The sequence below is a fragment of the Pinus tabuliformis genome, chromosome 4_2 (genome assembly GCF_031772625.1).
Source record: "Pinus tabuliformis cultivar Carrire ecotype Pingquan chromosome 4_2, CPIR1, whole genome shotgun sequence".
In the NCBI taxonomy this organism is placed as follows: domain Eukaryota; kingdom Viridiplantae; phylum Streptophyta; class Pinopsida; order Pinales; family Pinaceae; genus Pinus; species Pinus tabuliformis.
The window spans coordinates 1,188,840,654-1,189,356,880 of NC_142304.1; the positions used below are offsets into that span (position 1 = coordinate 1,188,840,654).

The window sequence follows — 516,227 nt, forward strand, 5'->3', positions numbered from 1 at the left end:
GATTGCATGAGTGGAAGTGAGGATGGACGAATTTGGGTGTTCATATATAATCCATTGTGGCTCTTTCAACTCCCCATCCATGGTATTTTTTTAATTTTGTAGCCCTAATCTCCTCATCCCTTATCCAATATACTAGAGTCAATAAATATGCCTCTCTCAAGTATGGGTTTGGGTCCCATATGATCAAATCTATGAGCACAAGGCTGTGAAGGTAAAATTCAACAACCTTGGCTTTGTCTTCTATACTGAATTGTAGGCAAAAGTCATTGAAGTCCCTGACCTCCTATAGAGATACGGTTTCATTCTGTGCAATCATGTTTAAATGAAATTGACACCATTTCTCTTACAAGGATAATGAGTAAGCCTTTGAAGGATATTTGCAATTTATTTCCTGTAAAGAAAGGTGGGTGATGGTGCCTAGAATTGTTTCCAAGGTTATAACCTAAGTGTCCCTTGCTTGTAACAATCCTTGTGTCTGATGTAATTAAGCTTTTAGTTGCTTGTTTTCTTTCTCAAGTTTTCCCCTACTATTTGCTTCATCCAGCCCTAGGAGCGCCATTTCTTCTCTCATTCTCTTCATCTCATCATCCATTACAATAATATAAGTTATACCTTTGGATTATGTGATACTCTTCCATTGACGAGTCTCTAGTTTTTCTTGCTTCACCTTAAGTAATAATTGTGGTACTAGGTGCTTAAAAAGCATTATTCCTGTTGTTCTTGCAATAGGCTAAGAGAAAAAGGAAGAAGGTCTCCTTGGGGCTGGTTGCCTAACTTCCCTTTCAGTTTCCTATAATTATGCAGGTTGTTCTTGTAGTTGGGAAGCTTGTGCATGTAGATGGGTATCCTACTCTTGTGATTGTATTTTCTACTCTAATTCCTTAAGAAGTGCTTGCATTTATTTTATTTGTACCTCTAGTGCCTATAATTTATGCTCCTTCACATCCTGTAGCCCTTCTTTTTATAGATTAAGGGTCTCCTCTATAGTGATAGGAGTAGGAGAAGGAGGCTTTGGCTTACCACTATATTGTATCATGGTGCTTTTCCTTCTGGTGTAAACAACATGTTGACTAAGTCTACTTGCCCCTCACTTTGTGGGAGTGTTGAGTCTTGCAAATGTGGCTGCAATTTCCTTCTCTTCTTCATCTAAGAATTCTTCTTCTTCTCTCTATACTATATGGTTGGCCATTGCCTTCTATTTCATTTTCTCAGTTGAACTCTTTTGGGGATTTTAAAATTCTTCTTTGGCCTCTAAGAATGGATGTTTTTCCATGTCCACAAAGTCCATCCATGGAATGGGATGCTGAAGATTTTCTAATACATTTGTGACTAGTAATCTAATCAGGTCATGATGGGCCAGGTGATTTTCTTACCCTCCTTGACCTTGGTGTTCATATCCTTAATGGATTGGAGGATGAAGTATAGGAAACTTAATTGTTCATGAGTTGGCAGGTCAACTTGAAATCTCAACTAGCAGAGGACTCTGAATTGTTAAGTATACACTATGCTTAGCCTTCCGTCACAAGAAATATATTTGAGAGCATGATATGATATCTCATTCCAAGGGTGAGGTAGGATTCCCTCCTAATCCCATTCTTATCCTCATCTGGTTGTTCATTAGGGAGGAAGAATCCTCTCTTGGTATTGATAGCTTCATGTCTTTCTTATTTACTCCAATGTACACACTTTCAGAGAGTGGTGACCATATTGATTGAGTTTTCATCAATATATATGACCAGCCCTTTGATTGTAATGATTAATTCTTGGCCTTCAGGGTGTTGTAAGTTCATGCCAAATTTTAAGATAATTTCATCATCATACCCCATGAGATTTTCAAAGAAGCCAAATCAATGATTGTTTTATAGGATAGCCATAACTTCAAGATTTTGATGTATCCTAGTTGTATGGATGAGCTCTCTTCTATTGAACCCCCCCAGTGTATGACAATATATTCAGGAGTTTGATATTCGTTCACAAGTTTGGATAAGTTTCTATGCAGGGGTCAAATATTGTGCCTATGTTATTACATGAATTGTGCCAGTAGGGTATACTATCTGTTGTAATTTGTAAAAAGGAAAATTCATAGTCTTCAAGCAAGCAAATTATCTCTCTATAATCAGTCTATTCAGCATGTTCAGAGGCAAGAAAATTTTTTGAGAGGCAAAAATATAACTAACTATTCCTCTATTAATTTACTCCCTTGACACATAAAGTTAGATGATTGATGAATTTCGACAATTATGTAACAGACCCGATGCCAAATGTGAGTAAAATGTTGACAAGAGTTTAGACTTACAACTTTTGGAAAGAAATAAACCTCTTCAATCTTATCGAGGTTTTATGTGAGCGATTTTAGTGATGCTTTGTCTTCCTATAGCTAAACCCTCCCTCTTGTAGCTACTTACAGTCTGCCTCATTTATCTCTACAATTATAAGCACGATACCCTAAAGCATCCTCCTGTAGTGAGGGCAATTTGTTATGGCATTTTTAACACTTGGGTGCATATAGAATGTTAAATGAGGATAGTTGGTGAACTTCGAGTTGATGCCTTTCTTAAGTGGGGGTGATTTCGAGTTGTGGATGAGGGAAGCTCAACGTGTAACATTCGAGCTAGCCCCACATACCCTTATCGTTCTTCGTGTAACTTGTACTCCCACTTTATCTCATCATTAGTGGGTTAAAATGACCACCTTTTCAAAATATCACTAAGTTTGTCTCATTCATCATCCACATGTGGGAATAAATTTTATACAAAGTGGAGTTTGTCTGCAAAATTTCTGAGACTTTTGATAGTTAATATCGCTATAAAACCATTCTCTTTCTGCACACATAACATTTCCTTATGCTTCAAAGGAATTTGTAGGGTGAGTGTTAAAGATTTCATAGTTGATGCTTACCTTTTCATGATGTTGGAGGGTGATTTTTATGTGCTTGTAGGTCTTTTCAGGGTGTTGTTGGTGAATAGATAGTCCAATAGCTGCTAAGGTTTCATTTTTAGAGCTAGAAGGACTAATTATACTAATGTTTATAATATGGAGTTTTTGATCCTTTTTTGGAGGTTGTGGTTTTCTTCAAACATGTTTTTGTTTCTCTAGAGATTGAGCCTATAGGATATCTGTAAGCTACTATAGGATTATGTAGGCTCCTATAATAGTCAGAGAGGTACCTTGTGCTCACTAAAATGTCATTCTATAATTTCAAGGAGACCTGATAATTCATGGAGGAACAACTGATGTTGATGGAAAGGGATTTAGTTTCGGTTGTGGTAGAGAAAAACAAGAAATTGAGTTGCTGCAATACTAGGAATAACAAATAGTGAAGAGGAATGCAGAACATGATGCATGGTGATGGAGGAGCTAAGTGTTAGGATGCTTTTAGTGATTTCATTTAGCTGAGGTGCAAATAAATTCCTTGACCTGTAACTTTTTCTCAAAATTGGGTCATCCTTGTTATCCATAAAGATCCATCCTCATCAGCTCAGAGGAGATTATTATGCTTTTGGTTGAAATACACCCCTTTACACCCCATTTTTCTAGCGTATTTAAGACTATAATGCAATTTATGTAGCATGAGGACCATGTTATCCTAGTCTATAACACTTTGTCTCTTCATCTAACTTGTGTTACCAAATTCTCACTTAGTCACAAGGCAAAAAGCCCAATTTAACTCACTTTGACACTTTTGTTCATGAGGAAACTCTTATATGGTGGAATGTGATCACTTTATCGTCATATACAGCTTTTTCCAAACAAATAAAGTGGATGAAAGCATTAAAGCTCTTAAAAGCAGATAAAAGCATACAAAAGCAGGAAAAAGTAACAAAGCAATAAAGGAGGAAACATCCACCCTGAAGCTTTTGCCCAAATTGAACTAAGGAAGAATTTGGTAATCTCCATAGCCTTCACTTTCCTATATATTGGAGACTTGGACATTGAGAAAGGGATCAAAGTTCATTGTATTGTTATGCTGCCAAGATATTCACTTGAGAGAGAGAGTTTTTGGAGCTAAGAGCTAGAGGAGGTTCTACTACAAATTCTATTGGTTGAATATTCTTCCCCTTCATTAATATAGATCGATTATTCTTCCTTCTGTAAGTTTTAAACCCGTACAGAAATTACTTGCATACGAATTCTAAAACATAGAAAATAGACAATGCGAGAGCAAAACACATAAAACACATATACACAGAGATTTTCCCCTGGATCCCAAAACTGGGACTACCAGCTTGATTTTTCATTATTTTCCTTTCAATGTTATAATACATATTTATATATGCCGAAGCATCCAATACCATGGACCGAAAACCATCGCGTCCAAAAGCATGTGCGAAAATCATGCACAAAACCATAGGTGGGTCTGCCCAACCTAACATAGGTTTCAAAACCAAAATTTTCCAGGGTGCTGCCCCGGACCCCATAGAGTGGGGTTACCTGCACTCCTCAAACCCCCTGTGACCCCCCCGCTACGAAATCGGCGCAACGAAGGGGTGGCTCCGCCCCCCCTCTAACCCCTTGGTTAACTACGTGGGCTAGCCTTGGAAAGAATATAACACAACCCAACGCCTTCCATATAATTGTTCACGATCTTTGCTATTATGTCTAACTAGTTATTGTTTGGAAGCCTTGGCTTATAATAGTCCATTCTCTATGTGTAATAGTTTACTTACTACGAAATCGATTAATGATAATATTATGCTGCAAATGGTTTGATTTGTTATCCTTTATGTGCAGGATTTGCCTTTGGAGCTTTTAGGGTCCTATGGTCTAGGGACCAAAGTGCCTTCGCCTCTTTCTATTCATTTTGGGGTTTTGTATGTCAGTTTAGCCTATGAATCACTATTTTCATAGTCTAAAAAGTCAATTTCTAAGGTCACTGCAAGTTTTCCATGTCATAGAGGGGTTATTAAATACAAAATCAAATTTGCGAGTCTAAGTCCATGAGAGGGTCATAAGGTCATATTTTCATGTAGAGTAATTGAGGGATCAAAGGGTCATTTCATGGGGATTCATTTATCATTAGTCAAAACCATGACAATTAAGTTCTATTTTTTGATGTTCCGTGGGTATGTTAATGGTGTCCATCATGTCCCCATTGCACCATTCACAATTCATCATTCATGGCTCACCATTTATAATTCATAATTCACTTCCATATACTCTTTCCATTCATAACTCACCTTCATATACAACCCCCCCGCCTTAACTCACCTATCATCATCATTGCTACTACATCCCTCCACAACTCATTACCATCATTCATATTCCATGATCATAATAACCCTTTACCCAAAGTTTATACCCATGACCAAACAAAACATATGAGGTGCACATTTTCAAATTTCTATTCATATTGCCTTCATTCTCTCTCCAATATATATTTCACGCTCTTCTATGAGAAAATTCGATAGTTTTCACAACACAAAGCGGAAATCAGCTTGGAAGAGTTTCGAAAGCAAGTTTTTTCAACTGTGAGAAGGTTGTTGCACAAAATTCCAAGCCACACAGTCGCTCCACAAAAGTTGCGCAAACTAAGAACAACCATTTTAGAGTTTTGCAAGCACAGAGGTAAGAACTCAGAGGGTGTTACATCATCACCAGATCATATCAAGCACATCTATGCACTCAGCCTTGCACAAAACCAAGTGCAACCATATCAAACATGGAGGTCTGCTACATTCTGCTACAGATTTTCTCTAAAATTGACTGTTTTAGTCATCATTTTCAAAATATTTTTTGTCCAAATGGAGCCGAATTTTGAAAAACTGAAAGCTGCTTTTTTTCAATCACAGGGCATAGAACAAAAAATTCCTTGAGTTTTTTCACAGGTTTCATAGATTGGGAGATTAAAATGCATCTTTAAAGCATATTTTTCAGATTGTGTAATTTACTATTTTAGTCACGATCTTGGGGAAAATATTCTGAGGAGATGGGGAAGAATTTGATGAAACTGAGAGAGGTTTCTCTCAAAAGCAAGTTCATCTACAAAATTGTCTCTCAGTTTTTGTACAAGTGTCATGGTTTGGGAACTACAGGTGTCAATTGAAGACCCATTTTCACAATTTATTCCTGACAGAATTATAAAATTTTGGAAATTCGATTTGTAAATTCAAAGTTTTGGAAATTTTAAAGTATGATGCACACTGTAAGGTGAATGATAAGGTTTAATACACACTCAGAAGCAATTTGGAGCAGTGGAATTCAGTAAAAGTTTAAAATTCAACTTTTTTTGCACATATGATGTGCAAGTTGGAGTCAACTATTTTGGAGATCTGCAGGAGCGGGAAAGATTGTTTCAGAGATTCTACACAATTACACCATCATTGAAAGAATGCACATCTACTATGTTTTGCTTAGGAGGATCTGAAAATACGTCAACTTGGAAGTTTGCTACACTCTGTTGCGCAACTATATCACTCAGGCCTATTTTTGCATTTTGATATTTCGAGACCTTCTATAATTATGTTAGCGATCAGTATAGATGTCAGTGATCACGATAGGGATGAACAAGTAGATAAGATTGATTTTCTAAAATTGACGTTGTTGAGTTTTTATTGATGTTCTAATTCAAGGTTGTTTCGATCCTCTTAGTAGATAGAAGATACATTGTATCTAATTTTTTATTTTCCATTCTGCGTACTTGTATTTAAACAGAAAAAAATATGGAAAAAGGGTTCAATTTGGGAGAAAAGAGGCATGTGTATGTGATTTATTTAATAAATTATCAGTGCATAATATTTGGTACTTTACTAATATAAAATCAAAATATGTTGATATCGCGCGCGCAACAACCCAACCTGAGCTTGCGCTGACCTAGCCGCCGCTGCACCTGCAGATCTCTCTCTCGGCAGCCTCCTGCTACTGAGGCCAACCAGATCATGCCTCCCTTTGAGGGGGGAGATCCTCACTCTTCCACACAACAAGGGAATGAAGAAAACACAGAAGCCTTTGCATCTCTAATCATTGAGAATGGAGCTCCAAGGAACAGGCCATCAGTCAATAAATTCGTTAAGAAGCTTGAAAATATTCCAGAGATTTCTCTCCCACCTGCACTTCCACGAAGAGCATCCATTTCTTTGGAAAAACGCGAACTTGTTGGACAGTTCATGGGGCTATGGCCTTCACCCAAATCAGTTTAAAAATGTGTGGAAAGAAACTAGAATGCAACCACTCAGGGGAAGATAGCAATACAATTCTGTGGAAGGGGGTACTACACCTTTCTCTTTGAAACAAAGGAAGACATAGATCTGATATTTAGAAACAAACCTTACTTCATGGACTCTAGAGGTTTATACCTGAATAGGTGGACGCCAGATTTTGATTCGGAGATGGATGTTCCAAATGCAGTTCCAGTATGGGTTAGGCTTCCGCATCTTCCTCTTCACTGCTGGGGAGACGAATCGGTAAAGGCTATAGGAAATGAAGTGGGCAAATATATTGACAGATGCGAACCAAAAGACAACATGCACGCATGTGCTAGAATATGTGTGGAAGTAGATCTTGGAAAAGGTCTCCCAGAGGCAATAAAGATCAAGGTCGATCAGTGGACGCATATCCAGCAGCTGGACTATGAGCAGATACCATTTAAATGCAAGGTATGTCATGAGTATGGTCATTTTGCTAATAGGTGTCTTAAAAAAAGAGAGCATGAAAATGTAGAAGAACAAGAAAACACATGGGAACAAGTGAAAAGGAAAAAACCTACCAATAAGCAGACCATATCAAACATCTCTCAGCCCCAAGAAGCAAACGAAACAACCTCTCAGTCTCCAACGAAGGTTATTCCCCCTGTTCACACAACCCCGAACCCTTTTGAGCCATTGGAAGACTCTTTTGATCCACCCTCTCCCAGATCCCCACCTTCTAACCCCAACTCCTTAGCTCTCATATCCTCCCCCAATCTTGTATCCTCTCCACCTCCTCCCTCAGTGGACTTGTTACACTAAAAAATGTCACCATGGCTATTTATAGTCGGTATGGCTCAATCAACAGTCATACTACCCTTTTGAGCAAGTCTTATGCCTCTATTATTCATGTCAAACTCCAAGAAAGAGAGAAAGTCTTTATAAAACATGTTTATCTCTGGGTACGCAGGTTCTCTCAAGCCTTGCCTGCGGGTACGCACCTTTTGTTCATAAGGTCTGCGTCCAAGGACGCTCTGTATCTAAAGGGGCAGGTGCGTCCCTCTGAAAAGGTTAAAATGCGCAAGTTTTATCTTCAAAAACTTACTTGTGGTCATTTCTAGAGCATTCTAGAAGATTCTTGGATGTGTATTGAGCGCCTCCAGATGGTTCATGCACTCCTATCAAAGAGGAACTTATCCCATCAATAAGGGAGTGATCCCATCCAAAGAGGGGACTATCCCATTGATGGTGGACCTGATTAACTTCCTCTTGAGCACTATAAAAAGAGGCATTGAGCCAGAAGGAAAAAGGTTGAAAGCTATAGATTTCTAAGGGTAAATGTTGCAGGAATTAGGACTCCCATTTAGAAGCTTGTGAGGAGAGATTGTCATCTTTACTTGTTCTATTTGGAAGTGGGTGAGCTTTGTCAAAGTAGAGGAAGACTCTTGTGGACCCTGGAAGGAGCTTGCACAACACCAAGGCTCAGGTTGTAATGGTTCCTTTTGATTACCTTTAATGCAAATTGGTCCATTATTCTCAATAGCTTGTTGTTAATGGGTTATTTCATGTACTCCTTGGTCTATGTGTTGAATATGCTTTGTTTTATGTTATAATCAGGTGCTATTTAATTGTTTGACTGTTGGTGATTGCAGGTTTTGGAGAAAGGGAGGAGCTCATCCGGATCAACAAAGCTTGGACTTCTACAACAGCGTTTGGACAGAGGTAAGAACGAAACACTTGATTTCTCATATCATAATGTATGTTTAGAGAAGGATAGCTCCAGTTTGTTTTGTTTGTCATTAGAATGTCTTAGACTTCTAGGAAGGTCAGCTGTGTCCGTACCCTTGACTGATTCCGTGTGACAAATTCGCGACTCCGCTGGGGAAAGATTCCATTGATGAGAAGAGCCTTTTCTTTTGTGGGAACTTTGCTTTGAGAAAATTGGTTTATTTTTCTGGTTTTGGCTCTGTGACTTTGTTTTTGGGTGGGTTAGCTTAGGGTTAGTTTCATTTTAGTTTTTCTTGAATTTTCCAGTAGGACGCACCCTCTGAGTATTGCACAGTGCGTCCCTGGACGCACTGTCGCTGTGTGCACAGTGCGGGCCCGCACCTGTCTTAACGGGTTGCCTGCGTCCCCTGCTAAAATTTGAGAAAATTCCATTTTTTGCATTTTTGCTCTTAGATTTTGCTTTTTCTTAGTTTTTACTGCCCAGATCCACTAGTTACCTGCCATAAATCTTCACCTAAGCTTGTTTCATTGGCATTCTTGCTTTAAGCTTTCATCAATTGGGTGTTTTGAGTCTCTTTTTTGAGAAATTCTTGACTTGATTTCCTTTGGTCATTACTTGGAGGTTTGTTTCAGTACTTTCACAATTTTGCATCTTTTTGCTTGTGTTTTTGCAAAAAAAATTCCCCCTCATTCGCCGGGGGGGGCTAAATTGTGTATGAGTGTTAATCGCCTTTGAGTGTTTTTATTTTTTGATCTTTGGAACTCTCACCCAATTTTCTCGACTTGCACTTGATTGGTTCTTAGATTACATTAGAATCGTCTTGTGTTTGAGAATTCTCTTGCATAGATCACATTTGCATAATTAGAATTCTCATTTTCAGAATATTAATGAAAATGTGCATAGATTACATTTGCATACTTTTCGAGTGAATTGTGCATAGATTACGATTGCATAGTTTACATTCTGGAAAATCAATCGTAGATTTAGATCAGTTTTCTTTGATTTGAATTTACACAAAATAAAAATAAAAAAATGGTTTGGAATTGATTTGCATTAGTTTTTCTTGATAAAATTAGTGCATTAGAGAATTTGTTATATTTTCTCTTAGTGATCAATTTTTGCATTGTTGGAAGTGAATGGAAACTCTCTCCTTACTTTAGTTAGGATTCATCGAATTGAAAAGATTACATTATCATATTCGATTGCATTCAGTTGAGTCGGGTCATAACGCCATTGGTTTCATCTCCATTTACCCATTTGAGTAATAACAGCCTCAATAACACAGCGCTTAATTAAAATTCATCTAGTAATTTTTACATTTCTAGGGCTCTGAAACACCAACATAGCTTAGGCTAGTGTCTTGGAGTAGGTGAGTACTTAACTCTCCAAGACAGTAAAACCAAACAAGTAGCTGATCTTGTGATAGAATCAAATCCAATTGTTACATTTACACTCTGGGAAAGCTCCTCTTAAAGGAGAAGCACGAGCTCGTGTCCGAACCAGTGAGGGGATCCATCCTCCCTCGTTGGGAACGACGCCAGACAGTACGTATTACAAACGGTAAACCTCGGATTAACCATTGTCGAGGAGCCAGGGGTCACTTATCGGTAAACCTTGGATTACTGTCAAGGAGCCGGTAAGGGGATTGAGCTTGCTACTCTGCCCTTGCGTGCTGTCGGAGTTTAGACTGTTCCCCCAGGTGTACTTGTTGCCGTTGGTAACCTTAGTGACTATAATCTTTAGGATTCTACCCAAGGTGACAGTGGAGGGAAGATCCCACTGTACCTGGAGCAGACGTCGGTTATACTCACTTGGATTTTCCGGGGGGTTCACTTCACTTCGAGACGGTTAAAGTGGAGGAACTTGTGCCGGTCTATTCATTAAGCAGGTTGCCAGGGTAACTGTTCCACCCTCCACTTCTGTACTGAATTCGGCGATGTTGGATTTCATCACCAACTAGTGTTTTCGGTCCGGAAGGTTACTGTTTGTGTGTGGTTTGACTCCTAGATTTGATAGCGCGTGTTAATTTGTTTGTTTTTACTTTTAGAGACCATAGGTGTGATTTGTGAATTTTAATCGTTAGGTGTGAATTGTGAATTGTTAATTTTAGTTTTCAATTGTTAATAAAATTCACTGAAGTTGAATATAATGGAAAATGTCCCGGAATTTACCAACCTAGGAACCCCTCCTAACGAGAATCCTAGTACTTTTCCTTACTTTGGAAATGTTGGTCCTCCTTACATGGCTACTTTGTCATTACCTGGATTTACAATAGGATTACCGATATCGTTATTTTCAACTTCGTTGGCCCAAAATACTCCAATTGTTCCATCTCAACTGGATGCTTCACCTCAACAGAGTTCACCATCTCAACATCACCAACCTTCTGTTGACCCTTTACCTTCTTCGCCTAATTTTTCTTCCTCCATTTCTTCCTCTTCGCCTGGTAAAAGCCTTGATGCTAGTAACCAGGAGGCTAAGAAGAAGAAGAAAGGGAAGAAGAAGAAGAAGAAGAAGAAGAAGCAAGATAAGAAAGAAGTCAACCAACCAACCATGGTTGTAAGTGTTAGTTGTGTTGAGGAAAATTCCGACATGCATCGTAAACCCAAATACCCTTGCAGGCTTTGTAAGGGTGACCACTTCCTTGTCAGTTGTCCTGGAATTCCAAAGGTCTTGGAAGTATGGTTAGAAAAATCTCATCAACTTTCTGTTGATCCATCAACCAGTGATAGTCAGGTTCCTGGGAAAAAGGGTAAAGTTAGGTTTCCTTGTAAGTTATGCAAAGGGAGTCATCAAACTCACATTTGCCCTCACATGGATGAAGCCTCAACATTGTTGGAAAAACTTACTGTTCCACAGCAAGAATTTCCAACTGGTTACCGTAAACTTTCTCCCAACCTGCCGTCAACTGACGGAGTGATTGATCTAAATTCAAGTACAGTCAATCACACTCTCCCATTGGAGAGTGAAACTCATGTCACTCAGGTTGATGATCAATTAGTTGATCAAGTGGTTGATTCAATTTCACATTCGGTCGATCCCACTTTCCCTTTAGAGAGTGAATTTCATACCGCTCAGGTTCTTCTTGTTACATCAGATTCTTCTATGCCGGGGGCATTTCACCTGTTTCTATAGAACCCCCTCCAAGCACTGAGGTCTTTTCCTTTGATTGGACTAGACTGACAGAACCTCGTCTTCCTTCCTCCATCCCTTTCCAAATCATTGTCAAGGCTGGTGGTAGGGACATACATCGTACTCAGGTAGATGAAGGTGCTTCTGTTAGTATTTTATCCTCAACTGTTTGGAAAGCTTTGGGTTCCCCTCAGCTTGCGCCTATTACGCAGAATCTGAAAGCTTTTAACAGAACCATTAGTGAACCTTTAGGGATCCTTCCTAAGTTTTCTATTACCTTGGAAGGTAAAGCTGTCTATATTGATCTTATGGTAGTTCGAGGTCCCTTGGATTTCAATTTACTCCTTGGGCGAGACTATGTTTATGCAATGAAAGCTGTCGTATCGACACTCTTTCGCGTGATGTCTTTCCCTCACAATGGCAGTATTGTGACTGTAGACCAGCTTTCGTTCCCTAGTCTTGTTTCAACTACCGATAATATGACAGCCCTAAATGTTCCTGATTCTAAAGTGGTATCTACCCTGCCACGGGTTAATTATGTGGCAACTGGTCCCATGTTTTCAGTTACCGATGTAAGTGAGCCTCTCACTGTTGATTTCGATCCGGTAATTGACATGGAAAACTCTATGGGATTACTTGAACACGATGTTCTTATCCCTTTTGAGTCCCTTGACATGTGTTCCTTCCAAAGAAGTATTCTTCCTTCTGATGAAGACCTTTTGGAAGCCATGATCAAGGTGTGTCCATTGACATGTCTTTCTTCCAGTTGGAAGCCATGATCAGTGGTTGTGAGGATAGTTCCTTTTCCTGTGCCAACCTCGTTAAAAAATGAAACAGGTGTTCATGAGGATAGTTTGTTCCCGTCTCAACCTCGTTAAAAAATGAAACTGGATGTAGTGAGGAAAGTTCCTTTTACTGTGTCAACCTCGTTAAACAATGAATTAGTGTGTGCGAGGATAGTTTTTTCTTGTATCAACCTCATTAAAAAATGAAACAAGGAGTCCGAGGAAAGTTCCTGTTACTGAGTCAACCTCGTTAAAAAATGAATCACCTATGAGGATAGTTCTTCTCTTGCGTCAACCTCTTTAAAAAATGAAACAACCCCCTTTTCAAGTTAAATATTGAAAGTAAACCTTCATTTCATCCAGCCGGTTGAATGCAATGAAGCCTGGGGGGCATGTACCTCGCTTTGCATCATTATGCTGGGGGCATGCGAACTTTTTGAGCATAGTTCCTTGTCTTGTGTCGAGCTCTTTCAAAAATGAAACACGGGTAGGTTAAGTAGGTAGATTGTAGAGAGTAGTCATGAGCATAGTTCCTTGTCTTGTGTCAAGCTCATTAAAAAATGAAACAAGGATTTTAGAGCATAGTTCCTTGTCTTGTGTCAAGCTCGTTAAAAAATGAATCAAGGTTTTTAGAGTAAAGTTTTTGTTAGGTAGATTGTAGAGAGTAGTTTTGAGGATAGTTCTTTTCTTGTGTCAACCTCACTAAAAAATGAAACAACTCCCACAAGTCTTTCCAAGATCTTGAAAGTAAAGCTTCATTCCATCCACCTCATTGAATGCAATGAAGCTTGGGGGGCATGTACCTTGATTTGCGTCATTATGCTGGGGGCATGCGAACTTATAACAAGCATAGTTTTTCATTTCAAGCTTGCATAAACATGAAACTGAATCCGAGCATAGTTCTTTTCCTGTGTCAAGCTCGTTAAAAAATGAAACAAATCCTCCTCTACTTGAGTCGAGAGTTTGACTAGATCTCATAGATGTTAAGTTGTATATTTAGGTTAGTTATTGCAGTTTTTTACGTAGTTTTAGGTCGAGTCTTTCAAATGATCTCGTAACTCAACCTTCATTTCATCCAACTGGTTGAATGAAATGAAGAAGGGGGGCATGCACTCTATCAGTTACGCTTAGGGGGCATCAAGCACAGTTTTCTCTCTGTTTCAAGCTTGTGTAAAAAATGAAACTACTTTGAGGCATAGTTTTTGTCTATTTCAAGCTTTTGTAAAAATGAAACCTATCTCGAGTCAATTTCGGTTATTTTCAAGACTCGTTAACCTCATGAAAATCCCGAGATTATTTTGTTATCTTTCATTCTCGTAAAACAAATGAAAATACCGAGTTCTTTCCGTCTTTTCCTACTCGTAAATTAAATTGAAAGTCGGCCATATGAGTACATTTTTATCATTTTTTCGAACTCATTAAAACTTACGAAAAATTGAAAACCATGAGTACATTTTTATCCCTTTTTCGAACTCGTTAAAACTTACGAAAAGGTGAAACCTCAGAGTCATCTTTTAAGCCCTTTTCTGACTCCTAAAAAATGAAAAGATTGCCGAGCGTTTCTTTTACACTCGTTAAAACGGAATTAAAAGACGGTCCCCTTATAGCTCTTTTCTGACCGTAAAATCAGGAAAAGATTGCCGGGTTTTTGTCGTTTCAAACTCGATTCGGAAATAAAACGACGTGTCCTTGATCGCTTTTTACTTTTCAGGTCAGTGGCACTAATTATGAAAGTACTCCTTGGTCGCAAGATCAAGCGGTTCCCCCAGGTATTATTTTATACTTTTTCGGGCTTGAGGGACACAAATTTACGAAAAAGTTCAACTTGGAGTTTCCTTAAGTTTTTCAGACTCTCTAAAATTGAAAAACGCCGAGTTTCTCCTATACTGGGCTCGTTAAACATTTCACAGTAAAGGACCTGTTCAATTACAAACAGGAACGAACCACTCCTTCCTAGGGTTCGAATCAAAACTGGGTTGGACTCATCCGAAGGATGAGCTTATAATCAAGCATATGTTATCCTCCTCAAGCTTGTTAAAAATAAAGAGGTACTTGCCAGAAATGGTGGGGGAAAAGAGAGAAGAATGAGCCTATTTGTTACCTTTTGTCTCAAAAGAAACTTTATTACCACTCTTGGACACGACACTTTTCATTCACCTGGGTTGGGAAATCTTTTACCTCACAATCAATCAAACCACTTTTGAAAGTCTTCAACCGGGTTCCGGGGATTAACTTTGAGTTATTTAACACCAAACCATCTGTCGTGTCGTTATGTGTCCAAGAGGTCTGCAAACAAAACTTTCATCTGCAAAATACTTGTCATCCATTTGACCATCCCTGAGTCAGTCCTTACAGCAATATTTCTTCAACTTGAACAATGATTTCGTGTTGTGGGCTTGCCTACAACGAGTCTCTTTCTATCGACATCAGCACATTATCTAGAGAGATGACTTAGAAATCGTCAGTGCCTTGAAGTCTGCATGCATCAATGGCAGGTTTCTCGCCTTTGACGTCAGTTTACATCATTGACTTTCGATCGAAGGATTCCGTGAAATGTTCGACATCAACTCATTCATTCACATCTCATGGATTGTACTGGGTACTTTGAGAACCATTGACATTACTGGTGGTCTCTCTCACGCTTGTTAACAGTTAACATCATCGACTGGTAATCAAGTGGTTTCTACCATGTTCGACATCGACTCATTTATTCGCATGGCTAGAATCGTACCAATTCGAGAAGTAGGAATGAAGACCCTGGATCAAATCTTTACCGTCCAGGCTGCGAGGAGTTTTGTATTCATTATCTAAGTAGACTAATCATAAACAGATGGCTGCGTCCATACTGTGTCTACAAAAGTCTATGATTATGATGTACTACAAGATCATTTCTGTATCAGAGTAGTTAGTCTGTTAGTTAAAGTTTTTATCTGAGTATGGGAATGCCTACCTCAGTGATGATATAATCTTATCCATGTATTTTGTGTTGAAAATTGCAGGTTCCAACCAGGTTCTCCACGAGATAATCCTCGAAATGATAAAGCGCTTCACCCTTCCTAGATAATACAAAACCCTAATCTATTCCAGGCTTCGCACTTTAGGGGGCAATCTGTTACACTAAAAAATGTCACCATGGCTATTTACAGTCGGTATGGCTCAATCAACAGTCATACTACCCTTTTGAGCAAGTCTTATGCCTCTATTATTCATGTCAAACTCCAAGAAAGAGAGAAAGTCTTTATAAAACATGTTTATCTCTGGGTATGCAGGTTCTCTCAAGCCTTGCCTGCGGGTACGCACCTTTTGTTCATAAGGTCTGCGTCCAAGGACGCTCTGTATCTAAAGGGGCAGGTGCGTCCCTCTGAAAAGGTTAAAATGCGCAAGTTTTATCTTCAAAAACTTACTTGTGGTCATTTCTAGAGCATTCTAGAAGATTCTTGGATGTGTATTGAGCGCCTCCAGATGGTTCATGCACTCCTATCAAAGAGGAACTTATCCCATCAATAAGGGAGTGATCCCATCCAAAGAGGGGACTATCCCATTGATGGTGGACCTGATTAACTTCCTCTTGAGCACTATAAAAAGAGGCATTGAGCCAGAAGGAAAAAGGTTGAAAGCTATAGATTTCTAAGGGTAAATGTTGCAGGAATTAGGACTCCCATTTAGAAGCTTGTGAGGAGAGATTGTCATCTTTACTTGTTCTATTTGGAAGTGGGTGAGCTTTGTCAAAGTAGAGGAAGACTCTTGTGGACCCTGGAAGGAGCTTGCACAACACCAAGGCTCAGGTTGTAATGGTTCCTTTTGATTACCTTTAATGCAAATTGGTCCATTCTTCTCAATAGCTTGTTGTTAATGGGTTATTTCATGTACTCCTTGGTCTATGTGTTGAATATGCTTTGTTTTATGTTATAATCAGGTGCTATTTAATTGTTTGACTGTTGGTGATTGCAGGTTTTGGAGAAAGGGAGGAGCTCATCCGGATCAACAAAGCTTGGACTTCTACAACAGCGTTTGGACAGAGGTAAGAACGAAACACTTGATTTCTCATATCATAATGTATGTTTAGAGAAGGATAGCTCCAGTTTGTTTTGTTTGTCATTAGAATGTCTTAGACTTCTAGGAAGGTCAGCTGTGTCCGCACCCTTGACTGATTCCGTGTGACAGGACTGCATTCTAACCAGGAATAAAGCCAAAGAAATCCCCCAAATCTGGGATTAGCAAAAAAAAGTGGGAAGGAAATCCAATAAGGAAATCAGAGATGAGGAAGCTTCTAAACAAATGGCACTAGGAACACAATATCCAATGGATTCATTCCTTGGGAAACAAACAGGAAGTAATGAAAAAATTCAACAAAGAGGAAAGGGAGGACCACACCAACATAACAGTAAATAATGATAGTTGATCGGAAAGGATCCTAGAACACTCTCCAAGTTTTCATGAACTCTTTAAAAATCATGCCAAAGACTCAAAGTCTTATAAAGATTAAGCTATTGGAAGGAATCCTCAGACAGTTGCAATGGCGATCAGCGCGGATCAACGAGGGTCGTCGATCTAGCGCACAGAGCAGCGGACCATGGTAACGTGCGTTGACACCAACCAACAAATGTAGGGACAAATTTAAGCTACGGAGGTAGTTTCCGATATTATCGCAGGGCAAACCTCTTAGTGAAGAGAAGCCCCGAGCACCCGGACCCGAAATAATTATAAAACATGGAAAATATTGTTTCGGTTCCGTCGGAGCGGTATTTCACAAAACTGGCAGGATATTGGATGGGCTTCAAGTGGTAAGCGGTTTCAACCGAGTTCCGCCCGATGCCATACAACGATTGCCATGCGTCCCGGCGGAAGAGAGAGAGAACCGCTCACATCGGACGGGTAAACATCATGCTACTCAGCCGCCCGATATGAACGACAACTGTAGGATCTGGGGCCCCCAGATCAACGGTGGAGACGCGTTCCGATGGATGACCAGATTTGACAAGATTATAAAGCAAGATCACATAGGATTTGAAGTCCGATATGGACGATGCGTTGGCAGAAGGTCGTGTTTCGTGGGCATTCTTGGAGTTAACGGAAAAAATGACCGTTTCAAATATGTCCAAGAGAACTGACACTCATCTGTTATGAAATAGGTGGCCACCTCCCTGTGAGGCGTTATATAGTGACTAATTACGTAGGACAGAGGGATTCAAACAGACAGAGGTAGGGGAATCAGAAAGTCGGGAAGCGAAAACGAACAATCAAGAAGTAGATTGGCTTTAAAGCCACAAACTGACAGAGAGAGAAGCAGAGCAATAAGTAGTAGGTAGTAAGCCGAAAGCAGAGAGAAGAAGCTGAGCTGACCTACAGAAGCAAAGGCAGCATCGAGCCAGGATTAGGACAGAGACAGAGAGGGTCAGAGAGTTTGTGTACTCTAGAGAAGGCTTGAGAGGTTCAAGCGCACTCCTCTGTAATGCCTGTCATGTATGAGTCTCAGATTGGGCTCATACTACTGTGACCAATAGAGGTCAAGAGTCAGTAAGGAGAGTCTGTGTACTCCAGAGACTTGGGGGATCCAAGTACAGTCTTACTGATTTATACCTGTTGAGTGAGACTCAAATTGAGCTCACTGTTGTAAAAACTCTGCTTTGAAGACATAATAGAGAGGCCACCACTGGAGGCTGGACCAGGAGACGTAGCCCAGGAGTATTGGGTGAACTCCTTATTAAACTTGTTGTGTTGATATGTGTTGCCTATTATGTTTTCCTTAACTGCTTCATTTCCTGTGTATTTCGCAATCTTATCGATTCGTTGCATAAAATAACATAGGCACATCCATGCACATGAGTCTGTAATACCTTATTGTTTGTCTTAGATCAATTTCAGATCAAGTGGTATCAGAGCTCTACGTTGCTAAGGTTAGACAAGCTTGTACTGGATTTTTTTTTGTTGAATGATAACTAGGACAAAGCTTAAATTAGGAGAAGGAGAGTTGGTTGAAGCTAACCCAGAAATTGGAAGAGTCTATCCTAGGAGGAAAATGGCAGAAGAAATTCCCTTGGAATCAAACTCCCAGTTCATGAATAGTTTCATGACCATGAGAGCCATGGTAGAAGAAATGTATAGAGAATTTAAGAAAGGTAGAGGTGAAGATTCATCAACCTCCAAACAAGATAAAGGAGTAGAAGAACCTCTTCTAGTTGCCCACCCAGAAGGCAAAGGAAAAGAAGAAAAAACCTCTCCACCATCTCCCCCATCATCACCTTCATCGTCATCTTCTTCACATAAAGAAAGCCCTAAAAAGAAAAAGAAGAAACCTTCTTTGATTAAATTAGATGTAATGTTTGATTTGCCAGTTTATGACGGAGAATTGAATGCAGAAAAATCTAGATAACTAGATTAGATAGATTGATGTATATTGCAGAGTGTAGAACATCGATTTGGAAAGGAGAAAGATTCAGTTGGCCAGCCTACACCTTGGGGGAACTGCCCTAGTATGGTAGGAAGGCAGGACACAAGCTGATTTGAAGAAATATGGTAAAATTCTTTCTAACTGGAATGAATTTGTTTCTGCCATTAAAAAAAAATTCTATCTACTAGCTTATATGCAACAAGCTATGATGAGTTGGCAAACTCTTCGCCAATTAAAAGGGCAAAGTGTACTAAGCTACACCCAAGAATTTAGAAAAAGATCTTTGATTCTAGGAATTTATTTAGACTCACCTGAAACTCTATTGAAGTATATAGGTGGTCTACACAGCTATTTAAAGCACACCATTCTCATGTTTAATCCTACTAGCATAGATGAGGTATTTGTTCAGGCTACACATCTAGAGGTTAGAGGCAAGAATGTGAACCCAGAAGTTGGGGGATCATCAAAACCCACTGCAAACAAGAACAAGGAAAAGAGAAAGCAGAAATGGAAAGAGAGGAAGACAAATGTTGTACAAAAGACCAACCTTCATGCACTTACTGCAAGAAGGATGGGCATGATGATGAACACTGTTGGATTCTCCATCCGGAGTTGAGGCCCAATAAGTTCAGTGGCAAAAAGAAGAAGACTGTTGCAGCTATTCAGAAAGATTTGGGGTCAGACTCAGAGGATGAAACAACAATCACAGCCACAGGTATAAAAGGTAAAATTCTAAAGCATCTACTAGTAATTCTGCACAATCTACTGATAATGAAGAAAATGAGAGGAAAAGACATGAGCTTTTTCATATTAGAGTTATTTCCAAGCATCAAAATATTGATACTTTGTTTGATAGTGGCTCACAAGTAAACTTAATTTCTGAAGCAATTGTAAATAAGCTGGGATTACTAACCACACCTCACAAGAAACCATATCCATTGGGTTGGGTATGTGATAAAGCAAAGCTACAAGTGACTAGACAATGTAAACTTAGGTTTTCTTTTGGGTCAGCATTTGTAGATGAGGTTGAGTTAGATATCGTTCCCTTGGATATATGTGGAATTGTTTTAGGAAGTCCTTACTTGTATGATAGAAAAGCCATTTTCTATAGAGCTGAAAACAAGTATCAACTTGTTAAAGATGGAATTGAATATATTGTAAGAGCTCATAAACTCAAGAATAATTATACTCTCATAAACTCAGGGCAGATGAAAAGAATTGTAAATTCATGCAAACAATTTTTACTGATGGTTGTAAAGGAAAAGAAACCTGATAAAACCAATGTATTTGAAGGCTGTAATGCTAAACAACAAGCTGATTTAGAAAAATTTGTTTCAGAATATGATATGCTATTTCACGAACCTAAAGGTCTGCCACCCAAAAAGGAAATAGTACATGATATTAATTTGCAGCAAGATGCTCCATTGCTTAACATCGGAATGTACAGGTTGTCCGCTTTAGAGAATGCAGAAATCAAGAAGCAGGTATAGGAGCTGCTCGAGAAAGGGTTCATAAGACCTAGCACATCACCATGTGGGTCTCCAATTGTCTTGGTGAGAAAGAAATATGGCTCATGGAGAATGTGCATTGATTACCGAGCACTGAATAAGATAACGATAAAAAATCGTTATCCCCTTCCTCGCATAGATGATCTATTAGATCAGTTGAAAGAAGTTGTTTACTTTTCCAAGTTGGACTTGCATAGTGGCTACCATCAGGTCAGAGTTGCAGAGCAAGATGCATGGAAGACTGCTTTCAAAATAAAGCAGGGATTGTATGAGTGGCTAGTTATGCCTTTTGGCTTAACTAATGCTCCTGCTACTTTCATGAGAGTAATGAATGATGTACTCAGGCCTTTTATTGATGATTTTGTCATTGTATATCTAGATGACATTCTTATATTTAGTAAAACATGGGAAGAACATTTGAAGCATGTAAAGCAGACTTTAGATGTTTTGAAAAGAGAAAATCTTTATGTTAAGCTATCAAAATGTGAATTTGGAAAAACATCTTTGAATTATTTGGGTCATATTTTAGGGGGTATTGAATTGAAGATAGATCCCTCTAAGGTTACAGTCATTATAAACTGGCCTAAACCCAAATCTGCTACAGAAATTAGAAGCTTCCTAGGAGCAGCACAGTATTGGAGAAAGTTTATTGCTAACTTTTCCTTGATTGCAGCTCCCTTACATGCTTTAACAGGATTGAACAAGGTGTTTCAATGGGGAGGCATGTTAGTGTCAATGTTTTAAGCCTTCCATCAGTGATCAAATATGCTCTTACAAAGTGGTCTTAGGATGTCAAAGTCAAATTTTGTCATTTCAGTGAGTCTTCAAGTAAAATTTGGTCACTAGGTATTAGGTCTAGCATTTGTTTTCAGTCCTTCCAAAGTTTTCCAAATGCTGTTCCATGTCACCATTCAGATGAGTGTACCATCATTCAGAGAGTTTTCATCATCATTTCAGGTCCAATGGGTCATTTTACACCTTGTTCGTGCTTGAGTTGTACTTGGGTAAGGCTCATTTCCCTCTCCTAGGGTTTTGAAGGTAATTTCTCTTGGATGGTCAAATAATCAACAAAACTTGTATCCTGATGCTCATACACCTTCCCCTATCCTTAATGTACCTTATTAAACACTTCCCATCACTGATATCCCTCAAATTCATCATTTTCCCACAAACCCTAGTTTCTTGCTACAATTTGACAATTTTCTAGGCTAGGCCTGTGTTTTGCCCTTTTGGACCCCTTCCCCTCACTTAATATTTGAAATTCCACTTTCCCCTGATTCCTAACATCCCTCCCTACTTCCTAAAATTTTCTCAAGAATTTAGAAGCCCCTTATCCCCTTCATTTCACTTCATTTCGACAAATCCCCTGTTCCACACATCGGGATAGGTTTTACTCAAATGATGTTTCTGAGCAAGAAAAAATGAATTTGGAAAAAGTGAGAGATTTTTTTGTCCATAATAGGCCAAGGAAGAAAAACCTCCTTCACTTTTTACACAGGTGTCATGGTTTTAGATAAATGTCAAAAATATGGTTGCCTCAGGAGAGTTAATGCACCTCTAAAGTGACCTTGGGAAAATCAAGATTTCTCCTAGCTTGGTTGGCCAAATGACTTGATTGTTGAGTCAAATGACAACTAGACACAAATATCTTTCCAATGAGCTATCATGAGCTCAATTTGGAGTTGAGGAAGACCTTCAAAAGTTTACTACAACAACACTCTTCATTTAGGAAGCCTCATTTTGCACATTTTGACCAGTCTTGGGAGATTTGACTTTTGACAGGGCAAATGACCTCCAAATTGGAAAATTCAAGATGTTCTGGAAAGTAGACTCGATAATATTTCCAACGAGCTATCACACGTTCAATTTGGACACTAGGAAGGCCTCCAAAAATGGTCTGCAAAAGGCGCTGCACATAGAAAAGGCGCTGCGCACCTGTGGCAGGTTTCCAATGTAAAATTACACTGGCGCTGCGCATAGAAAAGGCGCTGTGCACCTGAGAGAGGGCACTGTGCACCTATCCAACCAAGTCTAAACTTCCTCCAAACTTACCAAATCACTTCCAAATTTCCTCTTGAAGGTAAGTACTGTCATCTTATTGTTGTTTAGGGTGCTTTCATGAAGATTTTGCTTGGTCTTTCCTCTTTTAAATTAAAACCCTAAATTTGTTGTTCTAAAACCTAGTTTTCTTAGTGCTATCACTCATTATTGATAGTAAACCCTCATTCCCTCTATCCTATTACACTTCATTCACTCTCTCCCTAAATTCCACTCCCACATATATTTTTCCCTAATTCCATTCCCCTCATACATTTCCTCACTCCTACTTACACTTTCCCCAAACCCTACAAACCCTACCTACTCCCCTACAAACCCTACTTACTTCCCTAAAACCATACCCTCTCTCCTAAATCCCATTCACATTCCCTAAACTCTGTTTATATATCATACATTCACATACCCCTCCATACACTCCATTCCTCCACTCCCTCAAGCACTCACCATCCCCATACACCTCACTCATCTTATATTTTAAGATCTCTTCATACTCATCTTGTCCCCACCTCATCCCTTCATTCCTCACTAGCAGCTACAGTCACCAAAACCCATGGAAAGTGACACTGATTATGAAAGGGAGGAAGAAGCCCTTAGTGATAGTTCTAGGGAAAAACATGTGCAGCAGAAGACCTCATAAGGGGGAAAACTAATCAGGGAGGAGCCTATCAGTTTGAGACAATTGCTTGCTTGCCCACTTGCCATATCATGTTTCAAACATCACTCTCACTTTGATTTCTGTGAAATGGTGGAGAGGGTCAAGTTTCACCATGAGCTGACCAGGTTATTTGTGACTCATCTAGACAACGGTCAGGTAAACCTTGCTGGTGTTTCATTCATGTTGTCACCTGCTATTATTTCAGAAGCAACAGGCATTCCAAATGTAAGTGAACAGTGGAACAAGATATGTAAAACAAGGGTAAAGAGGCTAAAAGCCAAGCTAAAAAGAGCTTTGAGGAGAAAAAAAGAGCAAGATAAACTCAAGATCTTGGCTGAAGCATCATTGGCCAATCAAAGCACCTAACAAGGATCATTCATGCCAAATTTTAAGGAATTTGGAGAAATTTTTGTCAATTTTGAAAATTTTAATGTAAAAAACAGGTTTTTTCAGCGGGTGGCGCTGCTCTTTTGTTGGGGGTATCCATTTGCAAAAAGGTTTGCATTTTTGGAATCAACATGACAAAATATGCATGCTCAAAAATGGCTGAGAATTTTGGACAAGTTCTGGGTCTCCAAAAGGGCAAAAAACACTCAAAAAGTGTCATCTCTACCACTTTTTTGCCACACAGGAAGCAATCTTGGGAGATTCCATTTTTGGAGGGGCAAATGGACTCCAAATTCAAAAATTCAAGTTTTTTTTATAAATAAGACTTACCAAGATTTCCAATGAGCTATTCTGCACCTAATTTGGACTTCGGGAGGCCTTCCAAAAGTGGCTTGGAAAAAACGCTACGCATAGGATCAGTGGTGTTGCGCATAGGAGAAATTTTGCCAGTTTTGCCTATTTGTTCAGAATTTCGCCCAGTTTAGCTGTCAATTGACTTTTTCTTCTCTCTTTGGTAAATTAATGATGTAATATGATGTGATATGATGTACTATGATGTAAATATGATGAAAAATGACTTGAGGGGGTAGATACATCAGTTAGAATTGGTTGGAGGATGAATGAATCAGTTTCCATAATTTTAGAGGCAAGTTGTTCCACTGCCTATTTTGTAGTTCCTAGTTTAGATGTTGTTGAAACAGCTCCTTGACTCATGGATTCGACCCCTGATGGCTAGCATAGGTGGTTTTATGCCTATATCTTGTACTTTCTTAGTCATTTATCAAGGTTGGACTCTTGTGGATGCATTGAGCACTATTGTAAATCACTTCTGCAGTTTGGCAAGGAAATGAACCAGGGTTTGCAGCATTTTGTGGGATTCTTGTGGTAATGTGTCTTGGCATTGTTTTCTCTTCTGTAATTTAGTTTCTCTTATGTGTATGTGTTCCACCATTTATTTATTTCTTCATAACTAAATGAATCAAGAGAATTAGGTAGAATCCATTGATATTCAGTGCTCTGCCTAGAGGATACATTTAGTTTTTAATGTTTTCTAATGTTTGAAGAGGACTCATTGTTACACAGTAATTTGTCACCATTGGCCACCGTCCCTGTTACCCCTTTCCCGCACTTTGGAGGACTCATTCCGGGACCTGTGAGCAATGACATAACTTGAAAACACTTGCATTATGTTCCCCTAAGTATGGACTTCATATGCCTTGAAGACATCTCCTGCAGAATATCCCTAAAAAGTCCCTTTTTTCCATTAGCGTGGATCCACAGTGTATCACCCGTGCCAATGAGGGAAATTCTCCAAAGAGGGTGCGCCCATTGGCGCTCTGTCTCAGAGTCTTACCCGCTCCAACCAAGTTTGGAAAAGTTTGTTAACAAACGCACGCCCGAGAGTTTTTTCCTTTCGAATCATGTGGCTTTTCAGGGATAATGCCAATCTCATGGATGTCGAGATTCATCGTATCTCTATCCACAATAGCTTTTCAAGGATAATGCTTATCCCATGAATGTCTGGATTCATTGTATCTCTTCCTCCTCCATCTATAAAAGCTTGCTCTGGTGCATCTGACAAGCTAGTTTTTGAGCATAGGGAGAATGATACTGTCAGAAGTCTGAGAGATTGTTGTTGAGTCTTATTTGCAAAGAGAGAGAGAGGCTTGTTCCTGATCCTGACAAGCTTTGCAAGACATATGTAGCTGATCACCCAGCCAAAGGAGGATTTGATGTCAGAACCTCGGTTGTATACTCCTTTGTTGATTATCAATAATAGATGACTATCATTATGGTTCCATTCTTGTTGTTCATTATGATGATGATTGAATTATATATTTTCTGACCGATATTTAATTGCATCTATTGGATTTTATGCTTGTATTCATGTCGTTCTTTGCATGTGCAGGTGTCCATTCACGGAGATCATGAGGATCGTGACCGGCCAGAGCAAAGGAATGGGAGTGTCAACTCTTCTACAACACTAGCGTTGGAATCCAAGTAGGTTCTCGTAATCCACCTTTAATTTGCAATTAGGAATCTATATGATAGCATTGTTTGATTGTTGCTAGACCCATTTCGGGCTAGTGGGATTGCCTCTGTCCGCAAAGGGGATTTACCTCTCCAACACTCATGAACCTTGCATTCCCTCTCCAACTCCTCATCTGTCTTTAGACTCACCATCACATTCATTTCAAAGTGCTAAATCACTTGCCTACCTCGCCCCACAGAAACCTATGCAAATCTGAGTTGATTTCCCAGACCCAAAGCTGCCTTCCTCATCTGATCCAGTAACCAACCATTAAAATCAATCAAAATCCTCTGAGCAAATATACCTAGCCTAAAATCAGCATTTAATTTCAGTCATCTCAAGCCCTATTTGCCATATTCTAATTGAGATTGACAAGGAGAGAGCCCTCTCCCGACCTGGTAGGGCTAGCTACCAGGTTAAGCATGGTTTGATGTTACCCTAGACTTGCCTTCCTTCAGCCTGAGGTAGATTTAGGCACTAACAAGGAAAACAGAAAAAAGCCTTCGACACCTTAAAATAAAAGATTAGTATAGCACCAGTACTAGCACTGCCCGATCTTCAAAGACCCTTTGAGATTGAAACGGATGCCAGTGACTATGCCATGGGAGCAGTGTTGATGCAGCACGGTAAACCCATATGTTATCATTCCGAGACATTTAATTCTGCAGTAGTTAATTATCCCACATATGATAAAGAATTGTATGCATTAGTACAGAGTGTGAAAAAGTGTTGAAAATGCAACAAGATGATGGATCTTAGTGGAAAGGAGTCACCTTCACTAAGTGAGCCTACAGGCAAATTATGGTGCAAAGTCTATTTTTAGACTATGTCTATTTTTAGACATATGGATCATGGTCTATGAGTTGCAGAATGTTGTTTATGGATGATTGGTCATGTTGGGAAAAATAGATGGACTTCTATTTTTGGATCACAGCAGGAGTGATCAGAGTCTATTTTTAGACTGCTAGTCAAAAATAGAAAAGTCAAATATTATTGTCTCATAATAATATTTAGACTATAAACTTTATCTTATCCTCTTGGAGCACTTCAGTTTGAGCTACAGATGTGGCACAAGCAGTTGTCAGAAGGAAATACAATGTTCTTATGATTCAGTTGAGCTATTGCATGCGGGACATCAGTTAGAACTCATGCATGTGAGTTCCGTGGAGTTGGATGTGGTGTTGATAGAGTTGTGTTCAGTTTGACTTGGTTAAACTATTAGATATCATTTTTGGGATTCAACTGCGTTAAGTAAGTCATTCAAAGTATGACCATTTCCATGAGAGGTAGTCGTAAAGTGACTAATTTCTCATGATTTTTGAATAGTTCACTTAGCACTCATTGCATCGGGTGATGCTCACAGGGGTGAAGAAGTGGGATTGAAACTAGTGAAATGTGGAGAACGAATCACATAGCATCAATCATCACTTCCGGGGCTTGCACCCGGTAACCAGGACTTCCCAGGAGGTCACCCATCCCAGAACTCCTCTTAATTCACTAATTATTAACTCATAATGCAACTGAAGAATACATCAGTTAACTCAATGCATGTACAGTTCAGTGGAGACAGATGTTAGAGGTTAAGATTGCTATCAGTTGTGACTATAGTTGTGCATGAGATCTTGCACAAGAAATGTATTGAGTATGCCCATGATGATTGCCCAATATATGCCTAGTAGAATAGCTTGTGCTCACGTGATTTCCAGTGTGAGTGATTTTCACAAGGTAAAAACGAGTTTGGATTCATTCATTCTCTTGCAGGTATTGTGCAATAGAGGCAGGCAAGCAGCGAAGGAGATTTGGAGATCAGATTTGAGTTGTATTGTGTGTAACAGGTGGAGATAGTATTGAGTACTTGTGAGGAGTATTGTACTATGTATTGTTACATGTTCTCAATCAATATAATATACAAATAGTTGGGGTTTAGAGCGAGATGCTTTCCTCAGGAAAATACTGTGTTGATATGTGTGATTGATGCTTCTATGTGCGCATGTTATTGTTTCTGCTTTTGTAAATTGATGATCAACGTAGAGGAGGTTATGTATTATGCATGTATTCCGCAATAGTGTATAATCAGGATAATATCTGTGAATAAGTGTCATATTATTCAAAATTTCTACATGGTTTCGGAGCTGTTGATCATCAGATCTATTATTCAGGAAGTGATTACATTTTATTTCTTCAGGCAGAGTCTGTAATCGGGCCAGGTAGCCTCTGGATTCATCCTTTTTTTGGAAGGTGAGAAATCCGGTGAATGCCCATACAGTCAATCTCTGTACGAGAAATAATTTGTTCTCACGAATTTTAGATCAGAAGCGGTTGAGTTTTGAGCTGGTGGAATGGTGCTCAAGGATAAACTCAGAAACATCTAAGTGTGAGAATGGAGACAGTATGCCCCAGTATCCCAAGAAGTTCACCCAATGTCAGGATGAGCTAGGAAGTGTTGGGGTGACTGTCGATGATGAGGACTCGGTGAGCTTGGCTCTCCTTGGTCTTCCGAAGAGTTGGAATTCCTATCAGGACTCTGTCAATGGTTGGGAGAAATTGCCAGGATGGGAGAGACTTTGGTCGGATCTTGTGCAAGAGGAGATCAGGTGGAATACCAGGGACGGATCTTCATCAAAGGAATTTGATGAAGAGGAAATCCAAGAAGGGATCCGGGGAAGGATCTAAAGGTGAGGCACTTGCTTCACAGTTTGAGTTGGATTTCACACTCTTCGCATGCATGGTTTCATCCATGGTGGGAAGTGGTTGGTTTCTTGACAGTGTGTTATGAAACCAGCTCAAGAAAAGATAGAAAAGATAGATCAACGCCTTAGAATTCAGCCTCTTCGAGGGGGCAACCTCCTTTACATTACATAAATGAACAATTCTTGGATGATACAAATGACAAAACCTCCTTTCTATATATAGGAGTCTAAGGAGTCACAATATAATCCAGCCGACCTAACAATAATAATATAAAGCCACAAAAATAACAATAGAGGGATTCTATGGGGCACAGAAATAACAATATGGGGGTAATAGGGGCACAACAATATAAATAAGGGGTATAACTACAATAGTAATGGGGTAATCACTAGTATTATAGGGACCCAACATGCCCCTCTCCTTCAAAAAAGTGTTGTCCTCAACGCTTGAGTAGTTCTGGATACTTCTGCATAAAATTCTCATCCTCCCATGTGGAATCTTCAGCGGATAAGTTCTTCCACTTGATAAGATACTCTGAAATTGATCGATTTCGTAGCTGTCGAGTTCTTGTTTCTGTGACTGCTTCCGGTTCCAATATAATTTTTCCTTCCTCGTCAAGTTCTGGCAATATTGTTTGAATTGGGAGCTTGTCACCTATAACCTTCTTTAAACATGAAACATGGAAAACTGGGTGCAATCGAGAAGCTGCAGGAAGCTCCAATTTGTATGCCATAGTACCAATCTTTTGCAACACCTTGTACGGACCATAATACTTTGGTGATAATTTATTATCCTTCTTAGCTTGCTTTAGGGACATTTGCTTATATGGTTGTAGCCGTAGGAATACCCAATCACCTACATCAAAACTTCTTTCACTGCGATGTTGATCTGCCTGTTGTTTCATTCTATTTTGTGCCAACACGAGGTTATCCTTTAAGAGTTGGAGGACTTGTTGTTGATGTTCGATGTGATGTTCCACTGCCTGAACCTTAGAATTTTCTCTTAAATATGATGTGATGGATGGTGGTTGATACCCATAAAGTGCCATAAATGGGGTCATTTTTGTTGCTGTATGGAAGGAAGTGTTATACCACCATTCAGCCAGAGGCAACCATTTGACCCATTGTGTCTGTTTATCAGATACAAAGCAACGAAGATATCCTTCCAAACATTTGTTTACTATCTCAGTTTGCCCATCAGATTGAGGATGATAAGATGAGCTATGAGCTAACTGAGTACCAAGACAAGAAAATAATTTTGTCCAAAAATTTCCAGTGAAAATGGGATCTCTGTCACTTACAATAATCTTTGGGTTTCCATGTAGCTTTTGAACTGTTTCCATAAATGCAGTAGAAACTGTACTGGCTTTAAATGGATGTGATAATGCACAAAAGTGTGCATACTTGGTAAGTCTGTCAACTACCACCATGATGACACTCTTTCCCTCAGACTTGGGTAAACCTGTGATAAAATCCATTGAAACCTCCTCCCAACGTTGGCTTGGAATGGATAAAGGTTGTAATAGACCCGGTGTCTTAATTGTTTCAACTTTATTTTGTTGGCAAACCAAACATTCCGCCACAAACTTTTGAATATCTGATTTAAGGCCATCCCAAAAAAATTCCTTCTTAACCCTGTGGTAAGTTTTTAAAAATCCTGAGTGCCCTCCTAAGGGAGAAGTGTGCAATTCCATAAGAATCTTTTGTTTTAGCTGGGAATTCTTACAGAGGTATAAGCGATCTTTGTACCATAACGAATCATTTTGCCAGCTAAATGTATCAGAAGTACTGGAATCTTGTTGTAGCTTTCGAATAAGTGCCCACACTTCTTCGTCATTCTTCCATTCCTCCCTTGCTTCGTTTATCCAATCTGGTTGGATAATAGAAATGGCACACAACAATGCTTCCACATCCTCATCCTTTCTTGAGAGTGCATCTGCCACCACATTTTGCTTCCCTTTTTTGTAGATGATTTCAAAGTCATAACCCAACATCTTTGTGACCCACTTTTGTTGCTCTTCAGAGGATAATCTTTGTTCTAAAAAGTATTTAAGGCTATCATGATCCGTTTTTACCTTGAAGTGTCTTCCCATTAGGTAGGGTCGCCATTTCTTAAGTGCATGGAGTATTGCCAACATTTCCTTCTCATAAATAGCTTTGCTTAAAAACTTTCCCTTGATTGGACGACTTTCAAAAGCAATGGGTCTTTCATCTTGCATTAGAACAACACCAATTCCATTTCCTGAAGCATCACATTCCACAATAAAGGTTTTTGTGAAGTCCGGTGTAGCTAAGACCGGTGCTTGGCACATTGCCTCTTTAAGATGTTCAAAGGCCTTTGTTGCTTCCGGAGTCCATGAAAATGAATCTTTCTTCAATAATGTTGTTAGAGGTGCTGCTATTCTCCCATAATTCTTAACAAACTTGCGATAATACCCTGTCAACCCAAGAAATCCTCGCAGATGCTTTATGGATGTGGGGATTTTCCATTCCTTAATGGCTTTAATTTTGCTAGGGTCTACCTTAACTCCTTCATGAGATACAATATGACCCAAATATTCCACCTCCTGGACTCCAAAGAAACATTTGGATCTTTTTGCATATAATTGTTTCTCCTCCAATAGTTGTAGCACCCTGTCAACATGTTCAACATGATCCTTCCAAGACTTGCTGTAGATTAGTATATCATCAAAAAATACTAACACAAATTTTCTAAGGAATGGTTTGAAAATTGAATTCATCAAACCTTGAAATGTTGAAGGTGCATTGGTAAGGCCAAAAGGCATGACCAAAAATTCATAATGACCCTCATGAGTTCTAAATGTTGTTTTCGGAATGTCTTCAATCTTCATTCTGATTTGATGATATCCCGAACGAAGATCCAACTTGGTGAAGTAAATTGATCCATGCAATTCATCCAGTAATTCATCAATAACAGGAATGGGGAACTTATCTTTAATAGTGAGCTTGTTGAGCTCCCTATAATCCGGACACATGCGCCATGATCCATCCTTCTTGTGCACCAATACTACTGGAGCTGAGAAAGAACTTTGACTCGGTTGAATTATACCAGCCTCTAGCATTTCTGCAACCATACGTTCAATTTCACTTTTTTGGACATAGGGATATCTGTACGGCCTGATGTTTGGAGGAACACTTCCTGGAATCAGATGAATAGCATGATCATGATCACGCATAGGTGGGAGACCTTTGGGAGTCTCAAATACCTTGGAATGATTGTCCAAGACTTTTTGGAGATCTGGAGAAATAGATGATTCCAATGTGGAAACATCTAGCGAACATAATTGTGCAATTACACCTCTTTGCTCCTTTTTTAGAAGCTTTGTCATACCATTAGAGCTGATTATCTTTCCTGGTTTCCCTGCAATACCCCTTAATTCAACTTCCTTTCCTTCCATAGAAAATTTGATGAAAAGTTCTTGAAAATTAAAAGCTATTGTACCCAAGGATTGTAGCCATTGGACTCCTAGTACAACATCAGCACCTCCCATTGGAATGGAAAGCATTGGGCTAGTCAATACATATTCTCCCATGGATAGCTTGATATTATGGCACTTTCCAGAGCAATTTATTGTTCCTCCATTTGCAATCATCACTTGACACTCTGGTGCTGGATATAGGAAGCAATTCAATTCTTTTGCTACCCTACAATGAATAAAATTGTGGGTGCTTCCTGAATCAATCAACACTATTACCTTTTTCTTCTTGATTTGTCCTTCTATCTTGATGGTTTGAGGAGTGGTAATTCCCGCCAATGCATTACAAGATATGGTCGGATTTATTTGTTCTTCATCTAGGCTTTGTTCCTGAAGTATATCTTCTTCTTTTGACCTTTCTTGCTCCTTTTCTTCTTCCTCTTCACAATCTATGTAGAATAATTTCTTCTCAGCACACTTATGACCTTTAGTGTATTTGCTATCACAACTGTAACAAAGCCCTTTTGCTCTTTTTTCTTCCAATTGTTGTGGTGTCAACCTTATAGGTTGTGGAAGACTAGGGGCAACAACACTTCCGTCTTTATAGTTGTGAGTGGTATGCTTCCTGGTTGCCATAATTTTGCTTTCCATTTTTCTTGCTAACCTGAATGCCTTCTCTAATGAATCAGGTTCCCAAAGGCGAACATCATGTTGGATATTATCCTTTAAAGACCCTATGAACACATCAATCCTATGCTCCTCTGGAATATCTTTTACCCTTATGTTCAATTTTTGGAACTCCTCAATGTGCTCCATTATTGAACCCTTTTGTTTGAGACTTATCAATTGGCTAAAAAAAGTGTTGCTTTTTGTATCTTCATAATGTGCTATCAATTCTTCCGTAAAAATTGCCCAAGTGATAAATTTTTTACGAGAGCAAAGCCATTGATACCATACAAACTGATTTGGTTCCAAATATACAGTTGCCATACGTACCTTTTGTGTGTTTTGCACATTATTGAGATCGAAGAATTGCTCCATCTGTAATATCCATGTGGCGGGATCCTTGCCATCAAACTTCCTCATATCGATTTTTGGAATATGGTGATTCTTCGATCCAACATTAGTGTCTATGGAATCATGATTAATGTTTCTTTTGTTCTCATCATGAGTTTCCTTTACTACCTTTTCACCATTAGCAACCTTTTCTTGTAGCAACTTCTTCAATTCTTCCATGTCTATCTTCATATCTATCTTCAAATCTGCCATGTCTCTCTTCAAATATGTCTTCGAATCATCCATCTTAGCTTCCATGCCCTTTATCTTAGATTCCACGCCATTTATCTTAGATTCCACGCCACTTATCTTAGCTTCTGTTAGCTTTTGTGAGCGTGACATTTGTTGCACTTGTTCTTGTAATTTTGATATATCATGTAGCATTTCTTCCTCTTCTTCATGAGTCATGCTAGAGCTTTCAGGTTCCTTACTAGGTGTTTGCATTTTCTTTCCTCGGGGCATCAGTTACTGATAATAATGCTTTACTATGCCCTTTGAATTCCGTTAAACCAAGCTTACACAAAAATTTTAAAAAAAATACACACCTTTTTTCACTTTATAGAAGCCTGATATTGAATCTGATGTATCTCGTAAATTTCAGATCATCCAATTCTGAAATTGCTACCTGTAGTAGCCTTCTGTGTCCTCTTTCCAATGCCACAAGTCTGAGCCAAATTGGATTCTCCAAGGAAGAGTTATGTGAAATCTCCCACAGTGACTTGTTTTTAGACTCGTTCAGTAGAGCGAACTTGTACGACGTGCCACGAGTCACTGTTTTGATCTTTGAATTTGAAACACACACACAAGAAACTACAGTCCGTCCTCTTTCTGTACCTTCTTACGAAATTTCAATCCGATCCCCAGAGAGAAAGTTATGACGATTTTCCCCAGGTCACCTGTTTTGAATGTAATTCAGGAGTCTGCAAAAAGACCAACTTCCTCAGATCATATCTCCGCAAATATCACGCAAAAGCTCTGAAATTCGGACCCAAGGTTCAACGAGATTTCTTCTCAAATGGGTTTTTTTTTAGACTTCTGAAACGTCACAGAAAAAAAGTTATAGCGAAAATTCCACGATGACCTGTTTGGAGCAGCGAAACCCTAGAATCCAAAGCTCTGATACCAAATGTTATGAAACCAACTCAAAAAAAGATAGAAAAGATAGATCAACGCCTTAGAATTCAGCCTCTTCGAGGGGGCAACCTCCTTTACATTACATAAATGAACAATTCTTGGATGATACAAATGACAAAACCTCCTTTCTATATATAGGAGTCTAGGGAGTCACAATATAATCCAGCCAACCTAACAATAATAATATAAAGCCACAAAAATAACAATAGAGGGATTCTATGGGGAACAGAACTAACAATATGGGGGTAATAGGGGCACAACAATATAAATAAGGGGTATAACTACAATAGTAATGGGGTAATCACTAGTATTATAGGGACCCAACACAGTGGAGCTTCTTTCCACATGACCGGTGACAAAAAGTTGTTCAATACTTTGGAGGAGAAAGATCTCCAGATACTCATAGCGATGGGTAATGATGAGAAGTATAGTGTCTCGGGTGTAGGCACGGTTATTTTTCAGAGGGAGCATGGAGCTCGCCTTACCTTGACCGATGTCAAGTATGTTCCAGGACTGAAGAGAAGCTTGGTGTCAATCGCGATGCTGGAAGACAGAGGATATGATGTTGTCTTCAGTAAGGGAAAGGTTTTCCTTAGACACATCATCACTAGACAGGTGAAGCAGATTGGTTCACGGGTCAAGAACCTGTATGCTCTTGAGGTTCAAGATGCATGCAAAGCCTTGAGCAGCAAGACAACTGATGGAGACTTGGTGGTTGAGAGGGAGCGTATATTACCTCTTAACATGCAGAGCCAGAAGAAGTCTCAGACGATTATGGAGGAGCCACGATCGGTGCAGCAGCTTCAGGAGGTTGTGGAGTAGCCACAACAAGGGAAGCTGAGAGGAGATCGAGTAGAGACATCTACTCATGCAGAGACCTCCAGTAGGGGGAAACTTTGAGACAGGTGGGCTGAGGGATCACATGCAGCCATACCTCCAGGTAGGAGGTGGGGCGATATAGAGTGATCGTCCCAAGGAGGAGGGGCAGGACCCTTGAGGTACCCAACCTCTTGGATGAGACCTTGCTACGGGAGCCCCGATGTGGAGTAGCAGGAACTGATTGATTGGGTAGAGACAGATGCGGATGGAGCGGCAGAGAGAGCGACAATGCAGGGAATCCCAGGACAACTCATAGCATGCAGGATACAGCAATGCGAGAGGCACAAGTGTTTTGCACAGTGCTAGGTGGCACAGAGAGGTGTGCAATGGTGTGAGATGCATGGAGATGTTGCAGTAGCGCAGATGTCAGAGAGGGAGCACTTGTCAGCAGCAAGTAGAGCTTCAGCATCAGGTAATGTTCCTAGCCCAACAGAGTGGTCAGTTGGGAGTGTTTTGTTCCAAGTGTTGTTGGGGAAAATGTGTTGCATGCAGAACATTCCACAGTTACAGGATAGGGGTTGCCAATAATCCATATATTGTTGAGAGGGAGTGTTGAAAATGCAACAAGATGATGGATCTTAATGGAAAGGAGTCGCCTTCACTAAGTGAGCCCGCAGGCAAATTATGGCGCAAAGTCTATTTTTTGAAATATGGATCATGGTCTATGAGTTGCAGAATGTTTTTTATGGATGATTGGTCATGTTGGGAAAATTAGATGGACTTCTATTTTTGGATCACAGCAGGAGTGATCAGAGTCTATTTTTAGACTGCTAGTCAAAAATAGAAAAGTCAAATATTATTGTCTCATAATAATATTTAGACTATAAACTTTATCTTATCCTCTTGGAGCACTTCAGTTTGAGCTACAGATGTGGCACATGCAGCTGTCAAAAGGAAATACGCTTTTCTTATGAGTCAGTTGAGCTATTGCATGCAGGACATCAGTTAGAACTCATGCATGTGAGTTCTGTGGAGTTGGATGTGGAGTTGATGGAGTTGTGTTCAGTTTGACTTGGTTAAACTAGTTGTAATTAGTCTAACTGATCAATAGACTAAGTGTTGAGTGGTGTGAATTAGTTATTAATTAATTCACTAATTATTAACCCATAATTCAACTGAAGAATACATCAGTTAACTCAGTGCATGTACAGTTCAGTGGAGACAGATGTTAGAGGTTAAGATTGCTATCAGTTGTGACTATAGTTGTGCATGAGATCATCCATCTTAGCTTCCATGCCCTTTATCTTAGATTCCACGCCATTTATCTTAGATTCCACGCCACTTATCTTAGCTTTTGTTAGCTTTTGTGAGCGTGACATTTGTTGCACTTGTTCTTGTAATTTTGATATATCATGTAGCATTTCTTCCTCTTCTTCATGGGTCATGCTAGAGCTTTCAGGTTCCTTACTAGGTGTTTGCATTTTCTTTCCTCGGGGCATCGGTTACCGATAATAATCCTTTACTATGCCCTTTGAATTCCGTTAAACCAAGCTTACACAAAAATTTAAAAAAAAACTACACACCTTTTTTTCACTTTATAGAAGGCTGATATTGAATCTGATGTATCTCTAAAATTTAGGATCATCCAATTCTAAAATTACTACCTGTAGTAGCCTTCTGCGTCCTCTTTCCAACGCCACAAGTCTGAGCCAAATTGGATTCTCCAAGGAAGAGTTATGTGAAATCTCGTACAGTGACTTGTTTTTATACTGGTTCAGTAGAGCGAACTTGTACGACGTGCCACGAGTCACTATTTTAATATTTGAATTTGAAACACACACACAAGAAACTACAGTCCGTCCTATTTCTGTACCTTCTTACGAAATTTCAATCTGATCCCCAGAGAGAAAGTTACGACGATTTTCCCCAAGTCACCTGTTTTGAATGTAATTCAGGAGTCTGCAAAAAGACCAACTTCCTCAGATCATATCTCCGCAAATATCGCGCGAAAAGCTCTGAAATTTGGACCCAAGGTTCAGCGTGATTTCTTCTCAAATGGGTTTTTTGTTTTACTTCTGAAAGGTCACAGAAAAAAAGTTATAGCGAAAATTCCACGATGACCTGTTTGGAGCAGCGAAACCCTAGAATCCAAAGCTCTGATACCAAATGTTATGAAACCAACTCAAGAAAAGATAGAAAAGATAGATCAACGCCTTAGAATTCAGCCTCTTCGAGGGGGAAACCTCCTTTACATTACATAAATGAACAATTCTTGGATGATACAAATGACAAAACCTCCTTTCTATATATAGGAGTCTAGGGAGTCACAATATAATCCAGCCGACCTAACAATAATAATATAAAGCCACAAAAATAACAATAGAGGGATTCTATGGGGCACAGAACTAACAATATGGGGGTAATAGGGGCACAACAATATAAATAAGGGGTATAACTACAATAGTAATGGGGTAATCACTAGTATTATAGGGACCCAACACAGTGGAGCTTCTTTCCACATGACCGGTGACAAAAAGTTTTTCAATACTTTGGAGGAGAAAGATCTCCAGATACTCATAGCGATGGGTAATGATGAGAAGTATAGTGTCTCAGGTGTAGGCACGGTTATTTTTCAGTGGGAGCATGGAGCTTGCCTTACCTTGACTGATGTCAAGTATGTACCAGGACTGAAGAGAAGCTTGGTGTCGATCGCGATGCTGGAAGACAGAGGATATGATGTTGTCTTCAGTAAGGGAAAAGTTTTCCTTAGACACATCATCACTAGATAGGTGAAGCAGATTGGTTCACGGGTCAAGAACCTGTATGCTCTTGAGGTTCAAGATGCATGAAAAGCCTTGAGCAGCAAGACAACTGATGGAGACTTGGTGGTTGAGAGGAAGCGTATATTACCTCTTAACATGCAGAGCCAGAAGAAGTCTCAGACGATTATGGAGGAGCCACGATTGGTGCAGCAGCTTCAGGAGGTTGTGGAGCAGCCACAACAAGGGAAGCTGAGAGGAGATCGAGTAGAGACATCTACTCATGTAGAGACCTCCAGTAGGGGGAAACTTTGAGCCAGGTGGGCTGAGGGATCACATGCAACCATACCTCCAGGTAGGAGGTGGGGCGATATAGAGTGATCGTCCCAAGGAGGAGGGGCAGGATCCTTGAGGTACCCAACCTCTTGGATGAGACCTTGCTACGGGAGCCCCGATGTGGAGTAGCAGGAACTGACTGATTGGGTAGAGACAGATGCGGATGGAGCGGCAGAGAGAGCAACAATGCAGGGAATCCCAGGACAGCTCATAGCATGCAGGCTGCAGCAATGCGAGAGGCACAAGTGTTTTGCACAGTGCTAGGTGGCACAGAGAGGTGTGCAATGGTGTGAGATGCATGGAGATGTTGCAGTAGCGCAGATGTCAAAGAGGGAGCACTTGTCAGCAGCAAGTAGAGCTTCAGCATCAGGTAATGTTCCTAGCCCAACAGAGTGGTCAGTTGGGAGTGTTTTGTTCCAAGTGTTGTTGGGGCAAATGTGTTTCATGCAGAACATTCCACAGTTACAGGATAGGGGTTGCTAATAATCCATATCTTGTTGAGAGGGAGTGTTGAAAATGCAACAAGATGATGGATCTTAATGGAAAGGAGTCGCCTTCACTAAGTGAGCCCGCAGGCAAATTATGGCGCAAAGTCTATTTTTTGAAATATGGATCATGGTCTATGAGTTGCATAATGTTTTTTATGGATGATTGGTCATGTTGGGAAAAATAGATGGACTTCTATTTTTGGATCACAGCAGGAGTGATCAGAGTCTATTTTTAGACTGCTAGTCAAAAATAGAAAAGTCAAATATTATTGTCTCATAATAATATTTAGACTATAAACTTTATCTTATCCTCTTGGAGCACTTCAGTTTGAGCTACAAATGTGGCACATGCAGCTGTCAAAAGGAAATACGCTTTTATTATGAGTCAGTTGAGCTATTGCATGCAGGACATCAGTTAGAACTCATGCATGTGAGTTATGTGGAGTTGGATGTGGAGTTGATGGAGTTGTGTTCAGTTTGACTTGGTTAAACTAGTTGTTATTAGTCTAACTGATCAATAGACTAAGTGTTGAGTGTTGTGAATTAGTTATTAATTAATTCACTAACTATTAACCCATAATTCAACTGAAGAATACATCAGTTAACTCAGTGCATGTACAGTTCAGTGGAGACAGGTGTTACAGGTTAAGATTGTTATCAGTTGTGACTATAGTTGTGCATGAGATCATCCATCTTAGCTTCCATGCCGTTTATCTTAGATTCCACGCCATTTATCTTAGATTCCACGCTACTTATCTAAGCTTCTGTTAGCTTTTGTGAGCGTGACATTTGTTGCACTTGTTCTTGTAATTTTGATATATCATGTAGCATTTCTTCCTCTTCTTCATGGGTCATGCTAGAGCTTTCAGGTTCCTTACTAGGTGTTTGCATTTTCTTTCCTCGGGGCATCAGTTAGCGATAATAATCCTTTACTATGCCCTTTGAATTCCGTTAAACCAAGCTTACACAAAAATTTAAAAAAAAACTACACACCTTTTTTTCACTTTATAGAAGCCTGATATTGAATCTGATGTATCTCTAAAATTTCGGATCATGCAATTCTGAAATTGCTACCTGTAGTAGCCTTCTGCGTCCTCTTTCCAATGCCACAAGTCTGAGCCAAATTGGATTCTCTAAAGAAGAGTTATGTGAAATCTCCTACAGTGACTTGTTTTTAGACTGGTTCAGTAGAGCGAACTTGTACGACGTGCCACGAGTCACTGTTTTAATCTTTGAATTTGAAACACACACACAAGAAACTATAGTCCGTTCTATTTCTGTACCTTCTTACGAAATTTCAATCCGATCCCTAGAGAGAAAGTTATGACGATTTTCCCCAGGTCACCTGTTTTGAATGTAATTCAGGAGTCTTCAAAAAGACCAACTTCCTCAGATCATATCTCCGCAAATATCGCGCGAAAAGCTCTGAAATTCGGACCCAAGGTTCAACGTGATTTCTTCTCAAATGGGTTTTTTTTTCGACTTCTGAAACGTCACAGAAAAAACGTTATAGCGAAAATTCCACAATGACTTGTTTGGAGCAGCGAAACCCTAGAATCCAAAGCTCTGATACCAAATGTTATGAAACCAACTCAAGAAAAGATAGAAAAGATAGATCAACGCCTTAGAATTCAGCCTCTTCGAGGGGGAAACCTCCTTTACATTACATAAATGAACAATTCTTGGATGATACAAATGACAAAACCTCCTTTCTATATATAGGAGTCTAAGGAGTCACAATATAATCCAGCCGACCTAACAATAATAAAATAAAGCCACAAAAATAACAATAGAGGGATTCTATGGGGCACAGAACTAACAATATGGGGGTAATAGGGGCACAAAAATATAAATAAGGGGTATAACTACAATAGTAATGGGGTAATCACTAGTATTATAGGGACCCAACACAGTGGAGCTTCTTTCCACATGACCGGTGAAAAAAAGTTGTTCAATACTTTGGAGGAGAAAGATCTCCATATACTCATAGCGATAGGTAATGATGAGAAGTATAGTGTCTCAGGTGTAGGCACGGTTATTTTTCAGAGGGAGCACGGAGCTCGCCTTACCTTGACCGATGTCAAGTATGTACCAGGACTGAAGAGAAGCTTGGTGTCTATCGTGATGCTGGAAGACAGAGGATATGATGTTGTCTTCAGTAAGGGAAAGGTTTTCCTTAGACACATCATCACTAGACAGGTGAAGCAGATTGGTTCACGGGTAAAGAACCTGTATGCTCTTGAGGTTCAAGATGCATGCAAAGCCTTGAGCAGCAAGACAACTGATGGAGACTTGGTGGTTGAGAGGGAGTGTATATTACCTCTTAACATGCAGAGCCAGAAGAAGTCTCAGACGATTATGGAGTAGCCACGATTGGTGCATCAGCTTCAGGAGGTTGTGGAGCATCCACAACAAGGGAAGCTGAGAGGAGATCGAGTAGAGACATCTACTCATGCAGAGACCTCCAGTGGGGGAAACTTTGAGACAGGTGGGCTGAGGGATCACATGCAGCCATACCTCTAGGTAGGAGGTGGGGCGATATAGAGTGATCGTCCCAAGGAGGAGGGGCAGGATCCTTGAGGTACCCAACCTCTTGGATGAGACCTTGCTACGGGAGCCCCGATGTGGAGTAGCAGGAACTGACTGATTGGGTAGAGACAGATGCGGATGGAGCGGCAGAGAGAGCGACAATGCAGGGAATCCCAGGACAGCTCATAGCATGCAGGCTGCAACAATGCGAGAGGCACAACTGTTTTGCACAGTGCTAGGTGGCACAGAGAGGTGTGCAATGGTGTGAGATGCATGGAGATGTTGCAGTAGCGCAGATGTCAGAGAGGGAGCACTTGTCAGCAGCAGGTAGAGCTTCAGCATCAGGTAATGTTCCTAGCCCAACAGAGTGGTCAGTTGGGAGTGTTTTTGTTCCAAGTGTTGTTGGGGAAAATGTGTTGCATGCAGAACATTCCAGAGTTACAGGATAGGGGTTGCTGATAATCCATATCTTGTTGAGAGGGAGTGTTGAAAATGCAACAAGATGATGGATCTTAGTGGAAAGGAGTCGCCTTCACTAAGTGAGCCCGCAGGCAAATTTTGGCGCAAAGTCTATTTTTAGACATATGGATCATGGTCTATGAGTTGCAGAATGTTGTTTATGGATGATTGGTCATGTTGGGAAAAATAGATGGACTTCTATTTTTGGATCACAGCAGGAGTGATCAGAGTCTATTTTTAGACTGCTAGTCAAAAATAGAAAAGTCAAATATTATTGTCTCATAATAATATTTAGACTATAAACTTTATCTTATCCTCTTGGAGCACTTCAGTTTGAGCTACAGATGTGGCACATGCAGCTGTCAGAAGGAAATACGTTTTTCTTATGAGTCAGTTGAGCTATTGCATGCAGGACATCAGTTAGAACTCATGCATGTGAGTTCTGTGGAGTTGGATGTGGATTTGATGGAGTTGTGTTCAGTTTGACTTGGTTAAACTAGTTGTAATTAGTCTAACTGATCAATAGACTAAGTGTTGAGTGGTGTGAATTAGTTATTAATTAATTCACTAATTATTAACCCATAATTCAACCGAAGAATACATCAGTTAACTCAATGCATGTACAGTTCAGTGGAGACAGGTGTTAGAGGTTAAGATTGCTATCAGTTGTGACTATAGTTGTGCATGAGATCATCCATCTTAGCTTCCATGCCCTTTATCTTAGATTACACGCCATTTATCTTAGATTCCACGCCATTTATATTAGATTCCACGCCACTTATCTTAGCTTCTGTTAGCTTTTGTGAGGGTGACATTTGTTGCACTTGTTCTTGTAATTTTGATATATCATGTAGCATTTCTTCCTCTTCTTCATGGGTCATGCTAGAGCTTTCAGGTTCCTTACTAGGTGTTTGCATTTTCTTTCCTCGGGGCATCATTTATCGATAATAATCCTTTACTATGCCTTTTGAATTCCGTTAAACCAAGCTTACACAAAAATTAAAAAAAAAACTACACACTTTTTTTTCACTTTACAGAAGCCTGATATTGAATCTGATGTATCTCTAAAATTTTGGATCATCCAATTCTGAAATTGCTAGCTGTAGTAGCCTTTTGCGTCCTCTTTCCAGTGCCACAAGTCTGAGCCAAATTGGATTCTCCAAGGAAGAGTTATGTGAAATCTACTACAGTGACTTGTTTTTAGACTGGTTCAGTAGAGTGAACTTGTACGACGTGCCACAAGTCACTGTTTTAATCTTTGAATTTGAAACACACACAAAAGAAACTACAGCCCGTTCTGTTTCTGTACCTTCTTACGAAATTTCAATCCGATCCCCAGAGAGAAAGTTATGACGATTTTCCCCAGGTCACCTGTTTTGAATGTAATTCAGGAGTCTGCAAAAAGACCAACTTCCTCAGATCATATCTCCGCAAATATTGCGCGAAAATCTCTGAAATTCGGACCCAAGGTTCAGCGTGATGTCTTCTCAAATGGGTTTTTTTTTAGACTTCTGAAACGTCACAGAAAAAAAAGTTATAGCGAAAATTCCACGATGACCTGTTTGGAGCAGCGAAACCCTAGAATCCAAAGCTCTTATACCAAATGTTATGAAACCAACTCAAGAAAAGATAGAAAAGATAGATCAACGCCTTAGAATTCAGCCTTTTCGACGGGGCAACCTCCTTTACATTACATATATGAACAATTCTTGGATGATACAAATGATGAAACCTCCTTTCTATATATAGGAGTCTAGGGAGTCACAATATAATCCAGCCGACCTAACAATAATAATATAAAGCCACAAAAATAACAATAGAGGGATTCTATGGGGCACAGAACTAACAATATGGGGGTAATAGGGGCACAACAATATAAATAAGGGGTATAACTACAATAGTAATGGGGTAATCACTAGTATTATAGGGACCCAACACAGTGGAGCTTCTTTCCACATGACCGGTGACAAAAAGTTGTTCAATACTTTGGAGGAGAAAGATCTCCAGATACTCATAGTGATGGGTAATGATGAGAAGTATAGCGTCTCAGGTGTAGGCATGGTTATTTTTCAGAGGGAGCATGGAGCTCGCCTTACCTTGACCGATGTCAAGTATGTACCAGGACTGAAGAGAAGCTTGGTGTCGATCGCGATACTGGAAGACAGAGGATATGATGTTGTCTTCAGTAAGGGAAAGGTTTTCCTTAGACACATCATCACTAGACAGGTGAAGCAGATTGGTTCACGGGTCAAGAACCTGTATGCTCTTGAGGTTCAAGATGCATGCAAAGCCTTGAGCAGCAAGACAACTGATGGAGACTTGGTGGTTGAGAGGGAGCGTATATTACCTCTTAACATGCAGAGCCAGAAGAAGTCTCAGACGATTATGGAGGAGCCACGATCGGTGCAGCAGCTTCAGGAGGTTGTGGAGCAGCCACAACAAGGGAAGCTGAGAGGAGATCGAGTAGAGACATCTACTCATGCAGAGACCTCCAGTAGGGGGAAACTTTGAGACAGGTGGGCTGAGGGATCATATGCAGCCATACCTCCAGGTAGGAGGTGGGGCGATATAGAGTGATCGTCCCAAGGAGGAGGGGCAGGATCCTTGAGGTACCCAACCTCTTGGATGAGACCTTGCTACGGGAGCCCCGATGTGGAGTAGCAGGAACTGATTGATTGGGTAGAGACAGATGCAGATGGAGCGGCAGAGAGAGCGACAATGCAGTGAATCCCAAGACAGCTCATAGCATGCAGGCTGCAGCAATGCGAGAGGCACAAGTGTTTTGCACAGTGCTAGGTGGCACAGAGAGGTGTGCAATGGTGTGAGATGCATGGAGATGTTGCAGTAGCGCAAATGTCAGAGAGGGGGCACTTGTCAGCAGCAAGTAGAGCTTCAGCATCAGGTAATGTTCCTAGCCCAATAGAGTGGTCAGTTGGGAGTGTTTTTGTTCCAAGTGTTGTTGGGGCAAATGTGTTGCATGCAGAACATTCCAGAGTTACAGGATAGGGGTTGCTAATAATCCATATCTTGTTGAGAGGGAGTGTTGAAAATGCAACAAGATGATGGATCTTAGTGGAAAGGAGTCGCCTTCACTAAGTGAGCCCGCAGGCAAATTATGGCGCAAAGTCTATTTTTTGAAATATGGATCATGGTCTATGATTTGCAGAATGTTTTTTATGGATGATTGGTCATGTTGGGAAAAATAGATGGACTTCTATTTTTGGATCACAGCAGGAGTGATCAGAGTCTATTTTTAGACTGCTAGTCAAAAATAGAAAAGTCAAATATTATTGTCTCATAATAATATTTAGACTATAAACTTTATCTTATCCTCTTGGAGCACTTCAGTTTGAGCTACAGATGTGGCACATGCAGCTGTCAAAAGGAAATACGCTTTTCTTATGAGTCAGTTGAGCTATTGCATGCAAGACATCAGTTAGAACTCATGCATGTGAGTTATGTGGAGTTGGATGTGGAGTTGATGGAGTTGTGTTCAGTTTGACTTGGTTAAACTAGTTGTAATTAGTCTAACTGATCAATAGACTAAGTGTTGAGTGGTGTGAATTAGTTATTAATTAATTCACTAATTATTAACCCATAATTCAACTGAAGAATACATCAGTTAACTCAGTGCATGTACAGTTCAGTGGAGACAGGTGTTAGAGGTTAAGATTGCTATCAGTTGTGACTATAGTTGTGCATGAGATCTTGCACAAGCAATGTATTGAGTATGCCCATGATGATTGCCCAATATATGCCCAATAGAATAGCTTGTGCTCACGTGATTTCCAGTGTGAGTGATTTTCACAAGGTAAAAACGAGTTTGGATTCATTCATTCTCTTGCAAGTATTGTGCAATAGAGGCAGGCAAGCAGCGGAGGAGATTTGGAGATCAGATCTGAGCTGTATTGTGTGTAACAGGTGGAGATAGTACTGAGTACTTGTGAGGAGTATTGTACTATGTATTGTTACATGTTCTCAATCAATATAATATATAGATAGTTGGGGTTTTTAGCGAGATGCTTTCCTCGGGAAAATATTGTGTTGATATGTGTGATTGATGCTTCTATGTGCGCATGTTATTATTTCTACTTCTGTAAATTGATCGTCAACATAGAGGAGGTTATTTATTATGCATGTATTCTACAATAGTGTATAATCAAGATAATCTCTGTGAATAAGTGTCATATTATTCAAAATTTAAACAAAAAGTGGAAACATTATCTAATGGGAAAAGAGACAGTTATACACACTAATCATCAACCACTTCAATATTTACACTCACAAACTAAGTTGCAGCAATCAAGACACTATAGGTGGATGGGTTTTCTACAACAGTTTCATCTTGTCATCAGATATAAAAAGGGCATACACATTAAAGTTGTAGATATGTTGTCCAGACTAATCATAAATGCATCTACTGTACTTAAGCATAACTCAGTATTGCATGAAAGCTACATTGAACAATATGCTCAAGATATAGATTTTAAAGATGTATATGCAACTTTAAGTCATGGCAAAAAGGTAGAAGAATTAGATTACTATATTAAGGACCGACTCTTATATCATTTGGGAAAGCTATGCATCCCACAAACGGAGAGAATTAACATAATTAGGGAGGCACATACTTCCCTGATATAAGGTCATTTTGGTGTAAGTAAAACAGTTGCACAGCTGCAAAGATTTTGTTATTGGCCAAAAATGAATGAAACAGTTTCTAGATATGTAAGAGGGTGTACCATGTGCGCTAAAAGCAAGCCCAGCAATAGAAAACTAGGCTTGTACACTCCACTACCAGTCCCTTCTCATCCTTGGGAAAGTGTTTCCATGGACTTTGTTGGGGGACTGCCTAAATCTAGAAAGGGTCATGACTATTTATATGTTATTGTGGATAGGTTTAGCAAAATGTGTATTTTAATACCTTGTAATAAATAGATTACAGCTGAACAAATAGCAAAGTTGTTCTTTCAGCATGTATGGGTTCATTTTGGATTACCCACTTCCATTGTATCTGATCGAGATTCCAGATTTTTTGGGAAGTTTTGGTCAATTCTGTGGGAATTGATGGACACCAAACTGAAGAAGAGCACAGCCTTTCATCCACAAACAGATGGAAAAACAGAGGTTGTCAACCGGACAGTGATCCAGTTGCTCAGAAGCTATTGCAGCAAGCATCCCAAGCTTTGGGATGAACATTTGTGTTATGCGCAACATGCTTACAACCGAGCTAAACATTCTTCTACACAGAGATCTCCTTTTGAGACATGTTTTGGTTTTACACCAAGGTCTCCCTTGGATTTTGTCTTTGGTAAAGACATAGGGATTGATGGACACAACGATATGGAAAAAGCAACCAAGTTCATTGAACAAATCCAAGAAATTCACCAGGCAGTACAGGAATAGCTGGAAAAGAGCCAAGCCAAGTATAAGGCAAGGCATGATAAGCATCGGATTGAGCATAGTTTCCAAGTTGGTGATCAATTCTGGCTGTATATCAGCGAAGACATAATGCAAGGTGAACGTAAGAAGCTGAAGCCAATAAGGTATGAACCTTTCAAGATACTTGAGAAAATCGGTGAGAATGCTTTTCGCCTTGATTTGCCAGCTTACATGCACATCTATTCAGTAGTTAATGCAGAAAGCTTGAGACTGTATGAACCTTCATTGATTGAAGATCCCGAAGAGCAAAGTCAGTTGCCTTCTATTGATGATCTGGTCCCTGAATATCTCAATGAATTGCAGGAAGATACAGTTCTGGACAAGAAGGTGAGAACTACGCGCAGAGGGGATGTTGAGTACCTCAGGATTAGACTCAAAGGTTCAAAACCAAGCAGTGCAAGATGGATAGAAATTGGGCAAGTGAGGAATCTATATCCTCACTTGATTGATGCTTAAAAACCAACTTTTGGTGGTCTAAAAGCTTTTTCAGTGGGAAGGCGTGATCCGAATGGATCCTAGAACACTCTCTAAGTTTTCATGAACTCTTTAAAAATCACGCCAAAGACTCAAAGTCTTATAAAGATCAAGCTATCGGAAGGAATCCTCAGATAGTTGCAATGGCGATCAGTGTGGATCAACGAGGGCCGTCGATCTAGCGCGCAGAGCGCGGACCATGGTAATGCGCGCTGACACCAACTAGCAAATGCAAGGACAAATTTAAGCAGCGGAGGTAGTTTCCGATATGCGATTAGCGACAAGTCACTAATTGCATATCGCAGGGAAACCTCTCAGTGAAGAGAAGCCCCGAGCACCCGGACCCGAAATAATTATAAAACGTGGAAAATATTGTTTTGGTTCTGTTGGAGCGGGATTCCACAAAACCGGCAGGATATCGGACGGGCTTCGAGCGGTAAGCGGTTTCAACCGAGTTCCGCCCGATGCCATACAACGATTGCCACACGTCCCGACGAAAGAGAGAGAGAACTGCTCACATCGGACGAGTAAACATCATGCTACTCAGCCGCCCGATATGAACGACAACCGTAGGATCTGGGGCCCCCAGATCAATGGCGAAGATGCATTCCGATGGATGACCGAATTTGACAAGATTATAAAGCAAGATCACATAGGATTTGAAGTTCGATTTGGACGATGCGTTGGCAAAAGGTCGTGTTTTCGTGGGAATTCTTGGAGCTAACAAAAAAAATGGTCATTTAAAATATGTCCAAGAGAACTGACACTTATCTGTTATGAAATAGGTGGCCACCTCCCTGTGAGGCGTTATACAGTGACTGTTTACACAGGATAGAGGGATTCAAACGGACAGAGGCAAGGGAACTGAAAGCCGGGAAGCGGAAACGAACAATCAAGAAGCAGATTGGCTTTAAAGCCACAAACTGACAGAGAGAGAAGCAGAGCAGTAAGCAGTAGGTAGTAAGCCGAAAGCAGAGAGAAGAAGTCGAGCTAACCTACAGAAGCAAAGGCAGCATCGAGCCAGGATTAGGACAGAGACAGAGAGGGTCAGAGAGTCTGTATACTCCAGAGAAGGCTTGAGAGGTTCAAGCACACTCCTATGTAATGCATGTCATGTATGAGTCTCAGATTGGGCTCATACTACTGTGACCAATAGAGGTCAAGAGTCAGTAAGGAGAGTCTGTGTACTCCAGAGACTTGGGGGATCCAAGTACAGTCTTACTGATTTATACCTATTGAGTGAGACTTAAGTTGAGCTCACTGTTGTAAAAGCTCTGCTTTGAAGACATAATAGAGAGGCCACCATTAGAGGCTGGACCAAGAGACGTAGCCCAGGAGTATTGGGTGAACTCCTTATTAAACTTGTTGTATTGATATGTGTTTCCTATTATGTTTTCCTTAATTGATTCATTGCATGTGTATTTCGCAATCTTATCGATCCGTTGCATAAAATAACATAAGCACATCCATGCACATGAGTCTGTAATACCTTATTGTTTGTCTTAGATCAATTTCAGATCAATAGTGGTCTCTTGGAATTGTCGCAGCCTTAGCACCATCTTTAAAGTCAATGCAGCCAAAGATATTTTAGCCAAGGAACAGCCAGACATATACATGATCCAAGAGACCAAAACAAACAAGCAAGAAAATAAAAAAATGATCCAAAAACTAAAAAATTATGAAGGAACAACGTTAGAAGCGACAGGAGCATCAGGAGGAATCTGCACCATTTGGGACAAAAGGAAATGGGAACTAATAACCCAAAAAATCAGCAGCCACTGGATTAGAACAGATTTGAGAAACCTCAATACAAAGGAGCAGTATAGCATTATAAATGTGTACTCCCCAAACCACTACAGAGAAAAAGAACAATGCTGGAAGTCAGTTAAAGAAGAAATAGCAGAGAGACAAAGCGGGAAATTAATCCTGGGAGGAGATTTAAATCTGATAAGGAATACAGAAGAAAAATTTGGCGGGAATTACCACACTGACCCGTCAAGAGAAGCTCTTGAAGGAATAATAGAAGAACAAAAATTAATAGACATTTCGCCAAGCAATGGAAAATACACTTGGAGTAACAAGAGAATAGGGAAAAACAACATAAAGGAAAGGTTGGACATAATCCTTATTCATGAAAGCATAGCAGCTGCATATACTCTTGTGAAAAGTAAAATTGTTCACAACTCAACTTCAGATCACAAGTCGGTGGTGTTAACCTTGGGTAAGCTGGAAAACCAAGGACCTCTCCCCTTCAGGTATAATTCAATTTGGGACAGCAAGGAAGAATTTGGCAAACAAATTAAGGACAGCTGGAAAAAAAGTGTCATAGGATCTCCCCAATATGTTTGGGAAACTAAGCTAAAGAACCTAAGGCTGCACTTAAAAACTTGGGCAAGAGAAAATGATCTCCGAGACAAAGCTAGGAAAATCGAATTACAAAAAAAAATGGATAATATTTGCAAGGAAAAAGAGAAAAAGGAAGAAAGTAAGCAAGATCACCTACAAGAAAAGGAAATCTTTCTGGAAATATACAAGCAAAATAGGCAAGAAGAAGAGGAAAGCAGACTGAAATCAAGATGCCTCTGGTTAAAATCAGGAGATAAAAATACAGCTTTCTTTCATAATACAATGAAAATAAGGAGGTCAAGAAATCAGATTGAACAAATTCAAGTAGATGGTCAAGAAATAAAAGGAGTTGAAGAAATAAAAAATGCAGCCCATAAGCACTTCAAAGAACTACTTTCAACAAGTGATCAACAGGCAGTTAATGAAGAAATTTTGCAGCATATAAAAAAAAAAAGTGATCAGCAAAACAGGGAATTAAACAAAGAAATTACTAAGGATGAAGTCAGAGAAGTTGTGTGGAATCTTCATCCTGATAAGGCACCAGGACTAGACGGGTTTACAATGGCCTTTTATAGACAACATTGGGAAATTATCAAAAAAGATCTTATGAGAATGCTCAAAAATTCTTTCAAAAAAAAAATATTGGAGGAAATACAAAATCCTCCTTCGTAGCCCTCATTCCCAAAGAACCCAATCCTACAACTTTTAATAGATACAGGCCAATCTCCCTCTGCAACTTGTCTTATAAGATACTCACCAAAATTCTAGCAAATAGAATTAAAAAATTTCTTCCGGAAATAATATCAGAAAATCAAGGAGGATTTGTCCCCAAGAGGCAAATCACAGATAATGTGATAATCATTCAGGAGGCCATTCATAGTAGTATCCAAAGAAAGGAGAGAGGAATGATTGTTAAGTTAGATATGGCTAATGCTTTTGATAGAGTTAATCATAACTTTCTTGCTGCAGTTCTCAAAAAGTTTGGCTTTTCAATAAATTTTATAGAGATTATCCAGGCATGTATATCAAATCCTTAGATAGCTCCTTTAATCAATGGAAGGCCCAGCAAATTTTTCCAAAGCACAAGAGGGTTGAGGCAAGGTTGTCCGCTTTCTCCCTTCCTTTACATCATCATGGTAGAATCACTGAGTGCACTGCTGGAAAATCAGAGGAAAGAGAAAAAAATAACAGGTATCCAGATATCTAGAGGGGTCAAAGGTATAAACCACTCTCTTTTTGCAGATGATACCATTCTTATAGGCGAGGCATCCTCCATAATAGTGAGACGATTCAAAAAAGGATGAATTTCTCCTAGCCTCAAGAGGAATTTTAAACAACGCCAAATGCAGAATTTATTGTTGGAACTATTAGCGCTCAAATCCACCTCAGGCTGAGGAAGGAAAAACTCGAGGCCACATCAAACCACGCTCAGCCTCGTAGCTAGCCCTACGAGGACAGGAGAGGGCTCTCTCCGGGTCTATCTCGACAAAAGGTTTTCAAAGGGGCTGAGATGACCAATAAGGAATACTAATCTTAGGCTAGATATTAAGTGCAGAGGTTTAAAGGTGATTTTTTTTTTTGGATTTTTGTTGAATCAAAGGAAAAAGCAATTTTGGGTGCGGGGATGAGACATAGTTTCTGCAGAGGTCTGATTGGAGCAAGGTAAGCAATTGTTTTGATGCTTTTAAAGTGATGAGGTGAATAGATCAGACAGAAGAGGAGCTAAGGAGAGCAAGAAAGCACAAGGGTTCTCCTTAAACTGAAGAAAACATGGAAAATTAAACAAATTTAAAGGCAGAGCATAGCAAATTTATGGATTCTACCTTAACACTTCATTTGTTCAATTGCAGAAGATGAGAGAGGGAAATGATACACATAAAAAACTTACAACTACTGAAAGAAGCACACCATCAAGACATAAAGCCACAAGAATTCCAAATAGTGCTGCAAATCCCTGGTCTTCCCTTTGCCAAAATGTTGAAGTAAAATGTACAATAAAGTCTCAAAGCCTCTTCCCCAAAGAGTCCAACCTCTCCAGCCATGAAATTGATTTAGAAAATACATAATATAGACCATGCCAACCCATTCCCTAGCCTCTAGGGGTCGAGCTCATCATCCTAGGAGCTGTTTCAACCAATTCTAAACAAAGCACTACAATCTAGGCAGTCAAAACAACTTGCCTCTATAAGCTAGGAAACCAATTCATTCATTAAATGTTTGCTATTTTATGAATGAATCATCTAGAATAGGTAAATAAGTGTCATTTCAACATGAAAATACATTAATTACATCAAATAAGGTGAAAAATCCCATAAAAAGTCAAAATTGATCAAATAGTTGTGTTGTCCTGTGCTGTAAATGAAAAACTGGAAAATTTCCCTAATGCGCAGCGCGCCAAATCTCTACGCGTACCGCGCATTTCAGCCCACTTTTGGGGCACTTCCCGGCATCCAAATGAGGCTCAGATGTGCTTGTTGGAAAGGTATGGATGTCTATCTTCCAACCCAAGTGGAATTTCTCAATTTGGTGCCCATTTGCCCAAAACTTGATGAAATGTCTTGGCAGTGGCTAAGAAGGTGTATTTTATCATGACAAATCCAAAAATGCAAACCTTTCTTGAATTGGGCCTCCCCATCTTCAGGGTAGCGCGCGGCGCGCTACGCGTTGAGGGCAAAAACCTATTTTCAATACAAAAATTTCAAAATTGACCAAAACTTCTCCAAATTTTTTGAGATTTGAGCTGGGGGTGTATCATCAAGTACCATGCTCCTTCAAGGAGGCTTTGGCCAAAATTTGGAGTGGATCGGGCCTTTTTCGCCGTTTTAATGCCTTGCTCAATCGCCTCTTAAGGATCTTCATTTTCGCTTTGCAAACATGCATGCGGGCCCAGTAATGATTCTTCATATGGCGGAGCATATCTTTGTCTCTGTTTGCCTTGGATAACAATTTCTCTAAATGAGTGTTCACTCGGATGAGCATAGACCCTTGCTCAATAGGTGTCAAATCACCGGGTCTCTTGCGGGCCAAGTTTCGGTCTTCTCGGATTCGCCGCAACTCATCAAGAGTGTGTTCATCTTCTAGTTGCTTGTTACACTGCTCCAAGTAGTTGATTGTCCAATTGGCCATTTCCAATTTCTGTTGCAACAAGCGATTTTCAGCCTTCTGTTGTTGAATGATCTCCTTTAGCTCTGAACTAGGAGAGCTGATGTCAAGGTCGATAATATCTATGTCCGGATCTCCTGATGGTCCCTCATCAAACATGGTTTGCTTGCCTCTGTCCTGTACCTGTACCTGTGCTGCTGTCGAAAGCGATACCCCTTCCACACGAAGTGGAGATAACACTCGTTGTGCTGATGAAGAAGGCGAGACCCCTTCCACCTGATGTGGAGATAATACTCGCCGTGCAGATGCAAATAAGGCCCTGTGGCCTCTCTGATATGTAATACATGCTGGAGTGCTGACATGCTCGGGCTCTGGAATGTCAAACTGATGTGAAAGCCCTCCCTCATCATGGACAATCTCAGGAGGTGGCTGTGGCACCGTGAAAAAGTCGCGAGAAATGAAATCCTCCCAAGTAATACCCTGTTGTGCCAACTGATGCATCACTATGATTTTAATCAGTGCATAATGATAAATACTCTTGTGCTGCTATGCTGGGCTCTTCCTTTGTACCAAGGGCACCAACCTTTCTATATTGTGACACATGAAAAAAGGAATGTTCATCATTCGTACCCTTGTGAAATGCATCAACAAACGAATATGGTACGAATAGAGACGTGAAAATCTGCCCTCACAATTGAAATAGCGAATAATGAGTCTCATCAACGGTGCATACTCATCCCTTAGGAATCTGAAAGGAAAAACAGCAGTTAAGTGTCTCATACACCCGGGTTTGATATATGGCTCATAGTGAAATCTGTCTAACTGCTGGCATTTACTCCATTCTTCCCCTACATTTGGTATCCCGATGGCCTGAGCAATAATCTCAGGTGACAAGGTGAAATCCACTCCAGCAAGGTTTACATGACCATTCTGCAAATGTAGGACAAATAAGCGAACTAGTTCTCGGTGATGTTGGATTTGTGAGATCCACTCACAATATTCAAAACATGATTGGTACTGAAAACAGTTCATTGCAAGTGGACAAGCTTGCAAATGAGCCAAAGAAGTGGGCTCCTCCCTGACATGTCGACCACCTTTGCCACCCTTGTGATACCTCCTTGGCACCTCTATTTCTGGTGTTGAATCACTGTCATAACTCTGCTCATAAGCTGATTCAGTTTCTGACATAGTTTTGAAGACAAGATGGCTGAAATGTATATGCTGACTGTGCACACAATTGACTGTTGTTTGACTTTTTCCTTTTTCAAAATGTTGTTACCAAGGGGACATAAATACAAGGGAATTGTTAGGGAAAGGGAAACATGAGGGAATTAGGGGCAATGAAAATAAACAAGGAATTTAGGGAAGGGAAAGGGCATAGAAATTATGATATTGTAGGGTTTGGGGTGAAGTAGGGTTTGGGATTTTGTGGAGGGATAGTATTGAATTTTATGGGGAATTTTTGAGGAAAATGTTGGTGAATATGGGAGGGGTAGGAAACACAAAAGTGGGAAAACCTTGGCAGCATGTAATTTTGAAACCCTAGCAAAATAGGCCTTTGAATTCACACAACAACTTTAGGGTTTTTACATTTAATTTTCATGGCACATCTATCATAATTTTTTCTCATTAATCTTGCAAAACCAAGAACCATCCATGGAAATGAAGCCTACCTGTGGTTTGCTTGAGTTAGGAGAGGAGTTGAATACTTGCTGGCGAATTTCTGGGCAGAATTCCCAACGCGTAGCACGCCTCACCCAACGCGTAGCATGCCCCTGGTGCGTAGTGCACGAGTAAATTTACACTGAGAAAAGTGTGCTGATGCGTAGCGCGCCACTGGTGCGTAGCGCACCCAACCTGATGCGTAGCGCGCACCCAGCTATATAGTGCATTTTGCAGGAGGCTTTTGGAGGCCTTCCCGGTGTCGAAATAAGGTGTAGGATAGCTCGTTGGAAAGGTAGTTGAGTCTAATTTCCAACCCAACTAGAATTTTTCAATTTGGAGTTTATTTGACTTGTCAAAAATCAAATCTCCCAAGACTGATCAAAATGTGCCAAATGAGGCTGTCTCAAGGCAGAGTGTTGTTACAGTCAACTTTTGAATGCCTTTATCAACTCCAAATTGAGCTCATGATAGCTCATTGGAAAGCTCTTTGTGTCTAGTTATCATTTGACTCATCCGTAAAGTCATTTGGCCAACCAAGCTAGGAGAAAACTTGATTTTCCCAAGGTCACTTCAGAGGTGCATTCGATTCTCCTGAGGCAACGATATTTTTGACATTTCTCTAAAACCATGACACCTGTGTAAAAAGTGAAGGAGGTTTTTCTTCTTTGGCATGTTTTGGACAAAAACCTCTCTCAGTTTTCCAAAATTCATCTTTTATTGCTCTGAAACATCATTTGAGTGAAACTTATCCCGATGTGTGGAACAAGGGATTTTGTCGAAATGAAGCGAAATGAAGGGGATAAGAGGCTTCTAAATTCTTGGGGAAATTTTTGGAAGTAGGGAGGGATGTTAGGAAGCAGGGGAAAGTGGAATCGTGGAGATCGAGTGAGGGGAAGGGGTCCAAAAGGGCAAAAAATAGGCCCAACCTAGAAAATTGCCAGGTTGTAGCAAGAAACTAGGGTTTGTGGAAAAATGAGGAATTTGGGGAATCTCAGTGATGGGAAGCATTTGATAAGGTACTTTAAGGATAGGGGAAGGTGTATGAACATCAGGATACAAGTTTTGCCGATGATTTGACCGTCCAAGAGAAATTACCTCCAAAACCCTAGGAGAGGGAAATGGACCTTACCAAGGCACAACTGAAGCATGAATAACCCGTAAAATGACCCAATGGAACTTGACATGATGATAGACTTAGCTGAATAGTGACATAGACTGACATTTGGGCAACTTTAGAAGGAGTGAAAGCAAACCCTAGACCTAATGCCTAGTGACCAAATTTTACTTGAAGACTCTTTGAAATGACAAAATTTGACCTTGACACTCTGAGACCACTTTGTAAGAGCATATTTGATCACTGGAGGAAGGCTGGAAAGACTGACACTGACATTGGCTCCAATGGGGATGGTAGATCCTTGGAGGTGCCAAGAATGGCAGATCTTTGGGAGAGCAGACCAGTGCTTTATCCATTGGAAAATGGAGTCAAAAACTCAAACTAAAATGCATGACTGAAAACTGATGACTCGGGTGAGACAAATTGACTCACAAAGGACTCATGACTCAACTAAAAACTGACGCGATGCTTAAACACAATTGACCAACTGAAAATGATGCTCAAAGGGGAGCTTATTCATCACAACCTACTCTAACAGTTTCATTCATCACCTGATCAAGTGAAATGAAACAACCAGTGCAACCAAGTAAGTATCCCGTTTGCTGTTCGAATTCTCCGCAAGTGCTCACTTATGAACAACAAGAGAGAACTAATGAACGGCAACTCCCATGATAACTTAGAAACAGATCCGTAGAATGATATGAATTCTCTATCCACCTCCAAAAACACTGCATAAGGATCTTGAAATTCAAGCACACTGGAACTTAGCTCATCTAATGGATTACTTCTCGTTTCCTGATACCATCAATTCAAACTTTGATCTGAGCCTTGTGACGAGACCTCTGCTGAAAATGACAAAGAAACCAGCTGCCGGATCAAATTCATATCAGCACATGTTTCAAGCTCACATGTAGTCAATGGAGAAAGACTTTGACTGCAAACCTCATCCAAAACATCAGCTATTGGATCATGAAAAACTTGAAAAGACTGTTGTAATGTATCCATTGAAAATGTATGACATCCTTCTAGCTGTTCATCTTTTTCTTGAGAGATTTTATGAAGATTCTGCCTTATAAATTGAAATGCTTCGAAACAAAAGGGCATAGAATCTTCCTGCATCATCAAATCATGTATTTCGTCTTCCACAGCTTCATCTGTAATCTGCCCTTCAATTTCACTTGGTGGCTGCAAATCTGATGCTACAGGCTGCTCAAGAATTTTGTTATCTGTCTCATCCTCAACATTAACACTGAGAGATTGCTGATTTGTGATAGGCTGTTCATTTGAAGATTTACTATGCAATCTACCCTTCAAAAACTGAAATGATTCAAAACAGAATGGTACGGAGTAACCTTGAATCATTAAATCATGTGTGTCCACTTCCAACTCTTCAGATTCAACTTGACAATCAATGGCTTTCGGGGGTTGCAAATCTGAATATGAGAAGTCTTGAACAAAATTTTCATCGCTCTCAAGATGATTCTGTTAGCGCTCGAATTTGGCCTCAGGCTGAAGAAGGCAAAATCCAAGGCAACATCAAACCACTTAGCCTCGTAGCTAGCCCTACGAGGACAGGAGAGGGCTCTCTCCGGGTCTATCTCAGCAAAAGGTCTTCAAAGGGCTGAGATGACCAATAAAGAACACTGATTTTAGGCTAGTAAACTGATAGGGAAAGTTTGATTTCAAATTTTTAGGGTTTTGTTGGAAAATTGAGCACGACAATTTTGGGTGCGGGGATGAGACACAGTTTTTGCAGAGGTCTTTTTGGGGCAAGGTAGGAGATTGTCTTGATGCCTTTGAAGGAAGTGAATGGATAGGTATGACTGGTGAGGAGCTAAGGAGAGCAAGAAACCATCAGGAGTTCTCCTTAAACAGATGAAAACATAGATATTAAGCAAACTTAAAGGCAGAGCATAGAAACCATGAATTCTACCTTAACACTTCATTTACTTAATTTGCAGAAGAGAAGAGTAGGAAAATGATACACATAAAAAACTTACAAGTACATGAGAGTAACACACCATCGATACAAATAACCACGGGTATCCCAAATAGTGCTGCAAAACCCTGGTCTTTCCTTTGCCAAAATTGCAGAGATACAAAGTGTAATACACTATAAGCTTATCCCTCCAGAGTCCAACCATGAAAATGACTAAGCAGATACATAATATAGGCAAGTTAACACATTTCCTTGCCTCTAGGGGTCGAGCTCATCATCCTAGGAGTTGTTTCAACCATTTCTAAACTGAGCACTACAATCTAGGCAATCAAAACAACTTGCCTCTATAAGCTAGGAAACCAATTCATTCATTAATTTTTTTCCATTTTATGAATGAATCTTCTAGAATAGGTAAAAAAGTGTCATTTCAACATGAAAATACATTAATTACATCAAAGAGGGTGAAAAATCCCATAAAAAGTCAAAACTAGTCAAATAGTTGCGTTGTCCTGTGCTGTAGATGAAAAACTGGAAGATTTCCCTAATGCGTAGCGCGCCATTTCTCTACGCGTAGCGTGCCTTTGAGCCCACTTTTTGGGCACTTCTCGGCATCCAAATGAGGCTCAAGTGGGCTTGTTGGAAAGGTCTGGATGTGTACTCTCCAGCCCAAGTGGAATTTCTCAATTTGGTGCCCATTTGCCCCTCAAAAAATGCAATCTCCCAAGACTGTTTCCTGTGTGTCCAAAAAGTGGCAGAAGGTCATTTTTTGCTTTTTTTTTGACCTTTTGGGGGCCCAAACCTCAATGAAATGTCTTGGCAGTGGCTGAGAAAGTGTAATTTCTCATGACAAATCCAAAAATGCAGAGTTTTTGTGAAATGGACCTCCCCATCTTCAGGCTACGCGTTGAGGGCAAAAACCTGTTTTTAGCAAAAAAAAAATCAAAATTGACAAACTTCTCCAAATTTTTTGAAATTTGGGCTGGGGGTCCCCAATCAAGTACTTGCTCAATCAAAGAGGCTTCGGCCAAAATCTGAAGACGATCAAGCTCCTTTTGTCGTTTTTGCTTCTTGACCCTTTTCCTCAATTTTGCCTTAAGACTCCTAATTCGCGCCTTGCAAACCAAGTTCCAGACCTTGTAATGCATAACCATGTGTTTCAATAATGCATGATCTCTATCGGCCCTTTTCAGCCGTTCCTCCCCTACATTTGGTTTCCCAGTGGCCTGAGCAATAGTCTCGGGTGACAAGGTGAAATTCACTCCGACAAGGTTTACATGACCATCCTGTAAATGTAGAACAAACAAGCGAGCTAATTCACGATGATGATGAATTTGTGAGATCCGCTCACAATATCCAAAGCATGATTGATACTAAGAACATGTCATTTCAAGTGGACAAGCTTGCAAATGAGCCAAAGAAGTGGGCTCCTCCCTGACATGCCAACCACCTTTACCGCCCTTATGATGCCTCCTTGGCACTTCTATCTCTGGTGTTGAATCACTGTCATAACTCTGCTCATAATCTGATTCGGTTTCTGACATAGTTTTGAAGACAGGATGGCTGAAATGTATATGCTGACTGTGCACACAATTGACTGATGTTTGACTTTTTCAAATGCTGTTACCAAGGGGACATAAATACAAGGGAATTGTTAGGGAAAGGGAAACATGAGGGAATTAGGGGCAATGAAAATAAACAAGGAATTTAGGGAAGGGAAAGGACATAGAAATTATGATATTGTAGGGTTTGGGATTTTGTGGAGGGATAGTGTAGAATTTTATGGGGAATTTTAAGGGAAATGCTGGTGAATATGGGGGGGAAAAAGAAGCACTAAAATGGGAAAACCTTGGGCAGCATATAACTTTGAAACCCTAGCAAACTTGGCCTTTAAATTCACACAGCAACTTAGGGTTTTTTGCTTTTAATTTTCATGGCATATTTATCATATTTCTTTCACATTCATCTTGCAAAAACAAAACCAGCCATGGAAAAGGAGCTTACTTGTATTTTGCTTGAGTTAAGAGAGGATTTGTGTGCTTGCTGGCAAGTTATAGGGCGAAAAACCCAACGCGTAGCACCCCTCTGATGCGTAGTGCACGAGTAAATTTACACTGAGAAAAGTGTGCTGATGCGTAGCGCGCCCCTGGTGCGTAGCGCGCCCAACCTGAAGCATAGCGCGCACCCAGCTACATAGTGCGTTTTGCAGGAGGCTTTTGGAGGCCTTCCCGGTGTCAAAATCAGGCTTAGGATAGCTCGTTGGAAATTTCTTTGAGTCTACCTATCAACACAACTTGAATTTTTCAATTTGGAGTTCATTTGCCCTGTCAAAAATCAAATCTCCCAATACTAGTCAAAATGTGCCAAATGAGGCTGCCTCAAGGCAGAGTGCTGTTGCAGTCAACTTTTGAATGCCTTCCTCAACTCCAAATTGAGCTCATGATAGCTCATTGGAAAGCTCTTTGTGTCTAGTTAACATTTGACTCATCAAGAAAGTCATTTGGCCAACCAAGCTAGGAGAAAACTTGGTTTTCCCAAGGTAATTGCAGAGGTGCATTCGATTCTCCTGAGGCAACGGTATTTTTTACATTTCTCTAAAACCATGACACCTGTGTAAAACGTGAAGGAGGTTTTTCTTCTTTGGCATGTTTTGGACAAAAACCTCTTTCAGTTTTCCAAAATTCATCTTTGATTTCTCTAAAACATCTTTTGAATAAAACTTATCCCGATGTGTGGAACAAGGGATTTTGTGGAAATGAAGCGAAATGAAGGGGATGATGGGCTTGTAAATTCTTGGGGAAATTTTGGGGAGTATGGAGGGATGTTAGGAAGCAGGGGAAAGTGGAATCGTGGAGATCGAGTGAGGGGAAGGGGTCCAAAAGGGCAAAACACAGGCCCAACCTAGAAAATAGCCAAGTTGTAGCAAGAAACTAGGGTTTGCGCAAAAATGAGGAATTTGGGGGATCTCAGAGATGGGAAGTGTTTGATAAGGTACTTTAAGGATAGGGGAAGGTGTATGAACATCTGGATACAAGTTTTTCCGATGATTTGACCGTCCAAGAGAAATTAGTTTCAAAACCCTAGGAGAGGGAAATGACCTTGCCTAGGTGCAACTGAAGCATGAACAAGGTGTAAAATGACCCAATGGAACCTGTCATGATGAGGACAACCCTATGAATGATGATAGACTCAGCTGAATAGTGACATAGATTGGCATTTGGACAATTTTGAAAAGAGTGAAAGCAAACCCTAGACCTAATGCCTAGTGACCAAATTTTGCTTGAAGACTCTTTGAAATGACAAAATTTGACCTTGACACTCTGAGACCACTTTGTAAGAGCATATTTGATCACTGGAGGAAGGCTGGAAAGACTGACACTAACAGATTCAAATCAAGACTTGTTGACATTTGATTTCTGATTGCATGGTAGTTCTCTCTAATGAACTGAAACGAATCAAAACAAAAAGGCAAACATCCTTCACTTACTTCCCAATTTTCTGCACTTTCCTCGTCACTGTCATAGCTGATATGCATCGTTGATCACTGTACTCGAGCAGCTGAAAGTGAACTTCCTCCTCGCACAAACTAGCTGCTGATTTGTCTGTAAGATTAGCTTCTGTTTGGAGAACATAATCATCATCATACTGATCAAACTGAGGCAAATCATCGGTATAAAACATATCATCAAGCATGCAGGTCATATCGATAGTTCTTTCTTCGCCAAGGTGATCTACAAAACAATCATTATCATATCTATGACAACTGGGATAAGAAACAAAATGTTTTGGAGCAGCAACTTGTTCCTTTTCAATCAGCGAGCCTTGAACATCATAATCATTCCTTGTGGTGACCTTCTGCATCATTTCTTCTACTGCACTTACCAAAATGTCAAGCTTTACCTCTAGAGATGTTGATTTTTCCAGATCTATGTTTTTCATCTCTTCTTCCTTCATCCTTGCCCTTCGGATCAGCAGATGAGCCTCTACATTTACTGCACTGTTCTGCATCTCGTGAAGTGTTGCAATATCCCTTTCTCTCAGCTGAAACTCCATCTCCGGATCAAAGGCACCTGGATAGTGCAAGAGAGCCGATCTAGGAGTAGGCCTTATATCAACTGGCATCGAATAATAAACTTGGTTAAATCTAGCTGAAAACTGTTGTATTGTCTCCCCTGGCAATCTTTTCAGCTGGTTATACTCTTCTACAATCAAGAAAAGGTTTTGTCCGATCATCCAACTGTCAAGAAAAACTTTGACAAACTGCTGCAAATCTGAAATACTTGCATCAGGCAGGACTTTGAACCAACTCTTCACTTTGGCTTGCAAAGAAAGAGCAAAAAGCCTTATACTAACATCTTTGCTATCAACTTCAAAAAGGTCTAGAAAAGACTCAAAATTCTGCACATGTTTCTCAGCGTTGACATTCTTACATTCACCATCAAACCTCGGCAAGTATAGATCATAGTTTTTGGGGAAAGCATGGAGAACAGAAGGTAAAACAAGAGGTTTATACCGATCTGGAATTTTACAAGGTGTAGGGGTATGTTCAGCAGGTATAGAATTAGTCTTGGTTGCTTGGGGCTCATCAATTTGAAGATGGTCATCACAAAATTCGGAAAAAGGATCTTGATCAAGCTCAAAGGTATGCAACTCTTTGGTATTCACAATCTTCAAAGGGAAAGAATCAACTGCAGGCCGAGGATCTCTTCTCAAATACAATATACTTTGCAAAGCCTTCTTGACATTCTTGGGAAAAGAGAAGAAATAATTTATGACAAAGAACAAAATGTCTTGGATGAAATTCCAACTTGAATACCTGATCTGTCCATGTTGTCCTTTCATGTTTTTGCTGGTCGGGATCATCCTCCAGTGGAGTCTTTGGATCTGATCTCGAAACTGATTTAGAGTCGCCAGGTGAATGATTTCAGCCTTGCCATTTTCTGATCGTTGTCCACCATCAACAATCAGATCTGAACTTGATACATGTACTGGTGCAATTAACAAGTTAGATGTCACGATTACAAGCTAGACCGGAGATTGACTGAAGCAGCGTTTATCTACTTCCGCTAATGCAAAGTAAAAGTGTTTCGAAGGCTACCTGGCATAACTTCAGGCTCCGTCTGTAGCTTATAAAACAAATGACATCAACAATCAAACCATTTGTTCTTCCCCAGTATGGTCGCCACTATGTTAGCGCTCAAATCCGCCTCAGGCTGAGGAAGGCAAAACTCGAGGCCACATCAAATCACGCTCAGCCTCGTAGCTAGCCCTACGAGGACAGGAGAGGGCTCTCTCCGGGTCTATCTCGGCAAAAGTTTTTCAAAGGGGCTGAGATGACCAATAAGGAATACTGATCTTAGGCTAGATATTAAGTGCAGAGGTTTAAAGGTGATTTTTTTTTTTGGATTTTTGTTGAATCAAAGGAAAAAACAATTTTGGGTGCGGGGATGAGACACAGTTTCTGCAGAGGTCTGATTGGAGCAAGGTAGGCAATTATTTTGATGCTTTTAAAGTGATCAGGTGAATAGATCAGACAGGTGAGGAGCTAAGGAGAGCAAGCAAGCACAAGGGTTCTCCTTAAACTGAAGAAAACATGGAAAATTAAACAAATTTAAAGGCAAAGCATAGCAAATTTATGGATTCTACCTTAACACTTCATTTGTTCAATTGCAGAAGATGAGAGAGGGAAATGATACACATAACAAACTTACAAGTACTGAAAGAAGCACACCATCAAGACATAAAGCCACAAGAATTCCAAATAGTGTTGCAAATCCCTGGTCTTCCCTTTGCCAAAATGCTGAAGTAAAATGTACAATAAAGTCTCAAAGCCTCTTCCCAAAGAGTCCAACCTCTCCAACCATGAAAATGATTTAGAAAATACATAATATAGACCATGCCAACCCATTCCCTAGCCTCTAGGGGTCGATCTCATCATCCTAGGAGCTGTTTCAACCAATTCTAAACAAAGCACTACAATCTAGGCAGTCAAAACAACTTGCCTCTATAAGCTAGGAAACCAATTCATTCATTAAATGTTTGCTATTTTATGAATGAATCATCTAGAATAGGTAAATAAGTGTCATTTCAACATGAAAATACATTAATTACATCAAAGAGGGTGAAAAATCCTATAAAAAGTCAAAATTGATCAAATAGTTGCGTTGTCCTGTGCTGTAGATGAAAAATTGGAAAATGTCCCTGATGCGTAGCGCGCCAAATCTCTACGCGTAGTGCGCCTTTCAGCCCACTTTTGGGGCACTTCCTGGCATCCAAATGAGGCTCAGGTGGGCTTGTTGAAAAGGTCTGGATATCTACTTTCCAACCCAAATGGAATTTCTCAATTTGGTGCCCATTTGCCCCTCCAAAAATGAATTCTCCCAAGACTGCTTCCTGTGTGTCCAAAAAGGGGCAGAAGGTCATTTTTTGCATGTTTTTTGACCTTTTGGGGGCCCAAAACTTGATGAAATGTCTTGGCAGTGGCTGAGTAGGTGTATTTTATCATGACAAATCCAAAAATGCAAACCTTTCTTGAATTGGGCCTCCCCATCTTCAGGGTAGCGCGCGGCGCGCTACGCGTTGAGGGCAAAAACCTGTTTTCAATACAAAAATTTCAAAATTGACCAAAACTTCTCCAAATTTTTTGAGATTTGAGATGGGGGTGTATCATCAAGTACCATGCTCCTTCAAGGAGGCTTCGGCCAAAATTTGGAATGGATCGGGCCTTTTTCGCCGTTTTAATGCCTTGCTCAATCGCCTCTTAAGGATCTTCATTTTCGCTTTGCAAACATGCATGCGGGCCCAGTAATGATTCTTCATATGGCGGAGCATATCTTTGTCTCTGTTTGCCTTGGCTAACAATTTCTCTAAATGAGTGTTCACCCGGATGAGCATAGACCCTTGCTCAATAGGTGTCAAATCACCGGGTCTCTTGCGGGCCAAGTTTCGGTCTTCTCGGATTCGCCACAACTCATCAAGAGTGTGTTCATCTTCTAGCTACTTGTTACGCTGCTCCAAGTAGTTGATTTTCCAATTGGCCGTTTCCAATTTCTGTTGAAACAAGCGATTTTCAGCCTTCTGTTGCTGAATGATCTCCTTTAGCTCCAAACTAGGAGAGCTGATGTCAAGGTCGATAATATCTATGTCCGGATCTCCTGATGGTCCCTCATCAAACATGGGTTGCTTGCCTCTGTCCTGTACCTGTACCTGTGTTGCTGTCGAAAGCGAGGCCCCTTCCACACGAAGTGGAGATAACACTCGTTGTGCTGATGAAGAAGGCGAGACCCCTTCCACCTGATGTGGAGATAATACTCGCCGTGCAGATGCAAATAAGGCCATGTGGCCTCTCTGATATGTAATACATGTTGGAGTGCTGACATGCTCGGGGTCTGGAATGTCAAACTGATGTGAAATCCCTCCCTCATCATGGACAATATCAGGAGGTGGCTGTGGCACCGTGAAAAATTCGCGAGAAATGAAATCCTCCCAAGAAATACCCTGCTGTGCCAACTAATGCATCACTATGATTTTAATCAGTGCATAATGATAAATACTCTTGTGCTACTGTGCTGGGCTCTTCCTTTGTACCAAGGGCACCATCCTTTCTATATTGCGACACATGAAAAAAGGAATGTTCATCATTCGTACCCTTGTGAAATGCATCAACAAATGAATATGGTACGAATAGAGACGTGAAAATCTGCCCTCACAAGTGAAATAGCGAATAATGAGTCTCATCAACGGTGCATACTCATCCCTTAGGAATCTGAAAGGAAAAACAGCAGTTAAGTGTCTCATACACCCAAGTTTGATATATGGCTCATAGTGAAATATGTCTAACTGCTAGCGTTTACTCCATTCCTCCCCTACATTTGGTATCCCGTTGGCCTGAGCAATAATCTCAGGTGACAAGGTGAAATCCACTCCAGCAAGGTTTACATGACCATTCTGCAAATGTAGGACAAATAAGCGAACTAGTTCTCGGTGATGTTGGATTTGTGAGATCCGCTCACAATATTCAAAACATGATTGGTACTGAAAACAGTTCATTGCAAGTGGACAAGCTTGCAAATGAGCCAAAGAAGTGGGCTCCTCCCTGACATGCCAACCACCTTTGCCACCCTTGTGATACCTCCTTGGCACCTCTATTTCTGGCGTTGAATCACTATCATAACTCTGCTCATACGCTGATTCGGTTTCTGACATAGTTTTGAAGACAAGATGGCTGAAATGTATATGCTGACTGTGCACACAATTGACTGTTGTTTGACTTTTTCCTTTTTCAAAATGTTGTTACCAAGGGGACATAAATACAAGGGAATTGTTAGGGAAAGGGAAACATGAGGGATTTAGGGGCAATGAAAATAAACAAGGAATTTAGGGAAGGGAAAGGGCATATAAATTATGATATTGTAGGGTTTGGGGTGAAGTAGGGTTTGGGATTTTGTGGAGGGATGGTATAGAATTTTATGGGGAATTTTTGAGGAAAATGTTGGTGAATATGGGAGGGGTAGGAAACACAAAAGTGGGAAAACCTTGGCAGCATGTAATTTTGAAACCCTAGCAAACTAGGCCTTTGAATCCACACAGCAAATTTAGGGTTTTTACATTTAATTTTCATGGCACATCTATCATAATTTTTTCTCATTAATCTTGCAAAACCAAGAACCAGCCATGGAAATGAAACCTACCTGTGGTTTGCTTGAGTTAGGAGAGGAGTTGAATACTTGCTGGCGAATTTCTGGGCAGAATTCCCAACGCGTAGCGCGCCTCACCCAAAGCGTAGTGGGCCCCTGGTACGTAGCGTACGAGTAAATTTACACTGAGAAAAGTGTGCTGATGCGTAGCGCGCCCAACCTGATGCGTAGCGCGCACCCAGCTACATAGTTCATTTTGAAGGAGGCTTTTGGAGCCCTTCCCGGTGTCAAAATCAGGCGCAGGATAGCTCGTTGGAAAGGTATTTGAGTCTAATTTTTAACCCAACTGGAATTTTACAATTTGGAGTTTATTTTCCTTGTCAAAAATCAAATCTCCCAAGAATGGTCAAAATGTGCCAAATGAGGCTGTCTCAAGGCAGAGTGCTGTTGCAGTCAACTTTTGAATGCATTTCTCAACTCCAAATTGAACTCATGATAGCTCATTGGAAATATCTTTGTGTCTAGTTATCATTTGACTCATCAAGAAAGTCATTTGGGCAACCAAGCTAGGAGAAAACTTGATTTTCCCAAGGTCACTTCAGAGGTGCATTCGATTCTCCTGAGGCAACGATATTTTTGACATTTCTCTAAAACCATGACACATGTGTAAAAAGTGAAGGATGGTTTTCTTCTTTGGCATGTTTTGGACAAAAACCTCTCTTAGTGTTCCAAAATGCATCTTGTATTGCTCTAAAACATCATTTCAGTGAAACTTATCCCGATGTGTGGAACAAGGGATTTTGTCGAAATGAAGCGAAATGAAGGGGATAAGAGGCTTCTAAATTCTTGGGGAAATTTTTGGAAGTAGGGAGGGATGTTAGGAAGTAGGGGAAAGTGGAATCGCAGAGATCGAGTGAGGGGAAGGGGTCCAAAAGGGAAAAACACAGGCCCAACCTAGAAAATTGCCAGGTTATAGCAAGAAACTAGGGTTTGTGGAAAAATGAGGAATTTGGGGAATCTCAGTGATGGGAAGCATTTTATAAGGTACTTTAAGGATAGGGGAAGGTGTATGAACATCAGGATACAAGTTTTGCCGATGATTTGACCGTCCAAGAGAAATTACCTCCAAAACCCTAGGAGAGGGAAATGGACCTTACCAAGGCACAACTGAAGCATGAATAACCCGTAAAATGACCCAATGGAACTTGACATGATGATAGACTTAGCTGAATAGTGACATAGACTGACATTTGGGCAACTTTAGAAGGAGTGAAAGCAAACCCTAGACATAATGCCTAGTGACCAAATTTTGCTTGAAGACTCTTTGAAATGACAAAATTTGACCTTGACACTCTGAGACCACTTTGTAAGAGCATATTTGATCACTGGAGGAAGGCTGGAAAGACTGACACTAACAGGAACTCCCCAACAAAAATAATGCAACGTATTTCACAAATATTGGAAATACCTTTACAAATAAATTGGAACCATTTCACTTATCTCGGGCTGCCCTTAGCAAAGGAAGTGGTAAAATCAGAAGTTTGGAACAAGCAAGTGGAAAGAATGAAGGAAAAAATTTAGAACTGGGGAGTGATGTGGCTCAATTTGGAAGGAAGAGTGATAATGATTAAAGCTCTTCTTTTGGCCTTGCCTATTTATCAATATGCAATAATTATGGCCCCGGCAAGTGCCCACAAGCAAATGGAATTGATAATTAGAAGCTTCCTCTAGCAAGGAGGAAAACAAGAAAACAAAAAATTTAGCCTAGTCAGATGGGAGCAAGTTACTCTTCCCTATGAAAAAGGAGGCATAGCAATTCGTCTGCCAGGATTAATGAATATTGCTCTAGGGACAAAAATAATCTGGAGAATGATAAATGGAAAAGGCCACTGGTGGGAAAAAGTTCTAACAATGAAATACTTAAATTGTCATAGAACAAAGTTGATCACTGATATTATTCCAGACAGGCCATGCACTCAAATATGGAAATTGGTTAAAAAGATAATCCCTCTTATTAGAGATCAAATCTCTAAAAATCCAGGGAATGGCAAAACAATTTCTATCTGGGAGGATAGAATAATGGGGAAAAATCCCCTAAATCAGTAGCAAAACTTAAGAGGACTTCAGAGATGGATGGAAGAGAAAAGTTTTAACACTCTATACTCCATTTCGGATTGGGATCAGGATAATTGGTTAAGATGGAAAACACTGGCAATTCCAACAAGACTAAAAAGTAAGTGGGAAATGCTAAAAGTTCACCTTGCAGGGGCTACGCCCATCAACAAAGAAGAGCAGGATGACTTTGTTTGGGACCCAAACGGAGGGGATTACATAGTGAAATCTGGGTACAACCTCCTCCAAAAACATCACAGTCAAAATGACTGGAATCTATGTAAGGCAGCTTGGAAAACAGAGTGTTTGCCCAAAATCAAAGTCTTCACCTGGACCCTCCTCAAAGGTAAAATTATTACCTCTGAAAATTAAAAAAGAAGAAGAAGGAATACAAGGGCCCTCTAAATGTGTCATGTGCCAAAAGGAGGAAGAAACAATCCAACATCTTTTTATAAATTGTATGGTGGCGAGAGAGTGCTGGAAACAGTTAACAAGTCCTTTGGAAATAAACATAAATCCATCAACTCAGTTGACAACTCTTCATAAAAATTGGGACAAAAGTTACCCATACACAAAGAAAAAAAAGGCAACAATAAACAAGATATGGAAATGTCTTCCTTCAATCTTGTGCTGGCAAATTTGGTTAGCCCGAAACAAATGCATTTTCAAAGAACAAAAACCAAGTTTAGGCAAGATCCTTTCAAAAACTTGGAGCCAAGTTTCAGAGATAATAAGTACAAATGGAATATCAAAAATGGATCAGAACAACCTACAACAAGAAGAAAAAGATTGGTACAGTAAAGCAATGTTAGAAAACAAAATGGAAGCTACAACAAAAAATAAAGAACCTTCCACAAACAAGAGGTGGAAATTAAGACTGGATGATAAAGAAATTGTAGAATGGATGAAAGAACAGAAGAGATACATTATTTTTTTTCGACGGAGCTGCAAAAAATAACCCAAGTAAAGCAGGGGCAGGTGGAGTTATAATAGATCCAAATGGAAAAAAAAATAATAAGTTATGAATGGAGCCTTGGAGAAATGACAAACAACAGGGTTGAAGCATACAGCCTTGTCCTAGGCACAAGGTTTTTAAACAAAAATGCAATTAAGGACCCTATAATAATAGGGGACTCAGCTATCATAATAGCAGCAATGGAAGCCGAAAAGGATTTCAAAAGCACTGCCATCAACAAAATTTGTCAAAGGATCAGAACAAGTTTTAAAAGTCTGGGAAAAATATCTATCAAGCATGTCTTGAGAAACCAAAATAAGGATGTTGATAGCCACGCCAACAAAGCAATTGACAGACCAGTTGGGATTGTTAAAGAGAACAATGAAGTTTACGAAGAAAGTATACCATGACTTCCTTACCCAGAATGAGGACTGAGAAAGAAGATATAGAATCGAAGTATATCACAAGGAAAATTATAGGGGGGGAAATAAAAAATGAGAATCAAAACATCAAGTCAAGAAGCAGATTACATGAGGAATACAAAGAATATTTGTCAGCAGAGGTTCTCAAGTGCAATCCACTTCGCTCAGAGCACATGATCCTCACAATCCCAAAAAAGCTTCAATACATGATGAATCAAGATTGCAGTTGTCCTTCTCTCCTGAGCGAAGATGGTTTTTGTCTTGTCAATCACAAACACCAGGATCGAAATTGTTATGCAAGTAAAAGTCAGGTCTCCACGGACATCTGTGCAGGCTCCCAGGCTATTCGAAACATGATGGCCACCTACAGTAGCAGGTCTCTCCTCCTCTCTGAGACCAATAAATTAGGGGCAGCTCTCACAAATCTTCATCACTTGGAAAGCACTGAACTCCATCTCTCAGGCCACCCCATCAACAATCCTCGCAGTAAGCTTGAAGCCATCAGATTAAAGCTCTTTGGTCCCCGTCGCCACCCCTCCCCCGACCTCTCCATTCGTTTCCACAGAAGCATCAGACATCTGTTGGGGACTTTGCACTCTCAACAAATTCACGCAGAAATCAGTCTCGGTTTTCTTTGGGATCAGAGCATTTTCCTCCTTCGCAAGCAGCTTGAAGCAAAGAGAGTAAATTTCACAGGTACTCACCTTCATCCCTTCCCTAGCTACTTAAATAATGCTTTCAGAAGTATTCTACAGCTGCCTCTCTCTGCTATTAACCCTGCTCAAATACCCATTCAGCTTCCTATCCTCCCCTGCTCCATTCATCAACACTCTCTTCACTCCATCGCCCTAAGAAACCAGAGCCTAATCTCCTCTCTGTGGCAACCACAAATCTCTGCCTCTGTGGAGTCACATTCTCACTATCTATTACAAACTCTGACCTTTTCTCTCCCCTTGGATAGCACTTCACAACCAATAGACCTGAACTGGAACTTAAAGCATAGACAGAGGCGCAGGAGATCAAGTGAAGCTTTGGAGAGCTATCCCACAGCTCAAAACTACGACAACAGTAGTAGAGGAAAAAGAAGAAGTCATCCAAACATCAGGGCTCACACTGGGAACAAGGAAATAACAGTCATCACAGAAAAGCAGAGTAACCAAATGGCTTGCAATCCTCTGGAGAAAGCAGAAAAGAATGACAGCTGCCCAACTTGCAGGGCCAATCGATTCATGATTGGACGTTTCAATCAAGCATTGAAGGACCTTAGAGCTGAGATGAAGACTGTAAATGTCTACAAGCAAAGAGACATTGATCTCCAGAGAGCTGAAATAGAAGAACTAAAGGACAAATGTAAACATCTGGAAGAAGTTGTTGAGTACATAAAAACTCTAAATCAAAGTCAGCAAGGGGAAACATCCTCCAGGTACAACAAGAAGCGTCGCCCCCAGCAGGAAGAATCAGTTAACCAATTCTGGTGATTGTGTTTAATTTTCTCTTCTTAATGCAGTGCAAATTTAGTTTGTTCCTAGGACAGTATGTAAGGCAGTATGCCACTTTAGTTTTTGAAGTTTACATAAACAAGGCTGCAAATGTAGATGTGGGGACTGTGCTCCCATTTTGTGCACTACATTTGAAACAGCTCTCTTCCGAATGTACAAGGAGCTAGCTTCTTTCCTTTTTGCAATATATAAAAAAAAAAGTAACCGACTGTGTTAAAATATATATATATATATATATAATAAAAAAATTGGCACTTTACTAGAGATTCTTGTGGTATGATTTTCAAGTTCTGTGTTTCCCTTCTTATGTGTATTTCATTATCTTAAATGTTAGATCTTCACCTCTAAATTGGATATAAACATTTTTCAGAATTCATCTTTGCTGATGCTCTGAATGATTGTATTTCCTTTCTAAAACTATGATGGAATTCACCCTTGGTTAGGTGCTCCTTTATGGTAAAATGTTCTTCTTCTTCTTAATCTTTCATCATAGTGAATATGTTTCAAAATTCATTTTGTGCTTTGTTTCATGTGATTTAATATCTTTTTGTGTAGTCCCAAGTTATGTTCAAAACTCACTCACAATTTGGTGCTTTGAATGTAACGAAAGGATTTTTCTACCACTATACTATGACAAATGTAATAACTTGAAGTCATGCCTGCCTTGCCTCTGTTTCCATGAGTGCCTCATTTAAGCTCTGATAATTTCGTGTAAATATCTGAATCATGATTCTATGCCCAGTGGCCCTCCCTCTTAATTTTTTCAACCATCATCAGTGAATCCTATTTTTACTTTACAGATATGGCCTCTGTTTTATGTCCTTAAGCCTTATTGTTTTTACATTTTGACATTATTTCAAGTGAGGGAGCCCCCTCTAGTTGGAAAAGGCAAATTTCTAACCAAAAGAGGTTCGTGGTTACCCTTGTAAACCTTTTCTCAGCCTATATGTTCAATTATAGGGTGCTAACAGGAGCGTTTCCCAACTACAGTGACAACTCCAACTCTCCTACACAGAAAACAAGTAAGTTTGTTCCTATCATTTCTTCTTCAATTTCTTCTTCTTCGTAAATTGTTTAAGTGTCGAGCCTTAGAACAATGTTTCCCTTACCCTGTACGCCCTAGGTTTTCGGGAAAATCTGAGAGGGTTTCTTGTTTGTCCAACCAAGCATAAATACCTATAGCAATATTGTGGCATTTCAGGACTTTCCTGTAGCAATTTAGGGAAGCTAACAAAAATGTACGGGAAAGAGCTTATGGTGGAGGTTTGACATGGTGGATGTTGAAAGTAGATGGAGAATAGTGCATGAGTGTTTTGTGGGGCCACTTCAAGTGGTGAAGTTGATGTCTTAGGTTGAATGTGCATGCTAAATTTATTTTACCTTGTATTTGTGTTCTATTCTTATAGTACTTGAACATAATGTTAAGGTGAAACCAATTTTTTCCCTTTTTTAAGGCTTATTGGCTACCTCCTGGAGATTTTTAGCTAATGGGTTTGCTCCAATTTCCTAGGAGGATTTCGCTTAGAGTTCATTATTAATCTGCATTTTTTTTCTTTCAAAGTTACGAGCTACCTCATAGAGGTTTTCGACTATTTTTCCTCAAGTGCCTCAAAGGAGGTTTTGGCTTGAGCTTATTATTTTTCTTCTTTTTTCTAAGGACTGGTCAAGGATTGAATGGATTGGGATTCCTGATGCTCTTAGTGAGATTCAGTTCCTTGCTTATTATATCAGTAAAATTAGCCCTGGAAAGGGGCTTCTCGATACTTTCATCGGTATTCATTTACCAAGAGTGGAATTTCTCCCTCATAAATAGTCCTAATTTTGACCGAGAAATTACCATATCATTTTTCAACCAGATAAGTCCCTAGCTATCTATTTATGAGCTTACCCTTGAAATTTTTAAACCTGGAGTCATACAAGAGGGCCCAATCACCCTCTTAGAAGGCTCTAGTTTTTATGCGCTTGTCATGCTAAACTTTTCTTTGTAGTTGGACTACTTCGGTGTGCAATAAGGCTTGCGTTCTGTATTCATCTAGTGCATTCAATTGTTGCAATATCTTAGCATGTGTTATAGTCAAATAAATATCAAGTTTGGTTGCCATTCTCAAGGTGTTATATTCAAATTCAATTAACAACAAAGCTCTCTTAACGTAGATTAACTCATAGAGGGGAAAATATGGTAGTGGTCTTCTAGGTGGTGTTGTAGGCCCAATAAGGCTAACCAATTCTCTCTGCCTAATCCTTTTTGATGTTGCTAATCACCTTGGTTAAAGCACCCTCCAATACTCTGTTGGTAACCTCCAGTTGTCCATTTTCTTGAGGGAAATATGGTGTATGCTTTTGGTGTCAAGTGTGGTGCTACTGCATTATCCCCTTAATCAAGTTGGAGGTGAATTGGGAACCTTGGTCTATCACAAATTTTCTTGGAAAACCAAACTTATAGAAAATATTCTCCCTTGGAAACTCGACCACTTTATGTTTTGTTGCTACTTTCACTACCTTCACTTTATCCCACTTAGTTAGGTAGTATGTGCAAACAATTATGTACTTATTTTTTCCATATGGGGGTCATTGGAACCAATGAAGTCCATGCCCAACTTCTCGAATGACTCAAACGACACCTAAGGTTGGTGAGGCATCTCATCTTTCGAGTGGGTTTCCCCATTTTGTGTTGGAAATAATACTGAGAGGGGGGGTGAATCAGTATTATCAGATTAATCAAACTTTTCAAATGCCCAAAACATATACGCTACTTCAGTTAAGTGAACCAGCATGTACACGCTACTGTGACGAAGAAAAACAGCGTATAAGCAGAAAACTCACAATTTAGTTGGCTTATTCTTCAATTAAGTGCATCAGGACATTATTCATCATATTAACAGTAAACATGTGCAGTATAACAGAACAGATAAAAAGCCACACACATGAACACCAAGATATAAGGTGGAAACCCAATGTGGGTGAAAACCACCTGCTGCAAGTTGTCTCTATCTTTCTTAATATGAAACTTCAGTTTACAATCTTTTGTACTGGTGCAGCCTTATACCAGTACGCAGGCTACAACCTGCAGAAGGCTTCAACCTTCTCTCGTTCTCCAAACTTCCTTGGAAGGGAGCTCCAACCCCCTTTTCTTTTGTACTAGCCAAAATACTAGTATGTAGGTGCTGACCTACAATCTTACTTCTTCCAGGTATCACTTTTCATACATTTTCAGACTTGGATATTCCTGAAGCACAACATTACAATCTGAAGACCACAATTCATTCAATTTTCACAACAGATCATTGAAGCATAAAACAACCAACTTTGAATCACTGAACCACTGAACCCTGTCAATCACCAGTTACCAGAACACAGAGCAGACTACAGAACTCTGTAATAACAGTCAGATCCCACTGTAAACCCAAATCAAGCTTCAAAAGATATACGCTACTTTAATGAGCAGAAACCGCGTATACACGCGCTTTTACCGAAGCCAACCTGCGTACAGATCTAAAAATAAACTTTCTCAACTTGCAGCTGTACCAGATATTAGTTAGACTCAGAACGTAACATTGCGACAATATGCAGATCTAGAAATACGCATAATCAACATGATAGTGCATTTCAAACCATTTGATCCCGATCTCTCCTTAGATCTAGTTCACCATCACCCGATGAGATCTCTCCTTAGCTCAGATCAACCAACTCAGAACCTGCATATCAGATCTCTTTCTCTCTTAGATATTCATGCCTTGTCGAAAGATGATATTTGCCTAATGATCTTCTTCTCCTTATATAGCCTTAGGCCTTTCTCAATACCAAGAGCCAAAACCATAGTAACACAATACCATCAACTTTAAAACTAGGGATCGACACGCCCGTCGAGACATAATGGTCCGAAATCATAGGCACAACTTCCAAGGTCTAACCACCATGAACCAAAGGAACCTTTCCACATACACGCGCTTTTTCTGAATCTAACTTGCGTGTACACGTGACTTGGGCTTAACGAAAGAGCGTGTATGAGCTTTCTTGCCATGCTGTACTGAGATCTGTCTTCTGATTGAGTTGCCATCACCTGTACTAACCTTTGAGCACCTGTACCATCCACTGAGTGAGTTGCCATCAAGGACAACACTTGAACCATAATGCCAACAATCTCCCCCTTTGGACTTGATGGCAACCACCACACACCACACCAAGTGTCACTCTCCCCCTTTGACATCAAGGGCAAAGGGAGGACCAAGATATTCTCTTCCTTGGTAATCCTTCTGCTGTCCATACTCCCCCTGAGTACATGCTGAAATCTCCAAGTGTGCTCCCCCTTTGTGAATGCCAAAGAGTACCAATCTATCCATCCTGCTCACCAAGTGCTGTTCATGCTCCCCTTGACTGTAGGCAAGATCTGCAAAAGATGTTCTTCAAGAAGAACATGACTCTATACATCATAAAAGACCTTCCTATCACCAAAGACTCATACATACATCCATTTCTCAACTAAGTGAGGATATACAAAAAAAATGACTCATCCACCCAACCAAGTGGGGATACATCAATATTGACTCATCCACCTAACCATGATAATACATGAACATTTCATCATTCATCCCAGGCATAGTGGGGAAACCAACAAAGGCCGTTACATGACCTTGACACCATAAAAGAGACAAGAGAGATACATGACATAGAGACAACAGATCTAGACCAAGACTTAGGAAAGACATCAGCAGCATCTGATAAACATCTTGTTAGATCAGCAACTAGAATTTCTTTCTGAGCTCCTTCTCCTGAAACCAACAACCAAAAACATCTGAATGCCAACAATGCTTTATGAGACTTTTGAGCTGCTCCCCCTGAACCTGTGCCTGTTGCACTCCCTGAAACTGTGCCTGAATAATTCTGACATTCCTATTGCTGTTCAGAACTTCAGAGTTTTCTCTTGCTGTTCAGAACTTTACATACGCGTTTTCTCCTGTATAAAACAGCGTATGTACGCGGATATTCTTTCTGCAACAAGCGTCCAGCATACACGCGACTTTCCCACCATGAATCCGCGTGTATACGCTCCTATTACTCCCGTAACCTGCGTATACCAACTTTTCTGTAGAACAAACAAATTTCAACAACAGGATGAAGCATTAACTACTCCCAGCTTTTGTCTGAGATATTCAAAAGTTTCCCTGGGCAGTGGTTTTGTGAGAATATCAGCAACTTGTTCCTTAGAAGGAACATACTCCAACTTGACCTTCTGTTCAAGCACTTGTTCCCGAAGAAAATGGTACTTGATTGGTATGTGCTTGGTCTTTGAGTGCATGACTGGATTCTTTGAAATGCTGATTGCACTTGTATTATCACATAAGATAGAGACAGGTGGAGTGCAAGTGATTTGAAAGTCCTGCAAGGTCTGCATCATCCAAAGAAGTTGTGTACAACAAGATGCTGCAGCTACATATTCTGCTTCAGCTGTAGATAAGGCAATCGAACTTTGTTTCTTGCTGAACCAAGATACTAATCTGGAACCCATGAAGAAAGCACCTCCACTTGTGCTTTTCCTATCATCCACACTTCCAGCCCAATCTGCATCTGTGTAAGCATGAAGAGTGAGATCAGTATTTCTAGGATACCATAAGCCATAGTTTTGGGTCCCTTGAAGATATTTGAAGATTCTTTTGACTGCCTGAAGATGAGTTTCCTTTGGGTTGGCTTGAAATCTTCCAACCATTCCTACTGCATGTGTAATATCTGGTCGAGTACCTGTCAAATAAAGCAAACTCCCAATCATGGATCTATAAGTGGGTTGGTGGACTGCTGCTGATTCATCATTTGCACTGAGGCTGCATCCTGTAACCATGGGTGTACATACTGGTTTTGACTCTTCCATGCCATACTTCTTCAAGATCTGCTTGAGGTATTTGGTTTGAGACAAGAAGATACCTCCTTCATTTTGTTGGATTTGCAATCCAAGAAAATATGTCAATTCTCCAAGAAGTGACATTTCGAATTCTTTCTGCATAACCAAGGCAAAGTTTTGACTCATAGTCTCTTCATTGCTGCCAAAAATAATATCATCTACATAAACAACAAGAATTAGCAATTTGTTATTTTCAATTTTTATATAGAGATTGCTATCTGCTGATCCTTTTGAAAAGCCTTGTTGGTGAAGATATTTGTCCAACCGATAGTACCAAGCCCTTGGGGCTTGTTTGAGCCCATAAAGAGCCTTTTTCAATCTGCATACAAGGTTTGGATCATTCCCAAGAATGAACCCATCTGGCTGCTCAATATATACTTCTTCTTCTAAGTCTCCATTCAGGAAGGCTGATTTCACGTCCATTTGAAATACCTTGAAGTTTTGAAAGCTTGAGAGAGCAAGGAACATTCGGATGGCCTCTAGTCTTGCCACAGGAGCAAAGGTCTCTTCAAAATCTATTCCTTCTTGCTGTGCATACCCTTTACAAACAAGTCTGGCCTTGTTTCTAATTACTTCTCCATTTTCATTTAACTTATTCTTGAAGACCCATTTTGTTCCTATTACATTCTTATCTTTTGGTCTAGGAACCAATTCCCAAGTGTTGTTCCTTTCGATTTGCTCAAGTTCTTCATCCATTGCTTTGACCCAACATTCATCTTTGCATGCTTCTTTCACATTTTGTGGTTCAATGGAGGAGAGTAGAGCCAAGTAGCTTGAAGCTTCTGCAAGTGTCCTTCTTGTTTGTACTCCTGCTTCTTTCTGCCCCACAATCTGAGTTTCTGGATGATTCTTTTGGACATATCTGGATGGAGTCTTCTCTTCTATTCTTGTCTGCTCCTCTGGTTCTTCTTGAGATTCTTCTCCTTCTTGAGGTTCTTCTTCTTCATCATTTCGCCTTTGAGAGTAACCTTCATCTTCTTCATGATGAACTTGCCTAGGAATATATCCCTTCTCATCAACCACTATATCAATACTGTCAACAATTCTGCCAAGTCTTTTATTGTAGCACTTGTATGCTTTGCTATGTGGAGAATAACCAAGAAGAATGCCCTCATCTGCTCTAGGTTCAAGTTTGCCAAGTTGCTCATCAGTGTTCTTAATATAACATTTGCTCCCAAAGATTTTGAAATGCTTCACGGAAGGAGTTTTACCACTCCAAAGCTCATGAGGTGTTTGAGTGCTGTTTACTCGGACATTTGTTTTGTTAAGAATGATAACAGCAGCATGTGCGGCTTCTCCCCAGAAGGTTGCAGGAGTACCTGATTCATCGAGCATAGCACGAGCCATTTGTTGGATAGTTCTGTTCATTCTTTCCACAACCCCATTTTGCTGAGGAGTTCTAGCTGTAGAGAATTCTCTTCTTATCCCATGTTCATCGCAGAAATCAAAAAATTCATTTGATGTGAACTCCCCACCTCTGTCAGATCTGAGGCACTTGATTTTGTGTCCTGATTCATTTTCGGCCAATGCTTTGAAGGATTTGAATTTTTCGAATGCTTCATCTTTGTGCTTCATAAGCCCTAACCAAACAAACCTTGAGAAATCATCAATGAATAATATCAGATATTCTTCTCCTCGAGGTGACCTTTTCCTAAATGGACCACATACATCTGTATGGACTAGCTCAAGAGGCAAGCTAGCTGACCCTTCCTTCTCTGGAAAGTTAGTTCTGGTCTGTTTTCCAAACTGACAAGATTTGCATATGGTGTTGTCTGGAATTTTGATATCTGGAAGATCGCGAACTGCCTGATATTTGCATGCTTTCCTTATTTGTGAGAAGCTTAGATGTCCCAACCTTCGATGCCATAACCAGTGCTCTTCATCCTTGCTAAGATAGCATTGTTGTTGTTCTTCTTCAAATATGTACAGATTATTTGGAGTTCTTTTGCCTTTGAGAACTGTTTTACCTGTATCAAGATCACGAACAAGACATCCATTCGATCTGAAAATAACCTCTGTTTTTTTATCACACATCTGGCTGACACTTAGAAGATTATGTTTCAATCCATCAACATACAAAACATTTCCAGCCTTGACCTTTTCTTTTAAAGGAGCAATACCTTTTCCTTTTATAGTAGCAGGAGTATCATTTCCAAAAGAGACTTTCTTTCCCTTTTCTAAAGTAGAATAAGATTCAAGTTTTTCTTTATCACCTGTCATATGTTTCGAACATCCACTGTCAATGTACCATAGATTTTCCTGTCCTTCTGCATAAAATGCTATCCCACATCTTTCTGTTTGAGGTTCCTTTATTCTCCATGTTTTGGTGCTTGTGGCTTGTTCCTTTTTCTCCTGAAACCTGCTCCTGCATTCAGAGTCTTTATGACCAAAATTATTGCAAATAGAACATTCAACTTCATTTTCAAGCACCGAAAAGTTGTTATAGGTCCTTTTTGTAATCCCTGTCATACTTCTTTGTTTTTGAGCTTCCCTAGTCATGATTGTTTTATATGCAACACATTGAGCTGCTCTGTGACCAAAGTTGTGGCAAGAAAAGCATTGTCCATTGAAGAAGCTTCTGCGGTTATTGAATCTACCAGCCAACTGATTGTAATTTCTATTTTCATCTATTCTTGAGCCAAACTGAGAAGATTTTACCTGTGGTTGGTTGTAGCTTTTGTTCATCCTTAAGGAGGATTGTCCCTGATAGTTTCTGTTTGTAACTCGTCCCTGCTTTACCTGATTATCTTCATTGTTCTTCCGCTCATTTCCTTTTGCTGCATCAAGATAACTTTTTGAGGTGGATGCTTGAGAGGTTTCTCCATTATAGCCCAAACCTGTTTTGTTTAGAGGAGACCGCTGCACACTAATAATCTCATCCAAGGTTTCAGATCCTTTGACAAATTTAAGATTAATAGTTTTTGTTTTCTCAATTTCTTTTCTGAGACCAACAATTTCACCTTCTAGTTTTTCAAGATGTTTTTCCTTTTCATCAATTTGAAATTGCAAAGTATCAATAATCACATTCCTTTCTTCTATGCTTCTCTTGAGTCTAGTGATTTCATTATAGAGATTATCCACATCTATAGCATCCTCATAATCATCATCTTCAAATGCCATTAACAGCTTATATTTATTACCTTGTTCATCTTCATCACTGTTTGATAAGCCATCACTATCTTCATGGGTGTAGTAGCTTTTCCTATTTGCACTTTGTTTCTTGTTCCATCTAGCAGGTTCTTTTCCTTTATCCTTATAAGGACATTTTGCAGCATAATGACCTACTTTCCCACAAGCAAAACATTTGAAAGGTAGCTTACCTCTGAACCTTCCAGAACCCCTTTGAAGATTTCTGACAAAATTTGATTCTTCTTCCTCTTCTTCTGGAACATGGCTTGCTTCATAGTAATCTTCTTTTCCTGATGCCTTAAAAGCAGCTTCCCTTCTGTCAGATGGACCTCCCTTTCTCATTTCATAAGCGGTTAGAATTCCATGTAGCTGAGACATAGTGAGAACACGGAGATTTTCTTTTTCTTCTATTGCAGATACTTTAGATTCAAACTTGGGGGATAAAGATCTTAGAACCTTTTGAACTACTATAGTTTCTCTTATTTCTTCACCCAAGTTTTTCATACAATTAACAATCTCATCTACCCGGAGAAAATAATTAGCCACACTTTCATCATTATACATCCTGAGAGTCTCATATTGAATCCTGAGTGTTTGAAGTTTAGCTTCCTTTACCTGTTCATCTCCTTCATAGCTAGTGATCATTTTGTCCCATATTTCTTTTGCTGATTTGAAGTGCATGACCTTCATGAATTCTGTTTGAGATATACTTCCTAATAGGGTAGCAACTGCTTTTGCATTTGTTTCATATGCCTTTTTTCCATCTGGATCTGTAGGAGTAGCTGAAGGAAAAGCATAGCCTTTTTCTACAATGTCCCAAACTTCTGTACCAAGAGATTGAAGATATGCAGTAACTCTTACCTTCCAATAATTGAAATTTGTTCCATCAAAAACCGGTGGCCTGATTGATGCTTCTTTCTCGTAGTTGCTCATGATGAATGATCTTCCTTCAAGCGATCAAGCTTCTCTGAAGGACCTGCTCTGATACCAATTGTTGGAAATAATACTGAGAGGGGGGGTGAATCAGTATTATCAGATTAATCAAACTTTTCAAATGCCCAAAACATATACGCTACTTCAGTTAAGTGAACCAGCGTGTACACGCTACTGTGACGAAGAAAAACAGCGTATAAGCAGAAAACTCACAATTTAGTTGGCTTATTCTTCAATTAAGTGCATCAGGACATTATTCATCATATTAACAGTAAACATGTGCAGTATAACAGAACAGATAAAAAGCCACACACATGAACACCAAGATATAAGGTGGAAACCCAATGTGGGTGAAAACCACCTGCTGCAAGTTGTCTCTATCTTTCTTAATATGAAACTTCAGTTTACAATCTTTTGTACTGGTGCAGCCTTATACCAGTACGCAGGCTACAACCTGCAGAAGGCTTCAACCTTCTCTCGTTCTCCAAACTTCCTTGGAAGGGAGCTCCAACCCCCTTTTCTTTTGTACTAGCCAAAATACTAGTATGTAGGTGCTGACCTACAATCTTACTTCTTCCAGGTATCACTTTTCATACATTTTCAGACTTGGATATTCCTGAAGCACAACATTACAATCTGAAGACCACAATTCATTCAATTTTCACAACAGATCATTGAAGCATAAAACAACCAACTTTGAATCACTGAACCACTGAACCCTGTCAATCACCAGTTACCAGAACACAGAGCAGACTACAGAACTCTGTAATAACAGTCAGATCCCACTGTAAACCCAAATCAAGCTTCAAAAGATATACGCTACTTTAATGAGCAGAAACCGCGTATACACGCGCTTTTACCGAAGCCAACCTGCGTACAGATCTAAAAATAAACTTTCTCAACTTGCAGCTGTACCAGATATTAGTTAGACTCAGAACGTAACATTGCGACAATATGCAGATCTAGAAATACGCATAATCAACATGATAGTGCATTTCAAACCATTTGATCCCGATCTCTCCTTAGATCTAGTTCACCATCACCCGATGAGATCTCTCCTTAGCTCAGATCAACCAACTCAGAACCTGCATATCAGATCTCTTTCTCTCTTAGATATTCATGCCTTGTCGAAAGATGATATTTGCCTAATGATCTTCTTCTCCTTATATAGCCTTAGGCCTTTCTCAATACCAAGAGCCAAAACCATAGTAACACAATACCATCAACTTTAAAACTAGGGATCGACACGCCCGTCGAGACATAATGGTCCGAAATCATAGGCACAACTTCCAAGGTCTAACCACCATGAACCAAAGGAACCTTTCCACATACACGCGCTTTTTCTGAATCTAACTTGCGTGTACACGCGACTTGGGCTTAACGAAAGAGCGTGTATGAGCTTTCTTGCCATGCTGTACTGAGATCTGTCTTCTGATTGAGTTGCCATCACCTGTACTAACCTTTGAGCACCTGTACCATCCACTGAGTGAGTTGCCATCAAGGACAACACTTGAACCATAATGCCAACATTTTGTGGCATTCATCACACTGGGAAGTATACCTCTAGGCATCCTTGTGAAGGTTTGGCTAAAAATATCTAGCTTGCATGATTTTATAGGTTGTCCTCTTTACAAATAAATATACCCATAAGGTCCATCATCACAAGTTGATACAATGTCATAAACTTCATCCTCCCTCACACATATTCTTAGAATCTGATCATACCCCTACTTAATTAAGTTTCCCCCGATCTAAGTGTAGGAGGCAGTTTTTCTAACAATCTTGCTTTTATCTTTCGATGAAAGGTGAGGAGGGAATTGGCTAGTAGCTAGAAAATTGATAATATAATCGAAACTGGGAGACATCAGTGATATGGAAAAGAGATGCTCGCCACGGAGTTGGTCATCTACCACTTCTTCATTTGCAGACAAGTTTAGTCTTGATAGAAAATCTGGAACAACATTCTCTATCACATGCTTTTCAACAGTAGTCAATTCAAATTGTTGCAATGATAATAACCACCTAATTATGTGAGCAGTCACATCTAATTTATTCATTAAGTACTTGAGTTTTGCATGATCTGTGTGCATGAAGACTTGATAATCAACGATATAATGTCTAAATTTGTTTAAATAATGTAAAACAACAAGAAATTCCTTTTTAGTTATCGTATAGTTAAGCTCAACCTTGGACACATTTTAGCTAATAAAATAAATTACACAAGGGAGTTTACCTTCAATTTTTTCTAGAGCTGCCTAAATTTCCATGTTTGATGCATATGTATAGATATGGAAGGGCAAGGTCCAATTCAGGCCTCTGCGGAGAAGTGTTGTCATTAATTATTTCGAATGCTTCTTAACATAAATTGTCCAACAAAACTTGTCATCTTGTGTCAGTAATGAAAATATAGGAGAAGAAAATTTATTAAAATCTTTGATGAACCTTCAATAATATCCAACAAGGCCTAGAAAAATTCTAACAACTTTTTGTTTTTTAGGAACATTAACTTTTTTTTATTATGTCTATTTTGTTAGGGTCCACTTGGATTCCTTTTGAAGAGAGGAAATGCCCTAAGACAATCCCTTCATTCATAAAAAAAAATATAAAAAAAAAAATTATAAAAAAAAATAAAATAAAAAATATTATCATGGCTCAGGGAGAGGTTCATCTGACATCTTTGCAAGGCTTTGCTAAGGTTAAAGAGGGGCTCTTCGAAATCATCCCCATAGGGTGTAAAATCATCCACGTAGATTACCACTAAATCATGCACAAGAAGAATATGCTCAACACAACCCTTTGGAAGGTGGCGGGGGGCATTGCACAAGCCAAATGGAAGGAATCTATAAACAAAGGTCACCCATGGACATGTGAAGGTAGTCTTAACCTGATTCTTAGGATTGATATGGATTTTGTTGTATCCATTGAATACATCCAAGAAGGAGAATAACTTTTTCCTAGCTAGGACATCGATAACTTGGTCAATAAAAGGCAAGGGAAAATGATCTTCGTAGTGGCCTTGTTGAGTTCTCTATAGTCAACATAGATTCTCCACTTTCCATTCTTCCTAGGGATAATGACTAAGGGAGACACCCATTCAATGTCTGAGAATGAATAAATGAATCCTACATCAAACAATTTTTGCAATTCATCTTTTGCAATATCTTTTAATGCAAGGTTCATTTGCCTTTCCACACACACACATATATATGGTGAGTGCACATAGAAGGATCTATTCTCTTCATCTCTTTATATTCTGATGCAGATGCATCAACTAGTTGTTTTAAGACCTTGAACTGTTGGTTTTCTTTATCAACTGAGAGAAAGGGGATAACTTTCAAGGTTTTAGAGGGGTCGATTCCTATGGTTTTCACATTATTTTTCTCAGTTCTAGCAGTTAATAAATATTCCCATGAAGTAGATTGAGAACAATTAGGATTCCCTATATATGATTCTCCTTTTAAGCAATATTGGTTTTATAGAATTCTATCAATCAGATTGCCTTCATCAATTTGCTTGTTGCTAATGGTGGTTTCTAATGTACATATCGGTAGGATGATGAGAGACGAGAGTCATATTATTCTTCTTCTGCCTCTACCCATGTTGGAAACTCATTCTCAACAAAAGGATGAGTTAGTGGGTATAATGCAAATTGTTTTCTTGATTTCGCATTGGTGATGGTCATGTTCCCAACCCTACAAATGATGTATGCATAATAAGTGGCTAACTAGGGTCTCACCAAGATGAGAGGGAAGCCATTAAACTTAGTCCTGGGATGAAGGACAAGGAAACTGGTGGGATACTCCCAATAACCAATAAGGACCATTACATCTTCTATGATACCTTAAGGTGCTACCGTGTATCTATCAACAAGTTGTAGCACAATATAGGTCTTCGTTAGAAATCCTTGGAGGTTAAGTTTGAGCATGGTTTCCTTGGTCATGAAATTTATTGCAGGTCTCAGATCAACAAGAGTGTTTGGAACTATAATGTCGTTCATGTGCACATCTACTCCTAGACTTCAGATGATTTCTATCCCAAGCATAAGATTGGTTAACTGCCATACGACATTAATAGTAGGGGTATCCTTTTCTTTCTCATGGGCCTTCTAAGACATTCCTATTTAATGAACCTGTTGTGGGCAGGAACATATTTGATGGCTTAAAGGAGGGGATCTTGACACATAAATTTTCCAGTTCTCCCATAATTTTAGCTTCTTCTGGGTGTGTGTTCGACGGGTTGTCAACCTTTCAAGATAGGGAGGTTTTGGTCGGGTGACTTGAGGTACAGGTTCTCCATTCTCTTCCTTGAGATTGTCTATTGGAGGAGGTGGATAAACATTTAGAAGGACCTTCCCAGACCTAAGGTTGATTTCCTGGATTTTGACAACATAGGTTTGGTAAGCGGTTTCTTCATTGTAGACTGGTTGAGCCTGCTTATTTTTGGGATTCATATTTGGTTGGACATGCATTTGTGGTTGCTTTGGAGAAATGTTTTCGGGTGCCTAAGATTGTCAAGGATGAGGCATTAGAGAAGGTGTTTGGGCCACCTGAGGCCTCCATCTTGGAAATGGATTACCCCATTGAGGAGGTTGGCGAACGAGTGGGCATGGGCCAAAGTGAAAGGTTAGTAGGGCACCAAGGTTGATAATGATCATTATAATTGGCATTGAAAGGAGAGGGGAAGTTCATACGTTGTTGGAACTCCCTAGGGGCTTGTGGCCTCTTTTGGTTGACAAAGCATAATCACTCCATGTTGCCTTTTGCTCCATGGTATAAAACCTTCAAAACTGGAAATGGTGGACACTTATTAGTGGATTGAATTTCCAAACATGAAAAACACATTTCTGTGGCATTCAAAGGGCATTCATTCCTAGGATGTCTTTTAGTGCATTGAGGATAGAATATGGCTAATTTATTTTCTACCTCTTCTTGTTTCGTCTTGATCTATAGGGTGTCCATTTGCACATAAAAGGTATGTAATATTTTGGTTTTAATATCCTCTAGCATAACTCCTATCTTGTTTTTATTAATTGAGGAGGAAGAGGGACTCGTCGAGCTTTTGTTTACTCTACCTCTTTTTCTAGTAGCCCTGGAATGATTGTTGAATGTTGTTTGCCTCCATTGGATAGTAGGTTGAGTGTCTCCATCATTTATTCCCTAAATCCTCACAATAGAACTATCTCCAAGGACTTTGGATCCAAAGTGCAATTATGCTCCCTTCTAAAACTCAACTGAAATCCTTCCTCAAAATTTTCCAAAGACTAATTTTCTCCTTAGAAAATTCCAAATGACTTGTCTATGTTATCCCCTGATATAAAATAATCTGAGTACTTGTGTTGAAGTCTTGCTGCATTTATTCTCATGTGGTGACATTGTCCCCTTCTAGGTTCATGAACAACCGAAGAGTTGCATCCTTGAAAGTGTAGTGTAGGAAAATTCTCTTTGCGGACAAAGACAATCCCTCTAGCCCAAGAGAGTGGGTCTAGCCACAAAGAAGACAATCTAATGTAAATTTCCTTAGACTAGAATCGAATAAGAGGGTTGATCTTAAAAATTGGGTTTTAAGAAGGATTCTCCAGAAATGTTCCGAAGGGAGTGGGGACTACTTTCTTCAAACTTCAAGGGTAGCAACTAGTTCTGGTTATGGTGGAACTGCTAAAAAACTAAGAGGTCAAGGGGCTGGCTAGCAAAACCAATCATCATTGTGGTTCCTCGAGAAAGGGTAAAACAACCAAGTGAAAGTGAATAATCGGCCAAAGAGATGGTGGCGATGGAATGGAGAAAAAACCAAGGCTTATATGACGAGAGAGGCTGATAAAAATTGAAATCACGAGGGTTAAAATGGATATGGGTTCATTTTTATACAAGCTTGAACCATGGGAGTGGGGACTACTTTCTTCAAACTTCAAGGGATGCAAGAGCATAGATTTCATGGTGAAAGTATAACACAGTAGTCACTACTAGGGTTATTCGGGATCAAGAACGGGGAGTGACAGGAGAGTGACAAATTACTGTGTAACAGATGCTCCCTAAAGCATGAAGTCAGAGCTAAGAGCGATGGCTTAAATTCTTTAAGACGGAGTAAGGACTTGGAATACTAGAATCGGAAGACCTGCAACTCAAAGATACATGTACATATATGAAATCTGATAGTCATGCCTGATAAACATGAGAGGCATATAACAATACATGAATCTATGGTATAGGCGCAGCTATCCATCAAGAAAAGGATCATGTGCATGGATCCTCGACATGGGTTCAGCCATCCAACTGAAGGGATCATATGAAATAGATCCATGGCATGGGCGCAGCCATCCACATAGAGAGGATCAAAATGAAAAGACCCACAATATGGCCACAACCATTTGACTGAGCAGGATCAAGATGATAGCCACGGCATGGTCGTAGCCATCTGTCTAAAGAATCATGTATATAATCATGAATGACTCATCACTCCTCGCAACCTGGACTTTTGTGATCTAAGCCCAGGGTCTTTGCGCTCCAACATGATTTGATCACAGTACAAATTCTAACATGTCAATAGACGTGCTGAATTCGAACATGCTAGAAAATCACTTAATTACATGCCAATGATGTGAATCATTAACAAGCGCGAGAGAAACCACCCATAATTTCAATGGCTCTCAAGGTACTATCAGTACAATTCACAAAGTGTGAATAAGGAACTAAAGTCGAACACCTGTGAAATCACTCGATCGAGGGAAAATGATGAGAACCTGTCGTCGAGTGTGAAGAACATTCCATTGAGGCATGCAAGCTCTAAGGTACTCAAAAGGAGCTTCTAGATCAACCTCCTAGATAATGAGCTGAAGTCGATAGGAAGTGATCCGTCGAAGGAAGGTCATAATGGATCCTTCATCATCGGCACAAAACGAGAAACACAATGAACGAGAGTAACCTAAGAATGTGACAGTTGATCAAACAATGTACAGGCAAGAAGACTTCTCTTGAACATGTGGATGAGACGACTCCAGAGTTTGGCAGCATTTTACATCATAGGACCAAAGGTGATGGTGATGTGGCAAAGATCGGATGATAGGTTAAAATGGATAACCCAAACCCAAGAAGGAAAGTGACAAAGTGAGGATTTCACAAAACCCGACACGAACAACAAATGAGTGTCAATGTTCAAGAGCGACAAGTTGCCTAAAGTGAAGAATACAACTGATGAATACTTTCAATTTCCCCCAACCATTTCTGGCGAGGATCCCAGTTATTTTTTAAACACAAGCTTGAAGGGGATAACATATGCTTGTAATATAAGCCCATCCTTCGGATGGATCCTACCTAGTAAATTTTAACAAGCCCTAGGAACGATAAGCTCATTCTCGTCCTAATGACAAGTCATATGTCATTTAATCTTTTAACGAGTCCGAGAAAGGTGAAACTCAATATTTTTTTCATTTTTTAGAGAGTTTGAAAAAGAAGCGGAAAAGAAAACTCCAAAAGGTCCCTTTTCATAAAGTTGTCTTTCGAGCCCGAAAAGGTAGAAAACGATACTCGAGAGAACCTCTTAGTCATGTTTGACTAAGGTATACCTTTTTCGTAAATAGTTTTATCCCAACCCGAAGAAAGGGTAAACGTATATTGGGTAAACGACGTTTCACAGCCTTTAATGACTTCAAAACAACAAGAGCTCGACAATATTTTCATATTTTGAGAGTCAGAAAAGAGCTCAAAGATGACTTTGTGCTTTTATTTGCTTTAATGAGTCTGAAAGGGAAAAATACTCGGCAACTTGTTCCGGCAACTGGTTCCTAGAGGAACGAGTGGTATAAAGGGTAGCAACTGGTTCCGGTTATGGTGGAACTTCTCAAAAACTAAGAGGTCAAGATGTTGGCTAGTAAAACCACTCATTGTTGCGGTTTTTCAAGAAAGGGTAAAACAACCAAGTGCAAGTGAATGATCGGCCAAAGGGATGGCGGCGATGGAATGGAGAAAAAACCAAGCCTTATCTCACAGGAGAGGCTGATAAAAATGGAGATGGGTTCATTTTTATACAAGCTTGAACCATGGGGAACTCTGCGTGAATTTGGTTTCATGTTTACACAAGCTTGAAACGAAAAAATATGCTTGGGTTTGGTTTAATTTTTACATAATCTTGAAATGAAAAACTATGCATGGATGAAAACAATGGCATGCCCCTAGCATGATGAGAGCCGAGGCACATGCCCCCCAAACTTCATTTCATTCACCGAAGTAGACATCGGGTTGCTAAAAGGTGGATGGAATGAAGTTTCACTTTCGAGATCAAGGAAAGACTCGACTGGAATTTGACGAGATCTTAATCAAATACTTGATTTGGAAAAGGGAGTTGTTTCATTTTTTAATGAGGTTGACACAACAAAAGAAGTATCCTCAAGACTCCTTGTTTCATTTTTTAAGGAGCTTAACACAAGACCAGGAACCATGCTCTGACACTTTGTTTCATTTTTTAACGAGGTTGACACAGGAACCAACTATCCTCGAAATTTATTTCATTTTTTTAACTAGGTTTATACAGGAACAAACTATCCTCGCACGTTGTTTCATTTTTTAACGAGGTTGATACAGGAACAAACTATCCTCACACGTTGTTTCATTTTTTAATGAGGTTGACACAGAAAGAACTATCCTCGCACTCTTGTTCAAGGACCATACGAGAACATGGCTCCCAAGAGGTCCTCACTCGACGGGAGAACCACGCTCTGGGAGGAATACATGTCAACCAATACCAATGACAGATTGGATTCCAATGCCCCTAGTACATAATGTACTATACCATCTGTGTTATCATCAGCAAAAGTGGAGACAGAATGGGTAGCCACATAATTAACCTGTGGCTGGGAGGGTACTGCTTGCAAACAAGAATTGATAGGAGATGATGATTTCATAGGAGGCATCTGGTGACCAATGAACAACAATTGATCAATGGTCACTATTCTCCCTTCACGTGGAAAACAAACCACACTAAAGAGCGAAGAAACAAGAGATCCCGTGACATAAACATAGTCGTGCCCAAGGAGAAGATCAAAGTCTAAGGGACCTTGGACTACCATCATGTCTATATAGACGGTCTTTCCTCCCAAAGTAATAGGGAACTTCGGAAGGATCCCTAAAGGTTGAATGGCTCCTCTGTTGAAAGCCAACAGATTCTGGGTGACAGGCACAAGCTGTGGGGATCCCAAAGCTTGCCAAGTAGTAGAAGACATGATGTTAACAGACGAGCCTTCATCTAATAGAGTGCCATGTACTACCATATTATAGGCTTGTACTGTAATCTGGAAAGGCACATAAGATGGGAGGCGGAATGCAGTCAATTGACTCTAATCAAAAGAAACAACATACATACTTTGGGGGTATCATAGGAACGCCCCCAGGTTGTACAGGAATAGGAGAAGGACTCTCCTAAACAACTGGGATGGGAGGGTCACTCTTCTATTCATGAGAATCTGAGGAGACGAGAAGAACATGTTGGACACCTAATCCTAAATGGGTTAGTGTGGAAGCCGAATAGACCAAAGCAGTCCAAGAGACCTTGGGATCTGAAACCCAAGAGTCACGTATTGTACTATAAATGTATATCTCATGTTAATAAAAAATGAATTGCATGTTTTATCTTTCATATCTCTCTTGTTGTCCATGTGTGTTTAACATGGTATCAGAGCAGGCGTATTCCTGCCCTGCATAATTAATTTGAGCCATTTGTTTTATGGCCTTTCTATGCAGTTTATTTTTGCCATGAAATTCATGAATATTTTCTCATGAATATTTCTTCAGCTAAATTTTAGCTGCAACCTGTTTATACTGCTGCTGGTGTCTGTTGTCCATAAAATTTGCTGCCCCTCTGTCTGACTGTTCAGATCTCCGACTGTCATAAACGTTTCAAAAAGGGCGTTTTTTGCACCTGCGCCTCCATTGATTATTTTGTGCTCAGATCTGAAATAATCTGCCTCTGCCTTATTCCAGCACTGCCTCATAAACGTTGTACGTTAAATTTCTTCATGAATAGCGCTGGTTCATGACTGACAATGCTGAGTGGTGTATGATGAATCTGCGTTGCACTGGCCTGACATGCTGATGAGCGTTGTTTGAACGCTGCTGTATATTAAATCATAGCAGTGTCATTTCCAGTTTTAGCGCTGAGGCTGACATGCCACCATCGATGAAGGTCCAGCTCCTGGTATGCGAATGGTATGCTTATGATTCAAGTTTGAATGCGTTATGAAGTTGAATGCTCCTGTTGAATGCGTTATAAGTTTGAATGCGTTATGGATCGATATTGAATGGTATGCGTAACGTTGTCCAATGGTATCAACGTTTGGTTTATTGAATGGTTTTTTGAATATTAACAATGTTGAATGAATGCGTTGTTGAATGGTAGTTGAATGCGTTTGAAACGTTGTGGTAGTTGAATGCGTTTGAGTATTAACGTTGTGGGTTTACTCACTGAAAAACCATGGATTCCACGGCTCTCTTAATCTGGAATCGAGTTTTCTCCACCTAAATATGTGCAGATCCATCCGGTAGAACTGTCTCATGAGGAGCGTGAACTCTACAATAACGTAGAAACAAAAGGCAGAAAAGTGGTTCAAAACTTCATTAATTCAGGCACCGTGCTAAATAATTATTCTTCTATCCTTCAGATAATTCTACGGCTACGTCAAATTTGTGATGATGCGTAGTCATGCCCATCTCATGTGGAGTCATTGTTTTCGTCTTTCAAATTAGAATATGCTTCAGGCGATCCCAATTTGCTGAAGAAATTACTTTCAATTTTGCAAGCTGGAGATGACTTTGACTGTCCAGTATGTTTATCACCACCATTAGAGGCTATCATAACCATCTGTTCACATGTGTTTAGTAAGAAGTGCATTGAGAAGATATTGAAACATCTAAAGCCACAGTGTCCATTGTGACGTAAGCAGCTTACAGCATCTGATCTTTTTAGTTCACCAAAGGTTGCTGACGAGAATGAAGTTACATCAGAAAAAGTAGCCAAAACTGGTTCAAAAATTAATGCATTAATAGCTCTATTGAAAGAGTCCCAGGATCATGATCCAACTACAAAATCTGTTGTATTTTCACAATTTCGAAAAATGTTGATCTCTTGCAGGAACCTTTGGAAAAGTCAGGCTTCAAGTTTGTCCGTTTAGATTGTTCTTGCTGCCAAGAAACTTCTGCATCACAGAGCCGAGTAAAGTGATAAGGCATTTCAACTGATTTACCCCTTAGAATATGGTGCTTCTCTGAAGGGAACATGCTATTCTCTCCACTCTTCCAATGATGCAACTTCCGAGCATTCCGTTGATATCTAGAATCAATAAAGAATCCAGTGGGTTCCTTGACAATTGTGTGCCTCCCCTCAAAACGTAAGCTCGTGTTATCATCTTCTGGAAATCGCCTTTTCTTATAAGAAGGAAATTGCATTTTCTCCCAGGAAAGAAAATCAGCTGACCGATTGCAACGAAAACCGCATGCATCATCCTCGTGCAAAGGCTCATATTGCCCTTGCCTGGAATAAACGTGGGCCCGTTGCCTGTGTTCGTTATGGTCGGATGAAGCCATAATTGATGAAGAATGGGACGACCCAAAGAAGCGCGCTGCATCCATTACAACATTCATATGGTATTGAACTGAGAAAATGCCAGCGAAGAGAGACTCATAGAGGACGAGTTTGCACGACTGACGAGGAATACGAACCGTCTTTTCTCTTCTATTTTGTGTGAAGTCAGTAAAGGGTGGTTCGTAGATCGTACACGACTGCGCGTGAAAGGGAGAGGGCACGCTATTGCTGGTTGATTGGACAGAGGATGAATATGAGCGCACGCAAGTAAGGATGCTTCTCATACAACGGGAAGCTGCACCAACGGTTTTGGTTGCCATAGCTAAAATTTTATGAACGCCGGAGTACTTCCAGTAGACTATATTTCTCTCGCCCTGATTTTTGGAGTGGTCTGAACAAGAGAATACTGAGGACCTGGTCTTTCACAACAAGGTGCTTGACTCGGATGCCTTGAATGGAAATAGCAAGCCAACGAGAAGTAACATTTGGAAGACGGCACCCAAAGATTTGAGCTGCCGGTATCAAATATGACCGTAAAAGTCTGAGCTGGAGTTCCAATTCCAATCTCTCCGAAGTACTGAGCGTCCAAGTAATTCTTCAAAGGAACATAATCGCCCTCGTCAGACTCGAAACCCCGACCTTCGCGCAGACCAAACTTCCGAACGAGTGTGTCCGCATGACAACCATTACGCATCGAAGTTTTAGATGTATGTTATGAAGTTTATTAGCGTTGTATGATTGCTGTTGTGTACAATGACTACAACCTTCATTGAAATAGTTATGAAGTTTATTAGATGGAAGTTTATTAGCACTGTATTTTGTTTTGCTCAACTTCAAACGGAGCAAACCTGCTCTTCTTTCTAAAGCTATTTACAATAACAGCCATTTTTTAGATTGCTGGAAGTTAGTCTTTTGGTAGCCATCCCATCGATTTGTTATTAGCAGTCGGAGGAATCAAGTTTCCAACATTAGTGAAAGAGGATGGGATAGCTTGAAGCTGGTAGAATAAGGTGATTATTTGAGACAATGGACAAATGAACATTATCTGAACTGTATTGACAGCTTGAACTCTTCCAATGTACTTATTGTTTGTTGGCATACAATAGAGGAATTTATTTGACAGCCGGACATAAAGGAGAATCAATTTTCAAGGAAATATTTATTTCTGGCAAAGGATTATCAATTGAGTAGATTTCCCTCTTATCATCGGGCACATTTAATTTTGAAGAATATTGCATTATTAGCAATTTGCCTTTACAAGTACATTTGTGATCATTTGTTGACTTGAGTTGTTTAAATAATGACAAAAATTCATCGATTATTGGAGTTATTGAGAACTCTAATCGTATCAACTGCTGACAACACAGTGCAAATCAGGAAAGACACTCTCTATGAAATTCAGACATGTCTACAAAATGCACATGAAAAGATTGATTTTTTGCAGCTTGAATCACAGCTACAGCAAGAAGAGCTACATCAAAATAGACATCATTCTGAACCTGTTTTTGTTCAGAACATTGATACAACCACCCATCAGCAACAAGTCAATAATGTTACAGTTCATTCAAATAAAGCAGCAATTGTACATGCAGATGCAGAAACTCAGTCTGCACTTCCCAAGCCCATCATCAGACCTTGGGAACAGCTTGTCCACAACAAGCACATAACTGGTCTTGGATATGACAAGGACTTGTCCTTTCATATTCCAGACTACTCCAAGCCCATTCAGTTTCAGAGTGCTGGATTTATTCATGACAGTTCATCTGCTCCTCATGACAGTTCAGCTTCAGCTGTTCCAGACTCTGCCCCTCTTCCACAGCAACAACAACATATCGTGAAATGCCAACACTGTGACCGAGTTGGCCATCTGAAAGATCACTGTTTTGATCTTCATCCATGTAAGCACTGTCATAAAACTAGCCATTCTTCACACAGATGCTTCAAAAACAAACGTCCTGCAAGAACAAAGATTCATCTTGGATGGATCGCTTCTTGGCAATGGGCATCAACAGCCAAGAAGATATTCAAAACACATGTCAGAACTTGTTCCAGAGTATTGAAAAGTCTTGCAGCTGAGTTTTCTCCATCATCTCACCTTGTATCTGACAGGGGGGGAAATGATGGTCATCCACAAGCTTCAAAGTCACATCAAGCGAGCCTGAGCCACAACCTGCCACACCAGTTTCAGAGTTGTAGCCAGAGACAAAGATGCCCGTGAACATGCCTTCAGTTGGCAATTTGGGACACTTCCTCTAGCAGAAGACTTCAGCTTCTTGCCAGCTTTAGAAGAATTCCAGTAACAAAATTGAGAACACTTCCTCTAGCAGAAGACTCCATCTTCTTGCCAGTTTTGGAAGAGTTCCAGGAATTGCATTAAGCATTCCAGAGTTGTTGGTTATCCTTAAACCATCACAGGTTGAGACTTCCCTTTTCAGGTTGAAGTTTTACCTTTTATGCGGGGTGAGACCTCCCTTTTATGATTGAAGGTTTCCCTCTTTAAAAGAATAGGATCACTTCCTCTAGCAGAAAACTTCAGTTTCTTGCCAGTTTTGGAAGAGCTTTGGGAACTGCACTAAGTGTTCCAGTGTTGGTGGTCACCCTTAAACCACCGCCCTTTATACCAACATTTCATAGAGCACATTCAGCCTAGTGTTGCCATGCATTTTTTCACATTTTGTATTTCAGCTCTCTTCTTGGACTCATACATAACCCTTCGGATTAAGGGGGGGAATGTTGGACACCTAATCCTAAATGGGTTAGTGTGGAAGCCGAATAGACCAAAGCAGTCCAAGAGACCTTGGGATCTGAAACCCAAGAGTCACGTATTGTACTATAAATGTATATCTCATGTTAATAAAAAATGAATTGCATGTTTTATCTTTCATATCTCTCTTGTTGTCCATGTGTGTTTAACAGAACATGAGCAGTATGATCACTACTCTCTTCGGGAACAGAGTGAACAACTTAAGGCGGAGCCAATTTGACACTCTTTTCGACCAATGGTTGGTCGGGAATAGACACAAGAGAGTCATGCTCAAGAAGAGAAGGATGGGCAAGAGATGAATCCAATTCAATCTCTTTACCAACTATGAGAGGGTTAGAAGAAAGCCTCTGATAACTAACATGAAGTTGGGGTTGAGGAATTGTAAGGTTTTCCAAAACTTTGGAAGCTTTATCAATAAGAGGACAAAGGTGAAGAAGATTCTCTCCTTCGCATAACCTATAGAGGAATTTATTTTTTCCCTTCTTCTTACCATCGCTAGCCGAGGGTGTAGCATCGACATGATCTCCAGATGTCGATGGGGATGGTCAATCCATATTTTAAGACCATACCTCTAAGACTCTGGGAATACCAGTACAATCTCGAAGGAGATGGTCACCCTTACATAGCCTGCAAGGGAATTTTACCTTCCACAAAGGATTGGAATGTTTATCATCGAGAAATGCATTTGGAGCAATAGCTGCATGGTTGGACTCTCGCTTATTTGACTTCTTCTTATTCGTCTTCTTCTTCTTAGCCTCCTGGTTACTTGATTTCAAACTTTCACCAGGCGAAGTAGAAGAGGAAGGTGAAGAAATAGGGGAAGAAGGTGAGACATCAACCTTAGAATCAACGTGATGTTGTTCAGGTGATGGAGATGGCTGGACGTAAGTTGGGACACTCGAGACCACCGAGGTCGAAAATAACCAGATAGGTAAACCAATGGTTAACCCAGGGAGGGACAACATTGCCATATAAGGAGCACCAACATTTCCAAAAGAAGGAAAAGGACTAGGATTCCCATCCGAGGGGAATCCTTGACTGGTAGACTCTGGAAATGTTGCCATTGGAATTGAACCTAAAGAATCACTAAGGAAGATAACTTTAACCAGGAATATTTCGTGGGTAGTTAATTTTAAGACACTGAAACAAAACTTTGCCTTTTCATATTTTAAGAGTCGAGAAAAGGACGAAAGGTGACTCTAGTCACTTTCAGATTTAACAAGCTCGAAAGGACAAGTGCTCGATGATCTTTTCAAATTTAAAGAGTCAGTAAATATGAAAAATGCCTACTCAGGGTACTCTAGGCATAAAGGATTACCAGGTAATGGTGAACTGCAGAATACCTCCCACGAACCGAAAAGTACGAGTAGGAAATTTCACCGAATGCTGTGTTCGATGTATCATGTTTAGAAGGTGGTAGACTCGGCTTCCTATGGATAAAGGATTGCAACCTATAGGGGTCTCCCTTTATATACACGACGGTACTTGGAGCACAAGTTCGTGCTAGTGTTGTCTAATGCAAGATCGTTGCGAACGAGAGCCGCTAGGTTTAAAGACGCTGAAACACGTCTCTAGCCTAGAGCACTAAAATGTGAGCGTTAAGTTTCAATGCTTCCTTAGGTTAATTCAATCAATTTTAACGGTTTATCTGGAATTAGATTTCAATTTCAAGGCCCTACTACTGTCATCTGAAAAATTATATATGCAGCTATATGAGAAAAGAAATCTTTTGTCTTTGATGAAAGTTTACATTAATTGAGGGATAGAGAACACACAATCAACGCAACAACCAAATAATGAAATATTTTACTAATACATGTCCTAAATGCACTTAATCTTCCTTTAACAACAAAAGAAGTCTCATTTCATTTCCAATGCTTATGATGATTCAATTCTAGCTTCTTAATGACGCCACTAATGCAATATTTTCGCTTAAGTAAACTAGAATGATGTTCTTCTTTTCATAAAGTGCAAAATGAATCTTTCACATAAAGCGTTTTAGTGAAAATTTCACAATTTCGAACAAACAAGCATCGATCAAATCCAAAGCATGTAAATGAAATGAAAAGCAACTTCTTCCTTGAACCGAACAAACCAAACACATAAATGCTTCAATCGACAAACCAAGCAATGTAATCTATGCTCAGAAAGAGAAAAGAGACACTCGAAATAAGAGAACAAACGAGACTCTTTAACTCATTCAATTGAAAATGAAGCAATGAAGATGTTGAGACTGAAATATGGATTAAATGAAGCAACAAATCAGAAACTTAACACATTGAGTAAACAAACAAATGAATGATAATTGACCTAGATTCCCTAGGGTCATAGAAACCATTAAAAAAAAAAAAAAAAAAAAAAAAACTGAAAAAATCATGCAACGAAACTTCAAGCCAATCAATCAATCAAACCCAGCAAAAAAATCATCCTTGTCACTTCTGGGCAGAAGAAGAGAGTCTGAGGGTCAAGACACACTAGCATTGGAATGGGAAGAAACTCTGATTTTTTCTTAAATCAGGGACCGACACGACTTTTGGGCTAAAACAAGTGTTGATCGGCACGACCGACATGACTATCAGGCTGAAACTAGTGCTGATAGGCCTGATCGACATGACTATTTGGCAAAAAATAGCAGTGATCGAGGGATTCAAAGAAAAAAATAAAAAAGAACTTCACACAGGGCCATAATTAACACATCATAGGGTGGGCTAGTGTTTGTATTCCTTCAAATAGGTCAATAAATAAAGTGCCTAAGATCAGATAATGGTGGAGAATTCACTTCCAAATTATTTCAGCAATACTATGACGAAAATGGAATAAAAAGAAAATTCTCAACAGCACAAACACCTCAGCAAAATGGAGTTGCTGAAAGAAAGAACAAAACCGTACAAGAAATGGGTAGAAAAAATACTGAAGGACTCAAAATTGGATGAAAATTTATGGGCTCAAGCAATTGATACGACAATCTTCATTATCAACAGAAGTCTTCTCAGAAATAACTGCAACAAGACTGCATATGAATTATGGAAAGGAAAACCGGCTAATGTAAAATATTTCAGAATCTTCTGAAGCAAATGTTATATAGAAAGACAAGATGAAAAGTTTGGTAAGTTTGAATCACGTGTTGACGAAGGTATCTTTATTGGTTACACATGCAAAAGAAAGGCATATGATTCTATAATCTAATATGAAAACAGATAGTGGAGAGAATAAATGTTACATTTGACGAAGATGGTGTTCTAACGAATAATGATGAGGATCTAGAATCTTTGAAACTTGAGAGGGAGACTGAAAAAGCTACATAGAAAATTCTAGAACAAGAAGCAACTGTCAACGAGGAAGAAATAAATAATGATCAACAAGATATACAGGAACAACAATTAGAAGCTCCTCCAAAGAGAACAAAGCAATGGATTCAAAAGAACCATTCATCAAATCAAATCATTGGTGACATAAATGAAGGAATTGGAACAAGAAAAGGTCGACAACTTCGTTCCTCAAAATAAGATCACATTTCTTTTCTAACAACCTTTAAGCCTAGTAGTTTTGAGGAAGCCAGACGGAATGAACATTGGGTAGCAGCTATGAATGAAGAATTGGATCAAATTGAGAAGAATAACACCTCGAAATTAGTTCCACAACCAAAAGATAAAAATGTCATTGGGAATAAATGGGTGTTCATGAACAAATTGATTGAAGATGAACAGGTTACTAGAAATAAAGCAAGATTGGTTTGCAAAGGCTATGCACAAGTGGAAGGAATTGATTTCGACGAAACATTTGCACCAGTTTCCAGAATGGAAGCCATCCAGATGTTTCTCACCTATGCATGTTCAAGAAAAATAAAAGTCTACCAAATGGATGTTAAGTCAGCATTTCTGAATGGCGAATTAGAGGAAGACGTTTACATCGAACAACCTGAAGGTTTTCTACTATCAGAAAAAGAAGACTACTTTTGCAGGTTAAAGAAGGCTCTGTATGGTCTCAAGCAGGCTCCCAGAGCATGGTATGCTCATCTTGATGGATATCTACGTCAACAAGGGTTCAAGAAAGGTATTGCTGATAGCAATATTTACGTACAAATAGATAAAGATAATTTAACAATCGTTGAGGTATATGTGGATGATATAATCTTTGGTAGCAATGATGATCGACTAAGTAAGAACTTTGATAGAATATGCAAAGTGAGTTCGAGATGTCTTTACTTGGCGAGTTGACATAATTCTCAGGGCTTCAAATATCTCAGCAAGAGAATGGAATATTTATATGTCAAGCCAAGTATATCAAGGAAATGCTCAAGAAGTTCAAAATGGAAGATTGCAAACCCGTCCTTACTCCGATGGTAACAGGTTGCAAATTGAGCATAGAAAACTCATCTAAGGATGTGGATCAGAGGTTGTATAGATCTATGATTGGTAGCCTTCTATATGTAATAGCCTTCTGACTAGATGTTATGCAAGCAGTTGGACAAGTAGTAAGATTCCAAGCAGCACCAAAAGAATCACATATCATTGCCGTCAAAAGAATTCTTCGATATCTAAAGGGCACAACAAAATATGGCTTGTGGTATCCCAAGGGCAACAATCTCATTATCCAAGCCTTTACAGATGCAGATTGGGAAGGAAGCGTTGATGATCGTAAGAGTACTAGTGGAGCAGCATTCTATCTAGGTGGTTGTCTCGTATCACGGTTGAGCAAAAAGCAAACCTGAATCTCGTTATCTACAGCGGAAGCAGAATACATTGCAGCGGCAGCTTGTTGTACGCAAGTCCTTTGGATGAAACAAAATTTGCAAGATATTCAAGTACAATTCAGTGAGCCTATTCCCATCTTTTGTGATAACACCAGTGCCATCAGCATCTCCAAGAATCATGTCATGCATTCAAAAACAAAACACATTCCATCAAATATCATTTCGTTAGAGAACAAATCGCTGAAAGAATATTAGACTTGAATATGTTGGTACAAAAGAACAAATCATTGATATCTTCACTAAACCTTTACCTTCTGAAGCATTTGAATATCTTCGCCAGAAGCTTGGGATTCTCCCAAGTTCTCATTAGATTTTCCTTATTCAGAAAATAAAGGGGGAGTGAAAGTGTGTACAGGTCCATAGGATGGTTGTGTGTCAGAGGTAGTTACCCTTTGCCATTGATGTCAAAGGGGGAGAGAAGGCAGTAGGAAGAGGTGCCCTAATCGCAGGGGGAGTACTTGTGTTTCCATCAATGCCAAAGGGGGAGATTGTTGATCTAAATATGATCTGAGGTTGTAATTGATGTCAACCCAAGAAGCACCAAGGATGACCCTGAAATTCCATGGCACATTGGGAATCATCATTCATGGTTTCTCGTCCCATAACCATTATAGGAATACTCTACTCAAAAATATATTTCTATCTGTCTATAGCTCTCCTCGTAATTCCCCATGGTTTGTAAGTTATTCAAGATTGAAGTTAGTAACCCCAATTAGTGGGCTAAAAGCCCATGGGGTTGTGGCATGGCATTTATCATTGATTTTGGTCATTGAATAGTCAAAATTAATAATTTTTTAAGCTCCTAAAATCCCTCCAACATTCTCTATAGAAGCCCCTCTCAACTCAATAAAAGGAAATCTCATATATCCTCCAAAAGTAGTGATCGTGGCATTTTTGCTATAACTTTATTTCTGCGAAGTCTCAGATGTTGAAATTAAAACCCATTTGATCCCAAATCCTGATGAACGTTGTGGTTCGCTATATTTTCGGATATATGATCTGTGGAAGTTAGGGTTTTTGCAGGCTCCTGAATTTCATCTCAAAGAGGTGACCTTGGGAAAATCGTCATAACTCTCTCTGAGAAGCGGATTGGAATTCTGTAAAAAGTGGAAGATAGTGCACGAAATGTAGTTTTCTGTGTATTAATTTCAGAGCTGAAGGAGGAAACAACGACGCGTGGCACACCATACAAGTTCGCTCTACTGAACTAGTCCATAATTAGGTCATTGTGAGAGATTGGGCATAACTTTGCCTTGAAGAATCCAAATCGGGTCAGACCTGTGGCATTAGAAAGAAGACTCAGAGGGCTACTACAGGACTGAAGATCACATATTGGGGATCTAAAATCACAAAGATACATCAGATTCACTATCGTTCTCCTAGAAGGCAAGAAAAAACTATATCAAGTGCTGTCAAGGTGTCCAAAGGACCAGACTTTCTAGGGAAGCAAAGAGCAAGGTGCAGCAAAATGATGCAGCAGAGGTAAGCTCTAGGTAATTATATTCTATATATGCATGTTCATCTCTTAATTTCATTAGGTTCTTTGTATTCTAATTTGTTGTTTTTGTTTAGCACTGACATATGCTCTGCAAGATGAGGTAAGTTTTGCTATTATCATGTCATGGGTATTTCCTTGAAGACTTTTTGTAGGTATTATATATTCATCAAGAGAATACTCAATGCATAATCTAATGTTCTGAAGAGTGAGAAAGGGTAGCATGACAAGAGCAGCAATCAAGGTGCAGAACAACAACAAGAAGTTCACCACATGAAGTCTTCAAGTGGGCAGCATTGCATACAGTCATTGTAAAAGTATCATTGTACAGAGTCATTGTAAAAGCATCATTGTAAAAGTTGTACAAGTGTCTATCTACCAAGAGTTGAAGAGGAAGTGTCGGGAGGTCTAGGATCATCATTAGGTGGTTATGTCATAGTTGGGGTTATGGTCTAGTGTGTCTTCTTCTTCTACATCATTCTATATCATTGTAAAGTGGACCATTTTCCCTTGTATGAGAGTCCATTCTTCTTTTATTCTTCAATAGGGTGGTATGGTGGTGCATGAAGTCACCAACAGGTTCAATCCCGTGAAAACTTTAGGGTGGTAGGGTGGTGCTAGGGTGAATTGCAGCTCATTGGGTGTTGGGGCATTCGTTCAGTTCACCATTGAAGAATATTAGGCGTTGGAGCGTCCATCCAGTGGGAGCTGGAGAAGAATGATTTTCTAAATTATAGGAAGTTGGAGATTTATTTCAATTGGAGTTGAAGATTAAAGAATTATTAGAAGAGCGTTCAGGTGGTTTTTGTCCCGGAGGGGGTTTCCACTTTAAAAATTATGTGCATTTGTGTTCCTTTTGTTTACTGCTATCATTGCACAAACACTGATAATAATTGAAGATTAACTAATGCTCTGAAAGATTAATAATAATACTAATTGAAAGGAATACTGATTCACCCCCCCCCCCCCTCAGTATTTCCAACAGCAAGGAAAGTAAACACTCTTCTGAAATAAAAGCTTGCAAACAATAAACCCTAATTATGCATGAAATAATCAACCTAGTCTTTTTATTATTATTATTATTATTATTATTATTATTATCATTATCATTATTATTTTTATTTTATTTATTTTTGTATTTATTTAATTATTTTTATTTATTTATTTATTTATTTATTCTTCTATATATTTTTATATATACATATATATTTTTATTTTACTCATTTTAATGGTCCGGTTTTTAATTCCTTCTTATTTTTATTAATTTATTTGTAAATAAATATTATCACGAAGTATTTTGAGTTACTAATTTAACTTAAAATTTTAATTTTTTGAATTAAATCATGTTATTTTAGGGGGTTGGTCCCCCTAGGGTAATATAATTTTAATTATTATAACATGATTTTAATATAATTTAATAATATAATTTTAATATAATTTGATTTTAAATATAATTTTAATTATATTTTAATTTTAATATAATTTTAATATAATTCACTCTAGTCACTAGGGAAGCAAAGAGCAAGGTGCAGCAAAATGATGCAGCAGAGGTAAGCTCTAGGTAATTATATTCTATATATGTATGTTCATCTCTTAATTTCATTAGGTTCTTTGTATTCTAATTTGTTGTTTCTGTTTAGCACTGACATATGCTCTGCAAGATGAGGTAAGTTTTGCTATTTTCATGTCATGGGTATTTTTAATATAATTTTAAAAAGAAGTTCCTCTTTGAAACTCTAGTCACTCCTGTTATCTTATATGGCTGTGAAGTTTGGGGCTGCAGCATCTCCAGAGAATCATGGAGGAAGATTGAGCAAATCCAGAAGCGTTTTATAACTTATAACCTGAAAATTAAAAGTAATACACCCTATCCTATTCTCCTTATAGAAGCAGGTCTTTCTTCTATTGAGAGCCTAGCTATGCTCAAGTTTCTTATGTACAAGCACAAGCTCAATAACATAGACAATCATAGACTTCCTAAGCTAGCTTTAAATTCCAGCCAAAATTACCTAAGGCTTAACCGAGGATGGCATAAGGACACAAGGGCCTGGTTAAACTATTGGGAGATCAATGAGAATGATGCTTTGCAAAACATAAATAACATTAAAGATATTGTTACTTCTAAGTTCAAAGAAAAATTGTGGTGTGAGAAAGATTTAGCGTCTAAAAGAAAATTAAGTTATTATAAGAAGGTCATCAACCCCACCCTTGAAGATCAAAAGTATCTCTCTAGTCTAACTAGCTCAAAAAAGAAAATTAATATAGCAAAGATTAGAACGAATTCTCATGAGCTCCATAGTGAAATTGGTCGCTGGGTAGTTCCTAAAACGCCATGGATGGAAAGGATCTGCCATATTTGTGAGAATAGGAGCATCGAGGATGAAAACCACTTCCTCTTAGAGTGCCCTGCATACAATCACATTAGATCTCAATTTCACAACCTTTGTTGCAATACTGACCTTCCTAGCCTTTTACAATGCCAAAATTATAGTGAGCTCGGGAGGCTTCTCTCCAAGCTTTTTGAGCATAGGAATAAAATCTTAAATCAAAATAAATAATTTGTCTTTTTAGGTCGATAGATCATTATTTGGTCTCAGCGGACGTTAACGATCATCATCATCATCATCAATTAAATTCAATATAATTTTTTATTATTTATGTTTATTTAACTATTACCATTACTAACTATTATAATTAATATAAAAGTTTTCACATAATTAATTTATTTATTCTAAGGGATTGGTCCCTCTATGAGAAATATTTTTTCCCCTAGATATAATTTTTAATTATTTATCTCTAACTAACTATTTTTATAAATTATTTTTACTAATTGAGTTGTTTATTTATTTTAAAAATAATTTTAATTATTTATTATTATTTGAGGGACTCGCCCCTCTAGGGTAATTTTTCCCCTTAGATATGATTTTTAGTTATTTGTCCTTAACTAACTTTTAACATGAATTATTTTTAGGTAATAATTGAACATAACTATTATATATTTTTAATTATTTTTAATATTAATTTATTTAAAGAACTGGTCCCCGGGTAGCATTTTTTAAGGTACCTAGTCAAAAGTAGCTGTTAGTCTTGTTAACCGTTAATTTAACTTTTTTCCATAAATAATAATAATTATAATATTAATAATATTAATATTAAATTAATAATAATATTTTCACTACTAATATTAATAATATATTATTATCAAGGCTATTTTACCAATATAATATTAAGTAAAAATAATTACTTATATTATTAAATCAAATAATTTACCTTTTCTAACTAACCATTTAATAAAAAATTTAACCTCAACTATATGATATATATATTTTATAATAATTGATGAATAATTTATTAATAATAATAATATTAAATTATGAATAGTATTTGACCTATGGACTGTAGGTCAAAATTAGCCATTGGTCGATTTAGCCGTTGGAGTCTCTGCTCAGACTATTTAACATGCTAAGCTGGATCTGTTTCTTCAGCTTGTCCTGACGATGAACCACACTGGTTGGTTCGAAATACGTCGACAAATGATGTCTCATGTGATCTTCGCAGATTTTTTTTTTTTGTAAACTTGATATGGATCACAGAAGCCTAAACTCTACTAAATAATCAATTTATGCAACAATTCAAATAAAGGCATCTACATGGAATCTCTATATATAAAATCCATTATAAAAGTTCCAAGAGTATTATAATACATCAAAGAAGGTAAATCATGAGTTGGGTGCAAATCTAGGCGAGTTTCAGAGATGAATTGCAAACTGCTATAGGGGTCCTTGTTTTACTACAGGAGATAGTCTAATGAGCAGGAAAATATTCTAAATGCGAGGCTGGAAGGCAAAGAAGTTTAGGAAAGGTTGTAAAATGAAAAAAAAACACATGTCCAATTCAACACATCAACTGTGGTAGGGTTGATCCAATAAGATACAAGGATGTATGGTTTCCTATAACTACAAAATAGGGAACTGCATAGAAACATTAAACAATGAATGACGGACAAGAAGTAAATAATAGTCAATAAAAATAACTCGATGCATAACATATTTTGAACAATGTAACTACTACCAATATTATCATCTAATGCTCACTTTGTAAGGGAATATTGTTCATAAACATCTAAATAACCATACATAAAAGTAGTGTTTAGAAGCAAATTGTACAGCTAATCACATACATGAACAATAATGGTACAAGAGGTTAATTGAGCACCAGGAGTGGGCCCTAACCCAAGAAATCTCAAAACCCTTAAGGAAAAGCCAGAATAAAGATTGATATCAAAGATTACTTCTATTAACTAAAGAATTGTTGGTACATGGCAAAAGTTATAGAACTTGAAGTCTAAACTTCTACTAATACTCTACCTTGTTATTATCTTACCCCTAGTTGTTCTATTGGGATGGTCGAGCTCTCTATCTAAAAAAATGGGTAGGGGGAAGCCTCCTTGAGGGGAAGATTGCTTTCGGTCCAAAAACCCTAGAAAGTTGGATCATCTTTCCTGGGTCACCACGCAACAGAAGGAAGGAGTATTTATTATCCTTAGCCAACCAAGTTGGAAGTCTTTTGTAGCAGGGAATAGGCCCCATGAATATCTCTAGTTATATTTACTGGAAATTTGTGCAAAATCCCCTTGATATCCTACACAATAGTTATGTTAGGCAAATAAACCATGAAAAATCTCCTCAACCCTTCAAAGGACTCATTAAGTTAGGAAAGTGTTATTAAGTGCAAAAAGGAAGGTTTTATGTAGCCTTTATGTGTCTAGGAGTGGTTAGATGGGCCTTATGTTTTACCTATTTTGGAGGCCCATTGATGACCGATGCAAATAGTTGTTATGCAACTAGCTCACAAAGCAAAAGAAAAGATAGATAAACGACTTAAAAATTATCCTCTTTGAGGGGCAAACCTCCTTTACATTACATAAATGAACAATTCTTTGATGATACAAATGATAAGACTTCCTTGGTATATATAGGAGTCTACATGGTCACAATATAATCTGAGCCTACATAACAATAATAATGTAAGGGCACAATAATAACAATAGTGGGCTTCTATGGGGCACAACAATAACAATAGGGGGCTACACTAACAATCACATTAAGGGGGATACACTAGTATTATAGGGACCTAACATGCCCCTTTCATTCAAAAAAGTGTTGTCCTCAATGTTTAAGTAATTCTAAATGATTTTGTGTAAAATTATCATCCTCCCACGTGGAATCTTTAGCGAGCAAGTTCTTCCACTTAATGAGATATTCTGAAATAAATCGATTTCGTAGTTGTCGGGTTCTTGTTTTCGTGATTGCTTCAGGCTAAAATATGATTTTCTTTCTTCATCATGTTTTGGAAACACTATTTGAACATGGAGCTTGTCACTGATAACCTTCTTTAAGTATAAAACATGGAAAATTGGGTGTACTCGCGAAGATGCATGTAACTCCAATTTTTATGCCATAGTACCAATTTTTTGCAACACCTTGTAAGGACCATAGTACTTGGGTGATAATTTGTTATCCTTCTTAACTTTATTGAGGGACATTTTTTTATGTGGTTGTAGCTATAAAAATACCTAGTCACCTACATCAAAACTCTTTTCATTGCGATGTTGATATGCATGTTGTTTCATTTGATTATGTTCCAGAGCAAGGTTATCCTTTAAGAGTTAGAGAACTTGTTGTTGATGCTCGATGTGAACTTCCACTGCTTGAACCTTAGAATTTTCTCTTAAATAGGATGTGGTGGATGGTGGATAATATCCATAAAGTGCCATAAAATGGGGTCATTTTTGCTGCAATATAGAAGGAAGTGTTATAACACCATTCAGCTATAGGTAACCACTTGACCCATTGTGTTTTTTTATCAGATACAAATCAACGAAGATATCCTTACAAACATTTGTTCACTATCTCGGTTTTCCCGTTAGATTGAGGATGATAAGATGAGCTATGAGCTACTTGAGTACCAAGGCAAGAAAATAATCTCGTCGAGAAATTTCTAGTGAAAATGAGATCTCTATCACTTACAATAATCTTTGGGTTTCCATGTAGCTTTTTAATTGTTTCCATAAATGTAGTAGAAATTGCACTGGCTTTAAAAGGATGGCATAATGCACAAAAGTGTGCATAATTGGTAAGTCTATCAACTACCATTGTGATGACACTCTTTCCTTCAGACTTGGGTAACTTGTGATAAAATCCATTGAGAACTCCTCCCAACGCTGACTTGGAATGGCTAAAGGTAGTAACGGACCGAGGATCTTAATTGCCTCAACTTTATTTTGTTGGAAAACCAAACATTCTGCCACAAACTTCTGAATATTAGATTTAAGGCCATCCCAAAAAAAATCTTTCTTGACCATGTAGTAAGTTTTTAAAAATCCTGAGTGCCCTCCTCTTTTTAAGTTTCTTGTTTCTTTTCTTCCTCCTTTTCACAATCTATGTAGAATATTTTTTTCTCAACACACTTATGGCCTTTAGTGTACTTTCTATCACAACTGTAACAAATCCCTTTTTCTCCTTTTTCCTCCAATTTTCATGGTGTCAACCTTGTATGTTGTGGAATGTTAGGAGCAGCAAAACTTCCATCTTTATAGTTGTGAGTGTGATGAGCCCCAATTTTGGTACAATTTGGGCTCATTTTGGCCTATTTTGCTTGCTCAAACCATTCATTTTTATTGTTTATGCATACACTTCTTAGTTTATTCATGTTGTTTGTAGGAGAAAGGATAGGCACTTTATCTACGTAGCTAATGCATTGTGATTCCAGGTTTTGGCATTAAAAGGGAGCAAAAGACAACGAAAAGGTGGCAAGGAGACAACGAGTTGGCATTGCTGACGTAAGGAGAGGTTGTCCACGGTCTTGGGGGACATTCCTCGGGATCCTCACCAAGAACTCCAAGCCCCACTCCATCCTCCCTACGAGCTTAATACACGGCCAGCTGTTCTACAGGAACAGCAGTTCAAAGCTGCTCTACAGGAAACAGCATTTATGATCATCCTATAGGATCAGCAGTTAAACTATAGATTGAACAGCCGAGCTCCTAGAATCATGGATACTTGTTGGAGCATCGTTTTGTATAAGTATAGAGGCCTTAGCCTTGGTTAGGTTGTTGAAACTCTCGTGTTACTATTGTAATTTTGGAGCACAGCTCAAGTTTCGTTCTCTTTTGTAAGCCAATTTGGCATGATATCAGATTATGAATAAAGAAGACAGTTTGTGATCTAGTTCTGAGTTTCTTAAGGAGACTATAGCTCTCAGGTTAGGGCCCAACCTGAGAGCCATAGATCCCCTCTGCTGTAGTGTTGTTCCCATTTCATTTCCAGCACTTTGAGCTTTTCATTTGTACATGCAATTCGAATTACAGGTTGTTGAGTTGGTCTTTTTCATGAGTAGATAGGATTTGCTTATGGTGAGTTTGTTTACAGTCGTTTAGTGTAGCAGAGGATAGATAGAGTCCATTGGAGCTCCAACAAAAAGGCTGTTAGGACTCACTGCCATCTTTCTTGAAGATTGGGGTGCAGCCCATAGCTAGCCACCAAAAACACGCATTTCTTCACTTGATGATTGCTGCAATACAGTCACTGTTACGTTAGATGATTCCTTGTCATCCACTCATGCATTGCACTCCTTTACCACAGCTTCATGCACATTCTCCTTCGCGTTTTTGATTGTTGAACATTGAATTATGAGCACAGGTAGTTAGGTTGATGCACTTTCGGTTTGATAACAGTCATAAGCATTTGTTACATTTACACTTCTCCCTCTCGGCCCATTACCTTCTCCTCCACCTTGATCACACATGCACACACATCTTCTCGACCTTCACTCCGCTCTACTATCTCTCCAAAGACTTTCACTCCTCGCATAGCTCCATTCTCTAGCCCTCGTTGTTGACCTAGTCCTCCATCTTCCAACCTACTCCCTTCATTCACTCCCTATCCCATTCCGTCACTTCTACATCCATCACCAGCCTCATCCCCACCTTGCACATCTCCCCCTACCATTCCATTACTCCTCCATCACTCCAACCACTCGCGATAGGTCATCCTGTAGCCATTTGTAGACATCCTGTAGAAAACAGAGTATCCTGTAGGATCCTCCACAGCCATCCTGTAGGAGGCCACTCTCTCGGTTGCTGAGCATCTGAATGCGAGGAACCTCTGTGGATGGATGCTAAGGATCCTTAGGGACCTCCCCTAGCCTTCCCAACCTGTCCCACGCTTTCCTTCCTTCTCCATCCCATCTGCACAACCAAACCCTAATTAGCACACAATCACAATCATTCCACACATTTAAAGGGAAAATACAAAAACATGTCTTTCATGATGCAAACAGCTTAGATCCATGCATTTCCACTTATTAGAGGTAACAGCAGCATTGGTAGAAGTTTCCTTCACATTCCTTGCAGTATAGAGGTTAGACTAGTTAAATTAGGGTTTCCTAGGTTTACATGCTTTGATTTGCTTTCAGATCATTTTCGCCAAGTAGAGTAGTTTTCTCTGAGTTAGCTTTCGTCCATCATTGATAAAGCTTCTTCTGTGAGCCTATAGAAGTTGGCTTGAGCCCTAGCGGACTTGTGCCAGCTGACCAAGTGACAGCTGCGACAAGAGCTAGTACTTGTGCATACAGCACCGTCGCTTCCAAGTTTGTACGAACTACCGGGTTGATAAAATGAGAGACAGGAAGCCCCAGGAGTTGTAGCATTATTGCTACAATACTAGAGCTCACCAGAGTGGTAGACTTCCTTGTTGCCATAATTTTGCTTTCAACTTTTCTTTCCACCTTGAATGCCTTCTCCAATGAATCAAGTTCCTGAAGACGAAACTGATGTTGGATGCTATCCTTTAAAGTCTCTATGAAGACATCAACCCTATGCTCCTTTGGAATATCAGTCACCTGGATATTTAATTTTTGGAAGTCCTCATTATGCTCTGCCATTGAACCCTTTTGTTTGATATTTATCAATTGGCTAAAGAAGGTGTTTCTCTTTCTATCCTCATAATGTGCTATCATTTCCTTCATAAAAATTAACCAAGTGACAAGTGGTTTAAGATAACAAAGCCATCGATACCATGCAAACTGATTGGGTTCTAAATATAATATAATATGCATACATTTTTTGTGTGTTGCACATCATGGAGATCAAAATATTGCTCCATCTGTAGTATCAATGTTACCAGATCCTTACCGTCAAACTTCCTCACATCGATCTTTGGAATCTGGTGTTTCTTAAACCCAACATTGGAGTCTCTAAAATAATAATTCAATTTCCTTTTGTCCTCATCATGATTTTCATGGATTACCTTGTCACAACTAGGAAGCCTTTCTTCTAGCAACTTTTCCAAACCTTCCTTCAACCCTTCTATCTTGAAATTCATCATTGCTTCCATGTCTACTTTTAAACCATCATTCAAAACTCCCATGTCCCTTTTTATACCATCTATATTAACATTAATCATGGCTTCCAATTCATTTTTTGTTACTTTTTGTGAGAGCAAAATTTGTTGCACTTGGTCTTCTAATTTTGATGTATCATTTTGCATTTATTCCTCTTCTTCATGCGTCATAGAAGAGATTTATGGTTGCTTACTAAGTGTCTCTATTTTTTTGTTTCAAGGCATTTTGGAATCAAACAATGATATGTATGCTTCACTATGCCCTTTGAATCACTTCAAACAGTTTTTTCAAACAAAAGTTATGCAATTTTTTTAAAAAATACACACCTTTTTCCTGCTTTTTAGGAGCTCGATAATGAAACTATTGAACCTTTGTAATTTCAGATCTCCAAGTTTTGAAATTTCATTATGTGGTAGCCCTTTGAGTCTTCTTTCCAACTCCACAAGTCAGACCAAAGTTGGATTCTTCAAGATAATGTTATGCCCAATCTCCCACGATGACTTGATTATGGACTAGTTCAGTAGAGCGAAATTGTAAGGAATGCCACTGGTCATTGTTTCAACATTTAGACCTAAAAATGATACATGAAAAACTACAGTCCATTCACTTTTAGTCACTTCTTATGAAATTCAAATCTAATGCTTGTAGAGGAAGTTATGATGATTTTCCAAAGGTCACTTGTTTGAGACTGAATTTTGGAGCATGCAAAAACCCTAACTTCTTCATACCATATCTCAAAAAATATAACGAACCAAGATTATAACTTTTTATAGGAATTTCAACAAGATTTTGGCTCCACCTAGTTGCAATTTCATCTTTTGAACCTTCGTAGAAAAAAATATAGCAAAAATTCCAAAATGACTTGTTTGCAATAACGAAACCCTAGAATCCAAAGCTCTAATACTAAATGTTATGCAACCAGCTCACAAAGCAGAAGAAAAGATACATAAATGAATTAAAATTATGCTTTTCGAGGGGGAAACCTAGTGTAAATTACATAAATGAACAATTATTGGATGATACAAATGATAAGACCTCCATGGTATATATACGAGTCTAACAGGTCACAATATAATCAGAGTTTACATAACAATAATATTGTAAGGGCACAACAATAACAATAGTGGGTTTCTATGGGGCACAACAATAACAATAAGGGGATACACTAAAAATCACAATAAGGGGGATACACTAGTATTATAGGGACATAAAAATGGCAAAGGAAATTGGCATTTCATCATAAATCAATAATGTGTAGGGATGTTGGTTTCCTAGCTATCCAAGATAGGAGAATTTTTTCTCCTATAAGGTTACACATTTTGGTGGGTAGCACCCTTTACCCATCTCATCCAATTCTCCATGAGTGTAATAAATGTCCCAAATAGATATGTGTTAGTAAACTATTGCCATATTTACCCAAGTAAATCTATAGAGATACTCATTCAATGCATGGTAGGAAATAGCTAAGGGAACCCAACATGAGGAGGAGAAACATGGGATGCAACAAAAACTTTGGTGCAAATTTAAAACCCAATGACCAAGACTAAGGGACTAGAAATGTTCCCACCCTTTGAGTATTAATCTCCCTTAAATCCTCAAGTGAAATCTAAATGACAAAAGAAATACCCAGAGACTTGGAATTTGCCCGAGTTGAATCTAGGATTGGTCTTAGTTTGATAAGTAGTCTAAGATATAAGTGATAATTTTCGTGTAGTAATACTTATGGCCCATTAAATTTTGGATGCATGCATTACATAAAATGTCCAATGTAACAACCCTCGTGAAAATTCCATGTAAAAATATATATAAGGCCATGGTGATGGGACACGTATTCCAAGTGGAATGGTGGGGGAAACATCCTAATGGGTGTTGATTCGGTTTATTATGGCTAAGGAATTGGAAAAGGCAATGGCTAAGGCTTTAGAAAGGCATGAGGCATTTTTAGCATTTTATTTATGAAAAATAATGGAAATTAGGAGAAAAGGAAGGTGAAAGGTCACAAGTTGCATGTGAGGAGGAAAATAATGGAAAATGAAGAAAATAGAGGCCTCATTAATAAAAAAGGCTTCTGAGGATTAGTGGGCAAGACTTAGTCAATTCATTTTTGGAGCTCTCTCATTATTCCTTCTCTGTCTCATACTCTTGCATACTTAGAGTTTTCTTGGAGCACTCTTGGAGGGGTGACATACTTGGATTCTTGGATCAAGAAGGCAAAGGGAGATCAGGAAAGTGCAAGAGGGCATCAAGATCAACATCTATAGCGAGATTTTCTTGTAGGTACCGAGTTGCATGCATGTTTTCCTCGCTAGTTTTGTCATGCATGTCATTTTTTGGTCATGATTTGTCATTGGCATGGAGGATGGCTAAGAATGATAGTGGATTGCCTAGCCTTTCTATTTCCTAGATAGTTTTTGGTTGGTTCTCATGTTCCTTAGCTTGGGTTGAGTTACTTGTCCTGGAGCGTTGGTTGGACAAACGCTCTGGAGCCCTGTATCAGCTTCGGTTAAGTTACTAGTCCTGGAGCCTTGGTTGGACAAACGATTTGGAGCCCTTGGTGGGTTGAATTACTAGTCCTAGAGCCTTGGTTGGACAAACGATCTGGAGCCCGGTAAAAGTTATGGGTTGAGTTACTAGTTTTGGAGGCTTTCTTGGACAAATGCTTTGGAGCCATGGATGCCTCATTAGGGGAATTTTGAGGTCTAAAATGGGCCTCCTAAGAAAAAAGTACAACAAAAATAAACTTTATAAGAACCAATAACATTCAAGATGATGATGTCAACAATGGGGGATGATTCACCATTTTTGGAGTAAAAAAGTAAAAATATTAAAAAATAATAAAATATTAAAACTTCTTTTTTCAACTCGTATTTTCAACTTATCTCCCTAAGGTATTACTCAAGTTTTGAGCGGTAGTACTTGTTGGATGCAAAATTTAATTCCTGATCCAAGGAGTACCCATGTTGCATACTTTTGATGGACCCTACTACAAAAAAAATGAGAAATACATGAAAGTGATTGCAACCATGTTTTTCATGTATTTCTCATTTTTCGTGTAGCAAGTTCCATCAAAAGTATGCAACATGGGTACTCCTTGGATGAGGAATCAAATTATTCATCCAACGATTATTTCCGCTCGAAGTTTGAGTAAACCCATAGGGAGATAAGTTGAAAATACGAGTTGAAAAAATAGTTTTTTTTTTTTTTCCCTCTAAAATTTGATGATGTAATCTAATCTTATTTTATTATTTCGACTATTATTTTATAATTTCCTTAGGAGGCCCATTTTAGACCTCAAAATTCCCCTAATGTGGGATAGAGACCGATCTGATGTTGGTTTTGTGGTGTCCGACCGTGAGGTGGAATCATTGTTTGATGGGTTGTGGTGGATGGCCTCTCGAAGCCCTGGATGAGTTATGATTGATGTGTTCTATGAGATCCCACATTCATGCTTGGAATATGGCACGAGGGTGAATGGATTAAGAGAGATTTGGCTTAGCCATTCTACGGTCGGGTGGAACATGGAAGTCCCATCCTGGGTTTGGATTTTGCATCATTAATGAAAGTTTATTTTTCCTTGTATATCTATGAGAATTATGGTGGATTATATGTGGTTTATATGGTTGTGATTTTATTGGTATTTCTGTCCCTATTATGCTAGTTATTTACATGTTTTATGACAACAACCATGAGTGGCTCTCATCATGTTCTTATTTGTTATTGAGTGATCAATGTATCCATGGCCTAATGGATGAAATGACAGCTAATGTGATAAGGAGACAATGCTTCATAGTGAATCTCAGATAAGTATGAGACCCTTATGCTCGGATCTGTTATTTACACCTGTAGGTTGCATATTTACTAAGTGTTTGACAAAATGCCTGTCATGGCTAGTGGGGGTCCAATCAAGGTCTTGAAAAAATATTTGCTTTAATAATGTCATTTCAATGTTATTTTACTGATTTAGAGAGATGGTCCAATTCTGGGTAGTGACATGGGCTCTGGTCCTGAAAAGGTGGCTCAAATCCCAAAGTTGCTAGCATAGCACTGACAATTTGGGTCTCAAGTCGCTGGCAAGCAAGCCTGTGAGAGTGACTTGGGTTGTTGGTTGCATGCACGCCTTGTCTTTGGAGCAAATTTGGGTTTAATTCATCTAAATGATAGGTTAACTCAGGGGTTGGGCACCTGGAGTGGTGGATTAGCTCCTTGGGGTCCTGAAGCACCTAAGGGAACTCTGTATGTTGTGTTTCTGTCGATTCCATTTCCTTAAGGTTACCGAGGAGGTTGAATCGTATCATGGTAGCCTCTTGTCGTATGTTTACCTCGATTGACTGGTTGCTCGGGTAGATGTGGGAGGATGGTGTTACATCCAAAACATCAAATAATATTGTATGCCAATTCTTTATCCTCAAGGATGTTGAGGAAGAAATCATTTGCAAAATTCCCATAAACAAGTTGGCCAACTTTAAGTTTGAAGTGAGCAATATCCTCAATGAATCCTTGTCCCACCTTGCGGAGAATCAAATATCCAAAAGCTTCAATTTCCATATCACATAAACAACATGCATATATGAACATCCTTAGTAGAATGTACAAAAAAGGCACAAAAAAGGCCCTTTTTTTTTAAACTTTCATCTATGAATGGAAATCAAGTTGTGTTGAGCACACACTTACACTTGGAGGGGGGGTGAATCACTATAAGACAACTTTTACTTATTTAAACAATCATGAACCATAAGAAAACAATCACATATGAGATCTATTAGCTATAGAACATGGAACACACAATTTATGTCGAAACCCTCTCTGGATAAAACCACGAAACCTCTTTTTATGATTCTTTGTAGGCCCCAACCTACTGTTACAAATATTTGTAGGAACTAACCTACTAGAGGCACCAATCCCCATTGGTCCAAACCCTAGTAGGCACCAACCTACTCTTACAAATATTTGTAGACACCAATCCCCACTATTGGAAATATTTGTAGGCACCAACCTACTAGAGTCACCAATCCCCAAAGTTGCACATATTCATAGGCACCAACATAATGGAGACAAAAATCTCCACCACTACATGCATTATAAGGCACCAACCTACTAGAGAAACCAATCCCCACGATTGCAAATATTCATAGGCCCCAACCTACTAGAGACATCAATCCCCACTACTGCAAATATTTGTAGGCACCAATCTATTGGAGATACCAATCCACATTGCCAAGCATAACTTAGCAAGAAACACCATTCCCTTTGGTTGAGCAACAACCCTCAAACAAAAATCTTATTTAGTGAATATAACTTCCTCAAAAGAGGTTACCATTCACCTTACATACATAGAATATGCTCGCTGCTTCTACCTTCACTAGGTCTGCTCACTTTTTTTGTAGAAATTTGATAGAATTTCAATTGCTCAAGAAATTTAATCTAAAATCATGAGACACAATTCTACTCTACTGATTTGCGAAATGAAATTCACGGTTTAGAACAACATGCATAGATATGCAATAAGCAAAACCATAAATACACAGTGGTTTCTAGGGGAACCCAACTAGGAAAAACCCCTCAAGCCTCTTTGCATTAATTAGATGAATAAATAATCTATTACAATTGGTAGCTCCAGCTCTGAGCTCAACCTGCAAAAGAATAATTGTTCTCTCTACTCAATGAAAAACTCTGGCCAACACTTAGCCAAATATCATCTCACTTAACCTCCTATTTCCTTACACAATTCATTAGGAAATTAACCCCTATTCTTAAGGAATTTCCTCCAAAATTATTATGCAATTCCCAAGGATTGATCACTGATTGCATGCAACACCTGTACACTCAAGACTAGTCTACAACTAATGTTACACTCCCTTTTCATTTCCACTTTGGCTAAGGAAATTGAATTCCTTGCATGCACTAGATATTTGTGGTTGATTGAATAGTTAACTAACAGATCTCTGAGTTAGATTGTTGTCCCACTGCATAACTGACCTTCAACTGACTCTAACAATGGTTAGAGGTCAGTTAACTGAATACAACTAAAAATAACTGAACTGGATTACTAAAATTTATCAATCACACATGAATAACTGAAAGCCAAACCCTCTAACTCTAATTTATTGAGCTAACCAAGTGACAATAGCCATGTCACACTAGTTAACTACCTCCAAGTTGTCCTCTTAATGTGGAAATTCAATTTACTCAATTTGACTAAGGCTAAAGTCAAATTGAGCCTTTCTTGCTAGATTGTTTCAACACTCCCTCTTAGTAAGAAAAGGATTTTCCACCACCCCTATCCTGTACCTGTGGAATTCAAATTTACCTCTTGACAATGCCTTTGTCAAGATGTCAGCATCTTTCTCCTCAGTTGGAATGTATTGTGGCAACATAATTCTCTTATGCGCACAGTACCGCAAAATATGATATCGTATATCAATGTGCTTGGACCTACCATGAAATAAGTGATTCTCTAAGAGCTTAATGCAACTCTGATTATCACAATATATCATTATCAAATCCATCTCCTGACTCAGTAGCTCCTGACTCAGTAGTCCCACAAGTATTTTCCTCATCCATATTGCTTCACATGTTGCTTTACTTGCAACCATGTATTCAACCTTTGTTGAACTCAGCACCACAGACCTATGCTTCCTACTATACTAGGAAATAACTATGGACCCAACACTTAAGATTGCACCTGATGTACTTTTTTTGTTGGATGGACTCCTTGCCCAATCTGCATTGGTGAAGCATTGCAACTTCACTCCCTCTGTTTGTATGTACCATAATCCACACTAGGTAGTGCCTATGGGGTACCGTAACACATGCTTTGTTTCCCTCCAATACAATTTGGTAGGCGTCAGGATATCTTGGTTGAGTTTGTTGAATACATAGCACATGTCGGGTCGTGTGTTCACAAGATACATCAGTGAACCCACAAGCTGCCTTTAAATGGTAGCATCAACCTCTTCATTTGAAGTGGCATTCTCCTTCCTCCAGTTTGTAGCTAGAGGTGTGTCCATGGGCTTACAATTATCCATGTGAAGTCTCTGAAGTATCTCGGTATCATACTTGCCTTGAGACACGAAGAATTCACCATCACCTTGCCATACTTCCAACCCGAGAAGTAATGCATGTGGCCCATGTCTTTCATCTTAAATTCCCATTCAAGATCCTCTTTGCAAGAGCGGATCAACTTCTCATCACCCGTAAATATTAGATCATCAACATATAAAACAAGAATAAGCAACTTACCATCTACCACAATGCGATACAGGTTCACATCTGCGTCACTTTTGGTGAAACCCAATCCATTAAGATAATTGTCGATCCAAGTGTACCATGCTCAAGGCACCAGTTTGAGACCATACAATGCTCTCTTGATTCTGCACACATGTGACTCTCGATCATATGTCTCAAATCCTTTTGGCTGCTCTATGTAAATTTCCTCCTCAACAACACCATTGAGAAAGGCAGTCTTCACATCCATCTAGTGGATTTTCCACCCCATCTGCGCAACCAATGCTAGAATGGATTTGATTGAGGAATATCTTGCAACTGGTGCAAAAGTTTCCTCATAGTCCACTCCATCTATTTGAGAAAATCCCTTAGCCACAAATATAGCCTTGTACTTATCAATTCTCCCATCGGCTACGTGCTTCACTTTGTAGATCCATCTCGAACCAACCATTGATTTCCCTTCTGGTCTTAGCACCACCTCCCATACATTGTTCTTCATGATGGATTTGTATTTTCCACCATGACATCAACCCAAATAAGTTGAGAAATTGCTGCCTCAAATGAGGAAGGCTCTGTCTCAATGACCTCTATCACGAGAGCCATGTACCAAGTGTACCTATCAGGTGAACTCCTATGTCTGCGCTGGGATGTGGGAGATCCCACATTTTCCCTTGCATCCTGCAACAATCTATCAACTTCTTTGGTTTTATTTCTCCCCTCTCTAGAAGATTCTGGTTGAGTAGGTGCCTCCACTTTTCCTCGTGTCTGCTCCACAACCTCCTAAAGCTCATCCTAAGGCTCCTCCTTTGGATCTAGAATCTCCTTCTCTGGTGGCATACTCAGCTCCCATTCTAGAGAGCATCTCATAGCCTTGTCCTCATAGAACTTGATATCTATCCTTACAACTGTCATCCTCCGTGAAGGAAAATACACTCAGTAATCGTTTTGAGTTTAGGTGTATCCTACAAAAACTCCCCACTCTGTTGTAGGCTCAAGTTTCTTCCCCGAATCCTTGGATACATGATAACAAACTAAAGCTACAAAAATTCTAAAATGAGACAAATTAGGCTTTCTCCTAGAGAAAGCTTCCTCCGGTGTGATCATACCAAGTATCCTATGAGGACTTTGGTTTTGAAAGTAGACTGCGGTGTTGCATGCTTCTACCCATAGATGTAATTGCATCCCCTAATCATGTAACATGGCCTTTTCTACTCCCACTATGATCCTATTCTTCCTCCCAACTACCCCATTCTATTGTGGGTTATGGGGAGTTGTTAGTTCACTTCAAATACCTTCTTTGAAACAGAAATATTTGAAGGCATACGAAACAAATTCACCTCCCTTGTCGCTCTTGAGAGCCTTCACCTTCTTCCCAATCTCCTTCTCAACTAATTCCTTGAATTCAACAAACTTGGAGAAAACTTCATCCTTTTTCCACATGAAGAAGATCCGACATTTTATAGAGAAATCGTCAATAAAAATAACATAGTACTTATGTATTATTGTGGAGGTTGTAGAAAAGGGTCCATAAAAATTAGAGAGGACTCACTCCAAGATTGCATCTACTTTCCTCTCTTGGTCATGGAAAGTGGATTTAACATATTTCCCCAATGTGCAACCCTTACAGACATGTTGCTAGTCAAGGGAGCCTCGCGGTAATTTGTTGCATGATCTTTAAGGCACCATGGTGTAGATGACCAAATCTCATGTGCCAGAGTTCTCCAACATCGAGACCATGTACCTTTTTAACCTTACTACTCAATGAAGTGCAATCACCCACCTCAAGTTTGTATAGGTTCTTCACTCGAACCTCGATCTACTTCACTTGCTCGGTAGCTATGTATCTCATAAAGGCTTTCACTTTACTAAAAATAACATCATAGCTATGATCCTCCAAAAATTCTAAAGAGACTAGGCTCCTTTTCAGCCCGAGAACAAACATAACATCTTTAAGGTGAAGAGAAGAGGATTTCTCCCTCTCAAAGGTGGTGGTACTAATTCCCGTAGCACTGTATGTTATGCAACCAACTCACAAAATAGAAGAAAAGGTAGGTCAATGACTTAAAAATTAGCCTATTCGAGGGGGAAACCTCGTTTACATTACATAAATGCACCATTCTTGGATGATACAAATGATAAGACCTCCTTCGCATATAGAGGAGTCTAAGGGGTCACAATATAATCAAAGCATACATAACAATAATAATGTAAGGGCACAACAATAACAATAGTGGGCTTCTACGGGGCACAACAATAACAATAGGGGGCTACAATAACAATAATAATAAGGGGAATACACTAGTATTATAGGGACCTAAAATGCCCCTCTCCTTCAAAAAAGTGTTGTCCTCAATGTTAAAGTAGTTTTGGATGCTTTTGTATAAAATTATTATCCTCCCATGTGGAATCTTCAACGGGTAAGTTCTTCCACTTAATGAGATATTTGGAAATTAATCGATTTCATAGCTATTGGGTTCTTGTTTCTGTGACTGCTTCAGGCTCAAATATGATTTTTCCTTCTTCGTCAAGTTCTAGCAACACTGTATGAACTTGGAGCTTGTCATCGATAATATTCTTTAAGCATGAAACATGGAAAATTGGGTGTACTCGGGAATATGCAGGAAACTCCAATTTGTATGCCATAGTACCAATATTTTGTAACACCTTGTAAGGACTAGAGTACTTCGGTGAAAATTTATTATCCTTCTTATCTTGCTTGAGGGACATTTGTTCATATGGCCGTAGTAGTAAAAATACCCAGTCACCTACAACAAAACTTCTTTCGCTCTGAAGTTGATATGCCTATTGTTTCATTTGATCCTGCACCACAGTAAGGTTATCCTTTAAGAGTTAGAGAATTTTTTGTTGATGCTCGATGTGATCTTCGACTGCTTGAACCTTAGAGTTTTCTTTTAAAGATGATGTGATGGATGGTGGATGAAATCCATAAAGTGCCATAAATGGAGTCAATTTTTTTTTTTTTAAGCAGAATGGAAGGAAGTGTTATACCACCATTAAGCTAGAGACTCATTGTGTTTGTTTGTCAAATACAAAGCAACGAAGATATCCTTCCAAACATTTGTTCATTATCTCAGTTTTCCCGTCAGATTGAGGATGATCAGATCTATGAGCTAGTTGAGTTCCAAGACAAGAAGATAATTATGTCTAAAAATTTCCAGTGAAAATGAGATCTTTGTCACTTACAATAATCTTTTGGTTTCTATGTAGCTTTTGAATATTTTCCCTAAATGCAGGAGCAACTGTACTAGCTTTAAAACGATGAGATAATGCAAAAAATTGTGCATACATGGTAAGTCTATCAACTACCACCATGATGACGCTCTTTCCTTCAGACTTGGGTAATGATAAAATCCATTGAGACCTCATCCCAACGCTGACTTGGAATGGCTAAGGGTTGTAACAGACCCAGGGTATTAATTGTCTCAACTTATTTTATTGGCAAACCAAACATTCTACCACAAACTTCTGAATATCAAATTTAAGGCCAACCAAAAAAAATACCTTCTTGATCCTATGGTAAGTTTTTAAAAATCCCAAGTGCCCTCCTAAAGGGGAGGTATAAGTTCTTAAGAATATTTTGCTTGAGTTGGGAAATCTTACAAAAATATAAGCAACCTTTGTACCATAATGAATCATTTTTCCAACTAAATGTAACAGATGTACTAGGATCTTGTTGCAACTTTTGAATGAGTGTCCACACCTCTTTGTCATTCTTCCATTCACCCCTTGCTTCGGTTATCCAATCAGGCTGGATAATAGAAATGGCACAAAGCAATGCTTCCACATCCTCATCCTTCCTTGAGAGTGCATATGCAACAACATTTTTCTTCCCTTTTTATAGATGATTTCAAAGTCATAACCCAACATCTTTGTGACCCATTTTTTCTGCTCTTGTGAAGATAATCTTTGTTCTAAAAAGTATTTAAGACTATCATGATCTTTTTTACCTTTAAGTGACTTCCCATTAGGTAAGGTTGCCATTGATTTAATGCATGTAGTATTGCCAACATTTCCTTCTCATAAATAGGTTTGTGTAAATACTTTCATTTGATTGGACGACTTTCAAAAGCAATGGGTCTTCCTTCTTGCATTAAAACAACACCAATTCCATTTCCTGAGGCATCACATTCCATAATAAAGGTTTTTGTGAAGTCTGATGTAGCTAAGATCGATGTTTGGCACATTTCATCTTTAAGATGTTCAAAGGCCTTAGTTGCTTCTAGAGTCCAAGAAAATGCATCTTTCGTCAATAATTTTGTTAGAGGTGTTGGTATTCTCCCATAATTCTTAACAAACTTGCGATAATACCCTGTTAACTCGAGAAATCCTCAAAGATGCTTTATGGTTATGGGGATTTTCCATTCCTTAATGGATTTAATTTTTTTAGGATCTACCTTAACACCTCATGAGATACAATATGGCCCAAATATTCCACCTCATGTACTTCAAAGAAAAATTTGGAGGTTTTTGCATATAAATGTTTCTCCTCCAATAGTTTGAGCACCCTGTCAACATGTTGAACATGATCCTTCCAAGACTCGTCATAAATTAGTATATGAACAAAAAATAATAACAAAAATTTTCGAAGGAAGGGTTTGAAAATGGAATTCATCAAACCTTGAAATGTGGAAGGTGCATCAGTAAGGCCAAAAGGCATGACCAAAAATTCATAATGACCCTCATGAGTTCTGAATGTTGTTTTTGAAATTGCTTTTGTCTTCATTCTAATTTAATGATATCCTGAATGAAGATCCAACTTGGTGAAGTGATTTTGTTGAGATCCTTATAGTCTGAACACATGCGCCATGATCCATCCTTCTTATGCACCAATACTACTGGAGTAGAGAAAGAACTTTGACTAGGTTGAATTATACCAGCCTCTAGCATTTCTGCCACCATACGTTCAATTTCACTCTTTTGGGCATAGGGATATCTGTAAGATCTGATGTTTGGAGGAACAATTCTTGGAATCAAATGAATAGCATGATCCTAATCACGGATAGGTGGGAGGCCTTTGGGAGTCTCAAATACCTTGGAATCATTCTCCAAGAATTTTTGGAGATCTGGAGAAATAGATGATTTCGATGTTTAAACTTCTAGTGAGCATAATTGTGCAATTACGCCCCATTGTTCTTTATTGATAAGTTTTGTCATGCAATTAGAGATGGTGATCTTTCTTGGTTTCCCTATGATACCCCTTAATTCAACTTCCTTTCTTTCCCAACAAAAAATAAAGAAAAGTTCTTGAAAATTAAAAGTTATCGTCCCCAAAGATTGTAACCATTGGACTCCTAGTACAACATCAACACCACCAATTGGAATGGATAGCATTGGACTATTCAATACATATTCCACCATAGTTAGCTTGATATTATGGAACGTTCCAGAGCAATTTATAGTTCCTCCATTTGCAAGCATCACTTGAAACTTTGCTATTGGATATAGGAAGCAATTCAATTCCTTAGTTATCTTACAATGAATAAAATTATGGGTACTACCTGAATCAACCAGAACTGTTACCTTTTTCTTCTTGATATATCCTTCTACCTTGAGAGTTTGTTGAGTGATAATACATACCAATGCATTACAAGATATCGTCAGAATTTCTTCTTTCTTTGGGGTTGGTTCCTACCGTATATCCTCCTCTTTTGAAGTTTCTTGTTCCTTTTGTTCCTCCTCTTCACAGTCTATGTAGAATAATTTCTTCTCATCACACTTATGACCTTTAGTGTATTTGTTATCACAACTGTAACAAAGCCCTTTTGCTCTTTTTTCCTCCAATTGTTATGGTGTCAACCTTGTATGTTGTGGAAGACTAGGAGCATCAACACTTCCATCTTTATAGTTGTGAGTGGTAGACTTCCTTGTTGCCATAATTTTGCTTTCAAATTTTTTTGCCACCTTGAATGCTTTCTCCAATGAATCAGGTTCCCAAAGGCGAACCTCATGTTGGATGTTATCTTTTAAAGTCCCTATGAAGACATCAATCCTATGCTCCTCTGGAATATCAGTTACCCTAATATTCAATTTTTGGAAGTCTTCAATGTGCTCCGCTATTGAACCTTTTTATTTGAGATTTATCAATTGGCTAAAGAAGGTGTTTCTCTTTATATCTTCATAATGTGCTATCATTTCCTAAATAAAAAAATGACTAGGTGACAAGTGGTTTATGAGAAAAAATCCATCTATACCATACAAACTGATTGGGTTCTAAATATAAATATGCAATACGTAGCTTTTGTGAGGGTTGTACATAATGTAGATCAAAATATTGCTCCATATGTAGTATCCATGTTACCGGATCCTTGCTATCAAACTTTGTCATATATATCTTTGGAACGTGGTGGTTCTTCAACCCCACATTGAAGTCTCAAATCATAACTCATATTCCTTTTGTCCTCATCATGATTTTCATGGATTACCTTGTCATCACCGGGAAGCCTTTCTTACAACAACTTTTTCAACCCTTCCAACTTGACATTCATCACATCCATGTCTACTTTAAAAACCTCCATGTTTCCTTTTATACCATCCATGTCCCCTTTTAATCCATTCATGTCCCCTTTTAATCCATACATGTCCCCTTTTAATCCATCCATGTCATATTTGGTTGCTCTTTATAAGAGCGAAATTTGTTGCACTTGGTCCCGTAATTTTGATATATCATGTTGTAATTCTTCTTATTAATGGGTCGTAGTAGAGATTTATGAGGGCTTGATGGGTGTAGAATTATTTTGTTTGGGAGGAATTTTAGAACCAAATACTGATATATGTGCTTCAATATATCCTTTGAATCACTTCAAACTAATTTTTGAAACAAAGTTATGCAAAATTAAAAAATACACACCTTTTTCTTGCTTTTTAGGAGCTCGATATTGAAATTGTTGTATATCTGTAATCTCGGATCTCCGAGGTCTAAACTTTTGTTTCATGGTAGCCCTTTGAGTCTTCTTTCCAACCCCATAAGTCAGTTTGAGAATGGATTCTTCAAGAAAGATTTATGCCCAATCTCCCACGATGACCTAATTATCGAATGGTTTATTAGAGCGAACTTGTATGGAGTACCACGTGTCACCGTTTCGACCTTCGGCTCTGAAAATGATACAAGAAAAACTAAAATTCGTGCACTTTAAGCTACTTTTTACAAAATTTAAATCTGATGCTCAGAGAAAAAATTATGTCAATTTTCCCTAGGTCACATGTTTGAGATTGAATTCTGGAGCCTACAAAAACCCTAACTTCCTCAAATCATATCTCCGAAAATATAGCGAACCAAAATCTGAAATTTGTACACAGAGATCACCACTATTTCGAATCTACGTGGTTGAAAATTCAATTTCTAAAGCCTTGTATAAAAAAACGTTATAGCGAAAATTCCAAGATGGCCTGTTTGAAGAACCGAAACCCTAGAATCCAAAGCTTTGATACTAAATGTTATGCAACCAACTTGCAAAATAGAATAAAAGATAAATCAACGACTTAAAAATTATCCTTTTTGAGGGGGAAACCTCCCTTACCTTACATAAATGAACAATTCTTGGCTGATACAAATGATAAGACGTCCTTGGTATATATAGAAGTCTAATGGGTCACAATATAATCAGAGCCTACATAGCAATAATAATGTAAGGGCACAACAATAACAATAGTGGTATTCTATGGGGCACAACAATAACAACATGGGGATACATGGGCACACCAATAACAATAGGGGGCTTCAATAACAATAACAATAAGCGGAATACACTAGTATTATAGGGACCTAACATTGTACCTCCCATCATCCCCCATTTTGATATGCATTTGTAGATCCTTCTCCTCCAGGCTACTGAAAAACTCCTTGCACCCTGTCATATGGAATGAGGCAACAAAATCAAAGTACCACACACTCCCCATAATAGTGTTGGCCATGCATGCTATTATGGTGAAGTCTAATTCGAATTGTGAAGCACTGTTGCTCCTCCTGCAAGCTTCTTGCTAAACTTCTTGTGCATACATTTTGTTGCATATTGCTCAAACTCGTGGCAGTGGAAACATGTTATCTTTCTCATGTATTTCTTCTTGCAATTATTTTAGCTGGACTCAATTGTTCTTTAGATCTTCTTCCCCTTTCAAAACAATGCAAAATCCTCTTCATCCTCAGCTTTTGATGATGAACCATCCCAATTATTTCTCCTGAACTCTTCTTGAACCAAATCAGACCACAACCTTTCCCTTCCATTCACAGAGTCCTAGTAGTTGTGCCAGGATTTTGGAAGACCTAGAAGAGCTAGACTCACCAGGTCATCTTCTGCAACATTCACACCAGTCGCTCCAAGCTCAACCCGAACTTGTGTAAATCTAGAGAGATACTACGAAATATTATCATTCTTCTGTATCTTAATGTTTCGAAGTTTGTCTTCCAGGGCCAATTTCTATGGTCAATGTTATTTTTGAATAGCTCAGTTAGTTCCTTCCACATATAAAATGGTATCTCTTTGCCATGGAGATTTGAGATCACATGGTCTCGCACACCTTCTAGAAGAATTTTCCTGGTCTTTGCAACATCCTTCTTCCATTGGGCTAATTGTTGTGCATCCGACTGTGGAGGTTTTTCATTGTAAGTTTTAACATATTCTAACACACCATTATCATCGAGCACTGTTTCTATTTGATCCTCCCATGCTATGAAATCCGAGCTACCCTCCAAGGCATACTCCAATCTCAGTCTGTTGAAAGATATCCTCCCAATCCAAAAGAAAAGTTGTTGCATAGAAGCTGCAAATTCGAAATTCTTGAAAGAGAAGTTTGAAATTTTGGTTCTAATGTGAATTCTGACGCTCTGATACCATATAGAAATTTGATATAATTGCAAATTCTGAATAAATTTAATCTAAAATCACGAGACACAATTCTACTCTATTTATTTGTGGAATTAAATTCACTATTTAGAACAACATGCGTAGAAATGCAATAAGCAAAACCAAAAATACACTGTGATTTCTAGGGGAACCCAACTGGGAAAAACCCCTTAAGCCTCTTTGCATTAATAAGATCAATAGATAATCTATTACAATTGCTAGCTCCAACTGTGAGCTCAACCTGCAAAAGAATAATTGTTCTCTCTGCTTAATCAACAACTCTGGCCAACACTTAGCCAAATATCATCTCACCTAGCCTCTTTTTCATTACACAATTCTTGAGGAAATTAGCCCCTATTCTTTAGGCATTTCCTCCAAAATGATTGTGCAATTCTCAAGGATTGATCATTGATTGCATGAAAAACCTGTACACTTAAGGCTAATCTAGAACTAATGTTACATTGCCTTGTCATCTCCACTTCATCTGAGGAACTCGAATTCCTTGCATGCACTAGCTATTTTGGGTTGATTGATTAGTTAACTAACAGATCTCTGAGTTAGATTGTTGTCCTACTGCATAACTAACCTTCAACAGACTCTAACAATAGTTAGAGGTTAGTTAACTGAATACAACGGAAAATAACTAAACTGGATTACTAAAATTTAGCAATCACACATGCATAACTAAACTCCAAGCCCTCAAACTTGAATATTCTGAGCTAACTAAGTGACAAGAGCCATGTCACACTTGTTAACTCACTCCAAGTTGTCATGTTGATGTGGAAATTTGATTTACTGAATTTGATTAAGGCTAAAGTCAAATTGAGCCTTTCTTGCTACATTTTGTCGACATTGTCTGCCTTCACTAGGACTGCTCACTACTTCTGCCTTCACTGGTTTTGACCAAAATTTAAATCTCCAAATGTAATTTATGGTAAATCTACCAAAACTTGGGTGTTTTTTGCTTCTTCCCCAAAATCAACTTGCACAGCATGCGACATATCTAATTTTGGAAATCTAATTCTGAATTTTTTACTTGAGGTACTTTAGTATGTATCCTTAGATCCTTGACAATCTGAAAGTCCTAGAAAATAAGCTACAACAAAAATGTCATAAGGACCATTCGTAAACCCTAACTTTCACAAGGCATATCTATGAAAGTATAATAAACCAAAATTTGAAATTTTTATCTCGGGTGCTTTTACAAATTTCCTCAAGTCTTTGAAATTTTCACAGTTTGAAAATTCCTAGAAGCGAATTTAAAGCAAAAATTCCATGTTGACTTGTTTGAAAATGATTTCAAGATCATTTAGAAACCCTACCTTCCACACACCATATCTCCAAAAGCATATGGAACCAAACTTGTGTTGAATTTGTAACTATGGTCGGTCTTCATAATGTACTTGTGGTCACTTGATGTAATTATATTTATCATTGTAAAGCATATCTATAAATGCTTGAGTCAAAGGAAAATTTATTTTGAGTCAAAGTCACATTAAGACTTTAAAAAAATGTAAATTAGAGTTTTTAAAATAAAATTTTGGCTCCAAAAGTAACAAGTCGACTTCCCTCCAAGTCAAGTCAGGCCTGGCCAAGAGACGCATCCATTCACCCTAGACAGACTACTATATAAAGGCAGCTCGAGCTCCTCATTTGGGAAATTCACATTCCTCTCTCAAGAGAGTTTTTGGGCAAGTGACCGAAGGACAAAGAAGGAGGAAGAAGATGTTTAGAAATCTAGGGCAACTTGATTCGTTAATTTCTCATTCTTTGATAACTACTTATGATGTATTTTTACTTAACTTAATTAGCTTCTTCTTTCACTTGATTATATTTAGAGTGTTCTTATCATCAAACAACTACCAAATCGTAAAGAACAATGAGACAAGACACAAGATGTAAGTGATTAGCCAGGGCCAAAACCAATCCACTCGAGAGGAAAACCCACAAGAACTCTTCTCTTCTTATAGAACTTCAATTAAGGAATTCCAAGACCTATGACCCTTGAACAAGACCCCTCCAAGACCAATTCAAACTTTATTCTTAATGAACTTTCGTCTAGTTACTTTGACCTAGAAGCTTCCAACAACTTTGGCAACCTACAGCTACTTCAACCCAACAACTTCCAACAACTTTGACCCACAGTAAATTTCCAACTCTTTGACTTTCCCATCAACTTCCCAACACTTCAAATTACCCAACAACTTCACAGCACTTCAACTTACCGAACAACTTTCCAACACTACAAATTTCCCAACAACTTTCCAACACTTCGACTTGCTCAACAATTTTCCAACACTTCGACTTGCCCAACAATTTTCCAGCACTTTGAATTGCCCAGTAACTTTTGAAATCCTAATAATAAGAGAGAGAGAGGCCCAAAAACTTTGATCTTGCCTTTCTTCTTCTTATCCCTGATTTTCGTCCTTTTCCAGCTTCCTTCTTGAGGAGATCGAACTTGCCTTCTGTGTGTCAAAATGAGGTCGAGTTCCTTCATATATATAGGCTTTATAGGGGTACGAAATGCCTTCATGAGGCCGACTTGATCTTCCATGTAGGTCGACTAGTTGCTTGCCCATTAACAATGTCTTGGAGGGTCTTTGACTCTAATTTTGACTCAAATATTTTTTTTTTACAATATGTAACATGCCCAAAAGGGCCTTTCATACATGAAAATGAATCAATTGACTTGTAGACTCAATGACAAGCCCTAGAAGCACTCAGTGGGTGTTTGACCTAAAAATAAATTTCCCTTGACCATGAAACCCATGCCTCGGATGACAATAATAAAATTATTTTTCTCTTTTCATCAAATACATAAAATAATGATTACGTATGTCTTTATGAAGACCAAACCTAGTTAGATATTTCAACACTCCCTCTTAACTAGGTAAGTATTCATAGTCCATACAAGGTACTTGAACATTCTCAAACTGAAGAATTCTCATAAGAAGAGTCAGATTGGTAAGCCATCCCATAATCTACTTCCTTAGCTTATGCCAGAGCATCTCATCGTAATAACCAACATTATCACATAGCAAGGTCTTGACTAACAACTCTATCTCTCCCCAAGATCAGAGCACAATGTTGGTGAGACCAATGATTAATAGACACCATCATCATTGTCCCTCAAGTCACACACCCCACCCAGGTTTCAAAGGGGATGTCATTTTTAGGACAATTCCTATATTGCAATAACACATCCTCAAGGAATTTCCTCTTCGACTACTCTTGTCTTGGATGCCTTTCCTCATCCTCAAAGAGTATCGAGATCAATCTTAGATGCTTACCCAATCCTCAACTATTTCTTTACAATATGAAGACAATAATGATGTGTCTGTCTCTCCCTCTAAAATAGGGATGATGTACTCATTCCTAAAAGGAATATACCTAAGCTCCGCCTTACTTAGGGACTTGTCCAAGCTCCCACTTAACTAGGGACTTGTTACCAACAACAACTCTCAACTCTTTGGTGGAGATCATGGTATTATCAGCTGCTTGTAAGGCTCCTCCTTTTGATGTCATGAATTTCATCTTCATCATTATGGAACCTGTTAGTGTCAGTCTTTCCAGCCTTCCTCCAGTGATCAAATGTGCTCTTACAAAGTGGTCTCAGAGTGTCAAGGTCAAATTTTGTCATTTCAGTGAGTCTTCAAGCAAAATTTGGTCACTAGGTATTAGGTCTAGGCTTTGCCCAAATGTCAGTCCATGTCATCATTCAGCTGAGCCTATCATCATTCAGAGGGTTGTAATTATCATGTCAGTGTCTAATGAGTCATTTTACATCTTATTCATGCTTCAGTTGTGCTTTGGGAAGGTCATTTCCCTCTCCTAGGGTTTTGAAAGCCAATTTCTCTTGGACGGTCAAATCATCGGCAAAACTTGTTTCCTGATGTTCATACACCTTCCCCTATCCTTAAAATACCTTATCAAACACTTCCCATCCCTTAGATCCGCCAAATTCCTCATTTTTGCACAAACCCTAGTTTCTAGCTTCAACCTGGCAATTTTCTAGGTTTGGCCTGTGTTTTGCCCTTTTGGACCCCTTCCCCTCACTCAATCTCTGAGATTCCACTTTCCCCTACTTCCTAACAACCCTCCCTACTTCCAAAAATTTCCTCAAGAATTTAGAAGCCACCTATCCCCTTCATCTCGCTCCATTTCGACAAAATTCCTTGCTTCACACATCGGGACAAGTCGCACTCAAATGATGTTACAGAGCAATCAAAGATGAATTTTGGAAAACTGAGAGAGGTTTTTTCTCATAACATGCCAAAGAAGAAAAACCTCCTTCACTTTTTTCACAGGTGTCATTTTTTGAGACAAATGTCAAGAATACCGTCGCCTCAGGAGAATCAAAGACACCTCTGAAGTGACCTTGGGAAAATCAAGTTTTCTCCTAGCTGGGTTGGCCAAATGACTTTCTTGATAGGTAAAATGATAACTAGACACAAATATATTTCCAATGAGCTATCATGAGCTCAATTTGGGGTTGAGGTAGGCATTCAAAAGTTGACTGCAACAGTACTCTTCTTTCAGGCAGCCTCATTTGGCACTTTTTGACAAGTCTTGGGAGATTTAATTTTTGACAGGACAAATCAACTCCAAATTGAAAAATTCCACTTGTGTTGGAAATTAGACTCAAATACCTTTCCAACGAGCCATCCTGCGCCCGATTCTGACACCGGGAAGGCCTCCAAAAGCCTCCTTCAAAAGTGCGACCCGTTGGGAGGTGCGCGACCCGTTGAGAGCCCTCCTGCAGTGTAAAAAATCAACGTGCGCGACCCGTTGGGAGGGGCGCGATCCGTTGAGGATTTCTCCACAAAAGCTTGCCAGTGAGCTGCAAAGTGACCACAGACTTTCTCAATCTTCCTCTAAATCATCAAATTTGTTTGAGGTAGGCCTTCTACACTTCAGTTGGTGGTTTGTCATGATTGATGGCTCTCGTGTGCAAAAGTTGAATTGGGCAAGTGGATGAAATTTTAAATGGCTCTTCAAACGTGTCAGACACTGAAACATATGAGCAGAGTGATGACCATTCATCATCTTCATAGGTTCAAGTACAGAGGAGGCCACATAGAGGTGGAAAAGGTGGCCATCACAGGAGAGAGGAGCCTACTTCTTTGGCAGGTCTACAAGCTTGTCTTTTGGCAGTTTCTTGCTTTCAGTACATGTCCTGTTATGAGTTTTGTGAGAGGATCTCTCGGATTCAACACCACCGAGAGTTGGCCCGCCTCTTTGTCTTGCACTTGCATGAAGGACATGTCAACCTTGCCAGGGTGGATTTCACTTTGACACCCGAGGTGATTGCATAGGCTACAGGGATTCCAAATGTTGGGGAGATATGAGAAAGTCCTTGATGAGCTATGGAGGATTCGAGGAGACCGAATCTTGAAAAGAAGGAGGCCCGGTGACCTATTGCCTGCTGACCGGGAGTCATTACTCATCCAGGTGAATGCACACTTAGAAAGGCTGTTGGCTAAGGCCAGCCAAGAGAAAAAGCTGCTAAGGAACATGAAAAATCACTATTGGGCAAGGATGCATGTTTGCAAGGCAAAAATGAAAATGTTCCAAAGGAGGTTGACCGAGGCACTAAAACGGAGAAAAAGGCCAAATCCACTCCGTATCTTGGCTGAGGCATTCCTCAAGGATCATGGCACTCATTAGCATCATCTACAGCACAAATCCCAAAAATTTTGGAGAATTTTGGGTAATTTTGGTATTTTTGGGAAATTTACAGGTTTTGGCTTCTCAACGGGTCTCACCCCCGGTGAGACCCTTTGTCATCGTAGCTCCGTTTTGCAAAAACTCAACATTTTTGGATTTTTCATGCAAAGTTACACATGCCTATGGATGGACTTGAGTTTTTATGGAGTTTTGGGCCTCCAAAAGGTCAAAATACAGCCAAATTTTGACTTTCTGCCCCTTTTTTGAGCTGCAGAAGTAGTCTTGGGAGAATTGACTTTTGACTAGGCAAATGACCTCCAAATCTAAAATTCCGGTTGGGTTGGAAAGTAGACTCAGAGACCTTTCCAACGAGCTATCCTGCACCTCATTCTGACACCGGGAAGGCCTCCAAACAGGGCTCCAAAGTGCACGACCCGTTGAGGAAGATGTGCGCGACCCGTTGAGGGAACTTTGCCAGATTTGACCAGTTCAGCCCAGAAAACGCAGTTTAGCTCCAGTTTGACTTTCTGAGGTGGATGGTGATCCTCTTGACTATACTTGTGGCACTTTTTGGATACTTTTACTCTAGTTTATCTCCCTAGAAGTTTCTTTCATGTAAAAAGTAAAAATTGAATGTATGAACTGGTTTCCAAGTTTATAGAGGCAAGTTGTTTTGACTGCCTATTTTGTAGTGCTTAGTTTAGAAGTGGTTCAAACAACTCCTAGAAGGATGAGCTCGACCCCTAGAGGCAAGGGAAGAGGTTGGCTTGCCTATATTATGTATTTTCTTAATCATTTTGAGAGGTTGGAAGGTTGGACTCTTGAGGGAGGAGCTATCATTGTATATTTCACTTGTATCTCTGCAATTTTTGGCTAAGGAAGACCAGGGTTTTGCAGTCATCTTTGGGATTCATGTGGACTCAGGTGTTGATGGTGTGTTTCTTCATGTTATTGTAAGCTTTGTTATGTGATTCATTTCCTTTCTATACTGCTGCATATTAAACAAATGAAGTGATAAAGTCAGAATTCATGCTTGCCATGCTCTACTTTTAAATTTGTTTAATTTCTATGTTTTCTGCTGTCTAAAGAGAATTCAAATCCATTGTTTGCTCTCTTTAGCCTTCTTTTCTTTCTTCCTAATCATCCACTTCAGCTAAAGACATCAATACAGGTTCCTACCTTGCCCCAAAGACCCCCCTGCAGAAACTGTGTCCAATCCCCGCACCCTAAATTGCAGCTCCTCAATTTGCCACCAAAAAACCCCAAAAACCCCCAAATCAACCTTTATAATCAGTTTACTAGCCTAATATCAGTGTTACCTTGATTGGTCATCTCTTCCTACCGAAAATTTACCGAGATTGACCGGAGAGAGCCTTCTCCTGCCCCGTAGGGCTAGCTACGAGGCTGAATGGTTTGATGTTGCCTTGAGGTTTACCTTTCTCAGCCTGAGGTGAAATCTCAAGTGCTAACATACTGGTGACCATACTGGGGAGAACAAACTTGTTTGTGGATTGATGTGTTTGTTTCATAAGTCTTAGACGGAGCCTGAAGTTACGCCAGGTAGCCTTCGAAAACGCTCTTGTTTTACATCAGCGTTAGTAGATAAACGCTGCTTCAGTCAATCTCCGTGAGCTTGTGGATACAACACTTCAATTGCATTTTACCCCAGTACATGTATCAAGTTCAGATCTGATTGTTGATAGTGGACAACGATCAGACACTTGAAAGGCTGAAATCATTCACTTGGCGACTCTAAATCAGTTTTGAGATCAGATCCAAAGACTCCACTGGAGGATGATCCCGACCAGCAAAAACATGAAAGGACAACATGGACAGATCGGGTACTCAAGTTGGAATTTCATCCAAGACATTTTGTTCTTTGTCATAAATTATTTCTTCTCTTTTCCCAAGAATGTCAAGAAGGCTTTGCAAAGTATATTGTATTTGAGAAGAGATCCTCGGCCTGCAGTTGATTCTTTCCCTTTGAAGATTGTGAATACCAAAGATTTGCATGCCTTTGAGCTGGATCAAGATCCTTTTTCCGAATTTTGTGATGGCTATCTTCAAGTTGATGAACCTCAAGTGACCAAAACTAATTCTATACCTGCTGTACATACCCCTATACCTTGTAAAATTCTAGATCGGTATAAACCTCTTGTTTTACCTTCTGTTCTTCATGCTTTCCCCAAAAACTATGATCTATACTTGCCGATGTTTGATGGTGAATGTAAGAATGTCAACGCTGAGCAACATGTGCAGAATTTTGAGAATTTTCTAGATCTTTTTGAAGTTGATGAAGAAGATGTTAGTATAAGGCTTTTTGCTCTTTCTTTGCAAGCCAAAGTGAAGAGTTGGTTCAAAGCCCTGCCTGATGCAAGCATTTCAGATTTCCAGCAGTTTGTCAAAGTTTTTCTCGGCAGGTGGATGATCGGGCAGAACCTTTTCTTGATTGTAGAAGAGTATAACCAGCTGAAAAGATTGCCAAGGGAGACAGTACAACAGTTTTCAGCCAGATTTAACCAAGTTTATTATTCAATGCCAATCGATATAAGGCCTACTGCTAGATCAGCTCTCTTGCATTATCCGGGTGCCTTTGATCCAGAGATGGAGTTTCAGCTGAGAGAAAAGAATATTGCAACACTTCACGAGATGCAGAACAATGCAGTAGATGTAGAGGCTCATTTGCTGATCCGAAGGGCAAGAATGAAGGAAGAAGAGATGAAAAACATAGATCTGGCCGAATCAACATCTCTAGAGGTAAAGCTTGACATTTTGGTAAGTGCAGTGGAAAAGATGATGGACAAGATCAACACAAGAAATGCTTCTGATGTTCAAGCCCATGGCTCGCTGATTGAAGAAGAACAAGTTGCTGATTCAAATCATTTTCTTTTTTATGCCAATTGTTATGGATCTGATAATGATTGTCTTATTAATCATCTTGGAGAAGAGAGATCTGTTGATATGACCTGCATGCTTGATGATATGTTTTATACCGATGGTTTGCCTCGGTTTGATCAGTATGATGATGATTATGTTCTCCAAACAAACGCTAATCTTGCAGACGAACCAGCAGCTAGTTTGTGGGAGGAAAAAGTTCATTTTCAGCAGCTTGAATACAATGTTCAGCCATCACATATCAGCTATGACATCGATGAGGAAAGTGCAGAAAATTGGGAAGTAAGTGAAGGATCTTTACCTTTTTGTTTTGATTCATGTCAGTTCATTAAAGACAACTTCCATGAAATTAGAAATCAGTTGTCAACAAGTCTTGATCTAGACCATCTTGGAGGCAATAAAAACCTTGTTCCAGACTTCTCATATTCAGATTTGCAGCCCCCAAATGCCATTGGTTTTCAAGTTGCAGATGAAAGCATGGAAGTTGACATATTTGATCAAATGATACAAGAAGGTTCCCTACCTTTTTGTTTCGAATCATTTCAGTTTTTGAAGGGTAGGTTGCATAGTAAATCTTCAAATGAACAACCTATAACAAATCAACAATCTATCAGTGTAAATGTTGAGGATGAGACAGATGACAAAATTCTTGAGCAGCATGTAGCATCATATTTGCAGCTACCAAATGAAATTGAAAGGCAGATTACAGATGAAGCTGTGGCAGCCGAAATACATGATTTGATGATACAGGAAGATTCTATACCCTTTTGTTTTGAAGCATTTCAGTTTATAAGGCAGAATTCTCATAAAAACTCTCAAGAAAAAGATGAACAGCTAGAAGGATGTCATACATTTTCAATGGATACATTGCAGCAGTCTTTTCAAGTTTTTCATGATCCAATAGCTGATGTTTTGGATGAGGTTTGCAGTCAAAGTCTTTCTCCATTAACTACATGTGAGCTTGAAACATGTGCTGATATGAATTTGATCCGGCAGCCAGTTTCTTTGTCATTTTTAGCAGAGGTCTCGTCACAAGACTCAGATCAAAGTTTGCATCCATGGTATGAGGAAACAAGAAGTAATCTATTAGATGAGCTAAGTTCCAGTGTGCTTGAATTTCATGATCCTTATGCAGTGTTTTTGGAGGTGGATAGAGAATTCATATCATTCCACGGATTTGTTTCTAAGTTGTCATGGGAGTTGCCTTTCAGTAGTTCTCTCTTGTTATTCATAAGCGAGAACTTGTGGAGAATTCGAACAGCAGATCGGATACTTTCTTGGTTACATTGGTTGTTTCATTTCACTTGACCCGGTGATGTATGAAACTGTTAGAGTAGGTTGTGATGAATAAGCTCCCCTTTGAGCATCATTTTCAGTTTGTCGGTTGTGTTTAAGTGTTGAGTCAGTTTTTAGTTGAGTGAGAGTCAATTTGTGTTATCAAATCATCATTTTTCAGTCATGCAATTCAGCTTGAGTTTTTGACTCCATTGCCCAATGGTTGAAAGCACTGGTCTGCTCTCCCATAGGTCTAAGGTTCTTGGCACCTCCAAGGAGCTACCATCCCCATTGGAGCCAATGTTAGTGTCAGTCTTTCCAGCCTTCCTCCAGTGATCAAATGTGCTCTTACAAAGTGGTCTCGGAGTGTCAAGGTCAAATTTTGTCATTTCAGTGAGTCTTCAAGCAAAATTTGGTCACTAGGCATTAGGTCTAGGCTTTGCCCAAATGTCAGTCCATGTCATCATTCAGTTGAGCCTATCATCATTCAGAGGGTTTTCATTATCATGTCAGTGTCTAATGAGTCATTTTACATCTTATTCATGCTTCAGTTGTGCTTTGGCAAGGTCATTTCCCTCTCCTAGGGTTTTGAAAGCCAATTTCTCTTGGACGGTCAAATCATCGACAAAACTTGTTTCATGATGTTCATACACCTTCCCCTATCCTTAAAATACCTTATCAAACACTTCCCATCCCTTAGATCCGCCAAATTCCTCATTTTTGCACAAACCCTAGTTTCTAGCTTCAACCTGGCAATTTTCTAGGTTTGGCCTGTGTTTTGCCCTTTTGGACCCCTTCCCCTCACTCAATCTCTGAGATTCCACTTTCCCCTACTTCCTAACATCCCTCCCTACTTCCAAAAATTTCCTCAAGAATTTAGAAGCCCCCTATCCCCTTCATCTCGCTCCATTTCGACAAAATTCCTTGCTTCACACATCGGGACAAGTCGCACTCAAATGATGTTACAGAGCAATCAAAGATGAATTTTGGAAAAATGAGAGAGGTTTTTGTTCATAACGTGTCAAAAGAGAAAAAAATCCTTCACTTTTTTCACAGGTGTCATTTTTTGAGAGAAATGTCAAGAATACCGTTGCCTAAGGAGAATCAAAGACACCTCTGAAGTGACCTTGGGAAAATCAAGTTTTCTCCTAGCTGGGTTGGCCAAATGATTTGCTTGATAGGTAAAATAATAACTAGACACAAAGATCTTTCCAATGAGCTATCATGAGCTCAATTTGGGGTTGAGGTAGGCATTCAAAAGTTGACTGCAACAGTACTCTTCTTTCAGGCAGCCTCATTTGGCACTTTTTGACCAGTCTTGGGATATTTGATTTTTGATAGGTCAAATCAACTCCAAATTAAAAAATTCCACTTGGGTTGGAAAGTAGACTCAAGGACCTTTCCAACGAGCCATCCTGCGCCTGATTCTGACACCGGGAAGGCCTCCAAAAGCCTCCTGCAAAAGCGCGACCCGTTGGGAGGTGCGCGACCCGTTGAGAGCCCTCCTGCAGTGTAAAAAATCAACGTGCGCGACCCGTTGAGGATTTCTCCACAAAAACTTGCCAGTGAGCTGCCAAGTGACCACAGAATTGCTCAATCTTCCTCCAAATCATCAAATTTGTTTGAGGTAGGCCTTCTACACTTCAGTTGGTGGTTTGTCATGATTGATGGCTCTCGTGTGCAAAAGTTGAATTGGGCAAGTGGATGAAATTTTAAATGGCTCCTCAAACGTGTCAGACACTGAAACATATGAGCAGAGTGATGACCATTCATCATCTTCATAAGTTCAAGTACAGAGGAGGCCACACAGAGGTGGAAAAGGTGGCCATCACAGGAGAGAGGAGCCTACTTCTTTGGCAGGTCTACAAGCTTGTCCTTTGGCAGTTTCTTGCTTTCAGTACATGTCCTGTTATGAGTTTTGTGAGAGGATCTCTCGGATTCAACACCACCGAGAGTTGGCCCGCCTCTTTGTATTGCACTTGCATGAAGGACATGTCAACCTTGCCAGGGTGGATTTCACTTTGACACCCGAGGTGATTGCACAGGCTACAGGGATTCCAAATGTTGGGGAGATATGAGAAAGTCCTTGATGAGCTATGGAGGATTCGAGGAGACCGAATCTTCAAAAGAAGGAGGCCCGGTGACCTATTGCCTGCTGACCGGGAGTCATTACTCATCCAGGTGAATGCACACTTAGAAAGGCTGTTGGCTAAGGCCAACCAAGAGAAAAAGCTGCTAAGGAACATGAAAAATCACTATTGGGCAAGGATGCATGTTTGCAAGGCAAAAATGAAAATGTTCCAAAGGAGGTTGACCGAGGCACTAAAACAGAGAAAAAGGCCAAATCCACTCCGTATCTTGGCTGAGGCATTCCTCAAGGATCATGGCACTCATTAGCATCATCTACAGCACAAATCCCAAAAATTTTGGAGAATTTTGGGTAATTTTGGTATTTTTGGGAAATTTACAGGTTTTGGCTTCTCAACGGGTCTCACCCCCGGTGAGACCCTTTGTCATCGTAGCTCCGTTTTGCAAAAACTCAACATTTTTGGATTTGTCATGCAAAGTTACACATGCCTATGGATGGACTTGAGTTTTTATGGAGTTTTGGGCCTCCAAAAGGTCAAAATACAGCCACATTTTGACTTTCTGCCCCTTTTTTGAGCTGCAGAAGTAGTCTTGGGAGAATTGACTTTTTATTGGGCAAATGACCTCCAAATCCAAAAATTCCGGTTGGGTTGGAAAGTAGACTCAGAGACCTTTCCAACGAGCTATCCTGCACCTCATTCTGACACCAGGAAAGCCTCCAAACAGGGCTCCAAAGTGCGCAACCCGTTGAGGAAGATGTGCGCGACCCGTTGAGGGAACTTTGCCAGATTTGACCAGTTCAGCCCAGAAAACGCAGTTTAGCTCTAGTTTGACTTTCTGAGGTGGATGGTGATCCTCTTGACTGTACTTGTGGCACTTTTTGGATACTTTTACTCTAGTTTATCTCTTCTAGAAGTTTCTTTCATGTAAAGAGTAAAAATTGAATGTATGAACTGGTTTCCAAGTTTATAGAGGCAAGTTGTTTTGACTGCCTATTTTGTAGTTCTTAGTTTAGAAGTGGTTCAAACAGCTCCTAGAAGAATGAGCTCGACCCCTAGAGGCAAGGGAAGAGGTTGGCTTGCCTATATTATGTATTTTCTTAATCATTTTGAGAGGTTGGAAGGTTGGACTCTTCAGGGAGGAGCTATCATTGTATATTTCACTTGTATCTCTGCAATTTTTGGCTAAGGAAGACCAGGGTTTTGCAGTCATCTTTGGGATTCATGTGGACTCAGGTGTTGATGGTGTGTTTCTTCATGTTATTGTAAGCTTTGTTATGTGATTCATTTCCTTTCTATACTGCTGCATATTAAACAAATGAAGTGATAAAGTCAGAATTCATGCTTGCCATGCTCTACTTTTAAATTTGTTTAATTTCTATGTTTTCTGCTGTCTAAAGAGAATTCAAATCCATTGTTTGCTTTCTTTAGCCTTCTTTTCTTTCTTCCTAATCATCCACTTCAGCTAAAGACATCAATACAGGTTCCTACCTTGCCCCAAAGACCCCCCTGCAGAAAATGTGTCCAATCCCCGCACCCTAAATTGCAGCTCCTCAATTTGCCACCAAAAAACCCAAAAACCCCCAAATCAACCTTTATAATCAGTTTACTAGCCTAATATCAGTGTTACCTTGATTGGTCATCTCTTCCTACCGAAAATTTACCGAGATTGACCGGAGAGAGCCTTCTCCTGCCCCGTAGGGCTAGCTACGAGGCTGAATGGTTTGATGTTGCCTTGAGGTTTACCTTTCTCAGCCTGAGGTGAAATCTCAAGTGCTAACAGAACCTTCATATTCCAAGTTTTCTTCATAATAAATCATCCATCCATCGCTTTCCTTTACGAACCATATTAGTCATGTCATCCTTCTCTTCGTCAGAAAGTGATATTCTAGTCCACATCTAGCTTTTCTTCATCCAACTATATTTTTCAAGTCATGTTACTTTCAAGATGTTCCGTCCATTCTTGGTTGTAGGTGACATCTACAACTCTTTTTCAGTAGCCCTATTTCAAACCAACCAGATGTTGTTCAAAAATCAAAATGAATATTAAATCAAAGTTACCTTTTATTATGATCTTTCATCATGGCATTTGCTTGCTTGCAACATCAACATCTTGCAAATTCATAAACACATTTCCAAGATATTCAATGTCAAAGGTCTCCTTCGTTTATAGAATTCATCAGAGTCTTCATACTTTCTCTATGGAGATGTCATAGCCAATTCTCTTAGTCATCAGATGTTGATCACTTATCAGTAGTTGCATTTCTCACGAACTCCCCTTCCCTTCTTCACATATTGTTCTTAGGAACTTCTATACATAGTTACTTCATCTTTGTCAACCACCTCATATTCCATATGAGGACATATTATGTTGATTTCATATTGTAAATATGTGAACTCGTTCAAAACATATTCCTCCATGCACCTTTCCAAAGGAAGAGATCCTTTTTATGTGATCATGCTCATGAATTAGAGTATTTACCCGTGCTATCTACAACTATGTGATGACATGACTTAGTCTATCAAATATATACATACCCCTTTTCTCCTTTTGGTCGACTTCCTTTGGCAACTTTGTTTCCTTGATTGAAAGTACTTCAATCATCTTGACATGTTGCACTCCTTTGTCGCCATACCATTATCCTTCTAAACAATGGATCCTACACAAGAAGGAATGATTAGCGAGACACTTGCATCTTCCAAGTAGAGGTGAAACTTCTAATGAAAATTCCAATGGAGGATCTTGATTATCCTCATATTCCAAATGCTCCTTTCTAATGATGATGATGTATGATGAGTTCTTTCTATCTTCTATCATGCTAGATGACTCTATTCATATTTACTACTTATGCTATCAATGAGGCTATCAAGAGCTACTTCTTTTTTATGATGACTGTTGCATATATGTAGACTTCTACTTCAGCTATTCTTTTAAGCTTCTATAATGATGTCATGAGCTCTTGCTCCAATCATATGCTTCCAATATGATACCATCTCCTAAAACGATGCGTCCTTTCATACTTATAATTCTTCCCATCTAATAGCAATATTTAACCATAGTAAAGGTCTTTTCACCTCCTACTTCTCCTAGCTATATCTATGAGAGACCTTAATAGTGAAGATCTATCCCTTCCTTCTTGGATTTCTTCTCATCAGGTTCTTCTACTTCTTGGGTGATATGGGATTCAATTCTTTCTTTCCTTTTCTTGTTGTCCTTATTTATTTTCAGACAATCTCTCTTGAAATGCCCATATTGCTGACAACCATAGCGTTTGATCTTTAATCTATCGAGTTTTTTTTTTTTTTTTTGAGGACCAAACTTCCCAAACTTTCCTTTTCTCCTAGCCATGGCAGAAAATTCTTGAACTTTTTCACTTGGTCCTACATCACTCTTTGCCTTCAACTTGGTTTCTTCAATCTTACACAATGCCTAGAGATGGGGTGGCTTCCTTCTTTCCATATATGTTTGATACGAAGTTGCCCCAATCCTCAGGTAGTGCATTGAGCACCATGATGGTCATTTCTTTATCGAACATTATTTTCCCCAAATCTTGCAGTTGATCTCGTATTTCTAATATATGAGGCTATCCCTTATTCTTTTGATGCCTTCATATTATATAACTAAGTTCTTAAAGATATTACTTCTCTTACTGTGCTTACGGAGAATAATTCTACTATCTTATCATAGATATCTTTTGAATTCTCCAATTTTGCTACATAAGGGATGAGAGAATCCTTGATTGATTATAAGGATTCTTTGAGCCCTTATCTCCCCCTTCATATACTTTGCTAGAGCTTGAGCTTATTCCTTTGGCGGTTCGACAATTAAACCCTTAACATGTCCAATGACTTCATTTTATATGAGGATCAAATTTGTCCTCTTCTTCCATGCAAAGAAATTTGATGACCCAATCGATTTATTGTTCTCCTTGCAGAATGAAGTCATTTTGATAGTAGATTCAGTCATAGATATAAGGATACTTACTTGTCAAGTGAATATGCTCCTTTGATGGTGATATCTTCAACTTGATGCCTTCTTGATTTTGATGATGATGTTCTCTTCCTTGAAGATGACAATGTTTCTTCTAGAGATGTCCTTCTTCAAATATGCTTGTAATGAGATCCTTCCTTCAAAGAGAGGGTGATCACCTTGATTCTTTTGATGATGATGGAAATGATTCAATGTGTAGGTCTTCTTTATTTGAGTGGAGGTTGGGTCCTAGAGATCTTGTTTTCCTTGAGATGATGATTGTAAAATGTGTGAGCTTCCCATGAATGCTTCAAGTCAGGAACCCTTCTTTGGATGAGCTAAGGTTTTGAGGTCTTCTATGATATTACCGCTTATGAAACCCTTCTTGATGGTTCGATGCCCTCTTTGATGCTTTTACCTTTCTTGGTATTCCTTGTGATGGCTCTTCTATAAGCTTCCTTTCCTTGTCTTGTCACCTTAGCTCTCACACCATATTGAGAAATGTATGGCAGCTTCATTTGTTAATTTCTCTTGCTTTAATAGTTGCTTGTGATGTATTTTTACTTAAATTAATTAACTTCTTCTTTCAATTGATTATATTTAGTGTTCTTATCATCAAACAACTACCAAATCATAAATAACAATGAGAGAAGATGACATATGATATAGGCTATCATACAGGGCCAAAACCTCTCCACTTGAGAGGAAAACCCACAAGAACTCTTCTCTTCTTATAAAACTTCAATTGACGAATTCCAAGACCTATTATCCTTGACCAAGTCCCCTCCAAGACTAAGACAAACTTTCTTCTTAATGAACTTTCTTCCATCTACTTTGACCTAGTATCTTACAACAACTTCGATAACCTCCAACTACTTCAACCCAGCAACTTCCAACAACTTCGACCCCTAGTAACTTTCCAACACTTCGACTTGCCCAAAAACTTTCCAACACTTCGACTTACCCAACAAATTTCTAGCACTTTGACTTGCCCGTCAACTATCCAACACTTCAACTTGCCCAACAACTTTCCAGCACTTCAACTTTCCCAACAACTTTCGAAACCCTAATCACAAGAGAAGGAGAGAGGCCCAAAAACTTCGATCTTGCTTTTCTTTTTCTTATCCTTGATTTTAGTCCTTTTCTAGCTTCCTTCTTGAGGAGATCGAACTTGCTTCTTATGTTTCCAATTGAGGTCAAGTTCCTTCTTATATATAGGCTTTCTACAGGTATGGATTTCCTTCATGAGGCCAACTTGATCTTCCATGTAGGCTGACTTGTTGCTTGCCCGTTGAAAATGACTTGAAGGGTCTTTGACTCTAATTTAGACTCATATGTTTTTTCTTAACATGCCCAAAAGGGTCTTTCATACATGACAATGATTCAATCGACTTGTAGACTCAATGACAAGCCCTAGAAATAAATTTCCCTTGAACATGAAATCCATGCCTCAAGAATGATAATAATAAATTTATTTTTCTATTTTCATCAAATATATAAAATCATGATTACATATATCATTATGAAGACCGAACCTAGTTACATATTTCAACAGAATAAGGTTGAATTTTCTATCTCTTATTTCTCTCTATCAACTCGCATGTGTGAAGGAATCTCTCTTTGTGATTCACAGTTTATGGGGAAACTGTTGTAGGGGGGCCAAAATTTTCTAGGTTACTAGGGAAACTGCTGCAGGGCTGAAATTTTGGGGCAACTAGCATTGCAGGAGGGCCGAAATTATGGAAATGCAGGATCAAGATCAAAGAACAGGATTGCATTCGGTGACTTGACTTGGAGGAGAAGACCATGTTTGACCATAGGTCCAGCTGTGTCTCTCACTGAATAAGAATAATTTATCTATTGAAAGGTTACTAGGCTTTCCCCTAAAGGGTTTTCCCAGGGTAAATCTTGTCTCTCTTTTGTGCATTGTGATCTATATTATTCTTTATCATTGAATTTTTGAAGTATAATTGTTGAATGACATATTAGAACAAGTTAAGAGAATATCTACATAAAATGTAATTATAAGAATTTTAGAAATATTTTGCTAAACTTAATTTGTCATGCTCTTGACCTGCGAGAAATTGAGAATACCAGAAATACAAAGAAATATATCCCATAACACAGAATTATCACATGAAATGAGAAAAGCCGCAAGGTATTTTATTATTCAGAAACAAATTCAATCTTCACTTGCCTCTTCGAGGGGGAAACCTCCAACAGAGAAGAGCTCAATTAAAATAAGACTTGATGATATTTCCCTTGCTAACTAAGAATATTTATAGCTAAATGACATCTAAAACCCTAACTACTAGTGTTCCCTTGCATAACACAGGTTATCCACTTTATTTATTAACTATGGTCCGATTAAAACTAACTGTGGTATCTTTGCGGGTCAACCACTTACAATTATCAATGCGGGCTTTATTAACTCTCTAACTAACTATGACTCTAACCCAACCCATTGGGCTTATTACATAAATAAAGGGGTTAGGGTTGGACCCTAAAATAATTTCACTAGAAAATCAACAAGTTGAAATTTTTACTTGAGGTATTGTTATGTGTCTCCATAGATCTTTGAAAATTTCATAGTATAAAACATCTCATAAAATAAGGTATAACAAAAATGCCAATTGACCTATTTGAAATTGTTTTAGGGGGAATTTATGAACCCTAAATTCCATATGGCACACCTCAGAAAGTGTACTGAACTAATGCCTGAAATTTTGACCACATGTACCCATAGACCTCATCTCTAGTTTCTCAAGATGTCACGGCCTGAAACGTTCCAGAAATAAGTTATAGCGAAAATCTTAAGATGACACATTTGAAACAATTTTTGAACCAATCATAAACCCTAACTTCCAAATCATATATCTCCGAAAATATAGAGAACCATGTTATGGAATTTTAACCAGATGTTCCCCTCAATATCTCCTCAATATGCTCAAAATTTCACCATTTGAAGCTACCTAGAAAAAGGTTATAGCTCAAATGCCAAGACGATTCATTCACTCCACAAATTACATTTTGATCACACACTTTCCTTCAAATGTTGCCCCCCTTTATACATTATCGTAAACCTTCATGAAAATACATGTTAACTCAAAAATTCAAGTCAATTCATTTATTGAATAATTAATTCCCCTTTTTTATTTTACCTTTCCAAATCCCATGGAAAATTCCATGGATTTGAAACCACCATTTCACTTTTTGACTTCTCTCTTTTCATGAGAACTCCCTTTTTAATATATTTGGATATTTATATAAATATAATGATTTAAGCCATTTGACATCAATGACAATAATTTATTCAATATGTCAATGCTTTCATGAATATTTTTTTAATTATAACCATAAAAAGGTGCCAAAAGAACAAAATTTTACACATGATCTGAACTTAAACATGAACGCAACAACTTACAGATATAATCATAAACACAAAGATGCAACAGAAAAACACTTCGTTTCAATAATAGAAAAATATTGAAATGTGCTTACAAACAAAATGTAAATAAGATAGCTCGGACGATGGTAGCTTATGTCTGAGAAAAGATGTGGCAGATACATGCCTCTGAACTGTGTTACAATGAGGCTCAAGGGCCTATTTATTATTGGAAAACACGAGGAAACCCTAAACAACCAAAACCCTAACCCCAAGAGATGTAACACCAAGAGTTTGAGGGCTCTGTTGGGGTTAGTTGGGCAACCAACTTCTGAGGGTCATGTTGACACCTAATCATGGGGATTAGGCGAACAATTGTAAATAATGTAAATAATAAATAATGGAAAAGGAAGAGTCACCGGGAGATGAAACTCAAGAATCACTCCCTCATGTATATAACTATGAACAATCTAAATGAAGAAACACAATTTTATTTGAGGAGTTACCTCCTTGTCTGACATGGTATCAGAGCCAGAGCCATTTTTAGCTTTCCTGCAATAACTCCCCATTTCTGCAGCCTGCCATATTCTCTATCCTTTTATATCTGCGTTAGTTTGGCTATTTAAAAAAAAAAACATTTCCTATGTAATACTCATGGCTAGGAGGTGTGCACTGTAATACCTCGGCCCTCCACTGCATATTTGTGTTGGGCACATCCACAGCGGAAGCGTGGTGGGCACATGCTCATGGTTGCAGACAGACAAATTGGTACAACACGAGGTGACAATTTGGAGCAATTACTGGTATTTTCTGCTTTCCTTCATCGAATAGGAACTGCACTCCACCTTTCTGTTTAGAGATTCCTGGTTAGTGGTATGTTTTCGTTGGATCAACTAATATAGTGCTTTTTGTGTGAGCTCTCTCCACCATTTTCCATACCGTGTTCCCACACCGCCTCACTGGTTGTGGCATCACCCTCCCGGCGTATTGTGGTATTGTTACATCGCCACACTCCCCACTGCACTTTCGTGCCTCCATACTCCTGGTATTTGATGTGTACGTTGCTCTGGGTGTTAGAATGAAGTGAATGTTAGATTGTGTGTTGAATTCTGCGAGTGTTGCATTAACTATGAAACTGTGAACTATGGTGCACCTGTTAGCGCTTGAAATTTCACCTCACGCTGAGAAAGGTAAACCTCAAGGCAACATCAAACCACTTCGCCTCGTAGCTAGCCCTACGGGGCGGGAGAGGGCTCTCTCCGGTCTATCTCGGTGAGATCTTCAATGGATGAGATGACCAATAGGGTAACACTGATTTTAGGCTAGTAAACTGATCAAAAGGGTTGATTTGGGATTTTTAGGGTTTTTGGTGGCAAATTGAGGAGTGGCAATTTTGGGCGCGGGGATAGGACACAATTTCTGCAGGGGGTTCTTTGGGGCGAGATAGGAGATAGTATTGATGCCTTAGATTGAGGTGAATGGATGAGAAAGATAGGTGAGGAGCTAAGGAGAGCAAACAATAACTTTGAATTCTCCTTAAACAGTAGAAAACATTGAAATTAAACAAACTTAAAAGCAGAGCATGACAGTCATGAATTCTACTTTAACACTTCATTTGTTTAATGTGCAGAAAGAAAAGAAAGGAAATGATTCACATAACACACTTACAAGTACATAGAGAAACACACCATCAATACATGTAACCACAAGAATCCCAAAAAGGACTGCAAAGCCCTGGTCTTCCTTAGCCAAAAATTGCAGAGATACAGTGAATAATACAATGATAGCTTCTCCCTCAAGAGTCCAACCATGAAAATGAGCAAGAAAGTACATAATATAGATCATCTAACCTCTTTCCCTGCCTCCATGGGTCGAGCTCACTATCCTAGGAGCTGTTTCAACCACTTCTAAACTAAGCACTGAAAACTAGGCAATCAAAACAACTTACCTCTATAAGCTAGGAAACCAATTCATTCATTTAATTTTCACCTTTTTCATGAATGAATCTTCTAGAAGAGGTACATAAGTGTAAAAGTGTCATAAAATTACATTAATTACATCAAAGAGCATAATAATCCACCCCAAAAAGTCAAACAGGGTCAAACTGCGTTTTTCTGAGTTGTACACTGAAATTTGGATAAATTTGCCTGATGGGTCACGCGCCTCTGCCTGACGGGTCGCGCACCTTTGGGACCACTTTTGGGGCACTTAAAAGTGTCCAAATTGAGCAAGAGTAGGCTTGTTGGAAAGGTCTGTGAGTCTACTTTCCAACCCAACTGGAATTTCTGAATTTGGTGGTCATTTGCCCCTCCAAAAGTGCAATCTCCCAAGACTGCTTTCTGTGTCTCAAAAATGTGGCAGAAAGTCATTTTTTGCTTGTTTTTTGACTTTCTGGAGGCCCAAAACTTCATAAAATCTCTTGTCCATGGATGAGCATATGTAACTTCTCATGACAAATATGAAAATGCTGAGTTTTTGCAAAATGGAGTTGCCAGGATGAAGGGTCGCGCGGGGGGTGAGACCCGTTAATGGAGAAAACCTGTAAATTGCCTGAAAAAACCAAAATTTACCCAAAATGCTCAAAATTTCTTGGGATTTGTGCTGTGGCTAGGCTATTTAGTGCCTTGGTCCTTCAGTGAGGCCTCGGCCAAGATATGGAGGGGATCGGGCCTTTTTCTCCGTTTTTGTGCTTTGACCAACCGCCTTTGGAACATCTTCATCTTTGCCTTGCACACGTGCATTCTCGCCCAATAATGGTTCTTCATGTTTCTCAACATCTTCTTATCTTGGTTGGCCTTAGCCAACAACCTCTCCAAGTGAGCATTGAGCTGGATAAGCATGGACTCTCGCTCAGCGGGCAATAGATCACTACGAATCCTCCACAACTCATCAAGAGCTTGCTCATCCTCCAACTGTTTGTTGCGCTGCTCTAGATATGAGATTTTCCATTGTGCCCCCTCTAATCTCCTCTGCAATGCATCATTTTCAGCTCTAAGGTGCTGAATGATCTCCTTCGACTCTAGGCTAGGAGAACTGACATCAAGATCAATAAGCTCGATAGCTGGAACACCTGATGGCCCCTCATCAATCTTGGGCTGCTTGCCCCTCTGTGCTGCCTGTGCTGCTGAAGAAAGCGAGGCCCCTTCCACCTGCTGTGGAGATAACACTCGCTGAGCTGATGAAGAAGGCGAGACCCCTTCCACATGCTGTGGAGAAAGTACTCGCCGAGCTGCTACAAATAAGGCCCTCTGGCCTCTCTGATAAGTAACCAAAGGTGAGGAGCTGACATGTCTAGTGACGGGGATGTCATGCTGCTGTGATGGTCCTCCCTCCTCGTGAATAACCTCAGGATGTGGCGGTGGTGGTGCTGTGAAAAGCTCACGAGAGATGAACTCCTCCCATGAGATGCCCTGCTGAGCCAACTGATGTAATACTACAAGCTAAATCAAACCATAATGGTAAAGGCTCCTATACTGCTATGTCGGGCTCTTCCTCTGCATCATGGACACCATCCTCTCAATGTTCTGATAGAACAAAACAGGGATGTTCATCATCCGTACACGTGTGAAGTGCATCAATAGGCGAATATGGTACGAATATACCTGTGAAAATCTGCCCTCACAGGTAAAATAGAGCATGATGAGCCTCATCATGGGAGCATACTCACTCCTGAGAAATCTGAAGGGAAACACTCCTGTCAAGTGTCTCATGAGTGTTGGTCTAACGAAAGGCTCAAAATGAACACTGTCCAACACCTTGCGCTTATTCCATACTTCTCCGACATTAGGTATCCCTGTGGCCTGTGCAATCATCTCGGGTGTCAATGTAAAGTCCACCCCGGCCAGGTTGACATGTCCATCATGCAAATGTAAAACAAATAGGCGAGCCAACTCTCTGTGGTGCTGAATCCGAGAGATCCTCTCGCAAAACTCATAGCAAGACATGTACTGGAAACATGAAACTGCCATAGGACAAGCCTGTAAATCTGCCAAAGAAGTGGGCTCTTCTCTCTTATGATGACCACCCTTTCCACCCTTATGAGGCCTCCTCTGTACCTCAATCTCTGAAGCTGATGCCTGGTCATCACTCTGCTCATAGGTTTCGGTTTTTGACATTGTTTAAGGAGCATAGTGGCCAAAATGTACTGCTGTTTCTACCTTGTAAAATGTTGATTTATATGCTGTTTCAAGGGGGACAAGGAGCATGAGGGGAATGTTAGGGGAGGGACACTTTAAAAGGAAAATGGGAATAAATATATAAAACATGGATTAAAGGAAAAAAAAACATTGCAAATGCATCATTATATACATTGCTTACATGGGTATTATGAGAGGTAGGTTTAGGGCTTGATTTTTCATTTTTTAGGGAAAAGGGGTAGGGTTTAGGTTTTCTTTACAAATTTAAAAGTGAATATAGAAAGATAAGGAAAATGACATGGGAAATGGGAAAAATGATTTACAAGGGAAAAATCTTAAAACAACATAAAACCCTAGGCATATTTTACAATTTTAAACCACAACCATATAGAGCTTTTTCTCTTGCACAATGAGATCTTTAAAACATGTATTCATGATGTCTTTAATCATAACAAGCAGCAATTTGTAAGTTGGAGGGCCTACCTTAGGCAATTTAGCAATTTTGTTGGCAGCGCTGACGGGTCGCGCGCCACTGACGGGTCGCGCCCGTTATAAAATAACACTGCTGGAATGGGCTCGACGGGTCGCGCGCCTCTGACGGGTCGCGCGCCTGGTCTGACGGGTCGCGCGCCTGTCAAGCTCACAATTTCGCTCAAACCCTCGCCCAATCTCTCTTGCAAGTGAGTTAGATGCACAATGAGGGTAAATGGAGGGAGATTGGGCTTTTATAATTTTGATTTGAAATAATTTCATGCCCAAACCCACTTTATAATGTTTTTCTTTGACACTTTATAAAATTGACTTTTCTTGGTTCCTTTGTCCTGAAATTGACTGATTTGATGTTTTTATTTGATGCTTTTTTGCAGGGATATTGTCTGAGGGATCTTGGCAAGGGAGCCAGGGTTACATGCTGTCCTTGGAAGCTTTTTTGAAATTTCATCACTTTTTACAAAAATTTGAAAAATGACCTTGGCTTTAAAAACAGGGTTTTTAAATCCAAGGTGAAAATTTACTGTACAAGATAGAAATTTGCGAAGAAACACCTTTAAAATCATCCCTCTGGCTTGCTGAGCACTTATTGACCTTCAGAGACAATGACCTTGAAGACAAACTTGACCAAAACCCTAGACCTAGAATTTGACCTCAAGACAAGACAAGACAAGCTTGAAAGTGACTAAGGACTGAAATGACTTGATCCAGCAATGCCAAGAGGGGGAGAAAGACACCAGCTCCTCCATCAGGGTTATGGCATGCCTAATGGGATGCAAAAATTGACACTGATGAGACACCTACTTATGCAAATGCAAAGAGCTTTGATCATTGATGGAGGGCTACAAGACCGACTCTAACAACACCAACTAGGAAGAATAAATCTAAGGTACCTAAGCATTGGAGCTAATGCCATGAACTCTTGTTATGGTCTGCGTTGAATATGTTGGTCGATTGGTTGTTGCGTTGAATGTGTTGGCTGTGTGCCCTCGACTCCGGTTGAATACTGCATTGAATTTTCTGGAGGTCGAAACCCCTGCCACCATGAATGATGCATGTGTAACGTTAAAGTATGCATTCAGTTGACTGAAGTTTTTGGTGGTGGATGAACCGTTCTTTTTGAAGATTTTGGAAAGGCATATATATATATGGTCAAGCGACTTCTTGGAAGGCCGACATACTTGTGTGTTAAGTTCCTCTTAAAGGTCGACCACCATAACGTTGTCTTTTGGTGTAACCTACCCCATATACACCCTCCTCTCCCATACTACCTACCCGATATAAACTTCCTCCCCCATAAACCACTTCCCCCACATAATACCTCTGTTTGATATATCAAAGTGTAATTTTTATACATATTACTATCAGAAGTACATTTTTTTTTTTTTGCACTGGGAAGGAGAACTATCCAGAATGGTCGCGGAAAATCAAACACACTCTCCATTTTAATGAGCTGTGGAAAGGAGTGTGTGTTGGAGAAGGATATAAAGAACTAGAAAAGCCTAACTTAGACAAGGAATTCGCTATTTGGGAAAATAAGAATAGCAAGGCTTATGCCTTGATTGCAACATCAATAAATGAAGAGGTGAGTCGCCATATTTTTCCATTTTCAAATGCTTTCGAAGCCTTACAGAAACTGAAGGAACTCTATGACTCACACTCTGCGCTTGAAGTTGTTCAACTCATGATTAAATTGTTCATACTGGAATTACAAAATGATGATCCTCTTGCTCTTGCATCAGAAGTAAAATCTATTATGCATGATATCAAAGTCGCTAATGTTGAACTAGACATTCCTCTGATAGCTTTTGTCAAGACAATTTATCCCACTTATTCAAATTATATTGAGTCATTGCAAGCAAATGGAAACCTCAAAGAAATCACCTTTGACTCCCTTGTGAATAAATTTGCTAAGGGAGAGAAAGATTTTGGGAAGAAGACAACTCCTCAGTCTTCTGAAGAGGCTGCGTGTCTTGCACATAGAGAAAAGAATCTTGGTCAAGATTCTTCCAGAGCAAGAGGTGGTCGAAGAGGAAGAGGAAGAAGAAATTTCAGAGGTGGGGGGGCAGACACTTTTAAGGAGAAAAGTTAGATTTGCAATGCATACGTTGCAATAGAGATGGATCACATGATGCATCCACATGCAAGTTTCCTTGGGACAAAATTGAGAAGGAAAAAAATCAACCCAAAGGTAAAACTAATGACAAAGAGAAAGGTAAAGCACCTGAGTCCGCTCACTATGTTGTGGCACATTGTAATATTGGATTAAATGAAGACTTGTTTAATGCTTCACTTGCTTCTTGGAAAAATGTTTGGTTGCTTGATTTAGGAGCAACTTGCCACATGACTTTTAGAAGAGTTTTTTTTGAGGAATTTACTCACAATGTTGATGGAGCAATATACCTTGCAGACAAATCAAAACTCAAGCCATCAGGGCTTGGCACAATCAGGCTCAAATTGCCTGGTCTTCCAGACTTTCTTCTGCATGATGTTTTATATCTCCCACAACTGAGGAGAAACTTGTTGTCCTTGGTCCACATCTTCCAGCAAGGACACTCCATTCATATGTCTGATGGAAAGGTTGAGGTGAGAAAAGCATCAGATCACTCACTTGTCATGAAAGGGATATAAGAAGAAAGGCTTCTCAAGCTGCAAGGTACCTCTGATCGTGCACAAAATTTTTCATACAATTCTCTTTATGATGAAGGTACATTTCCATCAAGTTTATTATGGCATGCTAGATTTGGACACTTGAACCATGAAAGCCTTCGCTTGTTGAAGAAAAATGGCATTATTGGTTTGCCTACAATTCTTAGGAAACTTAAGCAATGTGATGCCTGCATTCTAGGAAAGCATAGCAAATAGTCTTTTCATGATTCACATTCTAGAGCACATAGAAAACTTGAACTCATTCATTCAGATTTATGTGGTCCAATGTCTGTTCCTTCTGCAAATGGAAATAAATATATGATGAAATTTATTGATGATTACACCAGAATGTGTTGGTTTTATTTATTGAAGAATAAATCTGATGCTTTTCAAACATTCAATAACTTTCATATATGGATTGAAAATGATGCACAATCTCATATTGGCTCTATTTGCACTAATAATGGAAAATAATACACTTCAAATGAATTTGAAAACTATCTTCGCCAACATGGGATCAAACATCAAACAATTGTGCCTTATAATCCCCAACAGAACGAAGTAGTTGAAAGAATGAATAGGACAATGTTAAATATGGTGTGCTCCATGATGTTTTTCAAGAATGTAAAATTGATGTTTTGGGATGATGCAGTTCTATGTGTTGTAGATGTAAAGAATAGATGTCCATCTAATGTTATTAGAAACAAGACTCCTTATGAAATGTGGTATGGGCACATTCCTTCGGTAAAGCATCTCATGGTCTTTGGTTCCACTTGTTATGCCTTGATACCAAAGGTACATAGAAACAAATTTGGTGCAAGGAGTCGTAAGTGTATCTTCTTGGGGTATTCAAATACCTCCAAAGCATACGTCTCTATGATGAAGTTAATAAAAAGTTTGTTGTATCTAGAGATGTAATTTTTCTTGAATCTTCCAATGCCGAAAATGTTGTTGAGCGACAACTTGATTGCTTGGATAGATTCGCAAATGCAAAATCATTTCAAGAATTTGATAATCAAATTTCACCTCTTGAAGGGGGATTCCTATACTGAATCAACCTGTGGAATCTTCTTTTGAAGCACTCTCTCCCCCACATGAAACTCCAACCACTGATGATACTTTGAGTGATGTGATTGACAGAATTGGGAGACTCAATCTTGATTCAGTCCCAACTCAATCAACTGAGCAACCTAGACCATCTCAAAAAGGTCCCCCAAAGTGGCTGACAAAGACACTTGAAAGTTTTCATCTTGATGAGGTTGGAAAGACAAGAACAAGAAATTTAACCAGGCAAAATGGAGGTGATGTAGATGATTCTGATTCACCTATTGATATGGATGTCGCTTATGATTGTGAATTGAATTTGTCCACAGATTTTGAACCAACTTCCCTCAAAGAAGTCGCTTCTCATGATGAATGGAAAGAAGCAATGCAAAAGGAGTATGATGCCTTGATAAAGAATGGCACTTGGAAGCTGGTTGATCCTCCATTGGTAACCAAACCAGTTGGCTGCAAGTGGGTCTACAAGAACAAGTCTTTAGCTGATGGCTCATTTGACAAGCACAAAGCCAAGCTCGTGGCAAAAGGTTTTGCACAGAAGGAAGGGGTCGATTATGAGGAGACTTTTTCCCCCACAAAAAAATGGGCTACTATCCGGACACTTTTTTCCCTAGCAGCTCAAAACGGCTCGAAAGTCCATCAAATGGATGTAAAAACTGCTTTCTTAAATGGAGATCTAAAAGAGAATGTTTTTATGTCTTAGCCTGAAGGATTTGTTGTGAAAGGATAGGAACATAAAGTATGCAAACTTGTGAAATCCTTGTATGGACTCAAGCAAGCACCGCGAGTCTGGTATGAAAAGTTAACTGAGCATCTTCTGAAACTCAATTTCAAACATTATGATCTTGATGATGCAACTTTGTTTGTCAAGAAAGTTGGAAAAACAATTGTATATCTTGTGGTATATGTAGATGATCTTTTGATGGCAGGGAACAATGAGAGCTACATTTCATCCATAAAGAAGGAATTGAGGAAAGGTTTTGAAATGACTGATTTGGGCTATGTTCATTACTATCTTGGTATTCAAGTAACTCAACATCTGAATTCTATATTCCTTTATCAAAAGAAGTACGTTGGAGATCTGTTGAACAAATTTGGCATGGCCAAGTGCAATCCTCTAACCACTCTAATGGAACGAAACTTAAAGCTCACATCCATTGAAGGAAAAGAATTTGAGCATGCAACAAAGTATAGACAACTTGTAGGAAGTCTCAACTACCTAACTACTACTAGATGAGACATTTTGTTTGTTGTTGGAATCCTCTCCAGGTTTATGCAAAATCCTTGTGAGGGACATTGGTTTGTTGCAAAAAGAGTTCTAAAGTATTTGAAGGGAACTCAAGACTTTGGAGTCAAGTATACACAGGTGGGCGACTTCAGCTTGATTAGATACTCTGATTTAGACTTTGATTGAGACAAAGAAACGAGGGCATCTACTTCTGGTTATGCTATGAGTCTTGGATCATGAGCTATCTCCTAGAGATCACGCAAACAATCAATTCCAGCAGATTCCACAACAGAGGCAGAATATGTGTAGCAGCTGACGCAACAAAATAAATTGTGTGGCTTCGGAAAATTTTGGAAGATTTGCAAGTAAAACAAGTACATTCGACTCCACTCATGATTGACAACACCTATGCAATAAAGTTGGCAAAGAACCAAAGTTCCATGATCAAACGAAGCACATCAATACAAAATACCATCTAATTCGACATCATGTTGAGGCCAAGACAATCCATCTATGCCATTGTTCCACTAATGAGCAGATTGTAGACATATTCACCAAAGCGCTTGGAAGAGAAAAGCTTGAAAGATTGAGAACTGCTTGGACTCACCAACATCCCTTCAGATTAAGGGGGGGGGGGAATGTTGACACCTAATCATGGGGATTGGGTGAACAATTGTAAATAATGTAAATAATAAATAATGGAAAAGGAAGAGTCATCGGGAGATGAAACTCAAGATTCACTCCCTCATGTATATAACTATGAACAATCTAAATGAAGAAACACAATTTCATTTGAGGAGTTACCTCCTGGTCTGACATGTCGTAACTTGGTCATATTATCTTTGTTTGGTGCGTACAATACCTAGTTGGAAAGGTCTCTTCGAGTACTACAGGTTTGCTGTAGGCCCCTACCTATAGTTACAAGCCTCCCATGGACCCAAAAAAAAACGTCGTTTAGGGGGTCAAAACTACTCCGAAAGTTCAGGACCCGAAAAACTTCTAAAATAGTAAATGTTGAAATGAACAAGGAAACAGATGAAATTGATTGAGGTGTCTAGGTGGAATATGTGGGTGGCCACCAATATCCACCTAGATCATTCCTCCCCCGTTAGGAAGCAATGGTACCCATTGCATGCAGAGCCTCCATGAGGTGAGGAAATTTTTGTTGAACCTGGTCCCTGGTGAACCACTTGCCCTGGCGAAGGAGTTGGCATGCTTTGACAACTCGATATAGATATATCCTCTGTTGTCCAGTGTTCTTGATTTGTGTGTCCATGATTTGATCAGTTTTGGCCTGTTCCATGCAGTCGGGGTTGAGCTCTGTTGGTGTGAGATGTTTTGTAATATCATATGTGTCCAACAATGGTGGAAAGTATGGTCGAAGGCAATCTACATTGAACACTGGGTGCAGACCAAGGAACTGTGGGATGATGAGCTAGAAGGCATTGTCACCGATAGCCTTGGTGATGGTGTATGACCCATATCGGAGTGGGCGAAGCTTGCAGTGGGGTTGAGCAAGACGCTCATTCTACAAATGTAGCCAAACTTTGTCATCCACCTGGAACTTGTGCAACACTCGATGTTGATCATGGCATTGCTTGTACTTAGCATTGGCTCTGTCCAATATATCATGGACCTGCTGGCGAATGTGTTGAATGCGCTCAATGAAGCTATTAGCCCTTTCAGCTTTGGATTTGAACGTGAGTCGAATCTACTTGAGTGGCTACAAATGGTATGGCCACATCAATGGGGCATAATGGTTGAAATCTCAGCCCTACCTGAAAGGGGTTGTGGCCTATTGAGTTGTGGAGAGCTCTATTGTAGCTGTGTTGGACATATGGGAGACTTTCATCCCATGTGCGTGGATGCTTTGAGTTGTACATGTGCATAATGTGTACGATCATCCTGTTGACAACCTCTGTTTGGCCATCAGTTTGGGGATGGAAATCTGTGGACTTAGTAAGTTTTGTATCCAACATCGACCAAAGACTTGACCAAAATGCACTCAGGAATCTGTTGTCCCGATCTGAGACAATGGACTGTGGGATCCCAAAGTGTACCCACACTTGCTCAAAGAAGAGCTTAGCAGTGGCCTCTGTTGTGATACTCTTCTTGCAGGCCGCCATGATGGCCATCTTAGAGAATCTGTCGACGACCACGAAAACACAATCGTTGTCATGCTTAGTAGAAGGAAGGCTCGACATGTAATCCATGGAGACAGATTCCCAAGGTCGGTTAGGAGTAGGTAGAGGAGTATACATGCCTTGCTTCTTGATGGTTGGTTTGGCAATGGCGCAGGCGGTGCAAGATCTAATGTACTTCCCAACATCTTGACAAAGTTTCAGCCAATAAAAATACTTCTGCAATACCGCCACTGTTTTCTCTACTCCGAAATGTCTAGTGACCCAACTGTAGTGCACCTCCCAAATCATCTTGGCACGCTCACTTGAAGGAACACAAATGTGTCCCAGGTGGCATAATAGTGCATCCTGAAGGTGAAAATTTGGAACTTGCTTCCCTTCCAGGAGTGTCTGGTATATGTTGTCGAATTTTGGATCACTCTTGTAAAGATGTGGCCACCCTGATGTCTCGTGCCCACAGGAGTCGAGCATAATGATCAACGCCATGACTGGTGGTCAGATGAGGCAATCAACGACATTATTGGTGTTTCCCTTCTTATACTTAATGTTCAAATGTAATTGTTGCAAATAGGTGGACCATTTCTGATGACGATCATTCTGCAACTTCCCTTGTGTTCGTATGAACTGTAGAGGTCGGTGGTTTGTGTGGATGATCGTTTCCTTCTCCAAAATGTAATGCTTCCATTGACGACAGGCCTGTATAATGGAATACATTTCTTTGTTGTAAGTGGGGTACTTTCAGACTATGTCTGAAAGTGTCTCACTGTGGTAAGCCACTTGATGCCCATGCTAAGTAAGAACCACACCTATAGCATAGTCGAAGGCATCTGTCTAAATCTCAAATGGTTGTTGCAGGTTTGGTAATGTGAGAATTGGTGTAGAACATAGGTGATTCTTCAACTCAGAGAACGCTTGTTGTTGGGTTTTCGACCAAAAAAACTTTGCTTTCGCTCCGCCCTTGGTGACTTGACCTAAAGGCCAAGTGATATGAGAGAACCCCAACACGAACCTATGGTAGAAATTGGCAAGACCCAAAAAGCTGTGGAGCTCTGTTAGAGTGGTTGGGGCTGGCTAATACCAAATGACTTGTATCTAGGATGGGTCCACATGTACACGCTGCTCATCAATGATGTACCCCAGATATTGAACTTGGGTCAGGCCAAAGGTACGTTTCTCCAATTTAGCACACAACTTGTGTTTTCGTAGGGTTTGAAGGACCTATCAAATATGGTGGAGGTGCTCTTCCCAACTCTGGTTGAAGATCAAGATGTCATCTAAATACACCACCACGAATGCATTGGTGAAGGGTCACAAGATGTCGTCCATCAGTCTCATGAAGGTTGCAGGGGCGTTTGTCAATCCGAACGAAATTACCAACCATTCGAAAAGGCCCTCCTTGGATTTGAAGGAAATCTTCCACACATCAGAGGGTTCGATAGGCACCTGGTGATAACATGACTTCAAGTCAATATTGCTGAAATATTTGGCCCCCTTGAGCTGGTCCAGAAGGTCATCAATCCGCGGGATTGGGTACCTATTCTGGATAATGATCTTGTTCAACGCCCAATAGTCAATACAAAGCCTCCAGGTCTGATCCTTCTTATGTACCAATACAATCGGGCTCCCACAAGGTGATGAGCTTGGCCTGATGTACCCTTTTTGCAATAGTTCTTGAACCCGCCTCTTGATCTCATCGTTCTCCAAAATAGAGCATCAATAGATCAATCCATTGGGCAGCGATGCACCCGAGGTCAAATCGATGGAGTGCTTGACTTGATAATGCAAAGGTACCGCTGTGGGTGAAGCAAAAATATCCCTGTACTCCTCCATGACCTTGTCCATCTGCTGCTGTTGTGCAGAGGAGCCTTGCTTGGAAGCCGTGGCCACAACCTTTTTCTTGCCTTGGGGGCGAATCATAAGGAAAACAAATTTCTTGGTCTTGGAAATGATCTTACTTCATTTCTTTGTAGTGATCAAAGAGATGACAGTAGGTGGGGCTACCACCGTATCCTGTACAACTTATTAACCAATTAATAATCACAGAGCAAGGTCTAGACTCATATACAACATGTCGCTTTGACAAGTACAGTTGTCCTAACAATACATCACAAACTTCAAGAGGAGAAATGTCACACAATATCTCATTTGTGAGGGGATTGATGCTGTAGGGAAGGCGACACTGTTGGCTAATGTGAATATCTCGTCCTTGGTGAAGCCGCCCGATGGTGTACGACTGTGTATGTGCTGTAGTATTTAGGCCCAACCGCTTCACGACCTCTGCTGAAATGAGGTTTTTTTGGCTCCCGCTGCCGACAATGAATTGCAACGGAGAACCCTTCACCCACATCTGTGAGTGGAAGAGGCGTTCCCCCTCCTCTGGATCTTCAGGCTCAATCTTATGGATCTTGGTGGTGGCCATGGTGGCACTGGGCTCTGCATCAATGGTCTCCTCCCCTTATCGAGTTCTGATTCAGAGTCGGAACCTACGTCTAAATTCAGAAGCCTTCATCTCGACCACTAGTGATTGCTTGGCCCGACACTCACTTGTATTGTGAGTGGACCTCTTATGGAAATCATGCCATTTTCCTGTGTCCTTCTTCATCTTCGTGGTGTTGTTCTTTGCTTGCAGCTTCAACGGGATATCCCGGGTAGCCCCGCCTTGGCTTGGTCCTTTGTTTTGTGGTTTGGGGGCGCCTTTTCCTTGATTGGGATTCACAAATCCAAGTCCCACTTCTTCTACTTAAACTTCTGCTCAATCTTGATAGCGTACCGATACGCTGTGCCGAGTGAGGAAATGTCCAGGAACTCCATCTTGTCCTGGATGTACTTGTGTAGACAACCACAGTACTTGAGCACCAAATTCCGCTCAATATTCTTGATACCCAGCTTCGTACGAAGGGTATGGAAAATATTTGTGAACTCTGGCACATCTTGGTCCCTTCCTTGTCGTAGCATGGTCCACTTTATGTATTTGTCTTCATAGCTCCCAACAGGGTAATATTGTTCCTTGATGGTGTCTCGGAAATAATTCCAAGTGGGTGTGGCTGAAAACAACGAGGGTTCACTCTCGTCCTTTTGTTCACAGTAGTTTTCCCACCAGTCCGTGACGTGTGGGGCGACTTTGAGAAGTACAAAAGTAATATTTCCCTGATTGGAAAAGTCATGAACTGAAAAATATCCTTCCAACAGATTTAACCATTTATCTACGACATCTGCATCTATCAGGCCTGCGAATATGGGAATATCGAAGTTAAATTGTACCTTAAAAGGAGTGGTGCCTCCATAGTGGCTGCTGGATGAAGATGCATTGCCTATGGGTAGCCATCGAAGGATCTGGGCAAAGTTATCCATCATTGTGTCCCTTTGTTGCTCGAGGGCTTCCTCAAGCAACATTTTGAAAGGATCTCCTGCCCCCTCGTCTTTCTTTTCTTCCATCGTGAGAGGTAGTGGGGTTTGTGAGGTTGATAATGCAATGGTTCAACCAGATTATGCCCTAACTCCTTATACCTTGACCTCGTTGGGGACATGTAAAGAGAAACAGAGAAAGAGCAGACCACTCTGATACCACTGATCCAAACTTAAACACGAACGCAATAACTTACAAATATAATCATAAACACAACGATGCAACAGAAAAACACTTCATTTCATTAATAGAAAAATATTGAACTATGCTTACAAACATAATGGAAATAAGATACCTCGGGCGATGGTATCTTATCTTTGAGAAGAGATGTGGCGGCTACATGCCTCTGAATTGTGTTACAATGAGGCTCAAGGGCCTGTTTATTATTGAAAAACATGAGAAAACCCTAAATAACCAAAACCCTAACCCCAGGAGATGTAACACCAAGAGTTTGTGGGCTTCGTTGGGGTTAGTTGGGCAACTAACTTCCTAGGGTCGTAACTTGGTCATATTATCTCCGTTTGGCGCGTACGATACCTTGTTGGAAAGGTCTCTCCAATTACTACAGGTTTCGCTGTAGACCCCTTCTTATGGCCACGAGCCTGCTGCGGGACCCCAAAAAACGCCATTTAGTGGGTCAAAACTACTCCGGAAGTTCAGGACCCGAAAAACTGCTAAAAATAGTCAATGTTGAAATGAACAAGGAAACAAATGAAACTGACTGGGGGGTCTAGGTGGAATAGGCGGGTGGCCACTAATATCCACCTGGATCAACACATGGCTAAGATGAAGGACCATCAACGTTCTTATAAGCTTTTATAAAAACAACTTCATAACCTTAACACTCATAAACTTTTCTAAAAACAACTTCACAACCTTAGCACTCGACCCACTGCATCTATTTCTTGATTATTGAGATATTTATCTGATTATAAACATTTGCATAATAAATATAGTATATTTTGGGTGAATAATATTAAGTAGAATGTGCTCCACTCTCAAGGCCAAAGATTTATTTGGGATTTTGTAAGATATATTTATGACAATAACTAGTCTCTAACTTGTGATAAGCTTAGGGTCCCTATGCTTAGGGATGAAGTAGATAATTATTATTGTGCCTTGGTGATCTCTTTTTTACAATTTCCCTGGGAACTTGGAGCAATTCCACATTGAGAAAATATGAGGTAACTTTGTAAAGTTTCTATGAAAGGGCATATAATCTAGGAAACTTATCCTCAATTATATTTGATAGGGTAACTATCAATTCATCTAAAGTCAACTAGTGCTTGCATAAATCTTATCTAGTACATTGGACCACATTGAAAAGCAAGTTTCAGTTGGCCATCAACAGAAACAATGGAACCGCACAAGCCATCGATCCATCCCCAACAATTCAAAGTAAGCCCAAGCAAGCTTCGTTTAAATACGTTCATACGACCATCCTACATCCTTTAGTAAGGTCATTCAATTGAAAAACCATTATGTAGTGGGCGAAAAATATTTGTTTTTATTATCCCTTGCTAGGTAGCTCTCTCCTTTGGGGGTTTGATAACAAATAAGTTCTCCATAAATTTACTATTATTATTATTTATTTATTATTATTATTTATGAATAAAGAGCTTTGAAAGTCTTTCATTTACTAATCATGAGTCTTTTAAGCCAATGGAGTATCGGTTGAAGTTGGCCCCTTTGGCACTTTGGATTTCATTTATGTCTAGGTCATGTTGAAACTTGGTTGCCTTGTCTCGAAGCTCTTCATTGAAAAATATGGATTAAAGTTGTTGATTTACACATTTAAGTTATTCTTTGATTGACTTATGCTGTTTTTGATAGATTAAGGCAAGCTACTTGCCATAGCCCCTTAGAAATGAGGTCATGATTTAAGTGATGACATCCTCCCATTAATTAATCCAACCATCTTCTCCTCTTGAATTGATTCCATATTCTTCTAATTTAGTTTAAGCAACTTAAATGTTTTGGTGACAAACATTTATAAAATAACAAACACACATTTATGTAATTCCTTAAGAAACAAACAAATAAATAAGATGGTGGGTTAATAATGTAGTGTGCCATAACACTTGAAGGCGCCTTGCTTTCCCATAGTGAATGGAGATGTTATATGGGTTATATAGCATGTTTTTGTTGAATCTTTTTAGGACACTCTCAATTCTTTATGGAAATTTAACTAAGGAAATAAAGCTTCAATAATTCAATTCTTGTAAGTTTGTAGGATCATATAAATTGAGCCTATACTTGAGGGAAACCAAGATGCCTCATCTCTTAAAGGGATTATAATGAGAGACATGCCTTCTTGATACCATTCATTTGAAATTATCATCAATAAAATTCTCACCACCATGGACCATGCACCTTTAGAAGTTTGACCTTTCTGCATCATTGCTTGCATAAATATTCACCAACCATATTATACAACCATCAAAATAAATTATTAATACTAATATATTATCAGTTCTTTGTATCAATACATAAAATGAGTCAAGGAGAATTGTGAATGACTACACATTCCCTTCACTATGAATGGAAATAAATATATTTGTATTTAACCATATATAATTAAAAACAATTTGAAAAAAGATAAAAATAAGAGATGTTGTAAGCCTCTCCAGTATAGAAAAGATGCCTCTCCAACCCAGTATAGAAGAGATGTTGTAATGTCTTGTAATACACCAAATTTACATAAAAATAAAAATAAAATAATTAAAATAAAATTAAGGTAAAAAAGAAAAAAAGAAAAAAAGTAAATAAGCTTTATTACAATACCATTGATTAATACCATGTGTCCAAACTATATATATACACACACATATTTTACCACCCTAGCTCCATCTTAAATCTAGATCTACTGAGTATCTAGAAAAATCAAATTTCTTTAAGTGCAAATCTCTTTTAAAATGAAAAAAAAATTGATCCCTCTTTACCCTAAATAAATCTAGATATAAAATAAATCTAGACTAATTACAAATTAAATATATTTAAAATGAAAATCTTAAATTTAATATATATAATTTCTTTATCAATAAATCTATCACAATCACAATCCATAGCATTACCTTCAGTGAATTGGAAATTAAATCTACATTATCACCTACCTTGTTTCAAAGTTAAAAAAAATCCTAGACCAATGGACTTTTTAATTTTGAAGAGCTCACTTTTTTTAGCACTTTAAGTCACTTAAATTTTGGTAAGGCATTGAAGATATGAATATATTTAACATTTGGTTTAAACTTATTTCTTTATTCATATCAATTATAACGGAAAACCTCTTCGAAGACGAGACTTAAAGAACCTTTCAAATTCATCGCATATAAAGATACTTAAGGATGTTTGACGAACAACCAAAATTATATGCATAAATTGAGAGACCATCCCCGAACAATATAACGGAATTGAGCACTTCACACCATAATCAAAACAAGATAGCGGAATTGAGCACTTTATTCCTCATAAAAGTTCATGAACTAATGAAAAAGCACAAAACGCCCTCCTGTCAGGCGAGTAGTCCCTCCTCGCACTCGAAATGTACTCGGAATCACTTACTACTTATCGGTACCGCTTCGCTTCATGATCAAACAAAATAACGGATTTGAGCACTTCATTTCACATAAAAGTTCTTGACCCAATGAAAAAACAGGGAAAAAAGATTCCTGCATACCTAAGAATTGTGATAAGCAAGAATATCAGACCGTGTCTATAAAGCCTCCAATTTAGTGGTTCTTGATATGCTCACATTGTTAATTATGTGAATCTTATACCTCCTTTATGTGAAATATGTGGTTTCTACATTACCCTTTTATCCACCGCTGAATCCATGCAGCCAACCAGGCACCTTAAGGGTGCGTAACTCTTAATTTTTACAATCATGACCAATAAACTTCTTTTCAAAAAGAAAAAATCCAACAATAATTCCATTGACGTTGTTTTCATTTATCGCCGTAAACTTATAAAATGAATCACGAGATTTTTGTAGAGGGCCTTGGTTTTAATCACACGGCCCCAAAAAAGGCAAAGAGGTTATTTGACGCCTTGTCGCATGACGCCGATCCAGGATGGCCATGACAAGACCGAACGAGTAACTAAGCACTCCATTGAAATATAGATACAGTCGACAGCAAAGTTTTCATCTGGGAAAACCAACGTCGACAGCAAAGCCTTAATCTGCCTTAATCTGCGGAAACCACAAACGAACAAGAACTTGTTCTTTCTGATAGGTAGTCCCCGCCCGCCCCTTTTTGTAAGGATTATATTCGTTTTCCCACTGTTCACCATAATTGTTGTTACCTTTTGACGGAGTGCGTCACTGTTAACGCCGTTTCTGTATTCCCAAGTGACGCTTGCGGATTCCTTGTGCAAATGGTTCGGATGCTCACAGCTCTGGCCACAGATGGCGTATGAGAAGTGGATAAAATTGGTCGGGGGTTTGCGTTTCGATTCTCTCCTTAGTCAAGCGAAATTCCAGAACGTCGATGATAGTTGGGGAAGACTGGAGTTTAATTGTTGGAGCAGGGCTCGAACTGATGTAGAGATAGAATCGGAATGACGGTTGCCGATATGAGTTTAGTCCTTCGGTTGAGGGACGGAGAAGCAAAACTCCAGAAAAAATCTGACAATTTTCCAATTCAATTAACGCCTGATTTCAGGAGTTATGTAGTTTAAGTCAAGAGGCGAGATAATTTTGGCCAAGGTCTGCAGTTCAGTTTTCATAGTAGGAAGCAGAAATCGCAGAAGCAAGATAATATTTATTGACATTTATAGTCCGGACATAAGTGGGATTCGTGGGTGCACAACAAGCATTAAGTTCCTTTTGACGACAGATAGGCCATACGCAGACTGGAATACGGGAAATAATCATTCAATTTCAAGAAACAGGGGGATTTTGACGGAATTGTTCAGCCTGGTATCGAGCAGGTACGGTAGTCCGTGCGAAATAATCTCAATCAAGGCGCAGTTCATTCTACAGTACCAAGGGTTTTGGTGGATAATTGATGGGTAAGAGGCATGGGATTTGAAGCATAGCATGGGATCAAAGAACATTGAACTCTGATGAATAATAAAAATTTGGACATTTCACCTCATGGAGGAACAGCCATGGGAACTCCGCATGCATTACACGCAGCTCCTGCCTCAGATACGGAACATTCATGGAACGCATGTTTTATGGAAAATAATGTGCCGTCTTCTCAGCACATTTTTCCTCGGGTACTTTCGCCAGATTCTCGGCAGGCGAACTCTTTCCGGACGGTGTCATCAGTATCTTCGGTCTCAAATGCTGGTATAGGTCACAGCCACATGTATTCGTCGGCTTCATCGTTTTGTACTAGTCTTCATCACTCATTATCCGCGGGTTCACAGCGGCAAAATCAACTCAGTGGGCTTCCGTTTCTCCCCCAGCCGTCCAAGACTCTCCTTCCGGGGTCTGCTGTGAGGTCTTCTCAGTCAGGGCTTTCTTACAGCAGCGAAGGAGGGAATTTGAGGTGCCAAGACGCCGGGACAGAGCATCCGCTGCAGGAACTTCTCAATTTTTCGGAGGAGTTCTCAGAATACAGCCAACGGTCACAGGACAAACCCACTAATGCTAGAAACGTTGGGCAAGAGCAGTCAAAACAGAGTGATTGGTCGGTGTGGACTGAACATCTGGTTTCTGATGATTTGAGTGATCTTCTCGTCAGCGACCCTTGCATAAATGTGGGGTATTTTTCCTTGAATTGTCCTACATATTTTTCGATTCAGACTCTGGAAATGATAAAACATTTTTTGCGTTTATTGAAGTTGCTTGTAAGCCAAGTGTTCTATTTTTGTTTTTCTATTAGAACTGCCCAATTTTTGGCCATGGCATGTACGGAACTCGTGAGACTTGTTGGTTAGGGGATTCCTAGGCACGAAAGCCCTGAGAATCGAACCTGCCGGGCACGAATGCTCTGAGAACTAAGCCTGGGCTATCTGAGGGGATGCATTCTCAGACAGGAATGCATTGTGAATCTAACCTGGGCTAATTGTGGTAGACTCACACCCGCTCACTGCAAGACCACGGCCGAACCGTGATGGCTTGAGCCAAGTGTTCTTTAAGCTCTTTAATTTTGACTGCAAACCGAGTATTCGTATAGCTCTTTATTTTTGTGGTTCCAACGTTTCATGCAATGAAGACCTTTTGCCATCGCGATCAGAAAACTAATTTCTGTTGTTCTAAGTATGGAGAATTTTGTTGCTGCTCGTGCTTGATATAGACACTCTGTCTTATACCTGTATTTGTTCGTATAGGCCTAATTTATTGTCTCAATGCAAGAGTTTTGTTCCTGTTTGATTTGTGTTTTACATTATACAGACAACGTATCAGACAGCAAAATCCTCAGCTACAGAGTCTACATCAAACCAGCTGCAGTCACATCAGCAATTTCTGCCCTCTTCAGGAGGAATCCATCTTCCCGCAAATTCTCCTGCATCTGGAACTGGGGCTTCTAGTAAGCCACGTTTGAGATGGACTCCAGAGCTCCATGAGAATTTCGTAGAGGCAATTAATAAACTCGGCGGTGCTGAGAGTGAGTAAATTTACAATTTAGAAATGAGTCTGACGATTCAATTTTTTTCGTTTTGGTCAGGGTTAGTAAACTAGGCATGCTGACAGTGAGTAACCTATAGCATATCATTGAGTAAATTGATTAGAATTCTCCTCTTTCTTCTCTCCTGTCCCTGTTTTTCCTATTATGATTTATGGAGTGGTATTATGACAATGCCATGCACATGTAGGAGCAACTCCAAAAGGTGTTTTGAAGCTGATGAATGTGGAGGGCTTGACAATCTATCACGTGAAAAGCCATTTGCAGGTATTTTTTTCTTTATTTTTCATTTCTCTTATGCTTTCCTAGCTTAGAGAAATTATTTGACTTGTAGATCCAGTTTGGAGGGTTAATCTGCTCTGTTCCCAAACTGCAGAAGTATAGGATCGCAAAGTATATTTCCGATTACACAGATGGTAAATCCAAAAGCCCTATTCCTTTTCATAAGCTAAATGAATATTTCGCTTGGAGCAATAGTTTTATGGGATAGAGATTACCATTGGATTCTGTTATTCACGTCATCTAATACCTATGATCACCCTCGGTATGAGTGTAACATATAGTTAATTTGCAAATCCCTTATTTTTTGTAAGGTTAGGCAGTTTGTATTAACTTCCAAGAAGAGGGTTACATAACTGCTTTTTTTCTACTGGTCTGCCACTTGGGAAATCAGACCAGTTGTACAAGATTCAAAATTTTTACATTGCTTATTGCCGAGGCAATCAGTCTGCCAACTAAACGGTAAAGACAATTAAAGCATTTACATAGCCTGTAATTAACTATCATGGACAAAACATAGGTAACACTGAAATTGTAAACCAAAATATAGACTTCCCCGATACCACCTTGGAGAAGAGCTATTGCCAAAGAATTTCTCTTTGGGTAGAGTTGGCTTGCTTGATTATGTCATGCTGTGGAGACTCCACCTGGATTGGTAAGGGTGAGTCGCTGTCATCATCAGAAGGGGAAAAGATGATGTCTGCTTGTTTTTTGGCCAGAACAGAGACTTTCCTGTCTAGCTTCTCAATTTTCTCCAGCATTTCTGCCATACAGACCAAGATCTCCGGCTGTGTGTTAGATCATTCAATGAAGACTCTACCAATAACCGTTTTGATGTGCCAATAAAGATTGACAACTTGCGATTTGCAAATCTGTTTACTCAATTCTAATGGCGTGTTATAGATGAGCAATAAGATTTGCACAAAGAGACCTTTTTTTAGGGATCCTTTATGTTTGGCATCAAGCCCCCCATAGCAACTTCATACCATAGTTAGCAACATACGGTACTAGTATTTGATGACATAGCAAAGATCTTGTGATTCCTATATGACTTCAACGATTCCCTACATAATGAAGGGTTGCAAGATATAATATTAACACTTCAGAACTGCCATGCACATCTGAAAATATACTTACCTTATATTCGAGTGTAATAGCAAAGTCCTTGTGATTCCTATATGGCTCCAACAATTCCTTACATAATGAAGGGTTACAAGACATAATATTAACACTTCAGAACTGCCATGTACATCTCAAAATTACCTACCTTATATTCAGATCAGGCTGGCAGGATGCACAGCTCTGATTCCACTGGAATGTTCCTTCCTTGGGATTGCCCAATCAGCCAAGGCCCAATAGAATAATTCCTAAATGTGCCAAATTAAACTTGTAATCAAAATGCTCATTGAAGCCTTCCGTCAAACACACCTAACATACATCTAACCACTACACTGTGCATTAACTCACTGAAACATTTTGTCAAACAGTTTGGGAACAGCCAATTTGAAGAGTCTTTTCGGTAGAAATCACATAGGAGAAAATGTTGCCGACGCGTTTCAAACCAGCTAGTGTGGTTCATCATCAGGATCAGATGAAGATGCAGATCATGGAATCTTGACAAACAAATTATTCAAACAGCCATTTTGACAAACAAATTATTCAAACAGTTCTCCTGTAGATAAAAGGGCAGCAGTATTTTGACAAATATTTTGCATGCAAATTAAATAGAAACCCTCAACATCATTTGCACAGTAAATAAAGTAACTGCAACTCAGCACTTATTTTATTAAAACTGAAGGAAAGATTCTCCTGTCAAATCTGGTTAGAAAATATCATGGAAACCTGAAAATGTGCCTGTAGGAAATAGGGATTGCTGGGTTTGATTGCTGTCTCTGCACAAGAAGATTTGGCCCTTAGAGCTGAGTCATTCCACCTCCAATTCCCTTATGTTTCTTTATTACCCTGCTGCCAGTGATAAACTATTCAACTGTCCAGCAAACAAAGCAACTTGGCCTGGTGGATTATGTGAATTATGGGCTGCTTAAACATATATTTGTCTTGTCCTGGCTATGGCACAAGGTGGCTGTAGTTTTAAGACAGAGAATGCCGCTATTTAGTAAGTTTGCTCCAAGAGAGAAATCTGCTATCCAAGAGTGATTCTTCTTCCATTACAGAAGTTAACCTTTAAATAGATCTCCAAGATAACCAGCGTTACCTCCTTCAAAGTATGGCACCTAAGCCTCTATCATATGACTGATTTAATTCCCAAAAATTAATAGGCTTGGCCTTCCTTGCACTCACAATTTATAAATCCCTCCTTATTATAATTGATCTCTAAGATAAAACCGTTTTCTATGCTGAATTTGACTCCTAGATCAATGAAAACCACAATCCTCACTATAATATTTTTTTATTTCAAATCAACTAAGCCTTGCATAAAAAATGGAGATCTTCTCACAAATAAAATTAATGAAATCTCCTAACAAAATTAAAATGTTAAAATTCTGGCAAACCTATCATGCAAATCAAGATGCTCCAATGAGAAACCTGCAGCGATTCCTTCTTAGATTAGCTAGGGTGTATAGTTTCAACATCGAAAACAATTTTTCTTAGAGATAGGGTTTTACCCCTTCCTTAAGCCACAAGAGATCAAAATCAAATAAGAGAAATCATCCATCCACCCCCTAAAGAATGATTTTGAGCTCCCTTTTATAATTTTTGGTCATCTCGACACCATGGGTAAGTATTCCATGGGTGCCAATACCATGAGCAAGTATTCCATGGGCACCAATTCCATGGGCAAGTAAATACATAATCACGTGATTTTATTAAGTTCACCTTGTTCTCATAGCCTCATTTTAATCTAATTAAATCAATTGCTGCCCCTGTAGTGATCACTTGGAAAGGGACATAATAGTCACCTCGAGATTACTTGTCTTCAAGCAATACCATAACCTACATATCAATACTCAGGTCCCAAATGTACCATTGTGTCACTCCATACCACTGTACTATTCAACCATCAATAAATCCCTTTATACCTAGGTTCCAAACATGGCTGCTTGGCAGCGAAAATGGGGAGCTGTAGTATACCTAGGGGGGATAATATGGGGTACAAAGGGAGGTCATGTTTTGTCCCCAAAACATGATAATAACACAAATAATAAGATTTACTCGAAAGAGCAGTTCATTGGTAATGTTACCCACCATTTTGTGGGTAATATCCATTGGAGAATTTTTTTCTCCAAGATGTTGATTTTTGGGTAGCATCGGATATGTGATCTAGCTTCGAAATTTTGTGGAGGGGCTAGAACACATAAGATCTCCAAGACCCACAAATCGTTCGGTGAAATTCCACCCAGATTGTATTTTTATTAAAATAATTCATATTTTTAATGTGGTTCCTAAGTCTAAACTTAGAGAAATTAAAATATTAATGGGTATTAATGAAAATATGGGCGAGAAGCTTCTAAGAGATGAGGATCAAGTCTAATTTAATCTTAGCCGTTGATTAGAGATTAGATCATGGACGTTGATTTCTCAATAGGAAAAGTATAAAAGGAGGCTTGGGGTCAGTTGGAGAATACACATTGAGAGATAGAGAAAATCGATTTTCTGAAGTGAGAAGTTCTCAGGAGGAAAATCGATTGAGGAGATCTCTAGCAGAGGGGCAGTTTGGCAGAGGGACTTCAGTCCAAGGCTGAGAATACATAGCAGAGAGGCAGAGCAGCATTAGGAGAGACAACATAGCTCCAGAAACGGTGACGCAAAAGCCAGAGGAGCTGACACAGTCACTTAGAGGCAGAGTTGGGGTTTCTGTGAGGCAGAGAGAGCAACAATTTAGCAAATCGATTTCTGAGCTGAGAAGGCTCACTGGGAGGGTGACGCAGCGCCTAGAGGAGGTGACGTAGTTCCAATGCAGAGCTTGGAGCAGCCATCCCTGCTCAACACTGGGGACAACACAGTCACCTTTGGGGTTTGTTCATCCAGTTGCTGGATGCGCTATAATATCTGTCTCCGGATAGAGGTACTTATGCTGGGTTTATTCTCTGTTGGGTGAGCCAGATTTGGCACCCTAGTTGTATTAAAAAATCTGCTTAATAGTAAAACCCTCATATCTGTTGCACTGATTTTCGCGCATTGGGTTTTTCCGGGTACGTTTAGTCCAAAAATAAGTGTGTCCTTTGTATGATTATCTCATTTATTTTTCAGTACTTCATCTGTATAATGGTGTAGGTTTTAGTGTACTTGCATTCATATTTTTCTGAAAAATATCTTGTTAAATGAAGAACACAAGTAGGTAATGCAAATCAGTTTACTGCAATAGGATTTCTGACTTGTTCGATTCAGAAATTTTCACATGGTATCAGAGCGATAGCAGATAAAAGAGGACTGAAGCCATCAACGAAAGGACAGAGGAAAATCTGTGCTAAAGACAGTTGTCCCAAAGACAGTGCAATTTCTGGCCGAGAGAGTAGAGGAGGGGTGACGCAGTCACCAAGGGAGGCTCATGCAGAGCCTGCTTCAGCTTGATTGGGTGACACTATTGCTGTAGAGGGAAGCACAATGATTACTGAGCTAGCACAGAGACTGTTGAGTCTTGTTTTTCCGGTTTCCGTGGCTAGAGGTGCAGCGCAGACTTCATTTGGAGTTGCTGGTGGGGAGCTGATTCTGTTGGTGTAGAACAATACCTAGTGGGGCAGAAGCAAAGAAGAGGGAATCAATTCCTCAGAAGATTTCTTGCCAAGAAATCTAGATCCAATGCTGAGCAACAACAAAGAGAGATTAGAGAGGGGTGGTTCGACAGTGGTTGGCAGAAGGATTTTCGTGAAGGAAATCGAACTTTAGAGGGAGCTTGTTCCTTAGAGGATTTCTAGCGCCAAAGAAATCTAGATCTGAGTTTTGCTAGGGCAACAATGAAAGAGGGAGAAGAGAACCAGTTCGACATTCATTTGAGCAGAGATGGTAGTTAACGGACTGAGGGATCAGAACAGGTTGGATGGAGCATCCAACTTCGTCATCTGGGAGGCCAAGATCTTGGTAGTTTTGGATAAAAATCGCATGAAGGATTATGCCTTGAAGACGGTTGTTGTTCCGGTTGATGCTGATCCTCTCAAGAAGTACGAGGAGGTTCAGGCTAAAGCGAAGTGCATGATCTTGGACGGGGTCAAGGATCATGTGATCCCACATATTGTTGAGAAGGACACAACAAGGGAAATGTGGGAGGCTTTGACCACATTATACGAGGGAACTTTCGTTCAGCGAAAGATGTTGCTTGAGAGTTAGCTGAGATAGTTTCAGATGCAGAAGGGAGAATAAATCGATCCCTTCCTTCTCTGGTTGCAAGGGATCCGTGACCAGCTAACTTCCATAGGGGCTACACCAGATCCTGAATTTATGGTTAGGACTGCCCTGAATGCAGTCACTGAAGACTGGGAAACCTTTGTCCAAAGCATCTTGGGTAGGGCTTCTCTTCCCAGTTGGGAGGAGTGGGCAACCCTTCGACAGGAAGAGATCAGACAGTTGACCAAGGCGGGAAGCAACAACAAAGGGATCAGAGTCAAGAAGGAGGAAGAGGAGGATGCAACTCTCGCATCAGCGAGACAGCAAGGGCAACAAAAGAGAAAGAAAAAGGACATATCCAAAGTCAGATGCTTCAAATGTGGAGAGATGGGTCATTTCGCCACACAGTGCCCTCGGAAGAAGGGCAAAGAAGAGAATTTTGAGAGGACAACGATGATCACAAAGTTGATGGAGAGGACAACGATGATGATTGCGCCATGAGTGCTCATGCACCTCTAGAGAAGAGGTGGGGCGATATTGAGCTATAGTCGGGAGGACCACAGATAGGGGCAGGATCCTTGAGGTGCCTAAACTCTTGGATCACATACGGCTACGGGAGCCCTTAATGACAGTAGCAGAATGACGAGAGTCAGTTGGTGCAAGGGATGATGGAGCAACAGTGGCAGAGCTAGAGTGCCAAAGTTTAAAGCAACGCAGTAGAGTGTTGCAGCAGTGCGGAAGACACAAAGCAGATACAACAACAACGCAGTAGCATCAGAGGGTCAGCACAGATTAGCAGCAGAGGTAGCTTCAACGTCCAGAGGCATCCAGACTGACCGACATGTCAACTTTTGGGTGACTTTTCATTTGCTTACTTCTCAGCAACCGAGTTGCAGTGCAGTAGTTAGTAGTGGCAGCATGATGCAACATATTGAGAGGGAGATGTAGTACAAATGTAACAGTGACAGTGGCATAATCATGGGCAGCAGTACAGATTGCAGCAGCGCAGTGGATGAAGGGCAGCAGGCCAAACATCAGCAGCGCAGAGGACCGATGCTGTGGATGAGTGTGAAACTTCTGCTGGGAAGTATTGTTAGAGCACATTCCTCGCTAAAAGGGAGTGTTGATTTTTTGGTAGCATCGGATGTGATCTAGCTCCGAAATTTTGTGGAGGGGCTAGAACACATAAGATGTCCAAGACCCAGAAATCGTTTGGTGAAATTCCATCCAGATTGTATTTTATTAAAATAATTAATATTTTTAATGGGGTTCCTAAGTCTAAACTTAGGAAAAATAAATAATAATGGGTATTATTGAAAATATGGGTGAGAAGCTTCTAAGAGACAAGGATCAATTCTAATTTAATCCTAGCCATTGATTAGAGATTAAATCATAGGCGTTGATTTCTCAACAGGAAAAGTATAAAAGGAGGCTTGGGGTCAGTTGGAGAATACACACAGAGAGATGGAGAAAATCGATTTTCTCAAGTGAGAAGTTTTCAGGAGGAAAATCGATTGAGGAGATCTCTAGCAGAGAGGGGCAGCTCAACAGAGGGACTTCAGTCCAAGGCCAAGAATACATAGCAAAGAGGCAGAGCAACACCAGGGTAGACAACACAACTCCAGAAAGGGTGACGCAAAAGGCCAGAGGAGTTGACGCCATTACTTAGAGGCAACGCTGGGGTTTTTGTGACACAGAGAGAGCAACAGTTCAACAAATCTATTTTTGAACCTGGAAGGCTCACTGGGAGGGTGACGCAGCTCCTAGAGGAGGTGACACAGTTCCAACACAGAGCTTGGAGCAGCCATCGCTGCCCAGCACTGGGGAAAACACAATCACCTGTGGGGTTTGTTCATCTAGTTGCTGGATTTGCCAAAATATTTCTCTCCAGATAGAGGTACTTCTGCCGGGTTTATTTCTGTTGGGTGAGTTGGATTTGGCACCCGAGTTGTATAAAAAAATATGCTAATAATAAAACCCTCATATTTGCTGCACCGGTTTTCCTGCATTGGGTTTTTCCGGGGACGTTTAGTCCAAAAATAAGTGTGTCCTTTGTGTGATTGTCTCATTCATTTTTTAGTACTTGATTTGTATATTAGTGTAGGCTGTAGTGTACTTGCATTAATATTTTTCCGAATATTTCTGAAAAATAACTTGTTAAATGAAGAACACAAGTAGGTAATGCAAATCATTTTACTACAGTAGGGTTTCTGACTTGTTCGATTCATAAATTTTCACAAGATGGTCCTTAGCCTGTAGCCAACAACCCCTTGCAAGCCATAAACTAGCTCATTGTGCCATTTCTTTGCCACCTGAGATAGCCATGTGGTCCCTCGCCCATCTGCCATGATTGTATGTTTGAAGGTGGGCCTCGTGAATCTAATGGCATGCCTTGTCATTTTGAAATTGAGTATCGTAGTTTGCTTATCATGGATACTTCTGGGCATGGATTAATGAGAGGATTCGACAGAAAGGATGGGCTAGGTCTATGCTTCTGTCCCCTATACCCCTTTTAGGAATTAACCTTGGATTATAGTCTGGTGGGATATGATCCGAATTGGATCCATAAAGGAAAATCAAAGAACCATGGCTGTATCAGGTCGGGACAAACTTCAGAGAATTAAGAGTAACGATGAAAAACACCTCTAAAACAGTGGCAGTTGGCGGCCAGCGTGGAACGACGAGGACCCTGGTCAAAGCGCGCTGACCGAGGCCCATGGAGGTTGCGCAGGAGGCGAAACTAGCCCCTGGGAAGCCCAGATCGGGAAACAGAGGGAGTTTTTGATGTGCATCGCTAGGCAAAAATCCTCGAGAAAGAGGGGCCCTGAGCGCTCGGTCGCATGAGAGTCTGGAAAACTGTGGGGAAAAAGGCTAAAGGCTAAGGCGGGACCCGCGCTCCAAAAACCAGCGGTATTTATCAGGGGCACCCTTGGGCGGTAAGCAAATTTGGCGAAAATGGAGTGATTCCACTTAGCGAACGACGTGTGGCAAGCGGAGGAGAGACAAAACTACTGCTCATCACGTGCTAACGGTCGAGCAAGTCAACCGCGCGAAATGAGCGGATGGCGTCGGATTTGGGGGATCTAGATCTAACGACTGATATCGCGCCCGATGGGGAGACCAGATTTAACGAGGGATTAAGCCGCGATCTAAAATAATTTGAGGTCCGATTTGACTGCCAAGGTGGCGGATGACTCATTCCACGACGTAACTGAAGAACCGAACCGACGAAGCAAGCTGGCGCAGTTCGCAGGAGGACAAGTGGCCGCTCCCTGTGAGTCTGATGATGATGCCGAGACAGGGAACTCCAAGCGAAGCTGTAGCAGGCGATCCGACGGAGTTGGAAGAGGAATCGAACAACCATGAGCTCGAATGGCTTTAAAGCCATGCACAGACCAGCAGAAGAGGACACACAGAAGACAGAGAGAAAGGAAGAACAGAGAAAGCAGATAGAGAGAGCAAAAAGCAGTAAGAAGACAGAGGGCCGAGCTGACCAAAGGCAGCGTCGAGCACCAGAGGGCTTGAGAGATTCGAGCCATCCTTGAAGGGGATCTGTCAGGACCGAGCACCACATTGGGCTCCTTCCATTGTAGACCCGAGAGGTCAAAAAGCTGGTAAGGCCAAGAGTCTGTGCACTCTAGTGGCTTGGGGAATCCAAGAACCACCTTGCCAAGCAATTCTGTATCAGGAGACTCATATTGAGTTCCTTCTTTGTAATTCTCTGCTTTAAGACACAATAAAAGAAGGCCACCACTGAAAGCTGGACCGAAGATGTAGCCCTGGAGGATAGGGTGAACTCCTTATTAACTTCTTGTGTTCTTATATTTGCTTACTGTATTTCTCTACTGTCTTCCATTTCAAGTGTCTATGTATTTGCAATTTGATCGATCCGTTGCCTAAATAACCTAGACACACACCAACACTGTTGGAAATAATACTGAGAGGGGGGGTGAATCAGTATTATCAGATTAATCAAACTTTTTAAATGCTCAGAAACATATACGCTACTTCAGTTAAGTTAACCAGCGTGTACACGCTACTGTGACGAAGTAAAACAGCGTATAAGAAGAAAACTCACAATTTAGTTAGCTTATTCTTCAATTAAGTGCATCAGGACATTATTCACCACATTAACAGTAAACATGTGCAGTATAACAGAACAGATAAAAAGCCACACACATGAACACCAAGATATAAGGTGGAAACCCAATGTGGGTGAAAACCACCTGCTGCAAGTTGTCTCTATCTTTCTTTAATATGAAACTTCAGTTTACAATCTTTTGTACTGGTGCAGCCTTATACCAGTACGCAGGCTACAACCTGCAGAAGGCTACAACCTTCTCTCGTTCTCCAAACTTCCTTGGAAGGGAGCTCCAACCCCCTTTGCTCTTGTACTAGCCAAGATACTAGTACGTAGGTGCTGACCTACAATCTTCCTTCTTTCAGATATCACTTTTCATACATTTTCAGACTTGGATATTCCTGAAGCACAACATTACAATCTGAAGACCACAAATCATTCAATTTCCACAACAGATCATTGAAGCATAAAACAACCAAACTTTGAATCACTGAACCACTGAACCCTGTCAATCACCAGTTACCAAACACAGAGCAGACTGCAGAACTCTGCAATAACAGTCAGACCCCACTGTAAACCCAAAATCAAGCTTCAAAAGATATACTCTACTTCAATGAGCAAAACCCGCGTATACACGCGCTTTTACCGAAGCCAACCTGCGTACAGATCTAAAAATAACCTTTCTTAATTTGCAGCTGTACCAGACATTAGTTAGATCCAAAACGTAACATTGCGACAATATGCAGATCTAGAAATACGCATAATCAACCATATCATGATAGTGCATTTCAAACCATTAGATCCCGATCTATCCTTAGATCTAGTCTTCCATCAACCGATGTGATCTCTCCTTGGCTTAGATCAAGCAACCCAGAACCTGCATATCAGATCTCTTTCTCTCTTAGATATTCAAGCCTTGTCGAAAAGATGATTTTGCCTAATGATCTTCTTCTCCTTATATAGTCTTAGGCCTAGCTCAATACCAAGAGCCAAAACCATAGTAACACAATACCATCAACTTCAAAACTAGGGATCGACACGCCCGTCGAGACACAATGGTCCGAAATCATAGGCACAACTTCCAAGGACTAACCACCATGGACCAAAGGAACCTTTCCACATACACGCGCTTTTTATGAATCGAACTAGCGTGTACACGCGACTTGGGCTTAACGAAACGGCGTGTATGAGCTTCCTTGGCATGCTGTACTGAGATCTGTCTTCTGATTAAGTTGCCATCACCTGTACCAACCTCTGAGCACCTGTACCATCCTCTGAGTGAGTTGCCATCAAGGACAACACTTGAATCATAATGCCAACAATCTCCCCCTTTGGACTTGATGGCAACCACCACACCAAGTCACTCTCCCCCTTTGACATCAAGGGCAAAGGGCTGTGCTCCCCCTGAGGACATGCTGATACCTCTGCTTGGCTGTGCTGACTCGTGCTCCCCCTGACAGTAGGCCAGATCTGAAAAAGATGTTCTTCAACAAGAACCAAGATTTATACACCATAAGGGACCTTCCTATCACCAAAAGACTCAATACATACATCCATACTCCCTACCAAGAGGGGACATATCAGAAACAACCAATTATATTACAGCATTCATCCCAGGCATAGTGGGGAAACCAACATAGGCCGTTACATGACCTTGACACCATAAAAGAGATATGACAAGAGAGATACATGACATAGAGACAACAGATCTAGACCAAGACTTAGGAAAGACACCAGCAGCATCTGATAAACATCTTGTTAGATCAGCAACCAGAATTTCTTTCTGAGCTCCTTCTCCTGAAACCAACAACCAAAACATCTGAATGCCAACAATGCTTTATGAGACTTTTGAGCTGCTCCCCCTGAACCTGTGCCTGTTGCACTCCCTGAAACTGTGCCTGAAGAATTCTGACATTCCTATTGCTGTTCAGAACTTCAGAGTTTTCCCTTGCTGTTCAGAACTTCATATACGCGTTTTATCCTGTATAAAACAGCGTATGTACGCGGATATTCTTTCTGCAACAAGCGTCCAGTATACACGCGACTTGCCTAGCATTAATCCGCGTGTATACGCTCATATCCCTTCCGTAACCTGCGTATACCAACTTTTCTGTAGAACAAACAAACTTCAACAACAGGATGAAGCATCAACTACTCCCAGCTTTTGTCTGAGATATTCAAAAGTTTCCCTGGGCAGTGGTTTTGTGAGAATATCAGCAACTTGCTCCTTAGAAGGAACATACTCCAACTTGACCTTCTGCTCAAGCACTTGTTCCCGAAGAAAATGGTACTTGATTGGTATGTGCTTGGTCTTTGAGTGCATGACAGGATTCTTTGAAATGCTGATTGCACTTGTATTATCACATAAGATAGAGACAGGTGGAGTGCAAGTGATTTGAAAGTCCTGCAAGGTCTGCATCATCCAAAGAAGTTGTGTGCAACAAGATGCTGCAGCCACATATTCTGCTTCAGCTGTAGATAAGGCAATCGAACTTTGTTTCTTGCTGAACCAAGATACTAATCTGGAACCCATGAAGAAAGCACCTCCACTTGTGCTTTTCCTATCATCCACACTTCCAGCCCAATCTGCATCTGTGTAAGCATGAAGAGTGAGATCAGTATTTCTAGGATACCATAAGCCATAGTTTTGGGTCCCTTGAAGATATTTGAAGATTCTTTTGACTGCCTGAAGATGAGTTTCCTTTGGGTTGGCTTGAAATCTTCCAACCATTCCTACTGCATGTGTAATATCTGGTCGAGTACCTGTCAAATAAAGCAAACTCCCAATCATGGATCTATAAGTGGGTTGGTGAACTGCTGCTGATTCATCATTTGCACTGAGGCTGCATCCTGTAACCATGGGTGTACATACTGGCTTTGACTCTTCCATGCCATACTTCTTCAAGATCTGCTTGAGGTATTTGGTTTGAGACAAGAAGATACCTCCTTCATTTTGTTGGATTTGCAATCCAAGAAAATATGTCAATTCTCCAAGAAGTGACATTTCGAATTCTTTCTGCATAACCAAGGCAAAGTTTTGACTCATGGTCTCTTCATTGCTGCCAAAAATAATATCATCTACATAAACAACAAGGATTAGCAATTTGTTATTTTCAACTTTTATATAGAGATTGCTATCTGCTGATCCTTTTGAAAAGCCTTGTTGGTGAAGATATTTGTCCAACCGATAGTACCAAGCCCTTGGAGCTTGTTTGAGCCCATAGAGTGCCTTTTTCAATCTGCATACAAGGTTTGGATCATTTCCAAGAATGAACCCATCTGGCTGCTCAATATATACTTCTTCTTCTAAGTCTCCATTCAGGAAGGCTGATTTCACGTCCATTTGAAATACCTTGAAGTTTTGAAAGCTTGAGAGAGCAAGGAACATTCGGATGGCCTCTAGTCTTGCCACAGGAGCAAAGGTCTCTTCAAAATCTATTCCTTCTTGCTGTGCATACCCTTTACAAACAAGTCTGGCCTTGTTTCTAATTACTTCTCCATTTTCATTTAACTTATTCTTGAAGACCCATTTTGTTCCTATTACATTCTTATCTTTTGGTCTAGGAACTAATTCCCAAGTGTTGTTCCTTTCGATTTGCTCAAGTTCTTCATCCATTGCTTTGACCCAACATTCATCTTTGCATGCTTCTTTCACATTTTGTGGTTCAATGGAGGAGAGTAGAGCCAAGTAGCTTGAAGCTTCTGCAAGTGTCCTTCTTGTTTGTACTCCTGCTTCTTTCTGCCCCACAATCTGAGTTTCTGGATGATTCTTTTGGACATATCTGGATGGAGTCTTCTCTTCTATTCTTGTCTGCTCCTCTGGTTCTTCTTGAGATTCTTCTTCTTCTTGAGGTTCTTCTTCTTCATCATTTCGCCTTTGAGAGTAACCTTCATCTTCTTCAATGTCTTCATGATGAACTTGCCTAGGAATATATCCCTTCTCATCAACCACTATATCAATACTGTCAACAATTCTGCCAAGTCTTTTATTGTAGCACTTGTATGCTTTGCTATGTGGAGAATAACCAAGAAGAATGCCCTCATCTGCTCTAGGTTCAAGTTTGCCAAGTTGCTCATCAGTATTCTTAATATAACATTTGCTCCCAAAGATTTTGAAATGCTTCACGGAAGGAGTTTTACCACTCCAAAGCTCATGAGGTGTTTGAGTGCTGTTTACTCGGACATTTGTTTTGTTAAGAATGATAACAGCAGCATGTGCAGCTTCACCCCAGAAGGTTGCAGGAGTACCTGATTCATCGAGCATAGCACGAGCCATTTGTTGGATAGTTCTGTTCATTCTTTCCACAACCCCATTTTGCTGAGGAGTTCTAGCTGTAGAGAATTCTCTTCTTATCCCATGTTCATCGCAGAAATCGAAAAATTCATTTGATGTGAACTCCCCACCTCTGTCAGATCTGAGGCACTTAATTTTGTGTCCTGATTCATTTTCAGCCAATGCTTTGAAGGATTTGAATTTTTCGAATGCTTCATCTTTGTGCTTCATAAGCCCTAACCAAACAAACCTTGAGAAATCATCAATGAATAATATCAGATATTCTTCTCCTCGAGGTGTCCTTTTCCTAAATGGACCACATACATCTGTATGGACTAGCTCAAGAGGCAAGCTAGCTGATCCTTCCTTTTCTGGAAAGTTAGTTCTGGTTTGCTTTCCAAACTGACAAGATTTGCATATAGTGTTGTCTGGAATTTTGATATCTGGAAGATCGCGAACTGCCTGATATTTGCATGCTTTTCTTATTTGTGAGAAGCTTAGATGTCCCAACCTTCGATGCCATAACCAGTGCTCTTCATCCTTGCTAAGATAGCATTGTTGTTGTCCTTCTTCAAATATGTACAGATTATTTGGAGTTCTTTTGCCTTTGAGAACTGTTTTACCTGTATCAAGATCACGAACAAGACATCCATTCGATCTGAAAATAACCTCGGTTTTTTGATCACACATCTGGCTGACACTTAGAAGATTATGCTTCAATCCATCAACATACAAAACATTTCCAGCCTTGACCTTTTCTTTCAAAGGAGCAATACCTTTTCCTTTTATAGTTGCAGGAGTATCATTTCCAAAAGAAACTTTCTTTCCCTTTTCTAAAGTAGAATAAGATTCAAGTTTTTCTTTATCACCTGTCATATGTTTCGAACATCCACTGTCAATGTACCATAGATTTTCCTGTCCTTCTGCATAAAACGCTATCCCACATCTTTCTGTCTGAGGTTCTTTTATTCTCCATTTTTTGGTGCTCGTGGCTTGTTCCTTTTTCTCCTGAAACCTGCTCCTGCATTCAGATTCTTTATGACCAAAATTATTGCAAATAGAACATTCAACTTCATTTTCAAGAACCGAAAAGTTGTTATAGGTCCTCTTTGTAATCCCTGTCATACTTCTTTGTTTTTGAGCTTCCCTAGTCATGATTGTTTTATATGCAACACATTGAGCTGCTTTGTGACCAAAGTTATGGCAAGAAAAGCATTGTCCATTGAAGAAGCTTCTGCGGTTATTGAATCTACCAGCCAACTGATTGTAATTTCTATTTTCATCTATTCTTGTGCCAAACTGAGAAGATTTTACCTGTGGTTGGTTGTAGCTTTTGTTCACCCTTAAGAAGGATTGTCCCTGATAGTTTCTGTTTGTAATTCGTCCCTGCTTTACCTGATTATCTTCATTGTTCTTCTGCTCATTTCTTCTTGCTGCATCAAGATAACTTTTTGAGGTGGATGCTTGAGAGGTTTCTCCATTATAGCCCAAACCTGTCTTGTTTAGAGGAGACCGCTGCACATTGATAATCTCATCCAAAGTTTCAGATCCTTTGACAAACTTAAGATTAATAGCTTTTGTTTTCTCAATTTCTTTTCTGAGACCAACAATTTCACCTTCTAGTTTTTCAAGATGTTTTTCCTTTTCATCAATTTGAAATTGCAAAGTATCAATGATCACACTCTTTTCTTCTATGCATCTCTTGAGTCTAGTAATTTCATTATAGAGATTATCCACATCTACAGCATCCTCATAATCATCATCTTCAAATGCCATTAATAGCTTATATTTATTACCTTGTTCATCTTCATCACTGTTTGATAAGCCATCACTATCTTCATGGGTGTAGTAGCTTTTCTTATTTGCACTTTGTTTCTTATTCCATCTAGCAGGTTCTTTTCCTTTATCCTTATTAGGACATTTTGCAGCATAATGACCTACTCTTCCACAAGCAAAGCATTTGAAAGGTAGCTTACCTCTGAACCTTCCAGCACCCCTTTGAAGATTTCTGACAAAATTTGATTCTTCTTCCTCTTCTTCTGGAACATGGCTTGCTTCATAGTAATCTTCTTTTCTTGATGCCTTAAAAGCAGCTTCCCTTCTGTCTGATGGACCTCCCTTTCTCATTTCATAAGCAGTTAGAATTCCATGTAGCTGAGACATAGTGAGAACTTTGAGATTTTCCTTTTCTTCTATTGCAGATACTTTAGATTCAAACTTGGGGGATAATGATCTTAGAATCTTTTGAACTACTATAGTCTCTTTTATTTCTTCACCCAAATTTTTCATACAATTAACAATCTCATCTACCCGAAGAAAATAATTAGCCACACTTTCATCATTATACATCTTGAGGGTCTCATATTGAATCCTGAGAGTTTGAAGTTTAGCTTGCTTTACCTGTTCATCTCCTTCATAGCTAGTGATCATTTTGTCCCATATCTCTTTTGCTGATTTGAAGTGCATGACCTTCATGAATTCTGTTTGAGATATACTTCCTAATAGAGTACTGACTGCTTTTGCATTTGTTTCATATGCCTTTTTCTCAGCTGGATCTGTAGGAGTAGCTGAAGGAAAAGCATAGCCTGTTTCTACAATGTCCCAAACTTCTGTACCAAGAGATTGAAGATATGCAGTAACTCTTACCTTCCAATAATTGAAATTTGTTCCATCAAAAACCGGTGGCCTGATTGATGCTTCTTTCTCGTAGTTGCTCATGATGAATGATCTTCCTTCAAGCGATCAAGCTTCTCTGAAGGACCTGCTCTGATACCAATTGTTGGAAATAATACTGAGAGGGGGGGTGAATCAGTATTATCAGATTAATCAAACTTTTTAAATGCTCAGAAACATATACGCTACTTCAGTTAAGTTAACCAGCGTGTACACGCTACTGTGACGAAGTAAAACAGCGTATAAGAAGAAAACTCACAATTTAGTTAGCTTATTCTTCAATTAAGTGCATCAGGACATTATTCACCACATTAACAGTAAACATGTGCAGTATAACAGAACAGATAAAAAGCCACACACATGAACACCAAGATATAAGGTGGAAACCCAATGTGGGTGAAAACCACCTGCTGCAAGTTGTCTCTATCTTTCTTTAATATGAAACTTCAGTTTACAATCTTTTGTACTGGTGCAGCCTTATACCAGTACGCAGGCTACAACCTGCAGAAGGCTACAACCTTCTCTCGTTCTCCAAACTTCCTTGGAAGGGAGCTCCAACCCCCTTTGCTCTTGTACTAGCCAAGATACTAGTACGTAGGTGCTGACCTACAATCTTCCTTCTTTCAGATATCACTTTTCATACATTTTCAGACTTGGATATTCCTGAAGCACAACATTACAATCTGAAGACCACAAATCATTCAATTTCCACAACAGATCATTGAAGCATAAAACAACCAAACTTTGAATCACTGAACCACTGAACCCTGTCAATCACCAGTTACCAAAACACAGAGCAGACTGCAGAACTCTGCAATAACAGTCAGACCCCACTGTAAACCCAAAATCAAGCTTCAAAAGATATACGCTACTTCAATGAGCAAAACCCGCGTATACACGCGCTTTTACCGAAGCCAACCTGCGTACAGATCTAAAAATAAACTTTCTTAATTTGCAGCTGTACCAGACATTAGTTAGATCCAAAACGTAACATTGCGACAATATGCAGATCTAGAAATACGCATAATCAACCATATCATGATAGTGCATTTCAAACCATTAGATCCCGATCTATCCTTAGATCTAGTCTTCCATCAACCGATGTGATCTCTCCTTGGCTTAGATCAAGCAACCCAGAACCTGCATATCAGATCTCTTTCTCTCTTAGATATTCAAGCCTTGTCGAAAAGATGATTTTGCCTAATGATCTTCTTCTCCTTATATAGTCTTAGGCCTAGCTCAATACCAAGAGCCAAAACCATAGTAACACAATACCATCAACTTCAAAACTAGGGATCGACACGCCCGTCGAGACACAATGGTCCGAAATCATAGGCACAACTTCCAAGGACTAACCACCATGGACCAAAGGAACCTTTCCACATACACGCGCTTTTTATGAATCGAACTAGCGTGTACACGCGACTTGGGCTTAACGAAACGACGTGTATGAGCTTCCTTGGCATGCTGTACTGAGATCTGTCTTCTGATTAAGTTGCCATCACCTGTACCAACCTCTGAGCACCTGTACCATCCTCTGAGTGAGTTGCCATCAAGGACAACACTTGAATCATAATGCCAACAAGCACATGAGTCTGTAATACCTCCTTTTCATAATTCTTTAATTGAAATCACTCATAGGGTGATTATCTGATCAAGTGGTATCAGAGCTTTAGGCCGTAAGGTTAGACAAGCTTGTGTTGGTTTAGCTGTTGAATGCTCACTAGATCAAAGCTCAAATTAGAAGAAGGAGAGTTGGTCGAAACTAATCCTGAAATTGGGATAGTCTATCCTCGAAAGACAATGTCAGAGGAAGGTTCTGTGGGGCCAGACCCTCAATTCATAGAAAGTTTCCTAGCTATAAAGTCTATGGTAGAAGAAATGTATAGGGACTTTAGAAAGCATAAGGATGAAGATTCATCAGGTTCTAAACAAGACAAAGAAGAAGACGAGTCTCATTCCCATGATCACTCAAAAGGAAAAGGGAAAGAGGAAAACTTTCTCACACCTCCTAATAGCCCTGTGCATAATAAGAAAGCATCTTTGATCAAGCTAGATGTTAAATTTGACTTGCCTATATATGATGGAGAGCTAAATGCTGAAAAGTTGGACAATTGGATTAAACAAATTGATGTTTATTGCAAAGTACAGAACATCAAATCAGACAAGAGTAAAATTCAGCTGGAAAGCCTACACCTAGGAGGCACTGCCTTGGTTTGGTGGGAAGGCAAAACCCAAGTTGACATGAAAAGACATGGTAAGACTATCTCTGTCTGGAGTGAATTTGTTTCTGCAATCAAGAAGCAATTCTATCCATTGGCCTACATGCAACAAGCCATGATGAGTTGGCAAACTCTTCGGCAGTTGAAAGGGCAAAGTGTGCAAGGGTACACTCAAGAATTTAGAAAGAGAGCATTGATTTTAGGAATCTCATTAGACTCACCAGAGACTCTTTTGAAGTACATTGGTGGTCTACACAGCTACATGAGGCATACCATCCTCATGTTTAATCCCATCAGTATAGATGAGGTGTCTGTACAAGCTACTCATCTAGAAGCTAGCGGAAAGAATGGAAATCTAGAAGTTGGGGGACCATCCCAACCCACTGCAAGCAAAAGCAAGGAGAAAAGAAAGCAGAAGTGGAAAGCAAGGAAGGCTAACACTGCACAGAAAAGCAAAGCTTCATGCACTCACTGTAAAAAGGATGGGCATGATGATGAGCATTGTTGGATTCTGCATCCAGAGCTAAGACCTAAGAATTTCGAGGGCAAGAAGAAGAAGACTGCTGCAGCTATCCAGAAAGATTTGGGGTCAGACTCGGGAAATGAAACAACCATTGCAGCCACAGGTATAAAAGGTTGTTTGCTTTGGAGAATGCAGAAATTAAGAGGCAGGTGCAGGAGTTGCTCGAGAAGGGGTTCATCAGGCCTAGCACATCACCATGTGGGTCACCAATCGTTTTGGTGAGAAAGAAAGATGGCTCGTGGAGAATGTGCATTAACTACCAAGCACTTAATAAGATAACAATAAAAAATCGTTATCCCCTTCCTCGCATAGATGATCTTTTTGATCAATTGAAGGAAGCTATTTATTTCACCAAGTTGGACTTGCACAGTGGATACCATCAGGTCAGAGTTGCAGAGCAAGATGCATGGAAGATTGTTTTCAAAACAAAGTAGGGATTGTATGAGTGGCTGGATATGCCTTTTGGCTTAACCAATGCTCCTGCTACTTTCATGAGATTAATGAATGATGTACTCAGACCTTTTCTTGATGATTTTGTTATTGTGTATCTGGATGACATTCTGATTTTTAGTAAAACGTCGGAGGAACACATAAAGCATGTTAAACATACATTAGATGTTTTGAAAAGAGAAAAACTTTATGTTAAACTCTCAAAATGTGAATTTGGCAAAACATCTCTAATTCATTTGGGTCATATAGTAGGGGGTGGTGAATTAAAAATAGATCTCTCTAAAGTGGCAGTCATTGTAAATTGGTCTAAACCCAGGTCTGCTACAGAAGTGAGAAGCTTCTTAGGAGCAGCACAATATTGGAGGAAGTTCATTTCTAACTTTTACTCAATTGCAGTTGCCTTACATGCTTTGACAGGATTGAACAAGGTGTTTCAGTGGGGAGGCAAACATAAAAAAACCTTCGACACCTTGAAAGAAAAGATTAATACAGCCCATGTACTAGCACTGTCTGATCTACGAAGACCATTTGAGATCCAAACTGATGCCAGTGACTATGCCATGGGAGCAGTGTTGACACAGCACGGTAAACCCATATGTTATCATTCTGAGACTTTTAATTCTGCAGTAGTTAACTATCCTACATATGATAAAGAATTGTATGCATTAGTTCAGAGTGTGAAAAAGTGGAAACATTACTTAATGGGCAAAGAGACAGTAATACATATTGATCATCAACCACTTCAATATCTACACTCCTAAACTAAGTTGCAGCAATCAAGACATTACAGATGGATGGGTTTTCTACAACAGTTTCATTTAGTCATCAGATATAAGAAGGGCATACATAACAAAGTTGCAGACATGTTATTTAGACCCATTATAAATGCATCTACTATACTTAAGCATAATTCTGTGCTACATGAAAGCTACATTGAACAATATGCTCAAGATATAGACTTTAAAGATGTATATGCAACTTTGAGTCAAGGCAAAAGGGTAGAAGAATTGGATTATCATGTGAAGGACCGACTCTTATATCATTGTGGGAAACTCTGCATTCCACAAACAGAGAGAGTAAAGATAATTAGAGAAGCACACACTTCTCTGATATCAGGTCACTTTGGGGTAAGTAAAACAGTTGCACAGCTGCAAAGATTTTGTTATTGGCCAAAAATGAATGAGACAGTTTCTAGATATGTAAGAGGGTGTACTATGTGTGCTAAAAGCAAGCCCAACAATAGAAAACTAGGCTTGTACACTCCATTACCAGTTCCTTCTCACCCTTGGGAAAGTGTTTCCATGGATTTTGTTGGGGGACTGCCTAAGTCTAGAAAAGGTCATGATTATCTGTATGTGGTTGTGGATAGGTTCAGCAAAATGTGCATTTTGATATCTTGTAATAAGCAGATTACAGCTGAAGAAAAGCACAGCTTTTCATCCAAATTGATGGCCAGACAGAAGTAGTTAACAGGACAGTGATCCAGTTTCTCAGAGGATATTGCAGCAAACATCCTAAGCTTTGGGATGAACACTTGTGTTATGTGCAGCATGCTTACAACAGAGCAAAACATTCTTTGGTAAAGATACCATGGTTGATAGACACAGTGATGTGGACAAGGCAATTAGGTTCATTGAACAGATCCAGGGGATCCACCAGGCAGTACAGGAACAGTTGGAAAAGAGCCAAGCCAAATACAAGGCAAGGCATGTCAAGCATTGGGTGGAGCATAGTTTCCAAGTTGGTGACCAGGTCTGGCTGTATATCAGCAAGGACAGGATGCAAGGTGAAGGTAAAAAGCTAAAGCCTATCAGGTATGGACCCTTCAAGATACTTGAGAAGATTGGTGAAAATGCTTTTCGCCTTGATCTACCAGCTTACATGCACATCTACTCAGTCGTAAATGCAGATTGCTTGAGATTGTTTGAACCTTCAATGATTGAGGATACTGAAGAGCAAAGTCAATTACTTTCTATTGATGACCTACTAACTGAATATCTGAATGGATTGCAGGAGGACACAGTGTTGGACAGGAAGGTGAGGACAATGCGCAGAGGAGATTTTGAGTACCTCAGAATTGGGCTCAAAGGTTCAAAGCCGAGCAGTGCAAAGTGGATTGAGATTGGACAAGTGAGATAGTAGTACCCTCACTTAGTCGATGCTTGAAAAACCAACTTTTGGTGGTCCAAAAGCTTTTCAGTGGGAAGGCCGTGATCCAAATTGGATCCATAAAGAAAAATCAAAGAACCATGGCTGTATCAGGTTGGGACAGACTTCAAAGAATTAAGAGCAGCGATCAAAAACACCTCTAAAACAATGGCAGTTGGCAGCCAGCGTGGAACGACGAGGACCCCGGTCAAAGCGCGTTGACCAAGGCCCATGGAGGCTGCGCAGGAGGCGAAACTAGCCCCTGGGAAGCCTGGATCGGGAAACGGAAGGAGTTTTTGATAGCACTAATCGCGCATCGCTGGGCAAAAACCCTCGAGAAGGAGGGCACCGAGCGCTTGGTTGCATGAGAGCTGGGAAAACCGTGGGGAAAAAGGCTAAGGGCTAAGGCGGGACCCGCGCTCCAAAAATCGACGGTATTTATCGGGGGCACCCTTGGGCAGTAAGCAGATTTGGCGAAACCGGAGTGATTACACTCAACGCATGACGCGTGGTAAGCGGAGGAAGGAGAAAACCGCCACTCATCACGTGCTAGCGGTCGAGCAAGTCAACCGCGAGAAATAAGCGGATGGCTTTGGATCTGGGGGATCCAGATCTAACGACTGATGTCGCGCCTGATGGGGAGACCGGATTTAACAAGGGATTAAGTCGCGATCTAAAAGAATTTGAGGTCCGATTCGACTGCCAAGGTGGCGGATGACTCATTCCATGACGTAACTAAAGAACTGAACCGACGAAGCAAGCTGGTGCAGTTTGCAGGAGGACAAGTGGTTGCTCCCTGTGAGTCTGATGATGACGCCGAGACAGGGAACTCCAAGCGAAGCTGTAGCAGGCGATTCGACGGAGTTGGAAGGGGAATCGAACAACGATGAGCTCGAATGACCTTAAAGCCATGCACAGACCCGCAGAAGAGGACACACAGAAGACAGAGAGAAAGGAAGAACATAGAAAGCAGATAGAGAGAGCAAAAAGCAGTAAGAAGATAGAGGGTCGAGCTGACCAAAGATAGCGTCGAGCACCAGAGGGCTTGAGAGATTCGAGCCATCCCTGAAGGGGATCTGTCAGGACCAAGCACCACATTGGGCTCCTTCCATTGTAGACCCGAGAGGTCAAAAAGCTAGTAAGGCCAAGAGTCTGTGCACTCTAGTGGCTTGGGGAATCCAAGAACCACCCTGCCAAGCAATTCTGTATCAGGAGACTCATATTGAGTTCCTTCTTTGTAATTATCTGCTTTAAGACACAATAAAAGAAGGCCACCACTGAAAGCTGGACCGGAGATGTAGCCCTGGAGGATAGGGTGAACTCCTTATTAACTTCTTGTGTTCTTATATTTGCTTACTGTATTTCTCTGCTATCTTCCATTTCAAGTGTCTATGTATTTGCAATCTGATCGATGCATTGCCTAAATAACCTAGACACACACCAGCACATGAGTCTGTAATACCTCCTTTTCATAATTCTTTAACTGAAATCACTCATAGGGTCATTATTTGATCAGGATCTCTTTTACTAATCATTTGGTTTCAGGGATGGTATTTCATGGGAAACCTCGATTTTGGTTGCGTGGTCCCACTCCCTTATCCGCTTATATTATCCTCTTTCCACTCATTATTATCCCATCCATCATTTTTCCCGCCTGGGTCCACATTCCTCCATTGGGTCCACATAGGGTTAACCTACCTCTTCCCCTTGCCCACACCTTGAGTCATTGCTTGGAATGAATCTTGGAGGTTGATGCAGCCGAAAAGAAAGTTAAAAGCATATATGGCCACATTCAACAACAAAAGTACCACAAAATGCAAAAGATGGTCGGGACAAAAACATTTTAGCACGTGGGCAAAAGTCGATACATGAGATCTACCCCATTATCATGGCCATCACCCTGGTTCCTACAGGTTCTATGAGCCTTCTTCATCATATAGAAACCCATGATTGTCCCAACCCTCGGTGGGCGATGAGCCGCCCCACCTTAAAAGGGGATTCCACTGCTATATCTGACACATCATCTTCTAACCCCTTGAGCCCCCGAACAATTAATCAAAGAAAATCATAAAAGGCAAAAGGCATATAAAGAAGGGTGGAAAAACCAAGGCCGGGGCACCTCATGTACCACGATTGCTCCCTCCTACACAATATAAACCCAAAGTGTGGGCTTCCTCTAATTAGCTACCCTTGTACCCTAGCATGTGACCCAGGGCTGCCCCCTCCCATCCCCTACTTTATTCACCTATCTGTCACATGCCACCACCTATGTACCTTGACTATATTATCCCCTTAAGAGGTAGAAACCACCTAATAGGGTGCTTGGTTAACCCATTTGGAGTTTATGAGACATTGGCACATCTCGAAGCCCATTATGGAAGGGCAGTCCATTATGAAGTCCCCACCTGTGGTCCATGATTAGGTAAGCTCATTTACTCGATTTCTCTAATGACTAGTTGTATTGGAAGGCTAGGGGACACATTGGATCGTATGCAGGATTGCAGATGGTTTCCACTTGTGGTTTGGTCTCCCTATACGGGGTCCTAATCCTCTAGAGCGTTACATTGGCACATGTAGGGTGAGCGTTAAGAGCCATGGGCCTCCACAGCAACGGATTGCACTCCTGGATCCCCATAGACACTTAGAGTGTGCTCGTGGTTCACTTATTGGACGAGCAGGATGCACTTGATCCATCATGCCCAACTGACCCCAGATCTACATCACACAGTTGATAGATGATCCAAGACTTCCATGATGATGTGGCATCACCTACACCATCATCCTAGCCCTTAAGAGCGACTTACAGGAATCTTCGATTTGTTTGGACACCCATGAGGACACTTGTGTACCCCTAGATGTTATTTGGAGCACCACAGGTTATTACAAGGGGCCACCCCCTTTTCCACTGCTTTTGAGGGTCCTTCTCTTCATTATGGCACCCATGGACCTCATTAGGCCTCTTAGAGGGCCCTATGACATGCATAGATTATTATTTGACCTCTTGAGAGGCTTATCTTTTCTTTCATGAGCTAGTTTGGTGGGCTTGTCACTAAAAGTTGTATTATGAACACATTATTTTATTTTTGGGACTTATGTAGCCAAGGAGGATAATTTAAACTCCTTAGATGTGTATAAATACAAGTGAGGTGAGATCATTTCTCATTATCACTTTTGATCGGATCTCTCTCTTCTTTAGAGAATTTCACACTTTTTCCTAGAGATGAATTGGAACATTTATGGATGAATTTTGATGTATGGTTATTGGTTTATATTTTCTTGGAGCTTCTCTATTGTCATTTGTGAATGGTTGGATATACGCTACTGCATTTAAGTACGAAATTTTAATGTTATTCTTGTTACTTTTGTCATATATGCTAGATGGTATTTTCATTGTTTTAAGGCTAATTGCTGCATGCAAATTATTGCTTAATATTGTGGGATTGTCTCTATTATAAAATTCTCTCCATGTATGAGCCATGTATTATGAGCGAAATCTCCTAGGGGTAAATCTGACCTTGATAAGCCATTCCTCTTGTGCATTTGAAGTATAAAAGCTGCAAGATTGCTTTCACTTGACCTAGAGGGGTTTTTGAAGTAATTGTGAGGCCTCCTTCACTGGGAACCAAGAAATCTTACACATAATAATCAACAAACTCTGTTCTCCCAAGGATTAAGGCACTGATCTACCAGGTGTGGTCTCCAAAACACTTATTCTTTCACCTTCTCCCAAGTCTAGCCACATTGGGGTGCCTAGGGCATCAGTTTTCCGACAAGTTAGCCACTGAAAAAGTTCGATCTCCTAGGGTCTCCTACGTTGGCCTTTCCTCTAGCCCTCCTCCAAATTTGAAGACATTCCGATGGTGGAGTTGGGAGAGAAGCCAAGCCCTAGCTCCGGGACCAAAAATTTCTTGCCATCCCCAAGGCTAGCACTTCCCAGGGTCAAAGCAAGATCATTGAGTGAAATACTTTCCTTGATCCTTCCCATCTTGTCTAGGGTAAGAATATCATTGATTGTTTCATACCTTCCTCATACCCTAGATCGGGTCTACTTGGCATCGTGTGGTCCCGCTCCTTCAAAGGACCATTTTTCAAGAATCATCTGGGATACCAATTCTAACAAGGATTTTAGGGATTAGGGAACTCCTTGACAAGTCTTATCCTATAAACCTAACCCTTAAGTCCTCTCTTCCTTCCCCTAGAACACATAGTACCTTGCTTAGAAAGCAAGCAAGTTCAATCCTCCACCTCTTTTGGGAAAGGGTTTATTAGGGTCACTCATATCCATTCATTGTTTCATCCTTCATCAGTGACTCCATACATATCGAGTCTTCTCTCATTGATGAAAGTCCATAAATAGAAGGGAGCCTTCGCTGAGGTGACAGTGGGCTAAGCCTCTATTTGTTGACCTTGGCCTAACATTTTCCCTTTAGGGATCCCTCTTAGGTCCTCTGTTAGTTTGAGCGGTAACAGGTACCATGCAAATGCATCTAGCCATCCAAGAGAGAGTGAACACTCAATCTAGCCAATGCCTCGCTCGCTTGAGATGGAAGCTGGTTCTTGTGGTTCCTCTGTGTTGATGTGTTGTGGGTGGATCGTCGCATCTATGTGTGTGTCATCCAGGGGTTGTCGTCCTCGTTGCTAATTCTTTGCCACCTTGCTGGCTGCTATCATGTTGGATGGTGCGGGTGGCGATATGCTGAAGTTTTAACTGATCATGTATCTTTTTTCAATTCCCCACCTGACGGAGCTTGAGTGGTATCAGGTTCCTTTTGTTTCTTGTCTTCCATTGTTACTTCCACCGCAGACTCCTCATCTGATGTATCAATACCTGTAGAGTTCTCTACTTGGGCCTCCTTGGGCTCCATATATTTACTGATGGAAATATATTGTAATGTAATTTTCTTCTTTTTATACCAGAGCTTCAGCAATTTCTTTTGCACATTAATATTAATAGTACTGACGGAGTCCATCCAAGGGTATCCTAATACCACATCCACATCATCCATATTTGAAGCATAAAAATATAATGCAACACATACTTATCGATAGAAATCTTCAAACCTTTATAAATTTGAACATCCTCGTTTTCCACGTGTTTTTTCAATATGTTTTGTTGGAACTTGTAATTTTTTAGCCAAATAACATTGATAAAATTATGCTGGTAACTAGGATTGATAAACACAATGATCTTCGCTTTCTGAATACTTCCATGAACTTGTAAACTAGAAAGATTATTAGAAAATAAGCTTTTATGACTCTTATTGTTCTTCTTTCTAGCAAGAAACCACTTGTCTAAGAGGACTTTTTCAAAGTCTTCATCAGAAAGTGTCGCCATCTCCCTAAGGTCAAGTGATTCCACCCATATAATAGCCTCATATATGAAATTTAGCTCTAGTGTCCATCTCCAATTTCTTTGTAACTTTGCCCATTTTAGGAATTCTTTGATAGTAGGAACATTATCTTTACCTATAAAAAGTAGCTCAATAGAACCCATGAACTAGAATGAGGGTCTTGAAAAAATGTATCTACTGTGGGCGAAATAATAAAATGGCCACCACTTGGTCAATATGATTTCAAATCCTTATTATAACCTTTTTTCGGAAATGGAACGACCATTCTGCATATTCCCATGTAATTGGAATCACGATCGTGACTCTTTGGGAACTCATATCCATGCTGCAATTGTCGAATTGTCATAATTTTTTTTTTTAAAGAATTGATTTTAAATCAACGATATGTCTCTCATTTGGACTTCGATTCAACTGATATTTTTTTTTGAAATTAAGTGATTTTTCAAGAGGAGCTCAAATCTGCAATTATTTTCTTGAAATTTTGCACAAAAAATTGCAAAAAATGGCTGGAGAGACATCCACGAATTTTCGTAAGAAAAATTTCTGCAAAACAACTGATTTTAAATCAATGATATCTCCTTTGTCTGGACTTCGATTCAGATGCTTTTGTTTTTGGAATGGGGTATTTTTTCTCAAAAAATTCAGATCTGCAATTATTTTTTGAAAAATTTGCACCAAAATTTTCAGATCTGATCTACAAACTTGGTGCCCACTATTTTTCCCAAAAAATTCCTGCAAAAAAGGGAAAAAAATTCTCCCTGCTTTGCCCAAGAAAGAGCTCTGATACCACTTGTTATGCACTTGATATGCGAAGAATACAAAAATTCTAAAAATACGAAACAATCTTGCCAGAAACGCAGAAATATCAAATGAATTGAGACAAGCTGCAAAGATATTTTATTATTTAGAAGCAGAAGAATATGTTCACTTGCCTCTTCTAGGGGGTAACCTCCAACAGAGCAGAGTTCGATTACAATAAGACTTGATGATTCTTCCTTTGCTATCTAAGACTATTATAGCTTTATGACATCCAAAACCCTAACTACTAGTGGTCCCTTTTCTATAACGCGGGTCAACCACTTACAATCATTATCAATGCGGATAACCACTTATGGGCTTTATTGACTCAACTAACTAACTAGGACTCTGATGAGGCCCCTTGGGATTATTACATAGATAAAGGGGTTAGGGTTGGATCCTAACATGCCGTCCCCCATCAAAAGCATCCTTGACCTCAAGGCTGGAGTTGCGGAAACTGCTGAAGAATAGTGCTTGGTTCCCATGTCGCATCTTTTGGAGAGGTACCTTTCCACTTGATGAGGACTTCCTTTATCGTGTAGCCACGAAGATGTCTTTCGCGAGTATCGAGGACATGTTCGGGTCGGAGCCAAAGTGAACCTTCCTCATCCAATTATGGTAGACTTGTTTGAACCCTGCAATTGTTCCCCATAACTTTCTTGAGTTAGGGTACATGGAATACTGGGTGGATTTTTGAAGTAGTTGGCGGGGCCAGTTTATAAGCGATTGCTCCTATATGCTAAATTATGTAATAAGGCCCATAGAATTTTGGGGTTAGTTTCTGGCAACCCTTTTCTTTGAGAGAGGTCCGCTTATACGGTTGGACTCGCAGAAACACCTGGCCACCTACTTGAAATGAATTCTCTGAATGTTGGTCAGCTTGTTGCTTCATTCGATTTTGAGCTTGATGTAGATTGTCTTTAAGATGAGCTATCATGGTTGCATGGTTTTGCAGGAGCTTATCAATTTCCTGTACTTTGCGAGATCCAGGGATATAAGAAGTTAGTGAAGGTGGGAGTTGGCCATATATTGCCTCATATGGCGTCATCGTGGTGGCTTCATGATGGTTAGTATTATACCACCATTTAGCTAAAGGCAACCACTGTACCCATTGATGTTGTTTGTCTGAAGTGAAACACTGCAGATAGGTCTCCAAACATTTGTTGACTACTTCTGTTTGACCATATGTTTGAGGATGATAGGCTATAGTCATTTGGAGTTGTGTGCCCTGTAGCTTAAAAAGTTCCTACCAAAAATTGCTGGTGAAAGCAGGGTCGCGATCAGACACAATGAAAGTTGGCATGCCATATAGTATATTTGGTCCATGAAAACTTGAGCCACCAATGTTGGGGTAAATGTGTGCGGTAGAGTGCAAAAATGAGCATATTTGGAAAGTTTGTTAACAACCACCATGATGATTGATTTGTTGCTAGACTTTGGGAGACTTGTAATGAAATCTATGGAAACATCTGTCTAGACGAAAGCAGGGAGAGGCAAGGGTTGTAGGGTTCCTGGTAGCTTGATCATTTCACCTTTCTTGTGCTGGCATATGTCGCATTCAACTACAAAAATAAGAATGTTGTTCTTCATGCTGGTCCAAAAGAAAGAGTGCCGTGATCGTGCATAAGTCTCCTGAAAGCTTGAATGTCTTGCAATGGGGGAGGAGTGCAGCTCTTCCAAGATGCGGGTTTTGAGGGTGGAGGTTGGGGATAACTCCATGCAGTTCATCAAGCAGATCATCAACTACTAGGATAAGAAATTTGTCCTTGATAGTGAGCTTGTAAAGGGCCCCAAAGTCTGGACACATGCACCATTTGTCGTCTTTCTTTAAAACCATGACCACTAGAGATGAATAAGGGTTGGTGCTTGGACGAATATCACCAACTTATAGGAGTTCCTTGTGAGATTTTTTCAGTTTCATTCTTTTGTGCAAAAGGATATTGATAGGGGTGAACATTTGGCAGCTGCGTACCCAGGAGCAAAGGGATGCTATGATCATGTTCACCCCTAGAGGGTGGGAGCTCCATAGGTTTATCAAAGACCCATTATTGGTGATCTAATAACTATTTCATATCGGGATGAATTTTAGCAGGAGTAGATTCAATGGCATGGATGGCATTAAATTGTGCTACTATCCCATGATGGCCCTTTTTTAAAAGCTTCTCCAATCGATGTGAGCTGTTGATAGTAGGAGCACCTGCTTGGAGTCTCCACAGTGTATGAGTGTGTCCATTTTGCTTAAAGCTCATATATAACTCCTGGAAGTCCATTGTGATATGGCCTAGTGTGCAAAGCCATATCAATGGCAAACATGTGGGCTTTGAGGTGATAATCCCCCATCTAAACCTTAATATTTTCACAACGTTCTTCACATGTCATGGTCCCCCCATTAGTGATGAGGACTTGGAAATTAGATACCACCCTTACAAAACAATGAACTGCTTTTGTTACTCTCTTATGGACAAGGTTATGCGTGTTGACACTATCAATCAACACCACTACTGGTCGATGTTTAATAAAACTTCTGATTTTGAGAGTTTGGGGAGAAGAAATGCTTGCCAAGGTATGGAGTGAGAAAATCGACTCATCTGGCCTCGCTGTAGTATCATTGTCCGGGACTATTTGGGGTTCACCCTCTTCCTCCTCAAGCACTTCAATGGATGGAGCTTCATCAATGGAGTTGTTTTCATTACCATCGATTTGAAAGAATTTTGGTTCCTTGCATTTATGTCTCGAGGACTATATGTCATCACAGTAGATGCAAAGTCCTTATTTCCTTCTTTCGACCATTTATGCTGGCAACACCTTTTGAACCTTAAGTGTTTGGGTGGGTGGGTTCCGTAGCCAGGGTGGATTGGGCATTTAAAGCTGCTTCTGCATATAAGGCCTTGCAACATGCTTCCAACGAAGTAGCTCGGTGATGCATTCGAACATGGGCTTGGATGGCTTCCTTTAGGCCACTAGTGAAACATTCCATGTAAAAGGCATCTCCTAGTCCCTCAGTCCGAATGGCCAATTGTTCAAAGGTTGCAATGTAGTCTTGTACTGTACCTGTTTGCCTTAGCTTAGTGAGACGACCCAAAAAGTGAGATTCCTGATCAAAGCGGTCACAAATGGCTTTTGAGAGCATGTTCCAAGTTGGCCTCCTTGGATAGCATTTCTAATGCTATTGCCAGCACTGCCATTGCTCGTGGTCCAAGTAAAGAGCTGCAACATTTAGTTTAGTGTCGTCATCCCAGATACTGTTAAGGTGGAAATATTGCTCCATTTGTGCCACCCATACTTCTGAGTTAGAGCCATCAAATTTGTCCATATCGAGCTTGGGTGTTCGGTGGTTCCAATATTAGTGACCACCATGGAAATGAATGCAATGGCTGGATTCTCCTTCTACATGTGCATCAACACTGTGTTCTTCCCCCATGGGTTAACGAGACTTGCTCAGGGCTTGCAATACTGCTGTCGTGATTCTGTCGTCAAAGGACACCTGGAAGTCATTGAATTTTTTCTCGAGGGCTTTGACTTTCTCTATAGCCATAACTTGAGACCTGGTACCGTTCATACACTAGCACTGGTCAAATTTTGAGCTTACTTAAGAGTAGTATGGTTGGAAAGAAGGCAAGCTCAAGAGTTTAGTGATGTGGGTCACTTGAAGTCGCTTCGGGAAAAATTTGGGACCGCATGAAAATTGGGGGCTTATAGGTGAATGGTACCACTGTGATTAACTTGTTGTCCTGAATCTTATGGGTTAGGTCTCTTGCAAGCGTCCAATGATGACCTGAGGCTTTTACTCCGAAAGGACTTTTACTCCAGTGCAACTCTTCCAAGATGCGGGTTTTGAGGGTGGAGGTTGGGGATATCACCACCCGATCCTTATATCGAAGAACCTCATCCTTCCAAGAGTAATCCTCTGATGAATTAGGATCTCCTTGTAATCTGTGAATGAGCTGGGACAAAGAGGGGTGGGAGAACCATTCATGACAGGCTTCTGCAATTCAATCGGGGATGGTTAGAGAGAGGGATAAAAGGGTGCCCTCTTCCTCAAATTGGCGCGATAAGGCATCGACCGCTACATTATCATGCCCCTTTATCTCTTAATCATATCTCAACATTTTTGTGAGCCATTTATTTTGCTGTGGCAACGATAGACGTTGTTCTAGGAAATATTTTAGGTTATGATTGCCGGTGCGAATTTGGAAATGACGCCCCAATAAGTATGGTCGCCAAGTGTCAACTGCATGTAGGATGGCCATCATTTCTTTCTCATACGTCAATTGACCCAAATGCTTGCCACTAAGTTGTTGACTGGTGAAAGCCAATAGTTTGCCTTCCTGCATTAATACTGCTCCAATGCTTGTACCGACCATCACATTCACTGACAAAAGGTTTTGTGAAGTATGGTAGGGCCAATACTAGAGTGGAGCACATGGCCTCTTTGAGAGCCAAGAAGGCCTATTGAGTTGTGTCAGTCCAGAGAAATGAATTTTTCTTGAGAAGATTAGTGAGGGGTCAGGCAATGCGTCCATAATTGCTGACAAATTTGCGATAGTAGCCCGTGAGACCCAAGAATCCCCTCAAACTCTTCAAAGTTTTTGGTTGGGGCCAATCTTGCATTGCCTGAATCTTTTTCAGATCAACCCTCACTCCTTCACGACCCACAATGTGTCCCAAATATTCTACTTCTTCCATGCCAAAGGAACACTTGGATAATTTGACAAATAATTTGTGATCTTGGAGCAGTTGCAATACCTGGTCAAAATGCCGAAGGTGTGTGTCCCATGTTATATTGTAGATGAGAATGTCGTCAAAAAAAACCAGGACGAATTTTCTAAGATATGGTTTCAGGAGGTGGTTCATTAGGCTCTAAAAAGTGGATGAGGCATTACAGAGACCAAATGGCATGACCATGAATTCATAATGGCCTTCATGAGTGCAGAAGGTTGTCTTGGGAATGTCAACTTCCTTCATTTGTATTTAGTGATAGCTTGAGCAAAGGTCCAACTTTGTAAAAATTTTGGCACCATGCAGTTTATCAAACAGATCATCAACTACTGAGATAGGAAATTTGTCGTTGATAGTGAGCTTGTTAAGGGCCCTAAAGTCTAGACACATGCGCCATTCATCGTCTTTCTTTAAAACCATGACCACTGGAGATGAATAAGGGCTAGTGCTGGGACGAATAACACCGACTTCTAGGAGTTCCTTGATGATTTTTTTTTTTTTTTTTATTTTTTTTTTATTTTTTTTATTTTATTTTTTTTTATTTTTATTTTATTTATTTTTATTTTTATTTTTATTTTATTTTATTTTTATTTATTTTTTATTATTATTTTATTTATTTATTTTATTTTTTATTTATTTATTTATTTTATTTTTATTTATTTATTTTTATTTATTTTTTATTTTTTTATTTATTTATTTTTTATTTTTAATTTTTTTTATTTTTTCAATTTCATTCTTTTGTGCAAAAGGATATCGATAGGGGCAGACATTTGGTGGCTGGGTACCTAGGAGCAAAGGGATGCTATGATCATGTTCACCCCTAGAGGGTGGGAGCTCCTTAGGTTTGTCAAAGACCCACTGGTGGCGATCTAATACCTGTTGCATATCAGGATGAATGTTAGCAGGAGTAGATTCAATGACATGGATGGCATTAAATTCTGCTACTATCCCATGATGGCCCTTTTTTAAAAGCTTCTTCATTCGATGCGAGCTGATGATAGTAGGAGCATCTGCTTGGAGTCCCCGTAGTGTATTGAGTGTGGCAGTTCTGCTTAAAGCTCATATATAACTCCTGGAGGTCCATCGTGATAGGGCCTAGTGTGCGGAGCCATTTAGCGCCAAGGACAATGTCACAACTGCCCATTTCAATGGCAAACATGTGTGTTTTGAGGTGATAATCCCCCATCTAAAGCTTAATATTTTCAAAGCGTCCTTCACATTTCATGGTCCCCCTTCAGCGATAAGCACTTGGAAATTAGATATCGCCCTTACAAAACAATGAATGACTTTTGCTACTCTCTTATGGACAAAGTTATGCGTGCTGCCACTATCAATCCACACCACTACTAAGCGATGTTTAATAAAACCTCTGATTTTGAGAGTATGGGGCAAAGAAATGCCTACCAAGGCATGGAGTGAGATAACCGGCTCATCTGGCGTAGCTGTAGCATCATTGTCTGGGGCTATTTGGGGTTTGCCCTCTTCCTCCTCAGGGACTTCAGTGGATGGAGCTTCATCGACGACGCTGTTTTCATCAGCGACAATTTGAAAGAATTTTGGTTCCTTTCATTTATGTCCTGGGGAGTATTTGTCATCACAGTAGATGCAGAGTCCTTGTTTCCTTCTTTCGGCCATTTCTGCCGGTGACACCTTTTGAAACTTAAGTGTTTGGGTGGGGCCCGTAGCTGGGGTGGAACATGCTTGTGCGACGAAAGTTGGACGATTGGATTGGGCATTTAAAGTTGCTTCTGCATCTAAGGCCTAATGGCATGCTTCCAACCAAGTAACTGGGTGATGCATTTGGACATGGGCTTGGATGGCTTCCTTTAGGCCACTGATGAAAAATTCTATGTAAAAGGCATCTCCTAGTCCCTCAGTCCGGATGGCCAATTGTTCAAAGGCTGCATTGTAGTCTTGTACTGTACTCGTTTGCATTAGCCTAGTGAGACAACCCATAAAATGAGATTCCCGGTCAAGGCAGTCACAAATGTTGAAGTTTCTAAGTTTACTTAGTTTAGAAATCCTTCATGCACTTTATCTGATTTATTCCTACCTACTTGTTATTTTTCCTTTACAAGTTATTTACAAAGTAAATACTGAAAATAAACACCAATGCATGCTCAACATATTACAGATCAACAACTAAAAGAAATAAGAACAAACCATAGTTTTTAAAAACGGGCCAGCTAACCAGTTACCGGTCTAACCGGTCGGTTAGCATGGCCACCGGTTAGAACCGGAGCATAAACTCGGTTAAGGAGGCAGGATGGCGAGAAATGGGCCCTAACTGGTCCTAACCGACTAGTTTAGGATGGAAACCAGCCGATTACCTGCCATGCCCACTGAGGCCCCACACAACGGCTTTCTCAATGAAGTTTAGGGGTTTTGGAGGGAAACTAAGGGTGCTTTCCCTCCAAAAACACCCTCTCCAAGCCTTTAAGAGGCCCCTCTCCCTCTCATTTGTCTCACACCTCTGATTTGTAGTGTTTATGAGTGTTTGTGAGTTTGTTTGGGAGCTTGGAGAGTGTTGAGTTTTTGCTAGAGTAGTCATTTTGGAGTTGGAGTTGGAGCTATTTTGGAGATAGTTTGTAGCTGTCAGTGGAGTTGGCATCTTCAAGAGGAGGCTAAGGAAGCTAGCTTGCATTTCCAAGTAAGGATTTTCACTTGAAAATTCCTCATTTGACTGCTGTCCATGACTTAAATATTTTTACGTGTTATAAATTTATAAACTTCTCACTTCTATCATCTATGCTATCAAATCTCTAGTTCTATGCTATCAAATTTTGTAGCTTGCATGTGCATTTGTTTTCCTAAATTTAGCTTTGGTTTTCCATGTTGCTTAGCTGCAATTTTTTTTTTTTTTAATGGCAAATTTCTTTGCAAATTGTAATTATTTCAAGCAAACATGGCTTCAAAAGGAAAGGACAGTGCATGGGCTCATTGTAGTCCAAGGTTTTCAATTAGAGTCCTCAGCCAAACTTGCAGTGATTCAGGTTGTGAACGCAATTGGTCTGTTTTTGAGCGCATACACACTAAGAAGAGAAACTGTTTGGAACAAAAACAGTTAAATGATATTGTTTTCGTGCGATACAACCTTCGACTGAGGAGGAACCAAATGATGAACAAAACACCTGAGGAGGAACCAAATGATGAACAAAACACCTGATCTAGATCCCATTGTGTTGGACGATATTGATCCAACATCAGAATGGGTGGAGGAGACTGAAGATCCTATGTTTGAGGCTGATTTTGATATCGACATGGTTTTAGCGGGGGTTGAAGCAGATTATGTGGCGGCACTAGACCAGGATCAGTAGCGGCATCAAGGAAAGGCAAAGAACCAATGGAAGGCACTAGTCGTGCAAGTCAAAAAACTCGTGCTTCCATTAGGTCCACTTCTATTGTTATTGGTGGCATTGCTATTGAGGTTGCAGATCAAGCTAAGGCATCCTCAGACTTTGAACCAGATGATGTCTATGTAGCTCCTGATGATGATGCCGTGGCTAGTAGTGGTGATGAACTTGATGATTGATCATGTGTACACTGTAGACTTGTAGTAGCCCAATGGCCTCATAGCTTGCAGCATTGTTTTTGGACTTTATAGGCCATTTAGAGCCTCATTGCTTATGTATTTTGCTATTTTGTCGATGATATGTATTGCATTCGGTGCCATTTTGATATATTCACCTTTACATGGTATATAAATGAGCAAACTTTGCATATTTTGTCTCTATTGGCTTGGAATCATGGTTTAAAATCTTAAAAATAGTTTTGTCTCTAAAAAAATATAAATTATTTAATGTATTTTTTTTTAAAATCGGTCATTTAGACCAAACCAGTCCTGGTTAGACCGGTTCCGGTCGGTAAACCGGTTCATTAGGTGGACCGGTCCAGTCATCGGTTCCGATTTTAAAACATTGGAACAAACACACCATATGACACCATTATTTTTGGACTAATGTCCCTGGAAAAACCCAATGTGGGAAAACTGGTGCAGCTATCTGAGGGTTATCTTATTTAAGCAATATGAGAGGACAATCTGGGTGCCGAAACAGCCCTACCCAAGAGAGAATTTCCTTGGCAGTAATACCTCTTAGTTTTTGACAAATCTACTAGCTGAAACCTCGGATAATCCTTCCGGCAGCTACTCAGCGCCAATCTGCCCCAGAAACCCTAGCGTCTGCCCAATCTGGATTGCGTCAGCTTCTCCTTGCCCAGTGCTGGCCCTGTGTTAGCCTATCTTGGCCTGCGTCAACCCCAGGAGGCCCTGCGTCAACTCTATGAGCCTCTACGTCAGCTACGCTGGCCCCTCTCGTGCTGTGCGCAACACTTAGCTGCCTCTGCGTGCCCTGCGTGAGCACTGGCAGCTCTTGTGTCTCTCTCTTTGGCTGCTCGACTGCTCTCCCAATCACTGATTCTATCTCTCTTAGCAAACCCCGCTCTAGAGAATAGAATGATTGATCACTCTGGTGTGTTCTCCAAGTGACCCTCAAGCCTCCTCTTATACTTTTCCTGTTGACATATCAATGACCGAGATTAAGTCCCTAATCAATGGCTAAGATTAGATCTGGCTTGATCCAGTCTTTTGGACCATTCTAACACACATTCATATTAATACACATTAATATTTTATTTTCCCTAAGTTTAGACTTTGGGACTCCATTAAAATTATTAATTATTTTAATATCCCCTGATCTGTTTAGAATCTGCCCAAACCCTTTTTGGGTATTAGAGATCTCATGTGCCCCATCCTCTTCACCAAATTTCGTGGCTAGAGCACATCCGATGCTACCCCAAATCAACACCTCCTCTTAGCGAATACTGTGCTCTAACAATACTCCTCACTGAGTATTACTCTGATCATCCGGCATCGGTACTTGTGCTGATGCTAGGCCTTCCTGCCCAACATCCTCTACACTGCTGCATCCTGTACTGCTGCCCATGATTCTGCCACTGCCACTGCTACATCTGTACGACGGCTCCCTCTGCATCCGTGCTGCTACTGGTCCTTTCTCCCAGCATTGCATCTGCACTGCACCTCCTCTCATCATGTTGCATCGTGCTGCCCATTGCTTCACTGCAACTTAGTTACTGAGAAGTAAGTAACTAATCTCCCAACTGACCTCCTTGCTGGGCTAGAAACACCCACTGATGCTGAAGCTCCCTCTGCCGCTGACAAGTGCTCCCAATCTGACCTCTGCGCTGCTGCACCAACTCCCTGCATCTCACACCGTTGCACACCTCTCTGTGCTGTCTTGCACTGGTGCAACACTCCTGTGCCTCTCGCACTGTTGCAGCATTCTAGCTCTGCACTGTTTCGGGACTCCTGCACTGTAGCTCCCTTTGCAGCTCCATCCGCATCCGTCTCTACCCACTCAGCTAGTCTTGCTACTCCTTATCGGGGCTCTCGTAGCAAGGTCTAATCCATGAGGCTGGATACATTGAGGATCCTGCCCCTCATCGCATGTGGTCCATCTAACTACAGCCCATTGTCTCCCCACTTCCTCTCAAGTGGTGTGTGTGCACTCATGGCACAGTCATCGTCTGTCAAAACTTCCTTCTCTGCTCGTGTTGGTGTTGCCTTGGTCTCGGAAGACTCTCCTTACTCTTCTTCCTTGGACACTGGGTTGCATAATGACCCAGCTCCCCATAGTGGAAGCACTTGATCTTGGAGAGATCTTTCTTTTTCTGCTTCTCCTGCTTTCCCTGAGATGCTAGGGCCACATCTTCCTCCTCTTGCTTGACTTTGATCCCCTTACTGCTACTACTTGTCTTCGACTACCATCTGATCTCTTCCTGGCGAAGAGCTGCCCACATCTCGTCCCAAGGTGGAAGTGTCCCTCTGCCTAGTATACTTTGGAAAAATACTTCCCAGTTTTTTGAGACAACATTCAACGCTGTCCTCACCATCATCCCCTGATCCAGTGTCACTCCTATAGCAATCAATTGGTCTCGGATCTCATTTAGTCCTCCGAGGAAGGTGTCAATCGATTGTCCCTTCTTCATCTAATACGACCTTATCTGATTCTCGAGCAACATTCTTTTCTGCACAAAAGTATGCTGATACAGCTTCTTGAGAGCCTCCCACATCTCAAATGCCATTTTCTTCTCGGTTATACGTGGTACCACATGATCCTTGACCCTGTCAAGGATAATGCACTTGGCTCTCGCCGTTGCCTCCTCGTACCTATCATTATCACTGGGGTTGACTGGGACAGCTATTACCTTCAAGGTGAAGTTCTTGACACGATTCCTGTCAAGCACTGATAAGATTCTGGCCTTCCAGACTGCGAAGTTCGATGCTCCGTCTAGTCTATCCTGGTCTCTTACCCTGTGTAGTGCCATGATGCTCCTCTAATTCCCTCCTGAAAGTTCTCTGTTCGACTCCTCTGAGTCTCTACTTCCCATTTGGAAGTTCTTTTCCGAACTCCCTTTGAGTCTTGATTTCCTTCCTGGAAATCCTTCAGCTGCTTGTCGAGATGCCGCCTACTCTTATCGTCTTGTGCAACTGCACTGTTGATCCAGGGTCCTCGGCTAGAAACCCTCGATAACAATTCCTCTGGCCTTGCTCTGTCAGGTACTGTTCTGACTACAGTACCTCACCAGCTCCACTCTGCAATATTTCTGTAGCCTTCTAGACCCCAGTAACTTCCTCTCTGTGAACTGCGTCAGCCCCTCTCTGCCTCATGCTGGCCCTTCGTCACCCCAGATGGATCTGCGTCAACCCTTTGGCCCTCTGCGTCAGAAACGCTGGCCTTTCTGGGGCTTTGCGCAACTCCCGGCTTCCTCTGCGTGATCCTGGCTGGCTTTGCGTTACACTCCTTGGCTTCTGCGTTGCTAGAAACAACTTTTGTCACCTCGGGACAACTCTTTGCTGCTGCTATTGCTCCGCTTGGCTGATGTCTTTTAGTCCTCCTGTGATCTGCAATCACGCTTTGATACCATGTTGAAGTTTCTAAGTTTACTTAGTTTAGAAACCCTTCATGCACTTTATCTGATTTATTCTTACCTACTTGTTATTTTTCCTTAACAAGTTATTTACAAAGTACTGAAAATAAACACCAGTGCATGCTCAACATATTACAGATCAACAACTAAAAGAAACAAGAACAAACACACCATATGACACCATTATTTTTGGACTATTGTCGCTGGAAAAACCCAATGTGGGAAAACCGGTGCAACTATTTGAGGGTTTTCTTCTTAAGCAATATCAGAGTACAATCTGGGTGCCGAAACTGGCCTACCCAATAGAGAATTTCCTTGACAGTAATACCTCTCAGTTTCTGATAAATCTATTGGTTGAAACACCAAATAATCCTTCCGGCAGCTACTCAGCACCAATCTGCCCCAGAAACCCTAGCGTCTGCCCAATCTGGACTGCGTCAGCTTCTCCTTGCCCAGCGCTGGCCCTGCGTCAGCCTATCTTGGCCCGCATCAGCCCCAGGAGGCCCTGCGTCAGCCTGTCTTGGCGTGCATCAACCCCAGGAGGCCCCGTGTCAGCTCTCTGAGCCTTTGCGTCAGCTACGCTGGCCCCTCTGGTGCTCTGCGCAATACTTAGCTGCCTCTGCGTGGCCCTGCGTGAGCATTGGCTGCTCCTGCGTCTCTCTCTCTAGCTACTCTGCTGCTATCCCGACACTATCTCTGCCTCTCTGTACTCAATGCCCCTCAACTGCTCTCCCGATCACTGATTTTCTCTCTTAGCAAGCCCCGCTCTAGAGAATAGAATGACTGATCACTCTGGTGTGTTCTCTAAGTGACCTTCAAGCCTCCTCTTATACTTTTCCTGTTGACATATCAACGACTGAGATTAAGTCCCTAATCAATGGCTAAGATTAGATCTGGCTTGATCCATGTCTTTTGGACCATTCTAACATAGATTCATATTAATACACATTAATATTTTATTTTCCCTAAGTTTAGACTTAGGGACTCCATTAAAAATATTAATTATTTTAATATCTCCTGATCTGTTTAGAATCTGCCCAAACCCTTTCTGGGTATTGGAGATCTCATGTGCTCCAACCTCCCCACCAAATTTTGTGGCTAGAGCACATCCGATGCTACCCCAAATCAACAACAAATGGCCTTTGAGAGAATGTTCCAAGTTGGCCTCCCTGGATAGTATTTATGATGCCATTGTCACCACTGTCATTGCTCTTGGTCCAAGTAAAGAGCTCCAACATGTAGTTTAGTGTCATCATCCCAGATACTGTTAAGGTGGAAATATTGCTCCATTTGTGCCACCCACACTATCGGGTTAGAGCCATAAAATTTGTACATGTCCAACTTTGGTGTCTAGTGGCTCGAATATTGGTGACTTCCATGGAAATGAATGTGATCGCTACATCAACATTGTGTTCTTCTGCCATTGGTTCACGAGACTTGCTCAGGGCTTGCGACACTGCTGCTGTGATTCTGTCGTCAAAGGATGCTTGGAAGTCATTGAATTCCTTCTCGAGGGCTTCGAATTTCTTCACAGACATAACTTGAGATCCAATACCATTCATACACTAGCCTGGGTCAAATTTTGAGCTTACTTAAGAGTAGTATGGTTAGAAAGAGGGCAAGCTCAGGAGTCTAGTGATGTGGGTCACTTGAAATCACTTTGGGAAAAAATTGGGACCGCATGAAAATTGGGGGCTTACAGGTAAATGGTACCATTGTGATTAGATTGTCATCCTGAATCTTATGGGTTAGGTCTCTTGCAAGCATTTAGTGATGACCCCAGACTTCTTTTTTACTCCGAAAAGAGTTTTACTCCAGTGCAGCTTTTCCAAGATGCGGGATTCGAGGGTGGAGGTTAGGGATAACACCACTCAATCCTTATAATGAAGAACCTTATTCTTCCAAGAGTAATCCTCTAAGGAATTAGGATTTGCTCATAATCTGCTAATGAGCTGGGACAGAGAGGGGTGGGAGAATCATTCATGACGGGCTTCTATAATCCAATCGAGGATGGGTAGAGAGGGGGATAAAAGGGTGCCCTCTTTCTCAAATTGGTGCGATAAGGCATCGACCACTACATTGTCACGCCCCTTCTTGTAAATTATCTCATAATCATATCCCAACATTTTTTTGAGCCATTTATTTCGTTGTGGCGACGATAGACGCTGCTCTAGGAAAGGATTTTTACTTTCAGCTGATCAATACTGCGGCGGCCGAAATCCAAGATGCTTGATATTGCCAAATATCTTATGAAATCGGGGCTGGACTGTAGTAGCAGAAACCCCAAAGTCTCAATAGTGCAAAATGTTTTGTGACAATCTGATCTGGACTATAGTGGCCAAAACCTTCACTACACAAACAATCTGATCTGCACTGTTAAACTCCAACTGTTGACTCTGATCTATATGCCGACGACAAAACCCCAACTGCTGGATTTGATTTGTACAGTGATGGTTGAACCCCAATTGCTGGATCTGATCTAGACAAAAAGGTAGGGGGCCGATCTTTAGATAGTTGAGGGAACTATGGTCACAAAAGAGTGTCAGTTGCTACAGATCGCGATATACGTAGGGGTCTTGTTGTCACTTAGATTGTATAGGCACCGCGACAACGGCTAAGGGCAAGGGCTGTCACTTTGATCCCCGCCCACTCCATTCTAGTTGTCTCCAAACAGCAGGGTATGGGGGGTAGTCCTTATAGAAATGAGATGATGAAATGAGACTAGGTAGTGGGCTAGCTACTTGGTTAAATTTAACAAGATTTAAGGATTTAATTAGATTTAGAAATGAGACCAATGCCTTATGGAGTCAAAATTCTTGCTTATTACAAATTAAGACCAAGTAACCAGATGGACAACCGCTGCTTAAATGATTAACTAACCTATATGCTATGCAAATCCTAAGATCTAGGTGTAATGCAAGGATCTTGGTTACTTTTAAATTATATGCCTAGTCTAAATGGAACCTCTCTCTTAACTGTTTTGAGATCAATCTTTAGAGTAGGTTGTGGGATGGAAGCCAATGGGAAGCAAGCAGAGGCTTGATTAATGATACCTCCCCCTGTGTTCCAACCACCCAGTGCCTTCGGTGCTGCAGAGACTGTGGCTCTGACCACTGCAAGGTCACTGTGTTAACCACTAGAAAGGTGCTGAATCTCTCATGCTAGGTGAGAAAGGGTGGCCCTAGAGGCCTATCAACCAAGCTTATGCCTGGAGGTAAATTATTAGTGCAAGCTAAGCTCGGGCTGCTTATGCAATGGAAAGGGTGAGTCTTGAGTTAAGATTGTTTATGTTCTTTAAGTACTTGATGATAATTACCTTATAGCAAAAGTACTTAGTAATGAATTGAAAGACAATCTTAAAACAAGACAAGTGTTTAATGATACGAGTGCCAATGTTAAACAATTAATCAATCCACACGAGTCCAATTTCTCAAGGTATTCCGATGACGATTATCAACAATCTTATGCCAAGTTTATGCTCTTTAACAATGCCAATATTGAAAGATGCTCAAAACTTAAGATTTCAATAAAATTACCAAAGCTCCTAAAGATTGTGAAAGAACACAAGATTATGAGCTTAACTTAGAGCAATTATGAAATAAATACGCCAATTATATCTTAATGCCCTAATTCTCAATATTCCAATGCTTAAGATGGACAACACAATGTGTTTAGCAATTATCAATGATTCCTTAGCAATGTTTAATTAGATGCTTAATGAAACTTCAATGCTCAAAGTAACTTAAGCAATTCCACAAGATTAGAGTTATGATGTGTGAGTGATCTTAGTGCCAAGTTAACAAATTTTCAGATCTAACATAAGACAAGCAATTGATAGAATTTAACAACAGTGAAGTATAGGACAACAGTGAATATGTCACTTCAAACCAAGGAATTAACAAGCATATAAAACTAAAAATGTCCAATAATCATCCTAATGACTCGCCAATGTAAAGTTATGAATTTTAGCCCACTTAAGATGCAATATTCAATGTATATATCAGATCTGAAATTACCTATTACAACAGTGAGAAAATTATGCAAACAATGGACTATTAGCGTAGGAACTTATACCAAAATATGCTCTAAATTTTCTAAATGCTGAAACAAATTTATCACTTTGCAATTATCAGTTTTTAGGGCTTATCAATATTGGTTATTCAGAAAATATCAGATTTGATCTATTCAGTGATGTAGTGATTTTCCAGCAAGTAAACAAGTAGTTCTATGCTAGATATTTAATGCCCAAGTATCCAAAACACTAGAAAACCCTTACCCTAAGATTATCAATGTGTTTAGACCACTTAGATGTGATTTTAGGGCATTTAATTCACCGTTATAAAATGAATACGACAGCTGAAGCAAAACAATGAGAAAGTGAGGGTTTAAAGAGCAAACCCTAGGCCCATGGCCTTGTAGTACACTTGCCCAAAATGCCAAAATTTCTCCGAGAATAGGGGGAGGGCCGAAGAGGTAAAGCGATGGCGAGAAAGGGCTAGTGGAGGGATAAGGAGAGGGGATAGAGGCTAACGGAGGAGGAAGGAGAGGAGAGGAGGGAGGTCGAGAAGAAGAGGAGGAGGGACGAGGGCTAGGGGAGGCCCACAAGGCCTGTGGCCAAGGGAAAGGGAGGAGGCCGAGTGGCCTAGAGGCCATGGCCAGCCCTAGAAGGCTCGAAAAAGATGACGCTGGGCCTCAAAGAGGTGATGCAGGGGCTTAGGAGGGAGACACTAGCCTTGGAGAGGATAGATCCGGACCCGAAAGCCCTAAAACCTTGAAACCCTTGCTCCAAAAAATCAATTTGCTTCAGGTCTGCGATTTACTTCAAATTTTCTTCAAGAGTTGGCCTTGCAAAAAATTTGGAGATTAGATTTTACTCTCAAGGGCCTAGATCTAGCTCTAATCCAACTCTTCTCATTTGATATCACCTGCACAATTGAATTTACAAATACCCAAAATCCCAATATATACAAAAAATCTCAAAACCCTAAAACCTCAATTAGAAAAATAATTTTACAAAATATATTATACAAATTTATTTACAAATGTACAAATATACAATGCTTTTAAAAGGAATTTTGAAAAATAAATTTTTAGAATTTTTTTGATAAATGGCTAAGTATACTTTGGAAAATAAATGCAAGCTACAGCCTTAGCGAAGTTAGATAAACCATAAAAATATTTGAAGTTCAAACAAGACCGGCCCGCGTCCGCAGTTTGTGAACTTGGAGCCCAAGGACTGGGGAACTTGCAAACACTTTATATTTTCCTCAAGAAAGCTTGTTAGACATATGGTGAATTAGATCAGCTAAGATAGACCTAAACTCTACCAATAGAATGTTCTTATCACCATCTAATGAAAAAACAAACTTTTAAAATTTCAAGCACAATATAAGAATGCCCATACCCAGCACGTACCACAAATCAGTAGACAATAAACACCATGAACTGCACCAGAAAGTCTTTATTATGATTCAAAAAACGTTCCCAGCGGGACAATGGCGTTACATCAACTTTTCTGCAGATTTTTCTTAGCCAAACATCAGATGACTTGAGACACAAATGAACCCTAATTTATAGATAAATCCTCCAAGTGGAAAAACAATAGCTAGTTGGCTTGATCCTCGTCAAAATAATCTTGGCTGTCACAAAATATTTTATCATTTTTTAATCTCAACCGTTGAATTTTTTTTTTTTTTTGTAAGCTTCGGTAGGACCCTCTCATTTTCCAATTTTTTACAACCTCGCAGGATTCGAACTTGGGTGGGGGGTGTGAAAGCCATCCGCCCCAGCCATTACATCATGCACGTCATGTGCCTCAACCGTTGAAAATATTTATTTTTGAGGAATTTTCGAATTTCTCATTTAACCCATTTTTTATTACCTCAAAATTAATTATTTTGAGCTAATTTCCTCAAAAATTTGACTTTGACTTAACCACCAAGGTCCAAGAGTCCAATTTTTCTTGAAATTTCCAATATTTCCTTGGTGGGGGACCTCCAAAAATTAACTTCTTTAATACCCATGAATTTTTCCACTTAGAGAATTTAATTTTTCTAGGACTCTAATTAATTAAATTTCTGGCTTAGGATTTTAATTTTTTTTGCCAGAAAATTTTAATTAATTGACACTTGAGGGGATTAATAATTTTTCCACCCTCTAATATTTTAGCCATGGTGTGTAAGTATGAGAGACCACACATTAAAATATTTGTTACATAAGATAATTACGTTTTTAACTCTTAAAAGGGGAACACCCATTCGGTATAGACCCTCAATTTACATACCCAATTCTGCGATACAATCTGATTTAGTAAACCAAGTGATTTGTAATAAAATAATTTAGCCAACTAGCTTTAATTATTTCCAAACCACTTTTATATAATACTCGACTAAAACACTAGGACTTACCTAAGACTTTGACGAAGAATTCCACCCTAGCTTTAGGGTGAGGTTGGAGGGAAAAACTCTGCCGACTATTTATTTTTAGAAACACAAATGAGTCCGTGAGACGAAAAACCTCCTAGGATGAAATTCATCGCCAAACTAATAGGCTTACCTAGTTGTTACATGTTGACACCTAATCTTCATGATTGAGAATTTTATGTAAATAAATAAATTGGGAAGGTGAACAGTTATCGGGAGATGAACTGAACAATCACTCCCTATTGTATATAACAATGGGTTACCTATGGAATATACACGAATCAATTTTTCTGAGTTTTCTGCCAAACTGGAGTTACTCCTGGCCTGACATGGTATCAGAGCCAGTCCTAAAAATAGTCGTAACTCCCTTCATCTCTGCCACTGCCTCTGTCCTGAAATAGTCTGCCACTGCCTCAGTGCTGAGCGCTGCTCTGCCTCTGTCGATGGCCTGACATGCCCAGAGATGCGTTGGTGCCTCATTTCGCTCTCACCCAACGCTCATGGTTGTTAACGTAACTCCCTTCACCCAACGCTCTCACCGTTCTCTCACCTAACGCTCTCACCGTTCTGAGGGATTCCATGCGCAGCGAAAACGCCATCGACAAGATCGGTCGGGCAACCAGGAGTTCCTCTTCTTAACTTTGATTTTCAATTTGGGTTCCTTCGTTTCACAAGATTTAGGTTCAGTGGGCTTCTTCTTATGTTTGTCTGCAAATTCACGTTACTATCTGCAAATTCAAATTCAATTTACTGTTTGGCATCCGCAGTTGAACGCTGCCTGATATCATAGTCGTTCTGTATTTATGTAAAACCGTTCACTGCCGTTAACCCTGATACCACAACGTTCAATGGTATTCAAGATGCGGAGTCGCCAACGTTCTGAAGCATTGATCCCGGAGTGCATTGATTGTGTGAAGCATTGATCCCGGAGTGCATTGACTGTGTGATTCGCCACAGCCCACCAGGATCTCTTCCGCCATGGATTGATGATTATGGGCCTGTTTTTTGGCCGTCGAATGTCGGTTCTCATTCTGGTTGAGTCTGCACAAGTTTTTGAGAAGTGCATACAATTGGATTGTATACATGGACTCCTTTAGGACCGACAATATGTGTGTATTTTGAAACCAATGTGTATTGCTACACACTCTTCAGGAAGTCAAATTCCTACTAATTTCTGCATCATATTAATCCCATTGTGATTATTTTCATATCTTATTATTTTGGTCAAGGTCTTTCAACTTTGATATTAACGATTAAAAGGTTGGAATATGTGCGAAAGCGGCTCAGTTTTGATAAGCACATATCAGAGCGCATTGTTGGTTTTGATAAGCACAAATGAGAGGGCATTGTTAGTTTTTATAAGGAGTTTGTGAAGAAGGGACTTGTCTGGCTTGTCTACACATCGTTTGTTTCAGAGGATTATAGTTTTTGAGACTTGGAGATGCTGATGAAAGGGTTTAAAATCATCAGCCTTTGATTTGAATGCTTATAGTATTGCGCAGTTTTATATATCATTCAAAGCATTTGTGGTATTGCACAGAAGATACTTCAGAGGCAGGGGGGGCAGACATTCTCAAGGAGAAGAAGCAGATCTGCATTGCATTCACTGCAAACGAAATGGATCACATGATGCTTCTACATGCAAGCTACCATGGGACAAAATTGAGCAGAAAAGAAACCAGCAGAAAGGTAAAACTGATGATACAGACAAAGGTGAAGCACCTGAATCCGCTCACTATATTGAGGCACAATGTAACATTGGAGTAAATGAAGATTTGTTTAATGCTTCACTTGCTTCTTCGAAAAATGATTGGTTGTTGATGGAGCAGTATACTTTGCAGATCAGTAAAAAATCAAGCCATCAGGGCTTGGCACAATCAGGCTTAAACTGCCTGGTCTTCCAGACTTTCTTCTGGATCATGTTCTATATCTCCCACAGCTCAAGAGAAACTTGCTGTCCTTGGTTCACATCCGCCAACAAGGTCACTCCATTCATATGTTTGATGGCAAGCTTGAGGTAAGAAAAGCATCTGACCACTCACTTGTCATGAGGGGAATAGAAGAAGAAAGACTTCTCAAACTGCGAGGAACCTCTGCTCATGCACAACATTTCTCATATATTTCTCATCATGAAGAAGGTACACTTCCATCAAGTTTATTATGGCATGCTAGATTTGGACATTTAAACTATGACAGTCTCCGCTTATTGAAGAAAAATGGTGTTGCTGGTTTGCCTACAATTCCTAGGAAACATAAGCAATGTGATGCTTGCATTCTAGGAAAGCATAGCAAACAGTCTTTTCATGATTCACATTCAAGAGCACATAGGAAGCTTGAACTCATTCATTCAGATTTATGTGGTCCAATGCCTGTTCCTTCTACAAATGGAAATAAATATATCATGACTTTTATTGATGATTACACCAGAATGTGTTGGGTTTATTTATTGAAGAACAAATCTGATGCTTTTCAAACATTCAAGAATTTTCATAAATGGATTGAAAATGATGCACAAACTCATATTGGGTCTATTCGCACTGATAATGGAAAAGAATATACATCAAATGAATTTGAAAACTATCTTCGCCAACATGGGATCAAACATCAAACAACTGTGCCTTATAATCCCCAACAGAATGGTGTAGCAGAAAGAATGAATAGAACAATCTTGAATATGGTACGATCCATGCTTTTCTTCAAAAATGTAAAGATAATGTTTTGGGCTGATGCTGTTCTATGTGCTGCATATATAAAGAATAGATGTCCATCAAATGCTATAAGAAACAAGACTCCTTATGAATTGTGGTATGGACATGTTCCTTTGGTAAAACATCTCAGGATCTTTGGTTCCACCTGTTATGCTTTGATACCAAAGGTACATAGAAACAAACTTGGTGCTAGAAGTCGTAAGTGTATCTTCCCGGGGTATTCAAACACCTCTAAAGCATACCGCCTCTATGATGAAGTAAATAAAAAGTTTGTTGTATCTAGAGATGTCATTTTTCTTGAATCATCCAAATCTGACAATGTTGTTGAGCGGCAACTTGATCGCTTGGATAGATTCGCAAAAACGAAATCATTTCAAGAATTTGATAATCAGATTCCACATCTTGAAGGGGGGATTCCTATACTAGATCAACATGTGGAGTCTTCTTCTGAAGAACAATCTCCCCTGCATGAAACTCCAACAACGGATGATGCTTTAAGTGATGTAATTGATAGAATTGGGAGACTCAATCTTGATTCAGTCCCAACTCAATCAACAAAGCAGCCTGGACCATCTCAGAAAGGTCCCCCAAAATGGCTGACAAAGACACTTGAAAGTGTTCAGCCTGATGAAATTGGAAAAACAGGAACCAGAAATTCAAACCGACAAAATGGAGGTGATGTAGATGACTCTAATTCACCTGTTGATATGGATGTTACTTGTGATTGTGAATTGAACTTGTCTACAGATTTTGAACCAACTTCCTTCAAAGAAGCTGCTTCTCATGATGAATGGAAAGAAGCGATGCAAAAGGAGTATGATACTCTCATAAAGAATGGCACTTGGAAGCTGGTTGATCCTCCATTTGGAACCAAACCAATTGGCTGCAAGTGGGTCTACAAGAACAAGTACAAAGTTGATGGCTCACTTGACAAGCACAAAGCTAGGCTTGTGGCAAAAGGTTTTGCACAGAAGGAAGGGGTTGATTATGAGGAAACTTTTGCCCCCACAGCAAAATGGGCCACCATCCGGACACTCTTTGCACTAGCAGCTCAGAACGTTTGGAAAGTCCATCAAATGGATGTAAAAACTGCATTCTTGAATGGAGATCTAAAAGAGAATGTTTTTATGTCCCAACCTGAAGGATTTGCTGTGAAAGGACATGAACATAAAGTGTGCAAACTTGTGAAGTCCTTGTATGGCCTCAAACAAGCACCGCGAGCCTGGTATGAAAAACTAACTGAGCATCTTTTGAAACTCAACTTCAATCATTTTGATCTTGATGATGCAACTTTGTTTGTCAAGAAAGTTGGCAAAATAGTTGTGTATCTTGTGGTATATGTAGATGATCTTTTAATGACAGGGAACAATGAAAGCTACATTGCATCCATAAAGAAGGAATTGGGGAAAAGTTTTGAAATGACTGATTTGGGCTATGTTCATTACTATCTTGGCATTGAAGTAACCCAACATCCAAAAGCCATATTTCTTTCTCTAAAGAAATACATTGGAGATTTGTTAAACAGATTTGGCATGACAGAATGCAATCCTCTTTCTACTCCAATGAAACAAAACTTAAAGCTCACATCTATTGAAGGAAAGGAATTTGAGGATGCAACAAAGTATAGACAGCTTGTAGGAAGTCTCATCTACCTCACTATTACCCGACCAAACATTTCATTTACTGTTGGAATCCTCTCCAGGTTCATGCAAAAGCCTTGTGAGGGACATTGGTCTGCTACAAAAAGAGTTCTAAGGTACTTGAAGGGAACTCAAGACCTCGGAATCAAGTATACACAGGTGGACGACTTCAGCTTGATTGGATACTCTGATTCAGACTTCGATGGAGACAAAGAAACTGGGATATCTACTTCAGGATATGCTATGAGTCTTGGATTAGGCGCTGTCTCCTGGAGATCACGCAAACAATCAGTTCCAGCAGATTCCACAACAGAAGAAGAATACGTGGCAACAGCTGAAGCAACGAAAGAAATTGTGTGGCTCAGGAAAATTCTTGAAGATTTGCAGGTAAAACAAGTACAATCAACTCCACTCATGATTGATAATACCTCTGCAATAAAGTTGGCCAAGAACCCAAAGTTCCATGATCGAACAAAGCATATCAATACTAAATATCATCTGATTCGACATCATGTTGAGGCCAAAACAATCCATCTCCGTCATTGTTCCACAAATGAGCAAATTGCAGACATCTTCACCAAAGCACTTGGAAGGGAAAAGCTTGAACGATTCAGAATGATGCTTGGACTCACCAACATCCCTTCAGATTAAGGGGGGGAATGTTGACACCTGATCTTCATGATTGGGAATTTTATGTAAATAAATAAATTGGGAAGGTGAACAGTCATCGGGAGATGAACTGAACAATCACTCCCTATTGTATATAACAATGGGTTAGCTATGGAATATACACGAATCAGTTTTTCTGAGTTTTCTGCCAAACTGGAGTTACTCCTGGCCTGACATTACATATATATGGTCTTACTAGCATCATTTACATTAAAAAGAAATTGTAGAATGGGTTTACAATGACTCAAAAACTGATGATTGATGATCTTGATTTTTTGAAAAAATTGGTACATCTGCTTTCTTGGAACTTTGATAAAATGTGTGCCATAGGTCCAACAATACTACTCGGCCCAATCTTTCAAAGCACCAAGGTAGATCGACCGTACCCTTAGTTGTACTACTCGACTACCCTTCTGTACGTGCGAGTAATCTCCCCGAGCGTTGTTCTCAGTGTACTGTAGCAGTAAGACAACTGACGACTTGTCTAAGGTGAGGTTTTAGGTTACCCTAAGGGGGGCTTCTGATATATACGAGTGTACGTAGAAGTGCAATCCGTGTGCGGTTTTGTCTAATGCGCTACTACTTGAAGGGGTACCCATAGGGGTTACAAGGGAGTCCAACAAGCTTGAACACCTCTTATAGTTCCTGCGTGCCTGCCTCCCCAAATCGGCAGGTTTATGCGCTCAATGACAGATCCCATGGTTTAAAGACACTGGAACACGTCTCTAGCCTAAAAATAATTCTACCAAAATTGGGGATACAATTGGCCTTGGAAAGTACTTTGATACCATGGACTTGGTGAGGGGGAAAGAGCACGAGAGCTCCTGTAAGTGAGTGTACTCCTTAAATCCATGGACTTGGATGAGTACATGCCCTAGTTTGTGTCCTACCCACAAGTCACCTTTATAAAGGGTTTGTGGACTTTGTTAAGCTTGTCCGGATTGTCTCCCATCTTAGCCACATGGAAGAGGAGACTTAGGTGCGTGTGATCTTCAGCAAGGGCGAACATGCTTGCCATGGATTTGGTTGTGGTAAATTGATCTCCCTTAAGTATTGGATGCAGGTGTTCTACCACTTGATTGATGAGGATAAAGTTAGGAGAGGGTTAGTTAGTGGACATAGGATTTGGATGATCTCTACCAAGGTCATTTATGACTACCATGGACTTTGTTGCTGTAGATTGATCTCCCCATATTGTCGTGTGGATCATTTTTCTTCTTCTATTGATCGAATCATCATTGTTCAACTGAGATGAGGTCATGGAGCTTGACTTGGAGACCAATAGGGTGCATGTGATCTTTAGCAAGGTCATTTGTGACTGCCATGGACTTGGTTGTGGTAAATTGATCTCCTCTACCATTGGTTGTGGATTATTCTTCTTCTACGAGATGATATGAGCTTATCTTATGTTGGGACATGTACATTCGAGATGAGACACTTGGTACAACTGAAATTCCTCCCTCTCTGAGAGGGAGTGTTGAAATTTGGGGTAGTTTCGGGATGAATTTCCCCAAGGAGAAGCCCAACTAGCCCAAAGAGAAACCGTCTTGCCCCAAAAAGATATTGAAATTGGATAAAGGAAATTATTATTGTTAATTGGTTTGTGTTAATTTTAGGTATGTTCTATGCTAGAGAAATTTATTTCAATTTCTTTTCCACATTAGCAATCACATCAGCATAAAGTAAACTGCAGATAGAACATAAATATAAATCGCAGAAGACAAGCCAAGACAAGAGGACACAAGATGTGGCGCTAGCCAAGGACAAACCCCACAATGTGGGGAAACCCTTGATCAATTCTTCTTTTATGTTCTTCAAAGTTCAGCAGAGAAAGAGAGAGAGATAATACATTTACAATAGAAGTCAACACTTTGACTTTTGATATCTGCAAAGATCAGTTGAAATTTGAAAACATATTGTTTCAACTGATTCTCTAAGGTGACTCCTTCACCTATCATAGTACTGCATCTCGTCCATTTGCTGCACCTTACCGTGTAGCACCATGCCGCCCCATCACAGTGCTGGACCTAGATGACTGAGCTTCTCTCATCTTCATGCTACTCATCATGCTGCGTCTTCCATGGTCTCATTCATTATCAAGCTGCCCATGCTTATGATTACATTCATCATGATGCTGTCTATGCTCCATGTATCATTGTGCTGCCCATGCACATGATCTCATACATCATGCTGTCCATATTCATCATGATGCTGTCCATGCTCCATGTATCGTTGTGCTGCCCATGCACATGATCTCATACATCATGCTGCCCATATCTATCATGCTGTCCATATTCATCATGCTGCCCATATACATCATTATGATTTCACTGTGATTGGGCTGCTACAGCGTCCTCATCACACCTCCTAGGTTAGGTTATGACTGTACCTCAGAGACATCCGAGATGGTGACCTTGCTGCTGCCTTAATTTGACTGTGGCCAGATTACTCCTAGTTGGACTGCGGGTGAGGGCTCTTTAAGAACAGCGGATCAGGCCTGTGGAGGACACTTAGGACTGCGGATATGATGCATATAGAGCCCTCCTTGACTGCGTTCAACATGTCTCTATAACTGCGTTTGTATTCCTTGAATATTGTGCATAAGGTCTCCCTCTATTAACTGCGTAAGGTCTCCACACTGTGCATACATATTTCTGCGTATGTGTCTCTATTACCAGCGTACTGATTTGCGTATTAGGGCACTATTACCAGCGTACTGATCTGCGTATCAGGGCACTATTACCAGTGTATATATGTATGTTTGTACTGTGGCTGATCTGCATATATCCTCATCAAGAATAGCGTGTATTGATCTCTATTGCTGTGTATATATATCGCCATTGCTGCGTATATGTATCTCCATTGCCTGCGTATATGTATTGCCTTTGCCTACGTGTAGACTTCTCCATCTAGGATTTCTTCCATAACGAACAGCGTATAAGTCTCATATGTCTCTATTATGAATAGCATATAAATCTCCTTGATCTGCGTTGGATTAGGGCATCATTTTAGGGCATCCTTCATTAGTGTATCTCTTTCTCCAAAAACCCAAGACGTGGAGAGGAGATCCCATAACGAATGTGTGTCAAATGACTTCAAGTCTTCTCTTATTTATACTAAAAACGTAGGTGATGAATGGACATGACTATTGGGCTTCCGAGCTTACATAAGACGCTGGCCGACTTGATAATTAGTCTTATAATACAAATAAATTCATAACTTCATAAATACTTATCGGAATTGGATGATCTTTAGATCAATCCTACACCTCTCGATGAGAGGGATCCAATAAAAATATCAGCTGCCATAAATAAGATGACCCACATGGAGTTTGGCCCTAGTTGCCAATTTTAACAGTTTGGCATTCCTCTCACTATTATTTAATTTGGCACAAATTTATTTGGGAAAACAACATCCAGACATTTGATAAATATGTTTAAATATTATCGAGGTGGGTCTTCCTCAAGTTGGCCTCACTAAATGTAGGGGCAAATTAGCACATAAGCACCCCTCGGCTCCTTCAACATCTTGTATAAATAAGAGTCTTTGGATCTCATACAAATCATCATCAAGTGCAATGCATAATAAGAGAAGAAGATCTGAGGCAACCGTAGTCTATAAAAGCCTATAAATTCATGATTGGGCAATTCAAATTCACATAATCAAGAGCATTCATTCAAAAGGAAAAGGACTATCTGTGGCAGCCACAAATGAAGTCGAGCTAGGAGGAAAAGACGAGTTTTTTGGTTCAATTTTTTGTCTTTGGTTATGACAGATCGATTCAAGGAGACTTGCGCAAAGATGTTCTGGGCATAAGTCTTGTTCTATGTGTGTGAGAGGTCTATGATTAGGCCACAGGGTTTTGTGAGGGTTGTGACCTTTGTTCTGGGCCAAGCAAGGGCCGAAGTCTTCTCTATGAGAGCTCAAAGATTGGAGCAAATATCACAAAGTTGGGTGACTGTATAGTCACCATTTTGGAGGGCTGAAATGTCTAGGTTGATGTTGGAGTATGGCCGCATCCTCTTGGGGACCAGCGCTGTTGCTTGAGGAAAATATGAGGCTGAGATCAGGGATGTACTAGTGCCATAGCGAGGGCCGAAGTATCTGTGCAAGCCTCAGGAGGGCCGAGCCCTAGTTAGGTGCAAAATTTAGGTTGTATTAATGTGGATTAGACTTGTGAATAGGGACTGAGACACCTTATTGTTCAATGCAGCGATTGGAGGTTTTGAGGCCGCTTTGAGAGCAGATGTATAGTATTACAGTATGCTCTAATCAGAGGGTCGTGACCTCAGAACTTTAGTTTACAGGAGTTGTATGGGGCAGAGTTGACATCCTATGATAAGGTATGTATGGTGTCTTTCGTATTGATGTTTAGTTAGGTAAATGAAGATCAGTTTGAATAGAATTAGGAACAATTTGTATATAGTTTGGAGGGCTGGTTAGAAGAGTCCTTAATACAGTCCTTTGTGAAGGACAATGATATATGGCAGTATCCCTATGACATTGATGACAGTGATATATGGCAGTGTCCTTATAACATTGATGACAATGATATATGGCAGTGTCCTTGTGATAATGATGACAGTGATATATGGCAGTGATTTGTCATTGATGTATGGCAGTGAAACTTGTCCTTATGCCCGTGATATATGACAATAAATTGACCATGACTCATTACAGTGACGCATGCTCCTATGGCAGTAACATGTATGCTACTTGAGACAGATATATGCCACTTACAGTGATACGGAGCAGTCTTATCAGAGGTCTCGTGGAGGGCTTGTGGATGCCTCTTTGATATACTTGCCTGCTGCCATCTCATTAGGATCTGGCATGATCCAGGGTTGGCCCTAAAAGGCCTAATGTGATTGATTTAGAAAGACGTGTCTCATTATTATTGTACTTAGTATCTCAACTGAACATTTGATGAATATCTAAGAAGAAGAATTGATTTTTGGGGTTTCCTCCTTGTGGAGCTTTGCCTCGGTTTCTGACCAAAATTCCCGGTGTCTATTGTGTATGCTTTTCTTCTGATGTTCCTTATAATTCCACTGCATTGCTAATGTTAATGGTCTCTCTATATAATTGCTAATGATATGATATGGGGTGAATATAATATGAAAAATGTTGTTTTTTTTTTTAAAGTACAATTATCTACAGCAAAGAATTATTTAGCCCAAAAATTAACAGCTGCCCTGAAATGTTCTTGGGAGTTCAGCAGTACATTCTTCGGTACTTTAAAGGTACAACACTAATGCTATATGTACATAAGTCTCAACCATGCAAACTGTAGTTCAACAATTAGTTCTGCTTATTGCAACAACTAAGGCATGGCATCAATTTGACCAAACCTTTCTGCCCATCATTACAACTTATCAGCACAAAGCTTACTGTCAACCATATCTCTCTTTGCTAAGATGAGATGAAACCCTGGTAGTATATTTCTTAGACTTCAAGGATGTATTTTGGTCTAACAACATATGCTCTCTCTCTATATATATATTCATTCAATGATATATCATGGATACATGACTTCTCAAGTGACCCTTAGCTGAGGGAATGATGTAATATCAATCATCATCAAACTGCTTCTTGAAGATTTGCTACAAATCTTGCCCCAACATAAAACTGAACAATCTGCAAGACTTGTCTCATACCTTGATTCATTTGTAGATGAGAGATGTGCACTTGGATTGCTTTAGTTGTGCAGAGATAAGCCAAACTTTTGCCAACTTCTAGAACTACAGATCTGCTTCCACTTCTGCTTACAATACCTGAAGACGCCTTAATCAATTCATACAACAAGTTTCATATCTCAATTGTGGTGATGCAAACGGTGCCACATTTTTGCCTTAAGATGCCCTTAAGCTGATGTCACTGATGTCTGAAGATGTTAGTCACTGATCTGATCCTTATCCACCCTTTGTAGTCAATACTCTGCCTTACATTCTAGAACGTTGATTCTCCTCTGACCCTCTTTCATGCCTTTAATATAGAGTTCCTACTACTCATAAGATAGGGTTCTTATGCCCAGAAATTGATCAGGGTTCTTAGAGGTCAAATACTTTCATAGGCTAGAGCTTGATAGACCTTTGAAGACACTCACGAATGGTCTGCAAATTTATAGTAAGAATTTGCTATACACAATGTCGATTTTGGTAGCATGGGAGGTCCTCCAAGCCCTAGGGTTTAGGGTTTGGAGGTTGGAGCGCCACAATAGGGCATTGTAGGCTTGAAACCCAAGATGTCAGCTTTGCACCCAAGCATGTGGGTGTGAATCCATGAGGCCTACTGGACATGTGATGGATGGAGATGATAGAGGACATTGAGAGGAATCCAACGCAATGAAAATTATCAAATTTAGAGTTGTCCTTATGGAGATATTCATTTTTGAAGTTGTGGAATGGGCTTGGTTAAGGTCAGCCTAGTGGTTGGAGATGTTATGATAGCTAGACAAGCCCTCTTGGACGTTTTGTTGAAGCCACATGTGAGGATATAAATATAACACACCTGTGAGGCTAAAACACACATCCACAAGTGGACATTTCATAGAAAATCAACCTTTGAGGGAGCCACAACCCTAGAAGAGGAGGCCAAGTAAGTTTGGAGGATTGTTTGAGGTCTTCTTGTGTGTCTTGGCAGGTCTGAATGGGAGCAGAGGCAGGCTGCAACCTCCAGTGACAAATCTAGGCAGTTTTGTGATATATTGTGCGCTGGTTTTCTCTCTTTCAAGGAGCGTAGGGTGGCTGTAGCATTTTAGGAGGTCGCAGGCTTGTTTGGGCAGTGTTGCCCACTACTTGTGGGTAGTATGCATAGGAGAATTTTTTTCTCCTAGATGGTCCTTAGTTGACAGCCAACAGCCTCTTGTAGCCACCATATAGCTCGATGTGCCATTGTCTCTGCCACTTGACCCAACCATGTGGTACCTTGCCCATCTGTTATGATCGTATGTTTGAAGGCGGGCCTCCTGACCCCAACGGTATGACTTTTCATTGGTATAGTTGAGTAACTTTCCTTACTTATCATGGACACTTTTGGGCATGGATTGGTGGGGGGATTCGACGGAAAGAGCGGCCTAGGTCTGTGCTCTTGTCTCTTCTGCCTGATTTGGTGGTTAGACTTGTATCCTAGTCCTGTGGGATCTCCTTTACTGGCCATTAGCTCTAGGGTTAGCATTACATGGAAAATATCAATTTTGGTTGCTTGGTCCCGCTTCCTGACACCATATACATCATTCCCCTTTGCTCATTTTAGGCCCCATTCATCAGTTTTCCCATATAGGTCCACACGTGTCCACTGGGTCCACATAGGGTTAGCCTCTCCATGCCCTTGTCCACACCTTGGGTCGGGCCTGGGATGATGCCTCAGAGGTTGATGTAGCTAAAAATAAAATAAAGAGCATAATGTGACCACTCTCAATAGGAAATGTACCACAAAATTCAAAAGATGGCCGAGACATACAAATTTACTATTTAGCACGTGGGAAAAAGCCAAACATGAGCTCTACCCCTTATTTATGGCCATCACCCTGGTTCCTATGGGCTCTAGATGAGCCCCCTCCAGATTGAGGAACCCACGATTGTCCCGACCTTTGGAGGGAAATGAAATGCCCCACCTTAAAAGGGGGTATCCACTGCTATATCCTAGACTTCATGCTCTCATCCCCTGGAGCCCCAAGCAGAAATAAAGAAAAATCAATTAAAGGCAAAAGGCATATGAAGAAGGGTGGAGAAACAAAGGTCGGGGTAACACATGTACCACGATTTTCTCCCTCCTACACTCATATACCCAAGTGTGGGCTTCCCCCATCATAGCTACCCTTGTACCATGACTTGTGGCTGGGAGCATTCCCTTGATCGCCACTCCATTCCATCACTATATCACTCACCACCTACCACCTGATGGGTGTACCATGGACATGCCATCCCCCTTTAAAGGTTGAAACTACTTAATAGGGTCCTTGGTTAACCCCCCTATTAAGCATAGAGACACTTGTACATGCAAAAGTCCACTATGGAAGGGCATGTCACCATGCAAGACATCTTGATGCTTGTGATGCTTTCCATCATGACTTCTACAAAATCGAAAAGAACTCAAGTATATTTTTTAGTCATAGTAGAGGTCTTTCACCTCCTCCTTTGTCTTCTTCTTTTCATATTCTTCCACTTCTTCGGTGACATGGGCTTTATTTCTTTCTTTTCCCTTCTTGTTGTCCTTTTTAAGTTTGGGACAATTACTTTTAAAGTGCCCATATTCGTTACATTCATAGCATTGCATATTTGATATATCGACCTTCTTCTTTTTATGAGGATCAAACTTTCCGAACTTACCTTTTCTCCTGGCCATTTCAGCATATGCTTGAACTTGTTCATTTGACCCAACATCACTCTTTGCTTTTAACCTAGTATCTTCAATCTTACATAATGATCAAAGTTCACTGAATGGAGTGGCTTCCTTCTTTCCGTAAACGCTTGATACAAAGTTGCCCCATTCATCAGGTAGTGCATTGAGCACAACGATGGTCATTTCTTTATTGGACATTATTTCTCTTAGGCCTTGTAATTGGTCTCTTATTTGAGATACCTTCATAAGGTATGAGGCTATTCCTTCATCCTTGGATACCTTCATGTTGTATAGTTTGATTCTTAATGATATAACTTCTCCTATAGTGCTTACAGAAAACAATTCTACCAACTCATCATAGATATCCTTCGATTTCTCCAAATTTGCTACATAAGGGATGAGGGAGTCCATGATTGATTCTATAAGAATTCTTTGAGCCTTTATTTCCCCTTTCATATACTTAGATACTGCTTGAGTTTTCTCTTGAGATGGTTTGGAAATAGAACCCTTAAAATGTCTAATAACTTCATTCTCTATGAGGATCAAGTCTATCCTCTTCTTCCATGCAAGGAAATCTGACGACCGAACCAATTTGTTGCTCTCCTTGTAGAATGAAGTCATGTTGATAGTAGATTCAGACATAGATATAAAAATACTTACTTATCAAGTGAAGATTCTTCTTTAATGATGATGTTTTCAACTTGATGCTTCTTGGATGATATTGACTTCTTGAAGATGCCTTGTTGACGATGATTGCTTCTTTGATGATGTCTTCTTTTTCAGGATGGGAACAATGATCTTCTTCAAGAGTGTTTGAGATGTGAACCTTCTTCAATGTTTGATTTCTTTTAGGGATTATTAAGTGTTCTTTCTTGCTTCCTTTGGTTGATGATAAGTAGGCTTCCCAAGAATACTTCAATTGTAGATTCCTTGAGTGGAGGTAGGGTCTTTTGGACGAAGATTCCTTGAGGTCTTCTCCTTCTTCAAAATGTTGTTGCTTCTAGATGGTATGATTGTTGTGAAGAGATGGGTAGTCCTTCTTGTGAAGAGATGGGTAGTCCTTCTTGTGAAGAGATGGGTAGTCCTCCTTAATGTTTCTTAGTCCTTTCCTTCAAGATGGTGAGTGGATTAGTCCTCGATGATCTCCTTGTATTCGACCCTTACGTGTCCTTCTTCATTGTTGTGATCTTCAAGCTGCCTCTTTTTCTTGATGTAATCACCTTAGCTCTGATACCATGTTGAGAAATCAAGGGGCAACTAGATTGGGTGATTTCTCTTACTTTGATAACTGCTTGTGACATTCTTTTAGTTAACTTTCTTATTAACTTCTTCTTGCTTATTATTATTATGTTGTTCTTATCATCAAATAACTACCAAAACATGAAGATCAATAATACACAAGGAAACAAGATGTAGGCTACAAGCCAGGTCCAAAACCTTTCCTCTTGAGAGGAAAACCTACAAGAATTCTTCTCTTCTTATAGAACCTTCGAATGACTAATTCCAAGACCTATGACCCTTGAAAAAGACCCCTCCAAGACCAAGTCAAACTTCTCTCTTCCTTGCAAAGTCAAACCAAGTCAACCTTGCCTTATAATAGCCACAATTTCTCCATTGACCTAGACTTTGGACCTGCAACGTTGGATTGAAACTTCGACCTGCAATTCTCGTCCTCCTTCAATTTCTGCAACCTCGCACGTGTGAGGAGTTTAGGGCAAATTTATGAGTCTTCTTTCCTTCGCTAGCTTTATTCCCTCTCCTTATGAATTCGACTTGCTCTTATGATCTTTAGGTCGCTGATTCCAACTCCCTTTGAGGTTTGTAATTATTCACTTCAGAAAAACCTAGTTGTAGTCACACATGTGAGAGATTCTGTCCCAAAATAACCTTTTAAACCTTCGTTTTGTCTCTCCTCTTCCTTGTTGGCTATCCCTTGTCTTCTTGTGCTTCTTGATTGAACTTCTTTAACTTGATTGATGTCCTTCAAATGAGGTCGAGGTTAGTCTTATATATCGGTTTCGAACAATGCTTCCAATAGGCCAACTTGTCACTTTGAGAGCCGACTTGATCTCCCAAATGGGTCTTCAACATATTACAATGACTTTTATGACTTGTTGACTCAATGACAAGCCCTAGAAGCACTCAATGGGTGCTTGACCTATAAATCAAATAACCTTGAGCATGAATCCTATGCTTCAAGAATGACAATAAGAAATCTATTTTTCTTCATCAAATACATAAAATCATGATTACATATGTCATTGTGAAGACCGAACCTAGTTACACATTTCAACATAAGAGACTCGGCCTCTAAGAATTTGCATTGCCTAGCTTGGGAAAATCATACGACCTGCTAGCTGGCTCCAAATGAGTTGTCCTACTTCGCTTTGCCACTGGAAATGAGTTGTTCTGCCTTCCAGGTGCTTTCTCGGTCTCCTGCAACTGAAACAACCTCCTTCTGACACTTGCGCCGGAGTTTTTGGTTCATTCGCTCAACCTGGACGACTTTTCCGCAGAATATTTCGGCCTCCCTGCTTTGTTGCTACTCCCTCTATCTCACTCCTGCTTTCCTTTTGGCTTGAATTGTTGAGAAATCTAGGGCATAGCAAAATAGGAGATTTCTCTTCTAGAGATAACTGTTTGTGAATGCTTTTTACTTCTTAGATTAGGATCTTTTCTTTTACTTAGATTGTTATTGTGTTCTTCTTCATCAAATAAACAATAATGAGATGAGACACAGAATGTAGGCGATCAGCTAGGGCCAAAACCTCTCCCACTTGAGAGGAAAACCCAAACGAATTCTTCTTCTTATAGAGACTTCAATTGAGGAATACCATTTCTAAGACCCTTGACCTATTTGCCTCTCCAAGATCAAGACACAACTTCCTCTTTTTCCTTGAATCAACGATAGTCAAACTCCTTGTTTCTTCCTCTTTCTCGGCTATCTTGAAATGTTTCGGTTCCTTGCTTCAACACTGCAATTCTTGGCCTAGTTGCAACGCCTTGTTACTGCTTTGCTTGGATAGGGAGACCTCCTCATACGTGTGAGGAGTTTAGGGCAAATTTATGAGGCTTCTTTCCTTTGCTAGCTTTGGATCCATCTCCTTATGAATTCAACTTGTTCTTATGATCTTTAGGACACTGATTTCAACTCCCTTTGAGGTTTGTAATTATTCACTTCAGAAAAACCCTAGTTGCAGTCACACGTGTGAGAGATTCTGTCCCAAATTAATCTTCTAAACCTTTGTTCTTCTTTCGTTTTGTCCTCCTCTTCGTTGCTGGCTATCCCTTGTCTTCTTGTGCTTCTTGATTGAACTTCTTTAGCTTGATTGATGTCCTTTAAATGAGTTCGAGGTTAGTCTTATATATCGGTTTCGAACAATGCTTCCAATAGGCCGACTTGTCAATTTGAGAGCCGACTTGATCTCCCAAATGGGTCTTCAACATATTACAATGACTCTTATGACTTGTTGACTCAATGACAAGCCCTAGAAGCACTCAATGGGTGCTTGACCTATAAATCAAATAACCTTGAGCATGAAACCTATGCTTCAAGAATGACAATAATGAATTTATTTTTCTTCATCAAATACATAGAATCATGATTACATATGTCATTATGAAGACCGAACCTAGTTACACATTTCAACATAAGAGACTCGGCCTCCAAGAATTTGCACTGCCTAGCCTGGGAAAATCATACGACCTGCTAGCTGGCTCCAAATGAGTTGTCCTACCTCCCTTTGCCACTGGAAATGAGTCATTCTGCCTTCCAGGTTCTCTCCCGGTCTCCTGCAACTCAAACAACCTTCTTCTAACACTTGCGCCGGAGTTTCTGGCTCACTCGCTCAACCTGGACGACTTTTCCACAGAATATTTCAGCCTCCCTGCTATGTTGCTGCTCCCTCTATCTCACTCCTGCTTTCCTTTTGGCTTGAATTGTTGAGAAATCTAGGGCATATCAAAATAGGAGATTTCTCTTCTAGAGATAACTGTTTGTGAATGCTTTTTACTCCTTAGATTAGGATCTTTTCTTTTACTTAGATTGTTATTGTGTTCTTCTTCATCAAATAGTTACCAATGCATAAACAATAATGAGATGAGACACAAAATGTAGGCGATCAGCCAGGGCCAAAACCTCTCCCACTTGAGAGGAAAACCCAAACGAATTCTTCTTCTTATAGAGACTTCAATTGACGAATACCAAGACTAAGACCCTTGACCTATTTGCCTCTCCAAGATCAAGACACAAAGCTTCCTTTTTTTTCTTGAGTCAACGATAGTCAAACTCCCTGTTTCTTCCTCCTTCTCGGCTATCTTGAAATGTTTTGGTTCCTTGCTTCAGCACTGCAATTCTTGGCCTAGTTGCAGCGCCTTGTTACCCCTTTGCTTGAATAGGGAGACCTCCTTCTACACTTCGGCTTGATGATTGCGATGTCTTCTCCTTGACTCGACTTCTAGAGTGAACTTACCAACGTCGACCCTTCCTTGCAGCGAACAATAAAACTCTCGGCCTTTCCTGCAGCAGATGATGCCTCTCCTCTTCGCACGTGTGACAAGAAATAGCCCTAAAACAGATCCAAAGTAACACCAAAGACTTTTCTCTTCCTTCCCTTCTCTTTGTTGGTCATGAGGCACCTTTCCAAGTTTTTTTCACACTCCTTATTGCAAACTTACTTGACCAAATTATTCTATGTTCAAATGAGAGTCGAGCTGCCTATTTATAGTGTTTTGTCCATCAAATAAGCCGACTTGAGTTGTGGGTGAGCCGACATGTCCTTTGGTGTAGTTCCATTGTTTCATTTAAGGCCGACTTGTTTGAGGTGATTTTGCTTGGCCTTGGAGGACCTTTTTACTCTTTTAATAACTCGTACAAATATGTAACATGCCCAAGAAGGGTCCTTCATATATGACATTGGCTCAATTTGACTTTATGACGAATCCTAAGGGCTCACAATGGGAGCCATAACTAAAAATAAAATTCCTTGCTCATGAAACCCATGAGACAAACATTACAATAATAAATTTATTTTTCTTCTTTACATTAAATACATTGAATCACAATTACACATGTCATTATGAAGACCAAACCTAGTTACGCTTTTCAACACTCCTTAACTAGGGAGGTATTCATAACCCATACAAGGTACTTGGAAATTGTCAATCTGAAGAATTCTCATAAGAAGAGTCGGATTGGTAACTCATCCGTATAGCATCATATCATCCAACATTGTCACATAGTAAGGCCTTGACTAGTCGCTTTATCTCTCCACAAGATCAAAGCACAATGCTGGTGAGACCAATGATGTATAAACACCCTCATCATTGTCTCTCTTGGAACATACCTCACCCGGGTTCTCTCAGAGTATGTTCCACCAAGACTATTCTTATCTTGGATTCCCAGTCCGCAAAGAATATATGTCCTCTACGACTACTCTTATCTTGGATTCCCTAACTCATCCTCAAAGAGCATTGAATGCTATATGTTTACCCAATCCTCTATTCTGTCTTCCCAAGTGAAGACAAGAATGATGTGTCTATCTCTCCCTCTTAACTTAGGGAGGACATACCTATTCCAATGAAGGAATGTACCTAAGCTCCCTCTTAGCTTAGGAATTTGCTTCCAAGTATCTACCAAGTTAGAAACTTGTTGTCCTAGGCTCCCTCTTAGCTAGGGACCTACAACAACTCCTTAGGTGGAGATGATGGGACAACCAACTGCTTGAAGAACTCCTCCTCACGATGTCATGAACTTCTTTTCTTCATTCAAGAGTCTTCATGTTTTGGGACTTCTTCGTAGGGCACAAACCATCCATTACTTTCTTCCATGATCAGTCACGTCTTTATTCCTTTCATCGGAAAGTGATCCATCAGTTCATATCTAGCCTTCCTTCATGCCATGTTTCATTAAGGATCTTTCATCCTACTACATGGACATCAGTGGTGGAAGATATCCATAGATCTTCCTTTGGCAACCCCACATAAGCCCATCCAGATATCATTCAAAAAATAAGGAATGAACTTAAAGTCAAAATTACCTTTGTGATGGTCTTTCATCATGACATCTTATAGTTCGCATCAACATCCTGCATACACATTGACACATCTCCAAAAGATATGTAATGTGAAGGGTCTCTTTCATTTTACGACTTCATCAAAGTATTCATATCTTTCATGGAGATATCCTAGTCAAATATGTCAGTCCTCTGATGTTGATTTCCTTTTCCATAGTTGCATATTTTATGATTTCTTATTTTCTTTCTTCACACATTTCGTTATAGTAAGTTCTGGTCATAGTTCCTCCAATTTCGTCAACCACCTCATATTTCATATGAGGACATATTATGTTGATTTCATCTAGACAATGTGTGATTCATGCCTTCCTACATCCTTTCAAGGGAGCAGATCCTTTCTTTTGATCATGCTCTCGAGATAGAACATTTATCCATGTTACTAGCAACCATATGACATGACTCTACAATATGGAATACAAGCATAGATACCTCATTTTTCTTCAGGTCATCTTAGACTTACTTCAACAGTTTCCTTGATTGAAAGAACTTCAATCCCTTGATCTGCTTCACCTCTTTTGATATCATACCATCATCCCATGAATTCCACAAGTTGGAATTCTTGATGAAACACTTGCTTTCCCTCTAGATCAGTGAACCTTCCGATGAAGATTCCATCAGAGAATTTTGAGGATCTTGAGTATCCCCATCCAACAGATGTTTCCTTTTGATGTATGATGAGCCTTGTCCTGGATGACTTTTTCCCTTTTTCCCATAAGTGCCACTTATGCTTTTAATGAGGTCACCAAGAGCTATATCCTTCCATAGTTGACTGCCATGGACTTCAATTTCAACCATCTTTCATGCTTCTCTATGATGATGTCACGAGCTCTTGCTTTCAATGCTTCTATGATGCCATGATGCATCCCATCATTTTTCTTAGTGAATCATGATATCCATATCTTACAACAGAAGACTTGAGAACAAGAACTTGAAAAGAACTTAGGTGAGGAAGACTATTTCAGTCATAGTAGAGATATCTTATTTCCTCTTTCTTGTATTTCTTCTTTTCAACTTCCTCCACTTCTTCGATGATATGAGCTTCTTCTCTTCCTCTTTTGTTATTGTCCTTTTTGAGCTTAGGACAATCTCTCTTATAATGGCCATATTCTTGACATCCATAGCATTGAATCTTAGCCATGTTCTTCTTTCTCAGGGGGCCAAACTTTCCAAATTTTCCTTTTTTTTTTGTCATTGTGACATATGCTTGATTTTGCTCACTTGATCCCACATTAGTCTTTGCCTTCAGTCTGGTTTCTTCAATTTTTCATAGAGACCATAGATCCTGGAATGGAGTAGCTTCTTTCTTCCCATAGATGCTTGAAGTAAAGTTGCCCCACTCCTCAGGTAGTGCATTTATACTACAGTGGTCATTTCCTTGTCATACATTATTTCACTAAGATCTTGAAGTTGATCCCTTATTTCAGATATCCTCATGAAGTATGAGGCTATCCCTTCTTTTGATATCTTCAGCTTGTAGAGTTCTTGCCTTAGAGAGATAACTTCTCCTGTAGTGCTTACGGAAAATAACTCTACTAATTTGTCATATATTTCTTTTGAAGTGTCGAGTTTAGATACATATGGAATGAGGGGATCTTTGATGGATTCTATGAGAATCTTTTGAGCCCTCACTTCCCCTTTCATAAACTTTGCAAGTGCTTGAGCATCTTCTTTCGCTGGTTTGGTGATAGATCCTTTGACATGTTCCATAACCTTATTTTCAATGAAACTCAGATCTGTCCTCTTTTCCATGCAAGACAGTTTGAAGCCCCAACCAATTTGTTGCTTTCCTTGCAAAAGGACATTTTGACAGATTCAGATGTAGACATAAATATAGTTACTTGTGAAGATGCTTCTTCCACTTGCTGCCTCCTTGATCTTGATGATAAGATAGATAATAAAAAACTTCTTCTTGATGAAGATAGTTTTCTTCAAGAGTGATCCTTGACTCCACAAGGAGAGAGATCACCTTATACCTTTGATGATGGTGATGATGTCCTTGATCTTGCTTCCTCTGGATGAGTAGTCTTCAAGATACTTCAACTCAAAGTTTTGGAAGTTATGATTGAGTGTGGATCCCAAGAATTCTTCTTTGATTGAACTAGGGATTTGACTTGCTTCAAGATAATAATGTGATCTTTGTCCTTGAAGTGATTCTCTTGGATGAATAGATTTCAAGTTGCTTGGATTTGTAGATCTCTTCAACTTGAGTAGATGTAGGGTCTTGGTGTTCTTTTTTTGATGATGATCTCAAGACTTTTTGATCTAGGGTTTTGACACTTCTTTGTAGATCTTCACTTTGCTTTGAAGTCCTTCGAGGTTTGATCCTTGAGTGCTTATGTGTCTATTGATAAGATGCCCTTCCTTGAGATTGTCACCTTAGCTTTGAAACCATGTTGAGAAATCTAGGGCATAGCAAAATAGGAGATTTCACTTCTAGAGATAATTGTTTGTGAATGCTTTTTACTTATTGGATTAGGATCTTTTCTTTTACTTAGATTATTATTGTGTTCTTCTTCATCAAATAGTTACCAATGCATAAACAATAATGAGACAAAAGACACAAAATGTAGGCGATCAGCCAGGACCAAAACCCAGTGTTGTGAACATCGTGATCGAGACTAAATCAGCGAGGGGAAAAAATCATAAAAATCGGGAAAAAATCGGTAAAAATTGGCAAAGCATTGGCAACATTAAAAAAATATAAAAAAATTCATTTTTTTTTTTCAATTTTTTAAAAGTATCTAAAGCATCCACGATTTTTAGGATTTTATCGCGATTTTTTCAGTTTGGACAAAAGCTTGGCGATTTTTACGATTTTTCAAAATGAATAATTTGTTGAATAAATCGGCCGATTTAATCGCGATTTTCGCAACACTGCCAAAACCTCCCCCACTTTAGAGGAAAACCCAAACGAATTCTTCTTCTTATAGAGACTTCAATTGATGAATACCAAGACCATGACCAAGACCCTTGACCTATTTGCCTCTCCAAGACCAAGACACAAAGCTTCCTCTTTTTCCTTGAGTCAACGATGGTCAAACTCCTTGTTTCTTCCTCCTCAACTATCTTGAAGTGTTTTGGTTCCTTGCTTCAGCACTGCAATTCTCGGCCTATTTGCAGCACCTTGTTAGCACTTCACTTGAATAGGGAGACTTCCTTCTACACTTCGGCTTGATGATTGCAATGTCTTCTCCTTGAGTTGGCTTCTAGAGTGAACTTACCAACCTTGGCCCTTCCTTGTAGTAGACAGTAATACTCTCGGCCTTTCCTGCAGTAGATGATGCCTCTCTTCTTCACACGTGTGACAAGAAATAGCCCTAAAATAGATCCAAAGTAACACCAAATACTTCGCTCTTCCTTCCCTTCTCTTTGCTAGTCATGAGGATCCTTTCCAAGTGTTTTTCGCACTCTTTATTGCAGACTTAGTTGACTGAATTCTTCTATGTTCAAACGAGAGTTGAGTTGCCTATTTATAGTGTTTCGTCCATCAAATAAGCCGACTTGAATTGTGGGTGAGCTGACATGTCCTTTGGTGTAGTTCCGTTATTTCATTTAAGGTCGACTTGTTAGAGGTGCTTTTGCTTGATCTTGGAGGGCCTTTTTACTTTTTCAATAACTCATACAAATATGTAACATGCCCATGAGACAAACATTACAATAATAATTTTATTTTTCTTCTTTACATTAAAGACATAAAATCACAATTACACATATCATTATGAAGACCGAACCTAATTACACTTTTTAACATGAACTCTTCTTCCTTGCTTGATTTGTGCAATTGGATAACTCAATCTGCCAAGGAACTCGGTCTCCCTGTGTCTCATTGCCATGCTCAAGTGTGTCTCAAGTGTTTCATCTCCATCCCCATTGACCTACTCTTATAATCTCTCGTTGGATCAACAATAGCCATGATTAAATCGTTATCAACGACTAAGACCATCTCAAACTCGATCCATGTGAGTTTCTATAGCTTTCTCACCTTTCCTTAATTAATTACTACTAATTAACCAATTTTCCTAAGTCAGACTCACGAAAATTTTAAATGATGGCTAATTAATTTAGTACCGTGTGGTGATCTAATACTGTGGGGTGATCTAGTACTATAGTTAGAAAGAACTACAAATGGGCCGGGTCCTTGAGGAGTCCACTTCTTGAATCAATACCTTGCTACGAGAGCCCATATCAGAAGTAGCAGGATGGACTAGGATTAGTTGATGCAAAGGAGTGTTAGAGTGGCAGTTGCAGTGGCTAGGATCGCTAGAGACTGAGCAACATAGAGCATAGTTGGCAGCAGTGCAGTTGGCACAATGCAGAGTCAGTAGCAACGCAGAGGCTTTAGAGGGTCAACGCAGAGACTAGCAACAGTCAGAACTCCAGCAACAAATGCATCATGCTGAACAATGTTCAGTAATTTTGGATGCTTTTCCGTTGCTGATGCAGTAGCAGCAACAGTTGAGAAGGTTGCAGTGCAGATGCAGTGGTAATGCCAACAACAACACAGATGCATAACTTATGAGGGTTGTAGTAGAGACGCAGTGTTGGCAGTGGCAGGGTCAACAATAGTACAGATGCAACATTTGCGCAGTAGTTGATGGGCAGTGATGTTAGACATCAACAACGCAAAGGGAGATGTTACAGAGAAGGGTGATGCTTCAACAGGTTGCATTATTAGAGCACATTCCTTGCTAAGTGGGAGTGTTGATTTCTGGTAGCATTGGGTGTGCTCTAAGCCTAAAATTTGTAGGGAGGCTAGGACACATGTATTCCACAATACCCATAAATCGTTTTGGGAAAATCCACCCGGAGACAATTTTATTAAAATATTGAATTATTTTTAATGGGTGCCTAAGTATAAACTTAGGAAATTAAAATAATTAAAGGGTATTAATGAAACTGAGGGTGAAACTTCTAGAAGAAGACGGAGATCAGGTCCAAATGATCTAAGTCATTGATTAGAATCTAATCTGGGTTGTTGATTACTCAATTGGAGGATTATAAGGACTTCGATGGGCATTTGGAAAATAGATTGGAGAGAGATAAAGAGATCGGATTTCTCAGAGAGGGGACTGCAACATTTGCTAGAGACGAGATCGAAGTGATTTCTTGCAGTGAGGGGCAGAGATAGTTTCCGGAGGAAGATTTCTTGATCCAGGAATACATCGCAGAGGGGGCAACGCAGAGCCTGAGAGAAGATCCAAATTTGTTGGAGAAGTCAAGTTTTAGAGCCAGAAGCTGGGGTGTGAGACCGGGAGGGCAGAAAGTCAAAGTTCCAGAGGCCAATCGATTAGCTAAAGGAAAGACGCAGTTCTTAGAAGCTGTGAAGCAGAGTAGCACAATGATTGCACAGAAATTGCGCAAACGCATCTAAGGGCTAGTCACTCAGTGGCTGGATCAGTACCGGATCACCAATGATAGTGTGAGGCATATCTCACTCATTTCTTTGTCAGTTAGATTTTCTGTATTGGATAGTCAGTAAGGCATTCGAAGATTGTATTCCAAAAACTACTGCGTAATAATAGAAACCCTCAGCTGCCGCACCGGTTTTCCCGCATTGCGTTTTCCGGGGATATTTGTCCAAAAATAACGACGTCTTATTTCTTTCTTGCTCAGTTTTTTGTTTCCGCATTTAATTTAATTGGTGAAGGCTGCAGTGTATTAGTTTCGATATTTGCTATAGGATGCAGTAAATAATTTGTTCAGTAATTTAACAAATAGAAGATACTTAAGCAGTTGTTGTAGTGGAAATTTGGGTCTTCCAAATTCTCACATCGTGCCCATCCTATGAGTCCCCACAAACTCCTAATTGTCTCTAAATGTCTATTAAACCTCATGGTTCCTCCTACCAACTGTAGAAGGTGGAATTTGGACTTCCACATCCTCTTGATGCATCTGTCGAATCTGCTGCTCCATGCTCAACGAACTCTTTGGGACACTTGTACCTGTACTCGTATTGGTAACATTACTCATACTATCCTGTCCCTGAACTTGCTATTCTGCCCTTAGAGCTTCTGCTAGTTGCTCACTTTGATCAACTGTTGCTGGCAAATCTTTGGAACTCCATTATGCCTTGTCCTCCATGAATTGGACATCTCTCCCAACAGTAATCCTCCTGGTCCTTTGAAGAAACATCCTATATGCCTTTGAGGTCTCACTGTACCTAACAAAGTACCCCCTCTCTGTAGTTTGATCCATTTTGGATCGTGTATCCCCTGGAATGTGATAATATACTAAGTTGCCAAATATCTTGAAGTGGCGACCTCTGACATCTTCCCTATAAATGCTTCCTCTTGTGTCATCTTTCCCAACACCTTATTTGTGACCTTGTTTTGAATATACATGACAATGTTGCATGATTTTGCCCGGTATCTTAGCATGTCCTAGTCATATAACATGGCCCCTGGCTGCCTCTGATATTGAACGATTCTTTCTCTCAACAACCCCATTTTGCTATGGGTTGTAAGGAATTGTCCATTCTCTCTTGATCCCCTGCTTGGTATAGAACTTCCAGAATGCTTTCCTTGTCTATTCACCTCCATTATCTAACTAAAGTATCTTCACCTTCTTGCTTGTCGAATTCTTCACAAGAGCTTTGAACTTTGTGAAGCGACTGAAAACCTCATCCTTGGTCTTTAAAAAGTAAATCCAGGTTTCCATGGAGTAGTCATCAATAAAGGTTACAAAGTACTCGTACCCTTTGAGAGATAGCATCGATGTTGGACCACATATATAAGAATGTATTAAATCAAGCACACCTTTGGATTTGGTGTCAGTCCTTGGAAAATCCACCTTAGCAAACTTCCCTAAAGCAAATCCCTTGCATACATCATCATGCTGTGTGCTCACCTCTGGAACACTTGTCACTGTCTCTTGGAGCAACTTAAGTATCTTAGCATGTCCTGGTCATATAGCATGGCCCTAGCTACCTTTGATATTGAATGATTATTTCTCTTAACAACCCCATTTTGCTGTGGGTTGTAAAGAATCGTCCATTCTCTCTTGATCCCCTTCCTGGTATAGAACTCCTATAATGCTTTCTTTGTCTATTTGCCTCCATTATCTGACCAAAGTACCTTCACCTTCCTGCTTGTCGAATTCTTCACAAGAGCTTTGAACTCTGTGAAGTGACTAAAGACCTCATCCTTGGTTTTAAGAAGTAAATCCAGGTCTTCCTGGAGTAGTCATCAATAAAGGTTACAAAGTACTCGTACCCTTTGAGAGACAACGTCGACATTAGACCACATATATCAGAATGTACTAAATCAAGCACACCTTTGGATCTGGTGTCACTTCTTGGAAAATCCACCTTAGCAAACTTCCCCAAAATGCATCCCTTGCACACATCATCATGCTGTGTGCTCACCTCTAGAACACTTGTCGCTGTCTCTTGGCGCAACTTAAGTGCCCCGTGATGAATATGGCCCATCCTTCTATGCCAAAGCTCTCCCTGATCTCTCAGATCACTGCGGCTCGCTAGTGCCTTTGCAGTATCCAACTATAACCTATAAAGTCTGTCACTCCTGACTCCAATAACTATTGGCGACTTCCACTTGTGGCATTTTATCAACACCTATTGTAAAGAGTACATTTTACCCATTATCCTATAGGATAGAAATGGAAATCAAGTTCATACCCATACCTGGCACATGCAACACATCATGGATGGGAATTGGCTTGCAAGAGTCCCTCTGAAATAGAACATTTCCCCTCCCAATTGGATTGCACTTGGACTTATTGCCATTCTCAATTTGGAATCTGATGTCCTCCTCCTTATAGCTGGAGAAGTACTCCCTAACTTCTGTCATATGAAATGATGCCCCACTCTTTATGTACCAAATACCTTGTGAGGTTGAGCTAGTCAGGTAAGCTATGAGTGCGAACTCCTATTCCATCTGGATGGAAAGCTCATTGCATTTGTTGAAAATGCCGTCTGCTTCTTGCCCTTCTTGTCACATTTCTTCCTCTATGGGCAATTGCTGACATAGTGGCCAAACTCGTGACAACCATAACACTTGACCTTTGATAGGTCCTTCTTCTTGTCCCCCTTGGAGTTGGACCCTTTGTTGGATCCCTTCTTTGCTTTGTTCTTCTCTGCAAGGCCATGTTTTCCTGTCTTGCCTCACTTTTCTGGCCACTGTTGCTGTCATTGACAAGACTCACCCTAAGCTCCCCTGAGTGAAATCACTGCACAAACGATCCCAGTCAGGTAGATCCTGTCATCCATTTGATCGCTTGGACAAAGACGTCCAATTGTTTTGAGAACCCATTCAAGGCAGTTCTCACAAGTTTGTCATCTTCTATCTTTTCTCCGACAACTTCTAACTCATCCTTGACAAGTCTAACTTTGTGAGGTATCTGACTATGCCTTTGCGCTTGTTCATCCTGGTGTTTCTCAGCTTTTCTCTGATGATCAACTTTCTGTTTATAGTAGCATTCTGGAATAGTTTGAGGAGGACATCCCACATCTTCATGGTTCTATCAAACTTTGTGATATGGTGAAGGATATGATCTTTAACCCCATCCCGGATAATACACCTAGCATTGACATCCTCTTTGTAAGTTGTTAACTGTGCAAGATCTATTGGTACGACAACAAATGCTGTAGCATACTTCTTCATGTGAAAATTATTGCAACAATTGGAATTAATTCTTCTAATTGTAAAATTAATTATGCAGTTTATTGCTACGACAACAACGAATTAATCACATTGCAATCTTCACAAATAAAAATACTGCGGAATCAAAAATAGGAACTTAGAAATATGCTAGCACACAAACACAAAAATATAACACTGTTGTTTTTGGACAAAAGTCCTAGGAAAAACCCAATGTGGGAAAACTGGTGCAACAATTGAGAGTTTTTATTATTTAATATTTCCTAAGTCTAAACTTAGGAAAAGTGGCTAATTAATCAGTGTTAATTGAGATAAGGTGTTAATCATCTAGAAACTCACATGGATCGACTCCGATATGATCTTGGCCCTGTAGAAATTTCTCATTTCCCACCCCGGTTTTCAGTTTCACCTTATTTCTCCCATGTAGTTAAATGCCCTTTCCCATAACCATACATTTAACAAGCTGAAAAAATAAATATCGCTGAAAACACAAATTCTGGAAATTTTACAGAATGCTGGAAATTGCAGAAATAAAAATCAGCAGTAATAAACAGCCATTAAAACACATTTAAACACTGAGATTTTTGGTCAACTTGACCCTGGAAAAACCCCCTACAACTCTTGGGGAAAAACAGTTCGAGAGCTCTTCTTTATTTCTGAAAATTGCCTTTTTACAGTGAGAAATATTCAGCAAGCAAATTTACAACTTATCTCTTTTCCCATGCCTCACAGCAAACTAGAAATTACAACAAACAGGACAACAATAATTGTTGTACGGCCTCCTCGATTTTCGTGCCCACTTTCAGCATTAAATGCTGCTGTACGGCCATCATTAAATGCGTTGTACGGACTGCAATAAATGCGCTGTACGACCCTCGTTTTGTGTGTTGAAAAATCAGCAAACTGCTGCTCGATTTTTGTGCAAACCACTCCTCGAAAATTGTGCCAAAATCTGCCTTTCACTGTGTGCTGAATCAGCTGTACAAATCTGCTCGACTGTTGCCTTGGAATGTGTGCCAAGCTGCTGTCTCTTTCTCCTCCCTGCTCAGAAATCTCTCTTGCTCTCTTGCTCTCCTTCTCCTAATCTTCTCATGAAAGAATGAATGACCTTTTCCTTCTTTTCCTCCTTTAATCTAACCCCAAGTGACTTTTGGGTGATCCCTAAATCCAATGGTTGAAATAGATTGAGATCTAAGGCTGAGATTAAATGCTTATTTAAATCTCACTTTTTATTTTATAATTCACCTCACTTTAATAAAGACCCACTTAGTCATTTATTTCCAAAGTCACTTTTCTTTTCTAATTTTTCATTGACTTTATAAAAGTCACTTTAAAATTAGACTTAGTAACTTTATCACTTAAAGTCACTTTTAAATTAGATTTAACTTTATAAAATTATAAAGTCACTTTAGGAGAAAAATTAAATTCTTTTGGACACTTTTCCCTAGGCCAAAGATCAAAGCTTAAGGGAACCACCTGTCCTCCGGTACCAAATTTCAACAGGCCCTTGATTAAGTCTTAATCTTGGCTGTTGGAGGTCCAACAAAAGATTATAAGAAGTCGATGGGTAGATGTATAATACGCAATTGAGGTCGATTTCCTTAGAGAGTTCGATTTTCCAGAGAGAAGTAGTAGTTGTCGGAAGAGTTCGAGCTTTAGAAGGGAAGCAGAGACAGAGAGGGGCCGAGACAATGAAGCTGGAGGAAGATTTTTCCAGATCCGGTGAGTACTTTGCAGAGAGGCCAAAATTTCTCCAGGGGCTGCATAAAAGCTTTAGAAGGTAGTTAGATTTTGTTGGGGTGAAGCTAGTTTTCAGTTCCAGAGGCCGGAAAGTTTTTCTAGAGTGTCGGAGGGTTAGTTTCTATGAAAATTTTACCACTGCAGCAATTGATTTACTTTTCCTACTTATTTCATCATAAGTTATTCATGAAATTACTTCAACAAACATTAAATTAAATACTACTGCAGATATCACATCGTAATACAGAACCAAAAATATGCACACATTGACACAGTTATTTTGGACTAATGTCCCCGGAAAAACCCAATGTGGGAAAACTGGTGCAGCAAGGGAGGATTTTATTATTCAACAGTTTTCTTGTACAACAGGGTGCCAAACTGGCTTACCTACAAATAGACAAACTTTCAGCACTTTCCTAAACCCATTGTAGGCCCTATTGACCTCTGCTACAGCCTGAAACCCTTTGCGTCAACCTGAAACCCTCTGCTAAGCCAACTGAGGCTCTGCACAGCCTCTCTGGGCTTTTGCGTCACTCCTGCAGCCTCTGCGTGGATGATGCATGCCCTTCTCGATCTGCGTAGTCTTTGCTGCCTCTGCGTGGTTTCCTCTGGCTCTGCGTTTGCCTCTTCTATGCTGATCTCCCGTCTCTCTATTCTGTACTTGCTGCCTCCTGACTGCTCTCCAGACCACTGGTTCAATTTCTTAGCAAACCCTGCTCCAAAAATTGAACTGACTGGTCTCCCTCAGTGTGTTCTCCAAGTGCCCCTCAAGCCTCCTCTTGTACTTTTTCTGTTGACATCTCAACGGCCGAGATTAATTCCCTAATCAACGGCTAAGATTAGATTTGGCTTGATCCATGTCTTTTGGACCATTCTAACATAGATTCATATTAGACTTAGGGGGACTCCATTAAAAATATTAATTATTTTAATATCTCCTGATCTGTTTAGAATCTGCCCAAACCCTTATTGGGTATTAGAGATCTCATGTGCCCCAACCTCTCCACCAAATTTCTTGGCTAGAGCACATCCGATGCTACCCCAAATCAACACTCCCTCTTAGCGAGGACTGTGCTCTAGCAATACTTCTCACTAAGTATTACTCTGATCATCCGGCATCGGTATCTGTGCTGATGCTAGGCCTCCCTGCCCAACATCCTATGCATTGCTATATCCTGCACTGCTGCCCATGGTTCTGCCATTGCCACTACTGCATTTGTACGACAACTCCCTCTGCATCCGTGCTGCTGTTGTTCCTTTCTCCCAGCACTGCATCCGCACTGCACCTTCATCCGTGCTGCTGTTGGTCCTTTCTCCCAGCACTGCATCCGCACTGCACCTTCCTTCGCATCTGTGCTACTGTTGGTCCTTTCTCCCAACACTGTATCTGCACTACAACTCCCTTTGCATCTGTGCTGCTGTTGGTCCTTTCTCCCAACACTGCATCTGCACTGCAACTCCCTCTTCATTCATGCTGCTAGCACTCTACTTCTGAAAGGGGTTCTTTACCATCCCCATCTTTTCTCTGAAGTAGTCAAATTTTGACTTTACAAGGGCCTTGGTGAGGATATCTGCCACTTGTTCCATGTAGGAGTGTAGCTCAACTGTACAACACCACGTTGGACACAATCTCTGACAAAGTGACACCAGATATCAATATGCTTTGACCTATCATGAAATACTAGATTCTCAGAGAGTTTGATGCAACTCTGATTATCGCACATGATCCTGGTCGCCTCCATATTTCTTCTGAATAGGTGTACCAATAGTTTTCTAAGCCATATGGCCTCACACAACGCTGTGCTTACTGCCATATATTCTGCCTCAGATGAGCTCAGAGCCACGAACATCTGTTTCCTATTGCACCAGGAGGTTATTCTTGATCCAATGTTGAAACAATACCCAGAGATACTTTTCTGATCCATTGAACTTCCTGCGCAATCTGCATCAGTAAATCCACTCAATTCAATATCCTTCCCTTTGTTGTACAAGAGCCCATAATCAACTGTTCCCTGTAAATACCCGAGAATGTGCTTGGCTGCTGCCCAGTGAGCCCTCTTTGGTTCCACCATGAACTGAATGAGGGCTAACCAGATTTCTTGTTTGGGCGCAGAGGGTTTTGCAGCAGTTTGCTAGAGCAGAATCTATGCTGGGCGGAAGAAAAAAGCACACACGGAGGGAAGTTTCTCTCAGGGGATCCCGAGTTTTAGAGATCTAATTTTTCCAGTGACAGATTGACAGTAGCTATGCGGAAATTTCCTCACTCCAAAAGGGAGTGCAAGTAGTAGATCCAACAACCAAGCAGAGGGAAAGAGGGAGTTTCCAGATCATATTCGAGATGCCCATAGCTAGTCTTAGAGATCCGGATAGGTTGGCGGGAGCCTCCAACTTTGTCATCTGGAAGGCAAAGATGTCTTTCCTGTTGGATGAACATGGCCTAAAAGCCTATGTGGACATTGTTGTAGCAGTACCCCAGGATGCCGATCAGCTCAAGGAGTACAAGAAGGAGATGGCAAAGGCGAAGAGATTGATCCTAGGTGGAGTCCGAGATCATGTAGTCTCACATGTGGCAGAGAAAGGAACAACCAAGGAAATGTGGGAAGCTATCATCCAATTGTATCAGAACATTTTCGTGCATCAGGAGATGTTCCTATAGGAGAAGCTGAGGTGCATCAAAATGATGAAGCGTGAAGACATAGATTCCTATCTCACCAGGATTCAGGAGGTTCGAGATTAGCTAGCAGCTGTTGGGGAGGCACATGAACCTACAAAACTTATACGATTGGCATTGAATAGTGTCTCAAAGGAGTGGGAGGTGTTTGTCCAAAGTATTTGGGGCATAGATTCATTGCCTAGATGGGACAAAGTTTGATCTGATCTATAATAAGAGGAGTTGAGGTGTGCTCTGTTAAAAAGTACCATTAGCAGGAGCAACAAGGGCGTGAAGGGTGAAGAGGAGAATGTGGCCCTAGCATCCAAGGGTCCTAGCTAGGGACAGGGGGAGATGAAGAAGAAGGACCTGTCTAAGGTCAAGTGCTTCAGGTGTGGTCAGCTTGGCCATTACAGTACGCAGTGTCCTCTCAGGAAGAAGGACAAGCAGGAGAAGTAAGACCAGGGGGCACTGTCTGCTGAGATAAACAAGTTGTCCTCCAGGCTGGAGGAAGAGTTTGCTATGTTTGCAGCTATACCTCTAGGAGAGAGGTGGGGCGATTTAGATCTATAGTCCTATAGTAGCGCAAACTTGGGCAGGATCTTTGAGGTGTCCTCATGGATCATTCCTTGGCTACGGGGGCCCACAATATTCAGTAGTAGGATGGATCAGTGTCAGTGTTGCAGTCAGATTCCTGAGTGACAGTAGTAGACTAGTAGCAGTCAGGAGCTAAGGAGCATAGTGCAGAGTTGGCAACAGTGCAAAGTGGTACAATGCAGAGTCAACAACAACGCATATTCCTTGGTGGACAATGTAGTGGGTAGTAACAGTCAGAACCCAGGAGACAGATGCAACAAACACAGTTGATTTACTATTTCAGATGCTTCTCAGTTGTAGTTGCAACAACAATAAATGAGAGGGAGTTGCAGTGCAAAAGCAGAGTGGGCATTAGTATAACAGTGCCGACAACAACATGGATGCAACATCAAAGTTGCGCAGTGGAAGGAAGTCACAGTCTCCAGACATCAACAACGTGACAGAGGGTGATATAGAGACAGGGTGTTGTAGTAGTGGTGCAACACTAGAACACCTTCCTCGCTAAGAGAGAGTGTTAGTGTTTGTAGCATTGGAGGTCTTCTAGTCGAAACTTTGTGGAGAGACTAAAACACAAGAGTTCTCCATAACCCCCATAAATCAGTTTTGGAAATTCCACTTAGAAGTGTCTCAATTAGATTATTAGCCTATTTTTAAATATTTCCTAAGTCTAAACTTAGGAAAAGTGGCTAATTAGTCAATATTAATTGAGATAAGGTGTGGATCATCTAAATACTCACATGGATCGACTCCAATATGATCTTGGCCCTTGATTAAGTTTTAATCTTGGCTGTTGGAGTTCTAACAAAAGATTATAAGAAAAAGTCGATGGGTAGATGGAGAACACACACTTGAGGTCGATTTCCTTAGAGAGTTTGTTTTTCCAGAAAGCAACAGTGGTTGCCGGAAGAGTTTGAGCTTCAGAAGGGAAGCAGAGATAGGGAGGGGCAGGGATAGTGAAGCCGGAGGAAGATTTTTCTAGATTCGGTGAGTACTTTGCAGAGAGGCCAGAATTTGTCAAGGAGGCTGTTCAGAGGCAGCAAAAGCTTCAAAGGGCAATTTGATTTTGCTGGGGTGAAGCTGGTTTTCAGTTCCAGGGGTCGAAAATTATTTCTAGAGTGCCGGAGGGTCAATTTCCTAGACAACGACAGGCAGAACGTCTTGATTTGTAGTTGTTCCAAGCTGAGTGTGTAGCATGCTACAGTAGGGTGACATAAAATTTGCATAGGGCTAGGTGGATGGCTTGTTTTTCAGTGGCAGTTGAGTGTTGGGATTGCTCGGAGTGAGGGTAATTTCCCTCAGATAATTTTGGTCAGTGTTTTCTCTGCAAGATTGCCATTTTTTGACATCCAAATTGTACTAAGATAATTTCACTGTTGCTTAATAATATAAAACCCTCAGCCGCTGCATTGGTTTTCCCAAGTTGGGTTTTTTCGGGGACTTTAGTCCAAAAATAACTGTGTAAATTTTTATGTGTTTGCTAGAATACTTCTCAGTTTCCAGTGCTAGTATTTTCCGAAGTTTTATTTGTGAAGGTTGTAGTGTGATTTATTCGATACTTTTCGTAGCAAATAAATTGCTAATTAATTAACAATTAGAAGAATTAATTCCAGTTTCTGCAATAGGATTTCAAAATTGAAATTTTCACACTCAACAACATCGACACCTAAAGTAAATCAGGAAATTGCCAAACACATGATTAGGGAAAATCAAATCAGCGGTCTCCTTATCGATGTTTGAACCACAAGTGCAGACATCACAATCAGTCTGCGTATCTGTATCACTAAAAAAAACAACTCATGTTCTGAAGAATAATGATGTTGGCACAATCTAGATTGAGATAACAATTTATCCCAGCTCTCAAGCAGTTGCCAAGTTCCACAAAAGATAAATTTAGGATGGTCTGATCCCTTTTCAGTGCAATAGTGTTGTTTATCACTTAGAGGATTCTATCATCTTGTATCAACAAAGATGACAACTCCATGAATTCAAAGAGTTCCTAAAGATGCAAAAAGATTAAAAGAAAAATAAACAGATGATACGCCTTGTCAACAATAAGCTTTAAGGACAAAGCTTTTTTGAAGAGGAAGGAAATGTTATGAATAAAATATAAATATATAAATAATTATAAGGAATAGTTAATTAAATAGGAATTAGTTAATCAAGAGGCATGTCTGTAAGGACACGACCATTCATGAAAGGGTACCTGCCTAGGTATATAAAGCAAACCCTCATTTGTAACATCATCATCTCAGTTGTATTCAAATATTCTTATATATAATTACTTGTCCTACAATGGATGTCTTTGTCTTCGAAGTATTCTGAAGATTATTGCAGAGTACAAATTTTGTTCGTAGCATGCTCTCTGGAAAGTCGAATTTCCCCAAAGAAATCGATCTCAAGTGTGTCCCTCCATTGACTTTTTCTTATAACCTCCATTAGGGACTCCAATGGCCAAGATTAAAACTTAATCAATGGCTAAGATCATTTCCTAGTATATTTGTGCGAGTTTCTCGAGAAATCTCACCTTCCTCAATTAATTCCTGTTAATTAATCCTTTTCTCCAAGTTAGATTTAGGAAAAATTTAATTACCAATTAATTAACTTAATTAAGACATTTCTAGGTGGATTTTCCTGAAACCTTTTCTGGGTTTTGGAGTCCTAGTGTTTCTCAGCCTCTCTGATAAATGTCGAGACTAGAACACCATCTGATGCTACAAAAACTAACACTTCAGTCCATGCTCTTCGAGCAATAACAAGATTATGGATTTCCAGACGCCAAAGTTCGATGCACCATCAAGTCTATCCTGATCTCTCAATCCAGCAAAAGCGATATCTGAAACCCTTGGAAAAGATAAGCAAACCCCAAGTGATTCTAGAAAACATCAAATTGGGTTATATAAACCATTGGTCTTCTCTCTTGTACCCTGTGATGAGCTTCTTTTGTTGTTAGATCTACTTTGATACATGTGAAAACTCTATTGCAAATAATATGGTAATTATTCACCTACCTTTTAATGATTATTTGTCCCAGTAAATTAACTTATTGCAAATATTGAATAAAAACATAACTACAAATTTCACCAAATAATAAATCATAGGAACTTAGAAAACATTGCACATAAAATCGACATCAATATTTTTGGACAAATTGTCCTAGAAAAATCCCAAGGCGGCCATAGCCAATTTTGTAGATGAGGGTTTTATTATTCTTCAACGAATCTGTGATTGGAAATTATTACAACTGCTTGTTGTAAACTGGCAAAGCTTTGGGAAGTTATTTTCTTCACTTTTGCAAGCTAATGCTATTAGAAAATCAGAATGACAAAAATATTTTCTTTTACTTGTGATGTTCTTGACTTCTTATTAAGTTTTATATCTTCTTTCTTTTAGTTCATCAAGCAATTACCAAAGCAAAAACACATAAGAAAACGAACACCAGATATAGTCACTATGCCAGGGCAAAACCCCCCTCGAGGGGAAAACATGTCAAAATTTTCTTCCTTTCAATAGTATTCTTTAAGACTCTTCACCCTAGACAAAGACCAAACCTTCCCTCCACACCAAGGCAGCCTCCTAGACCCTCGATCTCTCTTCCAACAACTTCGACTATGTAGTAGCCTCCGACATCAGGCAGCTTCCGACATCAACAAAACTTGGAAGACTTCAATCTCCCAAACTAGGGCATGAAACAAAGAGAGAGAGACACCAAAATCTCGTTTTTCTTCTTCTCCTTAGACTCCACCACACTGTTGAAATTTGGTACCGGAGGGCAGGTGGTTCCCTAAGGCTTTGATCTTTGGCCTAGGGAAAAGTGTCCAAAAGAATTTATTTTTTCTCCTAGATTGACTTTATAATTTTTATAAAGTTAAATCTAATTTAAAAGTGACTTTAAGTGATAAAGTTACTAAAGTCTAATTTTAAAGTGACTTTTATAAAGTCAATGAAAAATTAGAAAGGAAAAGTGACTTTGGAAATAAATGACTAAGTGGGTCTTTATTAAAGTGGGGTGAATTAAAAAATAGAAAGTGAGATTTAAATGAGCATTTAATCTCAGCCATAGATCTAAATCTATTCCAGCCATTAAATTTAGGGATCACCCAAAAGGCACTTAGGGTTGGATTAAGGGAGGAAAAGGAGAAAAAGATCATTCATTCTTTCATGAGCAGATTGGGAGGAGAGCAAGAGAGCAAGAGAGATTTCTGAGCAAGGAGGAGAAGGAGACAACAGCTTGGCACACATTCCAAGGCAGCAGTTGAGCAGATTTGTACCACTGATTCAGCACACAGTGAAAGGCAGATTTTGGCACGATTTTCGAGGAGCGGTTTGCACAAAAATCGAGGAGCAATTTGCTGGTTTTTCTGCACGCAAAACGAGGACCGTACAATGCATTTATTGTAGGCCGTACAATGCATTTATTGCAGTCCGTACAACGCATTTAATGATGGCTGTACAACATTTAATGCTGAAAGTGGGCACGAAAGTCGAGGAGGCCGTACAACATTTATTGCTGTCCTGTTTGCTATAACTTCCAGATTGCTGTGAGGCATGGGAAAAGAGATAAGTTGTAAATTTGCTTGCTGATTTTTTGCTGAATATTTCTCACTGTAAAAAGGCAATTTTCAGAAATAAAGAAGAGCTCTCGAACTGGTTTTCCCCAAGAGTTGTAGGGGGTTTTTCCAGGGTCACCTTGAGCAAAAATCTCTATGTTTAAATGTGTTTTAATGGCTGTTTGTAACTGCTGAATTTTATTTATGCATTTTCCAGCATTCTGAAAAATTTCCAGAATTTGTGTTTTCAGCAAAAATTTATTTTTTCAGTGTTAAATATATGGATATGGGAATGGGCATTTAACTATATGGGAGAAATAAAGTGAAACTAAAAATCGGGGTGGGAAAACAGAAATTTCTACACACACTTCTTTTTGGCTTCCTTAGACACACTTCGAACTTCTCTGGCTTCCTTAGAGATATCGAACTTCCTTGAGATGAGATACTCCAAATGAATTCGACTTGCTTCTATTTATAGGCTTCAAGGGAGGTCGAATTGATGTTCTTAGGCCGACTTTATCTCTTCTAGGCCGATTTGTTGTGGTGGATACATAAATTATATTTGATTCAATACTAAACCTTTTTACATGATTCAAAAGCCCAAGAAGGTTCTCTTTAAAAGTACAATGACTCTATTGACTAAGAATAAATCCTAGAAGTCCTCGATGGAGATTTTGACCTAAAACATGATCACCCAAGCATGAAACCCATGCTTTAATAAGTCGCAATAATAATAATAAAAATTCTTTTCCTTATTCCTTTGACAAGTACATTATAGAATGACTCAAATACATTTAATGAAGACCAAACCTAGTTACATTTTCCAACAAATTCAACCTCCTGGAAGTTATTCAGCCCCTTAGAATCAATTTGGCCCTCCTGTATGACTTAGAATTGATCCGCACGTCCACACGTGCGGCCTGGAGAATAACGTGAGCTCCATTGGTAGCTCGCACCACTTGGAAAAATAATTTGAACTCAACTGGAAAATCTATCTTCACTGGCAAACTCTACCTCCTAACAAATTCATTCTCTCTTTTGCAAATTAACCTCTTTGTCAATTCACATCCCCTGGAGAAATTTGGCCTCTGCAGAATAATTTGATCTCCCTCTGTCACTGAGACACTGTTATATACAAAATTAATTAATTAATAGTTATTAGGCAAAGGGCATGATGCACCCAAGGCAGTATAAAGCCAGGGGCCTCCCACAAATTGTAATAATCTTCTATCTTTTAATAATAATAAATATGAATTTGCTGAGTATTTGAATGCGTTTGTGCCATCTGGTATCAGAGCGGTTGATCCTTTGCTTGCGTTCAGCGTTTCCTGCACCCTAACCATTGTCTTCCGCCAGAAAGTTGCCTACCATTCCTTTTCACCATCCCTCTCCACCCTAGATTCCGTCATCTGTCGTCCCCGCTATACAAGCTGCCGCTACCAATTCTCTGTTGTGCCTCCCATCCGATAACATTCTTCATGCTTCTGCTGCCATACCCCCGCTGTAGCAGCCGCACCACGTCAGACGTCTGTGCTGCACAGGCTCCTGTCAGTTATGACTCATCCACTTGCCCCTAACCACCCGGTCGAAAAAAAAAGACGCAGTCGCAACCATGGTCGTCGGTCATTGCCTAGTCAACTGCCATAATGCTGTCCGCCACATATGCCATCACCATCGTGCCGGTCAGTCAACCGTGACTGATCATTCAACCGGATTAATTTTTTTTTTATATAACTATATAATTTATAAGTTTATGTTATAAAATAATTTCGATATATAAATTAATTAATTTAATTTATTAAAAAAATTATTATTTAAAAAAAAAACTCAAATTAAAGAAAGGTTAAGTTCGCGGACAAATATACATCCCCACAAACCCGTTCAATGTCGTCGATGACAATGACCGATTTCAACAAAAAACTGATTGATTTTGAGAATAGGATTACTAGCCACTTCGATGATTTCAACCAAAAATTAGTCGGTTTCAAAAGTAAGGTTATCGGACATTCCGCTGATATTAAGAAGTTACAAGATACGACAAATCAAATAGAACAAAAGCTCGGCAGAACCATATCAAATCCGAAATGAATCATAATCAGACAAAGTCATTGCTGAGCATTTTGTGTGACAGGATGAAGGTTACACCCGAACAACTACTCTAAGATGATGGAGGTAATCAACAACACAATTCATCAGATTCAACAAATTCAGCAGATTCTTGTGAAAAAACGGAGTCTCCAAAAAAATCATCCATGCACCATCAAGGAAATAGTAACTCGACTTTTTCAAATAAGCAGCTCTGGAATACATTCACCAATCAATACCCTCTTCGCTCCACCATTAGCGACGTATCAACACAGAGCAAAAATCGAGCTACCCAAATTCGATGGGAATGACAAATGTAGCCTTACGTGGCTGAATAAAGCATAAGAATATTTCGAGATTTACCATATTGATAATGATGACGAAAAGATTAGGCACGCTTCTATGAAAATGGAAGGCGAAGCATATAATTGGAATATGTGGTGGAAGAAGACGACACTCGCTATCAGTTGGAGAAAATTTAAGGATGCATTCTTTAAAAGATTCTAAGGTGTAAAGGAAGAAGAGTTATTTTCAACACTCATCAAATTGCGACAAAAAGGAAATGTGGATGAATACACTCGAGAATAGGAGACCTTAGCAACACGAGTACCTGGGTTATTAGAATCTCGTCTAATTCAATCATACATCTCCGGACTTAAAACTCATCTATGAGTAGAACTTGAGCTTCATGACATTACGTCAATAGAAGTAGCAAGACAAAAAGCAAAAGCTATTGAAAAGAAATTTGAACAGATACTGTGGTCAAAACCGGAAAAGGTATATTCGAGACGAAGAATTCCCTAGTCTGTGGATACGGATAATACAAGATATGTTCCACCACATCATCGTGAAGGCGAAGAATCTAACGTGGAAATGAAAAGGATAAAAGAAGGCAAGTGCAAATGCTGTGGCGAGAAGTGGGACCCTAAACATAGGTGTGCTAAAGGAAAAGAATCAAAGAACCTATATCACTGTGAAGCAACTAATGATTCAAACAGTGATGAATCAGACATAGAAGGAGTAGAAGATGCCCCATAATTCTCTCTAGAATTAGATGACGGAAGTATTCCGCAAGTGTCACTATTAGCTATGACAGGTATATCACAACCCCAGACTCTAAAATTAAAAGGACATATAAAGAAGAACAATGTAGTGGTTCTCATCGACTACGGTAGCAACCACAATTTTTTAGATGCAACCATGGCAAAGAGACTCAACAGTTTCTCATTCCCCTTGCCCAACATGAAGGTGATGGTAGCCGACGGTAAGAAGATTGAAATGGTAGGGAAATGCCATAAGGTCAAATTGTAGATTAAAGACTTTAATTTAGAATCCTCGTTCTTCACTATACCATTAGGAGGAGTAGATGTGGTCTTAGGTATCCAATGGTTACGAACCCTAGGCACTTACTCTGCCAACCATCAAGAGCAGTTCATAAGCTTTCACTGGGAAGGGCAGAGGTACAATTTATATGGATTCCAAGCACCAAAGAACCAAATCGTGCCGTTACCGCAGATGATGAAGATGATTCAAAAAGGAGCACCAACTTATGTGGTACAATGTCACCAATTAGAAATGTTATATGTAAACATGATCGACGAAGAGTCACCGGAAGTACAAGAGCTAATTCAGAAGCATGAAAAGGTATTCCAAGACCTGCCCATGAAAATGCCTCCTAATAGGGAAATCGAGCATACAATAGAAGTTAAAGCAGGATCAGAGCCCGTCAACATCAATCCGTATCGATGTCCACATCACCAAAAGCTGAAATTGAGAGGTTAATCCAAGACCTTTTAAAATGTGGGATCATCTCGAAAAGTAAGAGTCCGTATGCTGCTCTAGTGGTATTGGTAAGGAAGAAGGATGGATCATTCAGGCTATGCATTGATTATAGAGGATTTGTTAAACACACATGGACAGTAAAACAATGTGAAAGATAAAACATTCAGTACATTTTTTATTACCATAAGATATACATTTATAGTACAACATATGACTCTTGGGTTTCAGATCCCAAGGTCTCTTGGACTCCTTTTGTCCATTCGACTTCCACACTAACCCTTTAGGATTAGGTGTCCAACATTCCCCCCCTTAATCCGAAGGGTTATGTATGAGTCCAAGAAGAGAGCTGTAATACAAAATGTGCAAAAAATGCATGGCAGCACTAGGCTGAATGTGCTCTATGAAATGTTGGTAAAAAGGGCGGTGGTTTAAGGATCACCACCATCACTGGAACGCTTAGTGCAGTTCCCGGAACTCTTCCAAAATTGGCAAGAAACTGAAGTTTTCTGCTAGAGGAAGTGTTCTCAATTTGTGATGGTTTAAGGATGACCAACAACTCTGGAATGCTTAATGCAATTCCTGGAACTCTTCCAAAACTGGCAAGAAGCTGGTGTCTTCTGCTAGAGGAAGTGTTCTCAATCTGTTCACGGGCATCTTTGTCTCTGGCTACAACTCTGAAACTGGTGTGGCAGGTTGTGGCTCAGGCTCGCTTGATGTGGCTTCGAAGCTTGTAGATGACCATCATTTCCCCCCCTGTCAGGTACAAGGTGAGAAGATGGAGAAAACTCAACTGCAAGACTGTTCAATACTCTAGAACAAGTTCTAACATGTGTTTGGAATATCTTCTTGGCTGTTGATGCCCATTGCCAAGAAGCGATCCATCCAAGATGAATCTTTGTTCTTGCAGGACGTTTATTTCTGAAGCATCTGTGTGAAGAATGGCTGGTTTTATGACAGTGCTTACATGGATGAAGATCAAAACAGTGATCTTTCAGATGGCCAACTCGGTCACAGTGTTGGCATTTCACGATCTGTTGTTTTTGTTGTTGTTGTTGCTGTGGAAGAGGGGCAGAATCTGGAACAGCTGAAGCTGAACTGTCATGAGGAGCAGGTGAACTATCATAAATGAATCCAGCACTCTGAAACTGAATGGGCTTGGCATAGTCTGGAATATGAAAGGACAAGTCCTTGTCATATCCAAGACCAGTTCTGTGCTTGTTGTGGACAAGCTGTTCCCAAGGTCTGATGATGGGCTTGGGAAGTGCAGACTGAGTTTCTGCATCTGCATGTACAACTGCTACTTTATTGGGCATTGGATCTGAATGAACTTGCTGCTTATGGGAGTTTATTTCACTGTTCTAAACAAAAACAGGTTCAGAATGATGACTCCTTTGTTTTAATTCTTCTTGCTGAAGTTGAGATTCAAGCTCCAAAAATTCTACCTTTTCTTGTGTATATTGCAGATAGGTTTTGATATCACAGAGAGTGTTCTTGCTGATTTTTACTGTATCATGATCAGTAGAATGCATCAAAGTTTTCAAGAATTCTAATACTTCAGTAATTTTAGCCATATTCTCCATTGTCAAAATTACACCTTTTAAAAACTGATCATAACTATGAACAAATGAATAAGCAGCACCCACTCACAATACTATGTCAAGAATCTTTTCCTTGTCGCTGGAAATTTAGAACTGTTATGATTGAAATGAGACAGGAGTTATCAACACATGTTAAACACACATATCATGCACGAATACAGCGACCAAGAGTGATAGAGAGAGTCCAAATACAACAGTCTCTGCGCAAACCATCAATCCAATGTTTGTAAACTCCAGTTGGTTTATTGAAGATGAAATGTGAATGGCACACGCGCAACGATACCACACTGCAATATCAGCTTCCTTGTCCGGAATAAATTGTGAAGTGTCACCGTCAGCTATTATACTCCGTCGTTTTTTTAGAAAACTTGCCAGGATAAAAAGACAACTTGAAATTGGATTTGAAGCCAATTCTCGATTCCAGCCAATTGCGAATATAAGTTTCCTGCTCCCCTGGGGAATCGAAAGTCAATTTGTTGGGGTAAACCAGTTCTTGATCTTCTTTGCAGAGCCAAGGTACAAGCAATGTAACATTCTGCTTCGCACTTCTGGCCAAATATGCCGCACGAAAAAGAGGATTAATAGCTGTTCCAGTAAACTTGCAGTTGTAACTATTGCAACATTGCGCCTTCCTTCTTCCAAATTGTGTGTTCCACTCTCATTCCATGGTCCTGCTTGATAGCGATAACCTGTGCTTTGCAACACACTCCAAACTCTAATACAATGCCAATGGCAATAGGTTTCCTTTGATCGATGTCAGAATATTATGTAAACAGGTTTGCTTGAATGAAACCCTGAATATTTTATGCTTTACTGACAACTCTGTGGATTCTTCTACGTTTCTCTGTTGGAGGCTTCGAATGTAAAACTTTTCATCTGCAGGCCGAAAACTACCCAAAAAAGAAGAGGCAAAACAAAACCTAATGTCACCTATTAAAATGGGCGGCTTCCTGAACTGATCCTAGCAAAAGTTCAGAGTTTCGACCAAGGATTTTATCTTTTCTAGCATCCTTCAAGTTTCACCGTGTAATTCGAAGTTTCCGAGCTTCCTTTAGACGGCCAAGACCGAAATGCCTGAAACTTCGCAACCAGCCAGAACCAACATTTTAAAGTAGGGAACTTGCCTCGTTTGCAAGCCAACGGCCGCATCAGACCAATAATCTGAAAACTACTAGGCTTTTATCAGAATCTTTTACCTTGGGATTTGAGATGCATGACGTTTTCTATGGACTTTAATGAGAATCGTATTCTTCCTTTCCATGGACATGGCACGCCATCCAACCAGCTGTATCGATCCCCTTTTCCTGCATTTATTTTTGCTCAAGGGCATTCATTTGCTTACTTTTTGATACCATTGAGTCGCTGGACTTGGACGCAGTGGATTCTGTGCAAAGATGAAGGGGTCACTGGTCTAGCACGAGCAAGGTCCGCGTGCTGGACATGATCTTCTTGATCCCTTCCTCTTAATGGCGCTGGCGGTGGACTTTACTGATCTTTACTATTAAAATACACGACCCTGCTTTTTAATGGCGGTAGACAACATGGATGCATTGGGACTGGAATAGCCCTTACAGTTCAGAGAGTTTCGCTTCGCTTGGCAACTCTGTTGCACTTGTCTTCGAGCCAACACTTCAACTTCTCTTCCGGTTGAAACAAAAGTTGTAAACACTATAGCATTTACCTATACATAGACATGTCGAGCTATGCTGCATCCATTAGCAAGCGTTTTCTGAGCGTTATCAAAAACCGAAGAGAATACACAGTGGCGCAGAAGCGTTTTCTGAGCGTTATCAAAAAACCGAAGAGAATACACAGTGGCGCAGAAGCGTTTTCTATACATAGACATGTCGAGCTATGCTGCATCCATTAGCAAGCGTTTTCTGAGCGTTATCAAAAACCGAAGAGAATACACAGTGGCGCAGAAGCGTTTTCTGAGCAGTACAGATTAGGTTATGAGTGTCTTTACAACCGTGGTATCCTCTCCTCTGAACCATCCATCTTTTACGATTGCACGCGTGGCAATGAACGTTTCATGCTTTCGGTGTGGAATCCTTTTCTTCCTTTTGCCTGGAGTACGCTTCCCCAACCTCCAATCACTTGGATATCAACAAGTAAAATTGGGGAGACATGTTACCGCGGATGACGGACTGGGTTTCGCTCACACCGCTTCCAGCTCCATCTACAGCCGGAATAAAATACATACATGTGGCAATTTGTGGGGTTCCGGTGGTATGTTCTGCCTTCCGCTCTGGACCAAGTAATCATTCACCAAATTAATCCTTCAGAGGACAGAGGCATTGAGGACAGTGCTCAAGTCAGAATGACAAAGGCCAGTGTTCAGACCAGTTGCACAAAACTACACAGGCCACACATCATGGCTCTGATACCATGTTAAACACACATGGACAGTAAAACAATGTGAAAGATAAAACATTCAGTACATTTTTTATTACCATAAGATATACATTTATAGTACAACATATGACTCTTGGGTTTCAGATCCCAAGGTCTCTTGGACTCCTTTTGTCCATTCGACTTCCACACTAACCCTTTAGGATTAGGTGTCCAACAGGATTAAACAAAATAACGATTAAAAACAAATTTCCAATTCCCTTTATCGATGAAATGTTGGATGAACTACATGGCGCAAAATACTTCTCAAAATTGGACTTAAGGTCGGGCTATTACCAAATTAGAATCAGGTTGGAAGACATACCAAAAACTGCGTTTGAACACACGAAGGTCACAACGAATTTAAAGTAATTCCCTCTGGGTTAATCAATGCACCAACAACATTCCAAGCCACTATGAACGAGTTATTTCGTCCATATCTTAGGAAGTTTGTATTAGTATTCTTTGATGATATTTTAATTTACAGTAAAACTTGGAAGGAGTACCTATAACATCTGGATAAAGTTCTTACACTATTGAAAGAGCATCAGTTCTACGCCAAGAAATCCAAATGCACATTTGGGAAGGAAGAAGTTGAATATCTCGGACATATAATATCCCATGAAAGAGTAAAAGTGGACCCTAATAAAATCAAAGCTATAAAGGAATTGACCAAACCAATTAATATATCCAAGCTAAGAGGGTTCTTAGGATTGACTGGATATTACTGAAGATTTATTAAAATCTATGCACATATAACTGCACCTCTAACAAACCTTATAAAGAAGAATTCATTTCAATGGAACGAGGAAGCTGGAAGGTGTTTTGAAGAATTGAAGGAAGTTACGTCTAACGCCTCGGTATTGGCAACTCCAGATTTCTCTAAACCATTTATCATTGAGTGTGATGCTTTCGAATTCAGTATAGGTGCAGTGTTAATTCAAGAAGGGCATCCAATAGCTTTTGAAAGCAGCAAGCACAATAAAAGAGAACGTCTTAAGTCCACATACAACAAGGAAATGCTCGCTATTATGCACGCATTGGCTAAGTGGAGACAATATCTTTTGGGAAGTAAGTTCTCGATTCTAACAGACCATAACAGTCTCCAACACCTCCTTCAACAAAAAACACTTTCCGAAGAACAACAAAAATGGATCGAAAAAATTTCCGCCTTTGACATGGAGATATTACATAAAAGGGGAAAAGACAATGTAGTAGCAGATGCCCTGTCTAGGAAGGACGAAGAACCAGGATTATTGGTAGTCTCGGTTGTGGTTCTTGAATGGCTTAATGAGATTCGAAGTGAGTATGCCAAATCTAGAAATAACTATGATAATCAATAACCTTCCAGAGAACTCAAAATTTGAATGGAAGAATGATATTCTATGGTACAAAGGAAGAATCTATCTGAATTCAAACTCCAAGTTTAAATCCAAGATACTCAAGGAGTCACATGATTCATTGTCAACCGGACATGTAGGATTCTTTAAAACTTACTACAATGCATGACAATCATTCTTTTGGAAAGGGATGAGTCGCGATATTCAGAAATATGTAGCAGAATGTGCCAAATGTCAAAGAAATAAAAGTGAAAATATTATGACACCTGGATTACTTCACCTCTTAAACATTCCGAATCAGAAATGGGAAGAAATATCGATGGACTTTATTGAGGGATTACGTGTATCTGAAGGCAAGGATAAGATTTTTGTAGTAGTCGACAAAGTCACCAAATATGCTCACCGTATTGCAATGAAGAAATCAGACTCAACTAAACAAATCGTTGAGATATTTTGCAAAAATATTTATAAATTACACGGTTTTCTGAAAGTCATTGTGAGTGATAGAGATGCCAAATTTAAGGGTAATTTTTGGAAGGAATTGTTCAATCATATGGGAACCTACCTAAAGGCTAAATATGAGTTCCGCTTACCACCCTCAAATAGATGGACAAACGGAAGTTGTCAATAAATGTTTGGCAGCCTATGTACATTTTTACGCTATAGAAAAAAAAAGTGGGTTCAGTGGTTGCATCTCGCTGAATGGTGGTATAATTCTACGTATCATACATCAACAAAAATGACTCCATTCCAAGCTTTGTATGGGTACGAACCTCCGAAATGGAAGGATCTAGCTACCGTCTAGACAAATCTACCAACTGTTAAAAACCAACTAGAAGAAACCCAAAAAATCGTTCAAACTCTAAAAGAAAATTTAAATAATGCAAGAAACCATATGAAGCAACAAGCTGATTGAAATAGAACCGAGAGAGAATTTGAAGTTGGAGAATGGGTATTTGTCAAGCTCCAACCATACAAACAGTTGTCTTTGAAACAAAAAGGAAAAAATAAATTGGCACCAAAGTTCTATGGACCATACCAGATTAACAAAAAGATCAGTCAAGTTACATATAGTTTAAGCCTTCCAGATAAAAGCCGTGTTCACAACGTCTTCCATGTATCCTGCCTTAAAAGGGCACTTAGTGACCATCAATCAACACAAACAACGCTTCCATCCTTAGATGATGAAGGAAGGGTCATTTTAGAACCAAAAGGTATCATATCCACTAGGGAAAGTAAGCTTCGATCTCGTGTAAACAAGGAATACTTGATCAAGTGGAAGGATTTACCAGAAGAAGAAGCTTCTTGGGGGACTGAAGCATTTCGTCAACAACATCCATCGTTACGTATGCTTTGAGGACAAAGCATTTTTTGGGAGGAAGGCTATGTTATATAAAAGATTAATCAATAAATAGTTTTTAGGCAAAGGGCATGATCTTTGATCATGCCCATTCACCAAGAGGCACCCAAGGCAGTATAAAACCAGGGCCCCCCCACAAATTTTAATCATCTTCTATCTTTTAATAATAATAAATATGAATTTGCTGAGTATTTGAATGCGTTTGTGCCAGAAATTGTAAATCACTATGAAGAAATTATCTCTGACAAATCGATCTCAATTTCTGTTGAACCCTCTGCTGGTGTCAACCCACACTATCCCTTCGCCCTTGCTCACTTGAATTATGTCTCCAAGATGCCCATTGATTTCCTCTTATGCCCATCGATGTCTCATTAGGCAATCAATGACCACAATGTAACCACAATCGATGGCTAAGATCATCTTGACCTCATCAAGTCACTTTTCTAGAAGTCATCGGAGAGAAATCAAGTTGTGTCAATTAATACTGATTAGTTAACCCATTTCCCTAAGTTAGAGTTTGGAAAAAATAAACCGGGCTTGGGGATAATTAATCCACTTGTGTTCCTAGCCTCATTAACACCACTTGAGACTAGAACACTTGTTCCAGCTACACAAACTAACTTGTCCTTGAGCTTTATGATGTGAAGAGAGAGTAATCACGACGTCTTTTCTTGAATGAATTTTTCTTTTTCTTTTCATGCATAGTTTGGGTTCCAAGCTTCATTAAATGCATTAATTACCCCATAAAGATGTAGCAATTTGTTGCTGATCGGGATTGGGACATCCAAGAGTTCCTTTCATGTAGATAGATCATGATAAACCAAGTATTGGGTGTGGGTTAATTGGGGGGCGGAGGTGTAGAGCTCAGGTTAGGCTTTTGTCTGTGCACTTTCATTTTGCCTCAACCATTTTTTATCATATAACGTTTTTCCTTTGGTGTGGCCAAAAAGGATTTTATTTGTTGAGAAATCTAAGGCAACTAGATTAGGCGATTTCTCTCATCTTTGGTAACTGTTTGTGATGTATTTAAACTTAACCTGACTAGTTTCTTTTGTCACTTGTTATTATTATGTTCTTATCGTCAAACAACTACCAACTCATAAAGGGCAATGAAACAAGAGGACACAAGATATAGGCGACCAACTAGGGCCAAAACCTCTCCTCTTAAGAGGAAAAACCACAAGAATTCTTCTCTTCTTATATAATTTCAATTGATGAATTCCAAGACCTATGACCCTTGACCAAGATCCCTCCAAGACAAAGTCAAATTTCTCCTTTGAAGAAATTTCTTCTAGTAAAGTCAATCCAAGTCAAATCAACTCCTCAACTGCTGCAATTTTCTTTCACAACCTCAACTTAGGACTTGAAACTCTTGATTGCAATTTCAGCTATTGCAAAAACCCTAGTTTTTGCATGTGTGAGAGAAGGTGGCTTTTTCCCTTTTCCTCTCCTTCGCTTGAGATAGTTTCTTCTCCTAGGGAATTTGCTTGGTAGGAGACTTCTTCTTGTCTTATGATCAAACTTCTTGATGATGATCTGATCTCCTCTTGAATGAGGTTGAGTACACCTATTTATAGTCTTCCTCGAGTGCCCTAATAGGCCGACTTGTCCCTCTTGGCAAGCTGACTTGTGATCCTTTGAAGGTCAACTTGTTGTAGCATCATGACTTGGCCTTGGAGGGTCTTTGACTCTATTTTTGACTCAAATAATATTTTCTTTTACAATATGTAACATGCCCAAAGGGTCTTCCATACATGACAATGACTCAATTGACTTGTAGACTCAATGACAAGCCCTAGAAGCACTCAATGGGTGCTTGACTTGTAAATCAAATAGCCTTGAGCATGAAAACCATGCCTCAAGAAATAACAATAATATTTTTGTTTCTATTTTCATTAAATATATAAAATCATGATTACACATTTCATTATGAGGACTAAACCTAGTTACATATTTCAACACTCCCTCTTAAATAGGGAGGTATTCATAGTCTAGACAAGTTACTTGGACAATCTCAAACTAAAGAATTCTCATAAGAAGAGTCAGATTGGTAAGTCATCTCATAAGCTACTTCCTTAGCTTATGCAAGAGCATCTCATCATACCAACCAACATTGTCACATAGCAAGGCCTTGACGAATAGCTTTATCTCTCGACAAGATCTGGGTAGAATGTTGGCGAGACCAATTACTGATAGACGCCATCATCATTGTCTCTCAAGGCACATAGCCCACTCCTGTGTTCACAAGGTATGTCCTTTTAAGACAATTCCTATCTTGGAATAACCCATCCTCAAGGAATTTCTTCTTCGATTACTCTTACATCTAGGATGCCCTACCACATCCTCAAAGAGTATCAAAATCAATCACAAATGCTTACCCAATCCTCCATTCTTTCTTCACAACATGAAGACAAGAATGTATTGTCTATTATCTCTCCCTCTCAACAAGGGAAGATATACTCATTCCTATAAGAGGAATATTCCCAAGCTCCCTCTTAACTAGGGATTTGTTTTCAACAACTCTCTGCTCTTGGTGGAGATCATGGTACTATCAGTTGCTTATAAGGCTCCTCCTTTCGATGTCATGAATTTCATCTTCATCCTTATGGAGCCTTCATCTTCTAGGTTTTCTTCATATGCCATCGACCATCCATCACTTTCCTTCACAAATCATATTAGTCATGTCATCCTTCTCTTCATTGGAAAGTGATCTCCTAGGCCACATCTGACTTTTCTTCATCCATCTACCTTTTCCAAGTCATGTTACTTTTAGGATCTTCCATCCATTCCCATGAGTACTAGTTGTAGGTGACATCTACAACTCTCTTTCGGTATCCCTGTAACAACCCAACCATATGTCATTCAAAAATCAAAACGAACATCAAATCAAAGTTACCTTTTATGATGGCCTCTCATTGTGACATCTGTTTGTTTGCAACATCAACATCCTGCACATTCATGAGCACATCTCCAAGACATACTATGTCAAGGGTCTCCTTCCTTTACATACTGTATCAGAGTCTTCATACCTTCTCCATGGAGATGTCTTAGCCAGTTCTCTTAGTGATCGAATGTTGAGTACTTATCTTTTGTGACCATAGTTGCATTCCTCACGAACTCCTCTTCCTTTCTTCACATATTGTTTCCAGGAACTTCTATGCATAGTTCCTTCATCTTTGTCAACCACCTCATATTCCATATGAGGACATATTATGTTGATTTCATCTTGTAAATATGTGACCTAGTTCAAAACATATACCTTCATGCGTCTTTCCAAAGGAGGAGATCCTTCTTCTTCGATCATGCTCATGAGTTAGAGCATTCACCCATTCTATCTGTAACAATATGATGACACAACTTAATCTATCAAATATATACATACAGCTTAATCAACATCATGACTAGCATCTACTAGGGTTTGATGTAAACCCTAGATTTCTATCTACAAATTCTCAGCAATCACTATATAGATTCATAGATTCTAGATTGTCATATCACACATACTTGAGAATTTTAACTACTACTAGGGTTACATACTTTCAAGCAAGACATGTGATACCAAGAACATGATTTAATTTCTGAAGTTAGATAATCCTCTAGGATGGAATCCTATGATATCAATGATCAAGTTATTCACTTTTCAATCAACATTGGTACTTTTGCTTGAAATTCTAGACTACTTGTAAATCCTAGAAGATAGGGATTAAAATTCTAATATGAGATTTTAGCATGTTATCTAGGGAGTACAATCTTTACCCTACACTGGCTATAAATAAGAATTATAAGAAACTTATGAATATACGTACCTTGCGTTTTACGTTCCTTTGATTTGATAGGTTATTAGACTTGTTGAAAGTACATCTTGTTGAGTATGAAGTACTTACTTGATTTTCGTAAGCTGGTTCCTTGTGCTTGTACTAGATAGATCTCCATAGGCAGCTATGCCAAGTTCCATCCTTTCAACGAGTGGAAGACAAAATATTTTTAATGCTTTGACCTTATCATTGTAATATCATTGAGACTTCTTTTCTGTGTTGGCACCAGGATCTTCTTACTGTGATGAACCCTTTAGCATGTGATTGCACCGAAACAGTGAATGCATTGAGACTGTTACTGTAACGAGACCCTGTCACTGTGGTATCACCTAAGCCATCTCTGAAATATATGGCGAAGTTATATCTTTATTGTGCCTTCACCGAAATGTCAATACTGTTCCTTCAAGAAGTGCTGAGACTGTGCCTTCATCGAATATGTTAAGAATGTGCCATCATCGAAAAGGCTAGGACTCCATTCTGGAAAAGATCCGAACTTGTTATATCACTGAAACTGTCTCTCTTATTTTCACTGTTACTGATATGCCGAGAATATTTCTACAACTTATAGTGAAGTCACGCCTTTGATGTACTGTGTATTCACTGAAATTTGACAAGCTCATTCTCTGAAATGATCCGACTTCTTTCTTCTTCATTCTTGGTGTCTTTAACATGCTCACTGTAATCTTAGTTTCATTAGCCCAGAACTGCCCTTTTTCAACCTGCCTTTGACCATGACCATAGCTCTGAAACAATGTTGAGAAATCCAAAGTGAGGTAGTTTTATGATTTCTCTTAATATGACATTATCTTGTGATGATTTTCATTATTATTATTTGTTCTTTTAGAATTATCTTTTCTTATTATCAAGACTAATGCCAAGCAACAAATAAAAGAGCACACAAGATGTAGGCATGCTGTCAGGGCAAAATCCTTCTCTAGGGGAAAACCCATTCAAAATTCTTCCTTCAGTAGATTTAAAATGAAATGACCAAGACCCTTACAACTTAGACTCGAGATTACCTCCATCAAGTCATCCTTGCTTGTTCTTCCTTTTCACTGTGTTTGCATTCCAGAAACCATGTCATTGTGTTAGCATTGAATCCTTGACACTGTGATGCACCGAGACCTCATAATATCACCGAGATCTCATCACTGTAATAACACCGAGATCTTATCACTGAGATCTCATTGCTGTAGTTGCACTGTGACCCTTTCTCTGTAGTAGTATGTAGACCTTTTCGCTAAGGTAGCATCAAACTGTAATAACAACGAAACTGTGAGATCTCCAATCCCTTCTCGCTGTGGTAGCTCTGAACTGTGGTAATCATATCATCGAACTGTAGTCTCTGTACCCTATCTGAGCTCCTGTAAAGACACCGAAAATCTGTCTCTGAAATGCCTTGTCCAAATTCTGTTATAGCACTGAAACTGTCACTGTAATAGCCCAAAATTTCTTCTCTGAGATGGCACAGAAACTTCCCTTCTGAGATCCAAAATTCTGTGATTGCCGCGGAAACATCGTTTCTGAAATTCACCGAAATTATCTTACTGTGATCACCGAAATCTTCTCTGAGATGCGAGCTTCTGTTCTGTGTTTTTATGCGAAGTCCTAGGCTTGTATATATAGTGGTTCGACCATCATAAATGAGCCGACATGACTTCATGAAAGGTTGTGTCTTTATTTAAGATCAGGCCGACATGATTTCACTTGAATGAAGCCGACATGATGATGATCTATTTGAAGCCGACAGGAGGAGACTTGATGAAGGAGTCTTTGATTAATAAACAAATTTACTTTGACCTGAATAAATAATCCTAAAGCCTACAATGGAGGCTTGACCTATGACAATTGACCCAAGCATGAAACCCATCCTTTAACAAGTCAATTTAATAATAATAAAATTTCTTTTGACAAATATTACATTTTGACTCAAGTACAATTTATGAAGACCGAACCTAGTTATATCCTTCAACATCTCTGTCAAGGTATGTAATTAAAGTAGAACCTGTTCTGCTATTTGGTTGAACTGTATCGAAGAACTAATTCGTGCACTTTTTTGCCAAACGGTTTAACCTTGTTGTGGTACTGTGACAGGAAATGCAATTAGAAAGAGGAATGTTGATGATGACATCTCGTTGGACCTGAAAACGTAAGCTCATTTGTCCATCATATAATTTCACTACAATGCTTATACTGTTCAGAAACCTGAGTTTAGATTTTCTCTTTGACTGTGAAAATGCCCTGTTTATCATGTTCTTATTGTATTTATCTTCCTTTAATCTTCTTGCCTTGGCTATATGAAGGGAAAAAATGCATCAGAAATAAGATGTTGTTGCATCTAGGTTTTCTAGTTTGCATGTGAAGGAGACATCATTTCATCAATTCCTTGCTATATTTTGGCATTAGTTTTTTATTGGAGATTTTCAATCTCCCTCTAGAATGCCCAGAACCTCATTTTATATTTTGTAATTTTCAAGCAGTGGCATTGAATCTGGGATCGACACATAAGAATGCCTTATTTTGTTATTTATTGTGTTTTCTTATGCCCATTATATGGGAATGAAAATATATTGAGAGAATTTATTACAGTAAGGGATAGCATCAACATTGTAAAATTGTTTTGGGGAATATATCACACATTGAGATTTTTTTTATTAAAATAACAGGGAAAATATTGACATGAATAAACTTGTACTTGAAAAATTCAGAGAACATTAGACAAATTGGCAACTTGAAGAACTCGGGAGAAATTGGAAATATCTGCAACAATGGTTAGCATTTGATAGTAAGTTAGGTGATGAATATCGTGGGTCTGTTCAAATTACTGCCAACAAAAAAGACAGGAAACTGTATTTGACGAATTGGAAATTGGTTAATCCACCTTGAGAATTGTTTAATATAGTTGGTTCATGATAGTGACGAGGATGTTGATTTTATTGTAGCTACGGTAGGTGTTCAAAGGGGAAGATTGAATTTAATTTTAAATTACTCAAGTCGGCTCCAAAAGAGGAAAAATTAAATTTTTGAAAATCAATTTTTTTGCCTCCAAAATGTTTAAGTCGGCCATCCCTAGAGTCACTCAAAATCAGGCTCATTCATTCTCTATGTATTACCATTTGTCCTCTTTCTCTTGGAGCCAATTCGGATCATCTTCATCTTCTATTTATTTCTGTTCACACATGGGAAAGAGAAGGACTTCTGAGGCAGAAAGAAGGACGAGTTCATGTCTGAGGAAGAATGAAGGACGGACTTATGCCTGAAGCAGAATGAAGGATGAGTTTATGTCTGTTCTGTGGAAGAATTTAAAGGATGAAATACTATGTTTCTGTGGAAGGGCCAAAACCCTAGAAAGAGGACTCATATCTTCAAATTGATGTAAGGTTGGATATAAACCTTGAGAGATTGCTGTTCATGGAAGAAGGGTTGGTTAAGCCTTAGGAACTTCCAGGTTGTTCTCAGATTGTACTTTTGAATTGAAATTTTTTTCCTAAGAAAAGGTTGCTGGGTTTTTCCGTAGTTAGGGTTTTCCCAGGGTAAAAAATTGTGTTTCTTTTGTTTGACTGTCTCTTCATGATCCTATTGTCATTATTGTTTCACTGTTCAGATTTTCTATGTGTAATTGCTTAATGATGAATGTGACATGAGATGAATTGGTTAAAAAACCATTGGAAAGTAATTATTAGTCTAGAAAATCATGAAAATTAACATGGTACCAGAGCTAGTCACTCAGGGTTGGAGCTTTTGAAGATTGCAAAGACTAGATTTGCTAGCTATTAGCTCAGCTTCAAGCGCATTTTGAAGGTAAGAGAGGTATAGGCTAGCATAGTATCAAGTGAATTCTGGCAGATATTAAAGGACAGGGCTGCAACCACATGTGATAGGGAAGATTTTCATGAGGTGGAGGACACCGTTCTTTATGGTCAGTTTTGGGCAAATGTGAAGAATGTTTTGAAGTTCACCAAGCCCATTTATAACATGATTCGTTTTGCAGATACCGATGCGCTAGTGATTGGGGAGGTGTATGAGCAGATGGATATCATGCTAGGGAAAATCAAAGATATTGTTCCGCCTAAAGATTCCATCTTGTATGGTCATATTCACAAACATGTGTTCAAAAGGTGGGATAATATTAATGTTCCACTCCATGCCTTGGCTTATGTCCTTACGCCAAAATACTACTCTTCATCGTTGTTGGCCAAATTTGCACCCAGGGGTGGGGTTAGAAGAAAACCCCATATAGATCCAGACGTACAAAATGGGTATATGTTAGCATTAGACAAGCTGGTCCCTGATAGGAATTAATGTGCTAGATTGAGTGGAGAATTAACCAAATACTTCGGTCAAACATGAGTGTTTGGTTCTTTACATGTAATTGATGATAGAAATAGAATGGATCTTGTTGAATGGTGGAACATGTATGGCTCCGGGGGACCTTTGGAAAAATTGACAGTTAAAGTGCTTTCACAAGTGGTTAATACTTCTTTTGCAGAGAGGTGTTGGAGCACCTATATCTTCGTCCACAATGTTAAAAGAAATTGCCTCAGTCAAAACCCGACAGAAATCTTGGTTTGTACACTACAACTTGAGGTTGTTGACACCTATGTTGCACGAAACTTCAAAGAACCTGACATTTCAGGCCGTACTTGTACCCGAAACTTCGAAACTTGGCTGAAATTTGACCATCATGTAATCATCTATTAGAGTTAATATAGATTTGTTTTTCCTTTTAAATTGTCATCTATGGGTCTTATTCCCTTTTTCTTTGCAAGATAATGTGTTATTCATTTATATATATATTTTTATATATACATATATGACATTTTGGCCGACATTTCCATTTTTGGGAGGTGAAGTTTCTATACATACCCGTTTCAGAAACTTTGAAACGTTTCGGCGTTTCGTGGAACTTAGGTTGACACATTATTGTGAGTGTGCTCAATTTGATAGAGCATATATCACTTGGGACAACAACCTGAAGGAGGACAATTTGGAGGATGGAGCCTTACATTTAGAATAATTGGAAGTAGAACTTTTGAACAATGAGGATGAAGCAACAACAACAACATCAATAGCCATGCCACCCCTATCATCCACTGGTAGTGCTCAAGTTGCACCATCTTTGCCACCACCTCCATCTGCAGCGTCATGTGGAGGTCATGTGCCTTTTGGTTTTGGACGTGGCCATTTGACTATGCGGGAGTAGACTCTCATTGCTCATAGACCACGAGAAAAGAAATTAGAAATTTTTCATGGCAAGAAGAAATTTTAGTAGATAGTAGATATACTTGTCTTTTTTAGTTTGTAGTGATTTTTATAACTATTGACTCTTTCATATTTAATATGGTATTTATTGTAAACAATATATGACAATTTAAGTTTGAAGTTTGATGTTGGCAACTGTAACTCATTGGTAATGAATTGTGGATATGTTGCTTTGTGAAAGTTGAAATGTTTCATTTCATGTTTTATTTTCTTTGTTATAGTTTGGTAATGGTTACAAGAACAACTTTAGTGATGACAAATGTTATATATTGAATTTTGAAACTTTAAAACTTTAAGTTTGATGAGAATCTAGATGTTGTAACTTGTGGACCTATGGTTGATGAAAATTATAACTACTAGATGATTGATGCTATATACTTTAATCCATGTTTTTATGCTTTTTATAACTAATTCATCATTCTACATGCTTTTGTTGACATATGCTTTAAAATATATATTATATTGAAATTGCTTTTGACCCAAAAGCCTCTGAAAATTGTCGCTTGTTGCTTCCTGATTCCGCTCCTGCTTCCAAGCAGCATAGCTACACAGTCCTTGATGAAATTGTATCTAATGTCTTCAACGAATCATGAAACACTAGATTCTCAGATAGGTTGATGCAACTCTGATTACACAGTAAACACTGGTAGACTCCATCCTCTGACCAAATAGTGCCACTAACAACTTCAGAAGTCATAAGACCTCACATGTAGCCATGCTCACTGCCATGTATTCTGATTCTGCAGAGCTTGATGCACCCAACTTATGCTTCCTACTGTGCTAAGAGACAACCCATGATGCCATGTTGAAGCAACACCCTGAAGTGCGTTTCCTGTTCGTTGTATTACCTACCCAATTTGCTTTAGTGTATCCCATCAACTTTACACCATCACCCTAAGTATATCTCAACCCGTCAATTGTACTTCGTGGATATCACATTTAATGCTTTGCTACTGTCCAACGCACCCTCTTTGGTTATGTTGCTGCCTTAATCCACACTTGGGATTGTCGTGGAGAAAATCTTTCACTCCACTTGGTGTGGCCATGGAGGCAAGTCTCGAGTTGAGGCTATCATTCAATTCTCAACTCCTTGAACTAGGCTAACTCTTCGTCAAAACCAAGGGGGGTGGACCCTATACTTGTTTACTTGCTTTAGAAGCAAGATATATGGCTCTCTAAGAAGGGCTAAAGAGGATACTTGGGTCTAGGGTTGAGAGGTATGTCTTGATAAGAGGTGCCCTAAACCAAAGAATCCTAGAAGAATAGGGTTTCTAAGCAATCCTTGTGAAATTGGAGTTACAAGGTTGTGGGACCACAAAGAAGCCCTAGTGGACCTAAACAAGGTCAAGGGTTTTGGGTTGAACAACAAACTAATGGACTTGACCAAGTTAGGGAGGAGAAGAGGATCAAAGGAATTAGAGTTCTCTTGAAATTTGAATGCAATGATCCTAATGAAGGAACTAACCCAAGGAAACCTAGGGAGAGAAATAGTCTTTGAGCTAGGGCTCACAATATCTTGAGATTCCACCATCAGATTGACCTCAAATTTGAAGGACCTCTCAAGAAGACCCTAACGCAATTCTTGACCAATTTTCAAGGATTTTCGATGGCTAGAAAAAATTACATGTTATGCCCTAGGAGGCCTACTAGGGTTTGACCTTAGAAAAGAAGAGGTGAAAAAGAGTTTTCTTTTGATGATCACCTAGGACTAGATCAATGCCTAGCCTATTGGGAGAGTGGAGTCTAATGTAATGAATGTTTAGAGATGCTTATTCCCAACCATGGAGTTCCCTAGCAACTTTGTTTGGCCTAGAAGCAACAACTAGGTTACTAGGAAAATTTACACCTTGTTGTTGCAATTAATGACTTATCAAGGCAAAGTCATGAGCAATCATGTACCCCTAGGACACTAAATCACCATATTTCAAATAATCATATGAAAATTCCCTCACAAAGACAAGATTAGCAACTTCGCATTAGCATTAGGGCAACTATACCAACTTTGTGAACAAAAATATTTCATAGGTCATTAAATGACACAAAGTACAAGATAAACATGAAATAGAGTACTCACGAGTATAGCAAAATTATTCCAATCATCAAAGTGCAAGAAAATTGAAGCTCCAAGACATGAATTAAGCTATTCCAAACATTGAAAATTGAAATGCATTAAAACACCAATTTGTCCATCAAGAGGCTATAGTGAAAATCCTAGAAGAAACAATGATCCAAATACAAGTGATGATAAAATGAAATGATCATCACACCAATATATATTCTCCCTAAGGGGTTTGATTTGCCTAATTAGGCCTAATAATCCCTCAACTAATAAAATAATGTGCAAAAATAACATGACTTGGTGACAAGCCCACCAAGATAGCTCCATAATACCAAAAAATAAGCCTCTCAAGAGGGAAAAATGAATAATACAATAGGTCGAAGGGCCATCAAGGAGGCCTAATGGAGTCCAATGTGTGCCGAAATGAATGAATGAACTCCAAACATAGTTATCAAGGGGTTGACCCCTTGATATCCAAGCAAATGACTTGTGGTGCCCCCAAGTGGCTCTAGAGGCACAATAACATCCTCTTGGGTCTCCATATGGATTGATCAAGCCTACATCCCATCTGTAAGGGCTGTAGGGATGATGCAAGCCCTCCCATTGTCTCCCATGGCGAGACACATCCTCATTTGGGCCCTAAATTAGCTTTGATGTGTGTGGTGCAAGAGTGTAGCTGGTTGGCAAGGTGCTCCAGGTGCATCACCATTGTCAAATAAATAGAACACTAGCAAGAAACAAAAAGTGTTGAAGGATCCCGTGAAGTGGAAATCTGCTCTCTACCATTGGTGGAGACCCATGGCTCTCAACGCTTACCCTACAAGTGCCAATATGACCCTCTAGAGGGCTGGGATCTCGTATAGGGAGACCAAAGCCCAAGTGGAGACCCACCGATAATCGTGTATGAGATTCAATGCATCTCCACACCTTCCAGTACAACCAAGCATCAATGCAATCAAGTAAATGAGTTTACAAATCATCTATCCAAGTGGACACTTCATGGTGGCATGCCCTTCCATAGTGGGATTTATAACGTACAAGTGTCTCCAAGTTCAAGAAGAAGGTTAACCAAGGACCCTATTAGGTGGTTTCAACCCTTAAGGGGGTGACATGTCCATGGTACATCCATCAAATGGCAGGTGGCATGTGGTATAATAATGGAACGGAGTGGGGCATTAAGGGAAAGATCCAAGCCACATGCCATAGTACAAGGGTAGCTATAATAAGGGAAGCCCACACTTGGGTATATGAATGTAGGAGGAAGCAATCGTGGTACATGAGTTACCGTGGCCTTTGTTTTTCCACCCTTCATATGCCTTTTGCCTTTTATTGATTTTTTTTTTTGTAATTGCTTAGGGCTCTAGGGGATGAGAGCATGATATGTAAGATATAATAGTGAATATCCCCTTAAGATTGGGGTAGTTCATCTCCCACCAGGGGTTGGGACAATCATGGGTTCCTTAATGATGTAAGGGGCTGATATGAGGTTCCCTAGGAACTAGGGTGTTGGCCATAATGATAGGGGTGGAGCTCATGTTTACCTTTTGCCCACGTGCTAAATTTGTATGTCTTGGCCATCTTTTGCGTTTTATGGTATATTTCCTATTAAGAGTGGCCAAATTATGCTTTTTCTTTTCTTTTTAGCTGCATCAACCTCCAGGCCATCATTCCAAGCCCGACCTAAGGTGTGGACAAGGGGAGTGGAACGTTGACTTCTTGTGGACGCAATGGAAAAATGTGGACCTAGATGGGAAATATGGTGAATGGGGTTATATTGAGCGGAGGGGAGTGATGTATAAGGTGTCGGGAAGTGGGACCACACAACCAAAATCGGGGTTTCCCATGTAGAGCATCCCCTAGAGCTAGTAGCCAATAAAGGAGATCCCACAGGACTAGGATACAAGGTTAATCATCAAATTGGACAAAGGAGACAAGAGTACAAACCAAGCCCACTCTTTCCGCCGAATTCCCCCACGACTCCATGTCCAAAAGTTTCCATGATAAGTAAACAAAAGTACCCAACTACACAATGAGAATCCATACCTTTGGGGTTGGAAGGCCCACCTTTAAGCATACGATCATAACAAATGGGTGAGGGACCACTTGGTTGACTCAGGTGGCGGAGATAGTGGCACATTGAGCTATTTGGGGGTTGCAAGGGGCTGCTGGTTGAGGACCATCTAAGAGAAAAAGGTTAAGCCTTCCATAGTGGCATGCCCTTTCATAATGGGCTATAGAACGTACATGTGTCTCCAAGTTCAAGAAGAAGGTTAACCAAGGACCCTATTAGGTGGTTTCAGCCTTAAGGGGGTGACATGTCCATGGTACATCCATCAAATGGCAGGTGGCATGTGATATAATAATGTAATGGAGTGGGGCATCAGGGGAAAGCTCCAAGCCACATGCCATAATACAAGAGTAGCTATAATAAGGGAAACCCACACTTGGGTATTTCAATGTAGGAGGGAGCAATCATGGTACATGAGTCACCCTGACCTTTGTTTTTCCACCCTTCTTCATACGCCTTTTTCCTTTTATTGATTTTTCTTTTGTAACTGCTTAGGTTTCCAGGGGATGAGAGCCTGATATGCAAGATATAGTAGTGAATATCCCCTTAAGGTGGGGAAGTTCGTTGCCCAACTGGGGTTGGGACAATCATGGGTTCCTTAGTGATGTAAGGGGCTCTAGGAACCAGGGTGATGGCCATAATGATAGGGGTAGAGTTCATGTTTGGCTTTTGCCCACATGCTAAATTTGTATCTCCCAACCATCTTTTACATTTTATGGTACATTTCCTATTAATAGTGGCCAAATTATGCTTTTTCGTTTCGTTCCAGACCCGACCCAAGGTGTGGACAAGGGGAGGGGGAGGCTAACTCCTTGTGGACCGAATAAACAAATGTGGACTCGGATGGGAAATATGGTGAATGGGGTTATCATGAGTGGAGGAGAGTGATGTATATGGTGTTGGGAAGCGAGACTACGCAACCAAAATTGGGGTTTCCCATGTAGTGCCACCCCTACAGCTAGTAGCCAATAAAGGATTTCGCGCGGGACTGGGATACAAGGTTAACCATCAAATTGGGCAAAGGAGACAAGAGTACAAACCAAGCCCACTCTTTCCAGCAAATCCCCCCACTAATCCATGCCCAAAAGTTTCCATGATAAGTAAACAAATGTCCCCAACTATACAATGAGAAACCATACGTTTGGGGTTGGAAGGCCCACCTTGAAACATACGATCATAATAGATGGGTGAGGGACCACGTGGCTGACTCAGGTGGCGGAGATAGTGGCACATCGAGCTATCTAGGCGCTGCAAGGGGCTGTCGGCTGAGGACCATCTAGGAGAAAATTTTTCTCCTATGGATACTACCCGCAGGTGGTGGCTAACATCTGGATCCAACTAGGACATGCTCTCTCAGAAATGTGCACAAACATACTTAAACAGGGAGGTCATGAGAACACCAACAATCTATTGGGACCACAGAACTTGTCACTTGCACATGTCAAAAACCAAGCACAGAAAGCAACATGTTTTTGCGGTGTCTTATGATCACCCATGCTTATTATTAGGCCATAAAATCAACAAGAAATAAAATTTTATTCTAAATGCAATTCAATCTAAATGCAACTATTCTGGCACGATAATATCATTTCACGTTATATCTAATGCGAAATATCAGCATGTAATGCACCCTACCCTAACATGCATGGCTACATTTCAGAATGCTAAGTGTAACTAATGCAACCAACATGTCATTAAGTCATCATAGTAGCACTCACTTCTACCATTACTTATGTGATAAGAGATAAGAGACCAATGATATACAAAGGCATGATGGTGGGAGATGGGTGAATGATATGACCATGTATCAAGGATCCCAAATAAGGAGGGATGCACACTTTTCTTTTAACCAAAAGATGGATATATCAATGATCAGACTCGTGAATTTTCGATGGATTTCCAACTCAGGCATATCATCATCATGTTCCTCCTTAGTGGTGTCACACTTCCTTGTTACCTGAAGCTCATGATGGGAATTATAATGAGGATCTATGTGTTGCTTTTCCAAATGATCAGGGTTGGAAAGTGAGAAGAATCGATATCACCAATGGTCGAATAACAAGGAGCAAGAAAAGGATCGATTGATGACAAGAATTTTCCTCCTGGATCATAGGGAAAAATAGGGGCCCTAGTGATGTCATTGGTATCATAGATAAGGCTCCTATTACAAGAATTATCTTTTATCTCCCATATTCCCTTTTCAACAAAAGAGTGGTAAGAGATTTCCCAACAGAATTATGAACTAACAAGCCTTCTTATGATGTAGTTTTTAGTATGATATCAGATCTGATTACACTTATTATGCAGGGATATCAGTCATGAAAACTTGAAGTTTTTTGCCAAAAGATTAATGCTTAAGTTGCTTAGGTGATGTAACAATATGCTAGATATCTTACCGATCAATTTTGTACCTCTTAAACATATTTACGAGTGATATATCAAATCTGATTTCACTTATGGCAGTTAATGAAATGTGTGAAATTCACTTAAACAAAATTAGCCCAACTCATGAAATTAATTCCTTAGTATGTTAGGAAAATTATGAGTTGATTTTAGGGCACTCTTATGAATGTTATATCACTGTTATGAGATAGATATGACTGCTGTAGCAAAACAATGAGAAGTAGAGGGTTTAGAGATCAAACCTTAGGCCCAAGGCCTTGAAGATCACTTGCACAATTTGTGATTTTTTTTGCAATGACTTGGTACTTGAAAACACAAAATTTGAGCCAAAATATCCGTGCAAAACCCACCAATTTTCAGTACGGAAATCAAATTTACGCACAAAGATAGAATGAGGGCAAATGAAGGTCAAGCGGCCAAGAGGGCAAAGGCCTTAGAGGCCTGCGGCTTCAAAGGAGGGAGCCCAAAGAGCTCACGACAGGCCCAATAGGGTTGTCGTTAGGCTTAAGGGAGGGTCGAAAGGACCTTAAGGGATGTGGCGTAGGGCTTTTAAAGCCTTTAAGGCCTGTGACCACCTTAGGAAAGGTCGAGGTGATTAGGAGGAGGGGAAGGAGAGTGGAGGGATAAGGAGGGTAGTCGAGGACTAATGGAGGGTGGTTGAGGAGGAGAAGGGGTTGTGGCAACCTGAAGGAGGGAGGTTGAGTGGCCTAGGGGCCACGCTCAGGCCTACAAAGGCCTAAAAACACCACGTCAAGGGCTCAAATGTTAGACCAAGGCCCTTAGAAGCTTGCGGCTAGCCAAAGGAAGGAAGATAAGGTTGACGCAGAGGTTAGAAGACTGATGTAGAGGCTCAAAGGCTGGATGGCTAGGGTATGAGGGCCACACCAAGTCCATACGCCTCAAAAAATTTCAAAACCCTCACCAAAAATATGATTTGCTTTAGATCTTCAATATTCCTGCAAATTTCCAGTTGTCGGGCCTACAAAAATTTGTATAGGCTAGATCTTACCCTCAAGGGCCTAGATCTAGCTCTAATCCAACAATTTTCCTTTGATCTCACTTGCACAAATGAATTTACAAGAGCCCAAAACCCCAATATATACAAAAAATCAAAACCCCAAAAACCCCAGAAAACCCCAGCTGCAAAACAAGGGTTAAAAAATAAAATAATTTACAAATTTATTATACAAAATATACAAGTGTACAATGCTTAGAAGAATTTTTTAGAATCAAATATTTGTGAATTTTGAGAATGGCTAGATGTATTTTGAAAAATAAATGCCAAACCACAGTGTTAACAAAGTTAGAAAATATATAAAATAATCAGGATCCAAACACAACCAATCTGTGTTCACAGTTTGTGAACTTGGAGCCCAAGGTTTGGGGAACCTGCAAACACTATATATTTTCTCAAGAATAAACCGTTAGAACATACAATGAATTAGATCACCTAAGATAAGCCCAAAACTTACAAATAGAATGTTCCTATCATCTACAATGAAATAACGATTCAATCAAATTTTAAAGCACAATAAATGAATGCTAGTACCCAACACATACCACAAATCAGCGAGACAAAGACACCATGAACTGCACCCCAAAGTCTTTAATATGACAACCAAAACATTTCCAGCGGGGCAGTAGCTTTACGTCAACTTTTACAAAGTTACATTAGCCAAAGATCCCTTTTTCTTTAGACGCAAATGACCTCTAATTTATAGATAGATCTTCCAAGTGGAAAATAACGACTAGTTGGCTTGTTGATAGATCCTTGATCAACTTTTAATCTCTGCCGTTGAACATACTTATTTCTGGGGAATTTTCGAATTTCTTATTAAACCCATTTTTTATTAGCTCAAAAATAATTATTTTGAGCTAATTTTCTAAACTTTTTGACTTTGACTCAACCACCAAGGTCCAAGGGTCCAATTTTTCTTGAAATTTCCAATATTCACTTGGTGGGGGACCTCCAAAAATTAATTTCTTCAAGACCCACGAAATTTTCCACTTGGAGAATTCAATTTAATTTTTGATTCTAATTAATTAATTTGATTCTAATTATTTTGGCTAGAATTGACACTTTAGGGGATTAATTAATTCCTCCACCCTCTAGTATTTTAGCCATGGTGTCCAAGTATGAGGGTCCACGCACTAAAATATCTTTTACAAAATCAACCCTCTAAAGGAGAACACCCATTCGTTATAAACCTTCAAAATACATACCCAATTCTGCGACCCAATATGATCTAGTAGACCAAGTGACTCAATAATTTAGCCAATTAGCTTAAATTATTTCCAAATCACTTTTACAAAGACTCGACTAAAACACTAGGACTCATTTAAGACTTTGACGATAAATTCCACCTTAGCTTTGGGGTGAGATTGGAGGGAAAAACTCTGTTGATCATCCATGTTTAGAAACACAGATAAATCAATGAGACAAAAAACCTCCTAGGATGAAATCTGTCATCAAAATAATAGGCTTACCTACGTTGTTACATACATACACTATCTTAATAGCATCTTTTACATCACGAATTTTGTAGAATGGGCTTATAATGACTCAAAAAGTTGATGGATGATGATCTTGATCCTTTGAAAAATATGGTACAGTTGCTTCCTTGGAACTTTGACAAAATGCGTGCAACATGGACATCACTCAAAAGTTGCAACAAGATCTTAGTACTTCTAATATATTTAGTTGGAAAAATGATTCATTATTCTTTTGGAATTACACACCTACCCCTTAGGAGGGCACTAAGGTTTTTAAAAAACTTACCACAGGGTCAAGAAGGATTTTTTTTGGGATGGCCTTAAATCTGATATTCAGAGGTTTGTGGCAGAATACTTGGTTTGCCAACAAAATAAAGTTGAGACAATTAAGACCCCAGGCCTGTTACAACCTTTAGCCATTTCAAGTCAGCGTTGGGAGGAGGTCTCAATGGATTTTATCACATATTTACCCAAGTCTGAAGGAAAGATCTTAATTTTAGATAACAATAGTATGTTCTATGCGTTAGCACAATTTACTAAAATGTTCCTTTTCAGCCTAGTGACAATTTCCAATTACATCTAGTAGAAATCACATTAAGTTAAACATATTGATAGTAAATGCAGATAGAACATAAAAACATGTGAAAAAGACAAGCCAAGACAAGAGGACACAAGATGTGGTGGATATCAGGGACAAACCCCAATGTGGGAAACCCTTTGATTAAATCTTCTTATTATTCTTCAATAGTTCGGCAGAGAGAGAGAGTACAAATATCAGAATTACATATGCGCAAACAGTGCTGCCAAATCAACAGTCAACAACAGTGAATGCAACCCTAACTAGAAAGTTAATGGTGGTCAAAGCTGCCCCAATAAGTCCTCCAAGCAGCTCGGTCAACAAAAGAAGAATGTGGCCTACCAAGGGAGTCAAAGCCAACTCAAAAACAACTCGGTCAACCCAGTCAAAGTTTGCTGTAATTTCTGCGGTCAAACTAGAAAGTAAATGTTGCATTCAACGTGGTCAAACAACCTCCAAACACTTCAAAAGTCGTGCCAATGAATGCGGCTTGCAGAAATCGAGATTCTTCCCTCTAGATCGAACTCAAAGCAAGGTCAAATTGCCCAAGTCAACGTTGGTCAACGCGGCCCTAATCTCTAAAATTTTCGGCCTCCAAAACCAGACTAGAAATTTGTCCTCTTCCACACGTGCGAAGTAGAGAAGCCTCCAAGGTGTTTGAACCAATCTAGAGAGGAGAGAGAAGATGATGTGATGAATAGAGATGATGTCCAATTGAGAGATGGTCACTTCTATTTATACACTTTGTTGAGGGTGAGAAGTCACATCCATTGGGCTTCATAAGCCTACTTTGACTAAGGTCGACCTTGACAATTTGTCCATGAGAAAGAATAAATTCAAAATTCCATTTCTGTTTGTCAGAATGAGATGATTTTTATATCAAAATTGTACATCTCGAAAAGAGGAATCCAATGCAATAATCATCTCCATCATATGAGCTGTCCTAAGGTGGAAGTCAGCCCTAGTTGCCAAATTTAACACTCCCTCTCAACTATGGAGAATTTCACCTGCCAATCCATCTGTCATCATCATGCCAACTTGTTATCGTGTACCATCCTTGTCATCACTGCCCTGCTCTGCTCTGCTGAACCATGAAGTAATAATGAAGAAGTGATTTAGAGTGAGTCATAAGATCATACCACTCTCCACTGACAAAAGTCAGTTCTTTATCCTAGATCAAGTTGTTGAACACCATGCAACCTAGTCATAGGGAGTACGACAGAACACAATGCGTCCATCTGTAGTGCTATGGTGCCTAACCATCTTTTCCTAACCCATTGGCCAGATGAGAGGCACTTCCCATGAGTCCCAGACTCTATAGGTAGGATGTGTGTCGGGGCATCGACAGGAGAAGGGGAACCACTCATCTTGCTCATATGCCATAGGAAAAGGTGAACCACTCATCCTATGCATATGTCAATTGTAGGGGAAGGTGAACCGTTCACCCTACATACATGTGTCCGGGTAGGGGAAGGTGAACCACTCACCCTACACACATGTCAACCATAATGGGTTATCACAGGGGGAGGTGAACCACTCACCTTGTATCCAGCGCATCACTAGGGGAAGGTGAGCCGCTCACCCTATGGTCGTTCATAGCTCCAAGAAGTACCCCAAGCCCCAAGGAGTTCCCAGTGTCTCTCAGAAGGTTAAGAATTTGACCTTTTCTAAAGGCTTCGGGAGAATGTCTGCGACCTACTCATCCGTCCTTATGTGTTGGACCCTTATAACTCCCCGTTGTACCATATCTCGGATAAAGTGGTACCTGATATCAATGTGCTCGGAGCAGTCGTGGAACACAGGATTCTTTGAGAGTCGAATCCCACTCTGGTTGTCGTAGAAGATCACGGTGGTATCCAACACGTGCTCAAATAGCTCATTGAAGAGCTTCTTAACCAAACTGCTTCACAACAGGCCATACTCCCAATAATGTATTATGCCTCGGCGGTGCTTAGTGCAACCGATTTCTGCTTCCTGCGCTTCCAAGATATTGAAGTAGGCCCTAAAGAGAAGCGACACCTAGACGTGCTCTTACGATCCACCACACTTCCAACCTAGTTAGCATTGTATATCCATGTAGCCTCAAATTCCCGCCAATGTATCTCAGTCCATAGTGGATTGTGCCCCAGAGATATCTCAAGAGATTCTTAGCAACTATCCAATGAATGTGATGAGGCTCGACCATATATTGACTCAACGTATTCACAGTGAAGCATATGTTAGGACAGGAGTTGACCAAGAACATTAGGGCCGCGCAAGTTGACGATACTCGGAAGGGTTAGCTAATCTGGGCCCAACAACACTTCCACATAGCTTCTTAAAGTTGAGTTCCGTCGGAGTAGTCATGGACTTGCTGTCCACCATCCCACATCTCTCAAGTAGCTTCACAATGTATTTTCCTTGAGAAAGGAAAATCTCACCTGGCTTTTGCCAAACCTCCAACCCTAGGAAATAATGCATCAGTCCTAGGTCCTTCATATCGAATTCAGATGCCAACTCCCTCTTCCATTGATGAATGAAGGGGTCATCACTTGTCAGAAAGAGATCATCCACATAAAGAACCAAAATGAGAGGTTTGTCCTTTCCAACCTTGAAGTATAGGTTCGGGTCAACATTGCGCCTTGTAAATCCCAGTTTCATAAGATAGCTATCGATCCTCTGATACCAAGCCCTAGGGGCTTGCTTCAACCCATAGAGGGCTTTCTTCAACCCCTCGAGTTGTTCCACATACACTTCCTCCTTAAGCGAACCATGCAAGTAGGCAATTTTGACATCCATTTGGTGTAGGTTCCATCCTTGCGAGGCAGCAAGGGCTATGATCGAACGGATGGTGGTATATCATGCAACTAGTGCAAATATCTCATCATAGTCTACTCCTTCCTTTTGAGAGAAGCCTCGAGCTACAAATCTGGCCTTGAACTTTTCAACACTTCCATTAGTTCCATGTTTGGTCTTGTAGAGCCATTTTGAAGTGACCACAAACTTGTCCTTGGGTCTAGGAACCACATCCCACACATCATTCTTCATGATCAACTCATACTACTTGTTCATCGCATCCTTCCAAACTTCTTGTTTCACAACTTCTTCGAATGTGCAAGGCTCAGATTGTACAATGGTAGTCATGGCAGCTAAGTACCCTTGGTACCTATTCGACTTCTTGCTTTCACGAAATGTCCCCCTCGGTGCAATATGTTTCTCAGCATCTTCAAGAGTATCATTGAGCCACAAAGGTCTTTTTCTTGAAGTAGAGGGCTCACTAGGAGGTGGATTAATGTGATCCATCGGATCTTCAACATCGAACATCGGTGCATCAGACGAAGGTTCATCCTGCTTTTCTGCATCAACATCATCATTGTCATTCCTAGGGATAGGAAGATGTCAGATCTTTTGAAGAGCAAAATCTTCATCGAAAGTGACATCATGACTCAATTCCACTTGTCTTTCTCCAGGCACATAGTTTCTATATGCTTTCGAAGTTTCACTATAGTCCACAAATGTTCCTTTCTTCCCAAATGCATCTAGTTTATTTCTTTTCTCTTTTGGCACATGAAAATATACGAGACAACCAAAAATTCTAAAATGAGACACATCAGGTTTCTTTCCTGTGAAAACTTCTTCGGCAAGGTTGCACGAAACGGGGAAACGGGTACGAGTTTCTGAAACGGGAAGCGATACGAAACGCGACCTCCCCAAATTTTGGAAACGAGGAAACGCGAATATATATATATATATATATATATATATATATATATATTAGGACATTTAAGAAATATGTGCAATCATAAAGCATATATGATACATTCTAATTTATTACATTATGATAAAACTGTCAATTGTCAATGCATAAACTATAAGTATCTAAATTTGCATCACATTTACTCATGAATAATCACATAATGAAAATAGAAATATCCAAAATCAGCCACGAGAAATTTCTAATTTCTTGTCTCGTGCTTGATTGGGAGTCTCCTCCTACATAGCCGAACGACCTTAATGCTCTTGATTAAATACAAGTTTCATACACTAGTACCCTACATTCTCTTGATTATTGGGAGTCTCCCCTACATAGAGGGCTTGGTTCTCTCGATTAAATACAAGTTCCATACCCTAGTACATGATAAAATCCAATGGAAACATTGCAATCTCCCCAATCCTGAAATCCTGAAAAACAGATAAGTCTGCTGGATTTTGAGTGAGATCTAAAATTCTACTTTCTCCATATGAAATCCAATGAGGGCGAAACCACTCTCAAACATCCTGAGTCATTTCATGGTAATGTTAAAAATTTAAGTAAAATGATGAAAATGAAAAATAAAGGAGAATATCACTTTTACTTTAAGAATTTAACATTACCATGAACTGCATATCAACACTAGGGCAAAAGTTCACTTTTATAACTTTAGACAGGCATCTGGAAGCACCTAGAAGTCACTAGGCTAACGTAAGAATAGATTAGAAAAAAAAAAAAAAAAAACACAAGTAAATGCTGAAACGTGGGTCGTACGGCCCTGAAACGCGTTTCAGGCCGTACTGGCCACGTTTCAGTTTCGTGAAACGTGGCAGTACGGCCTGAAACGCGTTTCAGGGCCGTACCAAACGCGTTTCAGCGTTTCGTACCCGTTTCCGTATGGAAACGCCCTTCTGCCCCACGTTTCCTGCAACATAGTTCTTCGGGTGTCTTGAAGTCCAAAGCTTGATGTGGGCATCGGTTTTGGACATATACAACGGTGTTGGAAACTTCTCCCCATAAGAACTTCGGAAGACCCTGATTATGTAGCATAGCATGGGTGGCTTCTATGATAGTATGATTCTTCCTTTCGGCAACACCATTTTGTTCAGGAGTATATGCAATAGTGGTCTCCCTCTTAATGCTAGCTTCTCTACATTAGTCTTTGAATTCATTTGACTCATATTTGGTACCATTATCGGTCCTCGATATTTTGATCTTCTTCCATGTTTGATTCTCAACTAAGGATTTGAAAGAACGGAACCATTTGAACACTTCATCTTTCTTCATTAAGAAATAGATCCATGTTTTGCGAGAGAAGTCATTCGCAAAAATAACATAGTACAAATATCCACCCAAAGATTTCACGTGCAACATACCTGATAGATTAGAATGGACCAACTAAAGAATATTGGTGGTTTGAGTTTCACTTGAGGGGAATGGTCCCCTTGTATGTTTTCCCGCTTCACATCCGTGACAAACACCTTCATGATTTAAATTGAATTGGGCATACCTGTGACCATCTTCCTTACATCAGGTAAGACTTTGAAATGAAGGTGAACAAATCTCCAGTGCCATAGTTCAGATTGAAAAGAAGTGTCACAAGTCATTGCTCCCAAGTTCCAACATACTTCCTCCAACCTGATAAAGTCCTTCGACCCTGAATCCAAGAGTGAATGCATCTCTTGGGTTCCTTTCCCAAACACGAACCTTCCCATCAATGAATGTCACCTTGAAACCTTTGTCTTCCATCGCAGAAATAGAGACCAAATTCTTTTTCAGATCATGTACATATAGCACTTCTTATAAGTAGAGGGTTTGACCTTGATTTAAGTGAAGAGTAACAGTCCCAATTCCTTTCACGAGATAAGTGGCATTATCCCCAAGTATAATCTCCATATTCATCTTCTTTTCAACCAAGTGTGAGAGGGCTTCCTTGTACCCAGTAAAGTGCATTGAGGCATCACTATCAATCAACCAATGGTCCAATGTATCCAGAGGAAAGGCAGTGGAGAGGGCAGAAATAAGATAAAATTATTTTTGCTTTACAATAGTAACTTCTTCATACCTGGAGTTTCTCGACTTCTTGGGAGGATAACCATTTCCATTTTGAGCAGCGGGAGCATTCCTATTTCCTTTGTTCTTGAACCTGTTGTTCCTTTGATTGCCATTGCCCTTGAAGTTGTTGTTATTGTTGTCATCATCTCTTGGAGTAGCCTTCTTGTAAGGACACTCTCTCACGAAGTGGCTAAACCTGTTACAATTGAAGCATCTTCTTTTTCTTCCTTTTTTGAATCCTAGCTTGAACCCTTCTCCTTGATTCCTTGGACCAACATTGTTCCTTCTCTTAGAATAAGTGGAGAAGGCGGTAGGATTGTTTCCATTTGAGGGTTTGTCTCTTTCCATCATCCTTATTTCTTCTTAAGTGCCTTTGGCCAATAATTCATCAAATCCTGGAATCCTGTCATTGTTGAGGATGGTAGTGTTGAACACATCCCAATCTCTTGTAAGGCCTCTAAGTGCAATACGAGTAAGCTCCTTGTCACAATGAATTCTTCAACAGATAGGAGATCATTTTTGATCTTGGTAATCCTCATGAAGTAGGATTGGATGGATTCTCCTCTATCCATCTTGATGTCTTTCAACTTGTTCTTGAGAAAGAGAACGTGATTCACATTATTTACTTTGAATATCCCAACTAGCTTGTCATACATCTCCTTAGATGTGTCCAAATCAGAAATATAGGCAACCAAAGGTTTATGAATAGAATCAACAATAATATTCTTAGCTTTAACCATACCTTCTTGTACTTGGTTTGTGTAGTAGCGGATGCATTTGAAGGAGGCTCTGCTATTCTTCCTTTGACAAAGTCCATGGCAGCATTTTCTTCCAATGTCAAATCTAGAGTCATCTTCCATGCATGATAGTCGGATTTGACCTTATGCTTGTCCTCGAATTTGAAGAAAGATGTAGTTGTCATTGGGCCTAGTTCTAAGTCCTTGTCCATTAGCTTCCTTTATTGATTGCTTTCCTTCACTCTTGCTTGGGCTTTGTCTTCACTTTAGCTCTGATACCATGTTAATTTTAGATAATAATGGTATGATCTATATGCTTTAGCACAATTTACTTCAATGTACCTTATTAGCCCAATGACAATTTCCAATTACATCGAGTAGCAATCACATTAACTTAAAATTATTGATAGTAAATGCAGATAGAACATAAAAACATGTGCAATAGACAAGCCAAGACAAGAAGACACAAGATGTGGCGGATGTAAGGGACAAACCTCAATGTGGGGAAACTCTTTGATCAAATCTTCTTATTATTCTTCAATAGTTCGACAGAGAGTACAAATATTAGAATTACATGCCCAAAACAGTGCTGCCAAACCAGCAGCCAACAACAGTCAATGCAAACCTAACCTGAAAGTCAACGGTGGTCAAAGTTGCCTTCAAAAGTCCTCCAAACAGCTTGGTCAACAACAAAAGAATGCGGCCTACCAAGGGAGTCAAAGTGAACCCAAAAACAACTCGTTCAACCCAGTCAAAGTCTATTGTAATTTTTGCGATCAAACTTGAAAGTCAATGTTGCAGTCAATGCGGTCAAACAGTCCCCAAACACCTCAAAAGTCATGCCAATGAATGTGGCCTACATAAATCAAAATTCTGCCCTCCAGATCGCAGTCAAAGCAAGGTAAAACTACCTAAGTCAACGCTGCCCTAATCTCTGAAATTTTCGGCCTCCAAAGCTAGTCCAAAAATTCGTCCTCTTCCACGTGTGAATTAGAGAAGCCTCCAAGGTGTACGAGCTATTGATTTGGGGTAGCATTGGATGTGCTCTAGCCATGAAAATTGGTGGAGAGGTTAAAGCACATGAGATCTCCAAGACCCAGAAATGGTTTGGACAGATTATACCTGGTTTGGGAGATATTAAAATAATTAATATTTTTAATGGAGTTCCTAAGTCTAAACTTAGCAAAATTAAAATATTAATGGGTATAAATATAAAACTGGGTTAGAAGGGTCCAAAAGTCCTGGATCAAGCCAAATCTAATCTTAGCCATTGATTAGAGATTTAATTTCGGCCGTTGATGGACCAACGAGAAAAGTATAAGAAGAGGCTTGAGGGTCAGGTGGAGAACACACTAGAGTCATCAGTCATTCATTTTGCTAGAGCGGGGTTTCTAAGCAAAGTTGAATCAGTGATCAACAACGAGGGGCAGTGAATACATAACAGAGAGGCAGAGTTGGTACCAGAGAGAACGCAGAGCCCGGAGAGGTTGATGTAGAGGCAGCTGGGTGCTACGCAGAGGTAGCTAGGATATGCGCACTGCGCAGAGCCAACATAGGCCAGCATATGTGACGCAAAGTGTCTAAGGGCTGATGCATAAGCTCCAGAAGCTACGCAGATGTTAGCAGAGCTGATGCAGGTCCTAGAGGCAGCATTGGGAGGATTTCGTGGGATAGACTGGGCGCTGGTGAGCTGGGTAGGATGAGGTAGTCCCTATCAGAGTGACGCAGAGCAGTGGAAGCTGCACTTGTTGCTGTGGGATTGTTCATCTGGTGATAAATCAACTGGAATATCTGTCTCCGAGGAGAGGTACTACTACCGAGGGCATTCTCTGTTGGGTGAGCCATTTTTGGCACCCTAGTTGTATTATGAAAACTGCATAATAATAAAAGCCTCTGAATAGTTGCACTGGTTTTCTCGAGTTGGGTTTTTCTGGGGACATTGGTCCAAAATAATGGTGTCACTTGTGTGCTTGTTTTCCTTTAGTTGATGATCTGTAGATGTTGATACTGTACTTGTGTTTATTTTCAATATTTACATGGTAAATAACTTGTTAAGTAATTAAACAAGTAGGAAGAAATAAACCAGATAGTATAGGAAGAATTTCTAACGGGTTAAACTTAGTAATTCCAACATAAACCAATCAAGAGAGGAGAGAGAAGATGATGTGATGAGTTGAGATGATGTCCAAATGAGAGAAGTGTCACTTCTATTTATACACTTCATTGAGGGTGATGAGTCACATCCATTGGGCTTCATGAGCCTACATTTCACTGAGGCCGACCTTGACAATTTGTCCATGAAAAAGAATAAATTCAAAATTCCATTTCTGCTTGTCAGAATGAGATGATCTTTATATCAAAATTGTACCTCTCGAAAAGAGGAATCTAATGCACTAATCATCTCCATCATATGAGCTATCTTAAGGTGGAAGTTGGCCCTAGTTGCCAATTTTAACAAAAGAGTGTCGGCATGGTGGTAGTTGATAGACTTACCATGTGTGCACACTTTTGTGCATTATCTCATCTTTTTAAAACCAGTACAATAGCTACTGCATTTATGAAAACAATTCAAAAGCTACATGGAAACCCAAAGATTATTGTAAGTGATAGTGATACCATTTTCACTAGAAAGTTTTGGACGAAATTATTTTCTTGTCTTGGTACTCAATTAACTCATAGCTCTTCTTATCATCCTCAATCTGATGGGCAAACTGAGATAGTGAACAAATGTTTGGAAGGATATCTTCGTTGCTTTGTATTTGATAAACAAACACAATGGGTTAAGTGGTTACCTCTAGCTAAATGGTGGTATAACCCTTCTTGCCATATTGTAGCAAAAATGACCTCATTTATGGCACTTTATGGATATCATCCACCATCCATCACATCATCTTTAAGTGAAAATTATAAGGTTCAAGCAGTGGAAGGTCACATCGATCATCAACAACAAGTTCTCCAACTCTTAAAGGATAACCTCACTCTGGCGCAGAATCGAATGAAACAACATGCAGATCAACATCGCAGTGAAATAAGTTTTGATATAGGCAATTGGGTATTTTTACGGCTACAACCATACAAAGAAACGTCCCTCAAGCAAGCTAAGAAGGATAATAAATTATCACCCAAGTATAATGGTCCTTACAAGGTGTTGCAAAAGATTGGTTCTACGACATACAAATTGGAGTTGCCTGCATCTTCCCGAGTACACCCAATTTTCCATGCTTCATGCTTAAAGAATATTATTGGTGACAAGCTCCTGTTTCAAACAATATTGCCATAACTTGACGAAGAAGGAAAGATCATATTTGAGCTTGAAGTAGTAAAAAAAATAAGAACCCGACAACTACGAAATCAATTAATTTCAGAGTATCTCATTAAGTGGAAGAACTTACCTGTTGAAGATTCCATATGGGAGGATCAGAATTTTATACAGAAGCGTCCGGAACTACTCAAGCGTTGAGGACAACAATTTTTTGAAGGAGAGGGGCATGTTAGATCCCTATAATACTAGTGTATCCGCCTTATTGTTATTGTTAGTGTAGCCCCCTATTATTCTTTTTGTGCCCATGGTATTCCCCATGTTGGTATTATTGTGCCCCATAGAAGCCCACTATTGTTATTGTTGTATCCTTACTTTATTATTGTTATGTAGGCTCTGATTATATTGTGACCCCTTAGACTCCTATATATACCAAGGAGGTCTTATCGTTTGTATCATCCAAGAATTGTTCATTTATGTAATCAAAATGAGGTTTCCCCCTCAAAAAGGACAATTTTTAAGTTGTTGATCTAACTTTTCCTCTGTTTTGTGAGCTGGTTGCATAACATTCCTTGTTCACTTTGTTGGAGGGGTCAAACTTTGACTTTTGGACCACAAATGACCTTCAAAAAATTAGAATTTCATTACTTATGCAAAATAATTATTTGCTTGGCCCAAAAATTCAATTTGCTGGAGAAAATAATCTTTTGGGTCCAATGAATTTCTGGATTGGGTTCTTTTACCTTAGAAATGAGGCATTTTATTTTTGACCTGAATTATTTTCCTTCAAAAATAGCCTCAAATAATTTTTTGATCAATTTTCCCCTTAGACTCCTATATATACCAAGGAGGTCTTATCGTTTGTATCATCCAAGAATTGTTCATTTATGTAATCAAAATGAGGTTTCCCCCTCAAAGCGGACAATTTTTAAGTTGTTGATCTAGCTTTTCCTCTGTTTTGTGAGCTGGTTGCATAACATTCCTTGTTCACTTTGTTGGAGGGGTCAAACTTTGACTTTTGGACCACAAATGACCTTCAAAAAATTAGAATTTCATTACTTATGCAAAATAATTATTTGCTTGGCCCAAAAATTCAATTTGCTGGAGAAAATAATCTTTTGGGTCCAATGAATTTCTGGATTGGGTTCTTTTACCTTAGAAATGAGGCATTTTATTTTTGACCTGAATTATTTTCCTTCAAAAATAGCCTCAAATAATTTTTTGATCAATTTTCCACTTGGAGGGTAATTAATTTTCCCTTTTCTATTTTTTGGATAATTTCTGGCTAATATTAATTTTATTTTTGCCAGAAATTAAAATTAAAAAGACTCAAGAGGGGATTAATTATTTTTCCACCCTAAGTGTATCTGAAAAATATTTTGGTAATGGTGTTCTAATTATGAGGAACCATTCATTAAACATATTTCTAAACACACTTTTACATCAAAATATTTCAAATTCAATTCTTAGAAGGGGGAATTACACATAGATATAGACAAATTGAGACCATTGTTTAAGAAACCGAAACCGGTGATTGGACTGGTCCATCTAATAAACCAGGTTTCAAATCGGAATCGGTCAAACCGAGACTGGTTAGATCTCAATGAACTGGTTTTAAAAAAACACATGAAATAATTAATTTTTAATGAAAAAAACTATTTTTAAGATTTAAACAATGATTCCAAAGCAACAAACACAAAAGATGCAAAGTTTGCTCATGTATATACCATGTAAAGGTGAATTTATCAAAATGGCACCAAGTGCAATACATATCAACATCAAAATATATAATCAATGCAGCTCTAGATGGCCTCTAGAGTTCAAAGATAAAGCCTACAAGCTATGGGGTCATTGGCCTATTACAAGTCTACATATATGATATTAGTGATCAACATTATCACTCGAAAGTTGAAACTTCTTAGATGGTCAAACTCAGTTTGTTGAGTCTCGACTTGCAAACTTTGCAACTTCTTGAGTCACAAACTTCTCTGCTGGTACAGTGACTTGAGTCTCAAACTTCTTAAGGTATTCTGCCATAATATGCCCTATTACGTCATTTGGTGCTTCACATGGCTTTACATGGCCTCCTATCCTAGCCAGGTGTTCCTTGAACTTGTTAATACCCCCTCCTTCAATAGATTTCTGGCAATATTTGCAAATCATTTTGCCATCAATCATATCACAATGAACCCATGCAGTATCCTTAGCTTTTGGAGGCATGGTGGCTACTACTTAGGTCAAACTCTCTGTTGTTCCACTACTCTAGCAAAAACTCAATACTCTCCAAGCTCAATGAAGCTAACAAAAACTCTAAATGAGATGTGTGAGGCAAATGAGAGGGGAGACCTCTAATTTTTGGCTTGGAGGGGTTGTTTTTGGAGGGAAACAACGCTTATTTTTCCTCCAAACCACCTCACAAGCCTCCAAGAATGCCTTTGGTGGGTCCGCAATTGCCTTGGCAGTGAACCGATTGGCTTATGCCCGGTTTGTCTAAAATAACAACAAATGAGGCTATTGACCAGGTTTTTTGACCGGTTTGGTTGGTTTGGCCAGTAAACCGCCCGGTTTGACTGGTTTCTGGCTTAGACCGACCGATTTTTAAAACTATGCTTGAAATTCAACCAAATTCTGCGGGAAGACACATGATCTAAGACCTCAATTCTGTGACCTAAGACCTCATCAATGAATTTCACCCTAGCTTTGTGGTATATTTGGGAGAAAAACTCTACCAATTATTCGTGTTTACAAACACAGATAATTAGGGAGGTTAAAAAACTCCCTAGAGTGAAACTCTTTGACAAAAATCATAAGCTTACCTAGGTGTTGTTACATGGCTTAATAGTCATACTAGAATCATTTTTACAATACAAAAGCAGAATTTGGGATTACAATGATGACATTGACTCAAATTTTTTTATCTGCTGCTTTATACTTTGCTTCTTGGTACATTTGACATATGTGTAGTCATCGTAGCGAATCAATGCACTATGTGCTTTCCACAACACTGGTCACAAGGAGTGCATATGATTGTCGCTCAGATTGTACCGGTACTGCGACAATGACTCAAGTGAGGGGCTGTCACCCTGATCTCCGACCTTTCTGTTCTAGTTGTCTCCCATCAACAGGCTATGGGGGGTAATCCCTATGGAAATTTGAAAATGAAGGACAAGTTGACAACCAACGAGTTCAAGAGACATGATTGAGTGCCCTAGCTACTTGGTTAAATTTAGCTGATTTAAGAAATAGATTTGATTAAGATGTGAGACCAGTGCCTTGGGGAGTCAACTTCTTGGTTATTATTTATTAGAGACCAAGTAATCGGATGGACAACCGCTGCTTAGATGCTTCACTAACCTATATGATATACATATTCTAAGTCCTAGGTGTGATGCAAGGGTTCTTGGCTATTTTTAGTTATATGCCTATTCTAAATAAGGCCTTTCTCCTAACTGTTTTCGTACCAGTCTTTAGAGTAGGTTGTGGGATGTGTAGGAATTTACAGGGTAAGTTCCTCAGAAAGAATACCAAAAGGACATCGCTCACAACCAGATCACAGATCAATACACCAGTATTTTTGACGTGGTTAAAACCCTCAAAGAGGGAAACAGTCCACGGCCTGTCCCAACGTGGGTACTACAGGCAATTTATTAATCAAAGAATGAAAATTTACATAAGCTTCTCTCATGCACGGATTACCCGAACAATGACCCTCCATGCGCTTTAAATAGAACTCATGGACCAATCGGGTGTCAAGCCACGGATCAAGTGTCGGTAATACCGAGGAGAGAATGAACCGTCGGATCACTACATATCGTGACTGTCGGATTGTAAGTTACAATATGTACAACGGTAAAGAAACACACTTTACCTAACTCTATACCTAACTCTAAACTAGACCAAGTTGTACTTAACTATTTCCTATGTGTCGGAATATCCTAACATCCCCCCTTAAGAACAACTTGGGATAGGATTGAAGGATTTACAAATATGACACAATAGGAGAAGGAAGGAGGCACTAGAGCCTATCCCCCCTTAGTGACAACTTCCTGAACTCCAAGCATATATCGAAGTTTAGTGAACTTCGCCTCTGTGAGAGTCTTTGTGAAGATGTCTGCAACCTGATCATCTGTTGGACAATATTGCACTTCAAGAACATGGTCATGAATGAGCTTTCTGATGAAGTGCATGTGTAGTTCAATGTGTTTGCTGCGCTGATGCTGGACTGGGTCTTTGCATAGCTGAATGGCACTTTGATTATCACACCAAAGTGTGGTTGGATGCTGCTGCTCAAAGCCAAACTCTAATAGGATCTGACGAAGCCACAAGGCTTCCTTACTAGCTTCCACGGCACCACGATACTCTGCTTCTGCTGACGAAAGAGAATGGCAGCCTGTTTCTTACAAGCCCATGTAATAGGTCCTGAACCAAGAGTGAAGACATAACCGGCAGTAGACTTCCGATCATCAGGGTCACCAGCCCAATCAGAATCAGTGAAACCAACTAATAGAGGAGCTGCTTTGGCACTGTAATGAATCCCAAACTATACTTTACCTCGAACATAACGAAGTATTCTTTTGGTTGCTTTCCAATGACTTTCACGGGGGTTTTGCATAAAACGAGCAACAAGGCCAACAACAAAGGAAAGGTCAGGACGAGTATGGGTTAAATACAAGAGTTTTCCTACAAGTTGATGGTATAAGGTAGCATCGACTTCAGGAGAAGTACAAGAGACTGAAAGTTTGACTCCAGACTGAAAGGGAGAAGGGGCTGGCTTACAGTCTTCCATGTGAAAATGACGAAGAATATCACAAGCATACTTGGACTGGGAAAGGAAAATACCCTCCTTGGATTGCAAGACTTGAAGACCGAGAAAATAGTGTAAGTGTCCTAAGTCTGTCATTTCAAATTTCTTTTTAAGGCTGGACTTCACATGGTTTATAAGGTTGGGATCACTACCAGTAAGAATAAGATCATCAACATAAAGAACAAGGATGATAAGGGAGTTGCCCACTTTCTTGGTATTGTCAGAATGACACCTAGAAAAGCCAGATTCTAAAAGAAAGCTATCCATTTTGGCATACCAAGCCCGAGGAGCTTGCTTGAGACCATAAAGGGATTTCTTAAGTCGACAAACAAGGCTGGAGTCTGTTTGTATGAAGCCAATGGGTTGTTCCATATAGATTTCTTCCTGCAAGTCCCCATGCAAGAAGGCAGATTTAACATCCATTTGATGGACTTCCCATTTTAAAGAGGCAGCAAGGGAAAGAACAAGGCGGATAGAGTTCATTTTGGCAACAGGGGAGAAGGTTTCAGTGTAGTCAATGCCCTTAACCTGTGAAAAGCCCTTAGCAACAAGACGAGCTTTATGTTTATCAACTTTCCCATCTGGTCCATACTTGGTTCTGTAAACCCATTTACATCTAACAAGTTTGCGTCCCTTTGGTAGAGGAACAAGATCCCATGTATCATTTGCCAACAAGGAATGATATTCTTCATTCATAGCTGCTTCCCAATGTGGATGGTCTGAAGCTTCTGCAAAAGTGTCAGGATCACGATTTACTGGAGCTTGAGCCAGTAAAGAAGAGGCTCTTTCAAACTGAGAACGTGTACGTCGCTGATCTGTAGGATCACCGGCAAGATCACCTGCTGCATCCCGAGTAGCACGGACCCATCTTGGAAGTTGAGGATCCTGAGAAGGTGGGGGAGGATTATCATCCTCACTTTCATCATCTGAAGAAGAAATGTTTTCAAAAGTAGAAGAGATAGGAAGAGGAGGCACATTCGCCAGACTAGGCTCGCAGGCCGATTTATTTTCATCAAATTTTACATCTCTTCTAATGATAACATTTTTGGACTTAAATGGAATAAGTCTATAACCTTTTACATCTTCAGAATATCCAACAAAAGTACATTTCTCACTCTTAGGTTCTAAAGCTTTATGCTTTTCATCTGGAATATGGGCCCATGCTTCACTTCCAAAAACACGAAAGTGACTTACATCTGGTTTAATGGAACTCCAAGCTTCTTCTGGAGTGATATTCTCTAGAACCTTAGTAGGAGTGCGATTGATTATATAATTTGCACAATTAATTGCTTCGGCCCAAAAACTAAGACTGAGTCCTTTAGATTGCAGCATACAATTAGCCATTTCCTTTAAGGTGCGATTTTTCCTTTCAGCTACACCATTTTGTTGTGGAGTGTATGGAACAGTATGTTGCATTTGAATTCCATTTTCGGTGCAAAAGTTGATGAATGTGTTTTTAACATATTCTCCACCATTATCAGTTCTTAGCTTAAGAATTTGATGTCCAGATTGTTTTTCAACAAAGGCTTTGAAGGCCAAAAATGTGTTAAATACTTCGCTCTTGAGTTTTAAGAAGTATACCCAAGTGCGTCTGGAGAAATCATCAATGAAAGTTAAGAAATACTTGCAGCCAGAGAATGAAGCAACAGGAAGTGGACCACATAAATCACTGTGCACAAGCTGTAAAGGGGCTGAGGCGTGCCAAGAGGCACGTTTGTCAAAACTGTCCCGATGATGTTTTCCGAGTACACATCCGGAACAAACACCATCTCTGCAAGATACCATAGGAAGACCTGTCACCATATTTTCTTTACATAGATGCTGAAGGGAGCGATAGTTTAAGTGACCAAATCGCTCATGCCAAAGTTTGCTCACTTCATCATTATGAGCAACAAATACTGAGGGAATATTTGATGACCCAAAGTTGTGAAACTTATACAACCTTGTAGAATCATCAGCAATACCAGTAGCTAGAATCTGTTTAGGATCTCTTAGATCCTTGATTACAACATCATGAGGTGAAAATTCAACAATTTTACCGTCACTTGAATGAGTTATCTGATATACAGATAGAAGGTTGTAGGATAAGGTTGGAACACATAATACATCATTAAACTGACCATTGTCTAGATGAACAGTTCCAGTCCCGACAACATTAAGAGATCTATCATCACCAACATATATATTTTTGGTGTTACAATCATTTAAAGAAGAAAACATGGCTTGGTTTTTGGCCATGTGATAAGAGGCTCCAGAATCAATGAGCCACTCATGAGAAGGAGAGGAAGAAGATACATTTAATGCATAACCAGACTGAGATGATTGACAACGACATGCAGAAAGTGCCATTCCAGAAGTTGAAGTTGAAGTAGGTTCCACATGGATGTTATGTTTCTTCATTGCGGCTTCCAAGGCTTCCATCTTCTTGAAGCATTTAGATTCTAAGTGGCCATCTCGATTACAAAAGTTACAATGTCTATCAGTCTTCTTCCATTTGTTTTTATTGGTCTTATCATTTCGAGGCTGAGTTGGTTTAGGACCATTCTTTTGAGGATATGACTTCTTAGGATTCTTTGAATTTGGTTGCTGCTGGGCGGCTAACGCTTTCGTGGAAGAGTTTCCAAGATTAAGAAGACCAAGGTGTAAGAGTTTTTCTTGTTCTCTTATTAAGGAATCACAAAAGGAGTCAAAGGAAGGGGCCTTGTAGTCTTTTCCTTGACAAATGAAAGCTTCCCTTGTAAAATGGAAAGTGGAAACAAATACAGAGTAGGCTGGTCCCAACTTAGTAAGGATGGAATAAATAAGGTTACCATCTTCTTTCTTAACCTTAACACCTTCCAAGAGATATCTAAGGGTCTTGAATTTGGACAAGAAATCTTCAATGCAAGAAAAATTATTAGGATCCAAAGTAAGCAACTCATTTTCAAGTTGATGGGCTCTAATTTCATTTTTAATCCCAAAAACTTTAGCGAGTTTTTCCAATGCTTCATGAGGAGTCTCAAGTTCTGCAATATGGAATCTAAGATCAAGAGAAATAGACATCCCTATCAAACCACATGCTTGATCTTGTCTATTTTCCCATTTTGCAGCCTTGTCTTCATCTTTTGGTTTCTTCTCTTGGTCTGTGGCTATTCTGAAGAGACCTTTACTTCTAAGTAAATCTTCCATGTAGGCTACCCATTGGAAGTAGTTAGTGCTGTCAAGAATGACTTGGCATGGACTTTCTATTTTTTTAAAAAAAACTGAAGCTGAAGATGCTGAAAGTAAGTGTTCCAATGGATAGATCTCGAAAAATTAGGCTGTTTTAAAAAAAACGGCTCTGAAAAAGGTTTCCGGATGAAGAAGTTATGGCTTTTTGAAAAAAAAAAAAAATTGTTGATGTTGCCGGCAAAGTGCGCGAATGTGCGGGAATGAAAAAATCCGCCCCCACAAAATGGAGACTTGAACCCAAGACCTCTACTCTCTTAAAATAACTTTGAACCAATTGATCTATACAAAAAATTTGAGAGAGAGAGAGAGGGGGGGGGCCTTGGTTTGCGTGCTTGCCTTGAGAAAGCTCTTTTTCCCTACAAAACACAAAACACAAAACCCAACACGAATATGCAAAGAAAAACGAACCTTGCGGCTCGAAGTTAGCTTTAGCCCAAAAACTAGAAATTTAAAAAAAAAATCTCAAAGTTAGCTTTAGCCGAAAAACTAAATATTTTTCTCAATGTTTCTGATTTTCCGAGATCACGCTAAGGTGCAGGGAAAAGAGCATACGCATGAGAAAAATCCTTCCTTTCTGTTTCTGATTTGCCCAGATCGCACAGAGTCGCAGGGCAAAGAGCATACGCAGAAATGAAAGGTATAGATCCGGTTAAAAAAAAGGGCTAAATAAACCGAAACCGAAATAAGCAGAGAGAAAATAACAGTAAACTGCAAAAACACTGTATACCTCCCGATCTGAAAAATGACGCAGCTGGGGCTACCAGAAACCTTTTCGCGTGAAACGAAAGGGGTTCCTCACTGGAACAGATGCTCCGAACGCAACATAGCAGTCCTCTCGGCCCGAAAGCAGTCAGAAACAGCAGATCTAGGAAACGACAGCCGCATGCAGTTCTACCGGCTTCAGATTTGGATCACCAACGGACGCGGCCCTCAAATAGATCTGATACCATGTAGGAATTTACAGGGTAAGTTCCTCAGAAAGAATACCAAAAGGACACCGCTCACAACCAGATCACAGATCAATACACCAGTATTTTTGACGTGGTTAAAACTCTCAAAGAGGGAAACAGTCCACGGCCTGTCCCAACGTGGGTACTACAGGCAATTTATTAATCAAAGAATGAAAATTTACATAAGCTTCTCTCATGCACGGATTACCCGAACAATGACCCTCCATGCGCTTTAAATAGAACTCATGGACCAATCGGTTGTCAAGCCACGGATCAAGTGTCGGTAATACTGAGGAGAGAATGAATCGTCGGATCACTACATATCGTGACCGTCGGATTGTAAGTTACAATATGTACAACGGTAAAGAAACACACTTTACCTAACTCTATACCTAACTCTAAACTAGACCAAGTTGTACTTAACTATTTCCTATGTGTCGGAATATCCTAACAGGATGGAAGCCAACGGTGATCCGAATTGGATCCATAATGAATGATAAACAGAGCCATGGTTGTACCAGGTCGGGATAGACTTCAAAGAATTTACAACAACGATCAAAAACACCTCTAAACCAGTGGCAATGGCAGCCAGCGTGGAATGACGAGGACCTCGGTCAAAGCGCGCTGACCGAGGCCCATGGAGACTGCGCGGGAGGCAAAATTAGCCCCTGGGAGGCCTGGATCGGGAAACAGAGGCAGTTTTTGATGCATGATAATCGCACATCGCTGGGCAAAAACCCTCAAAATGGGGAAGCCCCGAGCACTCGGTCGCGTGGGAGCTGGAAAACCGTGGAAAAAAAAGGCTAAGTGCTAAAAGGCGAGACCTGCTGCAAAACTGGCGGTATTGATCGGGGGCACCCTCAAACAGTAAACGAAATTGGTGAGAATGGAGCGATTCCACTTAGTGCTTGACGCATGGCAAGCGGAGGAGAGAGAAAACCGCCGCTCATTGCGCGCTAACGGTCGAGCTAGTCAACCGCGCGGGACGAGCGAACAACGTCGGATCTAGGGGCTCTAGATCTAACGGTTAAGATCACACTCGATGGGAAAGCGGAATCGACGGGGGATTAAGCCGCAGTTTGTAAAGATTTGACGTCCGATTTGACTGCCAAGGTGGCAGAAGACTCATTCCACGACGTAACGGAAAAACCGAACCGACAAAGTGAATTGGCGCAGCTGCAGGAGGACATGTGGCCACTCCCTGTGAGCCTGATGATGACGCCGAACAGGGAACTCCAAGCGAAGCTGTAGTAGGCGATCCGACGGGAAGTGGAAGAGGAATCGAATAGCCATGGGTATGAATGGCCTTAAAGCCATGCACAGGAAAAGCAGAAAGACACCAGAACCCCGAGAGGAGGACGGAACACAGAAAGGAAGAACAGAGAGAAGAAAGACAGTGAAGCAACAACAAAACAAAAGACAGAGGGCCGAGCTGACCAAAGGCAGCATCGAGTACCAGAGAGCTTGAGGGATTCAAGCCATCCCAGAGAGGATTTGTCCGGACTGAGCACCACATTGGGCTCTCTTCATTATAGACCAGAAGGTCACAGAGTTGGTAAGGAAAAGAGTCCGTGTACTCTAGTGGCTTGGGGCATCCAAGAACCACCCTGCCAAGCAAATTCCGTTTCAGGAGACTCACATTGAGCTCCTTCATTGTAATTCTCTACTTTAAGACACAATAACAAGAAGGCCACCACTGAGAGCTGGACCGGAGATGTAGCCATGGAGGACAGGGTGAACTCCGTATTAATTTCTTGTGTGCTTGCCTTTGCTTGTTGTATTTCTCTGCTGTTTTCCATTTCAAGTGTCTGTGTATTTGCAATCTGATCGATCCGTTGCTTAAATAACATAGACACACACACCAACATATGAGTCTGTAATACCTTCATTTAATAAATCTTTAACTGAGGTCACTCATAGGGTGATTATCAAATCAAATGGGAAGCAAACAAAGGCTTGATTAACAATACTTCCCCCTTTGTTCCAACCACCCTGTGCCTCCGGCATTGTAGAGACTGTGGCTCTGACGACTGTAAGGTCGCCGTGTTAACCACTAGAAAGGTGCTGAATCCCTCAAGCTAAGTGAGAAAGGATGGTTGTTAAAATCGGAAACTAGGGCCAAATTACACCTTGGGACAACTCATTTGATGGAGATGATGATTGCATTGGATTCCTCTTTTCGAGAGGTCCACGATTGATATAAAGATCATCTCATTCGGACAAGCAAAAGTGTGATTTTGAATTTATGACCACACGTGCAAATTGTTCAGGTCGGCCTTAACTTAATGTAGGCTCAAGAAGGCCAATGGATGTGTCTCTTCACCCACAATGAAGTGTATAAATAGAAGAGCTCTCACACCTCATTTGAACATCATTCAATCACATTTATTCTCTCTCTTTATCAAATTAGTTCGTATAGCATGGGCAACCTCTCTCACTCTGACACGTGTGGCAAGGAGGACGATTTTCTAGGAAGAAAATCATAGGTTGAATTATAGACTTCAGGATAAGGTTTGACCAATGTTGACCAAGGGGCATTTGACTGAATTTGACTTCAGTTTTTGGGCCAAAGATCTGATTTTCTCAGGCCACATTGCTAGGCACAAAAATTGAGGAATTCTGGGCTAGTTGCCCTGCGTTGATGTAAGTTTTGACTTTTCTTTTAGTGCAAAAAATTACAAGAGTCTCTTCTCTCCTTTCACCGAGTTTGACTGAGCTATTTTGGGTTGAATTTATCCTCTTGATCAAGCCGAGTTTGACCAAGGAAAACCGATCTGCTTCAAGGAAGAACTTCTGCTAACTTGACCATCGTTGACTTTTTGGTTAGGGCTGAAGTTTGACTGCAGAATTTGACAGGACTGATTTGAATTTGTATTGGGTTAGTCTATTTGACTTTTCTACTCTCTCTCTCTGCTGAACTATTGAATAATAATAAGAAGATTTGATCATAGGGTTTTCCCCAGATTGGGGTTTTTCCATGGCATCTACCATATCTTGTGTCCTCTTGCCTCAGCTTGTCTTCAACATTTGCTTTTATGTTCTATTCGCATTGATTGTCAATGTGATTCATGGTTGATGTGATTGCTATTGGAAATAATTGGATATTGTTATTGGGTTGCTAAAGAACATTGAAGTAAATTGTGCTAAGCATAGAACATACCATTGTTATCTAAAATTAACATGGTATCAGAGCCTAGGTGAAGACAAAGCCCAAGCAAGAGTGAGAAAAGCAATCGCTAAGGAAAGTTGTTGGAGAAGAATATTGGTCTAGTTTCAATGATGACTACATCATACTTCAAATCTGAGAACAAGCTCATGAAAAAATCCAACTATCATGCATGAAAGATGACTTTGGAAGAGAATGATGCTATGGACTATGTAAAAGGAAGAGTGGTGGAGCCTCTTTCAAATGCACTCGTTGCTGCAAAAACAAAGTACAAGAAAGGTGAGGTCAAAACTAAGAAAATTATTGTTGATTCTATTCACAAGCCTTTGGTTGCCTATATTTCTTATTTGGAAATATCTAAGGAAATGTATGACAAGCTGGTTGGGATGTTCAAAGTAAACAATGCAAATCAAGTTCTCTTTCTCAAGAACAAGTTGAAACACATCAAGATGGCGAGAGGAGAGTCCATTGAATCCTATTTCATAAGGATTATTGAAATTAGAAATGATCTCGTATCTATTGGAGAAGTTGTTAGTGATAGGGAGCTCACTCTTATTGCACTTGGAGGCCTTACAAGAATGGGATGTGTTTAACGCCACCATCATCAACAATGATAGGATTTCGGGTTTTAATGAATTATTGGCTAGATGCACTCAAGACGAAATAAGGATGATGGAAAGAGATAAGCCCTCAAATAGAAATAATCCTACCACTTTCTCCGCTCATGCTAAAAGGAAGAACAATGTTGGTCCAAGAAGACAAGGTCAAGGGTTTAAGCCGGGATTCAAAGAAGGAAGAAAAGGAAGATGCTTCAATTGCAACAGGTTTGGCCACTTTGCTAGAGAGTGTCCTCACAAGAAGGATACTCCAAGGGATGATGACAACAACAACCACAACAACTACAAAGGCAATGGCAATCAAAGGAACAAGAAGTTCAACAACAAAGGAAAAAAGAATGCTCTCGCTGCTCGATATGGAAATGGTCGTCCTCCCAAAAGGTTGAGAAACTCCAGGTATGAGGAAACTAATGTTGTAGATAAGCAAAAATAATTTTATCTTATTTCTGCCCTCACCATTGCCTCTCCTTCGGATACATTAGATCATTGGTTGATTGATAGTGGTGCCTCAAGGCACTTCACTGGGTACAAGGAGGCCCTCTCAAACTTGGTTGAAAAGAAGACAAATTTGGAGATCATACTTGGGGACAATGCCACCTACCCCTTGAAAGGGATTGGCATTGTCACTCTTCACTTAAATCAAGGTCAAACCCTTCATCTACAAGAAGTATTGTATGTACTTGATCTGAAAGAGAACCTGGTATCTATTTCTGTGATGGAAGACAAAGGTTTCAAGGTGACATTTGTTGATGGCAAAGGGACCCGAAAGATGCATTTACACTTGGATTTAGGGTTGAAGGTCTCTATCAGGTTGGAAGAAGTCCTTTGGGAGCTATGACTTGCGATACTTCTCTTCAATCCGAATCATGGCACTGAAGATTTGCTCTCCTTCATTACAAAGCCATACTTGATGTAAGGAAGATGGTGATAGGTATGCCCGAATTCAACATAGATCATGAAGCAGATTTTCAGGGTTGTGCAAGTGGAAAACATACAAGGGGACCATTCCCTTCAAGTGAAAGTCAAACTATCGATATTCTTCAATTGTTCCATTCTAATCTATTAGGTATGTTGCCTGTAACATTTTTAGGAGGATACTTGTACTATGCAATTTTTTTGGATGTCTCTCACAAAACATGGATCTATTTCTTGAAGAAGAAGGACGAAGTATTCAAATGGTTCCGCTCTTTCAAAGCCTTGGTCGAGAATCAAACAAGGAAGATCAAAATATTGAGAGCTGATGATGGAACCGAATATGAGTCAAATGAATTCAATGACTATTGCAGAGAAGTTGGCATTAAGAGGGAGACCACTACTACATATACTCCTGAGCGAAATGGAGTTGTTGAAAGGAAGAATCGAACAATCATAGAAGCTCCCTGTGCTATGCTTCATGACCAAGGCCTACCGAAGTTCTTATAGGGAGAGGCTTCCAACACTGTATATGTTCAAAATAGGTGCCCACATCAAGCATTGGACTTCAAGACACCCGAAGAAGTTTTTTCTGGTAAGAAACCTGAAGTTTCTCATTTTAGAATTTTTGGTTGTCCTGTATATTTTCATTTGCCGAAAGAGAAAATAAACAAGCTAGATGCATCTGGGAAGAAAGGAACTTTTGCTGGCTACAGTGAAACTTCGAAGGAATATAGAATCTATGTGCCTGGTCAAAGAGAAGTGGAAATAAGTCATGACGTTACCTTCGATGAAGATTCTGCCCTTGGGAAAGTCAGAGATCTTCCTATCCGTAGGAAGGGCAATGATGATGATGCAGGAAAGAAGGATGAATCTCCGACAGATGATCCGATGCCTGATGGATCCCATTGATCCACCTCCCGGTGAGCCCTCTACCTCAAGGAAAAGACATTTGTGGCTCAAAGATACTCTCGAAGATGCTAAAAGACATGTTGTACCAAGGGGGACATTTCGTGAAAGCAAGAAGCTGAACAGGTACCAAAGGTACTTAGCTACTATGAGCACCATTGTTCAATTTGGGCCATGTACATTTTAAGAAGTCGTGAAGCACCAAGTTTGGAAGGATGCGATGAATGAGGAATATGAATTGATCACAAAGAATGATGTGTGGGATGTGGTCTCTAGACCCAAGGGCAAGTTAATGGTCACTTCAAAAAGGATTTACAAAATCAAACATGGGGCTAATGGGAGTGTTGAAAATTTCAAGGCCAGGTTCGTTGCTCGAGGCTTCTCTCAAAATGAAGGAGTGGACTATAATGAGATATTTGCACCGGTTGCCTGTTACACCACTATTCGATCCATCATTGCTCTTGTTGCCTCTCAAGGATGGAGCCTACAACGAATGGATGTCAAAACTGCTTTCTTGCATGGCTTGCTTAAGGAGGAAGTCTATGTAGAGCAACCTGAGGGGTTTGAAGTTCAAGACCGAAAGACACATGTATGCAGGTTGAAGAAAGCCCTCTATGGGTTGAAGCAAGCCCCTAGGTTTTGGTATGAGAGGATTGATAGCTATCTTATGAAGTTGGGTTTTATAAGGAGTGCAGCTCACCCGAACCTATACTTCAAGGTTGAAAAGGACATGCCTCTCATTCTGGTCCTTTATATGGATGATCTTTTTCTGACACGTGCAAACCCTCTCATTTATCAATGCAAGAGGGAGTTGGCTTCCGAATTTGAGATGAAGGACCTAGGTTTGATGCAGTACTTCCTAGGCTTGGAGGTCTGGAAAAAGCCAGGTGAGGTTTTCCTTGTTGAAGGAAATGTAACTAGGCTAGGTTTTCATAAATGTAATTTTGATATTTGTATTTATTCAGAAAAAGAGAAATTATTTTTGTAATATTTATCAATGAGTTTCTTGCTCATTGAAAATAGGTCAAGAACATTTTAAAGTGCTTTTATAAAGTCATAGTCAAAAATGTAATTATGATAAGACGCTTTGAGGGCATGTTACATCAAGTATGTCAATGTACAAGGTCATGGGAACACCTCCAAGATAAGTCAAATCCTCTCCTAGCATCAACGAAGTATCCAAGCAACAAAACGATGGATAAAAGTTGAATTATAGTGCAAACTATAAGTCAGCCTAATGGACAGTCAAGTCGGCCTAAAAGAGGAGGGATAGACCTCTATTTATAGAGGTTGTCCACTCCTCATTTGATACAAGAACAACCTCTGAAATCCGCAGAAAGAAAAGAGACTAGAAGGACGCAAAAAGCTAAGGAAGTTGGTCTACAAGAGCAGCAAGACAAGGAGACAAAACAACGAAGGAGAAAAGACAATTTCTAGGGTTTCTGTAGCCACACGTGTGAGGTTCAAGAAGGCCTGCCTGCAGCCAAAACAACAGAAAAGTAAAAGTCTTCATATATCATTGTTTTGGGTGCAAACTAGGCCTACAAGGCCTCTCTCTCCAGCGAAGAAGGAAGGAAAAGAAAGCGAGGAAAAGGAGGATTGTTTTAGGGTTCTGTCCACACGTGCAACAAGGAAATCTTTGCGGATTTGACAGCAGTTGAAGACAACAACATGAGAAGCCTCATTCAGATATGCATCTAGGCCTACAAGGTATCCAAGGAAAGCGAAGAAGTCTCTCCCTATAACGAAGTAAAGAAGCCCTAATGTTCTAGGGTTTCTCCTAAGAAGAAAAGAAGCCTAAGCAGTAGAAGAATGACGAAGTGTTGAGGAGCAGAGTGCCAGAAAACAAAGTTCCATGTGCCGGAACTTATAGTGCAGAAAGAGGAAGGATTTGACTTATGCTTGGAGGATGTCCTAGTCAAAGGTCTAGGGTTTCGCAGTTGTTCAAATAAGAAGCTTCAATAAGAGAAAAGTTGCAAAGGGTTTTCCTCTCAAGAGTGGAGAGGTTTTGTCCCTGACAGAGAGCCAAACTTTGTGTTCTTGTTATTTTGCTTTGGTAGCAGTTTGATGAAGTACACATATAAGCACTAATAAGAAGAAGAAGAAGTATAAGCTAACAAGAAAAGTAAAAAGACTCAAACTATTATCAAGTAACGAAGAATCATCACAACACTATTTTCCCCTAGATTCTTCAACATTCCTTTCTCAAAGAAAATACATTGTGAAGCTACTCGAGAGATGTGGGATGGTGGAATGCAAGTCTGTGTCTACTACAATGAAACTCAACTTCAAGAAGCTATGTGGAAGTGTTGCTAAGTCCGCATTGGAAAATCCTTCTGAGTATCGACAACTTGTGGGGGCCCTGAACATTTGCTTCGCTGTGAATACAATGAGTCAATTTGTAGTCGAGCCTCATCACATACATTGAATTGCTGCCAAGAATCTCTTGAGATATCTTCGTGGCACTATCAACTATGGTTTGAGATACGTTGCCAGGAATTTGAGGCTACATGGATATATTGATGCTGACTGGGTTGACAGTGTGGCTAGATCGTAAGAGCATGTTTGGGTGTTACTTCACTTTGGGGTCTGCTTCAATATCTTGGATGAGCAGGAAGCAGATAGCAGTTGCTTTAAGCACTGTTGAGGCCGAATACATTGTTGCTAGTATGGCTTGTTGTGAAGTTGTTTGGTTGAGGAAGCTCTTCAGTGAGCTATTTGAGCACGTGTTGGATACCACCTTCTGCGACAACCAAGGTGGGATTCGCTTTTCAGAGAATCCCGTGTTCAACGACCGTTCCAAGAACATTGATATCATGTACCACTTTATTCGAGATATGGTACAACGGGGAGCAATAAGGCTCCAACACATCGGGACTGATGAGCAAGTCACAGATATCCTCATGAAGCCTTTGGGGAAGGTCAAATTCTTAACCTTCCGAGTGAGACTTGGAGTCATGGAAAGACCCTCCCATGAGGGTCCCACATGGGTTGGACACTGAGCTTTGGGAGCTCCTGGGGGCTTGGGGTACTTCTTGGAGCTTTGAGCGGCCATAGGTTGAGTGGTTCACCTTCTCCTATTGGTGCACTGTATACCGGGTGAGTGGTTCACCTTCCAGTGTGATACCCCATGATGGTTGACATGTGTGTAGGGTGGGTGGTTCACATTCCCCTATGATTGACATGTGCATAGGATAAGTGGTTCACCTTCTCCAATGGGATATGAGCAGGTTGAGTGGTTCACCTTCTCCTACTGAGGTTGCAGCATACATCCTACCCATGGAGTCCAGGACTCATGGGAAGTACCTCTCATCTGGCTAATGAGTTGGGAAAAGATGGTTAGGGACCATAGTACTACTGATGGACGCATTGTGTACTGCTGTACTCCTTATGACTAGGATGCACGGTGTTCATCAACTTGATCTGGGATCATTTGAGGTTCTACCTTTGGACTGACTTTTGTCAGTGGAGAGTGTTAAGGTCTTGTGACTCACTCTCAATCACTTCTTCATTATTACTTCATGGTTCAACATAGCAGAGATGACAGGGATGGTACATGATGATAGGATGACATGATGATGACAGATGGATTGGCAGGTGGAATTCTCCCTAGTTGAGAGGGAGTGTTAAAATTGGCAACTAGGGCCAAATTCCACCTTGGGACAACTCATCTGATGGAGATGATGATTGCATTGGATTCCTCTTTTCGAGATGTCCAAGATTGATATAAAGATCATTTCATTCAAACAAGCAAAAGTGTGATTTTGAATTTATGGCCACACGTGCAAATTGTTCAGGTTGGACCTAGCTTAATGTAGGCTCAAGAAGCCCAATGGATGTGTCTCTTCATCCACAATGAAGTGTATAAATAGAAGAGACCTCACACCTCATTTGGACATCATTCACTCACACATTTCTTCTCTCTTCATCAGATTGGTTCATACAACTTGGTCAACCTCTCTCTCTCTCACACGTGTGGCAAGGAGGACAATTTTCTGGGCAGAAAATTATAGGCTGAATTTCAGACTTCAGGAGCAGGTTTGACCAATGGTGACCAAGGGGCATTTAATTGAATTTGACTTCGTTTTTTGGGCCAAAGCTTTGATTTTCTCAGGCTGCATTGTTGGGCACAAAAATCGAGGAATTCTGGGCTAGTTGACTTGCGTTGACTTCGGGTTTGACTGCAAAAAATTTCAGTAGTCTTCTCTCTCCTTTGATTGAGTTTGACTGAGCTGTTTTGGGCTGAATTTATCCCTCTGATCAGATCGAGTTTGACCAAGGAAGATCGAGTTGCTTCAAGGAAGAATTTCTGCTGTATTGACGAGCGTTGACTTTCTAATTAGGGTTGAAGTTTGACTGCAGAATTTGACAGGGCTGATTTGACTTTGTATTGGGCTACTCTATTTGACTTTTGTACTCTCTGTTGAACTATTGAATAAGAATAAGAAGATTTGATCAAAGGGTTTTCCCCACATTGGGGTTTTTCCATGGCATTTGCCATATCTGGTGTCCTCTTGTCTTGGTTTGTCTTCTGCATTTGTTATTATGTTCTATCTGCATTTACTGTCAATGTGATTAATGGTTGATGTTATTTCTATTGGAAATAATTGGATATTATTATTGGGCTGCTAAAGAACATTGAAGTAAATTGTGCTAAGCATAGAACATACCATTGTTATCTAAAATTAACAGTGGTCCTAGAATTCTAGCAAACCAAGCTTATGATTGGAGGTAAATTATTAGTGCAACTAGACTTAAAATTCTTATGCAAGGTGGATGAGTGATTTGTTGGGTTAAGATTGCTTATGTGATTCAAATACTTTTGTTACGATTACTTGACAATGAGTACTTAGAAATGAAAATAAAAAAACAATATTATTACCAAGAATGTGCGAATTACCAAGTACCAATATTAAACAATCCAAAGATAAACTTATATTCCACGAGATGCTTGACCAATGATAGCAATTTGAAACACTTATCCAATAATGATAATTAGTTGTGACAATTTAAGATCTTCAAGATATTTAAACAAAACTAATGCCAATGATCTTATGCCAATATTTAGAAATGATAGGTATTTGACAACCACTAACTCTCAAGATGCCAATGCTCAAGATAAACAAGTAATAGAAAGGGACAATCATGGGTTCAACATGAGATATTTCAACAACAAATAGAAAAGGACAACAAGAGATATCTCAATTGTAAATGAGATATTTCAGTAGCAAAATGGAATAGAGATTTCAGCAGAAAATGAACAGTAAGTAGAAGAAACAACAAGAGACATATCAGCAAAAAGAGAGATGCAATTGGAGCAGACAACAAGCTATATTTCAGCAGAAAATGAGCTGCAAACAGAGCAGACATCAAGCTATATTTCAGCAGAAAGAGAGCTGCAAATGGAGCGGACAACAAGCTATATTTCAACAGAAAAGGAGCTGCAAATGGAGTGGACAACAAGCTATATTTCAGCAGAAAAAGTGCTGCAAATGGAGTGGACAATAATCTATATATCAACAGAAAGAGAGTTGCAAATGGAGGGGACAACAAACTATTTCAATAGAAAACGAGCTACAAATGGAGCAAACAACAAGCTATATTTCAACAGAAAGATAGCTACAAATGGAGCAGACAACAAACTATATTTCAGCAGAGAAAGGAGCTGCAAATGGAGCGTACAACAAGAGATATTCCAACAAAAAGAGAGCTGGAAATGGAGCTTGTCTTCACCAAAGCTCTGGTACCATGTTGAAATTTTGATGTTCTATGCTATTACAATTACTTAAATCTAGAACTTCTTTATGCTGCAAAATAAGTTAAGTAATTTATAGATAGAACATAAACCATATAAACCATATGCACAATTGAAGACAACCAAGAACTTAATGAGACATAGAGAAGTTACGTTAATGACCAGGGAAAATCCCACAATAGGAAAACCCAACCAGATTCTTCTTCTATTAGAAATCAATTGTTCAGTAGAGATACAAAGTACAATGAGAGAATGAAGAAGTTCACCTAAATCTGAAGTGTTGATTTTGGATAGCATTGGATGTGCTCTAGCTCCAAAATTTTGTGGAGGGGCTAGAACACATGAGATTTCCAAGACCCAGAAATCATTTGGAGAAATTCCAATTGGATTGTATTTTATTAAAATAATTAATATTTTAATGGGGTTCGTAAGTCTAAACACAGGAAAATAAAAATATTAGTGAGTATTAATGAAAGTATGGGTGAGAAGTTTCTAAGAGACGAGGATCAAGTCTAATTTAATCTTAGTCGTTGATTAGGGACTTAATCTCGACTGTTGATTCATCAACAGGAAAAGTATAAGAGGAGGGTTGAGGGTCAGTTGGAGATACACTATGTTGATCAGTCAGTTCAATTTTTTTGGTGCGTGGTTTGCTGAGAAAATCGAACGAGTGATCTGAGTTGCAGTGAGAGGGGTAGAAGCAGAGATTTGGTTCAGAGAGGAAGCTCTAAGCCAAAGAGTAGGTAGCAGAGAGACAACTTGAGCATCAAGGGTGCAGTGCAGAGGCCTACATAGCCCAGGAGGGTCTCTTGCAGTGGCAGTGCAGAGCATTCGTAAGAAGTTTGAGATTTTGCTGGAGAAGCAAGGCTCTGAGCTGGGAGGGCTGAACAACAGTCTTCCTCCATCAAATCGATCCAGTAGAAGGGGTGACACAGTTTTCTAAAGGCAAGACGCTAGTCCACACAGTGATTGCGTAGGGACTTCGCAGTGTTTGCCGAGAGGAGCTAGATCGCTCATTGGATCAGCTGTGACTTGAGGAACGAGGTAAACCCTCGTATGCATTTTTTGCTACCGTGATTTCTCTGAAAGGTTAGACAATGTGAGAGGCAACCTGTTGTACTCAGATTTTGCTTTCTTAATAATACAAACCCTCTTTTGCTACACCAGTTTTCCCGCATTGGGTTTTTCCGGGGACGTGTTGTCCAAAAGTAATGATGTCCCTTGTGTGTTTGTCTCATTTATCATTTCAGTTTATGATCTATATGTTAGTGTAGTCTGCAGTAGTGTTTTTCATCACTGTTTATAAATTAAATAACTTGTTGAATGAAATAACAAGTAGGAGATGCTAAACCAGTGACTGCAGTAGGATTTCTGTTTGTATAGATTCATAAATTTTCACATGAAGAAGATCTCTGACAGCAGTAGCTGATGCAAACACTAAATCACTTTGGCCCTCCAAGATTTTTTCTTGCTGTTCAAGACTCTTTCTTTCTCTCTCAATCTTCTTCTAGACTCTCCAACTCTCTCTTTCTCAAGTTCGACTTCTGCTCTCACAAGCACAAGTAAGTGTGTCAAGTGAGGATGAGAGACACAAATATATAGGAAGAGCAAGGGGGTCAAATTCATGAGGGAGTAACTCCTATGCTTTGAGGAGGAGTTACATATGCCAAAATATGAGTGTAACCTATGTCATAAAGGAGAGGAGTGTAACTTATGCATTTAGGAGAGAAGTGTAACGTATGCATTAAAGAGGTGTAAGAGGAATCTTTTTATGACGAGTCATTAAATTGTGTAAGAGAGTGTAAGAGTTGCATAAGAGCATTAAAGAGAGAGAGAGAGAGAGTAACATATGCATTAATTGAGAGGAGTTACATATGACATGATTGAGTCTCATGATTGAGAGACTTGAATTTATTTTTATAATAATATAATAATATCATAAAGAGGATAATAGTAATAAGAATAATATTATTAATGTTAAGCTAAAAGTTAAACAATTGAGATTGATTAACGACAAGTTAAGTGATTTTCCATTGTATATATATGATTACGAATTGATGGAAAGTGATTTACTATTTTTGGAAAGTCATGGTTGCAAAGATAGACATGACTTTTTATTTTTAGAAAGCCACTTTAGAAAGGTTGGAAATGAAATTTTATCCAAGGAAATTTATCCCATAGTTGTCAATTTTCAACAGGGGCATTTGAAAACACAATTTTTTAGCCAATTTTCTCCTGCAAAACCCACGAATATTCAGTCTAGAAAACCAAAAGAATAACCCGGGATGGAGGAGAGACAAACTAGGGCCAAGAAGGGCTAGCGTTGGGGTTAAATAGGCCTAGAAGGCCTAGTGGCTATGGAAAGAGGCCAAAGAGGAGGTTGAGAGGGCAGGGGAGGCAACAGAGGGTTGGATGGAGGAGGTCGAGAGGGAAATAGGGCTAGAAAAGCCCACGACAATCTTAGAGGGTTGTCGTCTAGGGTTTAGAGGGAAGTTGGAAGCCTTCTAGGCTTATGGCAAGGCCCAGAAGGGCCTCAAAAGCCCACGACCAAGGGCAAGGAGGTAGGCTGAGGCCTCTAGGGGCTGTGACTAGCCTCCTAAGGCTTTAAAAGGCTAACGTAACGCAGAGGGCTAAGAGGCCGACATTGAGCCTGCAAAGGCTAACACTGGGCCTGGGAGGCTTGAAACACTGGAAACCCTCTTCTGTAAAAATTATTTTGCTTCAGATCTTCAATATTCCTACAAAACTTTAGTAGCTGGCCCTGCAAAAATTTGTATAGGCTAGATCTTACCATCAATGACCTAGATCTAGCTCTAATCCAACTATTTTCCTCTGATCTCACCTTCACAAATGAATTTGCAATAACCCAAAACCCCAATAGTTTCAGAAATTCAAAAAAATGTCAAAACCCCAAAAAATCCCAGCTGCAAAACAAGGATTAGAAAAATAAAATAATTTACAAGTATATTTTACAAATTATATTTACAAAATATACATGTGTACAATGCTTAAAAGAATTTTTGAGAAATAGATTTGAAAATTTTGACAATGGCTAAATGTATTTCGTAAGATAAATGTCAATCCACAACCTTAGTAAAGTTAGAAATCCATAAAAATATTTAGGATCCAAACATAGTCAGCTTGTGCCCACAGTATGTGAACTTGGAGTCCAACGACTAGGGAACCTGCAAACACTATATATTTTTCTCATAGACATGTCGTTAGAACGCTCAGTGGATCAGATCGCCTAGGATAAGCCCACAACTTACCAATAGAATGTTCCTATCACCTACAATGAAATAACGATTAATAAAAATTTATAAAACACAATATAAGAATGCTCGTACCAAACACATACCACAAATCACTAGATCAGAGAGACAATGAACTACACCCAAAGTCTTTATTATGATTATTCAAAACGTTCCTAATGGGACAATAGCTTTACATCAGCTTTACAAAGTTAATATAGCCAAAATTATCATGGTTTGAGATACAAATGACCTCTAATTTATAGATAAATCGTCCAAGTGAAAAAAAACGGTTAATTGGCTTGATCCTTGTCAAAATAATCTCTACTGTTGATAGATCTTTGATCAACTTTTAATCTCTGTAGTCGAAAATACGTATTTTTGAGGAATTATCTAGTTTTTCATTTAACACATTTTTTATTAGCTCAAAAATAATTATTTTGAGCCTAAGTCACCTGACAGGGGGACATGAGACACGTAGGACACGAGGATTCGAGTGTCTGACACGGGCACCTTGACCCCCTAGAACAAGACACATTATATATATATATATACACACACACACACACAATTAGATATTTCTTACACAAATTCTCATTCATGATACAAATTCATTGATTCAAACATAGATCTTCATCTAGATGTAAGTTTTACAAAGTAACATTATGCATACAAATACAATTGTGACAAATTCATCAATGATCCAATAGAATAAAGACAAGAAACTGCAATTTTCTCATTATGTCATCAAAATCAAAATGTGTTACATAGGTAGTAGCAATGCCAATGGCAAATAGAAATAGCAAATAGAAAACAACTACAAGCCTCAAGGCAATAGGTAGCTCATGAGTCATCAATCATCATCATCAAAATCAACATCACTGTCATCATCATGGTCACCACTTCTCTCCTCTACTACATCCTCCTCCTATGTATCCAATGTCATATTTGCATCTGCTAGTGTGGAGGATGACACCTCAACAGTATCACCATCACCAAAAGTGACATTCTATAGCACTGGCTCATTAAGATCCAAGTTGGCCAATGCCAACTCAACATTGCTGTCCAAACCCATATCATCATGAAAGACATTCCACATCATTGTTTTTCCCTTCAACCACTCATTCCTCTTCCTGTATATAGGACGATTCACTTTCAAAATGCTCCCAAACCCTTTGCTATTCGCTCCCACACATCCACAACAAGAGAGACAGAGAAAAGTGAGGGAGAAATGACCCAAAACCGGCCTTTATGGGACATCAAATCAAGGGACACGTGTCCTATAATTGGGACACGATGGACTCGTTCCCAGGACACGATTTGAGGACACGTATCCCACCGAATCATGTTCAATTCGACCGATTTGGGACATAGAGGGTTTAGGACGAATTCGATTTCATAATTTTGAGCTAATTTTCTAAAAAAATTCACTTTGACTTAACCACCAATGCCCAAGGGTCCATTTTTTCTTGAAATTTCCAATATTCCCTTCGTGGGGGACCTCCAAAAATTAATTTCTTCAAGACCCATGAATTTTTCCACTTAGAGAATTTAATTTCTATAACAACTTAATTTTGACTCTAATTAATTAATTTTCTGGCTTAGGATTAATTTTTTTTTTTTTTTGTAAACTTGGTGGGACTACATCTTCATCATGTCCAACTTTTCACCCGGATCGGGGGGATAACACAAGATTTGAACCCAAGACTTTTGGTTCGGTGAGGCTTCATTTCCACGACCATTGCCAATTGAGCTACCCCAAACGGACTGGCTTAGGATTAATTTTATTTTTGCCAGAAAAATTAATTAATTGACACTTGAGGGGATTAATTATTTTTCCAGGATTAAATATTTTAGCAATGGTGTTTAAGTATGAGAGGCCATGCGCTAAAATATTTTTTACATCAAATAATTACATTTGCAACCCTCAAAAGGAGAATACTCGTTCGTTATATACCTTCAAAATACATACCCAATTTTGCGACACAATATGATCTAGTAGACCCAATGATTTGTAATAAAATAATTTAGCCAATTAGCTTAAATTATTCCTAAATCACTTTTACATAAGACTCGACTAAAACACTAGGACTCACCTAAGACTTTGACGATAAATTCTACCCTAGCTTTGGGGTCTGGTTGGAGGGAAAAACTCTGTTGATCATCCGTGTTTAGAAACATAGTTGAATCAGTGAGACAAAAAACTTCCTAGGATGAAATTTTTGTCAAAATAATAGGCTTACCTAGGTTGTTACATACACATACGGTCTTACTAGCATCATTTACATTATAAATTTTGCAGAATGGGTTTACAATGACTCAAGAGGTTGATGGTTGATGATCTCGATCCTTTTGAAAAATATGGTACAACTGCTTCCTTGAACCTTTGACAAAATGTGTGCAACATCTGGCTCCATATGGGACATGTTGTTTCTATGAAGTAATAGGAGAATCCCAGAATCCTGTATCCAAGAAAACATAACTCCATCAAATAGATATCCATTCAAATCAAAATCATCATGCATATATAATATCTTACTGGAATAGAAAAATTCTACTCTAACAAACTGAAAATATAAAGAACATATAACTCAAATGCATGAAATAAAACTATGTAGCAACAATAAATGAAAACGAGTAGGGTTAGAGATACTATACAAAGGATGCCCCATGGCATCATATGTCATCCCTGTGGCACAATGTCGAACATCTGCTTACTGATAGGTAGATCAATAGGTTGTTTATCAGATGTCCCTTGCTGAAGCTTTACCCTCTTTGGTTGATGAAGATTTTGATCACTGTGTTGCACATCTCTGTCATATTGAAATCTACTTCTTTTTCTGCTCGTAAGGTAGGATGGATGACGTGATGAAGAAAAGTGATACAACAAATGAATAAACTCTGACTCAAAATGCGGTGGATGACCTTGTGGCACAATTTCTTCACCATTTTCGAACTTCTTTGGAACCTCGACATGATATCTTCTTTCAACTTCTCTGTACAACCTGACCATACCACTTGTGGTTGCGAGAATAGTGGCATAAGATAAATCCATCTGAATAAACACACCCAAATCAGCTACAAACTTCCTGGACAAAAGCTTTGCCCACACATCTGGTGCATCAATCATTGTTATATCCATGGTGGTGATCCTGTATGGGTAATCAGGGAAGGAGACTTGTAGATCTTTGATCACACCAAAGACTTAAACTTTTCTAGAATCTCTTAAAAAAAACGCTCCCTTGTTTTTAGGGAGCAATTAGGGGAGCTCCCTATTTTTTTTTTTTTTTGCAGTAATATTCCAAATGCAATTTTTTTCAAAGAAACTAATAATTTTTTAGTGGGACAACCTAATGATCGCTTATGGCCCTAGTATTGATATGTGATTCATGGTAATGTTAAATTCTAAAAGTAAAAGTGACATTCTCCTTAATCTTCATTTTCATCCTTTTACTTTAACATTACCATAAAATGACTCAGGATGTTTGAGAGTGGTTCCGACCTCATTAGATTTCATATGGAAGAAGTAGAATTTTAGATCTCATTCAAAATCCAGCAGACTTATCAATTTTTTAGGATTTCAGGATTGGGGGGATTGCAACGTTTCCATTAGATTTTGTCATGTATTAGGGCATGGAGTTCGTATTTAATCAAGAGCACCAATCCCTCTGTGTACCTTGATGTTAGTGACATTGGTTGTCGAACTCCTCTATCATGACCCTACTAAAAATGTACCCATCACTCAAAATCTTGACTTGACATGCTATGTTTTTTGTATTCGATATTAATGCTTAAAGGGTGATATTAATGACAAAGATCATGATTTTCCAACAAGATTTAAAAATTAGACATTTCTCGTGGCGGCAAAAGGCCCAAGCATTAGCAATAGATAATAGATTTGCTTGTCTTTTCTAGTTTCTAGTAGTTTTTATAACTGTTGACTCTTTCATATTTATTATGATATTTTTTGTAAACAATATATGACAATTTAAGTTTGAAGTTTGAGGTTGGAAATTATAACTCATTGGTAATGAATTATGAATATGATGCTTCGTGAAGGTTGAAAGTTGTTTCATTTCATTTCATGTTCGATATTATTTGTTGTAATGGTTACACTTAGCTTACAAGTACAACTTTGGCGATCTATGATGATAAATGTTATATGTTGAATTTTGAAAGCTTGAAACTTAAGATTCATGAATCATGAGACTCAATATGTTGTATGTTACTATGTTACTAACTTGTGGATGTGGGTGATGAAGATTTATAACTTCTAGATTATTATTGTTATATGGTTCAATATCTATGTTTTTTATGCTTTTTAAATCTAATTCATCATTCTACATGTTTTTGTTGACATATATGCATTAATGATTGTTTGCTTCATAGTTTTGCTTGATTCTGGTGCACCAACAAATGTTATGACTAAAGCTTATGGATCAGTTGAACTCAAGGTTACTTGGGAGCGGGAACGAAAACGGGGAGCAGGAGCGGGAGCGACATTTTTAGAAGCTCCCAGTTTGGGAGCGATTTGGGGAGCAATTATATATATATATATATATATATATATATGCTCCTATGCTCCCCATTTTCGTTCTCGCTCCCAAGTAACCTTGAGTTCAACTGATCCATAAGATTTTTAGTCATAACATTTGTTGATGCATCAGAATCAAGCAAAACTATGAAGCAAAATCATTAATCTCCAAGGTTAGAAAAAAGGGCTGATGATTCTCATTAGTCATATAGCAGTTTAAATCTTTTAACTTGATCTCTTCATCTTTAGGATGTGTGTCAATTTTTTTCTTGTTGCGCAATGCCTAAAGCTTTGAAGAATGAAGCTCTTTGTGACGAGATCTTCAAAAGTTCTGAGACTGGGATTGACATTTTAATACTATTAATCCAAGCGGCCCATCCACCTTTAATCCTAACCTATATCTCTCATAAGCAACCTGTTTATTTTGACTATGCTCTTTACCTTTCCTTTGATACATGTAACCCTTACTTTTAGCAATTTCCAAAATCTGTTCCTGAGATGGATTTTCACCATATGCTGGTGTGATGGGGTCTTTCTCTTCACCGAAGTTATTGATGGCAAAGGATGAAGAAATCATGTTTGCACATCAACCTTCCTTAGAAGCATCTTGACTCGCATTATTTATTTGTTGATTCCTACCCTCCTCTAGGATTGTCCTAGCAAAGGCACATGTACTTTCTTCATGGAAACTTTCACAAGGTCTGTAGAAGGGGATAGGCTCATCAACAACATTAGTAGATTCAAGTGGTGTAGGAGGCCTTTGATCACTAGGGGGATTTCTTCTTGGCCATGGATTATTGTTTCACCTGTTATTATTTCTGGGCCGCATATTCTGCATTTGATTTCTTTCCATTTGAATCAGCTTATTTTGCATATCACTTACTGTCCTAGCATGCTCAATTTTCATTTCCTTAGTCATTCGAGTTAATTCTTTAACTGAGCCATGCTCTTCTTCCATAGTTTCTTTCCCTTTATATTTAATTGGACCTCTTTCAAAACCTGGGATCTCCGACTTACCTGAAGCTTTCTTGTCTTTTTATAATTCTTTAGTTGTACTCTAGGCAACTACTAAAGTAGCAAGCTTGGCACGTCTAATTTCATATTGAGTATCACCATTGAAGGCTTCAAGATACTGTTCCAACATTGTCTTGTTAGGAGGTTTGTAGTCCTGAGTCATATCCTCTAGAAGACTATTAAATCTTTAATTGAATTCTTCCACTGTTTCATTCTCCCTTTTCTTAATAGTATTAAGCTCTCTGACCAAGTATTTTCCTTCTCTTTTATCCCTGATTTATCTTTAAATGCATTAGTGGGGGCTCTTAAAGAGTCAAAGGCATTATCCGCTTTGTCATGAAACCAATCAAGTGCACAATCTTCTAATGAGAGAACAAACAGTTTCATTTTCACATCTTCATGATTGTGTGCAGAGGCGTGGGCGAACCTTTGCATAAAGGTGTTCAACTTCTTTATGTGAGCCTAGGCATTGATGGCATTATTTGCCTGGAAGGTTGGGAGCTTGTTCATGGTAGACACATCTGGAAGATTGTGAGGATATCCTTAGACATTGGTGAAGTTGCAAGGACTGAAATAATCACCCATGATGTCTTGATTTAATACAAATGGATATCAGGGAGGGCCTCCTATCCAAGAAATAATAAATGCTCCCTAGAATGTAATTTGTTTAATCGATCTCTTAGAACGTTTTCAGGATTAGGAGCGGGTTTAACTAAGCTACCAAGAATCCTGCTAGAGTAAGCTCTTGTGTATGGTTGAATAAGTGGAGTCACCACCCAAACAAGAAACCAATCGAAATGTCCAGGTGCCAACAATGGAGATAAAAAGGATGAGAAGATTAGTGAGAGAAAAAAGAATGAAGTGATGAAAAGATGAAGAATGATGAAGGAAAGAGTGCTAGAAAATGTTGTGCCGCTTGACGGGCTAATGAATGGCGAAAAATATTGAAAGAATGGAAGAATAGTGAGAATGTCATAAATACCAATGTCCATAAATTGATCTCTAACAACGACGCTAGAAAATGTTGTTGCTCAGATTGTATAAGCACTGTGACAATGACTTAGATTCGAGGGTTGTCACCCTGATCCCCGACCTCTTCATTCTAGCTCTCTACCAACAACAGGCTATGGGGGGTAGTCCCTATGGAAATGTGAGAATGAAGGACTAGTTGACAACCAACGAGTTTGGGAGACACGATTGAGTGGCCTAGCTAATTGGTTAAATTTAACAAGGTTTAAGAATTAGATTTGATTAAGATGTGAGATCAGTGCCTTATGGAGTCAACTTCTTGCTTATTATTTATTGGAGACCAATTAACCAGATGGACAATCGTTGCTTAGATGTTTCATTGACCTATATGCTATGTAGATCCTGAGTCCTAGGTGTGATGCAAGGGTTCTTGGTTATTTTTAGTTATATCCCTATCTAAATAAGACCTTTCTCTTAATTGTTTTGTAACCAATCTTTAGTGTAGGTTGTGGGATGGAAGCCAACGGGAAGCAAAGAGACGCTTGATTAACAATACCTCCCCCTGTGTTCCAACCACCTGGTGCCTCTGTTAGTTTTTGGTAGCATCGGAAGTGCTCTAGCCTTGAAAATTGGTGGAGAGGCTAAGGCACATGAGTTTTAAAGAACCCAGAAACCGTTTGGTGAAATTCCACCTGGATTGTATTTTATTAAAATAATTAATATTTTTAATGGGGTTCCCAAGTCTAAACTTAGGAAAATTAAAATATTAATGGGTATTAATCAAAATATGGGTGAGAATGATCTAGAAGGCGGATCAAGTCATGTTTTAATCTTAGCCGTTGATTAGAGACTTAATCTCGGCCGTTGAAGACTCAACAGGAAAAGTATAAAATGGAGGCTTGGGGTTCATTTGGAAACACACACAGAGAGATTAAGGAAATTGATTTTCTGAGGTGAGAGGTTCTCAGGAGGAAAATCGATTGGGGAAATCTTACCGCTGAGGGGCAGAGAGAATCCAGGAAAAGGACTTCCCGGAAAATACAGAACAGAGAGGTAGAGAGAGCTTGTAGAGAGGCAACACAGTAGCCGGGAGAGCTAACGTAGAAAAATTGCCTGTCACACAGAATCTAGAACTGCCGGAATTGCTGAGAGATTTGACACAGAGGGCTTTGAAGGTAACGCATGGCTGACATAGAGCCAGTGCAGAAATAACCAGGGTTAGTCAGTCTTGTGCCGGATCAGCCAGAATTCTGCCGGGTGAAGTGAGGTAAAACTCACTCAGATTTTCCGCTAGTATTTTCTCTGTAAAGGATTACTAGCCGAGCATCCTAGATTTGTATTTAGATATTTTTCCTGCATAATAATAAACCCTCAGAGTTGCTGCACTGATTTTCCGGCATTGGGTTTTTCTGGGGACTATTGTGTCAAAAAATAAGTGTGTCCTATGTATCTTGTTCTTTGCTTTATTTTCTGTTACATGAGATCAAATATTTAATTAGTGTAGGTCGCAAAATTAATTTTCTTCAGTATTCAAAAGAATAACTTGATGAATGTAATTTAAAAATCAAGTAGGTGAAGTAGATTTAGATTTGCTGTAGTAGGGGTTCCTTCAGTGTAGGAATTTTCACATGGTATCAGAGGATTGATTTTCAAACAGGAAGAGCAGATCCAGTGCTGAGCAGTGAGGCCGAAAACTACACTTAGCAGCAATTCGAATGCCTTGAAGGGATTGTGCAGTCCTTGCCGGCAAGCAAATTCGAGGAAATCTCTTTCTAAGTGAGACGATAGAGAGGTACGATTTCCAATTCATGAGCTTGCAAAGGCAGAGGAAGTGACGTAGAGCCTCAACACAGTTCTTGAAGGTTGCAGTTTCTGTCGAGGTAGAAATCCATTGGAAAACGATTGAGTCACGTAGAAGGTGTATTTTCTCCGCAGAGAACTTTCCGCCAGAAAGTTTGAATTTCTCACTTGTTGAGCAGCTGAGTAGTGCTAAGCAGCGACTAAAGGAGTCAGCTCGACAACTGGGTTTGATGGCATCGCATGGGCTCAGAGATCAGGACAGGTTGGACGGGGCCTCCAACTATGTCATATGGAAGACCAAAATCTTAGATGTTCTGGAGGAATATGATCTCGAGGCCTACGTCAAAAGTGTTGTAGCTGTTCCTGCTGACAACGATCAAAAGAAGAAGTACAAAGCCCGTGCAGGGGAAGGCAAAGAGGCTCATTCTCAATGGAGTTCGAGATCATGTGGTCTCACACTTGCAGGGAAAGGATACAACCCGGGAGATGTGGGAAGCCTTGTTGTCTCTGTATGAAGGCTCTTTTGAACAATGAAAGATGTATTTAGAGCAGAAGTTGCAGTGGACTTTGATGCAGAAAGGAGAAGGGGTGAACATCTATCTTCAACGTCTTCAGGACAATAGTGACTAGCTTGCTGTAGTGGGGATCACTCCTCAACCAACCGCGGTGAGGATAGCCCTGAATGGAGTCTTGGCTGAATGGAAAGTTTTCGTCCAAAGCATATTGGGTAGGGAAAAGCTAGCTTCATGGGAGGAGATGTGGGCGGCTCTTCAATAGGAGGAGTTAAGGAGGGACCTAATGAAGGTCAACCTCAATGGTAGCAGTGGGAGTGGCACAAAGACGAAGGTGGAGGAGGAAAAGGCAACTCTAGCATCAAAGGGACAACAGAAACAAAAGTGAAAGAAGGACATTTCGAAGGTGAAATATTTAGTTGTGGCTTGATGGGTCACTTTGCATCTAAGTGTCCTTTGAAGCAAAAGGATAAGGACGAGAAGCATGATCCAAAGGTTACAACCGCGAAGATAGACGGGGACGAGTTTGCCATGAGTTCTTAGACATCTCCAGGAGGGAAATGGGGTGATATTGAGCTGTAGTTGGGAGGACTACATGTGGGAAAGATCCTTCAGTGTAGGAATTTTCACATGGTATCAGAGGATTGATTTTCAAACAGGAAGAGTAGATCCAGTGTTGAGCAGTGAGGCCGAAAACTACACTTAGCAGCAATTCGAATGCCTTGAAGGGATTGTGCAGTCCTTGCCGGCAAGCAAATCCGAGGAAATCTCTTTCTAAGTGAGACGATAGAGAGGTACGATTTCCAATTCATGAGCTTGCAAAGGCAGAGGAAGTGACGTAGAGCCTCAACACAGTTCTTGAAGGTTGCAGTTTCTGTCGAGGTAGAAATCCATTGGAAAACGATTGAGTCACGTAGAAGGTGTATTTTCTCCGCAGAGAACTTTCCGCCAGAAAGTTTGAATTTCTCACTTGTTGAGCAGCTGAGTAGTGCTAAGCAGCGACTAAAGGAGTCAGCTCGACAACTGGGTTTGATGGCATCGCATGGGCTCAGAGATCAGGACAGGTTGGACGGAGCCTCCAACTATGTCATATGGAAGACCAAAATCTTAGTTGTTCTGGAGGAATATGATCTCGAGGCCTACGTCAAAAGTGTTGTAGCTGTTCCTGCTGACAACGATCAAAAGAAGAAGTACAAAGCCCGAGCAGGGGAAGGCAAAGAGGCTCATTCTCAATGGAGTTCGAGATCATGTGGTCTCACACTTGCAGGGAAAGGATACAACCCGGGAGATGTGGGAAGCCTTGTTGTCTCTGTATGAAGGCTCTTTTGAACAATGAAAGATGTATTTAGAGCAGAAGTTGCAGTGGACTTTGATGCAGAAAGGAGAAGGGGTGAACATCTATCTTCAACGTCTTCAGGACAATAGTGACTAGCTTGCTGTAGTGGGGATCACTCCTCAACCAACCGCGGTGAGGATAGCCCTGAATGGAGTCTTGGCTGAATGGAAAGTTTTCGTCCAAAGCATATTGGGCAGGGAAAAGCTAGCTTCATGGGAGGAGATGTGGGCGGCTCTTCAATAGGAGGAGTTAAGGAGGGACCTAATGAAGGTCAACCTCAATGGTAGCAGTGGGAGTGGCACAAAGACGAAGGTGGAGGAGGAAAAGGCAACTCTAGCATCAAAGGGACAACAGAAACAAAAGTGAAAGAAGGACATTTCGAAGGTGAAATATTTAGTTGTGGCTTGATGGGTCACTTTGCATCTAAGTGTCCTTTGAAGCAAAAGGATAAGGACGAGAAGCATGATCCAAAGGTTACAACCGCGAAGATAGACGGGGACGAGTTTGCCATGAGTTCTTAGACATCTCCAGGAGGGAAATGGGGTGATATTGAGCTGTAGTTGGGAGGACTACATGTGGGAAAGATCCTTCAGTGTAGGAATTTTCACATGGTATCAGAGGATTGATTTTCAAACAGGAAGAGCAGATCCAGTGCTGAGCAGTGAGGCCGAAAACTACACTTAGCAGCAATTCGAATGCCTTGAAGGGATTGTGCAGTCCTTGCCGGCAAGCAAATCCGAGGAAATCTCTTTCTAAGTGAGACGATAGAGAGGTACGATTTCCAATTCATGAGCTTGCAAAGGCAGAGGAAGTGACGTAGAGCCTCAACACAGTTCTTGAAGGTTGCAGTTTCTGTCGAGGTAGAAATCCATTGGAAAACGATTGAGTCACGTAGAAGGTGTATTTTCTCCGCAGAGAACTTTCCGCCAAAAAGTTTGAATTTCTCACTTGTTGAGCAGCTGAGTAGTGCTAAGCAGCGACTAAAGGAGTCAGCTCGACAACTGGGTTTGATGGCATCGCATGGGCTCAGAGATCAGGACAGGTTGGACGGGGCCTCCAACTATGTCATATGGAAGACCAAAATCTTAGATGTTCTGGAGGAATATGATCTCGAGGCCTACGTCAAAAGTGTTGTAGCTGTTCCTGCTGACAACGATCAAAAGAAGAAGTACAAAGCTCGTGCAGGGGAAGGCAAAGAGGCTCATTCTCAATGGAGTTCGAGATCATGTGGTCTCACACTTGCAGGGAAAGGATACAACCCGGGAGATGTGGGAAGCCTTGTTGTCTCTGTATGAAGGCTCTTTTGAACAATGAAAGATGTATTTAGAGCAGAAGTTGCAGTGGACTTTGATGCAGAAAGGAGAAGGGGTGAACATCTATCTTCAACGTCTTCAGGACAATAGTGACTAGCTTGCTGTAGTGGGGATCACTCCTCAACCAACCGCGGTGAGGATAGCCCTGAATGGAGTCTTGGCTGAATGGAAAGTTTTCGTCCAAAGCATATTGGGCTGGGAAAAGCTAGCTTCATGGGAGGAGATGTGGGCAGCTCTTCAATAGGAGGAGTTAAGGAGGGACCTAATGAAGGTCAACCTCAATGGTAGCAGTGGGAGTGGCACAAAGACGAAGGTGGAGGAGGAAAAGGCAACTCTAGCATCAAAGGGATAACATAAACAAAAGTGAAAGAAGGACATTTCGAAGGTGAAATATTTAGTTGTGGCTTGATGGGTCACTTTGCATCTAAGTGTCCTTTGAAGCAAAAGGATAAGGACGAGAAGCATGATCCAAAGGTTACAACCGCGAAGATAGACGGGGACGAGTTTGCCATGAGTTCTTAGACATCTCCAGGAGGGAAATGGGGTGATATTGAGCTGTAGTTGGGAGGACTACATGTGGAAAGATCCTTGAGGAGTCCACCTCTTGGACCAATTCCTTGCTATGGGAGCCCAAGATTCAACAGTAGCAAGATGGATTTAGTGTCAGATGATGCATTGGAATGTTTGGAGGACAGTTGCAGAGGCTTGGGACCAGAGACTGATCAACACAGAGCAAGGTTGGCAACAATGCAGATGGCACAATGCAGAAGTCAGTAGCAGCGCATAAGATTAAGAGGGTTAGGAACAATCATATTCCAACATTCATTGTATTATGGTGAACACAGTTAAGTTCAACTAATTTTGGATGTTTTTCAGTTGTTTCTCTCAACAACTGAGTTGCAGTGTTAGCAATGGTAGTGCTAGCAACATAGCGGATGCAACGTTTGAGAGGGAGCTGTAGTACAGATGTAGCAGTGGTAGTGGCAGTGTCATGGGCAGTAGTACAGTAGCAGTAGCAGCATAGTGTTGGTGGCAACAACAGTGCGGAAAGGAGGTGCTTCAGAGACAGAGCAACATGCAGTTGGACATTGTTGCTAGAGCACTTTCCTCGCTAAGAGGGAGTGTTAGTTTTTGGTAGCATCAGAAGTGCTCTAGCCTTGAAAATTGGTGGAGAGGCTAAGGCACATGAGTTCTAAAGAATCTAGAAACCGTTTGGTGAAATTCCACCCGGATTGTATTTTATTAAAATAATTAATATTTTTAATGGGGTTCCTAAGTCTAAACTTAGGAAAATTAAAATATTAATGTGTATTAATCAAAATATGGGTGAGAATGATCTAGAAGGCGGATCAAGTCATGTTTTAATCTTAGCCGTTGATTAGAGACTTAATCTCGGCCGTTGAAGACTCAACAGGAAAAGTATAAAATGGAGGCTTGGGGTTCATTTGGAAACACACACAGAGATATTGAGGAAATCAATTTTTTGAGGTGAGAAGTTCTTAGTAGGAAAATCCATTGGGGAGATCTTGCAGCTGAGGGGCAGAGAGAATCCAGGAAAAGGACTTTCCGGAAAATACAAAAGATAGAGGCGGAGAAAGCTTGCAGAGAGGCAACACAGTAGCTGGGAGAGCTGACGCAGAAAAGCTGCTTGTCATGCAGAATCCAGAACTACCTAAACCGCCGAGAACTGTCGGAACAGTCTGGAGAGCTGACGAAAAGGCAACGCAGTAGCCGGAAGAGTTTACACTGAAAAGTTGCCTGTCACGCAGAACAACCTAAACTGCCAGAACAACTAGGAGGTCTGACGTAGAGGGAAGAGATGGTAACACAGGGTTGCTGCTGAACCATTGCAAAAATAGCCGGGGTTAGCCAGTCTTGTGCCGGATCAGCCGGAATTCTGCTGGGTGAAGTGAGGTAAAATTCACTCAGATTTTCCGCCAGTATTTTCTCTGTAAAGGATTGCTAGATGAGCATCCTAGATACACATGACATCTAATTTATAGATAAATCCTCCAACTGGAAAATAATGATTAGTTGGCTTGATCCCCGTCAAAATAATCTCGACCGTTGATAGATCTTTGATCAACTTTTAATCTCTGTTGTCAAAAATACTTATTTTTGAGGAATTTTCTAATTTCTCCTTTAACCCATTTTTATTAGCTCAAAAATAATTACTTTGAGGTAATTTCCTCAAAAAATTGACTTTGACTTAACCACGAAGGCCAAGGGTCCAATTTTTCTTGAAATTTCCAATATTCCCTTGGTGGGGGACCTCCAAAAATTAATTTCTTCGAAACCCACAAATTCTGCCAGTGGGAGAATTTAATTTCTCTAGCAACTTAATTTTGACTCTAATTAATTAATTTTCTGGCTTAGGATTAATTTAATTTTTTGCAAGAAAAATTAATTAATTGACACTTGAGGGAATTAATTATTTTTCGACCCTCAAATATTTTAGCCATGGTGTCTAAGTATGAAGGACCATGCACTAAAATATTTTTTACATCAGATAATTACATTTTCAACCCGCAAAGGGGGAACCCCGTTTGTTATAGACCCTCAAAATATATACCTAATTTTGCGACACAATATGATCTAGTAGACCAAGTGATTTGTAATAAAATAATTTAGCCAATTAGCTTAAATTATTCCTAAATCACTTTTACATAAGAGTCGACTAAAACAATAGGACTCACTTAAGACTTTGATGATAAATTCCACCTTAGCTTTAGGGTGAGTTTGGAGGGAAAAGCTCTGTCGATCATTGGTGTTTAGAAACACAGTTGAACCAGTGAGACGAAAACCTCCTAGGATGAAGTTCTCGTCAAAATAATAGGCTCACCTAGGTTGTTATATACACATACGGTCTTACTAGCGTCATTTACATTATAAATTTTGCAGATTGGGTTTATAATGACTCAAGAGGCTGATGGTTGATGATCTCAATCCTTTTGAAAAATAGGGTACAACTGCTCCATTGAACCTTTGAAAAAATGTGTGCAACATGTACAACTTAGCAAGTATCCAACACTTTGTTACAACAAGGACATGCACCTTGAATTGTTCTACCAATTGGATCTTAACATAACACTTTATATAGCATAAACCATCAAGTTGTCATACTAATCTCTCCGCATAATGATCTAGGAAAGATATTGATTTCAATTCACCAAGCATCATTTTGTTAGTTTTTGTAGCATCAGATGCGTTCTAGCCACAAAATTTTGTGGAGAGGCTAGAGTACAAGAGATCTCCAAAACCCAGAAATTGTTTCTGGAAATTCCGCCTAGAAATGACTTAATTAGATTATTAGTCAGTTTTAAAATATCCCCTATGTCTAAAGTTAAGGAATATGGTTCAATGTTGCACGAAGCGGGGCGTTTTTTGAAAGCGGGGACACAGAAGCGTCATTTTCCAAAAAGGAAGCGAAGCGTCTGCTATATATATATATATTTATACTTTTTGTGCATTTATACTCAAAACAAACATCCCAAATACCAAATTAGTTGTAGAAAACATGAAAACATGCATATTTTTGCATAAATCAAGATAGATATAACATCCATTGTACATTAATGATTAATTATTCGAGCATCAACCATTTAGATGCATCAACCATCTAGAATCTAGATTCTTCTCCTCTTGTCTAGCCTTTGCCTCTACCTCGATTGTCTAGGGATATTAGTCAACATTGCCCAATTTTGATCAAACTACCTAATTCAAGACTTAAAATATGGTAGAAAAAGCTTAACATGCTTGATCGATGATTTTGACTTGATTGAAAGGTAATTTTTTGCTAAGGGCGTGCCGCGTGACAAAGGAGTTCAACAATTAACACCACCAACACTAGGGTACATATAGGGCTTGGTGCTCTTGATTAAATGCTAATCGCATACCTTCATACTTGATATAATCTAATGAAATGCCACAATCCCATATAGTCTGCTGAATTTTGAATAGGATATGAAATTCTATTTTCTCCATATGAAGTCCAATGAGGCTGGAACCACTCTCAAACATCCCGAGTCATTTCATGGTAATGTTAAAAATTTAAGTAAAATGATGAAAATGAAAAATAAAGGAGAATGTCACTTTTACTTTAAGAATTTAACATTACCATGAGGGAGCATCTGCTATTTTTTTATTTTTTTTGCCTTCATTCGTCACCCTAACCCAAGGTGGACTCACCCCCAACAAGCAAACTCACATAAAATTATAAAAAAAATAAAAAAAAAAATGATTTTCTAAATGCTTTTTCGGAAGCTTTTACGGAAGCGTACGCTTCCTCCTCCGAAGCGCCACACTTCCGACGCCCAAAGCACCGTACGAAGCGCGCTTCCGAAAAGTCCAGGAAGCGGCAAAAAAAATCGGAAACGCGCTTCTGGCGAAGCTTCCTAGGTGCTTCCGCACGGGACGCGCTTCCGGGCTTGGAACCGGGGGGGGGGCGCGCTTCGTGCAACATTGATATGGTTAATTAATCAGAATTAATTAAGTCAAGGTGTGAATGTTCTAGAAACTCATGCAGATCGACTTCTAGTTAATCCTAGCAATCGAGTAAGATTTAATTTTGGCCGTTGGAGTCCCAACAGAGGATTATAAGAAGAAGTCAATGGGCACTTGGAGAGTACACTTGAGCAACAGTTCCTTGTGCAGATGGAGCTAGCTATAGTAGAGTTCGAGCCAGAGAGGTACGTAGTGTCAGTGATTCGGAGGAAGATTTGCAGATTTGGAGAGGCAACAAAAAGAGGTTGAGTTATTCCTAGTGCTAGAACGCGCAAGTGCAGGAATGTGCGAGTGCAGGAATGCGTGAGTGCAAGAACGCGCGAGTGCAGGCATGCACAAGTGCAGGAACACATGAGTGCAGGAGCGCGAGTGTAGGTAGCATGAGTGCCAAGGTTGCTTAGGGAATATTTCTGCCAAATTTTCTTGCTATTTGGATTGCCAGTTGGGCATCCATAGATGTAATTAGATTTCACTGCTGCATAATAAAATAAAACCCTCACTGCTGCACTGGTTTTCCCAAGTTGGGTTTTTCCGGGGACATTTTTCCAAAAATAATTGTGTTATTTTATGTGTGTGTGCTAGCATTTTTACCAGCGTTTATTCTGCCGCGGTTTTTTTGTATAGGTTGTAGTGTGAGTTATTCAGTAAATGCTATAGGAAACAATAAATAAATTGTTAATTAAAATAACAATTAGGAGAATAATTTCCAGTTGTTGCAGTAGGATTTAGGTTTCGGAATTTTCACACATTCTAGACATTGTCATCAAGCAAACAATTGTTACTACAACAAAACAATAGATCTTTGCTCAAAATTGTCTCACACCTTGCAAAACTTGATTGTTGCTTCAAAAAAGATTGTAATGTGATTCGTGTTCCAGTCAACATTCCTTATTTGCTGCTTTAGGATTTGTGCCACATACAAAGTTGCCGAGTTTATGTCATTGAGAAAGGAGGCTACACTTTTGCTAGGATTTGATATTTCAGATCCTAGGTGTAAGTGTCGTTACATCAAGAAGGGGCTCACAACTTCCTAATGTTGGAAATACTAATAGGGTAGGGGAGGGGAGGCAGAGTGATCAATATTTCTTTTACAATTGTTATGTTATGCCAGTTAAGCTCACTTAATAAACCAGAACACAAAATGTACAAAAAAAGAATAATTTTATTAACAATAATGATGAGGACTCCAATCCTCTTTACAACAAATCAAATACAATGATACTTCAGGGATCCAACCCTAGATGAAGACTCCAATCTTCAAATCAACTAGGCTCCAACCTGTACTATACCACCAAGCTCCAACTTGGTATGTTTGAGGACTCCAATCCTCTCAACAGTTCAGGCTCCAACCTAGTTTTCCACGAGGCGCCAACCTTGTGTGAGGACCATTACCCACCACCTTGGGGTGATATCCCTAGAAGAATTTTTTCTTCTAGATGGTCCTCAGCCGATAGCCGACACCTCCTTGTAGGCACCAGATAGATAGCCAACACCTCCTTGTAGGCACCAGATAGCTTGATGTGCCACCATCTTCGTCACCTGAGCCAACTATTATGCTCCCTCGCCCATCTGTTAGATTATATGTTTGAAGGTAGGCCTTCCAAGCCTGAAGGTATGGCTTTTCATTATGTAGTTGGGTATTTTTGTTTACTTATCATGGACACTTTTGGACATGGATTAGTGGGGGGATTCGATGGAAAGAATGGGCTTGGTTTGTACTCTCTTCCCCTTTTTCCAACTTGGTGGTTAACCTTGTATCCTAGTCCCGTGGGATCTCCTTTATTGGCTACTAGCTTTAGGAATGGCACTACGTAGAAAATCCCGAATTTTTTTCCATAGTTCCACTTCCCAACACTACATACATCACTCCCCTCCATTCATTATAACCCCTTTCCACATATTTCCCATTTGGGTCCACATTTATTCATTGGGTCCACATTTGTCCATTGGGTCCACAAGGAGTTAGCTTCCCTTTCCCCTTGTCCACACTTTGGGTTAGGCATGGAACGATGCCCCAGAGGTTGATGCGGCTAGAAAGAAAATAAAAGGCTTAATTTGGCCACTCTCAATACGAAATATACCACAAAATGCAAAAAATGGTCAGGACATACAAATTTAACACGTGGGAAAAATCCAAACATGAGCTCTACCCCCATCATTATGGCCATCATCCTAGTTCCAAGGGCCCCCCCTATATTTCCCCCCTACATCATTAAGGAACCCATGATTGTCCCAACCCCCAGTGGGCGATGAATTGCCCAACCTTAAGGGTGTATCCACTGTTATATCATCATGCTCTCATTGCCTGGAGCCCCGAGTAGTTATATAAGAAAAATCAATAAAAATGCAAAAGGCATATGAAGAAGGGTGGAAAAACAATGTTTGGGGTAACTCATGTACCACGATTGCTCCCTCCTACATCTATACACTCGAGTGTCGGCTTCCCTTATCATAGCTACCCTTGTACTATGGAATGTGGCTTGGATCCTTCCCCGATGCCCCTCTCTGTTCGACCATTATATCACATGATACCTGCCCGTTAATAGATATACTATGGACCTGTCACTCCCTTAGAGGTTGAAACCACTTAATAGGGTCCTTGGTTAACCTCCTTCTTGAACTTGGAGACACTTGTACACTCTAAAGCCCATTATGGAAGGGCATGCCACTATGAAGTGTCCACTTGGTTCCATGATTTGTGTTAAACACACACATGGAAACAACAGAAGATGAATGATAAACATGATAGTTCATTTATTAATAACAAATGATATACATTTATAGTACATGGTGTGACCGTTGGGTTCCACATCTCAACGTCTCTTGGACTTCCTTATTCTATTCGGCTTCCACACTAACCCTTAGAGGATTAGGTATCCAACATTAACCCCTTAATCCGAAGGGTTATGTATGAGTCCAAGAAGAGAGCTGTAATACAAAATGTGCAAAAATGCATGGCAGCACTAGGCTGAATGTGCTCTCTGAAATGTTGGTATAAAGGGCGGTGGTTTAAGGATGACCACCGACACTAGAACGCTTAGTGCAGTTCCCGAAACTCTTCCAATTTTTGCATGAAGCTCAAGTCTTCTGCTAGAGGAAGTGTTCCTGATGTTTTGAAGAGGGAAACCTTCAACCATGAAAGGGAGGTCTCACCCCGCATAAAAGGGATAACTTCAACCTGAAAAGGGAAGTCTCAAGCTGTGATGGTTTAAGGATGACCAACAACTCTGGAATGCTTAATGAAATTCCTGGAACTCTTCCGAAACTGGCAAGAAGTTGAAGTCTTTTGCTAGAGGAAGTGTCTCCAATTCTATTCCTGGAATTCTTCCGAAACTTGCAAGACGCTGAAGTCCTCTGTTAGAGGAAGTGCCCCAGATTATCAACTGAAGGCATGCTCAGGTGCATCTTTGTCTCTGGCTACAACTCTGAATCTGGTATGGCAGGTTGTGGCTCAAGCTCGCTTGATGTGGCTTTGAAGCTTGTAGATGACCATCATTTCCCCCCCTGTCAGATACAAGGTGAGATGATGGAGAAAAATCAACTGCAAGACTGTTCAATACTCTAGAACAAGTTCTGACATGTGACTGGAATATCTTCTTGGCTGTTGATGCCCATTGCCAAGAAGCAATCCATCGAAGATGAATCTTTGTTCTTGCAGGAGGTTTGTTTCTGAAGCATCTGTTTGAAGAATGACTGGTTTTATGACAATGCTACATGGATGAAGATCAAAACAATGATCTTTCAGATGGCCAACTCAGTCACAGTGTTGGCAATCTGTTGTCGCTGCTGTGGAAGAGAACCAAAATCTGAAACATCTGAAGGTGAACTGTCATGAGGAGCAGGTGAAGATGAACCGTCCTGAAGAAATCCAACAATTTGAAATTGGATTGGTTTGTAGTCTGGAATATGAAAGGACATGTCCTTGTCATATCCAAGGCCAATTCTGTGCTTGTTGTGGACAAGCTCTTCCCAAGGTTTGATGACCGACTTGGGAAGTGCAGACTGAATTTCTGCATCTACATGTACAACTGCTGCTTTATTGGGCACTAGATCTGAATGAACTTGCTGCTTATCAGAGACTGTTTCAATGTTCTGAACATAAATATGTTCATAATGATGACTCCACTGTTGTAATTCTTCCTGCTGTAGTTGAGATTCAAGCTACAAAAATTCAATCTTGTCATGTACATCTTGTAAACAACTATGAATATTGGTGAGAAAATCCTTGCTGATTTTGATTCTATTATCCATAGTAGAGAGTATTAGATTGTCCAGTGACTCTAATATTGCACCAATTGGAGCCATTTTGTTAACCTAAAAAAAAAGTAAAATAATGAGGACCTCAACGCACTCCAAACTCTAATACAATGCCAAGACAAAGAAGCTCTCAATAGTCTCCAATCTCCAAATTAGTTCAAATATCGAAAACTCCACATGCTATAACTCTTGGTCATGATGATCGAGATCTGGTGGAGAAACTCTTGGTTTATTCACTATTTCACTTTATATAGAGCTGTCAAAACAGATATGGCTTGGGTTCAACAATATGAACTTCATATGAATGATATTGTACAATCTGTTGACATGTCTCTCGATTATTCTTTCAATCAAGGCCATTTTATTCTATATATTTTACATGAAAGCCATCCCACGATTATTGAGGGCTACATCCTTAACCAACAAATTAATCTTCATCCTTCCATGTGCACTGCAATGGCCATTACAAACCATTCCAAACACACTACAGATACAAAACTATAATGTCCACCTTCATCTTTCTGTGATACAGTGATCAATGTATCTTTTAGAACTGTGTGAGATATATATGTTGAATTGATGAGCGCTGGATAAAGATATTGAAGAAACCAACCATCTCTAAGATGATGAGAAGTCGATATAACATTCTATAATAACTTCCAGTACATCAATCTGCTGAAGCTCAATCCAGTATTTCATTCGCTAACAACAATGTTGGTATGCACTGGGAGCAGCTAATGACAAATGTCTTTGCAATTAAAATCTGGGAAGGTGAAAAGGAATGAAACATATTTCTGGTGATTATGGGGGAGACATCTGTCCCAAACTGCCTCCTTGATCTTCTAAGCTTGGCCTTCACGACGATGGGTTGCGAGGGCAGTATTAATGATAGGACAGTGATAATGGTTCCTTAGCAAGTGAACTTATTACAAGGATTTCATTGCAGTGTAGATCCTCGCTTCTCTTTGGCAGCTTAACACGGAGCCCTTAGAGACAAGTCTCAAAAAATCAACAGAAAATAGGTTGATATTTTTCTATTTACTGGACTATGTATGCACAACCAAAATCTTTGCGCAATAAGATTTGACCCACAACAATTGGTTGCTCATTGTGTAGCATTTGGGATGCTATATCGACCCTCTAGCCATCATAAAGATTGAACTCATTGTTTCAACAACATACTCCATTCAACGCCCAATATTACACTTGTTTCAATGCACATATAAAATTCAATTGGAAGAGCAGTTGAGTCAAATGAAGATGAATCAACGCCACTTTTAATTCTCAATGTTCAATTTAATATATACCATTCCAAATATTGTATATAGCAAGAAATCTCAAAATGTTTAGTGCAGAACAATTTTACCAGAAAAACTAGATTTTGAATCAAATGAGTTGATTCAGTGCTTGCTCCACATTGTGTCAATCCTGGACAACCTTTGCGTGCATTCCTTCAAATGCATCTTTCCGCTCCTTAGATAGAATTTTGATGATCCAACAATCTAATTGCAGCAAAGGATGTAACGTTTGGTCTTGCGTAGATCTTTAATGGTTCCCCACAACGTATCAATTGGAGCAGCAACGCAGTGTGGAGGGCCGAGGGTTGAGCAGCGAGAGACAGTAAGAAATCTTCAAGTCTCCCAAAACAAGGTTGTAGGCAATACATCACCAAGAATTAGCTGCAGTAGGCTGCAAATTCGGTGCGGAGGAGAAATTTTCATTGAGTCAACTGGCATCAACCATAGCTATACACATTCGTGGAAAGAATCTAGCAACCTTAATATAAACTGTGTATCAATGGTAATGGACAACGTCCAACACAGGCAACATTATACCATTCAACAACGTAGATATAATAGCATTCAACAGCGTATGGGAGGAGGCGAGGACTGGTATGGCAGTATTCAATGGAATGGTATTAACACTGGCCATCGGTTGTATTGTTTAACACAATTGGGAGTATATAAACTGCGGAGTTGACAACATATGAAGAAAATAGATTTCGATACAGTATTTAAAGGGTTCAACAGAATACAACGACGCATAATGATGGCGTGACTATGAATCTTTGAGCGTAGACAGAGGAGCAGTGTGCAAACAACACAGTGGCTCGTATAACAGTCTCAATGCACAATTTTCCGCAGTAGGAGCAGGTATCCAGAAGCGACAGGAGCAGGTATGTTAGACCAGTGGAAGCGTTAGCGTGAGGTATGTCAGAATTTTTCTATTTGGGGAATTGTGCGTAGAGAATGCAGCTCAAATATCGCTGACAAAACATTCATGAAATGCATAATTGACCGGCACAGTGTTGAAATTTGGTACGGAGGACAGGTGGTTCCCTTAGGCTTTGATCTTTGGCCTAGGGAAAAGTGTCCAAAAGAATTTAATTTTTCTCCTAAAGTGACTTTATAATTTTATAAAGTTAAATCTAATTTAAAAGTGACTTTAAGTGATAAAGTTACTAAGTCTAATTTTAAAGTAACTTTTATAAAGTAAATGAAAAATTAGAAAGGAAAAGTGACTTTGGAAATAAATGACTAAGTGGGTCTTTATTAAAGTGGGGTGAATTAAAAAATAGAAAGTGAGATTTAAATGAGCATTTAATCTCAGCCATTGATCTAAATCTATTTCAACGATTGGATTTAGAGATCACCCAAAAGTCACTTGGATCACCCAAAAGTCACTTGGAGTTATATTAAAGGAGGAAAAGGAGGAAAATGTCATTCATTCTTTCATGAGCAGATTGGGAAAATGAGAGCAAGAGAGCAAGAGAGATTTCTGAGCAGGGAGGAGAAGGAGACAGCAGCTTGGCACACATTCCAAGGTAGCAGTTGAGCAGATTTGTACAACTGATTCAGCACATAGTGAAAGGCAGATTTTTGCACAAAAATCGAGGAGCAGTTTGCTGATTTTTCTGCACACAAAACGGAGACCGTACAACATTTATTGCTGTCCTGTTTGCTGTAATTTCCAGATTGCTGTGAGGCACGGGAAAGGAGATAAGTTGTAAATTTGCTTGCTGATTTTTTGCTGAATAATTCTCACTGTAAAAAGGCAATTTTCAGAAATAAAGAAGAGCTCTCAAACTGGTTTTCCCCAAGAGTTGTAGGGGGTTTTTCCACGGTCAATTTGACCAAAAATATCAGTGTTTTAATGACTGTTTTTGATTGCTGATTTTTAATTCTGCAATTTCCAGCATTCTGAAAAATTTCCAGATTTTGTGTTTTCAGCAATATTTATTTTTTTCAGTCTGTTAAATGTATGGTTATGGGAATGGGCATTTAACTACATGGGAGAAATAAGGAGAAACTGAAAACCGGGGTGGGAAAACAGATATTTTTACATGGTATCAAAGCTTGAGTGCTGAAGGGCAGTTTGGGACAGCAAAAGGAAAAATTACAGTTGCTGATTTTTCACTCAGAAAATTCCAGCAAGCTTATTTGTTCATAAACAGCAGTTTTATCTTTACTACAGCAGTGCTATTTTTCAGTTTTAGGATAGTAGGATGTCATTGGGATTGAGGGTGGAGGATAGGCTGGATGGGCATATAAATTACAGCGTTTGGAAGGAGAGAATGCAGAGTATCTTTGAGGAGGCAGAAGTCTGGGATATCATGGTGCATACCGCACAGAACCCTGTTGTTGTGCCCACTAATGTTACTCAGTTGGCTGAGTATAAAAAGAAGAACAATAAGGGTAAGAGGCTGATTCTAGACGGAATCAAAGACCATTGCATTCCTCATGTGAGAGGAAAGAGCAATGCCCATGAGATGTGGACAACATTGTCCAATCTCTACCAGAGTACCAATGAGAACCGAAAGATGGTCCTGAAGGAGAAGCTGAAGAACATTAAGATGGGGAATGATAGTGTAGCTGGATATCTCACAAAGATTACCAATGTGAGAGATGAGTTGGCAGCGATTGGAGAGGCCATTCCATCCACTGAGTTGGTGCGTATTGCAGTGAATGGCCTCCCCCGTTCATGGTTGAACTTTGCTGATGGGGTTTGTGCACGTGAGACCCTTCCCACATGGGAGAGGTTTTGGGATGATTGTATTCAGACAGAGATCAGGAAAGGACAGCTTGGGGCAGCCAAGCCAGTTGAGCAGGATGAGGACGTAGCACCGGTGGCAGGAGGCAAGAAAGGCAAAGGGAAGAAGCAGGCTTCCACAAGCGGTGGCGGAGGCAAAGGCAAAGGTAAAGGTAAACAGGGGAACACATAGAAGGACTATTCCAAGGTGAAGTGTTGGAATTGTCAAAAGATGGGACACTATGCAGTTGTGTGTCCGGAGAAGAAGAAGAAGAAGGGGAAGAACCAGGACGTGGCAGCTTCAGCAGAGTTTGAGGACTTTGCTGGTCGTTTTGACCAAGAGTTTGCGTTCACTACGTGTGAGTCCTCTAGTGCAGGATCACCTGCCACACAGGTTCAGAGGGAGCATGCTTTTCCCTCGATTAGCGGAGCATCTTCAGGTATCTGGTATGTGGACAGTGGGGCTTCACGTCATATGGCAGGAGTCCGTGAGTACTTCTCAGAGCTTTCAGAGAGTGGCACTGATATTGAGGTAGTACTCGGTGATGACAGAGTTGTTAGAGCAGTCGGGGTGGGGACAGTGACATTTCAGAGGGAGTCCAAACCTCCCTTGAAGGTGTCAGAGTTCTTTATGTGCCAGGGATGAGGAAGAACCTCATATCCGTCTCAGCTTTGGAGGACAGAGGATATGAGGTACTGTTCAGGGGAGGACAGATGTTGATGTATCCCAGGGGCACTCCAGCTGATTCAGCTAGAGTGATAGGTGTACGCCATGCAAAGGTGTACAAGTTTGCATTCCAACCCCTTTTGGCATTGAGCAGTAGTACCGACAGCAGAGCTAGCAGTTCTGAGCTGTGTGAGATTTGGCACCATAGGATGGGACATATGTATCATGGAGCCTTGAGGACATTGCGGGAGATCACTACAGGTGTGGCAGATTTCAGTACTGATCACTTTGATACTTGCAGAGGTTGTGCGATGGGCAAGTTTGCCAAATCCCCTTTTCCCAGTAGTGACAGCAGAGCGACGGGGATACTTGATTTGATTCATTCCGATGTGAGCGGTCGGATGTCTCATGTTTCCTTGAGTGGATATGAGTACTATGTGTTATTCATTAATGATCACTCCAGGAGGACCTGGATTTATTTTTTGAAGACCAAGAGTGAGGTCTTCAAGCGGTTTCAGGAGTTCAGAGCTCTTGTGGAGACTCAGACAGGTCGAAAGATCAAGTCCTTGAGGTCGGACAATGGAGGAGAGTACACCCTTGGAGAGTTTGTTGACTATTGTGCAGAGGCAGGGATTAGGAGGGAGTTCACTGTTCCTTACAACCCCCAGCAGAACGGAGTTGCAGAGAGGAAGAATAGATCCATCATAGGGGCTGCCAAAGCCATGTTACATGATCAGGGGTTGCTATTGTTCTTGTGGGCAGAAGCCTGCAACACAGCTGTTTACTTGCAGAACAGGAGTCCGCATCGTGCCTTGGGGCACATGACTCCGGAGGAGGCTTTCTCTGGGAAGAAGCCTGATATTTGTCATCTTCATATCTTTGGATGCATAACATACTCCTATATACCCAAGGAGAAGAGGACCAAACTAAAGCCCACCGCAGAGAAGGGTATCTTTGTGGGCTACAGTGAGACCTCAAAGGCCTTTCGGATTTACATTCCTGCACATAGGAGAGTTGTTGTCAGACAGGAGTTCAGGCTACTGATGATGATGAGAAGGAGGAGTTTCATTCTCCGGTGGGAGAAGTGCGCTCAGGGAAGAGGAAGCCCAAGTGGCTTCAGGACACCTTGAGAGATGCCACATCTGTTGCTGAGACGAAGAAGCCGGTCAGAGAGAGTAGACCACCTGAGAGGTTTTGTAGCTATATGGCGATGGTTACCAACATCCTTGACTCTGAGCCTTCTAGCTATGAGGAGGCAGCTAGCCAGCAGGTTTGGAGAGAGGCCATGCAGGAGGAGTATTCTTCTATCATGAAGAATGATGTTTGGGAGGTGGTGCCGAGGCCTGAGGGCAAATCTGTGGTTACTTCCAGATGGCTTTACAAGGTAAAGCATGCTGCAGATGGCAGCATTGAGAAATTCAAAGCGAGGTTTGTGGCTAGAGGGTTCTCCCAGGTAGAGGGACTTGATTATGAGGAGACCTTCGCTCCCGTGGCTCGATATATTTCGATCCGCTCCATTATATCGATAGCAGCAGAGATGGGTTGGAAGATCCACCAGATGGATGTGAAGACCGCATTTCTCAATGGCTTCATACAGGAGGAGGTGTACATTGAGCACCCACAGGGCTTTGAGGTGCATGGGAAGGTGTCCCATGTGTGCAGATTGAAGAAGGCCCTTTATGGCCTGAAGCAAGCTCCCAGAGCTTGGTACTCCAGGATAGATGCATACTTGCAGGGGATGGGTTTCATAAAGAGTGAGACAAATCCGAACCTTTACTTTATTGTGATTGGTGAGGAGCCTCTCATTCTGGTGCTGTATGTGGATGACTTGATCATTACAGGTGTAGAGAGACTCATAGAGCACTGCAAGAGAGATCTTGCGGCGGATTTGAGATGAAGGACATCGGCTTGATGCATTACTTTTTGGGTTTGGAGGTGTGGCAGGAGGAGGGGCATTTATTCCTGGGGCAGGGGAAGTATATTGTGGACATTCTTAGCAGATTCCACATGGAGGATTGTAGACCCATGTCGACACCGATGATCACCAACTGGAAGAAGCTTCATGCTTTGGATTCCGAGTTGGTGGATCCCACATTGTATAGGCAGCTGATTGGTTCTTTGATGTATTTGGTCAACACTAGACCAGATATCTGTTTTGCAGTCAACACGATGAGTCAGTTTATGTGTGAGCCTAGGAAGGTTCACTGGGTGGCTACAAAACACATTTTGCGGTACTTGCAGGGGACAGTGGATTATGGTCTGGACTACAGGCAGGGAGATGGAGTGGGATTGGCAGGATACACTGATTCTGATTGGGCAGGTTGTGCTTCTGATAGGAAGAGCACTTCAGGGTGTTGTTTTGGGTTGGGTTCAGCAGTAGTGTCATGGTTCAGCCGGAAGCAGCAGTGAGTAGCACTGAGTTCAGCGGAAGCAGAGTATATGGCAGCTGTCTAGCTAGTTGTGAGGCCATCTGGCTTCGCAAGATATTGTTTGGCTTATTTGGTCAGCCGTTGAGACCTTCAGTGATTTACTGTGATAATCAGAGTTGCATTAAACTCACGGAGAATCCAGTATTTCATGACAGGTCAAAGCATATCGGGATCAGATATCATTTCATCAGAGACTATGTTCAGAAGGGAGTTGTGAAACTTGAGTATATTTCCACTGATGAGCAGGTTGCAGATATTCTTACCAAAGCCTTACCACGGGGCAAGCATGTCTACTTCAGAGACAAGATGGGTGTGGTGAGGAACACCTTCCTCGGTAAGAGGGAGTGTTGAAATTTGGTACGGAGAACAGGTGGTTCCCTTAGGCTTTGATCTTTGGCCTAGGGAAAAGTGTCCAAAAGAATTTAATTTTTCTCCTAAAGTGACTTTATAATTTTATAAAGTTAAATCTAATTTAAAAGTGATTTTAAGTGATAAAGTTACTAAGTCTAATTTTAAAGTAACTTTTATAAAGTAAATGAAAAATTAGAAAGGAAAAGTGACTTTGGAAATAAATGACTAAGTGAGTCTTTATTAAAGTGGGGTGAATTAAAAAATAGAAAGTGAGATTTAAATGAGCATTTAATCTCAGCCATTGATCTAAATCTATTTCAGCCATTGGATTTAGAGATCACCCAAAAGTCACTTGGAGTTATATTAAAGGAGGAAAAGGAGGAAAAGGTCATTCATTCTTTCATGAGCAGATTGGGAGAAGGAGAGCAAGAGAGCAAGAGAGATTTCTGAGCAGGGAGGAGAAGGAGACAGCAGCTTGTTACACATTCCAAGGCAGCAGTTGAGCAGATTTGTACAGCTGATTCAGCACATAGTGAAAGGCATATTTTTACACAAAAATTGAGGAGCAGTTTGCTGATTTTTCTGCACACAAAACGGAGGCCGTACAACATTTATTGCTGTCCTGTTTGCTGTAATTTCCAGATTGCTGTGAGGCACGGGAAAGGAGATAAGTTGTAAATTTGCTTGCTGACTTTTTGCTGAATAATTCTCACTGTAAAAAGGCAATTTTCAGAAATAAAGAAGAGCTCTCAAACTGGTTTTCCCCAAGAGTTGTAGGGCGTTTTTCCAGGGTCAAGTTGACCAAAAATATCAGTGTTTTAATGGCTGTTTTTGATTGCTGATTTTTAATTCTGCAATTTCCAGCATTCTGAAAAATTTCCAGAATTTGTGTTTTCAGCAATATATATATATATATATATATATATATATTTTTTTTTTTTTTGTTCAGTCTGTTAAATGTATGGTTATGAGAATGGGCATTTAACTACATGGGAGAAATAAGGAGAAACTGAAAACCGGGGATGGAAAACAGAGATTTTTACACTCAGAAAGGCCATAAAATAGATGGCTCAAAGTAATTATGAAGGGCAAGAATAGGCCTACTCTGATACCATGTTAAACACACACATGGCAGCAACAGAAGATGAATGATAAACATGAGAGTTCATTTATTATTAACAAATGATATACATTTATAGTACATGGTGTGACCGTTGGGTTCCACATCCCAACGTCTCTTGGACTTCCTTAGTCTATTCGGCTTCCACACTAACCCTTAGAGGATTAGGTGTCCAATAATTTGTAAGCATATTTGCTCAATTACATTACTGATTTGTTGTACTGGAAGGTGAGGAGACAAATTGAAACTTATACAGGGTTGCAGGTGGGTCTTCACCTTAGGGTTTGATCTCCCTATATGGGGTCCAAACCCTTCAGAGAGTTTTAATGACATTTGTAGGGTGTGCATTGAGAGCCATTAGCCTCCATCATAATAGAGAGCAGATTGCCATGCCATGGGATCCTTCAGTACCATTCATTGCTTGCTTGTGTCCTACTTATTTGATGATGATGATGCACTTGGACCCAGTGTTGCGAAAATTGTGATTTTATCGCGATAGCATCGAAAATCGCGATTTTTTCACTTTCCCTATAATATCGCGTGATTAAGTGATTTTTTCATTTTGAAAAACTTGGGATTAAATCCCGATTTTTTGGGAAAAAATCTTGAAATTTTATTTATTTATTTATTTTTATTTTAATTTTGCCGATTTTTTGACGATGAGGAGGAGGAGGAGGAGCAACAGGAGGAGGAGGTGACACAACCTACCCAGGCTACCCCTATCACTAGTAGAGGACGTGGTCTACGTCCTATAGCTCCTAGTTCCTCAACTTCTAGAGCACAACAGAGTCCATTGCCAACTCCACCAGCATCTACATCTAGAGGGAAAGCTATTGCATTTTCTCACAAGAGGGGCGGAGGAAATCAATGGTATTAGTTATTTGGTTCATTTCATTGTATATGACATTATGACTCATGATATGAGATACATTATTATTTTTTTGTTGATATTTTGACGTTGAGTTGGGACTCAGGGGTTGGGACCAGTGTTTTAAAAACCGTTTTGAAAAACCGGTTACTGGTCAAACCGGCCGGTTAGCAAGCTGGCCGGTCCGAACCGGCCAAAAAACCCGGTTATACCTTGATTTTCGCCGTTTTTGGGCCCTAACCGATGAAAACCGGCCGGTTTAGGACGGAATCGGCCGGTTTGTATCAAACCGGCCAGTTCCGTCCTAAACCGGTCGGTTTTTGGCATGCCATGCAAAAAGGCGTTGGTGGTTTGTGGTTTAGGGGTTTTGGGGCGGAGGTAAAGGTATTTTCCCTCCAAAAACACCCTCTCCAAGCTATAAGAGACCCCTCTCACTCTCATTTGTCTCACACAACTGATTTGGAGTGTTTGTGAGCTTGAAGAGTGTGAAGTTTTCGCTGAAGTAGTCATCTTGGAGTTGGAGTTGGAGCTATTTTGGAGATAGTGTGTAGCTGTCAGTGGAGTTGCCATCTTCAAGAGGAGGCTAAGGGAGCTAGTTTGCATTTCCAGGTCAGGATTTGCACTTGAAAATTCCTTATTTGACTGTTATCCATGAATTATTTTTTTTTGTGTTATAAACTTCTCACTTCTATGATCTACCATCCAGGGAGTCATCATGCCTCCAAAAGCCAGAGATACTGCATGGGCTCATTGTGATATGATTGATGGCAAAATGATCTGCAAATATTGCCAAAAATCCATTCAAGGAGGGGGTATTAACAGGTTCAAGCAACACTTGGCTGGGATAGGAGGCCATGTAAAGCCATGTGGAGCACCAAATGAAATAATAGGGCATATTAAGGCAGAATACCTTCAGAAGTTTGAGACTCAAGTCACTGAACCAATAGAGAAGTTTGTGACTGCAAAGTTTGGGAGTCGAGACTCAACCAACTGAGTTTGATCATGATGACTGAGACTCATGAGTCATGAGAAGTTTCAACTTCAAGTGATAATGTTGATCACTATTATAGTATTTACTATTATCATATATGTAGAGTCTAGACTGAAGTCTTGTAGTAGGCCACTGGCCCCATAGTTTGTAGGCTTTGTTTTTGCACTCTAGAGGCCATTTAGAGCCTCATTGCTTATGTATTTTGTCGATGATATGTATTGCACTCGGTGCCATTTTAATATATTCACCTTTACATGGTATATAAATGAGCAATCTTTGCATATTTTGTCTCTATTGGCTTGGAATCATGGTTTTAAATCTTAAAAATAGTTTTTTTCATTAAAAAATAATTATTTAATGTATTTTTCTAAAACCGGTTCGTTTAGACCAAACCAGTCCCGGTTAGACCGGTTCCGGTCGGTAAACCAGTTCATTAGGTGGACCGGTCCGGTCACCGGTTCCGGTTTTAAAAACATTGGTTGGGACTGACTATTCAGGACACGATTCATTGTTTTGTGTGATGTAGCACTAGAAATGATATTGCACGTCTTATATATTAGTTTTTTTATCATATTTATGTGTCAATGTATTTATTTTATGTTGTAGATGCTTTAGATATTAAAAAATTTGAAAAAAAGAATATTTTTGTATTTTATGATTTTTTCCCGATTATTTCTCGATTTTTACGATTTTTATTTTATTTTGTTTATTATTATTATTTTTTATTCCCTCGCCGAATTAATCCCGATAACGATTTTCACAACATTGCTTGGACGACCTTGCCTAGTTGGCTATACCATTGCACCACACACTTGGCAATTGATCTAGGGCCCAGATGGGGTTGTGTCTCACCATGGGAGACAAAGGGAGGGCTTGCATCATTTTCCAGCCCTTGCAGAGGGGATACATGCTTTTTGAATTCAGTTGGAGGCCCGTGAGGATATTTTTGTGCCCCCAAAGCCACTTGGGATCACCACAAGGAATTTGCTTGGAGATCAAGGGGCTACCCACTTCATTGCTATTTTTGGAGCCCTTCCATCCATTTTGGCAGGTGTTGGACTTCACTAGCCCTTCCAGCGACCCTCCTAGCTATTGTATTACCATTTCGACCCTCTTGAGAGGCTTATTTTTCATATTATGGATCTATTTTGTGGGCTTGTCACCAATTAGGGTATTATTTAGTACCTTTGAGTCATTTTTAGGGGTTTGTTAGGAAAATTTGATGCATTCAAATTGTTAGAGGTTCATATAAATACAAGTGAGGCCTCATTTGTGATCGTCATCACTTGGATTTGTATCTCTTTCCCTTCATGAGAATTTTGATATAGCTATTGAGGATGAATTGTATGTCTATTTATGCATTTCGATGTTTGGCAAATCTCTCTTGGTCTTGGAGCTGCGATCTTGCGTCTCTTTGATGATTGGATATATTCACATATTTGTAAGTACTTTTCATGGTCTATTTTTCTCTTTCATGTACATATGTATAATGTATGGGAGTTTCGCTCATGAAGTCTATGTTTTTGCCCTAATTTAATGTGAATTTATCAAAATCTAGATCTTGTGAGGGTGTTGCATATGTTACACGTTTGAGTATAGTGAATGAATGTTCCTAGGGGCACATTATCTCCATAATTGCCTTGATAAGTCATCGAATTGCTGGAACAAGAAGTATAAAGTCCTTGATAATCTAGTAGCTACCTTTAGGGTAATACGAAGTTGTTGGAGGACTCCTTGATTGAGTGAGAATTCCACAAATTGAAAGCACATTGACTCCGTTCTTCCAATAGGCTAGGCACTGATCCTATCCTTTGTTGTCACCTTCTTTAACTCCCTTTTCTTCTCTCCTAGGCCTAACCCTAGGGTCTTCTAGGGCATCAAGTGAAATCCTCTTCAGCCATCCATTTGGTGAGCAAGTTGGACTACAACTGCGCAGGGGTATCCTCTGGGCCCTCACAAATTTTGAGATGTTTTCCACAACTAGATTTGGAATTACCTCAAGCCCTAGCTCCAACTTCGTTCTAGACCCATGTTACACGAAACTTCAAAGAACCCGACGTTTCGGGCCATACCTATACCCGAAACTTCACCGAAACTTTGCCAAAACTCGACCATCATGCAATGATCTATTAGAGTTAATATGGACTTGTTTTTGCTTTTAAATTGCCATCTATGGGTCTTATTCCATTTTTTCTTGCAAGATAATGTGTTATTCACTTATTTATTTATATATACATATATGACGTTTCGGTCGATGTTTCAATTTTTGGGAGGTGACGTTTCTAAATGTCCCTGTTTCGGAAACTCCAAAACATTTCGACGTTTCATGCAACTTAGTTCTAGACCTTAGGTTTCCTTGGTTAGTGGCTTCCTCAAGGGTCATTACAATATAAATTCAAGTCAAGTCCAATTCCGTTGACCCTCTTCTCCTCTCTTTCTTGGTCAAGTCCTTTTTTTTGAAGTTTCACCAAAAACCCTTGACCTCTCTTGGGTCCGCTTAGGCTTCTTTGTGGTCCCACATTCTTTATCACTCAAATTTCACAAGGATCATCTTATAAACCCTCTTTCTCTAGGAATCTTAGGACCAGGGTATCCCTTACCAAGTAATATCCCTAATCCCCAGGTCTAGGCTTCCTTTCAAGCCTTTCTTGGAGAGCCATACACCTTGCTTCTTGAGCAAGTAATCTCTATCATCCGAGTCTCTCCTATAAATGGGCTCTTGAAATCATTATGCTTTCATCATTGATATATCATTCTTAGTGATTTTCTATATATCGGGACTCCTCCCATCAGTGAAAGTCCATAAAGAGAAGGGGACATTGACTGAGGTGACAGTGGATCTTTGTCCCATTGTTGCTACTTAGTCTAGTAGTTGCCCCTATGGAGCCCCTCTTAGGACCCTTGCTAGATTGAGCGGTAACAAGGACTCCAGTCCTCTAGGGCTCCAATCCTATGCTTTAATGCATCAAAATGGTTTTAGTACATCTTTAGGACTTCCAATATTATTTTAAACAAGTCCTAAATGATCTTCTCCAACAAGGCTCTGTTGATCAGTGTTTGTCATTGATCTCAACCCAAGTAGCACCAGGGGCTACCCCAATCTTGCATGGGCATTTTGACTTGACAACTTACTCTATTATGAGTCAAGGATCTTCTAGATGGATTCTACTCGTCGATATGTTTCTACTGATATATGGCATGCCATGTAATTCTTCACAGTTTGAGAGATATTCATGTTTGAAGTTAGTAACCCCAGTTATTGGACTAAAACCCTATGGGGTTGTGGCATCGCACTCATAATTGGTTGTGGTCATTGAATAATAAATAATTAATAGTGTTTTTTTTCCTGAAATCCGTCCAACATTCACTTCTTGAGGACCCTCTCAACTCAAGACATTCATATAAATAGTGACCCTCATATCCTCCTCTAGTAGGGATTTTGTGGCTTTAAACAGGTCATCGTGGCATTTGCGAAGCTTCAGAGGCTTAAATTAAAACCCATTGGAGCCGAAATCTTGATAAACCTTGTGACCGAATTTCAAATCTTGGTTTGCTATATTTTCTGAGATATGATCCAAGGAAGATAGGGTTTTGCAGGCTCCCAAATTCCATGACAACAAGGTGACGTTGGGAAAATCGTCATAACTTTCTCTTTGAGCATTGGATTCAAATTTCGTAAATAGTCACAAAAAGAAGACAGACTATAGTTTGTTGAGTAGTGTTTTCAGGGCCAAAGGTCGCGACAGTGACACGTGGCACTCCATACAAGTTCGCTCTACTGAGCCAGTCTATAATCAGGTCATCGTGGGAGATTGGGCATAACTCTTTTTTGAAGAATCCAATCTTGATCAGACCTATGGGGTTGGAAAGAGGTCTCAGAGGGCTACCACAGGACGAAATTTCAGACCCCGGAGATCGAAACTTACATAGATACAATAGATTCAATATCGAGCTCCTAGAAGGCAAGAAAAATCATGCATTCAAGGATCACTGCAGTAAGGACGACACATCAACAGTCAAGGGTAAGTTTCCTACATCAAGGTATCTATGATTAGTGTTTACATTTGAAATGAGTATCATCTCTGACATATTTTTTTGCAGGACAACGTAAGTACATATAGGGTCTCGGTTATATCTCTATGTCTCTATATGTCATAGTTAGTTTTGATACCAGATTTCGGATGTCCTATTCTTGAAACTACACATTTGATGCTACATATTCTTGATGCTACACCAAGTCTGCTAAATATATTTGATGTTGTAATTTCATGTTACTTGTCTTGTCATAGTTGATAGGATGGTCTCTGTTGTTGTCCATCACAAGTCGAGTGTTTGTCATCAATTTTTATTATATATATCTTTAGGTCAGTTTTGGATATGGCCTTGCTTAGAGTCCAGGCCTATATCAAGAGTGCGAGCCTTTGTCTTCTGCTGCAACAAGTCAACAACAAAAGTGACAAGCACACTTCAGGTACGCATTGTAATTTTAATTTGTATTTATTCATTATTATGCACTTACATGTGTTTTGCAGGCAGAGGTAAGTTGAAGGGTATTTTGTTTTGTTTTGGGATTGGTTTCGCCGGGCAAATTTTGCATGCAGGTAGAAGAAGATTCAAGTACAACTTCAAGCAAGAATTCAAGAGCAGAAGTATCAAATCAAAGGAAGCATTGCAGCAATACATCCTTTGAAGACATAACAACCATCTGTATATTGTGAAGAACTGTCAAGGCCAAGAGTCATCATTGTAAAGTTGTAAAAGAGTCATTTGTAAAAGTGTCATCATTGGAAGTCATTATTGTAAAAGAGTCAATATGCCTACAGTCGAAAAGGCATTATTAGGAGGTATAGGAGTCTCTATTGAGATGATGTCATGGTTGGGTTACTGGTCATAGTGTGATTGGGTGTTTAGTCAAAATCATTGTAAACCATATTGTATCATGGATCGTTGTCCCTGGTACGGGAATCCACACTCTTGTCTCATTTCAATCATCATAGGTTGGCAGGGAGGTGCTAGGCTAGTGCATGAAGTCACCTACAGGTTGGAGCCTATGAACATTTCAGGGTGGTAGGTTGGTCTAGGATGTTGGGGTATCTATTCAGTTGACTACTGAAGAAGCCAGGGCATTAGGGCATCCTTCCATTGGGAGTTAGAGAAGAATGCTTTTCTAGAATTCTAGGAAGTTGTTGCGTTCATTTCAGTTGGGGTTGAAGATTAAAGAATTTATTAGAAAAGCGTTCGGTGGTTTTTGACCTGGAGGGTGTTTTCCACCTAAAATTCTTGTGTCTACTATGTTCGTTTACTTACTGTTATTACTGCATAAACATTAATAATAATTGAAGGTTAACTAATGCTCTGAAAAGATTTAAAAGTGCTAATTGCTAAGGAACACTGATTCATCCCCCCTCTCAGTATTTTCCAACTGGCTCCAAATATGTCTTCAAGAGGTCTACAAGATTAGCTTCAAAGGGTGTCCAAAGATGTCTTCAATATGTCCTCCTCAGGTCATTTTCAATATAGCTTTGTGAAAGTGTCTCCACGTCTGCCTTATCATCAACTAGCAAATCATCCCCTCTTCATATCCAAAAGCTAATTCATCATGGCTTCAACAATGTTGCTCCATGATGTTTTTCAAGATGCCCTCTAGAATTGATCCAAGAGTGCCTTTGAACCTTTGACTCCAACACTACTTCAAGAGTAAAAATTGTCGCAACAAGTCCAAGATTAACTTTAAAGATGCTTTTAAGGTTCCCTCCATCAATGCCCCAAGAGTGGCCTTTAAGGATGTCTTCAACAATTCTCCAATTAGTCAACAATGCTTCAAGAGTGCTTCAAGATTTCCTGCTCCAAAAGATGGCTTTAACCATCCAGGCTGATTTCAGATCTGCTCAACAAGTCTGCTTCTACAAGAGGGGGCTGCTCCAAATCTGAGTATAGGATTGTTTTCAAGATTTCCTCTATAATCTGCTTCAACAAGACTTCTCACGTGTCTTTAATCGTGGTCTTCAAGGATGGTGATTAGGAACGTTTTGACAAGTTTGCTGAAACAATCAACTTGATCACTGGAGTTTAACAATCTTAGATATATTGATGTGTATAAACAATTTCTATTTTTTTATTCAATATTCGATGATGATTTTACAAGGCTAGGGCGATTCTCCTTTATAGGAGTTGAATGGCCAGGAGCCTAAAGACACGTCCTTTTGAACGAATGCCTTTTCAAAACTAATTGGTGACTTATTTTAATTTAATTTATTTACTAATTATTATTTAATATTTATTTATTATTATTTTAATATTTTATCATTTATTTTATTATATATATAGTTATGAATATTTAATTCATAACATTGCCTCTCCCTTAAAAATGCTTTGTCCTCAAAGCATAGGCAATGTTGGGTGTTGTTGAAGAAACATTTTGTCTCCCATGATGAGTCTTCCTCTAGTAGTTTTTTCCATTTGATAAGGTACTCCTTAATAGTCTTGGATCGTAGTACCTTCTCTCTGGTAGCGAGTATGCCTTCAGGTTCTAAGATGATCCTTCCTTCTTCGTCAGTCTCGGGTATCTCTATTTGAGCTGTTTGATTTTGCCCCAATACTTTTTTGAGACTTGATACATGGAATGTGTTGTGGATTCGACAATTGTCTGGTAGCTTCAGTCCATAAGCCACGCTACTTATTTTTTTGATTATTTGGTATGGTCCATAATATTTAGGAGATAACTTATTTTTCCCTTGTTGTTTTAATGATAACTGCTTATAGGGTTGAAGTCTAACAAAGACCCAATCTCCTTCTTCGAACTCTCTTTCAGTGTGGTGCTGGTCAGCTTGTTGCTTCATTCTATTACGTGTCATTGTTAGATTTTCTTTTAACAAGTTAATAATTCTTTGGTTTTCCTCTAAGTGGTTCCTTACTGCTTGTACCTTAGAATCCTGTAGTGCAAAATCCTTCCACCTGGGTGGTTCATAGCCATATAGGGCTTGGAAAGGAGTCATTTTAGTTGAAGTATGATGGGTGGTATTGTACCACCATTAGCCATTGAGACCATTTGTTTTGTTTGCCGGTGACGAAACAACGGAGATATGTTTCCAAACATTTATTTACAACTTCAGTTTGACCATCTGTCTGGGGGTGATAAGCCAAACTCATGTTGAGAGATATTCCTGCTTGGTGGGAGAAATCTTTCCAAAAATTGCTTTTAAATTTTGCGTCTCTATCACTAACAATAACCTTGGGAAACCCATGTAGTTTGTAAATGTTTTTACAAAACACATTCGTAATTTGCTTAGTTGTGTTAGTCTTTTTGATTGCCATGAAGTGGGCATATTTGGTGAGTTTGTCGACGACGACAAATATCTTGTCCTTACCATCAAACATTGGTAGTCTTTTAATGATATCCATTGAGATTTTCTCCCATTTTTGATTTGGAATATGTAATGGGTGTAGTAAACTAGGGGTTGGGATATTTTCATTCTTATTTCTTTGACAAACATCACATTCCACAACATATTTTTGGATTTCCTTACTCATACCCTTCCAATAGAATGATTGTCGAATGTTGTAGTAAGTTTTGAAGAATCCGACATGCCCAGTTGCAGGAGAACTGTGAGATTCCTTTAGAATTTTCATTCTAAATTTGGATGATGGGATTAGGTAAATTCTACCCTTGTACCATAATATGTCGTTTTTCCATTCAAAATTGGCATATTGACTGATATTTTCAATCATAGAGCCACAATCCAAATCTTTGGCATACTCAGCTCGTATTTCGTCTAACCAGTCAGGAACAACCACCAAGGCGACGCATGTTGTGTTGTCATCATCCTTCCGTGAGAGTGCATCAGCTATGACATTTTCCTTTCCTTTTTTGTGCAGTATTTCTAGGTCGAATGCTGAAATTTTCTCCATCCACTTTTGTTGTTCTGTTGACAATATTTTTTTGTTGAAGTAGGAATTGAAGACTATTGTGATCAGTTTGGATTGAGAACTTACTTCCGAGCAAGTACTGTCACCATTTAGTTAAAGCATGTATGATGGCAAGCATCTCCTTTTGGTAAGTTGATTTCAAGCTTTCCCGTTTGTTAAGCTTCCTGCTCTCGAAGGCTATAGGATGGTTGTCTTGCATTAATACTGCTCCAATTCTGAACCTTGAAGCATCACATTCGACTATGAATGGTTTGGAGAAGTTTGGAGTTGCCAGTACCGGTGTGGTTGACATCACTTCTTTTAGATTCTCGAAGCATTTGTTTGCCTGGTTATTCCATTGAAAAGCGTTCTTTTTTAACAAGTTGGTCAGGCGCGCCGTCTAATGTGCATAGTTTTTTTATGAACTATCTGTAATACCCAGTTAAATCTAGAAATCCTCTTAGTTTTGAAATGTTCATGGGTTTGGGCCATTCTTTAATTGCTTTGATTTTGTTGGGGTCCACTTTGACTCCTTCCCTAGATATAACATGTCTCGATTATTCAACTTCCCTTTGCCCAAAGGTACATTTTGATAACTTGGTGTAAAATTGATTCTTCTTTAATACGAAAAGTACTTCCTCTAGATGCTTGAGGTACCCCTTCCATGTTTTACTGTAAACGAGAATATCATCGAAGAAGACTAATACAAATTTTTGCAAGTATGGATGGAAGAGTTCGTTCATGGTTGCTATTGATTTTTAATGTACCTTGGACAAGTGGTTTCCCATGGACTAGTCTCTACCTAGGGAAAAGTGTCCAAAATAATTCTTTTCCTAAGTGTGACTTTATAAAGTGAAAGTGACTTTATAAGTGCTAAAGTCAATGTTAAATTATAAAATGAAAAGTGGCTTTAGACATAAAGTGCAATGTGGGTACTTTATTTAATGGGTGAGTTAAAAAATAGAAAGTGAGAATTAAATGCACATTTATTCTCATCCCTTAATCTAAATGAATTTGAGCCATTAGATCTTAGGGTTGCCCAAAAGTCATTTAGGGAAACAAAAGGGGGAAAAGAAAAGAGAGACTGCATTCATTCTTCATGCACAGATTGGAGAAAGGAGGCTGAGAGCTAGAGAAAAATTTTGAAGGAGAAATTTGTGGTAGCAAGCTGAAGGAGTGATTTCTGGGCAAAGTTGGGTAGGAAAATCAAAGCATAAAAGACATCAGAAGGTATAGTATGAACAACATCTAATGCTATGAGCTGCACGCTATTCGAGAGAAGTTTTTGAGATTTTTTTTGAAAAAAGTCGTACAATTGGTACAGCGGTACGGAAATCCGTACAGTACAGTCTATATCCGTACAACACATATTTTTAACTTCAAGTGGGCACAAAAATTGAGGCAAAGTCAACACGGTTTTCAAGGAGTTTTGGGTTGAAGAGATCAGTTGTATTTTGCTATTTTGTTTTCTCTGCAAATGATTTTTCCTGAACTTGAAAGATAAATGAGTTTGAAGAGCTCTCTAACAGGTTTTCCCATAGAAGATTGAAGGGGTTTTACCTCGGTCTAAGTTGACCAAAAATCTGTGTGTATTTTTATGTGTTGCTGGTCTATTTCTGTCCATATTCATTTTCAACATTTGTTGATAGTCCTATGTGTTTTAATTTGAAAATTTCATTTCCAGAATTCTATATGTTGAATGCATGTTTATGGGAAAGGACATTTAACTGAATGGGAGTGATAAGGTGAAATTAAAACCGGGTTGGGATTGCAAGAAACTTTTTAGTCATCAAATTTCAACACGGTATTAGAGCTACAAGCTGAAAATTTCAGTTTGAACAACAAACAGTAGTTTGGGATGATTGTGTGCAGCATGAGATATGGAAGAATGGCAGTGGTGGGGTGAATATAACAGATGAGGAGGAGGTAGCCTTGACAGCCAGGGGGGAGAACAAAGGGAAGGCCAAGAAAGAGGCCTCATCAGATGGGGCTAAGAGAAAAGAGAAGAAGAAGAAGAAAGATACAGATATGGCCAAAGTCAAATGTTGGGCATGTTAGAAGATAGGACACTATTCTGCTACATGTCTCGAGAGGAAGAACAAAGGGAAGAAGGGTATTGCAGCTTCAATAGAGGTGGAGCAGTTTGCTTCACAGTTTGACCAAGAGTTTGCATTTATTACTTCTACATAGACAGCGGGGCTTCCTTCCATATGACAGGTGCGCGAGAGTTCTTTTCAGAGCTTGCAGAGAGGGCACTTGATATTGAGATTGTACTAGGAGATGACCGCACTGTGAGAGCTGTTGGTGTGGGGACTGTGACCTTTGAGAGGGAGTCTTTGCCTCATTTGAAGGTCATGGATGTTTTGTATGTTCTGGGGATGAAGAATAACTTGATTTCAGTGTCTGCTATGGAGAAGGGTTGGACGTCACTTTCTCAGGAGGGCAGGTATTGATGCATCCTAGGGGAGCTTCCATCACTTTGGCCAAAGTGATTGGAGTCCACTATGGGAAACTATACAGGTTCAATTTTCAGTCGGCAGGAGCATTAGTGAGTAGCACTCACACTTGTACCACCAACAGTAGAGACTTGTGCGAGTTATGGCACCGGAGGATGGCGCATATGTGTCATGGAGCTTTGAGAGTACTGAGGAAGATCACTATTGGAGTTCCTGATTTCAGTGTCAAGCATTATGAGGACTGCAGAGGGTGTGCTTTGGGCAAGTACACCAAGTTACCATTCCTGGTGAGCGACAACAGATCTATAGGTATACTCAACTTGATTCATACTGATGTTAGTGGTCGTATGTCTCATGTGTCTTTGGGTGGTTATGAGTATTATGTTATATTCATTGATGACTACTCTAGGAGGACTTGGATATATTTCCTGAAGACCAAGGGTGAGGTCTTCAGTCGCTTTAAAGAGTTCAAAACTCTTTTGGAAAAGTAGACAGGTAGGAAGATTCGGGTCTTGAGGTCAGCCAATGGTGGTGAGTACACCAATGGTGGGTTTTCTGACTTTTGTGCATAGGAGGACGTTAGGAGAGGGTTCACAGTTCCTTACAACTCCAACAAAATGGGGTGTCTGAAAGGGAGAACAAAACTATTGTTGGGGTTGCTAGAGCGATGATTCATGATTAGGGGTTGCCTTTGTTTTTGTGGGTTGAGGCCTATAATACAGTTGTTTATCTTCAGAACAAAAGTCCTCACAGAGTATTGGGGAATATGACTCCGGAGGAGGCTTTCATTGGAGAGAAGCCTCATGTGGGACATCTTCGTATCTTTGGATGTCTCACATATTCTTATATCCCCAAGGAGCAGAGGACGAAGTTGGAACCCATGGCAGAGAAGGGTATCTTTATGGGTTATAGTGAGACTAAGAAGACCTATCAGATCTAAACGGAGAGTGGTGATTAGGAGGGATGTGAAGTTTGAGGAGGAAAGAGCCTATCGGAGATCACAAGAGTATGATGAGAGAGAGTCACAGACTTCTCCTCAGCATGGAGGTCAGGTACAGGGAGTAGGACCTCGGGGTTCTGGATCAAATGGTACAGGAGGTACTTCAGTGCCAGTGACATCTGGGGCACTAGTGGCGAGTTCATCGAGCACTTCTTTAGGGAATCCACTACTACAAAGTTCACATGGCACTTCAACTGACACAGGCACAGGGGCCAGTACAGGTTCTTCGAGGACAAGTGTTGGTACATGCACACTAGGGTCAGTTGGCAGACCTTAAGGTTCACCAGATTGGGGAGCAGACCTTCTTCAGGGAAGAGGTGGCCAAGTGGGTTCAAGACACCTTGAAGGAAGCATAGTCCGTTGGTCCTCCGAAGAGGGTGAACAGGGAGAGTGTGCCCCCTGAGCGGTTTTGCAGTTATGTAGCCAAGGCTACCAACATTGTTGACTCTGAGCATACTAGCTATGAGGAGGTTGCCAACCAGGAGGTATGGAGAGAGGCTATGGTGGAGGAGTATGCCTCTATCATTAAGAACAATGTCTGGGAATTGGTGACTAGGCCTGAGGGCAAGTCAGTTGTGACTTCTAGGTGGCTCTACAAGATCAAGCATGCTGCAGATGGCAGCATTGAGAAGTTCAAGGCGAGGTTTGTGGCTAGAGGTTTCTCACAGATAGAGGGAGTTGACTAGGATGAGACCTTCGCTCTCGTAGCTTAGTACGCTTCTATTCGGTCCTTTATTTCTATTGCTGCAGAAATGGGTTGGAAGATGCATAAGATGGATGTGAAAACCGCATTTCTGAATGGAGTTATAGAGGAGGTGTATGTTGAGCACCCACAGGGCTTTGAGGTACTTGGGTGGGAGACCCATGTATGCCGATTGAGGCAAGCACTCTATGGACTTAAGGAAGCTCCGAGAGCTTGGTATTCGAGGATTGATACTTACTTGCAACAGATGGGTTTCACGAAGAGTGATGCAGATACAAACCTATACTACATTGTTGTAGGGGATGATCTGCTCATTCTTGTGTTGTATGTTGATGACTTGTTCATTACTGGGGCAGAGACACTAATTAGTGGTTGCAAGGAGGACCTTGCTATGGAGTTCGAGATGAAGGACATTGGGCTGATGCATTACTTTTTGGGGCTTGAGGTGTGGCAGGAGGAGGGGCATATCTTTCTGGGGCAAGGGCAGTATGTTGTGGATGTGTTGAGTAGATTTCACATGGTAGACTGCAGACCCATGTCAACACCTATGATCACCATTTGGAAGAAGCTTCATGCTTCAAATTCTAGTTTGGTGGATCCCACATTATATAGGCAGCTTATTGGGTTCTTGATGTATCTGGTCAACACTAGGCCAGATATATGCTTTGCAGTGAACACACTTAGCTAGTTCATGGTTGAGCCCAGGAGGGTGCATTGGGTCGCTGCAAAGCACATTTGCAGCTACGTGCAGGGGATTGTTGATTATGGTCTGGACTATAGGCAGGGAGAGATGGAGTGAGGTTGGCAGGCTCCTTAGATGCAGATTGGGCGGGTTGTGCTTATGATAGGAAAAGCACTTGAGGGTGTTGCTTTGGATTGGGTTCGACAGTTGTGTCGTGGTTCTGTCGAAAGCAAAAGTCAGTTGCTTTGAGCTCTTTTGAGGCTGAGTATATGGCTGCTAGCCAGGTTAGTTGTGAGGCCATTTGGCTTTGCAGGTTGTTGTATGGCGTATTTGATCAGGAGTTGAGACCGACGGTTATTCACTGTGATAATCAGAGTTGCATTAAATTCACAGAGAATATAGTGTTTCATGATAGGTCAAAACACATTGACATCAAATATCATTTCATTAGGGACTATGCTCAGAAGGGGGTAGTGAAGCTGGAGTATATATCAACAGATGAGGAGGTGGTCGATGTTCTCACGAAGGCCTTGCCAAGGGGCAAGCATGTCTATTTCAGGGACAAGATGGGTGTGGTGAGAAACACTTTCCTCAATAAAAGAGAGTGTTGATTTCTAATGTACCTTGTACTAGTGGTTTCCCATGGGCTAGTCTCTGCCTAGGGAAAAGTATCCAAAATAATTCTTTTCCTAAGTGTCACTTTATAAAGTGAAAGTGACTTTATAAGTGGTAATTATAAAGTGAAAGTGACTTTAGATATAAAGTACAACGTGGGTACTTTATTTAATGGGTGAGTTAAAAATAGAAAGTGAGAATTAAATGCACAGTTATTCTCATCCCTTGATCTAAATGAATCTGAGCCATTAGATCTTAGGGTTGCCCAAAAGTCATTCAGGGAAACAAAAGGGGGAAAAGAAGAGAGAGATTGCATTCATTCTTCATGAGCAGATTGGAGAAAGGAGGCTAAGAGCTGGAGAAAAGTTCAGAAGGAGAAATTTGTTGTAGCAAGATGAAGGAGAGATTTTTGGGCAAAGATGGGCACAAAAATCGAGGCATAGAAGACAATAGAAGGTACAATACAAAAAACATTTAATGTTGTGAGCTGCATGCTGTTCGAGAGAAGTTTTTGGGATTATTTTTTTTGAAAAAAACAGTCTGTACAGCGGTACAAAATCCATACAGTACAGTGCGTATCCGTACAATACATATTTTCAGTTTCAAGTGGGCATGGAAATCGAGGCAAAGTGGGCAGAGTTTTCAAGGAGTTTTGGGCTGAAGAGATAAGTCGTATTTTGCTATTTTGTTTTGTCTTCAAATGTATTTTTTCCTGAACTTGAAAGATAAATAAATTTTAAGAGCTCTCTAACAGGTTTTCCTCGGAGAAGATTGAAGGGGTTTTGTCTGGGTCTAAGATGACCAAAAATCTGTGTGTATTTTTATGTGTGTTGCTGGTCTGTTTATGTCCATATCTATTTTCAACATGTGTTGATAGTCCCATGTGTTTTAATTTGAAAAGTTCATTTCCAGAACTATATATGTTTATGGGAAAGGGCACTTAACTGAATGGGAGTGATAAGGTGATATTAAAACTGGGTTGGTATTGCAGGAAACTTTTTGGTCATCAAATTTCAACAATTGCCTGGAAGGTGGCTGGCGCATTTGTTAAACCAAATGGCATTACCTTCAACTCATAGTTCCCTTCGTGAGTTCTGAATGCGGTCTTCTCGACGTCTTTTAATCTCACTCGAATTTGATAGTAACTTTATCTCAAATCTAATTTTGAGAAATATTTTGTGCCATGTAGTTCATCTAGCATCTCATCAATGAATGGAATATGAAATTTGTGTTTAATAGTAATTTTGTTTAATCCTCTGTAATCTATACACAACCCGAAGGATCCATCTTTCTCCTTGACTTATATAACTGGTGCAACGTATGGACTTCTACTTTTCGTAATGACTCCATGCTTTAACATATCTTGTATTAATTATTCTATTTCTATTTTATGATGATGGGGGTAGTGATATGGCTTTACATTTACTGGTGTTGAATATGGTTTGACTTCATTGATATGTTCAATTTTCCTTCCAGGGGGTAATTTCATTGGTAAATATTGAAAAAACTTGTCATATTTCTGGATGGGGGATGAAACTTCAGACTATTGGTGAACCCCTTCCATCAATAATAACTCTAACTGTTGACATTGTGCAACGAATACTAGGGCTCCCTTGCGAATAAGCTTTTTCATTTGCTGAGTAGAAATGACTGTTGGAAATAATACTGAGAGGGGGGGGGGGGTGAATCAGTATTATCAGATCAGTAAAACCTTTACAAATTTCATACTCAGAAACATATACGCTACTTCAGTTAGGTGAACCTGCGTGTACACGCTACTGTGTCTAAAGCAACTAGCGTATATCCAGAAATCTTATGATTCAGTTAGCTTATCTTTAGTAAATGCATCAGAACATTATTAACCATATTAACAGTAAACAGGTGCAATATAACAGAACAGATCATCACACAAAAGCCACACACATGAACACCATGATATAAGGTGGAAACCCAATGTGGGTGAAAACCACCTGCTGCAATTCGTCTCTTTCTTCTTTAATAAGAAACTTCTTTTACAATGTATTGGTGCAGTCCTTTACCAGCATGCAGGCTACAACCTGCAGAGGGCTACAACCCTCATAGCTCTTGTACTAGCCGATCCATTTACTAGTACGTAGGTGCCAACCCTACAGAAGGCTACAACCTTCACTCGTTTTCCAGCTGCTCCTGGAAGGGAGCTACAACCCCCTGGCTCTTGTACTGGCTGATATGTTTACCAGTACGTAGGTGCCGGCGTACGATCTTCCCGGGACCACGTTTCATACATTTTCATACTGGTTCCATAAGACCATCACCATTGTAGTACGACCTGCATCATCAATCACTGAAACACCCAATTCTGAATCACTGAAACCCTGTCAACAACATCATAACAACAACCAGATCCAACTCCATCTTCAAATATCATACTTCACATTGTATACGCCACTTGGATGAACCCAACCTGCGTGTATACGCTCTTTTACCAAAACCAACCTGCGTACAGATCTGCAAATTCAAGCTTAAAACTCTGCAGCTATATCAGACGTCAAAACATACCCAGATCATAATAATAAACATGCGTCAGTAGATCTAGTCTATCCACAGTCAAATCATATGAAGATAATCATTCCAAGCCTTGAGATCTCGTTCCATCATCCTCCACATGAGTGAAACCTTGGTTCAGATCACCAACCCATAACCAGCATTTGGATCTCACACTTCCTCAGATTTTCATCACTCACACACACTCACTCCTTCATCTGGCCTAATGATCTTCTCCTTATATAGGCTTAGGCCCTTCACGATACCACGGTCCAAAACCATAGTAACACAATACCATCAACTTCAAAACTAGGGATCAACACGTCCGTTGAGACACCATGGTCCAAAACCATAGGCACAACTTCCAAGGACTAACGGCCACGGACCAAAGATAAGTTTTCCACATGTACGCGCTTTTACTGAAGCCAACATGCGTGTACACGTTGATTCTCCTTAATGAACCTGCGTATATCTCTTTCTTGTCCTGCTGTACTAAGATCTGTCCTCTGATTAAGTTGCCATCACCTGTACCTGCCTCTGAGTGAGTTGCCATCAAGGACAACACTTGTATCATAATGCCAACAATCTCCCCCTTTGGACTTGATGGCAACCACCACACCAAGTCACTCTCCCCCTTTGACATCAAGGGCAAAGGGCGGACCAAGATATTCTCTTCTTTGGTATACCTTCTGCTGTCCATACTCCCCCTGAGTACCTGCTGAAATCTCCAAATGTGCTCCCCCTTTGTATATGCCAAAGTGTATCAATCCATCCATGCTCCCCCTGAGCAGATGCAGGTTCTAAGACCAGCCATTCATTCATGACTATCATTCATCATCTATGATCTGTACCATAAGCATCAGCCTGCAATACCATTCCTTTGATCAAACAGCAAGATGTATCATTTAGCTTCATAGACTTTATTAACAACTTCTAACCATAATGCCAACAATGCGTTATTTGAAGTATATGCTCCCCCTGAGCCTGTGCCATATCCTCAGCAGACTGTAACTGTTGACCAATAGAGCAGATACCGGACTGAATCATATCGGACCCCTTTTCTGAGTCTGTCCCCACTGCTTTTCCACAAACTGACATATACGCGACTTTGCAGTGCAGAACTCGCGTATATACGCGGCTTTCCTTCATTAAACTTGCGTATGAGAATTAGAACACTGAAGTTTTACACCTTCAGCTCCCCCTGAGTCTGTTATGTCTGTGCTGTGCTGAGTACCCTGTGCTGTGCCACATCTTTCTGACTGAACTTCCTTCTTCTTCCATATCTTCAAGTATGTTGATGATTTCTTCTTATCATGAGCTTTGTTCCTGCAATTTCTTGCTTTATGACCAAACTTGTTACATGCATAGCATCTTACATGTTTCATATTCCTCTTATAGCAATCAGCAGCTTTGTGGCCAAACATATTGCAAGAAAAGCAATATCCATTAAAGTACCTTGAATGTGATGATCTTTCTGCATGATGGTCTTGAAACCTTCTTCTTCTACATGTGGCTGCAACATGTCCAAGATTATGACATACATGGCATTCAACATTATTCATGGGAGGAGTAAAAGATTTTCTTTGAGGAGTCTCTTTCCTTGGTTGTTGATGGGGTTGTCCTTTCATCTCCTTGTAGAGCCTTTCAGATTTTGCATTAGAGTTTCTTGTCTTACTTTGTGAACCATATTCACCTTCAATAGACTCATGAAAACCAAGACCAGTTTTGATAGCAGGGGACCTTTGACTACTAAGAATATCATCCAAGATCTTAGTACTATCTTGAAATCGTAATAGTTTATCCTTTTCTTCTAATTTACTTTTCAAGATATTTACCTCAACTTGATGTTGTTCTTCTTTTTCCAGACATTGCTTCTTCAAGGTCTCTTCAGCTTTCCTTCCTTCATCCAACTGATGCCTTAGTTTGAGGATCTCGTTTTCTTGCTCTTTATTCAGCGCTAGAAGCATTTGTCGAATTCTGGAGGCATATTCCACCTGATCTTTTAATCTGATGATTTCTTCTTTGAGGGCATTCTCCCTTTTGCTAGGTAGATCTTGCTGATCTATGATTTGATCTGATGCTTCATTTGCTTGTCCATCTTCAATCTGAGGTGATTCAGGATCTGAATTCTTGCTTCCACTCAACGGCAGGTTGTCATTGTTCCTTTGAGCTGTCTTCTTCTTCTGACGTGCTTTCTTCCCCATTGTTCTACGAATCTCCTTCAAGCGATCAAGCTTCTCTGAAGGACCTGCTCCGATACCAATTGTTGGAAATAATACTGAGGGGGGGGGGGGTGAATCAGTATTATCAGATCAGTAAAACCTTTACAAATTTCATACTCAGAAACATATACGCTACTTCAGTTAGGTGAACCCGCGTGTACACGCTACTGTGTCTAAAGCAACTAGCGTATATCCAGAAATATTATGATTCAGTTAGCTTATCTTCAGTAAATGCATCAGAACATTATTAACCATATTAACAGTAAATAGGTGCAGTATAACAGAACAGATCATCACACAAAAGCCACACACATGAACACCATGATATAAGGTGGAAACCCAATGTGGGTGAAAACCACCTGCTGCAATTCGTCTCTTTCTTCTTTAATAAGAAACTTCTTTTACAATGTATTGGTGCAGTCCTTTACCAGCATGCAGGCTACAACCTGCAGAGGGCTACAACCCTCATAGCTCTTATACTAGCCGATCCATTTACTAGTACGTAGGTGCCAACCCTACAGAAGGCTACAACCTTCACTCGTTTTCCAGCTACTCCTGGAAGGGAGCTACAACCCCCTGGCTCTTGTACTGGCTGATATGTTTACCAGTACGTAGGTGCCGGCCTACGATCTTCCCGGGACCACGTTTCATACATTTTTATACTGGTTCCATAAGACAATCACCATTGTAGTACGACCTGCATCATCAATCACTGAAACACCCAATTCTGAATCACTGAAACCCTGTCAACAACATCATAACAACAACCAGATCCAACTCCATCTTCAAATATCATACTTCACATTGTATACGCCACTTGGATGAACCCAACCTGCGTGTATACGCTCTTTTACCAAAACCAACCTGCGTACAAATCTGCAAATTCAAGCTTAAAACTTCACAGCTATATCAGACATCAAAACATACCCAGATCATAATAATAAACATGCGTCAGTAGATCTAGTCTATCCACAGTCAAACCATATGAAGATAATCATTCCAAGCCTTGAGATCTCGTTCCATCATCCTCCACATGAGTGAAACTTTGGTTCAGATCACCAACCCATAACCAGCATTTGGATCTCACACTTCCTCAGATTTTCATCACTCACACACACTCACTCCTTCATCTGGCCTAATGATCTTCTCCTTATATAGGCTTAGGCCCTTCACAATACCACGGTCCAAAACCATAGTAACACAATACCATCAAGTTCAAAACTAGGGATCAACACGTCCGTCGAGACACCATGGTCCAAAACCATAGGCACAACTTCCAAGGACTAACCGCCACAGACCAAAGATAAGTTTTCCACATGTACGCGCTTTTATTGAAGCCAACATGCGTGTACACACTGATTCTCCTTAATGAACCTGCGTATATCTCTTTCTTGTCCTGCTGTACTAAGATATGTCCTCTGATTAAGTTGCCATCACCTGTACCTGCCTATGAGTGAGTTGCCATCAAGGACAACACTTGTATCATAATGCCAACAATGACTTGGGTAGGTGGGGCTAGGAATCAGAGCAACTTATACTTCTATCCATTTTGAACTTAATGAACTGTTTTTGGTGATTTGCCAAATACGTCCCTAGTGTTTGCAACCGTTGTACTCCGAAGACGACGTCTACTCCTCCTAAAGGGATCGTATAAAAACTGGACTCCATTTCATATTCATTTAGTTGCATTTCAAATTTATGGCACTTTCATACTCCATATATTTATTTTCCATCTGCCACCATAATTTTTAAATCTGCTACGGGATAGGCAAAAATGTTCAGTCTTTTTGCGACATTGACATCTATAAAGTTGTGTGTACTTCTTGAATCTATTAAAATGATAACGTTTTGTTTCTTGATATGTCCTTTAAGCTTCAGTGTTTGTGGTTGAGCTATCCCTGTGATAGCTGCCAAAGAAATTCTTGGCATATTTTCTTCTTTTGGATCTGGATTAGGGGTCTCGTTTTCTTCATTGTTTTCTTCGTTAAAGCTATCCTCTGAAGATTCTTCTTCTTGTTCTGCTTCACAGTTGTAAAGTTTTTGCATAGTGCACCTGTGCCCTGGGGAATATTTATCTCTACATGTCCAACACTTGCCATCCCTTTTTCTTTCAAAATTTGACTGTTGTTTTCCTCCATTGCGCATTGGTGGTGGAATGTACTTACCAGTGTTTTCTGAAGACGATTTACTTGACTTCCCTTTTGAGTAGTTGTTTTATTTTTCATTACTGGCATATGGCGCTTTATGGAGTTTATATTTTCGCTCAATAATTATTGCTGCATGTCTAGCTTCTTCAATGGTTTGGGGTTTATATAGTTTTAATTCTTCCCAAATATAATCCTTAAGGCCACATTCATACATTTTTAGCAGCTCTTCATCTGAGAATCCCCTTTGCCTTAGAGCTAATACTTCCCACTCGTGGGTGTATTCGCTTGCCAATCCTTTCTGTTTGAGATGAATGATTTTTTTTGTAAACATTGTCTTCTTCTTCGTCATGGAGCCTTTTTAGCAGGGCATTTTAAAAATTTTCCCAATTGATCAAGCGAGCTGCACATTTGTTAGACCACTATAGGAACCAATCATATGCTTAAGCTTCCAGGTTGTTGGATGCGGACATGACCTTCTCTTGTTCACCTATTGGCGAGTTTGCTCTGAAAATGGCGTCCATTTTGTTTACCCATACAATGGCGCCTCTATGGTCCTTACCATCGTATTTAGGTAACTCTCTTTTAATCTTAAGATAGTCTCTGTCGGGGAACTTTGTATGGTACTAACTTCTTTCGAACTGTATATGCAGTATTCGTGGCTTTTCGTGCATCGACATAAATTCATGACTTGGAAAAATTTCGCTTTCCAGAGCCTTGGGACTTTGTCTGGTCGAGGGATTAAAAGGTGGGTTGGCTCCTCCCATAAACTGGCTCATCATGCTCTTCAATTCTTTGATATCATCTGCCACTTGGTTTTGACTACTAATTAACTTCTCTTGGCTGTTTTTGAATTCATCTTTCTTTCTTTTGACATTGTGAAAGCGCTTGCGCATTTTATTGAGTTTGTCTTGGAACTTCTTTGAATTTGCATCGTCACTGCTATTCCCCATTTTGTTCTTCTTTTTCCTAGTAGGCCCAAATTTTATTATTATTATTTTTTTTCTTAATTAAATAATATGTATATATATATATTTTCTTTTAATTAATTAAATTATGTTAAGGTAGTTTGTAATGTAACTATACAATGAGCAAAAATCGACCAACGCTATAATGTAACTATGATGTACGTGTATCGAGCCACGACTGTTTATTGACCATAGCGTATTAAGTGAAAATATATATATCAACCAACCAATGATCCGTTGTATCGAACTGATTCTATACATAAAGACCCACGTATGCGTGTATCACACCGCTAGACCGTTGATTGGGACACAATGCTTGACGGCAGGGGCAGTGAAATTTTTTTAACACATGTCGGTCTGTCAGAATGACAGCTGTCAGAATAGTGGCCTGTCTGCAATATGTCGATGTGTATGCGGATTATCGGCACGGGTTTGGCAAAACAGCGACACGGTTGCAGCATTCGATGTGTATGCGGACAATGGGACAGTGGAGGTGTAATGTATGCACGTGCAAGCACGAGATCGAATATAGTGGAATGAGAACGACTGGACACGTCAATAGGTGGGACGAGACTCGTGGAGTTCGATCAGTGCTGCGGAGGGGTGTATGGTGTTAGCGGAAACAAGAATTGTGGCACAACGGAAACAAGAATTGTGACGTAGGAAAGTGGGCTCTGATACCACTGAAACAATCAACTTGTTCACTGGAGTTTACCAATCTTAGACACATTGATGTTATAAAGAACTTATATTTTTCTTCTTCAATAGTCGATGATGATTTTACAATGCTAGGGCGGTTCTCCTTTATAGGAGTTGACTGGCCACGAGCCTAAAGACACATCCTTTTGAACTAATGCCTTTTCAAAACTAATTGGTAACTTATTTTAATTTAATTTATTTACTAATTATTATTTAATATTTATTTATTATTATTTTAATGTTTTATCATTTATTTTATTATATATATATATATATATATATAGTTATAGTTATGAATATTTAATTCATAACATTTGCAAAATGAGGTCTTCTCCTAGAGACCGAAATTCTGAAGTCTTTCACAAATCCATATGCCAAGTCTATTGTTCCAATGGATGAGACTGCTCAAATTTCCATGAAAAGATCACAGAGATGATTGTTCCAAGGTGCTACAAAAGTTTGCAAATTTGTCTCTAGACTGAGGCAAAAACGAAGCCAAAATTTGAGGTCTCCACAGTTCTGGAAAATGGCCCAAATAGAGGTCTGCAGTATTGAAGTTGGGCCTCCACAGGGACGAAATTTCAGATGCTACATACCTTATACAAACTTGAAATTGCAAAGGGATGTTATAGTTCCAAAGTTTCAGAACCGCAGGTTTGAGGTGCTAAGTCACAGATCCAAGGTACTATAGCTTACCACAGTCCAGGTAAAGTGTAATCTGAGCTCTCTTTAGCGAGTTGCTTCAAAGTTGAAAGCTTGCCGCAACACCGAATTTGATCACTGTGCAAATAGATTGCCATAGGTCTGAATGTTCTAGCACAGGGGTAAAGGGATTTACACAAGGAGATTAAGAGTTATAGCCCAAAAAACTTTCACAGAAGTATTCCTGAAATGTCACCGAATTAGCCCAAAAAGTTGTCCCAGATTTACCCAAAAAATATTCTACAGGAGCAACCCGAACTTCTTCAAATGCCCAAGAATTATTACGATAAATGTCCAATAAATCTTCACAAAAAATGGCCTGATATTCTTCTTTGTAGTAGTAGTCTAAATCTTCACTTGTTCTCACACTTCTTCATTGATCTTCACCGAATTGGTGCTTGATTGGATGATCTTAGTTGTCGATATACAGTATTTTTTGCATGTTGTAGAGGGACATGACTTGTGAAGGGGTATGTTGAGCCTACTCAAGTCGGCTTGCAAATGATTTATTTTTAGCATATTTTATCTTCAAAATTCAAAATCTTCACAATGAGAAGGAGTTAGAGGGAAAGTGAGCACTCATTGGAATGGGCTTGAAGCCTTCTACAAGCTGGTGTAAAAAGCTTTTCAAGATATTGTCGCCAATGTGAATAATACTAATTTTTTCATGAAAATGTTTTTTTTACAATCGTTAGGGTTTCATGGCTTGGATAAGCTAAGGGTCTTCTTCATATATGCTTTGTGACAACCCTTAAGGTTTTTTTATGCAAGGGCTTATAGATTAGGGCTCTTTCAAGGTTTCTTTTACGCAAGGGCTTATGCTAGGGCTTCTAGATTAGGGTTCCTTCACATGTGTTCTTTATTCATTAGGATTAGGGCATCTTCAACAAGGCTAGGACATCATAAACATTAATTTTAGGGCTTGCATCAACAATTTAGGGCTAGGGCATCTCGTAGTCATTAAGCATCTAGTGCTATATGATTCTTCTAAGGCTTGCCATCATTAATAACACCATTCATATGGAGCTTGCTTCAACAATGCTAGGGCTTGACCATGATAGTAAATTGACATCAATGACATCCTTATCCAACGATCTCCCCCTTTGTCATTGATGGCAATACTCTCCCCCTTTCAGTATTCTCTCCCCTTTGGACATAAAATACAGCTTCCTCATATGGCGCTCCCCCTGTCACAGTGTTGTTCATGCTGCTCCCCCTGTCATCATGTTGCTCATGTTGCTTCCCTTGTCATAGTGTTGATTTTATGAGACAATCTTTAAGTAACAAATCCTTGACTTGTGCTCCCCCTAACAATATGTGTGATCTTCTTCTAAATAGGCAGAACCTTTGGTGGAACATAGTTTTTGCCTATGATGCCTAAATTTGATTAGCTATTAGGATTGATGCCTTGAACATTCGAGGCACATTCAACATGTTCTTTTTTCTAGTTTAACATGCTTCCTTCTCCAAACCTGTGTGACCTGTTACCACTCAACTAGCAGGGGTCCAAGGAGGGGATCCTTTAGAGCAACTACTAGGTCAAGGGGCAACAATGGAGTGATAGCCCACTGTCACCTCAGCTAAAGCTCCCTGCTCTTTACGGACTTTCACCAATGGGAGGAGACCCGATAGTAAAGGGAATCACTAGAAGGATGAATGTTATGAATAAATATATAGGAAATAATGTAAATGATAATAATATATAATGATTAGTTAACTAGTAATGTCTAAATGAGACGTGACTCTCCATGAAGAGGCGCCTTCATAGTATATAAGCATACCTCTCTCTCTCATTTGTATCATCAATTCTTATTCATACATTTAATATATAATATTTGTATCCTCCTGGATATCTTTATATTCCAAGTCTTCTGGAGTAATTAATCTAAAGAATGACTCCACGCTGACTCCCACCATCATCCGGCCCAGAAGCTTGGTGTCCTAAACACTCTTGCTATCAGGGCCCTTCGAATTTCTGACGCTGATCATCTTGATGAAGAAAAGAGGCATTTAGTCTCAACCTTTAAAGGTTTAGGCTACAAAGAAAATGAGGTTAAGAAAGCAATTCAGAAAGCGGAGAAAAGGTTGCTATCTCATGAACCTAGAGCCCGAGATCAACCTGAAGGGGGTAGGGTTTTTCTTCCTTACATTCATGGAGTTACAGATAAGATTGCGAAAGTCCTAAGAAGGAAAAGCATAAGCACGCAATTCTCAGCCCCTGGAACTATCAGACAAAGTATGAGATCGGTTAAAGATAATATTGATAAACAGCAACTTAAAGGAGTCTATAAGATCGATTGCTCATGTGGAAAAAGCTACATTGGTGAAACAGGCCGCTCTCTGCAGACCAGACTCAAAGAACATGGAGCTGATATTAAGAATGAAAGGTCTCGTTCTTCCGCCCTCGCAGAACATTCTTCGAAAACTAAGCACCATGTCTTCTTGGAAAGCGCCTCCATTATCGCCAAGGAAGAGTAGCACCATAAGCGGAAGATCAGAGAGGCTCTTGAGATTTTCAAACACCCACATAATCTCAACAGAGACAATGGCATGGAGATTAGCAGTAGCTGGTTTCCCCTAATCAGAAAAATTAACCATAATAATAATAATAATAATAATAATAATAATAACTAATTCATTTCTAATTAATTAAGTAATTAATGAGTAATTAATTAAGTAGTAATTAATTAATTATTAATAATAATAATTAATTAGTAATTAATTATTATTAATTAATTAATTATTAATCAATTAATTAATAATTATTTATTAATTTTTATTAATACTAAATTAATACAATTGATTAAGTATTATTTAATACTAAATTAATATAATTAATTAAGTATTAATTTTTATTAATACTAAATTAATATAATTAATTAAGTATTATATTTTAATAATTAATTATTTTATTATTTAATATATTAATAATAATAATTAATAAAATTAATTATTAAAATATCATATTTATATAATTAAGCAGTATATTTTAATAATTAGTTATTATATTATTTATTATATTAATAATAATATTTAATAAAATTAATTATTATCATTTTATATTAATATAATTAATTACGTATTATATTTTAATAATTAATTAATTAAATAGTTAATTATTATATTATTTATTATATTTATAATAATAACTAGTAAAATTAATTATTATCATATTTATATTAATATAATTAATTAAGTAGTATATTAATTATTATATTATTTATTATATCAATATTAATAATTAATAAAATCATTACTACATTAACAATAGTTATTATAATAATTATAATCATTTCCATTTTTTAATTATAATTAATAATTAATAGTATATTAATAATTAATTAATATCCAATTAATAATTAAATAAAGAATTAAGATTTTAATTAGTATTAAAAATTTTTAAACTATTTATAATTAAAATAATTAATTATTATATTAATAGAATTAACTATTATATTACTATAATTAATTATTATATTAATAAGTAAAAATTTTATATATTATAATAATTAATATAATTAATGATTATATTAATAATTTTAATTAAAATAATTATGGTCCAAAAAAAAATAAAAATAAATAAATAATAAATTAATTAATTAATAATAATAATAATAAATTATTAAATAAAGAGGCAGCCGACTTCTCAAAAATTGAGAGCCGACCTTCACCTCTTTTCTCTCCTCATTTCTATTTAAACCCTAAATAACTGCTCTTTTTCTATCAAAGCATTCTTGTTGTCCTGATGATGGATCCCGTTTGGATTCGAAACGTTGGCAGAAAAATGTTCTTACTGTGGAAACTCCGGTGACTAATTCGAAAAGAATGAAATTTGTTCGCTTCATTTGGTATTAGAGTAGCTCGATCCTTTGACTACTCCACCACTGCACAGGGCCACGCTCTTTGATTCAAGCCCTTGGCCATCAAGGTTTGGTCACCATTGTTGTCGTCAAGTTTGCAGCTTTCGCTACAAAAGGTTGGAGTTTCTCCATGTCACCAATCAGGCCTTTGGCCATTAAAAAAAAAAATTCAAAACAAAATCCAAATACAAAAAATAATAGAAAAATAGTTATATATTAAAAAAAATATCATATAAAAAAATATTATTAAAAGAAAATTAAAATAAAAAAAATTCAAATTAAAATAAAAACATAAATATTTGAAAAAAAAATTAAAAAGAAAAAAAAGAAAGAAAGAGAAATTACATATTTAAAAAAAAATATTAAAAGAAAATTATATAAAAAAATTATTATTAAACCCAAAAAAAAACATAGCACTTCTCAACGGGTCGCTTTCAACTCTATTCAACAAATACCATATCATTAAACAACACAGTAACCACCATTGCCACCAAAGACGCTGACCCACTGGTGTCATAGCCCAGGGGCTGCCACTACCGTTTAACCACCACTCTTCTTCCCTCCGCACAGTCCGATTATCCCAACGACATCCACATCCCGCAGCCACAATCGCTTCCGTTAGGGCCGCTGATCACTGTAGCAGGCCAAACCCACGCCACTGAATTCCTGTGCAAACTCCCGTAGCGCCCTACAATTTATGCACTGCCAAAATTTATGTTCACATTGCCACCAAGTTGACCACACCGTCACCACCGTAGTTTAGCACCACCATCAACTGACAACCAGACAGAAGAATAGTCACCACCACCGTAGGGGCCTCCCACTTGCCATCCAGGGTTATAAGATTCCATCTATTATCACATCTGGTTAATTTGACCATCGATTGAATTCGATGTGTTCGCTTAACTTAGTCGAAGGGATGCTTCAAGAAGGGATGCGACAACAAATTGAGACATGATGTTCCAGACGTTACATCTCATTAATTATTTTTGGAGGGTTACAAAGGATTACAAACTATATACTAGAAGCAATTACGACCCTTCAAATATTGTTAAATTTTAGGTATGTTCTATGCTTAGAGCAATTTATTTCAATTTTCACAGTTAGCTCAATATTTTTTCCAGATTAGCAATGACATCAACATTAAAGTAAATTGCAGATAGAACATAAACATAAATTGTAGAAGACAAGCCAAGACAAGAGGACACAAGATGTGTCACTAGCCAGGGACAAACCCCAATGTGGGGAAACCCTTGATCAATTCTTCTTATATGTTCTTCAATAGTTCAGCAGAGAGAGAGAGAGATAGTACGTTTACAACAAAAGTCAACACTTTGACTTATCTAGATAAGAGCATAGATCATCTCTAAGAAGATGATACATGAGATCAGTTGAAGACATGCTGCTTCAATTGATTCTCCAAGGTGACTCCTTCACTTATTGTTGTTTTGCATTTCGTCATCATGCTGCACCTCACCGTGCTGCACCCATCATCACTATGTTGCATCTCATTATGCTTCATTAATCATGACTGTACCCATCACTATACTGCATTATGTGCCATTGCTGCACCATGTTGCCATACTGACCTATGTGCTGGCTGCATCTTGCTTGCTTGTTGTCCCTAGCTTTTTTGTTGTCCTTTGCATGCTTGCTGTTGCATGCTGGCTGTCCCTTGCATGCTAGCTGTAACATTGCATGCTTGGTGTATTTGCCGCTAAGTACCATACAACTGCCCCAATGTTAGTTAGTTGTCCCTTGCATGTTGCTCTCCTTCGAAGACAGATGCTCTGGCTGTTCCGATAGTTCCAACAGTTCTAGTTGTTCCCGGCAGTTCCGACAATTTCGGCTGTTCCTGGCAGTTTCGGCAGTTTCAGCTTTTCCCGGCAGTTCTGGTAGTTCCGGCTTTTCCCGGCAGTTCCGGCTTCTGCCCTTTGCATCAGCGTTCCCGACTGTTATGGCAGTTTCGACTGTTCCCATCAGTTCCGGCTATTCTCGGCAGTTCCAACAATTCCAGCTATCCCGACAGTTCCAACAATTCCGGCTATTCCCCGCAGTTCCAACTATTCCTGTTATTCCCGGCAGTTTTGGCAGTTCCGACTTTTCCCAGCAGTTCTGGCAATTCCGGACAGTTCCGGCAGTTCCCGACAGTTCTGGCAGTTCCGGAAATTCCGACTATTCCTGGCAGTTCCGACAGTTTCAGCTTTTGCTAGCAGTTCTGGCTGTTCTGACAATTTCGGCTGTTCCCGGCAGTTCTGTCAGTTCTGGCTTTTCCCTGCAGTTCCAGCAGTTCCGGCCTCTGCCCTCTGCGTCAGCGTTCCCGACTGTTTCGGTAGTTTCAACTGTTCCCGGTAGTTCCGGTTATTCCCGGCAGTTCCGACAATTCTGGCGATTTCAGCAATTCCCGGCAGTTCCGGCAATTCCGGCAGTTCCGGCTTTTCCCGACAGTTTCGGATTCTGCCCTCTAGATTGGGGTAGCATTATCCCTTAGGATCTCTCCTCCTACTAAAACCCAAAGACAAGTAGAGAGGAAGAGATCCCAAGTGTGTTGAAATGACTTGAATGCCACCTCTATTTATACTAAAACGTTGAGCACAAGTGGGGTTTATTTGGTTGCTCGCCGACCTTGACGAATTGTCCCATAACACAAATAAATTCATATCTCCATGAATACTTATCAGAATCGGATGATCTTTAGATCAATCCTACACCTCTCGATGAGAGGGATCCAAGAAAAATATTAACTTCCATTAATAAGATGACCCACATGGAGTTTGGCCCTACCACGCCCTCACCACCATAGTTTAGCACCACCATCAACCGACAACCATACACGGGAATAGTCACCATCGCCGTAGGGACCTCCCACTTGCCATCCAGGGTTATAAGATTCCATCTATTATCACATCTGGTTAATTTGACCATCGATTGAATTCGGTGTGTTCGCTTAACTTAGTCAAAGGGCTGCTTCAAGAAGGGACGTGACAACAAATTGAGACACGATGTTCCAAACATTACATCTCATTAATTATTTTTGGAGGGCTACAAGGGATTACAAATTATATACTAGAAGAAATTACGACCCTTCAAATATTAAAGCAAAGATATTTGTAAAGTAAAACATATATTATTTGTAAGGTAAAACGTATTTTGAATAAGGTTAACGCATATGATATAAGGTAGAAAATTATTAAGGATTTGTTAAAGTATTAAAGAATCATTATTAAGGCTCGAAGGTATATAAACGGAAAAAGGTTATTAAAGTTTGAAGTGTTAGAAAAGTGGAAAGGGGTTATATAAAGAGTCTTTTATACACATACATGCTCAAGTTGTAATTATAATTATTATATTGGAAAATAAAGTCAATCACGAAAAAAAAAAATGATGATTTCCACAAAGAATAGTGGTTTCTTTGCAATATGTCCTTTTTGTTCAGAAGGATGCCCTAATTGTCAAGAATCATTCAGAAATAATAATAAAAAGAAGAAGAAGAAGAAGAAGATGTTTTCCACAAAGAATAGTGGTTTCTTTGCAATATGTCCTTTTTGTTCAGAAGGATGCCCTAATTCTCAAGAATCATTCAGAAATCAAAACGTTGTTTGCATAAAATGTTACAAATTTTTTACCTTAGTCGAATTTCTAAGTGATGCACAAAAACAATCAATTGCAAGAGATATAGGACAATTAATGGCAATATATAAGCACAAGACGTTGATTTTAATATGGAAATGAAGAAAATAGAATCCACATTGCAAGTTGAAAGCCCATCATCACTCCTACAAAACGATGTAATCTAGTGTACCAAGAAATTGCAGCTAGAAGATCAAGAGAAAGACAAAATAGCCAAACTTCAGCAAAACAAGAAAGCGTTACAACAGGAACATAAAAATCTTGTGGATATGCATTACAAGGAAGTAATGGAAAAGGATGAAGAAATCTCTCGCCTCAAGGACCACGTCGAAAAATTACTTGCACAAGTGAAGAAGACTAAGGTCACAAAGAAAGAACTCAAGAAGCACTTATCAGAACAAGAAGAGGAAACTTTACGTTTAAAGAACCTTAATAAAAATTTATTAGAACAAATCAGAGATCTAAAAGATGAAAAACTTAAAAGTCAAAACATTGAAAATAAGGTTGATGAATCAGAAATCAAAGAATTTTTACGCCTAAGAAACCATAATCAAAGTCTACTCACTCAAATTAAGAAACTTAAGGATGATAAGAAAGTATTAAAAGACAAGTTAAAACAATTTACTCAAGAAAAAGTATCGAAATCTCCAGTCGTAACAGTCCAAGTTGAAGATAAGGGAAAGAATATCGATTCAGTGAATATGACAACTCAAGAAGACAAGTCAGTTGAAGAAACAACACACTTAGATGTTGCAGTTTAGATGATAAACATCTCAAGTGAAGGTTTTGTAACCAACTCAACAACATTGTCGCCTGAAGTAAATCAAAAAATTTCCACACACTTAATAAGGGGAAGTCAAACCAAAACGGCTCCCTATCGACATTTGAATCATGAGAGTAGACAACTCAAACAAGCTACATATCAGGACTATTTAGAACAGAAACAACAAACTGATGTTTGATAGATTAGTGATGTAACCTCAATTCAGTCATATGATGACAAGTTGTTACAAAATTCTAGTGATCGGAATATTCCATGGAAGATTAATCTAGGATGGTTTGATCCCTTCTTAGTGCGACAATTTTGTTTGTCACTTAAAAGATCATATCAACTTGTATCGACGAAGATGACTGTTCCGAGACGAGAAGACATTCGAAACTGAAAAAGAGATCAAGCCTTTTTCATCGACAAGCTCTGAGGACAAAGTTCTTTTTAGTAGGAAGGCAATGTTATGAATAAATATATAGGAAATAATGTAAATGCTAATAATTAATAATGATTAGTTAACTAGTAATTAGGTTGAAGAGTCATGTCTAAATGAGACATGACTCTCCATGAAGAGGCACCTGCATAGTATATAAGCAGACCTCTCGCTCTCATTTGTATCATCAATTCTTATTCATACATTTAATATATAATATTTGTATCCTCATGGATATCTTTATATTCCAAGTCTTCTAGAGTAATTAATCTAAAGAAGGAACTTTGTTCGCTTCAATGAATCAATGAAGAGAAAGTGAGTGATTCCGAAGACCTATTCACAAGAAAGATTCAATTGTATGGTTTCCTTGCTTGAGAAGCAAGGTGTAAGGCTCTCTAAGGAGGGCCAAGGGAGTTTCGAGGGCTAGGGTTTGCGAATGAGACTTATAAGGGAGGAACCTAGTCCTAGAAGCCTTTGTGAAAACTTGGTTTCGAAATGGTCTTTATAAAATTATCTTCCAAAAGTTGTGGGACCACACGGGACCAAGTGGACCAACTGTTAGGTCAAGTGGGTGGAGTTGATCAATTGGAGGTGTGCTTGACCTAATTAAGGGGGAGAAGGGGATCAAAGGAGAAATTTTCAGTGATTTTAATGCAATGATCCCTATGAGGTCACTAGCCAATGGGAAACCAAGGGCAAGAATCAATCTTAGATCTAGGGCTTGGAATATCTCGAGATCCCACCGTCAAAATTGCCTCAAATTTGGAGGGCTCCTAGGAGACACAACAATGCAATAGAGGGCAAGAGATCGAATTTTTTTGATGGTTGAATTGTGAGAAAAATGATGCCCTAGGTCACCTATGGAGGCTAGGCCTAGAAAGAAAGAGAAAAGATGAGAAAGATGTGATTTAGAGTGATCTCCAGTGGAGGATCAGTGCCTAATCCTTTGGGAGAAATGGAGTCAAGGAGATTCCAATGCTTGGGATGATTTCATTTAGTGAAGGAGGCCTCTAGAACAATTTCGCATGGAAATTAGGGCATGGGACAATTGCTTCAAGGTATTTATACTTTGATATGCAATATATGATGACTTATCAAGATAAAATTTTGACAAAATATCTCTAGGAATATTCACAAAATGGCCCATGACATGATGCAACGCTATAAAAAGACAAAATTTCCACAATTTCACATAAGAAAAGCAGTAAATTTCAGCCTAGTATAGCGAAAATGCCCAACAACATGCATGTGGCATAAGAAAGTGATAAAATAGCATTAAAAGAGTACTTACATGTAAGAAAAAGTATATCCAGTCATCATTATATGCCAATAGTGAAGCTCCAAGACAAAAATGAAGAGTTCAAACATCAAAATTCATCCATTCAACCATTTTCGTCCTCCAAAAAAATAGCGAAAACCTCACAAGGGAGAATTATCCTATCCAAGTGATGATGATAAAAATGATTCATCACACTTGTATTTACGATTTTTACACTTCCTAATGAATTCGATTTAGCCAATTAGGCCTAATTGAGCCCCTCAAATAAAATAATGTGCATCATAACAAAACTTTTGGTGACAAGCCCACCAAATAGCTCAATAATGTAAGGATAAGCCTCTCAAGAGGGTCGAATGATCAACAAAGTAAGTTGTTGGGCCTTTGAGGAGGCCTAATGAAGTTCAAGGGGTGCCATAATGAAGAAATAAACTCCAGACATAGTGGACAAGGGGTTGGCCCCTTGTTATCCAATCAAGAACATGTGATGTTCCCAAGTGGGTGTGAGGTCACAAGGACATCCTCATGGGTCTCCAAATGGATCAAATACACCTGTAGACCATCTGTAAGGGTTGGAGTAAAGAGATAAGCCCTGGCGGGTGGCATTCTAGAACATCTGCCAAGTGTATGGTGCAACTGTGGAGCCGTCTTGGCATGGTGGACTAGGTGCATCATCCTCATCCAAAAGGTGGAACACAAGCAACCAATGAACGTCGCTAGGGATCCATGAAGTAATAGCTGCTATGGTGGAGGCCCATGGCTCTCAACGCTCACCCTATAAGTGCCATTGTGGCTCTCTAGAGGGCTAGGACCCCGTATAGGTGGACCAAGCACTAAATGAAGACCCACCTACAATCTGACATAAGATCCAATGCGTCCCCTTGCCCTCCAATACAACCAATCATTAGAATAATCAAGTAATAACACTTACAAATCATGGGATCAATGGGGCACTTCATGGTGGCATTCCCTTCTATATTGGGCTTTGGCATCTACAAGTGTCTTCAAGCTCAATATGGGGTTAATCAAGGACCCTTTTAGGTGGTTTCAACCTCTAAAGGGGGTTGGCATGTGCATGGTACATCCTTTAAGAGGTAGGTGGCAAATGCTATAATAATGGAATGGAATGGGGATCAGGGGAATCATCCAGACTACATGTCAAGGTGCAAGGGTAGCTATAATAAGGGAAGCCCACACCTAGTTATGAGTGTAGGAGGGAGCAAATCGTGGTACATGAGATACTCTGACCTTTGTTTTTCCACCTTTCTTCATATGCCTTTTGTCTTTTATTGTTTTTTCTTCATAACTGCTCGGGGCTCCCGGGGATGGAGAGCATGATGTGTAATATATAGTAGTGGATACCCCCTTGAAGTGGGGCAGTTCATCGCCCACCAGGGGTTGGGACAATCATGGGTTCCTTAATGATGGAGGGGGCTCATTTAGGGCCCATAGGAATCAGGGTGATGGGCATGAATAAGAGGTAGAGATCATGTTTGGCTTTTGCCCATGTGCTAAATTGGTATGTCCCGACCATCTTTTGCATTTTGTGGTACATTTCTTGTTGAGAGTGGCCAAATTATTCTTTTTACTTTCTTTTTAGCTGCATCAACCTCCGGGGCATCATTCCAGAGCTGACCCAAGGTGTGGACAAGGGAAAGGGGAGGCTAACCCTATGCGAACACATGTCGACTTGGATGGGAGAAGAGATGAATGGGTGTCAAATAAGTGGAGAGGGAGTAAGGTAGGTGGTATCGGGAAGCGGGACCACGCAACCAAAATCAGGATTTCCCATGTAGTGCCAACCCTAAAGCTAATGGCCAGTAAAGGAGATCCCACGGGACTAGGATACAAGGGTAACCACAAAATTGGGCAATGGAGACAAGAATACAAACCTAACCCACTCTTTTTGTTGAATCCCCCCACCAATTCATGCCGAAAAGTTCCCATGAAAATTAAGGAAAACTACTCAACTATAGCAATGAAAAGACATACCTTTGGGGTCAGGAGACCCACCTTCAAGCATATATTCATAACAGATGGGCAAGGGACCACATAATCGGCTTATGTGGCAGAGAAAATGGCACATCGAATTATCTGGGGGCTACAAGGGGCTGCTGGCTGAGGACCATCTGGGAGAATTTTTTTCTTCCATATACACTACCCATAGGTGGTGGGTAACACGACTCTTTTTCCATGCTTGGTTGATAACTTTTTAGATTGTCTAGGAAATTAATTCAAGTTACAATCACGAGCTATACGTCCAATATTGTGGCATTTGAAGCATTTAGTTCTGTACATGAATGAGGGAGCCTAATTTCTATTGGTGGACACCCTGGAGTATCTTCTTGCACTTTTACTTTTGGGGAATTGATAGGAGTCCTCATAAATGTTTTTGTTAAATGCCCTTCAATCCTTTGCAATGTGCCCAAAATTTGTACAAGAGTAACAATGATCTAGAAATATAGTTTGATACCTAAAATATTAGGATTCCCTTGATGCACTTCTGAAGTTATTTTGCCTTGAGGTTCTTTGATGATATTTATTGCCCCTTGTAGCATCAACATATGTTCTTGGCACACATGATCTTTCAATGTTATTTTGACCCCTTTCCTTGCCTCTGCTGGCACTAGGGGTATTAGCACAACTTTCAAGCTTCTCCACATTCTTGTTCTTTGATGCTTTAAAATAATAACTTCTTCTTTTGCTTTGTCAAGGTCATGATCTACATCTTGTACTTGCTTCTTGAGTTCTTCATTTTCCTTTTTCAAACTACTTATCTCTTCTAGAGCAACAACAAATTTTGCCTTGAGGTCTACTTCAATTACTACTTCAAGGTTCTCTTCATCATCATTCTCTTTTATGCAACTGGTGCCTTAATCTACCTGCTTTGACTCTTGATTGACTTTTTGTTTTTGTCCACCGTCTTCTAGATCTAAGTTCATGATTAAAATTCCTTTTCAGTGAAGATCTTGATGATTCTTCTAAAGCTCGTTTGCTGATGAGCATTTCTACATTTTGATTTTTATATGATTCGTTAAGCCACATAGAATGGTACTCATATATTTTGTATTGTATTCTTTTGACTCATTTGTAGTAGAATTTTTAGTAATAATTGATTCCCACACTTCACTGCTAAAGGCCATTAAAAAGAACTCCATTCTCATACTCCAAAGTTCAAAATTTGTTCCATTGAACATGAGAGCTTTGCACATTTGATTATCCTATGTTTTCTTGACTGAGGAGGAGACATCTTCAAAAGATTTCGAGTCTTTCGTACTCGACCTTACCATTTGTGTTCTAAGGATCTACCTTCCAACTGTTAGGTTGAGACTGAAGGTACTGGCTCTGATACCAATTGTTGGAAATATTGAGAGGGGGGTGGCGGGTGAATCCATATTTCTTTTACAATTGTTATTTTATGCCAGTTAAGGTCACTTAATAAACCAAAACATGAAATGCACAACAAAAGAATAATTTTATTAACAATAATGACGAGGACTCCAACCCTCTTTACAACAAATCAAGTTCAATGATACTTCAGGACTCCAACCCTAGATGAAGACACTAATCTTCAAATCAACCATGCTCCAACCTGTACTATACCAGCAAGCTCCAATCTTGTGTATTTGAGGACTTCAATCCTCTCAACAGTTCAAGCTCCAACCTAGTTTTCCACAAGGCTCCAACCTTGTGTGAGGGCTCCAATTCTCTAAGGCTCCATCCATCTGCTTTAGTGCTTCAAAATGGCTTTAGTACAGCTTCAAGACTTCCCATATTATCTTCAACAAGTCCTAAATGATCTTCTCCAAGAAGGCTCCAAAGACGTCTTCAAGGGGTCTACAAGTTTAGCTTCAAAGAGTCTCCATAGATGTCTTAAATATATCCTCCTCAGGTCCTTTTCAATCTAGATCTATGAAAGTGTCTCCAAGTATGCCTTATCATCAAATAGCAAATCATCCCCTCTTCATATCCCAAAAGCTACTTCATCATGGCTTCAACAATGCTACTCCATGATCTTCTTCAAGATGCCCTCCAAAATTGATCCATAATTGCCTTTGAATCTTTGACTCCTAGACTGTTTCAACAAGTCCAAGATTAACTTTAAATATGCTTTCAGGGTTCCCTCCAACAATGCTCCAAGAGTGGTCTTTAAGGATGTCTTCAACAATTCTCCAAGAAGTCAACAATGCATCAAGAGTGCTTCAAAATTTCCTGCTCCAAAAGATGCCTTCAATCATCCAGGCTACTTTCAGATCTGCTCAACAAGTTTGCTTCTACAACATTTGTTCTTTTATTTCAAAGGGTACAAGAGGGGGTTGCTCCAAATTTGAGTATAGGTTTGGCTTCAAGATTTCCTCTACAATCTACTCCAACAAGACTTCTCAGGTGTCTTTAATGGTGGTCTTCAAGGATGGTCTTTAGGAAGGTTTTGACAAGTCTACAAAATGAGATCTGCTCCTAGAGATCGAAATTTGAAGTCACCCACAAATCCATATGCCAAGTTTGTTGTTCCATTGGATGAGACTGCTCAAATTTCCATGAAAATATCACATAGATGATTGTTCCAGGGTGCTACAAAAGTCTACAAATTTGTCACTAGACTGAAAGGCAGATACCTTGTTTGTAATAAGTTCGGCCATTATGTGAAGGAGTGTCTGAATGGCAGGGACACATCACTTGATGAAGAAAACAATCATTCCAGGGACATTTTCAATGATCGAAGGAATGACAGGTAATGCAGGTCACTGCTCCATGTACTAGCTGTCCCATCTAAACATGTTGTACCTTGCTGCTCCATGTACTATTTCATGTACTTGTTGCCCATGTATTGCATCATGTACAACTATATTGCTGTCCCACTGTAACACCTACAACACACATAGATTTCCATGTTGTCACCTACAACACACGTATTAATGTTGTGATAATTTCACCCTGAGTGCTTCTTTAGGACTACTTCAGGCTAAACATAAGGGCCTCCATTAACAACATTTTAGGGCTTCATCTGAACTATATATAACAGCATATTAGAATCATTAATAGATGTAGATTAGGGCTCCTTTCTAGGTCTCAGTAGCGCCTCCTACATACAACTTTAGGATTCCTTGACAACGGATATAAGGTGATGTACAAACCTGCATTTAGTGCTCCTTTAGAGCTTGACTTGACAGTGGATTAAGGGACCCTTTTAGGCTGTGCATTGCAGCTCCTTTAGACAGCGTTTAGGGCAGGGGTTCTTCTCGAGGATAACGGCCTGATCTCTGTGGCTAAGGCACATCCTTACTGCGGCTAGGATCTCTCTTTAGGACAATGGCTAGTTGTGAATAGAACCCTTCTTCCTCTGCGGCTAGAAGCCTCATTTTAGGGCAGCGTAGGTGCTTATCTTTGATGAGATAATTCTCCTCTAGGACAACATCCATAGGGTTGGCTTCATTCACTGTAATAGGGCAGCGTATGTGCTTCTTAAAAGAACTTTTCCTTCTCCACATCTAGGGCTCTTTATGGCAACATTAGGGCATCATCGTGACCAACGTAGGGCTTCTCCATAGGGTAGCATTAGGGCTTCCTTGTGGTTGAGATAAGGGTTGTCCTCCATGACAGCGTAGAGCCTTCTAGGGCATCTCCTTTGACAGCGAAGAGTCTTTCTCCATTAGGGCAACGTTGTCCCTTAGGATCTCTTCTCCCACCAAAACCCATAGACAAGTGGAGAGGAAGAGATCCCAAGTGAGTGTGTCCAAATGACTTTAAAGGCACCTCTATTTATACTAAAACGTTGAGCACATGTTGGGTTTATTTGGTTGCTTGCTGACCTTGACGAATTGTCCCATAACACAAATATATTCATATCTCCATGAATACTTTTCGGAATCGGATGATCTTTAGATCAATCCCACACCTCTCGATGAGAGGGATCCACGAAAAATATCAATTGCCATTAATAAGATGACCCACATGGAGTTTGGCCCTAGTTGCCAATTTTAACAGGCCCTCTCAACTAGGGAGAACTCCATCCGCTGATCCATATGTCCGACTGTACTATCTCTGCCATCAGTGCCTTGCACTGCTCTGCTTTGTTCTGCTGAGCTCTACTATGCTGAGCTCTGTAATGCTGAGCTCTGCTCTATTCTTTTTGCTGAACCTTGAAGAAGAAGAATTGATCGAGAATGTCTTGTACCATTCTCTACTGACCCGAAGTCAATTTTATTGATCCCAGATCAATATCACAAGAGAGTGTCTCAAACTACTCATACTGATCCTAGATCGATGGAGGTCATCCTAGCATAGGGAGTACGGTAGATACAACGATGCGTCCATCGATAGTACTACTATGGTCCCTAACCCCATTTACTTGCTCATTGATTAGATGAGAGGTACTTCCCATGAGTCCCAGACTACATGGGTAGGATGCCTTGACAAGAGAACTAATCATCTTGTCCCTAAGTCGCCTCGGGGTATCATAGGGGAAGGCTGAGCCATTCACCCTGGACACAGCGCACCATTACGGGAGGGTGAGTCGCCCTATGGTTGTGTGTTGCTCCAGTAAGTACCCCAAGCCCCCAGAGCTCCTAGAGCTCAATGCATGCAACATGCAGGACCCTTATAAGAAGGTCCTTCAACGACCCCAAGTCGTTTGAGAAAGTCACAGATTTGACCTTTCCTAGGGGCTCCTCAAGCAGTGAGGTCACATTTCTTGAAGAGGAAAGGAGGCCGCATAATTTAATGTGTGTTTTAGGCATGACTATTGGGTTGTTGTAGGTTACAATTGGAGCCCTAACCAGTGACCAAACACTTCCCATAAACAAAAGTGCAGAAGTATGGTAAGTTGGGCTTTGACTTGTTTGATTGGAAAGGTCTCTTCATTGATGAGGAGATTCTATATACTGCCACATAGGAGCAGCAATGACTAACAGTGGGACAACAGTGCTAGTAGTGTGACAGCATGGTGCAACAATGTCACAAGGCACAACAATGCCACATGACAACAACAATGGCATGGTACAACGGGATAACATGATAAGCATGGTGCTGCAAGCACATTGGGACAACATGGCAAGCATGGTGCTGCAAGCACATGGGACATGCAGTATGGCAACATGGTTCAACAATGGCACATGATGCAGTACAGTGATGGGTACAGTCATGATTAGTGAAGCATGATGAGAAGCAACATAGTGATGATGGGTGCAGCGCAGTGAGGTGCAGCATGATGATGAGGAGCAGCACAATGATAGGTGTAACATGGTGATGGAGTCCCCTGGGAGAATCAGTTGAAGCAGCGTGTCTTCAACTGAGTTCCGCTACCTCATGTATCATCTACTTAGAGATGATCTATGCTCTTATTTAGATAAGTCAAAGTGTTGACTTTTGTTGTATATGTACTATCTCTCTCTCTGTTGAACTATTGAAGAACATATAAGAAGAATTGATCAAGGGTTTCCCCACATTGGTGTTTGTCCCTGACTAGCGCCGCATCTTGTGTCCTCTTGTCTTGGTTTGTCTTCTGCGATCTATGTTTATGTTCTATCTGCAATTTACTTTAATGTTGATGTGATTGCTAATTTGGAAAAGATATTGAGCTAACTGTGAAAATTCAAATAAATTGCTCTAAGCATAGAACATACCTAAAATTAACATGGTATCAGAGCTGAGGTGAAGACAAAGCCCAAGCAAGAGTGAAAGAGAAATCACCGAAGACAGTTGGCAAAGGACAAAAGGCTCAATGGGTCCCTCATCCCTCTTCGAATTCACCAAGGTTGAAGTCGAAGCAGAGAACATTATTAGAAAGGCGCAGTGGAAGCTTCTGATGACCTACCTGAAGATCACTTCAATGGGAAGTACGAATCTAAGGGTGGAAGGAAAGGCAGACGCCTTGTTTGTAATAAGTTCGACCATTATGCGAAGGAGTGTCTGAATGCCAAGGACACATCACTTGATGAAGAAAACAATCATTCCAGGGACATCTTCAATGATCGAAGGAATGACAGGTAATGCAGGTCATCAAGGAAATAGCTGACTCTTCGAAGAAAGCAAGGAACCCCAGGTATGAAGAATCAAATGTTGTTTTTGATAAGATAAAGAAGCATTATCTTATATTGGCCCTCTCCACCAGACTCTTTGGGAATCTGGCTTATTGATTGTAGTGCTTCAAGGCACTTCATCGTTAGAAGGGTGCTCTCTCTAATTTGGTAGATATGGAAACACTCATGGGATTATACTTGGAGTCAATGGCACCTATCCCAGAAAGTGTGTAGGGAATGTTACCTCTCAATTGAATGAGGGTAACTCGATTCATTTAAAAGAAGCTCTTTATGTACCTGATCGCAAGAAGAACTTGGTGTCCATTTCGGCAATGGAAGTCAAAGGTTTCAGGGTGGCATTGATCAATGGAAAGGTACATGTTTGAAAATAGAATTTTCAAAGATGCTTTTACTCATGGGTTCAGGGTTGGCAATTTGTATCGAGTTGCAGGATGGTCCATTGGGGACCATGTCAGTTGTCACATCTCATCTATAACACCGAAGGTCTACTTATTATGGGGCCCTACCTGATGTGAGTCAAATGGTGACAGGGATGGCTGAATTCAAAAAGAGCATGAAGGTACATGTCTGAGATGTACCAGAGGAAAATCTTACAAGGGGACCATTCCCCTCATGTAGCAAGTCCACTGGTTTGGAAAAACCCGAGGGGTTTGAGATTCATGATCGGGAATCTCATGCATGTAGGTGGAAGAAAGCCCTCTATGGCTTGAGGCAAAACACCCCGGGCTTAGTATGAGAGGATTGATAGTTGTCTGATGAAGCTGAGATTCACTAGGAGTGAAGTCGATCCAAACCATTGGTTGAAGGTTGTGGATGATAGACCTCTCATACTAGCACCTTATGAGGATGACCTCTTTTTGACAAATGCAGACCCTCTCATTTGCAAAAGTAAGAGGGAGTTGGATTCCGGATTTGCAATGGTAAACTGCAAGCCCGTGACTACCTCGATGGAGCTTAACTTTCAAAAGTTATGTGATAGTGATGTCGGACTAGATTTGGGATATGCCTCTGAGTTTCATTAACTCATTCACATTGATGTTCTTGGTGAACTTCCGTCCAGATATATGTTTTGCAGTTAGCATGTTAGGCTCATATTTGGTTGAGCCTCACTGGATTGGTGCCAAGAATCTTCTAAGATATCTTCGGGGCACAATCTCTCATGGATTGAGATACACTGGCGGAAATGTGAAGCTGCATGATTATTTGAAGGCGCACAACCCCAAGCATCGAAGTCCTTACACCTCTACTAGACTTCAGCATCCCAATACAATAACAAGCACCTAGCCTAGAACATCAGGCACTTGGCCTCCTCAAGATGGTCCCATAGCCCTTCAAGAGCTATCCATCAAGAGCTATACAAGACAAAGGATTCCCTGGCAGTAGTACGTTGATTGAGGGCTCGGGGGTGGCCAGTTGTAGCAAGATTTTGTGCAATTGAGCCTATGGTTGGGTGGAGAATAGTGTTGTGAGACAAAGGATACCCTGGCAGTATTACGTTGATTCAGGGCTCAGGGTTGGCTAGTTGTAGCAAGATTTTGTGCAATTGAGCCTACGGTTGGGTGGAGAGTCGTCCCCAAGACTTTATTGCAGTTAGCAGAATTCAACTAGCGTTCCACAGGTAAGTAGTCTCTCCTCACATTTCTTTTGAAATTTAATGTTAACTAGTTGATAAATTGCATGCTGACTATAAATCGCTTGATTAATCTAATTAACTGTGTATTGTTATTTCGGGGCTGTTACACAGTCGTTTTGAATACAATGTTGGATGGCCTCCCGGAAATCCAATTACAGAGAAAAATATAATGGCGGAAAACTGAGTGAGATTACCTCACTTCACCCGACAGTTTCCGGTTGACTCGGCAGCAAAACTACCAAACCCCCGGCTATCTCTATGCTGGCCCTCCTACGTTAGCCTCAGAGGCTCTGCGTCAGCCTTGCGCTGTCTCTTCTGCCTCTTGGAGCTTCTGTGTCAACCTCACCCAGCTGTTCTGGCAGCTCCCCGACAGTTCTGGATTTCTTCGTGAAGGCAACTTCCCTTCTGCGTTGGCCCTTCTGGCTCTGCGGCAAGCTTGTGTGGGCCCAGATTGGCCCAGCGTCAGTCCCTCTAGGTGTTGCACTGCCTCCACTAGTGGCTCTCTGTCTCTCTGCCCAGTATTCCCGAACTATCCGAGCCCCTCTACTGCAGAATGATCACTTTGTTCGAATTTCTCAGCTTCCAAGCCCCAGAAATGTCGAACTCTAGATCAATTCGTTCTCTTGGTGTATTTTTGAATGAACCCCAAGCCTCTTTGTACTTTTCTCGTTGAGACTTCAACGGCCAAGCTTAAGTTTCTAATCAACGGCTAAGATTAAAAACTTGACTTGATCCGCTTTCGAGAACATTCTCACCCATATTTTGATTAATACCCTTAATACTTTAATTTTCCTAAGTTTAGACTTAGGAACCCCATTAAAAATATTATTTTAATAAAATACAACCCAGGTGGAATTTCACCAAACGGTTTCTGGGTTCTTTAGAACTCATGTGCCTTAACCTCTCCACCAATTTTCATGGCTAGAGCACATTCGATGCTACCAAAAACTAACACTACCTCTTAGCAAGGAATGTGCTCTAGCAACAATGTCCAATTGCATGCTGCTCTATCTTTGAAGCATCTCCTTTTCGCATTGTTGCTGCCATCAACACTGTGCTACTGCGGCTACTGTACTGCTACCCATGACACAGCCACTGCCACTGCTGCATCTGTACTACAACTCCCTCTCAAATGTTGCATCTACTACGCTGCTACATATTAATGGGTATTAATATAAAACTGGGTTAGATGGGTCCAAAATTCATGGATCAAGCCAAATCTAATCTTAACCATTGATTAGAGATTTAATCTCAGCCGTTGATGGACCAATGAGAAAAGTATAAGAAGAGGCTTGAGGGTCAGTTCGACAATACACTGAGGGAGACCAGTTAGTTCAATTTCTAGAGCGGCGTTGGCTGAGAAATTCGAATTAGTGGTTTGGAAAGCAACATAAGGCAGCAAGTAGGGAACAGAGAGTTGGGAACAGTAGCAGGAGGCAGCAAGTACGGAACAGAGAGTCGGGAATAGCACCAGAAGACCAGCGCAGAGGTTGGAGAGGCAGACACAGAGGCAACAGACTGCGCAGTCACTGGAGGGCCTGCGTGGGTGACGCAGAGAGGCCCAGTGCTGACACAGAGAGGCAGGGGCTGACACAGAGTGTCTGGGAGCTACGCAAAGGTCAGCCAGGCTGACACTGAGACTGGGAGAAGTGCTGGAGAATTTTCTCTCTATTGGTTAAGCCAGTTTGGCACCCTGTTGTAGTGATGAATTGCTGAATAATAAAACCCTCCCTTGCGCGCAGGTTTTCCCACATTGGGTTTTTCCAAGGACTGTTGTCCAAAATATCTGTGTCGATGTGTTGATTCTTGTGCATGTGTTTGTTTTTGTATTATGGTGTGATATCTGCAGCAAAATTTATTTTAATGTTTATTGAAGGATTTTCATAAATAATTTATTGGAAAATAAGTAGGTAAAGTAAATCAGTTGTTGCAGTGATAGAATTTTCACATATATACTGAAAATAAACACAAGTACAGTATCAACATCTACAGATCATCAACAGAAATAAAACAAGCACACAAGTGAAACCGTTATTTTTGGACCAATGTCCCCAGAAAAACCCAATGCGGGAAAACCGATACAGCTATTCATAGGGTTTTATTATTATGCAGTTTTCAGAATACAACCAGGGTGCCAGAAATTGCTCACCCAACAGAGAATGCCCTTGGCAGTAGTACCTCTCTTTGGAGACAGATATTTCGGTTGATAAATCACCGGATGAACAATCCCACAGCAACAATTGCAGCTTCCACTGCTTTGCGTCACTCTGATAAGGATTGCGTCACCCTATCCGGCTCACCAGCGCCCAGTCTATCCCACAAAAACCTCCCAGCGTTGCCTCTTGGCCCTGCGTCATCTCTGCTAACCTCTGCGTCAACGCCTAGACCCTCTGTGTCTCACACGTTGGCCTCTCCTGGCTCTGCGTAGCTCCTGGCTGCCTCTACGTCAACCTCTCCAGGCTCTGCGTTGTCTCTCTGGTACCAACTATGCATCTCTGCTATGTATTCACTGCCCCTCACTATTGATCACTGATTCTATCTCTCTTAGCAAACCCCGCTCTAGAGAATGGAATGAATGATCACTATGGTGTGTTCTCCAATTGACCCTCAAGCCTCTTCTTATACTTTTCTCGTTGGTCCATCAATGCCCGAGATTAAATCTCTAATCAACGTCTAAGATTAGATCTGGCTTGATCCATGACTTTTGGACCCTGCTAACCTAGTTTTATATTAATACCCATTAATATTTTATTTTTCCTAAGTTTAGACTTAGGAACTCCATTAAAAATATTAATTATTTTAATATCTCCTAAACCGGTTAGAATCTGCCCAAACCATTTCTAGGTCTTGGAGATCTCATGTGTTTTAGCCTCTCCACCAATTTTCATGGCTAGAGCACATCCGATGCTACCCAAAATCAACAATTATCTCACTTCACTTGACAGTTTCTGGCAGCAGAACTAGCAAACCCCCAGCTATCTCTGCGCTGGCCTTGCATAGGACCTCCTACATCAGCCTCAGAGGCTCTGCGCAGTGTTTTAAGAAACGGCCGTTCCGAAACGGAAACGGCCGAGTTGGTCCGATTCGATGCCCTCAGGACTGACTCGGTGGAGGAAACGGTTCGTTTGGCTGACTCGGCCAACTCGGCCGTTTCCTCCACCGAGTCAGTCCTGAGGGCATAGAATCATGAGTTCATGCCATTTTTTCAAAATATGAATGATATACATAAGTTGGCTGCGGATTTTCAGACCCTGTTCCAATGACAATGTATATGTCCACAGATTGATGAATTACAGATCCAATGCTGAACTTTAGGCTGAAAATATTAGCCTCTATGGCCTTCTCATAGACTTCAGTTTTTGTTTCTTGCTTATATATGTTCGGGTCATCAGCCAGCAGGAATGCCCATGGCATATATAAATGAAGTTTTGTTCCTATCTCAGAAATAAAATTACTGGATCTTTTCCTTGAAAAGAAAATGACTTGGGTTTCTTTTCTTTATATTAGTGCACTGCTATCTTGTATTGTAATTCTAAATTAGTACATACTTAGGAAATAGTCGGTGCAGTTAATTGTCCCTGTTATCATCTTCATTTATATTTATAACAATTAATCTTGTGTGTGCCATAGATAAAGTTATAAACCAGGTAAGTGCATCTCTACTGTAGATGATCTGATGCTTGCAACCATGCATTCTCCTAGAGATCTGTCCTCTCAATTGGATTGCATACATCTTACCTAACTCAACTTAGACTGAACTCTGAAGTCAAAATTAGAAAGCTGCTAGAATAAAACTGAACTAATACATGTAAACTTCTAAGGATACCATGCAAACAGTTGAGGACAATTTGTGGAAATAGAACAGTAATCAATCCTACGTATATAATGCATTATAGTGCTCAGTCAACAAGAGAGGAAGTGCATCGTTGCAACTTGCAGTGCACAGCTCGAATTACTGTAACTGAAGTATCGACATCTGTTCATAAGTGTGTGCTGGACTGCCACATATGTGTCTGGGCTGTAGAAGACTATCTAAGGTACAATTTAACAAGTTGCAATTCCTATGCCAACTGTGTTAGGACTCAGGAGAGTATTAATGTAGAGTGAATCCCATCAATGGATATGCTGTCATAGCATGATAGCTGCAGATATCACATAGATAGGAATCGAACATCACATAGATAGGAATGGTTTTCTTTAAAATTATGTTTAAAATCTTTAAAATCATGTTTTTTTATAAAAAAAATAAATATTTAATGTATTTTTTACAACGACCGAGTCATTGAAATCGAGCCAGCCAAGTCATTACCGTTTCGGAGTCGGAGTCGGAGTCGATCCTCGGCCGAGTCGGAGTCGGAGTCGAAGTTTTAAAACATTGGCTCTGCGTCAACCCTGCACTCTCTTCTGCCTCTTGGAGCTTCGTCGTTAACCTCTCCCGGATGTTCTAGCAGCTCCCCGATAGTTCTGGATTTCTGCGTGAAGGCAACTTCCCTTCTACGTTGGCCCTTCTGGATCTGCGTCAAGCCTGCGTGGGCCCAGAATGGCCCAACGTCAGTCCCTCTGGGTGTTGCGATGCCTCCACTCTCCATCTCTCTGCCCAGTATTCCCGAACTATCCCTGCCCCTCTGCTGCAGATTGATCACTTGTTTGAATTTCTCAGCTTCCAAGCCCCAAAAATTTCGAACTCCAATTCATAAGAAGCAAGATTTTGTGACTCCATTAAGGCACTGATCTCATAATAGAAAATCTAATTTAATCAATAATCTTGCTTAATTTCAACCAAGTGGCTAGGCCACTCGTTCGTGTCTCCGAAGTAAGTTGATTCTCAACTTTCTTTCCTTCACTTCATTCCATAGGGACTACCCTCCATAGCCTGCTGTTGGGAGACAGTTAGAAGGGAGTGGATGGGGATCAGAGTGACAACCACTGTCCTGAGCATTGTCGCAGTGCCTGTACAATCCGAGCAACAACAATTCCAATATCTCGGGTGAGCTCTCTATCCCCCGCTGCTCGCGCCCACAGTGGCAAAGGACAATAGGCAAATCGTTTGTGCATGTAAGTTATGTAAGAGGGACAAGCGTGTGAGTCCCCATGGATACCATCGAGTATTGCTCATCTGTGTCCCTGTCGATCTTGAGTGAGCTGCACCCAAAGGTATACCCATTGTCTCCATCCATAAGTCTCCCTGGAGGCAACCCTCCAAGACCTCGTTGTGCAACACCATATGCCCTTGCATCCCACTGAGTATCCCTGTACTCCTCGACCTGACACTGTACCCTACGGCCCATCCTTGTACACCACTGGATACCCCGTGCTACTATTGTACCATCATGTACCGTCTCGTATCTTGCCTGTATCACCGTATCTAGCACTCCCCACGTGAACTCGATGCGATGTTAGTCACTCAATGCAAGCCAACATGCTACATCAAACAACCACACATCTCCATGCTCCTATGCAGGCCACTGCTCGTCACTGCATACCTCTATACAACATTGGATGCTAAGGTCTAAAATTGGGTCTATATGCATCAGGTCACATCCCTCTGCATAACAATGGATTCTGTGGCATATCTTCGTGCACCCTTGGGTACCACTGACTACTGTTGTACCACCCTGTATCATATGCCATCCCACATGCGCCAATGCATCCACCACTCTACTAGTAAGCCCTCCACGATGTGAGCTATATCTCCTCATCTCCCCAGATAGACCTGAGTAGCCTAACTCCTCACATGCTAACGTGAATGACACTACTAATCCTATCCTCAGTAGCTCCTGTGTCCAATATACCAGTGATAGAGCATGGTCTTTGTACAATACCCTATCTAGTGGCCTGTCGATGCCACCTCCTCCTACTGACTCCTGCAAGAGTAGGCTAATCATCCTACAATCCCATGTATGCCCAACATGCCATGACAACTCATGAACTCTGCCTGCTCCCCTGTCAATCCATCCTGTCACTAGTGTTGTCAAGAACTCTGAAGGGAATATGAAAAGGTGTGTGCACCCAACCACTAAGTCCATCATGCAACTACTACCATCACCTCCCAACTCCATGATGTGATGGAGAATCCTACCTAGATCCCAACAACAGTCTGAGCCTAGAGCCACTCTGGTAATCCATAGCCTTTGTTGATCTATGGCCATGGATGCATCTAACCTCCTAGCCAACTCCACTAGATACTATTAGTATCATATAATATAGTAGTCAAAAATAAGTTTTGTCTTTTCAATTTATTTTGGTAAATGTGTAAAGGTTTGTTATGATCTCCTAGAGATCAAACTATTGGTCTTTGTAAAGAATGTAAGATTTCATTATTGATGTAATTATGTTAGAGTGTGTGAAAGATGATGTAAAAATAGTTATGGATTCCCTAAAAATTGAGTCAAGTCTAGGGTCGATGTCTCATACAAGATCATGAGTGAGATCATAGTGGGTCTTGTCTGCTCATCATTGGCACAAAGTAGTGGGGTCAGTTCATTCAGTTAGGTTGTCAACATCATCAACTAACTGTTTTCGTCGATCAAAGACCCCAACATCCAGTCAAAAATATGCAGATGGAAATTTGGTGCACTTTGGTGTTGCACTTCTGCTGTGAGTGGTAACTTTCAAGGACAGATGTTTGTAGCTTGAGCATAGGTCTTTAAACAGGTTTCTAATGTTGTAGAGATTCGAGAATGTCTTCTACTTGCTCAGCACTTACAGAAAACCAGGGAATGGCTAGATGTATGAGAACCATGGAGTTGTTGCGCTTTTGGACAATTGTTGCGTTTTTTGACTATTTTTGTCATCATTTTCAAAATCGGTTTTTGACCAAATGGAGATGAATTTTGAAAAAGTGAAAGAGGTTTTTGTCAAACACGAGCTAAATTACAATAACCTCCTTCAGTTTTGTAACAGGTGTCATAGATTGGAAGATTCGAATGAATCATTACAACCTTTTTTTCAAATTTCGTTATTTCCTATTTTAGTCATGATATTTGGGTGCGGATTCTGAGGAGCTGGAGAAGAATTTTCGAAAACTAAGAGAGGTTTCTCTCATGAACAATTTCATAAACAAAAACCTTCTTCGGTTTTGTAACAGTTATCATGATTCGAGAGATATGATTTAATCTTTGACCCCTATTTTCCATAAATTTGGTCCCTATTTCCTAGCAGGTAGTTTCTAAATCTAATGTAACTAACTCTATCTTTGGGAAATGGTTGAGCTCGACCCCCTAAGTCTAGGGATGAGCTAATTGTATATATTTCATGAATTTTAGTGTGCAAAAGGTTGGTTGGTTGGGTTTGAGAAGAAAGAACACTATGTGTATTGAATTTTCTTGATTTTTCCAGTGAATGAAAGGACAGAGGCCGAATTTTACAGGGATTCCTGTGTTAGTTGCTTTAGAGATGTGCTTCTTGGTTTTGTAAGTTACCTTATGTTATCAATCATGCTTTGAAATGTGTCTTCTTGTTTAGTTAAACAAAGATATTGACTCAGAATTCACTTCAAAAAAGTGTTATGTTTCAGTTTTGCTAAACATTTATGTTTTCTGCTAGAATGGCATTTAGAATTCATCTTGTTGTTTGATGCTATGTATGTCATTTTCCATTTATCTTCTAATCACCCTCCTACAACGATTTTTGACTGAAAAACCCAAAAAAGACTAGCTACCTTGCCCCTGTAGAATATCCCTCTTTCTCTTCATCCTCTCATTGGAAATCATCAACTTTTATGACCATATTGCCCAATGGATCTATCTTCTTTCCTGCCAACAAACCTTTAAAACTTATACCCACTAAGCACCATACCTAGCCTAATATCCAAGTGATTGAATTTTTCAGACAGAGAGAGCCCTCTCTGAAGCTGGAAGGGCTAGATTCCAACTTCCAAGTGGTTTGTGGTTACCTTTGGGTTCCTCTCCTCAGCCTAGATGAATTGTGAAGTGCTAACATATACCAACTCAATATCTCTCGCCATCCAACCCTGAGAGAAGGATCGAATGCATGAACAACCATACACGAAACAAGTCCTCCATCCCACAAATGTTGCACCCTGTGCAACTCATGTCGCCTCATCTTGCTAGTCTGCCCAAACAATGTAATTTGCCTAGGTAACACGGACTCTCTCTCACCAACACGAGGAGGCATCCCAATAATGTTACACGCCCCATTAATGTATGCCTGAAGGGGACTATCGTATTAACTGCTCCTCATCGTTGTCTGACTCCAAGGATGGTTGTTCATCCTCCTCCACCATGGGCTCAACATGAGCCACTAACTGCCCCTCCATATATAGCTCATCATGCATAACATCCTCAACAGTGAACGATAGGTAGCTACCATCTAGAACCTTTGTCACAAATATGGATGCCTATGTACCTATCGTCTCCTCATCAAAGGTGGATATGTCTCTAGGCACCTCACCAATCTGATGTGCGTTGCGATCACCCGAAAACTCAGACACAACCCCGAATACCTCATCAATGGATACCTCAATAACGGATGGCACCTCCTCAATGGTGGACACCTCTATGTCTCTTGGCACCTCGTCAATGGATGGCCCTATGGGTGTGTGCTCTACTCTCTCCCCCAAGGTGTTAGTCGGAGCTATCAAAGGAATCTCCAACAAGGGTGACTCCTGCGTCACACTAGACACATCGACATGCTCCTCACACTCTGGTGTGCCCACAACCTCATGATCAACCTCCTCTTCAGGCTCCTAATATCTAAATCCAGGTCTCCACTAGCAAAAACACCCCCTAGTCTCACCCTCTAACTGTCCTTGTCCTGTCTGTTCCTTTTGAGGAGATCTGATATCTTGATTTTGTCGAATTTCCCTACACAGTGTAGATGGATGCACCCCCACGAACTACGCACCACTAATGTCTTTGTTGTAAGAATGAAGATGGATCTGGTCCGACACCTTCCTCAACTAGGCCAATCTCTCATTGTTCCAATGGATTCCACCCCAGAATTCTTGCATACTAAATCTTCCTTGAGCCATGGGTTGTCTATGGCTTACCCTGTCACTGTGCATACATGCCCGAATATTCCATGATCTAGATGGCTACCCCATAGCTGGCCAAAATCATGGCTCTGATACCATTGTAGTATTCCTATCAGAAATATTAAGTGAATAGCATAAACATGCACTATAACAATAGCTAGGAAATTCAACACATACACAAGACATCAAAACACAAGCGGAAATGCACCAAAACTTTGAGCCATTTTATTTATTTTGAGCATAATGGAGTACAATGAGTATGGAAATAGGAACTTGGGCTTGCTACAACAAGCTAGGCGAAACCCAAGTTGCTATTGTGATGCCCAAGTACTAGAATGACTCCACCAAAAACCTTTGTGCTTACCCAGTGAATTACTACCACTGTTGTTGTACGTGAACTGAGATTTCGGCCCTCAATTCTACTCCAAAAATTCTGCAAAATTAAATGTAGGCTCTCCACACCAACTCCAACAAAACCAAGAAATATCTCATGGACCCCAAGTGGTGGAAATTGTCCCAAGATAAACTGTGCGCTCCAACAATTTCCTACTGCCTGTTGAATGGAACTAGGAATTCTGCCCTCATAAGTGCTCAATTTTTTTTTATAAATTTAATCCTAGCCTTCTCTCACCATACCCACAAAAGCCCAGAAAGGGTTTGAGTTGAATCCATCGACCCCTGGTGACCCCCAACAAGTGTGAATTACCCAATTTGGCTAGAAAACGTCCCAAAATATGGAACTGTTGTAGGATGCCCAAAATATGACAATGAAGCCTCCCAAAGTCCTGCAAAGATCCCCTCTAGAAAATGCCTGATTTCTCCAACCCAAATTTCCTCGGAAAGAAGCCACCTCTTGCTCTTGCGCAGACTTGACCCAACGAGCTCTACGCACTATCAAAATGAGGGGAAATTCGTCCCAAATTCTGACCTAACTCATTGCCCTACAAAATGCTCCAAATCTCCGGCCTTAACTATGAAGAACGTCTCGGCAAAATCCTGGAGTCTCCAACCAACTGCAACTTCTCCAAGTGATTTGCCATGAACCCCTTCCGTTCCCGAGAAATGTGCATAGCTGGGAAATCTCTTGCAGTGAAGCTCAAGTAAAGCCCTGAATTGGACTCCCAAATTACCTCACTAGGGAGACACTCGAAGTTCTCCGAAATGAGGGTGGAATTCCGCTTGGAATACCTGGTGCTAAACAACGTTTTTGTTCTTGTGCTAAACAGCCCCAAGAGAAGATGAAAGGTGAAATGTAATAGTCAAAAGATGATTAGCAAATGAGTCCAACCTCCTTTTATAATTTCTTCTCGTGCTTCTAGACTCCTTTTTTAATTATTATTTTATTGGTGGGGGGCATTTTCCACTAAGTGACTTTTGCCTCCATTTTAATAAAATAATAATTTACCCCCAATCTCCAATAAAATAATACTTGCCACCTTTCTCAAAAATAATATTTGCCCCTTTACTTAATATCACCAAAATTAGGCAAAATTCCCATGCTCACAAAATTGGGGATATTACATCCTTCTTGTTGTTTACTAATGATGTCCAGGCTTCTTCTTGACTACATGCATTCCACATTTATTCGAATGTTGGAGTATCCTTCCAACTGCGAATTCTTGATGCAAAAGCACTCCAAGATTTTGGTAAACCTAGAAGAGCAGCAATTACTAGTTATTTTTTTGGTACAACCTCATCTATTGCTTGGAGTTCATCTCTTATTCTAGATATCCTTACAAAATTTGATGACACAGTATCGTCTCTTGTCATCCTTATTGTCCTTAGTTCATTCTTGAGGCTAGTTATCTGACTAATGTTCTTGATGGTGAATAACTTGGAGAGGGCTTCATACATTGCTTTTGCAGATTCTATATTAGATATGTAAGGGATGAGATTATCCTTCACTCCATCTACAATTAAGTTCATGGCCAAGATATTGATTTCCTTGTATTTTTCTTTGAACAAAATCCAACACTTTATGTCTTGCAATAATATGATCCATTCTCTTCTTCCATGCCTTGTAGTTGGTGGCTCCTTCTAGCTTGTTTTTTGACTTCATTGAGTTGGTCATATTGCTATCTTCTACTCCTTGTGACCTTCCTTGAAACCCTTTTCTTATATCTCTCTTTTCAGTAGATCTTTAGTATGCCTTTTTCCTTCTTCTTCACCTTAGCTCTGATACCATGTTAGAAAATCAGAAAGGAAAAAAGATTTCCTTATGTTGGTAATTACTTGTGATATCTTTGTGTTCTCATTAACTTTCTTATGTTCTTATGTTATCTTTGTTTCATCAAGCAATCATCAAAACAAAACACGAAGATCAATCACACCAAATGTAGGCACTCAGCCAGGGCTAAAACCCCTCTATAGGGGAAAACCTAGTGAAACTCTTCCACTAGTAAATCAAATTGAGATAGACCAAGACCTTAGACCCAAAAGACCTTCCTCCTCCAACAAATCAGCCTTCCTAGATGATTTAGCAATCTTGAGTAGTCTCTTCTTGTCTAGCAACTTCAACTCAGCAACAATCCAGAATTTCAACCCCCAGCAACTTCAGAATTTCGGCCCAACGACAATCCAGAATTTCTACCCCCAACAACTTCAGAATTTCAGCCTAGCTACAATCCAGAACTTCGACCCTTGCAACTTCAGGATTTTGGCGTAACTACAATCCAGAAACTTCGCACGTGTGAGAGATAGGTTACCCAAGAACTCGATTTTGGTCTTCTAGCTTCTTCAATCCTTCTCCAGCAACTTTGCTATATTTTCTACCTCCAACAACTACAGATTGAACTTGTTGAGTGAGAGTGCTCCAAATGAGTCGAATTGCCACCTTTATAGAGTGTTTGTGTGAGGTTTAATTCCCTTGATGAGGTTGACTTGTACTTCTTGAGGTCGACTTGGTGGAGGGGGACCTAAAAGACCTATTTTACATTAAAATAAATTTCTTTCTTCATAGATGAAGCCCAAGAAGGGTCGTTTACATTATGATGTGGAGGCTTTGACCTAAAATCATTGACCCAAACATGAAACCCATGGTTAAATAAGTCAATTTCTTTTATAATAGAACTTATTTTTCTTTCTTTTGACAAATAAATTACATCATGACTCAAATATAATTATGAAGACTGACACTCGTTGCATTCTTCAACACCAACTGATATACTCGGCCTTCAATATGAAAAATTCTTGGCCTTCTAAGGAAAATGTACTCAACCCCCTTAATAGCTTGAACCCTGTCTTTTGGGGAATGATTCAATCCCCAACAACTTCAACACCTGCCAAGAAATATTACTCCAACAAATAGGTTTCTCTTTGGCACTTTGAGAATAACCCACAAATCTTGATTCTACAATAAACCCTCAAGCTAGCAGGAAAACCAGCTCTAATACCATTGTAATAACCTGGTTTAATTTAATTGCAATTTTTAGGGTATTTTCTTTAGAAAATTTTACCATGTATATTTTTTCCAAAATGCACCATAAATTTTACAGAATACACATGATAGATATTGCCAGCAAATGCAACAAAAACCCAAAACCTTTCTAATACCATTGTAATAACCTGGTTTAATTTAATTGCAATTTTTAGGGTATTTTCTTTAGAAAATTTTACCATGTATATTTTTTCCAAAATGCACCATAAATTTTACAGAATACACATGATAGATATTGCCAGCAAATGCAACAAAAACCCAAAACCTTAAATGGAGAGTTGCAACTTGCAACTCAAAATACATGTGAAACACATGTAGAAAATATCAACTTTATTATATTAACTAGACTAGGTATACATGCCAATACAGAATAGCTGGAAATAGCTGAGATAATGATGGCCACCAAATAATTGTTGCAATACTAAACCTTGCCTCCAAAATGGCAACTGAAAATGATGCCCAAATTGGAGATTTGTGTGATCCTCACTCCAATACACATCTACTGCGGATCTTCTCACAGCTGATGTTGATGAAGTTCCGTGAGATTTCTGAATGAAATATCCTCCACAGTGGGTTGGGGTTTCATCCAACTCACTAAGAAACCAAAGGGTTTTCATCGTGGGGCTTTCCGAAAGCTAAGAACCATGTTCCCAAACCTCTCTGATAGAAAATACTACAAATCCAAGATGTCCGAAATGATTTGCTTCCTGTCTTTCTAATGACTTGATGGATAGCTCTCCAGCCTTCTAAAAGCATCTTTATTTTATTATTTTATTTCCCTTCTAGAAGCCTTTCCTTTTAAGTGACTCTTTTATTTTATTTTAAGTCACTTTCCCCTTTCTGGATTTTTTTCTAATTAAATTTTGTTTCCTCTTTTTATTTGATTAGTGGACTAATTAAAGTCACTTTTAATCCTGTGAAAATGAGTATTCTGTCTCCATGCTTTTGTTGAGTGGTTTGTCATTGATGTCAAAGCAAGGGAAGCAAGGACCAGCTTTGTCATTGATCCAGACTTGAAAGTTTCACTGGCAGCCTTTATAAAGTAAATTTCATTCACCCAAAAGTTTCTGTTCATATACAACACCTTGGTCATTTCATACATACCTCATATAATATAGCAATATTGAAAGAATACACATTATGCATGAGGATGAGGGTGCTGGCCTTGTTCTGACTTGCATGTGATGGGTGTTTATCCTTATTTGATTTAGACCTGTTGTTATGCCCTTCTTATCAGCATTTGGGTGTTGTTCGTTTGAACTGATTTGCATGGGGATAAGTGCTGATCTTATCTTGATTTAGGCATTATTGTCATCCCCCAAAACATCCCTGTTTATGCATGATATCAGCAAGTCTCTTTATGTGCCTAAACTTGCATACAGATAAGAGATGAGGGCACTGTCTCGTGGTATAAATTTAGCATTGTGATAAAGTGAAGAGGAACTGCTATTGCTGTTTTCCTTTGAGAATAGGATATGGATAAAGGGTTGCCATCTGAAGAAGACATTTGTTGATGTTCAACACCTTTGAATGTGGACTTATTACAACTCAGAGGGGTGATTGTTCAAAGTCATGTCGACTCCTCCCAACAGTTGTGTCTGGTTCAACAATTAAACCTGTATAAAAAAATGGCATGATTCTTTCATTTTGCTAAGAACTGGATAAAGAAAGGAACACAAAGAATTCTTTGATCTAAAGTAAGATAATTTGGTAATCATCTGAGGAGCAATTCGGTTGACAAGGAGAATTTGTCTGTAATCAAAACTGAGTTTCTAAGAAGCTGAAGATGAGTTAATAAGCAGCATATTTCTGGATACATCCGTGTTTCCTGTGGCATACAGTCTGGATGAGATCCAAGTTCTGTGGTATAGAGCCTGTTGAGGTTACCTGAGTTCTGTGGCATATATTCTGTGGAAGAAAAGGGAAGTTCTGAACCATACATCTGTGACAAAGAAGCTAAGATTTAAGGTACATTCTCTTTGGTTGTTTTCTGTGGAGAAGGCCAAAAAAGTTTGTGTGCAAATCTCTGTGTAGGCCGAGGCTTCTCAAGCTGCAGTGAGGAAATTACAGAGGAGTTATCACAGCAAACAGAATCTATCTTATCTCTGTGTAGGCTGAGCTGTAGTGGGCTATTTCAGGTTGACAAGTGCCCAGATCCGAGGAATCCAAGGAGCTGTGCCAAGTCTCCAGAAAGATATGTTGACTTGATCTTTTATGATGATGATTGGTAGATTGATGGCGGGGTTATAAGGTTTGTTCAAGAAAGATATTGAAAACAAGTATATCAGCCCTAAGATCAGTGATATTGGAGCAGACCTACTTGGCCTTGTTAAGCAGACTCTTGCTCTTATTGAAGCAGATATCCTTGATCAATTCCCTTTTGAAAACAGACTTGGAGGCATGTCTTGGAAAAGACAGATAGCAGACTTTTGAGGGGACTGTTGACCACTACATGTCAATGACCCATAGCAGTACACCCCATTTTTTCGCAAAAGGGATAGCACTTGATCAATGTGTTCATGTTGTTCGACTATCATCATCAGCCTGATCATGTTATATTGTAAACCCAGTCTGCATGTGTAAATTGTAAATAATTTCAGCAGATCCGTGTCATGCATGTAATTGCCTAGGTAAACCTAATTTTTTGATGACGATTTACATTCTGGAAGGTTTTTTGTCTCACCGATCTATGATCAGCAGAGTTTTCCTTCAGCCTTACCCCAAAGCCGGAATGGATTTTGTCATTAGGATCTTAAGTGAGTCCTAGTGTGCTAGATCGAGTCTATGTAAAAGTGATTTGGGAATAATCCTAACTATTTGGTTAGGTTATTCTATTACAAATTGTTTGATCTGCTAGATTATGTTAGTGTCACAAAACTGGGTAGTCTATGAGGGTTTATATCAAATGGGTTTTCCCCCTTGAGATGTAAAAATGTAAAAATCATGATGTAAAATGTCTCGAGGGTTAGAAAAAATTATTTATCCCCTCATAAGAACTAGGTCCTAGCTAATTTTAAATTTTCCAAAGGCTAAATTCGAGGGTCCTTTAAAAAATTAAATTTTAAAAGGTCCAGGGACTAAGGTTAGTTGATTATTTTGTTAAATTTTATGCCCTTGGTCCCTAGGGTTAAGTCAAAGTCAAAATTTTGAGGAAATTAATTCAAAATTTTAATTTTTGAATTAATTAAAATGCATTTAATTGATAATTTCGAAATTTCCTCAATATTTAAAATTTCGACGGATGAGATTAAATGAAATTTTGATCCTCATCAACAGTCGAGATCGCTTTGACAAGGATCACTTGAACTAGCCGTTGGAAGATTTGTCTTTAAATAGGTCAGTTGTTAGTTGAGATCATTCGATCGTTTGATCGTGTGCTAAGTGAAACTCTCTTGCAATCGTTTTTCATGTGCAATAAAGAAAGACTTTGGGGTTAATTTCTGCTGGTGTTACTCTTCGTGGAAATGTTGTAAGATGTTTTATTTTCATGCATAGATTTACTTTCAGCCATTGATGATAGCTTTATGAAGAGTGATTTAAGCACAGGTATCTTGTTTGGTCACTAGGGTTTGAATGGTAGTTTAAATTCTGAATATAATGGCAGGTATCTCCATTAGATCTGAATTTTATTGTCGTTTTATCTGTCTATGTTAATGGTTGAATTAAGTTGTGTAGGAAAATCTTGATTTTGAGATCATCGGGTGTTCGGGGAAGTTTTCAGTTGAACCAGCCAACTCTCGATCAACGTTTTCTAAAAGGGCCCAACTTGATTGAATCCTGGGCTTATCATTAGAACTTCCATTGTTGATGCATGAAGGGTTTTCTCTGAAGCACCTCATTTTAAATCATAAATTTTAAAAAATATGTGTGCCATAATGATAGATCTGGCTACTTAGAGCCTTCAACTTGTAATTACTGTAATTATTTAATTGGTTTTTTGGGGTTTTTAATTTCATTATTGTATATATTGTTTCTGGGTGTTTTGTTTTTGTCATTGCAGGTTGCAGATCTAAAGGTGAAGTTCAATCTTGAAGCCAGATCTAGGCCCTCGAGGGTAAGATCTGGCCTCAGAATCAGCTTTTGCAGGGGTATTTATTTCAGATCTGGGAAAAAAATTTGGGTTTTTCATTAGGCGAATCTGAAGCAAAAGGATTTAAATTTTTTATTAAGATCTTTGGAGAGTTTTAAGGGTTTCCTGGCCCCCCTGCCTGCTACTGCCTGGGGTTTCGTTTTATTGCAAGAAAATTTTTTGGTGAGCTGTGTAAAACCCTTGCTGCTTTGACATCTCCAGATCTGTTGCCATCTACGTTTTTCCTTCTACCTTTCAATCTATCCATTTGCTCCCTGGCTCCAAACTTTATTCACTGCCCAGCTGCTCATTTTCCCTGCGTTTTTTGGCCACCTCCATCTGTTGCTTCATTATGCAGCTTCCTCCTTCTGCCTTTCGACCCACTCATCGTAGTTGTTCATACCTCCACCTGATCCCCAGCTCCCCTTGCTCGAGCTCCTCTCTCACCTGCAAACTTGCAAGTGAACTGTCACACGCAGCGTCGAATCGTCGTCTGTCTCCTTCACGCTGCCGCTGTCAGACTCCCTCAGACCTGTATGCACACGCAGCAAAACACATTTCCAAGCGCTGCTCCTTGGCTCCCTCTGCCGCTTCATCCTTCCCTTCTTTCCTCACGGGACCCTCGTTGCTCCATTGTTGTCTTTCTCTGCGGCCATCTTGCTCTTCCCTCCTTCGAAACCTACAAACAATACACAAAAGCCAAAAACCCTTTTTCGACTTATTCATATGCATTAATATATTTTATTTTGTTTTCTATGTTACGGCTTCGGTGTAGGATAGTTACATTAGATTAGGTTTCATATGTTTTTATTTTATGGTAGCCATATTGTTTTATTTTTATTGTTTGAAATCATAAAAATTTAAAAAAATAAATTTGATTTTATTTTTACTTTTGACTTTGATTTTTATTTAAAAAATAAAAAATAAATAAAAAATTTCCTAAGGAAAAGTTAAGTGGCAAATTTAAATTGTTCTCTTGGTGTCTTTTTGTGCTAAGGCTAAAACTTGAAAGGTGGACCTTCGTGGTATTAATATTTGTCATCTTTCTGTTAGCGCTTGAAATTTCACCTCAGGCTGAGAAAGGTAAACCTCAAGGCAACATCAAACCATTTAGCCTCGTAGCTAGCCCTACGGGGCAGGAGAAGGCTCTCTCCGGTTTATCTCAGTAAAATCTTCAATAGATGAGATGACCAATAAGGTAACACTGATATTAGGCTAGTAAACTGATCAAAGAGTTTGATTTGGGGTTTTTTGGGTTTTTGGTGGCAAATTGAGGAGAGGGCAATTTTGGGTGCGGGGATTGGACACAGTTTCTGCAGGGGGTTCCTTGGGGCGAGGTAGGAGACAGTGTTGATGCCTTTAATTGAGGTGGATGGTCAGGAATGAAAGGTGAAGAGCTAAAGAGAGCAAACAATAACTTTGAATTCTCTTTAGACAGTAGAAAACATTGAAATTAAACAAACTTAAAAGCAGAGCATGGCAAGCATGAATTCTTACTTTAACACTTCATTTGTTTAATGTGCAGAAGTAAAAGAAAGGAAATGAGTCACATAACAAGTTTACAAGTACATTGAGAAACACACCATCAACACATGAGTCCACAAGAATCCCAAAGAGGACTGCAAAACCCTGGTCTTCCTTAGCCAAAAATTGCAGAGATACAGTGAATAATACAATAATAGGTTCTCCCTCAAGAGTCCAACCTTCCAACCCCTGAAAATGATTAAGAAAATACATAATATAGGCAAGCCAACCTCTTCCCTTGCCTCTAGGGGTCGAGCTCATCCTTCTAGGAGCTGTTTCAACTAATTCTAAACTGAGCACTAAAATCTAGGCAGTCAAAACAACTTGCCTCTATAAGCTAGGAAACCAATTCATTCATTTAATTTTCACCTATTTCATGAATGAATCTTCTAGAAGAGGTACATAAGAGTAAAAGTGTCATAAAAGTACATTAATTACATCAAAGAGCATAATAATCCATCCCAAAAAGTCAAACAGGGTCAAACTGCGTTTTTTTGAGCTGTACAGTGAAATTTGGAAAAGTTTGTCTGACGGGTCGCGCACCTCTGCCTGACGGGTCGCGCGCCTTTGGGACCACATTTGGGGCACTTCCCGGCGTCCAAATTGAGCAAGAGTAGGCTTGTTGGAAAGGTCTGTGAGTCTACTTTCCATCCCAACTGGAATTTTGAATTTGGTGGTCATTTGCCCCTCCAAAATTGCAATCTCCCAAGACTGCTTTCTGCAACTCAAAAATGTGGCAGAAAGTCAATTTTTGCTTGTTTTTTGACTTTCTGGAGGCCCAAAACTTCATAAAATCTCAAGTCCATTGATGAGCATGTGTAATTTTGCATAACAAATCTGGAAATGCTGAGTTTTTGCAAAATGGAGTTGCCAAAATGAAGGGTCGCGCGGGGGGTGAGACCCGTTAATGGAGAAAACCTGTAAATTGCATAAAAAATTCACAAATGACAAAATTTTCTCCAAATTTCTTGAAATTTGGGCTGAGAGTCCCCAATAAAGTACCATGCTCAGTCAAAGAGGCTTTGGCCAAAATTTGGAGTGGATCGGGCGTTTTCCTTCGTTTTTGTGCTTTGGCCAACCGTCTTTGGAGCACCTTCGTTCTCGCCGGTATTTTTGACATTTCTTTAAAACCATGACACCTGTGCAAAAAGTGAAGGAGGTTTTTCTTCCTTGGCATGTTGTGGACAAAAACCTCTCTCAGTTTTCCAAAATTCATCTTTTATTGCTCTGGAACATCATTTGAGTGCGACTTGTCCCGATGTGTGAAACAAGGAATTTTGTCGAAATGGAGCGAAATGAAGGGAATAGGGGGCTTCTAAATTCTTGGGGAAATTTTTGGAAGTAGGGGAAAGTGGAATCTCAGAGATTGAGTGAGGGGAAGGGGTCCAAAAGGGCAAAACACAGGCCCAACCTAGAAAATTGCCAGGTTGTAGCAAAAAACTAGGGTTTGTGCAAAAATGAGGAATTTGGTGGATATAAGGGATGGGAAGTGTTTGATAAGGTATTTTAAGGATAGGGGAAGGTGTATGAACATCAGGAAACAAGTTTTTCCGGTGATTTGACCATCCAAGAGAAATTGCCTTCAAAACCCTAGGAGAGGGAAATGACCTTGCCTAGGCACAACTGAAGCATGAATAAGGTGTAACATGACCCAATGGAACCTAATATGATGATAGCAACCCTCTGAATGATGACATGGACTGACATTTGGACAACTTTGAAAAGTGTGAAAGCAAACCCTAGACCTAATGCCTAGTGACCAAATTTTGCTTGAAGACTCACTGAAATGACAAAATTTGACCTTGACACTTCAAAATCACTTTGTAAGAGCATATTTGATCACTGGAGGAAGGCTGGAAAGACTGACACTAACACTTTCTATAGTTAAATGTGCTTAAACTCTTTATATCTGAGGATTAACTACTTGAAAGTGGTGAGTTTCCTAGATTTGGGTCATTGAGCATAATCATTTAAATTCTAGGATCTAAACTGGTTAGATTTTAAATTTCATGGTTGATTAAAGCATATGCATCTCTTGAAATTTAAATTGCTAAGACATTGTTTATCTATAGAAAATCTATCGTCATTCCTTGAAATATTTTATGCTTATTACATGATAGACATTTTGCAAATTTTTCAAGCAATCATTAATTATTTCATAAGCAGCAGCAACTAATTGATTACCTTGGATCATTGACTCCATAAAGCACTGGTTGTAATCATTTAAAGTTTAATCAAATTCTAAGTCTCGCTAGGCCTTAATCAAGTATTCAATTGCTTCCGTGTGTCTCCCGAACCGGCTGATTCACAGCTGGTTCTCTTTTGTCCCATAGTGTCTACCCCCCTTAGCCTGCTATAGGGAGACGGCTTAAATGGAGAGATCAGGGATTTGGGTGACAGCCTCCAGTCTGAGCATTGTCGCGGTGCCTAGAAACTATGCACGACAAGAGGGACCATTGAAGGAGTGTAATGAACAAAGTTCATACTCAGTAATAAGCTTCAGAACACTTCGAAGACAAAGACATCCATTGTAGGATAAGTAATTGTATATAAGAATATTTGAATACAAATGGGATGATTTGATTACAACTGAGGGTCCATATATAGCTAGGTAGATACCCTTTCACAAAGGATCATGCCCATAGAGAAATGCCTCTTCACTACTAATTATTAGTTAATTAATCATTACTCATTATTATTATTATTTACATTTTATAGTATATATATATATATATATTATTCATAACCTTGCCTTCCTCCTTAAAAAGCTTTGTCCTCAAAGCTTATTGCTAACAAGGCATATCAGTTGTTCTTTGTTTTTGTAATCTATTCACATCTTTTGGAATTCTTCGATTTGTCATCTTCGTTGATACAAGATGTTTAGATTCTTGGAGTGATAAATAAAATTCTTGAACTAGGAAAGGATCTAACCATCCTAAATTAATCTTTTGTGGAACTATGCGGTAACTGGAAACTTGTGATGAATTGTTATCACAGGATTGGATTGCATAAATTTTAGTATTCCTTGGAACATAAGTTTGTTGTTTATGTTTTAAGTGATAGATACACGAAAGAATTGAGATATTTGTTGTTGTGATTCAAATGTCGATAAGGAATTTGTCTGGTTTGACTTTCCCTTATCATGAGTGCTGTTGAAATTTGGTACCGGAGGACAGGTGGTTCCCTTAGGCTTTGATCTTTGGCCTAGGGAAAAGTGTCCAAAAGAATTTAATTTTTCTCCTAAAGTGACTTTATAATTTTATAAAGTTAAATCTAATTTAAAAGTGACTTTAAGTGATAAAGTTACTAAGTCTAATTTTAAAGTAACTTTTATAAAGTAAATGAAAAATTAGAAAGGAAAAGTGACTTTGGAAATAAATGACTAAGTGGGTCTTTATTAAAATGGGGTGAATTAAAAAATAGAAAGTGAGATTTAAATGAACATTTAATCTCAACCATTGATCTAAATCTATTTCAGCCATTGGATTTAGAGATCACCCAAAAGTCACTTGGAGTTATATTAAAGGAGGAAAAGGCCATTCATTCTTTCATGAGCAAATTGGGAGAAGGAGAGCAAGAGAGCAAGAGAGATTTCTGAGCAGGGAGGAGAAGGAGACAGCAGCTTGGCACACATTCTAAGGCAGCAGTTGAGTAGATTTGTACAGTTGATTCAGCACATAGTGAAAGGCAGATTTTTGCACAAAAATCGAGGAGCAGTTTGCTGATTTTTTTGCACACAAAACGGAGGCCGTACAGCATTTATTGCTGTCCTGTTTGCTGTAATTTCCAGATTGCTGTGAGGCACGGGAAAGGAGATAAGTTGTAAATTTGCTTGCTGATTTTTTGTTGAATAATTCTCACTGTAAAAAGACAATTTTCAGAAATAAAGAAGAGCTCTCAAACTGGTTTTCCCCAAGAGTTGTAGGGGGTTTTTCCAGGGTCAAGTTGACCAAAAATATCAGTGTTTTAATGTGTTTTAATAGCTGTTTTTGATTGCTGATTTTTTAATTCTGCAATTTCCAGCATTCTGAAAAATTTCCAGAATTTGTGTTTTCAGCAATATTTATTTTTTTCAGTCTGTTAAATGTATGGTTATGGGAATGGGCATTTAACTACATGGGAGAAATAAGGAGAAACTGAAAACCGGGGTGGGAAGATAGAAATTTTTACATGGTATCAGAGCTTGAGTGCTGAAGGGCAGTTTGGGACAGCAAAAGGAAAAATTACAGTTGCTGATTTTTCACTCAGAAAATTCCAGCAAGCTGATTTTTTCATAAACAGCAGTTTTATCCTTACTACAGCGGTGCTATTTTTCAGTTTTAGGACAGCAGGATGTCATTGGGATTGAGGGTGGAGGATAGGTTGGATGGGCATACAAATTACAGTGTTTGGAAGGAGAGAATGCAGAGTATCTTTGAGGAGGCAGAAGTCTGGGATATCATGGTGCATACCGCACAGAACCCTGTTGTTGTGCCCACTGATGTTACTCAGTTGGCTGAGTATAAAAAGAAGAACAATAAGGGTAAGAGGCTGATTCTAGACAGAATCAAAGACCATTGCATTCCTCATGTGAGAGGAAAGAGCAATGCCCATGAGATGTGGACAGCATTGTCCAATCTCTACCAGAGTACCAATGAGAACCGGAAGATGGTCCTGAAGGAGAAGCTGAAGAACATTAAGATGGGGAATGATAGTGCAGTTGGATATCTCACAAAGATTACCAATGTGAGAGATGAGTTGGCAGCGATTGGAGAGGCCATTCCACCCACTGAGTTGGTGCGGATTGCAGTGAATGGCCTCCCCCGTTCATGGTTGAACTTTGTTGATGGGGTTTGTGCACGTGAGACCCTTCCCACATGGGAGAGGTTTTGGGATGATTGCATTCAGACAGAGATCAGGAAAGGTCAGCTTGGGGCAGCCAAGCCAGTTGAGCAGGATGAGGACGTAGCACTGGTGGCAGGAGGCAAGAAAGGCAAAGGGAAGAAGCAGGCTTCCACAAGCGGTGGTGGAGGCAAAGGCAAAGGTAAAGGTAAACAGAGTAACTCATAGAAGGACTATTCCAAGGTGAAGTGTTGGAATTGTCAGAAGATGGGACACTCTGCAGTTGTGTGTCCGGAGAAGAAGAAGAAGAAGGGGAAGAACCAGGACGTGGCAGCTTCAGCAGAGATTGAGGACTTTGCTGGTCGTTTTGACCGGGAGTTTGTGTTCACTACATGTGAGTCCTCTAGTGCAGGATCACCTGCCACACAGGGTCAGAGGGAGCATGCTTTTCCCTCGATTAGCGGAGCATCTTCAAGTATCTGGTATGTGGACAGTGGGGCTTCACGTCACATGACAGGAGTCTGTGAGTACTTCTCAGAGCTTTCAGAGAGTGGCACTGATATTGAGGTAGTACTCGGTGATGACAGAGTTGTTAGAGCAGTCGGGGTGGCGACAGTGACATTTCAGAGGGAGTCCAAACCTCCCTTGAAGGTGTCAGAGGTTCTTTATGTGCCAGGGATGAGGAAGAACCTCATATCCGTCTCAGCTTTGGAGGACAGAGGATATGACGTACTGTTCAGGGGAGGACAGGTGTTGATGTATCCCAGGGGCACTCCAGCTGATTCAACTAGAGTGATAGGTGTACGCCATGCAAAGGTGTACAAGTTTGCATTCCAACCCCTTTTGGCATTGAGCAGTAGTACCGACAGCAGAGCTAGCAGTTCTGAGCTGTGTGAGATTTGGCACCGCAGGATGGGACATATGTATCATGGAGCCTTGAGGACATTATGGGAGATCACTACAGGTGTGCCAGATTTCAGTACTGATCACTTTGATACTTGCAGAGGTTGTGCGATGGGCAAGTTTGCCAAATCCCCTTTTCCCAACAGTGACAGCAGAGCGACGGGGATACTTGATTTGATTCATTCCGATGTGAGCGGTCGGATGTCTCATGTTTCCTTGAGTGGATATGAGTACTATGTGTTATTCATTGATGATCACTCCAGGAGGACCTGGATTTATTTTTTGAAGACCAAGAGTGAGGTCTTCAAGCGGTTTCAGGAGTTCAGAGCTCTTGTGGAGACTCAGACAGGTCGAAAGATCAAGTCCTTGAGGTCGGACAATGGAGGAGAGTACACCCTTGGAGAGTTTGTTGACTATTGTGCGGAGGCAGGCATAAGGAGGGAGTTCACTGTTCCTTACAACCCCCAGCAGAACGGGGTTGCAGAGAGGAAGAACAGATCCATCATAGGGGCTGCCAAAGCCATGTTACATGATCAGGGGTTGCCATTGTTCTTGTGGGCAGAGGCCTGCAACACAGCTGTTTACTTGCAGAACAGGAGTCTGCATCGTGCCTTGAGGCACATGACTCCGGAGGAGGCTTTCTATGGGAAGAAGCCTGATATTGGTCATCTTCATATCTTTGGATGCATTACATACTCCTATATACCCAAGGAGAAGAGGACCAAACTAGAGCCCACCGCAGAGAAGGGTATGTTTGTGGGCTACAGTGAGACCTCAAAGGCCTTTCGGATTTACATTCCTGCACAGAGGAGAGTTGTTGTCAGACGGGATGTGAAGTTCGAGGAGGACAGGGCCTTTAGGAGGTCACGGGAGTTAGAGTATCTGGATCAGCCAGACCCTCAGCAGCAGTTGAGTCAGTCGCAGGGATCCAGTGGGCAGGGATCAGAAGGATCAGGAGGTACATCTATGAGGATGTCAGGTCCGTCAATGAGCAGTGGCTCGCCGAGCCAGAGGGGTGGTGCTCCGGGCAGCATGCAGAGCAGTTCACTAGGGAGTCCATTGATGGACAGTTCACACGGTACCTCAGCTTCTACAGGTTCAGGTGCAGGCAGGAGGACAGCAGACAGACAGTCAGGAGTTCAGGCTACTGATAATGATGAGGAGGAGGAGTTTCATTCTCCGGTGGGAGAAGTGCGCTCAAGGAAGAGGAAGCCCAAGTGGCTTCAGGACACCTTGAGAGATGCCACATCTGTTGCTGAGCCGAAGAGGCCGGTCAAAGAGAGTAGACCACCTGAGAGGTTTTGTAGCTATATGGCGATGGTTACCAGCATCCTTGACTCTGAGCCTTCTAGCTATGAGGAGGCAGCTAGCCAGCAGGTCTGGAGAGAGGCCATGCAGGAAGAGTATTCTTCTATCATGAAGAATGATGTTTGGGAGATGGTGCCGAGGCTTGAGGGCAAATCCGTGGTTACTTCCAGATGGCTTTACAAGGTAAAGCATGATGCAGATGGCAGCATTGAGAAATTCAAAGCGGGATTTGTGGCTAGAGGGTTCTCCCAGGTAGAGGGAGTTGATTATGAGGAGACCTTCGCTCCCGTTGCTCGATATACTTCGATCCGCTCCATTATATCGATAGCAGCAGAGATGGGTTGGAAGATCCACCAGATGGATGTGAAGACCGCATTTCTCAATGGCTTCATACAGGAGGAGGTGTACATTGAGCAGCCACAGGGCTTTGAGGTGCATGGGAAGGAGTCCCATGTGTGCAGATTGAAGAAGGCCCTTTATGGCCTGAAGCAAGCTCCCAGAGCTTGGTACTCCAGGATAGATACATATTTGCAGGGGATGGGTTTCACAAAGAGTGAGGCAGATCCGAACCTTTACTTTATTGTGATTGGTGAGGAGCCTCTCATTCTGGTGTTGTATGTGGATGACTTGATCATTACAGGTGCAGAGAGACTCATAGAGCACTGCAAGAGAGATCTTGCGGCGGAGTTTGAGATGAAGGACATCAGCCTGATGCATTACTTTTTGGGCTTGGAGGTGTGGCAGGAGGAGGGGCATTTCTTCCTGGGGTAGGGGAAGTATATTGTGGACATCCTTAGCAGATTCCACATGGAGGATTGTAGACCCATGTCGACACCGATGATCACCAACTGGAAGAAGCTTCATGCTTCGGATTCCGAGTTGGTGGATCCCACATTGTACAGGCAACTGATTGGTTCCTTGATGTATTTGGTCAACACTAGACCAGATATCTGTTTTGCAGTCAACACGATGAGTCAGTTTATGTGTGAGCCTAGGAAGGTTCACTGGGTGGCTGCAAAACACATTTTGCGGTACTTGCAGGGGACAGTGGATTATGGTCTGGACTACAGGCAGGGAGATGGAGTGAGATTGGCAGGGTACACTGATTCTAATTGGGCAGGTTGTGCTTCTGATAGGAAGAGCACTTCAGGGTGCTGTTTTGGGTTGCGTTCAGCAGTAGTGTCATGGTTCAGCCGGAAGCAGCAGTCAGTAGCACTGAGTTCAGCGGAAGCAGAGTATATGGCAGCCAGTCTAGCTAGTTGTGAGGCTATCTGGCTTCGCAAGATGTTGTTTGGCTTATTTGGTCAGCCGTTGAGACCTTTAGTGATTTACTGTGATAATCAGAGTTGCATTAAACTCACGGAGAATCCAGTATTTCATGACAGGTCAAAGCATATCGGGATCAGATATCATTTCATCAGAGACTATGTTCAGAAGGGAGCTGTGAAGCTTGAGTATATTTCCACTGATGAGCAGGTTGCAGATATCCTTACCAAAGCCTTACCACGGGGCAAGCATGTCTACTTCAGAGACAAGATGGGTGTGGTGAGGAACACCTTCCTCGGTAAGAGGGAGTGTTGAAATTTGGTACCGGAGGACAGGTGGTTCCCTTAGGCTTTGATCTTTGGCCTAGGGAAAAGTGTCCAAAAGAATTTAATTTTTCTCCTAAAGTGACTTTATAATTTTATAAAGTTAAATCTAATTTAAAAGTGACTTTAAGTGATAAAGTTACTAAGTCTAATTTTAAAGTAACTTTTATAAAGTAAATGAAAAATTAGAAAGGAAAAGTGACTTTGGAAATAAATGACTAAGTGGGTCTTTATTAAAGTGGGGTGAATTAAAAAATAGAAAGTGAGATTTAAATGAGCATTTAATCTCAACCATTGATCTAAATCTATTTCAGCCATTGGATTTAGAGATCACCCAAAAGTCACTTGGAGTTATATTAAAGGAGGAAAAGGTCATTCATTCTTTCATGAGCAGATTGGGAGAAGGAGAGCAAGAGAGATTTCTGAGCAGGGAGGAGAAGGAGATAGCAGCTTGGCACACATTCCAAGGCAGCAGTTGAGCAGATTTGTACAGTTGATTCAGCACATAGTGAAAGGCAGATTTTTGCACAAAAATCGAGGAGCAGTTTGCTGATTTTTCTGCACACAAAACGGAGGCCGTACAACATTTATTGCTGTCATGTTTGCTGTAATTTCCAGATTGCTGTGAGGCACGGGAAAGGAGATAAGTTGTAAATTTGCTTGCTGATTTTTTGCTGAATAATTCTCACTGTAAAAAGGCAATTTTCAGAAATAAAGAAGAGCTCTCAAACTGGTTTTCCCCAAGAGTTGTAGGGGGTTTTTCCAGGGTCAAGTTGACCAAAGATATCAGTGTTTTAATGTGTTTTAATGGCTGTTTTTGATTGCTGATTTTTTAATTCTGCAATTTCCAGCATTCTGAAAAATTTCCAGAATTTGTGTTTTCAGCGATATTTATTTTTTTCAGTCTATTAAATGTATGGTTATGGGAATGGGCATTTAACTACATGGGAGAAATAAGGAGAAACTGAAAACCGGGGTGGGAAAACAGAAATTTTTACAAGTGCGGCAGTTGTTGAGAAATCTAGGGCATAGTAATTATGTGATTTCTCTTCTATTAGTAACTGCTTGTGAGTGCTTTTTACTTCTTTAGATTAGGATCTTCTTTTACTTAGGTTATTGGTGTTCTTCTTCATCAAACAGCGACCAATGCATACACCATAAAGAGACAAGAGACACAAAATATAGGCTATCAGCCAGGGCCAAAACCTCTCTCTCTTTGAAAGGAAAACCCGAACAAACTCTTCTTCTTATAAAGATTCCAATTGACAAATACCAAGACCAAGACCCTTGACCTATTAGAGCTCTCCATGACCAAGACACCAAGCTTCCTTTCTTTCCCTCTTGAACCAACATTGGTCAACTGCATGCTTCTTCCTTTTGCTTCGTTTTCGTTTCAGATCTCGGCTCTTTTCCTTTGTTTTAGGCCTGCAACATTTCGGCCATAAATCAAAACGCTTGCATGTGTAGATGACAATCCTTGCCTTCCTTCGCTTGAGGTGGATGATACTTCTTTGGTAACTCAACCTTCCTTATGACTTCAATCTAATTGCTTTTGAAACTTGGCCTTATTGCAGCAAATGGTTACCCTTTTCTTCACACATGTGACAACTACAACACCCTAAAACAGACCCAAGACTTGGAGTTAGACCTTCACTGATCCTCCCCCTTCTTTTGCTGATTCTTTTGACTTCCTTGTTGTACTTTGCACTTTTATGCTTCAGACTTGATCGCTGAAAATTATGTCCTGAAATGAAGACGCACTGCACTATATATAGTTGTTTCCCAAGGTAATTAGCCAACCTGTCATGTAGGTGAGCCGGCGTGATTGTTGGAGGTGACAATTAATTCCATTTTGAATCCGACTTGAGGTTAATGCTTGTGGTCAATCTTGGAGGGCTACCTAACATTTCTATTGACTCATATACAAGTGGAATATGCCCAAGAAGGGTCCTTCATGTATGACATAGATTCAAATTGACTTTTATGACTAGATGACAAATCCTAAAGGATCACAATGGGAGCCATCACTAAAATAAAGTTCCTTGCTCATGAAACCCATGAGACAAGCACTACAATAATAATTTTATTTTTCTTCTTTTCATCAATTACATAAAATCACAATTACACATGTCATTATGAAGACCGAACCTATTTACTTTTCAACGCTGCCTCTTATTAAGGGAGATATTCATAATGGTACTTGGTCATTTTCAATCTGAAGAATTTCTCATAAGAAGAGTCGGATTGGTAAACCCATTTGTATACCATCATAGCAAGACTTTGACTAACAACTCTATCTCTCCACGAGACCTAAGCACAATGCTGGCAAGACCAATGGTGTATAGACACCCTCATCATTGTCTCTCTTAGAACATACCCCACTAGGGTTCTCAAAGTGTGTTCCATCAGGACTATTCTTATCTTGGATTCCTAGTCCTCAAAGAATATCAGTCCTCTACAACTACTCTTATCTTGGATGCCCTAACTCATCCTCAAAGAGTATCGAATGCCAAATATTTACCCAATCCTCCATTATGTCTTCCCAAGTGCAGACAAGAATGATGTGTCTATCTCTCCCTCTTAATTAGGGAGGAAATATCTATTCCAATAAAGGAATGTATTCATTTCTACAGAGGGAATGTACCTAAGCTCCCTCTTGGCTTAGGAATTTCCAAGTTTCTTCCAAGTAAGAAACTTGTGTCCAAGCTCCCTCTTAATTAGGGACCTACAGCAACTCCTTAGGTGGAGATAATGGAACAACCAGTTGCGTGAAGAACTCCTCCTCAAGATGTCATGAACTTCTTTTCATTATCTAGGAGTCTTCATGTTTGGGACTTCTACATAGGGCACCGACCGTCCACCACTTTCATCCATGAATCAGCCATGTCATCATTGGAAAGTGATCCATTAGTCCATATTTGGCCTGCCTTCATGCCATGCTGCTTTCTTCATGCCATGTTTACTTAAGGATATTTCATCCTACTACATGTGCATCGGTGCTGGAAGACATCCATAGATATTTACTTGGCAGCCCTGCATAAACCCATCCAGATATTCAAAGATAAAGGAATGAACATTAAAATCAACATTACCTTTGTGATGGTCTTTCATCATGACATCTTCCAGTTTGCATCAACATCTTGCATACATATTGACACATCTCCCAAAGATATATATTGTCAAGGGTCTCTTTCTTTTTTAGACTCCATCAGAGTCTTCATATCTTCCATGGAGATATCCTAGTTAAATCTTCTTGGTCTTTCGGATGTTGATTGCCTTTACCATGGTTACATATTCCACGATCTCTTCCTTCCTTTCTTTATACATAACATTCCCAGGAGCTTCCAATCAGAGTTCATCAATTGTTGTCAACCACCTCATACTTTATATGAGGACATATTATGTTGATTTCATCTAGTGAATGTGTGACCAATGCATGCTTGCATTCCTTCGATGGAGGAGATCCCTTCTTTTGACTATGCTTCTCAAGATAGAGCATTGATCCATGTTACCTGTAACCATATGACATGACTTCCACAATATCAAATGTAATCATACATACCTCATTTTTCCTTTGGGTCATCCAAACTTCCTGCAGCAACTTCCCTGATTGAATGAGCTTCAATCCCTTGATGTCATCATACCATATCATCCCATGAATTCCATAAGTTTGGAATTCTTGATGAAACACTTGCTTTTCCTCATGATCAGTGAACCTTTCGATGAAGATTCCATCAGAGAATCTTGAGGATCTAGAGTATCCCCATCGGCAAATGCTTCCTTTTGATAGATGTATGATGAACCTTGTATTAGATTACCTTGCCACTTATGTTCCCAATGAGATTCCCAAGAGTTATATCTTTGACTTGTAATCTCTCTTTCGTGCTTCTCTATGATGATGTCCCGAGCTCTTTCTTTCAATGCTTCTATGATGCACCCCATTTAGTGAATCATGATAGCCATATCTTACAACAAAAGGCTTGGGAATTTGAAAAGAACATAGGTGAGGAAGACTATCTCAGTAATAGAGATCTCTTACTTCCTCTTTCTTGGACTTATTTTCAGCTTCCTCTACTTCTTTGGTGATATGGGCTTCTTCTCTTCCTCTTTTGTTGTCCTTCTTGACCTTAGGACAATCTCTTTTGTAGTGCCCATATTCCTGACACCCATAGCATTGAATCTTAGACATGTCCCTTTTCTTTTTCCAAGAACCAGACTTTCCAAATTTTCCTTTTCTTCTTGTCATAGCAGCATAAGTTTGATTTTTCTCACCTACTTCCACATCAGATTTGGCCTTTAGTTTAGATTCTCCAATCTTGCACAGTGACCATAGATCCTGGAATGGAGTAACTTCTTTCTTCCCATAAATACTTGAAGTAAAGTTACCCCAGTCCTTTGGTAGTGCATTTAATACAATTGTACTCATTTCACTATCGAACATGACTTCTCCCAAATCTTATAGTTGATCCTTGATCTCAGATATCCTCATAAAGTATGAGGCTATTCCATCTTCCCTTGACATCTTCAGCTTGTAGAGTTCTTGCCTTAATGAGATGACTTCTCCAGCAGTGCTTACGGGATATAACTCTACCTGTTTGTCATAGATTTCTTTTGAAGTTTTGAATTTAGATACATATGGGATGAGGGAATCCTTGATGGATTCTATGAGAATCCTTTGAGCCCTAACTTCCCCTTTCATATACTTGGCAAGAGCTTGAGCATCTTCCTCTCTTGGTTTTGTGATAGATCCTTTAACATGTTCCATCACCTCATTTTCAATGAGATTCAGATTTGTCCTTTTATTCCATGCAAGATAGTTTGAAGCCCCAACCAATCTGTTGCTTTCCTTGCAAAGAGACATTTTGACAGATATACTTGATAGAATGCTCCTTCTTGTTGCTTCCTTGATGTTGATGATGATATAGAGGATAGAAAACTTCCTTTTGATGAAGATAGTTTTCTTCAATAATGATCCTTGATTCCACAAAGAGGGAGATCCCTTGGATCTTTTGATGATGATGATGATTTCAATGGTAGGGATCTTGCTTGAGAGAGATCGCCTTAGAGTCTTAATGACAAAGCCTCTAGCTTCCTTTGGATGAATAGGCTTCAAAACACTTCAACTTGGTCTGTAGATCCTTTCAAGTTGACTAGACGTAGGGATTTGGCCTTCTTTTCTTTGATGATGATCCTAATACTTCGTTGTAGACTTTTTGACTTCAAGGTGATCTTTGCTTTGATGCCTTTCTTGAGATTTGATCCTTGAGTGCCCCTTGATAAGGTGCCCTTCCTTTACTTAGTCACCTTAGCTCTGAAACCATGTTGAAAAATCTAGGGCATAGTAATTATGTGATTTCTCTTCTATTAGTAACCACTCGTGAGAGTTTTTTACTTCTTTAGATTAGGATTTTTGTTTACTTAGATTATATGTGTTCTTCATCAAACAGCTACCAATGCATATACCATAAAGAGACAAGAGACACAAAATATAGGCTATCATCCAGGGCCAAAACCTCTCACTCTTTGAGAGGAAAACCTGAACAAATTATTCTTCTTATAGAGATTCCAATTGACGAATACCAAGACCAAGACCCTTGACCTATTAGACTTCTCCAAGACCAAGACACCAAGCTTCCTATCTTGCCCTCTTGAACCAACGATTGTCAACTGCCTGTTCCTTCCTTCTGCTTCAATTTCCTTTCAGATCTCAGCTTCTTTTCCTATGTTTCAGGCCTGCAACATTTCGGCCCTAAATCAGAACCCTTGCACGTGTAGATGACAGTCCTTGATTTCCTTCGCTTGAGGTGGAGGATACTTCTTTGGTAACTCAGCCTTCCTTATGACTTCAATCTTATTGCTTTTGAAACTCGACCTTACTGTAGCAGATGGTTACCCTTTTCTTCGCACATGTGACAACTACAACATGCTAAAATAAACCCAAGACTTGAAGTTTAGACCTTCGTTGATCCTCCTTCTTCCTTCACTGATCCTTTTGACTTCCTTGTTGTACTTCGCACTTTTCTGCTTCAGACTTGATCACCAAAAATTTTGTCCTGAAATGAAGACGCACTGCACTATATATAGTTGTTGCCCGAGGTAATTAGCCGACCTGTCATGTAGGTGACCCGGCGTGACTGTTGGAGGAGACAATTAATTCCATTTTGAAGCCGACTTGAGGTTCATGCTTGTGCTCGGTCTTGGAGGGATACTTTACATTTCTATTGACTCATATACAAGTGTAATATGCCCAAGAAAGGTCCTTCATACATGACATAGACTCAAATTGACTTTTATGACTAGATGAAAAATCCTAAAGGCTCACAATGGGAACCATCACTAAAATAAAATTCATTGTTTATGAAACCCATCAGACAAGCACTACAATAATAATTTTATTTTTCTTCTTTTCATCAATTACATAAAATCACAATTACACATGTCATTATGAAGACTGAACCTAGTTATTTTTCAACAGCAATGTCCTGATTTTCTTCAGGTACTGATGTTGTTGAGTTGGCTATTGAATCATCACTTGGAATTTCCATCGTTTGAACTACAACCTCTGTGTATGTCCTCACCTCAGTTGGATTTGGATTTGTTTGAACTTTGAGATTAATGGAATTTGTGTTTGTTCTCTTTTCTTCGACTTGGACTGTTACGTCTAAAGACTTTGATACTTCTTTCGTGAGTAGTTCTTCCAACTGTTTTTTTGATGATTTCTTATCATCTTTAAGTTTCTTAATTTGAGTGAGTAGACTTTGATTATGGTTTCTGAGACATAAGAGTTCTTTGGTTTTTGATTCCTCAACCTTATTTTCAATGTTTTGACTTTTAAGTTTCTCATATTTTAGATCTTTGATTTGTTCTAATAACCTTTGATTAAGGGTTTTTGAACATAAATTTTCTTCTTCCTTTTTTGATAGATTCTTGTTAAAGTCCTTGAGACTTTCCTTTTCTTGTTATAAGTTGTGTTTTTTAGCTTTACATTTCCTGACTTGTGCAAGTAGTTTTTGGTTATGATCTTTTAAACGAGAATTTTCTTCGTTTTTATTGGATATGACCTCCTCAAGCTCTTTTTGCTTCTCCGATATTGTGTTTTGATTCTTTTGAGGCATCAATTTCGTAACATCTCTAAAGTCTTCTGATGAGGGCATTATCAATTCTGACAATGTGGTCATCTTTTGCTTATAAGAAAACATCAAAATAAAAATCTCTATGTTTAACATGAACGTACCTAATTCTTTAAACCAAGATCGACCAAGAATTATGTCAACCTCTTTATCAAACATAGTTACAACACAAAATTGAAATATCTACTCATAATGATCTACTATCACTTGTAATTTTGTAGATCATTAATTTCATATTTTTCATCAAAAATATCTCTTTTTTCCCCTACATTGGAAAATCAAATTAATAGGTGATTCACCAGATTAATATGTAAGTTTCCTCGTTGCTTGTACTGATAACGATATTAACTGTTTTCCCTTGGATATTCCCTTTTAATGTAAATAATTCGTGATGAGTAATTAAAATACCCTTGTGGGAAAACCACCCTTGCTTCATTTCTAAATTAGATTCCATTTATTTCATCAATAATTCTGTTCTTATGAGAGACCCACTTCAAAATATAATAATTTATTTTTTGACTTTTTCGAAAAACTTTGTTATAATTTTCTTAACTCTTATATAATTATTAAGTTGATTTTATAACCCTCTTTGTAACCTTTTTTAATAAAAAGAAATTCTCCCAAAAGATAATTGATAGAGATGTGATGTTTTGGGTGGAGTGAAATAACTGTTACGGACAATGAGGCGCCTGTCAGGAAACACAGGTTGTCAGTGGAGAATGTATGATGGTGGATTGAAACGAGTTTCTATGGACGACAAATCGAGTTAGGTTGTGGGGAGACTAAACGACGATTGCGGCGGGTTAACTAACAGTTATTTGTACAGCTGTACGGGTTGGTTGTCGTGGTAGGGACAATATCAGTGGTGACGGTTGTGAATTCGTGGACAAAACGATTGATAGAGATTAGTTGCGTGGAAGCCACATGCAAACAGGGTTGGACGAGGGTAGGGAATTGCAGCGGACAGGGCTAGGCGCAGGTGGCTATGGACGCAGTGGAGCAGGGTGTGAGTTGGCAGGCGATGGTGGTTGCGGCAGCTTTCCGTGGAACTCTAGTCAACAGTAACCACTGTTTGTTGGCGGTGCTGCGTATGACCGTTGACAAACACAGGTAATTTTTTATTTTTGCTTGTGTTTTTTTATTTTTCAAATTTTTTATATATATAAATTTTTTTATTATTTTGTTTTTTTTTAATTTATTTATTATATACTTTTTTTAAGTATAACTCTTTTTCTCTCTTTTTTTCTCTAATATATTTTCTTTAAAATACTCCCTTTCTTGTGAAATTAGTAGCATTTTTTTTTAACTCTCCCTTCCTTTTTTTTAATATTTTTATTTTTCTATATTTTTTTTTCGAATGGCCAAAGGCTTGACGATGAATCCAACAAAATGGAGAACCTCCAACTATGTAGCAAAAGGCTTGATCACAACAACAACGAAGTTGACGGTTGGGTTGATAGCCAAAGGTCGGGATCAGATTGGCTCTGATACCAATGTAACGAACAAAGTTCGTACTCAGTAATAATCTTCAAAACACTTTGAAGATTAAGACATCCATTGTAGCAAAAGTAATTGTATATAAGAATAATTGATACCAATGTTATGAACAAGTTCATATACGCAATTGAATACTCAGAATGTTTGGTATATAAGAATGTCCATCACAGGATAGATAATATATTATATAAGAATATTTGAATACAAGTGAGATGATTTGATTACAACTGAGGGTCCGGTATATATGGCTAGGTAGGTACCCTTTTACAAATATTCATGTCCATAGAGACATGCCTCTTCACTATTAATTATTAGTTAGTTATCATTACTCATTTTTTTTGTATCCCAAAGGAACCCAGCAGCCGGCCTGACACGTAACTACTAGCAAACCTCTGGGGATTTACAACCTGTCCTCTCCTCTGTAAACCGGATCACAACCGAGGGATTTGAACCTTGGATCTCTCAGTTTTCACAAATTTCACATTACTTTGATCACCAATTGAGTTGCGCCCCTGGGACAATCATTACACACTATTATTATTATTTACATTTTATATTATTCTTATAGATATTTTATTCATAACAAGCAATGTATTTGTAGAGACTAGGATTGATTCTTTGAATCTAAGTGGAGACCGTTTCTGAAGCTGAGATGAGATCTTATTTGGAACTTTGTCTTTAGAACATTGTTGAACACCTTCTTAAAGCAAAGACTTGAACCTATTGAAGCAACCTTATTGAAGACTTATTGAAGCAGATCTAAACCTTTGTTGGAGCAATATTAGAAGACTCATTGAGGGCAAACTTTGAAATCTACTCTTGGAGCAAGGTTGGGAGACCTTCTTGTAGAAAACCTAGAGCAAACATGAAGAGTCTTGGAGATACTTTCCATGAACATTGAATTCCTCATCATAATGAACTAGACCTTGGAGTGTCTTCGAAACATTTGCTGAAGTAGATCTTGGAGCAATTTGTAAGGCATTATTGGAGCAGTAACATTGTTGAAGAAATCCTTCAAGACTTGTTGGAGAAGCTTTTGGAAGTCTTGAATAAAGCATTGAAGCCTCTTTGAAGAATTGAAGCACATTGAGAGGGTTGCAGCCCTAGAAGATTGGAGTCCTCACACAGGGTTGGAGCCTTGTGGAAGACCAATTTGGATCTTAGACTTGAGGATTGGAGTTCTCAAGGAGAGCAGGTTGGAGCTTAGACTTGAAGTGAGGATTGGAGTCCCACTCAAGGTTGGTGCCTTTGAGAAGTAGAAAAAAATATTGTACAGGTTAGAGCATGAATTGTTGTAAACAAGGATTGAACTCCTCATCATTCTCATTAATAAAATTCTGTTTTTTATTATACATTTTGTGTTCTGTAACTAAGTGATCTTATATGGTATAATTTAACAATTGTAGAAGAAATATTTATACACCCCCCCTCTCAGTATTTCCAACAACTTTCTCTGGCTGCTAAAAGCCACATTTCATCATCCCATCTTGTAGATCTCCACTCTGGTTCCAACAAGCTATTACTCTAAAGTGTTTCTACAAATAATATGCTTCCAACAACACCTTTAGTGTATATAATTAAAATATGTTGAATATAAGCCCTTTTTACAAGAATCACTGAAATGCAATAAAACCAAGAATAAACTATGTAGAACTGACCTTGATGACGAAATACAAGAAGTAAACCTTGTCAGACCCCATACACTTTTCCAAAAACTCTTGGATCACAGATGATGTATAATCGGTCCTGTTGTAGAAATTTATGTTTTCCCACCCCGGTTTTCAGTTTCACCTTATTTCTCCCATGTACTTAAATGCCCTTTCCCATAACCATACATTTAACAAGCTGAAAAATAAATATTGCTGAAAACACAAATTCTGGAAATTTTACAGAATGCTGGAAATTGCAGAAATAAAAATCAGCAGTAATAAACAGCCATTAAAACACATTTAAACACTGAGATTTTTGGTCAACTTGACCCTGGAAAAACCCCCTACAACTCTTGGGGAAAACCAGTTTGAGAGCTCTTCTTTATTTCTGGAAAAATGCCTTTTACAGTGAGAAAATTTTCAGCAAATAAATTTCAGCGAAACAAAAATTTCCAGCAAGCAAAACTTATCTGTTTTCAGCCTTACAGACAATCTGAAAAATGTTGTACGAGCTGTACGGACCGTACGGACGGACTTGTACGGACAGACCTCGAAAATTGTGCAGAAAATCGCCTCCTCGATATTCGTGCCTGAAAATCAATTTATCCCTGTTTGCTCACAAAAATCTGCCTTTTTCTGCTTGTTATTTGAGCTGTTCGGATTTGCTGAAGTGCTGCCTTGGTATGTGTGCCAAACTGCTGCCTCTTTCTCCTCCTTGTCCAGAAATCTCCCTTGCTCTCTTGCTCTCCTTCTCCCAATCTGTTCATGAAAGAATGAATGATCTTTTCCTCCTTTTCCTCCCTTAACCCAACCCTAAATGACTTTTGGGTGATCCCTAAATCCAATGGCTGAAATAGATTTAGATCAATGGCTGAGATTAAATGCTCATTTAAATCTCACTTTCTATTTTTTAATTCACCCCACTTTAATAAAGACCCACTTAGTCATTTATTTCCAAAGTCACTTTTCCTTTCTAATTTTTCATTGACTTTATAAAAGTCGCTTTAAAATTAGACTTAGTAACTTTATCACTTAAAGTCACTTTTAAATTAGATTTAACTTTATAAAAATTATAAAGCTACTTTAGGAGAAAAATTAAATTCTTTTGGACACTTTTCCCTAGGCCAAAGATCAAAGCCTAAGGGAACCACTTGTCCTCCGGTACCAAATTTCAACACTCCCTCTTACCGAGGAAGGTGTTCCTCACCACACCCATCTTGTCTCTGAAGTAGACATGCTTGCCCCGTGGTAAGGCTTTGGTAAGAATATATGCAACCTGCTCATCAGTGGAAATATACTCAAGCTTCACAGCTCCCTTCTGAGCATAGTCTCTGATGAAATGATATCTGATCCCGATATGCTTTTGACCTGTCATGAAATACTGGATTCTCCGTGAGTTTAATGCAACTCTGATTATCACAGTAAATCACTGAAGGTCTCAACAGCTGACCAAATAAGCCAAACAACATCTTGCGAAGCCAGATGGCCTCACAACTAGCTAGATTGGCTGCCATATACTCTGCTTCCGCTGAACTCAGTGCTACTGACTGCTGCTTCCGGCTGAACCATGACACTACTGCTGAACCCAACCCAAAACAGCACCCTGAAGTGCTCTTCCTATCAGAAGCACAACCTGCCCAATCAGAATCAGTGTATCCTGCCAATCTCACTCCATCTCCCTGCCTGTAGTCCAGACCATAATCCACTGTCCCCTGCAAGTACCGCAAAATGTGTTTTGCAGCCACCCAGTGAACCTTCCTAGGCTCACACATAAACTGACTCATCGTGTTGACTGCAAAACAGGTATCTGGTCTAGTGTTGACCAAATACATCAAGGAACCAATCAGTTGCCTGTACAATGTGGGATCCACCAACTTGGAATCCGAAGCATGAAGCTTCTTCCAGTTGGTGATCATTGGTGTCGACATGGGTCTACAATCCTCCATGTGGAATCTGCTAAGGATGTCCACAATATACTTCCCTTGCCCCAGGAAGAAATGCCCCTCCTCCTGCCACACCTCCAAACCCAAAAAGTAATGCATCAAGCCGATGTCCTTCATCTCAAACTCCGCCGCAAGATCTCTCTTGCAGTGCTCTATGAGTCTCTCTGCACCTGTAATGACCAAGTCATCCACATACAGCACCAGAATGAGAGGCTCCTCACCAATCACAATAAAGTAAAGGTTCGGATCTGCCTCACTCTTTGTGAAACCCATCCCCTGCAAGTATGTATCTATCCTGGAGTACCAAGCTCTGGGAGCTTGCTTCAGGCCATAAAGGGCCTTCTTCAATCTGCACACATGGGACTCCTTCCCATGCACCTCAAAGCCCTGTGGCTGCTCAATGTACACCTCCTCCTGTATGAAGCCATTGAGAAATGCGGTCTTCACATCCATCTGGTGGATCTTCCAACCCATCTTTGCTGCTATCGATATAATGGAGCGGATCGAAGTATATCGAGCCACGGGAGCGAAGGTCTCCTCATAATCAACTCCCTCTACCTGGGAGAACCCTCCAGCCACAAACCTCGCTTTGAATTTCTCAATGCTGCCATCTGCAGCATGCTTTACCTTGTAAATCCATCTGGAAGTAACCACGGATTTGCCCTCAGGCCTCGGCACCACCTCCCAAACATCATTCTTCATGATAGAAGAATACTCCTCCTGCATGGCCTCTCTCCAGACCTGCTGGCTAGCTGCCTCCTCATAGCTAGAAGGCTCAGAGTCAAGGATGCTGGTAACCATCGCCATATAGCTACAAAACCTCTCAGGTGGTCTACTCTCTCTGACCGGCCTCTTCGGCTCAGCAACAGATGTGGCATCTCTCAAGGTGTCCTGAAGCCACTTGGGCTTCCTCTTCCCTGAGCATGCTTCTCCCATAGGAGAATGAAACTCCTCCTCCTCATCACCATTAGTAGCCTGAACTCCTGACTGTCTGTCTATTGTCCTCCTGCCTGCACCTGAACCTGTAGAAGCTAAGGTACCGTGTGAACTGTCCATCAGTGGACTCCCTAGTGAACTGCTCTGTGAACTGCTCTGCATGCTGCCCGGAGCACCACCCCTCTGGCTCGGCGAGCCACTGCTCACTGATGGACCTGACATCCTCATAGATGTACCTCCGGATCCTCCTGATCCAGATACTCTAACTCTAACTCCCGTGACCTCCTAAAGGCCATGTCCTCCTCGAACTTCACATCTCGTCTGACAACAACTCTCCTCTGTGCAGGAATGTAAATCCGAAAGGCCTTTGAGGTCTCACTGTAGCCCACAAAGATACCCTTCTCTGCGGTGGCCTCTAGTCTGGTCCTCTTCTCCTTGGGTATATACGAGTATGCAATGCATCCAAAGATATGAAGATGACCAAGATCAAGCTTCTTCCCAGAGAAAGCCTCCTCCGGAGTCATGTGCCCCAAGGCACGATGCGGACTCCTGTTCTGCAAGTAAACAGCTGTGTTGCAGGCCTCTGCCCACAAGAACAATGGCAACCCCTGATCATGTAACATAGCTTTGGCAGCCCCTATGATGGATCTGTTCTTCCTCTCCGCAACCCCGTTCTGCTGGGGGTTGTAGGGAACAGTGAACTCCCTCCTAATGCCTGCCTCCGCACAATAATCAACAAACTCTCCAAGGGTGTACTCTCCTCCATTGTCCGACCTCAGGGACTTGATCTTCCGACCTGTCTGTGTCTCCACAAGAGCTCTAAACTCCTGAAACCGCTTGAAGACCTCACTCTTGGTCTTCAAGAAATAAATCTAGGTCCTCCTGGAGTGATCATCAATGAATAAAACATAGTACTCATATCCACTCAAGGAAACATGAGACATCCGACTGCTCACATCGGAATGAATCAAATCAAGTATCCCAGTCGCTCTGCTGTCACTGCTGGGAAAAGGGGATTTGGCAAACTTGCCCATCGCACAACCTCTGCAAGTATCAAAGTGATTAGTACTGAAATCTGGCACACCTGTAGTGATCTCCCGCAATGTCCTCAAGGCTCCATGATACATGTGTCCCATCCTGCGGTGCCAAATCTCACACAGCTCAGAACTGCTAGCTCTGCTGTCGGTACTACTGCTCAATGCCAAAAGGGGCTGGAATGCAAACTTGTACACCTTTGCATGGTGTACACCTATCACTCTAGCTGAATCAGCTGGAGTGCCCCTGGGATACATAAACACCTGTCCTCCCCTGAACAGTACCTCATATCCTCTGTCCTCCAAAGCTGAGACGGATATGAGGTTCTTCCTCAACCTTGGCACATAAAGAACATCTGACACTTTCAAGGGAGGTTTGGACTCCCTCTGAAATGTCAATGTCCCCACCCCGACTGCTCTAACAACTCTGTCATCACCGAGTACTACCTCTATATCAGTGCCACTCTCTGAAAGCTCTGAGAAGTACTCACGGACTCCTGTCATGTGACGTGAAGCCCCACTGTCCACATACCAGATACCTGAAGATGCTCCGCTGATCGAGGGAAAAGCATGCTCCCTCTGAACCTGTGTGGCAGGTGATCCTGCACTAGAGGACTCACACGTAGTGAACGCAAACTCACGGTCAAACCGACCTGCAAAGTCCTCAATCTCTGCTGAAGCTGCCACGTCCTGGTTCTTCCCCTTCTTCTTCTTCTTCTCCGGACACACAACTGCATAGTGTCCCATCTTTTGACAATTCCAACACTTCACCTTGGAATAGTCCTTCTGTGTGTTCCCCTGTTTACCTTTACCTTTGTCTTTGCCCCCACCACCGCTTGTGGAAGCCTGCTTCTTCCCTTTGCCTTTCTTGCCTCCTGCCACCAGTGCTACATCCTCATCTTGCTCAACTGGCTTGGTTGCCCCAAGCTGACCTTTCCTGATCTCTGTCTGAATGCAATCATCCCAAAACCTCTCCCATGTGGGAAGGGTCTCACGTGCACAAACCCCATCAGCAAAGTTCAACCATGAACGGGGGAGGCCATTCACTGCAATCCGCACCAACTCAGTGGGTGGAATGGCCTCTCCAATCGCTGCCAACTCATCTCTCACATTGGTAATCTTAGTGAGATATTCAGCTGCACTATCATTACCCATCTTAATGTTCTTCAGCTTCTCCTTCAGGACCATCTTCCGATTCTCATTGGTACTCTGGTAGAGATTGGACAATGCTGTCCACATCTCATGGGCATTGCTCTTTCCTCTCACATGAGGAATGCAATGGTCTTTGATTCCGTCTAGAATCAACCTCTTACCCTTGTTGTTCTTTTTATTATAAGCAGCCAACTGAGTAGCATCAGTAGGAACAATAACAGGTCTCTGTGTTGTATGCACCATGATATCCCAGACTTCTGTCTCCTCAAAGATACTCTGCATTCTCTCCTTCCAAACGCTATAATTTGTATGCCCATCCAACCTATCCTCCACCCTCAATCCCAATGACATCCTGCTGTCCTAAAATTGAAAAATAGCACTGCTGTGGTAAAGATAAAACTGTTGTTTATAAAAAATCAGCTTGCTGGAATTTTCTGAGTGAAAAATCAGCAGCTGTAATTTTTTTCTTTTGCTGTCCCAAACTGCCCTTCAACATTCAAGCTCTGATACCATGTAGAAATTTCTGTTTTCCCACCCCGGTTTTTAGTTTCACCTTATTTCTCCCATGTAGTTAAATGCCCTTTCCCATAACCATACACTTAACAAGCTGAAAAATAAATATTGTTGAAAACACAAATTCTGGAAATTTTACAGAATGCTGGAAATTGCAAAAATAAAAATCAGCAGTAATAAACAGCCATTAAAACACATTTAAACACTGAGATTTTTGGTCAACTTGACCCTGGAAAAACCCCCTACAACTCTTGGGGAAAACCAGTTTGAGAGCTCTTCTTTATTTCTGGAAAAATGCCTTTTACAGTGAGAAAATTTCCAGCAAATAAATTTCAGCAAAACAGAAATTTCCAGCAAGCAAAACTTATCTGTTTTCAGCCTTACATACAATCTGAAAAATGTTGTACGAGCTGTACGGACCGTACGGACGTACGGGTGTACGGGCAGTATGGACTGTATGGACGGTCATACGGACTTGTACGGACAGACCTCGAAAATTGTGCAGAAAATCGCCTCCTCGATATTCGTGCCTGAAAATCAATTTTTCCCTGTTTGCTCACAAAAATCTGCCTTTTTCTGCTTGTTCTTTGAGCTGTACGGATTTGCTGAAGTGCTGCCTTGGTATGTGTGCCAAACTGCTGCCTCTTTCTCCTCGTCCAGAAATCTCCCTTGCTCTCTTGCTCTCCTTCTCCCAATCTGCTCATGAAAGAATGAATGATCTTTTCCTTATTTTCCTCCCTTAACCCAACCCTAAATGACTTTTGGGTGATCCCTAAATCCAATGGCTGAAATAGATTTAGATCAATGGCTGAGATTAAATGCTCATTTAAATATCACTTTCTATTTTTTAATTCACCCCACTTTAATAAAGACCCACTTAGTCATTTATTTCCAAAGTCACTTTTCCTTTCTAATTTTTCATTGACTTTATAAAAGTCACTTTAAAATTAGACTTAGTAACTTTATCACTTAAAGTCACTTTTAAATTAGATTTAACTTTATAAAAATTATAAAGTTACTTTAGGAGAAAAATTAAATTCTTTTGGACACTTTTCCCTAGGCCAAAGATCAAAGCCTAAGGGAACCACCTGTCCTCCGGTACCAAATTTCAACACTTGTGACCTCGTAGTCACCAACCTTGGAAGTCCATCCTAACCACATCATAAGGGAAACCAAAAATGGGAACCTTACATGATTGATTTGTCGGCCTAGGAATTATTCCTCAACTTAGGGTTGGAAGCACCTCATAGAGCATTATGATAACCCTCCCATATCTAAGCATGGTAACTTGTTTATAAATCATATGCTAGAAAGAAATTTGAAGATGATGCTTGTGTAAAGTACATTAAATATAGCTTGCCCTAATACTCTTATGGTTTCTACACTTATGATGTTGATCTCACTTGATTCTATGTGTGTGTGTTAAGTTCTTGTTGCAAGGTATAGTTGCCATCCCCTGAGGGACTATATGATGCTTCTCTAGTACTTTAGAAAAACCCCATTTGTTGAGTCCATTAGGCACCAAAGTTAGACATTGACTAGTTTTTTAGGAGTGTTGGCCTTGCGATGCAATCAACACTATTGATGAGTCTCTCATCTCCCTCTAGGATCTAAGGCATTGCACAGCTCAACCACAATGTTTCTTAGAGAGCTTATGTACCGCAAAGATCACAGGATGCCTCTAGGGTGGTTTTGCACTTTCTTGATGGACACTGCCTTGTTTTTAGATGATTTGATGATGATCTAGGAGTCCTACAGAAGGGATGGTACACTGCTCTGCATGATGGCATCATGCCCTAGTTCTATGGCGTCCGCTCATGGTTTGGATTGATGATATGGGCTTATTTGATGATAAATCTTGTTGAGAGAGCTTTTTCTTGTTGATTGGACACCATTTGATGAGGGAATGTGACTTTTGGAGTGAGGAGCACATTTTTTAGTCATTCATGGCACATTGATGAGAGACACATTTTTTAGAGGATGATGTCACCCTTGGAGGTGTTTTAGCGCATGCATGTGGGTTAAAAGAGGTTGTTTTATGTTTTATTATTGAGTTAGCTATCTTTGGGGTTCAAGTTGAGGCCTATCCAACTTGTAATTACATTTTCTATTAATTTTAGGGCTTTTAGTCTAATTTTTAGCTAAATCGACTTGGTTACCTTCATACATGTAGAGGAAAGTTGACTAACCTTAGGTCATTGTCGCACTCACACTGAGGGAGTAGTTCACACGAGCTTGTCTCTTTTCTCTTGGTCGTTATGGAGCATTAAAAGAGAAAAAAAAAAAATTGGGGAGGATAGTCATTGGATGGTTCTTTCTCTTGAATGATGAATGGTAATTCTATGGTGATTTTATGCAAATTTGTTGTAAGTATATTATTTCATCGCATATTTGTTGTAGAGTTAGGGTTTTAATGAACTTTTCACCAAAGTGTTGTTGAATCTTTTATAGCTCTAAATCTCCTTAACAAGATTATCATGAAGTCTCTATCGAGGAACCTAAGTGTAACTTTCTCCCATTTTCTCTCTAGTAATGTTTGAGGAATTGAGAAACCAAGTGTAGATTTCTCTCTCACCATAAATCACTTCCATTAGTGCTTTTCTGTAGAATTGTGCCTTCACCTCATGTTATCCACCACCTGTGGGTAAACCCATAGGAGAAATTTTTCTCCTAAATTTGTCTTCATTTGGCAACCAGCAGCCCCTGATAGACACTAGTGTAGACGATAGTGTGCCATTTAATCTCTGCTCCCTAAGCCAATCATATGTCCCCTTGCCCATCTATCGAGAGCATATGTTTGAAGGTGGGCCATCCAATCCTAAAGGTAGGTCTTGTTGAAATTTCTAAGTCTGACACGTTAGAAACCCTTCATGCACTTTACTGATTTATTCCTACCTAATTGTTCTGTTAATTAACAAGTTATTTACCATGTAAATACTGGAAATAAATACAAGTACATGCTCAACATATTACAGATCATCAACTGAAGGAAACAGAAACAAACACACAAATGACATCGTTATTTTTGGACTAATGTCCCCGAAAAAACCCAATGCTAGAAAACCGGTGCAGCGATCTGAGGGTTTGATTTATTAAGTAGTTTCAGAATACAATTTGGGTGCCAAATCCGGCTCACCCAACAAAGAAAATCTCAGCAGTAGTACCTCTCCTTCAGAGACAGATGCTCCGGTTGAAACCTCGGATAAACACTCCAGCAACTCCTCAGCTCCAATCTGCCCCACGAAAAACCCCAGTGTCAGCCTCTAAGGACTGTGTCAGCCTCTTCTACCCTTTGTGTTAGCTTTCCCGGCAATTCCGACTTCTACCCTTTGCGTCAGCTTTCCCGGTAGTTCCAGCTTTTGCCCTCTGCGTCAGCTTTCCCGGTTGTTCCGGCAGTTCTGGCTGTTCCCGGCGGTTTCGGCTTCTACCCTCTGCGTTAGCTTTCTCGGCTGTTCTGGCAGTTCCTAGCGGTTCCGACTGTTCTTGACAGTTCCAGCGTATGCCCTCTGCGTTAGCGTTCTCGGTTGTTTCGACAGTTCCCGGCAGTTCCGACTTCTGCCCTCTGCTTCTGTATTCATTGCCCCTCAACTGCAACTCCAGATCACTCTCTCAACTTTCTTAGCAAACCCAGCCCCAGAAAGTCGAAATCTTGATCTCTTGGTGAGTTCTCCAAGTGATCCTCAAGCCTCCTCTTATACTTTTCTCGTTGACAAATCAACGTCCGAAATTAAGTCCCTAATCAACGGCTAAGATTTGATCTGGCTTGATCCAAGACATTTGGACCATTCTAACACAGTTTTATATTAATTCACATTAATATTTTAATTTTGACTAAATTTAGACTTAGGGACTCCATTAAAAATATTAATTATTTTAATATCTCCCAAACTGTTTAGAATCTACCCAAACCCTTTCTGGGTATTGGAGATCTCATGTGCCTTAGCCTGTCCATCGATTTTCGTGGCTAGCGCACATTTGATGCTACCCCAAATCAACACTCCCTCTTAGCGAGGATTGTGCTCTAGTAATACTCCTCACTGAGAATCACTCTAATTATCTGGCATCAGTCCCTGTGTTGATGCTAGGCCTGCTGCCCAACATCCTCTGCGCTGCTGCATCCTGTATTGCTACCCATGGCCCTGCCACTGCCACTGTTGCATCCGTACTGCAACTCCCTCTACATTTGTGTTGTTGCCCATGGCTTTGCCACTGCCACTGTTGCATCTGCACTGCAACCCCTCTCATCATGTTGCATCGTGTTCCTCGTAGCACTACTACTGCTAACTGCTACACTGCAACCCAGTTCTAAGAAGTAAGTAACTGATCTCCCAACTCTGACATCTTCGTCAGGTTAGAAACACTCCTAATGTTGAAGCTCCCTCTGTCACTGACAAGTGCTCCCTCTGTACCGTCTGCGCTGTTGCAACAACTCCATGCATCTTGCACTGTTGCACACCTCTCTGTGCCATCTTGCACTGTTGCAGCACGCCCGTGCCTCTCGCACTATTGCAGCCTGCTAGCCTCGCACTGTCATGGGAATCTTGCACAACTCCCTCTGTCGCTCCATCCGCATCCATCTCTACTGACATCACTAGTACTGCTACTCCTCTTCGAGGCTCCTGTAGCAAGGTCTAATCCAAGAGGCTGGGTACCTCAAGGATCCTGCTCCTCATCGCCTGTAGTCCTGCTGACTACAGCTCGATGTCTCCCCACTTCTTTTGAAGTGGCACATGAGCACTCATGGCACATAGAACAAACAGGATCCTGGCCTTCCAGATGACAAATTTGGATGCCTCATACAACCTGTCCTGATCCCTCAGCCCATTCATGGCCATCTCTCTACTCTTCTTGTCGACTCCTCTGAGTCTCTACTTCCGGCCTCAAAGTTCTCTGTTCGACTCCTGCTGAGTCTACTTCCCGCTTGGAAGTTCTCTGTTCGACTCCTGCTGAGTCTCTCTACTTCCTGTCTAGAAGTTCTCGGTTCGACTCCCGCTGAGTCTCTCTACTTCTTGTCTGGAAGTTCTCGGTTCGACTCCTGTTGCATCTCTCTACCTCCCTTCTGAAAGTTCTCTTCTGGACTCCCTCTAAGTCCCGATTTCCCTCCTGGAAATCCTTCTGCGAACGTCAAGTTGCCCCTCTCCGATCGTTTGTGCAACAGCAACACTGATCTGGATTCCTTGGCTATAAATCTGCCTCGGCAGCAACTCCCTCTACCTTGGCCTTGCCCTGTTAGGTATTGTTCTAATTACAGTACCCCACCAGCGCCACTCTGCAACTTACCCACAGCCTCCTAAACCCCAGCAAACTGAAGGTTAGAGCTCCTAGGCTCTATGCAATCCCGGCACTGGCAAATCAGCCTCCTCAGCCAACTGCGTCAACCCTCCTGGCCTCTGTGTGGCTCTGCGTGAGCTTGCCTTTGCCTCCCTCAACCTCTACGTTGCCTCTTCCTGGCTCAATCTTGATGATGCAGGCACTGCGTCACCCATTCCTTGCTGCTACTCTACTAGGAACAACTTCTGTCACTCGGGACAGTTGTTTTCTGTTGCTGTTGTTCTGTTTCGCTGATGTCCTTAGTTCTCTTGTGATCTACAACCACGCTCTGATACCATGTTGAAATCTCTAACTCTGACACATTAGAAACCCTTCATGCACTTTATTGATTTATTCCTACCTACTTGTTCTATTAATTAACAAGTTATTTACCATGTAAATAATGCAAATAAACAAAAGTACATGCTCAACACATTACAGATCATCAACTGAAGGAAACAGAAACAAACACACAAATGACACCATTATTTTTTAACTAATGTCCCCGGAAAAACCCAATGCGGGAAATGTAGGAATTTACAGGGTAAGTTCCTCAGACAGAACACTAAAGGACACCGCTCACAAACAGATCACAGATCAATACACCAATATTCTTGATGTGGTTAAAACCCTCAAAGAGGGAAACAATCCACGGCCTGAGCCAACGCGGCCACTTTAGGCAATTTATTAATAAAAAAATGAAAATTTACATAAGCTTCTCTCATGAACGGTTACCCTACAAATGACCCTCCATGCTCTTTAAATAGAGATCATGGACCAATCGGGTGTTAAGCCACGGATCAAGTGTCGGTAATACCGAAGAGAGAATGAACCGTCGGATCACTTCATGATCTGAAAATCACTCGTGAGTGATCTTAGTTAAATAATTAATGAATGAAGGTATTACAAACTCATGTGCTGGTGTGTGTCTATGTTATCTTAGGCAACGGATCGATCAAATTGCAAAATACACAGACACTGGAAAAATGGAAAAAAGTAAGAGAAACACAGTAAGAAAATACAAGAACACAACAAATTAATAAGGAGTTCACCCTATTCTCTAGGGCTACGTCTCCGGTCCAGCGTTTAGTGGTGGCCTTCTTTTATTTTGTCTTTAAAGCAGAGTTTTTATAGTGAGGAGCTCAATTTGAGTCTCCTGAAACAGACAATGCTTGGTAGGGTGGTTCTTGGATTCCCCAAGCCACTAGAGTGCACAGACTCTTTCCCTTTCCAAGTCTTGACCTCTCTGGTCTTTAATGAAAGGAGTCCAATGTGGTACTCAATTCCCGACAGATATCCTCACAGGGATTGCTTGAACCTCTCAAGCCTTCTGTCTGCTCAATGCTGCCATACGATGCAGTTCAGCTTGGCTCTCTGTTTTTCTGCCTCTTGCTTCACTGTCTCGTTCGTATTTTTTTTCATTGTTCCCTTTTATGGTTCTTTTCTCTGTTCTTTGTTTGTTCATGGCTTAAAGCCAATCTGTCTTTGACGGTTCGCTTCCTCTTCTGCCCCTTCAGATCGACTGCTGTTGTTTGTTTGGAGTTCCCTGCCTCTGCGTCATCACCAACGTCTCACAGGAAGGTGGCCACTTGTCCTCTCACGAACTGCGCCAGCTCTTCCTTAACGGTTCAGTATTTCGGTTACGTTGTGAAATGACTCATCCGCCAACTCAACGGTCAAATCGGACTTCAGACTTTTATATGCCGCGGCTTAATTCCCCCGTCAAATCCGGTTTCCCATCGGGCGCAATCTCCGCCATTAGATCTGGAGCCCCCAGATCCTACGATGTTCGCTCTTATCACGCGGTTGACTTGCTCGACCGTTAGCTCGCGATGAGAGGCGGTTTTCTCTCTCATCCGCTGGACACGCGTTGTGTGATGAATGGAATCGCTCGTTCTCTACCCAAATCTGCTTACCGCCCAATATGCCTCCGATATTCCGCTGGTTTTGGAGCGCGGGACCCACCTTTCGCCTTAGCGCTTTCCCTACGGTTTCCCAACTTCCCATGCGACCGAGCGCTCGAGGCTTTTCCTTCTTGAGGGGTTTTGCCCAGTAATGCGCATCAGAAACATCCTCCGTTTTCCAATCCGATCTTCCTAACTACCAGTTTGCCTCCTACGCGGTCTCCATGGGCCTTGGTCAGTGCGCTTTGACCGAGGTCCTCGTCGTTCCTTGCTAGCTACAAACTGCCATTGTCAAGAGGTCTTCTTGATAGCTCTTTGTTCGTAAATTTTGAAGTCTGTCCTGATTTGATACAGTCATAGCATTTTGCTAATTTTCATGGATCCAATTCGGATCACGGCCTTCCCACTAAAAATGCTTTTGGACCACCAAAAGTTGGTATTTAAGCATCGACTAAGTGAGGGTACAATTGTCTAACTAGTCCAATCTCTATCTACTTTGCATTGCTTGGCTCTGAACCCTTGAGCCCAATTCTGAGGTACTCAACATCTCCCCCGCGCGTCGTACTCACCTTCCTGTCCAGAATTGTGTCTTCCTGCAATTCATTAAGATATTCAGGTAGTAGTTCATCAATAGAAGGCAATTGACTCTGCTCTTCGGGATCTTCAATTAGTGAAGGTTCAAACAATCTCAAGCAATCTGCATTTACAACTGAGTAGATGTGCATGTAAGTTGGTAGATCAAGGCGAAAAGCATTCTCACCAATCTTCTCAAGTATTTTGAAGGGTCCATACCTGATAGGCTTTAGCTTTTTACCTTCACCTTGCATCCTGTCTTTGCTGATATACAGCGAGACTTGGTCAACAACTTGGAAACTATGATCCATCCGATGCTTATCATGCCTTGCCTTGTACTTGGTTTGGCTCTTTTCTAGTTGTTCCTGTACTGCCTAGTGGATCTCTTGGATTTGTTCAATGAACCCAGTTGCCCTATCCACATCTCCGTGTCCCTCAACTGTGGTGTCTTTACCAAAGACAAAATCCAAAGGAGACCTTGGGGTGAAACCAAAACAGGTCTCAAAAGGAGATCTCTGTGTAGAAGAATGTTTTGCTCTGTTGTAAGCATGCTGAACATAACACAAATGTTCATCCCAAAGCTTAGGATGCTTGCTGCAATATCCCCTAAGCAACTGGATCACTGTCCTGTTGACTACTTCTGTCTGGCCATCATTTTGTGGATGAAAAGCTGTGCTCTTCTTCAGTTTGGTGCCCATCAGTTCCCACAGACTTGACCAAAACTTCCCCACAAATCGGGTGTCTCGATCAAATACAATGGAAGTGGGTAATCCAAAATGAACCCATACATATTCAAAAAATAGTTTTGCAGTTTGTTCAGCGGTAATCTGCGTATTACAAGGCATCAAAATACACATTTTGCTGAACCTATCCACAACAACATATAGATAATCATGACCTTTCCTAGATTTAGGCAGTCCTCCAACAAAATCCATGGAAACACTTTCCCAAGGGTGAGAAGGAACTGGTAATGGAGTGTACAAACCTAATTTTCTATTGCTGGACTTGCTTTTAGCACACATAGTACACCCTCTTACATATCTAGAAACTGTCTCGTTCATTTTTGGCCAATAACAAAATCTTTGCCGCTGTGCAACTGTTTTACTTACCCCAAAGTGACCTGATATTAGAGAAGTGTGTGCTTCTTGAATTATCTTTACTCTTTCAGTTTGTAGAATGTATAACTTCCCACAATGGTATAAGAGTAGGTCCTTTACATGATAATCCAATTCTTCTACTCATTTGCCTTGACTTAAAGTTGCATATACATATTTAAAGTTTATATGTTGAGCATATTGTTCAATGTAGCTCTCATGTAACACAGAATTATGCTTAAGTATAGTAGATGCATTTATAATGGGTCTAGATAACATATCTGCAACTTTATTGTGTATGCCCTTTTTATATCTAATGACTAAATGAAATTGTTGGAGAAAACCCATCCATCTATAGTGCATTGATTGCTGCAAATTAGTTTGGGAGTGTAGATATTGAAGTGGTTGATGATCAGTATGTATTACTGTCTCTTTGCCCATTAAGTAATGTTTCCACTTTTTCACACTTTGTACTAATGCATACAATTCTTTATCATATGTAGGATAGTGTTGAAGCCCCGAAAATCGGGTTTACAACAAGGGGGATACCCACCCGATCCGGACCTTGGTTAGCAGCTCCTTTTCCGTTTGGTATAGTGGGTCTGACTGGGGATATGGGACTAGTTTCCCAATTTATGTGTGTGTGTTGAAAATTGATATTTCCTTCCTAATAATTTCCAAGTAAAATGCTTTTATTCTAAATCTAATGTAATTGTATTCTAATGAACAGAAATATCTAATTCTAAAACTAACCCGGGATTTAATCTTTCAGTTATGCGATCTAAAATAATTTCTAATGGCTATTGGTAATAAAGATCATTCAATTGCTATGAGAAAAGAATTCAATGAAGATAAACCATTTCGTATAAAAAGTTAGACGAAACAATTGTAAAAAACATATCGCATAATAATTCATTCATATATTAAGCATAAATAAATAGCTATCACCGTACAGAAGTGCCAAATGATAACTCAAGCATTCAAGCATTCATATATAAATAATTGAACATGAATATCACCGTAACACACCAGCAAAAATCGTTAAGAGATAAAAGTACCATTTATAGCTAGTTCTACTCATGAGCTTCAACAATAATGATTTATCTCTTCTTAATCCAACATCTACTGAGAGTACAAAAGTGCAATTTCAGTAGTAGATATTAGTAGATATTAAACGCAGATATCAATAAATCCTATTCCATTCATTCATCAAAACCTCCTCGGAGGGTGCAAAAGTGCATGTTCTGAGGACAAGTTTTTGACAAATTTCAGGACCTTTCTCTAAATACATGAGAAGGGTTTAAATACTACTAGCTAAATCTAAAAATAGTTTATTACAAAAATGTAGGATGCGGTTTAAATGACCGTCCTCATTTTAGGCAAAAATAAAGCAAAACTAAAACTAAAACTGAATCTAAAACTAAACTGATAATTAACTATCTATGTACCTCTTCCTTGTAGTCGCAAGCGTTCAGCGTTTGCTTGAGGAGAGTTGGCTAGTGTTCAGCGTTTGGCATTTGCTTGAGGAGAGTTGGCTAGCCGACCTCCAACTTTAGCTATCCTGCGAAACGGAATTGGCAAATGCTGGCGCCATCTTCTCAGCAGAGTTAATGATACATTTGAGAGTCATGCACTGGCTGTGTGGTTTTACCAAGTACGTCCAGTAAGAATCCCAATTCAACTTGGTTAACCTTTTGATGGACTCTACTCTTTCTTGAGCTTTCTGTCTCCAGCTTGTCTGTAGATGCTGTACATTTGGTAGAAATTTACATACCACTTGAGGATATCCCTGATAAATACCACTAGTTTTTAGAGTTCAGGTTTTGCCTTTCGCCTTTAGCACATTTTCCTACAATTTTCCGGGCTTACAGGCGACTGAACGATTAGAGGATTTCCTTCTCAAGGGGTTTTTCCTGGCGATGAGCGATTAGCGCTAGGCACTAATTGCGCATCGGAAACTGCCTCCATTTCTCGATCCAAGATTCCTTGGTGCTATTTTCGCCTCTTGCGTGCTTTTGTTAGAGGATATAAACCTTAAATTTTGTGGAAATAACGACTCCGTGAGTTCTTGGTTCTGAGTTTTAAACTGTCGGTTTGTTATCTCAACACTATCCAGTACCTACTTGACCATGTCCGTGTATGGAAGAATCTTGGGCCTCGTCGCTATTCGGTGCAAGAACGAACATGCTAGTTCTGTAATCGACGCCTCAAACGACCCGCGTGAATCTGCAGTAGCTGTAACTTCCATTACCCTGGGATTTTCTTCCTTGAGTAGGTTGTGCATGCTTTCCCAAGTAGTAACACCGGCATCTCTGTTACAGGTGGTGTCTGTATACAAGGGCGTCATTTCTTTATCTTTAGAACTCAGAGCTTTACCCTTCTTTCCCATAATATTCTGAACACTGCTATGTATACTTCTCTGCTCTTCGCTCCTGCAGTTTACAAATGAGGTAAGAGTAATGATAAGAAAAGGTGACAGGAAAGCTTTAAATGCCGAAAACATATAAAATATATCACCCTACATGAAATGGCTCTTTGATCAGATCAAAACCATATTTCATTAATGATTACCAACTAACTCATTCATTAATATTAACGTGCATAACTGGGCATTGGTTTATGGAAAAAACTTTTTCGAACGACGAGCCCTGAAGATCTATGATAAGGCGATTTTGCGATTTGCTTCGCAATATCGCAGATCGCAATATCGCTAATCCGTTGCGTGTGGCAATCATCCATTAATGTGTTTTCTGCGAAATGCGATTTGCGAGATGCGCCATCGCATATCGGCGATTTGAGGCATTTCACCTTAAGTGATATTTGAGGCATGCGATGCAATGAGTGTCTTTTAATGCGTGATTTTGCATCGCGATTTCGCAATCTTAGGATTCCGCTTGTAGGAAGGCATCCATTACCTTTTTGCGATGCGACGCTCTTTATTGAGAGAGTGGTTTTATTCGAACTTTATCATAAAACTTAAATCTTTTTAGATTTTTGGGTATTCTTCTAAGTTTAGGATAGTAAGCTTTATTCAAAAAGGGAATACAAGCACTAATTTATTTTTATTATTTTTTAAATAAGGGGCCCCACTTGTTTAGTATTAGTAATAAAACTAAATAAGAAGGGGGGTTGTTGCTGGCCACAACAATTGGCGATTCACTTGGAAGAACCAGTTATCTCTGCTTTTCTTTTGAATTTTCAAAACTTCCAAAATAGAAAGCTTTTCCAGACAATCAAACCTTATTATAGAAAGATAAAATACACCATGCTTTCAGTTGTTAATGATAGTTTGTTTCTTTCTATGTTAACTTTGGTTATTTACTTCCTAAAGCTAGTCATTGTATTTACATCAGTTACTACTTGGTTTATAAAGATAAAAACAAAGCTTTCTCTGTAAATCAGTTTTAGATATGCTCATATGTCGTAGGTAGAGCCTCTGCTGCCAGCAGGTGTTTATAGCCTCGACAGGGTTACGTGTTACCCAGCAATGATCCTGTATCCTACTTCAGGAAATATACGATTTTCAAAAAGAAATCCATATCCACAGTTATTGCTTTTTATTTTCTTTTAATCCTTAAAGAACAATGCCTTGGTTTGGTAGCCAAATTATGACAGTGCCACTCACTCGATTTATAACTTTACTGAACAAGCTGGCTCGTGATGAGACCCCTTGTCTTTTGATTGCAACAATCTCGAATCATTGCCCTGTTATGGTATGCAGTTTTGGCAAAGTCAGCAAGCTATAATATCTATGATCATGATAAGTTGGCTCGTGATGAGACCACTTATTCTTTAAGTTAAAGTGTATCGCTGGATTATTCCTTGAAGCTCGTAATTCCCTAGGTGGAGAGGAAGCATTGTTTCCTTAAGAATAGCTTTGGATGACAATAGTAGCGGTTTTTGGAAAGAGCTTTTCTACAGAAAATCTTCGTTTTGTTATTGATACTTTTCATTTGACTGATATAAAACAAATTCCCACTAAAGGTCGCTTTTTATCAAAATTTACAAGGTTGAAACTAGTATTATTTTCAAACTTATAGCTTGACTGTATCTTTCAATAATAATGACCAATTTTCTAAATCAATTCTATTTATACAAGCGAAAAAACAAAATCTTAAAGAAATACTAGTGTTTTTCGTGAATTCCAAATGTAACCATTTACAACTGGTTTTATTATCAAAATAAAGGAAAAACTAATTTACAAAAATAGAAGAATGATCTCCTATGGAAAGTATTTTTTTGAGGATCTGTCTGTTAACAAATAAAGATTCTCTTTTTCCTGTTAAATCCTGTAACATAAAAATAGATGGACCTATGATTTCTACAATTTGGAAAGGGCCAAGCCACATTCATTGAAATTTCATATGTTTGCCCTTTTCCTCATGAGCCTTATCCCATTTTAAAACTAAATCTCCAATCTGAAAGTCCTTTCTGGATATCATGTTTGAATCAAAAGAAGCTTTTACTAATGCTTGGTGATGAGCATGAGTTATTTTAACCTGTTCTCGTTGCTCTTCTAGCTTAAGGATTTGCAGCTGCCTTAGTTGTAAGGAAGAAGTTAGTGTTTCATCAATAAATTGAACTAAGGCCAAAGAAGGAATGGCTAGATGAGTTGGAAGGACCACTTCTTTCCCATAAACTAAATTAAAAGGAGAGGTGCCAATGGAGGCTTTCTGCGTTATTCAGTTTGCCCATAGAGCATATATTAGGGATTTGTGCCAATTCTTATGAGTTTGATCAATGGTTCGCTTAATGATTCTGATTAAGTTTTTATTTGTTGATTTAGCTAATCCATTCCCCTGTGGGTAATAATTGGCAGAGTATTTAAGCTTAAAACCTCTTTTCAGCGCAAATTCAGTCATAGCATTGTCAGAAAAATACGATGCATTATCAAATATTAAAGCAGAGGGTAAACCAAACCTGGTGATTATGAACTGATCTATGAAATCAATGATGTGTTCGGCATTAGCTGTCTTGAGAGGAACTGCTTCTACCCATTTAGTAAAATAATCTGTAGCTGTAAGGATATACCTATGTTGTTTAGAAGAGTGAGGAACGATCTCAACTATTATATCCAATCCCCATTGATCAAAGGGTTGATCGATATTTACTGGTTGTAAAGGTAACGATGGTTTCTTTTGTCTCCCAGCAACAGTTTGACAAACTTGACATTACCTTACATAGCTATGCACATCTTTGAATAGTGTAGGCCAATAGTACCCAACACACAAGATTTTATGTGCGGTAGCATCTCCAGCGTAATGTCCACCTGCTGGTCTGTCGTGGAGTTCTTGCAACACCTTTTCAGCTTCAGATTTCTCAAGACATCTAATGAGGACAGAATCATAATTCATCCTAAAAAGTACATCGTTCAGGAGCTGATATTGTTTAGCCTTCAACCTTAGGGCTCTTTTCTTTGTATAATCGAGATTTGAAAGAGCATATCCGTTCTTTAGATACAATATGATATCACCGTATAATGATTCAACATCGTTTAGGCTTACCTCATACGTTTGTATTTCTGCAGATGGTATTTCGGAAATAAGCGATGCTCCAGCGAGGGTGGTTTGCTACCGGCACTAAGAGAGGCGCGCTGTGGAGTGAAGCGAATGGAACATCACGGGTTTCCTTAGGGTTTTGACAGTACCCTGCAGGCGGCAGGCCTGTCGAGCCAGAGACCTGCGGTAAACACTGGTGAGGCAGAGCGCTGGTGGACGGAACCATAAGGGCCGGAACAATGTTTCCCCCCCAGGGGGAGGGCCAGGAGCCTCCCCCCTCTCCGGACGCGAGAGCACGGCAAAAGACAGATGGGGACAAACCGAATGAGGTCAGCGAAGGTACCAGGCACAATGATCAGCAGAGGAATAACGAATCTGAGACAGAGAATAGAACTAAAGCAAGTTCCTCAACTTGCAAACCTGTAGCCACCAATCGACCAAAGGTATACTTTCCAAGTGAAAGAATCAACGCCCGAATACAGTATATGAGGGATCATGCTTTGATCGGCAAGTTTATAGGGATTTGGCCTACAGAACGAGCTCTGAGGGCTTGGATCAGTACTGTTTGGCATCCAAAAGGAGACATATCGCTGCATTTAGGAGCAAAGGGCTTCTTCACTGTCGTCTTCAACTGTTTAGAAGATCGAACAAGAATCCTGGAAGGAGGGCCATATTTCTTCAATTCGGCAGGCCTATTTCTCAAAGGCTGGGTGGAAAGATTCAACCCAGACAAGGAGGATTTGAGCTTCGCGCCAGTATGGATAAGGCTTTACTCTTTGCCTAGGGAATACTGGGAGGAAACTTCACTGAAGGAGATCGGCAACGCTATTGGCGAATTTGTAAGGGCAGCAGAGGAAACAAGACTTCGCAAGCAGATTTCATACGCCCGGATATGTGTTTACATGGATCTCAAACAACCATTGCCAGATACGGTAAGCTTCTTTCACGAAGACTCTGAATGGGTTCAAGTTATAGACTATGAACAGGTGCCCTTTCGCTGTAGGAAATGCCATGAAATAGGACACTTGTATAGAGACTGCCCACTAAATAAGCCACCCTCTATGCTGGACAAATCCAACAATCATTCTCCTGATGGATTCACAAAGGTTGTCAATCGAAGAAGAGGAAACAAAAAGCCCACCAGCACTCCCAAAGTAAACCCTAGCAACAAGGCAACAACTAGTAACAGATATGAAGTTCTGAACAAAACAGATGAGAAAGGTTCGGATGAGGAACAAGAGAAAGACGAAGCAGTCCAGCAACAACATCCGGGGGAAACATCAATGCAAGGAGGGGAAAAGATCATCCATCAAGAGCACCTGAAAGAACCTCATAATAACATGTCAAAATCAACTGAAAAAATGGATATGGAGTACACTCAACTAAGCGGCAAAGCTTCGACAGAAACAGAGGATATTCTTCAATCGCCCCATGTGATGGACGAGGACCTAGAGACCCTGGATATTGGGGAACTGGATATCCTAGGACTGGAACAAGCTTGTCGTATTAGCAGTATTAAGCAAGGCACAGAAAAAATATTCTCTAGGGGTACAGATTGGCAGTCCATGGGACGGCAAGTTCATAACCAAGGACAGCAAAAAAAGGGGACGGAAAACCACCCTAGAAAGAACAATCAAGATAGGAGAGATTCTGGTGGAGTCAGGGCGATATGCCAAATTGACTAAGTACTTCAATGTACACCCCAACCTTTCTCAATGAAGTTAATCTCTTGGAATATTAGAGGGCTTAACGGCCCCAGGAAAGGAAGAATCCTAAAAAACATGTTAAAGCAAGAAAAACCCAGTATTCTCTTTCTACAAGAGACGAAGTGTAACTCCACAGTTTTGGAAAGAATAGCTGCGAAGGCCTGGCCAGGAGGGCTAGTCACAGCAGTAGATGCACACGGCGCTTCCGGAGGCTTAGCCATTCTTTGGGATGCCCGGACAATCCACCTCAGCAACATTCAAGCTAATAAGAACTTCATCCAGGCCACATTCCATCTCTCAGGTACGAATGCTCGTGGACTGCTAACTAATGTGTATTTCCCACAAGAAACAGCTCATAAAAGCCAACTTCTGAACACTTTGTCGGAACTCAATAGAGACAGACCTCTTCCACTATGGATCTCTGGAGGAGATTATAACTTGATAGCTAGTATGGACGAAAAAAGAGGAGGTAGAAGAAACTCAAATACTGACGACGGTCTTCTAAAGAACTTCATAAACAGCAACTGGCTAATGGACGTCCCAACTAATAACGGAATCTTCACCTGGACAAATAAGAGAGCAGGAGCGCAACAAATAGCATCGCGCCTTGATCGGTACCTCATTTCAGATAATGCAACTCATGTAGGTGGAGAATTTACAGCTTCCATTATCCCATGCTCTGGATCAGATCATTGGCCCATAGAACTCCAATGGAATAGGCCTGGTCAAAACCTCAAACGCCCCTTTCGTTTTGAGGAATTTTGGCTTTCTCATCCAGATTTTGAAAAAATGGTCAGATCATGCTGGACAAATCTCAGTACAAAGGAGGGTACAAGAATGGCCAGGTTCCAACAAAAACTGAAAAATCTCAAAATGGCCATCAAAAACTGGAACCACAAGACATTTGGCAACATCTTTGCAGATCAGGCCCAACTCCATTCTGAAATGAAGAAAATACAACAAGAAATTATCACTAACGGGCAAACAAAGGAACTCTCCAAACAGGAACAAAATATAGAGTCAAAAATCTTAGAAAGAGATAAGCAGGAGGAAATCCTATGGCGGCAGAAATCCCGAATAAGATGGCTCAAAGAAGGGGAAAAAAATACAAAATTCTTTCACAAAACCACAGTCCAAAGAAGAATGATGAATCAAATTACTCATGTCACTAATGAGCAAGGAGAGAAGATTGAGACACATGAGGGCATAGAAAAGGAATTCACCAACCATTTCACAAAAGCATACCAAGAGCCCGAAATCAATCGAGTGCCAGCTATCAACCGACTCACTAGGAACATACCCAAGGTCATAACGGAGGAGCACAACAAATTACTGATACAACCTACCACTATGCAGGAAGTTGAAGAGGCGGTTAAACAGATGAAAGAAGGAAAAGCGCCCGGACCGGACGGTTTCACAGCAAACTTCTTCCACAAATTCTGGGACCTGATAAATAACGAAGTATGGCAGGTGGTCGAGGAGTCCAGAGAGCTCAGGTGGATGTATCCAGGATTAAATGCTACTTTCATTGCTCTAGTCCCTAAGGGAGAAGATTCCAACAAACTGGACAAATATAGGCCTATTGCACTCTGTAACATGATATACAAAATTATTTCAAAGGTCATTGCTAACAGGCTCAAACCGCTTCTTCCCCTCATCATCTCGCCTGAGCAATCTGGCTATGTTGAAGGACGCCAAATTACAGATGGAATTATTCTCACTCATGAGCTAATTCACTCTCTAAAAGTCACAAAAAAGCCAGGTATGCTGCTTAAACTAGATCTCTCCAAAGCTTTTGACAGCTTAAGTTGGGTTTACATTCACAAAATTCTAACAGCTTTTGGCTTTGCTCCCGCCTGGATTAGATGGATCTATAGTTTAATATCCTCTGCTTTCTTCTCAGTTTTAATCAATGGCATCCCCTCAGCCACTTTTCGCCCCTCTAGAGGCATAAGGCAGGGAGATCCCTTATCCCCCTTCCTTTTCGTCATCATGGCTGAGGGCTTGGGTAGAAGCATCACAGCAGCCAAGACCAATAGAAAGCTAAGAGGGCTCTCATTTCACAACTCCCCGGTCCATACCCACCAGCAATTTGTAGATGACAACATGCTTTTTGCTCATCCCTCGGTCCAAGAAGCTCGCCTCATAAAAACCCTTCTTTCCACCTTCTCTGATGCTTCCGGAGCCCTCATCAATCAAGTCAAATCCCAAATCTATTTCTTCAACACCCCTGTCACCACTCAAAGAGCAATTGAGCGCATTCTGGGTTTCACCTCCGCCTCCTTGCCCTCCAAATATCTAGGTGCCCCGCTCACGAGCTCTGCTCTCAAGCATTCCTCCTGGAAGCATCTCTTAGAAAAATTAGAAGATCGTCTGTTCCTATGGACCAATCGATCTCTGAATATGGCAGGCAGAATAATCCTAATAAAAGCAGTACTCCAATCTATGCCTTTGTATCTCTTCTCCATATTAGCGGCCCCTAAATGGGTCCTAAAAGAAATCAAGAATCTACAACGAAGATTTCTATGGGGAGGCTCAGGACAGAATCGTAAATGGGCCCTTCTAAAGTGGGAGAAAGTATGTGTACCCAAATATGCAGGAGGCATAGGTTTGAGAGATCCCGAGCACAGCAACAAAGCAATGGGGGCCAAAATCTGGTGGCGATGGTTGGCGATCCCTAAAACACCATGGGCCTCCCTCTGGACCGCCAAGTATGCCAGCAACCATCCATTGGAGGAAAGACTACGCATGACTGAGACAAACTCAGGATCTGCAATCTGGAACGCAGCCATACAAAATAGATCTCTCATTCAAGAACACTGCTTCTGGGAAATCAAAGATGGAAGTATAGCACGTTTTTGGAATGATTCGTGGCAACAGATGCCAAAAATCAGCGACATTCTTCAGGGTCTTCCAGATAACGCGAGAGGAATACACCATCAAGCCAAGGTTAATCAATGTTGGACCTCCGAAGCTTCTCAAGAATACAGGAAGTGGAAAGACACACACCTGCTCCTCCCGAATGGCACAGAACAGACACATCTACTTCTCGAAGCAGAGCTTCAAAAAAGGCGGATAAGAGTCTCGGATGAACCGGACATCTTAAGATGGGGACACGGTGAAAAAGGAGTTTTCACCACCAAGGAGGCTTATAACATAACCATACAGGGGCAAATACACAAAGACAGAGTTTGGGGAAATGTCTGGCATAAATCTCTCTGGCCAAAGGTATCCACATTTCTTTGGCTTCTCTGTCATAACAGAGTTTTAACGTGGGACAAACTCAGAAAGAGGACTTTCTCAGGCCCATCCATGTGCTACATGTGCCGACAGGAGGAAGAAACAGCTATACATCTAATGCAGAACTGTGCAATGGGAAAGAAATTATGGGAAAAGATAGCATTCCGTTGTCAAAGAGAGAGACGAGTCCAAGATGACCTCAGAGGAACCATCGACAAAGGAAGTCAAGCCCCCTTTCAAAGTCCCATTCTCAATGAGTTATGGACACTCATCCCCGGTTTCCTGATGTGGAATTTGTGGAAAGAGCGCAACAGAAGAATATTTAAAGATCAAACGCTGACGCTGGAAAAACTGTGGAATCTTGTCCATCAAAACATTAAGGAAACTCTCTCACTCAAGGAATGGCACCCTGACGACCTTCCGACTCTACCTCAAGAAAAAGCCATATGGGACAACTGGCAAATGAGTATAAACCATTATTCAACTAAACACAGAACTCCTAACCAGCACAGACAGGAAGCAAGTTCATGGAATCCTCCTCCGGCAGGTATGATTCAACTCAACTTCGACGGAGCCTCCAAAGGAAACCCCGGACAAGCAGGCTATGGTGGCGTGTTCAGGGATCACAATGGTCATCCTCTAAGCATCTTCCTGGGCTCGATAGGCTGGGATACTAACAATTCTGCGGAATTGGAAGGTCTATGGCGAGGGCTCAAAATAGCACATAGGAAAAATTTCTTCCCTCTCATTATAGAAGGGGACTCGCAGATAATAATCAGAATGATCACAAAGCTCCAACATGGCTCCCCAGTTCACAAAATAAGCAGTAGTTGGAGAATGTCCCAGAGGCTTGAGTTGATCAACCAATGGATATCCATGCACCAAGCTATAGCCTTCAAGCATATCAGACGGGAAGGAAACAAGCTAGCCGATCTATTAGCCAACCTGGGAGTGGAAGCAAAAGATAACCACTTCGAAGGCGCTGTAGACAACCTCCCTTCCAGAGAACAATCAGACACACTGAGGACAATCATCTCTCAGGAAAGCCCACAGATTCAAACCTCGCACCCGGATGCGGGTGTCTTTACTAGCCCTTAAACATGGCATGCGCCATGACACCTGGAGGCAGGATGAAGCGCCGACGTCTGTACAAGAAGCCCTGTACAACGATCAGACAGTTAATGCATCGAGTTATTGTTCTTGGTTGGCGACAAAGGAGGAGGGACGCAGCATTGAAGCCGAGCATGGCTGCTCAGGCTCTGATGCGAAAGGGAGGGAAGACCCAAGGCCGTTCCCCCGTGTTGCGAGTGCAGGTTATGTGCTATATTGTCTTTGAAATGCTAGTTATGTTGCAGAACCGACCCTATGTTGCTTTAGGAGCACGGAGAGAGGGCTCACTGTCTGCAAATTCGCAAGGGATTACTGAGTGTTTGGCAGCGTTACTGTTATACGCCATGCCCCGCAGTCGCGGGGTTCCTAGGCGTGGAGGAAGGTCAGGTACTCGCGTGGTTCTGGAAGATCTATACCCAATTGAGCCAATTGCTGCAGAGCCACCCTCGTCTCCCAGTTCGGAGCAGGAATGTCTTCTGCCTCAGGGCACCTACCAGACCTTCAGATTCAGATTCCCAAGCCGCCTTGTTAGACCTGAAGTGGTAGTCACTTTTACCGTCTTCATCTCTGAAGAAGAGCCTGGTCGGTCAAATTCCAGCTCCCCTGCAGCTGAAATTGTCCAAGGCAGCGATATCCTCTTGGGTGATATGGAAGGCGTTGTGTATCGAACTCGGCGACACGCGGTTGCTACATTTCCACCTGCTCAGGCCCAGCAAGTTTTACAAGAAGTCCTGATGCCGCCTAGCCCCAACGTGGAGATGGCAGCCTTCAGTTCCTGTGCTCCGATACAGGGCAACTCTGGTTACGCTGCCTCTGTGCAAGAGGTCTTGCCGCCACCCACTACAAACACGGAGATGGAGGTCTTCAGTGCACGGGATCCGCCAGAACATGGAGCGCCGGTTCAGAACGAGGACGAGATGGTGATTTGGCTTGACTCGCCAAGCCCAGACAAAGGAAAGCAGGAGGCCTCCTTCGACCAGCCAGTCTAGTTCTCGGGTGCTCTGTTTTGTGTTTTCTTTCTGTCATGGTTATGCAAATCGTCTTGTGTCTTTGGGTCCTTTTTCGCGTCCAACTCAATCCTAGGGCTTGGTTAGGCCATTGCTGCGAGTCTCAGGACTCAGCAGTTTGTCATTTTTGCTTAATGGTTCATGATGTAGACTGGTTCTGTCATGCCAGTAGATATGAAGTTTTTGTCAGCTTGAGTCCAGAATGTATGACGTCCAGGAACTACAATGGTCTGTGTTTTTTGAATTGGTCAAAGCTCTTCAGCTTGAGGACTGGCTTCGGTCTCCTCGCGGGATGTAAACCTTTGTAAATATTTTCTTTTCTTAATATAGCAGTAGTCCTAACTTTGAAAAAAAAATAAGCGATGCTCCAGCCAGCATTTTGCAAAAGCCTTGACCTTTTACAATATTTGCTAGTTTAATTTCAGCGTCGTATTCTTGTAAGGCAGTAACCCAATTGGATCTTTTCTCACCCACATTGTTCTGTACTAAAAGATTTCTTACCGTTGGAAACAATACTATGATTTTTGTATGGGTTTTAAGCAGAAAAGGTCTGAAATGTTTGATCGCTTTGAAAACAGCATAAGCTTGTTTCTCGACGTCTGAATAATTTAATTCAGTGCCTTGTAGATTTGAACTGAAAAAGGCAATTGGGGCTTCCGCCTTGTCTTGATTTGCTTGAGTGAGTATTGCAGCATATGATCTATCAGAGGCAAATGTATATAAAATGAAAGGATTGGAAAAATTTGGAGTTGCTAAAGATGGAGCGTTTACAATTGCTTGTTTAATCAGATTGAATGCTTCATATTTGTCTTGGCCCCATTTGAAGATTGAATTCTTTTTAATCATTGCTTGTAAAGGAGATACGATCCTCGAAAAATCTGGAACAAATCTCTTTACAAAATTAATTTGGCCAAGGAAGGATTGCGTAGCTTTTTTGTTGTGAGGCAAGGGTATTTTGGAAATCTCCTTGATTCTGTGAGGATCAATATGGATTTCAGATTTTGACACTATAAATCCAAGAAGTTTTCCTTCACTTAATGCAAAAAAAGACTTTTTGGATTAAGTGAAATTCCATACCTTTGGCAACGTTGGAAGATCTGTTTTAAGTCTCTGAGATGATTTCCTCATTTTTTGGAATATACAGTTATATCATCCAAGTAGATTACTACTGATTTGTTTACTAATCCCTTAAATGCGATGTGCATGGCCCTTTGAAATGTGGCGCCGTCGTTGATCAGACCAAAAGGCATCTTTTGATATGCATAAGTATCCCATTTGGTTCTGAACGTGGTCTTTAATTGATCATCGGGATGGACCAAAACTTGGTTGTAGCCGGAGAAACCATCTAAAAAGGACATTAATTCTAATCCTGCAACTACTTGTAATATTTGCTCCATGGGAGGCAAAGGAAAATTATCCTTTTGGCAGGCTTTGTTAAGATTTCGAAAGTCAATGCAAATTCTAATGTCTCCGTTTTTCTTTCTTACGGGAACCATATTGGAAACCCATTTAGAATGTCGAACGGGAAAAATGATTTTGGCTTTCAATAATTTATTGAACTCAGATTTGATCTAGTTTTCTAGATTATGATGGATCTTTCTCAGCTTTTGTTGGACAGGGTTTTCATCGTTTATCATTGGGATAGTATGTTGAATGATAGAAGTGTCGTAAGTCTTAAGTTCATCGTAGTTCCAGGCAAAGACACTTTTGTATTGTTTCAGGAGACAAACATACGCTAATCTTTCTTCAGGGGCTAGGCCAAGACCTAGATTGATATTTTGCGGCCGGGTATCATTCCCTAAATTTACTAATTCATAGTTCAGAGTTGAACTTTGAAGTTTTGAATTGGTATATCTTTTGAATCGATCTTTCAAATCATATAGGTCTTCTAATTTGACTACTGATTTTGGCATAGCATTATTAGTGCTATCTTGTTGCAATTGTTTGTCGTGTTGGTCCTCATTTATTATCTGATTGGTGTAAGATCCTTCTGATGTGAGGAAGCTTATAATATCAGGATCATTGTTGAAAATTCTCCAATTGGTAATGTTATCAGAAATCGAGGGTCTAAAGATTAATTCGATTGAAAATCTATCAGGGCTATAGTCTTCTGATGGAATGAGCTTGGAAGCTATGTTTGCCAAGAGGTCAGCACTAGCATTTTGGAGTCTGGGAATTGATGAAATATTGAATGCTATAAAATGTTCAGTCAGATCTTGTACTAAAGATTGATAATGCTTTAAATGACCTGATAGACAATGTATAGTATTTCGTACCTGTCTGATAACAATTTCAGAATCTCTGAAGACTTGTAGATATTTGATATCTAATCCGATTGCTTTGTATAATCCTTGGACTAAAGCCTCGTATTCTGCAATATTATTGGTGCAATCGAACTCAAGTCTACAAGTTAGCATAGTTTTGTTTCCTTTTGGACTGATTAATACACACCCTGCTCCTGCTCCCTCGTTAGACTTAGAACCGTCAAAAAATAACTTCCAAAATAAAGATTTATTTACAGGAATATCTATAAAATTAACACATTTAGAACTATCTGTTTGAGAAAAAATTTCTACTTGAGATAAAACAGAATGTTCTAAGTAAGGCGAAGTATGAGCACTAAAATTTCCTAAGAAAGAGTCGATAGAATAGGTGCCAATTATATTGTTGTTGTATGCTACAAGTTCATTTTCTCCTTCCAATTCTGTTACTATGTATTTCTGATGTCTTTCTCGCTCAACCTTTATTTGATTTGGTTTTCCGTTGTAAGGGAGCCACATATGCGACCAATCGGTTGCAAAGTATCCATGAGGTTTTTCAGACCAATCTTTGCTAAGAATTAAGCCATAAAATTCTGGAATTTCTGCAACTAAAATGTCGATAACATGACATACCTTTGGATTAGATGATAGCCTTATGGTAACCTGATTTAGTTCACCGATCACTTCAACTTGCGACCGGTCCAGCTTAACTATGCGCACTGCAGATTTTTGAGGTTGAACGTTCAACTTTGCACATATTGATTTAGGTAAGATATTAGATGAAGCCCCTGAATCCACTAAACAATTATGCAAATTTTTGTTGAAAACTTCATAAGTAAGAAGAAAGAGGGGAGTATGAGATCTTGACCTTCCTCCAATTAGAGCGATATCATTTGGATCAACTTTATTAGTAACATTAATTGGAGGTCTTCCCATCTCGTGAGAAGCTTGCGAGATTACAACAGTAGGCAAAGGTGCAACTAGTATTGCGTGTAACTCTTTCAAAAGTATCTTTTGCTGATGTTTTAACTTGCTCAATTCATAAAAAGTAATGTTAGCCCTAGTCTTCTTCATGTCTTCTATGATATTATACTCCATCTCGTCAGAAACAATCAATGTCTTAGACGGAGTTGGTGAATCTGTTTGGACTGGGCTTGTTTGAGTCGTTTTGGGTGACGTTTTCTTACCTGCGACTTTACCCTTAGACGTTGAGCTTGCGCTCTTTGGCTTAGGAGTAGGTTGAGGAGGATCGATTTGATTTCTACTTCTAGTACTGACCGGCGATGCATCTTGATCCTCTTCATCTGGAAGGATGAAATCCCACATTCCCTGTACTTCTACAACTTCTTCTTCATCGGTAGGCTCTTTGTTAGAAATTTCCTCTTCTTCTTCTTCTTCTGATTCAACGTTTGTGATAGCATTGGGAGGCTTTGAATCAGTTGAAGGATTTCTTCTATAAGGCTTGTAAGGCTTTTTAGAAGAAGTCTCTGCTACTTGTTTTTTAATGCCAACCATTTCGTTAGACACGGTTTTCAAAACTTTTTGTAATCCTTCTAAATCAAATGGGTCTTTTGATTGTTTTTTCTTTGGATCTTCTTTATAAGTAACCTTCTTAGATTTTCGTTCTTCAACGGCGTTTTTCTTTTCTAAGGCTATGATATGTTTCTCTACCGCTATTGCTTCCTTCATATTATCACCTAAGTTGTTTTGTTAGCCCTATCAACGAAGATTGCTATGTTTGATGGTAGAGCAAATATGTACCATTCACTTCGAACTTCTTCGCTAGGCTTGGAAGCGGTAGGAATTTTGTTCAACAATTTATTGAAACGTGAGTTAAAATCTTTGATAGGTTCCCTTGACTCAGCCCTAAGGTTAGACAGGTCATTGATCAGTGTCGCAGTAGATCTGTCATCACCGAACTTAGTCAAGAATTGTCCTTGGAAAATATCCCAACTAGTGATAGATCCGAATGGTAATGAGAAATACCATGATCCGACTGCTCCTTGCAAAGTGTAAGGAAAGAGTCGGACAACAGCGTCTTCATTAGTAACCCCATTGAGATTTATAGATAACATAAAGTTGTTTATATGTTCTTCTGCTAGCATGCCTGCTTCAGAATTAAACTTCGGCAGCCATTTTTCAGGATGGGCCGGTATTTGACTCAAGGGTGCAGGCATTAAGATTGCCCCTGTGTTATTCCATGGAGATTGGGCTATCGTTGAACTACTAACAGAGGAAAGCGCAGAAGATGATCCCTGTGGTTGGGAAGATGAGGATATTACAGTTCCAGATGATTGAGAAGGAGATGTTGAAGTTCCAGTGGTCTGGTGGACAATAATCTGAAGTGGAGGGGTGGATGGTTGACTTCGCGGTGGAGAGGTTGAAATGGATGATGATGATGAAAGAGTCTCGCTATTAGACCCTTTAGGTGATTTCCTTGCTCTCTTCCTTGTAAGTAGAGGTAATTCAATTGGTTCGATACCAAACTTTTCACTCTTTAATCTAGTAAGAGGATGAAAAGGATTATATTGCAAAGTCACACTACCTTGAGATTTTTCGGATTTTTGGGGTGATATAGAAAATCGTTGAAGTTTATGGATCAAAGATTCAACTTCAGGAGGTTCAATAGTAGATTTCTCTGAAATGTTCGGGTTTGTGGCAGTGGTTGTTGTTTTATCGACTTCTTGCTCAAGATTTAAAGATTCTAAATGCGATGGAGAAGTCGGGGGAGATGGTGAGGGCGATTTACTCTCAAAATGGTATTTAGATTTGGATTTACTTGTCATTCATGGTTCGGGGCCTTCCTTCTAGCACTAAATAAGTTGAAGCCCCGAAAATTGGGTCTACAACAAGGGGGATACCCGCCCGGTCCAGACCTTGGTTAGCAGCTACTTTTCCGTTTGGTATAGTGGGTCCGACTGGGGATATGGGACCAGTTTCCCAATTTATGTGTGTGTGTGTTGAGAGTTGATATTTCCTTCCTAATAATTCCTAAGTAAAATGCTTTTATTCTAAATCTAATGTAATTGTATTCTAATGAACAGAAATATCTAATTCTAAAACTAACCCGGGATTTAATCTTTCAGTTATGCAATCTAAAATAATTTCTAATGGCAATTGGTAATAAAGATCATTCAATTGCTATGAGAAAAGAATTCAATGAAGATAAACCATTTCGTATAAAAAGTTAGACGAAACAATTGTAAAAAACATATCGCATAATAAGTCATTCATATATTAAGCATAAATAAATAGCTATCACCGTACAGAAGTGCCAAATGATAACTCAAGCATTCAAGCATTCATATATAAATAACTTGACATGAATATCACCGTAACACATAAGCAGAAATCGTTAAGAGATAAAAATACCATTTATAACTAGTTCTACTCATGAGCTTCAGCGATAATGATTTATCTCTTCTTAATCCAACATCTACTAAGAGTACAAAAGTGCAATTTCAGTAGTAGATATTAAACGCAGATATCAATAAATCTTGTTCCATTCATTCATCAAAACCTCCTCGGAGGGTGCAAAAGTGCATGTTTTGAGGACAAGTTTTCGACAAATTTCAGAACCCTTTTCTAAATGCATGAGAAGGGTTTAAATACTACTAGCTAAATCTAAAAGTAGTTTATTACAAAAATGTAGGATGCAGTTTAAATGACAGTCCTCATTTTAGGCAAAAATAAAGCAAAACTAAAACTAAAACTAAAATTGAATCTAAAACTAAACTGATAATTAACTATCTATGTATCTCTTCCTTGTAGTCGCAAGCGTTCAACATTTGCTTGAGGAGAGTTGGCTGGCCGACCTCCGACTTTAGCTGTCCTGCGAAAACGGAATCGGAAAGTGTTGGTGCCATCTTCTCGGCAGAGTTAATGATACATTTGAGAGTCATGCACTGGCTGTGTGGTTTTACCAAGTACGTCCAGTAAGAATCCCAATTCAACTTGGTTAACCTTTTGATGGACTCTACTCTTTCTTGAGCCTTCTGTCTCTAGCTTGTCTGTAGATGTTGTACATTTGGTAGAAATTTACATACCACTTGAGGATTCCCCTGATAAATACCACTAGTTTTTAGAGTTCAGGTTTTGTCTTTCGCCTTTGGCACTTTTTCCTACAATTTTCCGGGCTTACAAGCGACTGAGCGATTAGAGGCTTTCCTTCTCAAGGGGTTTTGTTGATCGCGCATCGGAAACTGCCTCCATTTCTCGATCCGGGATTCCCTGGTGCTATTTTCGCCTCTTGTGTGCTTTTGTTAGAGGATATAAACCTTAAATTTTGTGGAAATAACGACTTCATGAGTTCTTGGTTCTGAGTTTTAAACTATCGGTCTGTTATCTCAGCACTATCCAGTACCTACTTGACCATGTCCGTGTATGGAAGAATCTTGAGCCTCGCCGCTATCCGGTGCAAGAACGAACATGCTAGTTCTATAATCGACGCCTCAGACAACCCGCATGAATCTGCAGTAGCTGTAACTTCCATTACTCTGGGATTTTCTTCCTCGAGTAGGTTGTGCATGCTTTCCCAAGTAGTAACACTAGCATCTCTGTTACAGGTGGTGTCTGTGTACAAGGGCGTCATTTCTTTATCTTCAGAACTCGGAGCTTTACCCTTCTTTCCCATAATATTCTGAACACTGCTATGTATACTTCTCTGCTCTTCGCTCCTGCAGTTTACAAATGAGGTAAGAGTAATGATAAGAAAAAGGTGACGGGAAAGCTTTAAATGCCGAAAACATATAAAATATATCACCCTACGTGAAATGGCTCTTCGATCAGATCAAAACCATATTTCATTAATGATTACCAACTAACTCATTAATTAACATTAACGCGCATAACTGGGCATTGGTTTATGGAAAAAACTTTTTCGAACGACGAGCCTTGAAGATCTGCGATAAGGCGATTTTGCGATTTGCTTCGCAATATCACAAATCACAATATCATGGATTGCAATATCGTTAATCCGTTGCATGTGGCAATCATCCATTAATGTATTTTCTGTGAAATGTGATTTGCGAGATGCGCCATCGCATATCGGCGGTTTGAGGCATTTCACCTTAAGTGATATTTGAGGCATGCAATGCGATGAGTGTCTTTTAGTGCGTGATTTCACATCGCGATTTCACAATCTTAGGATTCCGCTTGTAGGAAGGCATCCATTACCTTTTTGCGATGCGACGCTCTTTATTGAGAGAGTGGTTTTATTCGAAATTTATCATAAAACTTAAGTCTTTTTAGATTTTTCGGGTATTCTCCTAAGTTTAGGATAGTAAGCTTTATTCAAAAAGGGAATACAAGCACTAATTTATTTTTATTTTTTTTTAAATAAGGGTCCCCACTTGTTTAGTATTAGTGATAAAACTAAATAAGAAGGGGAGTTGTTGCTGGCCACAACAGATAGTTAACTACTGCAGAATTAAATGTCTCAAAATGATAACATATGGGTTTACCGTGTTGTGTCAACACTGCTCCCATGGCATAGTCACTGGCATCCGTTTGGATCTCAAATGGTCTTTGAAGATCAGGCAATGCTAGTACAGATGTTGTATTAATCTTTTCTTTCAAGGTGTCGAAGGCTTTCTGCTGTTTGCCTTCCCACTGAAACACCTTGTTCAATCCTGTTAAAGCATGTAAGGGAGCTGCAATTAAGGAAAAGTTAGAAATGAACTTCCTCCAATATTGTGCTGCTCCTAAGAAGCTTCTAACTTTTGTAGCAGATTTGGATTTTGGCCAGTTTACAATCACTGCCACCTTAAAGGAATCTATCTTCAATTCACCGCCTCCTACTATATGACCCAAATAATTCAGAGATGTTTTGCCAAATTCACATTTTGAGAGTTTAACATAAAGTTTTCTCTTTTCAAAACATCTAGTGTCTGCTTAACATGCTTTTAAGTGTTCTTCCCAGGTTTTGTTAAATATTAGAATGTCATCCAGATACACAATAACAAAATCATCAAGAAAAGGTCTGAGTACATCATTCATTAATCTCATGAAAGTAGCAGGAGCATTAGTTAAGCCAAAAGGCATAACCAGCCACTCATACAATCCCTGCTTTGTTTTGAAAGCAGTCTTCCATGCATCTTGTTCTATAACTCTGACCTGATGGTATTCACTATGCAAGTCTAACTTGGAGAAATAAACAACTTTTTTCAGTTGATCTAAAAGATCATCTATGCAAGGAAGGGGATAACGATTTTTTATTGTTATCTTATTTAGTGCTCGGTAATCAATGCACATTCTCCACGAGCCATATTTCTTTCTCACCAAAACGATTGGTGACCCACATGGTGATGTGCTAGGTCTGATGAACCCTTTCTCGAGCAACTCCTGCACCTGCTTCTTGATTTTAGCATTCTATAAAGCGGACAACCTGTACATTCCAATGTTAGGCAATGGAGCATCTTGCTGCAAAATAATATCATGCACTATTTCCTTTTTGGGTGGCAGACCTTTAGGTTCTTGAAATAAGATATCATACTCTGAAACAATATTTTCTAAATCAACTTGTTGTTTTGCATTACAGCCCTTAAATACATTGGTTTTATCAGGTTTCTTTTCCTTTACAACTATCAGTAAGAATTGTCTGCATGAATTTATCATTCTTTTCATCTGCCCTGAGTTTATGAGAGTATAATTATTCTTGAGCTTATGAGCTCTTACAACGTATTCGATTGCATCTTTAACAAGTAGATACTTGTTCTCAGCGCTATAGAAAATAGCTTTTCTATCATACAAGTAAGGACTTCCTAAAACAATTCCACATATATCCAAAGGAATTATGTCTAACTCAACCTCATCTACAAATGCTGACCCAAAAAAAAACTTGAGTTTTCACTGTTTAGTCACTTGTAGTTGTGCTTTATCATTTAACCATCCTAATGGGTATGGTTTCTTGTGAGGTGTAGTTACTAATCCCAACTTCTTTACAATTGCTTCAGAAATTAAATTTACTTGTGAGCCACTATCAGACAAAGTATCAATCTTTTGATGTTTGGAAATAACTCAAATATGGAAAAGCTCGTCTTTTTCTCTCATTTTCTTCATCAATAGTAGATTGTGTAGAATTACTAGTAGATGCTTCAGAATTCTTACCTTTTATACTTGTGGCTGCAATAGTTGTTTCATCTCCTGAGTTTGACCCCAAATCTTTCTGAATATCTGTAGCAGTCTTCTTCTTCTTGCCCTCGAACTTCTTAGGTCTCAGCTCTGGATGCAGAATCCAACAGTGCTCATCATCATGCCCATCCTTTTTACAGTGAGTGCATGAAGCTTTGTTTTTTTGTGCAGTGTTAGCCTTCCTTGCTTTTCATTTCTGCTTTCTTTTCTCCTTATTCTTGCTTGCAGTGGGTTGCGATGATCCCCCAACTTTTGGACTTCCCCTCATTCCTCTAGCTCCTAGATGAGTAGTTTGTACAGATACCTCATCTATACTAGTGGGATTAAACATGAGGATAGTGTGCCTCATGTAACTGTGTAGACCACCAATGTACTTCAACAGAGTCTCAAGGAGTCTAATGAGATTCCTAGAATAAATGCTCTCTTTCTAAATTCTTGAGTGTACCCTTGCACACTTTGCCCTTTCAACTGTCGAAGAGTTTGCCAGCTCATCATGGCTTGCTACATGTAGGCCAATGGATAGAACTGCTTTTTTATTGCAGAAACAAATTCACTCCGGACAGAGATAGCCTTACCATGTCTCTTCATGTCAACTTGGGTCCTGCCTTCCCACCATACCAAGGCAGTGCCTCCAAGGCATAGGCTTGCCAGCTGAATCTTGCTCTTGTTTGAATCGATATTCTGCACTCTGCAATAAACATCAATTTGTCTAATCCAATTGTCCAACTTTTCTGCATTCAACTCTCCATCATATATAGGTAAATCAAATTTGACAACTAGTTTGATTAAAGATGCTTTCTTTTTGTGTTCAGGGCTCTTAGGAGGTGTGAGAAAGCTTTCCTCTTTCCCTTTGCCGTTTGAGTGGTCATGGAAGTGAGACTTATCTTCTCCTTTGTCTTGTTTAGAGCCTGATGAATCTTTATCCTTGTGTTTTCTAAAGTCCTTATACATTTCCTCTACCATGGACTTTATGGCTAGGAAACTATCTATGAATTAAGGGTCTGACTCCATAGAACCTTCCTCTGACATCATCTTCCGAGGATAGACTCTCCGAATTTCAGGATTAGTTTCGACCAAATCTCCTTCTCCTAATTTGAGCTTTGATCTAGTTAGCATTCAACAGCTAAATCCAACACAAGCTTGTCTAACCTTAATAGCCTAAAGCTCTAATACCACTTGATCTGAAAATCACTCGTGAGTGATCTCAGTTAAATAATTAATGAATGAAGGTATTACAGACTCATGTGCTGGTGTGTGTCTATGTTATCTTAGGCAACGGATCGATCAGATTACAAAATACATAGACACTGGAAAAATGGAAAACAGTAAGAGAAACACAGTAAGCAAATACAAGAACACAACAAATTAATAAGGAGTTCACCCTATTCTCCAGGGCTACGTCTCCGGTCCAGCTTTCAGTGGTGGCCTTCTTTTATTGTGTCTTTAAAGCAGAGTTTTTACAATGAGGAGCTCAATTTGAGTCTCCTGAAACAGACAATGCTTGGTAGGGTGGTTCTTGGATTCCCCAAGCCACTAGAGTGCACAAACTCTTTCCCTTTCCAAGTCTTGACCTCTCTGGTCTTTAATGGGAGGAGTCCAATGTGGTACTCAATTCCCGACAGATATCCTCATAGGGATTGCTTGAACCTCTCAAGCCTTCTGTCTGCTCAATGTTGCCTTATGCTGCAGGTCAGCTTGGCTCTCTGTTTTTCTGCCTCTTGCTTCATTGTCTCGTTCGTCTTTTTTTTCATTGTTCCCTTCTCTGGTTCTTTTCTCTCTGTTCTTTGTCTGTTCATGGCTTAAAGCCAATCTGTCCTTGACGGTTCGCTTCCTCTTCCGCCCCTTCGGATCGCCTGCTGTTGTTCACTTGGAGTTCCCTGTCTCTGCGTCATCGCCAACGTCTCACAGGGAGGTGGCCACTTGTCCTCTCACCAACTGCGCCAGCTCTTCCTTAACGGTTCGGTATTTCGGTTACGTTGTGAAATGACTCATCCGCCAACTCAGCGATCAAATCGGACGTCAAACTTTTTATATGTCGTGGCTTAATTCCCCCGTCAAATCCGGTTTCCCATCAGGCGCAATCTCCACGTCAGATCTGGAGCCCCCAGATCCTACGGTGTTCGCTCTTATCGCACGGTTGACTTGCTCAACCGTTAGCCCGCGATGAGAGGCGGTTTTCTCTCTCATCCGCTAGACACGCGTCGTGCGATGAATGGAATCGCTCGTTCTCTACCCAAATCTGCTTACCGCCCAATATGCCTTCGATATTCCGCTGGTTTTTTAGCGCGGGACCCGCCTTTCGCCTTAGCGCTTTCCCTACGGTTTCCCAACTTCCCATGTGACTGAGCGCTCGAGGCTTTTCCTTCTCGAGGGGTTTTGCCCAGCGAGAAACGGCCTCCGTTTTCCGATCTGGTCTTCCTAACTGCCAGTTTGCCTCCTGCATGGTCTCCATGGGCCTCGGTCAGCACGCTTTGACCGAGGTCCTCGTTGTTCCTTGCTGGCTACAAACTGCCACTGTCCAGAGGTCTTCCTAATAGCTCTTTGTTCATAAATTTTGAAGTCTGTCCTGATTTGATACAGTCATAGCATTTTGCTAATTTTCATGGATCTAATTCGGATCACTTCATGTCTAGAACATATCGTGACCGTCAGATTGTAAGTTACAAAAGTACATAGTAAAGAAACACACTTACCTAACTCTACACTAGACCAAGCTATACTTAACTATTTCCTATGTATCGGAATATCTTAACAGGAAAACCAGTGCAGCTATGTGAGGGTTTGATTTATTAAGCAATTTCAGAATACAATTTGGGTGCCAAATCCGGCACACCCAACTGAGAAAAATCTCGGCAGTAGTACCTCTCCTTCGGAGACAAATGCTCTAGCTGAAACCCCGGATAAACACTCTAGCAGTGCCTCAGCTCCAATCTACCCCACAAAAAACCCTAGCGTCAGCCTCTAGGGACTGTGTCAGCCTCTTCTGCCCTCTGCGTTAGCTTTCCTGGCAGATCGACAGTTCCCGGTAGTTCCAGTTGTTCCTAACAGTTTCGGCTTCTGCCCTCTGCGTTAGCTTTCTCGGCAATTCTAGCTATTCCCGGCAGTTCTGGCTTCTACCCTTTGCCTCAGCTTTCTCGGCTGTTCCGGTTGTTCCTGGCAGTTCCAGCTTCTGCCCTCTGCATCAGCTTTCCTAGCTATTTCGGCAATTCCGGCTCTTCTCGGCAGTTTCGGCTTCTACCCTCTACGTCAGCGTTCCTAGCTGTTCTGGCAGTTACAGTTGTTCCTGGAAATTCCGGCTTCTACCCTTTGCTTCTATATTAACTGCCCCTCAGCTGCAACTCCATATCACTCTCTCAACTTTCTCAGCAAACCCAGCCCCGGAAAGTCGAAATCTTGATCTCTTCGTGTGTTCCCCAAGTGATCCTCAAGCCTCCTCTTATACTTTTCTCGTTAACAAATCAACGGCCGAGATTAAGTCGCTAATCAACGGCTAAGATTAGATTTGGCTTGATCCATGACTTTTGGACCATTCTAACACAGTTTTATATTAATTCACATTAATATTTTAATTTCCCTAAGTTTAGACTTAAGGACTCCATTAAAAATATGAATTATTTTAATATCTCCCAAACTGTTTAGAATCTGCCCAAACCCTTCCTGGGTATTGGAGACCTCATGTGCCTTAGTCTCTCCATCGATTTTCGTGGCTAGCGCACATCCGATGCTACCCCAAATCAACACTCCCTCTTAGCAAGGATCGTGCTCTAGTAATACGGATCAAGTGTCGGTAATACCGAGGAGAGAATGAACCGTCAGATCACTTCATGTCTAGAACATATCATGACCATCGGATTGTAAGTTAAAAAAGTACATAGTAAAGAAACAAACTTTACCTAACTCTACACTAGACCAAGTTATACTTAACTATTTCCTATGTATCGGAATATCCTAATAGGAAAACCAGTGCAGCTATCTGAGGGTTTGATTTATTAAGCAGTTTCAGAATACAATCTGGGTGCCAAATCCCGCTCACCCAACTAAGAAAAATCTCAGCAGTAGTACCTCTCCTTCGGACACAAATGCTACAGCTGAAACCCCGGATAAACACTCCGGCAGTGCCTTAGCTCCAATCTGCCCCACGAAAAACCCCAGCGTTAGCCTCTAGGGACTGTGTCAGCCTCTTCTGCCCTCTACGTTAGCTTTCCTGGCAAATCCAGCAGTTCCGGTTGTTCTCGACAGTTTCGGCTTTTGCCCTCTACATCAGCTTTCCTGGCAATTCTGGCAATTCTAGCTATTCCCGGCAGTTCCAGCTTCTGCCCTTTGCCTCAGCTTTCCCCGCTGTTCCGGCTGTTCCTGGCAGTTCCGACTTCTGCCCTCTGTGTCAGCTTTCCTAGCTATTCCGGCTATTCTCGGCAGTTCCAGCTTCTGCCCTCTGCGTCAGCTTTCCTGGCTGTTCCGGCAGTTATAGTTGTTCCTGGAAGTTCCGGCCTTTACCCTCTGCTTCTATATTAACTGCCCCTCAGTTGCAATTCCAGATTACTCTCTCAACTTTCTCAGCAAACCCAGCCCCAGAAAGTCGAAATCTTGATCTCTTCGTGTGTTCCCCAAGTGACCCTCAAGCCTCCTCTTATACTTTTCTCATTAACAAATCAACGGCCGAGATTAAGTCCCTAATCAACGGCTAAGATTAGAGCTGGCTTGATCCATGACTTTTGGACCATTCTAACACAGTTTTATATTAATTCACATTAATATTTTAATTTTCCTAAGTTTAGACTTAGGGACTTCATTAAAAATATTAATTATTTTAATATCTCCCAAACTGTTTAGAATCTACCGAAACTTTTTCTGGGTATTGGAGATCTCATGTGCCTTAGCTTCTCCACCAATTTTCGTGGCTAGAGCACATCCGATGCTACCCCAAATCAACATGTATTTCATTGTGCTATCAGGTGCTTATGCTTGTTTTTCCTTGGGCACACTTGGGTATGGATTATTGGGTGACTTTGAAGGAGGAAGGGTTTTGACTATAGCCGTATTTCCTCACCTTAATGGGGGATTAATTCTCAACCCTAGTCGCATGGGATCTCCCCTACTAGCTTGTAGTTTCAGGATGGCACTACTTGGGAACCTTGATCTTGGTAGCACAGTTTTGTTTTCTTGTTTCATACTTTTTACTCCCCTTTTCACATTACATGCCCTATTTCATCATCTTACCTAATTGGGTCCAGAAGGCTTTGGTACTCCCCTCCCCTTGTCCACATGTCTAGGTTGGGCTTAGAACGTTGCCCCAGAGATTGATGCAACTAAAAAAAAGGATAAAAGCATATCATTGCCACATGCAAAAGGAGATAGTACCACAAAATGAAAAAGATGATCGAGACAATAAAATTATCACATGGGCAAAATCCAAACATGGGCTCTACCCCCTATCATTATGGCCATCACCCTGGTTCCTACGACCCATATGAGTGCCCCTTCCATCATTAAGGAACCCATGCATGTCCCAACCCCTGGTGGGTGATGAATGGCCCCACCTTAAGGGGGTAATCATTGCTTACATAATACACTGCATGCTCTCATCCCCTGGAACCCTGAGCAGTATAATAAAAGAGAAAATCAAGAAAATGCAAAAGGAAAATGAAGAAGAGTGGAAAAACAAACGCTGAGGTAACTCATGTACCACAATTGCTCCCTCCCACATCTATACACCCAAATGTGTGGACATCCCTCATCATTACCACCCTTGAACCCATGGCATTTGGCCTTGAGACCCCTGTGTCCCAATCCACCTCATCATTATTCACAACCCCTACCACTTGAAGGATGTACCTTGGACATGTCTTTCCCTTTAGGAGTTGGGAACGCCTAATAGGGTTGTTTATTAGCCACTCCTACCTAGGGAGGCAACATCATTACATGCTCAAAGCCCCAAATTTGGAAGGGAAGCCCATTATGAAGTGTCATTTGTGCCCGGAATTGACAAGTTTGGTTCACTTAGATGCACTAATGAATTATTGTACCTGATGGTGAGGAGACACATTGGATCTTATGTGTAATTCGCAGGTGGTTTCATCATGGGTTGGTCAACTTAACTAGGGCCCAACCCCACCAGAGGATCATATTGGCACTTAGGGGATGTGTTGAGAGTCGTGGGTTTCCATCATGTGACATAGCATTATCTCATGCCATGAGCAGCCTCAGCACCTTCAGCAGCTTGTCCATTGCCCCACAGGCACATTATATGCAAGATGATGCAATTGGACCAGTAGTGCCCCTAGTTGGCTTAGCAGTATATATAGGGTTTGGCAGTTGATCCAGGGCCCAAAGGAGGCTTGTCTCATCCTTGAGACATGGGAGGGAAAGCACCATCCTCTGTGCCCTCATTTGTAGCAGTCTATAGGCTTATTTTTCATCAGGAGACCCATGAAACCATTACTCGTGCCCCAAAGCCACTTTGGAGCACCACATGATCATTTACATGGACATTAAGGGGCCAACCCCTTGTCCATCATTTATGGAGCCCTCTCCCTCACCAAGCACCCTGAGGACTCAACCCGACCTTCCAACGACCCTTCTAGACCCCGATTTCATCATTTTGGTTCACTTATGGATGGCTTCTCCATCACTTTACGAGCTACCAGCCCACCTACCTAGTGGGCTTGTCACCAAGGATTTGTTATTTACACATTATTTTATAATTGTAGGGGCTATTAGGCTAATTTGAATTAGGATAAGGGTCATATAAATAAAGATTACTCTCATTTGTGAGAGATCATCATCATCACTTGGATTCTTCTCTTGTAAAAGAACTCACACATTTTCTTTGAAGACTATTGGAGATTCTTAGATGCATTTTGACATTTGGAGCTGAAACTTTCAATCTTCTTTGGAGCTATCTCATGATTAGTGGATGGATATATTATGTTGTCATCTCATAAGTGCTTGTTGAATATTTTCTTGGAATTATGTCTAATGTATGGAATTGTTGCAAATAAGTTAATGCTATTGTGTCCTAATTGTTGAAAATCATTTTTGGAAAGCTTCTTGGTTGGCAATTGCATATGTTATTCATTGTATGGCAAATGATGAATGTTCCTAGTGGATGAAATTTTGTCTTTTTTCCATAAAACTCCATAAATCATAGGTGGGTAAATGTTAAAGGTTGGTTCCTAAGCCAACAATCTTTAGCCTCCTTAAGGACATTTTTGGCCAATTTTAAATCATCTAAGACTCCATAGCCCAAAGTACTAGGCACTAGTCCAAGAAGTTTGGTGATCGACTCTTCTCTTCTCCATATCTTCTCCTAAAATTCGGTCCCCTCAAGGTAGAGCAGAAATCTAGGGTTTGCAACGATTTTTAGGGAGGTGATTTTTCAGGAATCTAAGGGTCCACACATCAAGCTTAGGGTCTAGGCTACCTATGCTCCAAGTTTGGTGGGCATCCGCCCAAGTTTCATCCATAAAACCTCTTGCTCTAGGTGCCACTCCAAGAGGGAAAACCTAGGTCTCTCTCTCACCTTGGGGACTGCTTTGAGGGGTGTATGAGCTTAGTACTCATTGGAATAAATCATAAGAAGCCCTTTCTCCTCCCTTGCCTTAACCTAGCGAGTACCTTGGAAGCATTTCCTCCACGCTTATTCATAAACCCTAGGTCTAGCGCAGGCCTTCCTCAGGGCTTTCAAAGAGAGTGAAGAGCCTTTTAGAAGTGTTAAATCATCACATAGAACTCCTTTGAGAGGTCCCACCTCATCCTCTAAAGTCTTGACTTTAGGAATACATATTACCATTACGTATCTTAAACCCATGGTCTTGATCTTCTCTCCCCAATGTATTTCTTGGAGAGCGTGTTAGCTTCTTTAAAGCATCAAGCCTTTATTGTGTCTCTCCTTGAATGGGTTTTGCGAAATCACTTAGTCCCTAGTTATTGACATATCCATTCCATGTGATTTCCTAACTATCGGGACTCCTCCCATTAGTGAAAATCTGTGAAGAGAGGGGGACATTGACTGAGGTGATAGTGGGTCATTGTCCCATTGTTGTCACTTAGTCTAGTGGTTGTCCCTTAGGTTTCCCCTCCTAGGGCCTTGTTGGATTGTGTGGTAACACCTCTATTAGCCACTGGATTGAAAAATGCACCAGGACTTACTAAGCCTTCTATATATAATCATATGGTCCTTTGAACTCGTTGTCTTGGATTTATATCTTGATTCTTATCTGACCGAAAGCCCTAATTATTGAACATTTATTGGGTGAATTTTGGAGTAGAACCCTAGGGTGTTTTGGCCTAGGACCACTTGGGTTATTTAATCCTTGAGATTTGTGGGGAAGCCTCCCTTTTGGGGATTACATCCGACCATAGAATGGCAGGGGAGTAGTTACTAAGGTAATAGTGGTGACAATTCCCATTAATGCTCTAAATCTAGATTGCTTAGTGAGGCTTTGCACAAAAGTGCTAGATTTTGCAACAACACTTAACACGATATACGAGTTCCATTATCTCAAGTCTCTTATCCCTCAATAAAAACTTCATAGGAATCCTAAGTTGCAGTTCTCTAGCAAATCTAGTATAGAACCTCTAGTGGGTCTTAGTGTGATGAATTTCTCATCTCAGAATAGATGAACTTGCCCAATGTTGCTTGGGAGCGGGAGCGGGAGCGGGGAGCGGGAGCGAAAACCGGAGCGGGAGCGACCATTTTCAGAAGCTCCCGGTTTGGGAGCGAATCCGGGAGCGATTTTTTAAATATATATATATATATTATATTTTTTAGTTTTTGATACATATATGTCAACAAAAACATGTAGAATGATGAATTAGACATAAAAAACATAAAAAAAACATAGATTGATCATTGAACCATATCACATCAATCATCTAGAAATTATAATCGTCATCAACCATGTCCACAAGTTAGTAAAATACATATTACAACTGCAACATATTGAGTCTCGTGAATCATGATTCATCAAATTCAATCTTAAAGTTTCAACTTCAAGCTTTCAAAATTGAAAATTCAATAACATTTATCATCATTGATCACCAAAGTTGTACTTGTAAGCTAAGTAACTAAGTTTAACCATTACAAGAAGTAATATCTTAGATATTTCTAAGTCCTAACTTCTAACTGTTAACATGATATGAAATGTTATAAATTTATAAAATGAAACATGAATAATGAAATGAAATGAAACAACTTTTGTCTTTCACGAAGCATCATATTCATAATTCACAATCAGTACCAATGATTAATAATTGCCAAGGCCCAACTTCAAACTTCAAATTTTCATTGTCACAGTGATATATTGTTTACAAAAAATATCATTATGATATGAAAGAGTCAAGAGTCAAGAGTCAAGGACTCAAAACTCAACAGTTATGAAAACTAAAGTCTAATAGAAACTAAAAAAGACAAGTAAACTGTAAATCTACATGTGGCCCTTGCCACGAGAGTCTCCAGGAGTATGAGCAGGTCGTGGTGGTCTTCTAGGAGTCTCCCGCACAGACCGACGACCAGAACTAGAACCTCCACGTGAGGGTGTAGATGGCGGTGGCGACAGCAAAGGAACAAGACTCGAACCTCGAGCATTGCTACTGGATGGTGGAGGTGGAGGTGGCATGGCTGCTACAGCTGCTTCATCTTCATCCCTTACAAGTTCCTCTTCCAGTTCTTCAAGATGTACAATGCCATCCTCCAAATTGTCATCCTCTGGGTGATTGTCCCAAATTTTATATGTGGGATCCTCATAAGCCCGATCACAGTAATGACTCAACAACCTCAAGTTGTAATGCACATAAACCAAGTTTTTTGCTCGGTTTTCATTGAGTCTGTTTCTTTTCACATTATGTATGTAGCTATAGGTGCTCCAACACCTCTCTGCAGAAGAAGTATTTACAACCTGTGAAAGAACTTTTTTTGCCAATTTTGGCAAAAGTCCCTGGCCGCCATATGTTTCCCACCATGTGAGAGTATCAAATCTATCTATGTCGTCCATTGCATGGAAATTACCATACAAGCCAGTGCCACTGAAGTATCTGCCTATTTCAAGGCGCACAGCGACACATTCCTTCCTGTCAGGTACCAACTTTTCTAATGCTTCCAAATATCCTCTAGTTACCTCTGCATCTAAATGGGGTTTGGTCCTAACCTCACCCCCTGGTGCAGGTTGGCCCAACCAAGATGTAGAGTAGTATTTTGGCGTGGAAGATTAAGTCTATTCCACCGTTCACACACACAATTGTGAATCAGATTGTACAAGTCGGGATCTCTGTTATGAACAATATCTTTTATTTCCCCCAACATGGTATCCATCTGCTCATACACCTCGCCAATCACTGGTTTGTCTGTATCTGCAAACCGAATCATGTGATAAATGGGCTTCGTGAAATGCAATACTTGCCTCACACTTGTCCAAAACTAACCATCAAGAGCAGCCTCCTCCACCAATTCAAAACTCGCCTGTCAGCTGCATTTGTAGCCCTTTCCTTTAATACCTGCTAATGTGGACTTGATACCATGCTAGCCAATAACTCTCTTACCTTGAAAAGGCGTCTGAAGGTGAGGTAATAGCTATCAAATCTGGTCTTCGCAATATTCAACAACTCCAATCTCGAGTGACTGCGGAAAAGGCCATGGGTATTGCTATGATTTGTAATAAATTTTATCATTTGTTTGCCTTTCTTGTACAAATCACCAATCCATTGGTATTGTGCATTTTTGTTTTTGACAACATCATGCATCAGAAGGTTCAATGTGTGAACCAAACATGCAGACCAAAATATGTTGGAGTATTTATCCTCAATAATTGCTCCCGCTGCCTTACAATTAGGAGCATTATCAGTGATGACTTGGATGACATTGTATGGCCCAATACGGTCAATTGTTTCAAGTAATGCTTCTGCAATGTTGATGGCGGTCCTGAATTTGTCTGAGTAATCATGTGCAGTTAGAAAGATGGGACCACTAACAGACACAGCAAGAACACTTATCAATGGCTTGCCTTTTACATTTGTCCATCCATCAGATACAATGGACACCCCATGGTCAGTCCAAGAACTTGTCATTCTATTCAAAGAATGTGATATTTTTGCTTTTTCATGATCAAGGCCAACGGTTCTTGCCTTGTCGTACCCAGGGCTCTTGTATCCTTTAGGGGCATCATTTATGGCAGAAACCATTTCGTGCCAATAAGGTGAGCGAAGAACATTGAATGGTATCCCACATGCATAGAGAAACCTGTAAACTTTTGAATCCACATCATTCCTACACCCCTCATCAAGGAAATCTGATATGGTTCTACGCCTTAAACCTGATGACCCTGTGCCTCCATATCCACTGCCTTGGGAGGATGCTGAAGGAGTTCTTTGTGATTGTGAGCTTGGTTCAAACAAACCCCTTGATTTTTTTTATTTGTATTGGGCTTCCTCCTCTTCCCTTATGTATTTGGCTCTATCCGTTGTTGACACCACTGGACAAGTTTTGATTCCTATTTGTTTGTCTCCATCCCATGGCCTTTTCCCGCAGAGGTGTCTTCTAGCACGGGTGTATGAACCTGTGTAACCATTGTCGCAATGGGGGCAATGAAATTTATTGGTTCCACCCCCTCTCCCTGTTTCAGCCATGTTAACATATTTCCACAATGGGGTTTGGTCTTGTTTAGTTTTTGAGGGTCATGTTCACCCTCCTCCAGCTCCTCCTCACCAGGGTTTTCATCAATTCGATTTTCTCCAGCTTCTTCATCCCCCTTTTCAGTTTGGCCCCTCCGTTTTCTACTCTCCATCACCAAAATAACCATAAAAGGGACCAAGAAGAAGAAAATGCCAAGAAATATAGCCAAGTCCATGGTGTTTGATGTTTGTAGGATTTTGAATCTGCAAATTAATTTAATTTATTGGGATTAATTAATTTAATTTAAATTCATGATTTTTAAACTAAATTAACTAAATTACTACCGAACTAAATTAAACTAACTAAATTACTAAGTTACTTATCTCTTTGCAGGGTTGCTCCTCGCTTCTCCTTGCTCCTTTGCTTTTGCTCTCCAAGAAACTCAACTCAATGAAGTGATAATGAATTTTTTTTAGGCCCATTGGGCTTTTAAAACAAAACAAAAAAAATAAAAATAATAAAAAATAAAAAATAAAAATTTAAAATTTGATTTTTTTTTCGGGTCTGCGGAATTTTTTTCTGCCGGATCGCTCCCGGCGCCGCCCGAAACGCTCCCGGAGCAATTTTTTAATGCTCGGGAGCGATCGCTCCTGGGCTTAAAATTTTGGTCCAGGAGCGACAGAGCGATCGCTCCCTACAGCGCTCCCGAAAATGGCAGGGAGCGTAAATTTTTTTATCGGGAGCGGGTTCGAGGGGGGGGGGGCGCTCCCCCGCAACTCTGAACTTGCCCAAATGGTAGCAGAATGGTCTAGTAATCGTTGTAACTTGTAAGGGCAAAGGAAGACCAAAAACTTGAGCCAAATTGGAGAAAGGACCTAAGCTGAATTTTCCTTATAAGAAAATACCATTAAAGTTCTTTCGCACATTCACTGCATTGTTTTAAGGACTTCTATACAGTGGGCATGTTTAGCAGATTCAAACAGAAGGAGACATTTAGTAAGGCTCCTGAAACAAATGACCTTCTAGCCATGAAGCTTCTAGCTTTTCTTAACCCAGCTATTGATGACAACTTCTAGAGGTACATGACCCAGAAAGTACTGCACTAAAATATTATGGTACAACTGCTGTAGAGCCCTAGCATAACCTTGTTTAGTGTGAGTGTTAAGACTAGACATGAAGGAGAGGATCCTATTATCAAACACAGATGGATGATGGATTACCTTGTGGTATGCGCTGGGGGTGAATTTCCTTACTTTCTTTTGCACACCATGTCTGACTTGACTCTTAATCGCCTCCAGTGATAAGTGCATGTCAGGGATGCTGTAGTAAGGCACTTTGATGTCAACCTTTCTGAGCGGCACAAGCTTGATGTCGGATAATTTCAAACACACATTGGAAGTAAGAAAAAATGGCAGGATGTTAAGGGGCTAAAGTGGAACCCAGAGCATTGGCTATTCAATCGTACAAATAAAGTGCCATTACCTCTGAAGTTTGCTCTCCCTGGTGTAGAGCTCAGCTCTTTTCTCGTGTTCTGAATATTGGAAACTTTTGTATTTATATATTATTCCTGGAATGTACTCTCGAGCTCTGGAGTTGCTCATCCTTCATTAAGGAAATAAGGAATGATGTAAGCTTTCCTAGAATATAGGTGATTGTGGCATGCTTAGTTTCTTACAAAAAGCTTTCTACTATTCTGCATCAATGACTAATTTGATTACCAATATTTGTAGGAAGCAAATATTTCCTATTGTGGTTTTATTCTAGTACTATGAAGGACATGTTGTAAATAGTACATACATTGGTTAATTTGTGAAGATTATCATAGATGTGCACTGGCCATTCTGAAAGAGAATATAGGTGATTGTGGCATGCTTAGTTTCTTACAAAAAGCTTTCTACTATTCTGCATCAATGACTAATTTGATTACCAATATTTGTAGGAAGCAAATATTTCCTCCATTGTATTGTGGTTTTATTCTAATACTATGAAGGACATGTTGTAAATAGTACATACATTGGTTAATTTGTGAAGATTATCATAGACGTGCACTGGCCATTCTGAAAGAATCAGTCTCAATAAGGAAGTTTGTTTGTGTTGTTCAATTACTTGTAGTGCTATGCAGTAATAGTTCTTGTGAAACTGGTCTGCTGAAGCAGTCATGCCAAATGAAATTTTGTATCTGCTAAACAGGGGCATGCAAATTACAGAGGCATTGCGGCTGCAGATGGAGGTCCAGAAGCAACTGCATGAACAACTAGAGGTATTTGATTTTTCATTGAACAATTTGTGTTTGGCTTTTCTGCATGGCCAACATTATGGCCTTCTGAATTTCCAGTGTATTCTATTAAAGCTTGTGGATTGGTGCAGACCCAAAGGAATCTACAGTTGCGAATAGAAGAACATGGAAGATATCTACAGAAGATGTTCGAGGAGCAAACAAAAGCAGGTAACTTATTCAAAAATCATGGTCCATCTGCAGCTGGTTGCAGTGATCCATCTCCTGAAGAAACCTCAAGCAAGTTGTCCAAGGAAGAATCTAATGCAGGACATTCTGAGCCAAATTTGGACACTTCAGGGAAAGAAAAGTCAGTGTCTGAAAAAATCACAGCTTCTAGAACTTATGGAGATGGACAACAGCCTGCCTGGGACCATCATGAATTCACTCCAGATTTGGAATTTCAACCGGAATCACCACTTTCAAAACGGATTAGAATAGATGGTGATATACAAGATGTAGACTGACAGGTAAAGCAGCCCTCAAGTCAGTATATGTTAACAGTTGACAACCCGTTTAATCTTTTCCCATGTTGATGGAAAAGTTTTGCCAAGTATTACTTCTCTGTCAAGGCTTCTGAGTGAAAGTATGTTGTAACAGCCCCAATTTAAGCCCCATGAGCAGCAGTCATGAATACAGTAGTTTACTACTAGTGAAAATTGCGGGGAGTTTTATCCAAGCAAGGGATCTGCCTGCATCAAATTTAGTGTTTTACAAATGGAAGGTTTGTGATTTATTTCTACTAGTGGGCATGGATCCAAGCAATTTCATTCAAATTGGCAAAGGCATTAGCTATAGGGGCTTGCGCATACCATCAAAGAAAACATGTTAATTTTATGACACTGGTATTTTGAAAGATTATTCAACTTGTAAAAATCATATCCTTGATTTTCTTTATAGAGTTCAAAAAGATTTCAGTTTAAAGCATTTTCTGATGTGTTTTTAATATTAGTAATTACTACTTCTGATTGATGTAAAAGTGAGGTAAGGAAACAGATTCAACAGCTCTTACATTTTTCTCGAGTGGCTTTCAGAATCTTCTGAACGTCAACATAAGGTTCTTTAATGACTTGTAACGCAGAATATGTAAGCCGGTATTGTATTTGTTGACAAATCTGTCTTCCGTCACTCCTCGAGATTATTCAGTTGTATTTTAATTCAAAGTACTATAGGAAGTATAACTGAAATCGTGGTGCTTATTAGTGATTTCTAATTTGAATCCCTGTTGCTTAACAACGATTTCAAGGTATTTGAAACCCTGGTTCTTTGTTCTGTCTTGGTATTTCTAACATAGTATGGAGCATTGGTAATCTAGAGTGTTGCACATATGGCGATAATATCAGAATTATCGCCAAAAAGTGTTGATATTATCGCCGATATTTATCGCGGTAAGTTGCTGATTTGAAATTATCGTGATTCACGATAATTTAGGTAATTATCGCCATAATTTCAAAATTATGGCCCCGCTCCGTTAAATTTGGGCCTATTAACAATTGTTTTCCCTTTGAGCCTAATTTTTCAAAGTGAGTTAGATGATTGAGCTGTGAGGGTACTCTGATTATTTCCATCAAGCAAAGAAAAGGAAATCCATTGTTTTTATTTCTCATGATTTTATCTCATGAGATACATAACTTAGTAGTTAAAGGTAATATTAAATTCTTGAAGTAAAAGTATTTTTTACTTAAATTTTTAACATTATCATTAATTGGTTCTGGATGTTTGAGAGTGGTTTTGACCTCATTAGATTTCATATGGAGAAAGTATAATTTTCGATCCCACTCAAAATCTAGTAGACTAAACAGTTTTTAGGATTTCAAGATTGGCAAAATTGCAATGTTTCTATTACATTTTGTGATGTACGACAGTATGGAACTAACATTTAATCAACATCACCAAGCCTTCTATGCACCTTAATGTTGGTGGCATTGACTGTTGAGCTCCTCCCTCATGACTATAGTATTAATGTACACTTAACTCAATTATTCATGACCCTAGTAAAAATGTACACTTCACTCAAGCAACATCATTGATTCAAAGGGTGATCTTGATGAGGAGGATCTCAATATAGATAATGGTTTTGATGTTATGTAGCTATTTTTTGTAACATGGTTTTCTTTGGATTTCACAGGGCATTTAGACCCTCTCTATTGATCTTTTTTTATTAAAATATGGTTTGCACTCTGATAATTTGGTTATATGCTATATACATGATAAATATTGCATATTTGTGTATTTGGATTCAAATAGATGAACATGAATTATATGTTTTTTTCAAAATTTGAATATTTTATATAGTTTTTAGTCAATCAATCTTTTGGCCCTATTGAAGATGTTGTAACCATTTTCCATCAAGCAATCAAGAGGGCATTTGTTGTTTTCATTGCCATGACTCATCTCATGAGATACATTTATTTTTGTTTTGATATGATGTTGTATCATTCTATTAGATCTTACGACTCGCGACAAATATGATATATCAATATCGAAGTCTGATGTGTCACTTGACATCTTATATATCAATTTTATTTTTATATTTACATGTTTGATGTTGATATTGTTTTAAAAGTTAAAACATTGAGAAAAAAAATGATTATTTTTGTATTTTTTTAGAGTTTCCCAATAATTTCCTTAATATTGCCAATAATTTAAATTTTGGACTGGTGGAGATAAACTGCCAATTGCCATACCAATAAATGTAACATTGATCTTGACTAATGAATAAAACGATAAAACGATTGTATTTGACCAGAATGAATGTTATCTATTATGCGCGTGGCAATTGAATCTTGATAGCGTTGTTCAGCGCTTGGCTGGCTAAGGAATCCCAAAACATCCATATACCACGAAAGACTTCAAATGGTAGTAATATTAGATAGAAGGTTTAAATTTTTCATCGTTTATCCGTAGCAAACTTACAAATAGTTCCTTGGTATCAATGATCGAAGAAAAGAAGTATGCAGACTCTGATAAATAGTATTAAAAGAAACAGAAACTAATAGAGACAACTTGAGTTTGCCTTGATTATGTAGGTATTCCGCATGGTTCCAATTTTGTATGAAGGTAGCTTCTATGGGTTTTACATTGAGACCAAATTTTGCAAGAAATGACGTGGTGGAGATGATGGCTTACAATTTTGTATTCTTCCAACACATACACGTTGCATGAAAAATATGTATTCCCTAAATTTTTTAACCATAGAATGTTTTGGATTATGGCATGAAAACTTTGGTCTCTCAAATTTTCAACCGTATTTAAACTAGTGATTACATTATTTTTGGACTTTGATTAATTTATATTTAAACTATTGCAGTGTGTTATTTTGAAAATGATGTATCGATGTACTGGTAAGTAATTATATTGATGTCATATAGATTTATTAGTAAGCAGTCATATTGTTGTGATACTTACAATAGGAGTGAGTATTAAGCAACATTATTCATTTTTAAGGAATTCATAATTCAAATAGTGTACACATTATTAGAAATCATAATATAAATTTTCATTCAAATTTGACAAATTTAATTAAAAAAATGAATTATAAAATTAATAAAAATTGAATTGTGAACAATTCCTTATTTAAATTTCACTTTAACATTACAATGATATGTTGTAGAAACCAAAGAAAATTTCAAATTATATTTTTGAAATTTTAAATTAATACATTAAGAATTTTAAATTTTAAATAAATAAATATAAAAAATTTGTTTGTTATCATTCTCTTCAATGATTATATATATATATATATAATACCATAAAATGCTTAATTACATTAAAAAAATCAATAAATAAAAAAAAGTGTTAAACAAATATCCATATAATTCATTTTACAATTTTATCATTGTTGGGAGCCCTTCTTACAACACATCATGACATCAAAATATTTTATTTAAATTAAATGGTAGGGAACACTAGCTATGCAATCTTGTTAATATTAAGGAATAAATATCAAAAAATCAATAATATGGGGTAATAATATAGGTAAATAATATTAGTTAAATTACTATATATGTCTGTGGGAGAGGTGGGGTGGAGGGGAAATGTTTTTAATTTATAGGGTAAGTTCCTTAGATAGAACACCAAAGGACACCGCTCACAAACAGATCACAAATCAGTACACCAGTGTTCTTGACGTAGTTAAAACCCTCAAATAGGGAAACAGTCCATGCCGTGAGCCAACGCAGCCACTTCAAGCAAATTTTTAATGTAAAAGAAAAAAAATTATGTAAGCTTCTCTCATGAATGGTCACCTTACAAATGACCCTCCATGCTCTTTAAATAGACATCATGGACCAATCAGGTGTTAAGCCACGGGTCAAGTGTCAGTAATACTGAGGAGAGAATGAACCGTCGGATCACTTTATGTCTAGAACATATCGTGATTGTTGGATTGTAAGTTACAAAAAGTACATATTAAAGAAACACACTTTACCTAACTATACACTAGACCAAATTATATTTAACTATTTCCTATGTGTCGGAATATCCTAACATCCCCCATAAGAACAACTTGGGATAGAATTGAAGGATGTACAAATATGACACAACAGGAGAAGGAATGAGGCATTAGAGCTTATCCCCCCTTAGTGACAACTTCCTGAACTCCCATCATAAATCGAACTTTAGTAAATTTCGCCTCTGTGAGAGCCTTTGTAAAAATGTTTGCAACTTGATCATCGATTGAACAATATTGCACTTCAAGAACATGGTCGTGAATGAACTTTCTAATGAAGTGCATGTGTAGTTCAATGTGTTTGTTGTGCTGATGTTGAACTGGATCTTTGCATAGTTGAATGGCACTTTGATTATCACACCAAAGTGTAGTCGGATGCTACTGCTGAAAGCCAAACTCTAACAGAATTTGACGAAGCCACAGGGCTTCCTTACTAGCTTCTACGGCACCACGATACTCTGCTTATGCTGAAGAAAGAGAAATGGCACTTTGTTTCTTACAAGCCCATGTAATAGGTCCAGAACCAAGAGTGAAGACATAACTTGCATTAGACTTCCAATCATCAGGGTCACCAGCCCAATTGGAATCAATGAAACCAACTAATAGAGGAGATGCTTTTGCACTGTAATGAATCCCAAACTGCACTGTACCTCGAACATAACGAAGTTTCTTTTAGCTGCTTTCCAATTACTTTCATGTGGGTTTTGCATAAACAGAGAAATAAGGACAATAGAAAAGGAAAGCTCAGGACAAGTATGGGTCAGATACAAAAGTTTTACTACAAGTCGACGGTATAAGGTAGCATCAACTTCAGGGGAAGTACAAGCGACTGAATGTTTGGCTCCATACTGAAAGGGAGAAGGGGATGGCTTACAGTGTTCCATGTGAAAGTGGCATAGAAGATCGTAGGCATACTTGGATTGGGAAAGGGAAATACCTTCCTTAGATTACAAGTCTTTAAGACCAAGAAAATAATGCAAGTGTCCTAAGTCTGTCATTTCAAATTGCTTTTTAAGGTTGGACTTCACATGGTTTATAAGGTTTTCCTTAGATTACAAGTCTTTAAGACCAAGAAAATAATGCAAGTGTCCTAAGTCTGTCATTTCAAATTGCTTTTTAAGGTTGGACTTCACATGGTTTATAAGGTTGGGATCACTACCAATAAGGATAAGATCATCAACATAAAGAACAATAATGATAAGAGACTTACCCACTTTCTTGGTGTAGACAGTATTGTCAAAATGACACCTAGAAAAACCAGTATCTAAAAGAAAGCTATCCAATTTGACATACGAAGCCCAAGGGGCTTGCTTGAGACCATAAAGGGGTTTCTTAAGCTGACATACAAGGCTAGAGTCTGTTTGTACAAAGTCAAGAGGTTGTTTCATATAGAGTTCTTCATGCAAGTCCCCATGCAAAAAGGTAGATTTAACATCCATGTATTGGACTTCCCATTTGAAAGAGGCAACAAGGGAAAGAACAAGGTGGATAGAATTCATTTTGGCGACAAGGGAGAAGGTTTCAGTATAGTCAATGCCTTCAACTTGTGAAGAACCCTTAGCAACAAGATGAGCTTTATGTTTATCAACTTTTCCATCTAGTCCAAACTTGTTTTTGTAAACCCATTTGCATCTAACAAGTTTTCGTCCCTTTGGAAGAGGAACAAGATCTCATGTATCATTTTCCAATAATGAATGATATTCTTAATCCATAGTTGCGTCCCAATCTGGATGGCCTGAAGCTTTTGCAAAAGTGTCTGGATCATAATTTGTTGAAGATTGAGCCAGTAAAGAAAAGACTTTATCAAACTGAGAACGTGTACGTCGTTGATCTATAGGATCACCTACAAGAGCACCTGCTACATCCCGAGTAGCACGGACCCATTTTGGAAGCTGAGGAGCTGAAGGAGGATCCCGAGAAGGTGGGGGAGGATTGTCATCCTCGTTGTCATCATCTGAAGAAGAAATATTTTCAGAAGTAGAAAGGATATAGAGAGGTGGCACATCCGTCGAACTAGGCTCGTAGGCCAATCTATTTTCAGCAAACTTTACATCTCTTATAATGATAACATTTTTGGATTTAGGTGGAAAAAGTCTATATCCTTTGACATCTTCAGAATATCCAACAAAAATACATTTTTCACTCTTAGGTTCTAAGGCTTTATGTTTCTCATCGCGAATATGGGCCCATGCTTCACTTCCAAAAACACGAAAATGACTTACATCTGGTTTAATTGAGCTCCATGCTTCTTCTGAAGTGGTATTCTTTAAAACCTTAGTAGGAGTATGATTTACTATGTAATTTGCATAGTTAATTGCTTTTGCCCAAAAATTAAGACTAAGTCCTTTAGATTGAATCATACAATTAGCCATTTCCTTTAAGGTGCAATTCTTCCTTTCAGCTACACCATTTTTCTGTGGAACAGTTTGTTGCATTTGAATTACATGCTTAGTGCAAAAGTTGATGAATTTGTTGTTAACATATTCTCCACCATTATCAGATCTTAGCTTAAGAATTTGATGTCCAGATTGTTTCTCAACAAAGGCCTTAAAAGCCAAGAACATGTTAAAGACTTCACTCTTGAGTTTTAAGAAGTATACCCAAGTGCATATGGAGAAATCATCCATGGAAGTTAAGAAATACTTATAGCCAGAGAATGAAACTGGAAGTGGACCACATAAATCACTATGCACAAGCTGTAAAGGGGTTGAGGCATGCCAATAGGCACGTTTTTGAAAACTATCCCGGTGATGTTTTCCAAGTACACATCCAAAACAAACACCATCTCTGCAAGATACCATAGGAAGACATGTCACCATATTTTCCATACATAGATTTGAAGGGAGCGATAGTTTAAGTGACCAAATCGTTCATGCCAAAGTTTTCTCACTTTGTCATTATGAGCAACAAATACCGAGGGAAGAGTTGATGACCCAAAGTTGTTAAACTTTACAACCTTGTAGAATCATCAGCAATGCTAGTAGCTAAAATCTGTCTAGGATCTCTTAGGTCCTTAATTACAACATCATAATGTGAAAGTTAAACAGTTTTACCTTCACCTGAATGAGTTATCTGATATACAGATAAAAGGTTGCAGGATAAAGTAGGAACACATAATACATCATTAAATTGACCATTGTCTAGATGAATAGTTCCAGTGTCTACAACATTAAGAGATCTATCATCACCAACATATATATTTTTGGTGTTACAATCATTTAAAGAAGAAATCATGGCTTTGTTTTTTTCCATGTGATAAGAAGTTCCAGAATCAATGAGAATAAAAAGAAGAAGATACATTTAGTGCATAACCAGACCAAGATGGTTGACAACCACATGCAGAAAGTGCCATTCCTAAAGATGAAGTTGAAGTTGAAGAGTGCTCCAAATGGATGTTATGCTTCTTCATTGTTGCTTCCAAGGCTTCCATCTTTTTAAAGCATTTGGATTCTAAGTGGCCATCACGGTTACAAAAGTTGCAATGTCTATCAGTCTTCTTCCCTTTGTTTTTATTTGCCTTATCATTTTGTTGAATTGATTTTTCATTTTGAGACTAAAATTGCTTAGGACCCTTGTTTGGTTTAGGACCATTCTTTTTAGGATGTTGCTTCTTAGGATTCTTTGAATTTGGTTGTTGTTGGGCTGCTAAGGCTTTCTTAGAAGAGTTTCCAATATTAAGAAGACCAAGATGTAAGATTTTTTCTTGTTCTCTTATTAAAGAATCACAAAAGGCATCAAAAGAGGGGGACTTGTAGTCTTTACCTTGAGAAATAAAGGGTTCTCTTGTAGAATGGAAGGTGGAAACAAACACAAAGTAGGTTGGTCCCAACTTAGTAATAATGGAATAGATAAGGCTATCATCTTCTTTCTTAACCTTAACACCTTCCAAGAGAAGTTTAAGGGTCTTGAACTTGGACAAAAAATCTTCAATGGGAGAAAAATTATTGGGGTCCAACATAAGAAACTCATTTTCGAGTTGATGGGTTCTAATTTCATTTTTAATTCCAAAAACTGTATTGAGTTGTTTCATTGCTTCATCAAGGGTATCAAATTTTACGATATGGAATCTAAGGTCTGGAGAAATAGACATCCTTATCAACCCACGTGTTTGATCTTGCCTATTTTCCCATTTGGCTTGTTTATCTTCATCTTTAGGTCTAGCCTTTTGGCCTGAGATTATTCTATAAAGACCTTTACTTCTAAGTAAATCCTCAATGTAGGACAACCATTGGAAGTAGTTGGTGCTATCAATAATAACTTGGCATACACTTTCCATTTTAACAGAAACTAAAGTTGTAGATGCTGAAAGTAAGTGTCCCAATGGAAAGATCTCGAAAAACTAAGCCAATTCAAAAAAAAAGGCTCTGAAAATGGCTTCCGGATGAAGAAGTAACGGTTTTTTGAAGAAAAGTTGTTGAAGATGTCGACGAAGTACGTCAATGTGCGGAAGTGAATGATAATGTTATATTTTTTTAAAAAATGTCCTCCTCGCCGTCCCCGTCCCCCTTCCAAACTTAATCTAATTAACTCACTTTTAAAAAATATATATATGTGACCCAATTTTATAAATAAGTGAAAGTCACTTTTACAATGGTACTTTATGAGCTACCCACTAAATTGTAACTTAAATAAAAGATGAAGAGACTTTAGAAATATAAGTGACTCACTTTTTATAGTGGGTGAGACGAACCACCTGTTCAATCTTCTTCGGCTAGATCTAGATCTAATCTTCTGCCTTATTTCTCTGCAGCTGGGTTCTACGGGGAAATATGGCTCCCAGCTTCGTGAAAATAGTTGTTGGTTCAGTTTCGTCCGCTTCTGGAGGGCAAGCTCCTGCCCATATCATCAGTGAAGTCCCAACTCCCACTGTCCAGGTGGTCCAGGCCTCACCCGATGAAGCTTTGAAGTTTTCCGAAAGTGCCCTAATCTGCCGGTTAAATGGTTTTTGGTCGCGGCTGACAGCTCTCCACAATTGGATCTCGGAGGTATGGAAGCTTGTCATTTCTGTTGAAATTAATATCTACCCCTGTGCTAGGGGTTTCTTTATAGTAGATTTTGAAAATCTTGAAAGCAGACAATGTATTCTAGATTTCGGTCCTTGGTTTTGGGAGAACTCAGGCCTATTCATGAAGCCATGGAACCCATCATTCGATCCCTCAACAGCAGTCATAACCTCAGCACCAGTTTGGGTGAGATTGCCAAGCCTACCCTTGCATCTTTGGAATCTCTCGACGCTAAAAGCCAGTGGAAATGCAATTGGGGAATTTTATTGTATGTGCCTAAAAATAGAGGAATATGCCAGAACCACCTATGCACGCAATTGTGTGGAAATGGACTTCAGCACCAGATTCCCGGCTGAAATAAACCTAACAAGTAAAGACTATGTGTGGAACCAGAAACTCGATTATGGAAGTGTCCTCTTTAGATGTCGATTCTGCTTTGAGACAGGCCATCTAGCCAAAAATTGCCCAAAAGCCTCGCAGAAAAATTCTGCCAGAAAAAACCACCACAGATCTACATGGTGGGAAGGAGCACAAAAAGAACACTACACGGTCATCAAAGAAGAATACTCTAGAGAAAACTCTGAATCACAAGAAATCGGGCAAGAAAGAAACAACTCTCAAGACAAGCAGGGAGAAAGCCCTGCCTAACAACAAAAAAGTGAACTTGACAACCCGTCAAGCATCAACAGTTATGAGGATTCGAATACCGCACAAAATAAATCTTCATTTAACAGCAAAGTAGATCTCCTAGAACAAACTTCTTCTCCAACTATCTTCAAAAGGAAGAACACAATAGATCGCAAAGCTAAGGCACCAATGTCCCAAGAACCAGAAGAGATGAAGGAGATGCAAGATAAAGGAAGTTGGAAGACCGTAGAGAAAAAAAAGAAAGCTACAGCACCAATCTCGCCAAGAAAGATGAGGAGCCAGACAATTAAAAACTAGAAAATTATAAGTCCGAAAGACCAATTTGGTCTCAGTGGACGTTAACCACTATCATCATCATCATCATCATAAAGTAACTTTAAAACATAAGTTACATGTGTTTTTTGAAGAAGTAACTCAACAAAAAGAAAGACTTGAACCCAAGGCCTCTATTCTCATAAAGTAACTTTAGACCAAGTGAGCTAGTTTAAAAGGTTAGTAATTTTTGGAAAAGAGGAAGGGTTTTTTTTTTAGTCACTGAAGCTTTGGAGTGCGTGCTTACTTGAGAAATCCCTTTTTGCCTACAAAACAAAAAACCACACAACCCAACATGAACATGCAAAAAAAACCATACCTTATGGCTTGAAGTTAGCTTTCGCCAACAACTATATATTTTCCTCAATGTTTCTGATTTCTCGAGATCACACTAAAGCACGGTGGAAAAGAGCATACGCATGAGAAAAATCATTTCTTTCTATTTCTAATTTTCCCAAATCGCACAGAGTCGCGGGGCAAAGAGCATACGCAAAAATGAAAGGTATAGATCTGGTAATAAAAAACAAAGAGATAAATAAACTGAAATAAACAGAAAGATAAATAACTAAAATTGCAAATAAAGCATGTATACCTCCAGATCTTAAAAATGATGTAGCTAGGGCTACCGGAAACATTTTCACGTGAAACGAAAGGGGTTCCTCACTGGAACGGATGCTCCTAACACAATAGAACAGTCCTCTCGGCCCAAAAGCAGTCAGAAACAGTAGATCTAGGAAACGACAGTCGGATGCAGTTGTATCGGCTTCGGATTTGGATCACCAACGGCTACGGCCCTCAAATAGCTCTGATACCATGTAGGAATTTATAGGGTAAGTTCCTCAGATAGAACACTAAAGGACACTGTTCACAAACAGATCATAGATAAGTACACTAGTGTTCTTGATGTGGTTAAAACCCTCAAAGAGGGAAACAGTCCACAGTCTGAGCCAACGCGACCACTTCAGGCAATTTTTTAATGTAAAAGAAAGAAAATTGGCATAAGCTTCTCTCATGAACGGTTACCTTACAAATGACCCTCCATGCTCTTTAAATAGAGATCATGGACTAATTGAGTGTTAAGTCACAGATCAAGTGTCGGTAATGCTGAGGAGAGAATGAACTATCAAATCACTTCATGTCTAGAACATATCGTGATCGTCGGATTGTAAGTTACAAAAAGTGCATACTAAAGAAACACACTTTACTTAACTATACACTAAACCAAGTTATACTTAACTATTTCCTATGTGTTGGAATATCCTAACATCTTTTAAGGGTTATTATTAAACATCCATAATATTAATTTATTATAATTAAATCATTATTAGTAAATCAATAGATGGAAATTAAGGTAAATAAAATCTTAAGCAAAAGAATATAAAAATGATAGAAATTAATATTATGAGTTATCTATTAAATATTGAAGCTAAAATAATATATATATATATATATATATATATATATATATATCATCCATAAAAAATAATAAATAAAATAAGAATAAAAATAATCAAAACCAAAAAAGGAGGGGGGAGACAAGATTCAAGAGGAAGCAAAACCCAAAGAAAGGGTGGGAATTTAATTCCTGCTAATCTTTCATCATCTTTGTTCAAATTGCCAAAGTGTTTTTCAATTTCAATGACTTCTCTGGACTTCCTTCGATGATAGTGATTTATATTAACAAAAATCTTGAAGTCTTCAATGCAAATATGGTGCTTGGTTTTCTTAGCATGCTCTGCTAGAGCATAGGAGCGGGATCTATGGTGCTTAATGTCGGCTATATGCTCTTGAATCCTTTGTTTAATAAATCGACATGTTTTTCCAACATAGGGAGCACCACATTAATGAAAACTTGACTAAATTGAGAAGGGGGGGTGTATCAATTTAGTATATCCATGGACATTAAAAAAAAAATCCTTAATCTCATTAACTGAAACAATGCATGAACAACTTAACAAATAATGACCAACATATTGGATATGTGAACAACAAGTAATAAGCTAATCAAAACATCACACCACCACATAATAACAACACATATTGAACCAGATATATGTGGAAACCCATGAAGGGAGAAAACCACGATTTTATTATTATTGTGATGCAAAGACAAGTTCCTACTCATTAGTACATCTGATTTTTTGTAATCTCCAACCTACAAGAGGTTGCTACCTCAATTTCCTACAAGTTGCAATTGCAAGGAAGCTCCAACTCCCATATGTTTTCTATAGGCTACAACCCACGGGAGGCTCCTACCTTAACAGGCTCCAACCAGATGTTTATCAAGCCACTCCATGAAAGGAGACTACCATCTCCTGATGCAAACAAGAAATAACAATGTGTTGGTTTCCCTGGTCATAAATTTTGCATATCTCTGTCTTCATTCCTGCATCATCTTCCCTTCAAATCTGCTTCACATAAGTTTCATATGTGCATAATAGCTCAATCAGCTCTCACACTTTCTCCCACTCTCTAACCTCTTCAATGTCTTCCAGAATCACATCTTTTATAAAGATAGTTTGCTAGGTGTTTGTAAAGTGAATGGGATTGACTCCTTACCTTCCACTCATTTGTTTCCAAACTCCTCATATCTTGAATATTAGAACACAAAAATAAATAATATGTCCACTATTAATTTCAGCCACATGTAATGATTAAATGCATCAACCTAATGCCAATATCAAATGACAATAATTATCATTAATGCATCGCAACAATCTTTACAACATATTTGTCTTTGCTTTGGAGTCTTTCCTTTGCATCACAACAATTCAGCTCAATCAACAATTTCACATCACAACAAATTCTTCAATATTGCAATCTCTGCAACATTATCAAAACATTTCAATGTATCACAACTCCTCCTTCTTCTGCTCCTTTGCATTGTTGATCTTGTTCATTAGTGTATACATTTCCTTGTTGTTTCTCCTTTACTTCTTGTTGTTCCTTCATTGTTCCTTGTTGCTGCTCCTTTGCATCTCATCTTTTGTTGCTCCCTACTCCTTTGCCTTCTTTTGGTGCTTCCTACTCCTTGCCTTGCTACCTCTTCGTTGCTCCTTTTCCATCAGATCTTTGCTTCTTTGTTGCCTCTTCACTACACTTTTGTCTTCTTTGCCTTGTTGTTGCTTCTGCATACCTTGTTGTTCTTGTTGTTCCTTTGCCATCAATTACAATAATGCCAACAATACCCCCTTTGGCATTGATGGCAACAGAATGATCCTTTGTTTACCTCCCCCTTTGACATCAATGGAAAGGGGTTTGAAGAATGAAGAAGACTCTCTGATTGTGTAAACTGCTCATTTTTGTTCTTCATATGTACTCTCCCCCTTTTCTTTTATTTTTTCATAAAATATTCAGAGTTGCAGAATCAATTCTCATGGTGGATAACTGAAAGAACACCTTTTGTTGTTGAAATAGACTCCCTTTTATGCCAAGAGAATGAACAGATATATGAAAAAAATGTGTATGAATTGCTACATGTAACGAGCAAGATGGTAATGACAATCCACCGTCATGATGAATATTTGGATATTCAGTACGTCACAAGTTGACCTCATACTCTCACAACAATTTCAAGAAATTATTGGAAGAATACACCTGCTCATAACTTTTTGTTATATAGAGTCGCAGAAATTTTCCAACTCAAAAGCCAACTACTTGTAGACTTGGATTCCTAAATCAAAAAGCTAGAATACATTCAACATAGGGTATATGTGCTCCATAGGTAGAAGGTCAACTCATGGATCTATATCAACATAAGAAATGTGAGAGACAGATTACAATTATAAGCAATCTATGATCCTATGCCCTAGATACAAATAGATAATTTTTGCAAAAGGGCATTCCTTTGCCAACAATCTATCTTATATCATTCATGTCAACAACACCAAAAAAAAAATGGAAGATGGCATGTTTACACTCTCACAAGTTACTGATTCTTGAACATACAATGTACACATTATTACTACATTGTACACTGACCATTAGATATAATATGGTATCTCAGAACTTGACTTGATTATCACCACCAAATAATATAATATATATTAATGTTGTAGTCGAATGTCAGTGGGAGAGACAAATGCTTATATTGTTGGGGGAATGCAGACCAGATCCACTCAATTGACAAATAGGGCAATAAATATTCACCAATAATGTCGAATACGTTTAATATATTACGTCGACTATGTTTTCATTATAATGCCAATATTAACCCAACAGCTAGAATTGTTTAAAGTATATGAGATGATCAGAGATGTTACCTCGTTGTTGTCTTGTTTAGATTGTTCCCTTGAACTGCATCTACTAGGAAGTGTTGAAGACACGCTTCCAGCTTTTATTGGATATAACTCTTTGTTAAGACATGCTCTTGTTGTACAATTTTGATATGGTCCCACCTCATTGCAACCACAAAATGTATGTCCAATTAATTGTTTTGTTCGTAATTCACCACACATAGCAGTCACAAGCTTTTCAATCTTAATCTTTTCTTCTTTTTCAAATCCTGGAGCAAGGACTTTTACTCCATCCATTGTTAGACAACATGTGTAACCGTACCTTAGAAAACTCCTATGCTCTTTAGCACAACAAAATATACATTCCGAACCAATTAAGTTATAGCATTGAGCACTTAGAAATGAAAACTTCTCATGGTCCAAGGAGGAAATAACATGGTATTGCTTGGGAGAATTTGACAAAGTGACGCAGGAGGTTGGTGAAAACAAGGTGAAGTCTTCAAAATAGAATATTGGTTACTTCAGAACCAACCAAGTGCTTTCAGTGGATTCTAATCGTGGCTCACTTTACACGGAGGGTCCCCACTTTTCACTTAAAACTTTGGTCCCACGTTGACTTTCGATTTATAAACAGCGCTTCAATCCACACCGTTGATCTCTTCTCTATTAGATCCGACAATCAACACTCAACCCGATCAACAAAACCCATCAGAATCACTCTGCGCCGTAGATCTCTTCTCTCCAGATCCAACGATCTGGACTCAACTTGATCAACAAAACAGCCTGTTGATCCTCCACCGTCGATCAACCACGTGCTAGATCCAATAGTTCACAAGGATGTCGCGTGAACCACTTGCACGGAGAATACCCGCCCGATAAGGCGGTTTTCTCTCTCCACCCGAGTGCTACGTGTCACTTGGTTAGTGGAATCGGGTGACTCCCCCGAAATACCACTTACAGCTCTTTGTCTGCCCAATAACCACCTTCACTGTTTAAAACCTGCCTTTCGGATATAACCACGTGCATTAACTCAATACTTAAGTAAAGCACTTAATCAATGGTTTTAGCGTTTAATCGCAAGATTAAACCTTAACACAAAATAACCACGATTTATGAGAAAATACATTAAACACTAAGATTTTTGTTTAAGGCGTGAAAATAAAGGAAATACTCGGTTAACTGTCTGAATGCGGATACACAGAGTAAACGAGAGTCCACACCAGGAATACTACAAATACATGTTGAATCAATTTCATTAATATAATATCTGTTACAGAGTCTTGGCCCTCTTGGCTCAATTACAGCAATATATTGACCTCTATCTCAATCTCAAACCCTCTCTAACACTCAAACTCTCACCTCTCACTCAAACCTCAATCATCTCAACTCAGCTAATCTTTTTCCATTACATTTTCTTTCTTTTATGAGTCAAACTCTATTCTAACTGCACTAACAACTCGATCTCTATTTTGATCAATCTAACAATCAAATCTCTATCTTTAAGCTCTATTACACACCTATGCTAACAACTTAGCCTTAGAGACAATTTCCTAACTATTACAATAATGAAGTAAAACTCATCTTCGAGAGATCCAACCCTCTCTACTAAAACTAACTTTTTGACCACTCAGGTCATGAAATTCAACTCTTTTAGCCACAACATGTGAACAAACAATCACATTGCTGGCTAAGTCCATATGCTCCTGCATCAGACTCCCATGGAAGAAAAGAATCGTCCCTCAAACTTTCAGGGTTTACTCCATACTTCTGCAACTTTGTTGTTGTCAACCAACTAGCATCCTCCACTGGCTTTCCTTTCCATTTGACTAGATATTGAAAATAAACATGTCCTCTAGTTCTTTTGGTTACTCTTTTCTCCAAAAAAATTTCCACCTCTTTCTTAACTGTCTTTGGCATTTGTTCTTCCCAGTTCAAAGTTTGAACTTCCTCTTCTATAGTCTCCTCCGGTATCTCTGTCTTTGTCTCTTTGTATGGATACAAATCTACAACATTTAAGATAGGTGATATCCCAATCCCTTCTGGAAATTCAATTTCATAAGCATTACTTGAAATTTATCTTATAATTCTACATGGTCTTATCTTTTTCATTTTCAGTTTATTGTAAGTCTTAGAAGGAAATCTTTCTTTTCTCAAATACACTATCACTAAATCTCCCACTTGGAATTATTTCTCTCTTTTTTTCATATCTGCTCTCTGTTTGTATTTGCCACTGCTTTCCTACAATCTGCCTTTGACATCTTCTTGTAGTCTCTACATCTGCTCTGCAAACTCTTCAGCTTTTGCACTTCTGATCTCTTGTTTACCTAAATCTCTGAGCTCATACTCACCTCTTGGATTCATCCCAAAAACAATATGAAATGGACTCATTCCAGTACTTCGGTTTGGAGTGTCATTATAAGAAAACTCAACCTGAGCTAGTGCTAAATCCCACTGTTTAGGACTTTCATCCACTAAGCTTCTCAATATGTTCCCCAAGCTTCTGTTTACTACTTTGGTTTGTCCATCTGTTTGAGGATGGTATGCTGAACTGAAACTAAGGTTAGCTCCTAGTTTCTTCCAAAGAGCTCTCCAAAAATGCCCTACAAACTTTGTATCTCTATCAGACACAATACTTACACGCAATCCATGTAACCTTACAATTTCTGATAAAAAAATAGATTAGCAATATGTGTTGCATCACTAATCTTCTTACATGCAATGAAATGTGCCATCTTAGAAAATCTATCTACTACAACATAAATAGAATCATTCCCCCTTTGAGTTTTAGGTAACCCCAAAACAAAATCCATCCTAAATGCATCCCATGGTCGGTTTGGTATTGGCAATGGCTGGTACAATCTTGTATTTTGGCTTCTCCCTTTAGCATGCTGACATATCCTGCACTTCTCAACAAATCTCTTAACATCAGTCTGCATCTTTGGCCAATAGTAAAAAGCATTTACCTAAGCAAAGGTTTATCTTTTCCAAAGCGACCAGATAATCCTCCACTATCTTTCTCCTTTATTATGTTTTCCCTCATAAAACATTTGGGAATGCAAAACTTGTTACCTTTAAACAATAAACCTCCTTGGATAAGATAATGTAACCACTAACTTCTGTTATGAACTATTGGATTTTGAACTGCTGTATAGATATCTTTGAAATTTGCATCATCTTTATACATTTCAACCATTTCTTCAAATCCTACAACACCAACTTTGAATTCTTGCACAATAAAACTTTCTCTGCTTAAAGCATTAGCAACTTTGTTCAACTTACCACTTGTGTGCTTTCTCACAAAAGTAAAGCTCTGCAAAAACTCTACCCACTTGGCATGTTTTTGCTTCAATTTTGGCTGGCTATTTATGAACTGCAAAGCATGGTTGTCAGAATACAATATAAACTCCTTTGGTAGCAAATAATGTCTCCATTTCTTTAAGGCCTATACAATAGCATAAAACTCTTTATCATTAGAAGAATACTTTTAGCTTCATTTAGTTTTTCACTAAAGTATGCTATTGGTCTCTGTTCCTGACTCAAAACTGCTCCAGTTGCAACTCCACTAGCATCTGTTTCAACTTGAAATACCTTTTCAAAATCAGGTAAAGCCAAAACTGGTTTCTCGGTGATTTTCCTCTTCGGAAACTTAAAATTCTTGTATGTTGCTTCTGTCCACTTGAATGGTTGATTAGCCTCCTTGATTGTTTCAAGAATTGGTGCACAAATCTGACTAAAACCTTTGATAAATTTCCTATAAAAACTTGCAAGACCATGAAAGTTTCTTACCTTAAATATATTCCTTGGAATAGGCCAATTCCAAATTGCTTAGACTTTCTCTAGATCCATTTTCAATCCTTCTTTAAAAACTACGAATCCCAAGTAAATTAATTCTTCCTTCATGAAACTACATTTCTTTAGATTTATCAGTAGTTTCTCTTTTTATAGAGTTCTTAAAACCAACTTAAGATGCTCTATATGTTCTTCTTTACTTCTACTAAAGACTAGAATGCCATCAAGATAAACAATAACAAACTTTCCTGCATATTCCTTCAAGACTTCATTCATCAATCTCATGAATGTGTTAGGTGGATTAGTGAGTCCAAAAGGCATCACTAACCACTCATACAACCCACTATTTGTTTTAAATGCAGTCTTCCATTCATCTCCTTCTCTAATTCTTATTTGATGATATCCACTCTTCATATCTATTTTAGTAAAATACTTTGATCCACTCAAACAATCCATCAAATCATCCATGCGTGGTAAAGGAAATCTATACCTGATAGTGATCTTGTTTATGGCTCTGGAATCTGTACACATTCGCTATTCACCTCCTTTCTTTGGATTGAGTACTATTGGTACAGCACATGGACTAAGAGTCTCTCCGATTAGTCCCTTATCCATCAATTCTTGCACTTGTCTTCCAACTTCTGCATTCCCTTGAGGAGTTAGTCGGTATGCTGCTTTGTTTGAAAAACTTTCTCCTGGTATTAGATCAATATGATGACTAATACTCCTTATTGGTGGCAATGCATTTGGAAACTCATCCACAATAATATCAGCAAAATCATTCAACAAAGTTTTGATTTCTTCAGGTAAATCATATAAGTTTGTGGAAGTCAAAATTACCTTAGTTCTCCCTATGACAGCAAAATGCATTTCTTCACATTTTTCAACCTCTTGCAACAGCTCCTTTCCACTCATCAGCATAACACTATTTCCAGATGCTCCCTTGTCAGCTTCATCCTTCAATGGAAGCAATGTATGTTTATTTCCATCCTTCTCCAAAGTATAAGTATTTCTCCTCCCATCATGAATATCTCTCCAATCAAACTGCCAAGGTCCTCCCAACAATACATGGCATACATCCATTGGCATTACATCACACAATATCACATCTTTGTAAGTACCAATCTGTATCTCTACCTTGCATTGTTCTGTCATAATGATTTGATGTCCTTTCTGCAACCATGACACTCTTTAAGGAGTATGGTGTAATGTCTTCACCAATCCTAGCTTGTCCACCATCTCTATAGAAACAAGGTTATCAGTGCTTCCACTGTCAATTATCACTTTACAACATTTACCTTTGGATTTTCATGTAGTTATGAATAAACTCTTCCTCTGAGCTAGTTCTCCAATCTCTTTCTCTGCCTTAAGCAATGCCCTTTTCAACAACAGGGATTCTCCTACTTCAAGGGATTCTTCCTTGTCTGCAATTTGAGGTTTTTCTTCCTTTGCCTCAGCCACATTCACATTCCTCTGACTTGTTGTTTTATTATGAGGACAGTCCCATGATCCATGTCCCCATTCTCCACACATGTAACACCGAATATCTCTTCCTCGACCTCTTCCTCTATTAAAATCTCCTCTCTATGGTGGTCTACTGCTTGAACTTCCTGCTTCATGTTGGTGTTGTTGACCCCTTGGTCTGGTAGTTCCTCTACCTCTTACTGAACTTCTTCCTCTATTCCTCTGATTTTGTTTTCTAAACATCTTCTCTTCTGCCTTCAAACCTGCTTGATAGGCATCTTCAATAGTCTTCAAACTCAGCAAGCTGATCTCATTCTGGATTTCATACCTTAAGCCATTTAAATATCTGGCTGCCTTCTCCATGTCATCTTCTGCATATCCTACTCTAATACTCAATCTATAAAACTCTTCTATATATTCTTTAATAGACATTCCTTTTTGCCTTAAATTCTGCAATTGTTTGAAAAGATTTAACTAATAATCTTTAGGCATAAATTCAGCTTTCATTTTACTCACCATTTTATCCCATTGCTTAATCTTGGACTTTCCTTTTCTTGTTCTGGATGTATGTAGTTCATCCCACCAAATAGCTGCATGACCCTTCAATCTAGTAACTACAAACTTCACCTTCTTTTTGTCATCAACTTCCTATTCATAGTCAAAATATTTGTCCAATGAACTGATCCAATCCATTAGCTCTTCTGCATTGAGACTCCCTTCATACGTAGGAATTTCCACCTTTGGTTTTCCTCCTACTTTTGCCAACACCTTGATAACTCTAGTAGTTTCAATTTCTTCCTCTTCTTCTTCCTCGGAAGATTCTTCTTTAGCATTGTCAGCTCCTTCATCAGGCGTTCTTCTCTGAGCAATCTCAATTGTTTTCATTCTCATACACAAACTCTGGATTTCTTCCAACATAATTGCATTTGCTTCAGGTCTTCCTCGACCAATGCCAACTCCTCTCCTCGGTGGTATGTTTACTGCAATCAACCTTAATCTCTGTGCTATGATACCAAATGACGCAGGAGGTTGGTGAAAACAAGGTGAAGTCTTCAAAATATAATATTGGTTACTTTAGAACTAATCAGGTGCTTTCAGCGGATTCTATTCATGGCTCGCTTTACATGGAGGGTCCCCACTTTTCACTTAAAACATTGGTCCCACGTTGACTTTCGATTTATAAACAGCACTTCAATCCACACCATTGATCTCTTCGCTATTAGATCCAACGATCAACACTCAACCCGATCAAAAAAACCCATCGGAATCACTCTGCGCCGTAGATCTCTTCTCTCCAAATCCAACAATCCTGACTCAACCCGATCAACAAAACAACCCGTTGATCCTCCACCGTTGATCAACCACGTGCTAGATCCAATAGTTCACAAGGATATCAGGTGAACCACTTGCACGGAGAATACCCGCCCAATAAGGCGGTTTTCTCTCTCCACCAGAGTGCTACATGTCACTTGGTTAGTGGAATCGGGTGACTCCCCCGAAATACCACTTACAACTCTTTGTCCGCCCAATAACCACCTTCACTATTTAAAACCCGACTTTCGGATATAACCACGTGCATTAACTCAATACTTAAGTAAAGCACTTAATCAATGGTTTTAGAGTTTAATCGCAAGATTAAACCTTAACACAAAATAACCAAGATTTATGAGAAAATATGTTAGACACTGATATTTTCGTTTAACGCGTGAAAATAAAGGAAATACCCAGTTAACTATCTAAATGCGGATACACAGAGTAAACGAGAGTCCACACCAAGAATACTACAAATACACGTTGAATCAATTTCATTAATATAATATATGTTACAAAGTCTAGGCCCTCTCAGCTCAATTACAGCAATATGTTGACCTCTATCTCAATCTCAAACCCTCTCTAACACTCAAACTCTCGCCTCTCACTCAAACCTCAATCATCTCAGCGGGCTAATCTTTTTCCATTACATTTTCTTTCTTTTATGAGTCAAACTCTATTCTAACAACTCGATCTCTATTTTGATCAATCTAACAATCAAATCTATATCTTTAAGCTCTATTACACACCTATGCTAAAAACTTAGCCTTAGAGACAATTTCCTAACTATTACAATAATGAATTAAAACTCATCTGTGAGAGATCCAACCCTCTCTACTAAAACTGACTTTTTGACCACTCGGATCATGAAATTCAACTCTTTTAGCCACAACATGTGAACAAACAATCACATTGTTGGCTAAGTCCAAACGCTCCTGCATCACGAAGGATCCGCGTCAAGACAAAGATCATTTCCATTTAATTTTAGGGTGCCATGAAGTTCATCAAATTGTTCAAGAGAAACAAGGTTGCGAGAGTGATATATTATGAGTCCTTCGAATGCCATTTTCCAGCAAGCCTGGAAAGTAATAAGAGTACTTACCTGTAAAAACATTAAATATTTTCAGCAGCTTCCAACGCTGGTCATAGAACCAATGCAACATTCCAATCCTTTAAATGGCGTTGATAAATGCCTAACATAAAAGCTCTATTATATTGTAGGCAAAGATGAAAGAACTGTGAATTGTTGCAAATGTTGTTCTATAGTAGGTGGAGTTGGCATTCCAAGGGGTGGCTGAAAATTCAAAGGTTGTTGTTGCACATGAGGAAGCCCAGTTGCAGGCCCATAATATCCATGCCAATACATTGGCATTGCAAGACCTGTTCCATTTGCACGTGGGGGAACAGGTGAGGAACGTCGTGATCCTAAGTTCCTTGTAGCTTGGAACAATGGAGAGCCACCTCGAAATGGTGACGAGGGTACACCAAAATGTGCACCATGAGAACCAAAATCTGGTAAGGACCCACTTGCAGCACCAAATGCATTAGATGCTTGAGATGGTTGGGAGTACTGTGACTGAAGGGAGATTATTATCGGGTCACTGTGTATGTGAGAAGTTGTTTGAGCTATTGGGGAGGTTTTCATTTGCAATTCCTTGATATCACTTCCACGAAAAATGATATAATCGTAAACTTTGTCATTAGGATGAATTTGCAAGCCATCTTTCTTTCTTCCTTTTATCCCAAAGGACCGCACATCTTGTAAAGCAATGTTGAAGTTTTGGGTGTCGAAGGTGTAAAGAATGCCCTCATAACGTATTCCTCTCTTTGATGTCAAGCTGATGAGACTACCAATGTATGAATCTGCAGTCATGTCAGTGGCAGAACCGCCATTACCACTCCCACTACCACTACTGCTGCTCGTCTCCCCCATTTCTTCTGTGTCATCGTCTACACTAATGATATTATCTTTTTCTCTACTTTGCTCTCAGATCCAACTTAGGCCTAATGCTTATATATCTTCCACGCAAATTTGAAGCTTGTAAAAATATGACCCGGATTATCCACAGTATCTTTTTCATCATGTCGACGTTTCGAACCCCAAAGGGGATCCATCATCAGGACAGAAATTGATAGATTGAGAGAAGAATTTGCCGATCATAATAAATAAATAAATACCTACTGTTAAATTAAAGTAGAATCCGACCAATTTGTAAGACTAAAATTTTTATATATATTATTCAATTGTATTTGTTCTATTTCATATTTTAATTTAACCTAATAAGAAATACTAAATAATAAAACCAATTAATTCTAATAAATATTATAAGATTACGATTTAATTGTTTTTTAACTATAACCTAATATGGATTACCAAATATGATTTAATTTATTTTAAATTTAATATAATTTTAATTTACATTTACATTTACATTTTTGTAACCTAATTAAATGTAAATTAGTTTATTTTGATTCTAATTTTTACAAAATAAATAAATCTAATTAATTCTTTATTTTATTCTTATTTACTAAAATAAATGAATAAATTTAATTAAATATAATTCATTAAATATCTACTAAATAGTAATAAATAATTTAATTTAATGTATTATTTGTTTATTTAATTTATAGATTAATTAATTTAAAGTTTTTTGATGATGATGATGATGATGATGGTTAACGTCCGCTGAGACCAAACATTGGTCTATCGGACCTAAAGAAACAAATTATTTATTTTGATTTAAGATTTTATTCCTGTGCTCAAAAAGCTTGGCGAGAAGCCTCCCGAGCTCACTATAATCTTGACATTGTAAAAGGCTAGGAAGGTCAGTATTGTAACAAAGATTGTGAAACTGAGATCGGGCACTCTAAGAGGAAGTGGTTTTCATCCTCGATGTTCCTATTCTCACATATATGGCAAATCCTTTCCATCCACGGCGTTTTAAGAACTTCCCAACGACCTGTTTCACTATGGAGCTCATGAGAATTCTTTCTAATCTTTCCTATATTAATTTTCTTCTTTGAGCCAGTTAAAATAGAGAGATACTTTTGATCTTCTAGGGTGGGGTTGATGACATTCATATAATAACTTAATTTTCTTTTAGCCGCTAAATCTTTCTCACACCACATTTTTTCTTTGAACTTAGAAGTAACAATATCTTTAATGTTATTTATGTTTTGCAATGCATCATTCTCGTTGATCTCCCAATAGTTTAACCAGGCCCTTGTGTCTTTATGCCACCCCCGATTGAGCCTTAGGTGGTTTTGGCTGGAATTTAAAGCTAGCTTAGGAAGTCTATGATCATCTATGTTATTGATTTTGTGCTTGTACATCAGAAACCTAATCATAGCTAGGCTCTCAATAGGGGAAATACCTGCTTCTATAAGGACAATAGGATAGGGTGTATTACTTTTAATTTTCAGGTTATAAGTTATAAAATGCTTCTGGATTTGCTCAATCTTTTTCCATGATTCTCTGTGTTAGAGTCGGTCTTGAGCCCTCCATCAGCGATCAAAACTCTTTGCATTTGCATATGTAGGTGTCTCATCAGTGTCAATTTTTGCATCCCATTAGGCATGCCATAACCCTGATGGAGGAGCTGGTATATTTTACCCCTCTTGGCATTGCTGGATTAGGTCATTTCAGTCATTAAGCTCTTTCAAAGCTTGTCTTGTCTTGTCTTGAGGTCAATTTCCTAGGTATAGGGTTTTGGTCAAAAATGTCTACAAGGTCATGTTTTTGAAGGTCAATAATTGCTCAGCAAGCCAGAGGGATGATTGTAAAGATATTTCTTCGAATTTTTTTATCTTGTACAATTAATTCTCACCTTGGATTTAAAAACTTTGTTTTTAAAGCCAAGGTCATTTTTCAAATGTTTGTAAAAAGTGATGAAATTTCAAAAGACTTCAGTGGACAGTATGCAACCCTGGTCCCCTTGCCTAAATCCCTCAGATGATCTACCTGCGAAAAGAATCAAGTCAAAAGCACTCAATGAGTCAATTTCAGGATAAAGGAAACCAAAAAGTCAATTTTATAAAGTGTCAAAGAGAAACATTAGAAAGTGGGTTTGAGCATGAAATTTTTTCAAATGAAACTTATAAAAACCCAATCTCCCTCCTTTCACTCTCATTGTGCATCCAAGACACTTGCAAGAGAAGTTTGAGTGAGTGATAGAGTGAAAGGAGCGAAAGAAGAGCAAGTTCGGGCGAGTGACAGGCGCGCGACCCGTCAGGCTAGGTGCGCGACCCGTCAGGTGCGCGCGACCCGTCAGAGGGTTTCCTGCAGTGCAAATTTTCAACGGGCGCGACCCGTCAGGCCCGCGCGACCCGTTGGGCGAGGTGCGCGACCCGTCAAGCCAACCTCCCTTCAAACCTATTTCAAATTTGCTCAAACGCCCTCCAAGCCATCAAATTGCTTGAGGTAGGTTCCCTAATCTTGGTTATGACTGTTGGTTATGGTTGATGGATATTATGAATTTGTTTTTAATGATCGAAATGTACAAGAGCAAGACCTCCATATGGCTGTATGTTACATTGTAAAAGTGTGCTAGGGTTTATTGTTGTTTCATGGTTTTTCCCCTTGTAATTATTTTCCTCATTCCCATTTCATTTTCCCTATATTTCCATGTCAATTTCCCTTTTAAATTTGTAAAGAAAATAAAACCTACCCCTTTTCCCTAAAAAATAAAAATCAAGCCCTAAACCCTACCCCTCATAATACCTATGTAAACACATGAATTTGATGATGCATGTGCAGTGATGTTTGCAGTGTATTTCCCTAAATTCCCTGTTATATACATGTATTCCCATTTTCCTTGTAAAAATGCCCCTCCCCTAACATTTCCCTCATGTTCCTTGTCCCCTTGAAACAGCATACAAATCAGCATTTTATAAAGCAGAAGCAGCAGTACATTTTGTCCACTTTGCTCTTTTAAACATGTCAGAAACCGAAACCTATGAGCAAAGTGATGACCAGTCATCAGCTTCAGAGATTGAGGTACAGAGGAGGCCTCATAAGGGCGGTAAGGGTGGACATCATAAGAGAGAGGAGCCCACCTCTTTAGCAGAGTTACAGGCTTGTCCTATGGCAGTCACATGTTTTCAGTATATGTCTTGCTATGAGTTTTGTGAGAGGATCTCACGGATTCAGCACCACAGAGAGTTGGCTCGCCTATTTGTCTTACACTTGCATGATGGACATGTCAACCTTGCAGGGGTAAAATTTACATTGACACCCGAGGTGATTTCACATGCCACAGGGATACCTAATGTCGGGGAGGTGTGGAACAAGCGCAAGGTGCTGGATAATGTTCACTTTGAGCCTTTTGTCCGGCCACCATTCATGAGACATTTGGCAGGTGTGTTTCCATTCAGGTTTCTCAGGAGCGAGTATGCTCCCATGATGAGGCTCATCATGCACTATTTTACCTGTGAGGGCAGATTTTCACAGGTATATTCATATCATATTCGCCTCTTGATGCACTTCACCAGAGTGAGGATGATGAACATCCCTTTTTTCTTCTATCAGAACATTCAGAGGATGGTACCCATGTTACAGAGGAAGAGCCCGGCACAGCAGTATAGGAGCCTGTACCATTATGGTTTGATTCAGTTTGTAGTATTGCATCAGTTGGCTCAGCAGGGCATCTCATGGGAGGAGTTCATCTCTCGTGAGTTTTTCACAGCACCACCCTCGCCACATCCTGAGATTATTCATGAGGAGGGAGGACCATTACAGCAGCATGACATCCCTGTCACTAGACATGTCAACTCCTCACCTTTGGTTACCTATCAGAAAGGCCCGAGGGCCTTATTTGCAGTAGCTAGGCGAGTACTATCTCCACAGCAGGTGGAAGGGGTCTCGCCTTCATCATCAGCTCAGCGAGTGTTATATCCACATCAGGTGGAAGGGGCCTCGCTCTCTTCAGCAGCATAGGCAGCACAGAGGGACAAGCAGCCCAAGATTGATGAGGGGCCATCAGGAGTTCCAGATATTGAGCTTGTTGATCTTGAGGCCATTTCTCCGAGCCAAGAGGCAAAGGAGGTCATTCAGCATCTCAGAGCTGAAAATGATGCCTTACAGAGGAGATTAGAGGGTGCACAATGGACCATCACATACCTGGAGCAGCGCAACAAACAGTTGGAGGAGGAGAAAGCGCTTGATGAGCTGTGGAGGATTCGTAGTGACCGGATCTTGAACCGAAGAAGACCCGGTGACCCATTGCCCGCTGATCGAGAGTCTATGCTCATCCGGGTAAATGCACACTTGGAGAGGCTGTTGGCTAAGGCCAACCAAGAGAAGAAATTGCTGAGGAACATGAAGAACCACTACTGGGCAAGGATGCATGTGTGCAAGGCAAAAATGAAGATGTTTCAAAGGCGGTTGACCGAAGCACTAAAACGGAGAAAGAGGCCAAATCCCCTCCGTATCTTGGCTGAGGCTTCACTCAAGGATCAAGGCACTAAATAGCCTAGCCACAGCACAAATCCCAAGAAATTTTGAGAATTTTGGGTGAATTTTGGCATTTTTTGGCAATTTGCAGGTTTTTCCCATTAACGGGTCTCACCCCCCGCGCGACCCTTCATCAGGGCAACTCCTTTTGACCAAAACTCAGCATTTCCAGATTTTTCATGCAAAGTTACATATGCTCATGGATGGACTTGAGATTTGGTGAAGTTTTGGGCCTCCAGAAAGTCAAAAACTAGCAAAAAATGACTTTCTGCCACTTTTTTGAATTGCAGAAAGCAGTCTTGGGAGATTTGAGTTTTGACAGGGCAAATGAACTCTAAATCCAAAAATTCCAGTTGGGTTGGAAAGTAGACTCATAGACCTTTCCAAAAAGCCCACTTTTTCGCAATTTGGCCACATGAAAGTGCCCCAAAGATGGATCCAAAGGCGCGCGACCCGTCAGGCAGTTTTTTCAAAAAATGCACTGTACAGCCCAGAAAACGCAGATTTGACTCAGTTTGACTTTTTGGGATGAAATGTGATTCTCTTTGACGTAATTATTGTACTTTTTAGACACTTTTACTCTTATGTAACACTTCTATAACATTCATTCATGAAAAGGGTAAATATTAAATGAATGAATTGGTTTCCTAGCTTATAGAGGCAAGTTGTTTTGACTGCCTAGTTTGTAGTGCTTAGTTTAGAAGTGGTTGAAACAGCTCCTAGGATAGTGAGCTCGACCCATGGAGGCAGGGAAAGAGATTAGATCATCTATATTATGTAATTTATTGCTCATTTTCATGGTTGGACTCTTGAGGGAGAAGTTATCATTGTATTATTCACTGTATCTCTGCAATTTTTGGCTAAGGAAGACCAGGGTTTTGCAGTCCTCTTTGGGATTCTTGTGGACTCATGTGTTGATGGTGTGTTTCTCAATGTACTTGTAAGCTTGTTATGTGATTCATTTCCTTTCTTTTACTTCTGCACATTAAACAAATGAAGTGTTAAAGTAAGAATTCATGCCTACCATGCTCTGCTTTTAAATTTGTTTAATTTCAATGTTTTCTACTGTCTAAGGAGAATTCAAAGTTATTGTTTGCTCTCCTTGGATTCTCACATGTCATTCCTGACCATTCACCTCAGTTAAAGGCATCAATACTGTCTCCTACCTCGCCCCAAAGAACCCCCTGCAGAAACTGTGTCCAATCCCCGCACCCAAAATTGCCATCCCCTCAATTTGCCACCAAAAACCCAAAAAACCCCAAATCAAACTCTTTGATCAGTTTACTAGCCTAATATCAGTGTTACCTTATTGGTCATCTCATCCATTGAATATTTTACGAGATAGACTGGAGAGAGCCTTCTCCTGCCCCGTAGGGCTAGCTACGAGGCTAAATGGTTTGATGTTGCCTTGAGGTTTACCTTTCTCAGCCTGAGGTGAAATTTCAAGCGCTAACACTCTGGATATGTTGCAACCCCAAACCTCACAGCCATATAAGATAACAAGAATGACTAAAGTTTCAAAGAGGAACTTCTTTTTATCCCACATTACAAGGTTTGTTGTTTTACAATTATTTTCAAGACCAAAATAAGCTTTCCACCCCCCATTAATCTTTTTCTCAATGCTATGGTTCCAGTTGAGCTTGTGATGAATATCAATTCCTAGGTACTTGTAAGAATACACTTCCTCCAATTTATTATTGTCATACATAAAATTAGCGTAAGTGTCCTTCTTGGATTTGATAATCATAACTTTTGTTTTGTCAGTGTTAACAGTCATACCCATGGTAGAGCAGAAATCCTTAAGAAGCCTAAGTTGCTTATCAAGATCAGATGGGCACCTTGCCAAAAGAACAATTTCATCAGCATAGAGAAGAAGGATGATGACTATCCCAACTAAGATCGTGCCATCACATCTTGCTTCCTCTAAATAGCCTTCGAGCTTATCGATGTAAATGCCAGTTAGGGTAGGGGAGAGGGGGCAACCTTGTTTAACTCTGATGTTACACTTAATATCTTTCGACCACCACTCATTTCTCTTTAGCTTGGAAATTACATTCTTGTATAACCTTATAGTGGCAGCTCTCAACTCGAGAGGAACCTTTAGCTCTTCTAATCTATTCCAAAGGTTGTATCTAGGAACCGTATCGAAAGCCTTTCTAAAGTCCACAAAGCAAGAGATTAGATTTATCATTACAACATTCCTATGCAATGATCTTAAGCGTAACGAGGTGGTTTGTTGTTGAGTGATGCCTTCTGAAACTTGCTTGGCCTTTAGCCCGCTTACCTTCACTTTCAAGCCATATGCTTAACTTATTTTCCAAAATACTACCATATAACTTGGCTAAGAGAGGGCTGAGCATAATTGTCCGATAATTAGAGGGGTTATTTGTATCCCCACTTTTAAAAATAGGGATAATGAGGCTCTTAGTCCAAGGTTTAGGAAACCCTTGCTTGACTACTTGATTGAAAAGCTTGTGGATGTGGGGGATGAGGAAAGGACCTCCAATTTTTAATATTTCCGCCTGGTAACCTTCAATTTCCTTAGCTTTCCCATTAGTGAGGCAATTAACCCCAAACTTAATGTCTTCTAAAGAGAAAACTTCTTTCGTTGTGAGCAGGGTTTCCAAATTATCCATGACATTTGGAGATTCATAAAGCTTTTTAAGATAGGAATTCCAATCGTGAAGAGCAATTTTATTATTATCTTTAGTCTTCCTAGTTAGAATCTGCCGCCAAAATTTCTTAGGAGCTACCTTAGAGAGGTGTAAGAGATTCTCCTATCTTTGACGAATGTACTGCCTATTTTTCCTTTTAGTTAGGGCTTTATATATTTTTATATTGTCCATTTTAAGAGATTCATCAACAACTTCCTTAATTGCTCTCCTCGCACTTTTACAATCTTTGTCATACCATGGATTGGTTTTGCTATTTCTTTTATTATTTGAAAGTTCAATTGAGAACTTGTTAATAGAATATGAGAGGGTTGTAGTAAAATTATGATACAGGTCTTCTATGTTGTCTATACTAGATAAAGGAAGCAAATTAGTTTTTAATTCATTTAGAAAGAGATAATTTTTATTTCTATCAAATATTAAGTTCTTTTGGCTATAAGTATTATTTTCTGTGGGAACTCTATGCATGACAAAATTGAGAGTTATAAGTAAAGGCCTATGATCAGAGTCAGGTTCGTGGTCATTTAAGATGTCAAAATTTATTATTTCATTGTATACTGGGAGATCGGAAATAACGTAGTCTACCACGCTGGTACCAAGTCCATGGATGTAGGTCATCTTGCTGGAATTGGGCCACTTCTTTAGACTGTTGAAAATTATGAGATCCTGAGCACTACAGAGCTTGACTAGCTCCGACCCAAACAAATTTTCCCTGAGGTCTTCAGAGCTCCTTTTGTACCTACTAGCCAGAGTAGGGTCTTCGTCTAACCAAAGAGGATTAGGGTTGGAATGAGTGCTTAGAATAATAGCTTGGTTGTTTGAAGTTTGAGCATTAAAGTCACCTATTAAAAGGATAGTATCGTCATTCCTTAGGCTAGAAATATCATTCTCTAAACCATTGTAAGGGTTAGTTTTATCTAGATTCTTCTTCTTATAGAAGTTAGAATTGATGGGGGGGAAATAACATATTGCTATGTAGGACTTTTTATTATTAATGTCTCTGACCTTTATCCAACTATATTGGTTGTGAGGGTCGTTTTTATAAATCCTAGCATGGGGGGAGATGTTCTTCTTAATGTAACAAGCTATTCCCCCAATGCCTCTACGAGAGGATCGCTTGTTCCAGGTAGACCATAGTGTAAAGCCATCTATGTTAGGGACCTTAGATTCTTCGTGCTCCCAAGTTTCAACAAGCAAAATAGTATCAAAATCATTTGAAATCCAACTTAGCTTGGGGCCTTTGTTCCATGGGAATCCCCGACAGTTCCAAGAAAGGATCCGGAGCATGTTTAATTGCTATTGATTACTGTCTTTTTGGTTTCTATCTCGAATAAAGGCTTTTCTATTTCTGATTATTGCCCGTTTTCCTTCCTTTCTAGCTTATTTTACCTTTTGAACCTCCTTTCTTAATTCTGCTTGATCTTCTGGAATGAAATCTTCATTTATGAATATTCTCGTTCCTTTTAGACTTGAGGTTTTACTAAGTATGTCGTACTTATGATCAGTGGAGCTCACCTTTATGCGGATTAGTATTCCTTTATTCTCTGTTAATTTCCCCAACCTTGTTGCTTCTATGAGACATATTGTTTCAATTTGTAATTTATTATGTAATTCTGTCTGGGCTAAGGCTAAAGTATCCTCATCTACTTCCTCTTTTAAACCGAAGATTATAAGGTTCAAGGCCCTTTTGTTACGTTCGTGGTCTAATTCTATTAATTTTTTCATTTCATCTTTAATTGGTTTGATATCTAACTTATCTACCACATTATTTAGGGTGAGGAGGCTATTAAAATTTTCTTCTAGTTCTTTAATCATGTCTTTCATTTTAAGACTCTCTAAAGTATCAGCATCTCCTTGCTGGGATGGTTGGTTAGTATCTTGGTTTTGTTTTTCTATAACCTGCAATCTAGTCTCCATTGCCTCCATTTTATTCTCCAGTAGTTCTATTTTATTTTCTATTTGTTTTTGGATCGTGTCTTCAAGAGATGCAAATTTATTTTCCAGCATGGCTTCTAACTCTTTTTGTAGCTTGGCTTCTCTTTCTTGTCTACGTTTCTCTAAAGACTCTATATACTCATAAAGGCCTTACAGAGTAACTGTACTAGGTCTGCCCTTGGTAACCTTTGGTAACTATGGTGAAATATTCATACTTGAAATTATATGAGCAAATATGTATTAGAAAAAGAAAAAGATAAGGAATGTGTGCACCTGATATCAACAAACCTGACTGCAGATTGCCCGTGCCCACCCCAGCCCGCAGACCGAAGAATATATGCGAAGAATATATAGAGTACGTTTTTAACTCTTTCACCAAGCCTCAGAACTCTTTCACCGAAGAATGTATGCGAAGAATATATAAAGTACGTGTTTAAATTTTTCATCGAGCCTCAGAACTCTTTCACCGAAGTATATATAGAGTACGTGTTTAACTCTTTCACCGAGCCTCAGAACTCTTTCACCGAAGAATATATGTGAAGAATATATAGAGTATATTTTTAACTCTTTCACTGAGCCTGAGAACTCTTTCACCGAAGAATATATAAAGTACGTGTTTAACTCTTTCACTGAGCCTCAGAACTCTTTCAGCGAAGAATATATGCAAAGAATATATAGAGTACTCTTTCACCGAAGAATATATGTGAAGAATATATAGAGTATGTTTTTAACTCTTTCACCGAGCCTCAGAACTCTTTCACCGAAGAATATATGCGAAGAATATATAGAGTATGTTTTTAACTCTTTCACCGAGCCTCGGGACTCTTTCATCGAAGAATATATGCAAAGAATATATAAAGTAGGTGTTTAACTCTTTCACCGATCCTCAGAACTCTTTCACCGAAGAATATATGCGAAGAATATATAGAGTATGTTTTTAACTCTTTCACTGAGCCTCAGAACTCTTTCACCGAAGAATATATGCGAAGAATATATAAAGTATGTTTTTAACTCTTTCACCGAGCCTCAAAACTCTTTCACCGAAGAATATATGCGAAGAATATATAAAGTACTCTTTCACCGAAAAATATATGCAAAGAATATATATAGTATGTTTTTTTAACTCTTTCACCGAGCCTCAAAACTCTTTCACCGAAGAATATATAGAGTATGTTTTTAACTCTTTCACCGAGCCTCAAAACTCTTTCACCGAAGAATATATAGAGTATGTTGTTAACTCTTTCACCGAGCCTCAGAACTCTTTCACCGAAGAATATATTATTACTGGTAATGTTTAAAACCTATGCCATTAATTAATTCTAAATAAATAAATAAATCAGTTTATTATTTTATTATTTTTATAATTAATCATCTATATTAACTTAAAATATTCTTAATAATTATTTATTTTATAATAATCATTTATTTGTTTATTACAATTAAATAATTATTATTTCTTATTATTTAAATTTTTTATTTTATTTAAATTTTTATTATTATTATTATTATTATTATTTATTTTTATTTTATTTTATTTTATTTTATTTCATTTTTATTTATTTATTTATTTTAACTAATTAACTAAGAGATGTTAGTAATTAAGGAAGGGGAAGGGAAATATGAGTGATACTATACCTGGAAAGATTTGGAAGGATTGATATGTTTAATCAGGGGGAGCCAGTTTCTACTAATCTCATTCCCATTGTCCCTGTTGAGGTTATGTGGAAGCTTCATAATTTCAATGGCTTCTCTGATTTTTCTCTTTTGATAATGATCTTCTCTTGCAATAATTCTGGCATTTTCCAAACACACATGATGCTTGGTTTTGGAGGAGTGTTCCGCAAGGGCTGATGTACGAGATCTCCCATTCTTAATATCAGCATTGTGCTCTTTAAGTCTTGTTTTCAAAGACCACCCTGTCTCTCCAATATAACTTTTTCCACATGAGCAATCAATCTTATACACACCCTTGAGCTGTTGCCGATCAATGTTATCCTTAACTGACTTCATTTTCTGCCTAATCGTTCCACATGTTGTAAATTGAGTGAATATGTCCTTCTTCCTTAAGATCTTAGCGATTTTATCTGTAACCCCTTGAATGAATGGAAGGTATACCTTCCCACAATTTTCTTTCCCATAGTTTTCTCGTGGACCCTTGGAGAGGACCTTTTCTTGAGCCCTTTTTATAGCTTTCTTGATATTAAACTCCTTGTATCCTATATCCTTAAAAACAGAGATTAAGTGCTTAATTTCTTCATTAAGGTGATCAGAGTCAGAAATTCTAAAAGCTCTAACAGCAAGAGTGTTTAAGACACCAAATTTTTGGGATGGATGATGGTATGAATCAGCATGAAGATAGCTTTTTGTATGTGTTTTCTTCCTAAAGACCTGGTGTCCCAAAGTACCATCCTCCTTTCTACTAACCAAGACATCTAGAAAAGGAATTTTACCATTTTCTTCAAGCTCCATAGTGAACTTGATTTCGGATGATATCGAGTTTAGATGATTAAAAAACTTCTCAAGCTCGACCTTGCCATGAGTCCATTTTAAGTTGGTGTCATCAACAAATCTCTTCCACCATGTCGGTTTCAAAGGGTATGAGTCAAGGGATTTCCTTTCAAAGTACTCCATATATAAGTTAGCAACAATAGGTGAAAGCGGGGATCCCATGGCCACTCCCGATATCTGCTCATAATAATTGTCTTGAAAACTGAAGAAAGTGGAACGTAAACAGATTTCCGCAAGTTTTGTTGTTTCTAGATCAATGACTTCTTTTATAACATAAACAGCTTCATCAAGAGGAATCTTTGTAAATAAAGAAACAACATCAAAACTGACCAGAATATCATCCTTATCAACCCTTTCATTATTGATGAGTTTTACAAAATCATTAGAGTCCTTTATAAAAGAGTCTGTGTTTCCAACCAGAGGCTTCAAGATTTTAGCTACATATTTAGCTAATTCATAGGTGGGGGAACCAATGGTGTTGACTATTGGCCTAAGAGGAATCCCCTCCTTATGTATTTTTGGTAATCCATAAATTCGAGGTATAACCTCACAGGATGGAATCAACTTATTTTTCATTTTATCTTCAAGGTTCGATCATATGATAGCTTTCTTAACATGTTTTATAACCTTAGGAATGGGGTTAGAGTTAAGTCTTCTATAACTACTGCAATTTAAATGTTCGTTCATTTTATGAATATAGCCATCCTTATCTAAAACAACAATTTCTCCTCCTTTATCAGCCTTCACCACCCCTATCTTGTCATTATTACGAAGTGACCTAAGAGCAACCTACTTTTCCTTATTTAAATTACCCTTTGGCCGTTTAGCTTTCATCATTATAAGGGAGCACTCTTGTCTCAATACTTCCTTGTCATCTAATGAAAGGCCTTGAGTCCCATTCTCAATGTTGCAGATGATGCTTTCAAATGGAATGTCCTTGGGAGAGACTGTGAATCCTAAGCCTTTGCTAAGAGTATTAATTTCTTGAAGCTTGTAGTCGCTCCACCTCTACAAACAACCAAAATCGAGAGCCCCACTTCTTCGACCACCGATAATAACAGTGCACCACTCACCTCAGTAGTGAAACCAACTACTTCAACATTGTACAGTGTCATCAAAATGCCTAACCCTCAAATTTGAGGGGGATAAATGAACATTCCAATTCAATTTGATCTAAAATCTTATGACCATGGATTTCTGGATTTCACATATCATGCTTGCATACAAGGGTCGTTGTAGAATTGATCCCTGAGAATGTGGTCATGGGCCTCTTTGCTTCAAAAGGGCAGCAAGCATACCATAAAGGTCTTAGGTGCATGCATGCTTAACAAAACAACTCTACTACTCAGTCTCTCCACCGCTCTACCCCAAACATTTGGAATCGATGCTTTAGAAGATATTTAGAACCGCTTGCCGATATAAATATTGAATCCAACAATGATATAAGTACTTATAAGATGCTGCTAATATGGAGTTGATAATATTATAAATGCACGATATTTTTTTGTTCATCATGTGAGGAGACTTGAGACAGATCAATCTTTCGATCTCCGAGGAATGATGAAACTTCAATGATGCACAGATGTTTAGCGTTCTTTATTTGTAACGCTCCTTTGGAGTATATAACGTTGCGATAGTGGGTGCCAAATAAAGAAATGAATGTTTTCGCAAAAAATAACGCTCTCCATCCCACGCCATAGTATAACGCCTCTGCTCCATAATATCAATGCCAATATATCACCTCATTTGTAGTATATTTGAAACAAATTTTTATATATATTGGTAGCCATGATCTCGAACATGTGATTATCAACGCTGCCAAAAAATGTTGCATTATGTCACCATATTTGTAATATAGAAGAAAGAAAGAAAGAAATTATTTTAACATCCACGAGGCTAAATATGGCCTATGGGACAGATTGCTTCTTCATCCGCTTGATGTATTCGGCCCTTTTTCTGTGAAGCTTCACAATATATTATATCAAACATATAATATATCAATGCTTGCATGATCTCAAACATGTTGTCCAAGATTTGAACATTGATACCAATGCTCTCCACCACAATGACGTTGTATTGATACATTTCTTTAAATATGATGTTCAACGCATGTTCTGGATATTTACCACTGTGGTGATGTTATATTAATGATCGATATCAATCGCTGGCCGATATATGATGCCAATCGTTATGATATATGATGTTGTTGGTGTGTGTGTGTGTGTGTGTATATATTATCGCCAAACAAATTATTAATATAATAACACCATCCCAACACACTGCCACCATATGATCCCTATTGTCAACGCCATTCTTATCCATACCAATATGTCCATAATACAATGTCATTTTTTAATTTTTTATATCCTTAATTTAACTACGTCTTTTTGAGTCCAGGTCACCATGGTTTCATCGATAAATTCACCCGTTCAATTTTATTTCCATTAATAACTGAACGCATGCCCCGATTTTTCGTTGTTTTCAATTTTGAAACATCATATACCAAGATTTGCCATCAATAACTGAATGCATGCCCCAATTTTTCATTGTTTTCAATTTTGAAACATCATATACCAAGATCTGTCATCAATAACTCAATACATGCCTCGATTTTTCGTTGTTTTCAATTTTGAAACATCATATACCAAGTTTTGATGGAAGGCGATGAAAGTTAGGTTGCGTACTTAGGTTTTGTGTTGTAAAATGTAACTAGGTTCGGTCTTCATATTGACACATAATTATGACCTTTGTAAATGATAAAATAAAAAGCATAAAATTATTTTTGTAATGCCTTGCTTCCTAGGTTTCATGAGCAAGAGTTTTCATTTCTAGATGGCTCCCATTGAGACTTTAGGATTTGTCAAAGAGTCATATGTCGTGTATGAAGATATGTCAAAAGTATTCTAGTTTATAGGACTGTCAAAATAGCCCTCCAAGAGACAAGTACAATTTTCCTCTTAAAGTCGACCTGCAAGATGAATTAAATAACACAAGTCGGCTCACAAATAAAAGACACATCTCTTCATGTATACAAGTCGGCTTATTTATGGACATACTACTATATATACATGGCTATGGTATTCGCAAAATGATAATTCAGAAAATCTCAGATACTTCTGAAATTTCGGTGGGTAATCACAAAGGTACAATATTTTGCATCTCTAAGATTTCAGTCAGCTAAAACATCAGAAGAAGTCGGATCATACATATTTCGATAGAGGTTACAGTTGAATGTTTCAAGATCACAATTCTATGGAGAAGGGAATTCGGTCCCTCTTGAATGTAGACAACAAAGATTAATAAACCACAGTCACAAGTTCAGATATCCTCTCTGATTTTTCAGTGGTGGTGATTAGTGGAGCATCTCTATAATTCGGATGTGAGAGCAGAGCTCGGTCTATCAGACAAAGAAAGAGATTGGGTGAGTAAAGGAAGAATTTGGATCTCTATACAGTTCATGAGATAGTTCGTAAGGTAACACAGTCATACATGTCTATACTATGAAGGACATGATAGTGAGAATAAAACATTGAAGACGATGATGAAAGGATCTTGATAACACACGCATGTGAAGATGCAAAGAAGGTCGAAGCGAAGGAAGATTCACGAAGAAGAAAAGACAATCAAGAGAAGCAGTGTCTTGGTCTTGGAGTGGCTAATAGGTCAAGGGTCTTGGTCTTTGTATTTGTCAATTGGAATCTCTATAAGAAGAATTTGTGCAGGTTTTCCTCTCAATGAGTGAGAGGTTTTGGACCTGGCTCATGCCTACATGTTGTGTCTCTTGTCTATTTATGTTCTTGTATTGGTTATTGTTTGTTGAAGAAGAACACAAATAATCTAACGCAAAGAAGAACCTAATATAATCACATAAAAATCATTCACAAGCAATCACCAAAGAAGAGAAATTAAATAATATTAATGCCCTATATTTCTCAACATGGTTTCAGAGCTAAGGTACTGAAGTCAAAGGAAGGGCATCTAATCAAAGAGACATTCAAGGATCAAGTTTCAATGAAGGCATCAAAGCAAGTTGAAGGCTATCAAAGCAAAATATCAAGATCTACATTGAAGAATCGGACCCTAGATCGAAGAAGCAATATGCAACAGTAGGAGCTTTTGTTTCTATAGTTATCATCAAAAAGCCACAAAGACTCTCATCAAGTTGTCTACAAGGAAAGATAGGTCAAAGGAATTTAAAGATGAAAATCACATCATCTTGGAGAAAGTCGAAACCCTAGAAGAATGTCTCATCTACACTACAAGAGAAGTCGAAGTATATTGAAGACGAGAAGGCATTGTCATCATCTTCAAGGTTATAAAGCAATCAAGGATCCTCTCCTCGCCCTAGAAAAAGATCATCCAAGGAAGCAGAAAATCATCCTCATCGAAAGGAGCAACCTTTTCCATTAAATAAAGGCTTTTTGATTTGGAAGAAGATCATCCAAGAGGGAGCACTAATGCATCTTCTTCAATCATCATCAAAGTGATCAAGTAGAAGAGTTCATCTTCACTTTTCAAGTAAGTATCTTTCATTCTTTAATCAATTTGGTAAAATGACTTCGTGTTTGCAAGGAGATCTATAAATTGGATGGGTCATCGAAATTCTTTGCATGAAGAAGGAGGATAAACATATTCCTCTAAGAAGGTGAAGTCATTGAACATATAAAGAGGTCTCCTTTGAATTCCTAGAAATGGATACTTATCAAGGATCCCCTCATATAGCAATATTGGAGACATCAAAGAGATCCATATGATAAAGTCATTCCCTGAAGGTATGATAAAGAAGGTCACATGAATTAGATCTGATCTACACAAAAGTAACGATATCAAAAGATGAAGGATATCTTCATAATATCTCATCTATGATATCTAGGAAAGAATATAATCATCATTGATCTATAATGCACTAACTGATAATAAAGGTAACAAATATCCATGGGATAAGAAAGTTACTTCATTCAACAACTTGTGATTTCTATGCAAGATAGAAGATGACAAATTGAAGGCAAAAGTTTTGAAGGTTAAGAACTCAAATATTTGTTGGAAGGAAAGGAAGTTTGGAAAATTCTGAAAGAAGAGCATAACTAAGATTCAATGCTATGAATTCAAAGACTACGAACATTACAAGAAAGATTGTCCTTAGCTTAAGAAAAACAATAGAGAAGAAGTCCATTTAACCGAAGAAATGGAGGAAGTTGAAAGAAGGAAGTCCAAGGAAGAGAAGCATTAGAAGCAAGAGCTCGTGACATCACCATAGGGAAACATGAAGGACCGCTGCAACAAAATCTATGGTAGTCAACTTTGAAGGATATAGCTCTTGGTGACCTCATTGAAAGATCAAAGGAAGAATTCATCCAGGACAAGTCTCATCATACATAAATTTAAAAAGGGAAACATCTGTTGAATAAGGATATGCGAGATGGAATTCTCATTGGAGGATTCACTAATCGAGAAAGGAAGCAAGTGTTTCATCGAGAACTCCAACTTGTGGAGTTCATGGTATGATGGTATGATGACATGAGAGATGAAGCATATCAAGGGGCTAAAGATCTTTTCAATCAAGGAAGTTGTTGAAATAAGCCTAGATGGCCTAAAGGTAAAATGAGGTATGTATGCTTATTATAAAGACATGTCATATGGTTGCAAGTAACAAGGATCACTACTTCTGTTTTGAGAAGCATGATCAAAGGAAAGGAATCTCCACTTATGGAAGAATGTCGAAAGATATGAGTTGCACTAGATGAAATCAACATAATATGTCCTCATATGAAGTATGAGTTGGTTGACTACGATTGAGGAACTCTGATTATGAAAGGTGTGAAAAGGTAGAAAGAAATCGCGATAATATGCAACGAAGGTAGAAGGCATTCAACATCCGAATTCCAAGAATATTTGACTAGAAGATTTCCCGAAAGGATGTGAAGACTCTAATAGAATTCAGAAAAACATAAAGACCCTTGACATTGAACATTTGTGGGAGATGTGTCAATCAGCATGCAACATGTTGATACTTACATAAATATGTCATGGTGAAAGATCATCACAAAGGTAAATATGATTTGAAGTTTTCAGTGATTATTTTTTAACTAACATCTAGTTGGGCTTATATATAGTTGTAAAAGAGAACATTTGTGAATGATTTCCAAGTAGACCATATGGAAGGAAGTAATGTTCCTCCAGAAATATGGCATTAAAGCAGAATGACATGAAGCAAAACCAGATGAAAAATCGGATGGATCACTTTCTGATGAGTTAAGGACATGACTAAATCATGGATAAAAGTGATGGATGATTTGTACCCTATATATTGAAGTTCCCAAAAAGTTGAAGACTCCTTAAAGAAATTCATGACATCGAAGAAAGGAGTTCTTCATGCCACTAATTGTTTTATGATCTCCACATGAAGAGTTGCTAGGTCCCTGGTTAAGAGGGAGCTTGAGAAGAAGTTTCTTACTTGGAAGAAACTCAGAAATTCCTAAGCCGAAAGCTTAGGTGCATTCCTCTGTGATAGGAATGAGTACATTAACATAATAAAACCTCTTGGTATAAGAAGGAATGATAGACATGTTGTTATGTGCTTCACCTGAGAAGACAGAATGGAGGATTTGGTAATCATTTGGCATCTGATGCTCTTGTGGGATGAGATAGGGAATCCCATGGAAGAGTAGTCGTGGAGGACCAATATTCTTTGAGGACTAGAGAGTCCAAGATAAGAATAGTCCTCATGGAGCATATCCTGAGAGAACCCGGGTGGGGT

General features: G+C 39.7%; 1 protein-coding gene across 2 annotated transcripts; it reads left to right on the plus strand.

Moving 5' to 3' along the window:
* The first annotated feature begins 165,599 nt into the window (after positions 1-165,599).
* Positions 165,600-475,879, plus strand: LOC149173928 (myb family transcription factor PHL6-like). 2 transcript variants are annotated; one of them, XM_089424797.1, is made up of 7 exons: positions 165,600-167,317; positions 167,955-168,168; positions 168,377-168,453; positions 168,521-168,602; positions 268,405-268,459; positions 474,608-474,677; positions 474,785-475,879. In XM_089424797.1, exons 1-7 carry the CDS (start codon positions 166,676-166,678, stop codon positions 475,157-475,159), a joined length of 1,515 nt encoding a protein of 504 aa, XP_089280923.1. In that variant the 5' UTR covers positions 165,600-166,675; the 3' UTR covers positions 475,160-475,879. The 2 variants fall into 2 exon arrangements, with proteins under 2 accessions (XP_089280923.1, XP_089280924.1); XM_089424798.1 differs by having other exon boundaries at positions 165,604-167,317; positions 168,563-168,602.
* Positions 475,880-516,227: the final 40,348 nt, after the last annotated feature.

Bases quoted from the DNA above. Each gene is read 5' to 3' on its own strand.
- LOC149173928 (XM_089424797.1), top strand. From the start codon at position 166,676: ATGAATAATAAAAATTTGGACATTTCACCTCATGGAGGAACAGCCATG. The intron at 167,318-167,954 runs GTGGGGTATTTT...TACATTATACAG, and splicing joins TCAGCGACCCTTGCATAAAT to ACAACGTATCAGACAGCAAA. The intron at 168,169-168,376 runs GTGAGTAAATTT...ATGCACATGTAG, and splicing joins TAAACTCGGCGGTGCTGAGA to GAGCAACTCCAAAAGGTGTT.